Here is a 572261-nt window from a genome sequence, read left to right as displayed (position 1 = left end):
CGTTTTTTGAATGTTGACTTTGCAACTAGCTTTTTCACTCTCCTCTTTCACCTTCATCAAGAGGCTCTTTAGTTCCTCTTCACTTTCTGCCATTAGAGTGGTATCATCTGCATATCTGAGGTTATTGATATTTCTCCTTCAGTCTTGATTCCAGCTTGTGATTCATCCAGCCCAGCATTTCTCATGATGTACTCTGTGCATAAGTTAAATAAGCAGGGTAACAATATACAGCCTTGATGTACTCCTTTCCCAATTTTGAACCAGGCTGCTGTTCCACGTCCAGTTTGAACTGTTGCTTCTTGACCTGTATACAGGTTTCTCAGGAGGCAGGTTAAGTGGTCTTATTCCCATCTCTCTAAGAATATTCCACAGTTTGTTGCGATCTACACAGACCTAGGGGTGCACAGACCAGAGGCCACTCTACCCTTAGGAATATGGGCCTGGACAAGAGGTCTACACAGCCCTGTGATGCAGGCTTTGTGCGTTTGGGCAGGAGACTTTGGGATCTCAGGTATCTGAGCATGACCTAGAAGGTGGGGGTAGTACAGGCTCTAGATGGGCATGTCTCCTTGGTCCCATGTGTGAGGGGTGTCTGTAGGAGCAACAGAGAAGGGCCCATCAAAGTGAAAGGCCAGGGCAAAGGCCCCTCTTGGTTGGTTTTAGGGAGATACTGATGGGGAAAATGACGTCAGATATAGGAGCTGTTGCAAGGAACACTTATTCACCCGTTCTTAGTTTTCCTTAGAAGAAAGAGAATTTCTGTTCCACATGCTCAGAAGGAAAAGAATAGGAGGATTAATTTAGTATCTCTGCACTCTGCATTTATTTCAATGCAGTAATGACTCTCCCCCCTTCCCCCTTCTTACTTTTCTGCCAAAAGAGAGCGTGCATTCTCTTCCCACCCCTACTCTCAATGGAGACACAAAAGTCAAGGCCCAGGCTTGTCTGAGAGATAGTACTTCTCTGCCTAAAGGGATGATAATTCTATGTTGAAGAATGGATCTGCTCTGTAGATCTAAAATCTTCTTGTCCAAGAGCTAAAGTTCAGGAGAAATATCAAGAGGCCCAAATGTGATGACACATCAAAATAATAAAGTTGAGATTTTGATTTCCATCTGTCTGAGTCTAGCATCAATCTCTCAGTTAGTTTCAAAATCAGTTCAGAGAGGGGAAGGGAGAAATATTAGAGTCAGAATTCTTGGATTCAAGCCCTAGCTATGTTCAGTGAGTTGTCTAGTGGGTTTTTTTAAACCATGATGAATTTTTAACCAGGGCTGTGAATCAGAACCAGCTAAAGAATTTTACAAAAAACAAAACACAAATCCTAGATTCAGATCTTGGAGATTTAGATCCCCTAGGCCTGAGCAAATGTTGTTTTTGTTGTTGTTTTTAAAAAAACCTCCAAAGGTGATTCTGATACCTGTATTTGGAAATTGCTGAACATAATTAATCTTTAGAAAATGAAAAGAATTCCTATATTGCTTTGTAACAGACTGATGATAAAGATTAATTGCAAAGCACTGAATGCTAAAGGTTTTTATCTGTATATAATATTGTTACTTCTATTATGAATAATTATTTAGTATTACTAGTATTAATAATTATCTACTATTATTCATTACTATAACAGTAATGTGTATTTGGAACAAAATACAGTAAAATAAACATCAGTGTCAATTGCTAATTGACATTGATAGACACTGATTTGACATCCAGTTCAGTTCAGTTCATTCACTTAGTCGTGTCCGACTCTTTGTGACCCCATGGGCTACAGCACACCAGGCTTTCCTGTCCATCACCAACTCTCAGAGTTTACCCAAACTCATGTCCATTGAGTCGGTGATGCCATCCAACCACCTCATCCTTTGTCATCCCCTTCTCCTCCCGCCTTCAATCTTTCCCAGCATCAGAGTCCTTTCAAATGAGTCAGTTCTTCGCATCATGTGGCCCAAGTATTGGAGTTTCAGCTTCAACATCAGTCCTTCCAATGAACATCCAGGGCTGATCTCCTTTAGGGTGGACTGGTTGGATCTCCTTGCAGTCCAAGGGACTCTCAAGAGTCTTCTCCAACACCACAGTTCAAAATCATCAATTCTTTGGCTCTCAGCTTTCTTTATAGTCCAACTCTCACATCCATACATGACCACTGGAAAAACCATAGCCTTGACTAGATGGACCTTTGTTGGCAAAGTATTGTCTCTGCTTTTTAATATGCTGTCTTGGTTGGTCATAACTTTCCTTCCAAGGAGTAAGCATCTTTTAATTTCATTGCTGCAATCACCATCTGCAGTGATTCTGGAGCCCCAAAAAAGAAAGTCTGTCACTGTTTCCACTGTTTCCCCATCTATTTCCATGAAGTGATGGGACCGGATGCCGTGATATTTTTTTCTGAATGTTGAGTTTTAAGCCAGCTTTTTCACTCTCCTCTTTCACTTTCATCAAGAGGCTCTTTAGTTCTTCTTCACTTTCTACCATAAGGGTGGTGTCATCTGCATATCTGAGGTTATTGATATTTCTCCCAGCAATCTTGATTCCATGTTGTGCTTCTTCCAGTCCAGCGTTTCTCATGATGTACTCTGTATATAAGTTAAATAATCAAGGTGACAATATATAGCCTTGACATACTTCTTTTCCTATTTGGAACCAGTCTGTTGTTCCATGTCCAGTTCTAACTGTTGCTTCCTGACCCGAGTACAGATTTTTTAAGAGGTAGGTCAGGTGGTCTGGTATTCCCATCTCTTGAAGAATTTTCCACAGTTTGTTGTGATCTATACAGTCAAAGGCTTTGGCATAGTCAATAAAGCAGAAATAGATGTTTTTCTGGAACTCTCTTGCTTTTTCGATGATCCAATGGATGTTGGCAATTTGGTCTCTGGTTCCTCTGCCTTTTCTAAAACCAGCTTGAACATCTGAAAGTTCACGGTTCATGTATTGTTGAAGCCTGGCTTGGAGAATTTTAAGCATTACTTTACTAGCGTGTGAGATGAGTGCAATTGTGTGGTAGTTTGAACATTCTCTAGCATTGCCTTTCTTAGGGATTGGAATGAAAATGGACCTTTTCCAGTCCTGTGCCCACTGCTGAGTTTTCCAAATTTGCTGACATATTGAGTGCAGCACTTTCACAGCATCATCTTTTAGGATTTGAAATAGCTCAGCTCGAATGCTATCACCGCCACTAGCTTTGTTCATAGTGATGCTTCCTAAGGCCCACTTGACTTCACATTCCAGGATGTCTGGCTCTAGTTGAGTGATCACACCATCGTGATCATCTGGGTCATGAAGATCTTTTTTGTACAGTTCTTCTGTGTATTCTTGCCACCTCTTCTTAACATATTCTGCTTCTGTTACGTCCATACCATTTCTGTCCTTTATTGAGCCCATCTTTGTGTGAAATGTCCCCTTGGAATCTCTAATTTTCTTGACAAGATCTCTAGTCTTTCCCATTCTATTGTTTTCCTCTATTTCTTTGCACTGATCATTGAGGAAGGCTTTCCAGAGAAACCCATAATTAAAAGAACTAAATATACTGGATAAGAAATTTATTAAAAATTTTCTTTTCGGGACCTCCCTGGTGGTCCACTGGTTAAGACTCTGCATTTCCGTTGCAAGGGGCGTGAGTTTGATCCCTGATTTGGGGAACTAAGATCCCACATGCTATGCAGCATGGCCAAAAAAAGAAAGAAAATTTCCTTTTAAAGGGACAGCTGAATTTGTGGGAAAATAGGGAAATTCTTGCTAGTCATACAGCATGAATCAGGTCAATAAATGCTAAAGGTGCTATGTGCCTGGAAAGTATCTACTAATTCCTATGGGGTAAACTTAGGTATTAATGGGCTGAGCATGCTTGGAGACATGAGGCAAAACGTAGGATCCATCAGAGTAAGGTTGGCTCAGGGAACCTCTGTATCCAGGACCATCCTCCATGAAAAGTGTAACAACTGTTACAATAAAACCCACTATATAGAGGAACGTTGATGGGGTACTTAACTATCTCAGACTTGACTCTGGGTTACAGAGGAAATGAAAAATCCCTTCTCTGAAAATTCCTAACAGGCTGCTTTTATATTGGTATTTATACCCCCTGTGTGGCCTAAAGACAGAAATTATATCTGGCCCACCCAGATTGATGTGCCACCAGATATTTGATAGAATAAACCTCTTTGGAGGGCTCAGCTGGTGCAATGTGGGAGACTTGGGTTTGATCCCTGGGTTGGGAAGATCCCCGGGAGAAGGGAAAGGCCACCCACTCCAGTATTCTAGAGGCCTGGAGAATTCCATGGACTGCAAAGAGTTGGACATGACTGAGTGACTTTCACTTTGAACACAGACCTCAATGCATTATTCCAATAAGGTTCTAAGGAATATGAATTCACAATAAAAACTCATAAATGCAGATTTGTAAATGATATATCTAATAAGGGGTTAATACCCAAAATACATAAAGAACTCAACATCAAAAAAAAAAAATTCCAACAACATGAGCTACTCTTTCAAACATTATGTTGAGCAAAGGAAGCCAGACATGAAAAAAATGCATGCTGCCTGTTTCCATATATATGAAGTTCAAAAAGTAGCTGAAATTCTAATAGTTATTCATGCATACATGAGCGTCAAAACTTTAAAGGAAATCGAGGAAGTGATTAACACAAGAGAGTGGACAGTGGTTATCCTTGTGGGTACACAGGGTGATGGCTGGGAGGGTTATGAAGAGCTGGGGAGTTGGCAATATTAACTTAGGTCATGGTTAACATGGTTATTTTGCCAAATCATTGAATTACCACTTCTGTATTTTTTTCTGAATGTGTGTTATTGTTCATAGAAAAAAGCTTTAAAATGTGAGAAACAGTATAGTTTCTATGCTGAATGTGAATCTGAGTGTCCACTTTCCCCTCTGGAACTTTACGCTTTTCTACTTCTTTAACTTTTCCTTCTTTTTGAGGAGACCTGATTTCCTTTTCCTTGCAAATCATAAAATTGACTTCTGAGAAAACATGCTTCTTTTTCAGGTGAAATTCAGCATCACAAGCCCAAACTTAACCCCATGTAACTTTATCTCTCCATCCACTCACCCCAGCCTATCAAACACCTTAAACAAAATAAAACATTTTTCAGCTCTCAGGTGGTTTTTCCCTAACACTAAAATGTGGATAATTTGACAGTACACTCTAAATTCTCTGTTTTTCTTTTGTTTAACATAGTTTACATGCTGTGCTTTCCACATTGCTGTCTGGATCAACAGCGGGGAACTAACCTGAGGGATCCTGACCAGCTTTGACTCATTGATAGAGTGTGACCATCTTGGTGACCAAAGCCAGCTTCTCACATTTCTTGGAAAGCATGGTGTTGACATGTTTAATATCCTGTGGCATTTCCTCTGGGTTCTATAGTCTGATGGAAAAAGCCCCTGTTGATGTCTAATGGCCAAGTTGAACAGCAAGACCTTGAAACCCTCCACTCCACAGCTCTGGGAGGGGTAGCCATTTCCCTTGAAGTTATAATAGGAATCCTGATGGTCATATTTGGCAGGATCTCCTTGCTACCACTTGCAGGGAGAGCATTTACGTGTGGCTGGATGGTTTTTGAACAAATTAAGGTGAAATCTCACCCATAAGTTCATAAGGAATGATAAATCAAAACCTAGCACACTACCAAAAGAAAAAGAAAAAGATAACCTTAAGATTTTAAGCTTTTCTGGAAGATTCCAAAAATACTTATTTCGAAGGAATTTCCCAGGGTCAACCCTAAATAAACTGGTGACCTACAGATCAAAGACATTTTATTGGCCATCTCCTGACCCAGCCAATTCTACTGTCCTCTGTTACATGCATTCAGAAAAACCCTCCCTGTCTTTCCTTTCTTCCTCTAAGAATCACAAGTCAGCCCTAACAACATTTGCTTTCTCATCTTCAGGAATGTGGCTGGTACCTTCTTTAAGTGAAGGAGGCCATCCTAGGAAGGAGTATGAACCAGACCAGACAGAAGGAAGAGTATCTTATTTCATATGCACAGAACAAAAGAGTCCTTTACCAGCACCTGTGTGAGTCTGACTTGAATGAAAGCAGACTGGCTAAGCTTCATCCTAAGGACAGAGTCACAGCTGGCAGGGGAGAGGGGCTCACTGAGGTAAGGGGTCCACTTGCCCTGCTCCAAGACTCTTCTTACAATAGGGTTCTAACTTGCAAAAATGGTGGAAAAGTGATTGACACAGTTATTTATCCTTGACTGTACCATTCCCCCAAAATACATTGCTTCCCACACTGATCCCAAGTTCTGTAGGTTCATTTGGAATATAATTATTAAAACATGTGATGTATGGCAGAAACCAACACAATATTGTAAAGCAATTATCCTCCAATTAAAAATGAAAAGACCTGATACAATAAATAAATAAATATTTTTTAAAAAGAAGCTAGAGAAGAATTTTTTAAAACGAACTCTAAAAAAAATATATATATATAAGTTTAGCCTGTGCTTGGAAGTTGGTAAGGTATAGACAGCTCCATGTCACTCCCCTGATTAGGTTATATGAGTCTTACAAGCAGACTTTCTCCCTTGCTGGCTTTGATAAAATAGGCCTGCATGTGGGAGAGATCCGGGTGGTCAAGGACTGAGGGTGGCCTCGGGTCTGTAAAAAGCCAGGCCCTGAAGGAAGCAAGGATGTGGAGTGGCCCTTCAGTCCAACAACCTTCAGGAAACTGAGTACTGCCAACAAACACTTGCTCTTGGAAGCAGGTCCTTCCTCAGCTGAGCCTTCAGATGAAACCCAAGTGTTGGCTGATGCCTTGATAACAGTTTGGTGAGAGACCCTGAAGTACAGGACCTGGCTCAGCTGGCCCTGGACGCCTATCTCACAATAACTGTGAGATGATAAATGTGGGCTTTACGTTGCTAGGTTTATCCTAGCAGTCTGTTAAATAGCAATAGATAATGAATGCAGTAGACTTCACCTGTCAACCTTTCTTTCCATACATGAATTTTTTTTTTTTAATGGACAAGTTACTTAATTAGGTTCTCTGCAAGAAGTTGAGAACATTACTTTGTGAGGATAAATTCCATTTGTGAGAGCAAGCACAGAGCGGAGGTCGTCCTGGAGCTGAGGGACAGCTTTGATTCTTCGCAGAATCTGTGAGTCCGCAGCTTTCTGATCAACCTTGTGCTGCTCTGTGATCTTGTATCTCTCTCTCTCTGTGTCAAAGGTCTCAGGCTCCTGGTGTCTGGGCCTACGCAGCTTCTTCTTGAAGTGTCAGTGAGATGTTCTGGGATTTTCACACCACTGATACCGATTTTGGTGGAGGTGGCAATGACAAATTTCTGGTGTGTTCTATGCAGAGGAACTCGATTGAGGGACAGAGGCCCAGTCACAAGTAGCAAGCCACGGCCCAGCTGCTTCAGGGAAACGACCCTCTTGCCTCTGTGGCACCCAGTGAGGATGATCAGAATGGTCCCGGGAGTGCTGCTGGCAGCAGCTTCCTCACATGCTTACTGAACGGTTTTTTGCCGTAACTCAACAGCTTCCAAGGCACGTCTTCAGTAGGGTAATACCTAGGCATTTTGCAAAGTTTGACCACTCAGGTACCACCATTCTTGTTGCCACCAACTGGTTTTGTGACAATAGCAAGAACCCTAACCTTTTTCTTTTCGACCTTGGATTTAGCTGCTGAATGCTTCCTCTTGCACAAGGCCTTCCTGGGGTACATAGCTGATCGGGAATATCTGCCAATTCCTCTGACCAGGACAGGGTTTCAGCTGCAGTGGGGCTTCCCCTTCTTAACCTTCTTCACCTTTTTAGCCTTGTTGCTAGCATCAGCCTTCTTGACTTACGGTTTTTTCTCCTAGTATCTGGCTTCTCAGCCTTTTCACCCGCCATCTTGCAAGATGGGAAAGAGCCATACGTGAATCTTTAATATTTGCTAATAATTACAAAATAGATCTTCTTTGGAAAACCTTTCCACTGCTCCTTCTAAGATCGTAGACTGACACACAAATTAAGCTCAGTGTGTTCTCACTATGTATCATACTACGCTGGAATCAGTCATCTCCTTAGAGAGTTGTATGTGGATTAACAGATGGTATAAGGTAAACATCACCCGGCCTCTATGGTCTAAAATGTGGCTCTAGTTATGTCATCCCTCCACGTAAAGACCTTCCATAGTTCTCCATGAAATACAGACTCCTGGTGTGGCATTTGTAATGTGACCCAAACCACCTTTCCAGGCTTTTTCCATTACACCACTCCCTGCCCTGCCGCCCCATGTATGTCTTCTCTCCTGCCCTTGGTGGCACTCTTCTGTCCCCTCACCATCTCCTATCTGCCAGGGGAAAGCCCACCTCTTCCATGGGGTGTCTCCCTGATCCCACTACCACCCCAAGCCAGGTGCTCTGTCTCCCACTTTCTGCCCCCACACGACTTTGACCTTGCTTGGAAACCTGTCCTGTGCTGACCTTGTTCCTGACTTGAGCTCTGCCTCTTCTCCGATTCTGCCTTCTCTCTCCCTGCTGCTGCTGCTGCTGCTGCTAAGTCACTTCAGTTGTGTTCGACTCTGTGCGACCCCATAGATAGCAGCCCACCAGGGTCCGCCGTCCCTGGGATTCTCCAGGCAAGAGTACTGGAGTGGGTTGCCATTGCCTTCTCCGTTCTCTCTCCCACATGAGACCAAATGTTCCCCAAGGGGAGAGACTGTCCATCATTCTCTGTGTAGCCCTTCCCACACCTGCAACACCACCTCAGGCTCAGTAAGGAGGGGGTTACTGGTGTTTGTGGAACTGAATATAATGAAAGGCAGATCCACATGGGGGTGCAGACATCCAGGGGGTGGGGAAAAAGTTTCTACTAAAGAAGTACCCTGTGGCCAGAGGAGTTTGGAAAGCAAGGTGTGTCCTGTTCCTCAGGAAGCATCCCCATGGATATTAGATGATTCAAGTTTCTAAGAAGTGCTGCAGTAAAGAAATGGGCACCCCAACATCGGGCTCTGGTTTTGTGTCATGCTGGGATTTGGGCAGGAGAACTGGAAGCAGCCTAGTCATGTGTCTACAACACCACTGCCCACTTGGATCTCACCTCACAGTGGGTGCAACATGTTGGCTTTTCTCATGGTCAGGCTGTGTTTATCAAGCTAAATAGTCATTCATCCCCCTGGTTTATTCACAGGTGATTCCAGAATGGTTTAAATTCATGATGCTCTGAAAGGATTCTCAACTCCTGAAAATACGCAAATCCTACTGTTAGGAACAAAGCTATCCACACTGTGTTCAAACTGTGTTTGATAACTAGTTTGACCTGATCCTGTCCTCCTTGGATTATCTGCTCCAAGTTCCAAAGACCGTATTTAAAGATTTCAGATGTTAGAGACTCACCTATTCACCAACCTCTGCCAGAGTCAATCCTACTTAATGGATGTTTAATAAGCATTTTTTGTGTGTCAGGCATCATGGTAGGTGCTGAGGGTACAAAACTCAGTAATAAACGGTTCTTACCCTAAAGGATGTATGGCCTGACTCAGAACACGACAGATTCTCCTCCTACAGTTCTGTGAGTGCTGAAATCCTGATATGCACGGGGTCACAAGCAAGAGTGGAGGAGGAGACACAGTCTGGAGAAGGCAGTTAAAAGATGCCAAAAGGTTACTCTGGGAATAAAGGTGGAAAAAACAAGTCTGATTGAACAGACTTGTTTTTTTAACACTCACTCTCTGCCAACAACTCTGTCTGCCAGGTCCTAAGGGTTCTAAGATGAATGAGACACACTCCCTTCCGTCCAGGACCTTAACTGGGGGTGGTGGGGGCAGAGGTCAGGTGACGCTCATAATGGGGGTCAGGTGAGGGGCTGATTAATGGGCACATGCAATCCAAGGACCGTGTGATGAATTGCCGGTAGAGGAACCTTCCATTTTCATTTAGACAATCATTTCTTGCCTCTACTCTTTTTAAAAAAGAGCTAACATCATTCCTCTCAGTGTCTTGAGCCCATAAACCTAAAGACCTAATAGCTGTGAGCTTCAGAATTTCCATCAGGTCTCTGATACTCCCCACCTTAAATCTCCTCCTCATCCTCTCTCTCCTCATGCTTGGCTTCCATGAAGGGCAATTGCAGGGAAGGAAAAAGAGGGGGGCTTGCCTCCTTTCGTGGTGTTGATGACACCGCACCTGGGATTCATTCTGGACAACCTACAGTAAAACGACAATGTTAACTAAATCTGAAACATGTGTCTAGGGCTGCAGTCAGGGAAACCTGGTGGTACTTTTGAGTCTGTTGCTTAGTTATTGTGTGTCCCTGGGCCCATTTCCTAAGTTCCATTGCGTGTTTATGTCATCTCTAAAATGGGGTAAAAATTACACTTCATCGGGCGTGCACGGATGGTGTTCTGTGCTGAGCACAGAGTCTTCATGAAGGCTCTATTGGGTGTTTAATTAATGCTAATTCCCTCCCTCATTCGCTTTAAAGCAGGGAGTCACATGTGTTCAGAGTGTATTAAGAAGAATGGTTAACTTTCAGCTCAGGAGCTCAGACATCAGGATCATCGATGTAGCTTTGAAGGCTGGATTTTTCTACAGTGACCATAGTTACAGGCAGGCTGTTCCCTTTTCCTGGTAAGTGCAAGAGTTATCCTTCTTCTGTTGGAATTGAGACAATTTGGCCATTTTATTTGTATCTAAAACAGGTGATGTGGAAACTTTTGTTCTGTTCTTGGAGAATTCCACCATCTCATTTTTCTCCAGGTTACCTTAAGACAGCCAGAGGAGATGGTAGTTTATGTTGGCACATGGGATTGAGAGAGAACATAAAAGTGGGTGGGACATATCTTTAGTGATGGATGGAGATGTGAATATTTTTGGCTTATACATCAGTTTTCCTTTGCTATTGTACTCAGGCCAAGGAAGCACCAATTACTTTAGGTCTTTCCTGGAGTAATTAATTCACCTGGAATGCCTTCATCTCCTCCCTTCCTTTCATCCTGTCCGCATGACTTATTTCTCTTTATTCAGATAATACATACTTTTTTTTTTGAGAGAAGGAGGTTTTGGGGTTTATGTACACAAGAGAAGGAAGTGGTACATGTACAAAAAGGAGGGGGCCCCTTTATTCCCTTCAAGGGCTGAGGGACTGAGTGGCTGGGCAGGAGGCAGTCAAGACAGGCACGCCTGCCTCCATTCCTTGTCTGAGTTTGAAGCATCTGGCCTTACGGCTCTCAGTACAGGGAGAAAGAGCGGGACCCCAGGGCTTAAGGAGAAGAGAAAATGGATGCAGGCACCTGGGGCCTGCAGGGGAAGCAGCAAAACTAAGATGAGGGGTGGGTTTGGGGGCTTGTGGGTGGCACCTAAAGAAGCACAGATCAGCAGGGACCCACACAGAGGAAACCCAGGGGTGAAAATGCAGCCAGCAAGGGTCCTTTCCTCTCACAGCTCTGTGGGTCTGACCCCTTTCTGGATAGTTTTAGTTACAACTCATCATGAGCTTCTATCTCAGGGAAGCATCCAGTGGGTCAGGCCCTGTTCTGGAACTGGTTGTTGTTCAGTCACTCAGTCGTGTCCGACTCTTAGCGACCCCATGGACTGCAGCACGCCAGGCTTCCCTGTCCTTCACTATCTCCCGGAGTTTGCTCAAACTCATGTCCATTGAGTTGGTGATGCCATCCCACTGTCTCATTCTCTGGAACTGGGGTTACGAACAAATTTGGGATGTGATCCCAGCTCCTGAGGTGTGGCAGCCGGCTTCCCAGTCAAATCAGTCTCCCTGGAACATCGGAGCGTTTCTGACTCAGCAGACAGGGCAGGGCTGCCATTTCCCCTTCATTCACCTAGTGAATGAAGAATGAGCACGAGGTCAGGGCCCCTTTTTTGCAGGCCCCAGTGCCAAGGGCCTCACATAAGAAGAGGTAAAATAAGTAAACAGTAATGTGCTGGCGCAGCTCAGCTCACAAGAATCAGTTATGCACATTTCTTGACCCTTGACACGCAGTGGCATCACATTGATACTTTGAAGTCAGCCATGGAGGCATTATTTACACCATGGAAATTGGTAAATGGTAAAAAGTAACTGGTATTTCCCTTTCTAGAAAGCCAGTTGTTAAACACCTGTGTGTGTGTGTGTAATGTTCCCATTTAAGTTAATCTTCACAATAAAGTCAGATTTTACGCATGGAATAATACTTTATAGCTTTCAAATCACTTTTAAATATGTGACCTTCCTACCCATATAATCCCAGGAGAGGAGGTAGGGCAGGAGCATTATCTCCATTTTAAAGAAACGATGGCTCTGAGAGGTCACATGGCCAGGAGGGCCGTACCTGACATGGAGTGCGCATTAGATTCCTGACTGTGCTCCCCCTGCTCTGGCTGGCACTGCCCAGCGTTTAGAGCATTCTGAGTCTGGTTCTGAGTCAGTGTCCTGACCACAGGGGCCGGGGGTACCAGACCTGACCCAGGTCAATCACTGGGCAGATAAAGGATCTATGGTACAAAGGGATAAGTAATTCAGCCTTGGTCATACAGCTAGTAAGGGACAGAGCTGGGATGTGAACCTGGGTGCTCTGGGGGGAGAGTCCATGTTCTGAACCACTATACAACACACCTGTTTTATTTGAGCATCTAGAAAGGAGTTTTTCTCTCTTGTACTGGACATGAGCTGCAGGGCTGAAATCTTGGTGTAGACACTGCAGGTAATGACAGCCATCTTACCACCAGGTGGCTAAAGACTCTGCGAATGGGCTCAACACAGAGAAAGGAAGAGGAGAGAGACTAGGTCCTGATGAACACACCAAGTTCCTGGTTCCAATGTGCTTAAACATCTACCTCTGGACTTCAGTTTCATGAACTCTCCCCATCAACAATGTGATTACACAGATATACTTTTCCTCTCCTTAAACAATCTTAATGGGGCTTTCTATAGCTTGCAACCAACATCTTTCTCCGAATGGTATCAGTAAAGGACTTGAGTTATTTTGACATTATTCTGATTGTATAAACTGTACTCTATCTAACTCTGGCACTGAACCACAGTGCTTAGTCACTCAGTCATGTTTAACTCTTTGCAACCCCATGGACTGTAGCCCACCAGGCTCCTCTGTCCATAGGGATTCTCCAGGCAAGAATACTAGAGTGGGTTGCCATGGATGTTTCTAACCCAGGGATCGAATCCATATCTCCCACATTGCAGGTGGATTCTTTACCATCTGAGCCACTAGTGATGCCCAAGAATACTGGAGTGGGTAGTCTATCCCTTCTCCAGAGGATCTTCCCAACCCAGGAATCAAACCAGGATTTCCTGCATTGCAGGCAGATTCTTTACCAGCTGAGCTACACCTGCTCTAGACATACACTGGCTTTAACTTCAGTGGAAAATGTCATGCAAGGTAAATGTCTGTCTTAGATGCTGAGATGTACATTTGCATGTAGGAAATTATTGGGGAGTGCTCTCTGCAGTAACACTAGTTAGGGAGTGAGGAGACAGGAGAAGGCAGAAGGAGAGGCTGAACACTGAAGCAGTCACAAAAAGGGCCACAGTAGATCCCATGGGAATTACAGAGCTGGGATACATTAAAAACTGTCTTCGAGCAAATCAAAACCACAGTGAGGTACCATTTCATGCCCGTCAGAGTGGCTGCTATCCAAAAGTCTACAAGCAATAAATGCTGGAGAGGGTGTGGAGAAAAGGGAACCCTGTTACACTGTTGGTGGGAATGCAAACTAGTACAGCCACCATGGAGAACAGTGTGGAGATTCCTCAAAAAACTGGAAATAGAACTGCCATATGACCCAGAAATCTCACTGCTGGGCATACACACTGAGGAAACCAGAATTGAAAGAGACACGTGTACCCCAATGTTCATCATAGCACTGTTTATAATAGCCAGGACATGGAAGCAGCCTAGATGCCCATCAGCAGACGAATGGATAAGGAAGCTGTGGTACATATACACAATGGAATATTACTCAGCCATTAAAAAGAACACATTCGAATCAGTTCTAATGAGGTGGATGAAACTGGAGCCTATTATACAGAGTGAAGTAAGCCAGAAAGAAAACCACCAATACAGTATACTAACACATATATATGGTATTTAGTCAATCGGTAAAGATAACCCTGTATGCAAGACATCAAAAGAGACACAGATAAATAGAACAGTATTATGTACTCTATGGGAGAGGGTGAGGGCAGGATGATATGGGAGAATGGCATTGAAGCATGTAAATTATCATATGTGAAACGATCACCAGTCCAGGTTTGATGCATGATACAGGGTGCTCAGGGCTGGTGCACCGGGATCACCCAGAGGGATGAGATAGGGAGGGAGGTGGGAGGGGGGTTCTGGAAGGGGAAAACATGTACACCCATGGCGGATTCATGTCAATGTATGGCAAAACAAATACAATATTGTAAAGTTTAAAAATAGATAAATAAACTGATTTAAAAAAATAAATAAAAAGTGTAAGCTTCTCAAAAAAAAAATCTAAAAGGGAATGAATATATGTATATGTATAACTGAAACACTTTGCTGTACACCTGAAACTAACATAACACTGCAAATCAAAAAATAAATAAATACGTAAAAAATAAAAACTGCCTTCGACTGAGGTAAGAGCACTGGGCCTCTGAGAGAGATGTAACTTTGGTCCCTCAGCCATGACAACATCCAGGAAGGGACTCAGCAATGAGGGATCAGCCCCCAATACTCCCAGCAGCTGGGGAATGAGCTTTAGCTAGGAAAGGGTGATCTGGATGCTGGGCTACGTTCTCCATTACAGCTCTGACTCATAGTCAGTCCTTAATCACTATTGTCCTTACGTTACAACCTGGAGTCAAGTCCTAGGCTTTGGGGCTCTAATGTCACGTCATCTCCAGTGCACATCCCTGTTACACGAGGCTGGTGTTCCATTCTGGGATCGTTAAGATCCTGCTGTCATGTCCAGTTTCAGGGGTAAACATGCTTCCATTGTACAGCTAGGGTTCATCACTGGAAGATATATTCTACCAAGTAAAAAGATGCAGCTACTGATGAATATTGCTACCTCTCACATGCTGCTGGGAAAAGTTGAGGGCAGGAGGAGGAAGAGGTGACAGAGGATGAGATGGTTGGATGGCATCACCGACTCAATGACATGAGTTTGAGCCAACTCCAGGAGATAGCGAAGGACAGGGAAATCTGGCATGCTGCAGTCCGTTGGGTCTCAAAGAGTCAGACACGACTTAGTGACTGAACACCAACACATTTCCCAGGTAGACTATAAAGAAAGGTTCATGTTGGGTAGAAATTTATAAACAAAATGATGAGGGCAAAAAGCTTCATGGAAATCTCTCTAGCTATACCAAACACAAACAGAAAATGCTTTTACACTATGCCAACTAGCTCAGACAGAGTTTAAAGACGAAAAGTTATTAGTTAAGGTTGAAAGGAAATTGGCAAGAAATGTATATGGCCTGAGGCATCTTTGTTCAAGAGTAGAACTGAATGTCCTTCCAATTACCATGCTTATGCTACAGAATGACCCTTTCCCCCACTTTTCCCAGCTCTCCCAGACATTTTTTCCTATGTCTCTCTCTTTCCTTCCCACCAATCATACATTCTTAGAATCTGGCATCTTGCTTGGTACCATGCTGGCTGTCTATGGTGTGTCTGCTCAGCCCTTCATCCTGGGATCTGCTTCTCCCTTCACTCCAACCAGTGAGGGGTGGGCTGCCTGCCTTCAGAGGTGTGTACTTGAACTTGCCTTTCTCTAGAATGTTTTGGTCTGGAACCAGAGAAAAAGAGAGGCAGCTCCTTTTTAACGGTGAAGAGTTAGACAAAAATCCAGGCCTCTCGGTGACTATGATTTTTGCTGTGAGAAAGGATGCGGTGTGAAATAGAGTGCTGGTGGCATTCCACTCCCTGGTTCCAGGGGTCCCCAGACCATTCGCAAACTTGCCCCACTGGAGATTGGTTATGAGCCTATGTCTGTCCCTCTGTCCATGCTAGCCAGACCAGGGTTTCTGTTCCTACAGTCCTAATATATCACAGACTCTTAAAAATAGGTGGACTTTTGAGCAGATAACTGACACAGCCCTCTGTCTCCAGGCAAGAGCATCCTTAAAATAACAAATGTGGTTACCACACTTAAGACTCTCCATGGAAAGAAATTCCACTTTTTATTTCAGAGTGTTTAAATTATGTGTTTCCTTGTTTGTCTTTTATACACTATGTCTTTCAAACTTCCTGTGTAGAATGGAGCCCTGATTCTATATCACCTGTGGTCACCAGGTAGGCCCAGGAAGCACCTCTGAAACCTGACAGGCCCTTGTTTGCATGGATCATGGAGGGTGAATCTGTTTCTTGGTTCCAATCCACAGAAGTCTCAGGGTCTTCCCTTAGAAAATGCTCTTATTCAGTGCCTACACTGCCCAAGATAGAACCTCATGGGAGTCAGGCAATAAAATCATTTGATTGGCTGACAACAGAAAACAAGCACTGTTTGTATCATCAACCTTCTTTTACTTAAACACACCGATTTCATTGTCCTGTGGCTTTCCTCCCAATACTTTTAAACATTCTGCATAAGACCTAATCCATCCTTTCTTTTCATGCTGGTTTTCTTCCATCTTCTTGGAATCTCTTTGGATACTTTAATTTTTCTCAAAATGTAGAGTCCAAACCCCACAATGATGTGTGGTGAGGGTCTGAGCAGTGGCAAGGGGAGTGGGGAGGTATTTTTCAGCTTCTGTATGTCAGGCCTTTAATACATCCAAGGATCAAGTTTGAGTTTAAAATAACATGGTGACCTTTCCCTCTATTCCCCTATGACTTTCTGAGTCAAAACATGTGCCCTGCAACCCCTGATAATCTCCCAGGAGCTGAGTCCCAACCTGTTCTCAGCCATGACTTCTTATCCAACATAGCACTCAGGTCTCTCTTGCTATGACAAGGGACTGGGCTAGGACATTCCACTGGGGTCCCACTTAAAGCCCAAGGCTCCTCTGGGGCTTTTGATTTTTGAGGAGATGTTCTGGGAACTTCTGACAGGTTCCTCATTCTTTGGGGACTAGCTAGAGTTGGAATAGAGCTGTTCATGCAGCTGTGACCTCAGGAACATTAATTCATAATTTCCATTCTGTTGAACACTTTTGATTCATCTTTGAGTATCCTTTCTGTGCCAAGATCAGGCCCTTCCATGCTTGAGGGAAGGAAGGTGTGGGCACATGAAAGAGGGGCAGATGTCCACAGCCTTCCTAACAGCTGCACCCCTACTGGTTTCTTCAACCCATGGGAGTGAGGAGGTGCTCAGCTGTCCAGAAGCTAAAGACGGTTCAGCCAGAAAGGCTGGACGTAGCCTTTGGTTTAGGCAGCAACCTGATAATTATAAGACCTAATCTTGGTAAATTTGGTCAGCTGAGAATCAGGGGTAGTTTGTTTGGTCCAACAAGCTACTAGCAGGTTAAAAATGCCTGGGGCATGTGTGTATTTAACAGCCTTTAGCTTCCCTGGTGGCTCAGAGGTTAAAGCATCTGCCTGCAATGCGGGAGACCCGGGTTGGATCCCTGGGTGGGGAAAATCCCCTGAAGAAGGAAATGGCAACCCACTCCAGTGTTCTTGCCTGGAAAATTCCATGGACAGAGGAGCCTGGTAGGCTACAGTCCATGGGGTCACAAAGAGTCGGACACGACTGAGTGACTTCATTTTCACTTTCAACAACCCTACAACAACAAACCCTTTTAGGGACAGGAAAGAAAAGAATCATGTGACCAGTAACATCCTCAAACTCCCCAAACATTTCTAGTCTAGAAAGACTGGGAGAAACGCAGTTTATTTTAAGGACTTTGTCAATGACTGTTTTAAAAAAGTAATACATTGATTTCCCACTTGGATTATTTATCTAAAGAGCCCTTGGGTAGGTGTGGGTGTGAGACTATCGGCAGCACAGTAGCCGGGAAGACTGTGTGGGATGCCGAGCCCCGGGAATTGAGAATTCCTTCTCCTTCCTCACTCTGACCTCTGCTACTGCTGCTGCCAAGGTCTAGGAACCTTCATCATTTATTATGTGAGTTTTCTGTAGGTGGAAACACTTGGGAGGAAAATTTTCCACACTTAGAAAGTCGTTAACCTTGAGTCTCTAACACGGTACCTTCTGCCGCCCTTACTTTATGCATTGAAAGCCTTATTGTCAAGGGTGTTCATTTTGGATGCAGTGGAACCAAGGAGGCACAGGGAAGTCCCCCCACCCTCCCCACGGTTCTGGTCCTTGGGGTGGGGAAGATGCTGAAACGCAAACTTAAGTGTTTCTTAAGTTCGGCTGCAAGTGGCAGGCTCTGCGTCTCTTGGAGGGTGGGATAGAGATGAGGGGTGGGATGGAGATGAGGGGTGGGCTGCCTTTTCAGTGTCCTCTGTGCTTCCACAGACAGGAGTCTGGCTCAGGCTCCAAAAGGTTTCTACCCTTCTCTCCCTCATGCTGACAGTGAGTCACTTACACAAGCAAATCAAGAGGGATTTTTAAAAATGAAAATGTCTTAGTTCTCATGACAAAAGCTACAACATGTTTATGTCGGGAAAATACAAATAAAAAGCAAAGACACCCAGATTTCCCTCATCTTAGAGAAATCACTATTCACACCTACTCAGGCATATCCTTCCCACCCTTCACCTATGGAAGGATAATAATACAAGTGATATCTCACTGAGGGTGCTGGTATTGGGCTCCGTGGTTCACACCCATCAGGCCACGTAATCTGCACAAGTCTACCGGGCACTCCACTGTGTCCCAGCACGAGGCATGGGCAGGTGGGCACTCCGGAGCCAGACCACCCAGATGCCGAACCCGCTTTACCACCCACAAGCTGTGTGACCTCTAGCAAGTTGGTTAGCACTCTGTGCTTCCAGGTCCTCACCTGTAGAATGTGGGCAATGGTGCTGGCATTATATGGGTTGTCCAGAAGATTAAGTGAGTTAATACATGTGAAGCATGTTAACACATGTTATTGCTTGCTACCTGTGAGTGCCCAGCATCCCCTTTTTTAGCAATATGGGAACACGTTCAGAGCAGTCAGGGACTTGGTGAAGGCTCCACAAAGATCAGGTGACAAAGTCAAGCATGCAACTGAAATCTCTTCTGAGTCTGGGTTCTTTATTAAAGATACAATATACTTGCATGTGTGTGTGAGAGAGAAGAGATCTCCTTCACCAAACTCTCTACTGTGAACGTCTTTAGAGTATAATAAATACTCTGGCACCTGCATGTGCCCTGAACCTCGTCTTGGTCAGCGGATAGAGTCTTGGGGAGCTGGCAAAGGCCCGGCTTCATGCGGAGCTGAGCTGCTCAAGCTGGATCTGCATGGGAATGCCCTGGGCTCTTGTTAACACACAGGCTCTGAGTCAGGCAGGTGGGGTGGGGTCTGTGACTGCATTCCTAACATTCCAAGTAAGACCTGCATTCCAAGTAAGACCAGTGCAGCTGGGAACCACAGTGCCGCACTGACCAGTGAATCTGCTTTCTCTTGCCCCTTCCTGCAGCTGCCTCTTTTGTTTACACAAGCTGCCTCCAGTCTCCCCTCACATCCCGAGTCTGAAATTCTGGTTTCATCTACATCGCTCTGCCCAGTACCAGAGCTCCTGAGGCCGGTTTCCTGGCTGGAGGCTGGAGCTTGGCTGGGCCCACCTGGGAGGGCTGAGTCCTAGAGTCCCCATCAACAGCTTCAGCCTGAGGGGGGACTCTACAGACACTGCTGGGACTGCTGCTGACCTCGGAGGTCTGAAACACTTCCCGGGCACCCTCATGTTTATGGGTTCCAAAGAAAACACATTTTCACCCTGGAGACAAGCACTAGGGGTGGCAGGGGGCTTGGGGGCTGTGGGAGGCACCTGATGAAGGGGTCAGCTACCCACAGGCCCAGCTGGGCCTGTCCATTTGAGAACTCTGCAGCCTGGAAGCCCTCTCATGCCCATAGCAATATGAATCATGACCCTTCCAAGTATAACATCCAGGGCCATCCAGAAGTCCATCCCTCAGACAGGACTATCAGGACATAAAGAGGAAGTGACATCTGACACCCTCTGTTGGAACTTCCAGTCATGGTCAGCGAGTGAGAGATACGCTGAGAAGCGTGTGGCGATCCAGAGTGTCTGCTCACGTGAGTGGAACAACCCCAGGCGCCCAACCACCGGACAGAAAGGAAAATTCTGTCTTGAAAAGGTCTTGCACTGTGATTTTTCCATGACATAACCAGCTTTTCACTCAGTTGTTTTTTGCAGCAGGGACCAGGTAGGTGTCCACAAAACCAGAAGTATGCAGAGTGAAGCCCTGAGAATTAGGACTTTTTGTTCCTCAGGACACACTTGTTTCCACAGCAGGCAGTACCTGTGGGGCTGGTTGAGTCTGCCACTATTTTCACCAGTTCAGAACTAGCTCCCTCTCTACTGGGGATTTTCCATGGTGACATAAATCTCTAGGCTTCCCACTAGCACAGTATACTCACAGCTACCTCAGTTAGAAAAAGTGAGCTCTGGAAATTCCCATGGCCTCGGTCAAGACCTGAATGGAGTGTTTTTTAAACTTCCGGATTCTCTTCCTTCCATGCCAGCCATGGGCAGGCTTCCCTGGCACAACATGACATCCCCTTCAAAATATAACATCCCTGGACTGGAGGCCCCTGTCAGCCTGCCTATTTAGGCCCTGAACCTAGCAGGAGGAGGCACAATGTACAAAAATAAGCAGAGCAGGAAGGTCATTTGTCACCTTGCAGGGTTGGCAACGCCTGCCAGTGTTGGGAAGCTTCCTGTTATCAGATATCTGAGAACTCCTTTTCCATGGGATTACACATGCAAAATGGGTTAATATTTGTAAAGTGTTTAGAATGGTGCTAAACATATTATAAACACTACATAAGAGTTTGTTAAAATTTAAAAAAATACACAGCTAAGTTGACTTGGGCCACATTTCCACCTTTAAATTTATGAATGAAGACCAGACCGAAATGATGTCCAGGTTGTCCACCCTGGAAGTGAAGGTAGAGTTAGTGCCACCAAAATATACTGTCTGAGGTAGGAGGTTCTCCAAAAGCATTCAGACATCTGTTACCAGGTGAAGGAGAATAGGTGCTGGGCAGGAAAATAACAAATGTCCTCTTGATTCGTATTTTTAAAAAACTTATATGCAGGACACACCGTAGTTTAGCAATAGCTTTAAAAATCTTTTTAAAAATTGATACCTTTATAATGAAATGACCTGCATGACACCAGATACATCCAAGTGAAAAAAATTAGCATCACCTCAACTGAAACAGATGAAGGCAATGGCAGCCCACTCCAGTACTCTTGCCTGGAAAATCCCATGGACGGAGGAGCCTGGTAGGCTGCAATCCATGGGGTCGCTCAGAGTCGGACACGACGGAGCGACTTCACTTTCACGCACTGGAGAAGGAAATGGCAACCCACTCCAGTGTTCTTGCCTGGAGAATCCCAGGGACGGGGGAGCCTGGTGGGCTGCCGTCTACGGGGTCTCTCAGAGTCGGACATGGCGGAAGCGACTGAGTAGCAGCAGCAGCAGCAGCAGCAGCAGCAACTGAAACAAATTTTATGCTTCCTAATTTAACACAATGAGAAGATATTCTCCTTTGTTATCTTTGAAAGGTTTCCTTGGGACTATCTGGAATTGTGTGTGACATGAGACTCCGAATTTATTTCTTTTCCTATATGGATATGCACTTTCCCTGGAACCATTTATTGGAAAGTTCATCCTTTCCCCACTGTTCAGCTCTGTCACTTCAATTACATTTCACCTGTTCATATAATTGCAAGTTTATTTCTGGTTTTCTAGTATGTTCCATTGGTCTATTTATTTCTGTGCCAATACTACACTGTTTGCATTACTATACAGGGTAAAGTGAGAAGGTTTAACAGATAGAAGAAAGTTCTAAAAGGAAAGGAGATTAAAAAAGCCAAATAAATCCAAAACAAGATGAATAGATAAATACTAACAATAAGTAATATAGGTAATGAGTACACAAAGAAGCAAGAGAAAACAGTAACAATCAATTCATACCAAACACATCAACTAAAGAAAATTAAAAAACAAATGGGAAGTCTTAAAAAAAGCTACAGAAAAAAGACAAGGTACTTATTAACGAGTGACACTTGACTTCAGTGGAAACAATGGAAGCAGAAACAGTAAAATGATATCTATAATGTACTGAAAAAAACAACTGCCATCCTAGAATTCTATACCCAGTGAAAATATCCTTTAAGAATGTTGGTTAAACAAAGACATTTTTAGCAAACAAGAGTAATTTGCTGCCAACAGGAAAGGAAAATTATTCTAAATGGAAAGTCTTAGATATAAGCACTAAACAGCAAAAAACTTGGTAAAGGTGACTATAATAACAACTGTAATGGTCATTTGTGATGGGTGTTTTGGTTGTCCATTGTTCGTTATCTCTCATGATTCTCTGTGTTGATTGGACTTGGCAGCTTCTGCTAGTTTCCCTTGAAATGTCTCACAACATTAGATGTTACCTATGGCCAGTCATCCAGAGGCTCAATGGGCACACCATCATATCTGGGCCTCTCTCACCCTCTACTTGGTGTCAGGGCCTCTTCTTCCCTTCTGTTCTCTCCAGCAAGTTACCCAGATTTCTTTTTTAAAAGTAATTTTATTTATTGTTACTTTTGGGTGCAGTGGGTCTTTGTTGCAAACACTCTTTGTTGTTTCTCTACTTGTGGCAAGCAGGGCCTACTCTAGTTGCAGGGCATGAGCTTCTTATTGCAGTAGCCTCTCTTTTTGCAGAGCATGAGTTCTGGGCACATGGGCATCAGTAGTTGTGGTGCACGGACTTAGTTACCCAAAGTCATGTGGAGTCTTCCCAGACTAGCTATCTAACCTATGTCCCCTGCATTGGCAGGAGGATTCTTAACCACTGGACCATAGGGAAGTCTGCCAGATTTCTTATATGGTATCTCAGGACTCCTAAAAGTGCAAGAGGGGAAACTTCCAGGCCATCCTAATATATGGTTGAAAAAGTCATTTCTGTATTAGTCAAGGTTCTCCAGAGAAACGTGGTGTATATATATTTAAAGAAACTTATTGGTTTATGTGAGAAGTCCCAAGATCTGTAACCAACAAGCTAGCAACCCAGGAGAACTGATGATGTATTAATAGTTCTAGTCTGAGAACCAGAAGGAGCTAGTCATGTATGTTACAGTCCAAAAGTTGGGAGGATTGAGACCTGGAAAGAGCCAGTATTTCTGTTTGAGTCCAAAGACACAAAAAGACCAATGCTGTAGCTCAAACAGTCAGGCAGAAAGAATTCCCTCTTTTTGTTCAGGCTTTTTGTTCCATTCAGGTCTTCTATTGAATGTATGAGGCTCATTTGGTAGGAAATTTACTTAATCTACCAATTCAAATATTAATCTCATTCAGAAACACCCTCAAAGACACACCCAGAATAATGTTTGACCAAGTATCTGGGCACCCTGTGGCCTAGTCCGGTTGTTTTATAAACCTAACCATCACAGCTTCTATTGACTAAATCAAACCATGGGTCAGAACAAATAGAAGCCCAGTGTGGTTAAAGAAAATTTGAACTATACTATAAACTTATTTGATTGAATAGAGCACATGCTAAACCATAAAACAATAAGTTCAAAAGGACTGAAATCATACAACAACAATGGAATGGATCTAGAAGTCAATAACAAAGGAATTTGGGAAATTCACAAATGTATGGAAATTAAAACAACACACGCCTAAATACCAATCAGTCAAAAAGCAATCACAAGAGAAATGAGAGAATACTTTGAGATGAATGAAAATTAAAGCACAACATAGCTACCAAAATCCACCTTTTACAAAATCTGCATGTAAACTGTAAATGAACGTGTTAGTCACTCAGTCGTGTCCAACTCTTCGCGACCCCATGGGCTATAGCCCACCAGGCTCCTCTGTTCATGGAATTTTCCAGGCAAGAATACTGGAGTGGGTTGCCATTCCCTTCTCCAAGGGATCTTCCCCACCCAGGAATCGAACCCAGGACTCCTGCTGCATTGTAGGCAGATTCTTTACTGTGTGAGCTACCAGGGAGAAGCCCTATATATCGTAAGGGCAGATAGTTTTTGGCATTTAGCTGACAGCTTCTGGCAAGTCCTTTAGCTAAAGCTTTCCCATGTGCAGGCTTTGAATCTCAGTAAATGCAATAGTCCCTTGAAGAAGCCACACTCAATTTATATCAGTCATTTACACCTTAATACTAACCAGAGACTTGAGTTAGGTGATCTTTAATAATTCGACAAAAAGACATATTTCAAAGCCTTGGGACTCAAAGTGGGAGGAAAGGAACTTTACTAAAGGGTGGGTAGATAGGCTGGGTGGCAAGATCAGAGCCCAAAACTTACCTCACTCACTGTTTAAGTCTCCACACTACCAGGCCTGCTTAGGTCCTTTGCAGATAATAAATGGCCAAGTGTCTCTCCTCCAGGGGATCTTAAATAGGAATCTCAGTGCAAAGCCATGAATCTACAATAGCACAATTTTAGATGCATACCAACAGGAAGGGAATAGGTTTGAGAGCATCAGAGACTTCCTAGAGGCCCTAAAATCACAAATTAGGTCTGTAGTAGAATCTGCTGACAGCCTCCTAATGGACGTCCAAGCTACACTTACTACAGAGATTCTACACTCTTCCCTGGAGGTCATGCTTCTCTTAGAGATTGGAGGATATATGAATCTTTGAAAACTGCTGTATAAATATTGACATCATAGTTATTTTGACCTCAGTAACCCTAAACTACCAGCAATGGCAGAGGAGCCTGAGGGTTCAATGTGACTAGCCAGTCTGAGAGTTTTTCTCTTTGATTTCAAAAGACCAGTGATTCTTTAAGTGTGTTGGGAATGGAGATCGTAAACAAAAGATGCTGCTTTCCTCTGACATGGTGGTCTTCCATCTGAGCCTCACATTTCAAGTCCTACCTATACCTAGCGCAGCCTTTGGCGTGAAGTGCTTCTGTGAATAAATGAATGCTTTTAAGTGACTTGCTTAACTCTGCTTTTCTGCACACATTCAGTGAGCTAATTCTATTAGCCCAGGCTGTTGATGGTCTAAGAAAAACTAAAGAAGTTCATTTTTGGCAAAGACTCCTCATTTGTAATGTTGGTGGTTACCGCACCCAAGGCTTCCAACTTAATTGGAAACAGTGGAATGCAATTTAGTTGTGGTTGTTTCTCTAGCTGTTAATTTAGCTGATTTGAATGCCATTAAGGTTTTAATGGAAACAATTCCTGGCTAATTAAGCAGAACTTCCATCTGCTGGTAGCTGATTACAGGTAGGATGTACACTGAGTTCACTCTTCCATGCTTCTTAAAGCAAGCTCTGCAAAGACACTCAGTCCCAGCTCCGAATACATTTGGCATCTAAAAACTCTGGTGTTTATAATCAAAACCAGAGTCTGCTCAGTGACCAAACACTAAAACTGCTGGGTTTTGTTTTTCTAGCTGAATTTCCAATGACAAAATATTGAAGGCGTTTTGTTTATTGGCTCTTCCCAGGAGATCTGCTCCTTAGATAAGGTTAAAGCTTCATAACTTTGTTTAAAAAGAGAAGTTACCATCTTAAGAATTGTCTTTAAAAAAAGAAAGAGTCAATACTTTACACTTCATTATTTTAATAAGACTTCAGTTACTTTGAAAATCTGATATTGTCTGCTCACTCTTGTGGACTGATTGTCCTTTTCTAAGTTTTCCACAGGAGAGTTCAAGCTGATCAGGCAGCCCCCTGCTCTGAAATCTTTACAAGACAGGAACAGTGATCCATCTCAGTCATTTCTCCAGGTCAGGAACCAACCTCAGCCCAGTTCTGAGGGAAGAGACCTGAATCCCAGCTGTTTCTGCTTTGGGCAAATCTGGATGCTTCTTTCCCCCTTATATAGGTGACTCTGTGCCATAGAACTCTAAAACGAAACTTTCTTCTATAGGGTCATGGTAAAATATTAATTTTTTAAGGATTTTCAAAAAGATTTTAAAAAAATATTTATCTGTCTGTGCCGTGTCTTAGTTGCAGCCGGTGGGTTCTCTGACCAGGGAGCAAACCTGGGCCCCCTGCATTAGAAGCATAGTCTTAGCCACTGGACCACCAGGGAAGTCCCCAAAATATCATTAAAGTTGCAAAAGCAAGTGTTGCCACAATGAGAGAACTCCGAGGCTGTGTTCTCAGCATCTTCTCCATCCCCACTTCCCTGGCAGCTGAACCTGGAAGATGTTCCTCCTTCGTCCTTAAGAACACACTACTCCACTGCTTGTAACGTGCCTTAGTTATCAGCGGCAGCTTAGATGTTGGCCGCTCTTTAATTAGTCTGGGAACAGGAGCCTGCAGTCAGCACATTCACTTCTGAGATCCAGTGGGAATGTGTGTGACCACATGGTGACAAGGAGATTCTAGCAGCCATATGGGGAAGAGCCTCGTTACTTCACTATGACATCATTTGGACCCTTGATGGAGAAACTTCTCAATTCCTGCTTTCATCAGGCCATTAGTCTGTAACTACATGCTTGTCTCATCTCAAAATTCACTGTTTCACTTAGAATGGAGAACTAAGGATGAATGTCTAACTATACTGAAGGCAAATAATTTGTTCTCATTCTCTCATTATTCAGCAACCATTTACTGAATGTCTTATCGGGGATCAGACAGTCTAGATTTTCCAAGATAGCCTCATGTAAAGAAATTTTGGTACTTTCCATAGAAGCAATTTGTTAACTGTATCTTAAATATGGTATAATATTTGAAAGGGAAAGTGTTAATTGCTCAGTCATGTCCAACTCTTTGGCAACCCCATGAACTGTAGCCTGCCAGGCTCCTCTGTCATGGCATTCATTCTCCAAGCAAGAATACTGGCATGGGTAGCCATTCCCTTCTCCAGAGGATCATAACCCAGATCTCCTGCATTGCAGGTAGATTCTTTACTATCTGAGCCACCAGGTTCTTATAAACATACAGATTAGGAAAACAAAATGGTGTCAAATTATGTGTTCCATGTTCTAGGTTTGACTGTGTGAACACCTTAGCTGTATTAATGTCTTTGTTAGAAGCAGAGATGAATAAGGCAAGATCTTGCTTTAAACCATTCATATGTAGCAAAGGATGGGAGGCGTGTATATCAGGAACTGTAATGGAAGGTGGAGAGGGACAGGTGTGAGAAGAACTGACTGGGGTGCTCAGAGAAGATTGTGCTTGCCTAGAAAGGCCAACCGGAGAAAGTGTCTGTCTCAGCCAGTGTGAAGGACACCAAGGCTTTGAGTTAGCAGGAGTGTGGTGTAGGGCGTTGAAGGCAGGCAGAGTGTGTGAGCAGGAATCTGCAAAGAGGGGTAGAGGAGTTCAGGGCATGGGAGGGGAGTACAGTGAGATGGAGAGGGCATGATAAATCCATCCAGAAATCTCAGGTCAGGGAGTTCAGTTCAGTTCAGTTGCTTAGTTGTGTCCGACTTTTTGCGACCCCATGAACTGCAGCACGCCAGGCCTCCCTGTCCATCACCAACTCCCGGAGTCCACCCAAACCCATGTCCATCGAGTCGGTGATGCCATCCAGCCATCTCATCCTCTGTCAGCGCCTTCTCCTCCTGCCCTCAATCTTTCCCAGCATCAGGGTCTTTTCCAATGAGTTAGCTCTTTGCATGAGGTGGCCAAAGTATTGGAGTTTCAGCTTCAGCATTAGTCCTTCCAATGAACAGCCAGGACTGATCTCCTTTAGGATGGACTGGTTGGATCTCCTTGCAGTCCAAGGGACTCTCAAAAGTCTTCTCCAACACCACAGTTGAAAAGAATCAATTCTTTGGCTCTCAGCTTTCTTTATAGTCCAACTCTCACATCCGTACATGACCACTGGAAAAACCATAGCCTTGACTAGATGGACCTTTGTTGGCAAAGTAATGTCTCTGCTTTTTAATATGCTGTCTGGGTTGGTCATAACTTTCCTTCCAAGGAGTAAGTGTCTTTTAATTTCATGGGTGCAGTCACCATCTGCAGTGATTTTGGAGCCCAGAAAAATAAACTCAGCCACTGTTTCCACTGTTTTCCCATCTGTCTGCCATGAAGTGATGGGACCAGATGCCATGGTCTTAGTTTTCTGAATGTTGAACTTTAAGCAAACTTTTTCACTCTCCACTTTCACTTTCATCAAGAGGCTGTTTAATTCATCTTCACTTTCTGCCATAAGGGTGGTGTCATCTGCATATCTGAGGTTATTGATATTTCTCCCGGCAATCTTGATTCCAGCTTCTGTTTCTTCCAGCCCAGCGTTTCTCATGATGTACTCTGCATATAAGTTAAATAAGCAGGGTGACAATATACAGCCTTGACGTACTCCTTTTCCTATTTGGAACCAGTCTGTTGTTCCATGTCCAGTTCTAACTGTTGCTTCCTGACCTGCATACAGGTTTCTCAAGAGACAGGTCAGATGGTCTGGTATTCCCATCTCTTTCAGAATTTTCCACAGTTTATTGTGATCCACACAGTCAAAGGCTTTGGCATAGTCAATAAAGCAGAAATAGATGTTTTTCTGGAACTGTTTTGCTTTTTTGATGATCCAACAGATGTTGGCAATTTGATCTCTGTTTCCTCTGCCTTTTCTAAAACCAGCTTGAACATCTGGAAGTTCACGGTTCACGTATTGCTGAAGCCTGGCTTGGAGAATTTTGAGCATTACTTTACTAGTGTGCGAGATGAGTGCAATTGTGCAGTAGTTCGAGCATTCTTTGGCATTGCCTTTCTTTGGGATTGGAATGAAAACAGACCTTTTCCAGTCCTGTGGCCACTGCTGAGTTTTCCAGATTTTCTGGCATATTGAGTGCAGCACTTTCAGAGCATCATCTTTCAGGATTTGAAATAACTCAACTGAAATTCCATCACCTCCACTAGCTTTGTTCATAGTGATGCTTCCTAAGGCCCACTTGACTTCACATTCCAGGATGTCTGGCTCTAGGTGAGTGATCACACCATCATGATTATCTGGGTCCTGAAGATCTTTTTTGTACAGTTCTGTGTATTCTTGCCACCTCTTCTTAATATCTTCTGCTTCTGTTAGGTCCCTACCATTTCTGTCCTTTAATGAGCCCATCTTTGCATAAAATTGTTCCCTTGGTATCTCTAATTTTCTTGAAGAGATCTCTGGACTTTCCCATTCTATTGTTTTCCTCGATTTCTTTGCATTGATCGCTGAGAAGGCTTTCTTATCTCTCCTTGCTATTCTTTGGAACTCTGCATTCAAATGGGTATATCTTTCGTTTTCTCCTTTGCTTTTCGCTTCCTGTCTTTTCACAGCTATTTGTAAGGCCTCCTCAGACAGCCATTTTGCTTTTTTTGCATTTCTTTATCTTGGGGATGGTCTTGATTCCTGTCTCCTGTACAGTGTCACAAACCTCCATCCATAGTTCATCAGGCACTCTGTCTATCAGATCTAGTCCCTTAAATCTATTTCTCACTTCCACTGTATAGTCATAAGGGATTTGATTTAGGTCATACCTGAATGGTCTAGTGGTTTTCCCCACTTTCTTCAATTTCAGTCTGAATTTGGCAATAAGGAGTTCATGATCTGAGCCACAGTCAGCTCCCGGTCTTGTTTTTGCTGACTGTATAGAGCAGGTCAGGGAGACTGGACATCGTTTAGTATGCAGTGAGGGTGGAATGAAGCGGATTGTTAAGGTGGCGCAGAGGTTGTAACTGATCTGAAGGCTGATATGGCATCATGAGTAGGATGGGGGTGGGCTGGGGAGGCAGAAGGGGAACAGAGAAACACAGGAAACTTGGAAGGTGGGCGGCACCTTCCACGGTGCTCAGGAGATGGTCCTCCCCACAAACTGGAGGCAGAGGACTGTCTGTGGAAGTCTGTGGACACATAGGGGTAGTGGGGCACATCCTGACGTCTGACAGTGTGTGTGGCCTCAGTTTGGCAAAAGACTCTGATCAGGAGAAAAGACCTCTGGGTGAGTTACAGCAGCACTTCTCAAAATTTCACGTGTACACATACCATGTGGGGATCTTGTAAAAATGCGGATTCTGAACGTGCAGGTCTGGGTGGGGCCTGAGAGCCTGCATTTCTAACAGGTTGCCTGTGTTGAGGCCCATGCTGTTGGTCCAGGGACCACTCTGAATAGCAAGGAGCCAGAAAGACACAGTTGCTGGTTTTAGGCCATGATTTATAACAGCTGAAAATCTGAGAAAAGTGACTCAGTTGTTTCTTAGTGTGGTCATTTCTTTAAATCTCATTCTCAATGCGGCAAGAAGCTGACACATGGGTAAACTGTTTTTTGGTTCTAACTTGACCCGTGCAAACTGGCCCTCTTTCCAGAGAGAGTGTGTGAGCAGGTGTTGTGAGTGCAGAGGTCTCAAAGGAGACTCCACTTGGTTGTGAGCAACCCTTTGAGACAAAGCACATGGCTGCCCTGGGTTCAGGGAGTGGATCCCTCCTTTGTTCCAGAAGACCGTCTTCTGTGTTTGGGGTCCAACGGACTAGAAGAAAGGAAGAGTAATGTTCCGAGGTGGCAGATCCTTGAATGCATGGTGACTCAGTGTTCTGACATCAGGTTGCAGCCTGGGAGGGGCTGGGGTTAGCCTGGAGGTCTGGTGGTGGGTCAGTCCCCAGAGGAGAGCAGGCACTGCCATGTTTGCAGTGGTCACACGCAGGCTGACGGCCTCCTGTCTGTGAAGCTGCTCCCCACAGCTCTGAAGAATGCTGTCCCCTCAGTCCCTGTTACTGCATGAGGCTCTTCATTTTGGGGGAGACCGGCTGCAGCTTTATGCCAGCCCACTAGCGGCAGAGACCCCTGGCCTCTTTCTGAATCAGAAGAACAGGCTTTGAGCTTCTTCTCTTGGAGCTGGACAAGGGTGTGCATGTGCCCACATTTTGAGTGACTCACTTATAAATATGGGGTGACTGTTTATCCCCCTTCATTATCTTAGACCACAAAGAAGGCCATATTTCTCTTAACAATCAGTAGTATTCAGAACCACCATCCACTAACTTGGGCCGTGTAAGTACATCCTTCTTTCCTCTCCTGGGATAGCTTTCTAGTCTCAATTCTGAAGTCAGAGCTCCAGCTGGATCCAGAAGGCTGGGTGCTGCTCTGGACTGTGGGGCTTGTGGGCCCTGTGCACAGCCCAGGCCCAGTGCTGACCGGCCACAGCATCATCCAGGAGGCTGGGAGCTGGTGAGTCAGCCCTGCCATCACTCGGGATTTTTGCAAAAGCCGGTGACTGTGCGTAGTGTGCCTGTGAGTTTTGCTGAGTGAGAGCAGCTTCTCGGGATGGTGGGGGCAGTAGATGGTTCCACCTCTAAGCCTGGGCCCAACGCCGCTGCAGCCTTGTGGGTTTCCACTCACATCGGTACTGCCCAGAGGCCCCACCATAAGGGTCCTCATCACAGTTCACCCCAGATAGTCAAGGTCCTGGGATGGAGATGAGGTCAGGGGTCACCTAGCCAGTCTCTCCTTCTCTCAAAGGGGTCACTGCATGTCATTTTCACCCACTGATCAGGACTTGGGCCCAGTAATCATCAGTGACTCTAACAGAGGTACGCGTGTAGAACTTCTGGAATTGAACAGGGGGTTAAAGTCCTGGTTTACCGTGTAGTTTCATGGCCTGCTCATTAGGGCATGCGCTTTGGAGCCAGCCTGACTGGGACCTACGTTCCAGATCCTTGTCTTCCTTGTTGTGAGACCTTGGGTAGTTCACATAATTGTCATGAGCCTGGGTTTTCCAGGTCATAAAACAGAGATGGTGATGCTCCCCTGCCTCCTGGGGTTGTGGGAAAACTAGGGACGCACAGGGGGGTCTTTCACGCTGTGTGTGGTCCATGAGAAGCACCCAGTAAATATTAGCTATTACTGTGAAATGATGCTTATTCAATAAGTAAGGAGTTGTGGTTTTACCAGAAACAAAGTAGGTACGTCTGCTTCTTCAGCCCTCATCCCTCTGGCAAGCCACGAGCTCATAAATGCACGGCGTCCACCTGGTGGCTGCATCCCCAAACCTCTCATCAGAAACCTTGGAGGAAATGAAAAGGCTTGTAATTTTTAAACCAAGGCTTCTCCCAGGGGCGGGGGGAGAGTGGAGCACACGCTCGGGCTCTGTGGGGGCTGCACAGGCAGCTCAAAAACAAAGCAGTACTTTGTCCTATGACTTTGTTTCTTGTCATAATACTTAATTAATTTTGAAATTTCAAATAACATTAAAGGAAAGTGTGAGATATTTACATCTATTCAAGAAGGGAGCGTGGATTTAAAAGGTTGAAAGCTTGTCTACAACCTGAAAAACCCAGCCAACTGCATAGGAAGAGGACAGGTACAGGGAGGTGTGGCACTGTGCACCTCTGCCCAGCCCACTGCAGAGGCCCACCCATCCCCAGGCTGGCAGTGGGCAGGTGGAGCCCAGGAGCCCTTGCAGTTAGACTATTTGGAAAAAGCTGGCACCTGCCCAGGGTACTTCCGTGTTCTGGACCCTTTCTTTGGCTTTGTAATGCTAATGAGTGAAACTTGAACAAACGTTCCTTACAACCATTTGAAACATGTTGCCCCTTCATCCTTGGGTTTTCACTGTTATTTCAGCGATCCTTTAGGATGTGAGCCATCAATCCTTTATTTATCCTGAGAGGTCCATTTACCACCCTGGCTAAATAAAACTTGTTCATGGATCTCCCCCCCACCCAAGTTCTAATTTTCTTTATATTTAAGAATTAAAAATTTAACAGTTCATAAAAGTGAAAAATGTAGTTGCTGAGATGTGCACAAGTGTGTGGCTTAATGAATCATTATGATGTGGATGGAACCAATCAAAAAACAGTGTTACCATCCTCTCTCCACACGCCATGCCCCACCTGAACTCAGTCTAGTCACTAATCACCCCCAGAAAGGTGAGCCCAATCTTGGCTTCAATAACACAAAATTATTTGGCTTGTTTCTGGACTTTAGATAAATGGAATCACACAGGATGTGCTCTTTGGGGTCTGCCTTTGTCCAGAGTTCTGTTAGGAAGGTATGATGTAGATCGATCATTCCTCCTCCGTGCTGTCTGGTATCCACCGTGTTGTCCCTCACGACTGGAGACATCCCTGGAGGAGGTGGGCGTGCGTCCCTGACAGCATTGGTCTCAGGGATGGACATGTGGCCTGTGTCAGCCAGCTGGGGTTTTCCAGACCAGAAACCGGTCATATCTCTGTTCCTCGTGAGAAGCAGCATGTCCTAGCCGACTCTGGAGTCAGCATCTGTGCCTGACTCTGGCTGTGTCACTTACTGGCTCTGGAGTCTGCTCTGAGGTATTTAACGTTTCCATTTCCCCTCTTAGTTTCCTCTTCTGTAGAAGGATATAATAATAATAGCATCAATACCATAGCGTCGTTTCAAAGATTCAGTGAATTCCTAGAACCACACCAGGAGTGTGTTAAATGCTAATAGGTCGGTGTTTGTTCTTGGGCTGTGAACTCGAAAGGTGCAAGGGCTGTGGTGGCCACTGAGTTGTCTGCAGTGTGAACACTGGGTTCTCCTTGCCTCATGCCTGCCATGCCTCTGAGCCCCTGTGCATGCTGTTCCCTCTGCTTACCCTGTCATCCTCCTTTGATTCTCACATAAAACTTCCATCCTTCTTACATGTCTCAACCCCAAAGGACCAGAGTACCTGCTTTGTTTCTAATAAAACATCATCCCCATCTCGGCCCCCATCGTTGCGCCTCAGTAGCTCCCAAAGTGTGGTCAGCGAACCCCTGGGGCATCCTCCTAAAACGTTTCTTCCTTTCCCACTTCGGGGACATTTGCGCTGATAATACAAAAGCAACAGTGAGTAAAACTGGAGCTGCTTAACAGGAACCAAGGCAGTGATACCAAACCGTACTGCTGGACACTGGGTCCTTCCTCACCATGTACTAATAAAAAAGAAAACAGTTTCACGTAATGCCTTTGATTAGTTTGATTAGGAAGGAAAAATTGTTCATTTTGACCCTTAAATGCCTGTTCTTTTAAATTTCTGAGAGACCAAATTGGAAGTAGGCACAAACCCTTTCTTAAGTACATGGAAGTAGGATGTCTGTCTCAAGGCAAAGCACTTGAGTGAAGGAGTTGCGAGCGGAATTGGCTGTTTTTTCCATGGAATTTCATTTTTACTTGAAGGAACAATGGCAGTCAGGCAGATGGTGGTTATTCAGACTTAGGTGTCTGGAGACATCTTCCTGAACCTGAATGAAGAGATCCTGGCATGTCAAGGAGAGTATCGGTCAGTATGCGTTGCCAACGATAAAATCTGAACTTCAAGTGAAAACTGAAATTTTCGAAAACATGTAAATGCCACCACAAGCATAACAGCTTCCCGCTACTTAAAGACTTTTCCGGGGAGATGGGGGGAGATTAACAAAAGGGGCTGGGCCGGAAGCTCGTGTCTGTCTTTGTACCAGTGTCTCCCCGCTCGGCTGTGGGAGTCCTCCCCTCCAAACTGATTCCGTCCCATTTATCTTCTTCCTCCAGCTACTGTCCTGCCCTTCACATCTGAGTGCCACCACAGATTTCACAGAACTGTCCACCCAAGGAGGGGCTGAGGTGACCCCAAGACAGCTGCCCGTGGCTGATACCCTTGGGGGAGACAGCACTGCTGTTTGGGCGAGCCCTTTGTTCAGGGACCCAGGAGGAGTTTGGATTCTCATGGTGGGAGGCTAAAGCCAGTTGAGTGCAGTAGGCTGGCTCCCTAGTGGGCTGTCAACCCTCAATGAATTGTTGTTTAGTTGATTGTTGTGGTTTAGTCACTAAGTTGTGTCCCATGGAGTATAACCTGCCAGGTTCCGCTGTCCATGGGATTCTCAGGCAAGAATACTGGAGTGGGTTGCCATTTCCTTCTCCAGGGGATCTTCCTGATCCAGGGATGGAACCCCTGTCTCCTGCATGTCCTACATTGGCAGGTGGGTTCTTTATCACTGAGCCACCTGGGAAGCCCCAGTGAATCAGAAAAATGTGTATTACATTCTTATTGATAATTGATTAATGTCACTCCTTAGCAATTATTGTGAAATACCTTTTAAAGTTCCTTTTGAGGAATGTTCTAGACATCAGAATCTCTTATGTCTCATTTCTTTTTTTTTTTTTTTTGCTTTAGAAACCTTTTAACATTATTTGGAAATGCTGCTAAGTCGCTTCAGTCGTGTCCGACTCTGTGCGACCCCATAGACGGCAGCCCATCAGGCTCTGCCATCCCTGGGATTCTCCAGGCAAGAATACTGGAGTGGATTGCCATTTCCTTCTCCAGTGCATAAAAGGGAAAAGTGAAAGTGAAGTCGCTCAGTTGTGTCCGACTCTTAGCGACCCCATGGACTGTAGCCTACCAGGCTCCTCCATCCATGGGATTTTCCAGGCAAGAGTACTGGAGTGGGCTGCCATTGCCTTCTCCGTATTTGGAAATAATGTTATACTAAAAAGAAGGTGCAAAAATAGGACAGTGAGTCAGTTCCTCTATACCCATCACACAGCTTCCCCCAGTAATAATGTTTTACCTAACGTGTGTGTATGTGCTAAGTCACTTCAGTCGTGTCCAACTCTTTGTGACCCCACGGACTGTAGCCTGCCAGGCCCTCTGTCCATGGGATTCTCCAGGCAAGAATACTAGAGTGGGTAAGCCATTCCCCTCTCCAGGGGATCTTCCCGACCCAGGGATTGAATCCAGGTCTTGTGCATTGCAGGCAGATTCTTTACTGTCTGAGCTATAAGGGAAGTACCTTACCTAACATAGTCCATTATGAATACGGGGAAACTGACATTAGTGCAATGTTATTAACACTACGCAGTGTACTTAATCTATTGACACAAAGAAACTCCTTTGTGCTACTCCTTTATAATTGTACTCTATTCATCTTTAAAAAATAAAATCGTTTTTAATTCAATGAAAATTACACTTCATAAAAATATCCACGATTGGCAACACTAGTGCTGAGCATAGGGCCATGAGTGTAGTAAATTATGTGGGATTTAAGCTTGAAAGACTCACTATAGACATTGACTTGTGGCTCACTTGCTGTGTGATTTTAGGGACGGAATGTAACCTCTCTGAGCCTTGGGTTTTTTTTTTTTAATTTTAATACTTATTTCTTTCCTTTTACTTTTGCCTGTGTCGGGTCTCAGTTGTGGCATGTGGGATCTTTGCTGTGGTATGTGGACTTTTCTCTAGTTGTGTGTAGGCTCTGTAGTTGTGTCACGTAGGCTTAGTCGCCCCACAGGATGTAGGAACTTAGTTGCCCCAACCAGGAATCAAACCCTCGTCCCTTGAACTGGAAGGCAGATTCTTAACCACTGGACTGCCAGGAAAGTCCCAAGCCTTGGTTTTTATTAGCTACAGAATGAAATTATAACCTCTACCCACTTGGGTATAGAGATGCTACACAGGTGAGATGAAGCGTATGAGGTGCCTGACACATCCATCATAGGTACTCTGCCCACAGTCAGTGTCTTAGTTCACATTATCCAGAAAACAGAGTCTGAGACGGAGATCTGCCTACAGGTTGTTTATGGGGCATGCTCAAGGGATCCACGCTTATGAACTAGTTGGGACACAGGACTGGGAAGAAGGAGAAGGTGAAACTATGATACAGTTGCAACAAGAATTATTAGACGATCCTGCAGGGAGGCCTTTAAAGATGTCTATGCCTTTGTGTTTCCCTGGTGGCTCGGTGGTAAAGAATCTGCCTGCCAGTGTGGAGATGCAAGAGACGCAAGTTTGATCCCTGGGTCAGGAAGATTGCCTGGAGGAGGAAACGGCAACCCATTCAGTATTCTTGTTGGGAAAAATTCCATGGACAGAGGAGCTTGGTGGGCCACAGTCCATGGGGTTGCAAAGAGTCGGACACGACCGAGCATGCACGATGACAGGCCTTCAGATCCCTGCATCAACTAGCCACTGGATGTGGGCTGCTCTGAGGGAAGAGGGTAACTCTGGGCAGGGTGGCTCCCTTCAGCCAAGCGCGAGGCCTAAGGACAGACCCAGCTGGGAGCCTCTGCACTGCCAGGCTATCTGGACAGTGTCTCACTGCATCTACTACACTCACTGTTATTATTACGGCTCTGAGGAAGGGGGACATCAAAAGGGGAAATGTTCATAGGTCCCTCATCCTCCCCATGTGTTAACCACATCAAACGCAGGCATATGTGAATGGCTTGATAACCCTAGAAAAAGCTGTTTCCTTTTCTGTTAGACCATTGAAGGGAATCTGTTTACATCTTCAGGAATTGCTATTTTGGGAGAAAAAGAAAAAAAAAGCAGTGGATCCTACTCTTCCTTCGAGCTGCTAAAGGGAATTTCCTAAAACTCTCTTTGCCAGCCCCATGAAAGAAATCCATCTTGTACTATCCTGCCCCATGTAAGGATTGCCTTGAAGTGGGATTTGGAGGCAGACCTTTAATAACTTGTCAAGAAATCCCTTCTTGGCTTGCCAAGAACAAGTTGGTATCAGTGCTGTTACCAGTAATTGTGTGTGTTTATTACTGGAAACCTATTGGAAGTCTTGACACTGAGCTAAGGTCCTTGGAGACACCAATGAAGAGATACCAGATCTCTAACTGGCAAGATCCCATTTTGTGCCTTTTCCCCCATGCACAGCTGCTCGGAGATAGAACAGATAGTGGGATTTTGAAGTACAGGCCTATTCTGATTACTCAGTGGATGTGGGTTAAGATCCTGATGGTTCATATGGTAAACTCAGTTTGTTTGGTCTATAAACATTATGAGACCGTGTCCCCTTTTATAAGGCAAAGATCATATATATTTAAAGTAAAGCATATCTGTTCTCTGAAACATCATGAGTTTCGGAGTCAATTGAAATAAGTTTCCTTGGTATATTAAGTCTCTGGAGTAAAGTTCTTTGGCCAGTTATCCAAGCAACTATTTGCTTTAATTTGTTTGTAAATAAAGATACAGCTCCATTGTATACAGTGACAATGAAATGATAACTTGAGAAATTTTCATAAATTCAGGAGATTTTTCTGCCAGAAAGCTTGATACACACTTTTTGCCATGCTGGATGTTTGGAGGGGAGGCTGGGTGTCTACACTAACACAGAGAGAGACTGACCTAGAAACTTCTACATCTGTGACAAAGGTACGAGCCCTCATCCTCTTCAGAACTGGGAAGGGTTCAACTCAACCCTGCTGGTCACTGTCCTCCAGCACTCTCTGTCTTTGTCTGTCTCTGTCTTTCCAGACTTACAGATAGCCATGGCTTTCTCAGCATGGGAGGAGGAAACAGGGAGAAGCCAGCTCAGGGCCCTGGAAGGCCCAAGGATGAAGCTCTGCCAGGGAAAGAGCCCTTGCAGAAGGAATGAAGGGAGGTGGAGGCCCATCACCCCAGGGGTCTTAAATAGCACAGATCACCCTTGCCTCCTCACTCTAGGGAAAGGTCTGGGGGCAGGGGTCAGATCGAATTCCCTGTGTGTCTCCACAGGGCCTCGCACAGATACAGTTGGGGACTGAATGGACTTTCCTGTTACCCTTATTAACTGCCAGAAAGTGACAATATGAATTAAGCTGCACTGATCAGCGCCACAAATTAGTCATCCTTAGAGGCAGCGGGATTTTGACTGTTATATCAGAGATCTTGGGTTTGTTCCTGGAAACTTCCCTGGGCAAGTGTCCTTTGCAAATCAGAATCTATGGTGAACTCATCTAGTGGATGATGCTCACTTGTCTGGGAGTCAGAGGAGGCCTGGGCTCAGGTCCTTCCCCAGCTACGTGACCTTGGAGAAGTGGCCAAATCACCTTAAGGCACAGTTTCCTCAGTGGTTAAATTGGTGGATCCAATGCTGCCTCTCACAGACCTGTTTTACGAGTCTGATGAGCTCACGTCTGTGAAGCATCAGGCTCACACCAAGTGCTTAATAAATGGTGGCCAGTGTTGTCATTACTGGGATAGCCATATGATGCATCATCCACATCAGGAAACTTTGACCGCCAGAGAGGGCATAAAAGCAATTAGAATGATATTTTTTTCTGAAAGGTTTACTTCCTGACCAAGAAATTGGTAGACCTGGTAGATCGGTAGACCTGTTAAAATGTTTCTATTCAGGAACGATTTTTCAAATGTAAAATTCCTTAGAAGAAATAAAAGAACATCTATCTCTGTGAAGTGAAGTGAAGTGAAAGTCGCTCAGTCATGTCCAACTCTTTGTGACTCCATGGACTGTGTCCATGGAATTCTCCATGCCAAAATACTGGAGTGGGTAGCCGTGCCCTCCTCCAGGGGATCCTCCCAATCCAGAGATCGAACCCAGCTCTGTACATTAAAGCAAATTTGAAAATGTTTCTTTATGTCGATAATGTGAAGCCTTACAAAACATTTAAGCAGAGTAATTATTCTTGATAGGGGCTTACATAGTTTAATCAGATTCTTAGCCTACCTGTCATCTATTCTTCTGCAGAATACAGTTTTCAGTAATTTCATTTTATAATTTTTATTTATTTTTGGCTGTGCTGGGTCTTCCACGCTGTCAGGACTTTTCTCTGGCTGAAGTGAGCGAGGGCTACTCTTTGCTGCAGTGCACGTGCTCTAGGGTGCTCAGGCTTCAGGAGTAGCGGCATGTGGGCTCAGTAGTTGTAGCTCTTGGGCTCTAGCCCAGAGGCTCAGTAGTAGAGGTGTACAGGCTTAGCTGCTTCACAGCATGTTGGACCTTCCTGGACCAGGGATCGAACCCATGTCTCCTGCATTGGCAGACAGATTTTTTACCACTCAGCCACCAGGAAAGCCCAATAGTTTTATTATTTTTAACTTTTTTCATAAAATTGTCTGCATCGTGAGCTTAATAAATTTGAAATCGCTGATTCTTCAATTGACTTCTCTACAGACCATGATATATTCAATAAAGAAAAATGCTCTCTACTGGTGACGAAGTACCTGATAAGCCAAGAGAAGTCTGCTAAATAAAGGCTATTCTCAACTCTAACTTAAAAATATTGAAATGTATAAATAATTCAGTCCAAATGTTTCCTCAGGTAATTTTGTCCTCTATTCAGAGTACCTTCTTTGACAACTATTTTTATAATACAGCTTGCTGAGTAAGTTGTTTCTATCTATGATTCTTTTGAATGGTTCCCCAAATTTAGAGGATTCAAGATGGTAATTCTCAGTTACAGCCTATTCTGGGATAGAATCTAAATTTATCCAAATAAAAATAGGGGCTCCATCAAAATCTTCTCAAAGGTGGAGATCAACCAGGGCACAATTACAGAATTTCAAAATTAAATCATGTACTTTATCAGAGGGTACATGGTATCCACCACCCCCCTTACTCTGCAGGATGTGTTTTACTCTCTTCCTGTTTGCAGAGCTGGCTTTGTGGGTTTGTGATTTGTGCAGCTATACAGAACCCAATGCTGAGAAGGGTTCCACACTTGGTTTATGGCCCTGCTGTTGCCATCTTGAAATTTTTAATTTTTTGACAAAGGATTCTGCATTTTCATTTTGTACCGGTCCCCAAAATCTATGTAATTGGTCCTGGCTGTTCATCAGCTTGGTTTTCAATCATTGTATCTTTCTAAAATATTCAAGCTCAAAAGCTGAATTAAAAAGAAAAAAAGAAAAACCATTCACTCTATGCTGTGAAGACTGAACAAAATGAAACCAAAATTCAGAGCATTATATGACACTTACATTGATTTTAACAAGGTAACTCATGATATTCTAAATCAATTGATAAGCCTAAAGGAGAATTTTGTGATACAGTTACTGTGTGTGTAAAATTTGACATCTTAGCTTCTGTTTCCATTGGTAGACCACCACAGCTTGTTTGGACAAAAGTACTAATCACACACATACATTTCACTATCTCATCCAAATAAGTTTCTGTTCCACAGGTTTTTAATTTAGTAAGAATATTGTTTCTACCAGGACTCCAGGAATCAAGATCTATCACCCACAAAACACAGTTTCTCTTCAATGATGAACTATTAAACTGAATTTATAACATCAGCCAGAATGTCAGACTTTTCACCTTTGATGGAATGAACTTTCCAAAGGTTTAGTTTTATTTCATGAATTGGGTTTTGAAAAAAGTGAACCCTCATAAGAAGTAACAAATTTCTCACTTGAAGCATCTGATGACCTTGATAGAAACCTTGTATCATTTCAATGTTTACATGGTTCTACTTCTGCTAAAAGGGGGCCATTAGCAGCTAATGCTTCGTTTTTCATGCATGCGCAAGAAGTGAAATGAGTTTAGAAGAACAGTCATTGCATCTAAATGAAAAATTAAGCTTCACAAAGTGATGAAAACACAACTTGTGCAGCTTTTAGTGTTAAATGATCATCTCTAAGCATGAGCTACTTAAAGTAATAAATTTTGAAGCAAATGCTGATGTTTCTTCAATAAATTTGTGTTCTCTGGCTTTCCTGTGGCCAACAATGGCATTATGATATCCCCAAAGTGGAAGCAAGGTGCCAACAAATATTTTATACAAGTTATACATTAATCTACAATTTTAATACTTTCGTTTTCCCTAAAAATATACTTTGATCCTTTGAAGCTGACTGCTCCCCAAAGAGATTATTGTAAAAGAAAAGATGTTACCCAACAATGCAAAAAATGCTTGCTGCAGATGGCGATTTGTGGTAAATGACAAAAGCACTGTAAAAAAGAATATTCGAACTGTAGTTCCTACACTCTGACGGAACTCCTCAGCCTCCCCTTCCTGAGTGTTATTTCACTTACACATAGCCTACCCTTTCTCACCTTTCCCACTGACTCTGCTGAGGTGTGGCCAAGCAGTTTCACGGACTTCCGCAGCTACAGCAGGGACAAGGCGGAGGTGGCAGGCAGCAGGGTCTGTCACCACCGTGAGTTCCTAGGAACTGGTGGCTGCAGGATTTTGTCATGTTTTCTCTCCAAGAGGATGTCAGGTGCACCTCATCAGGGAACAGCTGGAAAAGAGAAAAGGTTGACGGAAGTCTACTAAACCCATCCCAAAGAGTTTAATTCCACTATTATGTATAAGTTTTGTTCAAAAAATGAAACATCTGATATATGTTAAATTGCCTGGGGCTGACCTAGGAAAACTGGGCCATACAGTCACCCAGGTTATCAACCATTGTTCTGGTTTTCCTATGACTTGCCAATGAAAGATAATCTTGCGCTAATTTTACACACAACTTGTTTGTGATAAAAATGGCCGTTTGTTTAAATGGGAAGGAGAGTGAAGTTGGTGCAGTCTAGAATGGGATCATGTAAACCTAAAAGATGAAAGGCAACTCAGGCTCATTCCGACATCATGAGTTCCCTCTCCTGGAAGCTCAGTCCCAGGGACAATTTCTGATCATTTTCTTATCGCTCTGGAGTGATTTCCAGTTAAAGCAGGCTGAGTTCTTGAGGGGAGGGGTAGGCTGGGTCAGTTATCTTACTCTTGCTTCGTAAGCCTAGGGTCTGCATACATGTAGGCCTACAGCACTGAAATCCCCTTTTAACTGGGCCCCAAGCGGAGTGTCAGGAAGTCACTGCTTTTTTCCTATTCTTTTTTTGAGGAGGTGGCGTTAAAAGTCCAAAGTTGTCTTCAAGACCAGCTGTATATAAGTTGTGTAAACTTCATTGTCTGAGGGCTTCATCACCTGTAAAATGGTCCTCACAGCATGGGGCTGCCAACACATCTGGGTCAGAACAGCTGGGAGCAATTTTCAATTGGAAAAATGACTTACGTGGAAAAGGAACATAAACTTTCATCATATATTGGCTGGTTATAAACGAAGGCCACGTCAGGGAGAAGTTCTAATGACTTGTTTTTCTATTTGGTTGTAGTCAGATATTTGGGGGGCATATAAAGCACACATTTTCCAAGTGATAGGACAATGTAATAATGAACCAGATTGCTTTCTTACCTTTTTGAAGTCCTTTACTAGTGGATTTTGGGAAGCAGATACTGAATGTTTAACAAAATTTGTTAAACTTTAAAAAGCCCTAAAAACTTCCTTAGGGCTTTTTCACAGCAACCTGATCTACACAGTTTAGACAGAGCCTATCAAAGTAAACAAGTATGACCTAACAGATTAAAATTGCATTTTTATTAATATCAAATAATGCTACGTGGACACAGGTGACCAGATACCTGTGACTGAAGAGTACAGATAGGGTCCTATCTGTACAGCAGAGAGGGTACAGAAGAGAGGGTCCTGTCCAGAAGCAGAGTAAATCCATATTTCAAGGTTGGACTCTCTTCTAGTTTTAATCATCAGATATCCTGTTCTTTTTCTGGTTTAGGAAGCAAAAAGCATGAGTGGACCTCAATACACTGAGTGTTTGAGAAATAGAATCACTCAAATTCTATTCTGTGGGTTTTGTCAATTCTACCTAGCTTTCTATCTTACCAACTCTAAAAGTCTTTCTGTTTGCCCAAAAGATTAATTTTTTTTTTTTTACAATTTCATTTGATCTATTTTCAACTGTTATTTATTTTATAATTTCTAATTAAAAAATTGTTGTAGTGAAACATAACATTTACCATTTTAATAATTTTTAAGTGTATGATTCAGTGGCATTAAGTACATTCACAAACCATCACCACTATCATTTTTTGTATTTATTTACTTATTTATTTTGGCTGCATCAGGTCTTAGTTGTGGCACACAGGATCTTTGTTGTGGTGAGTAGGCTTCTCTCTAGTTGTGGTTCTTGGGCTTAGTTGCCCCATGGCATGTGGGATCTTAGTTCCCCAACCAGGGATCGAACCCATGCCCCTGCATTGCAAGGCAGATTCCTAACCACTGGACCACCAGGGAAGTCCCACCACTATCTATTTCCAGAACTTGATTTCTAAGTTTTTAAATTTCTTCAAGGTATGACAGTTTGGTGTAGAGGAACAACTACATGATTTTGCTTTAAAGTGAGATCAGTAAACAGCTATTTGCTTTCTTCCTGCCTGGGGATGTAGGCTTACTGAGACAGCTCTTAGTAGGTATGTCTGAAATTGTCAACACAGTGTGCTTAATCCTTGTTTGAACTCAGCTTTTAATCTGGGATGGTTGTAAACCAGGGGAAAGCTACAAAAACCTATACATGCTCTGAAAAGAAATTTCATCAGAACTAAATGGCTGGTGTGGGAGCTGAGGAGTTTATTATGGTCATATATGAAAGAAAGGAAAGTCATTCAAGACCCACATGGTTAGATATGACTATGTGTGTTAACTAAATAGGGGGATAGATAGGACTTTAGTTTCTGTTTATTTATTTTTCGTTGTGCTGGGTCTTCGTTGCCGCACGCAGGCTTTTCTCTAGTTGCAGTAAGCAGGGGGCTACTGTCTAGTTGCAGTTCACGGGCGTCTCATTGTGGTGGCTTCTCTTGTTGCCAAGCGTGGGCTCTAGGGCTCACAGGCTTCAGTAGTTGTGTCTCCCAGGCTATAGAGCACGGGCTCAATAGTTTTGGTGCACAGGCTTAGTTGCTCCGAGGCATATGGGATCTTCCTGAAACAGGGATCAAACCCGTGTCTCCTGTGTTGGCAGGCAGATTCTTTACCACTGAGCCACCAGAGAAGCCCAGTTTAGTTTCTAAACTTCTGCAATTCAAATTGTGTATGGATGTTATGTCAAAGGAAGATGCTTGTAAAATGAAACCTCGAAGTATATATGCATTAAAGGAAATCAACAAAGCATAGACCTGAGTAACTTTAGATCTTGTTTCCCTGAAACGCCGGCTCATCAGATCTCACCACTTGGGTGTTTATAGAACATTTGTCTCTTCTAAATGCCCTATTTAATGTCCCCTGCAGACTCCCTCAATGCCCATACCCATCTCTAGGTAGCAGTGAAGCCCTGTTGAAGTCCTGTTTGGAATATTTATGGTCTATTCCTGAACCCATGTCTCTTCTGTTTTGAAATCATGGTTGCAAAAGGCTCAGAATTGAAAGGTTTCATTGTAAAATGTCCCTTAAGGAGAAAAATGGAAATGGGACTCTTGGTTTAACTTATTTCATGAGTCAAGTAGGGATATCCATCATTATAATTGATTTTGACAGAAATATGGCAAAATGTTAGCATTTGTTAAATCATTATGGCTATTATATGGATGTTGGTTTTACTATTCTCTATATTTTTCTGGATCTACTAGGACAAAAAATGAATACTTACAGTTTATAGAATTGACAAAGCAGGCAGCCTTATCTTTCAGGGGTAGGCAAGGAAAATTTCAACATTCCATTAATATGGAATTGACTGGGCTTCCTAGACTAGAGTTGCTTCCAAACTCCCAAGCAATCTTATCTGCACATCTTTTGAAAAAAGACTTAATTGTTGCATTCAGCCCAAGGATGGTCTTAGAACATTGCTTCAGGGGCAGTAATGCTTACAGTGAAAGAACATTGTCAACAAATAGTAAAGACTGTACATATGTTGCCTGGTTTGGAAACTGGGGTAAGTGAATTCAGAAAATAAATTGTTCTGATTCTTTTGAACTTTGAGGCTTTGAACCAAATAATGAATACCCCGTAGTAATTAACATGCCTTGTTTGTTTTTGGTTCTTTTGAAAGCAATCAAGGAAAGGAATGGGATGGATAGAAGTGCTTAGAAGGCCCCCCAAAGCACTTTGGCACTTCCAAAGCTGCCAGACGATGAATTACCCAGTAGGGGTATATGGCTAAGTGGGTCCTATTTTTGTGTTATTCACTAACACTAGGAAACATGCTTTAATTCAAAGCACTGTTTCTCTTCAAGTGTCTTCAATCAGCATCACGTAGCTTTTGGTATTGCTAGAGTGATTTCAGTGTTCCAAGTGTCTTTGAGTAGATGTCTAAGGGAATAAAGCTAAGGAGAAGAAAAGGGTAGACAGAGGGCATTTGACCACAAAGACTGAGAATTTCATTGGTTTGTGGAAAAATTCCTTGGCTAGTACCTCTGGGAAATAGGATGGTTATAGCAAGATTCCCAGGCATACATGTTCTCAGTAACAAAGAGGCTTTGGGATGCTGTGTGGGTAAGGGTGCTTTTAGCTTCAAGAAAACTCAGACCTGATTCAGGATGTCTTGAGCCCTGAGGAGATTCATTATCTTGCATAACAAGTCCTAAAGTAGGCATATTCCGCCCAGGTCATGCCAGGCCATTGCTCCACTTCTCTGTGGCTTTTTGGATTTGTCCTCTTCCCCATGTTGGCTTCATTCTGCAGCAGCTCTGAACACAATAGTGTTTTGTGATCTGTTTAGCCCCAGTCTTGCTGGACAAGTTCATATTCACTAGGGAATCTCAGGGATTGACTCTTCTTTTTCCTTTTCGAACTATTAGTTGACTTACAATATTGTGTTAGTTTCAGGTATACAAAAAAGTGATACATATATATGTTACATAAGATACTACTATACAATATTAAATGTAGTTTCCTGCGCTGACTCTTCTCAATGAGGAGGTGCTGGAATCAGCTGCCACTGAGGACAGCTGGGGTTAAAAAAACTGAGGTGTTATAAAAAAGTAAGACACGCACAATTGTAAGGAGATCAACCCCATTTGTTGAGGACACACCCACCTTCAGTTACCATTTTCTGAATTCTGGGATAAAACAACCAGAAAATCAATTGAAACCAAGTTGAAAATGATGCTGCACTCCATAGACCACTGCTGGCATAATGTTTTAAGGACAAAATCTCTTCTCGAAAATAGTCTTAAGTGAAAGAAGCCTCTTTAGGTAGAGAGGATATTTCCCATATTAATGCAATAATATTGCCTTCTATTTGTGTAATATGGGCAGCATGAGAACATGAGTTTTGTCTAGTGAACTTGTTCCCCTGCAGTACCTAGTTGGAAGAATAGCCTAACTAAGAAGTAGGTTCTCAGTAAATATAAATACTCATTCAAAAGAATGCCAGCCCTGTCATTTACCAGCTATGGAATCCTTTCTGTGCTTTAGTTTCCTCTTCTGTAAAGTGGGGATAATAGAAAATGTCTTCATCAGGTTGTTGTGAAAATTGAATGAGTTGATAAGTGTACAGAGCTTAGAACAGTACTAGGCCCATAGGAAGCCCTCAGGAAGTGCTGTTTATTGTCATTACCACCACTATTCATTTCTTAATTTCTGATGAACCTCTTTGCAGGACAGGAATTGAGATGTACCTATAGAGAACGGCCTTGTGGACGTGGTGGGGGAAGGAGAGGGTGGGATGAATTGAGAGAGTAGTGCTGACATAGATATACCACCATGTGTGAAATAGACAGCTAGTGGGAAGCTGCTGTATGGCTCAGGGAGCTCAGCTCAGTGCTCTGTGATGACTTAGAAGAGTGGGGTGGATAGGAAGGAGGCTCAGGAGGGAGGGGATATATATATTTACTGATTGCTGATTCACGTTGTATAGCAGAAACCAACACAACATTGTAAAGCAATTATACTCCAATCAAAAAAAAATTTTTTTTAATTCTTAACTTCTATAAACCTCAATTTTCTCATCTATAAGATGAAGATAATAAAAGGTACCCCCTTTTGAGGATTAAATGAAACAGTGTTTGTTCCTTCCTTATGACTTCAGGCATGGCGTTAAGAGGTTGGTCAAATATCACTGTGATTCCGTATCTAATTCTGATTTCTCCTTCGAGAAATGAATGGTCCTCCATTTGAAGATGGAGAAATGAATGATCCTCCATTTGAAGATGGAGAAATGAATGATGATGGAGAAATGAATGATGAGCTGGGCAGGTAACATAGTAGAGGAGCCTATAATGCCAGAAAGTAAGGAAGTATTTTTTTTTTTTTTTAAGTAGGTGAGGGTATGTTGAAGGGACACCTGAGCCAACTGAAGAGGCTGTCAGTGATCAGAGCTTTTTATGTTACAAAGTTATTTTTATCCTCATACTATGTTTCATCGCCACAACAAACTGGTGAGAGAATAAGTTAAACATTTGTCCCTTTTGGAAATTGAGTGTGTGTGGTCAGTTGCATCTGACTCTTAGCCACCCTGTGAACTGTGGCCTTCCAGGCTCCTCTGTCCATGGAATTTTCCAGGCAAGAATACTGGAATGGGTTGCCATTTCCTTCTCCAGGGGATCTTCCTTACTTAGGGATTGAACCCATTTCTCCTGCATTGCCGGGCAAATTCTTTACCACTGAGCCTCCTTGTAAGCCCAAAGTGGAAATTGAGGTGCTGAGCAATTAAATGTGCCTCTTAAGACTCAGTTGAGACTTGGGTTCAATCCCTGGGTTGGAAAGATCCCTCGGAGAAAGGAATGGCAACCCATAGACCATGGGGTCACAAAGAGTTGGACACGAATGAGCGACTAACACACTAAACAAGACTCAATCAGTAGGCAAGGAGAACATCCATAAGTCAACACATCTATCGTCTGATGCTTTACAGTATAGATCTTCCACCTTTTATTTTTTAAATTATTTTATCTCAGTTTCCTCACCAGGGATCAAACCTGGGTCCTTGGCAGTGAGTGCATGGAGTCCCAACCACTGGCCCGCCAGGGAATTCCTAATCTTCCACCTGTTAAATATTTAAGCAGAGAATTTTCAGGGGTCCATGCTGATATTGAGCAAATGTATATTACCGGCTCAGGATTGAGGTCTTATAAAGACTAAGGTGAAACATTTCTGAGTGGGATAATTGAAGGAAAAGAGGGAAGAAGTGACCAGGACAGAAAATAACATTTTAAAAGAACTGCTCTTAAGCAGGGGAAGGTTCAAATGAGCCTTGTGATACTGGGTTAGAGCTGAAGACATCAGTATGAACTCATGTTTAGCTTATTAAAGGTATAGATGGTCGCATAGAGAATTTTTGCAGCTATGTGTATATATATGCTAGTGCTAAGTCGCTTCAGTCGTGTCCAACTCTGTGCGACCCCATAGACAGCAGTCCACCAGGCTCCCCCGTCCCTGGGATTCTCCAGGCAAGAACACTGGAGTGGGTTGCCATTTCCTTCTCCAATGCATGAAACTGAAAAGGGAAAGTGAAGTCGCTCAGTCGTGTCCAACTCGTAGCGACCCCATGGACTGCAGCCTGCCAGGCTCCTCCGTCCATGGGATTTTCCAGGCAAGAGTACTGGATGGGGTGCCATTGCCTTCTCCGATGTGTATATATATAAATATACATAAATATATTTACTTGCTCTGTCAGCTGAGGGCCTACAAGTAACAACATCCAGTAGCAACAGGCAAGCACAACTAGCATGCAGATCTTGGTTTCTAAAAGCTTTTTCCAATAAAAGCAACAAAGGCTCCCTGGGGAAGATTCTAGAGCTGGGCAGATAACGTAGAAGAAAAACTTGTAGTACCAGGAAGTAAGAAAGTGCTAAAATTTATCTATCTGTCTAGAGGAGTATGTTCAAGTGACACAGGATCCAACTGAAAAGGATCCAACGATCAAAGCTGGAACAATTTGAACAATAAAATAAATAACATAGTACTAAACTATAACCTAAAGTGTAAATAAATATCTTTGAGTTTCTACTAGTATAAATGAGAGAGAAGAGCTAAATCTCCCCTGCAGAAGAATTCTAAATAAATTATATCTCTCTCAAAGAGAGAATATAACCCCTTACCTTTAAGTGTGGGATGTGTATAAAGGCTTCCTTCCAAAACGTCAGATGAAAAGTGGGAAGAAAAGAGTAGTTTTATGGTGCAAAAGCCTGACAAACACTCAGAGAGGGGATCAAGGTCAACATCAACAGGAATAAGTCACATACTATGATATATGTCCCTGATAGGAGGCCATGAGAATGGTGCTTTATCTCTATGGTATTCCTTCCAAAAACCCAGTCTAGTCTTGAGAAAAACATCAATAAACCCAAGTTAAAGGATATTCTATAAAACACCTGACTCAAAAACTACTCCTCAAAACTGTTAAGGTCATCAAAAACAAGGAAAATCTGAGAAACTGTCACAGCCAAGAGGAGTCCAGGGAGACATAACAACTAAATATCCTGGAACAAAAAAAGGGATATTAAGTAAAGCTAAGGAAGTCTGAATAAACTATGGGCCATAACTAATAATAATGTATTAGTATTCATTCATTAGTGGTGACAAATGTGTCATACAAATGTAAGATCTTAACAATAAAGAAAACTGGGAATCAGATATACAAGAACTTTCTGTATTATTTTACAACTATTCTAGAAATCCAAAACTATTATAAAATTCAAAGTTTAATAAGCATAATAAAGCTGGTAGGATAGCAACAATAACAAAAGAGGTGCAAAAAAGAAAACATAGAAAATATGAGACAAAAAGAAAAGAAACAGCAAAGATGAATATATACCGAACCATATAGATAATTGGGCTTCCCTGGTAGCTCAGCTGGTAAAGAATCCGTCTGCAATGCAGGAGACCTGGGTTCGATCCCTGGGTTGGAAAGATCCCCTGGAGGAGGGCATGGCAACCCACTTCAGTGTTCTCACCTGGAGAATCCCCATGCACAGAGGAGCCTGACATGCTGTAGACCCTCGGGTCACAAAGAGTTGCAACTGGGGCAACTAAGCACAGCACAACATATAGATAATTATGTTAACTGAGGGTGTTCTAAATGCTATTTACTGACGTAATATCTGATCGATTAAAGGTCATCTATTGTCAATCAGGAAGATAAATAACCCAATCAAAAATGAACATAAGGCCTGAGTAGACATTCTGTTATCCAGAGAAGACATACAGGGAATTCCTTGGCAGGCCAATGGTTAGGACTCTGCACTTCCAGTGCAAGGGGCCTGGTTGCAGAATTAAGATCCATCAAGCACAGCCAAAAACAAAACAAACAAAAAGTCCAACAAAACCAAAAAACAAAGAAGACGTTTGGATGGCTAACAGACACATTTAAAGATGTTCAGTATCATTAGTTTTTAGAGAAATGCAAATCAAAATAATGTGATATCACCTTACACCTGTCAGAATAGCTAACATCAGAAAGTCTACAAACAAATGCTGGAGAGGGTGTGGAGAAAAGGGAAGCCTTGTACATTGTTGGTGGGAATATAAATTGGTGCAGCCACTGTGGCAAACAGTATGGAGGTCCCTCAAAAACCTAAAAATAGACCTACCATATGATCCAACAATGCCACTCTGGATATCTATCAGAAAAAAACAAAACACTAATTCAAAAAGTTACTTGTACCTCAATGTTCATAGCAGCGCTATTTACAATAGCCAAGATGTGAAAGCAACCCAAATGCCCATCAACAGATGAATTGACAAAGAAGGTGTGGGATATAACAATGGAATATTATTCACCCATAAAAAGAATGAAATTCTGCATTTGCAACGACATGGACAGACTTAGAGAATATTATCCTTAGTGAAATAAGTCAGACCGAGAAAGACAAATACAATGTGATATTACTTACATGTGGAATCTAAAAAATGATACAAATGAATGTATCTGCAAAACAGAAACAACTCGTGTGAGGCTGCAGACCCGGAGCGGTGGCTGCAGGTCCAGGCGCCATGGCTGCAGAGCGGACCCGGCCGCTGCAAGGCTCTGGCGGCCCGAGTGCGCCTAGTTGGTGTGAGCCCGGCACGAGGTCCCGGGCGGGCGCTCCCTCAGGTAAATTTTTCCATAACCTTATGAAGAGAAAGGACTTTGAGACAAGGCTTGATAACATTTCTGTTACATTTCTTTCTCTGACAGATTTGCATAAAAATGAAACTCTGAATCACCTGATTAGTCTGAGTGGGGCAGTCCAGCTCAGACACCTCTCCAATAACCTGGAGACTGCTCAGGCAGGACTTCCTCAAACTTCTTCCCCTGGAGCTCAGTTTTTATTTGTTAAAATAGCTCGACCCTCAGGCTTTACTCACATGCTGCCTCGTCTCTAAACAGTGGAATAAGGTGATAAGTGCCTGTACAGAGTTGTGGCAGACTGCCTGTAAAAATTTGGGCTGGCTGATAGATGATTCTGTTCAGGATGCTTTGCACTGGAAGAAGGTTTATTTGAAGGCTATTTTGAGAATGAAGCAACTGGAGGACCATGAAGCCTTTGAGACCTCGTCTTTAATTGGACACAGTGCCAGAGTGTATGCACTTTACTACAAAGATGGACTTCTGTGTACAGGGTCAGATGACTTGTCTGCAAAACTGTGGGATGTGAGCTCAGGGCAGTGTGTCTATGGCATCCAGACCCACACTTGTGCTGCGGTGAAGTTTGATGAGCAGAAGCTTGTGACAGGCTCCTTTGACAACACTGTGGCCTGCTGGGAGTGGAGCTCTGGAGCCAGGACCCAGCACTTCCAGGGGTACACGGGGGCGGTGTTTAGTGTCGACTACAATGACGAACTGGACGTCTTGGTGAGCGGCTCTGCAGACTTCACTGTGAAAGTATGGGCTTTACCTGCCGGGACATGCCTGAACACACGGGGCACACAAAATGGGTCACCAAGGTGGTCTTGCAGAAGTGCAAAGTCAAGTCTCTCTTGCACAGCCCTGGAGGCTACATCCTCTTAAGTGCAGACAAATATGAGATCAAGATTTGGCCAACTGGGAGAGAAATTAACTAAGTGCTTAAAGACGTTGTCTGTCTCTGAGGATAGAAGTATCTGCCTGCAGCCAAGACTTCATTTTGATGGCAAATACATTGTCTGTAGTTCGGCACTGGGCTTCTACCAGTGAGACTTTGCCAGTTATGATATTCTCAGGGTCATCAAGACTCCTGAGATAGCAAACCTGGCCTTGCTTGGCTTTGGAGATATCTTTGCCCTGGTGTTCGACAACTGCTACCTGTATATCCTGGACTTGCGGACAGAGAGCCTGATTAGCCGCTGGCCTCTCCCCGAGTATAGGAAATCCAAGAGGGGCTCCAGCTTCCTGGCAGGTGAAGCGTCCTGGCTGAACGGGCTGGATGGGCACAACGACATGGGCTTGGTCTTTGCCACCAGCATGCCCGACCACAGCATCCACCTGGTGCTGTGGAAGGAGCACGGCTGACGCTGCGAGCCGCTCCGCCCGCTGGCCTCAGGCGCCGGGGCTGCGGGTTCGGAGTGTAGCCTCTGTGGCAGCCGATTGCATGAACCAAAGTTCTCAGCTCATGGCATCATCGTGCAGTGCACAATCATTTATCTGTGGGCCGGGGCCGGGGCCGGGGCTCGGGGTGGGGGCCCGTTCTGTTGACACGCAGCGCAGCATGCTGATGGGGCGCACCACTGGCTTCATTTGTGCTTCGTCATGTGGGTCAGTGTGAGAGGCTGCATTTGGGGTTCATCATTCTTGAATATTGGTTTCAAGTAAAAAAATTTAAATGGCTCATTAATTGCTGATTGGTTGCCTATAAAAACACAATCTATTATTAAAGCTTTTTACCATTAAAAAAAAAAACCAGAAACAACTCACAGATACAGAATATAGTGGTTACCAAAGGAGAGGGGAAAGGGGGAGAGGGAATTAGGGATTAAGAGATCATATTACTGTGTTTCCAAACTACAGGGCCATCTTGTCTCATTTGAAAGTGAAAGTCACTCAGTCGAGTCCAATTCCTTGCAACTCTATGGACTGAATTCTCCAGGCCAGAATACTGGAGTAGATAGCCTTTCCTTTTTCCAGGGGATCTTTCCAATCCAGGGATCGAACCCAGGTCTCCCACATAGCAGGAGGATTTTTTACCCACTGAGCCACAAAGGAAGCACAAGAAAATTGGTGTGGGTAGCCTATCCATTCTCCAGGGGACGTTCCTAACCTAGGAATTGAACCGGGGTCTCCTGCATTGCAGGCAGATTCTTTACCAACTGAGCTATAAAGGAAGCCCAAGTCTCATCTGAGGGGGTAGAAAAACAATTCAGAAATATTTGTGAAGTTCACAGTCCAGAGGCATAAGCTCACTAAAGACTGAGACCTAATCACAGGACCCCTGAATGGTTCCCCTCCCCCACAGCTCAGCCACATCACTAAAGGCCCTTTATAACACTTATAACTTTTTATCCAGTCAAGTCAAACTAAATCAATCCCATCAATCCAAACTCATCAAATCCAGTCAATCTAGATTTGATTTGCTATGAATTGACAGTGATCTGTATCAGCTCACTTCCTCAGATATTCCCCAGAAATACTTTATTTTCTTTGATTGTTTAACATATTCCATGGACTGTAGCCTGCCAGACTCTGCTGTCCATGGAATCCTCTAGGCAAAAATATCGGAATGGGTTGGCATTCCCTTCTCCAGGGGATCTTCCTGACCCAGGGATGGAACCCGGATTTCCTGAATCGCAGGCAGATTCTTTATCATTTGAGCGGCCAGGGAAGTCCCTTAACATATTCCACTTGTGTGTGCTCTTAGCTCTCCTGGGATGCAGGGAGAGAGCCTCAAGGCCGTCTTTCTCATTTTCATGTTCCTTCCTCTTGCCCACCGCCCTTGGCTCTCTACTAACATTCTAGCAACTGCTTCAATTCCATGTAATATGCAGTCCATTGAATGAACAGAAACCTTCACACATTAGTTATTTAACAAACTGGTAACAAAATTATCGTTTATGTGCACAGTACCTAACCATTTTGACATTTTAAAATCCAACATCTCCTTGTTTTCTCTACAACCTCCCTTTGGACTCAGTATTAGCTCGTAGTGTGGGTGTGTTAGTAGCTCAGTCATGTCCAACTCTTTGCAACCTCATAGACTGTAGCCCACCGGGCTCCTCTGTCCATGGAATTATCCAGGCAAGAAGACTGAAGTGGGTTGCCATTCCCTTCTTCAGGGGATCTGCTCGAACCAGGGATCAAACCTGTATCTCTTGTGTCTCCTGTGTAGCAGGCAGATTCTTTACCACTTGAGCCATCGGGGAATCCCTAACTAGGAGTAACAGATCAGAAAATTGAAGTCTGGGAAAGTTGTGACTTAAAAAAGGTCATGCTGTGAACTATTGGTTGGGTTCATGTTAGAATCTATTCCTTATTCTGCTGTCCTTGCCTTTACATCAACACTGTGATGTTGATGTTTAGTTCATCCAGTTGTCCCACAGTGAAGTTATAAATCTTCTCATTTCTGCAAGCTAGGAGGAGATGGAGACCCAGTCATTTGAGTTTTGACCTGGCTCTAAATTGTGCCAATAGGACTGGAACTGTGATCTCCTTGATTGAAGCTGTTGCTGTTTAGTCACTTCAGTCATGTCTGACTCTTTGTGACCCCATGGACTGTAGCCTGCCAGTCTCCTCTGTCCATGGGATTTCCCAGGCAAGAATACTGGAATGGGTTGTCATTTCCTGTTCCAGGGGATCTTCCTCATCCAGGGGTCAAACCTGTGTCTCTTGCATTGTCAGGCAGGTTCTTTACCACTGAGCCACCAGAGAAGTCCCTGGATTGGAGAATGTAAATCAAATCCTCACTCTATGGGTAACCCAAAAGAACAGCCTTGTAGTTCTGAACCACACCAGGTAAATGGTAATACCAACTCTGTCCATTTTCTTAATGTAGCATCTTAATTAGGTCAAGTTATTTTGTTGGGAGTGATGGTGGGAGGCTCCAGGTATGGTGATTTCCAGAAAGAAAATCTTACTCTTAGGTGCTTTTGAAGGCTCATGGAGCACAGAGGATGACACAGATTCTTGCTTCCTTCCCCATCAGGACACTGCTTGTGCATATTGGAGCCCACCCTGGAGGCTAACTGGGATTCCACTTCTCACCTCCCATCCCCTCTGCTCTCAGACCACCCCTCCCAGGGCCAGCCCTCTGCCTCAGCTGAGTGCTTTCAGGCTGAAGGAGCAGCAGTAGATTCTTCTGGTTTTCTGCCAGAGAAACCAGGGCTTCCCCAGTGGCTCACCAGTAAAGAATCCACCTGCAGTGCTAGGGGCCGCAGGATACACAGGTTCAATGTGTCAGGTTCTTCCCTGGGTTGGGAAGATCCCCTGGAGAAGGGCATGACAACCCACTCCAATATTCTTGTCTGGAGGATCCTCACAGACAGAGGAGCCTGGAGGGCTCCAGTCCATAGGGTCTCAAAGAGTTGGACACAAGTCAAGTGATTTAGCATACACGCACGCCAGAGAACCAAACTCCCCAACTCAAACCACATTTATCTTGCAGATGTTAACCACTTTTCACGGCATAGCATCCATGAGTTACTATGCTAACCAAGCATCAGTCTCTGCTTCCTCTTATAAAAGATATCTTCCCAGCAAATATCTGGGAAGTGAAGGCAAGAAAAGGGTGAGAAGGGAAGAAAACCCCAGCCTGTTCCACTTAAAGCTTTGAACATGATCATATGTCCAACTCTCTCCCACTCGTTCATTCAACAATTGTTTATTGAGGATTTGCCTTGTGGTAGGAAATACATTATGGGACATAAATACAAATAGGACATAGTTCTTTACCTAAGGGAGATCATGGTTTATGAAAAGAAAAGGGTTTCTTTTAAAGAGGGTGAAATTACAGGGATAGAGAAATGTCCAGCGTAGCAGGAATGAGAAGCACCTGTAGTCCTAGAGGGAGGTGAGGATATTGGAGAAAAGGTTGTTTGAGTTGCCCCACTTTGCAGGTGAGGAAATTGAGACTCAGCAGAGAATCTGTGGCCAATCACAGACTGCAGCGCCGGCAAGGGAAGAGCTTTGTCTCCACTTCAGTTGACTGTGGCATGAAGAGAAGTCTGACTTTACCACCAGTAAGAGCCTGGGTGTTGTCAGAGTGGACCTGGGAAAACACAGCCCACAAGTCTGAGGAGAACATCTGGGAACAGGAAGAGGACCCTCAAGAGGTAGCTGGGAGGAACCGGTGTGACCCCTTAGGGGTTCACATGATGAGGTGTGAGGACTTTGGGGTTCCAGAAAAGTCCTTAGGGTGGGGTGGGACAGCAGTGGGGGAGGAAAGTTGAGAAAAACTATTAATTTGTTGGAATTTTATAAAACATCTCCCTTTGCTTTTCCCTGCATACACATGTAGCCTCGCAGCACTTAATAATGGTTAATAAGCTCAACCTCTGAATATGTCATTTCACTCCCACAACAGCCCTGCAAGGGAGAGTCTTTCATTATCTATCTCTCTTTAAAAATAGATGAAAAACTGTGGTTTCAGAGGTTTAGCAACATATTCCTGATCATACCTGGAGTTTGAACCTCGGCACTCAGACTTCAGGGGGTCTTAGCTGCTGCAGTTAACACAGAGACACAGAGGCAGCCTTGACCTTAGAGTAAATCCACAAATAACAGGTATTAGACCAGTACAAGAGGAACTTGGGAGTGTACTTGCTGATATTTATCATCACCTATTGAGGGCTTCCCTGGTGGCTCAGTGGTAAAGAATCTACCTGCCAAGCAGGAGACGTGGGTTTAGTCCCTGGGTTGGGAAGAGCCCCGGAGGAGGGAATGGGAACCCACTCCTGTATTCTTGCCTGGGAAATCCCATGGACAGAGGAGCCTGGCAGGCTACATACAGTTCATGGGGTCTCTAAGAGTCAGACACGACTTAGCAACTAAACAGCAACATTGAGAGGTTTGTCTTATTAATCCTCACAACATCTCTATGAGAACAGCCTAGTTATTGCTCCGTTTTACCGATGAGAAAGTTGAGCAGAGATGTTATGAAAATGAGCTAATGCCACAAATGTTTTAATATTCAAAATCAGTGATTCTCAACTGGGACAGTTTCACCTTTTAGGAATTTGGCAATGTCTGGAGACATTTGATTGTTGCAACTTGGAGGGGCATGCTGTTCGCATCTAGGGACAAACCCATAACAAAGAATTATCAACATGTCAGGAGTGCAGAGGTTGAGAACCCTTGTTCTAAATTGTAAATAAATCGTTCATTTTGAAGAAATAGCGTATTTTCCTCTGCACCATGAATTCCTAGATTGAACGTCGGAAGATACTGATTATGACTTCCTCCCAACTTTACTTTGCTCATTCCAGAAACTGATGGGTCACGGGACCACAGGCGGTGTTTGTTGTCCCCGTGGATTGGATGACGTAAGAGCCATTGGTGGTCTCACCGTGGCCCTGAGGCCCAACTGAGACCATAGGAGCTTACCTACCCACCCACCAGGTCTAAAGCAGGAACACTGGCCCAGGACAGTGGCAAGGGCAGGGCTCCTGGGAGGCAAAGCATCCATTTCTTATTTGGTAGTTGTTGGGTATTGTCGACTGAAAAACAAGAACAAAAACAATGAAAACACACTGACCTGAAAGTTAAGAGGTTTTTTTCTTTTAATTTATTTATTTGGCTGTACCAGGTCTTAGTTGTAGCACACGGGATCTTCCATCTTTCTTGCAGAGTGTAGGATCTTTAGTTGTGGCACGTAGAGTCTCGTTCCCTGACCAGGGATCAAACTCGTGCCCCTGTACTGGGAGCATGGAGTCTTAGCCACTGGACCACCAGGGAAGTCCTGAGAGTTGTGTTATTTAGGAAACTTGCTGAGGACGCAGCCCAGGAGACAGCCTATTAGATAGATAGCTCTGAGGAACTGTTCCAAAGAGGTAAGGAGGAACCAGGATATTTAGGATTTTTTGCTAGAAAAACAGAAAACATGTAGTCAAACATCAAAAGATTGCTGCTAAGCACAAAACCCAGACATCTCAAAATCATGACTTTAATGATTTTCTATGTATGGGAAGATGCACAAGTTTGGGCTTATTAGATTTTTTTTTTTTTTTGATAAGCATCTTAACTGTCTAAGGCCAGTATCCTGTTTTTCTCCACCCTGAATTCCCTGCAGGGCACACCACAGGGGCGGCTGGAGTGGCTGATGGCTTGGTGCTGGGCAACATTCATTGTTCACTGAAATGGTGGGCAATGTGTTTTTTGTTTTTTTTTTGTCCACAGCATTCTCCAGATTACAAATTTATCCTTTTCCAGTTTGAAGAATTTTTTGAATATCAAAATATATCATGATAGCAATGCATTTTCATGCAGGTCACATGCTTGGGGATGAGCTGGGGCTGAACTCTCTGGCTTGTCTTGATCTGATTTGCACAAAGGCACCAAATGAGCTAGCAAAAATCCAATGCTTCAGGTGTGAATAGCTGACTTTAGAGTCTTTTGATTGAGAAAATATGTGATGACCCCTTCACTACTCTGAATTTGGTAACTTGTTAAAGTGAATTTACATTTTATTAATTAGTCTACAGTTTTGAAAGACTGTAGTGTCAGTATAAGCCAGAAGTTATTTACTCAGTCTGAAGACACTGCTTTGCCCGCATGGATTTGTGGACCTTTTACAATAGCTCCAAGTTCTCCTAAGAGTTTGGGGCTACAGGTCAGACAATTCTGCCCTGGCCCTTCATGCATAAAGCCCTTCTATTCCCCAGCTTGTAAGTATTTATTTGAGGGGCAGAGGGCCAGTTGGCAATATATGAAAAGTTTTAAACATTATTATTACACAAATAAAAAATGTAGACTTTAAACATTTTTCATTTCCCTGGTTGTTTAAAAGAAATCCTTGGTTTTTATCCAGGTATTGATAATAGTATTGTAAACCTCCTCCCAACCCCCTGTCCTCCCGGGGTCTGCCACAACTTTGTTGCTCTATATTCAAAGACCTCAGTTGTCCTATAGACAATCCCCATTCAATTAAAATATAAGGTAAGCCATATTTACATGGTAAAACTTTTTGGTAGCCAAATTGAGAAAGAAAAAGAAAGAGATGGGATTAATTTTAACAATATATTTTATTTAGCCCAGTATATAAAAAAATCTTACTTCAACATGTAGTTGACATCTTAAAAGTTATTAGTAAAGACTAGAAATTATACACATACCGACATGCACTATGATAGTAATACCTTCCATGATCCAACAGTTAAAATAAAGTGTAGTCCAACCAATGCAAAGTTTTGTCTAACATAAAAATATTTTATACTACATTCTATTTTAAAATTTAAATTAGTTGAAATTGAAAAGGATTTAAAACTCAGTCACGTTTCAAGTGTTCACCAGCTACAGGCAGCGTGGCTACTGTATTGGATGGCACAGCTCTAGACCTTTGGTGTGTTTTAACAGGCCTCTATCTAATCCTCATAGGCCCCTTTATCATACATAATTGGTTTGGGGAGAAGTTCCAGAATCTTCTCTATGTAACATTAGAGCAGATTTGTAGTTGCTATTAGGATGCTCTTGGTTTATGTTGAACTTAAAACCTTCCTGTAGTGTTTGTCCATCCCAGGCTGATGGTCTCCTGTAGAGACAAAGAATACTCTGCTATTTCGAGTCCTGTAGTGGTCACCATTCACAGTTGAAAGCCATTCCCAAACAGAATGGTTTTCAGAGAGTTGTGCTCCTTTGACCTTGTCTCCGGGAGTGTAATTTTCTAAAGAATGAGGAAAGGCAGGATCCAGAGGAAAACTTTCATGGGCCAAGGTCAGGAGGGGAAGCTTAGGAAGGGAGAGGACATTAAGATGGAGAAACTCCCATCTCTGAGGGAAATCCACCCCCACACTAGAAGGAAGCCCTGTGGTGTGGTCAAAGTTCAGAGGAAGAAAGAAGATTAAAAAAAAAAATTCAGGCAGAAAAGTTTACGTGGACACAGAGCAGCAAACCCAAGCTTGACACAGTTACTATGAAACAGTCCATGGTCAGTACCTCTACTGACCTCTCTTGGCTACTCCATAATAGTTCAGTAATCAGCCACACCCCAGACATGTTTAGCATCACACCACCTGCTGCTTCTCACGGCCAGCATTGTCATCAAATTTGATTCCCAACGTTTGCCATATTATTAAACATCCTATTAAACAGAATCTAAAAACACACTTTTCCCCTCTAAATCAATCCTAACTTTACAACTGGGGTTGCTACTATAGCACTGTTGCTTACTTTGTTTTTTCACTTTCGAGGATTAGCGTATAATACTAAACTCCCCGTCTCCTGCTAGTCTCTGCTGTTTGTACTTGGCTTGGTATTTGAAGAATATATTTCTAAATTAAAACTGTGCTACTTTTTATCTCATGCAGTTATCCCATGCAGTCATGGGCTTCTAGCTTTGATGTATCTCATAATGTTTTCTGTCAAGCCGGACACATCCAGTCACTCCCAGCTGAAGTTCCTTAGCTGAAGTTATTTTCATCTGAGAATCTCTCCAGAGCTGTTTCTGTTGTGAAGGATAAAAGGGATAAAGGATTCACAGCTGCCCAGAGTCCATACCTCTTTAAATACAGGTCTTGCATCTAGGGTTTGATTTCTTCCTTTTATGGAGAAGTCCTCCTGTCAAGGATGGAAGGATTCAGGGGCAGTTGAAGTGACAGGTTTCCCTGGGCTTGTACTTTGCTCCAGTGTGGCTGCTGAGGGGCTTCTGGTATATTCTAAGAAGGCCCATTAAAGCAGAAAAGGCCCTTAGAACCAACTCTGTTGCCCCCAGTATAGCTGCTAAACTTAGAACGTTTCAGAGAGCTGCTGCTGCTGCTTCTCTGCGTGTGTGTATATGTATATATATATAATTTTATTTATTTTTGACTGTGCTGGGTCTTTGTTGCTGTGAGGGCTTTTCTCTAGCTGCAGCAAGCAGAGCTCTACTCTTCGTTGCAGTGTGCAGGCTTCTCACTCCTGTAGCCTCTCTTGCAGCAGAGCATGGGCTCTAGGGCATTCAGGTTTCAGTATCCTAGCACATGGGCTCAGTAGTTGGCAGCTCCCAGGCTCTAGAGCATAAGCTCAGTAGTTGCGGTGCACAGGCTTCGTTGTTCCCCAGCATGTATGATCTTCCTGGACCAGGGATCGAACCTGTGACTTTTGCATTGGCAGGAAGATTCTTCACCACTGAGCCACCAGGGAAGTCTTGCTTCTTGTGCTCCTCTAGCAGCCCATCGATTCTGCCTTATGATTTTCTGTAGACTTCTTGAAAACCCTTGTTAGACTTAGTTTAGTGAAATGTATCAGAAACAAAAAACACTTGAGTACTGACTGCAAAATCAGTTCTCAGAGAGAAACACGTATTTCTTTATTTTCGTATTTTGCCAAGCACCTAATTCAAATACACAGTTGTTTCCAAGGCCTATGACCACACCATATTTTATCTGTGAAGGGTAGCTAGGTTAAGACCTTAATTTCTGCTGAATTTCAAGCATGAGAGACCATATTTTTTTTTTTTTCCATAAAGGTACATTGCTTCTGACTTTTGAAACAGATTTTCTTCTTGTTCTCTCACTTTGTAACTTCTGTATGCAATTTGTTATCATTCTCTAGAAAGAGTTAAATGTCTTAATGACATTAACCTCAGACAGAAATAATTGGCCCCTAAACTAAACTTGTTCTTTATGAGAAATACAAGACTCTAAGGGATTCCAGTCTTTTAGAATCATCACAGAATTTTTCCAGGAAGTATGACACTGGCAAAAAGGGAATATAGGTACCTTTGCTCATGTTTATATGAACATGGATTTGGGGTTTTACAAATAGAGAAATACTGTACAAGTCCACAGGGATAGTGAAGTGAAATGTAGACAGAGAAGGAGAAAGATTTTATTGTATTTTAAAAATGAAGTAGTATAACCCAGTCAGAGAAAAGAGAGTACAAAGATAAAGCTATTTTGACATTGTTTGCTCTTTATTTCCTGTTTGAGGCATCTCAGAGAGAGAACTTGGATGGAAGGTGTAGTAAAGGTTTTTAACCTAGAATAGCTGAAACAACCTTGGAAAAGAACAAAGTTAGAGACTCATATTTTCCATTTATTTTTTTAAAATTAAAAAATCACAATTTATTTTTCATTTATTTAAAGATATATTTATTTATTTATTTGGCTGTACCAGGTCTTTAGCTACAGCCTGTGGGATCCTTAGATGCAGCATGTGGAATCTAGCTCCCTGAGCAAGGATCGAACTTGGGCCCCCTGTACTGGGAGCACAGAGTCTTAGACACTGGACCACCAGGGAAGTCCCTGCCATTTCAAAACTTACTACAAAGCTAGAGTAATCAAGACAGTGGAGTACAGGTTTAGGACAAGCATGTGGACCAATGGAATCCAAGGAGTCCAGGGGAAAAAAGCTCATACATTTATGGCTAATTTTTTTCAACCAGAGTGTCAAGACAATTCAGTGGGGGAAAATACGTTTTTCAACAAATGATGCTCACGTGAAGCCAATGCATCCTACCCAGAGTGAGACATCAGTCTTGCAAGAATCTGAGAGGGAAGTACTCCCATGGAGAAGAAGATTCCTCCCAGTGTGGGATCTGAGAGAGGAATAGGCTCCACCTACCTCCTCCAAACCATCCCCTTCTCAGTAACTTGCTGTGGTACCTGTAATCCCAAGCCCATCCCTTGGTTTAATGAAGAGCTCACAAGTGGAAAGCCCTATAAAAGGTCGAGGGCCCTGGGAGAGAGCAAAGTGGTTGAGCTGGCAAGCTGGGACGTACACCCCTCATGAGGGTGGTCAGGGTAGGAGCTGCAGGAGTTGTGTTCATGAAAGAGTCTGGGAGCGTGGAGTCAAGCAACAGGTGGCTTCTCGACTCAGCCTAAAAGTTTTGGCGCGTGGGCCATGCTAGTCCCCATGGTCCATGGGCCAGCTCTGACATCCTGAGGGCTTAGAGATGTCATCGTAGAGGAGAGCCAGACCTTGCAGGGTGGGCTATCTCCATGAGCACCAGCTCCTCACAGTGGTTTGAAATTGGAACCAGTGAACGAGGGTGGGCTTTTCCTGAGTCATGTGCCCTGCAACCCCAGCACCCCTTTGTTCACCTTTAAGGAGGTGATGGCTAAAGTTCCATAAGGCGGCTCAGAGCCATCATAACTTGGGCCATAATACTGCACTCAAGGGCCAGCACGCCTGGGGAAACTTAGGATTCATTTCTAAAACAATATTCTCTGTTCCGTAGCACACAGAATATTTTATAATCCAAATGGGCTGATGGCCTCTTGGCTTGCATTAGTGCGATGCTATTATCTCAATAAGTGTAAATCTCCACTCTGTTGGTTTTGGACAAGTTTTGGGGCCTCAGATTGCTGTTCTATGGTCTTGCTCTGAACTTCGCAAGGAACGTACAAATGTGCAGATGACAAGAACAGATGTCAGAGCCCCTAGAAGATCAAAGTGTCGGCACTGCCTTAGAAAATCTGCCTAGGCCACGTAGTTCTCTGAATCTGCAGGAAGGCTGTCATAAATATTCGATACAGATCTGCTCAATGGAATCAGCTCTAAAGCAGCCCCATTCTTCAATACTCTTCCCCAAGGCTGGTGCATTGGCGGCCGTGACCGAAAGCCAGTCGTGGGGTGGAATTCCTGGGAACATTTGTCCCTTTCCCCCACATCCTAATTAACTTGGTGCAAAGAAAATTTTCTCTGCTCTATACTAAAACCTAAAACTGTTTCCATGGTTATTTGTCTTTTCAAAACAGAAAACTTAAGAACATTACTGTTTCTAGCGTTGTGGACAGTGATTTCAGACAAGGGGAAACCAGAGGGTTTTAAGACTTGGGAAGAGAGAGTTCCCAGAGGGGCCCAAGATGTTTTTCTTCAATCCTTCCCTATTGCTGTTCTCTAAATCTCTTTTTGATTATTTTTCAGTTTTCTCAACTTGCCGCTCCATACTCTGCCTTTCTCTTTGCTGCCTTCCAGTGCTTCTCTGTGTTGCTGGTTCAGATTTCTGCCTGGGCTCATCTTTCCCATTTGCGCAAAAGCTCAAAAGTATTTTTTTCTGTTGTGGATAAAAACAAGCAGAAAGCCAGAAGGATGGTTTTCAAAACGAGAAGCTCCCCCGAATGTCCACTCCTAACTACACTGAATCCTTCTTAGGGGAGTGTGCTTAACTGACACTGCATCATCTTGCAAAGTTTTATTCGACTGGCTGCCTCTGTTATCTCTTAAATTGTGTACTTTTCTATAAAGATGTTTCACCAGTACAGCTGGATAAAACAAATGTCAAATGGAAAAAAAAAAATCAGAAGTAGATATTTGTCAGACCTATCCTTAACCTCATTAAGGTTGTCTATGCCAAAACCGGCGTCTGGTAGTAAAATCTGTCTCTTTCAAACATTGTTTTTCTCCAAAGAACCCTCTAAAGGTTGCTACTGTGAGAAAGTCCTTTAGCCGTTTGTAGGTTGTGGTTTTTTTAACAGCCGTGTCTTCCTGACCGACTTTGCCTGGTTGAGGTTATCCCCCAGCACTCAAAAGACACAAAGTTCTGACAAAAGCATGACGTGCGGTCGAAGAAATTACCTGCCACCAAAGATGATAATTGACAAGAGTTGTGCTTTTTGCCATATGGCAGGAGCTGTCTCTGTCCCCAGATGTGTAACTCTCATGGTGTGACAAATTGTTTGTGGGACAACACACATTACACCCAGACAGTTAGACAAAACACCGCATTGGAGTTGAAACCGCAGCCTAGACCCCTGAATGAGAAACATGCAAAATCACACCTGCTGGCCAACACTGCGCCTTGTTTCCCTCCCCTCTCTCTTTTTCCTCTACAACAAAGGACATGAAACATCAGATGAATTTAATGTTGAGAAAAGGACCCAGGGTTAGGTTCCCACATAAACTTCTTTCCATCAGTGATATTTTAGGTGGCCTCACTATGGATAGCTTGAGTGGTGTGGCTGAGGTCACGCTATTCGTGATCTGGAATTTAAACCGTAATGTTTGATTGATGCCAGAAGGCTGTGACATAGATGGTTGACAGGACAACAGATCTAGTCTCAATGGTTATCTGTGGTTTAGGCCTGGTTATCTTTTAAAGACTGATATATTCCAGCAAAGAATTCTTGCTGCAGTTACATTCTCATGTGCATGGATGTTAGCACCCGATATTTATGATACTTGAAGGTAGGAATTTTTTTTATAAGTGGACAGTGGGATTATTGGGAGTGAAATAGGAATGAGAAGACTCATTTGGGGGATCTCTTCTGATATGAGAAAGGCTTAAGTCTTAAATTTCAAAAACTCCTCTTTTCAAGAGAGAGCTTCTCCTGATGACGTAGCAAGATGAGAATGTTATGCTGTCTTTAGCAAAATTTGCAGCATTTGTGTCTGTTGGTTATTAATGTTTATTATGGGCATTGTAAGCATGAATGCCTTCTGTATTTTAAACTTTGAGCAAAGGACTACAATTTTTTTTTTAATAAATTTATTTATTTTAGTTGGGGGCTAATTACTTTACAATATTGTAGTGGTTTTTGCCATACATTGACATGAATCAGCCATGGGTTTACATGTGTTCCCCATCCTGAACCCCCCTCCCACCTCCCTCCCGATCCATCCTCTGGGTCATCCCATTGCCCCAGCCCTGACCATTTGTCTCATGCATCGAACCTGGAATGGTGTTCTGTTTCACATATGATAATATACATGTTTCAATGCTATTCTCTCAGAACGTCCCACCCTCACCTTCTCCCTCAGAGTCCATAAGACTGTTCTATGCATCTGTGTCTCTTATTCTGTCTTGCATATAGGGTTATCGTTACCATCTTTCAAATTCCATATATATGCATTAGTATACTGTGTTGGTGTTTTTCTTTCTGGCTTACTTCACTCTGTATAATGGGCTCCAGTTTCATCCATCTCAGTAGAACCGATTCAAATGTATTCTTTTTAATGGCTGAGAATATTCCATTGTGTATATGTACCAGAGCTTCCTTATCCATTCGTCTGTTGATGGACATCTAGGCTGCTTCCATGTCCTGGCTATTGTAAACAGTGCTGCGATGAACATTGGGGTACACATGTCTCTTTCAATTCTGGTTTCCTCAGTGTGTATGCCCAGCAGTGGGATTGCTGGGTCATATGGCAGTTCTAGTCCCAGTTTTTTAAGGAATCTCCACACTGTTCTCCATAGTGGCTGTACTAGTTTGCATTCCCACCAACAGTGTATGAGGGTTCTCTTTTCTCCACACCCTCTCCAGCATTTATTGCTTGTAGACTTTTGGATAGCAGCCATTCTGACGGGCGTGAAATGGTACCTCACTGTGGTTTTGATTTGCATTTCTCTAATAATGAGTGTTGTTGAGCATCTTTTCATGTGTTTGTTAGCCATCTGTATGTCTTCTTTGGAGAAATGTCTGTTTAGTTCTTTGGCCCATTTTTTGATTGGGTCGTTTATTTTTCTGGAATTCAGCTGTAGGAGTTGCTTGTATATTTTTGAGATTAATTGTTTGTCTGTTGCTTTGTTTGCTATTATTTTCCCCCATTCTGAAGGCTGTCTTTTCACCTTGCTTATAGTTTAAAGGACTACAATTTTATAAGCCATATGTGTATACAATATATAGTACATATAATAATATAAAATGTTTATGTAATATAGTAAAGTATATATGCAACTTTGCTAATATTCTTCTTGTTTTCACCGGGAGCACTGTGAGTTTCCCTAGAAACATGCTTGTGATACAGTTTATAAGCAGCTCCTGTTTAAGAATTGTGCCAAACCAAAAGCCTCATTTCTGCAGCTTTCAGTAGACCCACAGCATGAAGTAGGTACTTGAGTTCTGTTGTCATCATTGAATCAAGTGCAACCTCAATCTTTCCACTCCATCCTGCCATCCCAGTTCCTGGCCCCATTTTGTAGTATCTGCCCAGGCAGTCCTTCAATTCCTGCCACCCAAGTCCAGTTTTGTATTATTCCGGTCATTTTTCCTCCTTTCCCTCAAACCCCATATTCAGTTCATCAGTAAATTCTGTGTATGTCACTTAAAAAAAATCCAAATGAACTTCTCTCCAACTTGACTGCACACCCTCAATTCACACATTGCCTCATGTAAATACTACAGTAGTCTCCTAAATGCTCTCCCTGCATCCCCCTCCCCACGCCGCCCCACCCCAGTCCACACAGATCCATTTACCACAGAGCATCTGGAATAACCATTAAAACACACACATCAATCAGGTTGTATGACTTTCCTGCTCAAAACATTCAACAGCTCCCCATATCTCTTGGAACACATCCTACATTCCTTTGGATGGCAACATCTTATTCCCTGATTCCTGCCTCTCTCTTCAACCGTATCTCACAATCTCCTGTTTTCCTCTGCCTTGCTCACTGAGGTTACTTTCCTGGCTCCTTCCGATTCTGGGAACAAATCAAGTTCTCTCCAGTCTCAGGGCCGTTGCACCTGCTAGTTCTCTCTATCTCCCAGTGTTCATCCAACTCTACCCTTGTTATATAGGTCTCAGCATAAATGACACCTCCTCAGTTTTCCCTAAAACCATCTTTATATGGATACTCACTATTATTCTCCATCTTCCCCCATTCTTTCCTTCCTGGCTTTGCTGTAATCTGTATTATGTTCCTTGTTTACTTAGTTATTGTTTTCCTTCACAAAGCTAAGTTGAATGAAGGTGACAACTGTGTTTATCATGTATCCTCAGTGCTTAGCATAGTACTTGGCGCAAAGTAGGTGCTCAGTAAACCCTTGTTGAATGAACAGAAAATACTTTCAAATGTTTAGGAAAAATCTGCCTATTTAAAGTTTCTGCTAAAAACTTTATTACTAGAACTGTTGGTTCTAGTTCTGGTTTTGAAGGCAACATAAAATGATCCTTCGGCTTCTTATACAAACATTTCAAATCATTGATACCCTTCTTAGTCATCTGATTACTGTGCTATACATAGCACTGAGCCTTCCCTTGTTCAGCATGGCTTTCAACTTTCTCGTCACAGTGTTCATTCTTTGTTGGAAGATTCTAGTTTCACGACAACCCTCATTGGTAAAGCAGGTGTGTTCTGATCCCCACAGAGTCCAGCAGGGCTCACCCTCTTTGAGAAACACTCCAGCTTGTGGATCTTTAGTTTTCAGGATATTGCAAAATAGAACATTTCCCAAGGTTTCTGGCATCTTTCCCATTCTTTATGATTTCTCAAACTCACTGTCAGTGGCTCTGAGATTATATGTGCAAATTCTTTTTGTACTTTGTAATGTAATGTGTCTGAATCTGGAGGTTTGAAATAATCTGTATGCCTAGATTTTTCTCATTCTCTAACATATTATAGGCTCCACTTTATTCTTTTCATGGTCTCCTTTGCTGCACAATTTGAATTCAAAATCTATTCTCCTTGCTCTAGAAGATGGAATTTGAGTATTTAGCAATTTGGACATTTAGTTGCTTGTTAACATGACACCATCTTCCTGAACCTGTCACTTCCTTGTTCTTCTCCTCTTCCTCATCCTCTTCTTCATCCCCTTCCTTCTTCTCCCTTTCTTTTATCTTTATGTTCTTTTATCTTCTGTTCTCACCTCTCTCCCTTCCTCCTTTCCACATTTCCCTCTATCCTTCCTTCCCTCCCTTCCTTTCTTCCTTCCTTCTCTCCCACCCCATTCTCTCTCTCTCTGAATTTGTCATGGAAGACCTTTTAAATCACTCATGTCTCTTGGATTTCCCACTAGTTAAGTCTTTAGTCTTCCTGAAAATCATCATTTTTGTGTTGGTTCTTGACTGTATGTCCCTCATAATCTCTCTTGAATTGGTTCTTTGAAAAACATGAGTTCATGAGAAAGTTTTCTGTGTGATCATGCTAGCTTAAGAGTTTACTTATTTTTTTTCCTTTTCACTGGAATTCCTCATTATTACATTGCCTTAGAATGTATGTAATGCTCCCTTTCCTTGCTATTATAGACTCCCAAAAGACATGTTCTCCCAAGGTCCCTGTAATTTCTGTACAGAAACTAGTTCTTTCTCATTGGTTAAAATTATATCCAGAATGACAGTTTCTCCTTCTGTCTGAGCTGAACTTGTTAGCTAGGAATGTTAAAAATTTTTATAAGCAACTCTATTTTAGCAAACTGTGAATTCCAACAGACATAAGGATAGTTCAAGTCCCTCTTCCTGTGATCGCTCACTTGTAGTTATGCATTCTGCCTTCAGAAAGCCTCATCCTTGTCTGGACCATTCATGGTAAGGGCTCATCTAAGAAGCGCCCCTTGTCTGTATTTCTCCTGTAATTCCATCCTGCTTCCACTCTTCCTGAGTGTTTTTCTGTATAGGACAATGGCATCTCTGGCATCTCTTTTTCATGCACAAGTCATTTCTTCCTGCTTCTTTTGAACCTGCTGTTTCCTTCTCCTCCTGCATTTCAGGCAGATGACTCATCTCACCTGTGTGAGAATGGCCATGCTTATGTTAACATTCCAAGTTCTCTTTCTTTGAATCCCATCCTTTGTGATTCAAAGTCAGAAATCTTTTAGTACATAAGGGTTTCTCCTGATGTTTCTCTCATTTTCAACTAAGGATTAGGTATGAGTTACCACCTGTAGTGGGGCTTCCCCAGTGGTTCAGCGGTAAAGAATCAGTCTGCAGTGCAGGAGTTGCAGGAGATGCAGGTTCGATCCCTGGGTCGGGAAGATACCTTGGAGGAGGGCATGGCAACCCACTCCAGTATTCTTGCCTGGAGAATCCCATGGACAGAGGAGCCTGGAGGGCTACAGTCCATAGGGTCTCAAAGAGTCAGATATGACTTTAGTGACTTAGCACGCATGCACGTATCACCTGTAGTGGGCTTCCGTGGTGGCTTAGGTGGTAAAGAATCCACCTGCCAGTACAGGAGATGCAGGTTTGATACCTGGGTCAGGAAGATCCCCTGGAGAAGGAAATGGTAGCCCACTTCAGTATTCTTGCCTGGGAAACTCCATGGACAGAGGAGAGTGGCAAGCTACAGTCCGTGGGGTCGCAAAGAGTAACACACGACTGAGCAATTTAAATAGCAACTACTTGTAGTGGCCCAGCCATTTCTCCAGACTGTCCCATTCTCCTCACCCTTGACTCCCATTCTCCTTCATCTCTTCAGAAACCTTTCCCTCTGACTTCCTAGTGCTTCATCCTTCCTAATATTTTTTTCTTTTTTTCTTTGCTAATTATCTTGCAGCCATGAAATTAAAAGACGTTTACTCCTTGGAAGGAAGGCTATGACCAACCTAGATAGCATATTTAAAAGCAGAGACATTACTTTGCCAACAAAAGTCCATCTAGTCAAGGCTATGGTTTTTCCAGTGGTCATGTATGGATGTGAGAGTTGGACAGTGAAGAAAGCTGAGCGCCAAAGAATTGATACTTTTGAACTGTGGTGTTGGAGAAGACTCTTGAGAGTCCCTTGGACTGCAAGGAGATCCAACCAGTCCATCCTAAAGGAGATCAGTCCTGGGTGTTCATTGGAAGGACTGATGTTGAAGCTGAAACTCCAATACTTTGGCCACCTCATGCGAAGAGTTGACTCATTGGAAAAGACCCTAATGCTGGGAAGGATTGGGGGCAGGAGGAGAAGGGGATGACAGAGGATGAGATGGCTGGATGGCATCACCAACTCGATGGACATGGGTTTGGGTGGACGCAGGGAGTTAGTGATGGACAGGGAGGCCTGGAGTGCTGCAATTCATAGGGTCGCAAAGAGTCAGACACGACTGAGTGACTGAACTGAACTGAATTATCTTGTGTATGGAAATGTGTTCCTCTAAGAACTCTATTGGTTAGACTGATTAACTTTGGAGTCAGATTAAATTTGAGAGCTGATTCTGCCATACTAACAAGCTGTGTGATGTTGGGCAAGTTACTTAACTTTTCTAAACCTCATTTTCCCCAACTACAAAATGGAAACAATGATAGAACTTCCTGTTTAGGGTTGTCATGATTAAATGAGATAATCCATGTAAAGCAACCAACCCAGTGCTTGATGCTTAGCAAGGGCTTCTGAAGCTGCTGTCACTCTTACTAGTTGCATTGGTCATTTTGTTCTCCCTCTTGCCATCCCCAACTGTGGGTCAGGAGAGATTTTTGTTGTCCAATGAGGGAAGGAAGGAAACCAATGAGCAGAAGACCCCAGAAGGCCTGAGAGAGAGCCAAGCCCTTGGGAGGAAGGAAGAATGGATGGCAGGAGCAGTTGGAGAGGACAAGCTCAGAGAGGATGTGGGTTTAGGTGGATGAACACCTGGCACTCTTGCTTTTATTCTTGTCTTGTGCCTTTTCCATCATTTTTATGGGCTGGTGTGTAGACATTTGCTGAGAGGGATATTCCACCTGGATCTCATTGAAATTATATAGCCTTTTCCTTCACGGAATGTTTTGCTCTCCCAGTGACTATATGAATGTTCCATTTGTGATGTAATTGCTCTGTTTCAGATTTTCTTCCCTAAACTAAAGACGAGAGTTATCCAAAACATTGGAGACAATGACTTGAATGTAACTCTTTGTATGACGCATTCTTTATTTCCTAAGGTTTGCATTTTTTCCCCCTGTTTAGTCATCTACCTCTGGCTGGAGGTGGAGGCTACAAAGGTCAGGGATTGCATTATGAAGAGGATGGAAAGATAAAGGGAATAACTTCTGTTGTAAATTTTCCACTTCCTAGAGAGTAGGGGGAAACATGCGCTAACAGAGGCAACTTTCACTTGTTTGGAAGTACAGTCTCAACCCTTATTTTGGTTGCTCACAATGTCTGCAGAAAACAACCAGCTTCTGCCAAAGTTATTTTTATAAAGAAAATATTCTGTTGCTTTAGCTGCCTATGGCAGTGACTTTTTCTTAAAATTGTGTGAGCCTCCCTTTTGTTTCATGGTTCTGCCAAATGACCACACATGGGAAGAGAAGGGAAGAAGGATGAATGGACCAGAATTTAACTTTGACCTTTTTAAAGGTTGAAAATGGACCAGATCTTGCTTAATGAGGCGATGAGATAGGGCATGAATTATTTAGTTGTGGTAAAGTGGAAGAAGTAGACCTGAGCTCACTCTAGGGGAGAAATCTTCATCCCTCATGCTCGGGTTCTCAACGCCTCCTTACATTTTCCTCTGTCCACCCACCTGCAGCCGACAACCCTGACCTCTGCTTTAATGCAGGTATCATCAAGAGGTTTTCCAACCATCAAGGAGAGCACCCTTAATCCTGACTGAAGCTTTGGGAAAAGGCTTCTCAGAGGAGGTGGTGCTTGATATGGGCTTTGCAGGGGGCTCAGCCAGTTGAGAGGCAGAATTGTGGGAAAATAGTATCCAGGCAGGTGGAGAAATGTGAGCAGTCATGGAAGTGATGTGACTTCATCTCCCATGAAGATGGGGAGGAGCCTTGCATGCTCGGGTTTTACTCTGAAGGCAATGGGAAACATCAGGGTTTTTTGAGCAAGATGGGAACACGATGAGTTCCATAGTTTGGAAAATAAACCCAGCAGCAGCCATGGGAGATGCAGATTCAAAGTAAGAAAACCCACAGTGTTTGGTGATGATCTTGGTAAGACGTGGAACAGGGGCAGTGGCAATGGAAGAGAAAATGACACAATTCCATCCTCATCAGGGAGGGTTGGAGGAAAAGAAAAGGTTTTTCTGAGCTTCCATCTGGGAATGTTGAAGGGATGGTGATGTTAAGTGAGTTGGAGTTCAAGGAGGAAAGATGACTGAGAGAAAAATGATGAGTTATGGATGAGAATAAGGAGGATCTGTAGATCTAACTGAAAGCAGTTGGAAATACCGATGAGGAAAAAAGATGAAGTTGAGTTGAAAAGTTGGGCTCATTTTCATATGAACGTTAGCTAAAACAAAGAGGGGAGAGATCATCCAGCAGAAACCTAAAGAAAGGAAAGAAAAAGCAACTGAGCATGGAATCATGAAGAATGACTGTATTTAAGGATGAGGAGATGAAGAGGAGCCCACAATAGACACTGAGAATGAGCCTCCATTCACTCATGCAGTCAACAGATATTTATTGGGCACCCACCATGGACAGGTCCTAGGCATCAAGGGTCCAGCGGGAAACAAATCCTGCCTCCCAGAGCTTATGGTGAGGGAGGTGCTTAGAAAAGTGAAGCATCCTGTGGAGACCCAGAAAGGCACTGGGTTAGGAAGAGCACCAGAGGGGGTCTGACGGTGTTGACTGCACTGAGGCTAGGAAGTAAAGAGGGAAGATGGTAGAGGAGAGAGGTGGGGGAGGAAAGAGAGCCAGGTGGGAGAGGAGACAAGACGCAGGCACAGAGGGGAGATGTTTCTCCTTCCCAGTGAGTCTAAGAGCCCCCCATTCTTTTCTCCTGCCTCACGTGGAAGCAGAGTGGATGCCAGCCTAATCAGGTTTACCTGGGCAGCCACAGCAATCTCTGGGTGAGGCTTTGTTGCACATTCATGATACTTTTAAGTGAGGAAGTTACTTTATATCAAGTTACAGGCTAATTAGAAATAGAGCAACATTCCTGTCTCTTACAAACTGTTCTCTTAAAGGCTTGCCATGTTGTCTCTTTCCAGAATTCATTTTTCTTGTACTATTTCATTCACAGAGATTCTGGGCCATAATATATATATATATGTATATTATATATATGATATATAATATATATATGTATATTATATATATGATATATAATATATATGTATATGATATATGATATATGATATATAATATATATTATATATATGATATATGATATATAATATACATATGTATATTATATATGATATATAATATATATATGTATATGATATATGATATATAATATATATGTATATGACATATATGATATATAATATATATATAAACTGACAAAATATTAAAGCTTTAAAATAAAATTAGTCTGTTATCTGATTATGAAAGTACTCATTGTAAAAACTTGGAAATAGAATATAAAGTATAAGATACAAATTATTCATTTCCCTGTCAGTCTTTATATTCTTTTTTCTTCCTAACCCTGTTTCTAGACACATTTTACTACAATAATAGTTTTTCATGATCATTTTGAATTTCCAGTTTTATATATTGTTTACTAATTATATCATAGATATTTCCCCATGTCACTGCTGCTGCTGCTGCTAAGTCACTTCAGTCATGTCCGACTCTTAGCGACCCCATGGACTGCAGCCTGCCAGGCTCCTCCATCCATGGGATTTTCCAGGCAAGAGTACTGGAGTGGGGTGCCATTGCCTTCTCCGCCCCATGTCACTAAGTAGGTATAAAAACATTTCATTCTACACGAGTGTCATACTTTACCCATTCCTGTGTTGTTCATTTAGATTCTTTCTAATATTTCTCTATTTTAATGCAGCAATTAAAATACATAATTTTTTATCCTTTATATATATATCCACCTTTATACACAATTTTTGTCCCCAACTCTTCAAATCCACTTGTACTTAAAAATGATTTATTATATATTTCCCCCTAGAATCCTTATATTTAAATGAATAATGTCTCATTAATTCAATGAAAAGTGATTTCACCATTTTTTGTCTCAAAATGCAAGTTATTTTGAAATGGTAACTGATTGTTTTATAAACTCCATTTTTAAGAAATTTGACCCAAACTATGCTGTGCTTAGTCGTTCAGTCTTGTCTGACTCTTTGCGACCCCATGGACAGGCTTTTCTGTCCATGGGGATTCTCCAGGCAAGAATACTGGAGTGGGTTGCCATTTCCTACTCCAGGGGATCTTCCTGAGCCAAGGATCGAACCCATGTCTCTGGAGTCTCCTACACTGGCAGGCAGATTATTTACCACTGCACCACCTGGGAAGCTCTTCTCTTCCTAAAACTTAGAGGGCTTTAACTCTTTCAGCTTATAGACTATTGTTATTCAATATTTTATTTCTATTAAAAATGCTTTGCAAAACATATCATACATGGTAGAGAATACAGCATGCACACTACATGCATTCATAAACACCTATGCGCCTACTACTTTTTGTATCTACTATTTTAAGAGACAGAATATTATCTCTATTTATGTGCCCCCCATTTTTTTAACTTCACAAATTAGATGTTATTAATGTTGATGCTTATTTAGATTTACCCATATGATTACCACTTTCTTTGCTCACCTCGTTACCAACGTTAAATCTCAAATCTCCCTTCTGTGGTCCTTTTCCTTCTTCCTAAAGTATATACCTTTAAGAAGTTCCTTTCTTTTTTTTCTGTTTTAAATCTTAAGAGGGTCTGTTGATAATAAATTATCTTAGCTTTTGTTTGTATAAAAATGTCTCTATTTCATCCTCATTCTTTAAATTTTGCTGGATATGCAATTATAGATTGACAATTTTTTTAGCACTTTGAAGACATTGTCTTACAGTATTTTGGTATCTGCTAATTGTTCATGAGAAATTAGATATAAAGCAGATAAGGTATCTTTGTGGGAGGCAAGGGGTCTTTTAAAACTATTCAATTAGTCTTGAATATTCTGCAATTTCAAAATGATGAGTTTGAGTGTATTTTTGGGTTATATTTTACAGATCATAAATACTAGGATCCATGAAAATTCTTGAGTATTCTCTCTCTCTCATTCTTCCTTCTCATTCCTCTGGAACTCTGACTAGATGAATGCTAGAACGTCTCACTCAGATTTCATGTCTATTAGCCTCTCTTTCATATTTTCCTCCTCTGTCTCTCTGTACAAAATTCTTGGTAGTTTTTTCATATCCAAATTTCAAGTTGCTAATGATGTTTTTCAATTGTTCTAATCTGCTCATTAGCTCATATGTTGAATCCTAAGATTTCAACTAAAGCTTTTACTTCCAGAAATTAAGAATCTGCCTGGATATTAGTGATAGTGTTTTATTCCTTGCTCATATATTAAATTCTTTAAATATGGGAAGCATACTTTAAAAATTAGAGCAAAATCTGACATCCTCCTCTTTTTTGTAAATAAAGGTTTATTGAAACACAGCTAAACCTATACATATGGCTTGTCTGCTTTCACTCTAGAATGGTAAAGTTGAATCTTTTTGACAGAGACTACATAGCTTTCAAAGCCTAGGATATACACTACCTGGGCCTTTATAGAAAAAGTTTGCCAAGCCCTGCTACATAGGATGCTCTGACCGCTGAAGACCTTATGTGTCTGGTTCTGCTGCTTGACATTTCTGCTGACTCTGTCCCATGATGTCTTGCTCTGAGTGGTCTTGTGATTTTTCATTGTGAGCTCATTTTTGTTGTGGCCTTATCTGGGAGAGTTTTGGGGGACTTGAGAGCATATTCACTTTATTTGTGTCAACTTTGCTAAGTGCTTGGGAAGCTAATAATCCAGGGCAATTTCAAATTAGTTTCCTTGGTTTAAAATAGCTTCAGAATGGGCAGGTAGAGTGAATTTGAACTCGGGCTTGAGGCCTGGGTTATAGTTGTTACCTCTGGTTGGTACATAGGGACTTTCTTTTTTTCTTCCAACCCAAATCAAAGCCAGGACACAATTTCTTTTCCTCTCTCCCTTTGCAGGGCAAATATTTTTTAGTCCACTCTTTCACTGAAAATTTGGGCCTTTGGGGACTCATTCCAAAGTCTCCCTACTGACACACTTGTCGTCTTCCCCTCATACTGGCAAATGCCATTAGGGGCCCACTGCCTACATGAGGGAGCATTTATCATGCCCATTCTGGATTTTGGCGTCTACTTCAGTTATAGCCCCTGAAGGTTTACCTTAATTTCTTGCCAAGTCAGCTATTCATTTTAACCAGAATTTTCTAAGTGTTTTTCAGAGAAAGATTTTCATGATATGAAGTCTGTCAATGCTGGAAATAAATGTCATAAATGTTTAAATTAAAAAATGTTAGAATAATGGAAATGGGAAAGTTTTATAATGCCCTTGCAGGCTCCAAACCTACCTAGTATTTACTTAAATTTGAATTATGAGCAGTGTCTCCGGAGTCAGACAACCTGGGTTTGGAACCAGGTATTGTATAGAATAGGGGGAGACAGGGAGAGTGGGCAAACTCTGAAAAGGGCCAGCCAGATGGTAAGTATTTTCAGCTTTGCAGGCCATACGCAACTACTCAGCTCTTGCCACAATATCATGAATGCAGCCATAATTACATACTATATAATGAATAGGCATGGGTGTATTCCAATAAAACTTTATTTACAAAAACAGGCAGTGAGCTGGATTTGGTCTACAGATTATAGTTTTCAGACCTCTGACCTTGTGCAAGCTAATGGACCTCTATAAGCATAAGTTTCCTAATCTCTAAAATGAGGGTAATAATACTTATACTACACATAGATTGTTATGAGCATTAAATTAGAAAATTCATGTAAATGCTGATATTAAAATGATGATGCTGGCAATGGTGATGGTGGTTTCAAACAAGTCCCTTGATTTTATACGATTATCAAGTGTGTCTTCACTTCAAAACCTTTAGGTACATCCAGGACATCAGCCGAGCACTCCTAACAGAAAGCTAACAATACTGCGGTTCACAGGGTCACAAAGAGTTGGACATGACTTAGCGACTGAACAACAACAACAATACTTTGGCAACAAACAACCTTAAAATCCCAGTGGTTAAAGAACTCAGATTTAAGTCTTGCTCACATTGGTTTCCAGTTCCAGTACAGTTGATAGGAAACTCTCTTCACTGTGGTCCCTCTGGGACCCAGGCTGATGGAGCAAACACCATCTTGAGATTGCTGGTCACCGAACATGGAAGGAGCTCTGAACACTCTTGCAACAACAATTCAGTGCTTGGTTTGCAATTCCTATGCATAATTCAAGGTCAGAACTGGTCACATCTTCCCTTCCCTCCCCTCCACTGCCCTAGTTGCTGGGCATGCTGCAGCTGTCAGCTCCTCCAAGAGTGCCCACACTACAGAGCCGCCTCCCTTCCCAGGGCAGCCCACATCCAGTGACTGCTCCTGGTGAGGGTACCAAGGCCCAGCCACTCTGATCCACGTGGGACAATGCTAATGGCCATTTTAGCTTCAGAGATCCCTGTAGGTTTGGCTCAGCCTGCTGTTGGGCAGCTCAGCTTCTCCCTCTGCCCAGTCCTCCTTCCTTCTTCTTTCCACAGGGTTACACCCAAGATGGCAAGGTCTAGAAATATCCCCCAGGGAGCACCAAGGATTACCTCACTCACTAAGGTAAGCAGAGGTAGCACACACACAGGAGGGTCTAAAATCTGAACAATGATAATCGTTAATCTTTATCATAGAGTGCTGATCTGCTGCATGCTGTACAAAAATATGTTGCTTGGATTAGCTCATGTAATCCTCCTTACACCCTACATATTAGACCAGGGGATTGGACCAGATGATGGCAAACTACAGCCTGTGGACACCATTTGCTCATGCCCATTCCTTTCTGAACTGTCCAGGCTGCTCTCATGCTAGAATTACAAAGGTGAGCAGTTGTAACAGAGATAGTTGTTGTTGTTTAGTTGTTAAGTCGTGTCTGACTCTTTGCGATCCCATGGACTGCAGCACACCAGGCTTCCCCGTCCTTCACTATCTCCCAGAGTTTGCTCAAACTCCTGTTCACTGAGTCGATGATGCCATCTGACTGTCTCATCCTCTGTCATCCCCTTCTCCTCCCCCTCAATCTTTCTCAGCATCAGGGTGTTTTCCAGTGAGTTGGCTCTTCACATCAAGTGACCAAAGTGTTGGAGCTTCAGCTTCAGCATCAGTTGTTCTAATGAATATTCGGGGTTGATTTCCTTTAGGATTGACTGTTTGATCTCCTTGCAGTCCGTGAGACTCTCAAGTGTCTTCTCCACTACCACAGTTCAAAAGCATCAATTCTTCGGCACTCAGCCTTCTTTATGGTCCAACTCTCACATCCGTACATGACTACTGGAAAAACCATAGCTTTGATTAGACGGACCTTTGCCGGCAAAGTGATGTCTCTGCTTTTTAATACTCTGTCTAGGTTTGTCATTTTTCTTTCAAGGAGCAAGTCTCTTTTAATTTTGTGGTTGCAGTCACCGTCTGCAGTGGTTTTAGAGAGACAGAGACTGCATGGTATACAAAGTTGAAAGTATTTACCCTCTGTCCCTTTTCAAAAAATCTTGCTAAACCTTGTGTGTATTATGCCCTCTTCATAGATAAGAAAATAGAAGCTAGAAGAGGTGGATGGTTTATTAAATGATGGAATGTCATTTTTTGGTTACAGAAGCAAGTGTCTGTGGCATGGCCCCCTTCAGTGGTAGCAGGTGCAGAACCCTCCTGGGCCATTTATGGACCTTTGTAGGTGCTCAGAGAATGAATATGAACAGCTCTGTTCCTCCCACCATCTCCTTTTATAAAATTGAGGTCTCCTCTCCTGTCTCTGCAGGCTTCCCGAGTGGCTCAGTGGTAAAGAATCCACCTGCCCAGCAGGAGACATGGCTTCAATCTCTGAGTCGGAGCATCCCCTGGAGGAGGAACAGCCACCCACTCCAACATTCTTGCCTGGAGAATCCCATGGACAGAGGAGCCTGGCAGGCCAAAGTCCATGGGGTCACAAAAGAGTCAGACATGACTGAGTACACACACACTAAGACCTTTCTCTACCAAGGGAAAAACACAAGAGACTCATTAGTTTTTTATATCTTTGACTCTGAAACTCCTGGAGGGAGCTCCATTTTCCCAGAAATGACAACTGGAAGAATTAGGGCAGTAAGCGTGTAGAGGCTGAGGAAACACTTCATGATTACTAAGAAATTACTCTTATGCTGAACCATAGAGTGATTCAAGAAAGAAAGAAAAGCAACCTTCACACATCTAAGGCTGAGATTATCTATTTCCAGCTGTCTCCAGCTGAGAAGCAGTTCCCAAGGTGGTACTGAGTAGCTCAAATACATCCCCTCATAAAAGTGATTGTTCAAGGGGGATTCAGGAGTCTAGTTCCTTAATTCCCAGTGGCTGCTTCCTAGATTCATCAAGAACATAGGCTGAGGCACCCGAGTTTACTCCAAATTTAGAAGCAGAACATATATATATATATATACACTACATATAAAACAGATATCTGATGAGAACTTACTATAGGCTTCTAACCTACTATATACCTATAGCATAGGGACCTCTACTTAGTGCTCTCTGGAGGCCTAAATGGGAAGGAAATCCAAAAACGAGGGGATTTATGTATATACGTATAGCTCATTCACTTTGCTGTACAGCAGAAAATAATGCAACATTGTAAAGCAACTATGCACCAATAAAAATTAAAAAAAAAAAAAAAAGAACTGAGTCCAGGTTGTTTGACGCCAAAGTTTGTGCTCTTAACCATACATTCTATTCCTTCTTGGCAAGCAGATATCCAGGATTATGTACTTACATCCTACAGATGCTGTTCTAAGTGCTCATAGATTTTCTGCAAGTGATTTTCTAGCAATCAGCTGCAAGAGGACCGTAGAAAGAGATTCCATCTATTTATCTGTTTATCCCATGCCTTCTAAAGAAAACGTACCCAGTTTTCACAGAGAATCTTTGCATATATTCAGGCATATTAGATCCCTTAGCAAAAATGTCTAAAATCCAGTCCCCATTATTAGTTAATTAGAAAACAACTGGGGGAATTCCCTGGTGGTTCAATGGTTAGGGCTTTGTGCTTTCACTGCTGAGGGACAGGGTTTGATCCCCGGTCAGGGAACTAAGATCCTGCAAGTTGCATGGCATGACCAAAACACACACACAGACACACACACACACACACAGACACACACACACACACACACATACAATTGGCTCTCAAAAATGGTTACTGAATGAATAAATGAGTTAAATGAGTCAGTGAATCAGTCTCCAGACCCTTGACAACTTAAGGATCTTGAGCAAGGTTTTTTCTTAGGATGAAAAAAAAGGTAGTTGGAGATTTCTTACTGGGGACTGTTCACAGCATTTAGGTGTAGTCAGTCACTCAACAAACACTGTGCCTTCACTTACAATGAACATTTGCTATGATGTGCACACTGTTGGGTGCTGGGAATATGACACACCAGGTGTGTACCCTCAGCACAGGCCTCCAGGGATGATGGAGGCACGGAAGTCAGCGTTGGTGCAGGTAGCTTCATGGGGTGGGGAAGAAAAGCTTCATAGGGGTCAGCTGGCTACTTGTATGTTGGGAAGAAAACATGGGGGAAAATATAGAACCAGAAGGTGCGCTTCTAAGTGAAATGCAAGTGTAACAAGCAGGTTGTGGATTGAAAAGGGTTAAGTGGAAAGTTCTGGGGCCGCTGGCAGATGTAACCTGATCCCTCTCAGCAGTAGCTTGGGCTTTAAAACCGGGAAACCTGGAGGAATCACAGACACTGGGCTGGTTTTACTGGTCTCCCCTCACTGTACAGAGAGCCAGGCCTCTCCTGGCACAGCTGGTTTCCTTGGTGGTGTGAGTCACCTCTGTTATGTTGGTCCGTTCATCCATATTATGTAGATTTTTACTAGCTGCCTTCTCAGAGCATATCCTGGCCTCCCATAACAGAGTAAGTTGAGAGGGCAACACAACAGGGAGGTTATAAAAGCCTTGACTGTTTTAATGGTATTACTGGGAATGTAACAGTTTTCAAACAGAAATAAAACAAATTTCTCTCTACAGAACGTTTGAAGCCATCAATTCAGAGGTAGAAAACTTTTTTTTTTCCTACCGTGGCTTGATTCAACTTAATTTAGGTTTGGGGGGAAATTTGGGCAAACCCCGTTGCTCAGCAGAACCCTGCCTTTAATGAGCTGAAGAAAAGTCACTTTGTCATTGGTCGTTGTATCCAAACCTCAACTGTTATAAACCAGGACTTGCCTTAGTTCTGGTTTATCTTAATAAGACCAAGAAGAAAAAAAAGCTTTGGCTTTAAAAGGTGCTCTAGGTCTCCTGCAAAGCATGTGTTCTGTGCTTAATGCCTGAGATGGATGAAAAATGCTCCAAGAGGAAGTGAGAGTAAACTAAAGTTCTGTTGCTGTTTAGTCGATAAGTCATGTCTGAATCTTTGTGACCCCATGGCGCTTTAGGATGGTTCAACGATCTTCATGGAAGTAAAGGATCTTGAATTCTATTTTGAAGGAGGAGGAGGATTAGCTGAAGAGATGACAGGCTGCCAGGAGAATAATGTGAGGGGTGGTTAGAGGCAGGATTGTGGATATCCTTTCTTTGCAGACTAGTGGCTAGCCACCTTTTTGTTTTTTTTTCTTTCAAAGAGAAAGAAGAAAAATGGTAGATAAACATAGTTGGACCAGAGGTTCATTTGTGGGAGTAACCCAAGATGAGATCAGAAGGAGAAGGAGGCAATCTTTAAAGGGTCCTGGGTCTTAGAAGACCAGACAGGCTGGCTAGGAATCGATATGTAGAAATGGTACAATAACTTTCTTTATTTTCTTCTTTTTTTCTAGGCTGCTTTATTCACTGTATGATATTTTAATCAATTTGTTTGGAGGCAGAGAGAATATTTTGGAAAAGAAATAATTAGGATCAAGTATTAAACTCAGATGGGGCTTCCCAGGTAGCACTAGTGGTAAAGAACCCACCTGCCAGGGCAGGAGATGTAAGAGATGCATATTTGATCCCTGGATCAGGCAGATCCCCTGGAGAAGGGCATGGCACCTCACTCCAGTATTCTTGCCTGGAGAATCCCATGGACAGAGGAGCCTGGCAGGCTGCAGTACATAGGGTCGCAAAGAGTCAGACACAACTTAAGCAACTTAGAACATACACACGCACATTAAACTCAAGCAGCATCATACACTAATGCCATTGGGTGAAAATCCTAATGTAGACAAGAGAACGACTAGTGTTCTGAAATTTACATAAAGAAGCAATTACAGCAACTCTACAACCTGGGAAGCACAGAAACTGACACGAAACAGGAGGTTCCTCTTAAAATTGGATCATGATTTCTAACGAAGCTCTATTTGAGGCAAGAGAGTGTTACTCTGCTCATCTGCCTGGCACTAAACCAACCTTGCAGGTGTCTGGGCATCTTTGAAGTTAGATTTAAGCAGGGAATTTAAGTAAACTTCCATGGACTAATAGAAGGCCAAAGTGTTTATAATTGAGATATCAAAGTGAAATGTAATTTCTTGGGGGCTATGTTGTGATCAAAAGGCAAGTGTTTCATAGAGTTGAGGTGCATGTCAGTTGAGTGTACATCCAATTATTTTCCAAGATGCAAATTCTTTGAGAGTAAGAACACATTTCCTATGTGCCGTATTGAATGCTGACCAGCTGATTGACCCAATGAAGTTTGGAAGTGAATGAAAACTGTAAATAAAATTGTATTGATAACTACTTAATTATTACATGGTTTCATATTTAATGTCCAAAAATTTGAATAAATGGGTATGAAAAACCTCAGTGAAAGTAAATTAACGAACAGATTTTTGCTCCCTGTAGACAGAGGCATTTCATTGCCTTTAGCAGCTGCCATTGTGTAATACTTACCCTTGATTATACTCAAGGTAAGTAAGAAAGGATCAAAATAATCAGAAAGGGAAATTTAGTGTACCCCAAATTTCCTTTTGATGAATTTCCTTTTGGTGAATTTTCCTTTTGTGGATTGGCTCTTCAAAATTTGTAGAGTAGTAACCGATACCCTTTACCTTTTTCCTTTTATGGGTCTCATTTCCCGTAGTCCTTTATTCAATACTCACCATACACGTAACTATACCTCATTAGACTCCATGTGAATGGGGTGTATCTTGCTATGGCTTCACACTCAGGGTCAGCACAAAGACATTCGCTGGCCCAGGGACAACTTTGGGTTGCAGTCCAACCAGGCTTTAGTTAAACTTCTCCACCTGAAATGGAAGTTTGTTTTGATTTTGCTGCAAGAGTTATGTAGGCTATCTGAGGGCTGCAGGGTTTAGGGCCCTAAATGTTTGTTGAATGACAACTAAAGATGCTTAGATTTCAAACCTGAAGCATTAAAGGGAGGGAAAGCCTGGGGTAAACTTTGCTTCCACTTGTTGCTCAGGCCCAGGAGCACCTCTTCCTTCTCTGCAAATGGGCCCCGTCTCCATCTTGCTGACACATCTCAGGAGAAACATGGATACCTTCACTGGATGAGTCTCTGCTTTAACTCCTCATTGGAAAAGCTGTGTGATTTTTCATGGATGTTGAGTTAAATGTGGAGGAAGTCCCACATTTCTAATCTCCTTCACCTCTGCTTTTTTTTTATGCAATGGTTGGAAGAACAAGGGAGAGGACCATGAGAGTAAATGAAGCGTCTCTTTGCAAGTATCTGGAGCTGAAGCTGTGGTCTTTGGCCTCCTGCTTGTGTTAGACAACACGAGACTTCCTGTGCCTCCCGCTTTGCATGTGGTGTGTGGCAGCCAGCTAGCCTCCATTCTAGCACCTTCTAAGGTCACAGGTTTAAGTCTCGCCCAAACCTGGACAAGCTGATGTTCAGGTCAGAACCGGCCGAGGTTCAGAAATGGCAGGATCCTGGTGAGCAACCTGAGAAGATTAGCTCACAGATGCTGGGTATAAGCCTTCTCACCCTATAGTTCCTTTTTCCTTTCCCCCTCCTCCTGCCTGTTTGCCCCCGCTTCTCATTCATTGATTCCTCCTTCATTTTGCACTTCTCCAATCTGCCCTCTTCTTCTCTTCCTTCCACCCATGTCTTCTTTTCCCTCCTTCCACTGCATCCCCTCTCTTTTTGTCTTCACACTTCCTCTTGTTTTCCCTTGCTTTTCCATTCCTCAATTTCTCTCTCTTGCTTTCACTCTCCTTTTCTCTTTCTTTTACCTACAACTCACCAAACTCTTGTTTATCTCTTTCCCTTCTCCCTTCTCTTTCTAAGAATTTCTTGGTGAAATTAGAAGAGAACTAAGAGAGGTTCCGTGAAATCCTTGGCTGAAAGAAAACCTGAGTGGAAGAAGTTCTGATCATGGGCAGCCGCTAAGTTGATTTGTAGCTGATCTTAAATATAGGAAAAGATTTTCAATTACAAAACTCATAAAACGTAAGGATGAGGGAAACTGGCTGCATTTTTGAATTTGACTAATGGTTTCAAAGTGCTTTAAAAGTTTGGCATTTGCCAGCCTTCTTTTCTTCCCCTAATCCTCAAACCCATGAGTTTTTATGCGAAACATAATCCTCTTTTCTGATTCATTTACACTTAGATCATCTGAGTATTGTTTTGCAAAAACCACCTGAAGTCCAAGAAGTTTTATGAGATCTTTAAAGACTTGTTTTAGGAACAAGGAAGTTGTGTACTGCCAATATAAATGAACCTTGAAACCTAGGGGGCTTGGCATTAAACAGGGTCTAGACTTGGCAAAGGCTGGTCCCCAAGCCTGACAGAAACTGGGCTTTCACTTTCAGAGTAACAGTGAGTTCAGTGTTTTAGACGAGTGACCATCTCATACGATAGTACGTAGGGTGCACAACACATTTTTCAAGGATTATCTTGCTAGTTATGTAGATAGCAAGAGACTGATGTGGAAAAACTGTGACTTTGCTAGAGTTTCTCGAGTAGACTGCTTGCTTCTGTGTACACATGCGTGTGTGCTCAGTGGTGGCCGACTCTTTGTGACCCCATGGACTGTAGCCCACTAGGCTCCTCTGTCCATGGGATTTCCCAGGCAAGAATACTGGAGTGGGTTGCCATTTCCTACTCCAAGGGATCTTCCTGACTCAGGGATCGAATCCTCATCTCTTGTGTCTCCTGCATTGGCAGGCAGATTCTTTATCACTGTGCTACCATATTACCACATTAATGGTTGTGTATAAATAAACACACATCTATACAAATGTATATGGATCATTTATGGATGAGATTAACATTTACATTAGAGATTCTTCCTGTGGTTATGTTTCAGAGAAGATCTAATTGTGATGTATCCAAATATGTCATAAGGCAGGTTGTAATCAGACTGAAGATTGGGGTGAAATACTCACCTCTGTGGATCAAGAGAAAGGAAGATTGCTTTTTAAACATTTTTCTGCAGAATCACAGAGCATGGTTGACGCCATTGCTCTCCTCAAATGTGAGGACCTTGGGTGGACCCCTAGGCCCTCTGGAAACAGGCTCATCGGTGAAATGGCTTGCTCAAGTTCCTGTGGGAAGTGAAACAGCCAGGCCGCTCCTGCCCAGCCCTCCGGTTGCGTGTCCAGGCTCTGCCCTCTGCAGGCAGCTGCCTCTCATTGACCAAAATGGGCTTTGATGTGCGCTGTCCATCTGGGTCCTGGAGTGACTCACAAGAACAGCTCACCCATCACCACAGACTCAAGTCTGGTCCTTCGGTGATGCTGTCCATCAGCATTTCCTGAGCTTTCACCTGTCTGACATACAGTCTATGCAGTCTAGACTCTTCAGAATGGAGCTGCTGCTTCTAGACATCCCCTCCCTCATCCATTTCAACTGCTGCCTACATGAGAGATTATAGAGATTATAAAATCTCTATAAACTGGTTTGAATTGCAGGTAGAAAATGGTTTCCGTACATGTTGCAGATTCTCCGTGAGATGACAACGAACTACGGGTTGTACTATGACACTGGTGGTGGTTTAGTTGCTCAGTCGTGTCTGACTCTTGAGACCCCGTGGACTGTAGGCTCCTTTGTCCATGGGATTCTCTAGGCAAGAATACTGGAGTGGGTTGCCATTTCCTTCTCCAGGGGATCTTCCCGACCCAGGGATCAAATCTGGGTTCTCCTGCATTGCAGGCAGATTCTTTACTATCTGAGCCACCAGGGAAGCCCACTGTTATATTGGCCTCTCACAAATCAAATCCTGCCTTGTGAGGGTTCTGTGGTTGTTTCAGACTGGTGCTTCACTGAGTTACTTATCTTTTTAAAAAGCTTTTGTTTATTTACATTTTTTCTCTCGAATAGGATAGGAAGCTTTTCCAGAATAGAAAGGCTGTGCCTCTGATATATTGTATCTGCCAAGGGTCACCTCTCTGCTTGCCTCCAGAGTAGCACTTGGTAGATATTTATTAGCTTGCGCTGTGTCCTTTCTCCAGGATCCCAGGCTGGGAGACGGTTTCTTCACCCATCCTCCTTCCTCAATCTTCTCAGCTGGTTCCCTTTGGCCTGACTCAGAGACTGACCTCGAGTGACCTCACTCATCTTGTCCACAGGGACCCCGGATGTTCTTAGAGCCACAGACTCTTAGGGCTGGAAGGAAGTTTGAATCCAACTTCTCTGTGTTGTAGAGCAGCAAGCCAAGGTGCAGAGAGGAGCAGTGAGCTGCCTGTGGTCTTTCGGCTACTTAGCAGTAGTGTGAGGACTGAACTGAGGTCTCTCCCTCCAGCCAGATGCTGTTGATTCTGCGACTGTGGCTCTCAGAGGGTGTTCTCACAGGAAACTGGGGCTCAGGCAGAGCCAAATCAAATATCGGAGGTCTTTCCCCAATCTACAGAAAAAAATAGATTAAGGGATTAAGTTTCAACTTTCTTTTCCCTTACTTCTTTTTAAACCATTGTCACCTGCTACCAACTGTCCACTAGCCAATGCAGGTTTTCTATTGCATTCATGCAATTAAAGCATGAATTCTGCTGGAGACACTCTTTTAAATTCAAATGCTAGAAGTAAATATGTTATTATTTCATGGTTTCCCCCCAAAAGCACCCTGACCCCAGATCCTCTGTCTCCTGGGACATTCTGATTCTCCCTTAATGTGATTTGGTTTATCTCCAGTGAGTAATCCTTTCCTTTTCAATAGGGGCCCAGGGAACTGATCTGACTTTATTTTTCATATTATTTCTTCTTTTAAAATGTATTTATTTTAATTGGAGGCTAATTACTTTACAGTATTGTAGTGGTTTTTGCCATACATTGACGTGAATCAGCCATGGGTGTACATGTGTTCCCCATCCTGAACCCCTCTCCCACCTCCCACCCCATCCCATTGATGTGACTTTAAAAAGATACTAATAACGGCTTGGCATTATTATGGATTCCAAGCCGTGTACTCCCATCATAAAGGCCTTTTCCCCGAGGGTAGGGCTGCCTCCCGGATTGATTCCAGTTGCAGTTTTCCCAGTCTATACGGGCGCCCCCTGGTGTCCACCCTGGTACATGCCAAACGAGGAGTAGGGTACCAGAAGCTGCAGACCCGCGGAGTTTACAAACCTAAGGTGAACCATCTAAGCACTTTCCAATGGACATTCAGCGCACCCCGAGCAGTCCTTTCGGGGGCCCGATCTGGTATTTTAATCCAATACCCGCAGCAAGTACCCGAGCAAACCACGTAAGAAAATGACTGGAGATTCCGTGCAAACAGTATGAAATGAGTTTTTTGGGGCTTCTAGAAGGAAAGGACGGTCAGTGACTTTGCCGTGTCCTTTGTCCTTTCCACGGGAGACGGGATCCTCTGCCTTTGCCGACCTACAGGAACAATCTCTGTGGATGTGGAGGGTGGCGGCGCGTTTTCGGGCTCATCTCACGCTTTCCCCAATTAGGATTTACTGCCTGACGTCACGTCTGCCAGATTGGCTGTTCAGAACTGACACTCGGTTCCACGGCGAGAGAAACTTTTTAAAGACTCTGCAGCCGGGGCTGCCGCTGAGCGTCCCGCGCGCTCACACCGCCCTCGCTCACTCTCGTCGGGTCCCGAGCGGGCACCCCCTGCGCCCGCGGCTGTGCTAGCCGACCCTCACCTTGCGCGGCCCGCGCCCTCGCCCCTCCCCTCCCCTTCCGACCCCGCGCTCCCCACCCCCACCCCGCCCCCTCCTCCCCGCCGCTTTCGGCTGGGGTCTGGGGCTGCTCAGCCGCCCGCGGAACTTCCTCTCCTGTAACCGAGTTTTCTTCCTCCCCGCCTTTCCCGGGCTCCAGGGGATCCTGAGCGCGCGTGAGCGGCCGCACCGAGCAAGCGGCACGGCTGGGGGTGGGGGCCAGGGGCGCCGGCTGGGGCCCGCGATGGCGGGGGCCTGGCTCAGGTGGGGGCTCCTGCTGTGGGCAGGGCTGCTGGCCTCATCGGCGCACGGCCGGGTGCGGAGGATCACGTACGTGGTGCGCCCGGGCCCCGGCCTGGCGGCGGGCGCCTTGCCCCTGGGCGGGCCCCCGCGCCCGCGGACCTTCAACGTCGCGCTCAACGCCAGGTACAGCCGCAGCTCGGCCGGCGCCGGGGCCCCCTCGGAGCGGACTCGGCGCACCAGTCCGCCCGGCGGCGCGGCCCTGCAGGGGCTCCGGCCGCCAGCGCCACCGCCACCGCCGGAGCCGGCGCGTCCCGGGGGCCCCGGCGGGCCGCTCCACCCCAAGCCCGGCGGTCACCCGGCGGCCGCCCCGTTCGCCAAACAGGGCAGGCAAGCGATGCGCTCCAAGGTGCCGCAGGAGACCCAGAGCGGCGGGGGCTCGAGGCTGCAGGTTCACCAGAAGCAGCAGCTGCAGGGGTAAGCCCACACGCCCCCTCCCTCCATCCTCGCGCGCGCTGCCCGCGCGGGGACACGCGGGGTCCGGCCCCTCGGAGCCCCGCGGTGACCGCGGGTATCGTCCGCCGTGGGGCTGCTGTCTCCTCCCCGCCCGCCTTTGCCTTCCTTCCCGGGAGTGCGGCGGGAAGAGCGGAGTGCGGGGAAGCAGGGGAACTCGGAGCATGAAAACTCCGATCACATTGTTACTGAGCTGCGGGTAAACACAAAAGGCATTTCTGCCTGGGGCGTAACCTACTGTGCGCGAACCAAATTACTCCTAGAAGATGGGCGTAAACATGAAGTCACTACAGCTTAATCCCTCATCATCAATTAAAGTTCCGTTTGCAACTCAGTTTAATTTTTTTTTTTTTTGAGCTAGTGAAAAAAAAAAAGTTTGGAGGAGGGCTGCCTATGAAGATCCAGCCTCTGTTCTGTAACCTAAAATTTTCAGCAATTCTAGTAATTGTGGACTTGGCTTCCCTGCACCTGTGGGGTCTGCTTTCCCGGGACAGGGATGTCTTAGCATTGACAGGAATTTCAGTTCAATAGTTTCTGTTATTGTGCTTTCCTAAACATCCTCCCTGCCCCCTTCCCCATTAATCATAGGTTGAGGGTGTGGAGGGAAACTCGTTTTGCTTATTTTTTTTTTTTTTCCTTCAGGGGTGGTTCCAGGCCTTGTGAGCTCACCTCTGTTTGGAGCCTCTCTCTGAAACTCAGATTCAATTTAAAATGTGGGCACAGATAATATACAAAATACATTTGGCTTTACTTTACTTTTGTAAGAAAACCATTAATTTGGACCTTGTTCTCCTGTCTAGTTCCAGGTTGTGCAGGTTTTGATTCTCCTGTCCTGTTCTGATCTCCTGTCCTTACCCTCCTACCTGGGCAGCTTTGGGTTGGGCTTCCTGGGTACCTGTTAGGACTCTCTGGAAGCTAGAAGAAGGTGGAAGCAGAAGGCTGGGCTTGCAGGAGTCCCCTGGAGGCTTGGGTTCTCTGGAAGAGAGTGTTGCTGCTGCTGGACTCAGGGGTCTTGCTTTGTTTCAGGGTCAATGTCTGTGGTGGGCAGTGCTGTCATGGCTGGAGTAAGGCCCCTGGCTCCCAGAGGTGCACCAAACGTAAGTGTCCATGTTCCCAGCTACCCTGCACAGTAAGCCACATGGGTCAGTCCACATGGGGGTGGGGATCACATAGGGGGCATCTGAAGAGGCTAATGCTGCCCTGAGGAAGTTGATATCTGCAGTGCAATCCACCCAGTTATCTGCAGCTTCATCACCACCCAGGAAGGGCTGGGCCAAAGTAGTGACGGTATCAGTACCAGCAACGGTTCATTGGATACAACTGTGCCTTGCATCCAAGATTCCCCTGCACTCAACCTCTGTTACACCCATGAGGGGCTAGGAAGAAAATTCTCCGTGTGGCAGAACTGGTACAATTAACTTAAACGTGGATATCGACAAATGAAAAACATTCTTTAAGTTGATGGCAGGAGGGTAATGGTAAGTAGGAGGCCCTGCTCTGGAATCAGTAGCGTTAAAGCTTTCTGAAAATGGCAGTCAGAATCTGCCATCCTCAAGGCCCGTTCCTAGGAGATAACCACTCTACTGTTCTTCAGAACTGACGGGTGGGTTTTCCTGCGGTGCTTCTCAAACTAATACACATGCTTAGCAGTGTTTTGAAATGTATTAATGATGCGTATAGATTTGAGAACATCAGAAAATATTTCCCCTCTGCGTTGTGAAAGTTTCAATATAGTTTGAGAATCCTCTTGACAGGTTGATTCTGTCTGGTGATAATTGGAAATAAAGAAATCTTATTTCCATTCAGAAAAATTTAAGCATTCTTAGGTGTTCTCTGCACAGAGCTTGAACCATAAACATGTGGATTAGAATTGTCCAAAATTTTAGTTTCTTACTAGTATTCAGTGTAATAAATCAAATTTAACAATTTGTCTTGTATATGGTTTGGATTTCAAAATACTGGTGAATAAATTAAAAAATTTTTTTCTATTACAGTTATTCTGGTGAACTTGCTTGTTGAAAGGTGCCTTCAGTCCCTGAAAGAAATAGGATCTTGGCATAGTGACTTTAGTTTTGTAAAGAGCGATGTCCAGACGGGTTATGGTTTGGCTGTGATCAAGGAGTAGTGGCAGACATGAACTCACTAATCAGCCTCCTCATTATGGAACTCAAACCACTAGATCAGAAATACTCAGGGTTGTAGGCATTTTAGATTAACTCATAATCCTTCACTTCTTATATTACATTTGACAAAAGTGCACCAGTATTTTCCTGAGTTTACAATTGCTTGGATCAAATTACACATCCTCTCCTCCCTTCAGTAACTCCGGCTCAAAACCTGATATGATATGGTTTGCCTGTTACATGGAGACAGCCCATCCATGACAGCACTACTGCTGTGTAAAGTGGGGTATTGCTGGTAAAGAGTGAAAATAGAGAGCATTCTTTTGTAGGTCATGGGCGAGTGCTCCTTGATGCCTGTTAGAGAGAATATGTTAAGACTTTCAAACAAGTTTCCTTGGCAAGCTATTCAACTAAGTGCCCTCTCTGAAAAGGTAATAGTAATACCTCATTCTTAGGTTGTCTGGGGATTTGGTGATGCAGAGATGCTCTGGAAGGAAAGTATCCTCATATTGAGGAATCACTTTATGCTTCCTGCTTATGCAGGTGAGGGGGCAAGGGCATGAGTGTGCCTAGGTTTAGCCAGAGTTGCCCTCTGGTGACCCAGCAAAAGATAAGTCTGCAAAAGACTACCAGTCAGAAGAGTTAGGGTTGAATAGTTACCGTCTGCAGCGTTTGAGAGGCTGTTACACCATTGGTTTAGTCTCATAGTACCTATTACAAATGCTTCTGGCTTTTGGTTCAAGTTATCCTTCCAGCTGCTAGAAGATAGCCCTTGGACAGCACCGGGATTTAAGTAATCAGTGCAACATTAGCCTTTCAGTACTGCCCAATCTGACAAATTAATTCAGGCCCCAAGGCTGGAAGCTTAAATCACAACTCCTTTCAAGAATAATTGTGTTTTAAAAAATGATGCTGTGTTAGGTCAGTGCTCATTCCAAAGTACTATATCGGCTAGATGGATAAGTTTCAGTGGGGGACTTGTGTTTATCTGGCAGAGCCAGAGATGAGGGAGCCTTTTGCCTTCACGTGGGAAAACCAGGGTTACCACTGATGCAGTGAAACTTGTGTCCTTGGCTGAACAGTGTGACACTGGGAAAGACCCCTGGCCTTGGGTTCAGGAAACTTGAGTTTAAATGCTCAAGCCTTCACTAACTGTGTGGCCTTGGGGAATTCATTTGACCTCTGTGACCCTTATATTTTCCTATCATGAAATGACTATGCTAAAGACTTTACTATTGGGACTTCCTAGGTGGTCCAGTGGTTAAGACTCCATGCTTCCCCTGCAGAGGCTACAGGTTCGATCCCTGGTCAGGAAACTAAGATCTCACAGGCAGTGAGGCCAAAAGAAAAAAACAAGTTGACTATTTTGCAGGATTGTTGCTGGTATGAAGGTGAAAGAGAATTATAGGTTTGAAAGCCTTGATGAAACCAGAAAGATTGTTAGAGTTTATTATTGAATCAAGCCAAGTAAACCTTGTCTCATTTATTTATTATTCAGTTTTCTGTTTTTCCATATGTATGTGTGTGCATGTGTGCCAAGTTGCTTCAGTCGTATCTGACTCTTTGGACAGTAGCCTACCAGGCTCCTCACTCCACGGGATTCTCCAGGCAAGAATATAGGAGTGGGTTGCCATGCCCTCCCCTAGGGGATCTTCTTGACCCATGGCTCCTGTGTCTCCTGGATTGCAGGTGAATTCTTTACCCACTGAGCCATCAGGGAAGCCCCTGCCATATGTATGTTTCTCCAGCTATTGTCGTCAACTTCTTTTCAAAGAATGTACATGTGGATCCCTTTTTATAGTACATTTTTAAAGTAGTTTAGGGTTGTGGGAGGGGGAAATACAGAGATACTATGGTCAAGGAGTACCAAGTTTTAGTCCCTTAAGATGAATAAATTCTGAAGATCTAATGTACAGCAGTGTGACTGTAGTTAACAATAGTGTATTATAAACTTGTAATTTCCTCAGAGTGTTCCCACTACACAAAAAGATGTCAACTGTGTGGTGGGGGGTATGTTTATTAGCTTGGTTGTGATGTTTATTTTATAGTGTGTGCATATATCAAAACATCATCATACACCTTAAACATATACAATTTTTATTTATCAATTATACCTCAATATAGATGAATAAAAAAAAGGAAATGAAAAAGCCAGTCATTTCCATCCTGCCTGGCTTTGATTACTGAGAAGAAAGAAATAAAGTAAGCTGGATTGTTCTGTAGCCCAGAATGATTTATTTTAAAAAGAACTTTAAAAGGAACTAAATATTTGATTATTTGTGTATCTCTAGTTCTCTTGATGTAAAGCTTGCTGTTTAGATGGAAAATACTCCCCTAAGGCATTCATAAATTGAATGGAAAAAATTACGATACCGGCTTTTGTGACTATAACTGCTTTGGTAAATACTGAAATTTAGGCTGCAAAAGAAATTGGTTTGTGATCTCTTTCCCCTCTCACTTCCTTATTATGCTGAGACTGAACAATTACACTTGGGTATGGTTTGTTACACTTACAAATACCAAAGGCAATGGCATGTCAACATCAATTTTCCTGTTAAGATAGTAGTCATCAGATAATTAACACACCGTTGTAAATTAAATATACTTCAAATAAAAAGATAGTAGTCCTCATACAATTTGAATGTGCGCATTAATGCCGAGGATGCTAATTGTCAATTCTATTTTGAGGATAACTGAAAGGATTTAATTGAAGAATTTAAATTTGTAGAGGCTGTTTTCCAGTTGATGCAAAAAAATGTTTCTGCATAGGAGATGGGATATGTTTATGTTGTTCAGTTTGCTTAATCTTGTGAGGAAAACTAGGTGCCCCTTCGAGGCAGACTGGATTGATTTTAGCTGATTGAGACTTAATTTAAATGGGCCACGGACAAATGTTTCTGCAGACTGAAGATTTAGCGAACCTGAAATTGCCAATCAGAGAGATGTGAAACAAGCAGCCGCAGACCCACACGGGTAGAGAATGGTTGTGGGTGTCGTCAAGGGCAGCCCTGAGGGCTTTGCCACCCAGTCTCCATGTAGAGATGCCCCATTGCATATTAATGCTGCTCTTGCAAACACCCTTTGTGTATGAGTCTCTAGGAGTTGAAATCCCAGCACGAGACATGGCATTTTAGTTATTAATATGGAGTGACTAGGGCTTCCCAGGTGGCAGTGCTGCTGCTGCTAAGTCGCTTCAGTCGTGTCCGACTCTGTGCGACCCCATAGACGGCAGCCCACCAGGTTCCCCCATCCCTGGGATTCTCCAGGCAAGAACACTGGAGTGGGTTGCCATTTGCTTCTCCAATGCATGAAAGTGCAAAGTGAAAGTGAAGTCGCTCAGTCGTGTCCGACTCTTAGCGACCCCATGGACTTCAGCCTACCAGGCAAGAGTACTGGAGTGGGGTGCTATTGCCTTCTCCTCCCAGGTGGCGCTAGTGGTAAAGAACCCGCCTGCCAATGCGGGAGACATAAGACATGGGGGTTTGAGCCTTGGGTTGGGAAGATCCCCTGGAGGAGAACATGATAACCCACTCCAGTATTCTTGCCTGGAGAGTCCCCATGAAGAGAGATGCCAGGTGCGCTACAGTCCATGGGGTCACAAAAGAGTCAGACATGACTGAAGTGACTGAGCATGCACACATGCATGGAGTGACTGCTAAGAGTGATGTCCATTTTGGGCAAAGAAGATGGCACTGCTTCTCTCTTCTTTCTAAGGGGTTCACATTTATTGGGAGGGTTTTAACAGGTTTTTTTTTTTTTTTCCTTTCCCCATTTTTGCATTTTTTCCCCTCTGCCTAAATTGAACCCACCCGCTGCTGGTTGTTCCAGTCTTTTTGTCCCCCTCTCACTGTAAGTGCAGGCCAGAGAGAAACACTGCCAGTGAGCTCAGCTTTAAGGACTTGGGAACAGACAACACAAAAGAAGAAAGGGGAGATGAGAGTGAGGCCGGGTTGGCAGACTGAGGTGGATGGAACAGGAAAGACAGCAGATCTGAATCCAAAGCGGGTGCCTGGCACAGGGCAGGCCCTGCCTAAATGCATGGATGGTTCTTTCATTTATTTAATGGGTATCTGTTGAGCTTTTACCATGTGCCAGGGTCTATGAATAGAGGAGAAATGCAGCCAGCTGTAGGGAGCGCAGAGTCTGTTTTTACTCACTTAACTCATGGCACATCAAATGACTTGTTCTCTCCTTAGCAAGAAACAGAAAATCGATATTCCATTGCTTTTCCACTGGCATTCAGCCCACAGTGCTTTGGAGGAAAAAAAAAGCCAACACTAGACATTTTCCTTAATTATATGCAGAAGAGACAGAGTCATGCAAGCCCTGATGCGTGGAGCTGTGGCCATCGAGGGCATCGTCCATGAGTGTGTGGCTCCATCCTTGAGTGTGCAGTATGGCTGGAGTGCCAGGTGATGGAGAGGCTCCTGTGCTTCTTGGCTCGGCATTGTGCTGGCTCAGCGCGGGAGTCGGGCCTGGAGTGATCACACGTTTTTCGTCAGCCTGCTATGGCCATTGACAGCTGCCTTACCGGTAGATCTGCCGTGAGGTTTACCGTGGCAGCTGCTGGGAGGGAGGCCCCGGCCCCAGTGCAAGGAGCAGGGGCCTGAGGGTTGGCTGGAAAAGTCTTGTCGTGTGGCACAGACAGCCCGGCGAAGGGAGAAGGACCCAGAGGTCAAATTCACACTGGGTCAGATATGTGTTCTCAGCGCTGGTTAAAACAAACATTTAGGAACCATAAATTCTGGGCTGCAATCATACTTAAACCTTCGTGACAAAGCCCTGAAGCCCCCCGGGCCAGCCTGTGCACCCCATCCCTGTCTGGCAGGCGTCAGGGAACTATTTCTCTGTCCAGTGAACCCTGGGCCCTTCGGAAGCCTGACTTGTTGAAAGGACCTTTGATCACCGCAGGAGTTTGCTGTTTCTGACCCTATTATTTGTTGTCTTGGATATTCCAAACAGATTCAAACATGTTTGGGAGCTCCAATTCAGTTTTCCTAAAGTGCAGATTTTGGTTTCAAGTCCTTCCGAGTGATAAGCAGGGGGAAGTGCAAGGGTGGCGTCACCACTCTGGTAACAGGGAGCAAAATCACAGCAGAAACTGAAGATCTGCTGATGGGGGAAGGTGATTTGTGCACATTTGTGCAGTTCTTTGAAGCCTGCAGAGGGCATCCTGTTTCTTTTACTTAAAAAAAAAAAAGAAACGCTTCATGAATTTGCATTTTATCCTTGCTCAGGGATCATCCTTATCTTTGTGTCTTTCTAGTGTTGGTATATGTGCTGCCGCAGCCGGCACTGGAGAGCATTCCTTGACCTCCACACCCATGGGGGTGTAGGCCAGGCAGGCATGATTTATTACCTCTGTTTAAGTGGGGGGCAGGGCCCAGACCCCACCCAGCTCTATGGCTCTTGGTTTGTTGTTCTTTCTGCTGCTTCCTGGACCAGCCCGCTGCCGAAACCTCTCTCTTGAGGTCTTGGTCTTCAGCTCCCCTGACAGCCCTCCCTGCCTTGGATTGACTTTCCTTGCCAGAGTCCACCGTGTGAATTCCCTAGCCTGTAACAAAGGACCGCAAACAGGCTGGCTTAGAACAACAGGAATGAGAGCTCTGGAGGTTGGAGGTCCAAAATCAAGATGTCAGTAGGGCTGATTGCTTGTGAAGGTGTGAGGGAAGATCTGTTCCAGGCCTCTCTCCCTGGCTAGCAGAAGGCTATCTTCTCATTGTGTTTCTTCACCTCATTTTCCTTTAGTCTGTGCATGTCTATGCGTGTCCAAGTTGCCCCTTTTTATAAGGACACCGGCCATATCAGATTAGAGCTCACCCCAATGACCTTGTTTGGATTGATCACCTCTGTAAAGATCCTAGCTCTAGACACTACTGAGTGACTGAGCTCCACTAGATACGGTCACATGCTCAGGTACTAGGGATCAGGACTCTATAGTTCTTTGTGGGGGGAATCATTCAACTCACAGTAGAATCCATAGATGTTCTGCATATGGGCTTGAGAAATGGGCTACTCAGAGCCCTGGGCCATCCCTGAGGCACTTGGGGATTTCCTTGCAGTGACCTGAGGGTGGGTGGGTAGAGGCTCAGTTGGGCCCCTCCCCCTCAGTCTGTGCCTGTGGATCTAATGTGGCTTCTTCCCTAGTGCAGAAGCTTGGGCTGCTCCAGGGAGCAGGAGATGTAAGGAATTGGCCACTGGTGATTTTGGTTATACCTCTGGCCTTTTCCACTTGGTCTGCTTTAAAGAGATTCTGCATATATTATTACACCCAGTTTTTCTTTAGTTAGTTGAATGATAAATACATTAAAAAAATGATTTATTTATTTTTGGCTGTGCTGGGTCTGCATTGCAGCATGCGAGGTTTCTCTAGTTGCAGTGAGTGGAGGCTACTCTCTAGTTGCAGTGTGCTGGCTTCTCATTTCGGTGGCTTCTCTTGTGGCGGAGCCCAGGCTCTAGGTTCATGGGCTTCAATAGTTGTGGTGCACGGGCTCAGCAGTTTTGGCTCATGGGCAGGCTCTAGAGCACAGGCTCACTAGTTGTGGCACAAGGGCGTAGTTGCCACAAGCCATGTGGGATCTTCCCGGACCAGGGATGGAAGCCATGGCAGGCAGGTTCTTAACCACTGGACCACCAGGGAAGTCCCAATACATGTATTTTTATAAGAGTTGCAAATTTGCAAAAATTGTTAATGAGAAAAAATTGTTAATGGTGGTTAAATAAAGTGGTTTTAAAAAGAGTTTAAACACTTTGGAACATGTTGGCTGCTTTTTTTCTTCTAAGTGTTTTAGTTTTAATTATAAATTATTTTAAAAACACAAAAAAGCAGACAATAATACATCCAGCAGCTGCTCATTGGGCTCATGTTTTTAAAACCTCCCTGACGTGGTAATTAAGCACAATGATTTATGGATAAGGGAGAGAGGAAGGTCTTATCTTGCTTTAACTGCATGTTTTACTAATGATGTTTCCTGTCTTCCTAGTGGAGAGAAAACAGTACATAATTTGTTGATGTGACACAAATTGGTTGTTTTGGTACTTGTGGAAAAATACAGAGCTATATTTGTACATGCTCTTGTGTACTTATTTACCTAGCTTATTATTAAGGTTGAACATTTCATGTAGACACAGTCCATTGGGCAGTGAGCATGTGTGTGCACACTGTCATTTAGACCCAAGACAATGTGAAGAAAATGCTGTCTGTTACTCCCCCATCATACTCACCTTTTTGCCTTCCTCCTCTTTCTCTCCTTACTAGGCCAGAGTTTTACTTGCCCTGAACTAGAGGTGGTAGAGTTCCGTGGTTACAAGTTCAGTCTTTGGAGCTAGACTACAAGGCACCTAACTTGATGTTAACACTTTGCCAACATATCCTCATTCTTTGATCTTGGACTTGACCTCGGAGCAAGGCTAAGTTACCCCATTCACATTGTAGGTGTGATGATGATTTTTGCCATCATTTAGAGGCTGCTAGGGGACCGCATGAAGTAATACACAAAGAACGCTTAGAGAACAGCTGCCCCCCACACAATAGTACTTGACAGATGTGAGCTCTCAAGGGCTTCTGTTGGTCTATTTAGGGGAATTCCCCCTTGTGGGCACCCCAGGCTTTTACACACCTCTCTTGGTGTTTCACAGATGCCCTGTTGTGGCTCTCTCTTCTCTTCTTTTGGAGCATTCTGATTTCACTCGTACTTCGCTCTGAGTATGGCTGGACCAGGTGGGAGAGGCATCTCCCCCCACCATCAACATGGACGTCCTGGGAAGCAGGATTTTCTGTATCATTTTAAGTACCCAGACTCCCTTCCTTGCTGTAGGACATATGCTAACTGAATTGAGTAGAATTGAATTGAACAAGTATCTCTGATTTTGCTATGTTGTAAATAGTCTCCTCTAAATACTACATAAAGAATTCCACTTCCTTTTCTGTTTCCTCTCACCTTTGGGTGGTAATTCCCCTTTCGTTTTCTTTCCACTATATATTTCTGTGTGTTTATCCCTTGCCCGACAGACACTGCTTATTATGACAGCTTTTCAAGGGCACACCACCTTATTCCATTTCCTTCTGCTTCTCTGAAGGCTACCCTGGCATGGCCCAAACTGTAAGACAGCTTTTCCTTTCTCACTGCCAATTTTAGAGTCTTTCTGCTCAACATCATCTGATAGAGATTTGGGACAAAGTATAATGAATGTTGTATGATTTTCCCTGTAATTTTAGATCCCCAAATACTGCTCTTGGGCAACTACACTAGTCCCTGTGGTTTTTTCACTCCACCACATTTGAGTAATATTGTTGGCACGGACCTAAGTAAACAGTTTGTGAAATGTTGTGTTTTGTAAATTAGGAGATGGATGAGCTGGTTTTTTAATACATGCTCTTGGTTCTGCTCAACCAGAGAAAGGATGAGTTTGGTCGGTGGATGGGAAGACAAATTGGAGGGAGGTGTTTTTAACTGAAGTTGATGTGGTTGATTTACTCATCAATTATTTAAAGGTGAGAACTAAATGGTTGAAGAGGAACCTTCAGAGGTATTTTGGTAATGAATTAAGGAAGCATCTTTACAGCAGATAGAAGATATAACCAGCAAAAAACCACTGGAGGAAAAGGTGATAATAAAATAAGGAAAATATAATAAGGACCCTTTATCTTTGTAGACTTTAAAATGTTTGTATTTCTTATAAGATTATCAAACAGTTCCAATCTCGCTTTCAGTCTTGCAGGAACTTCAGTTTATTATTGTTACTATTATAAAGTAAAAGTAGAATTGCCATTCTTTCACTGATATGTGTTTTATCTTAACACCATCTCAAGCGGACAGTTAACAATTAGCATCTTCAGAATATTTCATTATAAAAGCTATTTAAATCGGCTCAGAGGTAAATCACCTCACCTTGATGAATCATTTGCTACATTGGTTCAAGAGTGGGGGCACTTTTGATTCTGCCACTCACTGTGTAGTTTAAAGTGGATCAGTTACCTAACTCTTCTGAGATTTTTTTCAACCTGGATGTATGAAATGAATGGGTAGAGGGTCATTCATCACCCAACCCAATTCAAGTCATTCTTGTGAATATCAGGCATACAAATCCTCTTCTGTCTTACCCTTTTCCACATTGTATCACAGCTGCACGTGTGCATGTGTGGCTGTGTGCTTCCCAGCTGGAATGTGAGCTCTATCTGTGAGGGTAGGGATCCATTTCTGTCTTTTTATCCTCAGGACTTAGTAAGTACATGGACTTTCAGGGAAGGAAGGAAGGGATGGAATGATTGAATGAATGAATGATTCATTTGTTATACTTTCACTCAGTCCCTGTGTGCTAGATAATGCCTCACAGAAGGTATTAAGTACAAAGAAGGAAAAAAACAAGGGCAATAGGCTCACGAGTGGTGGGGGCTGGGAGAGAGGGGTGGAATAAGGAAAGGTCTCTATAAGGAAAAGACTTATGAGACCTGTGTGGTATGAAAGGGTGTGGAGGAAGGGCTTTTTCAGCCAAGAGAACAGCTAACACAAAGGCTTTGGGCTGGGAATAGGCCTTACCCTGTATAGGACTCCAGACGTGAGTTTTGCCGGGTTGTCAGTGGGAGCTAGAGTAATAGGTGGTAAGGGAGACAGGGCTGGAGCCTCAGTCAGGTCTTGTAGTCTGTGGAAAACCATATATAGGGAAGTTTCAGATAGAAGTGGATTTTATTACTAAGGAATAAACACAGTATAGGATTTGGTATTTTTCATCACTAGTTTGAAAGCATGGAAAAAGAATTTTGTTGTTGTTGTTTTGTTGACCTTTCTTTAAAATATTGAAGTATAGTTGATTTACAATGTTGTATTAGTTCCTGGTATACAGCAAAGTGATTCAGAGATACACACATACATTGTTTTTCATATTCATTTCCATAATGGTTTATTCCAGGATGTCAAATATAATTCCTGGTGCTATACAGTAGAACATTGTTGTTTATTTTATATATAGTAGTTAGTATCTGCTAATCCCAACTCCTAATTTACCCCTCCCCACCCCCTTTCCCCTTTGTTAATCATAAGTTTGTTTTCTATGTCTGTGGATCTGTTTCTATTTTGTAAATAAGTTCATTTGTATTAACATATTTATTTCCACATATAAATAATATCGTGTGATCCTTGTCTTTATCTGTCTGACTTACTTCATTTAGTATGAAGTACAATTTCCAGGTCCATCCATGTTGTCATCTGTTGATGGACATTTAAGTTGTTTCTATGTCTTGGCTATTGTAGATAGTGTTGCTTTGAACATTGGGGTTTATGTATGTTTTTGAATTATAGTTTTCTCTAGATATATGCCCAGGAGTGGGATTGCTAGATCAAATGGCCACTCTATTTTTAGTTTTTAAAGAAACTTCCATATTGTTTTCCATGGCTGTACCAATTTACATTCCGACAACCAACAGTGGAGGATGGTTCCCTTTTCTCTTCACCCTCTCCAGCATTTGCTATTTATATACTTTTTAATGATGGACATTCTGACCAGTGTGAGGTGGTACTTCATTGTAGTTTTGATTTGCATGTCTCTGATAATTATTGATGTTGAGTATCTTTTCATGTGCCTATTGACCGTCTGTATGTCTTCTTTTGATTAGATGGTGGTTGCTGTTTTGTTACTGAGTTGTGTGAGCTGTTTGTATATTTTGGAAATTAAGCCCTGGTTGGTCACATTGTTTGCAAATATTTTTTCCCATTCTGTAGATTGTCTTTTCATTCTGTTTATGCCGTGCAAAAGCTTGTGAGTTTAATTAGATCCCATTTCTTTATTTTTGCTTTTATTTCTGTTGCCTTGGGAGACTGACCTAAGAAAACATTGCTAGGTCAGAGAATGTTTTACTTATGTTGCCTTCTAGGAGTTTTATGGTGTTGTGTCATATTTAAGCCATTTTGAATTATTTTTGTGTATGGTGTAAGGGTGTGTTCTAACTTCATTGATTAACATGTGGGTGTCCAGCTTTCCCACCAGCACTTGCTGAAGACTGTCTTTTCTCCATTGTATATTTTTGCCTCCTTTGTTGAAAACTAATTGATGGGGTGACTGGGTGTGTGGGTTTATTTCTGGGCTGTCTTCAGTTCCATTGATTGATACGTCAGTTTTGTGCCAGTATCACACTGTTTTGATTATTATAGTTTTGTAGCATTGTCCGAAGTCTGGGAGGGTTGTGCCTCCAGCTTTGTTCTCTTTCTTCAGGATTATTTTGGCAATTCTGGGTCTTTTATGGTTTCATATAAGCTATAGGATTATTTGTTCTAGCTCTGTGAAAAATGTCGTGGGTATTTTATAGGAGTTAATGCAATTAAATGTGTAGATTGCTTTGGACAGTATGGCCATTTTGATTATGTTAAATCTTCCAATCCAAGAGTATGGGATATGTTTCCATTTCTTTAAACGATTTTCAGTTTCCTTTATCAGTGTTTCATAGTTCTCAACATACAAGTCTTTTACCTCCTTGATCAAGTTTTTTTTTTTTTGATGTGCTTTTAAAAGAGATTATTTTTTTTACTTTCCCTTTCTGATATTTTATTTTATTGTTAGTGTAAAGAAACACAGCAGATTCAATTGTTAATTGAAAAATAGTGTTTTAAATAGAAATTTTAATCCCCTTTATTGCCAATTTGTATTGACGAGAAAAGCGGCGTATAGAAGAGTGAAATACCCAAGGTCACACCCAAATTATGGTCACCGTCCAATTACTTGCATTGTACCCAGATCTCCAGACCGGCCCCATGCCGATTGGACTTCCGTGCCTCAGCCAAGCTCTGCCAAAAGATAACACTCTCACCAGAGCCACGAGGCTGAGACTTAGAATGACAGTTTGAGTATCAAAAAAAAGAAGTCTCTGGTTACTGCTGTGTTAACAATTAGGGGGATCTTCACATGGTACTAAATAAAAAATAAAATGTCAAATCCTTCAAAAAAGTTTAAAGATAAAAATCCCAATCCTGTGATTGTAGGAAATTCACATAGAGCGGTTAGGATGTATTAAAGTAAGAGTGTAAAATTTTAGCATTGCATTTGAATTCTGTTCTTTAGTGCCTCCTTTCCCCCCAGTCTGACGTACAGATTTTGGGGTGAACCTGAAGTAGGTGCAAAGGCAACCTGGGTGATTTGGTTCCTATTTATAAATGGGGTTAATAGCACCCATTGGCTACATCTCCCATTTTGTAGTGAAGATCAAATAAAATTAGGTTCATGAACATAGTTCACAAAAGAGCCCTATAAACATAAGGTGATGTTAAAATGATTTCTGACTGTTTTGTGAAAAATTTTCAATTGTTAGTGAAAATTGTTTCCTGTAATGTGTTGGTATAATTCTTGTCTTGAAAGTGAGAAGGCTTAATGTATTTCTTAAATTTTGGGGGATCACAGATCTTGTGTATTACGTCTTTACATTGATCATCCTGTTTACCAATGGTTTATAGTCTCTGGGGGGCAACTCCTAGAAGTTGGCTTGAAAACAGGCAAAAATACCTAAATCGCCACTTTACTTCCCCTTACCCACATGCACAACTGATTTGCTTTATTCTCCTAAAGGTAGAGTGCAGACAAAGACAACGCTTCTTTCGAGAAAGCTCTGTTTCTTTCTTATTGTGATAATGAAAAGGTTGTGTTTTTAGTCCAAAGTTTCTCAGTAGTCAGAGGTGAAATATCTTTTTGTATCTTTGGGCCTTCCTAGTTCTGTTCTTTACTGTGGATGGTATTGAAATCACACTTCATACTCTTCAAAGCTACATTTATCAGCTTTGTACGGTACATGGCCCCACTCTGCCTCACAACCCCCTGTGGAATGTGTAAGAAATGTGGGTTGTGGGAATGACTTATTGATGAGACAGAAACAGACTCACAGATGTAGAAAACAAACTTATGATTACCAAAGGGAAAGGGGGTGGGGGAGGGACCAATTAAGAGTTTGGGGTTAGCAGATACAAACTACTGTATATAAAATAGATAAACTTTAAGGTTCCACTGTATAGCATAGGGAATTATAGTCAATATCTAGTAATAAACCATAGTGGAAAAGAATATGAAAAATATATATTCTATATATGTAATATATATTCTCTATATTATATTATTCATAAGATATATATACCTGAATCACTTTGCTGTACACCAGAAAGTAACACCACATTGTAACTCAACTATACTCCAATAAAAAAATGAAATACAGGTTGTGGGGCCCCATCTCAGACCTACCACAGTGGAGCCCCAGGGGGATCACCCATGACTCTCATTTTCACAAGTACCCAGCCGGCTGATCCACAAGGAAGCTTGAGGACCCTGGGTTTAAGGTGGGTCTACTGAAATAAAAGATGCCACAGGCAAGGAATGATGTGAAAGGTATTAAAAAATTAATAAAAGGAACAGGAGCGAATGTGACATCTTGTTTTGGAGGCAGGTACTACTTCTCGAGTCCAAGATAATTTAAAAGTGAAATGAAGAGCAAGCTCTGGTCCAGAACATGCCCTCAGTATTGGCAGGGACAAAGCCTTCTTGTGTGATGAGGAAGTTCAGATGGAGAAGGGACAAGTCAGTGCTGCTCGGCCATTCCTTGGGGTCCTGCTGACTCATTCCTGGAAGTTGCTGGAGGAATGCATCAGATCTTTGGAATTAGCCCAGTTAAGAATTTCAGCAGTGACATGCACTTTTATGAGATGTGTGTTTAGGAAAGGAATTGCCTATCATAAAACTAGGAGCTTTTGTGGAAAAAGAATGAATACGGAGTTGGTTTGCTTGTCCTGTGAAATAGGGACTGTTTTCTCCAACATGTGTCTTTTTTTCCTACAAAATAGTGGATGCAAAAATATTTTATCTGTGTATGGAAGGAAAATTAGGTTTTTAAAAAAAAATCTGTTTCTTCTCCAAGTAGAAATACTTTTTTTCAGAGGGGGGATCTTATTTAAATCATCAGTTACTGTGATAATAGTTACACCTGGTTAAAAGTAAGCATTTTGTCTTTTCTTCCCAATACAAACATAGCTATTTCCAAAAACCCATATGTTACTTTTGATAAAGTTTAAATGTCCAGAAGTTTCTTTTTATTTTTATTTTTTCAGAAGTTTAAATGTCATGTAGACAAGGCTGCAATACTGGAAAATGGTGCTCAAATTTTGAAAAGACCCAAATTTGAAGAATGGCTTAAAATATGGATTAAAAAAAATAGTTCTCATTCCTTTAGTCTCAGTATGGGTAAACACTTTACAAAAAACCCAAAAAAACTGCTAACATTTTTATAGCTGAGTTATATCTCTATATGTCACTAGAGGCCTATACCTTACATTTGCTTAGCTTTTCATTTTAATTCACTAAACTTTTAATAAAGTACTAAATAGAAGGCATTGTACTGATGGCTAAGACCCTGCTCTGTGGAGCTGACAGCCCAGTGGAAAAGGCCAAGTCGACCATAACTCGAGGAGTGTGCCTGCACACCATTACGGGAGCCCCTGATGGGTGACTCCTTTGTATAATTCTCTGCTCTTGAGTGTGGGAAGAACCTGTGACTTGCTTCAGGTCAGTACAATATGTCAAAAGTGATGAAATGTCATTTCCTTGATTATGTTATGTTATGTGTGACTCTGTCTTAGTGGACTGGAGTGAGAGACTTCTGCTGGCTTGGAAAAAGTGAGCTGTCCTATTGGGCTTGTGGCTTGCCTATGCAGAGGACCATGTGGCAGGAAGCTGTGGGTTGTCCTTAGCTGGTAACCAGTATGAAGCTGGGGCACTCAGTCTGCAGCCACAAGGAAATGAAGTCTGCCAACAACCTGCACGATCTTGGAAGTAGATTCTTTCCCACTTGAACTTCAGATGAGACTGCAGCCCCACTGACACCTTGATCATAGCCTTGTGAAACCCTGAAGCAGGAGAGCTGGTTAATTTGTGCTCAGACTGCTCACTTATAGAAACTGTGAGATGATAAATGTATATGGTTCTTAGCTTTTGAAATGGTGATACTTGTTAGGCACAATAAGGAAGAATGTGCAGATGCCAGAAGAGCAGCCCAGCCCCAAGGCTCCTTCATTCATCAAAGGAGCACCTAGTGAACACATTTGGTGTGTCATTCACCTTCCAGTACCAGAAATGCAAACATGAGTAAAACATGGTTGTATCTTCAAGTAGCTCCCGGTCTGGAGTAGTGACACTTTGAAGGAAGGACCTTGTTCCCCTTTGGTGAGATATTAGAGTAGGAATTGTTTGAAATGGCTTTTGAGGATAGAATTTGGACTTGGGGAGTCTGGTGGGAAAACTCTCATTACATAAATGGATGGTGCTGACTTTATAGTTTAGCTGGAAAAGGGGTTCTCCCGTTTGGAGGGTTTGGATTTGCTTTAACCACAAGTCTTATTAAGGAGGAAGAATATACCATTGCAGCAGATGAATAAGGCATCCTTGTAGATTAAAGGGGTAAGCTCTATGGCCAAAGTGGACAGCATTAAATTTTACTTTAAGAACAATAAAATTAAAAATCGTGAGGGCTCAGAAACATCCTCTGATAATCCTTTCATTCAAATCCCATGTGGATCACGGAGTTATGAAGCTGGATTGTCAAAATAGTCCTGAATAATTTTCTTCTAAGCCATTTGTCGTATGGTGTTTTTTTCCTTATTGAGGGGGACTTGTGGGTAATGAAGACAACAGCTTACATTTGTTATGGTTTTAGCTTTTAACCAAGGACTCTCAAGTGAGGTCCTCCAAGGACCCTTTCCAAAGATGCTGTTTACAAAAGGTACCTACCATGCTAGGAGGTGGTGCCAGTGACAGGGTGGCCTCACCCACAGCTCTGAGTGCCTCAGTTCCTAGAGGACCAGTATGTATCTTTTGTCCAGTATGTACCTGGACAAGCACAAGACTGTCAGCTTCTGCTTTATTCTCGTGATCATCTCATTCTGCTGCTGATACGACAAGTGCTTTTGGCCGTCTCTTTTCAGATCTGAATACATTTCAGGTTCCCCTTTCATCTCTCCTGATGTGTTCTCATCACTGAACTTAGTGGTAAAACATATGGCTTTGAAGGGCTTCTCTGATCTTGTGTGACCTTGTGGAATCTTCATTCCTGATGGTTTTTTAAAAATAGGGGAGCTGTTTCTCTGGCATACTTTAGCTCAGCTGCACCTGTGGAGTGGGCTTGGCAGGGGTCCTGCAGGTGGGTCTGGGGACATTGAGGGTGAGAATCAGGATATTAGGGATGGATTCCGTCCTGTCTAATCCTCTAGGGGGCACATTGTTTCTTTGGAAACCACAAAGAAGATCCAAGTTATTTTTTCCACCCCTTCTTTATCTGGCTTCTGATCACTTTTTCCTCTTCCCACAGCTTTAAGCTTCTCTGTCTATTCCTGAAGGAAGACCATAGGTAATGTGAAGCTTTCTAAGGGTGTTTCTTCTGTCAATTGCAGGTGCCAGAAGGTTTGTTTTATCTTTCCTATGCCTAGTACATAGTAGATACTCAAAATATTTTTGAATGAATGGATGAATCTCTGACCCTGTTGACACAATTAAGTTTTATAAGCATAGAAGATTGAATTTGATTCTTTCATGTTTCTTAGGGAAGTCTAGACTCTCAGCTGCCAGGGTAGTGGATCAGCTAGGACTTTTGGGAAGATGTTGGTGAGGATGTAAATTGACTGGAGGATGATGCAGAGGAAGCTAGAGTCAAGTGGAGCTGGTGTCTGCAGGTGCGGTGGGAGACGGGGGTGAACTTTGAGGCAGAGTTAAGCAGGACCCTGTGGTTGTTAAGTGGAAGTTACATAGACTAGCTGAAGGAAGAGAGGCTGTTTTTTGTTTTTTTTAACCAGGTAACTTGGAAGCCTAAGGTTGATGCTGACTTTAGGTCTCACTGGATCTGAGGATTTGAATGGTCATATCAAGACCAGCTGAACTACATCATCTGCAGGGCTCAGGGCAAAATGAAAATGTGGGAACCCTTGTTAAAACACATTTACCTAGGGGTAGGTTACGTGTTAGCTGTTGTTAATTTCCTAGCAAGAATAGTAATAACCAGGAGTTAAGTTCTGCATTTTGCCATTTGGAGAGCTGCTTTCTGGATCCAGTGCTTACTGTGCACACTGATACTCTGTGCCTCTGCAGTTTGCAAAGGTTTCAGGCCAATTAATTTACGGTCTCTCGTGTCTGCCGGGAATTATCATGATCTTGGGGTGTTCTGCCAGCCTGGAGTGCTTCTAGAGCTCACATTTAAATTTCAACCCAGCAATGACTATTTTTATCAGACCATATGGAGACAAAGTATAGAGGAGATTAAAAAAAAAATTTTTTTTTTAGTGTAAGTTTAGTTTGAGTAACTTTTCCATAAAATTCGAATGGAGTTCCATTTAAAGAATTTCAATTAGAAACACATGGTGTGAGTTTCCCAACACTTAACACTGTTGGTTTGGAGCCATATTATTCTTTACTATTTGCTTGTATTGTTTACATGAAGACTGGTGTCTGGGTCACTAACCACATTTTCGTGAATTTGGATGCTTTTCATCTAGGTTTCTTGAATACCTTCTTTGATGACTGTTTTATAATCTGCTAAATAAATGAACGTGTGTGGGGAAGCGATCTTCAGATTACCTTGTCTGATTCATAGCACAGTCCTGCAAAGCAGCTGTGTGGGGAGAAGTCCTACATTTCATTAGTCATTTTTATGACTCAGTTTGGTATTAGGATTCTACCTGTCTGTGCAGCATTTTCATCTGAGACAAATTAAGCTTTTGGGTGCCACATAAAGGAAGGTGCGTGTCAGAGCTTTCCATGAAGAGATTAGTCACCTCTTTAACTGTAAGGTGGTCCAGGAGAATCCTTTCTCTTGGGAAGCCGTGACATTTGTTCATCGCTTATGGTGGACAGTCCATTGCTCAAGATAAACAGTTTGCTTTCAAGGATTATAATAGCTACTACCTCTGGCTCCAAGTTGGATTGTGCAGTTAATAAAGATGGCTGTAGCAGATTTCTGAGAGTATCATGACAAAACTTTGACTTGAGAAGAAGACAGTACTTATTTTCTTTTGCTTGAATTCGTTCCTCGTTTTGCTTTTTGTCTCCCATCACAGAGCTTGTTGCTTAAAGTTGTAGAGCAAAATGTGATCTCATATTTGCTTATCCTTCTTTTTAAATATTTGCCCACATAAATACCTGTAACTATAGAGAATTTATAGGTGGCATTAGTGGTAAAGAGCTCGCCTGCCAATGCAGGAGACGTAAGAGATGGAAGTTCCTCTGGCGGAGGAAATGACAACCCACTTCAGTATTCTCGCCTGGAGAATCTCATGGACAGAGGAGCCAGATAGGCTGTAGTCCATAGGGTTGCAAAGAGTCAGACATGACTGAAGTGACTTAGCGCACACATGGAGAATTTAAGTCACCTTGAACTATCTAAATATTAAGCTGGCTTTTGGTGGGTTTGGAAAGTATGTAGAAGTCACACAGATTTTCATGTTAAAAATAAGGGTTTGGGATCAGAGGATGAACTCACTGGCTGCTTTGACTTGTTTTTAATTGTTGCACAACTTCAGTGACACATTGATGCTTGGCAGAATGACATGGGGTAGGGTTTCAGGGAACTGTTTTCAGTTGTGATACATGACAGAAAATGCCTCTTATCTTCAGTGGGTGTCCTAACAGCAGGCAGGGGGTGGCTGAAATCCTATTTGGAAATGATCTAGGAAGCCAGCCATCTACCCTATCCCCACTCCAGTCCAAGAATCCTCCAGGTACCTCTGCCCCAGGATACTTAGCTGCTGCTTGAATCCTTCTAGAGACACGAAGCTCACTTCTTCATGACCAGCTTTTTATTTTTCTTTAACAATTTATTTGTGAAAAATTAAATTGATTTTGTAGAGCTTAAATATGCTTCTTTATAATTTTCATTCATTTCCTAATATTGGTAGTAACTATTGTAGGTGACAAAAGGAGTCCTCAGGGACATAAGGAGGAAGATGACATGTGATTTCTGATTCTTGCGTTTTTTTCAGCGTGCTGCTCCTTGATAGCATCTTACAACAGCTGCCCAATTCAGCAAGTATTTGTTGAGGATCAGTTATACGTGAGACCGTCTCAGTGCTAGGGTGGAAGTTGTGGGGACACAAAGATGAGTTGGTTCTTGCCACCCAAGAGTATGCTGCAGTGTGAAATGGATCGGAAAAGTACATGGATTGGTTTAGGAGGGAAGCCAAGGGCCATGGGATCCAAAGGAGAGAGATCTGTATCAACGCAGTGCATTAGAGAAGTTGAAGAGCCACACACGGAGGGAGGTGAGTTCGGTGGGTAGGATGCTTCTGCAGGCTGAGACTGGGAGAAGGGCATTCTTGGCAGAGAGAATAGGGTGAACCAAGCCTGGGGGTGGAAGCATGAGTTGTGTCCATAAGGTGGGGGTTTACTCAGCTTACAGAATGCTTGTGGAGGAAGTTAAAAAGAAAGTGTTAGTCGCTCAGTTGTGTCTGACTCTTTGTGACCTCATGGGCTCTAGCCCGCCAGGCTCCTCTGTCCATGGAATTCTCCAGGCAAGAATATTGGAGTGGGTTGTCATTTCCTTCTCCAGAGGATCTTCCCAACCCAGGGATCAAGCTTGGGTCTCCTACATTGCAGGCAGATTCTTTACTATCTGAGCCACCTGGGAAGCCCTGTGGAGGAAGGGCAGGTGAAAGGACCACGTGGTAGGCTCTGAGAGGTGGATTCCACTCCCCATCCCCAGTCATGTGTCCAGTAGAACCACGATTCCACTGGATTGGAATATAGGTGTTGTCACGGAGCCTCAGCTTCCTGGTCCGAAAATGGAGATCCATGCATATTGTAAGGATTGCAGGGTGGGTGAGTGAAAAAGCCAGTGCCATGACTGGCAGGAAGCAGAGGCTTGATAAACAACAGTTGTTACGTTCTTGTGTTTGATAGGTTCAGAGAAGCCTTCAAAGGGGCAGGAGCCAATCCTGCTGTGGGGATGCAGGGTGACTTGTAGAGGAAAACAAACCACTTCAGAGGTGGAGCTCTAGGAAAGAAAGGAAGGTGTATATATGACAGTGGTGGCAGTGGGAATGGAAAAGAGGGCCAGGGACATTGATCAAGGAGATAGAGTTAGGTTTAATGTTTGGGGCAGGAGAAAGAGGGGAGAGAGGTCACCTCACGTTTTGGGGGAGGGAGAGGAAATAAGAGGGGGGCCAGTATTGGGTGTGTTGGAGCTGGCAGCCTCCAGGCAGGGCTGTGGAGGTGGGAGAGTGCTGCTAAGGGAGGCTCACTGTGTACAGGGAAGCGTGCTGGGCACAGGCAGGTGGGTGGGAGCCCCAGTTTCAGGAGCACGCAGGCTAGCCTTGGATGTGCTGCAGGAGGAGCCAGAACTGAAAAGGGGCTCATTTAAAAGCAAAGAAAAGTTTGAACTCAAGAGACGCAGTGAAAGGAAAATTGGCTGAGACAGCCTGACGAATGATTCCTGGTGTCTTAGTGTTCTCAGGGAAAAAACCCAACACAATCGCCAGATTGTTTTTACATACACACTCTCACACACACACACACACATTCACTCACACTCATATATACAAGTACAAACCAAACACCCGTCTATTATTTAGGTCTGTTTCCCCAGAAAAACCCTTCAGGAAATCCTCTGCTCACCCGGAGAATGTGTCTATATTTAGGAGACTTTCAGAGAAAGCCTATTGTTCAGTCTGAGTGTGCAGGGGAGTCACTAAGAGTCTGCAGGAGCGTCTTTGCTGAGTGGGCAGTGGGCTGCCTTTTTTGTACTGTGGAAGACCATGGTGAGGGAAAACCCAGCCCAGGCCTTTGTGAGTGCCTCTTTCTGGCACTGTGAGCCCAGGGAACCCAAGTGGATGATGCTGGGGGCATGTGAGACTGCCTGGCCTGATCCTTTGTGTAGGGGGAGAGGAAGCCGAGGCCTGGAGCGCTGTGGCCGGTCCAGAGTCACACAGCTCGGTGGAGGCAGAGCCTGCGGCTGGATGCTGGGTGCTACTGCTGCCTGAAAGGGTGCATTCATCCCAGGCCAGGACGTCTGGGCTGCATTCACAGCGATGACCCAGACAGAAGGGGTCTTCACCTAGGAGTGTGTGTGTGTGCGTGTGTGTCATTCAGGGAGCAGCCAGCTACAGAGGTTAGAGCTGGACTGTGGGAAAGGCCAACCCGAGTGATTATTGCAATGCCCTCATAGTTAGAACTTTCTAGTAAGCATCCCACAGAGGAAGGTGCTGAAGTGTGAAGCCTGAACTCCTTGTCACTGGAAGCCTTTACATAGAAGCTAAATATTCCCCTGCTCAGGTTAGCCCTAGTCAGTGCTTGTTAACAGGGACAAACTCTGTGCCTGGCACAGTTTTGTGTGTTTTCAGGGATTATGTCTCGTTTTGTCTTCTAAGTATCTTTATGAGATTGGGCACCATTATTATTAGGACTTCCCTGGTGGCTCGGTGGTAGAGAATCCGCCTGCCAGACAGGAGACATGGGTTTGATCCCTGGGTTGGGAAGGCCCCCCGGAGAAGGAAATGGCAACCCACTCCAGTATTCTAGCCTGGGAAACCCCATGAACAGAGAAGCTTGGTGGGCTACAAAGTCCATGGGGTTGCAAAAGAGTTGAACACTACTTAGTGACTAAACAGCAGTGTCAACAACAACCATTATTATGCTGATTTTATAGACAAGGAGACTGAAGTACCAAAGGGAGTAAGTAACCTGCCCCAGGTGAGACAGCCTGTGAGTGGTATAAGCAGGATTAAATTTACCTATTTGACTGCACAGCCTGCACACTTATTTTTTAAAAATATATTTTGTACAATGGTTTCTTTTTATTAAGGTGTAATTTTAAAAAATAATTTAAAAATTAGAAAAAATTAAAAATTTTTTTTTTCGCCATGCCACATGGCATGTGGGATCCTAGTTCCCCAACCAGAGGGTCAAACTCTCAGCCCCTCCGTTGGAAGTGTGCAGTCTTAACCACTGGACTGCCACAGAAGTTCCTCTGCACCTTTATTCTGTATTAGTGATTCTCAACCTTTGCTGCCTTAAGAAGATTAAAAAAACCCTCAGTTCTCAGGATACCTCCCAAACCAGTTGAATTAGACTTTCTGGGGATTTGACTTTGCATGAGTAACTTTTTTTTAAGCCTCCAGATGATTACAACTTGGCAGGGCTCAGAACCACTGACATACTCCCTAGCTGGTGGGGTTACTGTTGGGCAGTGGTTCTCAAACTAATGTGCATAGGAATGTTCTTGAGATTGTGTTAAAATGCAGATTCTGATCCAGAAGGTCGGGGTGGGCTTGGGATACTCCAAGTGATGCTGTATTCCTGGTCTTTGGGTTTCTTTTATTGGCTGAAGGCTAAACATCAAGGTCCCTTCCAGCTCCAAGATTTTATGGCTCTACTGTCAGAAGTGTCATATACTCATGATTTTACTGACTGACAGTCCTGTGCTTAAGTACCTTACATACGATATTTTCTTATTATGTCCTCTCAACAACCTCCAAGTGAGATATCATTTCCCCCACTTAAGAGCTTAGCCGGAGTCCTAACCTGAGTCTACACCTATCCAGTTAACTACCCTGCTAGCTGCTTTCCCTTGTGCGTATAGGTATTGTTTAGAGCAAAGTTTCTGTGGCGTTGTCTTTCTCTTCTAACCTTGTAGGTTAGGATTGGAACCCTAGAGACAAGGCTGCCAGGAAACCCGGCAGTAATCTGGAACTTGTCTAGTTCCACGTGGCGTTCTCTTTTTCCTTAGGTTGGGCCTGGTTTATGAGAGTGTCTTACATGTGCAGTGTGGTGGCACTTTATAAAGGACATTTATGATGTTCAGCCTCTCTTTCTAGTAAAGCTTACTGTTAGTACCAGATATGTCATGGCGTGGGTAGGATGCAAATTCTAGACCTGAATGAGGTCCCTGGCCTAGAAGACCATGTGAGTCCCTTGAGAAGCTTTGTTGTTGTTCAGTCGCCAACTTGTGTCTGGCGACTGCAGTTTCTGCAGTAGGATTAAAGACAGTTGATGTTGGAATGGCAATTCCTCCTTTAAGCAAGCATTCGTTCCCAGCCTTCAGCACGCCACCCCGTGGACTGCAGCATGCCAGGCTTCCCTGTCCTTCACTATCTCCTGGAATTTGTGGAGCTGTAATTCTTGGGCTCCTCCCCAGGCGTGGGAATCATCTGGACTAAGCCTGCTCACCTCTGTTTCAGAAAGTTCCCAAGCTGTTCTAATGTACACTAATGTTGGAAAACCATGGCCTTCCTAATTCTTAGAGTGTGGTCGCTGGATCCTCAGCTTAAGCTCCCCTGAGAACATGTTAGAAATGCAAATTGTAGGGTCCCGCTGCAGGCATATTGAATTGGGAACTGTCGGGGTGGGCCCAGCCATCTGCATTTTAACAAGCCCTCCAGATGATTCAGAAGTTTAAGAACCATGAGATCCTTGCTGCCCCAGATGTGATCCAAGCATCAGTACCTGAGAGGCTGTTGGAAACGCAGGCCTTGTGCCCCACCTCTACCCCCCGAATCAGAATCTTCACTGTAACAGCATCTGTGCATGTTCACGTTTGCACACGTCTGCACTAGGCTGTGATATTCTCCCCAGGCTGTGCATTTTAACCCAAGAGGTCTTTAAAAAAATGTCAATGCCATGCCCGCACCCAAGGCAATTAAGGCAGAATCTGCGGGGAGGGGTGGCACTTGGACGCCTTGTTTTTTAACATTTGTCATGTGATTCTAATCACGCAAACCACGTTGAGACCCACTGGCCCAAGTGTTGGTGCCTGGTTGTCAGCGATCCTGTTCTCCTGTGTTAAGAGTTGAGACTGAAAAGGAGTCCAGGCTCCAAGACATGCCTCCTTTCCGCTCCTCCAGCATCTCAGAGAGTGACTTGACACCCAGGCTCTATGAGTGAAGGTTCAGGGATTAGCCAGGAGGGGTGAATTCTCTTTATATTTTCAGGTGAGAGGGTGAGAGATTGAGGGGGATGGAGTCAGCACACCACAAGACTGCGTGTACCCGATGCACGTGAGAACCACTTTCCATTGTCAATTCCGGGCTCTGCTCCAGAGATCCAGCCTCAGTAGGCTTGGGGAGGGCCCAGGAGAGTGCAGAGTTAACAGGCTCCCGCAGATGATACCGATATAAAAGGCTAGGCTCTATTATGAGACAAGCATTGCTCAGTGGCTCTGAGCTGGCTGATCATCAGGGTTACCCGAAGAAAAGATACGTCCCGAGGCCCCACCCCCAGCTCTTCTAGTTCAGTAGGTCTGGTGGGGCTCCAGAAGCAGCATGCTTTGTGAGGAGCCCATGTTTTTCAACCTGTGCTCTCAGAAACCCTTAAGATTCCACTGAAGAGTATTAGGGGTTACAAAGGGGGAGAGGTAAGAGGAGAAGCAGGTGGGGAGGGTGCTTGTCAGTTTCGTATATTAAGCTTCGGTGTAAAACTGCATCTGAAGAGAGGATTTTGTTTTTTTTTAATAATTTTAATTTACCTATCTATTTTATTTTTGGCTGTGCTGGGTCTTCGTTGCTTGGTGTAGGCGTTCTCTAGTTGTGGCAAGCGGGAACAAAGAACGACTCTGTTGGGTTGTGTGGCTTCTCATTGCAGTGGCTTGTCTTGTTGTGGAGCACGGGCTCCAGGCGTGCAGGCTTCAGTAGTTGTGGCACATGGGCTTAGCTGCTCTGAGACATATGTAATATTCCTGGACCAGGGATCGAACTTGTGTCGCCTGTATTGGCAGTCGGATTCCTATCCATTGTGCCACCAGGAAAGTCAGGATTTCATTTTTTTATAAGATGTTGAAAACGAGTCATGGCTGTCCAGTGAGGTGTAGGATGTCCCTGAAGTTGGCAGTGTCTTACCTTTCAAGCCATACGTCAGGGCAGATCACCCATCCTTTCTATTACTTGGACAGTTAGTCCCTGAGCTGCCCATGATGCTTATGGTCCTGAGTGACCCTGATCCCACTCATGTTATTAGACTGCCTGACTCTGCCTTTTGTCCCAAGTCCCACACTACTTTGCAGCTAATGAATGCTGGTCACCCCAGAAATCCCCTTTGCATAGATTCTTAGTACCTTAAGACAGTAACTCGCAAATCTGACTGTAGCTGGCAAAGTTCTTCATGCATCAGAGTCATCCAGAGTGCTTGTTAAAGCACAGATTGCTGGACTCGACATGGCTGAGGCAAGACACTACAACCTGCATGTCTGGTAAGATCCCAAGTGATGCTGCTGATCCCGGGACCACACTTAGAACCTCTGCGTTGAGATTAAATAATGCTGATGCACCTGGGGCCCAGTTTTCCTACTAGAGAGATTTTATCCTTCCTTGGGTGTTAGGAAGGATGATGAGAGAAAATGTCTTGCTTGAGGGGTAAATGGTACAGGGCATAAAGAACTTCGTGTATTCGGATTATGGCTCAGTCCGTTGTGTTCTCAGTAGAGTCTGCTAGGCTCACTTGCCAGGCTGACAATCGTTTACCACGTGGTTCTGCCGGAACCAGCTTTGTGGTATGTTCCCCTTGTCACTCATCACACGGACCCTGGCGAAGGGTTGTGCCAGTGACAGGGATCTGTCAGTGCCTTCTTGTGGCCCAGGGCTTGATCAGGCGAGACAGTGGCAAGCCATCAGCAAACACTGGTTATCAGAAAGGCAATAATTTCTCCTCCCTGAAATGTTATAGGACAGAAGTGTCCTGTATTAAATGATCTTTGTAAGGGCTCCCCTCCTTACTGCCCCACATTCTCACATTGAGCTGGGCATGGTGGTGAGGCAGAGAGAGATATCCCAGTGGCCAGGTAGATATGGGATCAAGGGCCTTGCTGCCTGGCCTGGTGGTCATCACCAGCCACTGAGGGGGTTAATCTGCCTGGACTCTGCCTGCAATTGAACGTTTTGATCAGGCAGATGACTATCATTATTATTACACTAAAAAACAACTCTTGAGCATTTTGACCTCTGTAATTGTTCATCTCTGTTGTGGAATACTCCAGTACTCTTGCCTGGAAAATCCCATGGATGGAGGAGCCTGGTAGGCTACGGTCCATGGGGTCACTAAGAGTCAGACACGACTGAGCGACTTCACTTTCACTTTTCCCTTTCATGCATTGGAGAAGGAAATGGCAACCCACTCCAGTATTCTTGCCTGGAGAATCCCAAGGACAGCGGAGCCTGGTGGGCTGCCGTCTATGGGGTCGCACAGAGTCGCACACAACTGAAGAGACTTAGCAGTAGCAGTTGTGAAATATATTTCAGTTTTCAACAGTACACCTGGGTGAGTCCACCAGCTCCTTTGGAACAAGTGCAAAAGTTTAGTTGAGAAGGTAATTACATTTGTGCAGGTAATGGGGTGGAATTCTGTGGGATGGTGAAAGGAAAATGTGTGTTTAATGTTCGGTGGGGTGGGGTCAGGTGAAAACCACCCTTCCCTTCTCTGCCTGTGAGGCTGGGTTGGGGGCTGAGAATCAGCATGAGTGCTTGCAGGTGAGATGGGCTAGGGGTGGGGGCAGTATCCTGGAAGTGGGGGAATGAGTCTCCTCCAGTGCTCTTGGGGGTGGATATTCCAGACCTCTCTGACCTGCCAACTGGAGGAAGTACAAATAATCAAAATCATAAAATGAGGTCCTGCCATGACATTTAAAAAAAACATTCCCTGCACTGTCCCACTCTGGCCCACTCCACGCCAGCTGGGCTGAGCACTTTGGAGACATCACATTAGATTTTGTCCTTCCCTCCTGGAATTGCAGTTGTTGTTTAGTCACTAAGTTGTGTCCGACTCTTTTGTGACCCCATGACTGTAGCCTGCCAGGCTCCTCTGTCCGTGGAATTTCCCAGGCAAGAATACTGGTGCGTGTTAGTTGCTCAGTCGTGTCCGACTCTGCGACCTCATGGACTGTAGCCCACCAGGCTCCTCTGTTCATGGGATTCTCCAGTCAAGAATATGGGGAGTGGGTTTCCATTTCCTTCTCCAGGGGATCTTCCTGCCCCAGGGATCGAACCCTCGTCTTCATTGGCAGATGAATTCTTTACCGCTGAACCACCAGGGAAGCCCAGAATTGCAATAAAATAATAAAAGCTAGTTGTTTTGGTGGGCTTCCTGGGTTCCAGACCCTGTTGCTGCTTGCTTAATGTTGAGGTTGGGTCTGTCCTATGAAGTTGCATCATTCGTGCATTTAATGAGCTTGAATTAACTACACGTGCTTGGCAGAGGGGGAGAGATGGTGTTTAAACAAAGAAACGGTGGCTTGTTAAATGCAGAAACACATACTGAGAGGCAGTCTGTTGACCATACTAAGTAAATTTGCAAGCGTCGTTTTTGAGTACAGGGGATTGTCATCTCAGGCCCTGCCTCACTCCTTCCCAAAGATGAGACTTCTTTCCCTACCCACATTTTACACATGTTGAAATTGAAGCTTCTCGTGGCTAGTGAGTGATGAAACTCAGATTTAAACCTAGGTGTTTTGACTCCAAAGTGCATACTCTTCTCTAGTAGCAGGAGCTGCTGTAATATGCTCAGAGTTGTGCAGCCGGAGGATGGAGGGAGCACACAGCCGACATGAGCTGCGGGAATGGGTAGCTTGATTCAGGAGAGGAGAAGTCACAGGCGGGATGGTGGAGCTTTCTTCAGTACTGTGCAAAGGGGAGTTGATGAATGGAAGCTGTGGGCAGGCACATTTTAACACAGAAAAGCCTTTTTAAGATAGAGCTGGTCAAAGATGAGCTGGACTGTTTACCGTGTGGAGGACTGTATGGAAAGTGCTGTAGCGAGATTTAACTCACAAACCATATAATTCTTCCACTTACAGTGTACAGTGTTTTTTTTTTTGTGTGTGTGTATTACATTATTTTAAATATTGTGGTAAAGTATATATAACATAAAATTTGTAAAATAGTATTCAGTTGTGGCTACTGTTATCAAAGATGAGTGTTTTTCTGCACTGGTAACTTTGCCAGGAAATCATTTGAGAAAGCTGTCGTTGTCTTTGATCATCTTCAGTACTTAGGAATGCATAGATGCAGAGGCCTGTGCTGGGTCTTCTTCCTTCCTCATAGGCTTCAGGAGGCTGTTAATCACAACTATGCTCATTTTTGTTTTGAAGACTTGATTACACAACCACAGATTTTAAGTGCTTAATGCAGGGTAATTTAGCATGGTAGAATTAGCAGAAGCCCTGGAATGAGAGATGATGACTCTTCTTCAGGAAGATTGTTTCTATTTCTATCCATGCCTCTAAGACAAATTATCCTAATACTCAGTGGCTTAAAACAAACACCATCATTTATTTAGTCATGATTTTGCAATTTGGCAGGGCTCAGTAGGGACAGCCTGTCTCCATACCACATGGCATCAGCTGGAACACTCCCACAGCTGGCAAGATGATGCTGGCTGTTGGTTGAGAGCTTAGCAGGGGCTGTTGGTTGAGAGCCTCAGTTCTCTTCCATGTGGGCTTCTTCCCTTGGTTGCTTGGGCTTCCCCATGACATGGCAGCTAGGTTTCAAGAGGGTGGAAGTATTGCTTGCTGGCCTTTTCAAGCCTGGGCTGGGAGGTTCTCAGTAGGGCACTTCTGCATTTTTTTGGTAGAATAGTTATAGACCCTGGCTTTCCAGGTGGCTCAGCTGCAAAGAATCCGCCTGCAATGCAGGAGACTCATGTTCGATCCCTGGCTCAGGAAGATTCCCTGGAGGAGGAAATAGCAACCCATTCCATTATTCTTGCCTGGGAAACCCATGGACAGAGGAGCCTGGTGGGCTACAGTCCATGGGATCACAAAGAGTCAGACTTGACTTAGTGACTGAAACAACAAGTCATAGGCCCAGCCTCATAGTCAACAAGGAGAGACATAAGATTCACCTTTTGATGGGAGAAGAAGCATGTGCTGATAGGAAGGGATAGATTTGGGACTATTTTTAGAAAGTATCTATCACCAAAAAACACTTGTAAGTATCACTGATGCCTGAGCATCACTGTAGAACACAAACATTTTCTCTTTCTCATTCTAACTCCACAGAAGCCTACCCCTATTGTGATATGAACTGGTGATGACAAATAATGAGAAGAAATCTAAGAATAAAAATGGGTACCGGGAATACATGATCTTTAGGGGATTGTGGCTTGAGAATAGTGACTGTATAATCCGTCTGTTAAACGGGCAGTTGTGAGTCATTCATGATTGTATTTTTCACACTTTGAGATTAAAATCTCTACTTCTAGAATTGTCTAAAGTTTCTTTATTTCCTTTCTCTTAATTATGTTTTTTCAGAATTGACTAGCAGGAAATATAGTGATTCTACTTTGTAAGAAAACAAACAAAATTACTGCTAAAATAAGGAGGTTACTCATGGCATATTTTGAAACATAAAAATAATTACTTGGATTAAGTCTTAGAAAACTTATTTTATTTTTTTTAATTTATGGTTTATTTTCTTGGAAAATACAAAACATTCAGTTGGGAAGAGTAACATCCTATGAACATCATCCATTATTTAACACTTTTGGCATCATGTTTTAGATGGAAATGGTTTATTTTAAAGTTGACAGCTTTAACAGAAAGATCATTCTTGTTGATTTCTGTCCTAATAATTATGTAAATTTCTCTTTGCTGATTATATATTTCTTTTCAGTTCTGAGATGATCAGCTGTTAAGGAAGCTACTTAAGAGTGATTCAGTAAAACAAAACAAAACAAAACAAAACAATTTAAATGCATGTGGAAGGTAGGCCCAGTATATGACTTAAAGGAGCATTTTACATTCACAATGTTTACTAAAATAATTGCTCTATTCTGAAGGATGTTGGAAATGAGAAATGCTATTTAAACAATTTTAATTTTGTGTATTCAAGTTTTGAAAACAGAGCTTTGCTTGTTCTTGTCAACTGCTTGCTGATGGGTCCTTGATGTCCATAGTTCTATTTCAGCTTCAATTCTGAAAATGGTTGTATCACATTTCACAATAATAGAGCTAGTAGCCAGAGGGCTAAGTGTTTGCAAATAGCTTCATCTGCTTTGCTTCTTCCTTCCATTTAGAGGCATGGCCTGGTATTTCACAGTGAGGCTTCAACTGTTGCTCCCTTTTGGAGTTTTAGAGCCTAATTATTGTGATCCCTGTAGCTGGGGCCATGTCCACAGTCCACTGAATGTTTGTGTTCTACAGTGATGCTTGGGCATCAGTGACATTTACAAGTGTTTTTATTTTAGCAAGGAGAGCCTTTGGCATGGCCTGGATTGTATCTCTTCCAGGGTGCTCCCATTCTTGGTCACATAATACTCTTAATTTACCTAAAGGAATGCTGTCAAAATAAAGGGTAATTTTTAAAGGCTCTGTCTCACTCATGTAGCTATTATTCTTTTTTCAGTTAAGAAAATTTGTTTGGAAATACAAGTCTTGAGCATGGTAACAACCATGTAATATTTTATTTTAGATTGATGCTCTTTATCCTTTTTGCCTCCCACAGCTTTATTCTGGATGATTAAATATGGGAAAGAAAGGGGAAAAAGGTAACTTATTATATTTGATTCAGTGTGAAAGGCTGTCTTGCATGAATTTAAAGTTCCAATGGTAGAAATAAAATTCTATCCCAGATATAGATGTGACCTGCTTTTCAAAAGCTTCCTTAAAGGCTATTTTGGGGCATGTGTGGGATGAATTTGATGGGCGGAATAATAATAATAATAGCTGACACCTGTCAAATGCTACTCTGAAGCAGGCCCTGTCCCAGTGCTTTGTGTGTATGTTTACTTAATCCATCAGAAACCTTCTTTAAAAAAAAAAATCACTCCCATTTTACAGATGGGAAAACTGAGATGCAAACAAGGTAATGGAAATATACACAGGGGCACACAGCTAGTCAGTGTCTGAACTGGGCTTGGTGTGGGCTGCCTGACTTTAGTGGGCTCTTTACTTCTAGCTTCCTAATCAGAGTAAAGTTATGTTTTCTGTCTTAGTCGTTTTTACCTTTATTTTAATCCAAATTTCAGATACATGATTTTCAAATTGGCAGTCATTTAGGCCTTATAAGTCTTGGTTTTTTATTTCTCTGATTTTCAAAAAAGCTTCTCCGCATTTTTGGTTGATGAAAATAAAAAGCTTTTCAAACAGGTTAAACTTGTAAATAATAATGCTAGACATATTACCCAATCATTACCAAGTTTGTTAAGAATAAGTTTCAAAATAAAAATAATGTATGTTTCAGTATCATACAGTTACCATAAAATCTAGTATATGGTACTCCATCTCACATATTGCTTAGACTGTAGGATTTACATATGTTTAAATTAGCCATTAAGTGAATTAACATTTCTTCTTGGAATAAGTTTCAAAATAAAAATAATGTATGTTTCAGTATCATACAGTTACCATAAAATCTAGTATATGGTACTCCATCTCACATATTGCTTAGACTGTAGGATTTACATATGTTTAAATTAGCCATTAAGTGAATTAACATTTCTTCTTGATAAAGTATTGATATTTGCCATGCTGTGAAGGCCATCGTATTAAATATGGAAAGTATAATATGGTATAAGTAATCACTTATAATTTTACCACTCCTAGGATTGTAATCCATGTTAGCATTTAAATATATTTTTCTTCCAGCCTGCCTTCACATGTTCATTCATTTTGCAGTTAGTTATTATCTTCTTTGAGTTAGGCCAGACATTAAGTTATTATCTTCTTTGAGTCAGACATTATTTTAGGTCCAAGGGAAAAAGCAGCTACCAAAATAGTCTTCTTCCCTGTGGAGCTGATATTTTAGTGGGAAACAATGAATAGATAAATAATATAATGTAGGGTTAGGGATAAGTGCTTTGAAGAAAAATGAAGCAGACTAATCGAGGCCTATACATTGCTGTTTGGAGCAGATAGTCACAGGGAGGCTGAGTGATGTGGGAAAGGTAGCCCGTGAATATCTGGGAAAGCATGTTACAGGCAGATGGAAGGGCCCTGTGGTGGAAGCAGGCACTGTCTGCCCAGGGGCGAGCAAGGAAGCCAGTGTGATAAGAGTATGGTACGCAAGGTTAGGAAGTGACTGTGAAAGTAAAAGCTTTGCGTTTCACTGAGTGAGACGGAAGCCTTCAGAGGGTTTGGAGCAGAGGAGGGATGTGATCTGACTTGATTCTACAGGATTCCTCTGGTTGCCCTGGTGAGAATAGATTGCAGGGGACAAGAAGGAAGACTTGTGCATAGAAGGAAGACTTGCGAAAACAGCTTCTCAGAGCCAAGGAATGCCCAAGGCCACCAGAAGCTGGGAGAAAGCAACCAGACAGCCCTCAGAAAGGACCAGCGCCTCCAACACCTCGATTTCAGAGTTCTAACCAGTGACTCTCTGTTGTCTAAAACATGTAGTTTGTCGTGCTTTGTTGTAGCAGCCCTAGAAAACAATGTACTTGGTGAGCAACTTGGCAAATGGTGGTGCCCTTTTTTGGTTTTCTTTTGTTTTGGAGTAGTTGATTAACAATGTTGTGATAGTTTCAGGTGTAGAGCAAGATGATTCAGTTGTACATATACATGTATCTATTCTTTTAAAAATTCTTTTCCCATTTAGATTGGTACATAATTTTTTTTCGATTTATTTTTAGTTGGAGGAAAAGTTTTGCAGCTTGTTGTGTTGGCTTCTGCCATGCAACAACACAAATCAGTCATAATTATACATACATCACCTCCCTCTGCAGTGGATATCACCTCCCTCTATGGTGGTTCCTTTTAACGAGATGAATGCTGAGGAAGGAACTGGTTGTGCTGTATGCGTTCAGCAGAGGCAGGCAGGAATCAAGATGTGCTAAATTTGAGCATCTGTTAGACATCCACTCGGAGCTGTTGAGGAGGTAGTTGGACGTGGAAATCTGGAGTTCAGATAGGACAGGGCCTGAGGTCTAAATTAGGGCCCAGTTTAAATGGAAATCAGAGCCACATGACTGAATGAGATCATCAGAAGAAGGGCCCAAGGACCAAGAAAGCCCTGGGAAATGTCAACATGGAGAGATCAGAGGGAAAGAGGAGCCGGAGGGAGACTGTGAAGGTTGATGGTGAGGTTGGCAGAGGCTGGTGGGGTGACATTTCAGCCAAGGGAAGAAGGTAGTGAGGGAGGAGGGATTGGTCCATAGATGCTCTTGGTGAAGAAGGGAGAAGGCCATGGGACTGGCAGCCAGGAGGTTGCTAGTGACTGTGACTCAGTGGACAGGCAGAGGTACAAGGCTGGCTGGAGTGTGTTCTAGAGAGAGTGGAGGATTATTTATTTTTTTTAATCTTGGTATTACTTCATAAGCATTATTCCAAGTCATTAACAAGTTTTTAGGACATTGTTTTTGATGACTTAATCATACTTCATGATTTTTGTCTGTTTTTACAGGTAGGTTATTTCTTTTCTTCTTTTTTTTTGACCACTGTATTGATTGTAATACTGCAGTGGACAGATTTGAATAGAAAATTTCCTGGATTAGTAATGATGAAATACAAAAAACAGGAGTGTTCTTAGGGCTTAATCTTAAATATGGCTGATTGCTTTATAGATAGCCTGTACCATGGACACCCCCTCGGCATTGTAGGAGCTGACTTGGCTCACACCTCTCTTCCGTATGCTAGTACTGAGTTGACCAGAGCATCCGGAACAGGGTTAAGTTACAGTGGTGACGATGGACATCAATATTTCTGTTCCTGTTTTACAGGGTAATGTCTCTGCCGATTACATTAAATCATACTAGGTCAGCGTTCTAGACATATATATTGAAGAATATATGTTAATTCCTTCCCCCTCCCCTGAACCCCGTCTCTTATGAACAGTCATTCTGGAATCAGTAGAATGGAGTTGCATTTTGCTTCTTGATGGCTTGTGGCAGGTTTCACCACTAGCATTTGGCCCCATACTCTGGAACTGGGCAGATAAGTTATTTATTTCTCTCAGCTTTCAGATCTCATAGTAAGTTCATGATCTCAGTGAGGTCTTTCCTAATACCCTGAATCCCCTAGGGATAGGTCCCTGCTGTACAGTATTTATTCTTCCCTTTCCGAAATGTTTGTTATAATTATCGTCACTGTTTCTGTTTGTCCGCTGGCTGGCTGTGAATTCCAGTGGGCAGAGATAGTGTTTTCTTATCTACAGTTCTAGTCATGGGGCGTGTGATGGTGCCTGGTGCAACCTGGAGTGCAGAATTGTCACTCAGGACTTCATTGAGTGAAGGTATGAAGCACAGGCCAGACTTAGAACTGACCCCAGGGCACACAGCTGGGGAGGCAGGGAGGGGTTCAGACTCAGGTCTGTGTGACGTTGAGTCCAGCTTCACATCACCCCACTGCCGGCTTCCATCAGTACGTGGATTTTATATCTCCTCAAGGGGACAAACCATTCTGAGAATTTTCTGTTTCCTTTTTGATCCCTTGAATATAATTTTGAAAATATTGGTTGATTTCCCACTTGCTTGCTTAGTTGCTTCAGTCGTATCCGACTCTCTGCGACACCGTGGACTGTGCCCTGCCAGGCTCCTCTGTTCATGGGATTCTCCAGGCAAGAATACTGGAGTGGGCTGCCATTTCCTTCTCCAGATTTCTCACTTAGGGCCCTTCATTTCTCATTTCTTCCATATCTTTATTATTCCAACATATAACTGTATGGTGAAGTTTTATGTGTGCACGCACACACACACACACACACACACACACACACATACACACACATATGAATACTTGTCTGTCTTCCATACTGGACTCTGATCTCCTTGAGAGCAGGAAATTTGTCTTCTCCATCTTTTAATCCACACTTCTTGGCACAGTGTTAGCACGTAAGGGGGAAGGGCTCCATGTTTGAATAATGAATGGAGAAAGATATTATGGTATTAAAACAGATCAAAGATTTATTATTTAGAAATTTATGGCCTCCCTATAATGAATTATGACAATGTCATTTATAATTATACTTTACATGTGCATAATAGTTTAGTTTGTAAAACCCAAGATTTGTCAGAAACTTGTTTGTCATGTTGTGTGTTGTTACTCTCGGTCATGTCTGACTCTCTGAGACCCCATGAACTGTAGCCCGCCAGGCTCCTCTATCCATGGGATTTCCCAGGCAAGAGTACTGGAGTGGGTTGCCACTTCCTTCTCCAGGAGATTTTCCCAACTCAGGGACTGAACCCACGCCTCCTGTGTCTCCTGCATTGGCAGGTGGATTCCTTCCTGTCTAAGCCACCGGGGAAGCCCTGTGTCTATTATACATATGTACTAGTGTTAGTACACAAAATAAAATTATACTATTATCAGAGAAGATGCTTAACTAATGACTGAGTAGCAAAATAACCTTGTGTTTTCAATACATTTTAATAATAACATTTAAAAACTTACAGTACCACTTTATAATTCTAATTTTGAAAGGCTATATAATACCATTCTTTACTCAATCTATATGCTGCTTTTGCATTTTTCATTGGTATAAATAACACTGGTGTCTGTGGACAGCTGGGCATAAGTGTGTGTATAGTTATTTTCTTTTTTAAACTATTTTCTTAGGGTAAATTTCTAGAAATGAAGCTACCGAAATAGCCTGAAACATATTGTTGAAGTGCTTTCTAAAAGGCTTGTATCATTTTACTACCCTTTATTACACTTTGTATTAATATTCTACATGTCTTTTTTTAAAGATACAAAGTAGCCATAATATTGTACCTCCTTGTTTTAGTTGGCTTTTCTTTTGATGACTTTGCTAATTTAGATAGCATACCACAGGTTTCGGAGAAGACAATGGCACCCCACTCCAGTACTGTTGCCTGCAAAATCCCATGGACGGAGGAGCCTGGTAGGCTACGGTCCATGGGGTCGCTAAGAGTCGGACACGACTGAGCGACTTCACTTTAACTTTTCCCTTTCATGCACTGGAGAAGGAAATGGCAACCCACTCCAGTATTCTTGCCTGGAGAATCCTAGGGACGGCAGAGCCTGGTGGGCTGCCGTCTATAGGGTCGCACAGAGTCGGACACGGCTGAAGCAGCTTAGCAGCAGCAGCAGCATACCACAGGTTTACTTACTAATTGTATTTTCTTTTGCCTCAATTGTCTGTTTCTGGCCTTTTTTCACCTTTTCAATTTTGGTCTTAATTGTTAAAGACAGCTTTTGTTAATTCTTCCAATATAATACCATTTCCTGAAAATTTTCTGGTTTTTCCTCATTTTTCTTTTGCTATTTTAAAGTAAATATTTACATAGTAAGAACTTGTAGATCTTTGTTTTCTTTTTCACTGACTTAAAAAAACAACAAAACTTCATAAAACAGCAGTAATAAGAGCAGAAACAGAACCCATAAAAATTGCTGGTGGTTTTTTTATTATATAACTTATGACTTAATTATTATACTCTGTGAGTGATTTCAAAGTTATTGATGGCATCAGGAGGAGTGTGCTTGGCCTAGGCTGACCATCTATTTTAAATTAAATTACATGGTAACAAGCTTCTCCTGCAGAACTCAGGCTTCCAGAACCTCCACCTTCCAGAATGCAGCTCCTGGGGAATTAGGCAGACGAGGGCTCAGTCCTTGACATAAAGGCAGTAAAGTCCTCATAAAGCCCTGAGATTCTTCACACAACCTTTGGGCCTCATATATTCCATGTAGTTTGTGCTGTGCTCAACCATCTGACTATCTGCTTGGTTAAGCTGTCACTTGAGAGTAGATTAGGAAAGCAAACAGCGTAGAAAGGCTGCGGAGAGATTCTGACTTGAAGAGCACTCTGAAAGCACACACACACCTGAGGTTTTTCATAGAGCTGTTCAAAACCTATGAGTTAGTAAATGTCTTGGTGCTTGATTCACCTATGTAGAGCATTTGATTTTGTGGAACTCTTCATTATTCCACAAGGCTGGATAGAAAAGGTGTTGGGGTTTATACTGTTGTTTTTTGCTCCTTAGGGATTTTGGAGGAAGCTGACCCAGAGATATTCACAATGAAAGTGCAGCATTTTATTTAAGTTGGGTACAAGGGGCATACGGAGTGAGAGCAGGCGAAAATGTGTGACCTCATGCTCTGAGTCTTGTGATCTGATATTACTTAGTGTCACTGAATGACTTCAAAGGGCAGCTGGGAATTACTGTGAAGACACACACACAGCAAAGCAATTTCTCACCTGCTGTCTCTGATCACAGAAGACACAGTTAGACTTACATTTCTCCCTGGGACACATGCGGTCGACATGCTGTAACTTGCTTGGAGTTAGGCAAGGGGCAGAGATTCACTCTGTTTGCCCTGTGTGGGCTGGGACGGGTTTTAAATATAACCAAGAGTTACTTTTTTAGAATTAAGAGCAATAGAGCCTGAGCTTCAGGGCATGGGACACTTCCTAAAAATACAGTCACTAAACTTTTAAAGAACATTAGGATCAGCTTGTTAAACTGGAGTAGGATTCAAATGTGGAAGAAATCTGAGAGGATTTACTGTTTGGAGCAAAAATTGAGAATTTGTTTCAAAAGATGAAGTGTTTTCCTAAGACCATCTCTGTGGCCATAATGGGGTAGGATTTTATTGTCCATTCTTCTCACCTAGGTCTTAATGTGGGCTTCCTGCAAGCCCACTGTGTGCACACCGAGTTCATTATTGTCATGTTAGGCTTCCCAGGTGGCTTAGTGGGAAAGAATCCACCTGCCAAGCAGGAGATGCAAGAGACTCCAGTTTGATCCCTGGGTCAGGAAGATCCCCTGGAGTAGGAAATGGCAACCCGCTCTAGTATTCTTGCCTGGAAAATTCCATGGACAGAGGAGCCTGGCGGGCTACAGTCCAGGGAGGTCACAAAGAGTCGGACATAACTGAGCAGAGCACAGAATTGTGATGTTGGCAGTTTCTGCGACTTTGACCAACCTCATCCCCGTGATTACCCTTTCACCCTGTGGTTAAGAATCAGGTTTTAACTGTCTTCAATTCTCAATTGCCTTTTGTTGGCTTATTTTTTTTAAAAATTATTTTGATTTTGAAAAAATTTTTTAAAGTATATAAAGTAAAAAGGATACAGTAGTTAGCACCTGTGTATCTATTACCCACAGCTAATACCTGTTGTCATATTTTCTATACATCTTTTTTTTTTTTTAATAATGTGGGCCAATTTTAAAGTCTTTATTGAATTTGTTACAGTATTGCTTCTATTTTGTGTTTTGGTGTTTTGGCCATGAGACACGTGGGATCTTAGCCGCCCGACCAGGAATTGAACCTGAATCCCCTACACTGGAAAGCAAAGCCTTCACTGCTGGACCACCAGGGAAGTCCCCGATTTGTTTTTTTTTTTAAAGAAAAAAGTTCCAATAAAGTGACCTATTTCCTTCTCTGGAATTGTTCCACATCCTTCCCTGAGGTGTCATGATTATGAATTTAGTGTGAATCCAATAAATATTTTAATGCTTTTGTTGATGTCATATGTATCCTTAAAAACAAGGAGTAGTGATTTATGTCTTTAAAAATTCAATGGACGGTATTATAGTATCATATAAAGAATAGTACTACAAAGTAGCATTTTATAATTACTTTCTTCTGTCAACATTATTTTCAAAACGTTCATCCATGTTGCTTGATGTAGAGATCTAGATCATGATTTTAACTGCTGTCAACAATTCCATATGTGAATATACCACAGTTTATCAATTCATCTGTCAGTGTCACTATTTTCCTACTATAATTGGTGTATATATCTGCTTGAGGACATGACAGCCTAGAAGTGAAATTGCTAGGTGTTAGGGTTTTCATATCACAACCTTACTAAATGTTGCCATATTGCTTCTCACAGAGGTGAGTATCCTATACATTTCCATGAACAGTGTAGAGTTTCCATTTCCCTGTATCTTTGCTAACACTTGGTGGTAACAGACTTATTGCCAGTCTCTTGAGTGTGGAATTGCATCTCAGTGTTGTTTTGATCTGCAGTTCTCTGATAATTCGAGAGGTTGTGTTATCTTTTCACGTGTATTTTGCATTTCACTATCTGTGAATAGCCAGCTCACATCCTTTGTCCATATTTTACTTTGTTTTTCCTATCTATTTTTAGGAATTCTTGATATATCTGGTTATTAGTCCTTTGTTAAATATATTGTGAATGTCGTCTTTTCGTCATTTGTGCTTCAGTGTTTTGTATGGTGTCTTTTAAGTTTTAATACAGTCAAGTTCATCAATCCTTTTGGATTTTTACTTACTGTTTTCACATTTGAGAAATTCCTCTTTGCCTCAAATCATGAAGATATTCTGCATGGGCTTCCCAGGTGGCGCTAGTGGTAAGGAACCCGCCTGCCAATGCAGGAGACAGAAGAACTTTGGGTTTGATCCCTGGGTCGGGAAGATCTCCTGGAAGAGGGGGTGGCAAGCCACTCCAGTATTCTTGTCTGGAGAATCCCATGGACAGAGGAGCCTGGTGGGCTCCAGTCCATGGGGTCGCACAGAGTTGAACGCAACTGAAGGCCTTGGAACACACCAGAACGCACACTCCTATGTTGGGTAGGGATCTAGTTTTGGTTCTTTTAGATGGGTGGCTCTTTCTTTTTCAACACCATTTATTTAGTCTATTTTTTTACGGGGTTGTTATATCTCCTCCATCATGTTTTGAGCCTCCATTTATATTTGAGTCTGTTTCTAAGCTTTCTGTTAAAATTTCGTTAATCTGTTTTTCTCTCTTTGAACAAGTACCACATTCTTATCTGCTATTATAGTTTGTAGAATCTCTTGATTATCTATGTAACCACTTAGATAAACTGAAATAATGTCACACTTGTTTCTTCATTTTAGACCTTTTATTTCTTTTCCCTTGTTTTGCCATGGGACTTACAATATAGCATCAACTATAGAGGCTATTGTGGGCATTTAGACTTGTTTCCGGCTTTAATAGGAATGTTTCTACAGTTTCCGCATAATATTTGCTGTAGGTTTTGGTATCCTCTTTGGTATGTGGGATTTGCTGTAGGTACTGTTTACCAGAACAAGGAAATCCTTTTGTATTCCTAGTTGTCTTAACAGTTTTTGTTTGTTATTATGAATAAGTGATGAATTTCATTGGAAAATTTTTGTGTTCACTGAGACAAATTCTCATTTAATTTTTTAACGTGGGGAATTCCATGGAAAGAGTGGCTGACATTAAAATCTTCCTTATATTTCTTGAATTAATTTGGTTTGGAAATAGTGTTGTATTAGATTTACTAATTTTTTTTTTTTAGGAATTGTGCATCTATATATTCTTAACTGTGATTTCTGTGTGAATTTTCATTTGTGTATGATTCTTCGTGTCTGTGTACAATTCTTGTCTGATTTTGATATTGAGGTTTTACTTTTAAAGGGAGTTGAGTTCTGGGGTCTGTACTGAATGTCCTGACTCTGGTAGGCCAGGACAGGGAATTTGTAGCGTACAGGTCCTGGGTAGTTTGTTGCACTCTATGCCTGTGCAGCTCAGTATCAGGTGAAGACTCCAGGACTCTCTGCAGATCTCTCCTGTCCAGGACTCTGCCTGCAGATCCCAGCCACTCAGCCTTTATCACACTGCGCGTGGTGATCCTTGCTGCATAGTGGTCGACCGAGTGCCTCCTGCAGGTGGTTACGGTGATCCTAGGGCTCCCCTCTTGATGCCCTTCTCTTAGGATTCACAGTCTTCTCTTGCCAGTTGTCTGGTATCTGACAACAGTTGTCTTATATCTTTCATCCAGTTTTCTAGCTGTCATGGCAAAAAGGCTTGTTTGGTAACAGTTATTCCATCATGCCCAGCTGTGGAAGTCTGTTTCTTTAATCTAAAAAAAAGTCTTTAAAAATGATTGTTCTGTGTTTGCAATGGGAGATGTGGTAGAGGTTAATTCACTGTGCTTATCTCGAGCAGAAGTCCTTTTATTGGATTATCTACTTAATAAATTGTGAGCTTTCCCCACTTTTAATTCCTTTTCACAAAAAAAGCTTTCAGAAGCTTTTTTCCTACTGCACCTGAATGTCTTAGGCTAATTCTCTTAATGCACTTTTGAATTGGAGGTTTAGTACCTTATCACAGCTCCTATCAGCCCTTTGTGATGTTCTTTTCTTGTGAGTTCATGACCAGTTTCAGAGGGTTCCTCCCGTTCAGAGTTTTTCTAGAATGTGTTGAATCTGAGCTTCTATAATTGTTTAATATACATACTGCTAAATGCCACTGCAGGCTGTATATATTAGCAAAGTACACTTAGATATTAATTTTGATTTAAAAACATCTTTGAAAGCTTGGAGACTGACTGAATAACTGGTAAACCACATCCAGGGGTATAGATGTTATTATGAACCCACTTATTATCTTCCTCTTAAAAAGATGTCCTGAAGTCCTAGCATTCTTGGAAAGAGATGGATCTACTTTGACATCGGTCAGTCAACCAAGATGAGGTTCAGGCTCCCGTCCTTGGGTACAAAAACTTCTGTCTTAGCCAATTATCTGACTTCATAGTTTACATTCTAGTTGGGAAATAAAAGATCTTTGTTAAACGATGGTTAATATATGTGACTATACAGGTGAGATGTGAAGTGAATGATGAAAATGGCGCAGGAAGTCAGGGTGAGTGGGCATTTGGAAAGAACTTCACAGAGAAGCAGGACATTTCAGCTGAATAAGCGCTTCAGGGGCTGGCCCATATTTCAGGACAGGGCACCCTATGTACAGAGGCAAGAAAGAGTGAGCTTTTGCAGGGGTGGACCGGAGGCGGGGGGTGAAGAGGATGGAAAGAGGGGGTGGGGCCCAGATGAGGGCCTTGAATGTGTCTCCTGAGCAGCTAGACTATGTTGAAAATTTTTAAATGAAGGAGAAAAAATTCAAAGAGCAAACATTTTGGGAAGATGATCAGCAAGTCTGGTAGAATTGTATTCCCTCACCGACGGCTCTCCAGTTTGGCTGCACATTGCCGTCACCTAGGGAGTTAAAAAACTGAAAAACGAAAGTGACCAGTGAGCCCCTTTCCTCAGAGATTCTGATTGAATCAGCCAGGAGCCACACCTGGGTTTTGAGTGGGTGTGAAAGCTCCCCAGGTGATTCTGCTGTGCTGCAAAGCCTGAGAACCACTGCCCCACCCGCTGATAAGATCTCCATAGTGTTCACTCACTGTGTGGAACCACAGCTGACCTGGGCAAATGCAGGATGACTGATGGATAACATTTTTAAAGAACTTCCGTAGGATTTAACATATTCCACGTAGTTCAATACCTCAGTTAGAATAACAGTTTTCTCCGGAAATAACGTCACAGAGAACAAACTAGTGACTACCAGAAAGGAGAGAGGAGGAGGGAGGGACAAATTAGGGGTATGGGTTTAGCAGGTACAAACTAGTGTGTATGAAATAGAGAAGCAACAAGGATATACTGGAGTATAATCTGTAAACATACTAAATATCTGTGCTGACACCTGAAACTAATGTAACATTGTAAGTCAACTATCCTTGATTTTAAAAAAATTACAGTTTTCTCATAAATGCGTACAAATTCTTGCACTGACCATGAAGTAGTGACAAATGTATAAATTTTTGAAAAGGACTTATAATTATCTTGAGAATTTAGTCACATAGAAAAATTTTTTAATTTTTTGCGTTAAAAACAGAGGGCAACATAAAACAGACACAGCTATGAGAGGAAGAATTCGGTAAGCCATTGTAGTGTGAAAACACAAACTTGCAGTGACAAAAATGTAAATTCTCAAAAAAAATGTTGGTGGAAGACCGCTAGTTTGTGCATCATCTGGCAGGCAGTCAGATGGCTGGGCTCTGATTTGGGATTTAGCAGGCCAGAGGCTGGCCAAATATGTATTTCTAAAGTGTTTCCAGGTGATGCTGCGGCTTGTCCAGGCACTACGCATTGAGAAGTGACACGTGGGAACCACTATTGCATGAAGTCCAAATGTGGTGGGGAAAAATGGCTTGATCAAATGTGGTTGCAAAACTTCAGTTTTGATTTTCATGTCAGGGGAGGGGCTTGTCTTGGCCATTGGGGAATCTGTTCCCTTACCTGCTCCGCCTCCCCCACCCCCGACCCCCGCAGCTTAAGCCAGCCCTACCTATTTGCTCCAGGAGGCTGCTGCTGAAGCCCAAATGGGGAAGGTGGAAGACAAAATCGTCTAATCAGTCTCCTTATTGTCCCTTAAAACTTACTGTGAAAGGATAGTATTGTATATATACTATCCTTACTGTTGTATTATTTTTTATTATTTGTTAATTTTTTTTCCCTGCTCCCCTCATCCTTCCATATGCAAAATTTGAAGAGTTAAAAAATAATAAACAAGGCTACCCTTTATACTTCTAACATCCTCCAGGCAGCCCCTTGTTGGCTATTCTAGGTGTTTTGGGGGAGATTTCTGTGCTTGGCTTCCACCTAGGTACCAGCTTTTGTCAGCCACTCTGTGCAGCCTTCCTGAGAGATTAGTAGACATTTGCAATACACCTTGGGGGGGAGAAGCGGAAATCATTCTCAGATGTTAAACTGAGACATGTTTCTAATTGAAAGCATGACGAGAATGTGTACATGAAAGTGCCTGGGGGTGGGGGGTGATCTCTGACAGAGGCTCAGCTTTGAAAGCCCCGTCCTTTCCTGCTTGGGACCAGTTCTGCTCTCTCTGGGTGGAGCCCATTTCCATTCCTGTGATGTTCCATAAATAAGCGTGGCTGAGGAAGGACCTGATGATCATATTGCCCGGGAAAGCGTGGATAAATTAGACTCCTGAACTCTTGAAGTGCATAGCTTTTTGACTTTGACTTCTAGAAGCCTAATACGGAAAAAGCCCTTGGGGACCATTTTAGAAAAGCAGCTACTGCCTTCCTCCTGCCCTGGGACTTGTGTAGGTGTGGAGGCCAAGCTTAAGTAACTCACTCCAGGGTCACCTCGGGAGCTGGCTGCGTTTTTCTTCCTTTTTTTTTCCTTTTTTTCAAGAATCCTTCTCAACTCTTAGAAAATTTGTCAGCCTGGTATTCTGACACTTGACAGTTATTTCATTTCATTATTTGCTATAACTAATAAGAATTATAGGAAAATAGGAAAAGTATCTTTTCTCTTTTATAGGAAATTTCAGGGTTTTTAGGTCTTGGTCATTGGTTCCTTCATGGTTGAGCCTCCTCTGGTGTGTATTCTTCATCTATTTTGTAATTGCTTGTAGACTGAATCCTGGGCTGAACTGTATGGGAGGTTTAGTGTTGTGATCTGCCTCAGGACAGACAGTTTAAGTCAAAGCGAGCTGATACCAAAAGGCTGGTGTAAATAAATGGTACAAATAAAGAAGGATCTGAAGGAATCATGTCTGTAGGCCTATGATGATAATAAAATTTAAGTCATAAATTTTATGACATATAACATCTAAACTCCCAGGGGACCTTGCCTGTGATAAAATCCGCTCACCTTGCCTGTGACCCAAAGCCCTGCTAACTTTAAAACTCTGCTTGGCCACAAGTCTGGTGATTCAAAGTACATGCATTCATGGGACTTCCATGGCAGTCCAGTGGTAAGACTTTGCCATCCAATGCAGGGGGTGTAGGTTTGATCCCTGATCAGGAAGCTATGATTCCACATGCTTCATGGCCCAAAATCAAAAACATAAAACAGCCACAATATTGTAACAAATTAAATAAGGACTTTAAAAATGGTCCATGTTAAAAAACAAAAACCCAAAGTAAATGCATCCTAGCTAATAGGAGATAAACAGTTGGTTTCTTTTTGATTGCCTTTTGTTATAAGATTAAGGGTGTACTGGCTTTTAAAATATATAATGCATGTATAAAAGTGTATATTTGATGACTTTTGATCTTTCTACCTTTGCTTTTTCTCTCCAAAAAAAAAAAAAAAGGTTGACTAAATTTCTGAACAGTCACTCCAAGCTTTGATAGTTTAATGCAAGATGAAGGCCATTACCCTCTTGGGGGGTTTGGGTTTGGCACTGGGCTTCTGTTTTTTTGGCCAAGACTTGTTTGGATACCTAAAGTTTAAACTTAAGCCATGGAACACGACTTAAAAAAGGACAGAGTACTTTCTTTTTTTCCCCCCTGTATTTCTGATGCATTTCTGAGCAGCAGCTATAGTAAAGTGGTCAAGAAAGATGACTTTGAAGCCAGTTCACTTGAATTCATATCCAAGTTCTTTTATTTACTGATGACTGTGGGACTTTTGGCAAATTTTATAACCCCGTGCCTGTTTCTTCATCAGTAAAATGGGCAAAATAAAACATCTCCTTAAATCAGTTGCTGGGGGTGGGGGTTAAATTTGTCAATATCTATTAGAACAATGCCTGGCACACAGGAAACCATTAATAAATATTCGCTATTATCATCATCAACAACATCATCATCATTTTATTTCACTGAGGAACAGCCCAATGCTAGTGGTAAGTGTCTGGAAGAATTAGTGAAGTCTGTACTGCTCTTCTTCAAAGTGTGTCTTCTGTTGTCTTTCCACAGCAAGCTGTGTTCCACCATGTCAGAATGGAGGGATGTGTCTCCGACCTCAGCTCTGTGTCTGTAAACCAGGGACCAAGGGCAAAGCCTGTGAGACAACAGCTGCCCAGGACACCTCGTCCCCAGTCTTTGGAGGGCAGAGTCCTGCGGCCGCTTCCTCCCGGGTCCCTCCTGAGCAAGCCGCAAAGCACACTTCATCTAAGAAGGCAGACATTCTACCAAGAGTCAGTCCCGTGGCCCAGATGACCTTGACCCTCAAGCAGAAGCCTTCAGTGGGACTCTCCCAGCAGATCCATTCTCAGTGAGTGTTTTGAACTTGCCTCCAGCTCGGGAGCATCTTAATGTTCTCTTGGATGCATTGCTTTAAATCACTCTTCTTTTCTTGCACAATTTGCAGAAATCACTTGGATAATAATGTCTTTCCTTAAGATTTTGCATTTTATGTTTACACATCAAGTCTCTCTAAAATAGTTGATATGTGTGTTTAGCCTCTGCAGGGAAGATTTACCATAAACATTAAGCAAAGAAGTGGTGAGGATTAAGGGGATCAAGGGTGGAAGGGAATAATATAGTTGTTTGATTATGGTGGAATTAAAAAAATTCTTTATTTTTTTGAGGTGGCAGGTGCTTTAAAGCTTTTGAAGTCATAATGCAAAAAAAGAAGTGGTGAGTGTAATTTTATAGGTACATGGAAAAGGTAGGAACTCAGCTTTGCACAGAGAAGGGATTCAAATGAAAGTGTATCTTGGGAAAGAGAATTATTCTACCTCGGTAGCAAGTGAAGTGTATCTTCTAGTAAACATCCTGTTTACCTCCCAGTTGCTATGCAGGTCAATTTTTGGTGAATGAGCTTCTGTTTTATTTATAGGAACTTTTTTTTTTTTTTAGCATTAGGAAGTCAGTGCTATTCTGAACAAAATGAGAACTCTGTAAAGACAGGGTCCTTACACAAATTGTTTCCTTTTAATTAGCTACTCTATGTGGATAACAAGATGCAGAATTTACTATAGCTATCACTTGTCATTTGTCTAGGAATGTAAAATACAGGAAGTACTCAACTTAAAAATGACCCAGCAGTTCATCTGTAAGTCACTTGCTTAGAATTTTGAATGCTTCCCTCCCCAGCCCCTGAGATAGCTTCCACCTGGTGATTACTATCCCGTCAACCCACAGAAGTGATTTAATCTGTTACTACAGATGAAATTATCCTAATTTATACTTCCCCTGTAAATAGGCCACCTACTGTCCTTGCTGAGTGAGGTCCTGATAACTTTTTCCTTTCTCTTATTCCCTCCTCAGTTCTCTTCTTTCTGGTTTCATTTTTCTCCCCTCTCATTCTTTCTTGCCTCCTACTTCAGTTCTACCTTGATGAAGAGATTTGGGATGTTGCCCTGGTATCTAACCACTTTGCTACCATTTCATCTGAAAACTCATCCTGTAGCCCTCAGCAGGAAGGATTGGTAGTTACAGCCTGTGCTTAGTAACTGCTTCCTGCTTGCCAGGTCCTGTTTCACATGCTTTGTATGTTTTGTTCATTTATAACTCACAATGACACCCCAGCAGGTAGGTGCCATTATTAACCCCATTTTACATATGAGGAAACTGAGGTGCAGGTGGTTAAACAATGTGTTCAAGCTTACACAGTTAATAAGTGAATATAAGTGTTAAGATAGAGGCTGCGTAAAGAGAATGTATGGATTTCCGTGGTTGCTCAGTGGTAAAGAATCTGGCTGCAATGCAGGAGATATAGGAGACGCGGGCTTGATCCCTGGTCAGAAAGATCCCCTGGAGGAAGGCATGGCAACCCATTCCAGTATTCTTGCCTGGAGAATCCAGTGGGCAGAGGAGCCTGGTGGGCTACAGTCCATCGGGTCGCAAAGAGTTGGACACAACAGAAGCAACTGAGCAGCAGCAAGGAGAATCTATATTAGGCTTCAACGGAGGCAGCCAGGCTCCAGCATCCACACCCTGAAGCAGAGGCGAACGTTCTCTGTAAAGGGCTGGATAGTAACTATTTGGAGCTCTGTGGGATGTGTGGTTTCTGTGACAGTTTCTCAATTCCTCACAAAAGCAGCCAGAAATGGGGAACACATGTAAACCCATGGCTGATTCATGTCAATGTATGGCAAAAACCACTACAATATTGTAAAGTAATTACCCCAACTAAAATAAATAAATTTATTAAAAAAAAAAAAAGCAGCCAGAGACAATGTATAAGTGGAAGAGTGTGTGTGTTCCAATAAAGCTTTATTGATGGATGTTGAAATTTGAGTTTCATATAAATTTCATGGCACCCAATAATACTGTTTTATTTTTCTGAGTCATTAAAAAATGTAAAAATCATTCTTAGCTTATTGGCCATATAGAAACAGACTATGGGCCAGCTTTGACCCTTGAAGTGTAGTTTGCTGACCTCTTCTCCAAAGGATAGTAGCCCTTTTTTGTGTGTGTCAGAACACAAATGCGACTATGCATCTTTGAAATGAAATAAAACTTTCATTATATCATAGCCAGACAGCCCTCTTCCAGCATTGTTTGTATCTTAAAAACAAAGAACAATTCTGTGTTGAACTATGCCTTGGCAATCAGGAGTCAGATTACTGTGCATTGCAATGATTTTTTTTCTAGTGTAAACTGTCAAGTCATTTACAAGCAACATCATTCATCTTGAATATCACCATCCCCTGTTAGAATGTGACCTTCTATGATGTATATATGTGGATTATTAGTGAGAATCATATGTCAGATGTCTGATAAAGAAGCAACCTTTCCCTCCTCCTCCCTCTTTCTTTTTATGGTAGCAGCAGTGTAATTTAGATGAGAATGTTGTGAGTCAAAGAGGAGGCTAAGGTTCCAGCTCTAATTTGGCTTTGGGAAAACAGAAGTCATTAGATAATATACTTTCGAGACTTCAGCTGCTGAATGAAGATGCTTTTTTCATGATAATACTGTTACAGGCCTGTGTTTGTGGGTGTGCCTACTACTGTGTCCTTTTGAGTGAGGAGAAGAGATGGCCCAAGATGCTAACAATTCTGATGCTTTCATAATAAACCTTTGTCAGTTGCCCTGTTAACTGGCACTGCAGGGAGTATTAAGATGTACAAGACCCAGTTCTGTTCTTAAGGAGATTTTGAAATGACAGATGTTATCGCTTGAGCAGGGTACCAAGGGAGTGGCGTGGTTGACTCATGGGGTGAATTTAGGTAAGAATACAAGCACCTGAAATGTAATGCCAGGGAGGCACATGTGATAGGATCGCTTTGGCTCCTTTTGAGAAATGTAACCATTCTTAGGCATCTTTCGTACGATTGCCTACTTTAGGGTGTTTCAGGCTTTGGTTTTGTTTTTATCTAGTGAAGGAGGAAATTAATTAAGCTCCATAAAATGCTTGTAGACAGGGATTTCCTGGGCAGCTCAGTAGTCAAGACTCTGTGCTTCTGCTGCAGAGGGCACAGGTTCAATCCCTGGTCCAGGAGCTAAGATCCCTGAGAGGACCATACTGAGAGGTATGGCCAAAAAAAAAAAAAAATTCTTGTAGACATAAAGACACCTAAAATATCAAAATGTGGTTAGTGTTACAGCCCTAATGTGGCATGTGAGATGCTACAGTCCTGATCATTTACTCAGGTTTTTATTGACCACATGGTATGTACTGTGCATTGTTTCAGGGGCTCAGGGTGTAGCACTGAATAACTAAACATAATGTCTTCCTTCCTGGAGCCTATAGTCTGGAAGCAGGGAGATAATGAGTGCTGTATTTAAAACATATCTTAGATTGTGGTTGGTGGTGTGGAGAAAATAAAAGTGCAAAGATGGGCAGGGAGTGTGGGGTGGATGTGAGATGGGGAGGAGGGGGGGCTCTGGTGGCTTTAAATAGGCTGTCAGGGAAGGTTCTCTTGAGAAGGTGACATGTAAGTGAGGAGGTGAGAGTGTGAATCATGGAGATGTGTGGGGCTGGGGCAGAAGCTCCAGAGGGGGTATGCCTGGCCTATTCGAGGAATGGGGACTTTAGTAAAACTGTAGTGTTGAAACTACACAGTTTAGGCAGGTGAGGGTTAGATGAATTTGTTTAACCTTTGGCCACATTGGTTTTAGACAGCTTGACTTAGAACCAGATACAAAGTTCTTTAGGAAATTGAAAGAAGGAATAATCATTTACAGCGTGGAGGACATTGAAAAGATGGTTAAATTTGGACACAAAGAACTGGAGAAGAGCATTTCTAGGAAAAACAATGATGTGACACCAGAAAGACTGTGTATTAGTTGTCTACTGATGTATAATAGGTCCCCACAAATGTGGCAGCCTTTAACGATAAACATTTGTTGTCTGACAGTCTGTGGGTCAGGAATGCAGGAGGTGCTTGCTGGAAGCTCTAGCTCAGGGTCTCTTGTGAGGTTGCAGTCAGCAGGGGTGGCTCGCCTGGGGCTGGAGAACCCACTGCCAAGGTGACTCATTGCCATGGTTGTTGGCAAGAGACTTCTTTTCCTTTCTGCATGAACTCTCCACAGAGCTGCCTGAGCATCCTCACAGCATGGCCACTGGCTTCTTCCTGAGCAAGTGAACCCCAAACCACAGGGCCGTTGTAGTCCTGTATGACACACCTTCACCACCTTATTCTACTCATTAGAAATGAGTCACTTAGTTGAGTCCACTCTCAAAGGGACTGTAGTTAATAAGCTGCATTGCTCGAAGAGAGAAATAGCAAAGAATTCGTGAATGTGTTTTAAAATGACCACATTTAGGATATCATTTGATTGAAAGTTGATATAAATGAAGACTAGTGGTAATGAAAGTTGTTAAAGCTTGGTTAAAAACCAAGTTAAAGACTACAATTTCAACAAAACAATTCTGAAAAGACACAAAACAAAATAGAAAAAGTAATGAAGGGGGAACTAAATAGCTTAAAAGAGGGTTAAGAAGCAGATTAACCAGTCACAATATTTAGATTATGTCTCTCTTGATGCAAACAAGCTGCAAATGAAAGAAAAAGATAATGATGATGACTTACAGGACAATAATGAAAATGCTGACATTGATTGGAAATTTGATGCTATAAAAGAGTGATTGTTGATTTGGAGGGCTGGGATGATGACCTTGTCATTATTTAAGGAAGGGAAATAATACTATTTGCAGATGAAATTATATGATGTCTGAGCTTTGATGGAAATTACTCAGTGGGTTGAGGTATAGAGGTAACAAGTCTTGAGGGGATAATAATTGAAGCTAGATGATAGGCACACAATTCTTATGCAATCCTTTTTATTTTTTTTTTGTAATTTTGAAACTTTCTATAATAAAAAGTAACTAAAAAGAGAAAGATTCAAATAGGAAGACTGCTAGGATTTTTCTTCTGCCTCAGGAGATTTATCTGGTTATAGCACATAAAATGGATTAGAACTAGTGGTAATTGGTAATTGGAGGGTGACTCTGTAACAGATGAAGTAGTGCTGCTAATGTAGAGGAAGGATGTGAGCTCAAGAACTACTTTTTAAAAAAAAATATTTATTTGACTGAGCTAGGTCTTAGTTGCAGCATGTGGGATCTGCAGTCTTCACAGCAGTATGTAAGATCTTTAGCTGTGGCGTGTGTGGTCTAGTTCCCCAACCAGGACTGAACCCGGGCCCCCTGCATTGGGAGTGCAGAGTCTTAGCCACTGAACTACCAGTGAAGTCCCAGGAGTTATTGTTAAAGACCTTTTGTGTTAGTGTTAGTCACTCAGTCGTGTCTGACTCTTTGTGACCCCATGGACTGTAGCCTGCCAAGCTCTTCTGTCCATGGGATTCTCCAGGCAAGAATACTGGAGTGGGTAGCCCTTTACTTCTTCAGGGGATCTTCCTGACCCAGGGATCAATCCCAGGTCTCCCAATTGCAGGCATTCTTTACTGTCTGTACCGTCTGAGCCACCAGGGCACCTAATCACTGGTGGGAGGCAAAGAAAACGAGAATCAGGTATTATCTAGGCTTGGGACTGTGGGAGAAAGGGAGGATGTGAGGTCTTTCTATTCTGCTGTTGTTAAAGATTTCTTGGTAATTTCATGCGTCTCCAAGATCTGTGATGGTTGATACTTGGTGAATGGATGATTTCTGACAGAGCTTTATGGCTGAATAGCCAAGATCATCCTCTGTACCCCATCAGGGACTAAAAGCAAGTGGGTATCAGTGGTACATACCTGGACACTTGATCAGGTATTGGTTTGGAAAGACCTTGGTCAGGGCATCCTGGCAGTAGTCATTGCAATAGCTGGTAATTCCATTCATGCTTTTCATTGAAGTTTACTATTATGGTGTTCTTTTTTCCAGTTTTCCGGGCCACATCTTGGACCTTCCATGAGCTAAAGAAAAGACCAAATGATGCCTCCTTTTTCTGTGTATAAGTTTTGGGAGTCATTTTTCTCATTCTTGAAACTTTTGAGTCACTTTATAATCCTGCATTCCTTGGAAAGTCCATGTGAACACTTCAGGTTACTTTCATAATTGCATCCTATAGATGTTGTACACATATAGCTATCCATTTACGATATATAGCTTCAGTATTTACTGAGGAATTGTCATTGTTAGGTCACAGGTGTACCTGCAATGTCTGTCTTTAGTCCTAGATGTGGAAGGGTGTTAAAGCTTGTGTGTTGTGGCCAGGAACTTCACAGAGGAGCGAAAATCAAAACTGTTCGTTTTCCAGAGCTTTTTCGTCACCTGTTAGTATCATTTTTTACGTGTATGTTGAAGTTTCCTACAAGAGTTTGCTTTCAGCCCTCACTGCTGCTCAGCGAGGCTGTTTTGACTTGTGGGAAATGTCTATCTTTTTCCTTGTTAATCATGACGGCTGTCACAGGCACCAACCTTGGGCCTATGAGGTGGAGGTCGTTAGGGGCATTCTTCAGCTGCTGATATCTTCTGGTTGTTTAGGGAACATAAGGACAGATGACCACTGCTTTGCCAAATGGGAAGCTGTTATCTGTACTGTGAAAGGAGGAGGCACTTTTGCAGGACACAGTGTGCCCAGTTACCTCTCTTTGAGCTTGAGGAGGAAGTCTGGTTTTACTCAGGATATGGATGTCAAATCTATCTGAAGAGCGCACATATATCTAGTCTTCTTTTCTTCCCTGTTGATGGCTATTTTCATCATTTTATGTCCTGATGTTTCAAAGGATGGTGGTTAGTTTCTATGGAAGAATTAGATTTGTCTTGTCTCAGACCAGGGCAAGGGGCTTGGACTTACCTAATGGCATTGATGATCCATTTTATGTCATCTTTTTTGCAGGGTTGGGTTCTTTTAAGACAGGCATAATTCTTTTTTTATTTTATTTTAAATTAGTTTATTTTCTATTTTTTAACTTTACAATATTGTATTTGTTTTGCCATACATTGACATGAATCCACCATGGGTATACATGTTTTCCCCTTCCAGAACCCCCCTTCCACCTCCCTCCCCATCCCATCCCTCTGGGTCATCCCGGTGTACCAGCCCCGAGCACCCTGTATCATGCGTTGAACCTGGACTTGCGATTCCTTTCACATATGATAATTTCCATGCTTCAATGCCATTCTCCCATATCATCCTGCCCTCACCCTCTCCCATAGAGTCCATAATACTGTTCTATTTATCTGTGTCTCTTTTGATGTCTCGCATACAGGGTTATCTTTACCGATTGACTAAATACCATATATATGTGTTAGTATTGGTGTATTGGTGTTTTTCTTTCTGGCTTACTTCATTCTGTATAATAGGCTCCAGTTTCATCCACCTCATTAGAACTGATTTGAATGTATTCTTTTTAATGGCTGAGTAATATTCCATTGTGTATATGTACCACAGCTTCCTTATCCATTCATCTGCTGATGGGCATCTAGGCTACTTCCATGTCCTGGATATTATAAACAGTGCTGTGATGAACATTGGGGTACACGTGTCTCTTTCAAGTCTGGTTTCCTCAGTGTGTATGCCCATCAGTGGGATTGCTGGGTCATATGGCAGTTCTATTTCCAGTTTTTTGAGGAATCTCCACACTGTTCTCCATAGTGGCTGTACTAGTTTGCATTCCCACCAACAGTGTAAGAGGGTTCCCTTTTCTCCACACCCTCTCCAGCATTTATTGCTTGTAGACTTTTGGATAGCAGCCATTCTGACGGGCATGAAATGGTACCTCATTGTGGTTTTGATTTGCATTTCTCTGATAATGAGTGATGTTGAGCATCTTTTCATGTGTTTGTTAGCCATCTGTATGTCTTCTTTTGAGAAGTGTCTGTTTAGTTCTTTGGCCCACTTTTTGACTGGGCCGTTTATTTTTCAAGATAGGCATAATTCAACAGTGTTCTCTGTTTATCAAGTGAGCTTATACTACACCAGTTATCTTGTAAATATAGGGAAGGCCCTTTAAAGTCCTCCTTGTGATGATGGGTTCCACTTTCAAAAGTCTAAAGAAATGATACTTCACACATACAGATGGCTAATAAACACATAAAAAGATGTTCAACATCGCTCATTATTAGAGAAATGCAGATCAAAACCACAGTGAAGTATTATCTCACACCGGTCAGAGTAGCCAGCATCAAAAAGTCTACAAACAATAAATGCTGGGAAGGGTGTGGAGCAAAAGGAACCCTTTTACACTGTTGGTGGGAATGCAAACTGATACAACCACTACGGAGAACAGTGTGGAGATTCCTTTAAAAAAGGACCAAAACTGTGACCCAGCCTATCCCACTGCTGAGTATATACCCTGAGGAAACCAAAATTGAAAAAGACACGTGTACTCCAGTGTTCATTGCAGCACTGTTTACAATAGCTCGGACATGGAAACAACGTAGATGTCCATCAGCAGATGAGTAGATAAGGAAGTTGTGGTACATATACACAATGGAATATTACTCAGCTATAAAAAGGAATACATTTGAGTCAGTTCTAATGAGGTGGATGAGCCTAGAGCCTATTATACAGAGTGAAGTAAATCTGAAAGAGAAAGACAAATATCGTATGTTAATGCATATACATGGAATCTAGAAAGATAGTGCCAACGATTCTATGTGTAGGGCAGCAAAGGAGACACAGATGTAAAGAACAGACTTTTGGATTCAGTGGGAGAAGGAGAGATTTGAGAGAATAGCATTGAAACATATACATTACCATATGTAAAATAGATAACCAGTGCAAATTTGATGTATGACTCAGGACACCCAAAGCCAGTGCTCTGTGACAACCTGGAGGAATAGGGTCGGGAGAGAGGTGGGAGGGGGCTTCAGGATGGAGGGGACACATGTATACCTATGGCCGATTCATACTGATATATGGCGAAAACCATTACAATATAGTAAAGTGATTATCCTCCAATTAAAATAAATAAATCAAAATTTTTAAAAGGCACTTGAGAAAAGAACAAAAAGAAATGATGCTTCACATTTACCACCGGTAGGTTGATAGGAAGTAGCATTGAGTGATGTCTGTGCCATGGAGAAGAGGGCTGCACTGTCCTTTATCTCTGTCCTGTTCTTAGCTTTCTGTTGTTTGAATCTTAAAAACAAACAAACAAAAAAACCCTACTATATGCTATGATATCTACAAGGATGGGAGACTTTGTGGAATGCTCCTTGAAATATTCTGCTCTTCTAATTAATAGCAGCAACAGCAACAAAATATAAGGTCATTCCCTTTATTTGGACTTTGTCATACTATCCCTAAAAGAAAAAAGAAAACTCATTATAAAGCTACACTAATAGGTGAAACTTTAGGGAGAAGTTCCAAGTTTTTTGTAGCACCTAGTAGCTGAGATTGGAACCTGGTCTGAATTTATTGAAGAAGCCAAGGAAATGGTCAGTACTAGAATAGGTAGTTTCCTCAAACGATCTTGAAGACTTTGGGGGGCCCTTGCTTACTGTTTTCCCCCCCAACTCTCCTGACCCTTCCCTTTGTATCTGCATAGGTACATAGAAAGGCTACAATAAACATTTAATACATTTTTGTTGAGTTTTTCTTGCAGAAAAAAAATATTAATAATGTCTAAGTCCCTGTCCTAGGATTGTTGCCTAAATACCGATATTGTAGGAGTGATCTTATTCTCTTGGATACTCTGCCTTTGTTATGTTTGCCCATGAAGTCTGCAAGATGAAGGTTTTGAGCTTTATTTTATGATGTTGAAAAAAAGATGAAATGGTAGAAAGTTGAAGAAGGGGAGCTTAGCCTGGTGATTTTAGGCATTCATGACACTTCAGGGATGCGATAGGAACTAAAACTATGAGCCAATGACTTTTATCATTTTATGTGTGTGCTTTTAATTTTTTTAGTTTTTATTTTTTAAACATTTTTTTGGATGTGGGCCATTTTTTAAAGTCTTTATTGAATTTGTTACAATATTGCTTGTGTTTTTATATTTTGGTTTTTTGGCCACAAGGCATGTGGGATCTTAGCTCTCCAAGCAGAGATTGAACCCATACCCCCTCACTGGAAGGTGAAGTCTTAACCACTGAATCACCAGGGAAGTCCTATGTGTGTGTGTGTTTTACACTTTTTTGAAAAAGTAAAAGTTAAATTGAAGTTATATACACAAAAGTACCAGATCAAAAGTGTACATGCTTGCTGATTATCCCATACTCAATGGAAGTACCATCCACATCAGAGTAGAATGTTGCCAGCACCACAAATACCCTCTTTTTCCAGATCTGCCCTCTTCCTTCTCCCTAAAGGGAGCTGCTATCTTGACTTATCACACCAGAGATTGGTTCTGTCTGTTTTAACTATATGTAGATGAATGTATGCAGGTCAGGAAGCAACAGTTAGAACCGGACATGGAACAACAGACTGGTTCCAAATTGGAAAAGGAGTACGTCAGGATGTATATTGTCACCCTGCTTATTTAACTTATATGCAGAGTACATCATGCAAAATGCCTGGCTGGATGAAGCACAAGCTTGAATCAAGATTTCTGGGAGAAATGTCAATAACCTCAGATATGCAGATGACACCACCGTTATGGCAGAAAGCTAAGAGGAACTAAAGAGCCTCTTGATGAAGGTGAAAGAGGAGAGTGAAAAAGATGGCTTAAAACTCAACATTCAGAAAACTAATATCATGGCATCCAGTCGCATCACTTCATGGCAAACAGATGAGGAAACAATGGAAACAGTGACAGAGTCTATTTTCTTGGACTTCAAAATCTCTGTAGATGGTGACTGCAGTCATGAAATTAACAGATGCTTGCTCCTTGGAAGAAAAGCTATGACCAACCTAGACAGCGTATTAAAAAGTGGAGACACTGATTTGCCGACAAGTCTGTCTAGTCAAAGCTGTGATTTTTCCGGTAGTCATATATGGATGTGAGAGTTGGACCATAAAGAAGGCTGAGCACTGAAGAACTGATGCTTTTGAACTGTGGTATTGGAGAAGACTCTTGAGAGTCCCTTGGACTACAAGGAGATCAAATCAGTCAATCCTTAAGGAAATCAATCCTGAATATTCATTGCAAGGACTGGTACTAAAGCTGAAGCTCCAATACTTTGGCCACCTGAGGAGAAGAGCTGACTTATTAGAAAAGACTGTGATGCTGGGAAAGATTGAAGGCAGGAGGAGAAGGGGACGACAGAGGATGAGATGGTTGGATGGTGTTACCGACTCAATGGACTTGAGTTTGAGCAAGCTCTGGTAGATGGTGAAGGACAGGGAAGCCTGGCGTGCTGCCATCCATGGGGTTGCAAAGAGTCAGACATGACTGAGTGACTGAACAACAACCACAACAATAATTGAATCTTACAGTGTGTATCTTTTCACTCACTGTGATGTATGGGATTCATCTACGTAATCATGTATGGCTGTAGTTCACATTTATATTCTAAAGATGATTCCATCATATAAATATACTGCTGCTTATTATTCTACATTTGATAGATGTTTGGAACTTCTTCAGTTTTTGGCTCTTATGAAGAATGCTGTGAACTTATGCAAATTCCAAAAAAAGACCTTTGTGAACTAAGTCATCAGAAAAACAAGCCCAACTCGCTGTAGCAACGTCAAGGAGAAGGCGGTCATGATCCATCATGTGAAGTTTGATCATGTTCGTTTCTGTTGGTCAGTGCTGGTTGGTTTTTTGAGAAAAACAGTCACATGAGGAAAGGGATGGGGTGAGAGAGTGTTTGAGGAACTGGAAGCAAAGAATGTTTTCTCCTGAGCGGGACTTGGCAGGAAGGGTAGACTGTGGAGTTGGGGTGGAGAGGCAGGGGAAGAATCAGGGTAGTCACTTTGTCCCACACACCGTCTGCACACTGCTGGGTCCCATGAGGGAGCTTTGGCCAAGAACGGTTTTGAGATAGAACCAGTGAATGCCTGGGTTTATGTTCTGTTCAAACGTATATAAGAAATTTTGTGGAAACTCAAAGTTTGCAATTGAAAAGGGCAAGTGCTGGGATAGTTTGCTCTACAGTTTAGTTGCTGGAAATCAGGATGGTTTTTGGTGCAGTATAATGATAATAATAGCTAATATTTATTGTTTGTCTATTCTGTGCTAAGTGGCTTTTAAAATTATTTTTTGAGTATTATCTCATTTAACCCTCTCAAAGGAATGTGAGATAGACATTATCATTATTATCCCCACTTCATATGATGAGGCAGTTCAGATGCAGAAGGATGAGATAATTTGCCTAAATGCGCTCAGCTAGTAAGTACAGAGTCAGTATTCAAATTTAAGCAGTCTGTGAAGTTAGCCTCTTTATTCTGCCTCTTCCTTTGATGGTATTCTCATTAGTTTCCTAGAAGGAAATGGCAACCCGCTCCGGTATTCTTGCCTGGGAAATCCCACGGACACAGGAGCCTGGCAGGCTACAGTCCGTGGGGTTGCAAGAGTTGGATTCAGCGACTATCACCACCATCCCTGCTGTAACAAAGGACCACAAGTTTAGGGACTTAAAATGGTGCAAATCTGTTCTCATAATTCTGAGGTCAGAAGTCTGGAATGGGTCTTACTGGACTAAAATCACCGTGCTGGCAGGGCTGCCTTCCTCCAAAGGCTCTAGGGGAGAATCTGTTTCCATGCCCTTTCCAGCTTCTAGAGGTTGCCTGCCTTCTGTGTCTCCTGGCCCCTTCTCCATCATCAAAGCTGATGATCTTGGGCTGATTATCTTGGGCTTGCCACTCTCTGGTTCTTCCTTCTGCCTCACTCTTCTACTTTAAAGGACAATTGTAATGGCATTGGGCCCATCAGAATAGTCCAGGACAATTTCTCCATCACAAGGTCAGCTGATTAGTCACCTTAATTTCATCTGCAACTTTAGTTCCCCTTTACCATGTAACCTAACATAGAAGTTCTGGGAATTGGGATGTGGACATCTACAGGGGGCTGTTATTCTGGCTGCCACAGACTTTTACCAGGGACCTGGTCTTGTTCTGGCAGTCTTCTCTGCCACTCTCGAGTGAGCCATCATCAGAGGGATAGTAGGTAGTCATCAGAGTGTTCTTTAGTGAAGAGGAGAGAAAGCCCTTGATGGAAACACTCCACATAGATTGAAGGCCTGAATGTGGCCCCCAGTGTTCTCAGAAATCCTGGGCCCAGCAGACTCAGGTATTTGTGGTAGATGAAAGGGAGAGGAGAATCGAGATCAAGAGCCTAGAGATGGCAGGGACCAGGAGGGGCTGGCTGTCCTCATGCTCTTAGCCTCCTGGAAGGAGGGGTTGAAAAGTCAACACCACTGTTGACATATAATGGCCCCACCCACTAGACAAAGTGGCCTGTGGACTCTGATTGCAACTTTCTTGGGAGGGTCAGTGAGGAAGGAGTGGGCAGGTGAGGGGAGGAGTGGGGAGAGGGCTAGGAATAACACCGCTGCCTTCAAAACAATTAGACTGGGGCCCTTGAGCCCGAAAAAGTGTTTCCCGTGTGATTATTCTTCTGCATTGAAATAAATTTGTGCACTGAAAGTTGAATTAATTACTTGTCAGAGCACTTGCTGCGAACGGACAATGGAACTGGGATTGAAACACACACACATCCACTGATAAGCAATTGGAACAAAACACGGTTTGGCTCACATGTGGGATGCACGAGCTTTAGGCCTGGCCTGCGTGGTGGATGCCAAGCATGAGAATGATGCTCAGGGCCTGATTGTGGGTTGTGCAGATTAAAGATTCCTCTTTACATTTGAATATATTTGGCATTCCCTAGATACTACCCGTGAATCCTTCCAAGGTGCCTCTGGGGTTGCTCTAAATCTTCTTTTCCTTGTTTTTCTTGGCTTAAGCATTTGTTTGTGTTTGAGAAAAGTGTAGACTAAATTATAAAGACTAAATTTTCTTAACAATTCTCTGCCCTGGAGTTGCCTGGGATCAGGCTAAAGAACCTATAAGACGTGAGTCCTCTGTGAGGGAGGTGACAAATACACCTCACATCATACAACATATGTGTGAGTTGGAAATAAAAATCTGAGTTAAATAACTTTTGTGGTAAATATGCCTCAAGTTAGTATATTTTCACTGAGGTTTTCAAAGTTGAGTATATTTTTTACCTATTTATCTGTTAATCATGCTAGAGATGACCAGCAGAAAGAGCTGATCCTAGGTCCACAGAAAAGTTTTAAGTAGAAAGAAAGTCTACTTAAACTCCATGGAGAAAAGAAAACCCTAGATTTGCTAGTCCAGGAAAAAATGCCCCTCATTTTTTAGGACTGCAGTTTTTGGACAAATGGTGTTTATCAGGGATAGCAGAGGAACCAGAAAGATTGGGTGAAATTAAATCGTGGATTGGAGAATGTTCTTGTACCCATCAGCGTCAGGGGGCTTTTCCACAAGTGGGTGGAAAGGCTCTGACTGTCCTCTGTATGCCAGGTGCTGGGGTCTTTCTGAAGTATGAGGTCTAGTTCAGACTAGAGGGATCTTTTCAAAATGTGAGTCTTGTCTTGCTGTGCAGAAGAGTCTCACTGGCTTCTCAGTGCTCTGTGGGTAAAGATTCCAGGTGGCTCAGTGGTAAAGAATCTGCCTTCCAATACCTGACAATGAAGGAGACGCGGGGTTCAATTCCTGGTTTGGGAAGATCCTTGGAGGAGGAAATGTCAACCTACTCCATTATTTTTTCTGTAAAACCCCATGGATAGAGGAGCCTGGTGGGCTACAGTCCATGGGGTCTCAAAAGAATTGGCCATGACTAAGCGACTGAACACACATCACACCTAGGGGAGGGGACTCCATGGTCTCACCTTTCCTGACCTGTCGCCGTGTCACAGGCAGCTCCCCGATTCTGCCCAGCTTCTTCCTGACACATTTCCTCTGTCTGCGGCTATGTGTGCACATACGCGTTCCTCTTTCTTGTTAACACCTGCTTGTTCCACTGATCTGTTTTCCCAGGGAAATCGTTCCCCGATACCTCCCTTACTCCCTGAAAGATGCTTTCCTAGCACCACGTCTCCCCATCTCCTCGCTTCACAGCATTCATTTCTGTTTGTGTGATTTACTCTACCGGGCACAGTGCTTACTTGGCAAACAAATATAAGTGGTATTACAGCTGCTCTGAATTGAAAAGTCTGATTACGCAGGAATGCAGACATTAACCCATCTTCTAAGCTGCCTTAGTTTCCTCAAAATAATCAGAAGAGATAAGTTCAATATGTCACTGATCAAAGTAGGCAGAAGTTCACTGAGTCATCCCACTTACTGTTCCAGGACAGTAGTTCAGTCCTGGCGTCCTGGTCTTCTGTGCTACCTCTAGGTGATGATGGGACCCCATCCTAACATCTCTGCATGTTATAGGAACTTGCATTGATCAGATTCCACTTAGTTATCTGGATGTTATCTTTTTGACATTGCAATGCCAAGTCTTCTTGCTCCTTACACTTCCTAGAGTGCCTGTAATAGACATAAGGCACTTAACAAACAAGAAAGTGACAGCAGAGCCCAGGCAGCCAGTCTCTTGGGGAAATTACTGAAACTGACACTATAAATCAATCCAGTTTATGAGCTTGAAGTACTCATGAGCACTTAATTAAATATTAATTGATTTGAACCTGACTCAAAATTGGCTCAACTCTGGTAGAAAGCAAACAAAGACATTTAGGCAGACTTCTGTTTTTTTTTTTTTTTCAGGGTTCATATGGTTCCAGAGTGATGTGATTCATGGAGTTAGCTCTTAGTAAAATACAGGAGAAATATTTTATCAGTATCTTTGAATAGGATTATTAAACCTTGGGATGAATAATTCAACTTGTCCCTTTTGAAAGTTATTTGAGCGTAACAGAAAATAGAACAAGAGTGTATTAGGTACAGATTGTTTTTTTCATCATCCACATTTTTTCAGCCAGCACAGACCATAAAGTTTTATTGCTTAAGGGGGCAAGAACCTTACCCAGAGTCACAGAGGAAGGTGGCAGTGACCTGTGACTTGAACCTGACCTCTTAGTCCGTGTTCTTCCTGCCCTGTTTATACGCCATGGTCCGACTCTGTATGTGTGTGCGCCAAGTCGCTTCAGTTGTGTCCAACTCTTTGCGACCCTGTGGACTGTAGCCCTCGAGGCTCCTCTGTCCATGGGATTCTCCAGGCAAGAACACTGGAGTGGGTTGCCATTTGCTACTCCAGGGTATCTTCCTGACCCAGGGATCGAACCTGTGTCTCTTACATCTCCTGCCTTGGCAGGTGGGTTCTTTACCACTAGCACCACCTGGGAAGCCCATGACTCTTTTATATCAAAATAATAAAAAAATATATGCACAGTAATTTTGAAGCCTGAATAGAAAGAGAAAGGATGGAAGAGTGAAAAATTTTAGCTGTTGCATGAAATCCCAAGCAAACTACTCTTATTGGACAAAAAGTTATTTTCAAAACAATCAAGATTCATTTAATCAAAGTGTATCGTCTCATGAAGAAAATGTGATAGTTCAGTATAGTAAGTTACCAGTGTAGAAGCTGTTCCTAAATTTTTAAAAATTAGCTAGCCTGATACAGGTACAGAGGTTATTTTTTTTAAAAAGTTCTCATGTTAGGGCTTTCTTGACACGGGTATCAACTTTTACTGCTTTAAAGCATTGCCTCTTTCTTTTTTTGCCTGATGTTGGTGTTTCGCCAAGTGCTGGTATTTGGAGATCTGATGGACAGAATCTAACGTGAGACATCATTCTTTCTTAATTTGTTCAAAGCCTCTTTATGTAGCAGCTAATCCTTCCTAATTATATTTCTAGGAAGGATGTTCTTAACTCAAACAGGAAGATGACATGGGCATTTTGAGGAGATTAGGGTACACTTGACTCAGAGAAAAGAAATTTGAAAGGAGGCATTCTCTCTTTCCCATTTCTCATTCCCTGTGCACAAATGACCATTTTCCTTCTTGGTCTTTTGCGGAACTTTTTTTCTCTTTCTCTGTTTCTCTTTCATTCCTGTGGTTCCCCTTTATCTCCTGGTTTAAGTAAGCTTTTTGAAGGAGTGAAAAAAAAAGTTTAAGAAACTAATTTCCATGGATGAGGCAAGCATTTCACAACTTAATTGGCTTAATGTCTTGAAAGGGGAGTTGGGATTCTAAATAATTGTAAAATTTAATGTGTGTGTATTAGAAATATTTTATGCAAGGTTGAATTGCTTTGCAATTTCCTTGATTAATTTCTTGCTGCCATATTGTTTTGTATTAATTTAATGTGGTGATTTTTATGTGGAAGTGATATGGATATTTGTGATATGGATATTTGTTTCAAATCCTTAATGCTTTGAACAGAGTAAGTGTGGTCACTGTCAAATAAGACTGATAAGTAAATTATAGTCTGTAAAGTCTTAGTGGTTTTGAATATGCCTATGAAGTAAATTATCACATGCTCACAGAGTAATTTCAATTTTTTCTTCTTAGTTTTTTAAACTGAGGTAGAACATTTCCACGTTTATTAGCCCTCTGTATTTTTATGTGAATGATCTATTTACATTCTTAGCCACATTTAAATTACATGTAATTTATATTGCATGTTCCTATAATTATATATTTTTTAATTTATAAGAGCTCTTTTCATATTAACAATCCCTTTGTTAAACATTTCAAGAACTCTCAAAGAGGGGCGGAAAGAATGCAAAGAATGTTATTAGTATTTATTGAATCTTTTCATGCCCCAATTTGGAAGAAGCTTCTTAAATTGGATTTTTGAAAATTCCCACTTGCACATGAGGACAAGAATATAGTCTGTGACCCATTGGGTGATTTATTTCAGATTCTAATGTCCAACGAGAGGCTTGTCGATCGACAGACATCTTTTGGTTCTCGTGAACCATCTATAACTTTCCAAGCCTAAATAGTTCTTGAGCATTTTGAACTGGTTGCCTTAACCCAGGCTCATCTTCCTTAATGAAGTTAAAGGCTCTGTTCTCACCTCCACAATCCAGAACTTTAATTAACTATAGTTGATTCATTCATTCTGTAGACAAAGATTTATTGGGTGCTGACCATGTGCTAGGTACTGTTCTAGGCACTCCAGTTGGAGGAATCAGGCTAAAATGCCAAACAAATAGTTAATAATATAGTTAAATAGTTACCCAGTTGACTGGTGAAGTATAAATTCAAGTGAAGAATGAGGAGGTGGGCTATTAATGGGGACTGGAGTAAAGGAAAGCATACTAGAATCTGAGGGACTTAGAATAATAAAGGAGAAGCTGGCTTCTAAGTAAAGGGAAAGAACAAGATGGAAGATATGGTGGGAATCAGTCTCCTGTTTCCCAAGGAGAGGTAGAAGATTAATCTCATCAGGTGATTGAAGAATAGCAAGCAGATTCTTGACCAACTGAGCTATCAGGGAAGCCCAGGAAATAGGATGGGATGGGCAGATCCAGATTATAGAAAGCCCTGAAAATTGGGGAGAGGATCTTTTTGTGTTGAGAAATAAGAGATGTTACTCACTAGAGAAATATAAGATCTACCTGTGGGACGTCAGATCAGGTGCGGTGCTGTGAACGTGGGAGGGGAAGCCTGTGGTTGATGGGCAGATTGTAGAAAACAGTGCCTGAAGAAGCTGAGCCTACCTACCCCTTATAGTAACTTCTTGAGAGCAAATTTGATTTTCTTTAACACAGAAGGAATACAGACCAGAAGTCAAGAAAATAGTTCCTTTGGATCCAGGCTTAGGAATTACATGTATGTTTCTCTCTTTCTCTCTCTCTCGATATGTTAAATCAAATGGCATATAGTTGTATCCATGTGAGTAATGGGAAAATGTGGGGCTGTCTTTGAAAAGTTCCTTCTTACTCCACTGTATCCCTATATTCAAATTCACTCATCTGTAATCAGAACCAGATTCTGTTTCTTTTTATGTTGATCATGCTGACATTTCAGAATGTATATGGTGACATTGCATCACTCTCTGTACAAAAATTGAGGTCCCTTTTTACTTTTTCAAGTGTTCATCAGACTCCAGTTCTTTGCCTTTACCTTTGTTGGCTCAACAGCTTTTTCCATTCACGCTCTCTCTGCCTCTTCCAGCATAAATCTCTGTGCATCTTCTCTGTGGTTTTCATGCTATGCCAGGAATGATCAATTCAGCTATATGCCTCTTCTGCTACGACTGAAATTCCACATCTTCCATGATGTCTTTATGATGAGCTGGAAAAGAGTCTTTGATACATATGCATGTATATGCACACACACGTGTGCACACACAAAGGTCTATAGAACAACTTAGATGATGATAGGCTTTAAATATCTTTCTAGTTGGATTATGGAGAAGGCAATGGCACCCCACTCCAGTACTCTTGTCTGGAAAATCCCATGGATGGAGGAGCCTGGTAGGCTACAGTCCATGGGGTCGCTAAGAGTCGGACATGACTGAGCGACTTCATTTTCACTTTTCCCTTTCATGCACTGGAGAAGGAAATGGCAACCAACTCCAGTATTCTTGCCTGGAGAATCCCGGGGATGGCGGAGCCTGGTGGGCTGCCGTCTGTGGCGTCCCACAGAGTCGGACGTGACTGAAGCGACTTAGCAGCAGCAGCAGCAGTTGGATTATATTATCATTAGTTATTATTTAAAACGATGTAGTAAAGAAGGGCTTCCCAGGTGGTGCTAGTGGTAAAGAACTTGCCTGCCAGTGCAGGAGACATAAAAGACGTGGGTTTGATCCCTGCATCGGGAAGATCCCCTGGAGAAGGAAATGACAACCCACTCCAGTATTCTTCCCTGGGAAATCCCATGGACAGGAACCTGTTGAGCTACAGTCCATGGTGTCCCAAAGAGTTGGACACAACTTAGAGACTAAACAACAACTATAAAAAACTAAATTCTGAAACAATTGTTATTTTTTATTCTACAGTGTTAAATAATAAATAATGCAGTTTTGTTTGACTTCACTTGTATATGTTGTTTAATTTAGCTGTTGAGGCCTAGGGTTGCTAGGAAAGGTTTTATGATTTGCTTTGTGAAGCAATCAGTCCAGCAACATGCTACTTGATAGTAGTGTTTTCTTTCACAGAATCAGGAATACTTTCCAAACCCAGTGCTTCTTTCAAAAAACTTATGTATATCATCATTAGGGTTCAAATCAATTTAGGATGATCTTTTACAAAGTAAAGTAAAGATTTGAGCAACCCATTAGGAATTCTTTAGCAAGAAACCAAAGGGAACGATTTGTGACTTTGAATCTCAAATATTTATTGAGTACTTACTATGTGCCAGGTACCATGCTAGTGGCTAAACAATTCTTTAACTTCAGTGAATAATCTATATCTGTTATGTTTTTCTCCTCTCTTTCTAGTATTTCTAGAATGAGAAGTTAAATTTTTGTTTGTAGTAAAGAGCTATATTTTTATAGGACAAAACATCTATAATGCAATTCCCTCTACTGATATTAAATCAAATATTTGACCTGTTCCATCCAAGTCCAGTTCTGGTGTTGAAAGGCCTGAAATTGGTGAATTAGCTGATTAACTTGCTGTAATATCATGCCAGGCACCCTTCTGACTTGTAGCCTGTACTGTGGGAAGATCTAACTAACCCCTAACTAACCTTTCAATCTCAAACCACTGCAAGTGTGGGCAGTTAAATGAGAATGAGAAAGGAGATTTTTGCCTGATTAGAAGCTTTGAGCATGGATAGTGCATGAGATAATAGCTTCTTAGAGTTTTTGAAGGATAAGGCCAACCACAGAAAAGAAGGGGGGGGCATTTTACATGTGGGAAGAGCAGAATCTGAATGCTAACTGGCTTCAGCTGGACTGGCTTCCTTTTGTATGGAGACACTGCCTCTTAGTGTTTAGGAAAAAAATGCACACTGGAAAATTGTGTAACATTATGGTGCCATCTATCTTGAAAATGAAATATTTTTTATTGACTGCTTTAAAGCAGTTTCCAGACAACTAAAAAACTTTAATTATTTTGCATATGGACAAGTCCCACAGGCAGAAACCTTTCAAGTTGCGTTTCAAAGGAGCCTCAGGAGTTATCCATGTGGTGTGATGAGACTGCTTCTTGTAAAGCTCCCAGGAGCCCCTGCGCCTGCCTGGCTTTCTGGGTGCAAGGCGCGTATATGGAGGATTCTTTGCAATCTGTCTCTCTTGGTCCGACTTGTGGTGAATTTTCAGAACATCTCTTTTTCTCTCAGATAGTGTTTACCCTCTAAATTCAAAGGTTCACTTTCTTCCTAAGAGTTCTTTGTATCCATCTTTTCTGTTTTTTTCTTTATGGGATGAGAGGCCTGGATAGACAAATCTATGGAGTTTGAAGGATGAGGCAAAATTGGTAGGTTTGTTGTCTTTGTTTAAGGGGGAAAAAAGACGAAATGGTTTTACTTCTCAGATTTTCTTAGAATAAATTCAAATGAAAAAATATTGGGAGTATTTTAACCTATGAAATGCTTGTTGAAATTAATGTAATGAAGATACTTAAGAGTTTAAATGTTTAGCACTGACAAAGCAGGGATGAAATCTTGGAGGTTAGTTTTTTCTTTTTGGTTAGTGGGGTTGCTACCTAAAACTTTATCATATAAATGTATATACACTCCAGTTAAACTGTTAATGTTTGGTTTTTAAAGTCTGCATGGATCAGAAAATGGATTTAGTATTCCATATTCTCTAGAATGATGACAGGCCATGGAAGCCTGGGACAATGCTGGCACGTTTTCAAAGGAATTCTTCCCTGGTCTGGATACTATAATAAACACAACTGCAGTTTGGTCGATTTATTATATATACAACATGTATGATAGTTTGAAAGTTGTTTTTTTTTCTTTTGTTTTAGGTGCACTGGTTATAGCTGATTTTTGTAGAGGATTTGAAATAGCATTTGGTTAAAAACTGGGGCTGACATTCTTTAAAAAAAAAAAAAGACTGGTATGAGTTAATGAATACAGAAAGCAGAAATATCCATACCAATTGATTCATAAAAGGGTTCAAGTCAAAACACATGAACGTAAGTTGAACTTTTATGATTTTGCCATTGGGCAGCAGGTGGCAAGCTTTGCTTTTCAATGAACTTGGGTTTTATTTTTATACCAAAGGATGCCAAAATTTGAAGAGGGTGGTTTGAATACACTGGAATATGTCATTTCTTGGCAGTGTGACCTTGAAACCACCTCCTTTGCTCATCGTGCATAATTGCCTTTCTTTGGTGTTAAAGCCAGCCTTCTGAGTCACATGTTGCAGATAGATAAGAATTATATGAGTGATGCTTCATTATCTTGTGATTTTAACAACACATTGTTAATAAAGAAAATGAATTAGAAACAAATGAGTTTCTTAGGGCAGTCCCTGTATGATTTACATGTTTGTACGGTTTTACTTAATACTGAAACTTACATGGATAACCTTTGGGTTTTTTTTTTTGCTTTCACTTTAAAAAATCACTTCTTACTGGCTAGATACCTTGATACCTAGGTGTGAAAAGGAATTAAACAGAGCTGAACAGAGTTCCATGGAAGTGTTTTTGGAAAATTGGAGAAAAATACATTTTGAAACCAGAATTGAAAACCCATATCTTCCCTTAGGCTATACTGTGTGTATAGTTAAGATTTGAATTTCAAGTCTGGAAAAAAGATTAAGCTTCAAGATGGGAGTGATGGTGAAGTGGGCACCAAATTATAGACTGTTTGTTTATATTTTCTATAAAAATACTTCTTCTTGGATGTTTTTTGCATTATGGAAAAATTGGGGAGAATAGAATGAAGAAGCATATGAATCACTGTAAACATTTAATAGTCTATAAATATTCAACACCTGCTAGGTACTTAAATCGTTTTCTAGACCTTTTGTTAGAATTGAATTTATATGGGCTATATTGTATGTTTGTAATTCTTCTTAACCATTTTCCTACTCCAGCCCTGCATTTTTATGTTACAAATCATATTTACAAAATATAGTTCAGTAGCAGAGTTTATAAATGATAATGAAAAAGCAAAATGCTCATACCCACTGTCTAACTGGGTAAAACACTACGTTATCTTAGAGGCACTCCATGTGGCTCTTTTCATCCCCTTACCCTCTCCCTCCAACAAAGTAATTTGTATGAATCAGTCTCTGCTTCTCCTTATAGCTTTACCTTGTATTTTGGTACTTCTGAACACTGTTACTTCAGTAGCAATTTTTTTTCGCTTTTAAATAAGTATATTGTTTGTCTTCTGAGAGTAGCTTTTCTGCCCTTTGTAGCAGTGGCTCTCAAACTTGATTCTATCAGATTCACCGGGAGGCCTTTTAAAACCATGGCTTGCTGGGCCCCATTGCATGGTGAGTAAGTCAGCAGATCTAGGGAGGAGAGTTTGCCTGGTTAACAACCTTGCAGGTGATGCTGATGCTGTTGGCCTCCAGACAACGCTTTGAGAGCCCCTGATTACCCTGATGCTTCATAGTTGGGATCCACTTATTTTTCCTTCTTATATAATTCCATTATGTGAATATACCTCAGTTTTTATATCCATTCTCCTGGTGATGGGCATTTGGGTTGCTTCCAACAGTTGAGTAACGAGCACTTTTGTATGAGTCTTCTGTCAAATATTACGTTTTTATTGAATGAAATAAGAAAACATCCAAGTATTCCAGTTGTATTTAACAGTAAGTTTTGTTTCACAAAGCTTTTTGTTGTAGAAAATTTTTTCACGTACTCTATTATATGAAATGACTTTTTTCTTTTTACAGATAAGCTCATCATAAGAGTTTAAAACCACTGGTATGGAGTAAATTGATCACTGTCTTCTTTTATAAATTGTTACCTTGTTTAAGAAATCCTCCCCTATCTCATTGCCCTCAGATTGTTTTCTTTTCTAAAAGCTCTTGCATTCACATTTGTTTAGTGCACCTGGAATTGATTTTTTGAGGGTGGTGTGATTTTATGTATTCTCCATATTGCTAGCTTTCTGGCTTAGAGCTGTTTATTGACAAACTCCACTTCTGCCCCCGACCCTCGAACTGTGATACTGTATTTGTCATACGCAGATTTCTAAATATATGTAGGTCTGTTTCTGAATTTTCTATCCGGTTAATGATGGTTTCTATCCTGGAGTCAGTACCTTAAGAACTGTAATTGTGTTAACACAGTAGATCTTGGTAGTTGATTCCTCTGTCTTTCTTCAGCTGCAGTTCCATATAATTATAGAATCAACTTGTCACACCTTTTTAAAAACTCTGCCTGGAATTTTGATTATTGCATTCAATCAGTATATAATTTTGAGATTGATATGCATCTTTTTGATACTCTTCTTGTCCATAAATATGCCCCTCTATTTATTTAGGTCTTTCATGTCTTAACACATTTTTATAACTGTCTTCATGAAGTTCTTGTGGATCTTTTGTGAGACCTATTGGCCTTATATTCCTGGTTGCTTTAGTAGTAGAATTGTCCCTAAAATTTAATTTTCAAACATGCTTTCATAAAAAAGAGGTTGCATGTTTTTTGCACACTGAAACTACTCAACTCACTTATTAATTCTGGTATGTTGTCTAATTCTTTTGGGTTTTCTATGGAAAATTAAATTGTGGGGAGACATTATTTTTCTAACCTTCATATCTGTAAGTTTTGTGCCTTTCTGCATTGCCTGGGGTCCCCAGCTCATTGTGAGGCAGATTAATATTAGGGAGTTTGGTTCCTTATTTTGAGAAGAGTTTTGCCTTTAATCACTGAGCACCACATTTGCTGTAGATGTTTTGTAGTTAGCTTTTATCAAGTTGACTTCCCTGGTGGCTCAGATGATAAAGCGTCTGCCTACAATGCTGGAGACCCAGGTTCGACTCCTGGGGCAGGAAGATCCCCTGGAGAAGGAAATGGCAACCCACTCCAGTACTCTTGCCTGGAAAATCCCATGAACAGAGGAGCCTGGTAGGCTACAGTCCATGGGGTCGCAAAGAGTCAGACATGACTGAAAACTTCATTTTCACTTTATCAAGTTAAAGGAGATCTCCTGTATTGCTTGAATGCCAAAAGTATCTTTTACATATATTGAATTGGATCATATGATTTGGTCATATGGTTTCCTTTTATCTTTAATGTGGGAAGTTATATTAAAAGATTTGCTAATGTTGGAACAAACTTGCATTCATATGATAAACGTCACTTGGCCATGATGTCTTTTTTAATCTTTCAGTTTGCATCCGTATGCGTGAGTGAGACTGGTGCTTTTTCACACTATTTTGTTATGATTTTGGTATTAAGGTGATGTTAGCATAATAGAGGAGAAGGCAATAGCACCGCACTCCAGTACTCTTGCCTGGAAAATCCCATGGATGGAGGAGCCTTGGTAGGCTGCAGTCCATGCGGTCGCTAAGAGTTGGACATGACTGAGCGACTTCATTTTCACTTTTCCCTTTCATGCATTGGAGAAGGAAATGGCAACCCACTCCAGTGTTCTTGCCTGGAGAATCCCAGGGATGGGGGAGCCTGGTGGGCTGCCGTCTGTGGGGTCACACAGAGTCGGACACGACTGAAGCGACTTAACAGCAGCAGCATAATAGAATGAGATGGCAGGGTGTTCTTTTTCTACTTTCTTGAGAAAATTTTGTATAAGATTGGATGTTTGGGAGGACTCATTTATAAAATTATCTAGATGCTTTCCATGTAGGATGATCTAATTTTTAATTGACATTTTGTATTATTTGTACTTGATTTTTTTTTTGCTCTACTTTTTAGATTTAGTTTCTTTTCTGCTGTTCTTTCCTCCCTCCTCACAAAGTGCTTTCGATGATATACTTCTTTGCTGTTCTTAGTGATTAGCCTAGATGTTTACTCCAAATAAACACGTGTATTTAAATTAACAAAGACAAAAGGTATTCAGTATTTTTACCTCCAACCAAAATAGCATAAGGCTGTAGGATGCTTACATTTGGATCACTCCCTCCAGAGGTCTGGGCTGTTATTTTTCAACATTTCAATGAAAAAAGCTTTAATTCTATAAATTAAATATTATATAACTGCTTCATATAATTAATGCTTATTTAGATCTTCCCACATATTGACCCTTTTTTGTTTTTGTTGCTCACTATTACTACTTGCATTTTAGACAGTCTCTTTGGGATAATTTTTTCTTAAAGTGCCACTTCCAGAAAATCTGGTGGTGAGGGTCTTGATTTCATTGAATTTTTTTTCCTGGATGCGCAGTTGTAGTTTGACAACTAATGTTTTGGTAAGCATTTGAAAGACTTTGTTCCACAGTCTTCTGACTTTCCTTGTTAATTGTTGATAAATCAGCTGATGGTTGGCTTGGTTCCTGTTCCTTTATAGGTAATCTGTCTTTTCTTCTTGGATTTTAAAAATTTATCTTGCTTGGGATTTATTGGAATGGGAGGACTCATGTTCTTCCCTTTTGGAAGCTTCTTAGTCACTTTTTTTTCTTTGACTATTGCCTCTCCAGTGCTCATTTTATGTAAGTGTGGTTAGACAACTGTTAAACTTTCTCTCAATTTCTCTTTCTTATGCTCCTCGTCTCTCTGTGTTGCACATGGGGGTAGTCTCTTCTAGTTTACTAATTCTCTATTGAGTTCTTCCATACCTGCTGTCATTTTTGGGGTTACCCTTTTCAAATATTACATATTTTTATATCTAAAAGTTCTGTTTTGATTTTTTTCACCTCTCCCTAGTCTTTAAGTCTTTTATCAGTCGTAATTTCAGTGTCATCATTATTTACATGCATTCAGTAGACTAGAATAGTAAGATACAGAGTATAATAATATGCAGTTGTTACTGGACTGAGACTGCAGTCTGATTTTTGTTCTGATTGTGGCCGATGGCCTTGTACATTGTGTGCTTTCAGACTGTGAGTAAATGTTCACCAGAATTTTGTTTCTAGAATTCCTTCAGATCCAGTTTTTAAGATATGTTCCTACAGAGGCCTTTGTATTTGCTTTTAACCAGTTTCTGGGGGTACTAACAATCCTGGCCCACCTTTAAATTTGAGTTGCCATTGTTCTGGTCACTCAGGTTTTTTTCTTTCTTCCTTTTTTTTAATTTGGCTGCTGAAACTGCCTAAAGGCGGATTTATAATTAGAAATACTCACCCTAGATTATTTTTGTTGCTGTAACTTCATGTTCACCCAGAGCCCAAGCTGACACAGGCACATATCTGCACAGTCTGTCTGTCGGGTGGTTTTCTTGGGTCACCTACTGAAAGTGTTGCTGTTTGGTGTGACGTGGGCCCTCTTACCTCGTCTGGCTCCTGGATTTGTCCCTGTGCCCCATGCAGCATGTTACAACCTGTAATCTAGGCATCCAGAAATGGCAGATATCCCTTCAGGGCAAATACACCTTGTGGTGCCAACTCATTTCCCTGGATTCACGCTCTCAGGTTGTGTCTGGCCTCTCAGAGTTTCCCTTAGTCCGCTGCCAGCTCACCCATAGTTGGGTATTTTGTCCAGCAGTTTTACTTGTCCGATACTGGCAGATTTTCTGTAGCCATCTAACCCTCTATTCTGCCAGAAGTAGTGATCTGAGTTAATTTATTTTAAAGAGCTTTTGTTCTGAGAAATCAGAAACCTAATATTTGGAGGATAAACCTGTGCTGCAAGCAGCTCATCTCAGTTGAATAATTATACTCTAGGTCTTTGGAGAGATTCATGCATTCTTGTCGTTTATGGCATGAAGAGGCTAATGAAAACCTCCCCTCCTTCGTGTGTGGGTGGGGGGACTCATCCAGCCAAGCAGCCATGAGCCTCAGGGACCTGCAGGCTCCTGGGGGCGCTTTCCCCGTGTCAGCCCCTTGGCACCCTGACAGGGACACCTGCGCTCTGGGCTGTGCCTCCGTTTCCTGCCCTCTGTCTGTTTGTCTCCTGCCTAGTAGTTAGACCTTGTCTCCTGCTGCTTCGTTTTGCTCAGTAGTTTCATTTGGGCGTTTTTAAGCACTCACCGACAGGTACTTTTAGAGTCCTGATGAGTGTATTCAGAGGTTAAATTGGCCTTTGTGTGTTTTAATCCCACTCCTCTCTTTCGGGGTTTGATGAGAGAAAATTAAAGTGCTGTTTATTATTAAACAGGGAGGAGGAGGAGAGGGCTCGTAATCTTGGAGTAGGAAAAGGGCAGGCACATAGTTGTTGCTTCTATTCCAATGGCATCTGACAGGAGAAAAAAACATAACTGCCCTTACGAGAGAGAGTGGAAGAAACCCCATGGATGTATACGTTACTGCCGTTCCCTTCTCCAGACATACATTACTACTTCTGATTTAGTATGGCTGTAGAGCTATCAGTGAAAACAGTACTATGTTAGTTTTGAATGTGCTGCTTCTTGGGTCTAATTTCACTACTTCTTGAATCTAAATTCACAAGCTTTAGTGCTGTTTTAGACTCATCCCTTGCAATGACCACCTGTAGCTTGGCAGCCTGACGGGCATGGCTGAATATACCAGGACACCAAGTAAAACATCTTTTCTAGCCAAAACTGAGATCCAGTATATTTTTGGCTGACCATTTCTAATCTCAGGCTTGTGTAAATCATTGAGAAATTGCATGTTACACTTGTGGGGGGCTATAATAATTATAATCATGGGCAATTAAATTGAGGAAGTGAATTAAATCCTCCCCCACTTTTTTTTGGTGCCAAATTATTTCTGTTTTAGGAATCTTAGTTGAAATTTGATAACCATCAGTTTAGTATGTCATAGTCAAATGTAGGGGTTATAACAGGTTTGAAAAGGCTAATCCTGGGTCGATGGAAGGCCAGTAGTGGTTGCTTAAAGATGAGATTTTATGCATGAAAGCTTGGTTTTATGTGTGACTTACATTGGGTCTGAACACAGGATGAGGAGAGAGGCTAGGTGTAGACTCTTGGAGTGTAGGCTAGGAATCAAGGCACTATCAGATCTGATGGGGCCAGTTTTGGAGACTAGGAGCGGCTGGCAAGAGCCAGATGCAGCTGGAGGTAGTGTGGTGGGTAATGCGGGACAAACACTCATAGAGGCTTCATCTCCTGATGTGGAAGAAAATGAGCAAGGGTTACTTGATAAGCTTTGGATTTGTGATCATGAGTACTTATTAAAAGAAGTTAATAATCTGTGGTTAGTGAGGATCTTCAGGCAGGGGAAGGAGGCCTGTCAGAGGGAATTGACGGGGGATCTGAGGAGAGGTGTGCACCCAGGTGCTTGGAGCAGTAGGCATTGTGTGGACTTCATCTCCAGAGAGAGCTTTTCCCAACATGGTGATGACCAGAGTCCCTTCCTTGCAGTTAGGGAGCTCCGAGTTCAGTGGCAGGCGTGTGTGCATACATAGAATAGTATATCATTGTGATAAAGGTAATGGGAGAGATTTTGTTGCAGGTGCTTTAGCAGTTGAAAGAAGAGTGATTTACCATTTCCCACTCCATCAAACCTAAACCCATTTCAGAGTCTTCCCATTATATGGTCCCATCTACCTTTGCTCAACCTTACTTTTCATTGCTTTCCAGCCCATGTCTCCCTCTCCTCCTGGCACAATCTGCTCACTGTTACCTCTTTCTCATCTCACTCCCATCCTTCATAATTTTTTTCTGCTTTGCTTTTGTGGTCTCTTCGTCTCCCTGTCAAATCCCCCTTGAATTGTCAGGTATGATTCAATTCCTAAGAGCCTCCCTTGCACTTTCACAATAGCCAGCATTTATTGAGAACAGTGTTTGCAACTCATCTGGTGTTTGGCATGCATGATCTCCTAATGGGTGATGTTCACATCATTGCTGTACAACACAGGCGTGAAGCAGTTCAAACAGCCAGCTGTGGCGTGGGCAGACAGGGTCCCCAAGGTCACCTGCTGTCCTGGAGGTTATTCTTTTGGTGGTGAATTATAGGGAGGTTTTGAGGAAGGTTCCTGGTGGGGAACAGCACTTGGGAAGCTCAAGACAGCACCTATTTGCCATCTGTCATAGAAGAATTTCAACAGTTTTACTATGGTAGCACTGTACTGATACCTACCAGCTGACTGTCAGAGTGCCTTTCAACAACCCCATCATTAACCTGCTCTTTTTATAGATTAGGGAAATTTGTTACAGAAGTATCAAGTAACCTGCCAAAGTGACAGCTTGTAAGCCAGAACCAGACCTTGAACCCAAGCCTGTCTGCCTGCAGCCAGTGATGGTGAGCTGTTTATTACCATGTCACTTAACACAGCTAGTGATCAGTCATCTACAGTGTGGTGTTCACCATTTTCTCTGGTCAAGCCTGTTTCTCTAGCTGGATGGGTTTCTTAAGACAGAGACCACCTCTTCCATGGTCTGTATTTCCAGTTCCTTGTCTGGAATGGAGTGCATGGTAAATATCACTCATGCTTTTATTTATTCAGCAAACCCTCAGTGAACACTCAGATGCCAAGCTTTGTGTTAGGACATAAGCAAAGGATAAAAAGATATATAGGACAGGATAGTTACCCTTAAAGGACTCACCATTTACTATAAGGCATGTATGTGTACAGTCATCGCTCCATCTCTGGGGTATTGGTTCCAGGACCCCCATGGATACCAAAATCTGTGATGTTCAAGTCCCTTATGTAAAATGATGTAGTACAGTCAGCTCTCTGCTGATCCATCCATGTTTGGTTGAAACCATAGGTGTGGAACCCTCAGCTATGGAGTGCCAACTGCACACACGCACACACACACACACATATGAAAGTATCTAGAAGTAATTCTAGAGCACTGTGATAAATACAATGAAGGAAATTTGTACCAGACACATCAATTTGTATCTTCTTGAATAACTGAAAGTGTTAGTTGTGCCAACTCCTTGGGACTCCATGGATTGTAGCCCACTAGTCTCCTCTGTCTATGGAATTAACTAACCAGACTCCTCTGTCCTGGGATTCTCAAGGCAAAAAGACTACCGGAGTGAATTGCCATTTCCTTCTCCAGGGGATATTTCCAACCCAGGGATTGAACCCAGGTCTCCTGCATTTCAGGCAAATTCTTTACCATCTGAGCCAGCAGGGATAGGTGAACTGGATGAGGTCATCTGATAAGTGTATGTTTAATTTCATAAGAAGCTGACAGACTGTTTTCCAGTGACTCTACTATTCTGTTTTCCCAACAGCAGTGTGAGTTCCAGTAAATACTTATCTTCACCAGCACTTGGTAGTGTTGGTTTTTCTTTGTGCCTTTCAAATAGGTGTATAGTGGTTTCTCATTGTGACTTTATTGTGAATTTTACTAAAGATTAAAAATGTTGAGCATTTTTTCATATGCTTACCTGTCATCCATGTATCTTCTTTGAAATGTTTGGATGATTCACTCATGTTCTTAATTGGGCTGTTGACTTTCTTATTATTGATATGAGTGATCTTGGAGAGAACTTCCTTTTCAAGCATTAGTCAATAAGGTTTTCATTGCCTTTTGATGTAAACAGTTGATAAAGTACTTCAGAGAAGATGATCCAGGAGTGATTGCCAAGGAAAACTGAAAAGGACTTTGATCCTGAGTGGAGCACGAGTGGTGATGAGATTTGACGTGTGCTTTTGCTCAGTGTGGTTTTGAAGCAGGAGGACAGAGAAAAGGAGGAGAAAGAAAAGCCAGAAAGCACAGGAGGGACTTTGATGTTCAGCCTAAAAAGGAAAATGCATTTGTTCAGTTGCCAGTGGAAAGTGGGAGGGTTAGAAATGCCAAAGGATGGTTTACTCTGATGAAAAAAGCAATTGCACAACAAGAAGAAGAAATGCAGGGAGGCTGTGAGATGGTCATCCTTTTCAGCCTGGAATTGGATGAGGCAAGACCAGTGGGAGGTCTGTATCACTGGGCAGTAACATCAGATTAGTTTTGTAACCCTTGAGTCATCTAAGTAGATATCAAATACTTCTAGGAAGGGTAAGAATGCCTTAATCTATGCCTCGATATTGACAAGATGTATGTAGTTTCAACAGCTATACTGGCAGTTGTTTTTCCTTTAAAAATATCAATTTATTATTTGACTTATGTAAAAACTTCTGGGGAGGAGTCTGTACAATGATAAAACTCTCCCTGTCCGCTGACTTGCAGGTCCTTTGATGCTGGGAAACCCACCCAGGCTTCTTTTTCTACTTTGACTGGGATTCAAGGCCTTTGGGGCATCTGATCCTCCTTCTCTTAGCACTGTCATACATTTTTGTATATGAGTATTTTTATGGGGATCGTTACATTGCTTTCCTCAGCCTCAAAGAGCCCTCTAATCCCCAAATGGCTGTAAAACACTGCCCTAGAGGGCGTGCTTGGCAAATTTCACTGTGGCGATGGCACAGCAAACGTTCCATGTCTCAGCTTGAAAACATTATGGCAGGAAGTCCTGCGTCAGATGAAATTAGGTGTACATTCAAGTAGTGGGACTGAGCCAGGAGTCTTTTCAGCTCTTGTAGAGGTAGCTTTGATTCTCTTCCCAACACAATTAATAATTGGCCAAGAAAACGCTTTTTAACTTAATGAAAGAAGTACCCCAGATAATGTGTGTTCTTGATTATATAGCTATAATTACAAAAACTATATTTTTGTGTTTAATAAAGATTAACCCAGCTTACAGGGTGAGCCTGGTATATATCCTGTACCGTGATATATGTTATGGGCTTCCCTGGTGGCTCAGAGGTAGAAAATCCGCCTATGAATGCAGGAGACACAGGAGATGTGGGTTTGATCCCTGGGTCCGGAAGATCCCCTAGAGGAAATGGCAACACTTTCCAGTCTTCTTGCCGGGGAAATCCCATGGACAGAGGAGCCTGGCGGGGTGCAGTCTCTATGGGGCTGCAAAGAGTCAGACATGACTGAGCATGCACACACACACGCACATGCTATTTATTGGAGATGACCAAACAGTATACAGCGTAATCTTTTTGAGAAGATATGGGGTCCACAAGCAGAACACAAAGCCTGATGGAGAGTGTTGGAAGGAGGGTGGTTTTGACTGGGTGGCAGGTTTTAGCTGGGGATGGATGGGTAGTAGCCAGGAGATTGAGAGTGGAGGAAGTGGCATTTTAGTTGGAAGAAAATGTGTAAGCACTTGCTAAGGGGAGGGAATTTGAGGAGAAGATGGTCTGAGACTATTTCGCATGGAGTATTTCTATTAAGGGAATTAGATACAAGTGAGGATGAGAATACAGCATAAGTGAAATGATATTTTGGGAAAACCAAACCTTGGTGGGGAGGGGGCATGTGGAAAGAGGGTTAGGGTCAGATGATCTGACTCAGTATAGGTTTATACCTGTTTTGTAGAAGATCTTTTTAAATGTTCAGAGGGAAAAGTGCTTTGGACATCTTATTAAACAGCTGTTAAAGAAAAAACTTAAACTACGTGGGATAAATAAGGTGAGAGCCGTAGTGCGGTTACCTGGTGCCATTTGGAGTGGTGTATTCTAGAGACTGGCTGTGAAGAGAACAAAAAAAGCCATCAGGAGTTTGGAAGCTAAGGATTTCAGGTAACGAGTTGTCTTGGTGGAAGGAGACTAAGACCATTTCACTACAAGGAGGTGTGTGACCATAATTGGTGGAAAGAGACTGAGACCATTAATTCAGTACAAGAAAATGTATGACCATAATGGAACCCATTCCTTCGTGTGTGACCAAGGACTGGCAGGAAAGACAGGACTAGAACCATGATGGGATTCTGGGAATGCAGTTCAGGTGCTCCAGATTTCTCTTGGAGGTGAGCAGTGTTGTTGGCTTCTAGGAGAGGAAAACAGGCTGGGTTAGAAGTGGTTGTTAACAGTCAGATGTTGGCCTGGCACATTGCTGTCTACAGCAGCTCTTTCCAAAATGAGATGCTCATACTCTGGACCAGTGTAAGACTTTCCACTAGGATGCAGGAAAAGTAGACATTTCACTTATACATACTTCTGTCTAAAAATAGGAGTTAAACTTTACTGATGGTCAGTCAGTATATAGACTGACCCTGGTGCCTTCATGTGATCCAAATCCGAGAAGGTAGGGTTTACAGCCTCAGCATTTTAAGGGAAGAGTGTACTCTGTCAACATGGGAGCTGTCTTTGTTGATAGAAGTTTATCTCTACCCAATTGAAAAGATTTACAGGTTATACTATTTTAAATGGCCAAAAGATCTTACGTACTTCATGATGACATGGGGAGTGATCCTCATAATCTTTTGTACTACAGATAGTAACTGTAGCAAATTACTTAAAGGAGAGTTGTTGAATGTGGATTAAGAATTTTTCTTGCAGAGACAGGCATTTCAAAATAGCTGGCCTTTTATGCAGTGTATGCCTATGGTATTATTGCCCTGTAAATACTTAATAGTGGAAAGAAGGTTTGTAAAATAAGTATGTAGAAGTATTTCCATTGTTACGTGATTTTCATTGGGAAACAGTAGTGTTTATATTAAAACTCATATCTGTGTGCTTAAATCTTGGAAACAAACTCAAATCTTTCAAACAAAGATTTTCAAACTGAATTAAAACATCTTCCAATTACTTTGCAAGGTGAGTTGACTGACAGGGAAAAAAGAAAGTTACTAATTCTAGTGTTCCCCCCCGCCAAGACTTTGAGTAATTAGCATATGAGATTGAAACAGGAGGACTTTGTAAGCACCTTTATTTCTGTGTCTGTCTTTGTCAGGTATCTATTTTAGCTAAATAGATAAAGACCTTGAAGCTAAATATTGAAATACACTGAATTTAGACCTTTGAGCTGCTTCATCAAAAAGTGTTTAACCGAGATTTTAAAAAAACAAATCAAACAGATGGCTATGTTGTATTCACTGAAGTGTTTTTAGTGAGAACAAAAAAAGATAAATGCAGTAAAATTATTTTTAAAATTCTTTATTTCATCTTTATCTCAGCTTCCAAATTTCTGTTTGTATAATATACATATTAATGCAGTAGAACATGTGTGTAATTTATAAATAACCACATATTGGGGGCTGGGCTAAGCTATTTCTAATGTGGTATACGATCATAAAAGTTGGGAGGCCATTGATGTATAGAAGGGAATGTGCTGGGAACTTACTTACAAAATCATCCTGGTCTGGAGAGATGGAAAATCCCTGAAACATCCCTTGGTCTTTTTCTGCGCTTGGAAAGGTGGCAGCAGTGACCAGAGAGGGGAAAGAGGAAGAAGAGACGGCAGCGCCCCGTAGATGGAGTGGGGCCCCTGCTCATCTGAGAGTCTGGCAGGTGTGGGCTGGGCCGTGGAGGAGCGGGGAGGGCTTTTACGGGAGTGCCTCCTTCAGGAGGCAAGACTGTGCCCTGCTGATGAGGCTCTGTCAGGCAGCTGGGAGGGATGGAGGGAAAGCCTTGCAGAGGTTCTGCGTGGCTTGTTGCACCATCTCTGGCAGTGACAGTTTTGATTGTGAATTCTGCCTTTAGCACAGCACTGTCCAGTAGTAATATGATGCAAGCCATGTATGTAAGTTTAAGTTTCCTAGTAGCCATATTGGAGAAGGCAATGGCACCCCACTCCAGTACTCTTGCCTGGAGAATCCCATGGACGGAGGAGCCTGGTGGGCTACAGTCCATGGGGTTGCTAAGAGTCAGACACGACTGAGCGACTGAGCGACTTCACTTTTCCCTTTCATGCACTGGAGAAAGAAATGGCAACCCACTCCACTATTCTTGCCTGGAGAATCCTAGGGACGGTGGAGCCTGGTGAGCTGCCGTCTATGGGGTCGCACAGAGTCGGACATGACTGAAGCGACTTAGCATAGCATAGCATAGCATAGTAGCCATATTAAAAAGCAAAAAGATGAAATTGTTCAATATACTTTGTGTAACCCCATATATTGAAAACCTTATTTCATGTCGTCAATAGAGAATGAGATCTTATAGTGGTGGTTCTATGCTAAGTCTTAAAAACCAGTGTGTAGTTTTATACTCATCTGGTTTGAACTAGCCTCGTTTCAAGTACATGTTAGGCAGAGTTAGTTCAGCTTTAAAACAAATGCAGTCAGGAACCTTACCGTGAAGCTGAAAGTGGAGATCATCTAAGCTCATGGTTTATATGTCTGATTGGCTTCAGGATCCTCTACTACCTTCATTAAAAAAATAGTTGGAGTCCTATATTTTAAAGAATATGTAATCGTTAACTGACATGTTTTGATAGCCAGCATATAGGTGAATTGTGTACTCTTTCTGGAACCAATTTTTTCCAGACAGAGAGAGACCAAGGTACTACTACTTACTTTTTGGCAGCCACTCAGAGAATAGAAGTTATTCCATGTGTGAAAGTGACCCCATGGACTGTAGCCAGCCAGGCTCCTCTGTCCATGGAATTCTTCAGGCAAGAATGCTGGAGTGGGTAGCCATTCCCTTCTCTAGGGGATCTTCCCGACCCAGGGATCTAACCTGGGTCTCTTGCACTGCAAGCAGATTCTTTACCTTCTGAGCCACCAGGAAAACTCACCTCTGAAGCTGTATTCAGAATGAACCTGAATGTCCTAAAAGTGGAGTAGGAGAGTGTTGGTCTAGAGAAAAAGCCCTGGACTTAGAACATTTGGGGTCAGGGTTCTTCTTTGCCTCATCCTAGCTTTATAATCTGGGGCTTCCCTGGTGGCTCAGATGGTAAAGAATCTGCCTACAATGCAGAAGACCCAGGTTTAATCCCTGGGTTGGGAAGTTCCCCTGGAGAAGAGAATGGCAACCCACTCCAGTATTCCTGCCTAGAGAATTCCATAGACAGAGGAGCCTGGTGGGTTAAAGTCCATGGAATCGCAAAGAGTCGGATACGACTGAGTGACTAACACTGAGCAATTTACAAAGTTTCTTCAGGTCAGAAGATGAGCGTGGTCCCTCTTACTGTGAAGTTCAGTGAGTTAAGGCAGAGAAAGTGCCATGAAAGCAGGTAGCCTTCATCCTAACTAAGGTGGTCCTGCCATTGCTGAAATGGAGACTTGTCTAGATGTACTTGTCAATATATCAGCATTGCCTCAGAGCGAGGTTTTGTTTGTGATGGCTCACTTGCCTTTGGGGCTACTCTTGGGTTCCAGAACCCATGTTTTCAAGTTTCAGGATCTTTGTGAAGTTGCTGGGGATCTGCAGCCTTGGTGTTTCGTGGGCCTGAGGATGCTGGTGATTTCTTGTCAAAAGCTGGCTGATTTCTGCTCCCACACCTTGTTTGTTCTGCTAGACTTACAGGCATCTCAGTCTGAGCAGGCCTGTCGGCTCTCCCCAGGAAATGTCGAACCATGGGCACATACGTTCATTTCCTTTTTAAATGAATACAGTCCCTTACAGTTTTATTGGAATACCAATCCATGGTTTGCACAAGCTGTTTGAATTTTAAACAGATGTGTGTGAAGCTGGGAGTCAGCTTTGCATATGTCAGTCCAGTTTTACAGTCATTGACTTTTAAGGGCATAGCCTGGTCTCAAGCTGTTTGTTGCTTTGGGTGGACAGGCTCATGTGTCATTCCATGTGTTTTCTGTCCAGAACCATGACATTTCAGCCAGGACCTGGGCAGCATTCTGGCTGTCTACTGGAAGGCCATGTCATTTGACTGTCACTGTGGGAAATAACCATGAGCTCTCACAATCCATATTTTGCTGATAGCCAAATATATGCACGTGTGTTATTTGGAAAGCTTTAGGTGAAAACATTTTTAATGGTGGGCTGATTCTTTGAAAGAGATATCTGCTAATGTTCATTAAATTGTGAGCCATTCTTAATGTTCATATCTAACTAAGATTGTTAGATTCTTTAGACATATTTAAACATTTTCTATCCAAAAGTGAATGGGAAGATATTGACAAAACAAAGAAACTCCTTTATTGAAATCTAGGAGAAGTGTATTTTTAAAAATCCAAATTGTCACTGTCTAGTATCATATGTGAGTCTAGGGACCTGTTGTACTACTTTGCAACCATGCTTTTTGTTGACAATAAACTTACATTGTCTAAAAGAAGGATACCAAGAGCCAAGATTTAGCACAAGGAAGAGACTGAGATGCTAAGGGAAATAGATTTATTGAGGTTCTTTAGCAATAAATGGTTTTATTTTTCATAACTGCTGTTTTAGAATTACACTTTGTCAAAATCCAACATTTTGGTTAAATTCCATGGTTTTGAGGTCTTTCTCAGTTTTAAACTCCAATCCCAAACTGGACTAAAAAATTGCCCTTCTCTTTCAGTCTCTGTTGGGACTAGAGTTGATGGAAGGAGGAAGTGGTACATGGACTACTTTCAGTCCTCCGAGGCTTGGGGTAGGATAAGAGGGATGGGTAAGAATTGAGTGTCCATTGGAGATATTTACCTTTAGTATGATACTAACCAAGAAAGCTTAAGCTATCTTTGCATTAATGAGGGTAGACCACGTTTCACTGTAATAACAAGTACAATCTCAATACCTTAACACATTCATGTAACAGTCTCGTGTGGCATTGTGGCTCCCCATGCTGACTCTTCTCCAGCAGTGAATCAAAGCCCAGTTGCTTCTATTGTGCAACCCCTCATCCTGTAGTTCTTCACTTCCAAATCTGAGTTCAGGAAAGAGAGCTTAAGATTCATACCCACTTTTTTTTTTCCTGGTAAGATCTTTTAAAAGAGTATATTAACATGTCACACAATTCATCCATTTTAAGTGTCCAGTTCATTGGGTTTAGTGTACTGAATTGTCTCACTCTTGCCTATAATTGGGCTTCCCTGTAGCTCAACTGGTAAAGAATCTACCTGCAATGCAGGAGACCCCAGTTCGATTCCTGGGTTGGGAAGATCTGCTGGAGAAGGGATAGGTTACCCATTCCAGTATTGTTGGGCCTCCCTTGTGGCTCAGCTGGTAAAGAATCCACCTGCAATGTGGGAGACCTGTATTTGATCCCTGGGTTGGGAAGATTCCCCTGGAGAAGGGAATGGCTGCTCACTCCAGTATTCTGACCTACAGAATTCCATGTATAGTCCATGAGGTCCCAAAGGGTTGGACATGACTGAACGACATTCACTTGCCTATAATTAGAAGTAGAAAGTTCTGCTCACATGCCTATTGGGGAGGACTTACAAGGTCCTAATCTAACTTCAAGGAAGGCTGGCAAATGTAGCCCCTCTAGGTGCCTGGGGAGAAGAAAATCCTGGGGCAAACACAGGATGTTGTCACTGCCCCACTTATCTTCTGTGGTGTCTGCCTGACTCATGGGGTGGTCACTCTTCTTTGCCCTACAGTTGACGGAAGGGCAGGTCTTGAAGCTCTCTTCTCCATTCTCTGGCTTCTCCACTTTTCTCCCCTGTGCATTCTGGTAGGGAAAGGGGCACCGATTGCTCAGTGCATCGCCTAAGCCAATGTCTGCCTAAGGCACAAATGCTAGATGTCTCGTGTTGTGGGAAATCTCATTGCCCAAGAGGTTGAATCGCCATGTTCTCTCTTATTTGACTTTCAGGAAGATAATTTCTGCATGAGGTCATTGACTTGACAATTTTCTGCATTCCTTTCTCGGTCCTGTCCTTTACAGTTCAGTCCTGGAGTTGAAGGTGAGGAAATCCAAGTACCTAGTAGGTAATTCTGGCATTGAGGAGAGTTTTCCTTTATGGAAAGTGGGAGGCTTTTCTTATTTTGTTATTCCACAAAATCATGAGTTATTGTGAAATAATACTTTAAAATGGTGAGTGTATCTCTTAAAATTTTCTCTAGGTAATATCTTTGAGGTGTTAAAATGTTGATTTTATTTGCCATATTTCAAAATTCCCTGAATTATTGGCATATTTTAATGGAGTGAGTTAATATGGGATCTGAATCACTATGTAGTACATTTGAGTCTAAATGTTTTTTAAAAAACTCCGGTTATTAATATTAATAACTTCAGTTTTACAGAAAAGTTGCAAGGATAATACTGGGAGTTCCCATGTAGTTTATCCTGATATTATATTTTGTATAATGATAGTACATTTGTCAGAACTTAAAGTCACATTGGCATAGTGTTACAAGCTATAGATTTTATTCTGGTTGCACTAGTGTTTTCATGAATGTTCTCTCTCTGTTCCAGGATCCATTCAAGGGTGACACTTCACACTCAGTTGTCATGTCTCCTTGATCTCCTATAATCGACAGTTTTTCAGTCTTCCCTGGACACTTTTGAAAGTATTTTGTAGGATGTCTCTAAATTTGGGTTGATATATCAGTGTTTTCTTATGATTAAACTAGGTTTATGGTTTGGGAGAATATTGCGAAGGTAAAGTGCCTTTTTCATCATATCATACAAGAGTGTTTGTGAAAGAAACTTGAGTTAACACTGGTGATATTTATCTTGATCATTGGATTAACGTATTGTCTGTCAGATTTGCCCACTGTAAAATTAATATTTCCACATTTCAAACTCTGTGCTTTGGAAGCAAATCACTGAATACCATCCACACTCATGGGGAGGAGATTAAGTTCTCTCTCTGGAAGAAGGAAACAGGGACATATCTTCACGGATTGTTTGTAATTCAAGGGTTTGTCCCTTCTTCCCCACTTATTCGATCATTTACTTATGTTAATTTAGCCTCATTTTATTCTTCTGGTTATATGATCATTATTTTGTTGAAATTATCCCACCTTTGGCCATTGGGAGCTTTTTCAGCTTGATTCCTAGGTAAAAAGTTAGAAGCCTAAAAATATTTCTGTCTTTGGATTCTAGTTGCTTTGGCTTGGGTAAACTTGGACTTCTCCACTTCCTCAAGTGGTAACTGTTAAATGAGCAGTATTTTATGGTGTTTCTAAAGTTCTTGGAGACTTTGTAATAATGATTTACAGGGATGTATATAGAAACTTGCCAGTATTTATAAAGTAATAAGCATTTAGTAATGGAGTTCTATTTAGCATTGAATATTATTATTTCAAAGAGGTTAATGCCTGCAAAAGACCATTGATTATAGATTCTTACAGGAAATTGGAGGTGAACTTAACGTACCTCTATGGATGAGAAACTAAAGCGTCCAAAGTCTAAATGATTTGCCTGAGAAAAGCCAGGACTAAAACAACTTGAATAACTTTCAAACCTAGTTCTTCCTATGAAATCGAGCATGTATTTTTTCTTTTTCAAAAGATGAATATTCTAGAATATTTTTCCAGCTATAGAATGATACATAGCTGCTATATAGTAAATAATGTGAGAAGACCAGTTTTGCATATCTGCATTTCAAGGTGATAGCTTGCATTAATGGCACATTAAGAAATAATTTTTATGAATTTCATATTGTGATGTGGTTTTTAGCAAGGAAAAATGATGTCAAGTTTTTTGGGCATGCTTTTGTTTCAAGAAATGGTCTAACAGGTACTAATTCAGTTGTTCCTATTTTTGTTTTATCTTGAAAATGTCAGTTTAGTGTAAATGTCCATGCATGTGTGCTCAGTTGCTTCAGTTCAGTCTCTCAGTTGTGTCCGACTCTTTGCGACCCCATGGGCTGCAGCACACCAGGCCTCCCTGTCCATCACCAACTCCTGGCGTTTACTCAAACTCACGTCCATTGAGTCGGTTATGCCATTCAACCATCTCATCCTCTGTCGTCCCCTTCTCTTCCCACCTTCAATCTTTCCCAGCATCAGGGTCTTTCCCAGTGAGTCAGTTCTTCACATCACGTGGCCAAAATGTTGGAGTTTCAGCTTCAACATCAGTCCTGCCAATAAATATTCAGGACTGATTTCCTTTAGGACGGGCTGGTTGGATCTCCTTGCAGTCCAAGGGACTCTCACGAGTCTTCTCCAACACCACAGTTCAAAAGCATCAATTATTTGGCGCTCAGCTTTCTTTATAGTCCAACTCTCACATCCATACATGACCACTGGAAAAACCATAGCCTTGACTAGATGGACCTTTGTTGGCAAAGTAATGTCTCTGCTTTTTAATATGCTGTTTAAGTGGGTCATAACTTTTCTTCGAAGGAGCAAGCGTCTTTTAATTACATGGCTGCAGTCACCATTGCAGTGATTTTGGAGCCCCCAAAATATAGTCTGTCACTGTTTCCACTGTTTCCCCATCTATTTGCTGTGAAGTGATAGGACCAGATGCCATGATCTTAATTTTCTGAATGTTGAATTTTAAGCCAACTTTTTCACTCTCCTCTTGCACTTTCATCAAGAGGCTCTTTAGTTCTTCTTCACTTTCTGCCATAATGGTGGTGTCATGTGTATGTCTGAGGTTATTGACATTTCTCCTGGCAATCTTGATTCCAACTTGTGCTTCATCCAGCCCAGCATTTATCATGATCTATTCTGCATATAAGTTAAATAAGCAGGGTGACAATATACAGCCTTGACGTACTACTTTCCTGATTTGGAACTGGTCTGTTGTTCCATGTCCAGTTCTAACTGTTGCTTTTTGACCTGCATACAGGTTTCTCAAGAGGCAGGTCAGGTGGTTTGGTATTCCCATCTGTTGAAGAATTTTCCAGAGTTTGTTGTGATTCACACAGTCAAAGGCTTTGGCATAATCAACAAAGAAGAAGTAGATGTATTCCTGGAACTCTGTTGCTTTTTTGATGATCCAGCAGATGTTGGCAATTTGGTCTCTGGTTCCTCTGCCTTTTCTAAATCCAGCTTGCTGGAAGTTCACAGTTCATGTACTCTTGAAGCCTGGCTTGGAGAATTTTGGCATTACTTTGCTAGTGTGTGAGATGAGTGCATTGTGCGGTAGTTGGAGCATTCTTTGGCATTGCCTTTCTTTGGGATTGGAATGAAAATGGACCTTTTCCAGTCCTGTGGCCACTGCTGACTTTTCCAAATTTGCTGGCATATTGAGTGCAACATTTTCACAGCATCATCTTTTAGGATTTGAAATAGCTCAACTGGAATTCCATCACTTTCACTAGCTTTGTTCATAGTGATGCTTCCTAAGGCCCACTTGACTTCTCATTCCAGGATGTCTGGCTCTAGGTGAGTGATCATACCATTGTGATTATCTGGGTCATGAAGATCTTTTTTGTACAGTTCTTCTGTGTATTCTTGCCACCTCTTCTTAATATCTTCTGCTTCTGTTAGGTCCATACCATTTCTGTCCTTTATTGTGCCCATCTTTGCATGTAAAGTTCTCTTGGTATCTCTAATTTTCTTGAAGAGATCTCTAGTCTTTCCCTTCTATTGTTTTCCTCTATTTCTTTGCACTGATCACTGATGAAAGCTTTCTTATCTCCCCTTGCTATTCTTTCGAACTCTGCATTCAAATGGGTATATTTTTCCTTTTCTCCTTTGCCTTTTGCTTCTCTTTTTTTCTCAGCTATTTGTAAGACCTCCTCAGACAACCATTTTGCTTTTTTGCATTTCTTTTTCTTGGAGATGTTCTTGATCACTGCCTCCTGTACAGTGTCACGAACTTCTGTCCATAGTTCTTCAGGCACTCTATCAGGTGTAACCCCTTGAATCTATTTTTCACTTCCACTATATAATTGTAAGGGATTTGATTTAGGTCATACCTGAATGGTCTAGTGGTTTTCCCTACTTTCTTCAATTTAAGTCTGAATTTGGCAATAAGCAGTTCATGATCTGAGCCACAGTCAGCTCCTGGTCTTGTTTTTGCTGACTGTATAGAGCTTCTCCATCTTTGGCTACAAAGAATATAATCAATCTGGTTTCGGTGTTGACCATCTGGTGATGTCCATGTGTAGAGTCTTCTGTTGTGTTGTTGGAAGAGGGTGTTTGCTATGACCAGTGCATTCTTTTGGCAAAACTGTGTTAGCCTTTGCCCTGCTTCATTCTGTACTCCAAGACCAAATTTTCCTGTTACTCTAGGTATTTCTTGACTTCCTACTTTTGCATTCTACTCCCCTTTAATGACAAGGACATCTTTTTTGGGGTGTTAGTTCTAGAAGGTCTTGTAGGTAGGTCTTCATAGAACTGTTCAACTTCAGCTTCTTCAGCTTTACTGGTCAGGGCATAGACTCAGTTGCATCAGCTGTGTCCAACTCTTTGCAGCCCTATGCAATGTAGTAGGGGAAAAAAATGCAGAAACTGACATGACGTGTGTGCATTGAAGTGACAATGCTATAAGGATAAATGGAAAATGGTGCCAACTTGTTACTTTTACTTGTGGTTTACATAAGTGTAAGCATTTATCCTTTCACAGCCATACACATTCATGGTCAGTTGGCGTTGTCCTTATTAAGTGATCATCATTTAGTTTGCCTTCCAGCTGAAGGATGACATTAATTTCATCTTTAAAAGGCAACATTAGGTGGTACAGTGTTTAAGAAATGTCTTGCTTGTGCCCATAACAAGTTATACCATTATGTTGATGGATTTGCTACCTTGTGTCCTATTCAGTATAAAATGTGACCATATATTTTGGATTCCAGAGTCTTTTCTGGTTTGTTGAGCACACTGGTGCTTAAGATGATTTAAATTAGTTTTAATATACTTGGGTAACCAAGCATACAGTGCTTTGAAGCCACTGGTAGAGAGAAAGAAGAGAGCTATTTCAGCCTTCCCCAGTAATGAGACCCATAAATCAAAAGAATGAACATGGGAACATCAAGCGAGTCTTGGGATCTAATTTCAAACACCTTAAAGGGACTCCTTTTTTGGTTTAGACTTGCTAGGACCATGGTGCCCAGAGTAACGGCTGAACTGAAAAATCTAGATGTAAGACAGAGAACCTCTATAGGACTAAAACAGCTGAGCCAACACACTCTCACCCTGAGCCTTCAGATTTGAGAGGCTTGTGGTTAGGAAGTCTGGGTCTAAAGAAGAGGAAAATGGACAGGGATGTATTCAGCTAGGGGTACTCACATGTTCCTGTACCAGATAGCTAAGGAAATCATAAGATGATTTTGCAGGAGGGGAGAATGTTTTTCCTTCAGCATATAATTATAGTGGGGTTTTGAAACTGACTTGGGGGCAAGAAAATAAGAGCGTAAAAGCTTTTTGACTAAGACTGAGGAAAATGATGTGGATTTCTGTAAATAAATCAGACACATCCCTGAAAAACAGAATGGCTTCAGGACTTCAGATATGTCTATAACAAATATGAAGACAGTCTATTCCTAGACTTTTGGCAGGCAGACTGGCCTTTCATTCAGTTCTTTCAAAAAGAAAATAGGCAAGAGAAGTTTTTGGAAAAAAAGGTCCAAGTTCTTCTAGATGTTGTTGGTTCAAGCAGTGTTAGAAATTCTTCATGGTTCCTCTCTTGCAAGCTGACTTTGGACTGTGCACATAGGCCTATTTTTAAACTGCAGGCTTTGTTTCACTCCCACATGATTTACCCTTCTACTGGTCAATTGCTAAAACCAGGGATTATTTAAGTTAGTTTATGGGCTGGTGCATGATGAGTTGAGAATTTGAGTTTCTGAAGTTACGAGAAGCAGGTTGAGAGGAAAGAAATGTGGAGAGAATTTATGACAATGGTTGTATGGATCTCTTTTCTTTCAATTTCCCCCTTTTAAAGACCTCTAGTCGTATAACACACAGAGGTATTTAGTTCTAAAATCTGTATGAATAAATGCATTTAGAGTAGCTAAACTTTAGGTAATGTGTTGCTTTTGCTTCTTATTGGGAATAATTTAAATTCCATGTATAATGGCATTTTGAATTATTAAAAAACCTCCTCTCCTGCAAAATCATCTTATGACTTCCTTGCCTATCTGGTGCAGGAACATGTGAGTATCCCTAGGCGAATACATCCCTGTCCATCTTCCTCTTCTTTAGACCCTGACTTCCTAACCATAGCCCTTTCAAATCTGAAGGCTCAGGGTGAGAGTGTTTGGTTCAGCTGTTTTAGTCCTGTAGAGGGTCTCTGTCTCACATTATTTTGCCAAAGGTTTATATTTTAACTTGGGCTTGTGTGTAGTGATCTTGAGTGTGTGTGTGTGTGTGTGTCTGTGATGTATGTGGGGTGGGGGAGGAAGGGGAGGGAACTTAAATGCCATTGGTAACATCTGAATTTAAGATTCACTTTTTTTTTGGCAGAAACGCATTTCTGATGGATAAGACTGAAATCTTTGTGGTCTTCAATAGCAAAGTGATCAGTGGGAAGAGTATTCTCATTTTCAGTTAGGTCGGAAAGGCTTCTGGTTTTCAAGTTAGAGTATGATGTTTACATTTTGAAAAACTCCTGTTTTATAGCAGATGGAATTTTATTGTGTGTGGCAGCTTTTTGAAAAAAAATGGTATTTTCATAGTTTTTTTCCTGTAATGGCTCTTGGAAACAGTTGAACAAATGAAAACTGAAAACTAATTGTAGCCATGTACTTGGTTATGTCAGATCCTATAACAATAACAGGGTATTTTTACCTGGTACTGAGGTGGAGGAACTACTAGTTTTGGTGGGTATGTTCCTTTCACTTTGATTGCTTTGCCCATAATTATTCCCCAAAGTAGTTATGAGGTATAATTTAGTCTGTGTTTATCTCATGGTGGGTTTTCTACCTCGGAAGTACAGTGTTCACCCATCAATGCCTCCTGATTTCCTGATGCTTTTCAGACTAAGCTGCTACATTAGCAGTGTGTTTTTACCTGTAAACGCTTTAGCACACATATCACTAAGTAGAGGTCAATATTTGTTGATCACTTAAATGTAAATTTTACATGCACTGAAAAGCACAGTTCTTATGCACACCCTTTGAATTTTGAGAAATGTATATATGTTACCTATGAGGTCTCTTTGTGATTTTCCCACTCAATCCTACTTTCTACCCCAGAGAGAACTGTTCTTCTCTGTTTTCATGATGAGTTTTTCCTATATTAAGACTTTGTATAAATGGAATCATATAGTGTGTATACCCTTCTCTTTTACTCTCTCTACTGTTTTTGAAATTCATTCATACTGTCATCTGAATAGTTGCATTCCTTTCCACTGTTGAGTAGTATTCCTTTGTGTTAATACAGCAGTTGTTTATCCATTCATTTGTTGAACACCTGGGTTGTTTCTAGTCTTTATGTGGGCATATGCTTTCACTTGTGTTGGGTAAAAAACTTAGGAGTGGAATTGCTGTGTTGTAAAGGTAAATGTTTGGTTAACTTGATAAGAAACTGTCAGGCCTTATTCTAATGTGGTTTTACTATTTGACTGTCCCACCAAGAATGGATGATAGTTCCTGGTTGCTCCATATCTGTGCCAACATATGATATTGTCAGTCTTTTGAATATTTACCTTCCTTAGGAGTGTGTAGTGGTATCTCACTGTGTTTTGCACTTGTGTTTCCTTGATGACTAATGATTGTGAATGGTTTTTAGCTCACACATTGACCATCTATATATTTTCCTTAGTGGAATGTCTATTCAGGGTTTTGCCCATTTGTTTTTGAGCTTTTCCTTATTGAGTTGGACGTCTTTACATATTTTGAATATCTGTCTTTTGTCACACATACATTGCATTTTTTCCTTCCCATCTGTGGCCAGTCTGTTAATTTTTAAAGTGTCTTTGAGCAGCAGTTCTTAATTTTGAAGTCTAATTCATTATTCATTTATTTTTAAGAAATCTTTCCCTATCCCCAAATTAGAAAGCTACTTTGCTGTGATTTCTACTAGAGGCTTCGGCTTCATAGTTTTAAGTTCTGCATTTAGGTTTTTGATTAACTTTAAGTTGTTGTGTAATGTAAGGTAAGGATCCAGGTTTGTTTTTTTTTTCTCATACTGATGTCTAGGTTCCAGCATTTTTTAAGAAGGCTTTTTTCCCTTTTGGAGTACTTTTGCACCTTTTACATAAAAAATCAGTCAGCTATATCTGTGGTGTTTTGTGGTAATTTTAGCCTGTTCGCTTGCTGTGTTTGATCTTATGCTAGAACCATGCTCCAAATTTGTTCATTTTCAGAACTGGTTTTTGAAGTGTGTAGGCCTTTAGCAGTGCCATATAAGTTATTAGCATCAGCTTGCCATGTTTATTTTTTAAAAGCTCAGTGGGATTACAACTTGTATTGTCTTGAATCTCCAAACTCTGGCATTTACCAAGTCAAGACTGTGTTCTTAATACCAAGACACCATTTGCTTTCTTGCTTTCATTCCATCAGGAGTGTACTATGAGTTTTCCAGAGGCTGTGTAATATGGGATATTGCAATAGATTAGATTAGGCTTCCTGGGTGGCTCAGTGCTGAAGAATCCGCCTGCAATGCAGGAGACACTGGTTCGATCCCTGGGTCAGGAAGATCCCCTAGAGGAGGACATGGCAACCCACTCCAGTATTCTTACCTGGAGAATCCCATAGGCAGAGGAGCCTGGTTGGCTACAGTCCATAGCGTTGCAAAGAGTTGGACTCAGCAGAAGTGACTGAGCACGCATGCAATAGACTAGATACAGAATCACATAAGAAAATCCAGTTGTCTTATAGTCTCAATATTAAAAATACTTGCAGAAATGGAATTTATTTTTCACTAAAATTTAGGACGAATGAATTTTTATAATATGGTAGCTTTTAGTGAGTGTTAATTTAAAATATTTTTTCATTTTAAGTTTTTCGCATGGTAAAATTTATTATATATAATCCACATAAATTGAAACTTTTGGGGGTGTTGAATTATTTTAAAAGTGTCAAAGGAGCCCTGAGAATAGAGATAGAAAACTGTTGCTATAAATCAGTATGAATAATTGACACCTTAATAATAGTTATTCTTCCAATTCATAAGTATAGTGTATCTCTACATTATGTTTTATAAATTTCAGATAGGCATTTAAAAATATCTTTTGTTAAATGTTTTCCTAAGTGTTGTATGCTTTTGACTCTGTGAATGGAATAAACCATCCATGGCTTTCTCATTGAGGAATAATACCACCTGTGTCATAATTGTACAGAAAGGATTTAAATATAAAACTCCAAGATCATTGCCTGGGACATTAGTCCATAGATGGTGGTGGTTACCATAATAACAACCAAACCTGTTAATCAGGTGTCAGGGAATTTGTGATTTGAAACTTTTGCCAAGGTCTAGGCCATTTGCCTTCAGAAAACTATGAAATGGGCAAGGTTTATCTGTGGCATCGCTAATCAGTTTTTTCTTCATTCTCTATTGGCATCGTGTCTACTCCCTCACGAACGCAGTGGCATCCTGCTTTCTGGTCACCTTCCTGAAATGGAAGGGGTGAGAGTGGTGATGACACGACCTTGCTGATGGATACAAATTCATCAGTGTAGATCAATGGCTAGTTGCCTGCTTTTGTACTGCCTGTGAGTAGGAATGCTTTTTTCATTTAAAAGTGGCTGAAAGCAAATCAATAACGTTTTATGACATATAATGGGAAAATTAGATGCTTTTGAACTGTGGTGTTGGAGAAGACTCTTGAGAGTCCCTTGGACTGCAAGGAGATCCAACCAGTCCATCCTAAAGGAAATCAGTCCTGAATATTCATTGGAAGGACTGATGCTGAAGCTGAAATTCCAATACTTTGGCCACCTGATGTGAAGAACTGATTCATTTGAAAAGACCCTGATGCTGGGAAAGATTGAAGGCAGGAGGAGAACGGGACGACAGAGGATGAGATGGTTGGGTGGCATCACTGACTGAATGGAGACGAGTTTGAGTAAACTCCGGAAGTTGGTGGTGGACCGGGAGGCCTGGCGTGCTGCAGTCCATGGGATCGCAAAGAGTCAGACACGACTGAGCGACTGAACTGACTGAATGTGAATACTTATGAAAGTCAGGTGTCACGAGTTTTGCCAGAAGTGAAGTGTTCTGGAGCTCAGCCACGCTCATTTGTTTCTAGATTGTCTATAGCTGCTTTCTCGTGGCAACTGCAAAGTTGAGGAGTTGTAACAGAGGCTGCGTGGAACTTCCTTATAACTTAACACTGCCTCTCTCTGCATTGCAAATCAGTGACTAAGGTCTCACTCAGCAGTGTTGACTGCCATGTGTATGGCTTTGCAGGGACACCGTATTGATTTATCAGTGCATATCCTTGATGTCCAAACAAGGAGAGAGGAGAAAAGGGGGCTGTGAGTGGTGTGCTTTAAGGGCACAGTGTAGTGAGGGTTACTTTGTTACTGATGAGACAGCAAAGCATCACATTTATTACATGATGACAGGGTAACTGACCTGAAAGAATATACCTCCCCATCGGCAGATTAAGCCCTCATTACAATATACCCAATTCACAGGAATGCGACAGTGAAAAATGGGGAAACTTTAAACCAAGTATCTCATCACAGCAGAGTTTCTTCCCCAAAATAAAAACTGAAAATGAGGTGTAGCCAGTGTATGTCTCCAGGTGGCTTGTTTGTTCGCCAAGCCAGAAAAGCCGTTTGATGGTGAGTTAATGAAACCACATTTGATTGCAGCAGCTGAAGAAATGTGATCAGAGTGCACAAAATTGTTTAAACTATTAGCCTTGAGGAGGGAGCAGTTGCTGAAGGGGTTGAAGACTTTGGGCTCAATGTCAATAGTTAATTAACACAGCAGATGGTTTTGGATGGTTTTCCTGGGCTCTTGGATGAGGTTGACAAGTAGTACCAGTCCAACTCACTTGCTATTTTCTTGAGGGATCGATGTAGAGTTTGAAGTGAAAGAAAAGTTAGCCTCTTTGAATAGTCTCTATAGAACAGTGGATTGTCAAAAACAAAACAAAACAAAAAACAAGCCACGAGAACTTGAATTCAGTACAGTCTGAAGTGAAATCTAAGATGATTTAGGACTGGTGGTGATACATGTAAAGCAGAAAAAGGCTTGGTTGGATAAATCTATAAAGCTTGTGGAGATGTAAGGTATTTAGAGCCTTTGGCCACTCTTATGCCCAGGACTTTGCAGACGTTTGAATTTGTCTTGCACTACTGAACAAGCAATGACCATGAATTTGATTTGTTCCTCAGGTTAATGTTGACCAGCTCTTTGAATTTTTATCAAAAACAAAAGCTGAATGTCCTCATTTGCCTGACCATACAAACAGTTTGGTGGCCTAACAGTGTGGTAAAAGTGTGTGTGTTCTTTGCAAAAAACTAGGTTCAGAACTGAAATGAAAATACTTAAAATGAAGAATTTTAAGCCACTGTCATTGAATAGCTTTTTATGGCTATTCAATGAATAGCCATAAATAGTGAATGGATTTTTATGTAAATTTCCGGTGCAGACTTGAGAAATAACACTTACAGGTGAAACTTAATATTGAAGTAGTCATTTAGTCAAACAATATTGGTTGTCATCTCACTAGTAATGTCAAGCTGCTTTAGTGCCTCCTATGCTGTCAAAAATTAAGAGATCTGTTTCCAAACAAAGTTTGGAAACTTTGTGGCAAATATATTTTCTTAACTCATATCAGTACTGCATTTCAGACCTCAGTGCAAATACAAAGGAAATTTCCAGATGTCAAAATACATTTAACTGTGCAGATGAAGAACTTCCTCCTAATTTCAATTGGAAACAAAGAATGTGTAATTGAATGACATGCCAAAAGGAAAATATCAAGAGAAACATGTAACAGTATTTATTAAATGCTATCCCAGTGATGATGAATATATTTAACTAAAACACTGTGCTCATGGATATAAGTATTTGGTATTGTCTATATTGAGAACCCCATGAACAGTATGAAAAGGCAAAAAGATAGGACACTGAAAGATGAACTCACCAGGTCGGTAGGTGCCCAATATGCTAATGGAGATCAGTGGAGAAATAACTCCAGAAAGAATGATGGGATGGAGCCAAAGCAAAAACGATACCCAGCTGTGGATGTGACTGGTGATAGAAGCGAAGTCCGATGCTGTAAAGAGCAATATTGCATAGGAACCTGGAATGTTAGGTCCATGAATCAAGGCAAATTGGAAGTGGTCAAACAGGAGATGGCAGGAGTGAACATCGACATTTTAGGAATCAGTGAACTAAAATGGACTGGAATGGGTGAATTTAACTTAGATCACCATTATATCTACTACTGTGGGCAGGAATCCCTTAGAAGAAATGGAGTAGTCATCATGGTCAACAAAAGAGTCTGAAATGCAGTACTTGGATGCAATCTCAAAAACGACAGAATGATCTCTGTTCATTTCCAAGCCAAACCATTCAATATCACGGTAATCCAAGTCTATGCCTCGACCAGTAACGCTGAAGAAGCTGAAGTTGAACGGTTCTATGAAGACCTACAAGACCTTTTAGAACTAACACCCAAAAAAGATGTCCTTTTCATTATAGGGGACTGGAATGCAAAAGTAGGAAGTCAGGAAACACCTGGAGTAACAGGCAAATTTGGCCTTGGAGTACAGAATGAAGCAGGGCAAAGGCTAATAGAGTTTTGCCAAGAGAACGCACTGGTCATAGCAAACACCCTCTTCCAACAACACAAGAGAAGACTCTACACATGGACATCACCAGATGGTCAACACCGAAATCAGATTGGTTATATTCTTTGCAGCCAAAGATGGAGAAGCTCTGTACAGTCAGCAAAAACAAGACCAGGAGCAGACTGGGGCTCAGATCATGAACACCTTATTGCCAAATTCAGACTTAAATTGAAGAAAGTAGGGAAAACCACTAGACCATTCAGGTATGACCTAAATCAAATCCCTTATGATTATACAGTGGAAGTGACAAATAGATTTAAGGGACTAGATCTGATAGACAGAGTGCCTGATGAATTATGGACGGAGGTTCGTGACATTGTACAGGAGACAGGGATCAAGACCATCCCCATGGAAACGAAATGCAAAAAAGCAAAATGGCTTTCTGAGGAGGCTTTACAAATAGCTGGGAAAAGAAGAGAAGTGAAAAGCAAAAGAGAAAAGGAAAGATATTCCATCTGAATGCAGAGTTCCAAAGAATAGCAAGGAGAGATAAGAAAGCCTTCCTCAGAGATCAATGCAAAGAAATAGAGGAAAACAACAGAATGGGAAAGACTAGAGATCTCTTCAAGAAAACTAGAGATACCAAGGGAACATTTCATGCACAGATGGGCTCAATAAAGGACAGAAATGCTATGGACCTAACAGAAGCAGAAGATATTAAGAAGAGGTGGCAAGAATACACAGAAGAACTGTACAAAAAAGATCTTCATGACCCAGATAATCACGATGGTGTGATCACTCACCTAGGGCCAGACATCCTGGAATGTGAAGTCAAGTGGGCCTTAGAAAGCATCACTATGAAGAAAGCTAGTGGAGGTGATGGAATTCCAGTTGAGCTATTTCAAATCCTGAAAGATGATGCTGTGAATGTGATGTACTGCAATCAATTTGCCAGCAAATTTGGAAAAGTCAGCAGTGGCCACAGGACTGGAAAAGGTCAGTTTTCATTCCAATCTCAAAGAAAGACAATGCCAAAGAATGCTCGAACTACCGCACAATTGCACTCATCTCATACACTAGTAAAGTAATGCTCAAAATTCTCCAAGCCAGGCTTCAGCAATACGTGAACCGTGAACTTCCAGATGTTCAAGCTGGTTTTAGAAAAGGCAGAGGAAACAGGGATCAAATATCCAACATCCGATGGATCATCAAAAAAGGAAGAGAGTTCCAGAAAAACATCTATTTCTGCTTTATTGACTATGCCAAAGCCTTTGACTGTGTGGATCACAATAAACTGTGGAAGATTCTGGAAGAGATGGGAATACCAGACCATCTGACCTGTCTCTTGAGAAACCTGTATGCAGGTCAGGAAGCAACAGGTAGAACAGGACATGGAACAACAGACTGGTTCCAAATAGGAAAAGGAGTACGTCAAAGCTGCATATTGTCACCCTGCTTATTTAACTTCTATTCAGAGCACATCATAAGAAATGCTGGGCTGGAAGAAGCACAAGCTGAAATCAAGATTGCCAGGAGAAGTATCAATAACCTCAGATATGCAGATGACACCACCCGTGTGGCAGAAAGTGAAGAAGAACTAAAGAGCCTCTTGATGAAAGTGAAAGAGGAGAGTGAATAAGTTGGCTTAAAGCTCAACATTCAGAAAACTAGGATCATGGCATCTGGTCCCATCACTTCATGGGAAATAGATAGGGAAACAGTGGAAACAGTGTCAGACTTTATTTTTTTGGGCTCCAAAATCACTGCTGATGGTGATTGCAGCCATGAAATTAAAAGACGCTTACTCCTTGGAAGGAAGGTTATGACCAACCTAGATAGCATATTTAAAAGCAGAGACATTACTTTGCCAACAAAGGTCCATCTAGTGAAGGCTATGGTTTTTCCAGTGGTCATGTATGGATGTGATAGTTGGACGGTGAAGAAAGCTGAGCGCTGCAGAATTGATGCTTTTGCACTGTGGTGTTGGAGAAGACTTTTGAGAGTCCCTTGGACTGCAAGGAGATCCAACCAGTCCATCCTAAAGGAGATCAGTCCTGGGTGTTCATTGGAAGGACTGATGTTGAAGCTGAAACTCCAATACTTTGGCCACCTCATGCGAAGAGTTGACTCATTGGAAAAGACCCTGATGCCTGGAAGGATTGAAGGCAGGAGGAGAAGGGGACGACAGAGGATGAGATGGCTGGATGGCATCACTGACTCGATGGACATAGGTTTGGGTAGACTCTGGGAGTTGGTGATGGACAGGGAGGCCCGACGTGCTGCTGTTCATGGGGTCGCAAAGAGTCGGACACAACTGAGCAACTAAACTGATATGTGTGAAAAGACATTTCGAAGGTGAAATATGTAAAATTGTATTACAGATCAGCACTGACAGATTAATATTTACACTTGATTTTGACAAGGGGCACTGGCTTTGAATCCCAGTTAAGCAAATTGTCCTCCTCAGGTATCATTCTTCACATTAGGAGGTTTCCATTACAAACAATTATACTATATTTTTTCAAGTTTTGTTGTGGGAAATTTTCTTTTGTTGTTTAAGTATAATATCCTTTATTACTTCCTGGTCCAGAAGCCTCAGATATTTACTCCATCACCTTTATTTGAAAATGTTCTCTAACCTCCAATTTATATTCGTGTTCACTATTCTAACTATCTATATTCAGGGAATGAATGCTCTTGTATTTGGTTCAAGATCTGTTTCAGAAACCAACGTGAAGGAAATTTTGTTGGAGGCTGTGGTGGCTTTGCTCTAGAAGTTACTCTCACCCAAGTCTTACTCTTGTTCTTGAATTGTGTTGAGGGCACAGCACTGCACAGGGTGGTTGAGGATGGACCTGTCTCTCTGTGCTTGTTACGTGTTCCTGCTGCCCTGAGATGCTGGCCCCAGGCATGGCTGGTTTCTTAAGAGTCTGGACTGAGGAAGGGGAGGATGCGGTGGGCCCTGTGCATGCTGCCCTCCTTCCACTCCATTGAGTGTTCTTCCTCCTGTTCATGGACTTCCATCACTAGTTCCTCAGGTAACAACCTCCATGGGTCAGCAGCCATTCCTTCCGGATAATCTGTTTTGGTCTGGAGGATGACATTACCTTCTAGAAAGTCAGAGCTGCTTGCTCCAGAGTTCCTGCTGTCTCCTTAGGCTTCCTTGGGACTAAGAGGGATGAGTAAGCAAGTAGCAGTGACCCTGCTACCCTAGAAACCCACAGTGAAGGGCACAAGCCCACGTACAGACGTGCAACAGGCTGGAAATCCTGGATTGGAATTATTCTCAAGCATCACAACTTTAGGTTCCCATAGCACCGATGTCTGCTTATAAACCTGTCTTCTCACAGAAGTTAGAGAAGGAATACAGTGCAGTTTCAGTGTTCACCTCTTAATTCTCTCTTTCTTGTTCACAAATTTTTATTGTCATGACTTTTTTGTGCAGTCTCAATTTCTCTGGGTTACTGGTGGGAAGTGAGTGAGGATGGTGCTTCAGAATGTCAGACTCTACCCTTCAAAGTGCTGGAAACAGCTCCCAACCCCAAGGAAGATCTTGGAGAACTTGGTGTATTGATCATGTTGAAAGGTGAGGCTAGCTCTTTGGGAAAATGACTCATTGATGTGACTTCACTGCTGCCCTCATTTGAAGGTTCTTACAGTAAAAGTGTAACCCAGTTCTGACAAAGATTTGCAGCCGGGGCCGGACCTGCCTTTGACTCAGGGATGTGTCACATTCTCTCTGCCGGAAACTTGCATTCTTGACGCCAGTCATCATGGTCCTGGCAGGAAAACTTTTGGAGAGGTGTTGGTATTTGGTAGATTTATTTATTTATTTTTCCAGCTGTCCACAAAAAAACAAACTCAGATATTTTTTTTCTCTCCTCTTTGAAAAGTTTTTTGGCATAGCTTGTCATTTCTCCGTCTGGCGTTGGTTATTGCCCTGCCAAGGATGGTTTGCTTAGGGCCATGGCAAGGTGACTGTGGCCCTAAGTGAAGGGTAAAATAAACTAGGGCAGCGTGCCTTTCTGGGAAGATGGAACCTCTTAACTGGTGTTAGGCGATGGGTGACTGGCCATGGCTGGTGGCCACAGGCGTTTGCTTCAAGTGTGGCTGGGATTTGCTTAAAGAGGCCCTTTAGTTGCCTGCTGGTTCCTCACCTGAGTGGATACTGCTTCATCGTTCAGTGGTTTTATGCCAAGAGAATGCCTAGACTTGCTCGCCTGCGTTAGAAACTTCCCAGTGCCTGAAGACCACACCTAATTTACAAGAAACAGAACGTCCATTCCAGTCTACAGTTTATTCTTACAGCTCATGGAAGAAACATGTTCTGACTGGCTCCTTCCTTTCTAATTTACAGATTTTTTGCAAGTGGATCCTTGAAGGCCGAGTTGTGTCTTCCTCCTGTGTCTGCCTGTGCTGTTAGAGCAGTCCCTGGTAGGGAAGGCAGTATGGTATGGGGGAGTTACACCTGTGTAGTGGTTGGGGAACCATGCCCGAACTCTGGGTTGGCCAGTAGCCATAAGATCTTCATCTCATTATTAGATTGTTATAATTATCTGATGATTATCTGACAGTTCATTATCTGATTATTAGATTGAATGAGAGATGCTATAAAGCAATGGGTCATATTCTTGCTATGCATCAGAAACACCTGTGGACTCTTATTTAAATACATGTGATTGGACTATACATCAATGGTGGGTTCAACAGGTCTGGGTGGAGCCTGAGGAGTGGATAGTTTGCCAGAGTTCTTTATGGCAAGAATTGAGGGCCTCTGCCTAGAGTCCTACCTGCCTGTAATGAATTAATTTCAGAACTAGCTAAATAATAGGAGCAAAGACTGAGTAGTTAAACATACCTTATTTTAGGTCTCCTTAACTTATCTTAACTAGGACCTTGTGTTCAGGTTTTAAAAATGAAAAGGGAGAAATTAAAAAAAAATCTTTTCTCCTTAATGGAAACATGTGAATTGGTCCGGACTCTGGCAGGTGGAGCATCGTGTTGAATGAAATGAAAAGACTCTGAGGCCAGAGGACAGGATGGGACTAAAGCTCAGGGATAAGAGAGGAGAGGTGTAAGGGTGCCTGAGCTCTGGGTTGAGATTTCTGGTCTCTTTTGTAAAGATTGAAGCCTCTTTTTTTTTTTTTGATGGCATGGCATGTGGGATCTTAGTTCCCTGAGCAGGGATAGAACCTATGTCCCCCTTCATTGGAAGCACAGAGTCTTCACCACTGGACCACCAGGGAAGTCTTGAAGGTGGTGCTTGTATTTCTGATCCTTTTGATTCTCAGACAAAACTCCCTGGTGTTAAGTTGAACACCTAGGGGAGTGTTCCTAGGCTATCTAATAAAATTCAGATACACTGTTACATCCTATTGTGGGCTGAGGTCTGTGCTAGGTTCCTGAGATTCTCAGGTGAGAGACTCAAAAGAAGACAGGCATATGGAAAAAGTAACTGTTAGGCTGCAACCTGCTAAGCACAGTGATAGATGAGTAGGGGAATAACTTACTCTTGGGAGTGGGAGGTTATCAGGGAAAGCTTTAGACAAGTAAAGCCTGAGTAGTTTTTTTTGTTGTTGTTGTTAATTTTAATTGGAGCATAGTTGCTTTACTCTATTGTTAGTTTCTACTGTTTAGGAAAGTGGATCAACTTTACATATATATGTATCCCCTCTTTGTTGGATTTCCTTCCCATTTAGGTCACCACAGAGCACCAAGTGGAGTTCCTGTACTGTACTATAAGTTCTTATTGTCTATTTTATACATAGTATCAGTAGTGTGTATATGTCAGTCCTAGTTTCCCGAATCATCCCATCCTCCTCTTTCTCTGTATCTGTGTCTCTGTTTCTGCTTTGTAAATAAGATGGCCTATGCAGTTTTTTTTTCAGATTCTACATATACATTGACACACAGTATTTGTTCTCTTTCTGACTTGCTTCTCTCTGTATAATACAGTCTCTAGGTCCATCTGTGGCTGCTGCTGCTGCTAAGTCGCTTCAGTTGTGTCCGACTCTGTGTGACCCCATAGACGGCAGCCCACCAACCTCCCCCGTCCCTAGGATTCTCCAGGCAAGAACACTGGAGTAGGTTGCCATTTCCTTCTCCAGCGCATGAAAGTGAAAAGTGAAAGTGAAGTTGCTCAGTCGTGTCCAACTCTTAGTGACCCCATGGACTGCAGCCTACCAGGCTCCTCCGTCCATGGGATTTTCCAGGCAAGAGTCCTGGAGTGGGGTGCCATTGCCTTCTCCGCTAGGTCCACCTACATCTCCACAAATAACCCAACTTCATTCCTTTTCATAAAGCCGGAGTAGTTTTGAAGGCAGGGTAGGAGTTCCCTCAGGAGCCTGGGGCAGGTGAGTGTGTGAGGTGAGAGGAAGCAGGGTGCAGAGATGTACAAGACCAGAAGCGTGACAGACTGAGCTGAGAGGACTACAGATGTTCTTGATAGTTGATTGTGAAGTTGGTGGGGATGTTAGAAGAGCAGGTGGCTGATCATCAAAGGCTTCGGGTTCCAGACTTTGAGATGGGGTTTCATATCCCAGACCTTTGAAATGTTGGTAGCAGGAGAGGGATGTAGTCAGAGCTGCTGTTTAGAGAGGGTGCAGTGACTGATAAGGCTATAAATGTGAGAGGTCAGGGTGTGGGTGCAAGAGAGATGCCTGGGAAAGAGGTATTGTGGTCCTGAACTAAGTTGGTAAAGCTTGGTAATTGGATATAGAAAGTAAGGGGGAAGACAAGTTCTGGCTGATTGTTAGGTTTCTGGCTGGTTGCCAAGAGGAAGGCTTGAACATCATTTGACATGTGGATTATAAGGGATAGAAAGCAGGTGAGTAGAGGAGGTATCCATTGGGGAGATCAAAGAGATGTGTGGACCTTCAGGCAAAAATACCTAGTAGGCCTTTGAGTAACAAGAGAGATATTTGGAGAAGGAGTCAGTGCTCAAAATACAGATTCAGGGATGACCAACGTGAATTTAACAACCACAGAAAAGAGTAAAACTTCTGTACTTGTAGAGAGTAGGGGAAGAAGAAATGCCTAAATCTATGGTGGTTTTCTGTTGTTCAGTTCAGTCACTCAGTTGTGTCTGACTCTTTGCGACCCCATGGACTGCAGCACACCAGGCCTCCCTGTCCATCACCAACTCCTAGAGTTTACTCAAACTCATGTCCATTGAGTTGGTGATGCCATCCAACCATCTCATCCTCATCTTCTTCTCCTCCTGCCTTCAGCCTTTCCCAGCATCAGAGTCTTTTCAAATGAATCAGTTCTTCACATCAGGTGACCAGAGTATTGGAGTTTCAGCTTCAGCATCAGTCCTTCCAATAAATATTCAGGACTGATCTCCTCTAGGATGGACTGGTTGGATCTCCTTGCAGTTCAAGGGACTCTTAAGAGTCTTCTCCGACACCACAGTTTAAAAGCATCAATTGTTCAGTGCTCAGCTTTCTTTATAGTCCAACTCTCATATCCATACATGACTACTGGAAAAACCATAGCTTTGACTACACAGACCTTTGTTGGTAAAGTAATGCCTCTGCTTTTTAATGTGCTGTCTAGGTTTGTCATAACTTTTCCTCCAAGGAGCAGGCGTCTTTTAATTTCATGGCTGCAGTCACCATCTGCAGTGATTTTGGAGCCCCCCAAAATTAAGTCTGTCACTGTTTCCCCATCTATTTGCCATAAAGTGATGGGACCAGATGCCATGATCTTAGTTTTTTGAATGTTGAGCTAGAAGCCAACTTTTCCACTCTCCTCTTTCACTTTCATCAAGAGGCTCTTTAGTTCTTCTTCACTTTCTGCCATAAGGGTGGTGTCATCTGCATATCTGAGGTTGTTGATATTTCTCCCGGCAGTCTTGATTCCATCTTGTGCTTCATCCAGCCCAGCATTTCTCATGGTCTGCTCTGCATAAAAGTTAAATAAGCAGGGTGACAATATACAGCCTTGACGTACTCCTTTTCCTATTTGGAACCAGTCTGTTGTTCCATGTCCAGTTCTAACTGTTGCTTCCTGACCTGCATACAGATTTCTCAAGAGGCAGGTCAGGTGGTCTGGTATTCCTATCTCTTTCAGAATTTTCCACAGTTTATTGTGATCCACACAGTCAAAGGCTTTGGCATAGTCAATAAAGCATAAATAGATGTTTTTCTGGAACTCTCTTGCTTTTTTGATGATCCATTGGATGTTGGCAATTTGATTTCTGGTTCCTCTGCCTTTTCTAAAACCAGCTTGAACATCTGGAAGTTCATGGCTCATGTATTGCTGAAGCCTAGCTTGGAGAATTTTGAGCATTACTTAACTAGTGTGTGTGATGAGTGCAATTGTGCGGTAGTTTGAGCATTCTTGGCATTGCCTTTCTTTGGGATTGAAATGTAAACAGACATTTTCCAGTCCTGTGGCCACTGCTGAGTTTTCCAGATTTGCTGGGATATTGAGTTCAGCACTTTCACAGCATCATCTTTTAGGATTTGAAATAGCTCAACTGGAATTCCATCACTTCCACTAGCTTTGTTCGTAGTGATGTTTTCTAAGGCCCACTTGACTTCACATTCCAGGATGTCTGGCTCTAGGTGAGTGATCACACCATCGTGATTATCTGGGTCGTGAAGATCTTTTTTGTACAGTTCTTCTGTGTATTCTTGCCACCTCTTCTTAATATCTTCTGCTTCTGTTAGGTCCATACCATTTCTATTCTTTATTGAGCCCATGTTTGCATAAAATGTTCCCTTGGTATCTCTAATTTTCTTAAGGAGATCTCTAGTGTTTCCTGTTCTGTTGTTTTTCTCTATTTCTTTGCATTGATCCCTGAGGAAGGCTTTCATATCTCTCCTTCCTATTCTTTGGAACTCTGCATTTAAATGGGTATATCTTTCTTTTTCTCCTTTGCTTTTTGCTTCTTTTCTTTACAGCTATTTGTAAAGTCTCCTCAGATAGCCATTTTGCTTTTTTTGCATTTCTTTTTCTTGGGGATGGTCTTGCTCCCTGTCTACTGTACAATGTCATGAACCTCCGTCCATAGTTCATCAGGCATTCTGTCTATCAGATCTAGTCCCTTAAATCTATTTCTCACTCCACTGTGTAGTCATAAGGGATTTGATTTAGGTCATACCTGAATCGTCTAGTGGTTTTCTCTACTTTCTTTAATTTCAGTCTGAATTTGGCAATAAGGAGTTCATGATCTGAGCCACAGTCAGCTCCCAGTCTTGTTTTTGCTGACTGTATAGAGCTTCTCCATCTTTGGCTGCAAAGAATATAATCAATCTGATTTCGGTCAGGGCATATATGTGGATTTCTGTGATATTGAGTGGTTTGCCTTGGAAATGAACAGAGATCATTCTGTCGTTTTTGAGATTGCATCCAAGTACTGCAGTTCGGACTCTCTTGTTGACTGTGATGGCTCTTCCATTTCTTCTAAGGGATTCTTGCCCACAGTAGTAGATATAATGGTGATCTGAGTTAAATTCACCTATTCCAGTCCATTTTAGTTCACTGATTCCTAAAATGTCGATGTTCACTCCTGCCATCTCCTGTTTGACCACTTCCAATTTGCCTTGATTCATGGACCTAACATTCCAGGTTCCTATGCAATATTGCTCTTTAGAGCATCAGACTTTACTTCCATCACTAGTCACATCTGCAACGAGGTTATGTTTTTGCTTTGGCTCCATCTCTTCATTGTTTCTGGAGTTATTTCTCCACTGATCTCCGGTAGCATACTGGGCACCTACTGACCTGGGGAGTTTATCTTTCAGTGTTCTCTCTTTTTGCCTTTTCATATTGTTCATGGGGTTCTCAAGGCAAGAATATTGAAGTGGTTTGCCATTCCCTTCTCCAGTGGACCATATTTTGTCAGAACTCTCCATGACCCGTCCATCTTGGGTGGCCCTACACGGCATGGCTCATAGTTTCATTTAGTTAGACAAGGCTGTGGTCCCTGTGATCAGATTGGGTAGTTTTCTGTGATTGTGGTTTTCATTCTGTCTGCCCTCTGATGGAGAGTGATAAGAGGCTTATGGAAGCTTCCTGATGGGAGAGACTGAGGAGGAAACTGAGTCTTGTTCTGGTGGGTGGGGCCATGCTCAATAAATCTTTAATCCAATTTTCTGTGGATGGGCAGAGTTGTGTTTCCTCCTTGTTATTTGACCTGAGGCCAAACTGTGTTGGAGGTAATGAAGATAATGGCGACCTTCTTCAAAAGGTCCCATGCACTCACTGCTACACTCAGTGCCCCCAACCCTGCAGCAGGCCACCACCAACCCAGGCCTCCACCACAGTCTCCTGGACACTCACGGGCAAGACTGGGTCAGTCTTTTTGTGGGGTTACTGCTCCTTTCTCCTGGGTCCTGGTGCACAGAAGGTTCTGTTTGTGTCCTCCAAGTGTCTATTTCCCAGTCCTATGTAAGTTCTGGCGGCTCTCTGGTGGGGTTAATGGCAACCTCCTCCAAGAGGGCTTATGCCATACCCGGGTCTGCTGCACCCAGACCCCCTGCCCCCTCAGCAGTCCACTGCTGACCCGTACCTTCTCAGGAAACACTCAAACACAGTTCTGGCTCAGTCTCTGTGGCGTCTCTGGGTCCTGGTGTGCACAAGGTATGTTTGAGCCCTCTGAGGGTCTCTGGCAGGTATGGGGTTTGATTTTAAATGTGATTTCACCCCTCCTACGTCTTGCTGGGGCTTCTCCTTTGCCCTTGGATGTGGGATATCCCTAGGTCGCTGGTTCGTTTCTGGCTCGATGGAGGAGGCAAACGTTGGGGCTTCCCTGATAGCTCAGTTGGTAAAGAATCTGTCTGCAATGCAGGAGACCCTGGTTTGATTCCTGGGTTGAGAAGATCTGCTGGAGAAGGGATAAGCTACTGACTCCAGTATTCTTGGGCTTCCCTTGTGGCTAAGCTGATAAAGAATCTGCCTGCAATGAGGGAGACCTGGTTTCGATCCCTGGGTTGGGAAGATCCCCTGGAGAAGAAAACGGCTACCCACTCCTTATTCCGGCCTGGAGAATTCCATGGACTGTATAATCCATGGGTTCACAAAGCATTGGATACAACTTTCACTTTCTATTATTGGGTAACAAAATTGTCCCAGATGTTCAGTTCAGTTCAGTCGCTCAGTCGTGTCCGACTCTTTGCAACCCCACGGACTGCAGCATACCAGGCCCACATGTCCCAGATGATGCAGTCATTATTTGGTGACTTAAAACAATGAACATGCTATCTTTTTTTGTAGGTCAAATCTCCAGGTGCAGCCTAACTGAGTACCTTTGTTTCAAGCCCTTGTAAGGCTATAGTCAAACTGTTGGTTGAAACTGTGGTCTCATTTGAAGAATCGACTGGGGAAGGACCAACTTTCAAGGCCACCCATAGTTTTAGATAGCTCTTGGTTCCTTGCTAGCTGTCGGCCTCAGGTCTTCCTAGTTCATCACCTGGGCCTCTCACAACAGCATTTTCCCAATTTGGTTGCTAGCTGGCTTCCCTCAGAGTGAGTGAGATAGAGGCCTAGTCAGTATCAGAAGTGACATCATATCACTTTTGCTGTATGGACTAGAAATGAGTCACTTAGTCTTCCCCCCCTCCTAAGGGGAGGGGATTATGCAAAAGCCTGAATACAGGAGGTGGGGGTCTTTGGGAGCCCCTTGGAGACTGACTAGCCTAGCATCTACGCGATGGGCTGACTAGTGGGTTTTAGAGCAGAAGCAGTAACTGTGAAGGCAAGAGAAGAAGCAGAAGAGTGTGGTCGTACAAGCTAATGGCAAAGAGGAAAGAATTCAGACGTAGACTAGGTTATGATATAACATAACTCATCTGAGGTGCTTAAAAATAAGATTTGTTTCTGGTTCATGTGAGTATTCATCATAGGTTATTTTGGGCTCTGTGTCACATAATCATCCCTGGACCACGTCCATGAAGGTAATCTAGGGACCTAAGCTGACAGTTTGGGAAACCTTCACTATCTGAAACATTGCTGGTTGCCATGGCAGAGGGGAAGAGTTAGGGAGACCCAGGCATTAGCTCTCAGAATTTCAGCCCACGTTCTTTCCTTTCACATTTCGTTGACATAAATGATGTCGTGGGACCGGCCTCCCCCTCAAAGTTAGTGAGGAAATGTACTCTTACTATGTGTCCGAGAGAGGCGATTCAGAGACTTGTAGTGATTGGCACCAGGGTCAACCCCCGAGGGCGTAGTCAGGCGTGCCGCCCTACACAGAGGGGCAATGTGCCGACTCAACACGATGTTGGAATTGGCAGTGATGTGGTCCTTGTTGTGTCAGCTGGGGCAGTGGTTGTGAACAGATGAGGTATTCCCCAACTGCAGTGGGTGAAGGAGAGAATGGCAGACGGGAACGTGCAGAGAGGCAGGAGGAAGAAGCTGGAGAAATAGCTTCACCAGGCAGAAAAGCAGCTCTAATCGTTAGTCTTTCCTCCTCCTCCTTGATTTAATCATTGACTGGTGTTATGGTGGTTTCTTTTTGGGTATCAGACACATCTCAACAGGTAATTCCTTAACCGTGAAGCACTGCTGTGCACTTACGCTTCGATAATCTCAGAAATAACCAATGGGAGTTGAATCAACTTTGTGTTCCTTTGCAGTATTGCGTTCAAACAAGAAATCACCCATTTTTCTAAATTTTCCTATTGTGCCAAAGTCAGGGTATTAGGAGAACTGCCAAGCTTTTTGAGGAAATGGACTTTACATTTGTTTTTCTTTATGTTGCCTTTTTTGTTAAGGACTTTTTGGACCTTTAGAAATAATTAGATCTTATTCATTTTCCAAATTTGCTCCAAAACATCAGTTGTCCATTTCTGCTGAGTTCAGTACTAAAGCCAGGATATGTAAAAGTACTGGGTAAGTTGTAAAGCAATAAGCTGTTGCCTCTGTTTCCATGATTTCTTGGTGCTCAGAAAGTAATGGAGTGCACATTTTGTTCCTGTAGTGAGCTAATGGTCTGAAGTCAAGATGCAGATGATATGAAACTGGTGATGGGGCATCAGTTATACTTCACAGAACTTCATGAAGTAGATTTAATATGCAATATGTTGTCCTGAACTAAACATTTAAATAAGTTGTCACTTCGTTAACATATGAGAATTGAACAAGAATAGTTGTGGCTTACAAATCAAGTCTATGATTTTTTTTTGGCTACCATTTTCTTCTCATTAATTTCCCGTTTCTTTTCAGGCAGTAGAATTTCAAGTAAGTAACAGATAAGGGCTGGAGGGAGCTGACTTCTGAAATAGAAGTAAATATGAGGTATATATTTTGATTGCTTACTCATTTGCCTTGCAGTTTTTCAACTTTAATATTTGAAATGCAGTAAAAGTTATACTAATAATGTTAGATTATCTTGAGATAAGTACAAAAAATATTTGGTCCCATCAAAAAATTGACATTATTCAGCTGTGAATGTCATACTGGAATGATGTTTATGAAAAATTCCTTCCCACCTTCTTGGCAAGATGTAAGCATGATGGAGTTGTAAAATTGCACCATTAAAATGGCCTGATGTGTGCTTGAACCCACATCTGACTTTGAAGTTAACCAGCTGCCTGTTACCAATTTACTGATTTTACTAGGTGTTGTGTTTTATTCAAAGGCGGTTATTAAACTTAATACTCTAAGCAAGTGATATAATCCATACTTCTTAGGATAGGATGGTATTCTGATAAAAGTCATTTCCAGGTGCTTTAAAGTGATTTGCTTTAGGAAGCAAATCCTTCTGAAGGTCTTTTTTTTTTTTTTTTTCTAATATACACGTGCTTATTTTGCTAGACACTGGGCCTTTTCACTCCCCCCCCAAGTTATTATGTAAGTTCAGTGATTAAATTATTAGTGTAATTAGGCAACCACAGCCTCTGATTTCTTGGTAGTGTATTAAACCTCTTTTGAGTTGTTGAAATAATTACCAAGCAGTACCAAGGGCATGATGGAGGTTGTGTATAGTTTGACTACGAGTAGTTACGAGAGATTTGTTTGTGTCTCTGCTCTTCCAGTGGAAATAAACTGATAGCAGTAAGGAGGTGTATTGCTACCTGTTACATAGGGAGGGCAAGCTGTCAGTCTTAAAATTGGGCAGAGTCAGCCATGAGTAATTTCAGAAGATCATGTGGCTCAAGTGGATATCCCCAATTAAGCTTCTCAAACCAATGGCCAGGTCACAGTTCTTCTTACCGCTTGGAATGGTTTTGCATTATGAAGGATGATTCACAGTTTCTCCCATTTGCTTATCTGCTTTTAGGAAAGCATTATTATTCCTGAATTTTACTCTCAGAGATAATGTTTAAAAACTCTTGTTGAAACTGTAATATAGGCAATATCGATAAATTGTGTCCTCTTTTCAAACCTAACGTTTGGTAGATGCAGGCAGTGAGGTATGGTGGTGGGGCAGTTAGGGACCAGTTCACTGATAGAGAACCCAGCTGGAGGTGAAGCTGATGAATTCATTGTTGGATGATTTGCATTTGAGACTTCCCTGGTGGCTTAGAGGTTAAAGCATCTGCCTCTGACGCAGGAGACCCGGGTTCGATCCCTGGTTTGGGAAGATTCCCTGAAGAAGAAAATGGCACCCCACTCCAGTGTTCTTGTCTGGAGAATCCCATGGACAGAGGAGCCTGGTAGGCTACAGTCCATGGGGTCGCAAAGAATCGGACACGACTGAGCGACTTCACTTTCACTTTTCACTTTTTGCATTTGAACTTGCCTGCAGGAGGATGTTCAAATGATGGAGATGCCTAGTATGCAGCTGCTGATACAGGGAGCTGGGAAGGTCCTGTTTAGATGTACGCATTTTGGAGACATTTATGTGTAACCAGATACTTGAGATGATTCAGTCTGCTCATTCATCATGAAATGCGATAACCCATATTGTAACACCATGAACTTGGAATTGGTCACTTAACTGATGTTAAGTGGCGGGAACACACCCAACATTTTCTCTCAAGGAAGTGAAAAGGCTGCATTTTTAACCTTACAAGTATTCTGCAGGGCAGGGTCAACAGAATTTTAGTGAAGCCGCCATTCAGTTAGCACAGGTCTACCGACCTGAATTTTGAAGCAGTTAGGTCACAGTCATTTTGAATACATGTATCTTTACTGTGAGGTAAATAATTGTGGGAATATCTGTTTGGAGAAAAATTGGCGGAGCAGTGAATCTTTATCTAGATAATTATTTTTAATTCAAAGGAAAGCAAAATGTTTACAATATAATCAGATTTTATAGTCACAACTTAACTAAAGGTGAGTTTGAGCTAATTTTAATGAATATCCTGAATACTTACATATATATATATATGCAGGAGACCTGGGTTCAATCCCTAGGTTGGAAAGATCCCTTGGAGATAAATGGCAACCCACTCCAGTATTCTTGCCTGGAAAATTCCATGGACTGAAGAGCCTGGCGGACTGCAGTCGATGGGGTCGCAAAGAGTTGGATGCAACTGAGCAACTTAACAACAACATGCACTTATATATGTAAAATTATTTATTTGGCTGCAGCTAGTCTTAGTTACAGCATGTGGGATCTTTGTTGCATCAAGCGGACTCAGTAGCCCTGTGGCATGTCAGATCTTAGTTCCCTGACCAGGTGTGGAACCCACATCTCCTGCATTGGAAGGCGGATTCTTAACCACTGGACCACCAGGGAAGTTCCTTGAATACTTTTAAAAGTAGAAATCTTAAGTTAATCACTAAGTTGGACTATGGATAGTCTGTTGAGGAAGGTTATGTTTTTAACCTTCCTGTGACATTGAGATAAGATAATTACATTTTCATTTTATCTGTTAATTTTGTCTTGTATATTCTAACTAATTGTTTTAACCATATTTATTCACTGTTAATTGAGCACTTTGTTTGTATTGGGTGCAGGAGGTATAAAGAAATAAATGAGATTGTCTTGTCCTTAGGGATGAAATATTCTAGTGGAGGAAACTGTAAACCAGATTCATAGGACACAGGATAAAAATGATCATAGTCGGTGAAATGGGAGTCCAGATGTAGGATGAAGGAAGCTTTCTAGATGTTTCCAGTTACGGCACTAAAACAGCAAAACCAGCAGGTGGGAATGTGGTAATTCACTTAATTGAACTGATTATATATCTTAGCCTCAGCAAATCAGGAAATTTGGAGAATTAATATAGAACAAATATTAGGAAACAGTATGTTAATAGGGTGTATGAGATTAGTTATCCAGAAGCATTTTCATTTTTTCTAGGTGGTAAAATCTGAACCTTTGGAGTAAAACTTGTGATAGATAAATGTACTATGTGACATACTTCTATTACCGACTTAAAAAGGATCCATATCTTAAAGGAACCAATTGCACTGTGCACTCCCAATTGTATAGCTCAACTCCTTCTAAAAGGCAACCAAGCTATCCTATACCAATGGCGCCACCTAGGGTCTCTTAGCGGGATTGCATCATCCTCAACTTCACCTGTCACCTCTTTTCTTGTTCTTTAGAAACCTTGTTTTGTAATTCTTTAACTACATGCATAGCAACTAACTCTCTGATAGACTGCCTTTTAAAAAATGTTCTTAATCCATATAGTACTTCTTTTTGACTTGCTATCCTTCCTTCCTGTGTTGCAAATGTAGACCGAAAAAAACCCCTAGTTATGACTAGAGATAATGAAAATAACACAAATGTTACTGCTCTGTTAAGGCAGACCATATTTTGAAGTACAAACAATGTCCCCATTAGTTGAAGCCCTTGAAAAATTCCAGAAGTTCTATTTCAAATCTCCATGGAATTCTCTATTCTCATCTCCATAATCTGTTTGTCCATCATCTACTTAAATCTAAGCTCTTCTTTTTATACCTGGGTTCAAAATAGACTCAAATGCATTTCTATTTTTAATATAAAATCATTTAAAAATTATACATTTACATATTATATATTATATATAAAACATATTTTCTATGAAAGTGTACTGTTTCAAATAACTGACATAGGAATTAACCCTTGACAGTAGTTTTATTTATTCATTTTTCTGTGTGTATGTCTCTGTGTCTCTCTGTGTGTGTGTCTATGTGTCTCTGTATGTGTCTGTGTGGGGATGTGTCTCTTTCTATATGTGTCTGTGTATGTCTTTCTCTGTCTCTCTCTGTACATCTGTCTCTGTTTCTGTGTGTCTCTCTGTGTGTGTCTGTGTGTGTGTGTGTGTGTGTCTTTGCCTCTGTGTGTGTGTGTCTGTGCCTCTGTGTGTGTGTGTGTCTGTGCCTCTCTCTGTGTGTGTCTGTGTGTGTCTCTCTGTCTCTGTGTGTGTGTCTCCATGTATGTCTCTGTGTGTGTGTGTCTGTGTGTGTGTCTCTGTGTCTCTCTGTGTGTGTCTCTGGGTGTGTGTCCTTGTCTCTCTGGGTGTGTGTTTGTGTGTCTCTGTGTGTGTGTGTGTGTGTCTGTGTGTCTCTCTCTGTCTTTCTGTGTGTGTTTCTCTCTGTCTCTTTGTGTGTGTCTCCATGTGTGTCTCTGTGTGTCTGGACTGCACTCGAGAGGCAACAAACAGGAAGCCTGAGTGACACAGGATCAGGGTTGTGCTTTGGGAAGAGGCACCTGGCAGCGCTGGCAAGGCTGGACCCTGGGTTGAGTTGTGGTCCCTGCAGGCATGTGCAGTGCTCATTTCCTGTCCCTTGGTGAATTTCCCTAACAGTGTACCGCTGAGGTCTCACAGGCCTCACTCAAGGGTTTAGTTCCTGGAAATCTCAAAGAAAAGTTGTATCAGCTCTTATCTGGATGTACCCTTAAGGCAGGGTTGTTTAGATTGCAGAATGTCACTATTTGAATGGGAAACTTCAGAGGTCAAGAACCAATCAGTTACTGAAAAAGGAAGTTCCAGAAGGTCACTAAAATGAAATGTTCTTTTTCTATTGTGACCTCCTGATGCACTGTAAAATGGAGAAAGCTTAAATTCCTAGCGGTTTTTTGACCTGGAAGGACATTTGACACTAACAGAGGAAGCTCCTCTAAGAAGATCAAGGCCTTCCCTAAATTTGCTGACTTGAGGAGGCAGAGCCGAGGGTTAATTAAATTTGTATTACAGGTGGAGGATTCTGAGATCAAGAAATGCTTTCTCCTTTCATTCAAAGGGTGAGCTGAGCTGTGGATCTTCAAGGCACTCTTTGTGACTCTTCAGAAAACAGCAGACAAAGAAGGCTTTTTAGGATGTAATTTAAAAACTTCTTGGTGAAACTTGCTGATCCCATATTTGTGGCACATGCATGTATCAGATTTGTGTGTGTGTGCCCAGATAGGTATTTATGCTTTAAAATTTGAGGCTGGGTTCAATTACCAAGATCATTCAGATAGGCATCGTCAGGGCAAGACAGGAGGAGGGAGGCTTTCCGAATGTGAAGGGAACTGAAGCAGGTGAGCCTGGGCGCTGGGAGGATGCTGTGAATGAGGGTGTCCCCAGGCTTCTGTGTATCTCCTCATTGTTGCTGTACTAATTGGTGCAGGGTTGCTGGTAGATCCTGGGCAGTAGTAATAACCTGCATTTAGGGAACTCTCTCAGATCTTCTGTCAGCAAGCAGATAACTCAGACTATTCCAAAATATATAATATAAAAAGTAAGGGTCACAACAGTGCCACTCCTAGGCATATACCCTGAAGAAGCCAAAACTGAAGAAGACACCCATAGCCCATTGTTCATTGCAGCACTATTTACAGTAGCTAGAACATGGAAGCATCTATGGAAGCATCTAGATGTCCACTGACAGATGAGGGGATAAAGGAGCTGTGGTACACATATGCAGTGGAATATTACTCAGCCATAAAAAGGAACTCATTTGAGTCAGTTCTAATAAGGTGGACGAACCTAGAGCCTGTTATACAGAGTGAAGTAAGTTAGAAAGATAAATATCGTATAGTGACGCATATATATGGAAGCTAGAGAGATGGTACTGATGAATTCGTTTGCAGGGCAACAATGCAGAAACAGACATAGAGAGCAGACCTATGGACATGAGGGGGAGGGCAGGAGAGGGTGAGATGCATGGAGAGAGTAACATGGAAACTTACAATACCATATGTAAAATAGATCGCCAGTGGGCATTTGCTGTATGACTCAAGGAACTCAAACAAAGAAGGGAGAGATGAGAGGGAGGGGACATGGGTGTACCTATGGCTGGTTCTTGTTGGTGTTTGACAGAAAAAAACACAAAATTCTGTAAAGCAATTATTCTGCAATTAAAAAATAAAGTGGCAAAGAAAAAAAGTAAGGGTCATCTTCTCACTGTATCCCACAGTTTACTTGCTACCTATTTCCTCATTATTCCTGCTTTAAACAAAAATCCTTTGCACAGATAGGTGCACATTTAAAAAAACCTGAGTAGTCTTTTCCCCATTCAAATTGTGCCACTTGACACATTGTTATGCAAATACCAACTCTGTCCTCAGGTGCTGCCTTCTGCAGATCAGTCCTGCTCTGCATCTCCCATGACTGGGAGTATTCCACCATGTTCCATGGTTTGCCCAGGGTCTCCAATCAACACTTCAGCTGTCCCCGGTTTCTAGCCTTCAGTGGGTTGAATGGTGGCCTCCGAAAGCTTAATCCCGTATTCTCATCTCTGGAACCAGGGAAGGTGCCCTTATTTGGCAGAAGTCTCTGCAGATGTCAATTATCGAAGGATTTTAAGATGAGATCATCCTGGATTAACCAGGTGGCCCTAAATCCAATCACAGATATCCTTACAAGACAGGGAGAGGAAGAGAAGGCCACCTAAAGACACAGGCAGACTTGGGAAGGATGAAGCCAAAGACCAAGAGTTGCCTGGAGCCCCCAGAAGCTGGAGGAGGCAGGGATGATTATCCCTTAGATCGTTGGAGGTTGTTGTGCAGTCCTGCCAACACCTTGATTTTTTGGGGGGGGGGAGGTTCTTGTGGTATCTGTAATTGTGAGAATAATTTCTGTTTTAAGGCCTCAGCTTGTGGTAATTTTATGGCAGTCCTAGAAAACGAACATATTTGTGCTCAGTCACTTCAGTTGTGTCTGACTCTGCAACCCCATGGACTGCAGTGCACCAGGGATTTTCAGCCCGTGGGGTCTTCCAGGTAAGAATATTGGAGTGGGTTGCCATTTCCTCTTCCAGGGGTTCTTCCTCACCCAGGGACTGAACCTGCATCTCCTGTGTCTCGTGCGTTGCAGGCAGATTCTTTTACTACTGAAGACCTCTCTCTGTTCTGAAAGATGCCAGACATTCTCTCCCAAGGCACATCCATGCACACCCTCTGCTGCTGCTGCTGCTAAGTCGCTTCAGTCGTGTCCAACTCTGTGCGACCCCATAGACGGCAGCCCACCAGGTTCCGCCGTCCCTAGGATTCTCCAGGCAAGAACACTGGAGTGGGTTGCCATTTCCTTCTACAATGCATGAAAGTGAAAAATGAAAGTGAAGTCGCTCAGTCGTGTCCGACTCTTAGTGACCCCATGGACTGCAGCCTACCAGGCTCCACCGTCCATGGGATTTTGCAGGCAAGAGTACTGGAGTGGGGTGCCATAGCACACCCTCTAGAGCTCATCAATAGGGCAGGTTTCCACAAGTGGAATTCTCATTCTGAGTCCTTATAGTATTTTCCCCCTCAAATGTATCATGTGCAGCCTTGTCTTAGGAATCATATGAAAAGCAACTACTGCACTGAACACTCATCGTGTGTTAAGCATTGTGTCTACACTGATAGCAACTCTTTCACGTACTTACTGGTATCTCATTTTAAAGGTGGAAAACTGCAGATTAGAGAACTAAAGTCACTTGTGTAAGATCATAAGTAAGTAGGAGACAGGGCCTAGGTTGAAAAATAAAGCATGTTTTAAGTTTTGGGGCACCATGTTGTGTGAACATGGGCTGGCCGTTGGGTGTGGGGTGGTGACTGGTTTGGCTGTAATTTCAGGAAGAAGTCTGGTCTGACAGGATGTGGGCTCCATAGGGCATGCGGTGTTGGTAAAACAGCTCCATGCATGGCTCTGGATAGGGTAGTGGGGTGCCAGCAGGTGAATTGAAAATCCAGGAGTGCGAACACCAGTAATAACTTTATTATGAGCCTTCTTTAATATGCCAGGTGGTGTTCTAAGTGTTTAGCACATATTAGCCTATTGTGAAGCAAGTAATAATATATTAGCACAGAAAGGGACCATCCATAAGTTGTGAGGTGTAATTTCTTGGCGTTCAGGTACAGAGAAGTTCTTGGGTGAGGGGAGGACAAGCAGCAGCAGAAGTCTGTTCAGGAGGAACTGGTGTACCAGGTAGATCACCAAGGAAGAGATGTTGGCTCAGGCTGTCAACTCAGGTCTGCAGCCAGCAGTGAATGTGCAACAAGAATGACTTACACCAAGTCCAGAAGTCACTGGAGAACCCTAGAAAGAGTGGAGCAGCTGCAGGCTGATGGGAAAGAGATGGAGCTTGGTGTTGAAACCCCCAGGGTTATGACATGGTGTAGGTGGCATATATTCAGTCCAGAAGTTTTTTGAGTAAGCCCTGGGCTTTCCTGGTGCTCAGCTGGTAAAGAATCCGCCTGCAATGCAGGAGACCCTGGTTCGATTTCTGGGTTGGGAAGCTCCGCTGGAGAAGGGACAGGTTACTCACTCCAGTATTCTTGGGCTTCCCTGGTGGCTCAGCTGGTAAAGAAGTGAAGTGAAGTGAAAGTCGGTTGGTCGTGTCCAACTCGTTGTAAACTCATGGACTATACAGTCCATGGAATTCTCCAAGCCAGTATACTGGAGTGGGTAGCCTTTCCCTTCTCCAGGGGATCTTTCGAAACCAGATCTTCCACATTGCAGGCAGATTTTTTTACCAGCTGAGCCACAAGGGAAGCCCAAGAATACTGGAGTGGGTAGCCTATTCTTTCTCCAGGGGATCTTTCCGACCCAGGAATCAAACCGGGGTCTCCCGCATTGCAGGAGGATTCTTTACCAACTGAGCTACCAGCTGGTAAAGAATCCACCTGCAATGTGGGAGACCTGGGTTTGATCCCTGGGTTGGGAAGATCCCCTGGAGAAGGGAACGGCTACCCACTCCAGTATTCTGGCCTGGAGAATTCCATGGACTGTTTAGTCCATTGGGTTGTAAAGAACCAGACACAACTGAGTGACTTTCACTTGATGTCAGTATGGTTTCTTATTTATCTTTTTATTATAACTAGGGAACATGAGGGTTCAGCCACACAACTTCTGGGCAGTACAACACAGGCTTTCTGTGAACCTAATGATTAAGTTTGCTTAATTTTTATCTTCAGTAAAATTATCTTTATAGCATTTACTGTTGTCTTTTAATTGATTAGGAACATTTAGAAGAGTTTCTTTTGATTCAGCAGCCAGATTATTTTTACTTCCTTGTCTCCCTGGGCCTTGTTTCATCTTTTGTCTTTTGGCCAAGAAAAATATAGTAACACTTTTTTTGTTGTTGTTGGGAGAATATCCCCATCTTGTGTTGTGTTTTAGCTTCTACAGGTGTAAATAGAAACTGGCTGGGGAGTCCCCAAGGCATGTGGGATCTTCCTAGCCAGGGATGGAACCCATACCCCTATCATTGGAGGTGAAGTCTTAACCACTGGATCATGAGGAAAGTCCTGCCTTAATTATTTAAGTACATTTCAATTTGCAGAAATTGAAATGAGTTTACTTGATAAGCCATACCAGTGATTAGGATTTGGGGCTTTCACTGCTATCGCCTAGGTTCAATCCCTGGGTGGGGAGCTAAGATCCTGTAAGCTGTGCAGTGAGGTCAAAAAACAAATCAAACTTGACTGGTTTGTGCATTTTCTCATAGATGTACTTCTTGAAGACTTCTTTGGTCTCCAACGTTGCTGTCACATTGGGTTCTGGACAGATGGATTGTGGGACAATCTAGTGTGATAACGATTTATCTTTATCCTAACATTCACTTATAATGCTTTCAAAGTCTTCTAAAAATGATTTCATTTGATCCTTCAGATCATCTTAAGGAATAGGTTATGCATTCTGTTAGTATGAGCTTCCCTGGTGGCTCAGATGGTAAAGAGTCTGGTTATGCAGGAGATCCGGGTTTTATCCCTGGGTTGAGAAGCTCTCCTGGAGAAGGAAATGGCAGCCTGCTCCAGTATTCTTGCCTGGAGAATCCCATGGACAGGAGAGTCTGGTGAGCCCTAGTCCATGGGGTCGCAAAGAGTCGAACATGACTGAGTGACTAACACTTCACTTCTATTAGTATAAAGGTATGGAGGTAACATATAGTACATCGATATTAGACCCAAGGTCAGAAACCTCTAATTCTTTCCTGCAGATCACTTACCACCCCACCCTCCACCCATCCCCCAACTTCCAGCAAGGGAGGAAGCAGAATGTAAATGGTGGCATTGTTTCAAATCATCTTTTGGAAAGTTGGACACAAATCTGTCATTTTGTTTAAAATATACCAATGGAGTTTATAAAACAGAATTTGCTTTGCCTTAATTAAAAAAAAAAGTCCTTATTGAGTTTGTTACATTATTCTGTTTTCTGTTTTGGTTTTCTTGGCTGCAAGGCATGTGGGATCTTAGCTCCCCAGCCAGGGATCGAACCCACACCCCCTGCATTGGAAGGTGAAGTCTTAACCATTGGATTGCCAGGGAAGTCCTGCCTTAATTATTTAAGCACATTTCAATTTTCAGAAATTGAAATGAGTTTACTTGATAAGCCATACCATCGAGTTCTGGTTGCTGTCTTAGAGAATTCCAAACATTGGATATGACTTGTGGGTAGAAGTACGGTGTAGGGGTGCAAACTTGAAGTGATTTTTGTCTGACGCATCAAAATTTACATACACTTTCAAAGAACTAGACTTTTTGGTACTAAAATAGGAAACTTCAGTCTTCAGGCATTCACTTTGATAAAATTCCTGGATAGGACCAGGCACATAAAGGATAAACGCTTTCACAGAAAGTGTTTGAAGTGGTTGTCTTCATTGTACAGAGTAATAAAATAGAAGCCTTTTGTTAAGTAGACAATGAATTCTTGGACTCAAGATTTTGAAGCAGAAAATACAAAAGCAGATTGTTGATTTTCCTATGCTGCTGCCTTCAATGTGTTTTGTTCAGAAACGTCTCATGGGATTGAGCTTCATGAGGGCAAGGCTGTTAGTTTTGTTCATTGGTGAATCCCTTGGCCCAGAACAGTACAAAGTAGGGACTTAATATTATTTGTTGAGTGAGTTAATGAATGCGTATATAAAGGCTGCAAGAAGTGAAGGTACATCTTTATTAATGGACTAATAAATGAAAACATACGTTTAATAACAGGGCTTGTATGCTTCTTGAGCATGATCATAGTGATATGAATTTATTATTTAAATTTGTCATTTAAGTATGTACACTGTAACGGCATGACAACAGGCAAAGCTTGGGCTACATGGATAGAAAGACTGCTCTGGCTGTGTTTTTCTTTAATGGGAAAAAATAGAGCTGTGAGATTGGACATATGTGTGTAGAATACTTAGCATAGAACAATTTCTTCCTGTTCTCATTAGTGCTTTTTCGGACAAAACTGAGAAGGAAACTGTCACGTGTTAAGTTAGTAGTTCTCATCGAGAGGACTTTTGTCTCCCATAGGACACTTGGCGATGTCTGGAGATGTGGTGGTTTGTCAGGACCTGGGAGACTACTGCTGGCATCTGTGGCCATAGGCCAGGGATTTGCTAAATTATCCCAACAGTGCCCAAGACACTCATCAATAGTGCTGAGCTTGAAAAACTGTCTTAGTCAGTCATGAAAGTATAGTATTAAAGTATTGAGTAAATTAAAAAATATCACTGTGCATATCTTAAGTTGGATAAGATATTACTCTGTTAATATGTAGCAGATGAATTTTTTCAATTCTTGATACTTTGGCTCCTGACCTAAGTTAGTTTTCCTAGTTTCTGTCAATATCAGGGATTCTTTTCACCAATATATTTATGTATGTTAAGAAGTGTTTTGCTTTCTAAACAGTAGAATAAACGAATGCCTAGTGAATCATTGCTGAGCTCAGCAAACAGTATTATTTGATACAGTTACAACTGCCACACAAGACTGACAGTATTAACTTGCTAGTTTGATCAAAATACATTTGATCGGTTTACTAATGTTGATTAGCTAATGATGACATGAAACTTGATGACATTATCTGCTTCATAGGCACTTAGCCTGCATTCTAAATCTGTTAAGTTCTTGATTTTTTTAACATTAAAATAAAATTTCTACTTCCCTGGAAGAATATTGTGGATTTCTGAGGCAAGAGAAGAGAGTTGGAAAATTTGGGTAATTCCACTGTTTCCTTTCTCACTAGACATTGGGTAGCGTATCATGTTTGAATTAATTGTATGGAATGGAAGAGACTTTGAAGATATATTTTGTGTTTATTATTGTTGGCTTAAACGCTGACCCTTTTCCCTGGATGTTTCATGACACGTCAGTTCCTCACTTGGTAGGGTAGCAGTTGTTGACTTTGGTGGTCTGATGTCTCTCCGAAGGGGCTCTGATGTTGCTCAATCCTTCACTCTTGTGATTTTGCACTCAACTCCTGGGTGCAGTCTCAAAAATAGTTTCTCGTAGTGGACACTGATGATACTTAGTACTTGAGTTTGTTTTAGGTACAACACTAAAGGCTTTTCATGAATTACCTGTTTTATCCTCATCACGATGCTGTGAGGTGTAACTGTTCTTATGATTCCCCTGTTAGAGAGGTCAAGTGACTTGTCTGTGGTTGTAATACAACCTAGAGGGTGGTGGGGCCAGGCCAGCTTAATGACCTTCAGTCTCTCTGAGGAGGGAGTCTAGGTGATGGTGGTGTACCTTGAGTGGGATAATACAGAGAGAGATCTGACATGAACCCTAAACTGCAGCAGAAATAATACATGAACTGTAGAGCACCATCATTTCCTATAGCTCTGCCAGGACAGGGAAGGCACTAACTGGTGGAAGATTTTTTTTTTTTCCCTAAATGTATTTTTTCTTTAATTTCTTTTTTTTTTTTTAAATAATTTTATTCATTTATTTTTGGCTATGCTAGGTCTTGATTGCTGCCCCGGCTTTTCTCTAGTTGCTTTGTGCAGGCCTCTCAGTGGCTTCTCTTGGGGAACACAGGCTCTAGGCAAGTGGGCTCCGGTGCCTGTGGCTCACAGGCTCAGTAGTTGCAGCTTGTGGACTCTGGAGCACTGGCTCCGTAGTTGCAGCACACGGGCTTAGTTGCACCAAGGCATGTGAAATCTTACTGGACTGGGAATCAAACCTGTGTCCCGTTCATTGCCAGGTGGATTCTTATCCACTGCACCACCCAGGGAGTCCTTTTTATTTTTAACTGGAGGATAATTGCTTTACAGTGTTGTGTTGGCTTCTTCCATACAACAACATGAATAGCCAGAAGTATATATATATCGCCTCCCTCCCACCTCCACCCCAGCCCACCCCTCTAGGTTGTGGAAATAGGGTTTTAAAAGGATCACCTTGTGAAGTCAGTGTCCCTCCCTTTTGCTAAGCAGTGGGGGCAGAATGGGGAGGTACTGACTTGCAGTAACATCCACGACCTGAGAAGAAGCTGCCTGGCCTGGCTGCTTCCGTTTCGACAGAGCCCTGCAGGCCACATGACCCTCCACTTGCGCCTGATGGCTGTCTAGGACATGGCAGTATCTCTGGTTTGGAAGCACTTCTAAAGGGTTTTCATGTCTAGGAAGTGTCAACTAAAAAGATGTATAATGTGAGAGTTGTGAGTTTTATTTGGGGCAAAATGAGGACTGCAGCCCGGGAGACAGCACCTCAGAGAGCTCTGAGAAACTGCTCCAGAGGTAGTTGGGGGAAGGTCAATATATATTTTGGTGAAGGAGGAGTTCAGTGCAATCACATGCTTACTTTACAAAAGGTTCTATGTTAGTCACGAGGAGTTGATGTCACCATGAAGGGATTTAGTGCTTTTCTAGATAGGAAGAGATGCAAGGACTGGGATCATGAAATCAGTTCCTGAAAATATCTAACCATCTAAAGACCTGTTCCACCAGTTTCTCTGGAGCACAGAATGCCTCACTTTGCACCCTGAATTCCCCTCAGAGGGTGCTGAAGGTCAGCAGCTGCAACAACACAGGGTTCAATCTTCCCAGAGGCAGATGGCAAATGCCCTTGTTGTTCAGTAGCTGGCAGATGCTCTTGACAAGTGCCAATTTGTAGTTGACAGAAGCTAAATGAATTGAAGTTTGTACTCTGCTTCGTGTGTGTGTGTGTGTGTGTGTGTGTGTGTGTGTGTGTGTGTGTAGGACTCGAGACTCCCACTGGCTGGGATGAGGGAGGTATGGTCTCTCCTGTGGGTGCTGGGTGCTCGCCTGCTAGAACTCGGTCCCTGGGGAGTGTAACCAGTTAATTCTGCCCAGTCCTCTTGGGTCTGTGAGCTCCTTTAGGTTGGTTGATGTGTTAATACTAGTCATGATAGAGACCCGATGTGTTCTAGGTCCTCCGTTTGACAAGGAAATGGAGCCATGGAGGGATCAGCAACTGCCTGAAGTTTTGAGCCAGTGAGGGGAGGAGCTGAGATTCCTACACAAGATGATCTGATGTCAACACCTGTGCCCTTTTCACCCCCTTTTCGTCTTTTCTCCACTTTCTTCTCCATCTTTGGCATATGGTAGTTAATGAATGTTAGTTGGAGGAATGCATGATGCCTGAGCCCTTTCAGGTGTAAGCGAAGTGTTGCTTTTACCTGAACACAATGCAGAATCGCAGAATAAAACAAGAGTGAAGCCCTGTGTTCTCAGGGCCTCCGCCCGTTTGTGTCTCTCAGGTCTGGACTTCCCAGTCTCCAGTGCAGCTTCGGAATCGCTTCTGGAGCCCTTCCAGGGAAAACTTTCCAAATGTTCCTTGATGCCTTTTGGACTTTGACTTTCGGTCTGATTCTTCATTCTGACACTCCCTGATGGTGGCTTCCCTGAAGGGAAGGCCTGCCCACCCCCAGATCCAGGTGTGGGGTCCCTCGAGCTGTGGGACTGTGAAAGAGAGGCTGGCCTTTTTGCCTCTCAAGTTTCTCCCCTGTATGTGAGGGACTTGTACGTAGTCTATTTCTATAGTTTTTTTCCCCCCATTTGGCCTCTTTAAGAATCTGTTAAAAACGCATAATTCTGTGGGACTCATCCATCTACTACTTATACCATGTGAAGGATCTCTTCTTTACTGGGTTGTCTCCATCTCTGACAGTGTACGGCATGCCACAGTAACACTGCATTCTTTTTAATTAGCAGATTTATTGTGAAGACAGTTTGTATTGAGACTAGTCAAATTCATAAGCCTTTCAACCTGGGCTCTGACACAGAAGATTGAGGGTTTTGGCGTAGGCTCCTATCAAAGAGGTGCTGACAGCTCCAGACTTTAAGACTTCTGGATTATTCCTTCTGACTTTTAACCCCATGTTCTCATCTATTATGTTATATACAAACAAAGGATGAATGTGTTTTTCTTGGAGGAGTAAATAGTGGAGTGATGTTTTGTGGATGGAGTTTTAGCCTTACGGGGAACATCAGTAATTTGTCTCCAGTTTACACACTTAATAGGTGAAGCATTGAAGAGCTCTTGGATCCCACAGAAAAACTTGAAATCTCTCTTGGTTCCTTTTGATCTCTGCACCTAGCTGCTACCCACCAAGGGTCCCCATTCCCACGACCCTCAACAACTTGAACCTCTTCACATCCCACCTCCTTTCTTGGCCTTGTTTTTTTGCCAGTAAATTCTGTTCTCTGTACAAATCCCACCCACCTTTCTGGGGCTGCTTCAGAGATCTGGGCTCCTTCCAATCACAGGGAAATTTTCAGTCACTGAGAATTTTACATATGTTCTTTCATGCATGTCTTAGATGGAAGGTAAGAAACCAAAGGCATCGGAGAGAGAGACCACCTCACGGGCATCTCCCAGCATGAGAGGCTGTGTGGTACCCACAGCGCTCACTCCAGCAGACTTTCTCTAAAGTGGAACATACCTTTCAACAGACGAGCATTTTATTCATAACATTCTAACCAGTCCCTCGTACATTTGAATCAAACCTTTGTTTCACTTGCATGTATTTTTGAAGGGAAATAAGTGAGCAAACTCAAATATTTGGTTTACAGCAGTTAAGATGGTTAAATGCAAACGTTCTTGGCTCACCCCTTTGCCCCCTTCCTTGCTCTTGTGCTCCCTCCCAGTCGGTCAGATAGCCTGTTGCCCTGGGACTCTGATGGGGTTTTATTTACTGCCTGGTGGAAACACTTGGAAGGTGGGGTAGGGGAAGCAGTTAGAACAATACAGGCATTTTGAAACAGTTTCTTGGATTTTTTTTTTTTTTTTTAATTTTTGGCAGCTGAGATAGGCCTGCTCAGAATATTTTTTTTAAAAAATGTTTTACCTTAGTGAGCTCTGTGTTTGCCAGTGTAAATGTTTCCAAATTGTTCTCTTGATTTCATTCTTAAGAACCTAGGCAACTGGTATAATGTATATACACACAAAGGATACATCTGTTTCTTTTTTTTTTTTTTTTGGTTTAAAAATGCAGTTATTCTTGTTGAGAAATGGTGACTGAAGTTAACTATCAGAAGTCAACTAACTGAATTCCTTGCAGAGTGTTTCTATGCAGTATAGTATTATCAGGTACAAGTAATGATAATGATGAACTCATGGGCTTGCCTTGGTGTTTATGAAATATTTCACAGAAACGAGAAAGTTATTAATTCTATCTTCAATGCTTCAACAAATTAGAACTCAGTATCTTCTGGGTCCAGTATGGGAACTGAATTACCTGAAAAGAAATTTTAACAGGACAAATGTTAGTCGCTCAGTCATATCCGACTCTTTGCAACCCCATGGACTGTAGCCCGTCAGGCTCCTCTGTCCATGGGATTCTCCAGTCAAGGATACCGGAGTGGGTAGCCATTTTCTTCTCTAGGGGATCTTCCCAACCCAGAGATCAAACCCGGGTCTCCTGCACTGCGGGCATATTTTCTACATCTGAGCCACCAGGGAAGCAACAAGGAACAACAAATGGTTTTTGTCGATAAAAGGTAGCAGGTTAGTAAAGTAAGTTCATGATAAGCAACTTTCAATGGAGCTCTTATAGTTGTTCATATTTGTGAACTGTTTGCAATATCTTTTGTTATTTTGTAAGACTTCTCTTTTGGAATAATTTTATTTTGCTGTCTTTAGTCTTTAAAAACACAAGAAGGTTAAATGCCCAATCTTTCAAAACAGTGAGGGGGGAAAATATAGGGCTTTTGTTTCTTTAATATTTTTGTCTATTTTGCAGCTTTTATATTTAATTTTTCCCCCTCTGCATATAGGAGAAATAGTGTGAAATACAGGAGCAAGAAGTTGGCTCCAATCTTATTTCTGCCATTGCTGACAGTTACTTAATTTTTTGGTCTTGAATAAGTTACTGAATTCCTCTGGCACTCAGTTTCCCCATCAGAGAGTAGATGTGGTTGGACTAAATGATGTCCAGATCTCTTAGTTGTCTGAACCCTGCTTTTCATCAGTGGAGGTGTAACTGGCCTCCCTGCAGAATGTAGATTACAAGACCATTATCCTATGAATTACAGAGTCAAAGTGAAAGTTGCTCAGTAGTGTCCAACTCTTTGTGACCCTATGGACTATACAGTCCATAGAATTCTTCAGGCCAGAATACTGGAGTGGGTGGCCTTTCCCTTCTCCAGGGGATCTTCCCAACCCAGGGATCTAACCCAGGTCTCCCACATTGCAGGCAGATTCTTTACCAGCTGAGCCACAAGGGAAGCCCGAATTACAGAGTAAGTCTGGGGAATTATATAGAGCCACTCTTCTAATTGATTTGCCATGCTCAGTATGTATCACCTAATGATGCTGTTTTATTTTTCAGTGAGTCAGATCTTACAAATTCCCTAGTTGCCAAAACCATGATGAACCTTGTGGCCTTGGCAGTTATGTGTCATGAGTCGCATAGCACATGATGATAAACCTCATGGTTTTCTGAGCTAACGTATGATGTAATGCTATCTTCCAAATGTGGGGTGGACCCTGTTTCTCTAAAGAGAACATATTTTCCCCACTTCATAGAATTTCATTACCAAATGTAAACATGTATAATAAGATGTGATCGCTTCCAAATTTATAGTATTTTTTGCTTAGTGTAACCAAATTTTGCTGTCTCGTCTTTAAGGACACAAGAATATTAAATGAAATGAAGGAAAAATACGTTTCTAAAATATTGCTGTGGGAGAGTTCTTATTGTGGCCATGCCAATAGCACCATGCTTTTATTGGATGAACCTTGATGCAGATAACAGTTATAAACTGTGGACCAAATATAAAATCCATTATTGGAAGACATCGAAGAGCAACTGATAGCTGATAGAAATTAAAGGGAAGTTTATTCTTGAGAGATGTGAATTGCATTGGGTAAAGTTAATGCTCATATGGTGTTTTGCCTGTTGGCATTCTCCAGTCTGTGCACAGTGGGATGGCTAGACATGGAGCAGAAAATGACAGTTACTGGCAGGAGGAATTAGGAGATAAATGGTATTTGTGGCTGCCAGAGTGACTGGAAAGTGAGGAGACACATCCAGCAAAGGAGAAAGTCACAGAAGAGGAAACCCCAACTTCTGTACTAAATTCTCTCTAAATTCTTGACTGATTCATGGAAAGACTAAAGTTCCCAGTGAAAAGAAACAGCTGGAAAGCTGAAAGAATCAAGTAGTTCCAGTCACCGTATACCATAGGCAGACAGAATTTAGAGTTTGATTCTAGCCACATAACTGTCTGATCATTATTCTTCAGAAAAAGATAGTCTCTGCAATATAATATTCATAATACTCTTCCCATAATACCAATCACATGAAGAGAAGGGAAATGACTCATAGTCAAGAGAAGAAACAGTTGCTAGAAAACAACCCCAAGATGACTAAGATACTGGAATTTAATGCACAAGAACTTTAAAAGCAGCTATTATAAATACTGTAGACTTAAAATATGGTCATAATGCAACCATAGATGGAGAATTTTAATAGAAAAATGGAAAACAGAAAACTCAAGAGGAAGTAAGATACCTGTGTGTTACTTGCTCAGGCATGACCAGCTCTTTGCTACCCCATGGACTGTAGCCCACCAGGCTCCTCTGTCCATGGAATTTCCCAGGCAAGTATACTGGAGTGAGTTGCCATTCCCTTCTCCAGGGGATCTTCACAACACAGAGATGGAACCCGGGTCTCCTGCATGGCAGGTACATTCTTTACCATCTGAGCCACCAAGGAAGCCTGGAAATAAGATAATTTCAATCAATTCTCTTCAAGTTTAGTCATTCTATCTTGAACAAAGAGAAATGATTCAAGAAAAATGGAAAAGTGTCTTGCTGTTATCCTAACAGACATTATCCTGATATCGGCTGTTGGGATAATATCAAATAGTACATATGTAACTGTAACCTCAGAAGATAAGAGAATGTGACAGGAAAGTGTTTGAAAAGATAATGGCTGACAGTTTCCCAGATTAGGTGAGAAAAAAAGATGACAGCTGCTCAGCAGACCTCAAGATGAATACAAAGAAAATCACACCTAGACACTTCCTAGAAAACAGCTGAAAATCAAAGAACGTTGAAAGCAGCCAGCGTGAGAAAATGAATTACATACAGTAGAACAGTGATACAAATGATGGATCACATCTCATCAGGAAAAAGGGAGGAGGTTGTAAGGTGGTGGGACATTTTTAAAGTGCTAAAGAAACAAGAATCGATTTAAAATTTTATGTCCAAAGAGAAATGCTTCAAAAACAAAGGTGAAATAAAAAATATTTTCAGAGAAATGAAAATGGAGACAATTTGTTGTTGATCTGTCCAACAGGAAATTCTGAAGGAAGTTCTTCAGGCTCAAGGGAAATGACACCAGATGGAACTGAGCATAATAGTGTGGGGTTTTATAACATAAGTAGATATAAAATTCTTACATTTTAATATATATTACGAGTGCTGTAGAAATCTTAAGGATAGGAGATCTGTGAAACCATCAGTGTTCATGCAAGAAAAACAAGAATTTTGTGGTGTTTTGTAGCTTTTCGTTTTTAAAAAATGTGTAGGTCATTTGTTAAATCATTGTCACAGGATTGTTTGGGAGGAAGAACTTAGATAATGTGAGAATTAGATTGTAAGAGAAAGGGAAGTAATGATGGTATTGGGTGTAGATCAACCACATATTGACAGGACCAGAAGTATTGATAGTTGCAGGGGCAAACAAAATTTTTACAAAATTATTTTCTGTATGTTCTGAGAGATCCTTCTCTTATAGTAACTCTGATAGGGTAGATGGGTTAGGGATGGAGGGAAGAAGTGGGCATGAAGGGGAAGAGGAAGCCACTGATAACCCACTCTTAGTAGAAACAATGGCCAGAATCTAGATGATCTAGAATTAGGTCACCTACAGAATCCATAGGTGACTAGGTGATAAAAACCTTTCCTGAAGGATTTTTGGTGTAAAAAAGTATCTTGCTCAAATGTAACCAACATAGGATCCAAACTTTTGGATTGCACAACTGGTATCAGCAAAAATGTCTTAGTATGTACCCTACATATGTAGCCCATGAACTATTGAGCTAATACATTATGATGTTATAAAACAGTTTAAACAGGAGATAAAAAGCAAGAAAAGTACAAAGAAACAAAAGTAGAAGAAGTTCTAATACTATTGGATCACAGTGTTATATTTTGTACCTTTTGAGATGGTATCTAGTTTGAAGACCTCTGCAATGAGAATACAGTACTGGGATGTACTTGGAATTACTTGTTTTGGCTTATCTGTCTATATTTCTATTTATAGAGTATATACAAAATTTTATACAACTGGAGTATCATATGTCTTTAAAAATTATATAAAGCTGTAAAATTCAATCTTGTTTTTCAGCTTTACTACTATTCCTCCCGACTTGAACCATACTACACCCCTTCATGGATAACCTAATAATCTAGTGAATAAGCTACAGTATGTTTCCTATATCCATATAGTCTTTATTGCTTCATAAATAAGGACATAGTATATGAATGTTTCTGCATCTTGATTTTATAACTTAAAATAGATTGTATAAAATCCTCCAACATAGGTAAAACTCATTTTTAATGGTTATATAATGTTCTGTGTTGTAAATGTGCTGACTTATTGAACTATTCTTCTGTTGGCCATTCTGCTTATTTCCAGTATGCTTACTTTTTTTTTTGCTGTTGTAAACAATGATTCAGTAAACGTGTTAAGTATATATATCCTTATGTATGGGGATTTATTTCTTTAAAGTATAAAGGATGCGATTATTAGGTCATTGGATATCTTGAATTTGTTTTTCTAGATTGACCTCCAACGTCTTAGAACTCATATTTCCACTAGTGATGCCAGAGAGTATTCTTCTCTCATTTTGTGTCTGCATCAGCCATAGTTCCATTTTTCCCCCTCACATTTTGGTGATTTGAAAAAGTCTTGGCAGAGTGGGTGCAAAATGCAGTTTTAAGTTTGCATTACTGGTGAGGCAGGGCATCTAATCAGTCTTCTGAATTTTCTCCTCAGGGAATTCCATGTTCATGTCCTTTGTCCATTTTCTTACTGGGTTTTGTTCCTGTTGAGTTACCATTTGCTGCGCCATTAATTTATAAGAGACCTTGGCATCTCATTCCCTTATTTCTCTGTGCATTGCAGGTATCTTTTCTGATCTATTATATAATTATTAACTTTATGATTTCTCTTTAGACACAAGCCAATTTCTGTTTTCTAAGATCAACATAATTTTTCCCAAAGTCAAATTTGAATTATCTGCTTAGAAATTCCAATGTAAAATATAGCAGCTGCCGTGAGAGCAAAGTTCTCCTAATGTATGCAGGAACTGAGGTGGCATTGCTTTCACCATGTTCTCTGGATCAGCCTACCGTGCAGGGGCTTAACTTGGGCACATACCCAACCAAGGCTTGTTATGAGCCCTTTGCCCTACTATGGGAATATCCAACAGGGCAAGATTTACTTGATTGCATTTTGCTGCCTCTCCTATAGTTCTGTCCTCCTTTTGCTTCAGACTTCTTGAAATAGGCTGTGTTTTTTCACTAGGTGATATTGGCTGTAGGAAAACATCATTTCCAGCAGTGTGGATCTTGCAGGTCCTGTAGGGCAGTGGATATTTTATTTCAGCTGGATCAGACTCCGAAAGAGGAATGGAACAGATGTTTGAGTTTGGTTAAATGCTTTCAATATTTATTACTTAGGTGACCTAGTTTAACAGCAATTGTAATAGAAAAAAAAAAAAAAGCAAGGCCATTTAGGAAAAACAGAGTTTATTGCATTCACCTTAAAAACAAAAAAACTTTCCCCTTTTTATTTTATTTAGCTTGAATGTGGGAATAAAGCCCTGAGAGATTCTCTTCCCCTGTTGAACAGATATTTATATTTATACTGAATTAAAAGTGGTTTCCCGTATGAAATATTTGTTGATATGACCAGAGAACAGTCTTACAGCCACAGTTCTTGATGTGCTTATAACTGAGTTTCAGAGCTGAGGAACTTTGAGGTCGTTTCAGAGCTTTACACCTTATAAATGAGGGAACAGACTTACAGGAATTTAATCCATGGCTCTCAGAGATTCAGTGGCACAGGCAGAAGGATAATTTGAATTTCCAAAATCCGATCCAGTGTTTTTCCTTTCTCCATCTTGAGTGCTGTGGATGCCATGTCCTGGAGGAATGAGCACTTGGATCTTTGTTCCATTATATCCATCTTTGACTCTCTAGATGCCTGTCTCAGAGCTCAGTATAAGGAAGGTTCTGGCTAGGAAGTGGAAAGATTGTGGAAGAGGAGCTTGTTTGACATGTTCCCACAATTGTTTTCATTCTTCCAGGTCTACAGGTAACGAGAGGGGAGTGTGTAGTGTTAACATCCCAACCCTAAAGCCATGAATGTCTCTTGTAGCTGCCACTGGGGTCCATGATGGAGAGCCAACTCAAAATTCATGTAGATACAAGAGCTCTAACAATGCTGTGGGAGAAGAATTTGGAGAATGAGCAAAGTTAGGTATGAAAGGCTTTCCAGACAAGTGGATATTTATTTCCAAGATCTGGCCCACCAGACTTTAATTCCTTGCAGTGTTGTTAAGACGTGGGTCACTGGAGAATGTAACATTATGGCAGCTGAGGCTGAAATCTCATCATGTGGTGTACGGAGCAGCTACCAAAGTAAAAAGCAGCTACCAAAGTGTAGTTACCAAAGTAAAGCAGGAGGGAAGAAAAAAAAACCTGAAGTGATAACGTGGGGGATTAGATGCATATACCTGATTATTACTCTGAATTACATCTTAAGCAGCAGGCTGAAAGGAGATGAAAACATTTGGAATTCACCGAGATGAACAAGACTTACATTTTTATCGTCCAGAAATACTGAAAGATGGGAAATAGGAAGCATAAGAAACTTGCCTTTTCCTTACCTCTTCCACTGTTTTTAAATTTTTAAATTTATTTTTTATTTTTGGATTTGTTTGTAAGAAATCTGGGGTCTTTTTTTACATAGTTAAAAAAAATTGTCGTAAATATAACTAAATTGGCCATTTTAACCTTTCTAAGTATACAAGTCATTGGCCTTAATTACATTCATGTTGTTGTGCAGCCAGCACCTCTGTTCTTCTGAAACTTTCATCACTGCAAACAGAAGCTCTCTACCTATTAAATTATACAGCTCCACCTCCCTCCCACTGTTTTTTGGTAACCTCTATTCTGCCTTTGTCTCTCTAAGTTTGCCTGTTCTATGAACCTCATTAAGTGGAATCATACAGAATTTGTCCTTTTGTATCTGACTTATTTCACTTCACATTATGTTTTCCAGGTTCTTCTAGGCTATAGCATGTATCAGAACTTCATACCTTTTTATGGTTGAGTAATATTTCATTGTGTGTATCTCACATTTTGTTTATTCATCTGTCAAAGGACATTCTTTGGTTGTTTCTACCTTTTGCCTGTTATGAATGATGCTGCAGTGAACATTGGTGTGTAAGTATATGTTTGAGTCTCTGTTTTCAGTTCATTTTGGGCATGTACCTGGGAGTGGAATTGCTGGACTCTCTGATTCTGGCTGTAGCTTTCTGAGGAACTGCCAAACTATATTCCATAGTGACTGTGGTGCTGGGTTCTTTCACTTTATTGGAAACTGGTGGAGGTCTCTCAGTTGTAGGTGTAACTGTACAGATAACTGACCTCAGGGGTGCTGAATAGGACTGTAAGTTCCAAGCTCAATATTTGCATATAAGTTCAGAGTTTTTTTTAATAGACATTTTTTTGAAATAAATACTGCTTTTAACTCTTCATTTGAGCAGTCTCTGAATATGAACTCTGATTTTACCAGAGGGGTGAAATCCAGTGTTTCGTTGTCCTTGCTGGTGTAGGGAGTGAAAGAATCTGACACCCTTGTGTATGCGTCAGGTATTGTGCTGGGTGTTTTCCTACATTTAAAAAGAATTCCATTTCATGTTGTCTTTCACTTTGTGAGGCAGGTGTCATTCCCCTTATATTGCAATGAGAAAATTGAGATAATTCTTCCCTTCCTCCCCTTGGCAGGTGGTAGAGTTAGACTTTGGTTCCTAGAATTTGAAGAAAAAGCTTTGCAGTTGACACTTCCTCAGTAGCGTAGAAGCCCTTAATTATTGTTTACATTTTGCATTTTTCTTGGATTATATTTAGTTAGATTTACTCTGGCCTCTCTCAGTTTAGATAAATAGGACATGGCTGCAATTGTTTTTAAATTTGTGTTCAGGGGTGCTCAGTCCCAAGTAACCAAATGTAGCAACTCATTTTTGACAAAACTAAGGACTTTGGTTATTAACAATATTTCCTTCCATGGTGACTTGCTAAATAAATCATCAAAACCTTGAACTGAATAAGAATAGTCATCTGATATCTGCCTTATTAATGTGTAGCTTTGATACTTAGAAGAAAAGTGGGGGTGAACATTGTTGAAACTTTTGTCTTTTTTTCTCTCTTGCCATTTGTTTCTTTTGTTTCTTTTTGTAAATACTAGGTAATATTGCTACCTAACACATAAGTAATGTTTTGAACTTTTAAACTTTTTTCTTCCAGTTTTATTGATTTTTTCCCCCCACTTTTTAAAGTACTTGTAAATAGATGATCTCATTTGAACAGGTTTAAAAAATTAGAGAAGATAATTTCATAGACTTGTATTTTGTAAACTCTTTGAGAATGGTTTGAACACATAGAAACAGAGAAAACGGAATCAAGAAACCTCAAAGTACCATTTTATCAGTTCAGAGCTGGTTGTGTTCTTCTGTACTCTGCCTACTTTTCATCTTCTCCCTGATTATTTAAAGTCAATATGTAAATATTTTTAGCATATATCTGTAAAAGATAAGGGCTCTTAACACATCCCCCCCAAGACCTTTATCCCACCAAAAGATAATTAATAAAAATTATCATTAAGAATCCAGGTAAATGTCCCTCAGTGTTTCATAAGTTTTTTATGGCTTATTAGTTTAGATTGGAATTAAAAAAATGTTCATTGTGATGACAGTCTATGTGTCTTACATATTTTGATCGGTGAGTCCCTCTTCCCTCTCTCTTTATTTCTTTGAAATCTCTTCATTGAACTGTGATTTTGCTGACTGTGATGCTGGGAAATTAACATGTATCCTGCCCCTTGAATTTGCTGTAAGTGATGTGTAGGTCTAGGGGCTTGATAACATTCAGGTTTGATTTTTGGTAGGATTACTTCCTAAGTGGCAACGTACTCTTCCATCAAGGAGCATGTTATCTCTTTTTGTGATGTCAGTGATCATTGATTATTGCCTTCATTTCCGTAGGGGCAGCAAATACGGTGTTTTAATTCTATCCTTTTTCTGCTAGAAAAACTTTGCAAACCAGCTTTCTTTTCCTCAGTTGTTTGCTTGAGGTTCAGTTTGTATAGTAAAAGTAGTGAGCTAAAAGTAAAAAAAAAAATTAGCAAGTAAAAGTATTGAGCTTCTTCAGAGGAACAAAGCCAATCGCATATGTGCATATATGAGGGTGTGTGTGTGCATGTGTGTATATACTATATATAATGAGGTTGTTTAAAGAAATTGGTTCATGTTGTTTTGGAGGCTGACAAGTCCAGATTTGAAGTGAGGGCTGACAGAGACCCAGGAGAACCAATGGTGCAGGTAAAGTTAGAATGTAGTCTGCTGCAGAATTCCTTCTGAGTTTGAAAGGCTGGTCTTTTTGTTCTGTTCAGACCTTCAGCTCATCATATGAGGTTCACCCACATGATGGAGGGCAATCTGCTTACTCAGAGTCCACCAAGATAAATGTTAGTTTCATCCAAAAATACCCTCCAAGTTGAAACATAAAATTAACCATCACATGAGGGTATAATGCTAGTTGTTGACCAGTTTTCAAATGAGTTGATTGACATCTTCCAGTGGTAATTTAGTTTTGTTTTTTTTTTTAGTTTAGTTTTGTTTTTTTAGTTTTGTTTTGTTTTTTTAGTTTAGTTTTTTTTTTAATGTATGGATACATTTAAACATATTTCAAATAATTCAACCCATTCCAGTTATTCTTTGGCTAATGGAGCCTTCTTCAGATTGCTTCATTAGATCTTTCGACCTTCCCTCTCCTTTCTAATATTGGTAATTTGTCTTCGTTCTCTTTTTGTTTATCAATCTAGCCAGAGATTTGTCAGTTTTACTGACAAATAGCTTTCTCAGATAGCTTTTGACTCCCCACCCCCAATTTCTTTGATTTCTGCTCTGATTTTTATTTCATTTCTTTTTATTTTGGGTTTTATTTTCATTTTTGCTGATTTCTTTATTTGGAAGTTAAGGTCATTGATTTGAGACCTCTCTTGTAGTGTAGATATTTAGTACAAATTTATTCCTTAGTATAGTGGTTTAGCAGCATCCCATAAATTTGGATAGGTTGTGTTTTTGTTTTCATTCAATTCAAAATAGTTTTTATTTCCTTTTTGATTTTGTCTTTGATCCATTGGTTATTTTGAAGTTTGGTTTGTGAAGGTCAGTTGGGTTAAGCTAGTTGGTAGAGCTGTTGAACTTTTCTGTATCCTTACTGACTTTCTGTGTACTTGTCCTGTCAATTGAAAGGTAGTGAATCCACAATTGTAACTAAAAGTTTTATCTGTTTCTCATGACCTTTTTAAGCTTTTGCTTTGCATATTTTGAAGCCTTGTTATCAGGTTCACAACTGTTTAGGATTCTTGTGTCCTGTTGATGAGTTGACCCTTATCCTTATGAAATGCTTTTTATCTTTGAAAATATTCTTTACTCTGAAATCTATTTTGCCTGTCACTAACATTGCCACTGCACCTTTTTTTTTTTCTGATTCATGTTAGTGTATTGCCTCTCTTTTTCATCCTTTTGTTTTTAACCCATTTGTGTCTTTATATTTAAAATGAAATTGTTGTAAGCAGTATGTCCAAGAACTGGGTCTTTTTATCCAGTCTGACAACCTCTGATGTTTCATTGAATGTAGACCATTTCTATTTTTTTAAGCACTTAATTGCAGTTCATTTCATTAAAAACATTTTTTAATTGGAGTATAGTTGATCTACCACTTCATTTTTTTAAAAGTTTCCCAAGTGTTATGATTATTAAATATCCTAAGAGGAGACCTTGCTCACTCTGCTTCTTGGAGTCTCTTCGTTAGAGCTCTTTTTATTATTGTCCCCTCTCCTCTAGGAACTTGGGATTCGAGGGTCGGAGAATTCCTTGAATGTTCTCATGTAGCAGTCAGGTCCCGAAGACTCTCCTAACCAGGGCTCTTCCAGGGCACGGAACAGGCCAGCGAGTGGCACGTGTGATCAGACAAACGGCTTCAGTGGAGAGAGTGAGGGCTGTGAGAGGGCGAGTAGCATGGAGAGGTGGTGCTCCAGCACTGAGGCTTTCTTCGTCATTATCCCAGGTGGTTCATGTCTGGCCCTCCATGTGTCTGACCTTCCTGGCCTAACCAAAGCCATACAGTCGATGGGACTCACCTTCCTCAGAAAGCACTTTAGTGACTGACCAGCTGTTATATGTCTTCATGGCACAACCTCATCCCAATGTGAGGCAGTTTATTAAAGGGTTTTCTCCAGCCACATTCTATACTGTTCCTTTGAGGTGTTCTAATAAAAACGGCTTTTTTCTTGGCCGTCCCAGTGATGTTCTAGCATTCCTGACACCCAAGCCATCCCAGCAACTTGAGTATAGGGCCGCCTTCCTGTCTTAATGGGGCTTTCGAAAGGCACAGGAGGAGGCTGTATATTTTTTGTACATTTCTTTACTGTCAGATCTGATGTCATTAGATCACTATGTGCCTGACTGCATCATTTCTGTGGACATCTTCATTGCCACCCCCAGAGGCTCTTTTCTCAGGTGTCCATTATGCCTGTTTTGTGATAATAGCTCATGGTTACAGCAGTGCTTCTCAGCTTCAGAACTGTTAATATTTTTAGCCAGATAATTCTTTCTTGTGAAGGACTGTCCTGTACACGGTTGGATATTTAGTAGTATCCCAGGCTTCTACCCATAAGATGTAAGCACCTTTCCTCCCAGTCCTGATAATTACAGATGCCTCCTCTTGGTTGAGAGGCAGAATCACCCCCAGTTAAGAATCACTGATAAAAGAAAATTGGTTCCACTTGGTTGCATTTACTATGTTTATTCATGACCCCCAAAGTTCCCTTAATTTCCCTGTCTTTTCCACCCCACCCCCAATATCTACCTTCTTTCATTTTATTTTTTCAATCTCTTTGCCTTTTTCATCTTACTTGAAATCTAAGACTTTCTCCTAGTCTATTCCCTGCATAGACGTTTTCAGTGTGATCTTCACTTTCCTCCTCTTCTCACCACTGTGTTTGCTTGTTTCATTTTCCTTTTGCAGTGTTTGTTCTGGCATGCTCCAGCCCTCACTTACTGTTACTGGAAGTCTGTGCAGTCTTTTAGTCTCATCGGCAGCCTTTTACCCCCTGTTTTTTTTTTTTCCGGTTTGGATAGATAATTTCTTGTGAATGAGGCTACGGATAACAAACACTTGTCTCCTCTTACCTGTGTGTGTGTGAGAGAGAGAAGCTACCTTGCGACCTCTTCCTAAAGGTTTATTTTTCTTTGTCCATCTCTACGCGCATATTGTCCTTGAATGTTGCAGGAAAGAGCCTTTCTCCATCAAATCATAGCTCACATTTCTCATTTGCTTTGGTGCATTCTGTTCTTTGAAGAGCATTCACCCATGCTTCTGAGCAGCTTGGAACACAACCAGGGCACATATGATAGCATGAATTTTGTGAAGAGAAACAGGCACTGAAAGACTGGAGATGACTTCTCTGTGGCAGCAGTTTCCTCTCCCGATTTTTTTTTTTTTCTTTCATCCTGATGATAAACCTGAGTGCCTTAATCGTAGGGGAAAGAGTTCACTTCCGTCAGAACCTGCCTTCTGTGGGAAACATTTTATGGCCTGTTGGAGGCTCCCTTCTGTGAGGTCCACAGCTCTTAAGTGGAAAGGGGCTTAGGTTTTGCCAGATCCTCCCACCTGCTCTACAGGTCAAATAATGGATTTAGTGGAAATATGGAAAAATTTAGTCCATTCTTAGGCCAAAAATTGCCACTATGAAGGCAGAAGTGTAAACAGTGTGTGACTAATCCTTTCTTTTAAGGAAAGAAGTTTTATGTAATTGTTTCCCTTCTGCTCACAAAGATACAGAGGTTTCCACAGATTCAGGTCTTCTGATGACCGGCTGTACCCCTAACTTCTGGCCTACTTTCCTCCTTTCCCGAGTGTCACTAGTATAACACCTACCAAGTAGGATCCAATGCAGTCTCACTCCTGTCACTACTGTTGATAAAATAACACTGCCGAGGGGGCTGGCGACCTACAACCCAACCCAGGGGCCTTCTACTAATTGATTATTTCCGTGCTTTTTTTGCAGCAGTTTTCAGTTGGTTCTCTTTACCTTCCACCTAGAAACTCTTTCGCTTGTCATTTCTGCATCTGTGCTACTCTTGTTTTTATTTCCTCCTGATTTTTTCCTTCCTATTTTCTCTTTATGTCCCCACCACTAAGTGTGACATCCTCCAAGATGGTAGTTTCATAGTTTTTGTTTCTGCCTTTGAATAGATTGGCCCCTCTTAGAACATCACTGTTCCTAAACCCAGAGGCTTTCTGTATCTTCTCCCCAGAGAGCCACCCCACATTTCTGTCTCCCAAATGAACAGAATTCTCTTCCTTGCACATGGGCCCTTTTTCCTGACCATCTTGACTCCGCAGACCTCTTTGCCTTTACGTTTTGTCTTGGACTTGAGCCAAAAATACCTGTCCAGTCAACTAGGCTGGAAACCTTCATCTTCACTTGGTTCCTTTTCCTTTTGTTTCTCTTCTCCACCATAATTTAATCCTCAAGTCTTATTACTCCTTCTGGTAGTGACCTCTGGCCAGCTGGAGATTTATTCCCTTTAGATGTTGTCTAAAAGCTTCTTGCTATAGGAGATGAAGATTCAGCTTACTCATTTCACCTCTTGCTCCCCACCCTTCCTCTCAAAAGAGTTGTTTACTTTTTAGAGTTTCACTGTCTCTTGCAGCCTCTCTTTCCTCTTCTGTCATCCTCATCAGTTAAGGCTGTGAATGTTCTCTCATGACCCTATATTTTATAAGATGAGGGCAGTGATTCTCCTAATCTTCCCTTCACTTCTGCTCTTCCTCTTCCAGAATCTGCCAACCTCCTCCAGCTAAACATGTGCATTTATATCGCCTAAGTTGGGTACATGAGTTGTTTTTTGCAGTATTGTCTGTGGGCGTTCCACTCAAGGCAAAGCGGAGTATAGGGTGCTTAGGTTGCTCCCTCTGTGTGTGTCCATTGCCAACACCTCTGTGCTTTTTGAAGGAGTGTGTTCCTATCATCAAGTGGGTATGGATTCTCCCTGTTTCCATTCCATCAATTGCATATATATAGGATCAAGTTTCTCCAACGTCTCAATCATGTTTTCCATTCTCATGACTCCCCCTCTCCCTCCTAGGATTATTCTCCTGAAGCTCCCTGTCCTCCTGGTTGCCTGGCAACCTTCCTTTTATGGAGAAACATAGGAAACTGGTCTTGAAGCTAGGGGATCTCCAAACACCAGAATGAGAGGGCCTTACTCTGGGGGAGTAAATTTTGTGGTTTATACCACACAGTTCCATTCTTTTAGAGAAGAGGAATCATTTTTTCCCTGATAGGGGTAGAAGCCTGACTTTGGCCATTTCTTTGCTAGAATTGGGGAGAACGGCTGCTTTCATATTTGGCCTTTTTAGTGAAGACACCAGCGTTCAGCCCTACTCCTCATTGTTGCCCTGTGCTTTACTTGGTTTGAGTATCCAGAACCTGCCCATTGGTCTCCTGGGAAGACAGCTTCCTCTGAGCCTATACTCACAGTGTGATTTTTAGACCAGCGTCTTTAAGTTGCCTTGTGACCTATTAGGAGTCAGAAAGTCATGACATCAGTGTAGTGGTTCAAGACTGGCATTTAAAAGAATTAGAGGATATTTGTGTCTTTTGCATCATAAGGATAGATACTGTTTTATAATACTTATCTGTATTAAAAAACATATGTATGAATGTGCACTGGATCTCCATGTAAACTGTTCTTCTTACTGTCAGTTGAGATAAAAGAAGTTAAAATACTTAGTCATGGCTTCCTTCCTGCTACAACAGCCAACATTTCTCAGTCTGCCTTGATCTCTTACAGGTTTGCTGAAATGTTTCCTGTGTGTTGAATGAACAACGTGAAACATTCTTAATATCTTTGGTCACTACCTTTGCCACACATTAGAGAGGATGCTGGAGCTGAGACCCCGAGCTCTCTAGCTCTGTCAAATGTGAATTTCTTTCTTGTGAGACTGAATTGATATCTTGGGGAGGCCAGTGTCTTGAGGGAGGAGGAACACTGAGGGCTTGGGACAGTAGATGTTTGTCAGAACAGTATTTCAATGTTTCAGTGATGAATGTGGCTGTCCTATTGATTAATAGCCAAATGTCAACTCTGGATTTCTTTTATTCCTTACCTATAACTTTTAGGGCTTTTTTGGAGGAAGGGAAAATATATGAGTGCCCCAAGTACATTTTGAACCAGAGGTCCTCTAGTTTTCATTTTAATATAATTTCTTTAAACATTTTTGCCTTTCTCTTGAATTTTGTATAATGCTATGAGAAATCTGACTTTCATTAGTGGTTGTTGAGTTTTTTTTTAATGTAAAGGGATGAGGGAAGAGAGGAGAAACTCCCAATTGAAAGATTTTTTTTTTCTTCCCAAAGCAATGGTCATACTTTGCCAACAAAAGTCCGTCTAGTCAAGGCTATGGTTTTTCCAGTAGTCAAGTATGGATGTGAGAGTTGGACTATAAAGAAAGCTGAACACCAAAGAATTGATGCTTTTGAACTGTGGTGTTAGAGAAGACTCTTGAGAGTCCCTTGGACTGTAAGGAGATCAAACCAGTTCATCACAAAGGAAGTCAGTCCTGAGTATTCATTGGAAGGACTGATGCTGAAGCTTCAGCTTCAATACTTTGGCCATCTGATGTGAAGAACTGACTCATTTGAAAATACCCTGATGCTAAGAAAGATCAAAAGAGGGAGGAGAAGGGGATGACAGAGGAAAAGATGGGTGGATGGCATCACCGACTTGATGAACATGAGTTTGCGTAAACTCTGGGAGTTAGTGATGGACAGGGAAGCCTGGCATGCTGCAGTCCATGGGGTCACAAAGAGTTGGACACGACTGAGCAACTGAACTAAATGTGTGTGTGTGTGTGTATGTATATATATACATATATATATATATTTGGAAGGCTGAGAGATGGTCCAAAGAGGCAATAACTGTGAAGGGTGAAATTAGAGGAAAAGATAGATGCCAATCATGAAGGAGAAAATGAGGAAGAGAGAGTAAAATGGTGATTTCACTTACTCTCTGTTAGTGGAATGACTGAGTGCACAGTGGCCTTGACTTGCCCTTATGTGGTTTTCACTTCTTGTGGCTTGGGTTCTTCATGAGGCTGTGAGATGAAATGGCCTGTCTGTTCATATGTCTGTGTGTCTTTGTGAGCACAAGTATTTATTTACATCCTCACATTGGAGGAAAGTGAAGGACATGGAAGGTGAAGGAGATGGAAGGCTCTACATAGTTTCATATTTGCAATGTGTTTGTTACTCACAGGATTGCTATACTGGTAATGGTATCTAATACCATTACCAGTATATTATCCATTTCCTTTGATTAGTGGTGGCTGAGATTTGTTATTCAAGTTCTAGACCTGGTGTAGCTGTCTTATTTGTTGGTTACCTTTCTGTTATGTTAGGGAAAAGCACCCTCTACACACATGTACTTTCAGCTCATTTATTGCTACCTCTCACGTCCATGATTCAGAGGGGACAGAAAGGGAGGACCTAACCTTAGAAGGCAGAGCCCATGGTCTCCTTGGCAGTGGTCAGAGCAGGGATTAGTTATTCCAGCTCTAAGGTCTCTTGAAATGCTGGGCTGTCCTCCTCTGAATGGGAGTCAGGCCTATACATCTTTCAGCAGGTCCCAGCAGTATAGTGATGAGGTTGACAGCATGGTTGGGGAGTGAGTTGCCCCTGAGATGAAAAAGAGGACTTTTGCTTTCGACAAGACCAACGGAGTTGCCTTGTGGTTCTTATCAGTCACCACCAGATGTGTCCAGCTGTTCTACTTTCTACTTCATCCCAGTCAAACATACTTAAAGTTCAAATCAACACTTACATCATCAAAACAAAAGTGTTTACAATGTTAAGCCTTAGGCTTTTAGTAACTTAAGTCATTTGTCTGGTGACAAAGGGAATATCCTTCCATGGCATTAAGTCTGGGAAAATCTAGGCACAAGATGTATTTTCCTAGGCTTTCCTGGGACTACAGTGTTGAAAGTAACAGACTTAGATCACTGACTGGCTAAGAGGGAAGCACCCTTAATCCCAGCCTCTTTTGTTCCTTTGTCTCATGGACGCCTTGTCTCACCGAATGGCTCATGCATCCCAACTGGAATGAATCCAAAAGGCTGGATTTATTCAAGACTCTGCTACTGCTTTTGATGAGACACTGTGTGGGTGTTTTTGGTGGCTTGATGATTTATCATTCATACTCACCAGTTGTGCCATTTCTTTGTCTTGTTCATATAATCCCTCATTAGGGCCAGTCTTTGGGCTTTTCCTGGCACTTTATTAGTTTGAGTATAACCCAGTCAACCATTTTCCCAACTTATGGTAGTTTGGAAATATTCAGTTCAAATGGCTTTAACATGTCGCAATTGATAAAATTCAAGACCACGCTAGAGAACAGGTTTCCTTCCAAAGTCTCGGTTTGCTGTTAAAATGCTCTGTCCCAGCAATTTTAATAGCAAGTTTGCATTTTCTGGAATTAATTGGTATATCTTTATATTTTCCATTGTTTGTCTTAGCGAATGATTTCAGTCCCTCATGGAATGATTAAATCTGGATGAAGGCTTATTTTAAAGTATACAGTACATGCAGCAGTAGAGAACTGTCATAGAAGACAAAAAGGTTCACCCAGGAGGGTGAAAACACAGTAATTGTGTTCAGAAGTCCCCAGAGGTATTTTCTTTTTATTGGAGTATAATTGCTTTGCAGTGTTGTTAGTTTCTGCTGTGCTCACTCTTAGTCACTTAGTCTCGTCTGACTCTTTGTTACCCATGGATTGTAGCCCATCAGGCTCCTCTGTCCATGGGATTTTCCAGACAAGAATACTGGAGTGGCTTGCCATTTCCTTCTCTAGGGGATCTTCCCAACTTGGAGATTGAACCTGTGTCTCCTGCATTGCGCAGAAGGCAATGGTAACCCACTCCAGTACTCTTGCCTGGAAAATCCCATGGACGGAGGAGCCTGGTGGGCTGCTGTCTATGGGGTCGCACACAGTCGGACACAACTGAAGCGACTTAGCAGCAGCAGCAGCAGCAGCTCCTGCATTGACAGGTGGATTCTTCACCACTGAGCCACCTGGGAAGCCAGTTTATGCTGTTCAATTAAGTGAATCAGGTGTGTGTGTGTGTGTGTGTGTGTGTGTGTGTGTGTGTGTGTGTGTGTGTGTGTGTGTGTGTGTGTGTGTGTGTGTGTGTGTGTGTGTGTGTGTGTGTGTGTGTGTGTGTGTGTGTGTGTGTGTGTGTGTGTGTGTGTGTGTGTGTGTGTGTGTGTGTGTGTATCTCCCCTTGGGGGTGGGAGGGAGATTCTCAGATTTTGACTCATGTCATTGATGAAATTATAAGATTTTCATATATTGTTATTGGAGAAGGAAATGGCAACCCACTCCAATATTCTTGCCTGGGAATTTCCAGGGGCAGCCCTAACAGGCTATAGTCCATGGGGTTGCTAAAGAGTCAGACACGACTTAGGGACTAAATGGTAGCATAAGTTGTTATTCTTAACTGTTCTTAAGGACTAGTAATTATGGTATATATTATATTCATATATTATATTATAGTAAATATTATGTTTAATATATAATATACTTAACAAATGATATTAATTTAATATATTAAGTATTATATTTATAAATATATACTTACTTATTTGGCTGCACTAGGTTTTAGTTGAGGCATGTGAGATCTTAAGTTGAGGCATATGGAATCTAGTTTTCTGACCAGAGATCTAACCCAGGCCCCTGCATTGGGAACTTGGAGTCTTAGCCACTGGACCACCAAGGAAGTCCTGGTAGCTGTACTTTTTAAATACTTTGAGAAACTCCATCAGTGATGGCCTGTATGTCCTTATCCTTCTTGACTAGACAGACAGGGTTCTCTTTCTGCTGGAGGTCAGCAATTAGTTCTTTATATGCCATGACTACAGTTTTGAAGAAAAAAATTAGCCTGGCATGGCATTTTTGTGCCCCTTTCCAAGTTTAACTGGTTTCTTATTCCTTCGTTCTTAGTTGACTTTAAAAAAAAAAAAGTCCGTTATTAATATCCTTATCCTTACTTTGTTTCTTTGCAGGATGACACCCCTTTCTTCACAGAATGTGATGATACGTCATGGCCAGACCCAGGAATACGTGCTCAAGCCCACATACTTCACAGCCCAGAAGGTGATTTCCGGAGAGCAGGCCACTGAAGGTTCATTCCCTTTAAGATTCGGGCAGGATCACATGGCAGCACCTTTTCAGTGTGAGTATGTCCTATGAGTCATCTTTCTAAGTTACAGTGTCATGGTTCGGAAACACTTTGCTCTGTGTAGATGGCTTTAATGTGTCGCAGAAGATAAAATTCAAGAATTGTTTTTTGAAAAACTCATGCTGGTTTCTAAAACAATCAGAGAGCAAGACAGTTGCCTTCTTCAGAGGAAAGGCAGAAAAATCTGGAGTGACTCACCTGTAAATCTGTTTCTGCAAGGTGGTTCCATTTCCATAATATACTTGCTCTAATTTTCTGTACAGTTGTACGGCTGACATGTTTACATTGATAAAATATTTTCCTTCGTGAGTTAGCCAGGATTTGTTCCCTGTGAGATGTCTGCAGCGTCCTGAGTTACTCCGAGGTTCACCTACAGTGGGTGTGTTTATGTTAGGAGGGCCACGTTTTTATTATATCGATTAGACAATGTGACAGGTTTTACCGAGTCTGTAAAGAGTTAGTGTATCAGTGGCCAGCGTGGTTAATATCTCACTGTAGGGGAAGTTCAGGGACAAGCCCTGGCGCAAAGGGTGGAGAATGGATGATTTGTGGTTTAGGTATTACAGAGTGTCTGCTGGCAGCATCTGGAGAAAATGTTCTTCAGTGAGGCAGCAGACCGTTCAAAGGGGAGAGTTGGGCGATCGCGCCTTCCAGCAGCTTCCTGCTCTGTCTCACGTTGACGGATGGCCTGCGCCATAAGTAATGAAAGAGAATGCCAGTTGTGAGGTTGAAAAGGACTGTCTTTCACCACCTAGGGTAGTGTGGAGAGCTGAGAGAATTCTTACTACTGTTTGGCACTTCAGAAGACTGTGTTTCTACAGACTTGACTCCCAAGGCCCACCCCCACTTCCCAGAATTGGTCAGTTAACAAAGAGAGTAGCTAATATAAGGTGAGTACATTACACTTTTCATCTTTTGAGAAAATTGTGCTCTTGAGTTGAGGCTGGACCCCAGAGCAATGGTTTGAGGTGATTTATTAGGATGATGAGGGAAGAATGGAGAAATTGTATAGATCATCTCCTTGCCCTTTAGGCAAGATAACTTCCAAGTTATATTTGCAAAACAATATATCTATCCATCTTGTTTTTAAAGATCCTTTGATTTCATTGCTTGGTAGTTTGTTCTGTAGAGGTCTTCCTGAGTATATAATATTTTTCTAATCTCAATCTAAAAAATCAAAAAGGGCTACAACTTACTTTCTTGGAGCTTTAGGTAGATTGTATTTTGTAGAGGCTCTCCAAAATTAGAATGTAATGGGAAGAGGTTTTGAAAGCTTACTGTCAAACTGATTAAAGAATTCTGAATTTCATGGAGGTGTCAAGAAAATATGCTTTGAGAATCTCTGATATTAAGACTGGAGACTAGGCTGTGGTTTGGGTTGGTTATTGATTATTACTGAAATGAAAATTCACACTGTGTGTGTATATATATATGTGTATGTGCGTGTGTTTGTATATATTTTAAACTCTCAAACCTTTGTTGAACTATGTTTTGGGAGATGAAATTACATTTTAGGAGAATGTTGGAGATGAAATTACATTTTAGGAGAATGTGAACTATCCATAAATGTCCCACTGATCATGTTTTTAAATGTAGTTTCTCCATAGTGGGGAGCTAGTTAAGAAATTTAGACTGATCACGATCACTCTTGAGTTCTCTCTCAAACCCATCAAAAGTTGGCGTTTAAAAAGGCCAAGAAACTAAATCAAACAGATAGGTATATAGGAGGGACCATGTGAGAGATGTGGCTATTTTTGGTGAAGACCAGAGCTCTACTGAGAGCTGGAGGGCTAATCAAAGTTTTAAAAACAGATAACTTGGCAGGACTATTAAGGACACTAGAATGTCCAAATTGAGTGAGAACAACAGTAGGAAGATTAAAACTAGAATCCAGGGGGTAAAAGTTGTATCAGTAGAAGGACCTAAAGGTATTGTTGCCCTACCAGGCAAAAGGCAGAAATGTTTAATCACTTCACTTTAATCTTTATAAAAGGGATCAAATGCAAACAGATTAGCTTATTATGCTGAAGGATTTGAGGGTCCCACAAAGAGTAGATAATTTTGACTCTGGAAAAACAGAAGATGATACAATCAGGTGGGCATGCTGTATCTTGGGATGAAAGTGAGGGGTTAGTGTGTCATAACAGTCCACTGCTAGTGCTTTTGAGAAACAGGGAGGACTAGAGAAAACACTAAGAACAAGAACAATTGTTGTTTCCCCCTTTAAGTGGGATATATATATATTTTTAAAAGGTAGCCTACAGTAACTGGTTACCACTTGGTAGGTATAATATTGATAATTTATATACAAATGTTCATAGCAGCATTATTCATAATAGCCAAAGAGTGAGAACATTACCAAAATGTTCCTCAGCTGATAGTGGACAAACAAATGTACTATATCTTACTGTTGGTTGTTCAGCCATTAAAAGGAATGTGACACATGCCACAACAGTTTTCAATAAGGATGTGAACCTAGAGCTCTAAGCACTGAGTAACTTAATCAGCTTATCATAAGAGGAGGCAGCAACCCTGCAAGACCAAGTGAGTAAAGATTTGTTTTTGCCATCTGATGAGGGAGAAGGGAGTTGGTCAGAATAGCAGGGAAAGGTTGAGGAGGTATGTGATCAGTTTAGTAAAGCAAGATGTGTTTTAAGTGTTAAGTGTAGCACTCACCAGGTAGAACAGCCTAGGTCGGGAAACACAGACTGTCAAGTTGCCAGGAGGAATCAATACTTTACTGGAATCTTTTAGAGTTTTGATGATATAACTCACCATCCCTCTCCAGTGTCTACATGTTGCTTTTCCTATTTTGATCGAATTCATTTACAAGTTTTCTGGGTCACTTCCTAGTAACTTTCCTTCCTGGGTTAAGTGTTCTCTGGTTATTGGATATCTCTAGTGATAAATTAATAATAATGCTTCTCTTTATTCATTGGTCTTAATAGAGCTTGATTTGCATGAGTATCATCTAGAGCAGGGGTCTGCACACTTTTTCTTAAAGGGCCTGGTAATATTTTAGGCATTGGGAGTGAATATGCAAATTGAGGATGTTGTATATAAGTACCTGGGCTTCCTTGGTGGTTCAATGGTAAAGAATCTGCCTGCCAAAGTAGGAGATGTGGGTTCCATCCCTGGATTGGGAAGATCCCCTAAGGAAGGAAATGGCAACCCACCCCAGTATTCTTGCCTGGGAAATCCCATGGACAGAGGAACTTGGTGGGCTACATCCCATGGAGTCACAAAAGAATCAGACACAACATAGCGCGACTAAGCAACAACAATATAGGTACTTATGTAACTATTTAAAATGTAAAAATTCTTAGCTGGTAGATTTTTTTTTTTTTTAAGTCAGGTAGCTAGCTGGATTTGGCCCATGGTCTGTAGTTTGCCAACTACCATGGGGAGTGACCATTTATGGGTAGAGAGTCTCTTTTCGGCTGATGGAAATGTTCTGGAATTAAATGGTTATGATGGTTGCACAAACTGTGAATATGGTAAACCCATGTTATGTTAAAAATAACATGAAAATACTTAGTTATTTGCAAGTAAATAAATAATTATAAAAGCTTCAAGAAATGGAGGCCACTGGTTCTCTGAGAAGTGCTAAGAATGGTGTTGGGTAGAGGAGGTCTGCTTTTACCCATACTTTCTTTGGTAATTTGTAGGACAGATTTGACTGTGTAAACCAAATTCTGTTGTGGTTGGTTTAGTAGAATTCATATTTTTAGTTTAGAGGGAGGAAAGTTGAAATGACATGATGATAACATTTAAAGATGATTTTATAAAAACAGTTCAGATTATCTTAGTATCTACTGAAGTGCAAACTCAAATATCTCACACTTAAAGAGATTAGTTTGATATAAAGCACTAGAAAAAGACCTCAAGGGTATTAAGTATTCACCCCAGACCATCTGCTGTTGTGCTTAAAAAAAAAAAAAAAACCCACCATGGGATGCTTAATAATATTGAAACCAGAAAATAATATTTATGTTGTCAATGGTGGACGGACATTTTGTATCTCAGGGTTAATAATGGAGAGCTTCCTAGGGTAGAATGTGGAGTTAGTTATAAAAGAGTGCTTTAGGATGAGCAGAAATAAGAAATATCCCTTTAGCTGGAATAGTTCCCTAGACTATTAATTTGCAAATTACACAAAGAGTCCCTGAACTGGGAAATTGGGGAATCTCTGATTTAAATATTTACCTGCTCAACTTTTTTCCCTTCTTACCTCAGTTTAATATTTGGAAATTTTTGGAAATGTAGACTTTTCTAATCAGGTTTCTCATTGTTTATTCCAGTTGTTTTGCTATCAAGATTCTCTTAAGCTTTTAAAAAGGTTAATTATATTTTAAAGTTGTCTATTGAAATTTTACTTCCGGATCAACCAAGTCAAAATCTTAAATTTCTGGAAAGACAAACACCATCTTTTTATATACTGCCTAAAGTTTTTAAAGTTGAGACAAATCAGACTCTTAAAAGAGTTGTTCTGCTGCTGCTGCTAAGTTGCTTCAGTCATACAGAACAACATTATCTCCTAATGTGTTGAGGGACATGAACAAGTGATTATTGGCATTGCAAACGTGATACTGTTCAATTATAAAAAGTTCAGGGAAGAAAACTTTTAATTTTTACTTAAATTGTTAAACATAACCTTTCTGCTTAGGTAAGCAGAGTTAGTGATGCAGGAAGTATGCATCAGCCCCATTAGGCTGCCTTGACAGAAGAAAACCTTATCCTGCCTGCACTGGGACCCCAGGAAACACCTTAGCTCTGGATCCTGTGGTCTGTGCTGACCCCTCCCAGGCTTTGCAACAAGCCAGTCAGCCCAGCTTCTGTCCCCATCAGTCATGGGCTGACTGGAATTCCTGGCTACCCGTTTTGAAAATAGGGCAGCCCCCCTCAGCAGGTCTGAGAGGGAGACAGAGTCCAGTGGGACACTTTGCCTCCCAGTTTCCCAATTCTTGCCAGACTGCCACCCGTGTTCCCATACTGTGAACAGCACAGTCCCTTTGGGCACATGGGCTTCCTCTTTTAGCAAAACTGTGGTTGAATGTGCTAGCATTAGCTGTCAGGCTATATTCACACTACCACCAAGAAGCATAAGACTTGAAAGTATCTCAGGATTTGGTGACGAGTGTATCTCCCCTGGAGAAAAAGTTCTTGTGTCTGCAGTGAAGATTTTCTGTGGTTGCAGACTGATAGAGCGAAGGTGTTACCATTAAAATTGCATCTTCCCGGTTGTCCTGAGAGAAGAGAGTAGTTCTGCAGAAGGTTAGAGGAGAACATCCAAGAATTTTGCTTTAGCAAAACAAATCTGAAGTTTAAAGGATAGGCAGGCAGTATTTGGCCTGGATGGTTGTGCTTGTGCCAGCCATTTCAAGACGGTGGCAGGAATATTCATTAAAGGCTTTGGATGCCCAATGCCAGTTGCAGAATCTTCACAGGGACAGAGTCAGTGGTGAAGTTCAGAGCACCCACTGTAGATGGAAGTTGGCTTTAGAGTAAGGAAGACCCAATTCATCCTTCATGCATTGGGCCTTTGCAAGAAAAAAGGGGAGAAACCATGGAGTGGCAGCTAGATGAAGGCAAACGTAGACATAATAAGTACAGATGAGAAGCGTTGGAAGCAGATTCTTAAGTGCAGGATGAATTTGCACTGTAGGAGACCTCTAGAGGAGGAACAATTTGAAAATGTGAGTGAAGAAGAATCTGGTCCTGAGAACCACCCTCACCTCATCTGGGTGTTGAAGTTTAGGATACAAACAATAGGAAGATCATCCTATTGGATGGATGGGAAGATCTCCCTGGTGAAGGGAGAAAAGAGAAGGAGAAATCAAGTGTGCTGGCAGTCCCAGGTCTCTGAGATGCCCTCTCTGATAGATCCTGATTGGATAGGATCCCCACCCGGGCAAAGCTTTGCAGATGGACAAAGTGGGTGCTTTGGAGAGAGGAGAATTCTGTAGATATGCTTTCTTCAGTGCTTGAAAGTCTTCCCTCCTGCAGACCAGCTTTAGCTTGTCATGTGCAGCTTAGTGTGTCTCGAGGGAATAGCCCCATACCAGTCCAGCCAGTGCTATGTGACAGTGGAAGTTGTTCCAGCCAGAAATGACCTCACATGAAGCTGACTAGCTTACAGAAAGCACATTAACAAGCAATTTAGCACTTACAAGGGATATTAAGATACCTACTGCCTTGAAGAAGAAGGAATGATGGTGAAACTCTGTGCTTTTTCCCTTGTAAAATCAATAAGTTCCTGAAGCTACTTGGTCACCCACATAGTCTGTGTGGAAACAGAGAACTTTGAGTCAGTTTCCCAGCCATGTGGCAGTGTGGATCTTAGCACTGAGATGGCCAGAAGAAAATCACCCAGTCTTCAATAATCCTGGTAATATCCTTGTTGGCCTAAAAGCCTGGACAGCAAAGCATCAGCACACTGGGTATAAAAAGTGCTTGAGAAAGCAGGCAGGTGCATGTGAGTGAACACCAGGGTTTGCTGAGTTGATGTCCTTAAGAATTCAGATGCCATTAAAGGGCAGAGTATTACCTGTTGTAGAAGCAGTTTCATGTGTGGTCTTGCTGTGGCCACTGTGTCTCAGTTGAGGGGCGAGGGTGCGTGGTTTGTTTCATCCACGGGTTGTTTGGTCACATCTCAGTCCAGGAAGGTATGTGAGCATGAACTTCTTGCCGCCTGATTACTCACACACAGTTTAAGATAGCGGGCGGTGGTAGACACAGATTGATTATAAACACTGCCAAGAGGCTTATCCAGCAATATGAAAACAGTGGAGGAAAACCTAGAGTGAGAGGATTATGTAACCTAAATTCCCCAGTGGGTAGCCTTCCGAGCCAGAGAAAGAGGCTCTTTAATCCCAAAGGGCCCAAGATTTCATAACAAATAAACCAATCCAGGGATATTTCTGGGTGTTGAGACTGAGTTCAAAATATTGAGAAACACCGTGTGGCTCCAGAATATTCTGTGACCAAACTGTGATATTTCTAAGGAAAAATAAGACACAGGAATTTACGGTTTGCCTGAGGCAAACTACAAAGCAGCGTTTTGGGAGGAGAAAAGTTGCATTTGAAAAAAGCTGGTGCCTACTCAGCCTTAGGATTTATTTACCAGAAACCCAGGGCTTGCCTTGATTTTTCTTCTAAATGGGAAAATAATCTGCTATAGAATTAATCATCATTAGAGTTGAATGATACTTTTGATACAAGAATACTGTTCATGAAATGTTATATTAATAAAAGGAATTATAGTAGAATGCTTTGTCTTCTTGTAGGTCAGTCTCCTTATAGAAAGGTCCTCTTAGCGTTGAAATGATGGCCTTGTGGTGACTCTGTACCCACTTTGTGGAGGTAAAGAGCTCAGGACCTTTTTGCGTGTGTTTTTATATGACATTTGTTAAAGAAGCTTTTGCGTCGTAATTTTCTGTGATTTTAGTTGTGCATTAACTTTCTGTCTTGACTAAGTATTAGCCTCTTGTGAAATTGAAGTGCACCTAAGCTAAAAGCCAGCTGCCCTCATTCTCCCTTGCTCCTCTCATGCAAAGGTAGTAGAAATTAATACACGGCTGAAGTAGGAGGAAAACCCTTTTCTCTAAGAGGTAACTGCAACATGGTTGTATGAGTAATTCTTCTGGCAGGCAAGCTTTCAGTGATGAAATGTGTGTGTGTGTATACACAAACACACAAATATATTCGATCAGATATATGAATGTATATTATTTTAAACATTTACTTTTTGGAGCTTCTTACATTATCTATACAGCAAGTATCCATTAAAAAAATATTTCTTGTAGCCCTAACTGTGCTTCACACGTTTCTCCCAGGGTTCCTGGTGGCTCAGTCAGTAAAGAATCTGCCTGCAATGCAGGAGACCCAGCTTCGATCCCTGGGTCAAGATGATCCCATGGAGAAGGGAATGGCTACCTGCTTTAGTATTCTTACCTGGAGAGTCCCATGGACAGAGGAGCCTGGCAGGCAACAGTCCATGGGGTCACGAACAATTGGACACAACTGAGTGACGGTCATTTTTCACTTTTCAAGTGTCCATTAAAAAAAAAACAAAACTTCTTGTAGCCTTATCTGTGTTTCACAAGTTTCTCTCAAGGTACCAGTTTAACTAAATGAAAACATCTTAAGTAGGCAGTGGTAGGTCTTGGGAAAAACATCATAGTTACTTAAAAAAATTCCTGTATCCTAGAAACAGATTTGGAAAGCTTTGCTGAAAGCAAGCAAGCAAGCTAACATCCACAGGATTGGTGAGAGGGTGTTGGTCGTGGTTCTGGTCGATGGCCACTGGGCTTCTTGTGTGGGATCGAGCCATGTCCCTTAATGACGTCCAGAACCACATGCAGTAGACAGCTGCCTCTGCTTGTTTTAACGATCACCATTTAACAGCTACAGGTGCATCTCATGATCACAGCCGCCTGCCTCAGAGCCAGCAGAAACCAGAGTGCTTCCTCCCACGTGTTTTCTGACATTCCACAGCAGGCTGCTGAAGGGGCCTCTGCTTTGGTTTTCCCCTAAACAAAATCTTTTAATTTTATCTTCTCCCTTTGTGATTCAGTTAGGTAGATATTTTCTTGCCCTGAGACTTTTTTCCCCTTTGTTTTTGTTTGACTGTAAATATTTAATGAAAATGGAGAACTGTTTAAGTGTGCTTTGGTTTGTTTTTATAGTGTGAGAAGGAGGTGCATGTATTTCTGTTAATGCTCTCCTGACCTTTTAAACTTTTTTTTCCATGACATTTTATTCATCCTAGAATGAATAAAAATATACGTCTTATTTATTTCTTATATTCTTGAGTCCTCCCTCTTGCTGTAGCTTCCCAGCGGGTCTAGTGGACCTTCCCACCTTTGGTCTTGGCCTTGTGACTTGCTTTGACTGATGGAGCTTGGGTAAAATGGTAGGGAGCCAGTGAGAGGCCTGGTGTGGTTCCACTCTTTGTTAATGAGAAAGACATATATCTGGTCTGCTGCTGCACTATCTCCTTTAATGTCTACCTCTTAACTTAGGTGACCTTATCAGCAGGGAAGAAGACTTAAGTTTTGAAATAATCTGGATAAGTCCGTTAGTCCAGTAGAGTAGGCAATACTGTTTTAATCAGATAGGATATATATAGGTGAACAAAAGCTATTATGGGTGACTTCATTTTCTTGCCAGAGTGGGTTAGAAAACTGAAAGGTGTTTAAGTCACGAAAAGTGATCTGAGCTGATGAGCTGCCTTAGAAGGTATCTTGGCAGAAGAGCTTCCCCCGGCAGGGATGATATTGATGAAATGAATCAGACTCTCTCTTAAGGTATATGTAACTTAGAGCTAAGCAGTACACAATTGTAACAGAAGTGTAACACCACATAGAAGCAGAAGCAGCCAGAGAGAAACTTTCTATCACATTAATGTTGGGTAGAAGAAGTTCATCAGCCTTTTCTGAAAAGGACTGGGGATGTGGCAACATATAATGGGGTGCTGAAAGTACTGTGGATTCTCACCGTCTGTACAGTTACTGAAATATGCCTAGTCTCCATGAGTGCTGGCTGTTCCTGGATCTTCTTGGGGCTTATCCCCCTTACTGCTGCACACAGCTTTACTGTACCATTCCATCACTTGAGATAACGTGTACCTCCCACCGTGTTGTATGCTTTCCTGATGGCTCAGATGGTAAGGAATCTGCCTGCAATGCAGGAGATCCAGGTTCAGTCCCTGGGTCAGGAAGATCTCTTGGAGAAGGGAATGGCAACCCACTCCAGTATGCTTGCCTGGAGAATTCTATGGACAGAGAAGCCTGGTGTGCTATGGTCCATGGGGTTACAAAGAGTTGGACGAGACTGAATGACTAACACACACACACACACATTGCATTGTGGGCAGAGACAGTAGCTAACACATGTCCTGTTTGTACCCTTCCCTCTAACACTGCATGTCTTGACATCTCAGAGCATCAAATGTTGCTTTTTATAGAAGGAAACACCAGCCAGTTTATATTTCTTCACTCTATTTTTTAGCTCTTTTTCCTGTCCACTCCCTTGCTTCTAAGAAAACTTGGGGTGGGCTGGCAATGGACAGAGAAGTGGATGGGTCAGTTCCATCATTTCCTCAAGACTATTGAAACATGTAAAGAATTGTTCTGCCTGGCCTGGTTTCAGTAAGACCTGCTGTTTTACCACATTTATGTCTGAGTAGCCATTAGGATTTTTGGTTTCAGGATTCTTGCTCATATGGAATGGAGAATGTCCAGTTTAGAGTTCGTTAGTGAGTGTGGATAGGAAGACTTTCAGTAAGACTTCCGAAACCCCATTATACCTTTTATTCATTCATCACTGTTTTTGATACGGGTTTTCAGGCAACCACAGTGCTTGGTGGGGAGTGTGTATAAATTCATATCAGACCCACTCTGCCATGTCTTTAACCTGGAAATACAGCAAAATTAGATGCCTTTTTAAAAAGGAGTTTTAAAAATACTCTTAGTGGAGAAAGTGATTCATAATGTTTCTTGTCAGGGATCCCAGTTTCCAAACCACACCTTAATATACCTCAGGAACATAAAAAATATATTTAAAAAACCTGCTCTTGGCACTGTTAGTTATATTCATGTCTCCGAAGGTCAGCTAATTAGGAAATTTGGACATAGGCTCATTTGTCTTCTCCAAAGACAATATGTGGATCGCATCCTTGTCTTTCTCCTAACCTATTTAGCACTTACTACTTGCCATCCACTGTACTAAATGCTTCATATGCATTCATTCAGTGTATTACATTGTATCAATAGTATTCATACATTATTTGACTATTTAAACCGTCACCTTACACATGTATTTGTTAGCAACCAAAAATAGTGAGTTGAAAATTGCCAGGACAAATAGTGTTTATTGAAAAAGTTGCTACTTTAGCTCTTTGTGTGAGTTACTTTTGTTCTTGTTCAGTCACCCAGTCATGCCTGACTCTTTGCTACCCCATGGATTGCAGCACGCCAGGCTTCCCTGTCCATCACCATTTCCCAGAGTTTGCCCAAGTTCATGTCCATTGCGTTGTGATGCCATCCAGCCATCTCATCTTCTGACACCCTCTTCTCCTTCTGCCCTCAATGTTTCCCAGAATCAGGGACTTTTCCAGTGAGTCAGCTATTCAAATCAGATGACCAAAATACTGGAGCTTTAGCTTCAGCATCAGTCCTTCCATTGAGTATTCAGTATTTCCTTTAAGATTGACTGGTTTGATCTCCTTGCTGTCCAAGGGACTCTCAGGGGTCTTCTCCAGCACCACAATTTGAAGGCATCAATTCTTTGGTGCTCTGCCTTCTTTATGGTCCAGCTCTGACAACTGTGCATGACCACTGGGAGGACCACAGCCTTGACTATATGGAAATTTTGTCGGCAGAGTGATGTCTCTGCTTGCAACACACTGTCTAGGTTTGTCATACTTTCCTGCCAAGAAGCAATCGTCTTCTGATTTCATGGCTGCAGTCACCATCCATAGTGATTTTAGAGCCAAAGAAGAAGAAATCTGTCATTGCTTCCACCTTTTCCCCTTCTATTTGCCATGAACTAATGGGCTGGATGCTATGATCTTAGTTTTTTTGTTTTTTAATGTTTAGTTTTAAACCAGCTTTTTCACTCTCCTCCTTCACCCACTTCAAGAGGTTCTTTTAGTTCCTCTTCACTTTCTGCCATTAGAGTGCTATCATCGGCATATTTGAGGTAGTTGATGTTTCTCCCATCTATCTTGATTCCAGCTTGTACACATCCAGCCCATCATTTCTCATGATGTGCTCTGTGTATAAGTTAAATAAACAGGGTGACAGCAGACAGCCCTGTCATACCCCTTGCTCAATCCTGAACCAGTTGTTCCGTACAGGATTCTAACTGTTGCTTCTTGACCTGCATACAGGTTTCTCAGGAGACAAGTAAAATGATCCAGTATTTCCATCTCTTTAAGAACTTTCCACAGTTTGTTATGATCCACACAGTCAAAAGCTTTAGCATAGTCGATGAAACAGAGGTAGATGTTTTTTTCTGTAATCCCCTTGCTTTCTCTATGATCCCAGCAAACGTTGGCAATTTGATCTCTGGTTCCTCTGTCTTTTCTAAACCCAACTTGGACATCTGGAAGTTCTTGGTTCACATAATGCTGAAGCCTAGCATGCAAGACTTTAAGCAAGACCTTACTAGCATGGGAGATGAGGTAAATTGTCTGATGGTTTGAACATTCTTTAATACTGCCTTGCTTGGGAATTGGGATGAAGGTTGACCTTTTCCAGTCCTGTGGGGTCTGGGGCCTTCCAGATTTGTTGACATATTGAATACAAGACTTTGATGGCATTGTTTTTCAGAGTTTTCAGTAGCTCTACTGGAATTCCATCACATTCACTAGCTTTATTGACAACAGTTCTTCCTAAGGCCCACTTAACTTCACATTCCAGAATGTCTGACTCTGGGTGACTGACCACATGATTGTGGTTATCTAGTTCATTAAGATCTTTTTTGTACAGTTCTTCTATGTAGACTTTCCATCTCTTCTTGATCTCTTCTGCATCTTCTAGGTCTCTACGATTTCTGTCCTTTATTGTACCCATCTTTGGGTGAAATGTTCCCTTGATGTTTCCAATTTTTCTGAAGAGATCTCGAGTCTTTCCCTTTCTGTTTTTTCCTCTATTTTTATGCATGGTTCATTGAAGAAGGCCTTCTTTTCTCTCCGTGCTATTCTTTGGAACTCTGCATTTAGTTTGGTGTACCTTTCCCTTTCTCCCTTGCTTTTGACCTCTCTTCTTTCCTCAGCTGTTTGTAAAGCCTCCTCAAATAACTATTTTGCCTTTCTGCATTTTGTTTTCTTTGGGATGGTTTTGTTCTCTGCCTCCTGTACAGTTTTACATACCTCCATTCATAGTTCTTCAGACACACTCTTTACTAGATTTAATCCCTTGAATCTATTTGTCACCTCCACTGCATATTCATAAGGGATTTGATTTAAGTCATACCTGGCTGGCATGTATGGATGTGAGAGTTGGACTATAAAGAAAGCTGAGTGCCGAAGAATTGATACTTTTGAACTGTGGTGTTGGAGAAGACTCTTGAGAGTCCCTTGGACTGCAAGGAGATCCAACCAGTCCATCCTAAAGGAGATCAGTCCTGGGTGTTCATTGGAAGGACTGATGTTGAAGCTAAAACTCCAATACTTTGGCCACCTGATGCGAAGAGCTGACTCACTGGAAAAGACCCTGATGCTGGGAAAGATTGAGGGCAGGAGGAGAAGGGGACGACAGAGGATGAGATGGCTGGATGGAATCACCGACTCAATGGACATGGGTTTGGGTGGACTCTGGGAGTTGGTGATGGACAGGGAGGCCTGGCGTGCTGCAGTTCATGGGGTCGCAAAGAGTCGGACATGACTGAGCGACTGAACTGAACTGAACTGGCTGGCCTAGTGGTTTCCCCTGCTTTCTTTAGTTTAAGCCTGAATATTGCTATGAGAAGCTGATGATGTGAGCCACAGTTAGCTCCAGGTCTTGTTTTTGCTGACTATACAGTTTCTCCATCTTCGACTACAAAGAATATAATCAATTTGATTTTGGTATTGACCATTTGGTGATGTCCATATAAAGTCATCTCTTGTGTTGTTGAAAAAGGGTGTTTGCTATGACCAGTGTATTCTCTTGGCAGAATTCAGTTAGCCTACATTGCTTTTAGGTGAGTCCAAAGTCAATTTTGACTATATTTTAAAATTTGTCAACTTTATTAAATGTAGGACTTTAATGATGATGACACTTTTAAGAAATTACCTGGGGACTTTGCTGCTGAGCTGGTGGTTAAGACTTCACCTTCCAATGCACAGGGTGGAGGTTGGATCCCTGTTCAGGGACCTAAGATCCTATATGCTTCTTGGTCAAAAAACCAAAAACCACAACATAAACCAGAAACAATATTGTAACAAATTCAGTGAAGACTTTACAAAAATTATTTAAATATAGAGCTCCTATTTTTTAAAATTAATTTTTGGCTGTGCTGTGTCTTTGTTGCTGTGCATGGCTTTTCTCTGGTTGTGGTGAGTAGAGACTGCTCTCTAGTTGTGATGCATGGGGTTCTCATTGCAGTGGCTTCTCGTTGTGGAAGAGAGCCCATGCTGTAGGCGTGTGGGCTCTAGTAGCTGTGGTGTGCAGGCTTAGTAGTTGTGGTGCATGGGCTTACTTGTCTGTGGCACGTGGAATCTTCCCAGGCCAGAGATTGAACCCATGTTCCCTGCATTGGCAGCCGGATTCTTAACCACTGGACCGCCAGGAATTTTTTTTAACAAAAATAATCCATACGCAAAATAAACCTTTCTAATCAGTGGGTTCCTACTGCTGTTTGAGATCCATTTTGATACCTCTCAGACAAAGGGAAGCAATCAGATCTTACCTGAAAATTGTGTAGAGAGCAAAGTTCGTAGTAGAATTTTACTTTATTGTAGAGTTTTTAGTAATCATTATGATCATGAAAGCAAACATTTTGAGATGAAAATTTCCCATGTTTACAAGCTCTTGGGTGTTTTGCTCTATAATATATAATATCATGGGGAAAGTGTTGCTGGTCATTTGAGTTTTCCCACTAAGAGCTGACCGCATGTAATGATAACCTCTTGAATGTGCATATTTAAGAGCTTATGAATCATATCCCTACAAATTACTTCATATGGCCTCTGCCACAACGTTTTGTGGTAGATGGGTTGAATGGCATTATTGTGCATGTCTTTTTTCTACTCTTGTTTGAAAGATTTGGAGGGTGGAGCTAGTGAGGGGTTTCACTGTGTCCTATCTTGCTGAACCTCTGTTAGTTTCTTGGTCAAATAAAAATTTTAATACTTACTCCATAAGACTATTATAGTAAGAATGAGCTGAGAGGAAGGGCAGGACACTGAACATACTGCCAGATACATTGTTTTTGCTCCATTTTATGTTAATTTCCCTTCTTCATCCTATCCTTCCCTTATGTGCTCCATTTTGATTTTTCTCCTTCATTCCAACCTTTCCAAGTACTTAGTGTCATGTAATTTTCATAGTACTGCTCATGGAAAGTGTAGGAGATGCATTGGGATTTTGAGGAAAGAATGGGTCTTGCAGTGAACCTGGTTTCTATCATTTCCTAACAAAATGACTTTAGTCAAATTTCTGACCAATGTCTTTGTAGTTTCCTGTCTGTGAAATGGCTATGAGTTTGTTACTTACATGGTTGTAGTGTGTATGTGAACTTTGTAGCTTATTAAGTGCTCAGTACGTTTCATGCTGACAAAGGTCCGTATAGTCAAAGCTGTGGTTTTTCCAGTGTCGGTATGGATGTGAGAGTTGGAACATAAAGAAGGCTGAGTGCCAAAGAATGGATGCTTTTGAACTGTGGTGTTGGAGAAGATTCTTGAGAGTCCCTTAGACTGCAAAGAGATCAAACCAGTCAATCCTAAAAGAAATGAACCCTGAATATTCATTGGAAGGACTGATGCTAGAGCTCCAGCACTTTGGCCACCTGATGTGAAGAGCCAACTCATTAGAAAAGACCGTGATGCTGGGAAAGATTGAAGGCAGGAGGAGAGGGGGTGGCAGAGGATGAGATGGTTGGATGGCATCACCGACTCAATGCACAAAGCTTTGAGCAATCTCCAGGAGATGGTGAAGGACAGCGAAGCCTGGTGTGCTACAATCAATGGGGTCGCAAAGAGTTGGACATGACTGAGCAACTGAACAACTGAACAAGATGTTTCTTGAGTTCATCAATCATGCAGACAGTGCTCTGTACATTTAGAAAGGTCCATACATATTGTTTCTGTGTTCTCAGATCTATGCAAAAGGAAAAGAAGAGAAGAAGAAGGTGTGTGTATGTGTTTGTATTATCTATTGTGGCTAACAGATCATTCCAAACCTTAGTGGTTTAAAGCTACAAATATTATCTTATGGTTTCTGTGGGTTAGGAATTGAGAATCAACGTAGCTGATTGGTTCTGGCTCAGGTCCTTCTCTAGGGGAAGTGCAGTGGTCATCTGAAGGCTTGTCTGAGGCCAGATGGTGTGCTGTCAGGATTGTTCAATCACATGGGGATTGGGGAGGCTTATTTTTTGTCACACGGGCCTCTCTATAGACTCCTCGAGTATTCTCACAGCCTGGGAGCTGGCTTCCCTCAGAATGGGTGATCCAAGAAAGAGAGCAAGACAGAAGCTGTGGTGCAGTGCCTTTTATGATCTGGCCTCTGAAGTCACAAACGATCTCTTCTGCTTTATTCTGTTCTTTAGACAGGAGTTGCTCAGACCAGTCCAGGCTCAAGGGGAGGGGAGTTGGACATCATCTTTTTTTTTTTTCCCTAGAGAAAAAAAAAAATCATCTCAACCAACAGATCAGTTCTTCAGTTTTTTTTTCCCCCATATTAGTATTCATTTTATTGTGTGTTTTATTTATTAAATTAGTTTATTTTCTATTTTTTAATTTTATAATATTGTATTTATTTTGCCATACATTGACATGAATCCACCATGGGTGTACATGTTTTCCCCTTCCAGAACCCCCCTTCCACCTCCCTCCCCATCCCATCCCTCTGGGTCATCCGGTGCACCAGCCCCGAGCACCCTGCATCATGCATTGAACCTGGACTGGTGATTCGTTTCACATGTGATAATTTACATGCTTCCATGCCATTCTCCCATATCATCCCGCCCTCGCCCTCTCCCATAGAGTCCATAATACTGTTCTATTTATCAGTGTCTCTTTTGATGTCTCGCATACAGGGTTATCTTTACTGATTGACTAAATACCATGTATATGTGTTAGTATACTGTATTGGTGTTTTTCTTTCTGGCTTACTTCATTCTGTATAATAGACTCCAGTTTCATCCACCTCATTAGAACTGATTCGAATGTATTCTTTTTAATGGCTGAGTAATATTCCATTGTGTATATGTACCACAGCTTCCTTATCCATTCGTCTGCTGATAGGCATCTAGGCTGCTTCCATGTCCTGCCTATTATAAACAGTGCTGCAATGAACATTGGGGTACATGTGTCTCTTTCAAGTCTGGTTTCCTCAGTGTTTATGCCCAGCAATGGGATTGCTGGGTCATATGGCAGTTCTGTTCCCAGTTTTTTAAGAAATCTCCACACTGTTCTCCATAGTGGCTGTACTAGTTTGCATTCCCACCAACAGTGTAAGAGGGTTCCCTTTTCTCCACACCCTCTCCAGCATTTGTTGCTTGTAGTCTTTTGGATAGCAGCCATTCTGACAGGCGTGAAATAGTACCTCATTGTGGTTTTGATTTGCATTTCTCTAATAATGAGTGATGTTGAACATCTTTTCATGTGTTTGTTAGCCATCTGTATGTCTTCTTTGGAGAAGTGTCTGTTTAGTTCTTTGACCCACTTTTTGATTGGGTCGTTTATTTTTCTGGAATTGAGCTGCAGGAGTTGCTTGTATATTTTTGAGATTAATTGTTTGTCTGTTGCTTTGTTTGCCATTATTTTCTCCCGTTCTGAAGGCTGTCTTTTCACCTTGCTTATAGTTTCCTTTGTTGTGCAAAAGCTTTTAATTTTAATTAGGTCCCATTTGTTTATTTTTGCTTTTATTTCCAATATTCTGGGAGGTGGGTCATGGAGGATCCTGCTGTGGTTTATGTCAGAGAGTGTTTTGCCTATGTTTTCCTCTAGGAGTTTTATAGTTTCTGGTCTTACGTTTAGATCTTTAATCCATTTTGAGTTTATTTTTGTGTATGGTGTTAGAAAATGTTCTAGTTTCATTCTTTTACAAGTGGTTGACCAGTTTTCCCAGCACCACTTGTTAAAGAGATTGTCTTTTCTCCATTGTATATTCTTGCCTCCTTTGTCAAAGATAAGATGTCCATAGGTGCGTGGATTTATCTCTAGGCTTTCTATTTTGTTCCACCGATGGACATCATCTCTTGAAGAAAGACATAAAAAGAATTTGCGGACACATTTCAAAAACCATTCATGTTCAACGGGAGAGGCATTATCTTGATGAGAGTCAAAAGGGAAAAGTTGAAAATGAGTAACCTGAAAAGAATTAGCTGACAGCTGAAAAACTTATGATGTGTAGTTACACATCAGTAATTCATTTTTTATTGGCAACTAATCAGTTTTCAATTTTATTTATCACATGATACCAGAGCATAGTTAGATATAATATGATGACTTTGAGAAAAGGGATATTTAGGCTGAAATCTTGCCTAATGATGAGATATATTGAATTTGTCAGTAATCCCTTGGGGAGAGTAGCTGGGGCCATTTGATGGAGTCATTTAAAAACTGAGCCAGAGAGAAATTTGTGCTGGGAAAAGAAGTAATGACAGAATTGGTGTTCTGCAAGCTTGAATATCCCTGATTCTATAGTTCTAAATTACTTTAGAGATTTAAAAAATGCCAGTTTTCTTCTATATAACTAATTTCTTCAATAGTCTTTTTCTTTCAGTTGAATCCATCAAACTTTGGAGGAGTTTTGATAGTTAACAAAAATATTCATATGTTCAACTTCCTTAGGACTTCTCAAATGGCATTCTAATATATAATATTTATTTGCAGTGGGTTCTCATTACCTACATAAAAGCGTTGCGATCTATCAGAGGCACATCAAGGTGTCTACTCCTGCCCTGGCAACACCAGTGATTCAGAACGCCTGTCCAGGGTACAGTAGGTTTTGACTTCCTTCTCTGCCGTGTCTTTTGACTTTTTCTTTCAAGCAAATTTAGTTTTTGTAAAGTGTAGCGGGTCGTTTTCTTCTTTGTGTCTGCCTTTTATATAAGAGGGAAATTTCCAAGTGCCCTTGTGGAAATAATAGAACCTTGATGGCATTCAACTCCACTAATGTCTTGTGACTTCCAGGTATTAGTTACTTGAGTAAAAGTCACCTCTCTGCCCTTTCCATTGTCTTTCTTCCCCTGTCTTCCCAGCCTGAGTTCATTTCCTTCCCCTGAATTCTTTCCCGACACTCCCCTCTCGCCACGTACTCTTTCCCATTCCCGAAAAGGGAGACTCACCAGGTGGGACGTATGTTAAAAATAGCAAAGGAGGATGAGAATGCAAACTGTTTTCTTTGGCTTGATTGAGGCCAAGGGAAGGTTGGAGGAGAGAAACATACATAAATAGAAGTATGTGCAAAGAGCCAAGAAAAAGTGGAAGGTTGGAATGTTTGGTCGTGCCTAGTTCAATGAGAATCATGAATGGGAGTGAAAGAATGAAGGGTGGACAGAAAGGAGGAAAGGTTTTCTGGGGGTGGGGAGTGGGGAGAAAGCTGCATGAGAAGGAAGCAGGTGTGTGAGTGAGGACGGTGGATGGTCCTGCCTGCCTGATGTCTTGGCTATACATGGTTGCTGAAGCTGAGGTAGATTGAATGTGGATGGGAAGGAGTCTTCATTTCCTTTGAAGAAGTTTGATTTTGTTGGGAATATATATATTTTTAACAATTGCATAGACTCTGTGGAATCCTAATTCTCCAAGTAGATAATAGAGACCATTGGAGATTCTCATGAGGAATGGCCCCCACTTGATTAGGCTTATGAACAAGCCATGAAATTTGTTCCTTGGTAAACATGCAGCCCAGTGGATATGTATCCTTTTAGTCAGACTTGGTTCTCATGTGCAAAACAAGCAGATGTTATTTATGGAAATGGTGAGTGATAGACCGATAACAAATGCCCTCATTGACTTCTCTTTGGAAAAACAACAAATGTGGGGATAAATAAAACCTAATTCTGTTCTAAAATTAAGGGACAGAAAATTTGAATCATGTGAAGCGTGTCTCGCCCCCCTGCTTCTGTAAGGAGCCCACACAAACTAGCCAGATCGAATGAGTGCTAGGGATGGAAGACAGGAAAGTGTTAACTGCCCTGCAGTTTGTTCTTTTGATTCGGGGACAGTGGAGAAGTCCTCTTAAGCCTCTTCCACTACCCTGGTCAGTGTGGAATCTAGAGAGTCGTGCTGCTGTGAAGGCTGGTGTAGGCTGTTTGAGAGAAGTGGAGACTTTTCACATGAAAAAGTGCGTCTCTTCAATGCTATTTATCCTTCAGGAGATAAACTCTTGAACATCTTGAATCATGATGCCAAAGAACTAAAAATCCCTGGGCAAACTCATGTAACCCTCACTAAGAATGGTTGCCATGATCGTCAGGATTCTAGATCCAGGCAGAGAATTGCACCCTCAATTCAGGATTGAGAAAGTGGGTCTACTGTGCTCCTCCCAGTATTCTTTATTACTTTTAAAGTTATGAACTTAAGTCTTGTGTTTCTTCAACTCTGCAGTCACCACATCTCAAATACCACAGTTCATTCTGGAGGGGCTGGTTCTCTGGTATTAAGGATTAGGAGCAGAGGAGAGATTCCCACGTGTTCTATATAGGGTTTTTCAAGTCATGTTGGAGAAAACACCATGGAATGATGGCCTGCTGCAATTGTAGGACCCAGAAATGAGGATCGTACCCCATGAAGGATGGCTGGTCAGTTGCTTGAATCCCCTCAGGCTCTATGATGTTAACGAAACATGTTTTACAGAAAAGATCAGAAAATAAAAATATCAGAGAGCCATTGGTTTGTTTTTCTAGTTCTCTACTTTAATTACCAACTATATTTTCTTTTCCCAAATATGCTTGGTAAGATTCTGCTGGGTGAGTAAACTACTTGTTGGGTAAACGTGAGCCTCTTTGACTATAAAATATATTAGACCTTCAAACATACTGGATTTTGTTCCAGGGATGAAAATAGGACCTTTTATTGTATTTCTAGAGAAGAAAACCTAGGTTTGTTATTTAAGAAGGGAAAACTCCAAGGAGAGAATGGAAAGATTATTAAAACAATCCTGAAGACTCAAGGTTTGCCTTTTAAATTCTTTCTGGGGATAGTGGAGTCTGGCTGGCAAGGCAAGATTGAAGTTGAGAAAATGTACGATTCTAAGTGAAAGTCTTGGTCCTTAAATCTCAAGTCAAGCTAAAACAAAGCTTAAATGAGTGAAATGGGGAATGAGACCCAACTCCTAAAATAAGTGGAAATTTGGGATGAAGTCTACCATCTTTATTGCTGGACCTCTGCTTAGTTCCTCTACCCAGTCTCCCTGAACTGAGAACCAAAGTGTATTTCTCTTTCTGGGGGATTTTATGGCTTAATGGCAATTCACATCAGTCTTGAAGAATCTGAGTAGTAGTGTTTTTAATTTCCTAGTTGTTCTTAGCCTAACAAAGAGAATGAATGCTAAGTAAATCAGAAATGTATTAAAAAACTAAACTCCTTAGACATCATCTTAAATTTTGTTTATAAAATTAGTGGAAATTTCCATAATGTGTCATTTTGATTTTTGCATAATATGTTGTGAAATTTTGGGAGCAAGTAATTGTCTGTTTTTCTTTTGAAAAAGTTCTTGAGAAATTTCTATTTCCTGTTTGTACAGTTATTCGGTCATTGGCATGTTTAATTGAAATTTTTTACTTTATGTCATTGACCATTTTTTGGTAACATTTTAATGATTTTGGGAAAAAGTTTTTTGTAATTATTGCAGGGTTTCCTGAATAACAACTATGCTTTCCTTTAATCTGAAACTTTTATGACTAAAATATTTTTCTCTGACAAACATAGCATTAAATAAATGTTTTGAGGCTAAAGGTTTCATAGAAGTTGCTTTATTTTTTTAAAAAAATTACTGACAATTATCCCTTAGATAAATATTATTTCCTTAGTTCTCTGTCAGTGAAGTTTATTCATTCGATATTTCTTGAGCATTTGCTATGAGACACATGTTCAGTATTTAGTAGTGGCCAGACACATTCCCACCCTCATGGAGTCTGTGTTTTTAATGACAGTAGTGAAATACCAAATCTATAAAGTGTCTTTAGAATAAATAGGAAATGTGAAACAGGGCACGAAAAGAATCAGTAATGTGTGTGGGGTATTGCAGTTTTATGCCAGGTAGTTGGGGAAAATCTTCTGGTCATGTGATGTTCTGGAATAGTCTTGAAGGGAAGGAAGACACTGTGTATCTCTGGGGAAGCATATTCTAAACAGAGGGAATAAGAAGTTCCCTGAGACAGGAATGTGCACAGTATTTGAAGAATAGCACAGAGGCCAGAGTGAGTGGATTGGGAACAGGTGTAAGAGACATGGTCAGGGTGTGGGGGCGCTCACAGCTTGTGGAGAGCCCAGTAGGCCCTTGTGAGGTCTTTTGACTTGTATTCTGAATGAGATGGGGGGTCACTAAAGAAAGGAGTGCCATGATCTGACTGCTGTACATTTAAGGATGCTCCAAATGCTGTGTGGGTAAAAGCTGTAGGAAGGCAGACTTGGAAGCAGGAAGTCAAGCTGGGAGATATGAAATAATCCAGACAGAAGATGATAGTGAATTACACCAAAGTGTTTGCCATGCCAAGAAGGTGGTGACAAATTATCCCCTCGGACATAGAGCTAACAGGACTTGCATGTTGTACTGCATCTCACATAACTGAAAAAGGATCAAGAATAGACTTGCCATTTTCAGAGATAAGGGAAGACTTGGAGAGGAACAGATTAGATTGTGGGTACAGGAAAGAACCAGAGCTTAATTTTGAATGTTTGCTTGGGATGACCACTAGACCTTAGACACCTACCTGGCAGAGTCCCGTGAGCAGCTGTACAGTTGGGTACTTGGGTATACACGTAAACACACACATCTCCAATGCCTATACGCACATATACAAGATCGAGGGGTCCAGGCTAGAGTTAAACATTCTCTATCCAGAAATCTGTATAAGACATCTAAATCCATGAGATAGGATGATAGCATCTGGCAAGTCGATATAGAAAGGAAAGGGCTCCAGAGATTGAGCTCTGGAGCCTTCCCCTGAATAGAACCAGGAAGAGCAGGGGCCAACATGGTAGGAGAGAACCATAAGAGGATAGGGTAACCTAGAAGCCAAGTAAAGAAAGTGTATCATGAACCAGAGTGGTTCTTCTGTGTCACATAGGCTGAAAGTTTGAATCGTCAGGAGCCAGAAGATTTACCGTTGGATTTGGAAGCCAGTGGTGACCTTCACTGGGACAGCTTTGAAGTGTTGACAGCAAGAGCTTGGCTCTGGCAGGTTCAAGAGAGAATGGGAAGGGAAGTGGTGGAGGCAACCAGCAGAGCCTCTCTTCAGAGGGCTTTGGCTGTAAAGAGAGCTAGGAAATAGAGCGGGACCTGCAGGGGAGTGGAATGGGGATGATGAGAGGAGAGGTGTTCTTGACAGATGGGACGTGGCACAGCAGGTGTGCCTGCTAATGGGAACAAACAGGGAGGAAGTCTTTGGGCAAGAGGGGAAGGGGATCCATTGCTTTAATGGAGGGTTGGTCTTAGGGAGGACCACCTCCTTTTTTGGGAGAAAGGCAGGATAACTGTCGATCCAGGTAAGTTGGTAGCCTAGCTTTGTAGCTTCTCTTTTCTCCAGGAAATAATAAGTGAAGTCACACTTGAGCACAGCTAGTCAATTAGCTGCAGCATTTCTGCCAAACGAATATTTTGGGGACTGTATTTACATTTTTAAACATGGCATATGTTTAGTACCTGCTTTATGAGAAATAAGCAATTCTTCAAGAAACTCAGAATATATCCAAAAATGTATTATTAAATGATTTAATATACTTGCTTCCTTTGCTTCTCTATATATTTATCTTCGTACATGTATAAAAATGTAAGGAAATCATAGAGGCCTCTGTAAGAGGGGAGGAACTGATAGTTTCCTTCAGTGAATATTAAGGGAGCAAGGAAAGGAAGGAGCACAGATGTTTTAGTTTATATCACCTGAGTAGCAACTATATCTCCCTACCTCTTCATTTAGTTAGTTCTCTGTGGAAGAACTCCAAGAGATGGTGCTGGACTGTAACCCTAGATTCTCATCTGAGAAAGTGCCCACAGCAAAACTAGTTACCTCTGTTTCCCTCTTGAAGAATTTTCCATGACTGGGGCAACCTGATGAAGTAATAGATTTGATACTGATTTCTGTTTACATAGCACCTTTCTTGAGAACAGAGTACTCTATTGGCATTATTTTAATAGTCCAGGAGGAGTTAAGCAAGGCCGGAGAGCTGGACAATCAAGTCCTGTTATTCTAAGCATTATTTAATGTGTTTATGATTTGTCCTTCAAAGAATTCTTGGCCTGGGGGCAGGCAGTGGGTTGCAAAGCTGGAGAATGAGCTGTTCACTTCATTTCTCTCCCACATGACCTGGGTATTGAATCGGCTCCTCAGTCTCTTTAAATAGGCCCAGTCCCCCAGGCAGGATGGTGCCTTTTACCCACGGAGGCGGAGACAACGCCTCTCCTTCCCAGGATGTTGCCGGTGCTGGTTGGCCCCTCTTGTTGACGCTGGGTGGGTGCTGAGTCACAGCGTTCTGGTTGGATGCGAGGAGAGACACTTTGTTCATGACCTCTGATGTGAGTCTTGAACTTGTTATGTTTATTTCTTTGGCTGCCTTTGCTTTTGGTCACATCCTAGTTTAATGACTGAAAGATGGCAGCTGTGCTTTTTTCTAGCCTGAAGTCCGTTTGTCAAGGACAGTGTTCGCATTTTTAAGTTTTGCTCTGTTGTTAGGATTGGGAAGCAGAAATGAAAGGTTTTTGTATTGGGGAGGGTATCGGCCTCGCTTCCACCCCATTTGTCTTTCAGTCTGAATGTCTGTGGTTTGTTTTAACCCATGTGCCAGCACCTCTTCTTGGTGGTGTGAATGCACACAGGGTCTGGCAGAAGCTGTAAACGGGATGTTGACTCTCGAGTGTCTTGATTGACTGACTTGGAGCCTCAGTGGAGACGCTATGTGCTTCGGGCAATCTGTTTCTAGCCAAGGACTCGAAAACCCAAAGTTTGAAAGCACCTGGTAAAGATTTCTGGGACTGATGTACCTACGAGGATCTACAAATTACATGTTTTTGTCAGAGGGGCTGAGCATGAAAGCTGTGCCAGCAGTTGCCCTATTAACTTCTGATTGGGCTGACTTCGGCTTCATAGATTTGGAATTCTTCAATCAGCCAGTGGGTGCAGGTATGGGTAATCTTCTTCCACTGATTTGAGCCATGGGCTTCGCTTTCATCACTGGTAAACCCAGTGGTGGGCCAGAGAGACCTGTGAGCCCCGATCTCTGTGGGGTTGTGTAGTCATCCTTTGAGTCACTTTGTTTATTCCACATTTATTGGGTTACCCACTTTATTCCCTTGTGGCCCAGCTGGTAAAGAATCTGCCTGCAATATGGGAGACCTGGGTCCTATCCCTGGGTTGGGAAGATTCCCTGGAGAAGGGAAAGGCTACCCACTCCAGTATTCTGGCCTGCAGAATTCCATGGACTTATAGTCCATCTGGTCGCAAAGAGTCCGACACAACTGAGCGACTTTCACTTTCCCTTTCACAGGGAGTTGAGTATTAATTTATTCAAAGCATTTGAGGGAGATGCCTCTTAAAGACCAAATGAATTCCCACTGAACTCTTTGAGAGATGAGTAAATTCAGCTCATCACATGCCAAGAATTTCAAACTCAGTACTGTATCATGGTTAGGTGTACTGTGAACCTTACTCTTCACATAATACCCTAGATATGGTGAAATGATTTTAAAGGAGTGGAAATGATTTGAAAGGAGTGAACATAGGTAAGACTGTTTTCTAATGCATTTAATGTCTATAGAGATCCTCTCAGAGCTCTGGATGACAAAATGTCAAACAGTTGAGTTTTTCAGTATTGATTTTGAGATTGATGTGGAAAACTAAAACTAATTATAATGAAGAAATATTATAAATGCTTTCTGTAGACACAAGAGGATCCACTGAGAATACAAGTGTCTGTTTTAGAATTAGATTACTTTATAGCAGAATGGTTATGAAACACAAGGGGGGAAATATGAAATATATCTTCTGCTTCCAAGAAGTTGTGCTAAAAACTCAGAATTAAGTCATGTGAAACTGTCTCTGTCTTTTGAAAAATCCAGATAATTCTAGGCCAAAAAGAATTTTTTTGGCTAAGAAACATGCTAAAAACAATAGGCCTAGAGAATCTCAAGTGCCTATAAAGTGACTACTGTAACTGGGAGGTAAAATGGGAATAATGATGAAGGGCTTGCTTTCTTTGGATGTCTCTGTTCACCTAAGTGAGCATAATTTAGGTAACGGTATGGGCATCTGCATGGCAGCTGCTGGTATTACGAGTTAATGCCAGAGAAGACAAAATATTTGGCACACCATTTTCATCTTCATTATTGTACTAGGAGCCAGAAAAAATAGAAGTTTATATTCTTTTGAAGCAGGATGATGTTGTCTCTTTTTTCCCCCTGGGCTTCACACACTTAGACAAAGTATTCTCAAGATATTTGTAAGCGTGGTCTGACAACTTAAGCTGATTTTTTTTCCCCTTCTATTGTAAAACAAACAAACAAACAAAAAAAAAACCTAGGTGAGTTTTGTCTGTTTTAGAATCAGCATTCCATTGTAGTTTTTAAAATGTATGAGGTGGCTCAGATGGTAAAGAATCCTGCAATGCAGGAGACTGGGGTTCGATCCCTGAGTTGGGAAGATCCCCTGATCCCTAGGCAACACATATTCTTGCCTGGAGAATTGCATGGACAGAGGAGCCTGGTGGGCTACATACAGTCCATGGGGTCACAAAGAGTCAACACGACTAAGCGACTAACACATTTTCACTTTCATAGTCCACCCCAAATTTTAAATGTCCTGAAAACATGTAAAGCATTGGTTTGAAAACTGTTTCTTTCTAATGAAGAAGGAAGCTTTCTTTCTAAAGAAATAACTTTCTTTCTAAGTAAAGTTTTATTGGAACATAGCCACACTAATTCATTGACATATAATTTTTTGCAGTCTGCTTTCCTGCTACCGCAGCAGAGTTGAATGGTTGCAGCAGAATCCTGTAGGCCTACAGCTCTAAAATATTCACTGTGTAGCTCTTTGTAGAAAAAGTTTCTGGGTGCCTTCTTGGAAGGGGCTGGAAGACCTGGTAGGCCACTAAGATACTTCCCCACTCCAGACTATGTATCCTGATCTTCTGTGTTAGAACCACTGGTGAATGAGAAAGTCTTAGAAAAACATTTGAAAAGAATTGAGGGTATTTCTGCTCCAGAAGAATCATTTTCTTTTCAGTGAGAGGGCCAACCCAAGCGGATCTTCTCAGATCCCTTGTAACGTCAGCCTTCTTGGCTTCTGTTGTAATATCTTTGACGAGTTGAAGGGCTGCCATGTGGAAGAGGCATTAGATTGTGAGGGAAGGTAAACTAGAATTAATGAGTATAGCCGACTGTGAGGACATAACTTCAGCTTAAGAATAGCATTTGTGAGAAACAGCTCATGACTAGAATGTGCCATCTTCGTGGGTAATGAGCTTCCTGTTCCTACAGATGTTCAAATAAAAGAAGTCAGAATATATTTGAAGCCCCATTCCAACCTTGAGATTCTGATGGCTCCTTTGGTTTAATGTTTTTGTTTCCAAGCTCAGATTTGACCCCATTTTGTTGAGGGCCTATAGAGGCTTCTTGGGTAATTGTCTGAAAATACAATCCTGGTCAAACCAAAGCAGTGTAAAGGGGGAAGAATCTCTTCTGTTGGGCAGGGGATGGCAGAAGATGGGCTGACCCAAAGGTAGGCTTTTCCTATGGCAACAGCAGTAACACAGTGACACCAGGAAGAGCACTGGTTCCAAGCAGCCTTAAAGCTTCAGAGAAGAATCATCTCTCTTCCACTCTCTTGAGCTGCTGCTACCATCTTTGTTTTCTGCCTAGGCCCCTGGGAAGTGAAAGAACCTGGCAGAGGGCATTTCATAAATATGGATATCCAAATAGGGTTTCTGTGTTGTACTTTGCCAGAGTTTATACTGGGGCTTGGCTGCAAGTGGCAGTTCTGGATGAAGTCATCTCTTCTCTGTGCAGCTCTGTTGTTACCACACAAAAGCAGCCATAAACAATATGGAAATGCATGAGTGGCTGTGTTCTAATAAAACTTTATTTACAAAAGCAGACAGTGGGCCAGGTTTGATCCCAGGGCCATAGCTTGCTGACCCCTGATAAACAGGGCAAGTTAAAACTGGCTGGAAAATATCAGTTCTAATTCTCTCAAATTTTGGAGAAAAGGTGAGATGACAGGTCCAAGGTCACAGCACAGTAGAGCCAGGATTACCACCCAGGATCTGACTTGTAGATGAGTGCCAATTCTATGATGTTGTGCTGCCTCTGCCATATAACAGGTGGTAGCACCTGGTTTTTTGTTTTTTTTTTAAAGGGCTGTATGAGTGAAAAAAATAACTTGCTTTAGGTGGCATGTGAAGAGCCACAGTGAGAGCTCCGGGATGGCATTTTAACGGAGGCCAACCTTTTAGCCCCAGGGACTTGGCCTCCCTTTTTTTTTTTTTTTCAAATGATCCTTGTTCACAGTAAAACAAAATATAGGTTGAAAAACTTTGTATAGAGAAAGAGTGCCCCAGAGTTGTGAAAAAGCACTGGGCTCCCGCAGCTGCGTCACAGGATTTGATCACTTCAGCTGGGAGTGCCAGGAGATTTGAGACAGATGTTTTCAGACATGCCGCATGCCTAAAACATTTCCAGGGGTCGGGCTGCAAATAGTGACTTAATAAGTGGAGGAACAGGGAAAGTATGCAAGTCGAGGACACAAGAGTTTATTCAGCACTAGGTGCACGGCCAACCTCTGTGCGTTACATCTGCCTGTCAGGGCTGGCTCTTTCATCTGTCGTGCCCTCCGTGCTCTTTGTCTGCCCGTGAATAAAGTGCAGCATTGTGGTTAGTAATCCCACTCCAGTGACTCGACTTCAAATGTGGTTTTGGAGTGCATCCCAGAGTTCTGTTTGCTAAGCTTCCTACTCCTGTTTCAGAGACACCACTGGATACAGAGCAGCGAGCACTAAAGGCTTCCCTCTTTCCTTAAACCTGTCGGGTTGTGGGCTCTCTCTTTCCCCTTCTCCCTCCTTTCCTTTCTCTTTTTCCTTTTTTTTTTTTTTTTAAAACCTTCCAAGGCAAGTTCATGGATACTAAGCTGATGTGTTTGTTGTTCTTTTTCTCTCTGCCTCCGCTCCTAGTGAGTAACCACACTGGCCGCATCAAGGTGGTCTTTACTCCGAGCATCTGTAAAGTGACCTGCACCAAGGGCAGCTGTCAGAACAGCTGTGAGAAGGGGAACACCACCACTCTCATTAGTGAGAATGGTCACGCTGCCGACACCCTGACAGCCACGAACTTCCGAGTGGGTGAGTTCCTCCACGGTCCCTAACTGTCCTGACCGACTAGAGTTTGATGAGACTAGAGTTTGATGAGATCGTAGCATTTAGACACCCCCTCCATTCACACTGCTCTCTGCTTGAATGGGTTTCTGTCTCCCAGTACGAATATGCTGCCTTCACGAGATCTTTTACATTACTTTCGGAATCATTTTTAACTTGGTTTTTGGTTTCTGAGAGAGATGGCAAGGAGAGTATTACACTTGGTTACTTATCATGGACACAGCCTGTGGTGCTGGGGAGGTATCAGGGGACAGGAGGGAAGGGGCTTTAAGTTAAGACCCCAATGTACAGCTTGCATTGATCCATTTCAAATTTTATCTGCTCGGTGATAAGTCAAATTTACGTTAGATTTGACTCATGTGAGAAAATTTGGATGGTGGTGATGAAACTTTCATAAATAGCCAGGTTCTAAAAAATTTCTTAAAATTGTCAAATATGTGTATTCAGTTGTAGAAAGGGATACAGACTTGCATTTTTTGCCACGTTTCTGCTGTGTATCAAAAGGCAAAATTATAAGTTTGATGTATGACATGGATTTGGGGGTAGATATGCTCCTGGATTACTGTCAGCACTTAAAACCTTTTAATCTTTCATAATCTAAATATGAACTATGGTAGTTACTGCGGAAAGGCTTTTCCTTTTACATTCTTGTTTCTTTTTACTACTTTGTAAATGGAGAAAGTATTGCGGTCTACTGAATGCTGTCACGCTGCCATGTTGTCATTCAGTACGGTATTTTTGTCACGGAAAAATGTCTTTTATTATTTTTTGACCAATTATGGTTTGCCATGTGTACTCAAATAATCACAGACACCCACGTTACTTTATGAGTTACTCACAAGAATAACCCAAATGTCAGACAGATAATAACACTGGCTAGATCTGGTCTTTTTATGGAATATTGCTGTTTAGTCTTGGGAGCATGTGTCTAGGGGGTTGGGGGGGGTGTCTATTTCAAACTGATTTCCATCAAGACAAAATACAAGGAGGCAGTTTAAGTTCTCATTAGCTCTTTGATTATCCTGCTGCTTTATTGTGACTCGGGTTTCTTTGGAGGTTGAAGCACTGTTCTTGATAGTCTATACTTGGAAAAAACATGTGCCCATAGATACTATTTAAAGGGGTATTGTTAATTTCCTGGTGATGATAGGGGTACTTCGAAAATATTTTTAAGAAGAATTTAGCTGCTAGGTGCCAAATGGCATATTATGCTTTAGCAGGGCAGGGAGCTGAGTCTGATGGGAAGTGTGTTTAAACTGATGATCGGGGAAACTGGATTTTGATCCTGGTGCTGCTGCTAACTAGCTAATCCATGGGATGTGACAGTTAATATTTCTGGACCTTAGTTTTTCTCATCCATAAAATAAATGGTTTATATTTAGTGGCTTCTAAAATTCAGTCCATCTCTAAAACCTTAGGACTTTTTCTTTATCAGTAATAAGCGAAACTGATTTTTGGCTCTTTTGGAGGGCTATAGACAAGGAAGGGAAAAAGAAGTTCCCAGTTAGGTTATTATGAGCTAAATGGCTTTTTTCCATTTTTACTTTCCTTGATTGCCTTCCTTATTCTCACTGCTTTTCTTCCTTCTCCATCATCGATAATGTCTGCTTCTCTTCCTTTTGTCTCTTTTCATAAACCTTTACAGTAGAAATGACAGAGTAATTGGGTAGGTGGTAATTTTTTGGCTTATGGTATATTCACTTCGAAACTAAGTATTTGAAGGTTTTGAGAAGCAGAGGAAGTCTACTTGTTAAAACACGCTGCACACTTTCCTCTCTGGCATTTAAGCAGATGTTTAGGAACAGGATACACACAGCCTGTTTAAAATACAAAACGGAGCACAGCTATTTGCTGAAAAATCTCAGAACCAAAACTCAACTCTGCCACAAAAGGATTGACAAAGTAGTTTGATTTTAAGAAGTAATAAAAAAAGGGAGAGGGCAGAGTAATGAATAGTTTCACATCAGAAATCTTGGGAAATGTTTCATTTATACCCTGAGCTGTTTCTCTTCTCTGCTTTAATTCCAATACAGGGTGATTTGACAGACAAATTTTTAAAAGTATTTTGTTGAAGATGGTAATTTTGTAGAATTTGGAGATTATGATTTGCTAGAAATAGAGAATTTCAGAAATTCATTTTTAGGCATCTAAGATATCTTCTTGAGATTTACTGGCTTAAGATGATTTTACTGCTTGCAGAAAGTGATTTTCTAATTGGTTTTCCTCACTCTATATATGTACTATGTATATATATATGTACAGTGTGTTAAACCTTTGACAAATAAGATGTGTTACATGGAAAATAGTGGTTTGAGGAAAATTCAAAATGTAATTTGTCAGCTACTTTTTGGCCTCTGATATTTAAGGCTACTGAAATGTGGGGACTGGCAAACTTTTAAGGGGCCAGAGAGTAAATATTTTAGACTTTGCAGCCCACACAGTGTGTGTCACACTCTGTCCTATGTGGTATGGTGACAACAGCCATAGATGGTAGGTATGGGAATGGGTGTGGCTGCATTGTATAAGCTGTCGATGGGCTGAATTTGACTCTAGTGCCAGCATTTGCTGACTCCTGCGCCCAAGGAGTCAAAAAAATAATACAGGGAAAACAATATAGATTTCGTAGTTAAGGCACCTTAATTAAATAATCCATTTTGATGATCAGAATAGCAGAAATAAGTTTTAACACTTCCATGGTGACGTCCAGGTAGAATAGATGTTAGTGTCACCGTATTTTTGGACAAGGAAACTGAGGCACACTGGCTTCAGTGAGTCTCCCTTCATTACGCAAGTCAGTCAGCTGGGCTAGAGCCCAGGTCTCCTCATGTCTGCTTTACTTCCCTGGCATCTGACTGTGATGTGTAGGAGAGATAAAGTAAAGGAAAAACCTGAGGGAGTTAGTTAGGTTTTCTGAGAAGGCTGGATGTTAAAGCAGAGAATAAGCAACTGGTGTTTAAGAGCCCTGGGTTCGAACACTGGCTTCTTTGTGTCCATTGGTCATGCTCATCTGGCTCTCGGTCCTCTCCTGGCCCAGGTGACTCGTCCACATGATGCAGGAGATAGTGGGTAGGTTGAGGGTTATAGCAGGCACGGGGGTGACATTGGTTCCTTCTCTTTTTTTTGGAATGCACCCTGTGGCATGTGGAATCTTAGTTCCCCACCAGGGATCAAACCCACACCCCCTGCAATAGAAGCGCAGAGTCTTAACCATTTGACTGTCAGGGCAATCTCCTCCTTCTTTCGCTTTTGGTGCTGCTTCTGTATTGTCTTTCTGGTCTGTGGTGACTGTGAGTCTGGGCTGTGCAAATGTCAGAGGCAGGTGCTTTTCTCGTGGCCGTTAAGCATGTAGTCTCTTTTCCTGGTAATTCAGTGGGAGAAATAACTATGACTTCTACTTAATTTGACTCTAAAAGTGAAGCCTGGACGAAGATGATGTCCACAAGAACTACTCTGCGATTCTAGGATAAACTCTATTTTGTGAATGTGATGTTGACATGATGTAACAGAATACTTGCATTAAGTGAATCTTCTGTGAAGCAAACTCTAAATATGACTTTTTTTGGTGGCATTCTGACCTATGCCTCCTTGCACTTTCCTGCCTTTACCTCTCTCTCTCTTTTTTTTTTTTTTTGATAAAAACAATCCCACAGCATTTTTTGTCATCTGGTAATAACATGCTGTTGCTGCTGAGTTGCTTCAGTAGTGTTTGACTCTCTGCGACCCTATGGACGGTAGCCCACCAGGCTCCTCTCTCTATGGGGATTCTCCAGGCAAGAATGCTGCAGTGGGTTGCATGGCCTCCTCCAGACGGTAACAATATGAGGGTGAGCTAAACAATATGAATACGTGTTTTAGAACATTTCTAATGAAGGATACCTAAAAAACACACCATATTGCCAAGTGATTTGTCACTTCACTGATCATTCCTATTTGGAGACACTGTGGTACAGGGTAACATTTCTCTCCTTTTAGCATGATCTGACCCAGTTTTCTTGACTTTTAGAATGAATCTCTTCTGTATCATCTAATGCAAGTTCATATGCTCATCAAAACCAGTGATACAGCCCTCTCTGTGCATGTTTACTTGATCATAAAGCCACACCTGAATCTGAGATCTATTTGCAAATGTCTGAAGATGAGATTGATGGACTGTGCCATCACCTTCTTCACCATCTGGCCCTGGGCCCGGTGTGCCATGGTGGAAATGCTCAGAAACCACACAGCCCTGCACACTATCTCAAAAAGCAGCTTTTGGAATAGAAAGTGCCTTTGCCTTTTTTCCAAGATGGAAGCATATCCCGAGTTGGGTGGGCCAGCAGGTTAACTATTGTTTGTTTTCATGGATTCTTTGCATTTCATGGGGATGTAATGAAGATGACCTCCTGGGACTTGTAAGTTGTTGTTCATAGTTATAAGTTCTTCTAATAAGAAGAATATAGAAATTCTATGTTGTCACAACCAGAATATTTTAAATAAAATAATACTGTTGTCTGGCATAACTTACTTGCAGAGAGAATGTGAAAGGCAATCATGATTGCTAAACTAGCACGTATGGTTTCTGTGATGCTGCTTTCGCTGAGGAGAACATGAGGGACTCGTGTTCTATTAGCACCAATTGAATACTGACAAAAAGTATTTGATAATGTATGGGTTGGCCAAAAAGTTTGCTCTGTTTAATGGACAAACCCGAATGGACTTTTTGGCTAACCCAATAAAAACTATGATCCCATATTATTTCGTTTGGTTCCTGTTTCCCCTGAGAGAGGTAAATATCCATATTTTGTAGATATGAGTTCCAAGGCTTTAGTGATTTGGTCAAAGATGACCAAGTCAGGTTTTCTTATTCCAGAGTCTAAAAGCCTCTTATTCTCCTGTGGTGCCTCCTATGTTAAGGAATCAGGTAGACAACACTGTGCTAGAATTTGCAGAACAAAAAAAAATCATAAAGCTGCCCTCCAAGAGCTTATGCTTTGAGGCGGAGATGAGGAGTGTGTGTAAATAACCCCCATTTAAGGTAGAAAACGCATAGCGGGACCCCAGAGGAGGAGATACCATTTCTAGCTGAGGAAGAATACTTTGAGAGAGAAGGGATGCCATGTGACTTCTCTGTTCAGTTTGTCATGCTCTCCATAGCTGCTAAACATGTTGGCTTCTAGGAGGAGCTGGGTAAATGCTTGTCGTCTGATGATAGAGTGATGGGGATGATGCAGCTTCACACGGTGATACATCCCAAAATAAGATGAATGGGAAGGGAGAGGTCATCTTGAAAGGGAAGGAAGAATGAACCCTTTAGACTGAGACCTGGAAACAAGAGGTCACAGGTGGTATATGGAAGTTGAGAGGAATTACACAGAAACTCGAAAGGCGGTAATATACTAGATGACAGGGCTGGGAAGGTAGACTGGAGCAAGGCCATGGAGTGCCTTGAATTTCAAGCTTAAGCATTTAGATTTTAGTCTTTCAGAACTTACCAAGAGAGTTCTCTGAAAAGGTTATCATTTTGAAGAAGAGAGAGGGAAGGTTTCTCAGTTTTTTAGGCGGGAAACTAGTGGTCTAATCATCTAAGCTCTGAACAGCCCATAAGAATGACAACAGCCTCTAGCCACTTTCATCTGTTTTGGGGTTGGTTTGCTGCCCTACACTGGGGATCTCCCCATGTATGGCACAAAGCCATCTCAACACTATAGTGTTGTGGGGTGGAAAGGAAGCCTCCATGATGATACACTCATTATGTAGGCTCTCCCCATAAGGGTGGAAGGAAATTCACTCTTAATGAGGCATTAAATAAACCAGCATCACTGCTCAGGAGGGAGAAGCATTGAGACTTTGGGGGGAGGCGCTTAGTTCAGACACTCAGTCCTTCACCTTCTTGTCGTTGTTCAGATCCCTTGACAGTTATCCAGCACAGAAACCAGGGGAAAGCAACACGTCACTCTTTGAATTGGCACATATATTTCCTCCTTAATGCATTGTAGAGGCTTTATGTTTTTGAAAGATGAGCCAATACAATACTAAGAAAATGGTTGCTTTCATTTGGACAATTTAGAGTGGTTATGAACTTGTCCAACTACTCTGAAATATATTTGGCATTCTCAAATTGTCTTCTAATACTGAGTAAATATCATAATGTAGAGCATTTCCTTTATTTAAGCTGTGAAGCATCCATAAAAGGCTTTGCATTGGGGACATTAATTTATCTCATATGTACTTATTGAACACCTACTGTGTCCCAGGGACTGGTTTAGGCCTTAGGAATATAGCAATGAATAAGATAGGCAAAGTCCTAGCTTTCCTGCTACATTAAAAATATGTTACAATACAACATTTGAACCTTAGGACATTATGCTGAGTGAAATGAGCTAATCATGAGAAGACAAATATCATGATGCTACTTATGAAATGCTTAGAATAATCAGATTCTTAGAGTAGTAGTAGTTGTTGCTGGTGTTGGTGAAAACTGGGAAATAAGGAATTATTTCATGAGTACCAAGTTTCTGTTTTGAAGGTAACAGTCAAGAGATTATATGAATATACTTACCACTACTGAACTGTACACTTAGAAATGGTGAAGACAGTAAATTTTATGTTCAACCAAAATTAAAAAAAAACTACAAACTAGTGAGTGTACTCTCCAAGAGGGTATTGCAAATCCTAAAAGATGATGCTGTTAAAATGCTGCACTTAATATGCCAGCAAATTTAGAAAACTCAGCAGTGGTCACAGGACTGGAAAAGGTCAGTTTTCATTCCAATCCTAAAGAAAGGCAATGCCAAAGAATGCTCAAACTACCACACAATTGCACACATCTCACACGCTAGCAAAGTAATGCTCAAAATTCTTGAAGCCAGGCTTCAACAGTATGTGAACCAAGAACTTCCAGATGTTCAAGCTGGATTTAGGAAAGGCAGAGGAACCAGAGATCAAATTGCCAACATCTGTTGGGTCATCGAAAAAGCAAGACAGTTCCAGTTCCAGAAAACCATCTGCTTCTACTTTATTGACTATGCCAAAGCCTTTGACTATGTGGATCACAGCAAACTGTGGAAAATTCTTCAAGAGATGGGAATACCAGATGGGAATACACCTTACCTGCCTCCTGAGAAATCTGTATGCAAGTGAAGAAACAACAGTTAGAACTAGACATGGAACAACAGACAGGTTCCAAATTGGGAAAGGAGTACAGCAAGGCTGTATATTGTCACCCTGCTTATTTAACTTTTATGCAGAGTACGTCATGTGGAATGCTGGGCTGGATGAAGCACAAGCTGGAAACAAGATTGCCGGGAGAAATATCAATAACCTCAGATATGCAGATGACACCACCCTTATGGCAGAAAGTGAAGAAGAACTAAAGAGCCTCTTGATAAAAGTGAAAGAGGAGAGTGAAAAAGCTGGCTTAAAACTCAACATTCAGGAAACTAAGATCATGGCATCCAGTACAATCACTTCATGGAAAATTGATGGGGAAATAATGGAAACAGTGAGAGACTTTATTTTCTTGGGCTTCTTGCAAGAAAAGCAATGACAAATCTAGACAGCATATTAAAAAGCAGAACCATCACTTTGCTGACAGAGGTCCATTTAGTCAAAGCTATGGTTTTTCCAGTAGTCATGTATGAATATGAGAGTTGGACCATAAAAAAAGCTAGTGTAGAAGAATTGATTCTTTTGAACTGTGGTGTTGGCGAAGACTCTTGAGAGTCCCTTGGACTGCAGAGATCCAACCAGTCAATCCCAAAGGAAATCAGTCCTGAATATTCATTGGAAGGACTGATGCTGAAGCTGAAGCTCCAATACTTTGACCACCTAATGCGAAGAACTGACTCATTGGAATGGGCAAGAATGAAAGCAGGAGGAGAAGGGGAAGACAGAGGATGATATGGTTGGATGGCTTCACCGACTCGATGGACATGAATCTGAGCAAACTCTGGGAGTTGGTGATGGACAGGGAAGCATGGCATGCTACAGTCCATGGGGGTCACAAAGAGTCGGACATGACTGAGCAGTTGAACTGAACTGAGTGAGTGTATACTATTATCAAATGTATACTACCAAAAATATTCTACCAGAAACATTATATATGATATGATGTCATGTAGTGATAGATACTATGATGAAATGTTGAGAAGGGGAGAGGCTTGGAAGTGTTGGTGGAAGGCCTGGATCACTACTTCGAGTATGTTAGAAAGGATTCTCTGAGACGCTATTTAAGCAAAGACTTAAATGAAGCTAGTGATGAGCTCTTGGAGGGAACATCACAAACTTTATTAATCTAACTCTGTGACTGTGTTTGTTGTTTTATTTAAGCTTGTAGAGCCTCTCCAAAGGCTGGTGTGAGAAGCATTTATTCAAACTTTTCCAAATGTCATTTTGGGTTAGATTTTAGCAATGTGTATTGTATCAGGAAATCATTTAATTGTACCTGTAGATAAAGAGCCTTATCTACAGAGGATAGAGGCAAGGAAGTCTTGTCCTCTGGGTGAAAAAATGGTCCTGGAATTTTTGCAAAAGGAGTCTTGGTTATTTATAGCAAAAAGGATAGGGTCTTAGTTGTGGAATCAAATTACCAGAAAAGCTGTCACTTCTTCAACATTATTTGGTAGAAGAGAGGTGACATGATTTTTGGAATGGAGCTTTTAAGTAAGGGAAGTAAAGCTGGTTCTGTTTATCAGGGCAGGTGTGTGTGTGTGTATTGGGGGAGGGTAGTGAATGGAAGGGGGCTTCATGGAAAGGTGGTTCAACCAAAGAGGACCAATAGATTAACACTAAAAGCTAAAATCGGGAGAAAATGAGATGCTATTTGACTGAAGGTGAAGATTCCTGAAGCTGGGAAAGTGAAGGGCGTCAGAGTGGGTAGTATAGAACGTATGTCTGTAGTTGGGGCAGTTTGAAAAAAAAGCTCTAGGTAAAAGAGGGTTCAGCAGTCCTAGAGGCTGTGAGAAAGGCATGTGTGATCGATTGCTCCATTTAAGCCATGTCTGGCCTATATCATGGGGGTGGATGGGACTTCTTACAGGAGTCTAGGCTAGCCTAGGATAAATGACCTTTCAAAATTCCTTGGAGTCTGCAACACTGTGTCGCAAAGTGTGTGTTCTTTCCTCGTCTGTCAGCTTGAGTGTGTGGAATGATCTTTGGAAAACTCTAAACTGCTCAGCTCACGAAACTTTCTCTGCTTCTGCTAAACTGAGCCTCTAGAGGTACTGAGGTCCCACAGTGCTCCACATCCTCAGTGCCTCTGTTCACACTGCTGCCTCTGCTGGGGTTGGGGGTGGTGCATTCCCCTACCTGCTCTGCCTGGGCATCATCCACTGCCTTTGCAGGAGTCAGCCAAGCACCGCTGTGGCTTCAGGGCCCCACTTTCCTTATCGGTAGCCATGCCAGTTTCTTCAGCTGAGCCCTGAACTGCCTGCGAACAGGGCCCTGTCTGTTTCTTATTGGCATCCCCAGAGCAGTTGTGGTACTGCACTTGGGAGATGCCTCACATGTGCTGGTGGACAGAGTACATTGTCTCTGCAGGTGCCCATGTGAGGGTGGCATGCACACACCTCCCAGCACAGCCTCCTTGTGACTTCTCGGGCAACTGAAATTACAGGAGTGGAATATCATCTGAGAAGTCTCTATAGGGTTTGGGGTCCTAGGGAAGAACATATTCCAGTGTCTGGAAGATGCATGAAAAAGGGTACATTTGTAACACTTTGCCTGAAGTTTGGATTTTACATTAAAAAATTTATTCCTTTATTTTTGACTGTATTGGCTCTTTGTTGCTGCAAGGATTTTTCTCTAGTCGAGTTGAGCAGGGGCTGCTCTCTAGTTCTGGTGCTCAGGCTCCTCATTGTGGTGGTTTCTGTTGTTGGGGAGCACAGGCTGTAGTGCATGCAGGCTTCAGTAATTGCAGTTCCCAGGCTTTAGAATGCAGGCTCAGTAATTGTGGCGCACAGGCTTAGTTGCCCCTTGGCATGTGGGATATTCCTGGACCAGGGATTGAACCTGTGTCTCCTGCATTGTCAGGCAGATTCTTTACCACTGAGCCACCAGAGAAATCCTGGATTTTATACTTTTAACACTGACTGCAGTGTACTTGCTACTCAGGGTGAAATGCAGTTAAATTTCTAGACCTTTAGTATAATTTCCCACTACATGGAATTCCTGCTCCCTATTTCTGCATTTGTCTAAATACTGACAGTTTTTTTAAGGAACAACCTCAAGTTCCATTTCAAATACTTCCACCCGTGATGCCTTTTTGCCTTTTTCTTTTCTTATTTCACCTCTAGTCATTACCGTGTTAGTGGACACTCAGTGGTCTAGAGGAGAAGGCAATGGCACCCCACTCCAGTACTCTTGCCTGGAGAATCCCAGGGACGGTGGAGCCTGGTAGGCTACAGTCCATGGGGTTGCGAAGAGTCGGAGACGACTGAAGCGACTTAGCATCAGCAGCAGCAGCAGCAGTGGTCTAGGTCAGGTGGACTGCTGACCAGGCCCCTGGGCTGGTGATTGAACCTCTTTGATTCCACGCTAGTCAAATGAATCCCATAATGCCTTGACCTTCCTTGTAGAGCTGTTCTGAGGCTCATGAGAAGAAACAGGCTGGAGGTTTATGTGGGTTCTTTGAAGATCTTTCTCTACTTACAAATGTAACAAATCTTCTTGTTTAGCAAACCGATCTCCTGTGTACTGAGGGAGAGTACTGCCTTCTCTTGGAGCTTGGAGAGGATCTGCTGCCGTGTCTCACGGAGATGAGGGGCATCCTGATAGCACAGTAGCATTAAGAAAGACCCGAGAGTATGTATCCAGTACTCCTTCGTGTTGGTACTCTGTTAGAATCAACTCTCCTAGTGCATAGAAGGCTCTTTTCCTTACATTTAGGCTTGCTCTGGGTGAGTTAGACTACCCACAAAGAATTGTCAGTTAGCATCGTCATATGGCAGAGACAGCCTACTAGAATTGTGCCCCCCTCTGCCTTGGACCATGCACCGCCTCTTTGAGAGGGTTCTACCCAGGAAGCTCTTGCATTTTATGAGCTGGCAAGGGTTGAGAGCATTTGAACCATGTAGTATACTTTAGAACCCAAAGCTATGGTCAGGAGGATGAGTAATCATCTTGAATAGATGGGACATCCCCAGTGATGTGTGATTCTAACATTTGATCCTGCTCTGGTTTCTTCACTTGGCTGTCGTCTTTGTCCTTTACCTCTGGGCTCCTAGGTTGGCGTCAATTTAAAAACACTGCTGGAATTAAAATAGACACTGAAGTCAATTTATGTGATATAGTACATACCTGCAGCATTTATTGGCTTATGAGTTGGGAACAATTTTGTATCTATTGTCTAAAAGTTGAACATTTGTATCAGCTTTTGATATTCAGGTATATACAGTTCTTCCAAGTGGAGGAGGAATAATGAATTTGTGTATTGTTGGAAAAACCTCTTGGAACTAACGTTACAGATGATGTGAAAATGTTTCTTAGGGCAGCCACACAGTCCTCTTCAGCCTGTGCAGTCCAGGAAAATAAAATAACTACCAAATGGAGAAGGATTAAGTGAGTAAGGAAGTTTGTTTGAGATTTATTTCCCAAAGTTATATCAGAAAGAAAATGAGATGAACCAGATGCCCTTCCATTGCCAATTTAATGTAATGCTGTCACTGATGCACTTATTAAAACTCGATTTTCTGTTTAGTTGAAGGGCATTGGTTTGAGGAATGGCTTACTGCTTGACTCCATTATCTTGAATTTAGACTCATGCAATAATTACTGAAAAACTGGCATGACTGCACTATTGGCTTTTTGTAAGATTTGGTGGAAAAAAGAAAGAACTTTACGCAGTAATGAGATATTTCTTCACTCTGAGACCAAACTTCAGATGCCCATCAGATTCAATAAAAATTTATTCTGGATCGTGGAGACTTTCTAAGCTTTCCTAGTACAAAAACTCAGCCTAATTTTCATCAGATTTTCCCTAGAAGAGGTAAAAGGGCAACTTGACATTAAAATTCATCGCTGTGAGAAAAGCAGACCACTGTTCTGTCCCTGGCAAATTAGATAAGTGCACTAGAACATTCTTAAGGCTATTTAGCAAGATTAAAATATGTCACTTTTTGTCACAGCATCGTCCTTTCTAAAGAAAGGGTGATTTATGAGCCTTTTGGATCTTCTCGTGGTATTAATAATATCTCGAGCCAGCTGTTTTATTGGGTGTATACAGAGGGTAATTAGAAACATCTGAGAGTCCCGTAATGTGCCTGGAAAACCATCATGTTGTATGGAAAAGAAAAAAAAAATTAACATGCATGCCAAAGTTGTGTACTTGATAAATAGATGCATTAAACAAAATTTACTCTGTTATACCATTTTTTGAAAAAGAGGCTAGGCTCTTCAGGCTGAAAATATCCTTTTATTGAAATACACTCGCTGCAGAAATCATAACCTTATTTGGTAAAAGACTCCTGACTGTGCTGTTCATACAGTAATTATCATTTCCCTTCTGTCAGACTTCATCATATTATAGACCATTTTCTGCCAGAAGAAGTATTTCTTCCTTTTACCTGGCAGTTGCTTAAAAACCTTAGAATTCTGAGGGATCTCATTTAAGGAAATTAACTCTTAGAAACAAACTGCCCCAGGGACTAATAGTGCCCAGTTTGCCTAGTAGTCTATCCTAGAAATTGGGTTGGGATTCAAGAGTTCTGGGCTCTATTTTAGCTGGTTATTTGAAATTTGATCTGCTCTGATGGTGGCAGAGTTTGACCATTTGGGTCTGCAGCAGTCGCAGTGGCTAAGTCAGGGTCTGATTTAAATCAGGTCCTGTTCACTCTTCTCTCAAGACAAAATCTAGACAAGAAAACCTAACATTTGGTGGTGACTGGTGAATGGTTCTTTTCATCTTCATTCACAAATAACAAGCCTGTTATGAGAAGTTGGTGCTGAGTCAAACTGACATATCCCAGGCAGCCGTGTACAGGGCTCAAGTTGGAGGCCTCTGGTGTCTTTACAACCTGTCTTGCTCTGCATGTCCCCACTGGGTGTGTCATTTTTGTCCCTTTTGATCATTTTGAATGGGAGCCCTGATCGCTCTCAAAAGCAGAATTATAGCCAACTGGATGATTTGTTAGAGGTTGGTGGTGACTTAATGAAGCCTTTGGAAGGAGAAGAGGGTTCACCTGTGTAAAAATGCTTGCTACGGGGAGATGTGACAGTCATTAGGAGCTCTTGGTGAACCCTGGCTTCAAATGCTTGCCTTCTCTAACCATTAAATCAATGGTCTTGGTCCTCAGGATACAACAGAATGTCCTGTAGGACTTAGAAGGTACAGATGGCCAGTCCATGCTCTGGCTTCCTAAATCAGAATTTCTGGGTGTGTTTTGGGGTATGTGTAGTTTGACAGCAAATGATGCAGATGATTGTTATATACAGCTGTGAGAGACACCTGTGGTCTAAGCCAGTGCTCATCACCCTTTCCTATCCATAAGAATCACTTTGATTCTTGATAAGATGCAGATTCTGTTTCAGTAGCTCTGGAGTGGGACCTGATACTCTGTATATTTAATAAGTTTGCAGGGGGATGAGGTACTGCTTGGCCCAAGGATCACCCTTTTCATAGCAAAGGTTTTAAGGTATCATTGATTTATAATAAATAGTAGTTTTCAGAAAGATAAAGTATCATGAATGAATGATACCTATTTGTTGTGTTCCTGTATGAGTCTCAGACTATATTAGGAAACGATTTATACATGCCAGAGAAGATGCAACCATGTAATCAAGATATGTTAACCTTCTGCAGATCTCCTATCTCAGTTTCCCACTTAAAGCTGAGATTTCCTCACCCTTCCAGGAAGCCTCTTGGCAGAGTCCCACTAGGATTGCATCCTTGCTGTGTGAAAGCTGAGGCACAAACTACCTTCTCTCTTTACCCTACATTTCAGTCTCTTCTAGTCTGCCTCCTACCTACAGAATTTTCCAGGAGACAGTGAGAAAGTCTCTCTGTTCACCATTTACCCTGAATTCCAAGGGAAGTGTGGTCAGGCTCTCTAAAGACTTTTTACCTTCTTTTCTCCAGTGCAACAAGCTGGTTTCTGCAGTGTAGACAGCATTCCAGGAAGTGAGATGACGGTTACTGGCCTTTGTCCTCAGCTTTGGGACGTAGCCCAAATCCATTATGAGAAGTTCCATTCCATAATCTGCACAACTATATGCAAGGATGATAGTCTTGGCTTACTATTACTAGGGCATAGATTTGTTTTCTCAGGAGCAGTGGACGGAAAGATGTATTTGCACAGATCTATTCTTATTCTAGTAAGTCCTACTTGCAATTAATGTCAAGTATTTTGAAAGCATTTGAGGTTAGTCTTAAAGAGAAGATACACTTGAATGATACCATGTTGTCTAAACCTGTCATACAGTCACTGTCCTGACTTTCTGGTAACATACAGTCTTTACCCTAAACTTTCCTACTGACAGTGCCTGGATTTTAACTTAGGATCATGGTGCTTGAGAGCACTTTCTTCCCCGCAGAGAAGTTGAATTAATGGACAGCGGTCAACATGAATTTGTTAAATGGGGTAGCAAAGGTGAAACTCCCCTTTCTTTGTGCCTTCAAAAGTCCGCCATATTTCCTTCACCTCAGTCTGGCCTCCTCTTCCTCTGGTGTTGTCTGCTGATACCTGGGTTCCGTGTCTTAGTCTTTGTCTCTGGTGTACTCTTATTTTACCCATATCCAGTGGGCATATCCTTACCTGGATGCTCACCCAGTTTCCTCTCTTCCTCTGAAATATCTGGTTCATACCCTTAATGTAGGTGGGAAGGAAAAATGTTGAATTTGTCTAATGGTTCTCAACCAGGAGAGGTTTGGCTTCCCAGGAGAGAGATTTGGTGGTGCCAGGATAAGTTTTTGGTTGTGCATGCTGGGGAGAGGGGGTAGAGGTATCCTAGCATGTAATGGGTAGAGGCCAAGAATGCTACTTCCCAGCCTATAGTGCACATGATAGTCCCCACAATGAAGAATTATTGGTCCCAAATGTTAACAGTGCCAAAGTTAAGAAACCCTGCTCTAAACATCACGTTTTCCTCCCATTGGCCAACCTCTTGAACATGCACTGGTATTTTGTTCGGGTCCCTGGAGAATCTTCTGTCTTAAGTCTCCAGCTTGTTCTCTAGGTAAAGCCTCCAACATTTTGTCACAAATGTGTTCATGATGGTGCTGTGGCTCTGACAGCCCTTGTCACATGTGTGTTCCCTAAAAAACTGGATAGTGGCTCCTGTAGGCTCGATTTGCATTTGATTGCTTTTATGAGATCTCATTGGCTTTCAGAGGGTGTGAGGATTGAGGTGGTTTAGGATGACTCAACAAGTAGGATTGATGTGTCTTTATTATGAGGATTCTTTAGAAACTAAAGAAATAAAAAATGGGAAAACAGCACAGGAGGTGTGTTTTTTGTTGTTGTTTTTTTTAAAGCACACATCTCAGAAGTGATTGTACAATAGAAACCACTTTTCAACACAAACCATTGCTACTGTGGATACTTATTTGAAAAGTGTCTGTGCTGTGGCTGTCGGGAAAGGAAAGGCCAAGTGTGTTTGTTTGAATGATAGCATCATCACATGTTCAAATAAACATAGCATCTTGGGAGGGGACAGTTTTGTTATTTCCAGCCCAAATGTCTTTACACATGCCTTTTGAAGGGTTTTATTGCCAAGTTTAGAGGAAGAAACGATCCAAGCATTAAAAGTCTGACATGTCATTTAACTTCTTAAAAAAAGAAAAATTTCTGTGGCCAAAGCACTCTGGGTTAGCTGGACAGTGATGTATATATCATGTTTTTCAAGTGCTCACTTTTGGATGAGAAAGAGCCCGAGAGAGCAAGTAAAGACATCACCTTCACCTGTCTATAACCTCTCATGGCAGTTTTCCGATATGTTTTGGTCATCTTGCCCAGGAAACTTGGAATTTTCACAGTTGATACTTTGGTGCTTTTTTACTTGAATGGAATGAATGCCTGTTCTTAATTCCACCAATATAGCAGTGATTTATTTCTTAAGAACCCAAACATAATTCAAGTGGCTGATTTCTTTTTTCTGTTGTGTCTTTTCTTTAGTTGTAGTAAAATATAACATTTACCATTTTCATCATTTTTAAGTGTCCACTCCAGAAACATTGAGTACATTGGCAGTGATGTATAGCTATGACCACTGTCCGTTTCCAGAGCTTTTCATTGTCCCAAACAGAGACTCAATACCCATTCAACAGTAACTCCCTATCCCTCTCCCTCCCTGGTCTCTGATAACCTCTCTTCTACTTTCTGTCTCTGTAAATTTGCCTATTCTAGGTATTTCATGTAAGTGGAATCCTACAACATTTGTCTTTTTGTGTCTGGCTTATTTCACTTCACATAGTGTTTTCAAGATTCTTCTATGTTGAAGCATGTGTCAAAATTTCTTTTTTGAATGCTGGATAATTCTTCATTTATGTATATGCTACCTTTTGTTTATTCGTTCATCTCTTGATGGACATTAGGGTTGTTCCCATCTACTGTGAAAAAGACAGCTGTGAACTTGAGTGTACACGTGGCTGCAGGAAACTCAGCTTTCATTTCTTTAGGTTTATATCTGGAAATGGAGTTGCTGGATCATATGGTAATTATGTTTAACTTTTGTAGGAATTGCCACACTTTTCCTCAGTGGTAACAGCAGTGCACTAGGGTTCTAATTTCTCCATGTCTTCGCCAATGCTTGTTATTTTCCTTTTTTTTTTCTTTTGTCCCTTGGATAATAGTGATCCTAGTGGGCATGAAGTACTATCTATGTCATTGTGGTTTTGATTTATGGTTCTGTAACTACTAATGATGTTGAATCTCTTTTCATGGACTTATCACCCTTTTGTATATCTTCTTTGCAGAAATACTTATTCTAATCCTTTGCCCAATTTTGAGTTAGCTTGCTGTGGTGGATTTTTTAAAAGCTGGGATTCCACTTACCAAATTAGGCATTTAATTACAGTGTTATCTATAGCTGATACTAGTTGTGAATCTTCTGGAAGGCCCAGGTTCTAGTCCTGGTCTTGTCATTTGGATGAGAGTGATTTAGAAGTCCTAGTATTTTAATTTGGCAACAGAGGAGTTTAAGGAGTAGATGTTCAAGATCTCTTGCAGGCCTGAAATGCTATTATGCTGTCTGATACAAAGCCTGTTTTAGGAGAATGATTTTAGGAGTGTCAATGGAACGAGGCTATCTTTAGTATGTTTTATTCTGAAAATACTTACTATGATTTACAAATATGTACAGTGTGTTCCCTTTTGTACTTTTTTGGCTCCACTTTCCACTTTAAATCAAAAGATGATTTTATACAAGTTTAGTAATATAGTTTGTGGTGATGTGTCATCAGCCTGACAAGCTTGATCAGAGCACTAGAGGCCTGAAACATTTGACAAACTTACAAATAACTGTATTTTTCTTGCCTAGTCATTGAGATCAAAGTGCTCAGAAGAGTTTGGCCAGAAACAGAATGACTCCATGGTGGCCTGAAGGAAGCACAGCTTGTATGGAGTGAGATGAAAGGATGAAGTTGAGTTGGGCTGGACCAGTTTGTACAGAGATTTTTTTTTTTTTTTTTTTGGTGGAGAACACTGAAATGAAGGCCTGCATGCCCTAGAATGAGCTGGGCCCCTTCTACACACTGTAACAAATGTGTGGTTTAGGATTAAAAATCAGAGCTCTAAGGGTTTAAATCACCTTATGGGGAGGATAAAGTCAAAACCAATTTTAAACTTGAGGAACGTAGTTTTTATTGTAATTGAAGAGGTACCTTTTCCATCTGATACATATTTGAGCTCATTTATCTCTTGCCAGTTCCCTGGGTTATCTTAATTTACTTGGATTAACGGCACCTTGAATTTTTTTCTTCCTGTGGAATTAAAGAAAAGGCCAGATGCATGAGCATTCTGCAGCAGTCACAGTACAGAGTTTAACAGTGCCTGTGCTGGAAACCCAGCGTGCTCTGCTTCCCTCTGGAGCCATCAGGGAGCTCCCTTTTCTTTCAGAAGGTTGGTGGTAGATGGGAAGAGAGGTGGGGGTATCAATTCAGAGCCAGGTCCTTACTTCTGCACTGCGTGGATACTTTTCTCACTGTGGTTTGTTCCAGAACTCAGCAAAGTTCCTGAATACCTATGTCAAAAGTCTTTTTATTAGACTGACTTCCATTTTCTGCATTTTAATGTGCCTCTTTGTCCTGATTATCTTTTGACTAATACTAAAATTACTTAAAAGACCTGATGGCAGATTTTTTTAAATAGTTAATTTGTATGGCGCCTACTTAAGAAAATGTATAATTAGCTTTTTTGATTATGTGACACATGGTACAAAATTTTAAAAGACACAAGAAAGCCTTTGTTCCTTCCTTTTCTTCTCCATGTCCAGTTCTCTTTTATAGGGGCAAATACTCTTACCCACTTCTTGAGTATTCTTCTTTCATTTGAATGGAGCCTTGAAGCTGCTAGAATATTTTATTTACTGTATTTCACTATGTTTTGTTCATCTAGCAATTCATATCAGTACCAACAAATCTGTCTTGTTATTTTTGATGGCTGTATAATATTCCATCCTGGCATATACTGTAATGTATTTAACTAGACTGTATTGTTCAACATTTGCCTTTGCAACTTTTGCTGTTATCATCCAAACTGCAGTGAATAATGAATTCTTAGCACACATGTGTGATTATCTGAGGATAAATTCTTAGAAGCAAAACTTACTACATCAGAGGGTATGTTCTGATTTAATTTTAACAGATATTTGCCTACTATAAAAGCTGGTAAAAAAAAAAAAGCTATAAAATCATCTGCTAGAAAAGCTGAATCATTTACACTCACAATACTGAGAAACTCAATTAGGATTTAGAATCCTAATTTCCATCTCCCAGTTGAGAGATAGTTTGCTTCATCATACTCTTTGCACAATAGATGATTAAACATTTTGAACTCTGTAACTCTGATAAGAATTCTCATTTGTATTTTACTTGTGCATGAGAATAAGTCTCCTTGTGTGTCTAAAATATGGCTTCTCAGCCTGAGCATTTTCCCACTGAGGCTGGGTAATTCTTTGTTTCAGGGGCTGTCTTGTGCCCTGTAGGCTATTTAGCAGCATCTTATACTCACTAGATTCAAGTAGCACTCCCCATGTACCGAGTTGTGACAACTAAAAATGTGTCCAGTTGTTGGCAAATGCTTCTGGGGGCAATGTCACCACTGTTTGTGAACCCACTGGTCTAAAAGTTTTTCTTGTTTTCCAGTTTTTTTTTTTCCCATTGGATTGTTGGTATTTTAACTTGGCTTATGATAGGGTTTTTTTTTTTTATGGCCATGCAGAAATTTTGAATTTTTATATAATCAGACTCACCAATCTGCTGCTTACCACTTAGAATTGATAAAGAAATCTGTTTTTGTAAAATTAAGTCAAATTAAGGTACCTAAGTCATCTTCTTTTGATCTGCAGAGACACCTCTGAGAGGGACACCTAGGTAAGCCTTGAATTTTGTTGAGTGGCATATAAATATGTTGAATGGATTAGAAATCTTCACCTAACACTTATTTGAGTGCTTTCTGCATGCCCAGCCCTGTGTTGGTCACTTTCCATGTTTTAGGACATTTTACCTTTAGAGCAGCTTGAGTCAGCAGGTTTTTATTATGAGTTTGTAGTTGAGGAATCTCTGGAACAAAGAGGTTGAGTCACTTGCCATGGTCTAAGAGCAAGCAGGTAGCAGAGCGTGACTGGAGACCCAGGGCCCTGCTCCACCCTGCATGGAGATGTCTCATGGTCACCTCTCTGTGCCAGGGATGCCATGAAACCTTAAGGGAGTTTGGGGCAGTGGGGGAAGGGTGCATTTGATGTGTTTGTGAGATCCATTGTCTTTCTGCTGGGCTTGCATAGGCCCACAGTGTACTTTGATCCATTGTATCTGACTCAAGTCATTCATTGAATCTTCAGTCATGGCCCAAGCTCTGTCACATCCGTATGTAAACCCAACTTTCCTCATCTTTAGAATGAGAGGGATTAATACCCACCTCATGGAGTTGTGGTCATGGTTAAATATGAAGCATGGCTTATGTAAAAAAATTTTTTTATGATCAGAACAGTGTCCATATTATCGTGTTATTTTTCTTATTAATTGCTTGATTATGACACATCATATATTTGATTACATCAAAATGCAATTCATTAAACCACAGCACTGAACATATTTAAACATACTATAAGATGTAAGAGACTGGCATTAACTGATGTTACCAATATATATTGAATTGCTTGTGTACATTAAAATTTACCAAATATCACAAAATGGTAGCCCAGTACTTTGGTCTTACATCATTTAGCTGCAGTTTCAAGTCTGATACCAAGAAATTATCTTCTCCTATTCATAGCTTTAATTTTAGGAGAATCTATAAAGAATTTTGTTTCCTTAATTTACTGTTTGGGGTTTTCATAAAGAATTTCAACACTTCACAGTTCTGCAAATGACAGATTTTTACACAGCTGATAGTCACTCCATAGGTGACTAAAGATCAGATTTTTAAAAATTTAGAGTCAGGGAGTGCATGGAAAACATATGCTGATTTTCTTCCCTTTTGAAGTACTTGAGTTTTGAGACACATAAGGTAACGTTAAAATTATAGATGCTGAAAAATACGTCAAACAGACTTGTTATTGTTTGGGATTGTTTAAGATGTTGTTAGTGCAAATAGAATTATTATGTGGCTAATACGTGTGTGGAAATGAAGAGCTGTGAGGATGGTAACCAATGAAGGAAAGTGACATTTCACAGGTGTTATTTATTGCTATCAGTATCAGTGTGTTTCTGAAAAGTCAAAAGCTATGATCATAGTGAGTGAAAGTTGCTTAGTCGTGTCCAACTATACAGTCCATGGAATTCTCCAGGCCAGAGTACTGGAGTGGATAGCCTTTCCCTTCTCCAGGGGATCTTCCTAACCAGGGATCAAACCCAGGTCTCCCACATTGCAGGCAGATTCTTTACCAGTCAAACCACGAGGGAAGCCCACAAATACTGAAGTGGATAGCCTATCCCTTCTTCAGCGGATCCTGACCCACAAATTGATTGCAGGTGGATTCTTTACCAACGAAACTATCAGGGAAGCCCTATGATTGTATGATTGTACCAAATAATCTTGTGTGTATGAGTCATCATCATTTCTTGAAAATCTGTGGGGATTTGTTTCATGAAGTGAATGCAAGACTCTTCACACTGAGAGTGGCTTAGAGAACTTGTATCATTAGCTCACCCTTTTCATTTTACACATCAAAAAATTGAGGCCCAGAGAGGAAAGGGATGACCTTAAGGTCACAGCTAGTTGCAAGACTCAGATTCAGACCCTGCCTTGTGATTCTCATTACATTGCCAATTAGATTGTTTTCATAAGATTATTATATCTGGAGATTTTGTACAGTGGCCTTCTGTTGGACAATGCTACTGTGTGGTGATCTCTAACGCAGTTTACATATATTAATACAAGAGTGGAGAATGTTTGAGAGATTCTGCTCCAGCCATTCCCTACTGCCCCCATTCCCATGCAAATAAGGTGAGGATGAGTCCCTGGGTAATTGAACAAGGATAGACTGACCGTACTCCAACATAAGTACGCTATTCCCCAATCACGATGAACCTCAACAAAAGAATAAGTAGATTATGCTGTGTAAACTTTAGATAGAGAGTGATGTGTAGAATACCAAACCCAGATATCCAGGGATTAAGAACTAAAAATACAATTAATTATGCAGGAAAAGTATCCTGGGGCATTGGCAGATGGGTCCTTCTGTCCCAGCCACAGAGGGCTTCTCTCTGCCCACTGCACCTTCCGCAGGGCTTCGTCAAGACTGGATGTCCCAGTTCTACGCCTTTTTTCTGGAATTAACCCAAAGAAGAATTTGAGAGAAGACATTTTAGATGAACTCAGGTCTGGGAGACTCGCTCTTCCCTAGCTAATTCCTAGAAGGGTCCTGAGTAACATCTTAGCTCATTTAGAGAAAGTCGAGTAATAAAGCACCTGTGATTCATGGACATTGTGGTTATCAAAGGAGTCACCTTCTAGCCAAGAGATGGAATATTTCTTTCCAGTGATTCACATGTATTACCCAGAACACTTTGGCTTCCTGGAATTTAAAATATAAACTGAGGTATCCTGGCAATAACTCTTGAACCAGGAATCAATGAATATTCCCTTCCGGTCTTCTCTTCTTCCCTCCCCACTACCCTATAACCCTACTCTTTTCAAATGCATCATAAAGTACTTAAGTGTTGTAACTAAATGGAGACAAAGAACGATTGATTTTCAAAATGGCAGAAACACAGCATGTACCTTTTTTCTTTTCTGCAGACCTGATGACACATTCTTAGTCTAGCACATCATATAGTGAGACAGGAATTACGTTTCTGTGGAGAGCTCATTGAAGGTGAGATGAAAATGTCTATTGTGCTGCTTTGTCTCATGGCCAGACAGAATGCAATGAGATGGGAATGTAGGGGGCTTAGGGTCTGCTTAATCCTGGCCCTGAGAGTGCCTCTGTGAGTGAGGGAACAAAGCTGCAGCCTGGTGAGCTGTGGTTGTAGCAGCAACAGCTGCACTTCGCTTGGTTCCTTCCCCTTGACCTTGACGGAACCCTACTAGTCACAGAGAGCAGCAGCCTGCTGCTGCTGTGGCCTTGTGACTCGAGGGCTTCCCATCACAAATAATGAAGAACATGAGTCCCTCCAGGCTGCAGCTAAATTAATGATAATAGTCCCTCCAAACCTTGAGTGCTTGCTAAAAAGTCAAATCTCAGCCAATTCAACAGCCACTTAACCAAGTCATTGAGTTCGAGTTATCAAAAAGCCACCACAGCTAGCCCTTCCTGTCCAGCACCTTGTAAATGTAACCTCACTACTGCTACCACTAGAGAAAGAATTTCTGTTCCTTATCTGTTTCTTATTCTTTGTGTCTGATGGTTCAACTCTTTGAATGATACTTTAAAATCATAGGAACACCAGTGGTTCTGCTTGTTTGAAAACACCTACTGATGCTCCTGGAGAAGGAAATGACAACCCACTCCAATATTCTTGCCTGGAGAATCCCATGGACAGAGGAGCCTGACAGGCTACAGTCCATAGGATTTCAAGAGTTGGACATGACTTAGCAACTAAACCACCACCACCACTGATGCTCCTTACTGACTGTGCCTGTTGGGTCTATGGGTTGGTCCAATTTAGGCGGTTTTAGCTTCCTGTGTGATAACTGGATGGATTAGTAAAGAAAAGTTCCCAGAGTAAAACAGTTAGGAAAGATCTTGTCCAGAGCTGTAAGGAAAGGGAAGCTAATGTTCACTGAGTACCTTCTCTGTATCCATCATAGTTGTTTAGACTCTAAGTCATGTCCAACTCTTTGGGACCCTATGGATTTCAGCACACCAGGCTTCCCTGTCCTTTGCTATCTCCTGATGTTTGGTCAAACTCATGTCTGTTGACCACATGGTTTCCCTGGTGGCTCAAACAGTAAAGTATCTGCTTATAATGTGGGAGACCCGGGTTCCCTGGGTTAGGAAGATCCCCTGGAGAAGGAAATGGCACCCCACTCCAGTGCTCTTGCCTGGAAAATCCCATGGACGGAGGAGCCTGGTAGGCTACAGTCCATGGGGTCCCAAAGAGTCAGACACAACTGAGCAACTTCACTTTCTTTCTTTCTTTCTTTTCTTTCATGTCGTTTGAGTCAGTGATGCCATCAAACCATCTCATTCTCTGTTGCCCACTTCTCCTCCTGCCCTCAGTCTTTCCCAGCATCAGGGTCTTTTTCAGTGAGTCACCTCTTCATATCAGGTGGCCAAAGTATTCGAGCTTCGGCATCAGTCCTCCTAATGAATGAATTTTCAGGGTTGATTTCCTTTAGGATTGACTGATTTGATCTCTTTGCAGTCCAAGGGACTCTCAAGAGTCTTCTAACACCATAGTCTGAAAGCATCAGTTCTTAGGTGCTCAGCTTTCTTTATGGTCCAACTCTCACCTCCATACATGACTACTGGAAAAACCATAGCTTTGACTATACAGACCTTTGTGGGCAAAGTGATGTCTAGGTTTGTCATAGCTTTTTTTCCAAGGAGCAAGCATTTTTTAATTTTATGGCTGCAGTCACTGTCTAAAGTGATTTTGGAGCCCAAGAAAGTGAAATCTGCCACTCTTTCCATTGTTTCCCCATCTATTTGCCATAAAGTGATGGAACTTGATGCTATGATCTTAGTTTTTTGAATGAGTTTTACGCAGCCTTTTTACTCTCTTCTTTCACCTTCATCAAGAGGCTCTTTAGTTTCTCTTCATTTTCTGCCATTAGGGTGGTATTATCTGCATATTTGAGTTGTTGATATTTCTCCTCACAATCTTGATTCCAGCTGGTAAGTCATCCAGCAGGCATTTCTCATGATGTTCTCTGCATATTAGTTAAATAAGCAGGATGACAATATACAGCCTTGATGTATTCCTTTCCCAATTTTGAGCCAGTCCATTGTTCTTGTCTGGTTCTAACTGTTGCTTCTTGACCTGCATACAAGTTTCTCAGGAGGCAGGTAAGGTGGTCAAGTATTCCCATATGTTTAAGAATTCCACAGTTTGTTGTTATCCACACAGTAGCATCATAGTTTTAGGTATTTTCACATGAAATTTCTCTTCCTGAGAATGATAGGTATCATTTCCATTTACTAATTAGAAAACAGAGGCCTAATAGATTTGGGTAAAGCCCTCAATCGAGAAAACTCTTAACATAGCCACGTAGGGAAAATTTATTAGGGTCTTGAGATTGGTCCTTTTTAATTGTTGGTAGATGAATAGCAAAACTTGAAGTTAATGGAATCCAAGTGCTTTGGAATTGTGTTTGAGCGGGTCATTCATGTGGTTAGGGCAGTGCTGCTTCCAAGGGAATATTTTGATTGATTGTGTCAGCATCCTTGGGTGGCCCGCCCAAGAGCCTGAATGCTTATGTCAGTTTGGTTTCCTCTAGCTAGCTTTTAAGCTTTTACAGATGAGGCACCAATCTTCTCTTTATGTTGTTTCAATAATAATGATTAGTAAAATAAATGGAAAAGTATAGGAATTCAGTGCAGTGAGTTGACCTACTGTAGAAATTGGGCTTTTTTCAGTGCTGTTGAGAATAACTCGGTATTGTAGACAGGCATACTATCAACTAGGTGTTTGGCCCTTGTGACTAGTAGCAACTATTCTGTTTCATGATTGATGATTGCAGTACTTTGGGATGGAAAGTAGATTTTACCTACCAAATCTACCTGTGACTGACCAGTGTAGTGTGTTGAGAAGGATTCAGTGTCTCTAGGCCCAGCAAGAGCTGTGGTTGACAAGTATTTTTTGTTAAAGATAGAGGAGGAGAGGGGAGTTTGGGGGAGAATGGATATGTGCATATATATATGGCTGACTCCCTTTACTGTCCTCCTGAAGCTGCCACAACACTGTTAATTGACTTTAGTCTAATATAAAATAAAAAATCAATTTTTTAAAAAAGGAAAGAGTATAACGTCTATGGAAGCTGCTGCTTCCATGGATGTTTGCACCAGCCACTTGTCATAGCAATAATGCCTGGACTTTCTATCCCCTCCTGGCCTCTCTCAATTCTGCTGGGACAACATGCACATTTTGGGGACAGTGGGGTAGACTGAATATTGATTCTGCCATTTATTAATGAGGTACTTGGGGAATAAAACTAAATGTCTCAGTCTGTTAATTCTTCTATAAGTTGGTATAAAATTATGTGATTCACAGAGTTGTTTGAAGAAGTAGCTGGGATAGTAAATATAATAAAAGAATAGGAGTCCAGCAATTGGTAGTACCTTTCCTTTGTGTAGAGGCCATATAGCCATTTCCTTATGGAAACTTTGTTGTTCTTGCCTTCTGAAAACAATTTTTTTTATATGGGTAAATAATGTCAAGAGTAATATGAAAGCGTTTTCAGATAGGTATGTCATTTCCATCACTTTTCTATACTAAATATATTAGCTGAAAACAGTTAATATATTTTAATTATTAACAAAGTAAGTGGAAACTTTTCAACAGGTTTACGTTGGGCGTATTAAAGAACTTTCATCTTGGAATAAACATTCCGATGATAACTTTACTGATCAGTTTTATAAATTTTGGATCATTTGGTTAGTAAATAATCTCTTCTGTCCTTTTAGACAGTTCTCATTGAACTTTGCCGTTGCTGTTATTCTGTATCTTTCATGGCTTTTGGATTGCTTCTGTCAGATGGGAATGGAATGACTTGGTAAAAGTCAGAGCATGCTTGCTGGCGTTCCTTGATAGTCTTACAGGAGCCTGAAAAACACATGGTGAGGAACTTACTTGTTAGACTCAATCATTTTTTGTTCAGTGTGACAGTCATGTATAAATAACTTGTTTGACTCAGAAGTGCAAATTTGGAGGGAGACAGTGTCTTTCTGACATACCTTTTGTGGCTATAGTGTTCAATTTAAGGTACCAGAAATAGAGGGTGACATTTATCAATTGTGAATGTTTAGTAGACTTGTGTTTGTATGTGTGTCAGTGGATTTGTACATAATAAATGAGCATATATAAAGGCAGTGGCCAGATAGCCTCTTAAAAATCAGAATGAGTTGTTCTTCTTGGCTTTAGGAATTCCAACTGATATCATGATCATATATCTAATACTTACTTGGAAAATTCTATCAATCTCTGATTTTTCCTTTTTCCCTGGGGTACTGGGCTATGAAAACCTGAATTTTCCATTTTAATAGTAAGAACTCTAGGGTTTTATGCTAATGGTGAAAGCAGAAATTCTTTTCTTGCCTTTGAATCAAGTTTAAGCTTTCCTAATCTAGACCACATTGATTGTATATTGTTTTGACAAGTAGGATTCAGTATTTTTCCTTTGCTTGGCTGTTGATCAGCTTGCTAACAGCTGGAAGATCTAATCATAAATCACTTATGAAGATAATGAGTAAGCTGTAAGTTAATCCACATGTATAGCCTTTCTCTTCCAGTGATAGATGCTTTGTATTAGAAAATATTAATGAAATATTTATGTAATTGTGTTATAGTTTTCTTAAAAAAAAAAAAAAGAACAGCAAAGTAAGCTAAAATTAATTGAGTTTTATAAAAAGAGAGGCCTGCCAGATATAGACAAAGGAGAAGGGCTTTGGTAAAGAGAGTGAGAGAATGTTCATTTTAGACCTAAGAAATAGGAAACTCTTAAGAGCCTTTCAATCATCACTTGACATTGGAAATATGCCAGTATGTTAAAGATGATGGAAAGAATACAAAATATGGCTTTTAAAGTATTCTGGATATAATATTAAAAGTTTTAAGACGGTTTGAGGGCTGCGTCTAAAGTAGCAGAAGTTAAATCTTTCCCAGATTGATGCTACCTCTTGGGTTGGCCAAAAAGTTCAGTCGGGTTTTTCCCCTAAGTTGTTACAGAAAAACTCAAATGAACTTTTTGGCCAACCCAATATTTAGGGGAAAAAGCATTGGAAGCAGTCTGAAGCATCATGGAAGACTAGCCAAAAACTATCATTTCACTTCAAACATTACATATTTTGGAGTTATTTGGAACAAAAAGGGACATGCAAAGATGTCCTGGAAAAAACCATTCTTAATTGGTCCATGTATGAATCCGGAGCATTTAACTTGGCGTCTTCTGGCTTTGGTCAGAAGGCTGAAGAGTTGGCTCTGCTGAGGTTCATTCAAATCACTGATGTTTATTGGGTGCCTACTGAGGGCACAGCAGGTGCAGAGAATGCAAAAGCACCTGGGCCTCAGGGAGGCTCACTGGGGGTGGGGGCGGGGGAAGGGCAGGGAGAGGGTGGGGCTCAGGAAGTGAAGAAGAGGGAGCGGAATTCTTCCAGAATGTAGCCTGAGGCATGACATGTGGTTGGCTTGGATGTGGGGGTGGGGGGTGGGGAGAGTGGTATGTCTCAGGAATCACAGGTAGATGGGTTCTGTGGTCTAGAATGCCTGAGGTGTTGAAGGTTTAGAATTACCTCTGTGGTGGAGGTAAGACTGGCAGCCCCTGGCATTTAGTGCACAGCCAGGCCTTTAATGCTCACCACAAACCCCATGAGGCAGCCCATGGACTTGTTACATTCCACTGAGAAAACAGGTTTGTTTGATTTTTTTTCCCCTTTAGATGACAACTATAGATAAATCATGTAGGGAAATGAGCTGATTTAGCATACTTGTCAGAAAGTACTTTCTAGCTAGGGTATGCAGAGAACATACTGGAGAAAAGTAAGAAGGGAGGTGGGGAGGCTATCAGAACAGCTTTGTCATACTCTGTGCAGGATACTGGAGTCTGAACTTGGACAAAGGCATTGGGGTGGAAAGGAAGAAAATACTAAAGAGAGAAATGGTAGAATTTGGTTATAGTTGACGTGTGTGTGATGGGCTGGTGAAGAAACCAGGTGTCAATGTTTGTGGCTTCTAAGCAGTGTTCTTTTGTATTTAATAGAGTATAGGACCATAAAACATTTATATATCAGTTAAATCTATTGTTTTACCCACTAGAAAAACACTGAACTGCTGAGGGTTGTTTAGCTGTGTGATGTAGACCTACAAAGTGGAACTCAGGTCATTGGTCTCCCAGTACATGGACCTTCTGACACGCTAGACTTGAAACTTGTATCACATCCTGGAAGAGGTATTATTATTATTATTTACTGGTTGGGTCGCTTTCCTGATAAAAAATAATGGACTGGAAAATGTGAAACATGTGGTAAAGTTGATTAAATACATTGGTTCCACAAAGAGAGTTAATAGAATTTTAGAAGTGAAGTAGAGAACATGCTGTGTTCCAAATGGCTTGTGAAAATAGATGTTTGAAGTTGCTGGGGTTCAAGTTCCCATGGCATTGAATGTATTAGTAGGTGTAAAAGGTGTAAAATGCTTCCTTTTTTCCTCTTCTGTAGCTTTTTCAAGTTGCCAGTTCAGTTGTGGCAGTTACCTTTTCCAGAACAGCATTAACTCAGAAAGTAGATGCATATCTCTCTAAGTAATGTATAGACTTTTCTAATTGTTTAGGTCAAATCTGTGATAAATTCTACCACTTCATGTTGAAATCAATTTAGTACAATGTTTTAGTTTGTGAAAATGACAGAGAAGTGATTGTTGTTTATTAAAATACCTCATTTTTTATCAGTAGCAATCATTGTATGGCGCATTATAATTCTGAATTAAAATATCCTTATATAGTTTCCTTAACTTCAGTGTCTGACTGGCCATAAAAGGAAAGGAGAATGAAACAGGAGGAATACTAGGGAAAAGTTTCTGAAATTCTTTGTGTGCCCAAGTAGTTTCCCTGATGATACTTGGTTTATTTAGGAACGATGCCAGGAGAATTTGGAAATTTTTCTAGTCCTGATTAATGATGGTAGTTTTAATTTACTTTTTCTTCCATGTCTCTGATTCTTATCCTGTGCAAAATCTAGACCTCTGATGGTTTTATTGTGGTAACTGAGTAGTAGAGTATACACTAGGATGTTTCAAAAGTCAACTTAGTCTGAGTCTGAGCTACATCTCAAGAGAATTAATTAGAAACATATTCACGGGCCAATACTGGGGATTAAAAGGAATTATCTTCAGGAAGTCAGTTTTGATACATATTGTCTTGATTTAATGGAATGTTCCAGATTTAGGAAGTATATATGGAGCCCCGAGGAATGAATAGGCATATTTTAATAACCTGAACTTGACATATCAAGTTATTTAAGTTAAATGGAAGAAGACATCTTGGCTCATCTCACAGTCAGTAATGAATCACGTGGCTTTGAATAGCTTTAGCATTTGACTCTGGAAAGTTCTGCTGTGTGTGATTTTAAGCTGTCTGCAGTAGAAGCTTTCTAAAACGATCTCCATGTAGCTGAATTTGCAAATTAACCAATTCCCTCCATTCCTCTTTAAAAATACACTGACCGATGCCCATGGCATGCTGAATATTCCTAGCTCTTAGTTCTTCCCACACATTATACATCCCATGTCTGAATAATATGGCTTCCAAGGGTCAGTTCTTTTGTTTCTGACTGCAAATAACATCATTCAATTAAATGGTATGTAAACTGATCAAAAAAGGGTTCTTTTTGTGAAAATTCAGTGAATAATTCAGAAAGCAAATCACTAATATAGCCTGTCAGTTTAGGGTCAGGTAAGAAAACATTAAGAAATTGGAAAGGAAACTATAAGCTGAATTCGGCATTCAGCTGGCTCCACAATTTAAAAAATTGTTTTGTAAGAAGCCTCATTTGTTCATTGAAAAAGCACTTACTAGGTACCCACCCCCAGGGAGGCCTGGCGTGATGCAGTCCATGGGGTCGCAAAGAGTTGGACACAACTTAGTGGGTGAACAACAAGTTACCCACCTTGTAACTAGCATCTTGTTAAGCTCTAGGGCTGGACAGCTGAAACAGGCAAGATCCCATAGACAAGGCTGCTTCCCTCCCAGGCACTCATGACCTTTTGGAGAAGTCAGACATGCACTCAGTTATAGTGGAATGCTGTCTGTGCTGGGCTGGCTGTGCACATGAATACATTGCTTTGAGACTGTGTGGCAGAAGTGGGAGCTATCAGTTTTTCTCTAGTGTCATCAGGAAAGGCCTTAGTGATGAGGTAAAGCTTAGGCAAATGCTTGGGTTGACATGGTAGAGTTGGGGTGGTGAGTTGGGAAGAGGAAAGAGCCTGTATAGAACCACATGTGTGTGAGGGAGTATGGCCTGCTTGGAACAGACCAAAGGTTGGGTATGACTGGAATTGAAGGGAAAATGACCTCAATGGAGGGGACAGCACAGAGGCTGGGAGGGTAATAGGAACTAGATCAAGAAGCCTCCTGTCATGATTGGGTTTAGATGTCTTCCATCTCTGAGATTGTGAAACAGGAGATTCATGCATTTGGCTTTTAGCTCAAATGAACCCGAATATCAGATGGAATGATCCAGTAAAAACTGTTGGGGAACCTCTTCACTACCACCCTACTGTGTGATCATATCCATAAATTACTTTCTCATTCTTGTTAGGCATTTCATTCTTTGCCCCGAGGTAAGAGAACCAAAAATGGGCTGCTGCCGTGTCAGGAGAAATCTGAGGTAGAATTTTCTTTTATTCTAACAGGTTGTGGAATTGCAACTTGTGATACAGCTTTATAAATTTTTAGTGTTGAGTGTTTGTAAAAGGCTCCTCTTTTCCCTCTAACTTCTATTCGTTCACTAAGGCCTTATAAGTCGAAAAGGCAAAGAAGTGAGAAATCAGTTCTCACTAACTGAAGTAGAAACTGTTACCTCATCATGACAACAGTTGGCAGGTGGTTGTTCAGCTGATTTTGATGGTTGAGGTTATGCAATCTCTTTCTATACCTGTGTGTATGTTCTGTCACCTATATGTAAAATTTTGAAATTCATCCGTGTTTGGGATAGTTTACCCACCAGCGTAGAGAGGCTTCTCAACTGCTTTCCCCTGTGCATGTTTGTGTTACACCGAGGTTAAAAGTCACAGTCTGTCTGTACTCTTAAGTATGTAAAAAAGGCATTAGGAGTCTATTTCTCTAAGAATTTTCTAGTTCGGGTATTTAGAAAGATCTGTGGCTGCCTTTCCCAAATGCGCGTTCCTTCAGTGGCCACACGGGATATTCCGTATCCTTTGTGTTGGACACTTTCCTAGTCATGGTGTTTGTGACGCCTTGCACTGCAGCCCAGTGTCACCTTCCTCTGTGCTCCTTGGTGATGCTTTACTATGAGGAAGAGAACACTGTGAGGAATCCCCTCTCTTTAAAAGAAAATAAAAGACCAGCATAAAGAAATATGTTCTCCTGGGGTGGCGTAGTTAGGTGGGAGCCATGGGAAAGTAATGATCCATGGAGGGAGGGAATAAAAGGAAGCTGTAGACGGGCCATGCAGATTTCTGTTTATAGTAGTGGTTCCCAAACATTGTCTACGCAGAATTTATCCCTTTTGGCATCCAGCTGAATTTTATAGACCCCATTTCGTTTTATTACCCGGTGAGTTTCTTCTTTCATGTCTCTCAGGGAGTGTTTCTCTGCTTTTGTGTTGGTCCTGGGCCTCCGCTCTGTTACCCTGCATTCTTCCCCCATCCTCCCATCCTTGACTCCACCCTAAACTGCCCTTCCTCCTTTTCCTTTTTTTCTACCACATTATATCTTCCTCCTTTTGAAGACTTCCATTCAAAATAACTTAGCTTTCAAAAAAAAAAAAGGGAAAGGAAGTTGTATTAATAACTAATGGTATGCTATTTAGATTGCAGTTTGAAGCAAAGTGAATGATAACCCGTATTTATACAGTGGGTAAAAACTCCAGGTGGAACAAGTTAAATAAGCAAGAAAGAGGAAAATCATCTGAAGAGCTGGTATGAAATAGATTATTTGTCACACACTTAGAGGGGTAGCAGCTTTTAAAGGAATGAAACAGAACATTATAGAGAAAAGAACCTATAAACTTAATTACATGGAATTAGTAAAATATCTGTATCCAAATAGACTAAAATGAATAGGAAATACATTTTCAAAGATGTTTTCATCATTAAGACACATAAAATCTTAATTCTATTATCTATAAAAACCATCATTAAAGTAATTTTAAAAATCATTAAGATTTTATGGGATAGGTGAAATATAAAGATAGTTAAAGCAGTAAAAAAAAAAACAAACTATAGGAACTGTTAGAAATCTTTAGTAAGTAGTCGTGCAGAATCAACATTGTGATAATGTAAGCTGATTGCATGTAGAACATTACGGCTTAGAAGTTATTCTGAAACTGTTAAACTGGTGCTAATATTAAAGAACAAAATCCAGTTTTGACAAGATGTGAATTTGGATATATGTTCATACACTGCTATTGATGTTAACAATTGATAAACTCTTATTAGAGGATCCATCTATTGAAGTACTCAGCAGTTCTGTGTCTCCTCATTGAATACCAGGAGCAGAGTAGTGAATGAAATAACATGCAGTATATTGCATGGCCTGACTGGTTATAAGGATATGCACACCCCTTCCTTGCCTGTGCGTGGGTTTGGTTTCCCCTTTTATTTATTTATTTATTTTATTTTTATTTATTTATTTTTTTAATAAATTTATTTATTTTAGTTGGGGGCTAATTACTTTACAATATTGTAATAGTTTTTGCCATACATTGACATGAATCAGCCATGGGTTTACATGTGTTCCCCTTCCTGGACCCCCCACCCACCTCCCTCCCCATCCCATCCCTCTGGGTCATCCCATTGCCCCGGCCCTGAGCCCTTGTCTCATGCATCGAACATGGAATGGTGTTCTGCTTCACATATGATAATATACATGTTTCAATGCTATTCTCTCAAAAAAATTTTGGCTATGGGGGGGGTCTTCATTGCTTCACGCAGGCTTTCTTTAGTTGCAGCAAGTGGGGGCCACTCTTCATTGAGGTTCAAGGACTTCTTGCAGTGGCTTCTCTCGCCGAGTATGGGCTCTAGGTGTACAGTCTTCAGTAGTTCCAGTGTGTGGGCTCAGTAGTTGTGGCACATGAGTTTAGTTGCTCTGAAGCATGTGGGATCCTCCCACCCACGGACTGAACCTGTGTCTCTTGCATTGCAAGGCGGACTCTTATTTACTGGACCACCAGGGAAGCCCCTGTTTTCCCCATTTATATGTTCCCATCATATCCTAGTCAGGGAGTTGATGCTGATGGCTAACATTTGCTGAGTACTTACTATGTGCTGAGTGCTTTGAATATATGACTTCATTCAAGACACACAACAAGTATATGAGCTGGGTTCAGTTTTTATGTTCATTTTATAGGTGAAGAAATGAGGGGCAGAGAAATGTTAAATAACTTGCCCATGGTCGTGTCACTAAGAAATGGTGAAACTGGCATCCACACCCCCTTGAGATCTAATTCCAGGCCCTTGTTCTTACTGCTTGTGTTCCTTGTCCTCCCTGTGATAAGATGGTTACATTGGTTTAATTGGTTCATATGTTTTTCTTGTTGATGATACCACCTAGCACATTGCCTGTTACATACTAAGTGGTTGCTCAATATTAGTTGCATGCATAGTGGAAAGAATTACTAAGAAAGATGAAACTGTGTGCTTGAGGATGTTCCTTGCAGCTTTATCTGTAATAGTTAAAAAGAAATTCACACAATCTAAACAAATAAAAAAGGAATGGTTATGTAATTTACCATCTGTCAACTTCATGAGATATTTTGTAGCTATTTAGGCTCTATATCAGTTTATAACATGGAACAGTATCTTGGCTATATCGGGACAAAAAAATACAAATGTGAGATGTGGTGATCTACACCATAACCTGGATGTCCCTCTAGGCATCAGCTTATGGGATATAGATAATATAATGATGATAATAAACACGAGTTATGCTAGCTCCAAACTTTTGCCTACTTACACAGAAACTTCATCCCTACTGCAAGCCTGAGGAGAATACCTAAGGATCACCAAGGGTTCTCCTCTGTCCCCATCCAGTGCTGGTGAGCTGCACATCACAAACCATCTGCCCAGGTCTTTCTTTCCAGACCCTTCAAGGCCCACTGCAGATGAAGCCCCAAGAGAGAGAGAGTCCTCACCCCGCCCTGTGGAAGGTCCCGCCCCAGAACACCCAGCTCAGTGCCCTGCCTGACCTCACTTCACGCTCAGAGAGAGGTGGTTGATAACCTGTAGAACTGGGAGAATAACCCTTTCTTTAACCCTGTTCTGCTCCTGGGCCCCAAACCAAGATGCTCCTCATGCCCAGAGTCTCACAAAGATGATGATACGACAGAAGGGAAGAGCCAGGGGGGCAGAGATTTTGGTTTGCTTGGTTTGTTGACATTTGCCATGGGCTTAGAGCAGTACTTGCTATGGCAGACATAGAATAAAACTTCACTGAATGAGCCGACACCACTTTTTGAGCTTCAGGCCTTCCTTTCTCACCTCACGGAAACTGAGGGGGACAGTGATGGATCAGCAGAGCACAGTACAACTTTGTGCACTCGTGGAAGTGTTCTCTGTGCTGTCCACAAGTATTGTTCGATTCTTTTTTCATTCCATTGTTGTTGACTTTGTTCTGACTCTTCCTCTGATGTCTGTGCATCCTTCTTTTTTTTTTAAAAAAGAAGCCCTGGTATGTTTCAGCTCATGTATTTCGACCCCTGGAGGATTTCATGAGTGTACCTCATCTACAACTGGTCAGATCTCCATCTAAGTTAGGTTTTGTCCCATTTGCACATCTGGTGACCAGTTATGAAAACTGTTTCTGTGGAAGAAGGAAGGAAGACTTGGGACAAGACCATGTGGTGAGACTTGAAGGATACCTCTTGGTCTTTCCATCATAAGATCTATGTGGAAAAGAGCACTGGATCAGGGTTTAGGAAACATGGGCTCAATCCCATGTCTGTCACAATCTGGTCCTGAAACCTAAGCACACACAATCTCTGTAGCTCACCCTTTGGTGAATAAGGTGATTGAATTAGGTTAGTTAATAGGTCCTTTTTAGCACTTGTATGGAAACTGTAACGCTTTATGGAACATAGTTTGAAAACTACTGCTTTAGTACAAAAGGTCCCCAATTTACAGTGGTTCAGCTTACCTGTTGATGGTTCAGAAGCCATGTAGATTTGGTTGAAACCATACTTTGAATTTTGATCTTTTTCCTGGGCTAACGATAAGTGCTAGGATCCTCCCTGATGAGGCTGGGCAGTGGCAGCCACTGCGTTCCCAGTAATCACACCATCATGAGGGCAAACACATAACCCTCTTCTGTACATGTGCAAGCATTCTGTTTTTCACTTTCAGTACAGTATTTAATCAGTACATGACATAGTCAACACTTTATTATAAAATAGGCTTGTTAGATGATGTTGCCCAACTATAAGTGTTCTGAGCGCATTTAAGGTAGACAAAGCTCAGCTAGGATGGTTGCTAGGTTAGATGTATTAAATGCATTTTTGACTTTTGATATTATAGATGGGTTTATTGGGACATAACCCCATTCTAAGCTGAAGAAGTCCTGTGTATGCTTAAGTTAAATGGCATCAGAAAGAAATGAGGAGTGTTACAAGAGATAAATGCTGCATTTTTTTCTGTCTTGAATTTTTAGGGAAATAATGGCAACATTTTTTATGTTGAGTTATTGTCTGCAAAATGCTGTGCTATGAAATACGGGAGCAGTACAAAGAAGAAAAAGCATTATGGCCTCTTTCTTTCTATATTTAAAATCCAGTAGGAGGAAGAGAAAAACAATTATAATACAAGGCAGATTGATAAATGACATAGAAATTATTAAATATTAGATGCCCCCTCTGTGTTTGCAAGTGCTTCAAGGCTTCTTCCTATTCAGTATCTCCCTTTCTTTGGAGGAAAGTTTCTTTATTGGAGGCCATATTTAGACCAGACTTGAAAGGGCTGCAAGAATTAGGATGTGCTGTGAAGTCAGGAGGTTGAGTGCAGTTAGGTATGCGCTCTCAAGTTAGATATGTATGTTGAGGTTTTTTCTTAGTTACTGTTTTAAACAATACTTATTTACTTGGCTGTACCAGGTCTTATTTGCGGTATGTGGGCTTTTTAGTTGCAGCATGTGAACTTATTGTGGCATGTAGGATCTAGCTCCTTGACCAGGGTTGGAATCCCGGGCCCCTTGCATTAGGAGTGTGGCAGAATCTTAGCCACTGGACCACCAGGGAAGTCTCTATGTCAAGGTTTTGACTCAGCAAATATTTTAAAATTATAAATTTAGATTAATGTCTAATCCTGTCCTGATGGCTCAAGAATAAGTAAATAACAAGCAGATAATAATTAACTTAATGAAAGTATCAACTTGGTTCTCCAGACCAAGTTTGCAAATTATAGTGGTGCAGTACATTTTTTTAAACTTATTTTTAATATCATATATAGCTTAAGTGGAATTGTTTTTTGAGAAAGCATTTTGCAATGATATTAAAGAAAAGACCCAGCAACAATAGCTAAAATGACATTGTTTCTTTGAAGATAGTTGCAGTGATACCACTGTAAAAGCTATAGTCTTTAGGGATGAATCATGGCATCATTTTTATAAAACCTATCTCCCTGTCCATTAGTCTACAGCTCTATCACTGCTCCCATTATGTTTACATAATGCTTTCAAGTGAAGTCAGCTTTTCATAAACATTTGGGCATTTTATAAACTGCTTTGCTGCTAAGTAGGCAACTGATGTTTGAATCAGTGTCTGACTATACATTAAAATAAAAAGAAAGCACATCATGTGGCAAATTAACCCCAGCCCCTTCTACATAAATTACAAGTGACTGAATATATATTTGTTCCTTTTAAAAAATTTATATTGTGTCAGTCACATTAGATGAGATGAGGAAATCTGAATTCCACTCTGTTTACTACCTTGGCTAGAATTTTGAGAACCATAATTACAGAAATAGGAAAGAACCTGTGGATTATTTCATTGGACCACCTCCCTTTTGCAGAGGCAGGCACAGTAATCCACAAAAGTGAAATGACTTGCCTCAGTTTCCCAAGGTGTATGGGATTGATGTGTTTACTCTGCAACCTGAAGATGTCGTTGTGTTATTCCTAAAGGCCAAAGAGCCCTAGGTTTGGGAGTCACTGAGAGCAAGCCTCTGTGGGTGAAGGGTATAAAGTGGAATTTTATGATTTGCTTGATATGGAAAGCTCCCTGAAAGAAAGTATTAGTTGCTCAGTCGTGTCCGATTCTTCGTGACCCCAGGGACTCTAGCCCACCAGGCTACTCTGTCCATGGGATTTCCTAGGCAAGAATACTGGAGTGGGTAGCCATTTCCTTCTCCAGGAGATCTTTCCAAGCTGGGGATTGAACCCAGGTCTACCGGCATTGCGAACAGATTCTCTACTGTCTGAACCACCTGGGAAGCCTGGAAAGCTCCCTAGGTTATGCAGAATATAAAACTGGATCAAATGAGATAGCCCACAGCTATGGTGAGGTTGATGATCAGTGAGCAGAAAGCCATAAACAAAGTGGAGATGATGAATGGCCTCATCCCAAATTGGAAGCTCTGGTGAGTGTGTGGGTGGTAGGACTTCCTATCTCCCCTATTATAAACATAATGTACTATCCAAGCATTTGCTAATGCACACCAGCATTAAAAATTAGATTCGTGGGGTTTTTGTTTGTATTAAGGTTTGCATTTGTTGAAATGTGCATTTCCTTTCATTCTAGTCCAGTGTAGTATTTGATAGATGGGGATGGGATGAAAATGGTCATCTTAATTTACAGAGCAAGTAAAACATAGATTGTGGTGGGTGCATTTTTAGCTTTTAGGAAAGCATTTTTCCCTTGCACCAAGACTTCTTTGGGCTCTTTTTTCCCCCTTTTACGTGTACTATGATGAGCATTAGTCTCATGTCTCACACATTAAGAAAACAGTCCTCTTACTGAAAACAATTGAGATGTATTCTCTCACAGCTCTGGGGACCAGAAAGTCAAAATCAAGGTGTAGAGGGCCACTCTCCCCCTCGCGGCTTAAGAGGAGAGTCCCTTTCTTGAGTCTTCCCAATTCTTATGGCTGTCGGTGCTCCCTGACTTCTGGCTGCATTATTTCCATCTCTGCCTCCATCATATTGCTTCTTCCTCTTTGGCCAAATTGCCCTGGACCTCACTCTTAAAAGGAAGACATATATATGTGAGACAGAATAAGAGACACAGATGCATAGAACAGTCTTATGGACTCTGAGGGAGAAGGTGAGGGTGGGACGTTCTGAGAGAATAGCATTGAAACATGTATATTATCATATGTGAAACAGAACACCATTCCATGTTTGATGCAAGAGACAAGGGCTCAGGGCCGGGGCAATGGGATGACCCAGAGAGATGGGATGGGGAGGGAGGTGGGAGGGGGGTTCAGGATGGGGAACACATGTAAACCCATGGCTGATTCATGTCAATGTATGGCAAAAACTACTACAATATTGTAAAGTAATTAGCCCCCAACTAAAATAAATAAATTTATTAAAAAAAAAAAAGGACTTTGTCATTGAAATGAGAGGTCACTTGGATAAGTCAGGTTAAGTGCCTCCTCTCAGAAACTAGTCACATTTGTTTTACTCATCTACCACCTGAAGTAATATTCACAGATTCTGGATGTTCATGGGACGTGGACACATCTTTTGGGAGACCACCATTCAGCCCACTGTGATTATCATGTGCATAGATAATCAATAAAAAGAATTTTTTAAAAGTCATCTTACCTTATAGAATCATTATCTATTTGAGTCTTAAATTAAGAATTTGACTTCAGTCTGGCTAAATAGTTATTCAGAAATTTAAAATGAGGTCCAGGAACTCAAAGCTAAGTTTACAGTGCACATTTCACGTACATACAGTAGGTAATTCTACTTAACCTTACTTACCTTTGTCCTTTCTCTTCCCCTGGTTCTGTCTTTTGTATGTCTTAATCTATCCTGGTTCTGAGTTTTAACTGACATTTTTTCTGTTTTAATGGTATCTGCTATTATGTGTGTTAAGTACTTCGTTGTGTCCGACTCTTTACGACCCTATGGACTGTTGCCTGCGAGGCTCCTCTGGTCTATGAGGATTCGCCAGGTGAGAATACTAGAATGGGTTGCCATGCCTTCCTCCAGGGGATCTTTCCGACCCAGGGATTGAACCCATGTCTCCTGCGGCTCCTGAATTGCAGGTGGATTTTTTACTACTGGGAAGGCTTTATAGGCGGCCCTATAGTTTCTTGGGCTCCAAAATTGCTGCAGATGGTGACCGCAGCCATGAAATTAAAAAACGTTTGCTCCTTGGAAGAAAGCTCTGACAAACCTAAACAGCATATTAAAAAGCAGAGACGTTACTTTACCGACAAAGGTCCGTATCATCAAAGCTATGGTTTTTCCAGTAGTCACGTATAGATGTGAGTGTTGACTATAAAGAAAGTTGAGCGCCAAGGAATTGATGCTTTTGAACTGTGTTGTTGGAGAAGACTCTTGAGAGTCCCTTGGACTGCAAGGAGATCAAACCAGTCAATTGTAAAGGAAATCAATCCTGAATATTCATTGGAAGGGCTGTTGCTGAAGCTGAAGCTCAAGCTCCAATACTTTGGCCACCTGATACAAAGCGCTGACTAATTAGAAAAGACCCTGATGCTGGGAAAGATTAAAGGCAGGAGGAGAAAGAGATGACAGAGGCTGAGATGGTTGGATGGCATCACTGACTCAATGAACATGAGTTTGAGCAAAACCTGGGAGATGGTGAAGGACAGGGAAGCCTGGCATGTTGCAGTCCATGGGGTCGCTAAGAGTCAGACACAACTGAGCAACTGAACAACAACAGCAAATACCCTTGTGGAAAGAAAGAAGAGTCTGCCCCTGCTCTGTCTCTCTAGCCAGCTTTTCTCACTTTCTCTGTTCCTTTGATATTCCCACCACATCTGCCTCCTTTCAGTTTCTGGGCCTTTCTAAACCTTGTCTCACCTTAAGATCTTACCTCCTGTTATTTCTTCTTCTGCAAACACCCTTCTGCCAATGTTCACATCACTAGATTCTTCTCCTTTCAGGTTTAGGTGCAATGTCACCTCCTTGGACAGGTTGTTCCAGACAATCTGGATCACAGATGTTTTGTTGTTTCCATCTGGGACTCTGTTTAAGTTATCAGACAGATAATCAAGAATAGACTCTTAAGCAATTTTGGAACACAGCAATGGTAAATCTCTCCATTCAAAACAAAAACAAAAACCCTCAAACTAGGATTTTAGTAAATGCCTACTAATCTCTGTACTTCCTTTCTTGGCTCATGTGTAGGACAGCTCCTCTGTCCTAGCTCCAGAGAGATGTGACCTCTCCATCTTGGCTTTCAGCTTCAATTGTTTTATTTTATTTTTTGATGCAGTGGGGGTAGGAGGTGGGGTGATGCATACTGAATTAAATGGGAAGCATGCAGATTTTTAAGAAGAGGGATAGGTTCTTAAAATAAGCAATGGTTTTATTTGCAGGGCAGGAATAGTGACACAGACATAGAGAACAGTCTTGTGGATAAGCGGGGCAATTGAGAGAGTAGCACAGAAACATATACATTACCATATGTTAAATGGACAGATAGTGGAAAGGGAGCTCAACCTGGTGCTTTGTGACAGCCTAGAAGGGTGGGAGGTTCAAGAGGGAGGGACTGATTCACATTGTTGTATGGCAGAAACCAACATAACATTGTAAAGCAATTATCCTCCAATTAAAAATAAATTTTAAAAAATGAGCAATGGTTTGCTGCAGTGTTTATTATCTGACATATTTGTTATCTGAAAGCTTTAAATGGCTACATTATTAACCTACTTTCTGGATGAATAGAATCTGTGGGTACCCTTTAAAAGAGAGCAAGGTAGGTATATTTAGGGGAGAGATAAAGTGATAACTCGAACTTTCTAAAAATATTATTACTTTTCTTTTCACCTTGCAAGGGACAGCAACCAAAACGTTGAAAGCCTTTAAGGGAACATTATTCTCCTAATGAGAGACAAGTGGGAAAGTGGAAGTAGCTCTTCAAATCAAAATCATGTGTGTGTCTCTTCTACAAAATGACAGATGTAGGTTTTCCTTCAGATGGGAGTTTGTTTGCTCTGTTCTGCCTTAGCCACAATAACTGGAAACGGCCTGCTGGCACGCAAAGTGAGGGGGTGGGTGGAGGGGCCAGGGTTTTGCTGGGAGTTGCCTTAGGAAAGTCAAGTACATTCTTAGAGCGCCTTTTGGGGACAAGCAGCTGAAATATTTTTATAGTCAGCTAAGATAACAGGGAAGAATGAGAGTCTAGCTTTTTATAGCCCCAATGTGTAGAAAGTTCGGTTTGCCCATATTTGTATACAGATCAGTACCTATTCATTTAAACTAAGTTCCAATTTGTGGCGTAGACTGTGAATATTATCCTCTCAGCCCAGTTTGTTGAGGCCTGCAAGTTGTCTTATAGACCACTGTGAATGGGGGAATGTACCGAAACGCTGGGCATATTTAAACCCTCCAACTTTTTCTTCCAGCCTGGATCCTTTTGCTTATAGTGACCTTTTATAGTCGTACCATGAGATGCTTGGAGTGGTTGTCATGAAATCACACTCTTTGGAATAACAGGCTGAAGGCACAGGTACCTCTTGTTATTTGTGGTAGGTCTCAGGTGACTGTATGATGCAATGAAGTGAATTACGGTGATGGCCAACAAGATGTCGAGCTGACAAGGTTATGAAATTTCTCAGCCAGCATTCTATATTACACCTTCCAGTTTTGTGTTCTAAAATATATGTGCCATAACTAGACTCACAACTAGCATACCACAGGCTTCTCAAGGCAGCCTTAAAGATAACTTACTCTTTTTCCTCTTCATGTGTTGAGAACGTTTTATAGAACACTGGCACCTCAGACTATATATCACCAGGCAATGTTTTGAGAGTGGCACAAACTTTTGAAACAGAAAGAAACTATTCATAGTCAAATCCTTAACTTTTGTAGGGTGATTTTAAATTTGTTTTCTTTGACATAAAAGACTATTTTGCTTTAAAAAGATCAGCCTGCCACAAAGGACTCAATGCACAGTGAGTGAATTGAGGCAAAGAACTTTAGATTGTAATTTAGATTTTTGTGAAAATGCTGGAATGGGAGAATAGGTATTTTATTTCTCATTCTTAAATGGTTATAAATAGTGGCCAGTTACTGGTTGGAATCAGTCAGCAAAAGTGGTTTCCTTTATGACCAGAGAGACACAGGGTTATTGGAGTTCTATTTTGGGATTATTGCTGTATCTACTAGTACTGTTTTAAAAATATTTGTGTGGAAGCTATCGCAAAGGTTTAAAAATAGATTTAAACAAAGCTAATTAAATTAATTTTAGATTTCAAAATCTACTATTGATACTAGAAATAAACATCAGCTTTGTTAAAAAAAAAATAAAGATGGTATTTTAGTAAAGGTGATAGGTAGACCTCTTTGCACGGTGGTGCAGCACCATAAAAATGACCATGGAAGCTGTAACTGTGCAAAACAACCTTAATAATCAATAGGAAAATTACTATTTCCATCACCTTAATTTTTTTTTTTTTTGTCAAAACATTAAAATTCTTTTACTGTAGGTGATGTATATATAGGGAAAGGGGAAAAACAGTAGAGGCAATATTTACAAAGTGCCCTATGATTTAAAGTGTTAGAAACACTGAGAATTAAAGTGTTTTATTTCTTTGAGTAGAACTTAAGAGTATCCTGAATATTTTCACTTTCTTCTCATATACTGTATGATGTGGAGTATCTTTTCTTTGCCTTAGTGAACCTGTTAGTGAACCTTTCTAAGTTTGAATTGGGTTTTAACAACTCACTTTTGTGCTTTCGAAGTTGTGGAATATCTGAGTTCCTTTAATGTCATTTCCTTGGGACCATCTTTATCCTACATCACAACCACTTTCCAGTTTCATTTCCAGTGTTACCACTTTATGTTTCTTTGCTGTGCCTATTTTTTTTTTTTTTTTTGGCCATTTTGATTATACACTTCTGTAAAATGTCATGTGAGTTTGTCCTTGTGAAGTGATGAGGCAACTCAACTACCTGCTTTGCTGTCTGTGTATGAGAGAGGTTCAAGAGGGAGGGGACGTATGAACTGAAGAACAGATATGCCAGGATCAGTTGCCAATGGACTCTGAAGGGAATGATGTGATTGGTTATTGACCATGATACACATCTGTTATTTATGTAGTGATTTGTGGACCAAGGAGATAGCAGTGAAGTTACCTAGTTAATACTGTGGCAAATGAAGTTCAGACCATGTTTTTGGAAGACTGGTATTATTTAATTAAACTATTAACTGAAATTCATGCATATTGTGCTAAGTCACTTCAGTCATGTCCCACTCTTTGTGACCCCATGGACTGTAGTCTGCCAGGCTTCTCTGTCCATGGATTCTCCAGGTGAGAATATTGGAATGGGTTGCCATGCTCTCCTCCAGGGGATCTTCCTGACCCAAGGATTGACCATACAAAATAAAGTGTGCTTGTATTCCAGTGATAAATTATTTGAGACGCTTGCTCCTTGGAAGAAAAGCTATGACCAACCTAGACAGCATATTAAAAAACAGAGACATTACTTTACCAACACAGGTCCGTCTATTCAAAGCTATGGTTTTTCCATTAGTCATGTATGGATGAGAGTTGGACTATATGAGAATTGGACTATAAAGAAAGCTGAGTGCGAAAAAAATTGATGCTTTTGAACTGTGGTGTTGGAGAAGACTTTTGAGAGTCCCTTGGACTGCAAGGAGATCCAACCTGTCCATCCTAAAGGAAATCAGTCTGGAATATTCATTGGAAGGACTGATGCTGAAGCTGAAATTCCAATACTTTGGCCACCTGATGCGAAGAACTGACTCATTGGAAAAGACCTTGATGCTGAGAAAGATTGAAGGCGGGAGGAGAAAGGGACGACAGAGGATGAGATGGTTGGATGACATCACTGACGCGATGGACATGAGTTTGAGTAGGCTCCAGGAGGACAGGGAAGCCTGGCGTGCTGCAGTTCATGAGGTCGTGAAGAGTTGGATACGACTGAGCAACTTAACTGAACTGACTGAAAATCTTGGCTAGGCATGCACATTGAACTCATCCAGCAACAAGCTGTTGTTTAGTAGAAGTTCAATTTAGAATTGAACCGGGAATTATGAAGTCTTTGATTCAACCTCAGAGTCAGCTTTGACTCTTCTTATTCAGCACCTCAGTGTAGATTAGACACTTGAGGAAGCGTATTCCAGACCTTATCTTGCATGGGCAGTTTTGACTTTATCTGCCCCATAGTCAGACCCTGGACATAGTTCTTGACAGTCACCTTGGTTATTTTTTTCCAGTTCTTTCCTTTTTCCTTCAGTGTCTTACCTCTTCCTTCGCCTTCTGTTTACTTCCTGTGTTCCATCACCATGCCTTACTGATTGCCTATCTGTCATAATATTACTTCATGTTTCTATCTGTTCTTTTTGCCATGATTCTATCCATGGGTTTTTCAAGTTGTCTTTCAGTTATTTTAATATTCTCCTATCTGACTCCTCTACTTGGTCACTCTCCTTTCCAGCTAATGCCACATGCCATCACAAGAGTAATCTTCCTGGAAAATTCTCTCCTGAAGTTTCCAAAATAATTTATTAATTACAGTATAAAATCCAAACTCTTTATCAGACCTTTAACCATTCTCTGAGTTAAGTCTACATCTCCCAGTTTATCACCTGACCCCTCTCCCCAAGGAATCTGGGATTTCAACAACACAGGCTTTCTCTTTATCTTCCAAATTTGCCTACCTCTGGCCTTTTCACACACCATCCTCCTGGGATACAGTCCTTTCTGTTTTTCTGAATCCCCAGCTTCAAAGACTTATTTCAAGTGAGCTCTCCTGAAGTCTATTTTGACTTCCCAGAAATGACTTTTCTCTGAAGTTCCACAGAATTTGTATTTTATATTTTCCAGTGTTACTTATTTGTTGATGTGTATTTTTAGTTATCATGTATTACGTAACAGCTCCAGTTAGCTTTTACTTTCTTCTATAGTACCTAGAATGGTATTTGACCAAGTAGTAGGCATAAATCTGTTCATTCTTTCATCTAGTGATTTTTTTGAGCTGCAGCATTTTTTCTAAAAACTGAGCTACATGTTAGAGGTAGAACATTGAAGTCCCTGACCTCACAGAGCTCTAGTTGAATGGGACATACAGAAACGAAGTCAGAAGATTATAATGCAGTAAGCCAAGGGGCATGATGAACAGTGAATGAGAGCCCATGGAGGTACAGAGGAGAGGCCCAAACCTAGATGAGGGGCAACTGGAAATGCTTCTAGGAAGTGAGGTTTAAGCAGAGTCTAAAAGGTGAGTACGAGTTAGGTGGGGCAAGCAGGGAGGGTGTTGGGAAGCAAATGGGAAGAGTGTTCCAGGCCAAGGAGGCAGGGTAGATAAAACATGAGGAGGAGTGAGAAAGCCCTGTCCACTCAGGGATCGAAGTCAATGTAGCTGAATTGTAGGAAATGAGGTTTCAGAGAAAACAGGATCTCTATCATGAGAAAGATGTGGGCGTATTTGATAGATGTTTAGAAGGCAGGACCTGGAGGACTGGGAGTGGTTTGAGAGGATAGAGCAACCCTCAGATTTGTGTTAAGTGTCCCTCAGTGAATGGTGGATGTTAGGGGGAAGATGATCCTGTTCCCCGTGGGGCATTGTAAGTTTGAGATGTCTCTAGAAGATCTACAGGATGTAGACAGTGTGGAGCACAGCAGAAAGCTTTGGCTCAGCAATATGGTTTTGAGTGACATCATCATATGATAGGATGAAATCAGAATGTGTAGGGTTAGTGAAGCTGAAGATTTTAAGACCACATCTTGAAGCACATCTGTGCTTAAAGGATAAGGCAAGGGTGGAGTCTGCAAAGAATAGTAAGAGACAGTGGACAGAGAGGAAAGAGCAAACTAGATGGGTGAGATGTCACAGAAGCTAAGGGAAGATTGAAATCCAACCAATGGATTTAGCAATGCAGAGACCATTAGTAACCTGAGTAAGAGGAGTTTCAGTGTAGGACAAGTATGGGAAAAGGGAACACACACAAAGAAGGGAATACAGCTTGGTGCTGGCTAGCTAGTAGTGAGCAGAGAAGTGAGCAGATAATTCTTTTGGAAAGTTTGGTCATGGAGGAGAGGATTGAAGCAGAGTAGAAGATGAAAGAGAATGGAGTTGAGAGGCTTATTTCTTAAGCTGCTGGAAATCTGATCAGTTTAAAGGCTGATGGGAAGAATTCATTAGTCGTAAAGAGGTTGGCCATAAGCTGAATTTAGGCAGAATTTAAAACTCTACATAAAATTCTTCACCCAAACACATCCTTTTACCTTTGGTATTCTAAATAAATTCCCAACTATTAATCACTCTGCTATTTCTAGGTTTCACTGTGATCTTGTTATCCTAATGGGATTGCAAATTCCTGTAAAGCAGGATTCAGACTATTCTACTCCCTTATTCTGGGTAGCACTTAGTTCAGTTCCTTACGTAGAGAAAATTCTCAACAGATATTATTTTTAGCACTCTCATTTGTTTATTCTTGGAGGAAATATTTAATGTCCACGATGCGCCAGATATTATTTTAGTTGCTGAGGATATAAAGTTCATTAAACCAGGCATTCCTTTCCCCCAAGGAGTTTATAATCTAGAAAGACAGTAAATAAACTAATAATAGGAAAACAAAGTAAGTGCAGACTGTAAGAGATATCCTGAGTAACTATGTATATTTACATATATGTATATATTTTCCCATGAATTCTTTCCAGCATTGTGGATGAACAACCACAAGCAATTGGAGAGCTAAATGACTTACTTAAGGTGAAAAGAAAAAGATAGTTAAAAAAAAAAAAGGAAGTATTTTTGTCCCAGTGTGGGTTCTCCTTTGTTTACCATTTCTAAAGTCATTGGTAATATGATGGCTGTGCTTTGGGGATGTTCTATTGGTTGATTGTTACTTAGCTTTTGAGAAAGTAACCAACTCTTCACATTTTCTCTTTCCCGTTAACAGTAATTTGCCATCTTCCATGTATGAATGGAGGCCAGTGCAGTTCGAGGGACAAATGCCAGTGCCCTCCAAATTTCACAGGGAAGCTCTGTCAGATCCCAGTCCATGGTGCCAGCCTGCCTAAAGTGTATCAGCATTCTCAGCAGCCAGGCAAGGCGTTGGGAACACATGTCGTCCACTCGACACATACTTTGCCTCTGACCATGACCAGCCAGCAAGGAGTAAAAGGTAAGCAGACTGTTTTGATTTTGCCTATTCGTCAGAACTCTGTTAACATGCCAAACCTATATATACAGAAGCCAAGTGCCTGTGGGGTTGAGATTGGAACAGAATATGGGCCCAGTTATATGGCGACAGTGCTTTCTCAGCCATAGAGAATGGTATCTAGGAAATGAGAAAATGGAGCCCATCTTTCTCTGGTGACACAGGACCAAGAGCTAATAAACGTACATGGTGCTTTTCTGGCAGGACCTGGGAAAGAGGAAGATGAACAAGATGGTGTTCTGACCCTTATGATCATTAATCATCTAGTAGATCACATGGTACCTACTGTTGAATACCAAGTCTATTTTGTAGTCAAAGAGCACTTGGTTTTAGTTCTAAACAATCCGTAACCTCCCTGGGCTTCAGTTTATTCATCTGTAGAGGAAGATAAACTAGGTCACTTGGAGCTCAAATTCTATGACTAATTCATTCTTTTCAATCTGGCACCTCTCACACATGCACAGTTTTTAAAAAAGGGGTCAGAGAAGTGTTACTGGCTCTTATTCTTTAAAACCCGAATCTTAGAATCAGAAGATAAAATCCTGTGTGAAACCTGTAAAGAAAATACTGATATAAAATGTCACACTTAAATATTTTGTGTGTGTCAAAAGAAGCACAAAAGTATGTACACACCAAGTTTAAGGGTAAGAGAACTATATTTTGTGAAATTGTGTTATAAATCCTAAAGTCTCTCTGATGGAAACTTTGTGAGAAATTAGAAAATAATCTAACTCTTGAGTCTTAATTACTTTTGTTTGATAAAATGTATGACCACAAGTAGCACAAATTTCATGGTTTTTTGGCTCTTCTGAAAAAAATGTTTCATGAATCTGTTATTGTGAGAGGTTTAAATTTTGCTTTGTAAAAGTAGTATTATTATTTAAAGTACATAAATTCAGGTTTAATTTTTGAGTGTCCCCTTAAAGAGTTTTAATGGCTGTGTAGCAAAACTAGATCCACACTATAAATCTTTTATTTATCCTATGTATAATATATATGCGGTCTTTCCTGGTGGCTTAGTGGTAAAGAGAATCTGCCTGCAATGCAGGAGACATGGGTTTGATTCCTGGAGTGGGGAGATCTCCTGGAGAAGGGAATGGCTACCCACTCCAGTATTCTTGCCTAGAGAATTCCATGGACAGAGGACCTGGTGGGCTACAGTCCATGGGATTACAAAAGAGTTGGGCATGACTTAAACAAAACAACAGCATAATATATATGTTCTTAAGTATACGTGTGTGTATAAAATTTAGTTTCATGCTGATGAGCATGAAAATTTACTTTCATTGTGACATGCATGTTAATTATATACAGCTGATAAGTTTTCCTCCCGATCTGTTTTAGTGAAATTTCCTCCTAACATAGTCAATATCCATGTGAAGCACCCTCCTGAGGCCTCGGTCCAGATACATCAGGTTTCAAGAGTTGATGGCCCAACAGGTCAGAAGGTTAAAGAAGCTCAACCGGGCCAGTCCCAAGTCCCTTACCAAGGCCTTCCTGTCCAGAAGACCCAGACGGTCCATTCCTCATACCAGCAAGTCATTCCTCACGTGTATCCAGTGGCTGCTAAGACCCAGTTGGGCCGGTGCTTCCAGGAAACCATTGGGTCACAGGTGAGCAGCACTGCCTAGCCCATTTTAGTGATATGTTCTAGATAGTCTCATTTAATAGGAAAGACAGCCTTGATGAAATGAGGTTTTTGTAGAAGGAATTGGCAACCTGTGGGCCTGTTACTATAAATAGAGATTTATTGGATACAGCCAGATCCATCATTTACATACTGTCTATGTCTGCTTTCATGCTACTGACAGAAGGATTATATACTTTTAGTGAGGTCATATGATCTGAAATGCCTAAAATATGGTCTGCAAAGACCTTTACAGAAAGAGTTTGCCAACCTGTGATATATAAGATACTGTAAGCATTGTAAGATATTTGGAAGTATCTGTAAGATAATAGTATGTATTGAACTTCCAGAAATGCTGCAAGATGTCCATGATTGCCTGTTGGTATTCTTTCAGTCACAGTGATCTGTGTGTAAAGCATGTGTCAGGCATGAGATACAGTACATGAGATATATTCTACAGAGATGTTTGAAAATTTTCATGCCTTTTTGCAATAGTTTGCTGGTTAGTGGATATAGTCAAGTTTGGAACCCATCAGACAATAATAATTTGTCATCTTTTATTTTCTTATAAAACTATATAACTAGAATAGCAGTGTATGAGTTGTTTGAAGTGTATTTTAAATATTGTATTTATGTGTAACTGTAGGTCTATATATCGTTAAGTGAGAAAGAAGTTGACTTTTCTTTAAAACTCATCATGGAATGTGCATAGTAAAAGCAACAGAAAATTACTGGTTCCTCCACCACAGTTACTTGGTGCTTCCTGCTTTGGAATTATGTGATAATGACATAGCTTTGTTCTGTGGTTCTTCTGTCACTCGAGTATGGTTTTAACCCGCTGTGTGAAGAATAGGTGAGATCTGTTTATCTACTGTTACCTGAATATTCAAAAAATTGTGTGTGTCTGTGTGTGTGATATATGTTGGTAATAGAATCAGTCATTCTTGCTTTTAAACCCGGAGATCACTTTTAGGTGCTGAGCAAGTCTATGGTTAGGTCATCTCCTTTCTTCTAGTTGTTTAGTTGCTATTGTGTCCGACTCTTTTGCAACCCCATGGACTGTAGCCTGCTAGGCTCCTCTGTCCATGGGATTTCCCAGGCAAGAATACTGAAGTAAGTTGTCATTTTCTTCTCCAAGGGATCTTCCTGATCCAGGGATTGAACCTGCGTTTCCTGCCTTGGCAGGGTTTCTTTACCACTGAGCTACCAGGGAAACCCTTTTCTCCTAGAGGAAGAAGCAAAATTGGTTTGTAAACCAGAATGGAAAGAAGAGCCATGTAAAGTTATAAGACCTTGGTTACAGCCATGGGCTCAGCACTTGGTGGCAAGGAACCAGCTTCCTTATTTGTAAAGTGGAGATAAGAATATGCGGCTTGGTCAAGATTAGGCTAGGCAAAGTGACATGCTCTGCAAATGTTACAGAACTATACAAATACTAGCTTAGAAAATGCTTACCTATTGAGAGAGTCAAACGTAAAAATAGAGCAGGTGATTGCTTATGTCATGTAACTTCACTCAGGCAGGGAAGGCTTAATCTCCCACTCAACCTCTGTCTGCCTGTAGATGCCTGAAATGCCTACTGAAAGGGGGGGATTTTTCTTCCTCAGTTGAAGACCAGGTTTAAACATGCTTTTTGCGGAAGAAATATCATCAAGTTACATTTAGCTTAGAAGTAAAGACTGGATTATTGTGTTAAAGGCAAGTTTTTACAGGGGCAGTGGGACTGAAGTAAACCTCATGCATGCCACAATTTGCCCCAGAAAAGCCTTGGAGGAGGAGGATGAATTTGATGTCATGTGCATTGTTTAGTCATTTCGGCTTAGGTCGATCATGAGGAAAAAGCAGGTCCTTTTAAAATTCTGTGCCCAGTGTCTTTCTCCTTAGTTTCCTAATTGGAACACAGATGGTAAAAAGCAAGAAAATGAGATGTCAACAGACTTTGTTATTCTTATACATGTAACTGTAGGCAGACAATTACTCACTGGAAAGAATATAAACAAATTATTTACTTTTAGGCCTAAGATGGGTTATACAATTCACATGAATTGGATAGTTGGTGGAATTATCCAAATGATTCAGACTCATTGGAACACATTTTTGCCTTATCTGAATATTTCTCTGACTTCTGATCTAAATGATCCAGACAGTGATCTCAATGCTTAATTCATTTTGCATGTGTAGTCAGTAACACACAGCTTCAAAATAGTCTCAGAATACATTTTTTTCCTATTGGTGAGAAATGTTGAATGCCTATGATTGTTCAATTTGTGCAATTAGGATGATCCAGGCATTAAAAAATTACTGAAAAAATAGTCAATAGTATATAAGATGTATCCTACAAAGGTGTTTGGAAATATTTGTGCTTTTTTGCTATGGTTGTTTGCAAATACAGCTACAGAGGGAGGTATAGGTGGATTTTAAATGAATGGCAGAAAACCCTAACGAGTACTTAAAATTTTATTTATTATTTATTTTAAATAAATACTGATGTTTTGCTCAGTAGGAAGATTCTTATTCAATGTAGATTATACCTACTGAGAACTTAATGTCATAATCAGTAAGCACCTATGTTTATGTATTACCATTAGAGGTCAAATGCAAAATTTGGTAAAAATACTCTTGTTTCTGTAGCGCATTCTAAAAATGAAGCAGTAAATTTGAGGTTGAAAGTCCAACATGAACTGTGATCAGTATATTCGAATTCATGGGACTTTCACAGAATAGAATTTAGGGACTTGTTTGGATGGTGGAGGAAAATTGGATGATTGGTTAGGAAACTAAGCTCACAGAGAAGAGGGGAGAAATTAAATAGAGGAGAGAGAACACTGTAAGAAACAGGTAAGGAAGGAGCATCAGAAGAGACCAGAGAAGTAAACTAGAGTAGAGTTCCTGGCAAATGTTGGCACAGATATGAAGCCTTTTAAACCTTAGGTGTAGGGCAAAATAAATGACTTGATGTCAAATTAAAAATAGCATGGTGCCCCTTTGATCAAGTGATAAAATTCAGAATCATTAAAAGCAGGACAAATGACGTTATGTGCCTCCTAATAGGCTACAGTATGAAATGTACAGCAACACCTTAAAAAGATTCTTGCCAGAAATATATAGCAGAATCTAATTGAGCCTTTACACCTAACCTCCAGCTCATAGGGAATACTGAAGGTGAAGAAACAAGCCAAAACCATCACATCAGAGAGACTGATAAATTGTTGGTTGGTTTCTTTTAAAACATTCATATCATTAAACACACACACACACACACACACACACACACACACACACTGACTTCCCCAGAAAGAGACTAGAGAGATAACAGCACATCTAATGTATGAACCTTAATCACACCTTGGTTTTTAAAAAAATCAACACCCAGCTCTGAAAGACATTTAAAGAACAATTGAAGATGTTTAAATATGGGCTGGATATTAGATGGTATTTTGAAACTATTCTTTTCTTAGCTGTGATAATGGTGTTAGAGGTATGTAGGGCAGTGTCCTTATTCTTGAGTGAGGAATGCCATGATGTCTGTAATTTACTTTCAAATGCCTTTTATACACAAATATAGCAAAATTGTAACAGCTATTGACTCAGAGGTAAAAATACAAGTGATTACTGTTTTTATTCTTTGAATTATCTCAGCATATTTGAAAATTCTTTATAAGAAAAAGAAAGAAAATGTGAACATTTTCTCGACTTATAAATAGAATAATATAATTTTAAGATGAATTTAAAAGCTCTAAGTTTAGTACATTTAATGAATGTCTAGAAAATTTTAAAAATTTCAACTTTTGAATGAGATAGAAGTGGATGTGGACATGATAGACATGAGGAAGCCAGAGAAGAGAAGTTGGCCTTGATCCAATTGTGAAATGATCAGGGTCCAATCTAAGAAGTCAACTTGAAAATGAAGAGTTGAATGCAGAGGCTTTTGTGAAGGATCCAGCATCAGGATTTGATTATGGGCTGTTGTGAAGAAAAAGATGGTGATGAGCTGGACTATTCTGAACTTCTGGCTTTAGAAATCAGATAAATGTGCTGTCTGATTGATTAATTGACCCTTGCAGGGGAGGATTATGAGGTAAAGATGAGTAGCTACATCTTTGTTTTAACCAGTTCCATCTTTGATTGATGTCAAGAATCAGGTATTCTTGAATATCAGTCAGGAAATCCAATGCTGTTTTAGAGATGAAGTGAGAGGACTAATGGAGAAAATTCAGTGGTTAGCGAATAGACCTAGTGATGATAGAAAAATAAATAATACAGACTTTTTGGACTTAATATTATAAAGTGGAAAGAATTAGGAATAATGTGATTAGAAAGATCTAAAATGTTTTTTACCTTGATGAAGAGTGTCAAGATAAAGGGGAAAATACCTTTCTATTGTGATGTTTCATCTCTGAGACTCCTAAAAAATAATTTATTCTCAAGATTATATAGACTGTTGATTTCTATGTGAATCAGGCTGGGTACAGGAATCACTAAATTCACCTTAAAGTATTAAGAGAACAGAAATTAATAGAACATATAGGGTGATCAGGGCTTCCCTAGTAGCTCAGCTGGTAAAGAATTCACCTGCAATGCACGAGACCCTATTCAATTCCTGCGTTGGGAAGATCCCCGGGGGAAGGGATAGGCTACGCATTCCAGTATTCTTGGGCTTCCCTGATGGCTCAGACAGTAAAGAATCTGCCTGCAATGTGAGAGGCCTGGGTTTGATCCCTGGGTTGGGAAGATTCCCCGGAGAAGGGCATGGCAACCCACTCCAGTATTCTTGCCTGGAGAATCTCCAAGGACAGAGGTACCTGGCAGGCTACAGTTAGTGGGGTTGCAAAGAGTTGGATGTGACTTAGCAACTAAGCACAGGATGGCCAAGAGGAATTGGTTTCTTGAATGTAAATCGAGTTTGAAGTATACTACAATAAATAAAAATAACTAATAATAACCTACTGTATTGCACAGGGAGCTTTATTCAGTGTTCTATAATGAACCTATATGGGAATGGAGTCTGGAAGAGAGTGGATGTATGTATATGTATGGCTGATTCCCTTTTCTGTACAGCAGAAACTAACACAATATTGAAAATCAATTATACTCCAATAAAAAATTAAATCAAGTTTGAAGTAGTTGAAAAGTCATAATTTTGGCAAAGATAGGTATCTGTGTTGCCTACAGTAAGCACTGGTACTCCATAAATATTTTAAAATATTTCTGATATTTTGCTCAATGTATAGATCAAATTAGAATTACATTTCTAGTGGTTATAGTTATTTCAACATTTCCAGCAAGTTTTCATCTCTAACGTGCTTAGTCACTCAGTCGTGTCTGACTCTTTGCCACCCCATGGACTATATATAGCCTGCTAGGCTCCTCTGTCCATGGGAATTCTCCAGGCAAGAATAGTGGAGAAGCCAAATTTCATAAAATACCCCTCAAATCTATTTTTGCACCATAAGGTCATTGAATGGGTACACTTTCTCCACTGTTCAAGGATGTCCTTTATTCTAAATGGATTTTCTTAACAGTGACCCAAGTTGGAGGCTTATTTGGCATCTAGAGTTTTTGGTTGTTTCAAACATGTCTTATGTATTGCCCAACTATTGGAAATAAACATGTACAGTGACCTAATGATGCCAGATGGTATGAAAAGACCTTGTGTGAGGTGGAGGGTTGGGAGTCCAGCTTCCATGCTGGGTGTGCCACTGCCGCCTTATGAAATCATGTGTTTTTTGTTCATTGTGGGAACGTGCCCCTTAATTAGACAGTCATACAAGATGAGACAAAAATTCAAGTGCCTCAAGACTTTCCTATTGCAAGTGCCAAAAGAGCAACGCATTGTACATATGAATGCTTGCGTTAATGAGAACAGAAATACTAGAAAACCTGAAGTAGATGTAAACAGAAGAGAGAAGATATTTTTAGTACAGCACTCTAGCACAGATAAAGATAATCAAATAACACACAAACTCACTTTCATAGTTGACAACCATAAAATCCCCTTATTGTTGGGGAAAAAAGCTCCATGGGTACAAGACGTATCAACTATAAGGTATAAAATAAGTTATAAGGATATATTGTACAACATGGTGAATGTAGCCAATATTTTACAATAATTATAAATGGAGCATAAACTTGAACAATTATGAATCACTATTTGGTATACTTGTAACTTTACATAGTATTGTATAGTAACTGTACTTCACTTAAAAAAAAATAAGGAAAGTTTAATTTTAAAAACCATAAGAAACACTCTAAATTCTCTAATATGTATTCTATAGAAGAAAGTAAGCTTTTATGTGTATTAGGAAGAAAAGGACCATTTCTTGATGTGAAATCCCAGTATCACTGAAAAAAATCTTTCTTTCTTTTAATTACTGGTCATATAAATAATAAGCCCTCGGGCAAAAATTAGACAGTTTGCGATCCTCTTAGAGGTTCTAGAAGTTGGACAGGAAAATAGAAACAGTGGGCCTTTGGAGAAAGAGATTCTTTAACTGAAGACTGGTCTTTTGGGCAGATAAATTCAATAACATCCTCATGCTCTATACCACAACACTGGGACACATACACACTTCTGAAGGACCAAACAGATTCACTTGCTTTTGTTAAAAAAGAAAAGAAAGCTTTAAAAAAAAAAAAGCATTATGGAGAAACTAGCATGAAAGTGTGAGCTTACTGAAGTGGGAAAGTATATTAACTTCATGGCTGAAAGTACTTTTTAAACAAGTCTTAGGACTTTGAAGAAAAATATTTCCTGGTTTCTACCACATAGAAGCCAATGAAAAAATAGAGCTGTCTGTTGACTCTACACAGCAGAGAAAACAGAGATGGGTAAGTAGAGATGTATTGAGTTGGCCAAAAAGCTTGTTTGGGTTTTTCCATAAGCCTCTTAGGTGGCATGAGTGGTAAAGAACCTGCCTGTCAGTTCAGGAGATATAAAAGACACAGGTTCAGTCCCTGGGTTGGGAAGATCCCCTGGAGGAAGGCATGGCAACCCACTCCAGTATTCTTGTTTGGAGAATCCATGGACAGAGGAGCCCAGTGGGATACAGTCTGTAGCGTCACAAAGAGTCAGACATGACTGAAGTGACTTAGCATAGCACATATAAGATGTTATGGAAAAACCCGAACAAATTTTTGGCCAGTCCAGTAGACGTAGTGATGGGCTTCAGACTTTGAAAATCTCTTCTCATTGATGAGAAAGGAATTTCAGTTCAGTTCAGTCACTCAGTTGTGTCCGACTCTTTGCGACCCCATGAATTGCAGCACGCCAGGCCTCCCTGTCCATCACCAACTCCCGGAGTCTACCCAAACCCATGTCCATCGAGTCAGTGATGCCATCCAACCATCTCAACCTCTGTCGTCCCCTTCTCCTCCTGCCCCCAATCCTACCCAGCATCAGGGTCTTTTCCAATGAGTCAACTCTTCGCATGGGGTGGCCAAAGTATTGGAGTTTCAGCTTCAACATCAGCCCTTCCAATGAACACCTAGGATTGATCTCCTTTAGGATGGATTGATTGGATCTCCTTGCAGTCCAAGGGACTCTCAAGAGTCTTCTCCAACACCACAGTTCAAAAGCATCAATTCTGCGGCGCTCAGCTTTCTTCACCGTCCAACTCTCACATCCATACATGACCACTGGAAAAACCATAGCCTTGACTAGACGGACTTTTGTTGGCAAAGTAATGTCTCTGCTTTTAAATATGCTATCTAGGTTGGCCATAACCTTCCTTCCAAGGAGTAAGCGTCTTTTAATTTCATGGCTGCAATCACCATCAGCAGCGGTTAAGGGATCTAGGACATGAAATTCTGCTTAGGAACCTCTTCTTTGATTTCTTCAGACTCTTCTGCACTGATGATGAGCATTACTGGGGTGAGGCCTGAAGTGAGGATGAAATACTAATTTTATCCTGATGGGAGGATAATGCCAGAATGGTAGTAACACTTTCAGACTGGTTAATTCCCTAATTGAGTCCGTAACTTACATAAATAGATGAGAAGTTTCAAGAAGGAACAACTGTTAATATAAGGCATTTTACTGTAGGCTCTCGGCCTCTCGCTTCTGTGTTACCCCTTATGTGGTGAGGTGCACTGAGTTAGCCAGGCTGGGTCAACAGTGGGGGCAGGTGTGTATGTGGTCCTCTTCCCCACTTCCCCAGGCAACGTGCTTTTGGGGTCAGGGTTCTCCTGGGTGAACTTGACCTTCTTGCAGAGGTGCTGCTGGGCAGTGATGAGGGAAGGTAGGGCCAGAGTCACAAAATACCTGCTTTCTCCAGGAGTAGAGAGCCCCGTGAGGGTGTGTTGATTGCATTTACTGCAGTTTGGCCTCCTTCAGGTGGAATAAATCATAGCCACCAGACACTTCCTATGCCATCTGAGATTTGCTTCAGTGTCCTACTCAAATAGCCCTTTGACATAATCTAAGAAATATTTAACTGACTGGTAGGGAGTCTGGTTGTCCCCAGTGGCTCTGAAATGCCCATCTTTGCCAAACCTTACCTGTGTCAATAGCAGAGAGTGTCACCAAAGGTGTCATACACATAACACCTTGCTTGAGAGGTCCTGGACCTCTGTAGTGTCACCTACTCTTGCTCTAGCCACCTCTGCCAGATGGACGTCAGGCAGGAGCCCTCTTCTCAGAGTCAAAAAGATCAATAGAGCCAGGGATAAGATCCAAAGGGGAAACACACTACATGTGAAAGACAACATGTCTCCATGTCACTGGGCTTCTGCCAGTGGCAGGAAGAACTGCTGGTTTTACTTGGATTGAGACTGTAGGACTGAGACATTAGGATAATCAAAATATAGATTCTTAGAACTGAAGTAGAGTAATTCAGAGAATGGGTGATGACTCAGACGTTACCTTTCCTACTGCCTAACATCCCGTCTTTACCCCGGCCAACGCTTTCTGGGCACCAAAAGGACTGTCAGTTTTGAGTATTCACTCACCCTGACCTATTTAATAGACAAGCACGTTTATGCTTCTTCAGTCCACTCAGGTGTTTTTCATTTTATTGGCAGTGAAAGTGCCTTTATCATGACATGGAATATCAAATTTCCGTATTTTATATCTCTACGGCTCACTGAAATAATATACCTATTTTAATTAGACTCTTGTTTTTTGCAGAGGAGTAGGCATTGAAAATAATCATGGGACAGTTCTGAGTAGATGCATGTTATTTCACTTCTGATATCGGCAAAGTGGTTTTGTGGTCATTTGAAGGCAACAGTTCTGAGCATGTTGGAAGTGGTTTTAAGAGATCATGGCTTGAACTGATGGCTGGTTTAGGCTCTTGTACATTACAGAAATGTTTGAAGAGTCACAGCTGGCATTTCTAGGGTCTGATGTTGTTTCTTGGCTTTGTCTGCATGACCCCTTCAAATTGAGATATGCTGAAATGAAGTGGAATCATCTGATTTACTAAAAGCACAAACATAAGCAACAACCCAATCCTTCAGAACCTGATTCATAAATTTTAGTGAAAAAAACAGCATTACCCTTTGTCGAAAGATATCAAAAGGATTCCCTGACTTTGCTCTGCACCTTCCCCCACAATGATGGTAACATTGTTTTCTTATCCTTCCAGTTTTTCTCCTCTTTTCTCTTTTCATATATAAAAGGATTTATATATGAAATTGGATGTTATTTCAATGAGCTCATTCTTTGAGACTGTGCAATTTACTCTAGTAACACTGCTGTTTGCAGTTAGGAAATTGGTTTTGAAGGAAGTGTTTCAAAACCAGTTAATGAGCTGCACGTGAAAATGTCTGTTTTTCTGTCCACCCATTTACTGTATTCTCAGTGCATTCAAAAGTATCCAGTGCTCTCAGGTCAGCCCCGTGGTGAACATGGATTTGCCACCATTGAGGATATTTCAAATAACGTAACGTCAGCCCTGCATTTTGAAATCCAGACAGAGGAGTTCTAAGTATTTTGAACAAAGAGCAGTGCTTTCAATATGGTACTATGAAGAGGACTGCTTTAGAGTGTGCAAGCTTTGATGGAGTTAAGAAAATGGTCTAACGGTCTGTGGCTTTGGGGCAGGCATTTTAATGAGGCAGTGTATTTTTATAAAATATTTGATAGAGAGCATTCACATTTATGGCCTTAGTTGACCTTCAAAACAACCTCAAAATGAGAAGTAGGTATTCTTGTCTCCCATTTACTTAAATGAGCCTTGAGGCTCAGAGAGGTGAGGGGACTAGCTTATATTAGTATTTCCAAGACAATCACTCTTTTTTCCATTTTGGCAAATTCACCATGTCTCTGGCTCTTGGTTTCTTTATTTTTCAAATAACTGGTTTGGCTGAGAAGACTACCAAGGCTCCTTTTAGCCATGCAGTTCTCTGACTGTGATGATTTTGACGTCTTTCTTCTTTTCCACAACTTTAGATGCCACTTATACTTACTCATAGTATCAGTGGACAAAGCAAACTGTACAAACATCAAACACAGTCAGTACCTACAATGATCTTTCAAATCTTCCCTAGCTTGAGAGACTCAAGTGTTGGCTCCTCCAAAAAGCCTTTCAGTCCTCCTTCAATGCACATTGATCCCTCCTCCCTAACCTTTTACTGCAGGTAAAATCCAATCAGACCATTTCGAAGTTAATTGTCCTAAAGTTGATTTTTGTGCCTCTCTTCTCTCCCCCACAAACTTGTGCTTTAGAGGACAGAGCCACTTATGAACTGAGTGCATTACTAGGCACGCATGAGTCATCAGCAAATATATTAGTATTAGAGTAGGCAAGGTTTTACTGTAGTCATAAATACTGCAAAAGCTTACACTTTGTACACACTCGATGTCTAACAGGTGAGCTGGGGACTCTGCGCTGCACATCTCTCAGGGACTCAGGCCGACGGTGGTCTCCATGGTTCTATTGCTGTGCTGTGTGGAATGCCCGGCCTCTCACTTCCTGCAGAAAGGAAGACTCATAGGTTGGAGTCTTAACTCCCAGTGTGCCTGTAATTGGAGATAGTCTGTAAGGAAGTAATTAAGAGTAAATGAGGTCATAAGGGTGAGGCCCTGATACAACAGGATTAGCTCTGTCTCTTTGCCAGGTGAGGATGTGACAGGATGGCAGCCTCCTACAAGCCAGGAAGAGAGTCCTCACCAGAGCTGGCCATGCTGGCACCTTGATCTTGGGTTTTGACCCTCTGGAACTGGGAGGGAAAATGAATGTTGTTGAAGTCACCCAGTCTCTGGAATTTCGTTATGGCAGTCTACACTGACTAATAGAGTTAGGAACCGGAACATGCGGGGAGGCAAGTGGTTCTTTGGTGAGCAGCAAATATTCCCACCACAAGTGGCAGAGCAGTGGTCAGGACAGACATGGTTCCCTGCTCACAGGGAATTAAACCTATTAATATGACTTGGGGCATTCAGTTTTTCTATCCTACTTGCAACCAAACCACAGGTAATTATTAGTTTTGAGTTCTTTGTACTTGGATGAGATACAGAAAAACTGAAAGCTTAACCAAATGAGGCACGTGTTACAGTTTACATAGTGTTGTAAGGCCCCAAACGGTTTTATGTTCCTTTCAGTATCTTTCTTTGTAAACAAAAAGGAAACTGACAAGCGATGAAGCTTCATAGAAAGAATTTCTCTCAATACAGTTCTGGAAATAAGCTTTGGGCAGAATAGGCCTTTATGTTCATCATTTGGGAGAGATCCGATTACTGTAGTAATAACCATGCCATGCCTATCTGCCTGTCTTAATTCCCGTCCTCATCTTGGGTCTGTCTTTATAAAGGAAGTATCCTTGGTAGTGGAGTTAGGATAAATTTCATCTTTGTATCATCTAGTACTAGGATTTATGATGTTGTTTATGTTTTGCTGCAAGGGGAGGTTAAGGGAATTATGATATTGGAATATAATCATGACAAAGCATAATTATTCCTTTTGCAATTTAAGAATAGCAAGACACACATATCATAGCCTGCTAGACTTGACTATTGAAATCCTCAAATCATTGTAGAGGTGGAGAAAATAGGCAGCCCAAATTTGATCGTTTATTTAGAAAAGATGTCAAGTAGAATCACAAGTTTCATGCTTAAGAATTTTTTCCCCTTTTATGTTACTTTAAAACCATTTTTTGCCTTAGTGTAACTTTAAAAATACCATTTCATAAAACTAAAGTAGTTGTCTGGAATTCCTTGAAGCCCATGGTTTGGCTTCAGCAGGCTTTAAACAAATACACTGTCAGAAATCAATGTGGATACATTTACAACAGTTAATGCCCTAGTCACAGTAGATACTTTGTAAAATCAATACCCTGAAATATCAGAGGATTATGGTTGTATCAGATACCCCAAATGCCTAACATTGTTTTAATTACTCTAATAAAAGAAAGCTGGGTGAACTCTAAAAAAAAAAAAACAAAAAACCTTTCCTATAAAGAATGTTCTACTCAAGCCAAAGCAAATTTTTTACAAGTTCTTTTAGAAAATCTGGAAGTATTTAAGCGTTTTCCTCTTCTTCTTATGAGACAATGCCTGTTACCATGCCAGTGCTCGATCGAACAATATTCTCCTTTATGACAACAGGCCTTTAGAACAAGTTGATCAAATATGTTGTGTTAGTGATAGGGTTCAGAGATTTGGACGCTTTTTCTTATTGGCACATAGACATAAACATATTTAATGTTCTGGTACATGGATGCTGAAGAGCTCTCATGAGGTTTTCTAGTTTGATTTGGAGCCATAGTTGGTCCACAGGCTCAAGGAGGACTGTTTTGCTCAGAAGATGGGCAGAAGTCATTTTGCCAGAGTGGAGATGTGTTTATATCATAGTGAAAAGATTAATAGGAACAAAGAAGAGCTTCGACAGGAGTTTGGATTAATCGTTACATTACTTGCAGGGAGAGCTCTTCCCATGAGGGTCCTCATTCTGGTTTTTATAAGAAATCACAGATTTTTTAAATGTGGGATTCATGTTCCTCAACCAGATTCATAGAACTGAGGGTATAGCTTCTTCTTGCCAGAACACCTTGAGGCTTTTTGCCAGAACATTGAAATAAGGTACTTCTGGGTGTGGTAGAGGTGAACGTGGCAGTTTCACACATGGATAATTCATGGGACACCTGTGAAGTGTGGGTTGATCAACCATAATGTGAAAATGAGTCATACCTCAAGCCATGGAAAGTCTGCATCTCCACGCCTATCTTGAATAATTTATTTCACTTATTGGTAATTATCTATTTATTATAATTCTTATAGTTTAGAAAGGAGTCATTGAAAAGCCACAACTGTTTCTAGAAAGAACTGGTTTTTTTGTGTGTGTGTGTGTGAGTACCAACTAGCAGGAAAAGGGGAAGACATGAAACAAGGTCCAGAAGAGGAGGCCCATTCTAGTTATCACTGATCAAGTTGGTCTAGGTCAGGATATGATGTTAGGATGTGGAAACACATGGCAGCAGAGACTCTAGTGTACTAGCCTGATAGGCAGGGAACATTCAGTGAACATGGACCTTCACAGGTTACCCTCACCACTGTGCTAGAGTCTTCATAAAATCATAGACTCGGGGCACGTCAATGAATATTCATTGTTAATCTATCCTTAAAATTTGATTGGTGAGGAAGCTGAAGTCCAGAGAGAAATAAACTTGCTTCATGTCTTGTTTTGAGTTTATGGTAGGTGAGGACTAAAACTGAGGCTTCCTGGGTCTTACTCCAGTATCATTTCTGCTATTCCATGCAGGCTGTTAGGTCATTTCTTCCGGGTATGGAGGATTTACAAGAACCATTGCTCTCTGTATAAGTTGGCTTGGGCTGCCATCACAAATATTGGGTTGGCCAAAAAAGTTTGTTCAGGTTTCTGTAACATCTTATGGTAACATCTTATGGAAGAACCCAAATGAACTTCTGGCCAACCCAATGCTATAGACTGGGTAGTAGAAATGACCAAAATTTATTTTCTCCCAGTTCTGGAGATTGGAAGTGTAAGATCAAGATGTTGAGAGATTTAATTCCTGGTAGGGCTCTCTTCAGGCTTCCTTGATAGCTCAGTTGGTAAAGAATCCGCCTGCAATGCAGGAGACCCCGGTTCAATTCCTGGGTCAGGAAGATCCTCTGGAGAAGGGATAGGCTACCCATTCCAGAATTCTTGGGCTTCCCTTGTGGCTCAGCTGGTTAAAAATCCACCTGCAATGCAGGAGACCTGGGTTTGATCGTTGGGTTGGGAAGATTCCCTGGAGATGGGAAAGGCTACCCACTCCATTATTCTGGCCTGGAGAGTTCCATGGACTGTATAGTCCATGGGGTCGCAGAGTCGGACATGACTGAGTGACTTTCACTTCACTTCAGGGCTGTCTTCCTAGTTTGTCGATGGCCACCTTCTCACTGTCTTCATAGGGCAGAAAAAGGGCTCTAGTCTGTCTCTCTTCATAAGGACACTAATCCTATCACAAGGGCCCACCCTCATGACCTCATCTATATCTAATTATGTCCCAAAGGCCACACCTCCTAATGTCATGCTGTTAGGGGTCAGATGTGAATATGCACAGAGAGGCACAACAATATTCAGTCCATTATACTAGCTGAACAGGAAAGAACAAACACATTCTCTGGAACCTGTCTCAGGGAGTCCATGTTCTGCAGTGTCTTTGTGCTTGGACCATGATGCTTGGGAGTGGATACAGGGTAGTAGGTTCCATTATAGTGGTTTCATGGTTTTCGTCCTCTTTCACCAAGCCATGGCGTGTGACAAAAAGAATCTTGATGTCCCCAAAGTGAAGTCATCTGTTGCTTGAACACTGATATTAACTGGTTAACTCACTGTGATTCAGTGATACCATGTTGTCCTTATTGAGTAGAATTAAAATGAAGTCACAAACTCTCCACAGCATTAACCCCCTGACCTTTATTTTTTAAAAAACTGGTCAGAGCACTTTAGCGAAAACCTGAACATTTTTAGCAAAATCTTAATAATATCTTGTTTGGGTACTTACTTGCGGTCCAGTGGTTAAGATGCCACACTTTCACTGCAGGGGGCATGGGGTTTGATTCCTGGTGGGGGAACAAAGACCCCCCTGCTGTGCAGTGCAGCTTAAAAAAAAAAAAGAAGGAACATCTTTTCTTTTTAAATTTCTCTATGTTAGTCACTCAGTCATGTCTGACCCTTTGCAATCCCATGGCCTGGAGCCCACCAGGCTTCTCTGTCCATGGAATACAGTCCATGCAATTCTCCAGGCCAGAATAATGGAGTGGGTAGCCTTTCCTGTCTCCAGGGAATCTTCCAACCCGGGGATCGAACCCAGGTCTCCTGCATTGCAGGTGGATTCTTTACCAGCTGAGCCACAAGGGAAGCCCAAGAATTCTGGAATGGGTAGCCTATCCCTTCTCCAGAGGATCTTCCTGACCCAGGAATTGAACTAGGGTCTCCTGCATTGCAGGTGGATTCTTTACCAACTGAGCTATCAGGGAAGCCCTTTAAATTTCTAGATCTAACTTATTTTAATGCAGCTCTTCTCTGTAAGTTGGGACATTGTATCATGTTGAGTAACTATTAGATTACTTGGTCATTTGTTAAGTAAGCCCAGGTTTTTAAACAAGTAACCCAGAGGAAGGGGTCTAATATTGATTCTGACCCAAGCATGTCTGGACATGTGGCTGTCTCATGTAGAATCTGCCTCCATGTATTGTTTAAGTTTTGAGAGCTCTGTGGAAATGGACATTTTTAGTTCCATTTTAAAGAAGAAATAGGCAGAGAGAGTTTGAGAGTTTTGCCTGTGGCCATGTAGGTGGTGATGGGTAAAGTGAGGATTTTGATGCATATTGATCCAACTTCAAAAGCTATACTCTTGTCCTTTATTGAGTTCTGGGTCATCTTTACACCACTTTTCACTGGTCCCACACTCGGGAATAGGCTTGTGTGGGTAGGTCAGTTTCACAATCATAATGCACTAATTCTGCCAAACATGGAGATGCCTGGGAGTTTGTGTTGGGATGTCTCTTGTTTGGGACAGCATTTGTTGGGAAAGAGATCGTTTGCAGTGAACTTAAAAGCTCCCTTATGCTAGTTCTTTGAAGGGAAGTATAGCCAACATTTCTCTAATAATTTAATAATTACCCAATTTTGTTATGGACCTCTGATTACTGATCAGGTTGATCAGTAATTTCTTCCATTTTTCCCCATGAATGATGTACTCCATCCTAATAATTCGTACTTACTTTTGAGGGGAAGTATCAGATGTAGACTGGAGGAGGGCATGGCAACCCATTCCAGTATTCTTGCCCAGAGAATCCCATGGGCAGAGGAGCCTGGTGGGCCACAGTCCATGGGGTTGCAAGGAGTCTGACATGACTGAGGTGACTTAGCATGCACACACACACCAGATGTAGAACACTATACTTTTATAAAACACTTAATCTTTTCTTTCTCTTCCTCCTCCTCTTGGTCAATATTTCTGTTTGCCACACTGCTTCACAGATGCCAGATATTTCACTGGAAGCAATCCAGAACTCTCTTGCTTTGACCTTTCCTTTTTCCTGCCTTCTGATTAATTTTGATATCCAGCTACAGGCTGAATCCCAGATTGGGAGAATGCTCTATGCCTTAGCTCCACTTCACTCTCTGACTTGCCCCACTGGCTCTCTGTTCCTTTGCATTTGGCCTGCCTTCCTCTGTCCTTCGCCTACTCCCGCCCTGGGGTCCCTTCCAGTTGGTGTTAGGTATTGGGCTTAGCTAAAGCTGCTGCATCCCTTTGGAATCTTTCTCCCCAGTCCAGCCGTTGAGTCACTGCCTTGTTTCAGTTCTTGCCTAAACACTGCTCTGCATACTCTTGCAAGAAAGAGAGTTGCAGTGAACCAGCCTCTCTCTTCTTTCATGTTTTACTTTGGTACAATCTCGAGGAGCATTTTAAAAATCTATATTACTTTAATATTTTAGTTTCTTTGTGTTTCTTTGGTTCCAGTGTCTTAATCTCATTGAGAAAAATGTTCTTTATTCAAACTCAGAGTCTATTATACTTCAGTATATAATGGTTCCTGGTAACAAAATAAAGTGAGTTACGTACATGTGATAAGATAATTTGTGAGAGTATTTCAGTATTAACATTTTCAAATGTCTTTTAGTTGTGGGTCCTTGACATGGTGGCCATCTTCATAAAGCAGCCCTTTTACTCCTAAAGTATCTGAACTCTCTTAAGAAATGTATCCTGAGAGCCTAACAAATTGGCCAGCACTGTAATGCTTGGTAGGTTGCACCCACACAAGATATAAGCTGAGGAGGATGGTGCAGATCCATCCAGCCCATGCTGTGCTTACCAAACGCTATGTCCTGGTGCAGAACACACCCCAGAAGATCACTGTCTACTAGTCCCTGCACAGGGGCTGACGGAATAAGGTCGGTCATGCTTGGACAGGCATTGTTGAACCTCACCACGGTCCTTTGAAGTTGGGATTACCATCCCTTTGTCTGAGAACTAGTCTGGAGATGCTGGATGGTCTGTGGAATATCTTGTCAGAGAGACTTGGGGTTTAGGTCCAGGGGTAATGATTCCACACCAGTGTTTCTTTCTTTTCCCCACAGCTGAATCTTTCCTGGGGAAGATCCACTGGCCTGGTGCAGCAAACGTTCTTGAAATGAGGATATTATAGGTACTAGTAATTTTAAGGTGTGAAAACTGAATCTCTTGAAACCATACTCCAATATTTATCACACTCTCTTCAAGTGATTTTTCATCTATGAAGCAATTCCATTGGCGAGTTTTTAATAGACAAAAATTATAAGCCATTAAATGTAAAACTTAATACTCATATATTTATAGGGAGATCTAAAACAAGCTGTCATCACAGCATTATTTTGAGTGGCAGGAAAGTGTTATGATATTTTAAAAGCGAGGATTTGCAGGTAAGTGCTGCAGATAAGTCTGCAGATAAGTGTTCTCAATCAGGTCAAGATTTAGAAGAGTTCATGATTTTTCAGTCTGTTAATTCTTAACAATGTTTAACAAAGGCTTTTACACCATTGCTTGTAATAACTTTTTTGCTGTGAAAGTAGTACCATGAACATTCATGGAGTAATTGTGATGCTTTCTAAATAGTCTTACCTTCTGATGTATGGTGCTAGTCCAGATATGCAGATAGTAATGGTTGATGAGTTATTTTCATGCAGCCAGTCTTCTAAGAATCACGGTGATTAGGGCTGGGAGGAGTTCTATTTGTTTTCCCCTTTTTCTGTCTAGTTTGCATAGGTCCTGTAGGAATAAGCTCAGACTGGTATGACCATCCCTGGCAGTGTTGATTTGAGGGACGAGGTAAAGCACAGAAGCTGGGTAGGAGTGTATCTGCCCAGACACTGTCCTGTTAGAGACAGGAGAGCAACACAAGTACTTGGGGTTGGCTCTGGTGTTTCCTTTGTCAGTAATGCAACCTATCAGTGTATATTGAAGATGGAACCCTAGATCTGACAGAAACCCTGAGAGACATCTGCTTCTTACCCTGGGCATTCCCATGAGATGATCCTTGAGCCTTCAACATCACTGAAGATATTGACCTCTTCCATTGTTGAGGGTCATTCACTGTTGAAAAGGTCTCCTGCTTAATGAGTGGAATCCTCTTTTCTTGTGATCTGGAGCCTGTAGTCCTGCTAATACCTTCACCATGCAGATAACTTCAAGCAACAAGTTTGTTGAACATGTCTGAACTCTGCTGTCTGTCTTATTATCCCTACTTTCTTCAGCTGATAGTCACTGAATCTGGTAGCCTGAACCTTTATTGTTCTGTTTGGACCACTTTAGGTGGGCCGTGCATTTGCTGAATCCTAGCATGGACGTGTGGGGTCCAAGAGTCCCCTAATGTGCAGCCCAGAGTTGTGTGAACTTTTTGAGGAGCTTTATCACATTGCTCGATGGACAGCATAGGTTTTCCTTTCTGGCTTGAAATAACTAAATATTGGGTTATACAGTTAGCACATTTCTCCTGGGTTTCTAATAAGATGTGCCTTGAAATGAGAGACAGGCTTTCTCTGAAAATATGGTGAGTGATTCACACAAGAGAAATTCCATTTGTGTTTTTAACTTGTAAAAAAATCACTTTAATCTGGGAATAAAAGTGTAGTTCAGTAGCGTCAGCCTATGTGCATGTGATTATGTCTTATAGAGAAGTAGAATCTTCCAGGCTGACAGAAGGGCATTCGAGATTCTAATGTCTTTTTCAATGTCATTGTCTCCTGTGTGGACTTTTGGTATGGAGGGGAGATCCTTCCTCTACCTTCTTTTGTTCTAGATGCTTCCAGGATCCAGGTAATATCAGGTGCTGAGAAATCTCTTGTATGAGAGAAAGCCCTGCATCTGGCTGCAAAGATCTCAGGTGGAGTTTCTTGCTGCACTTTGAAATCTCTGCACAGTTAACTAACTAAAGGGGCACCCATGAAACCTCGTGCCTTGTTGCAAACCTGACTTTATCCCTTGCAGTCTGTCCTCATGCTGTGCGGACCTGGTTTTGAGAGGAACACACAGCATTGTGGTACCACCTACCCTGCCATTTATTTAATCGACTTGGATGGCTTGTGCTGCTCTTGGCTGTGGACCCGCGAAAACAAAGCCGTAGGATAAAGCAGCCTGAATCCTGTAATGAAAACCTTGTACCTTTTTTTTTTGAGGCCCAGTCGGGAGAAATGATTTATTTTTGCCCTCCCAAATCAAACATTCTAGGAATCCAAGGTGAAAATTGGATTTTAACTGCTACCAGAGTTTGGAGCATATAAAATCGGCAAGTGTTGGGAGTTTTGCTTGATGAAGAGAAGAACCTAAAGGGGCTGGGACGAGAATGGTCTATATGTGATGTGCACTGGTGTCTGACATAAATCTAACTGATCATACTGGAAGTAAACCACAAGCACGCTTTGGCACCTGATTGCAACCGTGGAGACCTCTGTGTTCTTCACATATCATTTTGTTTCCAGTCTTAACGCCTGGAGCGTTGTTCCATCCTCCTTCTTCCTTCCTTCATATTTCAGGTTTAAGCCTTCTGTTATTAAGCGGAAGGAGTCTGGGAACTACCTGAATGCAGCCAGTATGTGTCATTCCTTCCCAAGGTTCTCCATTTGCACGAGTGTTCACTCTCTTCCCCCATTGCCCCCTCTCCTCCTCCTGCTCATCATACACTATTTTTGGAAAGAATACGACATCCTGTTGAAATCTTGAAAACCCACAAAAACCTAAGGACTTCAAAGCTATGATGTAACTCCAACTTGATTAGCTGAGCTCTGCCTTCTCTGGTTTTGTTTTACAAGTCGGACATGTAGTCAGAGCCTTGTTGGGAATCCTGCATGGGTGGACCTGGAGGGTAGGCAGTGCGGTCCCTGGAGGCCTGCCAGGCAACTGGTATCTGCTGTCTGCTGCCCTTCTATGAGTCATCACCTGTCCCAACTTTCTTCCCCTGAGTTTTGCTCACTAGCCTGGGCTAGTTTGCTAATTTCCATTGTTTTCCCCAGGACCATTGCTTACTTGAATGGACTGAAACTAGTTTGTTCTTTAGTTTCTTCTGATTGCTTGCTCCTTCCTTCCCTTAATATTTATTGAGTGTTTATTTGCAACTTGTACTGTACATTGGGATATAAAGATGAATAAAATACATCTGTGTTTGATTAAAATACATAGTGGAGGCAGCAGAACTGTGTAGAAAGTATCATGGAGTAAAGGGGATGGTTGGAGGAACTCGCTGAAATTGAGGAGACAGGAGGTTTCGTGGTGGGGGTTCTCCGGGTCCGTTAAGGATAAGGAGTCCTTGAGTGTGCCTGAAGGATGGATGTAGAGTGGTGTGAGGGGACAGAGAGAGATTGTCTGAGGTGAGAACTAGGTCACACATATCGTATTGGGGAGGTTGCAGTCTTCATATAGGGGAGAGTCGCTGAAGGTTTTCATTCAGAGTAATGTGATCAGATTTGTCTTTGGAAAGTGAAAGTGAAAGTCGCTCAGTCGTGTCTGACTCTTTGCCACCCCATGGATGACCCCATGGACTGTACAGTCCATGGAATCTTCAGGCCAGAATACTGGAGTGGGTAGCCTTTCCATTCTTCAGAGGACCTTCCCAACCCAGGGATCGAACCCAGGTCTTCCGCATTGCAGGTGGATTCTTTACCAGCTGAGCCAGAAGGGAAGCCAAGGTGACTCTGAAAGCCATTTGGAGAATCTTGTAGAGGCTGAGGCAGAGGAAGGCAGAGTGGCCCCTTAGATCTGGGCTTTGCCTGCGCATTAGGAATGAGGAGCCAGGCGGCCCTTCCTGCACCATTGGCCTCGAAATCGGTGTGCAAAGCAGAGGCTGTCATTCTAAAGTCTTGTCAATGCCACTGAGCAGGTCTAACTTCAGGATATTGCCCCTTGGCCTCTTCTGACCTTGGCTGACTGGAACATGAGATGGATCCTTGCATTTGTCATCTCTGTGGCACTCAGGAGACCCCGAAGCCCGACTCCTCTGCCTGCTGGCCTGATTCAAACCTGCCAGAACCTTCCCAGCGTGGCTGACTTCCCTGGATCAGGCTGTGTGGATGTCTGGAGTGTTTGTCTCACCTAGGACTGGTCTGGCTCAGCCTGTGGTCATACCCTGTCCCTGCCCAGGCCTTGGTGTTACAGGAGGACCCATGGCCTCTTATAGGTGGGATCTGTGCAGTATTCTTAAGGTCTTTGTACATGCTTCACCCTTACAGCTCTGTTCCCTGAGTGTCCACAACAGACATCTCAGTAAACAGTTAAAATTCAAATGTAAAAAGTTCAAAGTATCTTTTAAGTTCCTTCTTACTAAGGGGGGAAAAATGTGAAAAAAAGCATTGGAAGGTTAAATTTTATAAAGTGCTCTAAACAGTGACAGGTTGTATGAAGACTCTAAAAATGCCAAGGAGCTCTTGGAAATATGCTTGTTTGCTTGAGTGTCCTCTGATTGTGTGCTGATGTTTCATTCTGAGGTTTTAGAGCCGCTACTCTCAACACCCTCCCGGGTTCTATGTCAACAACAAGGGAACTGTTTTATAACATGGCTGTGAAGCACACCAGTGCTCTGGAGCTGGGCATCCTGCATTCAATTAACCTTCCTATTTCACACCTCATCATTGCAGTGTGGCAAAGCACTCCCTGGCCTTTCAAAGCAGGAGGACTGCTGTGGAACTGTGGGCACCTCCTGGGGCTTTCACAAATGCCAGAAATGCCCCAAGAAGCCATGTAAGTGACGTTTCATCATTCTTTTGCAGGTGAATGTAGCATGTCTGTTTTCTTATGATGACTGTTTTAATGGTGAGACATTATACTTCAAAGAAATCGCATTGAATTGTTGACCGTAATACAATAATTTGCATTTCCAGAAACCTTGCAAGTCTGAGAAAGCTTTCATATTGATGTCTGTCTTTTAATAAACATAGTTATCAGTTGCCTTTTGTTCAGCTGGATTACTTTAAAGAAAAAATCTTTTAAAAGGGGATGTGCTATAAGTAGGCTCTATTTTCTAAGATGAAAGAAAAATAAGATCTCTTTTAAAATGGTAATGAAATGATAATTAAATGCTGCTATAAAAAATCAGCAGTTGTTAAGTTACATTCCTTAAATGTTTGTTAATGTCCACAACTTCTCTTGTAGTTTTTATTACGCTATAGATTTTCAAATCTCACTGAAAAGGAAAGCTAAAATAGAGAAATGAATGACTGCTGATTTTTGAAAGAGAAGCTTAGTCACAAGGACACAGTGCTTCCTCCCTTTTCCTGTTAGTCTCTACTGTTAAACTATCACATTTTTCAAGGCATAAATCTCTACTGACATCTACATGCATTGATTAGTCTATAAAATTTGTTTTGCAGAACCTGTTGATGTGAATAAATCCAGATTTACATCTTTCTGTTACTTTCCCCCCAGTTTTTGAATATAGTGTTAGCTCTGGATAATTGATTCCTAGTACTTTTTAGAAAGACAGAGGTAGCTGGTTTTAAGTGGAGCTTTCCCTCTTCTTATTTGTCATGTTTTTGCCAAGAAAGCGAGTGATATTTTTCTATGTTATCATCTTTTGTTTTTATAGTTATTTTTTAATAGTTTATGCTGCAAGGAGTTTCTCATTTGCTTCCATTGGATAATTTTTATTTATCCTTCGTTAAACATCTGTTGATTTGAATGGTATTCTCAACTACCTTTTAAAACCTGTTCAGTCTAGAATCTGCCCCCTAAGAATCACCGCTCCTTTGGTCTGTCTTATATACTATTCTTCCACCATCATAAATAATTCTTTCTTATCTCTCAAACTTGTTTTCTAAATCTTTTGGTGTTTAAACTTAATTTAATTTTATTTTTTTCCTTGATAATTGCTCCTATCTTCCTTTAGAGGAATAATTTTTGGAAACACCTACTGAAGTTTCTGACAATTAATGAATTATTCATATAGAGGGGAATAAAACCAACATAAATAAGGACATTCAGTACTGAGACATTGTCCCCAGTAAATTTTCTCTGGGTTTCAATAATGCTTAGCAATGCAATTTCCAGCAGTGGGTTGAGTGTGATGGTCCCACCTCACTAAAAGATCTATCTACAAATATTATCGTGACAGCCTGGCCAAAGGGACATCTAGGGGACATTTTGTATGATTTCGAGACCATGGAGTTTGGAGTTAGGTAGACTTGGGTTTGACTCCCAGCTCTGTCATTTGCTGTGAAGTCTTACGGACCATGAAACAAATCTATATCTAAAATGTTGAAGAAGCATTGCCTTTCAAAAAATGTCTCCCCATCATTTTGGGGGTAAGTTTAGAATAGTGTGAAGGTTAGTATGTTTTCTACTGATGAGTCTAAGGACTGAGGAAAGAGAAGTCCAATTCTTATAGATTGGTTTTGAGGCTAAGTTTATGTTCTCTAGTACTTTTTTCACTTTATCTCTTATTTTTATTTTCCATTTTTTCCCTTCTCTGTGTATCATTTGCTTATTTAGCTTCTCTTTCCTCTTATTTCCAAAGCCCAAAGTTGAAAGACAGGGACAGAAGTGAAGAGTAAAGGGAATCACAGTGTTGTATCATTTTCTACCTAGAATTGTATCATATGGGGATAAATTCAATACTTTATATGGTTTTGTTAGCTCTATATTTTAATGTTGGTAATAATTTAAGTAGAAAGTAAAAGTACAAAGTTGCTATCACTTTTAACTAATGAAAATAAGGTCTGTATGGGTTGATCTAATGTATAAATTGCAGGGCAATGTGGATTATGAATGAAGTAAGCTATTGACATCTTTACTTTTACTTCATTTGTGCCATCCTACCATGTAGCCCACTCCCAAGAAACACACTCAGAGTCATATTCTTTCTGTGTCATTTAAAAAACTTGCTTTGTTTATTTTAAAATCATACTTGTTTTGGAAGAGAGCAGACTTTTCTTGGCTTTAGAAGCTAGGGGTTTGTGCTCCATGCTTTTTTTTTTTTTTTTTCACTCAGAGTAGTTTTCAAGTGGCTCTTACTTAATGGTTTGAAGTTTTTGTTTAGCCACATACAGAAAGACTTTTCATTGTTGATCAGTTCTTACTGTGAAAACTGAATTTTAAATCTGCAAATGATTTCATTAAGGAGTCTGTAATCTATTAAAAATGTACTTGTTGATGAACAAGTTGCTTGTCCTTTAAACATTTTTCGAAGAAAATTAGCATCAAATTCTAAACAGAGGAAGACTTGAAGATCATCTGGTCTGGCTTTCTGCCTTGAGGTAGATGACTTAATTTTTAAATGAGATAATATAATCCCTCTTTTGCCTTTGAGCAATTCACTGACAGAGATCTCACAATCTCTGTAGGTAACCTGTTACAGGGTGTCCTCGTTACATGGGACAAGACTGGACGTGCGGCCAAGGTGCTGAATGGGTGACTCCCCACATACTAATTTTTTCCTTTTAACCCACAATTTCCAGATTCCTCACCTTAACCATTTTCCAGCAGAGGAAATAAGGCAAAGAAAGGAAGTAATAGAGGAGAGGAAAGCGACTAGTACATATTTACACGCTATTCCTTAGTGGTGAGAATAAAGACCATGTGTTAGGGGCAAAATAATTTTATTTTTCAAAAGAAAATGTCCATGTTACTTGGAACTTTTTTGTTTCACTGCTTGTTCAAGTCTACTAAGTGGTTTAACCATTCAGCCTATTTTCACAACAGTCCATTATTATCTTAATAAAAGAATATCTTATTGCAGGAAACAATGATACCTGTGCATACTTTAGTCAGGCCCGATGGTAGGCATTTTGTATAAAGTATCTCTATACTCTGCAGCAGCCCTGACCTACTCAACAGTTGGGAATACTCCTGTTGTACAGAATTCCATTTGGAACCCAGGAAGCTCGTCCTCCAAGGCGTCAGAGCTGTCAGTAGGCAGAGCCAAGATTTGAACCTAGGTCCAACTGGTTCTGGCACTTATGCCAAGAAGTCTCTCAGGTATCACAGTAGGATGTCAAAATTTCAGTGGCTAGGGTTTTGTTGGTAAATTGGTAGCTTCAACATTTGACTTGCTGAGTTTTCTGAGTGCTGAATCAGACAACGTATCAGAGCAGCTCTTTACATCTCCTAGCTTCCTTTAACACCTGTTCTTCTCAGCTTCATGATAGAGAGAATCAGCTTATGTGAGCCTGTAATTAAAGTGAGCATATAGTTTATTATCTAAACTGGGGAACTTTTCAGAGTGAAGTGGACTGCTATTAGTGAACCTTGATGGAGCAACAGGTGTCATCAAGGACTGTCCTAGGCAGACCAGAATGTCTAATCACCCTCTCTGAATTTACAACAAAATGCAACTGCCAGTAGTTAGTCATTGGGGATGAATTGAATTTTTTTGGTAATAGTCACTAATTGTAAGAAAATATAGAACAGTTTTATGATATTTGAATGAACATAAAGATTGACAACTAATTGAGATTTATGTCTGTTGCAAAACATGAGATATACTGAAAAACGAAGGAAAATGAATGTACATTGGATTGATATCTTAGAAGTAAGATCACTGATGCTTTATATCACTTTGCTTATCACATACAGTAGTTTAGGGTTGTAAGCATTTAAGCATGTAACAGAATCGTTTCTTTTTACAGCTTATCATGGATATAATCAAATGATGGAATGTCTACAAGGTTATAAACGGGTTAACAACACCTTTTGTCAAGGTAAGATCAACTGTGAATTCATTGGTGTATGAGCTCAACAGTTGTTTTGCTTTTAGAAACTTGAGTTGTTTTGCCATGTTTTGCTCATTAGCCCAGCTTGTGAAGGTCACACAGAGAACCACCTCTTGCTCACTCCGTTTAGGAAAAAGAATTTAGTGTATGGTTGCTAGAATTACATCACTACCATTTAAACTTTATGGAAACATTCCCCCCCTCTATTTGTGTTGGAATCCATGGCAGGTTGGATTACATTATGGAGTGCGCTATCCACATGTGGGTGTGTGCACACGTGAGCACATGATGTTCCTAGAAGTATGACTTCTTTACTGACATATGATTGGGCCACAGAGTTCCCTTTCTTCTCTCATCAGACTGTTTCTGGCTGCTCAACCTATTAAGGTATTAACTATCAGAGCAAACACATTTTCTTTAAAATTTTTTAATTGAAGGATAATTGCTTTTGTTCAATCTATATAGAAACATACAAGCAGTGGGACCTTCAAAAATCCTTTAGTTCAGTGTCTGTGCTTTACAAGTGAGGACATTCAAGTCCAGACTGGTTAAGTGACTTTTCTGTGGCCAAATAGATCTGAGGTTATAATTCAGGTTTACCAGTGCCTAGCTTATAGTACCCGTATATGATAGCAAATTTCATTTCATTTACTTTGGGAGATATGCAATCAGTGCTCCTAATTTCCCAGTACATGTCTAGGATGAAGGTGGTGGTAGTAACTTGGAAATATGTGTTCTTTGCAATAAACAGAGAAAGAGCTTCCAAGAGTCTTACTGAACCAAAATCCATATCAAAACACAGCACATGTCCTCTGACTTGTGTTCTGAGATTCTCTATCCTTGACCAGTATGTGTTTATAGGGACAGAGCAGATTAATGTAGTGTTAACAATATATAGGTTAATCCCTATCAAAATGGATCAAGTCAAAGGAATATCTTAATTATCTGAGAATTTTCTCAAGTGAATTCTCTTCAATAGTACATCTGTATAACTTTTATGACTTGAAGAGTTTTTGATGACTTCAAAAGAATCTTCTTTTGAAATGCACATAGATATACCATGTCTTTAAAAACATTTTCCTTCAAATATTTTAAGCCCTCATTGTAAATGAAAGAATGTTGGCAAAGGAGAGAGTGCTCAAGATGCTTTTTGAGAAACATCTGCAAACTTGTAGTACTGCTAGGAATGTGGGAGCAGCGGATTAATCAACATTATGTAAGAATCAGTAGAATTTCAGATATCATTAAAAGTTCATACTGTATGGATAGAAGGTTGAATTAAATGGGTGGAAGAATGAATAGATGGCTAAATGTATATTCTACCATATAAACCAAGTTGTTTGACTGAAGGGAAATATGAACCAAGTTGAATGAAGAGAAACATAGTGGCTACCTTAGAAATATGCCTTTAAATGTTTAATCAACTGTCCTACAAGACTTATAAATTACTTCAAAAGCTAAAGTCAATAGCTTGGAGTTATAAGGAGGCATGTTTATAACAACTACATGCAAACCTTTTCTGTGGATTAGAATTCCCCATCATTGTAATGAAACGCTTTTGGAAGTACTGAGTTTCCAGCACTTAGGAGTGATCCAACAGATCCCTAATAGTTGTTGGCCCAGGATGCTACAGGGGGTACTTTCCTGTGCAGTACATAATGTTAAATGACTCTGTCAATTTATTCTAGTGCTCTGATAGCAGTATTATTGTGTCACCTGGGATAGAGGTTGTGCATGAGAAGAAAGAAATGACTGGTCTGTCACACAAATTTTAGACCCTAGACATGTAGTTTCCTGAAGTATTCCTTTGATTAGGTATATCTGGTTGCTCCATTAGCCTGTAGAAAGAGGAGGATCCATATTTATACCTCACTATTCTAGGTCTGCATGACTACTTGTTAGAAACTCTCCAGAAGTGTCAGATGCTCCTAATTTCTCTGAATGTCAAATGATGAAGAGTATACTCATTTTCTTGGGGTGGGATAGGATTTGGACATTATTAATCCCAATTAGGAACTGGAAAAGAGTACCCAAGATCACATAGATAATGAGGAGGCCCAGCCAGGATTAAATTCCCAAGGCATCTCTGTTTCTGTGTGTGGCATGGCCTCTTTTACCAATTTTGTATGTATCTGTAAAGTATTACTAATGTAAATATGATATACTATCTGTTTTGAGAACTAATAGAAGTCAAATAAATTAATATTTATTTGATTTAATAAGAAAGGATGGTTATCTAATATATTCCTTCTACTGGCTAGTTCAAGGTTCTAACAGTTCATGTTCATAAAAATGCCACTATAGTAGTGGCAGTGAAAATTTGCAAGTAATCATTTGTCATCTCATTTAGCAAAATAAAGTGGAGAATCCTTTAAGTAATTCCCTGAGGATTTTAGTCTTTTCCTTTTCTGGTTTGGTTGGTATGGAGTGACCTTTAACAAGTTTTTTTCATACTGAGCATGAAATGGTTCAAATGGTTCCACCTCAGTCACACTGATGTTCAGTAATGCCAAATCCTGGCTTATGTTTGTCTTAGGAGAATATTTGCAAAACAGTGTTGTACTTTTTGGCATGAATTCTGGAGTGAAATATCACAGAAAATTCTATTTCATGGTGCCTCAAGAAGGCACTGCAAAATTACACTACAGAGTACATTGACTCATAACATCATATGATTTCATTCATCATAATCTATTACATTACTTCTGAGTGAAGGGCTTAGTTTCATTCCCTTTGTGATATTATTGGCCGCTAAACTTAGGTAGAACTTTCTCACATTACATATGTACACTTGGATTTTCCTAGAGCCTTGAAGCTCTTTATTTTGAAGTTTTTCAAAAGAAGCCCGTTAACCATCTAATTACTTGTGCATTCCACATTGTTCTTAGAGTTTAATGTCTTCTCAGTTTACAAAGCACATTTAAAATGAAAGTGATTAATAACTAGAATTGCATTATTTCCTTCACCTAAGTGAATTAATGTCTGAAACAACTTTTCATACAGTGTACTCTGTAACAAAGAGCCAACTGTGCACAAGTTAATTTGAGGAGCTTTCAAATAATTGCCCTAGAAGTTGGGTTTTCCCCTCCTTTCTAGTGGAGCTGCAATTATGTTTTCAAAGGAATGATTTATTGCATATACACACATGGAGCTCTAAAACCTGCCCTCACTACCCTCAACATTTATGGAATTGTTATAATTTGCTTCATTTATAAAAACAAACAATTCAATTAAATTTCCTGGTGGATATCTAGAGCAGCATTTGTCATTTCATTATTATGCTGAAGGTTTGATGTAGAATTAGAATTAAATGAAGAAATACCTCATGGCAGTGATCATAGGAACTCCTGTTTCATGGTCTTCCCTGGTGGCTCAGATGGTAAAGGATCTGCCTGCAATACAGGAGACCCAGGTTCAATCCCTGGGTCGGGAAGATCCCCTGGAGAAGGGAATGGCTACCCGCTCCAGTATTCTTGCCTGGAGAATTCCACGAACAGAGGAGCCTGATGGGCTCTAGTCCATGGGGTCACAAAGAGTTGGACATGACTGAACACTTGACCATCACTTTGCCATGAAATAAATGTGTTCTTAAAAATTAGGTGTAAATCTCACTTCTAGAATTGGGTTCTGAAATTACTTGGGGACCAGTCTACTCAATGAAATCTTTTATTTAAAGCAAGTATCTCTTTTAATATGCTAAAATCACTTGCCTGTTTCATTAGTTTATAGTTCTAAAATCAACCTACTGTTTTCTACATTTTTAGCATGTGCTGAGGTGCTATGGGCAATGCCAAAATACATAGCTAGACAATGTCTGTACTTTTAGAATCCAGTGTATGTGTATTTCTTTTTCATGAATCTTGAAATCTTTAAAAAAATATCCCATAGCCCACAAACACGAGTTGGCGGGGCACTCCTGAACTCTACAGACTGAGGATATGTGATGAATGATGAATAAGACATCAGTCTTGCCCTTTGGATTTAGTGTAATTAAATCAGTTTGAATCAGCAGGATGTAATTTGCTTTGTTCAGTCGTCCAACTAGCTGAATTTCAGCTCACTCCAGATGAGCCCACTAAAGCAAATATAAAAGAGCTGTCCACATAACTTTCTTTTGGCTTGATTTTATTACATTGGTTGTTCTGCTCTAATAAAATAAAATTACAAAACAGATACACTAAGACACAATAATACTCTACTAAAACTTTCACTGCAGGACTTCTTTTTGCTAGAAAGTGCCCCGAGGTGTATCTGAAACTGAATTGTATTCGGACCATAGAAAAAATAATGCACTTTCCCGCCGCCCCCCGCCAGGGGCATACCTCTGTCATTAAATGAAACTGACCAATCTTGATTAATAATCCATATAAGGAAGGTGTACATAGAACTTCTTGGTTATAAAGAGGTTGTCTGGGCTGTAGCTTACATTTCAGGCCTCTTAAGTGAACATAAAAAATTTACTGTGACTGCACTATGGTGAATATGTAGAGGAAGACTGGTCTTTGAGTGCTTTGAGGAGGCTAGAAAGTACCGGCAAGACCCTAAAGTAAACTGACTTGGCTGGAGAAAAGAATTGGCCTGTGGTATAGTGTTGGGTTAAAACAGACAGGTAGGGTGAGATACAGTGATACTTAATTTTAAGGCTAGTTTCTTATTTTTCTTATTAATTGCATGCATCATTTGTAATATAATGGACTTGTGGTACATGCTGGGAAAACAGTTATTGGATTTACACTTCTTTTAATGTAGAGATGTCCAAAGGCCATTATGACAACAGCTTGCATATTTAAAAGAAAATGGATTTGTGATAACTTTCTTAGAAGAGAGATTATCATTTTAGAACTATTTTCAAAGGTATAGTTAATGGAAACAACTTTTTTCATATGGTTAATAGTTAAATGAGTTTACTGACATGGTATCAGTTTTTTCACTCAGCGTTGTTTCTTGTATCCTTGCTTTCTGTGTTCATGTTTTCTTTTGTGATCAAATTGTCAGATAAAATGTAGGATGCCCAGTTAAATTTGAATGCCAGGTAAACAGCAAATAATTTGGGACATACATTTTTAAAGTATTAGCCCAGCATATATATGCTGGGCATATACACCGAGGAAACCAGAATTGAAAGAGACGCGTGTACCCCAATGTTCATCGCAGCACTGTTTACAATAGCCAGGACATGGAAGCAACCTAGATGTCCATCAGCAGACGAATGGATAAGGAAGCTGTGGTACATATACACAATGGAATATTACTCAGCCATTAAAAAAATACATTTGAATCGGTTCTACTGAGATGGATGAAACTGGAGCCCATTATACAGAGTGAAGTAAGTCAGAAAGAAAAACAACAATACAGTATACTAATGCATATATATGGAATTTGAAAGATGGTAATGATAACCCTATATGCGAGACAGAATAAGAGACACAGATGCATAGAACAATTTTATGGACTCAGAGGGAGAAGGTGAGGGTGGGACGTTCTGGGAGAATAGCATTGAAACATGTATATATTATCATATGTGAAACAGAACACCATTCCATGTTCGATGCATGAGACAAGGGCTCAGGGCCGGGGCAATGGGATGACCCAGAGGGATGGGATGGGGAGGGAGGTGGGTGGGGGGTCCAGGAAGGGGAACACATGTAAACCCATGGCTGATTCATGTCAATGTATGGCAAAAACTATTACAATATTGTAAAGTAATTAGCCCCCAACTAAAATAAATAAATTTATAAAAAAAAAAATAAAGTATTAGCTTATATGAAATTCAAGATTAACTGGGTATCCTATATTTTTATTTGCTAATTTATATTTTGAGATCACAGCCTTTAACAGTTCTTTAAGTGAGGATCACTAAGAAGTATATACTTTACATGTCTGAGAATATCTTTGTTTTGAACTCATTCTGTAATGAGAGTAATCAGGTATGCAATTTTAGGATAACAGTTATTTTCCAGCAGTACTTTTGATCTACAGAATACCACTGTATTTCTGACTTCTTTTTGATACTGTTTTCCTTAGTAGAGAATGGCTCTGTCTTTGGAGATGATCTCTTAATTCTGTATGTTCTGTAGTTTTACCATGATGTGTCTATATGTGGATTTATCTTGATTTTACTCAGTAGGCAGAGTGTGTTGTCCATCTGAAGACTCCAGTCTTTCATCATATTTGAAAAGTGATCAGATGTTATCTCTTCAGATATTGCTTCTCCCCCTTACTCTCCAGCTGTAACTCCTTTTAGACAAGTGTTGGAGACTCTGTTTTCAATGTCTCTCATAACACGTCTTTTGTCCTTTTATCCTCTTGTCTCTTTTGCTGCTTTATGCACGAATACCTTCGTTCTGTCTTCCAGGTTTCTAATTGCTGCTTTATTATGCCTGTCTCGATTCTACCCTATCTGTTACACTATTCATTATAAGATTATTTTTCATTTTTGAAATCTCATTGTTTGTCATAGCTAATCTGTTCTTGTTTCATTTTTAAAAATGTATTTATTCAACATTTTAAGCATGCTGAGAAGTTTAGCTGGATTTCAGCTGCTGAGGAAGGAGTGTTTTCATAGATACATTTAATTTGTTACCCTCAGTTGGTAATATCCTGGCTTCCCTTGCTGCTTTCTAGACAGTAGACCCAGAGTTTCAGTGGCTGCCCTGTATCATGTATTAATATTTCAGTAATTGTTATATATTTAGAAACAGGGGTGAGTGCCAAAGCATGAACTTACTGTGTTACTTTAAAAGAGAAAATTGTCCATATCAGGATTGAGGTTTTTTATTTTTTTATTTAAAGAAATCAATATCAGGATGTGGTTTCCAACATATATATAATAAATTGTTTTTCTTTGTGAGTTTAGAAAAGCTTTTCAGAAGACTTCAAATTATATAATTAACAGCTATCCTCAGTCCTTTTTATCTGTTGTAATTATGCAGCCCATCAACACAAGTTTATTCACCATCTGGCATTCATGCATTCCTTTGTTTTATGGATATTTAATGACAATTTAAGTGGGAGCACTCAGAGAAATATATTAATAACACTCAGTTCATACCCTTACAAACATCACTGTTCTCACAAATAATTAAAAGGCATCACGTCAGTCTATAACATCAAGGCAGCATGTAATAAGCACCGTAAGAAATGAACCAGATACTATGCAATGTCAGAGGAAATTTCTCATTGAGTTGGAAAATCAAAGATGGCATTTAAAGACATTTTCCTTTAAAAAAGTCACATTTTCTTATTTATAAAAATAATTTATACCTATTGTTTAATTTTTAGAACCTACAGAAATGTATAAAAGTAAAATTACCAAATAGATTTATTTTATTTTCTACCAATCATATATATACACATGTATATATATATACATGTATTTATATGAGATTGTATTTCATGCATAGTTGTGAGAACTGTTTTCATTTAAGAGATAATGAACTGATATTACCTGGTATTATTAACTAACCTTCTAAAATTATTTTAATGCTGACATAGAATCCCAGTTAATGGATATAGGATAATTCATTTAACCTTTCCCCTAACAATGGATTTTCAGATTAGTTTCTTTTTTTTCCTTTTACATATAATGTGTATTATATACGGCGTGCACTTAAACATAAACCTTTACATGAAGCTATGATTATGTGTCTAGAAGAAACGCGATTGGTCCCCAAGCTTTGATTCATCCTGTGTGCATTCGATTTCAGAGAAGACGTACGGTTTCCCTTCCCACTAAATGGAGAGAGCCCGCTGACTGTGTCCTTCCTCTCCTTCCTTATTTTCTTTCCTTTACAAATTTGAAGACACAAAAAGAGCAGTTAACTTGTATGTTTTTCTTCACATAGGCCCTGTACATTTTCATTTAGGTTTTCCCCAGATATTTTATATTGAACATGGCTGTGAGCAAGATTGTTATTTTTTAAAAAATATTAGGTGTCTTACTGGAACACATTCCTGTTGGTTTTAATAATTTCATCTGAGTTTTCTATGTAGGAAAATCATTTTACTTTGAAGTAATTGTGATGTGGGCAAGATATGGGATAGGGTCATTATTAGGGCTGGAAGGAATTAAGACACAAGCGTGGGAGAACATGCCTCAGGCTTGTGCCTGGTGAACCCCACCAGTGGGGATGGGTGAGACTTGTGAAGGTATTTGGGGGTGGAGGCAGGCTGAATTCAAAATTGGTTTGGTACAATGCCTCAGGCTAGTGAGTGTCAGCTTCTTTGAAGGTTTTATTTTAAATACATGGGAAGCTGATGTATTTTGTGAATTAACTTTTAAATTTTTTGATTCCCCCATTGATGTTTTTGGTTTCCTTCAAAGAGTTTGGATTGTGACCAAATTTTCATGGGTGTCTTCAGAAACATAAATGTTTCTGAAAAGTTAAATGTCTTCAGATTAGTACAGTTGCCCTTCATATCTGTGGGTTCTGCATGGAGGTATGGGGGGCTGACTGTCTTATGCCCTTTGATGTCAGGGACTTGGGCATCTGCAGATTTGGGGATCTGCATGAAGAGAAGGGGTCCTGCAGCCAATCCCCCAGAGATACTGGGGGACGACTGTGATGAGTGCTCGGGATTCTTTCTCCCCTTTCCCCACTTACCCGTCTTTCTCAATCTTCCTTCCCTCTCTCTCCCCTACTCCCTCTTTCAAGGCCCACTCAACTTGTTCTGGGTATTATTGCAGTGATGGTGTCAAGGAACAAAGTAGACAGTGAAGAACTGTAGACATAATTATGTTCTTGGTGACAGTAATCCTGAAACATCTAGTACCAAAAGTGTGCTAAGTTCACCAACACTCCAACCCAGCTTAACCTTTAAAAAAAAACAAAACACCTTTATATTGGAGTGTAGCTGATTAACAATGTTGTGATGGTTTGAGGTGGACAACAAAGCAACTCAGCCATACATATACATGTAACCATTCTCCCCCAAACTCCCCTCCCATCCAGGCTACCACATAACATTGAGCAGAGATCCCTGTGCTGTACGGGACATCCTTGTTGCCAGCTTAACCCTTAACCTAAGTTCTTCCTCTGGTAATCCCAGGTTCTCACCCAACTTTTCCCCAGACTTTCTCCAGAGGTGAACTAGCTGGGCCACCTGCTGCTCTAATTACTGTTGATTTTATTTATGTGATGCTTTTCTCCTTATGGTAACACTTGCATAAAAAAATTTGATAACTTTCTATTTACTGAAAGTGAAAGTGAAGTCACTCAGTTGTGTCCGACTCTTTGTGACCCTATGGACTGTAGCCCACCAGGCTCATAATAATCAATTTCCTTCTTGGTTATTATTGCCTACACATCTTTTTCTCTATTTGTGTATTTTGCTAGTGATTATTGAATGCCTGTTTAGTGGAGTTGTTGGATTGGGTGCTTCAGCTATGTCACCATTCTCACAGTAACCCAGTGAGATAGTGCTATTTTTCTTTAAACTCAGTGAATCTGAGCCCTGAGTCTCAAAGAAATTAGTAATGGAAGATGACATACCTGGAGAGTGCTAGGATCTACCTCAGATGCCTGGGCTCCCCACTTTGGGCTACTAACATTTACATAGTAGTTTGTAGTACTTCTTAACATGGTTTCTATGTTATTAATTCCTGACAACAACTGCATCTGCTTGTTACAGTTAGAAAATCACGGCTTAAAGCCTTGATCAATAGACAGCAGTGCTGGGAGGGATATTCAATGCTGTCTGATTCTTTTAGTCTTTAGGTTGTACTAGCCTGTTACATGCTTTCAGTAGTTTGGTTTAGAAATCAGAGTTCTCCACACTTCATTGTTTATTTTTATAGCAAATTTTCTGGTTTTAAATGTGTCTGCTTTGTAGGTAAAGTGTTTTTCTCTTACTATTAGCACTGTACCTTAGTTTTATCCTGAAGTCCTTAACTAGCAGAATGTTGATGATCTAGAGGCTATTTGTTTAAGCTCACATTCCTCTTGAGCACTCCTCCTGAGTCTCTCCCCTTCCCCTGCAAGTTAACAGTTACTTTGCTAAAACAATCATGTGTTTCTCATGCTGCTGGAGACAGCTGGACAGTTCTGCTGACCCAGGCAGGCTGTGGATGATCTCAGCTAGGCTCCATCTAGGGCCTGTCATCAGCTGATGGCTGCCTTATGCTGGATGGTCCAAGATGGCTTCAGTTGGGATGGCTCAGCTTTCTTCTTATCTAAAACTTTTCAGGCCTAGATTTGGGATTGACACAGTGCCACTTCACGTTGTAACACATTGATGGTTTATATCTTGCTTGAGAAAAAGGAAATGAAGATCTTTATTTGTATTACTGGGAGATTGTGTGTGCGTGCTCAGTCGCTTCAGTTGTGTCTGACTCTGTGCGACCCTATGGACTATAGCCCGTCAGGCTCCTCTGTCCATGGGACTTTCCAGGCAAGAATACTGGAATCAATTGCCATGCCCTCCTCCAGGGGATTCCCAACCCAGGGATCAAACCCAAGTCTCTTATATCTACCTGCTTTGGCAGGCAGGTTCTTTACCACTAGTGCCACCTAGGAGGTCATTTTATGTTTAAACTTAAGAGGCCATGTTGTTGGTGAAAAAAGTCTGATATTAGAAATTATGTAGTTTATTATATATTTAATTTTTGTTAGTAGTATAACCAATGTATAGAACAGTGAAAATTCCAGTGAGTGAATATCACAAAATGAACATAACTGTACTTACCACTCAAATCAAGAAATAGAAGATCCCTTGCACCCTAAAATCCTCTCTCTGTCTCTTCTCAATTTTTACCCTATCCCCCTTTTTCAGAAGTGATCACTGTGCCAACTCTTTTAAGCATAGATGTGTTATCTTTTTTTATGAATTTTCAAATTATCCAGTATGTTTCGTGACTTCTTTCACTTAATAGTGAAAGTCACCGATACTACTTTTTCTTAATATTCAGAATGCTGACTAGTGAAGTGATAATATCCATCGATGTTTTCATGTAAAAGCTTTTCAGTGCCTTTTCCCTTCATTCTTCTGTGATTTTGCAGTTTATGCAACATTCGCTACAGTTAGTGTTTTCTCTGTAGTTCCCTTTAGTTTTATTATCATAAGGGAATTGATTGTTGTGATGTTTCTTTCTTTCCTGGAGGAAATAAGCAATATATATAGGAGAGTAGTGTGGGTGAAAAAAATGAAACTTAGGATCCATTGTTGTTGCTATGTATTTGGGAAATTATAGTAGAAAATAATAGGTATGAACTAAGACTGGAGTCAACCAGACTTGATAATTAAATTATTCAAAGTACTTAAAATGTTTAAAATTCTTTTAACTTACCTATCATATTCATCACAGAGCTGTGCTGTATTTAGTGATTTAATGCCAGAAATTGTGGGGGTACTTAATGTGATGCTGAATCATGTTTTGCAGTAGTGATGACCAACGCAGTTGATATGTTTTACTGATTTGAAGGTGTTATTTTACTTGTCCTAGACATTCTCTTGGAACTCCTGCTGCTCTTTGTAGTCTAAATAGGTACAGTATTTTGGGTAAGAATTTAAACAGTTTTGATCCAGACCTGAGTATTATGTTAGCATTTAAAATCAATTTGGGACCCATTCCCATCCATTGTAGAATCATTTTCTAGTGTGTCTTCTTACTATGCCTCTATCACTGGGATAGGATTCAAAAAGGAAATGTCTGTTTATTTTATTCACTTTTCTTCAGGAAAGACAGTGGTGAAGTGAGTCATTAGCACATTGTATTTTCCAATAGCTCTCTTTGACCTTAATCTCTGGAGCTATAAACTCAATGGGAAAATGCCTGTTGAATCATGAGTGATGAGGAAAGCCCATGATAAATATGTTACTATGAATGTTTTCGAGGAGAGATTAATGTAGTGTCTATAGATTATAGTCAGAAATCCAAGACCAGCAGAGATACGCATCTTCATGTGTAGCACACATGTATTGAGAAATAAACACAGACTCTTTTCTGGGCTCTAATAGTTCTTTTTATCATGTTACCCTGCAGACAGAAGGATTGGGCGGCAGGGAATTGTTCCACAGTAGTTTGCTTCCTTTGGATGAGTCCAGTGACTGAATCCATCCCATGATAGATGATTTCAGTTTTTCAAATTTAATTAATTAATTTTTAGCTGTGCTGGGTCTTCGTTGCTGTGTGGGCTTTTCTCTATTGTGGCAAGCAGGAGCTTCTCTGTAGTTGCGGTACATGAACTTCTCATTGCGGTAGATTCTCTTGTTGTGGGGTACAGGCTCTAGGGTTTGTGGGTTTCAGTAGTTTTGGTTCATGAACTCTAGAGGACAGGTTCAATAGCTGTGATGCATGGGTTTAGTTGCTCCACTGCATGTGGGATCTTCCTGGATCAGGAATTGAACCCGTGTCTCCTGCACTGGTGGGTGGGTTCTTTACCACTGAGCCACTAGGGGAGCCTGATGATTGTTTTATAAACAGCTGCATCAGGGCCCAGGTTGAAACAAATACAGCCACAAGGAGACCCATGTAATGGTTTGTGGGGCTGACCCAAGAGAGCAGCATTTCTCACAATGTGCTCCACAGACCACCAGTTCAGCTGGATGCTAGTAGATGGTGTGTGAAAAAAGAGCCCACAGCCACATGTGTGGAGAACACCAGGTTAAACAGAGAAAGCCAAGAGTCCTCTCCAGAGAACGTCTCAAGGTCTTTAATGTGCTAATTATACAGAATATGTCACATTTCTCAATCATATTCCACCACAAAACCCTTCTTTGGGCAGAAGTCTCACAGAGCTTGTGTTTTATATAAAATACCTTGGGTAAAATTGCTCTAGAATGTTGATCTTCAAACATTTTTTTGTTGCCTTGTCTCCTAAATTTTGAAAAATTTAGATGTTCACACATTTTTAACTTAACATCTACATTTTTTAAATCAAAAATTAAATGGGCATTTTTGACATTGATGTTTGATACCGACTTTAAACATTTTCATCAAAACTTTGGAGCAGCGCAGTTGGCTTACTTAGTTTATAAATAATGTCTGTCATCTAACATGATTGGCAAAACCAGACCTTCTTATGAAAGAGATCAGGCTTATCCCTTGTCCTGGGACTTTCCTTCAGGAGAGAGATTTGTGAAGTGTTCATTTGTTTGATGTCTGATCATTTCACATTGTAGGACAGTGTATCTAGAGAGATTCCGGATGAGTAAGTAAGAAGTGTGCCTTGGAGGGAAAGTAGACACTGAGGAAAGGAGAGAGAGGAAAGGAGATTGGCATATGTGATTTTAGAGCACTTCTAGACCAGGAAATGGCAACCTACTCCAGTATTCTTGCCTGGAAAATTCTGTAGACAGAGGAGCCTGGCAGGGTACAGTCCATGGGGGTGGCAGAGAGACATGACTGAGTGGCTGAGCATGGAGCAGGAAACGTGTGCAGGCTTGAGATCTAGAAACTGATTCCTTAAATAGAAGTATTCAAGCACATGTGTCCCCTGTCACTTGCCTTCAGGGGTATGTGTACCTGGTGTGAAGCTGCTTCTGGGAAGGAAGAGGGGCAAGGAAGGATTAAAAATTACATATGTCCTCTTAAGAGAGTGAACTCCTCCTTTCTCTAAACTAAGTGATCCCTCTTGAATAGCCAGATGGTCTGTCTGGCTAAGAAAAGTATTTATCACAAGAGGTGTTTTTTTTTTTTTTTTTCCTTTCTGCTTTCAACTGGAAGTCAGATTGCTAAATTGTGATGGAATTTCTGTCCATCAGCAAAAATTGAGTAGACACAGCAGAATCTCCACGGTGCTTCATATTTTCACCCAGTGCAAAGATCTGCACGTACTGTTCTCACCTTGTGCCTAATTCCTGTTGGTTACTGGACATGCCTCATTTCCTGTATAAACGTGCGTCACTAAAAAGGCAGTAAATTAGTACTCGGTTAAACATATATACTTTCCTGTAGGAGCATGGATACATAAAAATGTGTTTATTTCCCACAGGGTACTTATACTAGTCATGATATATATTCTGCAGTAAATATCATACTTTATTTGTTCCTTGGCATTTTTAACTCTGGCAACTGGCAGATTGTTGTGAAGTCAGGATATTTAAACTGGAAGCAACCTTGGGGATTATCTGTTGTGAGAGAGGAAAGTGAGCTCAAGAGAAAATAAATGAATTGCTCTAGGTGACATAGTTTAAGATCCTAGTTACTAGACTAGGTCATACTGAGATATTTCTCCTGTTAGATTTCCCCATTCTCCTTTAACCCTTTTTTAAAAAAATAAGAGCTTGGACCGATCTCTTTAAGCTGGAAATAACTGTTATGTTGCTCTTGGTCCAAAATGGTTCCAAAGTTCCATTGAAAGAAGGTGTGCTATACAGATACAAAAGATGATGATGACACCTTGCTTCATTGTACTGGTTATTGTATCATTCTCGGGTGCTGAAGTGCTGAGGCTGTGTTGTATTTGGTTGTTTAAACAGTCTCTTGTTATGCATACCTCCCGATATGCAGTGCTGCCAATGTTCAACCCTTTCAGATTTATAAGAAGAGCAGTTTTGTATTAGTGAACTTGATAAATGGCCAGAGGTTCATGGTAGGCTGTACTGGGCAGAGAATGCTATAAATGTCCTAAGTGAATGGAGAAGTATGTAAATCATACGAGATGTACACCCTCCCTTGGTTTTGCCCTCTCTAAAGGTGCACACTGGGCTGGATGAGTTTCTCCCTTCCTTTTTGCATCTGTAAGTGTCTAGATTGCCCATCACTATGGCTCAGATGGAGATAATGGGGATGGGTGATGGCTCCGAGTGCCAGCTCCTTCAGCCATTCATTTTGACCTTCATTCTTGAACTCAGTAAGCTGTGTTTTTTTGCAAGTGGTTACACCATTCTTTCAAAGAATAGAATTCCACAGTTGTCCAGAGAAATTTGGTGGTCCACAGAGGAAAAACAATGACCAAATTCATTTGTTTACCATTGTTTTGTTTTTTTAAACTAAGCACTACAGTACTTTCAATTTAATCAGAACACATTAAAGGAAATTGGCTGTTCCTATAGAATATGACACTTCTGAAGTAGTTACATTTGTCAAATGTAAAGTAATTTATAGACGTTATAATCAAGTTAGAAGTTTTTATTTGATTTTAAATAAGAAAATAGCCCAAGGAATTGTAGTCTAAATAGAATTATAATTCATAATGGGTCAGTTACATTCCATATAATTGTTAAACTTTGACCTGGTAATGCCTTCTCTCAGCATAATCCTTAAACCACTCACATCCAGATAGTTCACTTTCAGTTTTGTTCTTAATGCTTTTAACTGGGAGGCCTGGTATGCTGCTGTCCATGGGGTTGCAAAGAGTTGGATACTATTGAGTGACTGAACTAAGAGCTTGAGTACCTCAGAAAGTCATTTAGATAATTGCTCATGTTTCGTGTTAATTCTGGAGTTCAAGATTAAAACCAATGAGGTAGAAGTCTTTTGTCCTTTTTTTTTTTTTTTCTTTTAAACACAAAGGGTATACATTATCTAGCTACCCACAATCCTCTCAGGAACAAAGCAAGGGATAGAAGAATAACATGGCAAAGATAAGAGAATTTCTATCCAATTTTTAGATGTGAAATTTGGCATATTAGGAATGAACAATATATGAATGGAGTACTTTTTAAACTTTTGTTTGTGACTTGGTGAAACCAGAATGTGATTTTTCACAGAAATAATGTCAGTGATGTTCAAATTTTCTTGACAAATACCATCTTAGAAGTTCAGTTTTTGAAGCAGATCTAAAGGAACTGTCTTGCTTAAAAGAAGGAGGCAGGATGCCCAGGCTCCTGGGACGGGTCTGCAGATCACAAGTAAATCTGATGAATTTACCTTAGAGCCCTAGTCAGACATGCTAGGACTCTGGTCTTGCAGATCACAAAGCACACAGCCCCATACTCAGCAATCTGGGGAACCTAGTCTGTTTTGCTTCTTGCTCAGGCTGGAGAAGCTCCTCAGAGATAGTAGGACACCATCCAGATGTAGACAGTATAGATGCTGAGTTGAGCGAATGAAACCCTCCGAGTCCTGTCATGGAACCACCACTTGCCTCCACCCCATCATTCCTCAGAGAGCCTCACTTCAAAATGGTCCTTTCTGTGCTTATAAGCTCTTATTTTCATCCCCTCTTTGTGTGTGTTTCAATGAAGGCATTATTGACAATTTTGGCAGAACAGTTGTTTGTCAAGGGAGATTAAGCACAGTTTGTTTAGCTACTTAGTGTCTACCCAGTGAGTGCTTCCCAGCCCTTGGAACAACCCAGAGTGTCCCATAGCCAAGCACATCCTCCTCTGAGAATCAACTGATTCTCCCTGAGCACTAAGAGGGAGGCTATCTTAACTGACCTACAACATTCCTATAGGTATTTACATTATAGAAGAGATTGTTTTTAGATCTAAATGGCTAATTAATATATGAAAAGGAAATGCAGATCTAAGCCACAGTGAGATAACACTACACACTCTCTCGATGACTAAAATGAAAAACCGACAGTAACTTGAGGATGTGGAGCGGTTAGTACTGGAAATGGAACTTGACATAATTGCTTTGGGCAACTGTTTGACAGTATTTACTAAAGTAAACATGAGCCTTGTTTAGTGACTCAGAAATTTTACTCCTAGATGTGTTCCCAAGAGAAATGAGTACCTGGGCATATCAAAAGAGATATGTGTGTGTGTGTGTGTGTGTGTGTGTGTGTGTGTGTGTGTGTGTGTGTGTGTGTGTGTGTTCACAGGTGCATGGTTGGAAATAACCCTCCAAATGTCTGTCAACAGTAGAATGGTAAATTAACTTTGTGCTCAGATAATAAAATATAACAGCAGTTAAAAATGAACTGCATACAGCAACATTGATGAATCTCATAAGCATAATAACTAAAAGTCAGACAAAAGAATATATAATAATATTTCCTCTGTATGAAGTTTAAGAACAGGCAAGACTAATACATAATGATGGAAATCAGAATAGTAGTTACCTGTGGGGGCAAAGGGAAGGGCCGTGAAGGAGCCTTCTGCGGCAGTGAAATGTGCTAAGTAATGATGTTGATGGTGGTTACACAGTATTTGCACACACACATATACACATACATACACAGTTGTATAAATACATGTACGCAGATGCAAAGAACTCATGTACCTGTATACTTAAGATTGATATACTTAGCTTTATATAACTTTAGAAAGAAAAAATCTTGGAAATTTAATTTCATTTATGGTATTTTAGAAAATATGATAAAAATAAATTGAAGCAACTTAGGGAAACAGGAGTTTTTCTGGAAGCTATTAGCATGTGTCCATGTTTCTGAGTTTCTGGAGCTAAAATTAGGGGAAGTGGTGTTGGTAGTGCTGGTGGCAGAAGCTGATTAGAATAGAGATGGTAAGAAAAGGAAAAGTTTTACATGATTCCTCTTCTTCATTCTATTTCTTCCTGTCTGTAGCCATAGTGATTTTGATTATGTCCTAACTTGTGTCCTCCATTCCCATTGCATCATGGTCGAGGTGGTGGGCAATGTTGAGAGTCAAAAAGAGGACGTTGGAAGAGGGTACAAGACAGTGGTTGTGTATCAGGTATCTATGTCTTGGCGGGGGTGGGGGTGGGGGGGTGGCTCGGGAAATACTACTTGAACCTTCAGGAAGGTTAGCCAGCAGGGAGGCTGTGATGGGACTGTCATAGAAACTTCCAGGTAAGGGGAGATTCTGGGTCCTAAGAGGTAAACACGGATGGTGTAATGGTGCAACCAATGATTAGGAGTCAAGTCCACTTGGAGAAAGAGGAAGGCTGATGATCACACCATGTGTGATCCTCATGGGAACATAAGGGGAAAACAGAGATTTTTGTCCACCTTTTTTGACCCAATCAACTGGTTACCCAAGTTTGCGGTTTAAGTGGGGATGTACGATGAGGGCTTTGCTTGTACCATGTACACCTCAACTTGACTTGGCACTCTTCCTGCTTCTTTATGGTGCTTCTCTTAAGGAGAATGAGTTATAGGGGAATGTTTTCAATTACATGTTGTGCATAAATGTACTTTATAGTAAAACACAGACTCTGATCAAGAATAAGATGGACAGGTGCTAGAACATATGCTGGGCCAGGTGTCATCTAGCTGTACCAGCTTCCAGCTGGATGCAAACCTGGAATACTGTAGAATTTATACAACAAGTATGGGTTGTCACTTGAATGTCGTTGAAAATGTCATATTGTCACTGAAGTTAAAAATTGCATATGTTGGGTAAAATACGTCCATGTACATGTCTTGGGCTACTTTGAATATTAAATATAAGCAAATAATGATTTATTTCAGGTTGTATCTGCCTAGTATGTGATGATTCTACTAGTAATCGTTTATTACCATGGTGTCCAGTTTTAACGTAGAAAATTAGCATTTTAAGATCCTTAGTAGAAGTTTTATTAGAATTAATGATTGTAAGAAAGAATAATTTGAGACACCAAGAGTCAAGTCTGTTAAGCTTCATAAGTCACACTGATAAAATAGATGACTTCTAATTTTTAAAAAATTTTTAACTTGTCACATTCTGTGTATTTTTAATTATCTTTGCAAATGACTCCATAATCTTTTTTTTTTTTTTTTTTAAAGCTGCCGCGTTTTTGTCTGTCCTCTTCTAAATCATTTTGACGTCCCCTTGGGTCACTGTCTTAGTCCATTTGGGCTGCTATAATAAAATAGCACTGACTGGGTAGCTTAAAAACAGCAGGTATTTGTTGCTCACAGTTCTGGAGGCAGGGAAGTCCAAGATCAAGGCACCAGCATGTTGCCTTCTGGTGAGGGTCCTCTTTGAATTATAGGTGTCTGTGCTGTATCCTCAAAATGGTGGGAGGGACTGGGGCTCTCCCTGAAGTCCCTTTCATAAGGCAATGATCTCACTCATGAGGGTTTCTCCCTCATGACTTAAGCACACCACAAAGGCCTCACCTACTAATACTGTTTCCTTTTTAAAAAAATATATTTATCTTTTAAAAATAATTTTATATATTTTTGGCTGTGCTGGGTCTTTGTTGCTATGCCAGTTTTTCTCTAGTTGTGGCAAGTGGGGCTACTCTCTAGTTGTGTGCGGGCTTCTCATTGCAGTGACTTCTCTTGTTGCAGCTCCCGGGCTCTAGAGCATGGGCTCAGTAGTTGTGGTGCATGGGCTTAGTTTCTCTGCAGTATGTGGGATCTTCCTGGACCAGGGATTGAACCCGTATCTCCTGCATTGGCAGGCGGATTCTTTATTGCTGAGCCACCAGGGAAGCCCTAACACTGTCACCTTTGGGGAGGGTAGGGATTTCAACAGATTTGGTAGGGTGGGGCACAAAACATTGAGACCATAGCAGTCACCCTATGTAGATGATCTTAAGTCTCTATTTCCAGCCGTAACTCTTTTCACTTTATTCCTGAATCTGCTGCTGCAGCTGGATAATTATACTTGAGTATCTCAGTGTGACCTTGTAGTGTCAAACTTATCTCTTCATCTGCCTCTTTCCTTCACAGAACTTTGCACAAAACCAACCATGTCTTTTCCTCTTTGCTCAGATGAGAAGCCTTGCAGGCATCTTTGACCCTCTTCCTGTCCAGTGCTGTGTTGGCTAGTCAAATACCGAAGGCCGTGCCTTGTCAGTTTTTCCTTCCAAAAGTACAAAAAATACTTCATTCCTTCTCTTCCTGATTATTCTCACTGTCACCAACCTGGCTTGTCACCAGTCCCATGCTTGCATTATTCCTTCAGCGATCAAACTTTAAATCTCATCTCACCAAGCCATGTGCTGGCCAGATGCATTCCCTACAGCCTGCCATTGATTACATCTTCCTCCTGCTCACAAACCTTTAGTATATTTCTCTGTTTTCAGTAAAATTGAATCCAAACCTAGCCTGGCTTTAACCAGCTCTTTTTCCAGCTATTCACCTTCCTAAAACTTCTTTTCCAGTCAATGATTTGACTCATGATTTCCTGATCCCCTTTCTTTCTCCAGTCTCTGTGCTCATGTTCGTGTTCACCCATGCAGATCATTCACCCTTTCCTGCCCATCCATTTGGCTCCCCCCCAGGTTCACTACCTGATGAAGTCTTATCTCCTTTGCCATGCTGCAGTCTCCCTTATCTGCACCTTCCCCTCATAGCTCTTACTTGTCTAGATAGGCAATCTCATGGTATAACTTCTTCAGAGTTATGACCTTTCTTCTGATGGTGATAACTTGACTGATTTTCAGTTCTTTAATTTTTACATAGTTATATATACAGCTAGACTGTAAAAATCTCCAGGGCAAGGGTCTTTGCCTTACCTGTATGCTCTATAGTACTTAACAACACAGACACTAAAATAGAAGATTTGTGAAGGCTGGGATTTTTTGTCAGTTTTATTCAGTGGTAAGGCTCTAGTATCTAGAATAGAACCATTTACCTAATAGGCTCATAGTAAATATTTGCTAAATTGTAGATGCTCAGTAAATGTTTGATTTGATTAAACTGCTAATGCATTAAAAGCTGCTAGCACCTCATACTTACGGTAACTGAAAGATGTTATAGTGGGGGGGGGGATGCATTTTACAGCCAGAATCTGTTCAACAGTGCTTGACTTCTCCTTCTAAAAGAGTTGTTTTCCTGCAGATATTAATGAATGCCAACTACAGGGTGTGTGCCCTAATGGTGAGTGTTTGAATACCATGGGCAGCTACAGATGTACCTGCAAAATGGGATTTGGGCCAGATCCTACCTTTTCAAGTTGTGTTCGTAAGTAATGATCACTTTTTATTCCTATTCTGGATCAGGGTTTTTGTTTCGTTTTGTTTTGCTTTGAGAGGGTGTGGGAGGAGAATCCAAAAGAAGGTAACAGCTTGGTGGTCAACCGAATATTGTAAATATGCAGAAAGATGCCCTTAAAATAATAAGGGGGATGAGGTGGACTGATATACTGGAGTAAATCTATGTTATGAAGCCTTTCACTTTTATTGTGTTCAGAAGAAAATGAAAACTAAAACTCAAGAAAAAGAGCAGGCACATAGAGGAAAGACACTTTAATGCAAAGAAAGCAGTTGATTAAAATTAGCATACCTAAGAGATGAAAACAGTTTTTTCCTTCATGAGTACTTTAAGCATTATTTAGGTGGAGTTAAATTTTGTTCCAGCTTCTGTCTTTAATTAGTCCAAATTCTGAGTCACTTGTGTCTGATTTAATGAGGTTTCACTGTACTTTCTTGGTTGGAAGAGTCTGGGAAATAGTTACCAAGGCCCTGTGTTTCAGACGTTTTATTCAGTTCTAATTTCAAATATTCTATTCTGTTGTCCTTAAAAACCACCAAAATGTGTCCCTAAAGTTAAACTATTTTGCTTTACGAATCTGTCTCTACGATTTTTCTTCTACTTGGTAAGGATAAAGATCCTCCATCAAACATTCTGTACGTTCTAATACTGGTATAGAAAATGTAGTTTCTCCAAAAAGACACTCTTGTCACAACCCAATCCAGTGTAATCATTACAGATCACCTGACGATTAGAGATGCATGCATTTTAGATGTAAAGTGCTCAAACACAGAGTTTTTTTTAAGACTACCTTATTTTTTAAGGTGAAAAGAGAAAGTGAAAGTCACTAAGTCGTGTCCGACTTTTTGTGACACCATGGACTGTAGCCCGCCAGGCTTCTCTATCTATGGAAGTGCTAGGCAAGAATACTGGAGTGGGTTGCCGTTTCCTTCTCCAGGGGATCATCCCCACCCAGGTATCAAATGCTGGACTCCTGCATTGCAGGCGATTCTTTACCATCTGAGCCACCAGGGAAGCCAAATTTTTAAGGTATTTGTGCCCATTATTACAAAGTAGGTAAACACAACAGATTTTTCAAAGTCATATACAATTAAATGTTAAACATTTTAAACTAATACATGGCAGAAAGTGGTCAAGATAGTATTAAGAGCAATTCATTAATTTTTGTCTTGCTGGGTTTCTATTTTTATTTACCTATTTTTTTTTTAATGTGGCTGTGGTATTTGTTATTTGGTATCTTTCTGATCCCCAGTTTTAAATTTGCTGTATCTTCAAGACATGTTTTTTCATGAAGGTATTATCATTTGATTTTAACTGTGCATCTCTTAACTCTGTGCTCTAAGCTGATGGATAGACATAGTGAAGTAAAGACAGATATAGTAAAATAAAATGACAACTTCATTCATTACTTTTAGATGAGTTTATTGAGCGTTTTGGAACATTGTTACTAATTACTATTATTTTCCTTTAAAACCTGTCAGATGCAGATTAGGAAATTTTGCACGTAAATTCTTTCCTCCATGTCCTTTCACAGACAGTTCTGATCATACAGCAGACAGACACCTACTAATTATAGGACTTTTTTGACAGTTAGAGAAATCAGACTGTAAAATTACACTTGCATACAAGGTACATTTGCAAATTGATGCAAGGATTTGGAAATTTCACGCCAAAAATCACATTGTTGACAATATCCAGATAATTTAGGGATAATTTCTGGCTGATTGAAATTACATGAGTAAGTATTATAAATATATTTTTTATAATTTAAGCGTAAAAGATTTTTAGAGTTTGGATATAGAATTGTGAATATTTTTTTTCTGTTAAATTGATTTGTAGTCTGGTTAAAATGGCTACGTTGAACGTTGTAGATTAGGTAAACTTGGAGGACTGGTCACAAAGTGTTTTATTTGACTAGATCTGATGTCTAGAGCTAAGGGCAGACATCCAGGTTTTAATGAGATTGCAGGAACCTGCCAATGAGATTTTTGAAACAGTTACACATTTCCTTAGCATTTATTTTCCTTGTCATTGCCCAGATAATACTGAACTTATTAAACAGCCATCCATTCGTATTTGAAAAATAAATAATTCAATTTTATGGTTCAGCTACAACAGCTGAAATGATAAGTATTAGGAGATGTTTGTTGCTAGTTAAGTGTTCCAGTTTAGAGTTTGAAGTTAAAACTTGGGCTCTTACCAGCGTTGAGTGGGCAGATTTATTTCTCTTTCCTCTGAATTTACCACATGTAATATCACAGAAATATGTAGAGTCCTTTAGGGTTTGTGACTTGGTTCAATCTAGTCCGATTTGTGGGTGAACTATACTTTGAACAAGTCGATGGGGGAAGTCTGAAGAGAAAGAATGTCTTGAGAAAGAAGGAGGGGAGAAGGTGATACTTAACAACGTGTACATGTATTAGTCGCTCAGTCGTGTCCAACTCTTTGTGACCCCATGAACTGTAGCCCACCAGCCTCCTCTGTCCATGGAATTCTCCAGGCAAGAATACTGGAGTGAGATACTCACAACATAGGGGAGAAAAATACTGGCAGGATGGTGGTACCTTTGATAGTCATGGAGGAAGTGGCAGGAGGAGACTGGGGGCCACCCAAGCACATTGACGCACAAGGGCACTGAGCAAAGCTATTTATCATTTGAAATAAATGCTCTTGCAAGATAGAAAAACAGTCTTGGATAGATGGTGGAAGCAGATGGAGGTGATTGGCCGCGTTTGCTCAGGCAGCCTGAATTTAGGGCATATCCAGGCCATAAAAGGTGTGGCTGACTCTGTGAACTCAAAGAAATGCACTTGGCAGTGGCCAAGGAGCAGTGGGAAGCTCTCCCTGTTCTCGAATACACCGAGGTGAACACCCTCAGAATTCCTTGACTTCAGCCAAAGGTTGCAACCACTTCACTTTCTCTCCTTGCCCGCTCCCTGTGCTTGACTTAGCCAAGCTGAAAGAGGAAGGTAGGAGGGGTCTGGCCTTGGCCGCCTCCGACCTCTGCATCTGTGGATCAGGGCTCTGCTGCAATAGCATTCTCTAGACCTGCTTCTACCTATCTGTGGGGAAGGCTGAAACCCAAGATCTCTCAGAGCACATCCAAGAAAACTGTAATAACCTGTGAAGAGTGAGTAGGGAAGCTTTCTGACTTTTTGAGCTGCAATTAATTTTCTTCAGAAACTTGAGACCTCTCAGGATGAATGCTGGGAAGGGTGTGCCCACAGGTTCAAAGTGAAATGAAAGTCACTCAGTCCTTGCAACCCCATAGACTGTATCCCACCAGGCTCCTCTGTCCATAGAATGCTCCAGGCAAGAATACTGGGTGGGTTGCCATTTCTTTCTCCAGGGGATCTTCCTGACCTAGGGATCAAACCTGGGTCTCCTCCATTACAGGCAGACTCTTAAGCATCTGAATTCTGAGCCTGCATATTTGCTGTTCCATTATATCCTTGGTCAGTGGACTTGGTGCTCGTTGACAGAAATAGAGGGTTAGAGAGAAGATGGGCTTCTACCCTAACTCTAGAAATCATGAGATGTCAAACATATCCCTTCGAAAAGCCAGTTATATTCATGAACACCGTTTCTTTTTAGTTTCTTCAGCTTCCTTGAAGAGATACAAATTATTTCACACAATAGGAAACTGAAGCCAGGAGAGTTTAAATAACTTTTCAAGATCATATAGCTCATCCTTGACATTCGAGATTATAGAATTGGGTTTTGTGCCTTAAATTTAGGGTTCTAGATCAGGAATTGGCAAATAATAGCCCTTGGGCCAAATATGCCCCATTGTCTGTTACTGTAAATAGTTTCACTGGAACAGATTCTTGTCCATTCATTACATGCTGTCCAAGGCTGTGAAATAGCCGTTGGCAGAGCTGAGAAGTTGCAATAGAGACCATATGGACCACAGAGCCTAAAATGTTTATCTTGCCTTTCACAGAGAAAGTTTTCTGACTTTTGGGCTAGATCAGTGCTGTCCAGTAGAACTTTCTGTGATGATGGAAATGTTCTGTATCTGCATTGTCTGAGGTGATAGACACTAGTCATAGGTGGCTGGTGTTGCAAAAGGATTGAATTTTTAATTGTATCTGTCTTCAATTTTTTAAACTTTTTATTTTATATTGGAGTATAGCTAATTAACAATGTTGTGATAGTTTCAGGTGAACAGCGAAGGGACTCAGCCATACATATATACATGTATCTATCCTCATCCAAACTCCTCTCCCATCCATAGGCTGCCACATAACATTGAGCAGTATCTCATTTAAATTTTATCAAAGGAGCAATATGTGGGCAGGGGCTAATGAATTGGATCTCATAGTTCTAGACCCGTTTTTGTAAAACTGATTGGCTAAGTGACCACCAAGATCTCTCTAGCAGAGAGAGCAAAATGGGCTTTCCTTCCTGACCTGGTGGTTTTCTCCATGGTAAGGTTGTTCTTCCCCAGAAGTGAGGCTGGAAGCCTCTTTGTCACCCCTAACTCTCTCATCTCCTTTGGTCTTCAAGAAAGTCACTAAATCTTCATAATCTGTTTTATACTTTTTCCTTTCCTGCAGCCTCTGCTGTGGCTATATCAGCTTAGACCCCTAGTTTTCCTCACTTACTGACCACATAGCATCACGGCCTTGAGGTTATACAAACAGATCTGTGCCAACTGTTTGCTCCCAGATAAAAGTAGTAACAACCCAAACTGTGACACTAGTGTAGTAATCTTTACTGTGTACTTACTAAGTGCCAGCCACTGTGATGAGTACTTTGTATGGATTACCAAACATCATAGTTACAGGATCTCTGTGAGGCTTGTATTGCTGTTCTTCCTATTTGAAAAATGAAGAAATTGAGGCACAGAGAGCGTAAGGATCTTCCCAAAAGTAACACAGCATATAAGTGGTAGAGCCTTGAAACTGTCTCATGCCACTAGCTGAGCCTTTAATCAGGAAGAGGAAACGGGTCTAAATTGATAGGAGCAAGTCATATATTTAAGTGGAGCCACTATTTATTTATTTATTTTTAATTTATTTATTTTAGTTGGGGCTAATTACTTTACAGTATTGTAGTGGTTTTTGCCATACATTGACATGAATCAGTCATGGGTGTACATGTCTTCCCCATCCAGAACCCCCCTCCCACCTCCCTCCCCATCCCATCCCTCTGGGTCATGCCATTGCCCCAGCCCTGAGCATTTGTCTCATGCATCGAACCTGGAATGGTGTTCTGTTTCACGTATGATAATATACATGTTTCAATGCTATTCTCTCAGAACATCCCACCCTCACCTTCTCCCTCAGAGTCCATAAGATTTCGATGCATCTGTGTCTCTTATTCTGTTTCTCATATAGGGTTATCGTTACCATCTTTCAAATTCCATATATATGCATTAGTATACTGTATTGGTGTTTTTCTTTCTGGCTTACTTCACTCTGTATAATGTAGAGCCACTATTTAGTCTCACTGTATGATAGCTAGTCTGACTCTGCAGTGGCCTCAGGGTCATTTTTAAAATTTGATTCTCCCAGAATTGATTTTTAATAGCCCATTTCCTGAAAAGGCTGTTACCCAGTGGCTCTTACTTCCTTAGTAAAGTCATCTGTTGGACTCCTCCTAACAGTGTTACCTGATTCCCACACCTGCATTTCAACACTCATTCTACTGGGACTCTAAGCTTTAAAGACATGAAATTCTAATGTGGAATTTCCTCCAAGAAGTGAGTAAGGATATTGGAGGTGTTTGGTGTGGGGGAGGAGTAAAAACAAACTACTAGGAGAGGCTAGCTATCTTCTCAAGTCTGTTGTAGTTTTCAACTTCTTCCAAGAACCTGATTAATTTATGTCTGTTTAATAATGTTTAAATCGATAAGAGCAGCATGCCTTTGAGAGTGTTACAGAGTCGGTTGTACAACCCTATAATTAACTCATAAGTTGTTTAATGTATAATTGGGGAGCTTAACTGTGAGAACCATAGTGTCTTACCTTCTTACTGTGGTTTGTAATGGAATCACCATCAACATTGAATATATGGTGATGATTCAATACTACACTTGGGTTTAGAGCTGTATGTTTATTACTTTGGAAGATTTTTCCCATGTCTGTTGCCAAGAGCAAAAGATTTGTTTTCTTGACTGACTGACTGTGGCATTTCCAGTAGGGTTTATGCTTCTGAAATGTTTTTCCCTCTATACAGAGTACCTGAATCTGTGCACCTCAGTCTTAGCAAAATACCCTGCAAAGAAATAGAATCTGCAAAACCCATATTTAAGGTTTCCTACATATGTGAACTGTGTTTGAGTGTCTCTTGTGGAGGTATGGGTCAGCAGTGGTCTGCCACAGGGACAGGGGCTCTGGGTGTGGGTATGGCATAAGTCCTCTTGGAGGAGGTCGCCATTAACCCCACCATAGAGCTGCCAGAACTTACATAGGACTGGGAAATAGACTCTTGGAGGGCACAACAGAACCTTGTGCACCAGGACCCAGGAGAAAGGAACAGTGACCCCATAGGAGACTTGCCTGTGGGTGTCCGGGTGTCTCAGGTAAAGACGTGGGTTGGTGGTGGCCAGCTGTAGGGTTGGAGGCATGGACTGTAACAGTACATGCATGGGATCTTTTGAAGGAGGTCATCATTATCTTCATTACCTCCACCATAGTTAGGCCCCAGGTAAATATCAGGGAGGGAACACAGCTCCACCCATCAACAGAAAATTGAATTAAAGATTTACTGAGTGAGCATGCCCCACCCATCAGAACAAGACCCAGTTTCCCCCTCAGTCAGTCTATCCCATCAGGAAGCTTTCATAAGCCTCTTATCCTTCTCCATCAGAGGGCAGACAGACTGAAAAACACAATCACAGAAAACTAAGCAGTCTAATCACATGGACCACAGCCTTGTCTAACTCAATGAAACTATGAGCCATGCCATGTAGGGCCACCCAAGACAGACGGGTCATGATGGAGAGCTCTGACAAAATGTGGTCCACTGGAGAAGGGAATGGCAAACCACTTCAGTATTCCTGCCTTGAGAACCCCATGAACAGTATGAAAAGGCAAAAAGATAGGACAGTGAAAGGTGAACTCCCTAGATCGGTAGGTGCCCAATATGTTACTGGAGATCAGTGGAAAAATACTCCAGAAAGAATGAAGAGACAGAGCCAAAGCAAAACAACACCCAGTTGTGAATGTGACTGGTGGTGGAAGCAAGGTCTGATACTGTAAAGAGCAATATTTCATAGGAGCCTGGAATGTTAGGTCCATGAATCAAGACAAATTGAAAGTTGTCAAACAGGAGATGGCAAGACTGAACATCGACATTTTAGGAATCAGCAAACTAAAGTGGACTGGAATGGGTGAATTTAACTCAGAGGACCATTTTATCTACTACTGTGGGCAAGAATCCCTTAGAAGAAATGGAGTAGCCATCATAGTCAACAAAGAGTCCGAAATGCAGTACTTGGATGCAATCTCAAAAACCACAGAATGATCTCTGTTCATTTCCAAGGCAAACCATTCAATATCACAGTAATCCAAGTCTATGCCCCAACCAGTAATGCTGAAGAAGCTGAAGTTGAATGGTTCTATGAAGACCTACAAGACCTTCTAGAATTAACACCCCAAAAAGATGTCCTTTTCATTATAGGGGACTGGAATGCAAAAGTAGGAAGTCACCAAACACCTGGCATAACAGGCAAATTTGGCCTTGGAGTACAGAATGAAGCAGGGCAAAGGCTAATAGAGTTTTGCCAAGAGAACGCACTGGTCATAGCAAACACCCTCTTCCAACAACACAAGAGAAGACTCTACACATGGACATCATCAGATGGTCAACACCGAAATCAGATTGATTATATTCTTTGCAGCCAAAAATGGAGAAGCTCTACACAGTCAGCAACAACAAGACCGGGAGCAGACTGTGGCTCAGATAATGAACTCCTTATTACCAAATTCAGACCTAAATTGAAGAAAGTAGGGAAAACCACTAGACCATTCAGGTCTGACCTAAATCAAATCCCTTATGATTATACAGTGAAAGTGAGAAATAGATTTAAGGGACTAGATCTGATAGACAGAGTGCCTGATGAACTATGGAGAGAGGTTTGTGACATTGTACAGGAGACAGGGATCAAGACCATCCCCAAGAAAAAGAAATGCAAAAAAGCAAAAAGGCTGTCTGAGGAGGCCTTACAAATAGCTGTGAAAAGAAGAGAAGCCAAAAGCAAAGGAGAAAAGGAAAGGTATACCCACTTGAATGCAGAGTTACAAAGAATAGCAAGGAGATATAAAGCCTTCCTCAGTGATCAATGCAAAGAAATAGAGGAAACCAATAGAATGGGAAAGACTAGAGATTTTGTCAAGAACTTAAAGATTCCAAGGGAACATTTCATGCAAAGATGGGCTCAATAAATGACAGAACTGGTATGAACCTAACAGAAGCAGAAGATATTAAGAAGAAGTGGCAAGAATACACAGAAGATTTGTACAAAAAAGATCTTCACGACCCAGATAATCACGATGGTGTGATCACTCATCTAGGGCCAGACATCCTGGAATGTGAAGTCAAGTGGGCCTTAGGAAGCATCACTACGAATGAAGCTAGTGGAGGTGATGGAATTCCAGTTGAGCTATTTCAAATCCTAAAAGATGATGCTGTGAAAGTGTTGCAGTCAATATGCCAGCAAATCTGGAAAACTCAGCAGTGGCCACAGGACTGGAAAAGGTCGGTTTTCATCCCAATCCCAAAGAAAGGCAATGCCAAAGAATGCTCCAACTACTGCACAATTGCACTCATCTCACATGCTAGTAAAGTAATGCTCAAAATTCTCCAAGCCAGACTTCAACAATACATGAACCATGAACTTCCAGATGTTGAAGCTGGATTTAGAAAAGTCAGAGGAACCAGAGATCAAATTGCCAACATCCATTGGATCATCGAAAAAGCAAGAGAGTTCCAGAAAAACATCTATTTCTGCTTTATTGACTATGCCAAAGCCTTTGACTGTGTGGATCACAATAAACTGTGGAAAATTCTTAGAGAGATGGCAATACCAGACCACCTGACCTGCCTCTTGAGAAACCTGTATGCAGGTCAGGAAGCAACAGTTAGAACTGGACATGGAACAACACACTGGTTCCAATAGGAAAAGGAGTACGTCAAGGCTGTATATTGTCACCCTTCTTATTTAACTTATATGCAGAGTAGATCATGAGAAATGCTGGTCTGGAAGAAGCACAAGCTGGAATCAAGATTGAAAGGTGAGAGGAGAAGGGGACGACAGAGGATGAGATGTTTGGATGGCATCACTGACTCAATGGACATGAGTTTGAGTAAACTCCAGGGGATGGTGATGGACAGGGACGCCTGGCGTGCTGCAATCCATGGGGTCGCAAAGAGTTGGACATGACTGAGCGACTGGACTGACTGACTGACATATATAAACCCATCAGCACGCTTTGTAATTCCTCCTCAGTACTCTCTTCCATTCCCATTTCCACCAATCCTTTAGCAATCTTTGGGCAATACTCATTTTCTTTTTTTTTTTTTTTGAGTATAGTGTAAATCCTTACGATGCAATAGAATGTTTAATCATGTTTATCATATTTTAAATAATAAAGGTAGTATACTAATATTAATGAATTATCCTTTACAACCAGGCTTCTAATCTAGGATTAAAGGTAGTACTCAGATAATAGAAACACCAATGTTGCATCATTCTAGGTAGTGTATTGTTCCTGAGTTTATAGAATTGTTTAATGAAATAAGTTAAATTGCCACTAAGTCATTTGAAATGATAAAAGAATAACAGATGACTTAGTTATTACAATAGAAGCCATTTTAGATATCACATCCTATTAGAAATCTGAGGGAGGCATAAATTAATACTTTTGAAAATTTGAATCATAGGAACATCAGTAAAATTTTGGTATGTAACCCAAGCCTTTTCACTGCTTTCCTCCTGGGTTTTCTTCCATCTTCGAAGGAGCAGATTTTTTATTAGTTATTAGCTTATTCTTATGTGTACTTGGGATGAAGCAAAATGTTTGGTTGCAACATGGTCTGATGTTCCGAGACACCAACAGTTGAGTTTTAAGTGTCAATAGAATTTTTGATAAAAAATGAAGTACATTTTGAACACACCAAAATGATTAGTTAAAAGAAAAATCTTTATAAAAATACAATAGTTGAGTTTTGATGACTTTGTAAGCCAATGATTCTTATTCATTGAAAGACCACCCCCCAACTTGAAGTGCTTTGGAAGCTGTCATGGAAAAAAAACACCAGTACCCCACCACTTAGGGAAAATCTTGGTGTTAGGAAACGAGGGAAGAATAAAAGCCTATAAAAGAGACCTTTCAGGAGAAGATACTTAGGATAAAATACCTAATAGTTTACTTACTTGTGTATGCTATGCCTGGGAGTCTCAACTTGAGACTCGCTTGAATGAACCAGCAATCTCTTATCATTCACTTACACACCAGTATACATACTAATCCCTCGAAAACTGAATTGCTGATTGGGAGTTTGGGCAGCAGGCCCAATGTGCCACTTCAAAGTAGAGGCCTTGGCTAGGGGACCAGGGTGAGCATAATGGGGGTGGTGCCTGAGATAGTGTCACCACCCTGGAAATGCAGGTGAGTGGGCACAAGAGAGTGAACAGGATAAGTCAGTGCAAGGGGCCAGGGTCACCATTTGCCAGTGTCCAGGGTTTGAGGAAACTCTGCTCTGCTTTAAATGGCCCTTGTTCTTGGGATCTAGAACTTAATGCTATTAGTGTTATCATTAAGCCCTGCCACGTGTGAAATGGGCTTCTCTGGTGGCTTAGATGGTAAAAAAAAAAAAAAAAAAGTCCAGCTGCAATGCAGGAGACCCGGGGTTCAATCCCTGGGTCGGGAAGATCCCCTGGAAAAGGGAAAGGCTACCCACTCTGGTATTCTTGCCTGGAGAATCCCATGGACAGAGGAGCCTGGCAGGCTGTAAAGTCCATATGGTTGCAAAAAGTCAGACATGACTGGGTGACTAAGCACACAGCACGTGTGTAAAATAGGCTCTTGTGAGATGACCCAACACTGTTTCTATGGAAATATGTGTTGTGAATTCCAAACACTTTGGAGAAGAAATTTTGGAGCAAAATCCTTGGTGAGCTGACTATACTAGAACTATGTATATGTTCTTAAGATTATACAACCTACTTACAGAAACAGACACACACACACATACACATATATATGCTAATAAGTGATCATCAATCATTTCAGAAATTTACTATCCTTTTGGGGGTAATAACTATTCTCTTACATTTTGTTTTACTTCTGTGACCTTTGATTTTTCACAGCTGACTGGCACAGATTCCAGAAAGTGAGTAGGAAAAGGGAGAGGAAAAGACTCAAACTTCTCCCTTTTACCACATTTTGAGTAGTTTTGGGCAAACTTGGCTTTGCTAGAGGAACTAAGTTTTGAAGCCTTTAGGAAGGTCTCCTCTGCTCCCCTCAATCCACTGCTCCCATCTTCCAGTTCACTGATATCTTTTTTCCGAATATTTTCGGTTTATTGAAATTCTATCACTAAATAGTGATCAAGATATGTTCAAACACCCTTGAGAGGATGGAGATACCTGGTTTTATTCATAAGGGAGGCTGGCATATGTTTTGTGTCTACTTTGAACCAAATGTTTAGCATATGATATATCTGGTCTATACATTGAGCTTGTCATTTATAAGTCAGGGAGTTGTTGAGGCTCAGCTGCTGTATTAACATTCTCTCCAGAGGTATGGAGCCAGTAGGGTGGGTGGATGGGAAGGGATTTTGAAGGAATTGGCTCACATGATTGTGGAAGTTTAGTCGCTCAGTCGTGCCCAACTCTTTGCGATCCCATGAACCACAGCATGCCAGGCCTGCTTGTCCATCACCAACTCCCGGAGTTCACCCAAACTCATGACCATTGAGTCGGTGATGCCATCAGACTATCTCATCCTCTTTTGTCCCTTTCTCCTCCTGCCCTCAATCTTTCCCAGCATCAGGGTCTTTTCAAATGAGTCAGCTCTTCACATCAGGTGGCCAAAGTATTGGAGTTTCAGCTTCAACATCAGTCCTTCCAATGAACACCCAGGACTGATCTCCTTTAGGATGGACTGGTTGGATCTCCTTGTAGTCCAAGGGACTCTCAAGAGTCTTCTCCAACACCACAGTTCAAAAGCATCAATTCTTCGGTGCTCATCTTTCTTTATAGTCCAACTCTCACATCCATACATGACTACTGGAAAAACCATAGCCTTGACTAGATGGACCTTTGTTGGCAAAGTAATGTCTCTGCTTTTTAATATGCTGTCTAGGTTGGTCATAACTTTCCTTCCAAGGAGTAAGTTGGCAAGTCCCAAATGTTCAGTGTAGGCTAGCAGGGAAGGGAAGTCCCAGGGAAGGGTTAATGTTGCAGCCAGAGTTTGAAGGTCATCTGCTGGCAAAATGTCTTCTAACTCTGAGGAGATCAATCTTTTCTCCTAAGGATTTCAACTGCTTGGATAAGGACAACCCACATTCTAGAGCCATCTGCTTGACTCAAAATCTATTGGCTTACATGTTAATCTCATGTGCAGAATACTTTCACATCAACATTGAGACCTGTCTTTGACCAGATATCTGGATTACCATGGCCCAATCAAGTTGGCACACACAAACCATTGCAGCCAGTCAAAGTCACTTTCCTGGGTTATGCTGCTGGCAAGTGGTAGACCTACTATGTGAACCCAGGTCTGTCTGGCTCTAAAAACCCTTGCTGTCTTCATTATACTGTAGTACCTTCATTGAGTCAGATTGTTTCTTGTAGCAGAGATGTCAGTCCTTTTGTGAGAATGAATATGGAGCTTTGATGAGAAAGGGAAGTTGATTTGGAAGCTCCAAGTGCTAGAGGCACTGGGTAAGGGAAAGGCAAATTGGGAAAACCTCGTTTAGACAATAATGCAATAGAGAAGCGCTCATCTTGATGTAGGAGAAAGAACTGAGAGGTGACCATCAAGCTTGGTGTATTCAACAGCGTTGATTTGATCTGGAATTGGCCCTGTAAAAACATTCTCCACACACATTTACTTTAGAAAGTGGTCTTTGTGAAGACAGGGATGTGTCTTTCTCATTCTCATATTCGCCTCATTTGCCCAGTAGCTGTTAGTTTAATGAAGTCTCATCTACTAAATTTATAGAAGAATCTGAATTAGCACTTAGATATTGGATGGATATGGGCTGATGTGCTTTTTAAGAAATTTTCTGAGGTGTGAGGATGTCATTTGTTCCTTCTCTGGTGTGCTTTCTGGCTGGACAAGGGGCCTCGTGTGGCAGTGCCAGTCAGAAGCTGCTCTCGGCCTCCTATTTCTGGTCGCTGGTCTAGAATGAGACTAGATGAGGCCCTGCAGGCTCTCACTGTCCTCCAAGTGAGAAGAGTAACAGTTGACTTGTATCAATTATGTTCAATTCCTGATTTTCCATGGTACTTGGCTATTCAATAGATGCTACCCTAAAATAACCTGTGTGTGTGTGTGTGTAAAAGTCGCTCAGTCATGTCTGACTCTTTGCGACCCCAAGGAATTCCCCAGGCCAGAATACTGGAATGGGTAGCCGTTCCCTTCTCCAGGGGATATTCCCAACCCAGGGATTGAACCCAGGTCTCCCGCATTACAGGTGGATTCTTTACCAGCTGAGCTACTAGGGAAGCCCAAAATATATTATGGCTAATTACAAGACAGCAAATGAGATCATGATTTTGATAATTAGGTTTATTTAGGCAGGTTTATTTTGGTTGCAATGATATATTTTCATTCATGCACAATAACTGATATTTTTAAATTTTAATTTTGAATTAAAGGATCAAATAACTGATTTTTAACACTAGCTAAAATGGAAGAAGGGACCAGGCAGTGACAGGGACGTTTGATGTCCTGACTCCTAAGACTCAATAGATCAGCTGACCCCAAATCAGGAAGGGTAATGCCCTACATCTAGATAGCTTTATCTTGAAGTATGGCTTCTAATCCACACTTAAAGATTCCTTTTAGTATTTGTGTGAAATGTCAAACTGGTTTTTGTTGTTTCTTGGGTGACATCAGGCCTTCTCTCTCTGCTGCAGCGGACACCCCTGTGATCTCGGAAGAGAAAGGGCCCTGTTACCGGCTTGTCAGCCCCGGAAGGCAGTGCATGCACCCCCTGTCTGTTCACCTCACCAGGCAGCTCTGCTGCTGTAGCGTGGGCAAGGCCTGGGGCCCACACTGTGAGAAATGTCCCCTTCCAGGCACAGGTAAGACGCGCCCCACCACGTGCTCATGTTCATCCCCGGCCACACAGGATGGTTTGGACAGCATGGGTTCTTTGTGGTTTCTGACTTTAAATCAGTGTTTGGTAATACAATGTGTTTTTATCCTTTTGAACAAACCATGAATGTGCGAGGTTGAATCAGTGGAAAAAATTACATGCAAAGAGCTTTTTGTGTGTAACATTAGACTTCCTTTTGGATGTTAAGAAAAGCCATTGCTTTTTATCCCTAGTTTCTGTCCCTAGTTTCTGCTGTTCAAAAGAGTGGAGACACCAGAAGGCCGTATTGGGCTTGCACTTTTCTGATGATTGACTGTTCACTGCCTGCATGGTCACTAGACCTGGTGTAGGTTAACTCTTTTAACTCATGTATTGAATGGGTGCCTGTCAGGTTCTATGAAGAACATCGTGCTTGATTTCTGCAGGTGGAAATGGAGAAAATTATATTCACAATTGAATTTATGCTATGAAAATTCATAACTCCAGGGCAGATCCTCCTATGAACTTCTAGATGGAAACTGAATATAAGAAGTGATGATTCTTTATCCTTCAGTTGAGTACATAATTGCCTAATGCTCTGAAAGCATAAATTTATCTAAATGCCTTATGTATCCCAAGGCATCACCAACTTCTCAAGCAGGGTCAAGTAGAGTTAAATGGAAGAGAAAGAAACATACCTGCAAATACTGGGCATGATATTATTAAAAAAAAAAAAAAAGAAAGAGTGGTGTACCTATTTCACTGACATGAGGTGGGCATAAGATGTCTACCTGATTTCTTGTTTGATAAGGTGGTTCCCATCTAGGAAAGTGCGTTCACTCTCACAGAGACATTTAATATCTTACGCCTATAACTTGCACTGTTGCAGACAAGGTTTAAATATAAATGGAATGATCACAAGCCACTTTGGTTGTTGCCTGGGATCAGAAGGAACTGGTGAGGCAGAGATAGTGTAATGTTGATGATGTTTTGGTATACTGCATGACTTGAGACATCTCTGGAAGGCCTTAGTAGCCTCCTGAGGAGTCTGATCTGCTCAGTATTAAAAAGTAATAATCAATGAAATTAATGATCTTGATAATTCATAGACCCATTTCTCTTTAAGTTCCATTTTGATAGCTTTTGTAGCCCTTACGTGAAGCATAAATCAAGAAAGTGAATGTAACACAGGAAGATTTTCCCATAAAGTAGAGTCACTAATTTTGAAAATAATATTAAAGATAAAATTTGGACACTTAACCAATTTCTTATTATAAGATGATTTGCATAAAAGTAATGTTTAGTTCTTTCATATACCTCAAGTATTTGATAGAAAAACTTTTTCTAGAAACTTCTGTCTTTCACATGAAAATTGTATTTCATAGTTGGATGTAAAAATGAGGTTCTACCATTTAATGTGTGATCCTTAGAAAAACAGTATTTTAGCATGCTTTAAGGAATATTTTAGAGTTTTATTTTTACTGAGAACTAATTTTGGGTCCAGAACATTCAATAGGAGATCTCTTGTTCAGTGGAAGTGAAAAGTAACTTATTTTACTTTCAGTTTTAAAGGTAGAAATAAAGGAGTTGACTGTAAGCCCCTTGCTGTCTGCATTTGGTAACTTGCCTCCAATACCAACACCAAAGAGATTAGGTGGATTTTTCCTCCTCAGGCCACACATCGCCTTGCCTCCCTTGTCTTCCCCCTTGACTTATTCCTGGTGATTATGCAATGAAGGTTAGGAAATCACATGTGCCTGGCTGATATTTTTTAAGTGTACAAAACCACTTTCCTGGCAGGAATAGCAGTTACAAGATAGAGAATATCTCCTTGTCCTCACGATAATTTGACCAGTTGGTTGTGGTCTGGCTTTTGCTCACTTGTCACCCTTCCCCTTGAAAATAACTGCCTTCTAACTTGGTGTGTCCTTTTCCCTTTATTTCTACCTGTCATCTCTTTAGCATGTGTCTTCGACTGGCTTCTTTTCACCATCCTGAGACTATTTCTTTGAAACTACTTGCCCTTTTCAATCCTTCTTAACCAACCTCTGCATATCAGCTGATACTTCCCATCCTGGTTTCTTCATCTTTCGTTTCTTCAACGGGAATCAAATTAGGATGATTTCAACACCTCATTTCCCTCAATAGTGATTGCTTTTTCTTTTTTAACCTTCTTGCTAGTCATTTAATTTAGATGTTACCGAGTTCCTGGTTAATAGTTAACGAATTAGACCAAAGCAAGAGTGAAAAGTCTGATTTTTACTGATGTTTTACCCTCTTCTGAGATATATATATAATCTGTATGGTATGTTCTGTACCTAAAAATCTCATGTATTACATATATTTTATGTGTGTAATACATAGTGTGATAGAGAATATTAAATACAAAATATATGTATACTATCTCTTAATTTGTTGCTGATATATATAATTTGATATATACAATATGTGCTCTCTCTATATATAAGATTCTGATTGTGTAAGATAAGGAATTAACAGATGGAGAAATGTTTTCTAGAAGAATTGAGTTTTTTCCTGTAAATATGCAAGTTTGAGAGAAATTCGAGCATTTTGCATCTGTTCTTTAAGTTTTTAAATGTAACTATAAATTAGTGATGGTTTATTAAGCAATATTCATCATGCTGTTTTCCTCTGTATAAGTTTGCACTTTTAGATTTTTAAAAGGAATATTTTCCCATCCCAAATCTAGCTGCTTTTAAGGAAATCTGTCCTGGTGGAATGGGTTATACGGTTTCTGGCGTTCATAGACGCAGGCCAATCCATCACCATGTAGGTAAAGGACCTGTATTTGTCAAGCCAAAGAACACTCAACCTGTTGCTAAAAGTACTCATCCTCCACCTCTCCCAGCCAAGGAAGAACCACTGGAGGCCCTGACCTTCTCCCGGGAACAGGGGCCAGGAGCAGTGGAGCCAGAAGGTGAGAGTGGAAATGGATCGTGGAGCTAGCCATCTGTCTTGTGTGTCTTTGGTTTCCCTGTATATAACTTCTACAATAGGGGCTTTCAGCCTCAGCACTATTGACAATTTGAGGTGGATAATTCTTTTATATGAGGGGCTGCTCTGTGCATTATAGGATATTTAGCAACATCCCTGACCTCTAACCTCTAGTGCCAGTAGCACCCTCCCCCTCCTGGTTGTTACAACCAAAAAGATGTCCAAATATCACTAAATGTCCCCTGGGGGAAGAATTACCCCGATTGAGAACAACTGCTCCAGAACAGTTGTGACAGTATTCCATGATAATCTAATGACATTGTCTTATGTGTGAGAGCTACTTTTTCTTGGTGTTTACTCCTGGATAGTTGTTTAGATTTTTCAGGGAATAGCCAGAATTCACTTCTGTATCTAGAGAGCTGTTTAATAAGTATGTGTTTACTTTAAAAAGTGGAATCCGCAGGCTTGAAGCATCAACTGAGCTTCCGTGAAATAGTTTCACAGGCAGTCAGGGATAATGGGCAGCAAAATGAAGGAAGATAGGGTCCATGAAAGGGATTTTGCAGAGTTCACCTAGTGAAGTCCTTTGATTTGCATTTTGAAAACTGGAGACGTTGAGCAACTGAATTGCAAATGTCATACGAAGAGCATGTAATAGAACCAAGGAACACATTTTTCCCAGGAGGTTATTAAGGCCTTCTACTCCAAAGGAAGGCTAGAGACAATTGGTTCTGTTTCAGAAAGAAGGATCATCTATCTTTGTCTCTTAATAGAAGCCAGCATGTCCAATACTTTGAATATCTTTTTCACCACAGAAGTGCTCACCCCAGATAGGATGAACAAAAATCTTAACTTTGTGTGAGATAGGTATTGGCTTTAATAAAGCTTCTGTTGGTCTTTCACACTTGAATCTTGGATGGGAATTCAGGGTGTGCATTTATGGATTTTGTGAGGAGAGAAGGTGCTCAAGTTAGATGAGGCATCGAGAGCGTGGCAAGAAAGAGAGGTCTCTTTTCACGGCTCTGAACCTTCATGTATTCTAGCCTAGTTAAGTCTGCTCTTTCACTTGCTGCACTTCTCCTTGGTTAGGCAGATGAGGTAGGACCTCACCTAAGATTGACAGTGTTGGCCAGTCTGTTCCTGTACAGTTGGCCAGGTGTTTGCAACTCCTCCTCCTCTTCATAAGCAGGAGAAAACGGGCTGTGGTCCAGATTCTGCCTCAAGAGTTTCTTGGTGGTGGGTTAGACAGGATAGAAGGTTTGTTGACTTTTTCTAACCACAAGAATATTGCAGCAGTGGCAGCAATCTGCTGCACTGATTGCTTTCTAGGAGTAATGCATCTACCATATCTTATACTAATGTTTTTGGAGATGTTGACTCATGAGCAGAATCCCTGTGATTATTGATCTAAGATTTGAGGACTAATTATACAACTGATTATTGAAGTGTTTCAAAATGGAAAGGCATAGTCACTACTGCCACCACGCTGTAATAATGTTGGTGATTGTGCAATCTGTGATTTGTTCAACATAGTGATGCTAATTGCTCATTGAATCTTGCTGGCTTGTGATTTTATTTATTTATTTTTTTTGTAATCTTGTTAGAATATCTTTCTGAAAATGCTCACAGGGCTTCATTAAGGATCAGTGTGCACCAAGAATGCAGCACCCTTTCTTAGGTCTCTTATTGAAACAGGGGCTTTTTTTTTTTTTAACATTGATATCAGAAAGCATTTCAAACATTGTTTATTATGTTAAGGATAACTGTAATGAAAATGTTCCTTTTCTAAGGCATGGGAAGTGCTACAAAATTGTGAGTAGGCATGAGACAATGTATCAGGAAGTGTTGCCTCCTATAACTTTAATAGTTAGTGAGTTGGAAAAAACTGCATCCCATCTACTACCTGATCTCCTTCAACTGAAGAATGACATACAGTTTTCCCTTGTCAGTCATGTATAAAATGCTCCAAAATGGTAGTTGATTATAATTCTGCACTTGACTTAGTTTGATTCTTAATCATTTTGGAGATTGAACTTTTGTTGCTTTTTAAAAATTGAAGTATTATGTAGTAGACTGTCTTGAGTTGTACTAATGTCCTTCTTTCTCTTTTGGTTTTAGTGGCAACTGTACCTCCTGAGAAGGTAATTTATTCATTGTTTGCAAGTCGTGTTTTGTTACCTTCATAATGATTTTCTTCTGGATTATGTGTGATTTTTTTAAGACTTAAATATAGTAAAATGTTTATTATACATTATTTGACTTAAGGAAATATATTGAATAACAGTCACTCATTCAATAAACATTTATTGAGCACCTGCTATATGACTGGCACTATGCTGAATATTAGGGAAACAATAGAGACCAAATCAGACAATTCTCCTTGTTCTCTTGGAACTTAAATCAGGGGAGATGAAAATGATGGGCCTGTTGGGAATCAGAGACTTAAGTGAATTCAGAGAGTTAGTATATGGCCTGGAACATCAATGGAAAGAAAGGTTCTAACATGTTTATGTAATTGTGTATTCTGAGTTCATATGTACTGAGTGATGTACTTCTTACTTCAACTAAAATTTGATATGCACATTTGACTTAAATTGGAGTATGAGCAGAACTTACCCTTGAAATTTATAATCAAGTGCTGGGATATTGCTTCCTTAAAATTTTAGAGAAATTTTAATCTTTCATTTTTGGGGGCCATGAAATGGGACACTGAATTGTGAGATTTATTAGTAGAAAATATTGGCATTTGCTGAAGCTCTGTCCTGTTTATATAATATTGTTCCTTGTCTGAAGATTTATTGGTAACATGAAAATTAGGTAGTTATTGTATGTTTATACATTTGTGTAGTGTTCATTCAGCTCACAAGAATGCAGTACTAGGATTTAGATGGGGACATAGACCTGTGTAAAATATTATAAATAGTTTTAAAAATCTTTAGTTTATGAGGATAGAATAACACAAACGTTAAAAGTGCTGACAGAATCCAGAAAAAAAGGAATGATTTTAGAGTGACAGCATCCAGTAAGGAAAAATGTTTTTATACTGACCCCCAAAAGAAGTACAAGAGATTTGCATATTTTACATGGATAATTTGGTGCTCTTGGAGAGCATCTCTAAAGATCAATGACGTACGGTAGTTTGCAGTTTTGTTGATTTTGAATTTAGTTCTGGTTTATAAGTGGGAGGAAGCCTTTAGCACATAAGTGGTCTAGCCAGCTCCCTGACAACCTCATCTTATGTGATTTTCTTCTCCTCTGTTTATGATTGAGCTTGTGAAACTTTCAGAAAGACTCTGAAAGAGGGCCTGAAAATTTTCTTGTGTACGTTTGGAGAGGAGGCAGTGGGGAAAATGCAGCCATGGACTTTGTGGTCTTGACTTTTTGTGGAGATCTCATGCTCTTAACGCTCAAAGAAGAGAAAGCAGGGTGATCCACTGATGAGAAATTATGTGCACAAAGGTGCAGTGGAGGGCGGGGACAGCATGAGGTCCTTTAGGGGAGCAGGAAAGACTCAGAGAACATGGGAGGTGCTTCGGAAGGCTCGGAATACCAAAGTACAGTTGTAATCAGTGAGGAAATACTGTCCTCCTCAGCTGGACCCACTTGTCAAGTGGGGAAGTGGCATGGATCAGGAAGTAGGAAGTCGACTGCCCCGTGCTCCTGGGTAATGGGGGAGGGAGGGCACAAGTCTGGAGTCCTGTCTGTAAGCTGCAGGAGTTGATTGACACCTGCTTATGGTCCACTCTTGGTAGCATTGACCTTGGGCTGCAGGGGATGGGGTGAAGATGAGCCTGATTGGGGTCACCTTTCAATGGGTAATAGGAAAGCTAGTCTATATTCTTAAGAAGAGGGGGAAATATGAGGGGGAAAGTAGTAAGTGCTCTGTGTTTCTAGAAGATGCAACACAATGGGATTAACTGAGATGGGGGAAGAGGGGCTTGAGAGGCTGATTAGATGACTACAGTGAACTGAAAATGAGAGTGAATGCAGATGAAGGTAGTAGAGGGCTGCGGAGGTGGAAAAAGATGAGCCAATGTAAGGAATAGTGGAAATAGGCAAGGCTTGGAATGAGGAATGAAAAGTGACTTTAAACCTGGACGGATCAATGACTGTGGCGTTCACAGAGATGAAGAAGTTGGAATCAGAGCCCGGATGTTTTCATGAAGGGATGGGTTTGAGGGATTTGTAGAATATCTAAATGGAGTTACCCCGCAAGCACTCATGCCTTCGAAATTGAGTCTTTGAGGTACTCATGCAGGATATATATTTTATTAAGAGCAGAAAAGGTGATAAATAAAGAAAGCTAGGAGAGAAGGTTTTTCTTTAACATCTTACGGAAAAATTTGAGTGAACTTTTTGGCCAACCCAATAAAAGTTAGAACTAGACATGGAACAAGAGACTGGTTCCAAATAGGAAAAGGAGTATGTCAAGGCTATATATTGTCACCGTGCTTATTTAATTTATATACAGAGTACATTATGAGAAATGCTGGGCTGGAAGAAGCACAAGCTGGAATCAAGATTGCCGGGAGAAATATCAGTAACCTCAGATATGCAGATGACACCACCCTTATGGCAGAAAGTGAAGAAGAACTAAAGGGCCTGTTGATGAAAGTGAAAGAGGAGAGTGAAAAAGTTGGCTTAAAGCTCAACATTCAGAAAACAAAGATCATGGCATCCGGACCCATCACTTCATGGGAAATAGATGGGAAACAGTGGAAACAGTGACAGACTTTATTTTTCTGGGCTCCAAAATCACTGCAGATGGTTACTGCAGCCATGAAATAAAAAGACATTTACTCCTTGAAATAAAAGTTATGACCAACCTAGACAGCATATTAAAAAGCAGAGATATTACTTTGCCAACAAAGGTCCATCTAGTCAAGGCTATGGTTTTTCCAGTAGTCATGTATGGATGTGAGAGTTGGACTATAAAGAAAGCTGAGCGCCGAAGAATTGATGCTTTTAAACTGTGGTGTTGGAGAAGACTCTTAAGAGTCCCTTGGACAGCAAGAAGATCCAACCAGTTCATCCTAAAGGAAATCAGTCTTGAATGTTCATTGGAAGGACTGATGTTGAAGCTGAAACTCCAATACTTTGGCCACCTGATGTGAAGAACTGACTTATTTGAAAAGACCCTGATGCTGGGAAAGATTGAAGGCGGGAGGAGAAGGGGCCGACAGAAGATGAGATAGTTGGATGGCATCACCGACTCAATGGACAGGAGTTTGTATAAACTCTGGGATTTGGTGATGGACAGGGAGGCCTGGTGTGCTGCAGTTCATGGGGTCACAAAGAGTCGGAAATGACTGAGCAACTGAACTGAACTGAAGAAAAGGGAGAGGCCAGGGGAGTGCGTTTTCTGGAAGATGATGGTGATTAAAGTGAGGGGGAGGGAGTGTGTAGAATAACCTGATGAATACTTTTATAGGAGTGGTGACGTGAGTGCTCTGGCCCCACACTGATGTGGGCGAGGTCACAGACCTTTACCTAGCCTGATGGTTCAGTCTGCAGGAGTCCTGAAAGGAGCTGTAACTGGAAACTGAGTCCTGGGTGTGAGTCTGTGGTTCAGGAGATAAGAGTGGGCAAAAGGATGTGTGGGGAAATCCCTGGTCTCCTCCAAGTCCCTATTTTTCTGTTGCTGTTTGACTACCAGCATTCTGAGAGGTGGAGATGGAAAGTAACTGGCAGACTTACCATATTTAGTGTCTCATGTATTCTTTCTTATGACACACCTGTATCCATTTTTAATCTGAAGGATGTGGCTGGTCATTTTATTTGGGCAGAAGCCACATGTGAATGAGTTGACAGCTTATTTTAGTTCTTCTCTGGGATTAGTTTTGCCTTGTTCCAGACCAAACATGGGCCTCTGAGCCAAGGCGTTTGTTTAAAATGTCTAAGAGACCTTTTGCTTTGGGCCTCTGGGAAATGGGTGAGGGTGTGAGCATGGGTCAGCACTGCTAGGAAAACTCAAGGGCTCAGTATAGTAGCACATCAATAGTATGTTAAAAAAAATTTTTTTTACACAGTTGCACAAGTTGTGTAGTATCCTGTGATATTTGTTGCCTTTCTAAGAGTAGAATTAATGAAATAAAAATAGTAATATGTAGAAACTAAAAATTCCTACTCTCAGTTCTCTTTTTTTCCCCCCATTTTAATACAACCATCTAGGAAATAGCTTCATTCGATCAAGAGAAAACCAAACTTAAGCCTGGTCAACCCCAGATCTCTCCAGGCATTTCAACCATTCATCTGCCTCCACAGTTTCCAGGTAGCCTGTGTTGATTTGTGCTGTTTGTAAGAGTACTCTGAATAAAAGAGTAAGATGAGGATCGTTGTGTGTCTCTGGTTTTAAAGTTTTAGTCATGAGAATTCCTAAGTCAAGTGAAATGTGAAATACACTTATGTATATTAATATCCTCATATAGTATTAGTGTAAGTATGGTACAGTCGATCCTTCTTTATCTGTGGTTTTACTTTCTGTGGTCAGATACAGCCCAAAAATATTAAATGGAAAATTCCAGAAGTAAACAATTCATACGTTTTAAATTGTGCATTGTTCTGAGTAGCATGATGAAATCTCGCGCCGGCCTGTTCCATCCTGCCCAGGACGTGAATCATCCTTTTGTCCAGTATCCATGTTCTATATGCTTCCTGCCCATTAGTATAGGAAAAACACAGTATATATAGGATTTGATACTATCTGCAGTTTCAGACATCCATTGGGGGGTCTTAGAACATATCCTCCATGGATAAAGGGAGACTACTGTATTATAAGTGTTATAATGATAATTTTTTTTTCACTATTTTCTGTGGTCAGGAGTAGTATATATTATTAGAACATTATTGAGGGTTCATCATTTGATGAAGGGTCATTTTTATTGACTTCTGAATTGCTCTCAGATATTGTCGCTAAATGTGGAAAGCAGGGCTATGGATTAATATCATGACCTTTAGGGACCTATAGCTGTTCTTAACATCCAAGAATTAACTGTGGTATGTTGTTAGACTAAATTTTGCTTACATTTTGAAATGGGATCTCAATGCATATAACAGGCTTTAATTTTCATTTTATTCTCTCCCTCCTCGTATAGTAGTGATTGAAAAAACATCACCTCCTATGCCTGTAGAAGTAGCTCCTGAAGCTTCAACATCAAGCGCCAGCCAAGTCATTGCACCTACTCAAGTAACAGGTAGGTGCAGTATTGATATTGCAGAGTCAGGGATGTGAACATTTTAAATGTAAGGTCAAAATTGTATCACATGTATAAGATCGCTCATGCCAGAGTTAGTCATAAGAGCAAATATTTGGAAATAATCTAAATATTTTTTGAAGGAGGAATATGTTTAAATAAGTTATGGCACATATGCAGTGGAATATCACACAGCTGTTAATGTTTTAAAAGTAATGTCATGAGGAGATGCTTATAGGATAATATTAAGAAATACAGAACACATTGATTCCAATTTTATTTTTTAAAAGTTTATAAACACAGAAAAAGAAAGTTCATCGAAGTGTTTAACCATCCTCAGTTAATAGGATCATGGATAAGCTTTCTGCTCTTCAATGTATTTTTACATATTTTCAAAATTCTGTTTAATAAACATGTTATTTCAGCCATTAATGGGAAATTATAAAGATTTATTATAATTTATAACCAACAGCTTAAAAGTTAATATCCTTAATGTATAATGAGGTCTTATAAATCAGCAATAAAAATACTAATAGAAAAACGAAATTAATATCACCAGATAATTCATAGGTAACATACCAAGAAACATGTATGTAATAGGAAATTTCAACTTTACTAGTAGTCAGAGAATTGCAAATTAAAGTGAGAATTCTTTATTCTTATCAGTGTAATATTTCATTTTTACTATAGTGAAGTCAAGGCTCTCACACATTTCAGAAAGGAATGTAAAGTAGTTCAACCTTTCTGGAAAGCACAAACTGGCAATATGTATCAAGAACTTTAAAAATGTTCAAGACTTTTAACTCAGTAATCCCACATTAAGATAACTAGTATAAGGAAATAATGTCCCCCCAACACTGTTGTAATGGTTTGTATAAATGGACACTTACCACAGCACTGTGTATAATAGAGAAAAAATAGAAAAACCTAAATATTTAACTATAGGGAAATAGACAATTATATCTACATTGAAACATTGTGCTACTACCAATTACTACAGTATTTTTGAAGAATTTTAAAAAACATACCAGAAAATGGTCACAAGATATCGCTAAATACAAGATGCTGCTGCTGCTGCTGCTGCTAAGTCGCTTCAGTCGTGTCCGACTCTGTGCGACCCCATAGATGGCAGCCCACCAGTCTCCGCCGTCCCTGGGATTCTCCAGGCAAGAACACTGGAGTGGGTTGCCATTTCCTTCTCCAGTGCATGAAAGGGAAAAGTGGAAGTGAAGTCGCTCAGTCGTGTCCGACTCTTAGCGACCCCATGGACTGCAGCCTACCAGGCTCCTCCGTCCATGGGATTTTCCAGGCAAGAGTACTGGAGTGGGGTGCCATTGCCTTCTCCAGTGAAATACAAGATGAAGTATGTAAAAATGAAGGATATAGAGTATTAAACCAATTATATAAAAAAAGACATACAGTGAGAAAATATACCAGATCAGCAGTGGTTATTTTGGGAGTGGGGTCTGAGGGGTTTGGATGTTGTTTCATTGTGGAATTTTTTGTGTATTCCACATATTCTGATGTGGAAAAATATTTTTGTAATCAAAGTATCACTAAGGTGCGTCATAATAGCATAAGTTCATGATACCATTGCAGGATGAGGTTGGCAGTGTATATGCTGCTAAGTTGCTTCAGTCGTGTCCGACTCTGTGCGACCCCATAGACGGCAGCCCACCAGGCTCCGCCATCCCTGGGATTCTCCAGGCAAGAACACTGGAGTAGGTTGCCATTTTCTTCTCCAGTGCATGGAAGGGAAAAGTGAAAGTGAAGTCGCTCAGTCGTGTCCGACTCTTAGCGACCCCATGGACTGCAGCCTACCAGGCTCCTCCGTCCATGGAATTTTCCAGGCAAGAGTACTGGAGTGGCAGTGTATATAGGAGAAGCTAATAGAGGAGTGTGCAGCCTCTCTCTGAGTTTTGCCTCTTAAGAAACATGACATTGCATCATTTCAAACAGAAACATGCTTGGTTAGATGTATTAATTAGTTGGATCATGGTGATCATTTCACAATGTATAGATATTAAAATGTCACGTAGTGCACTGTTAAGTACATACAGTTTTTATATGTTTTAAAAAACCAAAGCTTTGACCTATTTTCTCAAAATTGTGGATGCACTTTCTCTTACACACTTAAATTGGTACAGCAGACAGGAAAGTGTTTTTAAGCCACTCCCCTGTCCTGCAGTGAAGTGCAGTTGACTAAGTAGTGCAGAGTCACATCACAGACCCAGCAGTGTGTTCTCACTTACTTCAGCGATACCCTCAAGGTGCAGCTGCACCAGAGTCATGGCCTTCCCACGTGAATGCAGAGCAACTGCTCTTTGGTTTTACTGTAAATGGTGAACAGAGTGATATAGAAATGTTAGCTACTCTAAGTAGTGGGTTGACTCAAATGAATTTTCTGGCCAAATCCTGTATTTCTAGTGATAGAGTGAAATGCTAGTGATTTTTTTTGGTTTGTTTTTAATGGCTGTGGCTAAAATTGTTTTTCTCTGTTCTGAAGTCACAGCTATGTCTACTTATTTCATTAAACCCATCTATGAAAGACTGGGCTTCTCTGGTGGCTCAGATGGTAAAGAATCCACCTGCAATGAGGGAGACCTGGATTCAATCCCTGGGTTGGGGAGGATACCCTGGAGGAGGGCATGGCAACCCACTCCAGTATTCTTGCCTGGAAAAAGCCCATGGACAGAGGAGCCTGGTGGACTGCAGTCCATAGGGTCGCAAAGAGTCAGACACGACTGAGCGACAAACCACAGCACAAGAATGGCTACTATGCCAAGCATACACATATACAATGCACCATCTTAGCTAGCAAGTCTTCTCATTGTTTATATCTGCATTAAAAAAGAAAATTGCAGTCTGTCAATGTGCTAGTTCTTTCAAGTACTCTATTTCCATTTTCCATTGGGAAGACACACTGTCATTTTGTGCCTTTTTAACAATGGCTGACTTAACAGACAGACTTCTTGCAGTTTAGCTTTGTAGAGGTTTGGCTAGATAAATGCAGTTTGATCATTTAAATGCAGCCCTGTGAGGAATAATAAATTGCAGTTATTCAGCTTCAACTGAACTGTGGAACTGATTGAAAAAAATGAAAGTAGTTGTGCTATATGAAGTTGTTAAAAGACAGCTTAATTTGAGATTGGCAGAGATACAGGGCTAACATCTGCTGTCACATGTTTGAAGCACAGATATTTCCTTCCAGGAAACAAGTGACATTGAAATTTCATTTTCATGTAGCATTTATAGGTGCTCTGACTTCCTATAGTAAAAGAATCTTTCTGAACCAATCCATGGGGAAAACATTTTAAACAGTTTTTGAATTTAAATAATTTGCAGTTTTGGAGCTATATGATGATCTGTAATCTACCCTAGAACAAAAGGAATGTTTTGTATCAAATTTAACTGAAGTCAAAATATAAATGTTCCCATTGATTTTGATAAGAGAGCCAGATATGTAGATTGAAGGAGCAATCTGATTGATTCTCTCTGGAACATTAGTCCGAGTTTTTTGTTTCTTGTTTTTTCTTGGAACACAAAGGAGGTAGATGTTGGTCGCTCTTAGTTTCTTCCATGAATTGAAGAAAGGAATAGAATAATAAGTAGGTGTCTAAAATAACCAAAATCAGCCTCACATTGCTCAGCAATGATATCTTTATGATAGTGAAATTGGAAGTAGCCTTTGTAGATTTCGTCAGACTCACTTTGACTTGCAGTAATTATAAAGGGAGCCACATATTTGGAGGGAATAAGGGTGATATTTTCCACTCTGAGCAGCTGAGTTGGTGGCTTGCGATATTATTGGCACACTGTTTCCAAAAAAATGATACATTTCAGCATATAAATTCTTGATTTAGCATAGTGTCTTAGTAGCTCAAGGATAGGTTGGAAAATCAAACCTTTATTTCTCTGGCGAGTATTTACAAAGTGGAAACATCTGCTTCAATTGTTGTGGGACAGTTTATGCTCTTTGTGGGGCAGTTAGGAAGCCAGGGCATTTTTGTAAACCTTTCCATGAGTTGACATTTGATGCCTTCCTCTGCCAGCTCTTCCTAAACTTTCTCCATGGCCCTTGCAGACCAGCCAGAAATTATTCTGACTTTCATGACTGCTTTGTGTAAAGCTTTGTAATCATCATGGCCCAAACGTTGTAAAAACTATTTTGCTCATCAGATCTTTTCCAGAACTCATCAGTGACCCCTTTATAAAAACCTTTGTCCCTGAAGCATATTAACCAGTGTCATGACAGCCTCAATAAACTATGTAGGCTCATGGAAGATGAACTTTGTTGCATGTAAAATCATCATGCTTTAATATTTCCAGCTCTGTTTATTTATTTATTTTGAGTAATCACATGAGCAGGAAAATAGCAAAAGGTCAGCGTATTCATTTTCATATCTTGCCAAAAGCTTTCTTTTTCATTTAATTCTTAAAGACACCAGACTCTTAAATCTATCTCTGGCCTTCTTTCTGGGACAGACAGACCATTTGGTTTTCCATTGGCTTTTGGTCATGACTCTTTTTTCTAAATTCTAAATGGACTCCCGGGAAAGATACAATAAAGTCCTTGGCCTGATGTAGGTGAAGCTGTTTCAGGGGCCGCGTGTGTAAGGGCGGTGCTGCACCCCAGGGGAAATATGTTGGGCATTATGAAGGGGGACGCTTCCAAGAGTCCAGTGGGAACAGTCTCTTGTCTCTGGGAAGCCAAACATGCTTCAGAAGAGAAGACATGATCATTAACCTGAGTGCCCCAGAGACCAATCATTAGTGCTTTCTGTGCAAGGCTGTACCGTATTCCCAGGGTCTGTGTCGATGCCATCAGCACATATGGAGAAATGTATATTTTGACCTGAACTGATCCTTTCTGTGGGAACAGGCTAACATGGCTCCTCTGTGTGAGTGACCTCTTAGAAAAATGTAAAGCATAACGTCTTTGCCACCCAAAATGCAGAGAAAGCCAGAAGCTTTTTTTCTAAGCCTGAAGTTTAATTTTTGCAGTTTTAAGACAATACCATCAGGACTGCCTTTCTGTGTAACTTATAATCAAGAAAGTGTAACAGACCAAGAAGGGAAGTGTAGGAAGAGGTGGTATGAAACACCTTTTGAAAGTTTTAGGAGTATCAATAATTCCTTTTTAACCTTAAAAATGGTGTTGATCAATTTTGGGTTTGTGTGTGTGTGTGTTTTGAGATGTGGTTGACATATAACATTGTATAAGTTTAAGGTATACAATGTGCTGGTTTGATACATTCATGTATTGCACTATGATCACTCCAAAAGCATTAGCTAACACCTCTATCAAGTCACATACTTTCTTGTGTGTTGAGAAAAGTTAAGATTTAGTATTGTTGATTATAATGTGGTAAAATTTTTGATGAGTGGTAAAGAGGAAGCAGAGGTATTTTGAAGTTGTTAATTTTTCTTTTTGAATTTAGAAGGGTGGGATAGCAAATAGATAAACGGGATCTCTGAGGATAAACTGATTGTTACCATTTATCATGTGTATAAAAAATGGGACAAACTAGAAATCTAGAATATGTTAGTAAATATCCTCTCACACTGATGTATCTCTTAGTACCCTCTAGTGGTGTTGGAGTAGCATTTTCTTACATACGTTAGTGCCAGTTGGGTTCAACGTTTTCAAACTGCAGTTTTATATACATAATCTATGAGGTAATCAGCTAAGAATTCTCAAGCTTTCCTCATAAATATTTCAACCTCATAGCTTCTATTTAAGATTCTAAATTGGAAGGAAAGGGCGTTATTGTTCATTTCTTAAGACAAAAGAGTTAAAATTCTTAATCATTTCTTCTATCTTAGAGTTGACTTAAGAAGAAATTATCTAAATATTGGCACACTGGCATAGAAATGTATCTCATCTGAATTAAGCATCACATATTTTTGAAGACTTTATTTACACATGTAAACATTCCATTCTAAAGCTTGTGCCTGAAAAAGGACAGATAAATATTTGGTAATCAATAAATTGGTATGTGTGGGAGTGGGGGCAATGAGTACCCATCAAGCATTTCCTGAAAACCCCAGATGTACAATCTTTTAATTAATTCTGACTACTACTTCCTAGTATATTAAGTCATCTTATAATTTTTCTTTGTGCAAACTTGATCAATATGTCTTCTTTGATTTAAGCAAATGGCAGAGAAGAACATAAAGAAAGTAATTACAAAAAAAATCCAGAAATCTAAATACCATTCATTTTAAAAGGAGGCATCTGCTTACATTAAGAGTAGATGGTTGAAGAACTGCTTCTCACACTATTCTGCTAAAGAATTCTTATAAACAGAGAAGAGAATTCTTACCTAAGGGTCTAGACGTAGAACCTGGAGAAGATTATGTTTTTTACCTTCAGATTTTTGCAACACATAGAAATGATAATTTTTTAAGAAAGACTTTTCTGATTATAGAAATAATAACACTTGTTCATTGTAGAAATTTTGGAAGATACAGGAAAATATAGACAATACCAATCCCCGTAATTGTAACACTTAGATTTATTTTCTTCCAATCTGCTTTTCTGTGTATAAAATAATTTAGATCATATCCTATATTATAATTTGTACCTAACTATATTTTCTTTAAAAATAAGCATTTTCTATCCTGCTTAAGATTATTATATAATCTATACTGTGTATGTCTCATAATTTATTGTTTTATATGGTTATTGTCAGTCACTTAAGTTTAAGCAGTCATTTTAATTACCTATATCTTTAGTCTTTGGATTATTTTTTTCTGTAACTTGACATTATACTGACTATAAACTATTTTTCTGATAGTGAATTAGCGTAAATAGGTTCACTAAAGATATAAATAATTTTAAATGTGCCCTTTTATCATAATCCAAGTGATTTTATGCAAAATACTGCAACTCTGTAGTCATATGCTTCCTTTTAAAGCCTAGCAACTTTTCAAATGACTTGCATCAGTTGTCTTAAAATCACAGCGCAGTGAATAACACTCGATGAAAAATGAATGTGGTTTGGGTTTTGGAGAGTAACCTCAACCCCAATTTAGGTCATTTCCATTTAGGTCATTCATTTTAGTGAATTTTTGTTAAAGCACTGTTTTCCACATTTTTCTTCAGAATTCACAGTGGGTTATTGATGACAATAGCATGCCTGTTTTTCTTTTCATTCAAACCATAGACCCCATTAACAAAGGTGTGTTTTAGCTTGTCACACTTGAGCCCCTGGTCTTCCTCCACTGGGCCATTTCGGGTTACCCATGGTGTCATCTGTTTTAAGTGTTGTTTACTGCATGATGACAGTGAGATAATAGATAATAGTATTATTCATGTGCTATTTCTTCATTATATATTCTTTTTTCCAAGTTATTTATTTATTACTGTGCTGGATCTTTATTGCTGTGCATGGGCTTTCTCTAGTTACATCAAGCAGGCGCTACTCTCGAGCTGTGGTGTTCAGGCTTCTCATTGCTGTGGCTTCTCTTGTTGCCGAGCTCAGGTTTTAGGGAACATGTGCTTCAGTAGTTGCAGCTCATGGACTATAGAGCTAAGGCTCAGTAGCTGTGGTGTGTGGGCTTAGTTGGCCTGTGGCGTATGGAGTCTTCCAGGACCAGGGAATGAACTCGTGTCCCGTGCGTTGCAGAGCGGATCCTTAACTCCTGGACCACTAGGAAAGACCCTGTTATGTATTCTTAAATAACTTCAATAGGAACAACCACAGTAATCAGTAATAATGGCTAATTTTTACTGAGCACATCTACTGTGCCAGACATTGAGCTACATGCACTATTTAGCTTATCTCTTTTGAACCTCACACTCTGAAGTTGGTGCTCTGATCATTCTCATTTATACATAGAGAAAAGTGAGGCTTAGATTGTTTAAGTAATTTGTGCTCTATTATAGAGCAAAGAAAGGGCAGCAAAGTTGGTACCTGTACTCTCAGTCTCAAGCCTGGGCTCTGACCACCAGCTGTACCACCCACTCCCTACTATACTATTATACATCCTTACAAAGATCACTGAGATCAACAGACTATCTTGGAGTGATTCATCTCAGAAGGTCACCTTTGAGTTTTCAGGTCATTTTGGTAATAAAGCATGTTGTGAAGGCCTTCACCCACCGGAAACTCCCCTCCCCTTGCCTTGACCACAGCCAGTGTCTATGAGTGGAGCAAAGACTTCATAGAAGAAGCCAGTCTCATGCAGGAATCAGGAGGAAAGGAAGGGAGGAACTGAGCAGAGAAGATTTGGAAGAAGATTGTATGTTCTACTAGTATAAATAAAATATGCTCCTGTTGAAATTGGCAAATTAAGAATAAGTTGCATCCAGAAGTTCTGCTTTGATTAGAAGTGGTAAATCTTTCTGGAGAATTAATGAGAAATTTGGGAGGAGGTTGAGTATGTTTTTTGGAACTTAAATTTGGCCTGCTAACAAATAGTACAAAGCTGCCATCTATTTCTTATCAGAAGGAATCATGTGATTCAGTCCATCATCCAAAATGAACTGGAGTGGATAGAAACTCATTGATGGACCATCTTGAAAAAGTTCAGAATTGATGATAACGTCCAGGATGGCCTCTTTCTAAATTTCCACCTACTCCAGTTCATCTTAGAAGTTGTCTCATTAAGAATTTTTGATGGCTTTGGCTGTGACTAACTGATCAATCATAAAGTAATCAGATGAGTTTACACTTGATTTTAGAGTGTAAAATTTTGTTTTCTGAATGCATACCTGGCAATAAGGTATTCAGGAAAAACAAAGTAATCGTTTGCAAGGTGCAATGAAGTCTTTGTTTATATCTGTTTTGTCCCACATTTTCTTATTTTTGAAGAAATCAATGAATGTACTGTGAATCCTGACATCTGTGGAGCAGGACACTGCATTAACCTGCCAGTGAGGTATACCTGTATATGCTATGATGGCTACAAGTTCAGTGAGCAACAGAGGAAATGTGTTGGTAAGAAGACACTTTTGGTTGATGAAATTATTAAATATCAAATGTTTGCACATTAAGAACATTGTAATCATGGGGAAAATATTGTTTAATTAAAAAAAAAAATTTTCTCCCTGAGCTAAATGTACTCAAAAAAGAGGCTTGCTTAGCTCCTAGAAGGCTCTTACCTCTTGGTTCAATGCTGCCTGCTTTGCCAAGAGTAATACAGTTACATCAAGGTGGAATAATTTCCCAAAGTTTTTCAGGTAAAGAATATAGACAATAATTAAGAGCTCTAGAACTAGCTATCTATAAACATATTTAGCAAAAATTAATATATCGTGCAATAAAAATGTTTGTGTAAGTTTGTAAAATTTAATTTTTAAAAGGAATTTCTATTCAGTTCAGTCACTCATTCATGTCTGATTCTTTGTCACCCCGTGGATTGCAGCATGCCAGGTTTCCCTGTCCATCACCAACTCCTGGAGCTTGCTCAAACTCATGTCAATTGAATCGGTGATACCATGCAACCATCTCATCCTCTGTTGTCCCCTTCTCCTCCTGCCTTCAATCTTTCCCAGCATCAGGGTCTTTTCCAATTAGTCAGTTCTTTGCATCAAGTGGCTAAAGAATTGGAGCTTCAGCCTCAGCATCAGTTCTTCCAATGATATTCAGGACTGATTTCCTTAAGGATTGATTGGTTGGATCTCCTTGCAGTTAAAGGGACTCTCAAGAGTCTTTTCCAACACCGCACTTCAAAAGCATCAATTCTTGGGTGCTCACTTTTATGGTCCAACTCTCATATCCATACATACATGAAAAACCATAGCTTTGACTCTACGTACCTTTGTTGGAATTTCTTTATTGAAAATCAGTATATGCTGACAAGAGACTATTAATGGATTTATGATGTAGGGAGCTCATATATGCTTCTTTGGGGAAAAATGTATCTCACAAAGCAGTGTAAATGTGTTAAGTCATTTTAATGTGTTAACATTAAATTTAATATCTTTTTTAGATAAAGGAAGTTCAACAATAAGAGTTATAAGGCAAATATGGAGTAACAAAGGGATATACCTAATTAAACCCACTTTATGCTGAATTCCATTATGCAAATATGAGTTTTGCTATTTGGTTTTGCATATATATGTGGAGTGAGGTGTGAGGGGGACATCTACTTGCTCTCTAGTATGACTGTTTCTCATGAATTTGCATGCATGAGATGTATTATGTTTAGAATCACAAGCGTAAAGTTGAAAAGGGCAGTCAGTCGAGATGATTCAGTCTCGCTTTACCCATGTGCACTGTGAAAGAGTGCTTATCATGACGTTGCTGACTGCCTTTGCTGAGCTGGCCTGGGATTTGCACAGTGAATTCCAGCACTTCAGTTCAGTTCAGTTCAGTTCAGTCGCTCAGTCGTGTCCGACTCTCTGCGACCCCATGAATTGCAGCACGCCAGACCTCTCTGTCCATCACCAACTCCCGGAGTCTACCCAAACCCATGTTCATTGAGTCGGTGATGCCATCCAACCATCTCATCCTCTGTCGTCCCCTTCTCCTCCCACCCCCAATCCTACCCAGCATTAGGGTCTTTTCCAATGAGTCAACCCTTCGCATGAGGTGGCCAAAGTATTGGAGCTTCAGCTTCAACATCAGACCTTCCAATGAACACCCAGGATTGATCTCTTTTAGGATGGATTGATTGGATCTCCTTGCAGTCCAAGGGACTCTCAAGAGTCTTCTCCAACACCACAGTTCAAAAGCATCAATTCTGCGGCGCTCAGCTTTCTTCACCGTCCAACTCTCACATCCATACATGACCACTGGAAAAACCATAGCCTTGACTAGACGGACTTTTGTTGGCAAAGTAATGTCTCTGCTTTTAAACATGCTATCTAGGTTGGCCATAACCTTCCTTCCAAGGAGTAAGCGTCTTTTAATTTCATGGCTGCAGTCACCATCAGCAGTGATTCTGGAGCCCAAAAAAGTCAAGTCTGACACTGTTTCCACTGTTTCCCCATCTATTTCCCATGGAGTGATGGGACCAGATGCCATGATCTTAGTTTTCTGAACGTTGAGCTTTAAGCCAACTTTTTCACTCTCCTCCTTCACCTTCATCAAGAGGCTCTTTAGTTCTTCTTCACTTTCTGCCATAAGGGTGGTGTCATCCGCATATCTGAGCACTTATTCCAGCACTTACATGACTCCAGTTATCAGGCAGGTCATTTTGTGTTGACCTGAAATCTTTCTTTTGAAAAACCAACATCATAGCTGTAGCTTGAACTTTCAAAGCAGCACACCATACATGTATTCCCTCTTTGCAATAGCAGCCCTTCAGGTATTCAGGGAAACTGACTGTATTCCTTTTACTGTTTTCCTCACTTATAAGGTGGGACAGAGGAGACAGAATGCTAGTATTTCATGAACAGAGAGTCTGAGAATTTCATGCTATGCTAATCCTTTTATGTATCTTTTTGTTAACAGATATTGATGAATGCACTCAGGATCAACACCTTTGCTCCCAGGGACGCTGTGAAAACACTGAGGGAAGTTTCTTGTGTATCTGCCCAGCAGGATTCATGGCCAGTGAGGAGGGTACTAACTGCATAGGTAATAGCAGTGTTCTTTCTGATGCGTAAATTCCCTCATGTGGGTTTCTAGCTCCCCTGATTCCATCAGTCCAGGGCCCATTAAGACAGCCCAGAATTTATTATTAAACCCATTACAACACAGTAATCTGCTAGATTCTAGAAGATTAGAAAATGGAATTTCTTCCCCCAACACTTTTGAATGAGGAATATAAAATGTGTGCAAAGACCAGTGGTGTTAAATATTTCTTTTGGATTTGAGTAAATCCAAATCACCCAATTGTTTGGAACAAATCAAAGAGATAATAGATAGTAGGAATCAGTCGCTTCATTCTTCACTTTGAACTAACCTGGGAAATGGGAGAGGTTTGAAATTAGGTTTTGGGAAATAACACTCGACAATGTTTTCTGCTTTGCTTAGATGTCGATGAGTGTCTGAGGCCAGACGTCTGTGGGGAAGGGCACTGTGTCAATACCATTGGGGCCTTCCGGTGTGAATACTGTGATAGCGGGTACCACATGACCCCAGGAGGCCACTGCGAGGGTGAGTCTGCTGAGAGGATGGGGAGGCCACCGCTCTTCTGAGGGCAGAGCACACATGTCCATGAAACGCAGGGCTGGTTCCAGAACCTGGAGGTGGTAGGCACCTGGCCTGGTACGAGTTTTCCTCCACTGCCAATTCGTGCAGGACACCAGCTCGCCCAGGCTCCGGTTACCTCCCAGAATCAAAGCCTCTTTGCCTCTTTCCCTTCAGTGACTCTGTCTGGGTCTTTTTCTGTCTTCTTCCTCTGTCTATTACTCACTTCAATATCCACCTTCCCTGGTAGGTGGAGTGACATCACTTTGTAGCAATGAACTGCAGAGGATCTTAGTACAAACCCAGACTTAGTCACAGTGTCTGTCTGCGTCATTCACCTGGGGACACGATGCAAGTGTCACCTGTGTGAACTTTTTTTTTCAACCTTTTCATCTTGGTCCATTCCTTTGTCTCAGCTTCTTTCTTTCGCCTGTGTTCCAGGACTTGCTTGTAGACTCTCTACAAAAATGTTGTCTGACCAACTACAGGTCAGACTCCAGCTGTGCCAGATAAAATTTCTTTCATGCTGACCCCAGCAATGGATTTGCTCTCATTGTAAAAATGTCTTGAAGAGTTTTGAACATTTCAAAGTTAGGATGATTAACCGTTGAATATTTCTGTTTGTGTATGTGTCCCAAGTCACATGGGTACTTTTTGAAACCACTGCGGTACACTTTGAATAATTATTTTTGTGAAGAAATACACTGAACCTCTGCTTCAGTCTTCATGGAAATGTGAACAAGACAAAGGATCAGGGGCCTTTGGACACTTTCTGAGGAGCCTTGGTGTGGGGTTGGTGCTGGTTCCACATGGTCGCTGCCTGGCTACCTGACATTTAGCCTATTTTCAGACATGTCTGAGCCTCCAGAGCTCGGGAGGGATAGGCTGGTTGGGGAAGGCTGCTCTCCACTGTTTCTTGGCTCCAACATGTTGGTTTTTTTTCACAGTTCTAATGACCAGGCCTGGAGGGAGAGCTCATTAGACACTTTTTTGGCAGCCTACACCTGCCTCACTTGCTGGCCCCTTGCCTCAGCCCCTGAGTTATCTGGAGAGAAGTGGGGAGCATTTTATGTTACTGCATCAGCTCCCTTCAGAACAGAGATATGAACTCTTCCCCTGATGGCTGCAGGCCTTGGGAAAGTGCAGGTGTGAAGCGTCCCTGTTCTTCTCTTACGGGGACTGTCCCTCTGCCCTGGAGGCCGCTTGAGGACGAGTAGAATGGAGATGATGGCTTTTCAGCTCATGATCCCCACACTCAGTAATTGTCTATCTTGGGGCCAGTTATGTAGGCCCTTCAGAACTTAGTTCTTCATCTGTGAAATGGGAGCCATGCAGTTAACTTTCAGGCTCGTGCAGGTGAATAGGTGTTGCAGTATGTCATATGGTGCCTGTCACCTTGTTAGCTCTCAAGAACTACTAGTTTTCCTAAACTTCCCCTTTCCCTGACTCCTTTTGTTTTTGCATAGATATTTTCAGAAAATCTATAATTGTTGGAGTTTTTTAGAAAAAAAATGGGGCTTAAGTTTATATGACAAGCACTTAATATGCAAAACTGTACTTCCCCAAAAGGTCAAATACAGATCCTCAGGTTCTTCACACAGACTGAGGATGGGAAGATAAAATATTTAAGGAATTACTACAGGTTAAGGATGCACAGTAGAAAGGAGTAGGAAAGAAAGTTGAAGGTAAGTAAGTGAATGGAAAGGAGACTCTTCAGTAATATTCAGTGCATGGAAATTATTTAACAGAAATCTCACCAGCATCCCCTGAGTTAATAATTATATAATTCTATCCCTATGAAAAAGCTTGAAATGAAGGAGCCAAATAACGTGGCTGTTTTCTAATTTCAACATGGACCAGAACCAAAGGTCCCTGGGCTTCTGGCTCACTGAAGATTTTCTCAGCTGTCACTGACAAAGTTGCTTTCAAACAGCGCCAGTCTCCAAGGAGTCTACTGTAGCTTACAGACATTATCTCATGCACCCTTACTTTATTCTCTGAAGGTATTACCAGGCAGGTAGTCCCTCATTTATAGATGAGGGAACAAGCAAACAGGTGAGAGCAGCAGGAAATCCAGGGATGTTACTCTCTTATGTTGCTCAGCATTGGACCTTATTTATCAGACCAGCCTATCTCAATGACCTTCTCTGACTTAGCAGTTGTAGTTCCATTTTTTTTTTTTTTTAAATCCCATCCAGAGAAGAATGTAATGCTGTTTCGAAAATTAAACTGGCAAGCATCATCTTTTCGTAGAACAAGAAGTCCCAGAACATCTGACCTAAAAAAAAAAAACACCACTGTGTGTCATTGTCTATTGGCAAGGATTTTTTGCTGATAGGAAAAAAAATTGCAACATTGACCTGGTGCTTATTCTATTAATAACATCTTTTACTTTAAGCATCTTTTCATACATCTCTAATGATACATAATGGGAGGTGATTTCTGAGAATTTGCCAGAATGATGACATCAAATACCCATGCATGTTCAGTGTATTCATTATATATTTCTTTCACTTTTTTTCCTGAAAAATCTTGTTTAAATTTTAAGTGTGATTAGAGGTCCTATATATATCTTATATCATGACACTTAGACACTGAATCCACTCACTTGGAAAATACCTGTTTCAGTTGGGGCTTGTACCCAGGTGTTAGTACTCATTTTAAATGGTTGAAATGTTACCTTTTCATTTCATTAAATGGTTAAATGGCACCTCTGTTACCTTTCCCCCTATTTTATTGTTTTACCATTCTTTTTTTTTTTTAGTTGGAGGGTAATTGCTTTATAATGTTGTGTTTGTTTCTGCTGTACAACAATCAGTCAATATTGATTGCTGTACAAATCAATCAGAACTATATATATATATATTCCCTTCCTCCTGAGCCTCCCTCCTGTCTCCCGCCCCCATCCCAACCCTCTAGATTGTCAGTAGGACACAAGGCTTGGCTCCCTGTGTTATATGGCAGCTTCCTTCTAGCTATCTCTTTTACACATAGTGGTGTATGTATGTCAATGCTGCTTTCTCAATTCATCCCACCTGCTCCTTCCCTAGCTGTGTCTACAAGTCTTTTTTCTACATCCACATCTCCAATTGTTTGACCATTCTTTAAAAAGTCTGAAGCTATTGTATCTCTGCCACAGTTCTGTCCATATTTAAGGTGATTTTTTTTCTCCTCACATTGAAAAGAACAATGATTAATAACTTTAGTTAGCCGTGAATGTGAAAAGCAAGGTATATTTTAAACCAGAATATATTACCCTATGATTATTCACCATAGTTTCTGGAAAATCTTGGAAGTATTTGATGAGTTCATTCTCTCCTAATGTTCTTTGTTGACCTCCAAGGAATTCCTATCACATGAAAAGTTTTAAATTATTTAAACCTCGGATGTTTTGGGGACCATGAAGCCAAAGCAAGGATTTCCCTAGAGTACCCCATTGTCTGCAGAGAGAACCTCTAGCCAGGTGGATAAATGGCTTCCTCACTGTTGTGTTCATTTCTTGTATTTCTTTCTGGCAAACCAGACTATTACTTGAAAGATGTTGATGTCCAAAAAGTGGTCCTAGAGAACTGCCAACTCACAGAGTGGAGAGATCTGGGCCTGCCAATTGGATAATTGGGGCCAAGTTCTTCCTTGAAACATATGTAAATATTTCAATCAAGTTATACCTGGCCATACATTCTCACTGAGTGTTTAAATGCACACCTCGTGTTTCACTTTTCCAGTTATGGTTTTCCCCACCAATCTTTTTCCCCTTTATCACACAAATCAGTTCATGCTTTAGTGTTCTGATAAAATGTCTGTGACCTAGCTTTTTTATTTTTTCAGATGTTGATGAATGTTTGACTCCAAGCACTTGTCCAGATGAGCAGTGCGTGAACTCTCCCGGATCTTACCAGTGTGTTCCCTGCACAGAAGGGTTTCGAGGCTGGAATGGGCAGTGTCTTGGTAAGGACTGCTGCTGCTGCTAAGTCGCTTTAGTTGTGTCCGACTCTCTGCGACCCCATAGACGGCAGCCCATTAGGCTCCCCCGTCCTTGGGATTCTCCAGGCAAGAACACTGGAGTGGGTTGCCATTTCCTTCTCCAATGCATGAAAGTGAAAATTGAAAGTGAAGTCGCTCAGTCGTGTCCGACTCTTAGCGACCCCGTGGACTGTAGCCCACCAGGCTCCTCCGTCCATGGGATTTTCCAGGCAAGAATATTGGAGTGGGGTGCCATTGCCTAGAGTGGACTTATTGTAGTCGTGTGTCTTCTGTCTGACCGGTTTTCTGACAGAGTGGTATAATGCCAAGTGAGCTGTCTTTCAAAATGGAAAAAGGTGAGAGAGAAAAAGGAATGTAACAAACTCATGTCATTTAGAGAAAAGTTGTAAGTAACTTTTAACCATGTTCAAAATAAGAAATTGAGTGGACATGAAGGAAGTAAGATTTTACATGAAACATAATTCTGATTGAAACAAATTGTTACCCCTGATGTGATTAATACTCAAAACCAAATAAAATATTGATAATAAGTGCCACAAAGAGGAGAGAGGTGGAGAGCAAAATGCTTAAAAAGAGAAGGTATGAGACGGAGCTACCACAGACTTATAGAATCAAGAAATATACACAAACTTGCAGCCGAAGCAGCAAATATAGAAAGAGAAATCTGAACTGATTGCCCATTGATGCTTTTGAGCTGTGGTACTGGAGAAGACTCTTGAGAGTTCCTTCGATTGCAAAGAGGTCAAACCAGTCAACCCTAAGGGAAATCAACCCTGAATATTCATTGGAAGAACTGATGGTGAAGCTGAAGCTCCAATACTTTGGCCACCTGATGTGACGAGCTGACTCACTGGACAAGACTCTGATGCTGGGAAGGACTGAAGGCAGGAGGAGGAGGAGACGACAGAGGATGAGGTGGTTGGATGGCATCACTGAGTCAATGGACACGGATCTGAGCAAAGTCCAGAATATGGTGGAGGACAGAGGAGGCTGGTATGCTGCAGTCCATGGCATGGCAAAGAGTCGGACATGACTGAACAACAGCAACCCCTTATATTTGTTCATTCATTCATTCACTCAAGTATTTAATGAATACTGAGGCACTGAGGAAGATAATGACTCTGCTTTGCTCCTGATTATTTGTGCTCTAGTCAGCTTTCTCCCCTTAATGGTTTTCCTTTGTGTTTCTGTTCACCGTGTGATCTTTTTCACAAAAGCTGAACTCTTTCCCACCCCATGCCACATTCTGACAACGTGAGTTGAACTTTTCCATCCTTCCTCTCTTCTTCCTTTTTTTCTCAAATACTGTATAATTCACTGTCTATACATAGAGTGGTGTGCTTCCCTGATAGCTCAGTTGGTAAAGAATCTGCCTGCAATGCAGGAGACCCCAGTTTGATTCCTGGGTCGGGAAGATCCCCTGGAGAAGGGATAGTTTACCCACTCCAGTATTCTTAGGCTTCCCTTGTGGCTTAGCTGGTAAAGAATCTGCCTGCAGTGCAGGAAACCTGGGTTCGATCCCTGGGTTGGAAAGATTCCCTGGAGAAGGGAAAGGCTACCCACTCCAGTGTTCTGGCCTGGAGAATTCCATGGACTTTACAGTCCATGGGGTTGCAAAGAGTTGGACATGACTGAGCAACTTTCACTTTACTTACATACAGAGTGGTACTCAGTGCTGTGATACACTGAGGGGCCAAACAAAGTACCTTGTTCTTTTGTTTGTTTTTAATTATTTTTATTTTAAAATTAATTTATTTATTTTAATTGGAGGATAATTGCTTTACAATACTGTGATGGTTTTTGCCATATATCAACATGAATCAGCCAGAGGTATACATGTGTCCCCCTCCGCATCCTGAATCCTCCTCCTACTTCCTTCCTCACGCTCTCCCTTTATGTTGTCCCAGAGCACCAGCTTTGGGTGCCCTACTTCATGCGTCGAACTTGCACTGGTCATCTGTTTTACATACGGTAAAGTATATGTTTCAGTGCTATTCTCTCAAATCATTCCACCCTCTTCTTCTCCTACTGAATCCAAAAGTCTGTTCTTTATGTCTGTGTCTCTTTTGCTGCCTTGCATGTAGGATTGTCAGTACCATCTTTCTAAATTCCATATATATGAGTTAATATACAGTATTTGTCTTTCTGTTTCTTACTTACTCTGTTCTGTATAATAGGCTCCAGGTTCATCCACCTCATTAGAACTGACTCAAATGCATTCCTTTTTATGTGCTTGGTCATTCAGTTGTGTCCGACTCTGTGACCACGTGGACTGTAGCCCACCAGGCTCCTCTATCCATGGGGATTCTCCAGGCAAGATTCCTTTTTATAGCTGAGTAATATTCCATTGTGTGTATGTACCACACTTCCTTATCCACTCATCTGCTGATGGACATCTAGGTTGCTTCCATGTCCTAGCTTCGTAAATAGTGCTGCAATGAACATGGGGTACACGTGTCTTTTTCAGTTCTGGTTTCCCAGAACTTATGCCCAGCAGTGAGATTGCTAGGTTGTATGGCAGTTGTAGTCCCAGTTTTTCAAGGAGTCTCCACACTGTTCCCTATAGTGGCTGTACCAGTTTGCATCCCCAACAGTGTAAAAGGTTCCCTTTTCTCCATACCTTCTCCAGCATTTATTGTTTGTAGACTTTCTGATGATGGCCATTCTGACCAGTGTGAGATGATACCTCATTGTGGTTTTGATTTGCATTTCTCTAATAATGAGTGATGTTGAGCATCTTTTCATGTGTTTATTAGCCACCTGTATGTTTTCTTTGGAGGAATGTCCATTTAGGTCTTTTGCCCACTGTTTGATTGGGTTGTTTGTTTTACTGGTATTGAACTGTATGACTGTATGTTTTGGAGATTAATTCTCTTTTAGTTGTTTCATTTGCTATTATTTTCTCCCATTCTGAGGGTTGTCTTTTCACCTTGCTTATAGTTTCTTTTATTGTGCAAAAGAGACATGTGTTAGGAAAGAGGGTTCTTTGATGTTACAAGAGCATATGATAGAATGAGTTGCCTCAAGGAAAATTCTTGAGTTGAGGTTTAACCAGGGCTTTGACTGGGGAAGGGGATGGAAAGAAGATTGTTTTGGACATTTGGTATGTGCAAGGGGCTCATGGAAGGAGGAAGCAGATCATGTTCCAGAGGCTGAAGAGCTAGTGTGGTTGTAAGACAGAGTACAAGGGAAGATTTGCTGCAGGGGGAAGACAACAAGGGGAAAGACCATGCCGGACCCTCTTGGTCCTATTAAAAATGTTGGTCCTTATTCATAGAGTTCTGAGCTGTGTGGGTGTGTTAGAGGAGATGGGACAGGTAGATTTGGCAGAAGCACTTGCAGTTTCAATGCTTTGGACTCCTCCTGAGGCAGCATGAGCTGAGCCCCTGTACCAGGTGTGGATAGCCCTCCACCCTGAATCTTATGCCCATTCCCAAGGGTCTCTATCAGTAGACTTGTGAGGTGTTGATCTTTGGGAAGAAGGTTTTTGTTTGTTTGTTTATTAGTTGCCTATTTGATAAGCTTTTGTTTATATAATCAGTGCTGGTCAGAAAGTGCATGTGGTTTTAATTTTCCCATTTGGCATAAATTTCATAGTTGCCTATCAAGGTTCCATTCTTGTACTCATTTTCACATACCAATGCATATTATAATCCAAAAGTAGAGCCTGAACTTTACCTTAACTAACTAAAATTCACAACCATGGCATAAACATAGCCCTGATTCATGAATTTACTAATGGAACGTGACTGATCAAATTGGCAAGTGATTGCTCTTCAGTGTAAATGCGTGGATCCAGGCTGGGGAATAATAATATATGAGTTCTTACACCAAGATGTGTGCAATCAATCTGATTGTGACCACACTGCTCCAGCTGAGTGACAGAAACAAAGCACCTCATTTAGCAGCCAGATTAGCAGAATCATAAGCAAAGCTATTAGGTCACCATGTTACTCACCCCAAGTTACACACTTGGCCACTTGGCCAAGCAGTTTTGCATTGCTAACTAAGGTCACACATTTCCCATTACAAATAGGCCATGTCCTTTTTTCCCTTTTGCTTTGGGTAGAGTTTCGGATTCTGTGTCATCTATTGATCAAGCTTCTTGTCTGTGATGTAATTGCAGTGCCATCCATTGTTCATTTTGAACTTGCAGTTTTTGTAAATTTCTCCTATGGGCTTTTGCAGATTGTACCAAAATGGATTTTTCCATCTTAATATTTTATGGCAGACGAGCTTTCAAGTGTGAAAGTTGAATATGACAAAAAGCAGATATTGCAGAATACCTTTCTGTTCAGATTGAGCCAATGAATGGATTGGATTTTTCCACAGTACTCTGACAATGCTCATGAATACCCCATCGTATCTTTTTGGCTTTGTTCCTTTATTCATTTTGTTTCTCATCTTTGTACTTCTGGTACTCTAAACTTTTCAGAGGGTGTAGTCCTACCTAAGCTTGTCTTTGAGTTGAGCTCATCCATAATACAACCTGACCTATATTTATTTCTCTATTTGCCACTTTCATCATTGAATACTGTATTCCTACTATGAGTCAGGTATTTTGTTTTAGACCCTGGGGATTGAGAGTGGACAAAATAAATTTCCTCCCTTCATTGTACTTAGACTCCGGAGCTCACAAGGAAAAAAGTAGAGTATAGGGTATGTCAGGGGTGATGAGTCCCATGAAGGAAAAAAGCAGCCTAAGGGATTAGGAAGTGTTAGAGCTTCTGTGGAGGTCAGCTGCTGCTAAGTTGCTTCAGTTGTGTCCAACTCTGTGCGACCCCATAGACGGCAGCCCACCAGGCTCCCCCGTCCCTGGGATTCTCCAGGCAAGAATACTGGAGTGGGGTGCCATTGCCTTCTCCATATGGAGGTCAGGGAAAGCATCAAATGATAAATGATTTACCAAGTGTTCCTTGCTGTTCAGCTGTTCTTGTGTCTAACCATTAAATGTGACTAGTTTGAGGCTTCCTCTATCCTTTTAGTACAGACACCTTAGGGTACATTGATGAGACTTTTTCCTTCAATTTTTAATGTATGAGAACATGAAAGACTAAAAAAAATTCCCAAATCTCATTGTTTGGAGAAAAGTCCTACACAGGGCATTTGTTAGTTTTCATCTGGAGAGATGACAATCTGTACCTTGCAGGGCTGTTCTGTAGATCTTAGTAACCTTCTTTTTCTACCACTCTACTCTCACAGCATATTTTTAAGTTATTATAATTAAACCTAGACACTGTTGTACAGAGTAATACTTTCTTTGGCATTATGCTTTTATATATATATATATATATATATATATTTAAAACTCATTGATCTTGATGTCCATTTGGCTCTTTTTTCTGTTAAACAGAATTAAGAATTAAGAATGACCATTTTGACCCTTCTGTTCTACAGGGATTTAATGCCAGTTAGTTATACTTTCTCCTGCTTTTGCTGACTAAATGGTGAACTTACTGAAACCCTTAATGGCCTTTTTGTATTCATGCCATGTATACTGGATCTTACTATTTGATGCTGCTCCTTGATTTATGAATTAGAGCAGGAGTTGTTTGGTGCAGAAACAGGTTAAAATGTTAGCAGGTATTGTCTGAGGGTTCATCCTTTTTCCTAGCATGAACCCCCAGGCAACACCTGCTATGTTTAGTTCAGGGCATCTGATCCTTCATTCTCAATAGTTTATTGTGCACTTTCAAAATATCTGTCCCTCAGTGCTTTTTTGGCAACCTTTGTTGGCTCCTCTGTTAATGAAGCTTCTTTTTTCAAGTTGTGGATTTCGGTGCTCTCTTGAGAGCCACTTTCATCATTTAGCACTGTATTCATTGGACCTCACATTCAGCCTGGAGATATTGCCCATGCGATCCCCACCTCTTAGAATTATTTCATCGCCTTGAGTTCTGGCCAGTTCTCTCTGGCTGCTTTCAGTCAGAATCTTTCTTGAAAGAAGCCAGTGTGTCAAGTCCTCAATTTACATGTTTCGCTTGTCTCAGGAAAGCTAAAGTAGCCTGATTCAAACCTGACTAGAGCCATCTCCCAAAGGAAATTTCTCTAACATTTAATTGTTTTAGGGTATATTCAGTAACTCTGATATATAGATCACGTTTCCCTGAATTTGAGCAGATTTGGGCTGTATGGCCTTTCTGAAGCTTAGTTTTAATATCTGTAAAATGGGAATTGAAGTACTTTCTTCATAGGGTTTATTATCAGAATTAAATGTAATATGGGGCTTCCCTGGTGCCTCAGATGGTAAAGAATCTGCTGCAATGTGGGAGACCTGGGTTCAGTCCTTGGGTCGGGAAGATCCCTTGGGTAAGGGAATGGCTATCCACTCCAGCTGTATTCTTACCTGGAGAAGTCCATGGACAGAGGAGCCTGCCGGGTTACACTCTGTGGGGTCACAAAGAATTAGACACAACTGAATGACTAACACAAGAAATGTTATCATTCTTCTTCCCCAACCCTGTTAGCTCTGTTTTATTTCCATTGTCCTGAAAGAAAGGGAATGGAATAATAACTGTTATCTGTTAAAGTAAATTATATGTCAGAGTTCTGTGGATAATTGTCTTTTCTTTGGCTTTCTTTAAGCTCATCTCATAGAGTTTCTAACTCTCTGTCATAGAAGCTTTCTCTTATACTTTTAATTCATCTTAGTTTTCTTTCAACTTCTGAACATTTTTGTTTTGCTGAAATATACTTCTTGAGAATCACAAGGTTTCTCCACAGGGAGATTGATCGTCCCTAACAAATGTTTCCACTTCTACAGTACTGACATCTTTCTTTGGCTTCATTTTCTTTGCTCACCTTCACAAAATACAATATTTATCACCTGGTAGATATGTCAGCTAGCTTTTTTGAGTTTATTACCTTGTTTTATAGTTCAGTTTGTGACAAACCATGTGTGACCCGGGAACACAAAAATTTCTGAGATTTTAATCAAAGTAATCCCTCTTTGTCGCCCATAATTAAGTTGGTAGGTCTTCAGCGTTTGAAGAACTTCATATCATTCAAACCACTTGACAACTGGCTAGCCGCAATCTTAACCAAAACCAGGTACAGAAAATTTGCAGGATAGATATGGAGAGCTCCTTGTTCTAGGAGTTCTTTTCACCCTAAGATTTCTTTTCTGATCTTAAGATTCACTGTTAACCTTTATGGAGTATATGAATATTCATAGACTTAAATGAAATTGAAGACTTTAGTCCTACATTTATTCTTCTATCAGATGGCAACTGAGCTCAAGGTCTACCTTTTGTAGATAATGTGCAAGGATCAGTCTTATCCCTGAATCATTATGTGCTAAAGGAATCTTCTAATCAGTCAGTAAATAGTTTAGTAGAGCACCTGCCTTCATATGGGCTTCCCAAGTGGCTCAGTAATAAGGAGTATGCCTGCCAATGCACATGATGTGGGTTCGAGTCCTTGGTCAGGAAGATCCCCTGGAGAAGGAAATGGCAGCCCACTCCTCTTGCCTGGAAAATCCCGTGGATAGAGAAGCCTAGCAGGCTACAATCCATAGGGTCACAAAGAGTTGGGACATGACTGACCACAGAGCACACACTGCCTACAAGATCTGTTAGATGTCAGAGAAGACGTGAAGTTGTAAAGAAGCAAAACATAACAAGGTAGGATGGTGGTTATAAGGACATGAGGATAGAGGAGTTGGGGAGATGTTATTAACGAGTACAGACTTGGAACTAGTAAGTAAGCCTGGAAATGGAATGCACAGCTTAGTGATTATAATCAACAGTACTGAATTAGAAATCTCAAAGTTGCTAAGAGACTAGAACTTAATTGTCTTCATCAGGAAAGAAATGATAATTGTGTGACATGATAGAGGTGTTAGTAATACTCCAGTAAATGTTAATAATTTTGAGATAGGTATGTCAAATCATCCCTTAAGCTTGCACAGCTGCTTTTCTTGAAGTATAGTTGTGGCTCAGCTGGTAAAGAATCCGCCTGCAATGCAGGAGACCTGGGTTCCATCCCTGGGTTGGGAAGATCCCCTGGAGAAGGGAAAGGCTACCCACTTGTATTCTGGCCTGGAGAATTCCACAGACTCTATAGTCCATAGGGTTGCAAACAGTTGGACACGACTGAGTGACTTTCACTTCACTTTGACTTCACTTCATAGTTGATTCACAGTATTATATTAGTTTCACATGACAACATAATGATTTAGTCTTTTTAAAGGTTATCCTCCATTTAAAGGTTTTATGAAATAATGGCTATATTTCCCTATGTTGCCCATTATATTCTTGCTGGTTAACTTACATATTATTTTAATGTCAGTTATATCTCAACATAAAACCCCCAAAACTACTTTTGAAGGTGGGAAATATGCCTGTGTGGGAATACTAATTATTGTAATAATTTCTGTATATGTTATTATAATTTATGTATATTGTAATAACTGTATATGTTACTAGTTTACAGTTACTTGTGGTACAGAAATTGATTCTCAAATAGGGTAATGGAATAGCTCCCCATTATAGGTAGTAAATGTCAGATCTAGGACATGATCCCCCATCTTTTAGCATAAAAGCTAATAGTGTTTTGTTTTATGTAGTAGCTCATATACCTCTCATGTACACCCAAGAAAATCACAGGACAGAGCAATATGATTAAGATAGTAAGGAAAATTAAAGTTCATAGGAAAGATCCATTTCCCTTGGAGAAAGCAGTAGTTTTGGCTCGAGAGTCTGAGATGGCAGACTTGTCCAAGGTAGGCCAAATGATTTTTGCTGGAAAACAAAATGATCTTTTGTAAAGCTGAGGTAGGAAGCCAGTGATTTGCTGAGATTAGTGGTTTGATTTTCTGAGATCTTTGGATCTTCATCTGGCATGTACACAGCATTGGCTGTTTTCCAGCTCCAAAAAAGCAGTGATGAGTCTTTGAGGAACAGATAATATATTTTCGTTGACAGCTCTGTTACTGCACATTTTTAAATTTGGTCAGAATTGACAGAAGGTGAAATCCTAAGGACTTACTATATACCTCAAGTGCAAGTTAGGAGGGGAAGTCATTGCACTGGCCTAATCAGAGTCTGTCTTTCATTTTACCATGCTTGCTTTTCTGTCAAATGTGTTCTCACGTCATCTTTAGTATAAAGATGGTGTGTGAAGCATAGTTGAGGGATAGTTGAAGTAATGTTTGCCTTGGGAGTAATCCTGTATTTTCATGCAGTTGTGGTGATGGAATAAGACTTTTCATCCCGTATCAAATGGTGCTCACTCATGGAAGTCTCTTGGTCATTAAGGAATTAAATGAGGCTGAATGGTCTCAGAAAAATGACTGGTTCACCGTGTCAATATTTGAAGTAAATCTTTCCTTTACTCTTTGAGAGTAAATAAAGCAGTGCAGGTAAACTTTTGCCCTGGACCCAATTCTGACCAACCTCAAGGAACTGATAGGTGGAGTGAAAAGGGGCCCACAGCCATGGGCTGACTCATGGGAAGGTGGCCCCTGGATGTCCTCAGCACCTTACAGGTCCTGCCCACCAGGGAGGGGCTTCAGGCAGACTGGTGTGTTCCCAGGCGACTAGAAAGGGAAATTTCAAAAGGCTTCCTGACCCAGATGAACTACCTCTCAAGGCAATGAGAGAATTTGCAGGTGGGATTGCTGGCCAGCTGGGAATCATCTTTGTGGAACTGTGGAGGATGGAAAGTTGCCAGGAAGCTAGAGAGAGAGTAATGTCCTCATTTTCCCCAAAGAAGAAAGAAGGTGGAGTTCAGGAACTAATGACCATTGAACTTCATGTTTATCTTGACAAAGAACTGGAGACTGCAGGATTTCAATGATGAAGTGAAACATTTTTTTAAAGGATGTGATGATCATAAGAATTAGCCAGGGTTCACTAAGAACACAAATTATGCCAGACTGTCCTGACTGCCTCTTCTAATGGGGTTATTAGGGAAGGAGATCAGGGAATCCTGTGCTCATGGAATATCTAGTTTTCAGCAGGCATTTGTAAGAGACAGACAAAGGTATTGTAGACAAGAAGGATTGATTCAGATTGGATGATAATATAGTGAGGTGGATTCATAACTCCTGGCGACTTCCTCACTGTGGGAGGTTTAATTAATTTATTGAATGGCAAGTGCCACATTATGTCCCCAAGTCCCATTGGTAAATTGGTTTTTTGAATTTGTAACCCATTTTTCCATGGACAGTTTCCTTTCTGAACTCATTATGTATTTGTGTAAGAAGTTGGGTGATATGGCTCTTCTATAGGACTGTAATGCTAGAATGAGCTTTGAGCTCCAATATAGAAAACAAAGATACAACCATCTTCCTCTGATGTGGGGGTAAGAGGCTGTGGATGGTCGGTGACAGACAATAGACCACCTTGCTTCCCATGGCATTGTTTCTCCCAAGGGTCAGAGGTATGAACTATGGGAACCTGACATTCTATTGGTACCACTCAGGGCCCCACAAGTTTGTATCCTTGACTAAATTGATGAACACTGGAAACTGTTGAAAGTTTTTAAAGTAGAGGAAAACATCATTGGCCAGATTTGTATTTTAGAAAGATTGCTCTGGCTGCAGGCTGGATAATGGATTTGATAGGGCAAGACTTTAAATAGAGAGGTAAAAGATGATGCCAGTAACCCATATGAGAGAATGGTAGTGGTAAAAATGAAGTCAAGTTGTGTGTATTTGAGAGAGATTTGGGTAGTAGAATTTATGTGACTTTGTAGTAAATTGAATGTGGGGAAAGAAAGAGAGGAAGGAATCTAGAAAGGATGACTCCCAAGTTTCTGATTTGTGTGTTTAAATGGAGAGGGGTAACCTATATTGACATGGGAGACAGCATAGAGAGAAGGCAAGAGAAAGATGTTTCACGCATGAGGACTGAGAGGTGCCTGAGTGACATCAAATAGAGATGTCCCAGTAGACTAACCAACAAAGAGTGGGGATGAGCAGTTAAGGAGAGAGGTCTGGCTAAAGATACAAAACTGAGTTTATTTCATTCCTTTTACATCCACCGAATGAGGCTCCGTTCTAGACATCTTCCTTCTGTATATTCTTTTTTTAAGATTGAGTTATAATTGAGAGAGAGTATTGTATGTCAGGTGTATAAAATGAATCAATATTTGTATACATTGCAAAGTGATCACCATAATAAGTGTAGTTAATATCCATCACCATACATAGTTATATATATATTTTGTGTGTGTGTGATGAGGACTTTTAAGACCCACAGTTGACCCTTGAACAATGTGGGCATTAGGGGCACCAACCCTCTGTGCTGCTGAAAATCTGCATGTAACTTATAGTTCACCTTCTGTATCCATGGTTGCTTCCAACTGCAGATTGTGTAATACTGTAGTATTTTCTGCTGAAAAAAAAAAAGGTCTGTGTGTAAGTGAACTCATGTAATTCAAACCCATGTTCTTCAAGGACCAACTGTATTCTTTTGGCAGCTTTCAAGCATGCTGTTCAGTGTTGTTAACTATGGCCACCATGCTGAACATTACATCCCCATGACTTACTTATTTTATAGCTGGAGGTATCTGCCTTTTGATTCTAAATCAAATAATTTTTAATGATATTTTACTACATACATTTGTTTCCTTAAGAGCATAAGTGCCACTAAGCTTATGTACTTATTCAATCCAAACTATTCAAACTATTCTTTCTACAGGATTCTGGTTCCATGCAGTTATGACTGTGGTAAATAAAGAAGGAAATAAACACATCAGGCTCTCCTAGATATTTCAAAGCATTCTGGTTCATTGTTAATCATGGTAGTAGCCCGGCAAAATGGAATTTATTTAAGTATCTCATGAATGGTAATCTGCAATCCCTGTTAATTTGCTTCAAGAGAAAATATGATCTTAGAAATTAATTTTACTCTTATATTCTGCAGTCTCTGGTGCATGTATGATTAAAGAGAGCAGTTCATACAATTTTCAACTTAACATTTTTGAAACCAAACCAGATCCTAGACATGACATTTTCACATTGCTGTTGGAATTTCCATGCCTAGTATCTAAGTTCATTCTGTCCCTTTATTTATTTTGGCTCCAATCTTTGGCTTCTTCTTTCAAGTAGTTTGCTTTCAGTATTTATGAGAGTGAACTCCCACAACCAAAGAAAGGATGGATAATGGGTCAGTTTGAAAGTGATATTTCCATTTGTCATGGAGTTAGGGTCACTTTACCATAATTAGTGATATAGTGAAAGTACAGTAGAATACCTAGGCAGTGTCAGTTACTTGGCTGTTTTCAGTATGCATATGGTGCACACACACAAGATGTCCCTGTGTATTATTTTGATAATACTCTATTTCTGAATTCCATAATAAGAAAGATTCAGTTTTAATGAATTACAGTGGGAATGCATGGTCAGTGGCCTAAAACTAGGTCTCTCTTAATGTGTTCATGATACTCTGTTAATATTGAAGTGGAAAGCTGTATTGCTTTTGTGGTGAGCATCGTGAAATGAAATGGATATAATCAGGAGCATTCCCTCTCTACTGTTTTCTGCTTTATGTATAAAAGACCTTGATTAAGTTATAGACCATTGTAAAGTGTTAGTTGCTCAGTTGTGTCTGATTCTTTGTGACCCCATGGACTGTAGCCCACCAGGCTCTTCTATTGACGGAATTCTCCAGGCAAGAATACTGGAATGAGTTGCCGTTCCTTTCTCCAGGCCATCGTAAAATTAAGCATAAATTGTGATGCTTTGTATATTTTGGGTACTTTTTGTAGTTAAAGTTTCTCTTTAAATTTTTGGTTGTTTTGCTACATTATATGCCTTCTTACTGCAATATACAGTGGACTTACCCTGGGGCATTCAGATGGGGCATAGAACTTAGATTTTTCCTTTTGAATTAACAGTATTCTAGTAAGAACTTAACGAATGTTTGTTGAATGAGATCAGTGAATGATTAGATAATGATGGTTAATATAATGCTGTGTTAGCAAATAATAAAAACAAAGTCATACTTTCTCTCTTCAACTGTTTCCATCTCTAGATTTAACTTTGCCTATGACAGGACCTTAAAAGATGGTCTTTGGGTTCAAACCCGAGTCATCAATTTCTAACTATGTGGCCTTGGACAAGCTTTGAACTTCTCTAAATCTCAGGTCCTTCCTCTGAACGGTTAGCCCATATGGATTTTGTTAGCATTAAGTGAGAGAATATATGTAAAGCCTTCAGTGACTTCAGACAGTAAGTGCTTGATAAACATTAACTACCATTGTTTTATCTGCCTCTTCTGCCTATACTCCACCTTCAGACTACCCAGTAGTCTTATTTTGTTTGTCCCCTAGATTTTTTTTTTAAATCAGATTCAATGCCATCTTAGAATTTTTGAAAGATTTTTTTCCCACCTTTCTATTACAGATTTTCCCATGGTTTCCCAGAGTCATGGTCATGTATCTTGCTTCAGTGAACCCTCACATTCTACTGAAATTCATCAGTTTCCTAACTAGACCTCCACACATCTGTGATTCTTTGGAATATTTTATCTTGTAAGGGATGCTGCTCTATGGCTATCCTCTCTTCCTCCCTCTCTTCCATAATAAGCCTTCCACTGAATTCATTCATAGAGTATGTTTGGTTCCTTTTTAGAGTTACTTTGCAGAAAGTGAATTAAGCCACGAAACCGTTATATGTGCACCTCATACCAGAGCTTCTTTTCCTCCTAAAGAGCTAATTTGAAAGCTTATCTTAAAGAATCTGCCCCTCTTTTGAAGACCCACTGTTTCCATTTCTAACCACATTCAAATTTATTCATGTTTTATTTCTTTTTTTCTCCCCCTCTTTTCCATTATGCCACATTCTTTAAGATGTGGATGAATGCCTGGAACCAAAGATCTGCACAAATGGTACTTGCTCCAACCTTGAAGGATCCTACATGTGTTCATGCCATAAGGGCTACAGCCCAACTCCAGACCACAAGCACTGTAAAGGTAAATACTGTGATCAGATTTCTCATTTTATTTGAACTACACTTAAAAACATGTTAGCGTAACTAACCTTAAGAAAGGAAACCATACTACTTGTCATTTTATTTAACTGAGCTTCCTAGAGCACATGTTGGTTGGCCTCTGAAAGTGAACCCTCATGGTGGTTAAATTCCTATCTATTTACATAGAGAAAAACAGTGAATTTTTTTAGAACATCTATAAACCCCAGATCTACTTAGTTTTTTCTAATTGTAAAAACAGTTCTACAACTCTGTGAATATACTGAAAACTATTGAATTATACACTTTAAATAGATAAATTATGTGATATATAATTTTTTATTTCAATAACATTGCTATTAAAAATGCATTTGTATAGAAAATGTAGCAAATGCAGAAAAGTAAAACAGATAATCTCTCAGCCTCATTTGTGGATATTCATATCTCAAGGATGTTTTGTATCATTAAGATTATGTACTGTGTCCAGTCTTGGTTTTCAGTCTTGCTTTTTGTTATTTAATAGTATATCATGAGCATCTTTAATTTTGTTAATAACTCATTTCAGACATTAGTTTTAAAGGCAGTGTAATATTCCAGTGTATTGCTGTTTTTGCATTTTCATTCTGTCCTTCAGATTTCATAAAGGTGGAATAATTGGGCCAAGTGCTCAGTGGTTTAACTATTTCAATAGAACACTACTTTCTAACTTTAAAATGTGTGAACACTGATTATTAAATACTTAATCATGTGTTTGTTAAGCATTTGTATTTCTTCTTTTGTATATTTATTAATATGTTTTCCCATTAGTCAAGTTTTTAAGTCAGTGTATATGAACACTTTATATATATGAGATATATATATGTAAGTGTATATATCTAACATATACACTTTCCTCTAGAATATTAGTGTAATTTGCCCATGGTGTCTCTAATTTTTAAGAAGTTTTCATCTTCTCTGTGGTTATTTTGTTTCCTTTCTGCTATCTTCCATCACTTTTATATTTAAAAGGATGCTCTTTCAAAGGAAGGGAGAGGAAATAAATTAAACCTTTTTCTTTTCTTTGCTGTCTCAGTGAAAGTGAAGGGTCTAGGGTGGTAATTAATTTATCACTGTGGTAGGGAAGCAGTAAACAGATACCCTACTATAGACCTGTAAGAACTGAAGCATCTTCCACTGGCAGTAGGGAGTTCATAGACATTTGAATTTTTGGTGCCTTGTTCCTTTCATACAGCAGAGTCCTAGCCGCTCCCAGGAGAGCATAGAAAGCGAGCACAGCTCCTTTTTCTCCTGGTCCTTTCCCACATCCACAGCTTGCCTTCTGACTACTTAAACCAAGCATCTCCAAGTTAAACTTGAGAATCCCTTGAAAGGTACTCTGGGTGTTTGATGGAAGAAAAACTTCCTCATACACAGGGCTAATGGTGACTAAAGGTCTCAGTGTTAGAAGCCATTATTTGCCATTATTAATCTTTATTTGATTATTGTATCTGGTTTATTGCCATATCCTGTCATGTTACTTTCTCTTCTTGATCTGCCTGTTTCTTTTCATCTTACTCATAGAAATGCTTCTAATCTGTGCCCACTTCATATTTCACATTTGTCACCACTGCTTTCTTCAATTTGCATTCTCTGACCCATGACCCATCCAAATTGATGTCACAACTGCCCTAAGAGTATTCTGTGCTTATTTTGACCCATGATTATCCTGCCCGGCACACCCATCTTTTTACTCACTACTGACCTAAATCCTGGCTCTTCAGTGATTCACTGTACAACCTTGGAAAAACAACCTCAGGTTTCCCAAAATCATGCCATCTCTAAAATTCGGGAATTAGACGCTCTAGAGGGAAAATGCAGAGTTAATACATGTTGAACGAATGACTCATGACCACCTTCTTCCTCCTGGCATTGCCATCCCAAATGAGCCTGCTCCTCTCTAATCTGTCTCCCTACCACCCAGGATGCACACCATCAATTGATATCACCCCTAGGAACACTTATATTTTCTAGTCTCTGGGACACTGTGCTGGGCTGCTGCTTCTATTCATCCTTCCTGTCAAGTGTATCAAGGAACCAATGCATTCTAGGCACTGCATATGTTACCAAGAGACTGTAATCTCTCAAAGATGTATTATTCATTGAAAGAGATGCATACCTGCAACAGCTAATTAGAGTTCGTAAAGTACTAAGTGATGAAAGTTAAGTCATCAGTGATGTCATGTATTCCTGACATTATGTGAGGACTAGGACACTTTAGCTTCGTGTTGTTCTTCCAAAAACCTCTTACTCCAGTCTTAATCATGAGAAAAACATGAGGCAAGTCCAAACTGGGGACATACTATGGATTTCCGGCCCATATCCTCAAGGCAATTAAAATTGTTAAAACAAGGAAGGACTGGGAGATGAGACATCTGAATATGATGTGGTCCCCTGGATAGGATCCTGGAATAGAAAGAGGACCTGAATGGAAAAACTGGTGAAATCCAAATAAGTCTGGAGTTTAGTTTTGGGATTTTTTTAAAGGTAGCGTATCATATTCTAGTTTGGATAGTCTGGAGCTGTGTGAGCATGGATGAATAATCTCATTTCACCAAGCCTTACTTGCTCATCTGCAGGAAGGTAGCAGTAATGGCACCTAGGAGGGTTGATGTGAGGATTGTATGAGATAATAGGATAACTAGATATTGGAGAAATAATGGAGGTAATACATGGAGAATGAGATAAGGCAGAGGCAGAGCATGACTTTCTGTGGTGGATGTTGTTATTCACCAAATAATAGGCATGTGCAAAGTTCTGTTGCAGCCAGGAAGTGTGTGACTAATTCTACTTGCATGCTTCTGAGAAGGCTTTACAGAGGTGTTGCTATTTGAACTTGGTCATAAAATATTGAATGCAGAGGGGAGAACCTTAGTAGGCAGAGGAAGCAGTGCATATCAAAGCTTGGAGGTGGGAAAGAGCTGTTATCTCCACTTACCATTTAAGCTTGCCTTCTACTCTCATATTCCTGGTGTCTTTCCATTGCAACCTGGGATAAGATCAGGCAAGGTCCCCATCACCTGCTTGAGAAAGCTGCATACTCACTAGTTGTGTTTCTTACTCCCCAATCAAAGTCCTTCCTTTTCATGATAGTAAATTGTATGACATCCTTTCTCTTTATTTTCTAATCTTTCCCAAATGACATCAACTTACAGGTGTCAGGTTCTACTCAGAACATAAATCTGTTTTCCAGCACTGCAGTAACTGCCAGTTTCACTCTGTTGATAGTCCTAACTATTATCAGTGTCTTCACCTCACTCTTTTCAGGTTGTAAATATTAATACGTTATCTAGTGTATTGGATTGGCCAACATGTTCATTTGGATTTTCCTGAGATGTTACAGAAAAACCTGAACAAACTTTTTAGCCAAGCCAATATTAATCCGTTACTTGTTTGTATCTTTTTGTATTTGTATCTCTGCATCTTTTTGTACACTTTATGGGTATATGTCCTAAATGTATAAATAACTGGAGATAGCCTCTATTTTAACTCCTACCAGGACTTACCATAGTAATATGTGCAAAAAGTCCTTCAAAGAAAAATACCTTTTATGAAATATAATATTCTCTATTCATCCCTTGGCACAAGAGAGAGAAGACGTTTGTGCCACATGCCTATTTTATTGGAAAGTGTTCTTTTGTATAGAAATTTTGTCCCTCAATCAATAAAGAAAAAAATGCTTTTTTTCCCCCCTTAAATACATAGAATTATGCTGCCTTTGTTCCCCTCAGTCCTTTTAAAGACCCAGAGATCACCTTATTCAAGATAACAGAGTTGCCCGGAGTTATTCCAAATGTATATATCATTACTTCTAATGAATTACTTCTGACAGTCTTCTCAACATTAATGAGTAACTTATGTAAGATGTCTGGTGTATCCTGACAGTACGTGGAATGGAGGGTATGTTCTTGGGGCAGACATCTTCACATGGGATGCTTAGTTTGTCATCCTTGTTGAGAAAATCAGAAAGAGGCCAAAGCACTAAAAGTGTTGTCACACATTACGTGAGATCCAACCAGCCACATGAGCTGTTGCTGGTCTTAAATTCTTGAACCGACATCTCAAGTATTTTATAAAATGTGCTGGAAGAAAATATGATGTGGGCTCCTCTTTGCTGACGACCAGTTGAAAAGCTAGTAGACTGAGAGCTTTGGAAAGCTGTTGAATCATCTGCAAGACAAAATTCTTACTTAATTTCTCTGTTGGTAGTCAATGGTTGACAGCTAAGAATTATATACAAATAGAAGGGATTGATTGCACAAGAAGTGAAACAAAAGTTTCTAGTGAACTAATTGCTAGAAGAAATTAAATCAGAAACAAATTCCTGAACTCTGAATACATTAATAGTCAATGTGAGCTTTTTCAGATTATGTGGGGTAACCTGACTCACCTTGCTTGTATCAGGATAAAATTCAAAAGGTTAATATTACCTCACTGGAGGTTAAATGCAACTTTGCTTAGGAAGCAGGTAATTGTCAGTAATATTTAAGGGAAAGGACTGTGTAGTTGGTTGAGTTCTCCTGGCAAAAACTTGTAGATGCACTTTATTAAATAATAGGATATGTTCAGAAGGAAGCAATAGTCAGACATTAATCTTTGGGACCTGGTTTCCTTAAAACAATGCTCTTTTTAGATTAGGACTTCTTTCTACCACTCTGAGTATAGGGCTGATATGTTTTCATCCATTCTCTCCAGTAATTCTCACAACAAATCTGTAGTGCAGGTGGTGAAGTTCAATACTACCACATTTTAATCATCATAAACTCTCACCAACTGAGTAGCTACTCAGCGGGACATTCTGAGGCTCTGTCTGCATAGACAAGACAAGACAGAGTTACCCGGTTAAATCGGACCAACCTCGTGTCCAAACAAAAACACTCAGAAAATAAGTGCTGCTTCAACCTCAAGTGTTCAAGTTACTGATGGGTCCAGCCTTTTCTTCATTTATGTAAATTCATTTCCATGATTAGAAAACTTATAAAGAATTACGTTCTTTCTCAGTCAATAGCTTTTTGTTTATGCAAGGTATTTTGAAAACTCTTCACTCATCACTTTTCTCATTGACTTTCCAACATCTGTCATTAAAACAGGATCATGTCTCTTGGCTTTCCTTGTTACTTTGAAAATGAGCTCAGGGTCCTTTAACACAACTGTTAGACCTTACACTTTTCCAACTTCTAATGTAGTAGAAGTGTGTATTTCCCTCCACAACTGCCTCCATTCTGGTTTTATTTCTAAAGTTCTTGGTAGAGCTTTAATTCTGCCTTCTTTCTTGAAACTCCATAGGTATGCAAGCTGCTTCATAGCCATTATTTTGTGCTTGAGTATCTTTTCTTTATCAACTGTAAAATATTTCATATTGTGTTTGTGTTATATCCAGAGTGTGAGAGAGAGACATGAAAAAGAGCTTGATGTTGTATTGAATGCAATTTTATTTCATTATAAATTTATCATCTATTTGTAATTATTTATTTTCTACAGTCCACACTGAGGTTGATATGAAGAACATCGGTGGGCTGATTCAAATTAAAATGTATAGTGCCTCACATAGCAGAAGTGCTATTATTTTTGCAATAATAACGCCAGAATGCATTATAGGGGGCTGAACTTTTTTTTTTAATGTTTATTGAAAATTTTCTGTTGTTTTGGGTCAGGCTGTAAAAGTCCACCCTGGAAATGGAAGGCTTACAGGGCAGTAGCTTGGATTAGGGTCTCAAACTTGAGCTAATGGGTGCTTAGATATAAGACTTAATGTAAAGCAATTGTCACTGTGTTTACAGATATTGATGAATGTCAGCAAGGAACTATGTGCCTAAATGGGCAGTGCAAAAACACCGATGGCTCCTTCAGGTGTACCTGTGGGCAGGGCTACCAGCTGTCAGCAGCAAAAGACCAATGTGAAGGTAGGTGTGTGGCAACATGAACTGCTGTGATTTCAGTTTAAGGCACCTGCCTTAAAAAATGTGCACTCAGTAAAGCAAGCGTGTGAGTGTGTTTCTGAGAAATTACCCAGATGATTGTTTTATTGTGCCAGAAAGCAAGGAACTTACACTTCAGTCAGGAAAATCAATGAAACAGGATCGAAAAAGGCTGAATTTGAAAAATATGGTATTAGTGGTCAGTGGCTGGCATTACTATTGGAAAGAAGAATGGTTGCTCCCTGTGTAATTCCTTATGTGCAGAAAATCAGTTCTATTAAAATTATATGAAAGTTTCACACAATAGGATTAACATTTACTTAAGGGAATTATGTCCACCTGCTATTACGTTGTGGAATATTAATGATTCAGTTTTTGTGTGCATTGAGCTTTTAAAATCCTTCCTATTTTTAAAAAAAATTGCCACTAAAGAAGACTTTTTAGGCAGACTGAAATACTGTCTGCCTTGTACTCAGGGATAAAGTTTGTGCAATGTGCTCTGTTCCTACAGGTGACAGTGAGGGTTGTGGACCTTGCTGGGGTTGACCTTAGACTTTAAAAAGTTAGTTTTTTTCATTGAACTTCATACAGAATTACAAGTTGACCCTTCAACAACACATGTTTGAACTTCATGAGTCCATTTATATGCAGATTTGTTTGTAAATACTTAGAGTATTACACCATCTGCATTTGGTTGAATCCTCAGATACAGAAACATGGATACAGAAGACCAGCTATCAGGTTAAATGTGGACATTTCACTGTGCGGTGGTCAGTGTCCGTAGTTCAGTTCAGTTGCTCAGTCGTGTTCGACTCTTTGAGACCCCATGAACCACGGCACGCCAGGCCTCCCTGTCCATCACCAACTCCCGGAGTCTACCCAAACCCATGTCCATCGAGTCGGTGATGCCATCCAGCCATCTCATCCTCTGTCATCCCCTTCTCCTCCTGCCCCTAATCCTTCCCAGCATCAGGGTCTTTTCCAATGAGTCAACTCTTTGCATGAGGTGGCCAAAGTATTGGAGTTTCAGCTTCAACATCAGTCTTTCCAATGAACACCCAGAACTGATCTCCTTTAGGATGGACTGGTTGGATCTCCTTGCAGTCCAAGGGACTCTCTTAAGAGTCTTCTCCAACACCACAGTTCAAAAGCATCAATTCTTCGGTGCTCAGCTTTCTTTATAGTCCAACTCTCGCATCCATACATGATTCCTGGAAAAACCATAGCCTTGACTAGATGGACCTTTGTTGACAAAGTAATGTCTCTGCTTTTTAATATGCTGTCTAGGTTGGTCATAACTTTCCTTCCAAGGAGTAAACGTCTTTTAATTTCATGGGTGCAGTCACCATCTGCAGTGATTTTGGAGCCCCAAAAAATAAACTCAGCCACTGTTTCCACTGTTTTCCCATCTATCTGCCATGCAGTGATGGGACTGGATGCCATGGTCTTAGTTTTCTGAATGTTGAACTTTAAGCAAACTTTTTCACTCTCCACTTTGACTTTCATCAAGAGGCTCTTTAATTCATCTTCACTTTCTGCCATAAGGGTGGTGTCATCTGCATATCTGAGGTTATTGACATTTTTCCTGGCAATCTTGATTCCAGCTTGTGCTTCCTCCAGCCCAGCATTTCTCATGATGTACTCTGCATATAAGTTAAATAAGCAGGGTGACAATATACAGCCTTGACGTAATCCTTTTCCTATTTGGAACCAGTCTGTTGTTCCATGTCCAGTTCTAACTGTTGCTTCCTGACCTGCATACAGGTTTCTCAAGAGGCAAGTCAGATGGTCTGGTATTCCCATCTCTTTCAGGACTTTCCACAGTTTATTGTGATCCACACAGTCAAAGGCTTTGGCATAGTCAATAAAGCAGAAATAGATGTTTTTCTGGTACTCTCTTGCTTTTTTGATGACCCATCGGATGCTGGCAATTTGATCTCTGGTTCCTCGGCCTTTTCTAAAACCAGCTAGAACTTCTGGAAGTTCACGGTTCACGTATTGTTGAAGCCTGGCTTGGAGAATTTTGAGCATTACTTTACTAGCGTGTGAGATGAGTGCAGTTGTGGGGTAGTTTGAGCATTCTTTAGCATTGCCTTTCTTTGGGATTGGAACTAAAACTGACCTTTTCCAGTCCTGTGGCCACTGCTGAGTTTTCCAGATTTGCTGGAATATTGAGTGCAGCACTTTCACAGCATCATCTTTTAGGATTTGAAATAGCTCAACTGGAATTCCATCACCTCCACTAGCTTTGTTCGTAGTGATGCTTTCTAAGGCCAACTTGACTTCACATTCCAGGATGTCTGGCTTTAGGTGAGTGATCACACCATCATAATTATCTGGGTCGTGAAGAAGTTTTTTGTACAGTTCTTCTGTGTATTCTTGCCACCTCTTAATATCTTCTGCTTGTGTTAGGTCCATACCATGTCTGTCCTTTATCGAGCCCATCTTTTCATGAAATATTCCCTTGGTATCTCTAGTTTTCTTGAAGAGATCTCTAGTCTTTCCCATTCTGTTGTTTTCCTCTATTTCTTTGCACTGATTGCTGAGGAAAGCTTTCTTATCTCTCCTTGCTATTCTTTGAAACTCTGCATTCAGATGGGATTATCTTTCCTTTTCCCCTTTGCTTTTCGCTTCTCTTCTTTTCACAGCTATTTGTAAGGCCTCCTCAGACAGCCATTTTGCTTTTTTGCATTTCTTTTCCATGGGGATGGTCTTGATCCCTGTCTCCTGTACAATGTTACGAACCTCTGTCCATAGTTCATCAGGCACTCTGTCTATCAGATCTAGTCCCTTAAATCTATTTGTCACTTCCACTGTATAATCATAAGGGATTTGATTTAGGTCATACCTGAATGGTCTAGTGGTTTTCCCTACTTTCTTCAATTTAAGTCTAAATTTGGCAATAAGGAGTTCATGATCTGAGCCACAGTCAGCTCCCGGTCTTGTTTTTGCCGACTGTACAGAGCTTCTCCATCTTTGGCTGCAAAGAATATAATCAGTCTGATTTCGGTGTTGACCATCTGGTGATGTCCACGTGTAGAGTCTTCTCTTGTGTTGTTGGAAGAGGGTGTTTGCTATGACCAGTGCGTTCTCTTGGCAAAACTCTATTAGCCTTTGCCCTGCTTCATGCTGTACTCCAAGGCCAAATTTGCCTGTTACGCCAGGTGTTTCCTGACTTCCTACTTTAGCATTCCAGTCCCCGATAATGAAAAGGACATCTGTTTTAGGTATTAGTTCTAATAGGTCTTGTAGGTCTTCATAGAACCGTTCAAGTTCAGCTTCTTCAGCGTTACTGGTCGGGGCATAGACTTGGATTACCGTGATACTGAATGATTTGCCTTGGAAATGAACAGAGATCATTCTGTGGTTTTTGAGATTGCATCCAAGTACTGCATTTAGGACTCTTTTGTTGACCATGATGGCTACTCCATTTCTTCTAAGGAATTCCTGCCCACAGTAGTAGATATAATGGCCATCTGAGTTAAATTCACCCACTCCAGTCCATCTTAGTTTGCTGATTCCTAGAATGTCGATGTTCACTGTTGCCATCTCCTGTTTGACCACTTCCAATTTGCCTGGATTCATGGACCTAACATTCCAGGTTCCTATGCAATATTGCTCTTCACAGCATCAGACTTTGCGTCTATCACCAGTCACATCCACAGCTGGGTATTGTTTTTGCTTTGGCTCCATCCCATCATTCTTTCTGGAGTTATTTCTCCACTGACCTCTAGTAGCATATTGGGCACCTACTGACCTGGGGAGTTCATCTTTCAGTGTCCTATCTTTTTGCCTTTTCATACTGTTCATGGGGTTCTCAAGGCAAGAATACTGAAGTGGTTTTCCATGCCCTTCTCCAGTGGACCACATTCTGTCAGACCTCTCCACCATGACCTGTCTGTCTTGGGTGGCCCCACATGGCATGGCTTAATTTCATTGAGATAGACAAGGCTGTGGTCCATGTGATCAGATTGGCTAGTTTTCTGTGATTATAGTTTCAGTGTGTCTGCCCTCTGATGCCCTCTCTTAACACCTACCATCTTACTTGGGTTTCTCTTACCTTGGACGTGGGGTGTCTCTTCACGGCTTCTCCAACAAAGTGCAGCCACTGCTCCTTACCTTGGACAAGGGGTATCTGCTCACTGCAGCCCCTCTCGCCGCGGCTGTGCCAGACCACGCAGAAGCGTGGCCGAGAGAAGCTGCCCCAACGGCCGAGACCGGGGGCGGAATATTACTTAGTAGTAAAAGGAACACGTTTTAGTCAGTTCTAATGAGGTGGATGAACCTAGAATCTATTATGCAGAGTGAAGTAAGTCATAGAAAAAAATAAATATCATATATTAACGCATATATGAAATCTAGAAAGATGGTACTGATGAACCTATTTGCAGGGCAGCAGTGGAGGTGCAGACATAGGGCACAGACTTACGGACATGGGAGGATGGGGGGAAGGAGAGAGTGGGATGAATGGAGAGAGTAGCATGGAAACATACACTACCATATGTAAGATAAATAGCCAGTGGGAATTTGCTGTATTACTCGGGGAACTCAAACTGGGCATCTGTAACAAACTAGAGGAGTGGGAAGAGGTGGGAGGGGTGTTCAAGAGGGAGGGGCATATGTATACCATGACTGGTTCATGTTGATGTATGGCAGAAACCAGTGCAATATTGTAAAGCAATTATCCTTCAATTAAAAATAAATAAAGAATCACGTTGCCAGATGTAGGCCCATATATGTTAATATAATCAACAAAGTTTATCAGCAACCTACATGAATTAAGTGCCTGCTGATTGGTAAAATATTAGGTCATCTGAAGAGCAGTAAAGAATGTGGTAAACATGGGCTCTGCCTCAAGAAACTTAAAATCTAATGGTGAAAGTAAGTGATGAAATATATGGAATACATTACTTTGCCTTTTATATGTGGATATGATGGAGGCACGTGTGTGAGTCTGAGCTCAGGATTGTGGTTACAGAACAAATAATCACTAGCAGAAGATGTGTGCATCGAGGAACGAAGATTCAGAGGAAACGTAGGTATCAGATAGGCTGAGAGCAGGGAAGGACCATTAAATTTGCCCAGAAGATCATTGAGAGAGAGAGCCTGATTGCTGGGGTGGGGGTGGGGGTGCTAAAGAGTAAGTTATTGAAAAAGAAGATATTCATGCCATGACATTTTTCAATCAGGAGTCATCCAGCTTCTCCTGAAGGGCCAGATAGTGTATGAATGTGTGGTGCTATTTTCCAATAAAACTTTATTAACAATAATAGGCAGTGGTAGGCTATAGCTTGCTGATCCCTGCTTAGGCTATAATAGGCCATAGTGCTTTTAAACTCAGAGCGTTATACTTGAATCTATAGAAGGAATTCCAAGAAGCTTTATTGTGATTCCCAGATTACAGCCAAGTATTTGCCCCTCATCAGTGCCCAGTGGATACATGTGTACAGATTCTTAGCTCATTGCTCATCTGGTTTTCCCTACTGAAATATTAATGAGTGACCTTTTTACTAGAGCTCAGTCTGAGTCACATGATAAAAATTCTAAATTAATTAAAAATCAGATGGTTTACAGATCTCCTCTACATGAATGATTAAAAACTGACTTTTAAGGATTTCCATGTGGTCCAGTGGTTAGGAATCTGCCTTCTAATACAGGGGATGTAGGTTTGATCCCTGGTTGGGGAATTAAGATTCCACATGCTGCAGGGCGACTGGACCTGTAACATCATAGCTAGGGAGAAGCTTGCGTGTGGCAACGAAGATCCCATCTGACACAGGCAAATGAATATTGCTTAAAAACCTCCCTTTTAAAGCACCACTTCTAAGTTTCCTTTTACTCTCTTGCTCACAGATATTGATGAATGCCAGCACCATCATCTCTGCAGTAATGGGCAGTGCAGGAACACAGAGGGCTCCTTCCGCTGCATTTGTGACCACGGTTACAGAGCATCTGCCCTTGGAGACCATTGTGAAGGTGAGAGTTGCTCTTGGTTACAAAATCATAAAATGCCAGAATCAGGATCAGGGAAATCTGAACATCATCCTGGCTTCTGTCCTCAACCCCATACTTTTGACTTCATGGTTGAGGACTTTTGATCCCTGTGAGATATTTTCCCCAAGGTCACACAAATAATGCAAAGAAATGCGAGGATCCAGGTTTTCTTTGCCCTGCTCGGAGCAGTTTTTTAGAAGAGTTATGCCAGCTAAGTGCGTAAAGAAGCAGTGTAACTTTTCTCAGCTATGGATAGTTTATCCTGAGTATCTCATACTGTGTAGCATCCACTGGGATGCAGGACCAGTGGTCCCAACGGTCCAAGTAAGCAAAGACGAGTTAATTTTCTAGATAACTGTAAAATTTTAAAAGCCAGACTTTAATTTTGAGCTTTTCACATAAAATATTTCTAAAAGATATCCCACTGTGAGTCTTTAACCACTTTCACTACCTCCCTTGGCTCAGAGCCCCTCTGAGGTGGTCAGGGTTGCTGTAGCCACCTGTCACCAGCCTGGTGCTTGTGAATTCTCTGGGTTCACTGTCCACCCAAGTAACGGTGTTTTTTTCCAGTTTATCTTGATTGATTTCCAGTTTGATTTGCTACTGTTAGATCCTATCAGTTGTGAAACAAGGAATGTGAACACAACAGAGTTTACCTCACACAGTAAGGTAGAGTATGTGCGAGGTTCTGAACCCCACTTTTTATAGAAGAGAATGAGCTTGTTTAGTGACCGGTTTTGTGACACATACTTCAGTGGCTCCAAATACTTTTCAGTTCCATGGGTTGGGAAAGATCAACTGTATTATATAGCATCCTTCTCCTCTGACCAGAGAACTTGACACATACAGTCACAACTTGTCTGGAGGGCAAGTGGGGGCAGTTTCCAAGGTGTTAAAATGTACATTATTGTTGAATCAGTGAATCATCTTCTAGGATTTTATCCTAAGGTGGTAATGTTCTTTGAAGAGTTAATACAGCCAGTGAAAAGTTGTAATGAACGTACCTATTGAAAAAATAGGCAGATGATCAAGTGATAAGTCAAAATAGTAATAATTGGTTTTCTGAAAACTGTGAATGGGGAACGCTACAATATCTGGGTAAATGTTGATGATTTGACACAATGGCATTCCAGGATGGAAGAGGCAGTTGTATTCCCAGGAACCAGTCATGGAAGGGTCTCTTCTAGAAGTGGGAAGGTGGCCGGGCACATGCTAAGGCACTGAAAACCTACACTGACGCCAGTACGTGTTCTGCCCTAATTCCTGGCCTCGCCGAGAGGATAACCAGGTCATTGACTAAATCTTAGGCAATAGGTCCTTGTTATAGGATATATTACTCTTATTTTGGCTGTTTTAATGTGTAACCATTTCACCAGGAGTCCAATATTTTTTATTCTAAAACCATTATATGAAAAGCCAAATAAAAACTTTTACTCAGCTTGCTTGTCATTATTAGTATATATGTTCCGTAAGAAAACTTCTTTTCAGAAAAAGAAAAATTTGAGAGGTACAAAAAAGGAAAGTAGAAATTTATTAAACAAAAAGCTACATAATAAAACTGACCAATTTCATGTAAATCTCAGAAGAAAGAAAAAATTAGAAATCCAAAAAGGTTTGAGCAGTATAGAGCAAATTAAAACATGAAAAGACAGTAGTACATTTGTATCTAAAATAGATTGGGTCAAATCATTGAAATGGGTACTTTTTAAAAGAAAATTTAAATCATCAAAATCAACCCAAGAAGCAAAACATCTGAAATAACCCATATACCTACAAGAAATTGGAAAATGTATCAAAAGATTATCTTCAAAAGATAGAAAGAAACCTTCTTTTTAACCATATCATCAGACCCTTTTCAAATCAGAGCTAATTTCTCTACTGTTCTGGATTATAAATAGGACTGGAGTCCATTCAGTTACTTCAGAGCTCCCTTTGTTTTTTGTTTTTTTTTTTAGTTTTTAAGTTTTATTTTTCTATATTTAAGCCTCTAATAATATAATTGAAATGATAATAGGACCTCAGCCCGCTAATGCCCAACAAGCACTGTTTCTGATCCTTCCTAGTCTGCTGCTGCTGCTGAGTTGCTTCAGTCGTGTCTGACTCTATGCGACCCCATAGACGGCAGCCCACCAGGCTCCCCCGTCCCTGGGATTCTCCAGGCAAGAACACTGGAGTGGGTTGCCATTTCCTTCTCCAATGCATGAAAGTGAAAAGTGAAAGTGAAGTCACTCAGTCCTGTTCGACTCTTAGCGACCCCATGGACTGCAGCCTACCAGGCTCCTCCATCCATGGGATTTTCCAGGCAAGAGTGCTGTATGCTAGTCCCTTGCAAAACCTGAGAAAAAGATTCATACTTTGTCTTCCTTGTAGCCCTTCTCTGTTGGTCATTTCTTTGCAGACCAAGTTGAAACAGGGAAGTGCTAGTATTTCTTACCTTCTGACATTTCTTTCCAAGTCAAAGTCATCCATTTATTCTTTTATGCATTTATTCAACAAATACTTGGGACTTCCCTGGTGGTCGAGTGGCTAAGACTCCACGCACCCAGTGCTAGGGGTTCGATCCCTGATCAAGAAACTAGATCTTGCATGCCACAGCTAAAGATCCCACATACTGCAACTGAGACCTGGCACAGAGAAAGAAATAAACTAAATAAGTAAAAATTTTAAAACAACAGCAACAACAAAAACAAATGAACAAAAACCCAAATATTTGAGTGACAAGGATGTGCCAGGCACTCTTCTAGGTGCAGGATATACAGCAGTAAACTAAACAAGAAAAAAAGTCTTGGCCTTGTGTAGCTTACATTTCAGTGAGGGAGAAAACAATAAACATGATAAATAAGTAAACTGTATAGTTTGTTAAATAGCAATAAATGTTAAGGGGAAAATTAAAGTAGGGTACATGAGGATTGCTGAGGGAAGGAGGGAGAATTTTAAATAAGTAGGAAAGCAGAAGCTAGTCTGAGATGATGACATTTAATTATGAGGGGAGTGTTCCATGAAAAGCCTTTGTGAAGGGAATTAGGAACTTGGGTGTTTAAGTTTGCGATGCCTACGATGAATATCCAAATGAAGATATCTGAAAGGCAATTGGATTTATGTGTTTGGAATTCAGCGGTAAGTTTTGAGCTGGGATTCATCAGCATGTAGACAGTGTTTAAAACCATGAAGTTGGATGGGATCACCATGGAAGTGCATGTAGCTAAGACAGAAGTGGTCCAAAAACTGTCATTGTCCCTCATTTAGAAGTGAAGAGCTGATGGGAACAAGCAAAGGGGATTGAGTAAAAGTGGCAAGTGAAGGAGGAAATCCAGAATCCAAGAGATGAAAGTAGTTCAAAGAGGGAGTGATGAACCTGTGTCAAACATTGCTGCTAGGCAAGATGAGGACCGAAAGTTGATGGGATTTAGCAAAGTGGAGGTCATTGGTGACTGCCAGCAGTCTCAGTGGAGAGGTGACCATGACTGACTGGTGCTTTCTTTAAAGCCTGATGGCCAACTCCTACAAGAAATCTTTTCTTTCCTGAAAGAAGTCGCTCTTTCATATTACCCTCTGCAGCGGTGCTGGACAATCCCACATTGGGCTCTCTTAATATTCCAGCTCCTCTTTTTTTTTTTGCTTTCTAAGATAGAGGTCTTGCAAAAATATGTAAACTAAACCAGATTCTAGTGTAATGAACTGTTTTAAAATCTGTCCAATTGTTTTTGAACTTTTAAAAATGCTTTCTTTTCTTCACATATATTATTTCTCCTAGACTTTGGAAAGTGAAAGAAAATTATTTTAGGGAGAGGTGAACAAAGCTGATAGATTTCCATTATGCTAGGGCATACATCTAGGTAATGGAGTGTTGTTCCTTAAATTCATATCCTTGGGATTCTACTTGCTGTATTTTGATTTGAAATTTTTCACAGAATGCTAATGGTCAGAGATGCCATTTCTTATTTTGTCTCAGTTTCCTAAAGAGCAAAGAAAGAAAGGTAAATCTAAACACGGCTCTCTTAACTCAACACCCATTAGGATGGCTGTGAAGCTATTAGAATAAATATGAAACAGTTGGAACTCTCCTACCTTGCTGGTGGGATTGTAAAATGATGCAACCGCATTAGAAAACTTCAGAAGTTAAATCCACTGTGTGGCCCAGCCATTCTACCCCTCAGAATCTACTCAAGGAAAAGCATAAGTTAACACAAAGATTTGCATATGAATAAAAATGTCAGTCACAATAGAAAAACTGTAAGCAATCCAAGTAATCAGCACAGGTGAAGGGTAAACAAATCACAAGACATTCATACAACAGAACACTACTCAGCAATAATGAGGGGAGAGCTATTGACACATGTGAAAAACCTGGATGACTCTCAAAAGTACTGCGCTGACCAGAAACAGCCACACAGAAAAGGGGTACAAGGAAACCTTTGGGGGCATTGGAAATGCCTATACATTTTTTGGTAATGGTTGGTCCAAATTTTTCCCTTAATACATGTTTTATGGCAAAGATCCACAAACAGTAGACTAGAATATTCCCATTTGTTTCAACTACTTCAAAATCATGAAGTTAGCAGAAAGTTTGGTCTTAAGAATTATTTTCACAGAATTTATATCTAAGAGCCTTTTCCCAGTTAAATTTGGTTTTAGGAATCTTGATATACAAAGGTCAGTTAACCAGTAAATAAACCAGTTGTTGGTGTATTCAGGCTTTGTAAGAGACACTTAGTTCTCTTTGCTATTATCTTTCTTTATTGTGCATATTTCCTTTACTGACTCTTTGATGGCAATGAAAACACCCAAGGCACAAGGTTAACAGGAATGGAGATTAGACAAAAGAGACAAAGGAAAATGTCTCCAGACTTTATGTTTGTCACTCCTGAATAACATTCTTAGAAAGATGTTTCATTCGTCCCTTAAAAAAATGTTGCATTTGCAATGATGTAAGAATCCAACAGTGGATCCTAAGAGATATAAATTGATACAGAAATGCCTGTGTCTTGGTTGTGATGGTGGTCACAAGAATGTGTTTACATTTGTCAGAACTCATTGAACTAGACTCTTAGATGCATTTGTTATATGTAAATTACACGTAAATGAAGTTGGAGAAACACTAAAAAAGTGGTGAACTATTTTAGTTGTGGCAGTCACATCAGCTGTGGTTTACATTTTAGGACCAGTATTCAGAAACACTTTAAAAATGGGTGAACTTCATAATAATTTCTTTTGATAGAGTGAAATTATAAGGTGCTTCTCTTTTATCTACCCCATGAATGGTACAGAGGGCAGTTAATTACTTGTTTAGATTCTATGAGAAATACTTAATTCCACGTGCCCACATTTTAAACCAGACAGCAAGGAGAATAGGCTGCAACAGTCTTCACATTCACTTCTTCTAGACCTTTTCATGTATTTTAGTTGTTCAGTCGCTAAGTCTTGTCCAACTCTTTGCGACCCTATGGACTGCAGCACACCAGCTTTCCCAGAGTTTACTCAAATTCGTGTCCATTGAGTCTGTGATGCCATGCAACCATCTCATTCTCTGTCGTCCCCTTCTCCTCCTGCCTTCAGTCTTTCCCAGTATCAGGTTCTTTTCCAATGAGTCAGTTCTTCACATCAGGTACCAAAGTATTGGAGCTTCAGCATCAGTCCTTCCAATGAATATTCAAGATTGATTTCCTTTAGGATTGACTGGTTTGATCTCCTTGCAGTCCAAGGGACTCTCAAGAGTCTTCTGCAGCACTTGAACTCCAGCACAGTTTGAAAGCATCAGTTCTTGGGTTCTCAGCCTTCTTTATGGTCCAACTCTCACATCCATACCTGACTATGGAAAAGCCATAGCTTTGACCTTTGTCAGAAAAGTGATATCTCTGTTTTTTAATATGCTGTCTAGGTTTGTCATATCTTTCCTTCCAAAGAGCAAGAGTCTTTTAATTTCATGGCTGCAGTCACCGTCCGCAGTGACTTTGGAGCCCAAGAAAATAAAGCCTGTCACTGTTTCCATTTTTTCCCCTTCTGTTTGCCATGAAGTGATGGAACCAGATGCTGTGATCTTAGTTTTTTAAATGTTGAGTTTTAAGCCAGCTTTATCACTCTGCCCTTTTACCTTCATAAAAAGGATCTTTAGTTCCTCTTCACTTTCTCCCATTGGGGTGGTATCATCTGCATATCTGAGGTTGTTGATATTTCTCCTGACAATTTTGATTCCAGCTTGTAATTCATCCAGCTTGGCATTTCACATGATGTATTCTGCATAGAAGTTAAATAAGCACGGTGACAATATACAGCCTTGATGTAGTCCTTTCCCAGTTTTGAACCAGTTGGTTGTTCCGTTTCGTGTCCAGTTCTAACTGTTGCATCTTGACCTGCATACAGGTTTCACAGGAGGCAGTTAAGGTGGTCTGGTATTCCCATCTCTTTAAGAGTTTTCCACAGTTTGTTGTGATCCACACAGTCAAAGGCTTTAGTGTAGTCAATGAAAGCAGAAGTAGATTTTTTTCCGGAATTCTCTTGCTTTTTGTATGATCCAGTGGATGTTGGCAACTTGATGTTTGGTTCCTTTACCTTTTCTAAATTTAGCTTGTACATCGGAAGTTCTCAGTTCACGAACTGTTGAAACCTAGATGGAAGGATTTTGAGCATTACCTTGCTAGCATGTAAAATGAGTGCAGTTGTATTTTAGTAGCAATCTTATTTGCAAGAAATACCATAACATACCAAATTCTGAGCGAACAAAGAAGGTTTTGTCCTTTAGGTTTCTTCAGTGCTAATAATTTGAATCTTACACATAACAACAGAATTGAGACTCATGGAGTGTGTTAGGAATAATGAACTTTGATAGGAGTAATTGAGGTTATAAACAGCCCTTGTGAAAGATCTGCCTCAAGTTCATGTAGTGAGCGGGGTCATTAATTGTCTTACATGCTCACAGTTAAGACTCATTAGTGCTTACATAAACCGTTTTTAGTTGGACATATGTTACAAGTATACACATTTTTAAAAAGTCCAGACAGCATTCTACCTGTTTGTGATAACTTCTGAGTAAGTGACTTCTGATTTTGCTCATTCCCTTGCCTTCCAAAAACTCCTCTTATTACCCCTCTGCCACTGTTCACCCTGCTGTCAAGGCTTCAAGTAAGTTCCTTCTATTACACAAGCTACCTTTAATTTTTACAGTATCTCTTCTCTAAATTCATGTGATTCTGGAAGTTGGTACTATTCTTGTGACATGTATCTTTGACAATTCTTAAGTTAAATTATTTTGAATTCATAACTCAATTCAATATTTTTGTGTTTACTTTTATAATACAATTTGGGGATTTTTTTGTATAGCCATTTTTCTTTGGCGGCAGGGAGCATGCCAGATATTTTATTTTATTTTTTTTCTTTTTTTTTTTTATAAATTTATTTATTTTAGTTGGGGGCTAATTACTTTACAATATTGTAATAGTTTTTGCCATACATTGACATGAATCAGCCATGGGTTTACATGTGTTCCCCCAGATATTTTAAAATCTTTCCTGCGATGTGTAATACAGGATCTTGTATAGCATCTATTTATACTGTACAAATTTTAAAAGCTAAAATTCTTTCAAAATGTTTCATTTTTAATAACTCTAAAAGGTAAACAGACATTCATTTAAAATCATGCATTACCAGAGATGTAAAATAATGTTCGTTTATGTGAGTCTGGTGTGTAAAGATAAGGAAAATGTTTTTCTTAATACAGTTTGTCTTTTACATCTTGTAAATTGACTTGTAGATATCAATGAATGCTTGGAGGACAAGAGTGTTTGCCAGGGAGGAGACTGCATTAATACTAAAGGGTCCTATGAGTGTACTTGTCCAGATGGATTCCAGCTAAATGACAATAAAGGATGTCAAGGTAAACTTCTTTCTCTGCTTTTTAAATTATAATTTACATAATTACTCAGTTCTGTGTTGCTTCCTGATAATAGTTTACGGTTTTACCACTGTATATATAAATGAGCTATGCAAATTTGTATTATTACAATTTTTTTGAGTCTACATCAAGTACAAGAAGTTCCTGCTTTGCACTGCACCAAACTAACTGAAACTCATGCATTTTGAAACTGTGTCCTAGCTTTACGTGCTTCTGTGGTAACTATGATCACCTGTACTTTGCTGTACTTTCCTTCCTTTGGCCACCCTTGGTATTTGATTCTAAGTTACCTTTTCACTTTTACATATCCTTCATGGGACTATTTCTTTTTGTCCCATAACGTGTTTCTGCTTTTTTGTTTTTCCTAATCCCTGTTTTTACTCAGTATCTAGCTTTTCCTCTCTCCAAAAAAGCCTGATTAATAATTTGGTCATAATTACAGAGGACAGAATTTTATATTTTTTCAAAGTGCTATCACATTTGATTTCCTGAACAGCTGTCCTCCTCCCCTTGTCTGCTGTTTCACTTTCTGCAGTTTGTTACCCGCAGTCAGCTGCGGTCTGAAAATATATGGAAAATTCCAGAAACAATTCACAAATTTTAAATTGCTTGCTGTTCTTACTAGAATATGAAATTTCATGCCATCCCATTTCATTCTGCTCCGGATGTGAATCATCCCTTTGTCCAGCACATCTCATCTGTTAGTCACTTAGTAGCCATCTCTACTGTCATCAGATCTGCTGTTGAGATACCATAGTGCCTGTGCTCCAGCAACTCTTATCTTACCTCATAATGGTTCCAGAGAACAAGGGTAGTGATGCAAACCATTTGGATATACCAAAAAGAAGCCATAGGATATTTTTTTTTTTTTAATGAAGAAGTGAAAGTTCTTGACTTACTAAAGAAAGGAAAAAAAATCCTATTTTAAGGTTACAAGAACAAATCTTTTATCTGTGATACTGTGAAGAGGGAAGAAGAAATCTGTTCTGTTTTTGTTGTTGACCCTCAAACTGCAAAAGTCATGGCCACAGTGCATGCTAAATCCTTATAAGGTGAAAAAGGCTTTAAACATGTACAGGAAGATAATTGGAAAGAGAGAGAAATTGTGTTCACATAACTTTTATTATGGTTTACTGTTCTCATTCTATTTTATTATTAGTTGTTGATCTCTTACTGTGCCATATTTATCAATTAAAATTTATTGTATGTATATATAAGAAAAAAATAGTGTATACATGGTTCGGTACTATCCATAATTTCAAGTATCCTTATAGTATCCTTATAAGTAGCCCTATAATGTATTCTCTGGGGATAAAGGAGGACTGACTGTACAGGGAACACAAAGTACTAATAAGAACATAGCACTGATCACAACACAGTTTTAACTAAATGCCTGTTATGTGCCAGTTACTGTATTACCTCACTTAATTTGTAGAGAATTGAGGAGGAAAATTTTATCCATTTTGTGATGGAGTAATGGAAGCTCAGAGAAGTTAATTAGCATGCTCCTCACTAAGAAGTAATTGAACTGAGATTTGAACCCAAGATCTTTCCCTGTTATTTGCTCTACATTGCCATGCCAATTATTGTTACATTTATAGCCAAAGGAAAGAAGACAGATTCAGTGATTTTTCCCCCCCAGTATAATGCATGGTTATTTTTGATGTTGTGATTAAAAAATCATATTTGTTCCAACATTTTTAGCTACATGTAATTACCCCACAAATTTTCCTATAATTATTAGTCTTAATAAACCCATGCCTTTTTCCATTGAAAGCTCACACTTACCTGTTCTCTTATTTATTTCTAATATTAAATTTTCTTATTGTTCCTCCACCATTATGGAACTCTGTAATGTATCCCAAAGTACATATAAATAAAAGATTGTTGGAGTCATTTTTATCTGTTGTTCCTGGACATGTGTGACTTTTAAAATTCTGGTTTGTCATAATTTATATTCCTCTCCCATGTCCCAAATCACAGTATTCTTAAAAAAGGGAATATGGTGTCTACTCTCTTAGCTGTGGCTCTAGAATATTTACCCTATGTATCTTATCTACGTTCAGCTCTGTATCCCTGAGATATAAAAGACATGGGCCTTTGCCTCAAGATCTTTTAAAATTAATGCCCTTACTGATCCCAGGATGTAAATATTCTGCAGCATGTACCTCAGACGAGAGTATATATTTATTTACCTTCAAGGTAAACTTAAATTTTTCAGTGTTCCCAGTACAGAAATTAAATGTGCTTGGACTTAATGCAGTTGAGAAGAAAGATTTGAATTGTAAATTTATGACAGTATTTCCATTTGGGGGACTTTTAAATCTTAATAGAATCTTGATTTATATAAAAATGCCAAGAGATACCCCTAAACCCCTGAATCCTGTTTTTATTACAGACATTTGGGGTTAGGAATAATTTTTTGCTTGTTTCTTCTTGTCACAAAGTTTTGACCAAATAGAAGTAAAACCAAGTCTTATATGAACGGACCATGAGTTCATATTGCAAAGTTTATGTACTTCTAGAGTTAAATTACAAGAAACTAATTTAGTCATCTGATTAATTATTTATACTGTCTTCTCTCAGTGTATTAAATTTATGTTTGTGATTTTTTAGGAGCTCAAATGTGGCTGCTTCAAACATATGATGTTTTATTGACTATAAATCATTATTAAATTGACTTTATTCTCAGTCACATTGGTGAATCCCAATTTCCAGAATAAATTAATATGTCTACTTGAAAAACTTATATCCAAATTAATGAAAAATATTCCTGCAGTGGGATAGAGTACCATTTAAAAAATAGTATCTATGAATTTGCTCCATCACCCACCTACTCTGATTAGAGGCTGTTTATAATGTCTTGTGCACTGACCTTGTTTTGAATCATCCCTCTTTGCCACATCGCTGGAGGCAGGTTCATGATCCTTCACTCTGCCTGAAGTTAGTAGCCTACTTCTATTTAATCCCATGATCATGTCAGCATTCTGTATGTGGGCATAGATTTCAGAGTTTGTTTAAATGCTGAAAACATAATTTATGACAATGTGAATAACCATGGAACATATTTGAAAAATAATGTGTGATAGGCATAAAGTTAAAATCTTACCGAATAATCTGAAGTTAGGTCCATATTCAGGAAGGCATTTTCAATTGAAAGTGTAAGAATCTCTTCCCTCAGGACAATTAACGATGATACACAGACAGCATGGAAATGCTATATTAACAGTCTCTTTAGGAATGTGGCAGCATACATTTGAGCTTCAGAATACACTCAGTTTCACATTTTGACTTACACATGCCAAATTGTGAATTTCTGTGGAATCTCGGACGCATGAAAGAAACCCAACTTAAATATAGTGTGACTTTCAGCTGAGTTACTAGCAGCATAGTTTAGAAATGCCTCAATAAGTACAACCCAAATTGAATGCATATGTTTCTCTGGTTCCAGATATTCATGTTGTTCTTTCTTGGTGGTTTCCTGGAAAAAAGTCTGGGAATTCGTCTACAGTTCCTGTCATCAGACTTTTTAGACAATTATTTGTTAATCAGTGATTTCTCTTGAAGCAAAAATGTTTATGCACATGATTCCCTATGCAAAGTTGCAAAGTCTGACAGTTTTTAAAAGGTCACATTGAGTCATAGGTAAAATAAGAAGGTGGTCTTAGATAACCTCTAGGGCTCTACAAGATGGACAGCGACCCTGGACTTGATCCCCAGGCCAGTGGAACTTTATGGCACCTTATTGCCCAGGTGGAGGGCAACAGATTCCAGGCAGCAGTTTGGAAAGAAAGAATAGTGCTAATGGATAAAAGAAGGTCAGAGTTCAGGAAAGATTACAGTCTAAGATATTTTCAGTAGATAGCAAACATAGAGGATACCAGAGAATTTACAAAAGAAGGGAAGGATTTCAGAGTGGAATCATATTAAGAAATAGTAAAGTAGAAAATGATTCATTGCTCTTTCTTGAAATATTTTAAAATTAGTGACAATAACCAGAATGGGAGAGTTGTTAAGAAAATGAGTAATTCCTGCTTGATTTCTTAGTTAGGTTCAGCAGTAGATAAGCCAACTAGCCTGAAATATATGGCAGATGGAAGGGTAAAGAGTTCAGGCTTAATATACAGATAGCTAAATCAGTAATATTGCCAGAATTCCTGTTACACGATGAGAGGAACAGACATGAAGAAGAGCCCCAGGAGACCCTGGATACAGGGAAAGGAGTGACCCTCTGGAGGAGGGGAGCTGCCAGCTCAGTGGCTAAGCATATTCTCTAGGTCACTGTAAAGGCCCCTCATCTGTATGTTTTCCATGCTCCCATTCAACTTTATAGTTATTTGTCTTGGTTTCTGCCTCCCCTATCATACTGTGAGCTTCACTACAGTATGGGCCCCTGCCTACTCAACCATCTTTTAGGAAACCATCAGTAAAAGTTTTTAATTGAATTTAAGATGGACTTGAAAATTGTTTTTTTATTTTGCATAGGGGTATGGCCAATTAACAAATAATATTGTGATGGTTTCAGATGAATTCTGAAGGGACTCAGCCATACATACACCTGTATTCATTCTCCCCCAAACTCCCCTCCCATCCAGGTTGCCACATAACATTGGGCAGAGTTCCATGTGCTATACAGTAGGCCCTTGTTGATTATTCATTTTAAATATTTAAAATATAACAGTGTGTACATGTCCATCCCAGACTGCCTAACTATCCCTTCCCCGCATCCTTCCCCTGGCAACCGTAAGAACATTCTTGAAGTCTGTGAGTCTGTTTCTGTTTTGTAAGTAAGTTCATTTGTATCCTTTCTTTTTAGATTTCACATAAAAGAGATGTCATATAATATTTCTCCTTTTCTGTCTGACTTACTTTACTCTGGGTGACACTCTCTAGGTCCACTCATGTTGCTGCAAATGGCATTATTTCATTCTGTTTTAATGGCTGAGTACTGTCCCATTGTATGTATGTACCACATTAAAGATAGACTTTTAAGATGATGTGTTGAGGGCCTATTTGTTGTTTAGTCGCTAAGTCATATCTGACTCTTTTGCAACCCCATGGACTGTAGCCGCCAGGCTTCTTTGTCCATGGGATTTCCCAGGCAAGAATACTGAAGTGGGTTGCCATTTCCTTCTCCAGGGGATCTTCCTGACCCAAGGATCAAACCCACATCTCCTGCCTTGGCAGGTGGATTCTTTACCACTGAGCCACCAGGGAAACCCAAGGACCTCATTAGTAAGAAATGACTTCAGAAAGACAGGAAAATGACCTTAGGAGGGCTACTGCTAGGATGGTGCTTAGGACATGTGATACATTTATGACTCCAACTGACTAAGAGAATCTTAATCAATCACTGTTGAGTTAGAACAGAATGAACAAAACAGAGGTTTTGGTGAACAAGTATTCATAATACACTCTTCACTTGCTATACTGGGAGGTGGACTCAGTTAAAATATGCAGTTCTCTTGAAGAAGCAGTCAGTGTAAGAGGGACACAGAGGAGACAAACAGCAGTGAAAATGCAGTGCACACAGGCAGTCATGTGTGTCAGCACCATCGTGAATAGGTGAGCCATTCTCCATGACTCCTTACATTGTTCTCTTCAGGTGCTCTTAGCCAGCATCATTAGGACTGCTTTGAAAGAACATTGCAAGGACACCAAACACTTCCTGCATTATTAGCATTTAGAAGTACATCATCACCCTTGCTGGAGGGAGCATAGTCTTTCTTCATTGAGGACAAGCAGAGTATGAGATGGTCAACACAGTGGTCAACACAACTACAGCATGATTTGTTTATGAGTCTTAGTAATAATCATTACCACTTTCTTGACTCTTGGTGGTATTGAGTACTGCACTAAGCACTGGATGCTCATCCACTAATTTCATCATCACAAAGCTGTGCAAGTATTGAAGGCCACATTTTTCTTGTACTTTATTTCTTGTATCCATTTTCAGTGAAATAGATTGGAGTCAATTTCCTTTGTATATTTAGACATTTGAGAAGTGCCATTTTTGAGTCAAACACCATTAGACATGTCCAGCCTCTCCCTTAAGTTCACTTCCTAGGGATGGATAGGCATAGACTTGAGAAGACATACAGGCCACAAGAGAGCTATTTGCATCGTGGTGAAACAAGATGCAGAAGAACACAGTATTCTCACTGAAGAATATTTCACAAAAGAATTTACTAGATACCCTCAAGCCTCCTATATATATATACACACACACATTATATATATATTTTAAAGGGTACCCTTGATTTGAACCTATTAACTTGCTTTTCTTAGGATAAAAATGGTGAACATCGACTATTTCCTATGATTCAACCCAAGTAATTTCTCTATCCTGACAGTCCAGCTTATGCTGTGGTCTGGTGTGTATACAAACTGTGTAGTGTGCCACTAAATACACATCTGGCCATTTTGTAATAGATTTTGCTTCCTGTCTTATCTGATGTCATCAGAAAGCAAAACAGATTTTTTTCAAGTATGTGGAACTCTTCTTGATTCCAGATATTAATGAATGTGAACAACCTGGACTCTGTGGTCCTCATGGAGAATGTCTAAACACAGACAGTTCTTTTCACTGCGTCTGCGAACAGGGTTTCTCAATCTCTGCAGATGGACGTACGTGTGAAGGTAAGACAAACAATAAGACCTCATGTAATTATTGCATGATAAAGCAGAGAGGAGATGCCTTTCTATTTTAATCGGCACAGGCTCTGAGACACTGACAGGCACTCATGATTTAAGGCCTTGGAGCACATATGCACCAAGGGGACCCCTCCCTGAAATGCAGCTCAAGCTGGCTAGGATTTACCAACAGGATAAACTCTATTATAATGGTGAAAATACTCACAGGTGATTCCATGACTGGTACTGAATTAATGAGTCAAAATGTGTGGAAGGTGATGATTTTAGGTTCACGCGGGAGACAGAAAGGAAAATGGAGCAACATCCCTGATACAACCAAGACTCTGTTGATTTTGATTATGTTTCATATAGATCATCTGTATCATTCTGTGTATAAACATGCCTTGCTTGATTTTTCTCTGTACCACTGTCAGCAGAGATTTTCCAGAGTTATTCCTCTAAGATTCTTTGCTCTGAACCAGTATATTTTCCTACCTTTCAGTATTTATTATATCCTACGAGCAAATTAAGTTGTAAGACATTAAGATAACATGTTGGCTTCCTATTGGCAACTCTTTATGTTTGCAGGGCTGCAGCACTGGTTATATACATAAGACTTATATTCTTGATGACTTACGATAGTTTGATAAATTGGAGAATAATTCATCTGAATGTTTATAAAAGTAATCTGAGAAGAGTCCTGTAATCATAATTTTTCATCCATCCCTTTGAGAATCTAGGTTATCAAAACCCAGCTCTGTTTTAAAGAAGTATGAAGGTTCTGTTCTGGGCCTGTGATAGGACTTAGTCTCTTTGCTTTAAAAAGGAGTGGAGCAGGAAGTGTGTTCTCTCCTTACTCACACCACAGTGGAATCGAGCCGAGGACTGGCAACCAGGTTCATCTGAAACTAATTATTTTATTGAGAAGAATAAACTGATCTTATAAAAAGCAGGAGATTGTTGAAATTGCTCTCCTGCTGAGTAGACAAAACATGAATGCCAGATTTGGCTTCAACTGAAAGAGAGATAGTGCAGGGTAGGGTTTAAAGATTATGAGGGGTTTGGAAGTGATCAAAAGTGGGGAAATGGAGAAAAACATCATAAAGAAGATGCCCATGAGAGGTTTACTCCATGTTTCAGTGGTTTGAGTTTTAATTAATTTTATATTTAGAGCTCTGAGACTAGAGTTCATAAGAAAGAGCATGAATGCAGGCCTTCTGGGGGATCACAGAATTCCCTGGTAGAGAGGATAGGGTGCTAGCCGACTTGAGTGACTGAAGAAATGAAATTTTCAGAATGTTCATTTCCCTGCCTTCTAGAAGGGTGCAGGTTTGCTTCTTCAGCTAGCTGTAAAACATGGCTAGTAAGGTCTTCCTTATCTGAGAAATGGTCCAAGTTACAGATACCAGTAGCTGTGCCATACAAAAACTGTATTTTAAAAAAATGTATAAGTCATCTCAAGTGCTTACCAGTCAAAGCCATATACCAGTATAAACATACTCATGTTTGTTTTTTCTTTTGTACTTTGTACTTTTTCTTTAAATCTGTGTCTTTTAAAATCTTTATTTCTGCAACTCAAGAGTTATATAATCACTGTAACTTAGTTGCAGTTCTAATATGTTTAGGCATTTACTTGGCGGGGATTTGAATTTTAAACTGTGTTTTTAGAAAACTTGTAGGGCTTTGGAAATTCCTGTACATTAGTATATGGTCTTTGACTCTTGTTCCATATTTTTTACTCCAGAATCTGGACAATTTTTACAAAAGTAACAAAGCAGATACTTTAGAATATTGTGCTGATACCTGGCAGTATAACTAGAAAGTCCCCTCATTATTGGCATGTTAATCTCTTTCTTGAATAAGCTTTGCAAGATTTTCATTTTTTATGGTCTTAATCCAGTAGATTAAACTGGCTCAAATTTTCTTTCGTTGGACTTAGTTTGAAACTTGTGACAGTAGCAATATGTGTTGATTCTACCCCTGGCAGTGGTGTAGGACAAAGCCAGTCCATGTGATTGGGATTTAGCTATGGAGCTGATGTGTATAGGATTTGAATTAACACCGAGAAGTGGCTAGCACTCTTGCTTCATGCCCATCCATCAGCTTACCTCCTAACTTCTAATTAAAGCAGCTGAAGCCACATGGACACGAGGGCTGGCATACCTTGCTTCAAGCAGGGCTGAAGGAATCCCACCCAGCTGAGGGGAGGAGGGCCCTTCCCTAATCCCCCATGACTTGGAGAGTTGTCAGCATCTGTTCACAGATATTGAACCACAATGAAGAGGCATTTTCTGTCAAAATCAACTGTCTCAGGTATCAAGGAGCAGGATCAAGTCTTTGAAAATAAAAACAGCACCACTGGCTCCATCCTTTCTCTTATGGTGCTCTGGGAGCACATATGTGGGAGAGGATGGAGAAGCATCTTGTTTTTCCCACATGAGATAAAGAACAAGTGTCAGTTGAACTTGGAATAGGAAGTAAGTGGTGGGTGTACAGCTGTTTGTTTATTCATTTACTTAGTTACAGAGCACCTGTCTCGTGCCAGGCACTGTTAGTGTTCCAAGGGCAAAATACTCCCTGTTCTTGTCCATGTGGAACCTACATTCCAGGAAGTGATTCGGGGATAAACAAGTAAATAGTATATATTGAAATTATGTTCTTGTATTTAAATAATATAACATGGTTATATTTTAAGGATATAAAAAAGTATAGGGTACAGCACGTCATATATAATCTATAACTCACAGAGGTGTTTTTTTTTTTTTCCCAAGTCCTACATGTGAATGTCAGGAAAGTACAAGGAAGCAAGGCCCTTTTGATTTACTTCCACTTCTGTAATTCTTTCTTTTCTTCTTGTAACTGTGGTTCTTCTCCTCCTGCCACCCCCCTTTACACCCTCTAGCCAGAGATTGTGTAAGAAAGCAAAGGAGACTTTTGACTTCTTTCATTCAGCTCACTGTTTTATATCTTAAATTGGCTTGTCCATTTGTTTTAAAAAGTCCCAATTCTTTGGTTCCTTTATTTTCGCCCACTTTTTAAATTACAGAATTCACATTTGCTTGATAATGATATATCAGTGTAGGTTCATAGGAAATGTATGTATCCTCCCATTTGTAAGCTGACTCAGAGTTTCGTTTCTTCCTCGGCAGCGGGATGTGAGTGAGTGGGAAGAAGACTGGGGAAACTTGTGACAGTCAGAACCCTCAGTGTCTCCATGTCCATGCCCTGGCCCCATGGAGAAATGCCTCCTGGCCTCTGACTTGGCATCACTCTGTTCACATGCCTCTGGGAGGGCTGCTCTTGGCCAGGAATGGCTGGCTGTGCTCTCCCAGTTGGCTGTCCATGTCGATTGAGACATTGTATGACAACAGATGAAACTGGGGACATCAGGCATCTCTAGACTCCACTGTGGTTTCTAGTCTGTTCACATAATACACTGGCCACACTGGTCTAGCAGGGACCTCAGAGGAGCCTAGCGACACAGAGGGAGCATCGGTGACTTATGGAACTGGTTAGTCATGACGAATTAGGCCTCTAAACTGTGACCAAAATCACTCCCTAAAATCATGTCCTTTAGAAAGCATCTTCATTCATTCATCCATTTGACAAATATTTATTGCATGTCTACTATATACTGGCCACTCCTAGGAACCAGGGTGATGTCTCTGAGCAAAGAATATCTCCACTTTCTTGGAGACAATAAACTAATGTCAGCTATATAATATGCTATAAAGTGGTAAACCCCATGAAAGAGAGCAGAGTAATGGGGATCTGAGGGCTAGAGCAAAGAATGGAAGTTACAAACTAGGGTAGTCACAACTAGCCATTCTGCCTCTATAATGTAGATTAATGAAGTAATGCTAAAATTGTGTCTGAGTAACAGATGAAGCCATGTTAAGTGCTTTTCTTTTTCAAGCTGGTCATCGACTGGCTAAGTGATAATAGCCTGTCAATGAATAGACAGGAGAATGTAAGATTGTCTGCTGAAGGCCTCTTTGCAGTTGCCAACATGAGAGTTCTGTTGTCCAGACAGGAATTAAAAAATCAGAGTATAATACCAAGAGCAAGCCTGATTTGAATTATGGGCTTTGCTTGATAATGATGTGTCATCAGTCATAGCAAAAGTACCACTCTGGTGGGGGTGGTTGACAGTGGGAGAAGCTAGGGGAGGGGACGGTTTTGGAAAACAAAGGGAATTAGGAAACTTCCTGTGAAATTTTATGGTAAACCTAAAAATGCTCTTTTAAAAAGCAGATATTCCTGAAATTAACCTGTTTTTCATTAAAAAAAAAAAAAACCTTTAAGTTCAATTCTGTATTCAACTGCTATCTTTTTCTCCCCTGAATGTTGTTGTTTCTTACTTTTCAAAAAAGCACCCCAGATGGAGTTATGTGATCAGAAACTTCTGCTGTCACATTCACAGCAACTCTCATATTGATTTAAAAATTGAGAACTGTAGGATTGGAAGGGGGCTTTTGGAACATTGAACTTAACTCTGAAACCCAAAGCACTCAAAGAATCAAGTCCTATTGTTGAACGGCTATATAGTCTCTAATCCTGTAACCTATTTAGATATCTACCGTAAACCGCTTCTTGCTAACTCATTCGTTTGGGTGGAAAAACACAACAAATGCAAGTGATAAGGATGGCTGGCTTCATGAAGTTAACTGAGAACAGTGGTATCAGAAAGATTAAAAGAAGTTGGGTCCAAACTCTTAGATCAATTTTGTGTGCGTTGGGAACCAGAAAATACACTAAGGACAACCTTTGCCAAATCAAAGACAGAAAAATGAACCGGGAGTGAGTGTGGTTTTGTTTTCAGACTTTGAGGTACATTTTCCACGAGCAGTGTAGAAAGAAAGTATAAAACCATGTTGACAGCACTCCAAGGCAGTTGGTGGTTTTGTGGCATGGAGATAGAACTTTATGTCTATCACCAAAGAGAAAATATTTTTGAAAATGACTTAGCCAAGTAGGACATTGAAGTACCCTGACACAATAATATATTACATCTGGCTACTTGGCCCAAAGATTTTTAAGTTTTTTAGTACTTTTTAGGCTTGGAAAGTGAAAAAAAAAAAAAAAATCTAGTAAGAGAATACAACCAGAGTATTTCTTTTCTAAAGACAGGGAATTTAGCTTAACAACAGGATCATTTCCCTCCCTTGTGTGAAAAAGGATCAGACAGTATTCCAGGTAAGGAAAGGAAGTGGCCTCTTGCTATAAAGGCTACTGTTCTTCACACTCACTCCTCCTGTGAATGTACTTCTGCAGAAGTGAATGAAATGGATGTTTAAATCATTAGGGAGAGAGCTGAGGAAATCTTGCTGAAATTAAGCTGCTTTTGGATCTGGAATACATATTTTCCATGCATTGCTTGATTGTCCTCTGTATATCAACATTTTTATGAAGAAGTTCACAATGGTGGCAAAAAAATTGGGGAGCTCTTCCTAAGCCTTTTATTGCTACTGACCTCTTCATACCCCAGAGCTTTGGAAAATCATTTGTTCATAGAAGATGTAAACACTTTTCCTTTCAGTCAAAAAATAGACATGAAGCTTCCAGAAAGGGCAGTCTGTGAACAGGCAGGCTGCCCCTCACACATTGTGCTGTGTCCTCCAGCTCACGTCTGGGCACCGAGAGCTTCTTGCATCTATTTTGATGAATCTTTGGATGTCATCAGTAACCCAAGTTCTCGGTATATCATGGAAGGTTGTTGTCAATGATATTTTTGTACTTTAGACCTAAATTGTAATGCTTAATATATATAATATATTGAGTCCAGAATCAGTTACTTGGTAGGCATCTAACAGACAGTATGATGTGGCTGTCTTGGACACCCAGTATGAGTGGACTGGAGAAACTTCACGTATCTGATTTCATGACTTTATTAAAACAAAAGCAGTAATAGTAATAGCCAGCATTCACTGAGTTCTTGTTAGGAGCCAGGCTTCTATGCTAACTCTATTGTACCTATTTTCTCTTTTAATTTGCACAACAAACATATAGGTAGGTTAAATATTAATTTGTTTGCTTTGGTTCCAATGAGCAGCTTAAAGTAAGGAAATTTATTATACTAACAAGAAGCACATTGATTGTTACCTCTCATCTACTATAGGTCTTTATTTAATGTCGCTTTCTCAGTAAGTCCTTTTTTTTTTTCATTTTTTTGAAGTATAGTTGATTTACAGCTGTATAGCAATAATTAATACATTATTGTGTATTATTCAATATCAATATTGAATATTATTCGTATTCAATATCCGGTGATAAACCATAATGGGAAAGAATATGAAGAAAACCATTCTTTTTCATATTCTTTCCCATTATGGTTTATCACCGGATATTGAATACAGTTCCCTGTGCTGTACATAGGACCTTGTTATTTATCCGTTCTATATACACCAGTTTGTATCTGCTAATTCCAAACTCCCAATCCATCCCTCTCTCACCCTCTCCCTTGGCAACCATCAATCTATCCTCTATGTCCCTGATTCTTTCATAGATAGGTTAATTTGTGTCATGTTTTGGATTCCACATAAAAGTGATATCATATGGTATTTGACTTTCTCTTTCTGACTTACACTTAGTGTGATGATCTCTTGTGTCCATGTTGCTGCAAATGGCATTATTTAGTTCTTTTTTATGGCCAAGTAGTATTCTATTGTGTATATGTATCACATCCTCTTTTATCTATTCATCTGTCAGTGAACCTTTCTCTAATCATCCTTTTCTCACCTTCACTCACTCCCCACATTTCTGTTTTCTCTTTTTTAAACTACCTTATTTTACTTCTTTGTCTTGTTTATTGTCCAGTCTTCCTGCTAGACACTAAGGCTCATAAGACGTGAATCTTTGTCTGTTTTGTTCACAATTTTGTGCCTTTGAGAATGTTAGGTAGGGCCAGTAAAAATTGGGATGACCAAAAGAGTCATTTGGTTAGTGAATGCGTTCAATAAAGTTCTTAATGAAAATGAAAAATATGTCTTATTTTTACTTAAAATCAAAGGAACTTTTTGGCCAACCCAGTACTTTGTGAATGAATGAAGGGACTTAGTGCAAAGCTTCTATTTTTTGAAGATCTGACTCTCTAAAGCACACTCTGCTTGGTAACTGGGTGCAGCAGTGGCTAAAAAGTTGGGCTGTGGAATTCGAATACATGGGCTTGAAGTCTTGCTCCAGCACTTTCAAGTTGTGTGGACTTGACTCACATGAGTCATATATATCAGTTCCACATTGCATAATAAGCATAAAATACAGCACCTACATTTTTTTGTAGGAGTTTTTGGAAGAATTAAGTATGTCGATGGGTGTTGGCAAGTATTAACACACACTTGGAATGGAGTTTGGTCCCTAGAATATGCTCGATGGATGTGAATTATTGTTAGTATTTTAGCACTTCTTACACTGACACCCTTGTTATTGCCCTGTGTTTCCCTTCACATGTGGGTACCTAAAAGGAAGGGGGCATTTAAAACCTGTTTATTTGATCTGTGCTCAGAAAATATGCAACACACAATTGTGTATTTGTGAATTAAATAGTCTGGCAATTCAAAGTCCGGGTCTGGATGTAAATTAATTGCTACTATATTTTTTTCTACATTTAAATCCCAGTTTATTAAAGTCATGTAGAATATGGTACAGTAACTCATTTATACACAATTTGCTGTAATTCCTCACCCTTTGTTTTCCCTAAGCATTCCATATGACTGATGTTCCCTGTTTACTCTCCAAGTATTTCAAGTTTTTAAGTATTTGATGTGTCAGTGCCCATAAACTGATCGTTCATGCTAACACTTGTTTGCATTTAAGTATCGGCATTGTTATTTCTAGAGGTACTATTTTCTGTGGTTTCAAAACTCATCTTTCTTGGCATCCTATATGAATATAGAAAGAAAAATTATAATAGTAAAAAAATGGGAATTTTTTTGGCTGCTCTTATATTGCCTCTGGGGCCTAAGTGTCAGAAAGATGAATCTGGGGTTTGATGTGTTTGGCCTGTGGTTAGGGTTTTCTCCCAGTCTCACTGGCAGCACCTCTTGGTGTAAGAAATAGTATATGAAAAGAGAAAATGCACAGCATGGCTCTGAAGTTAGAATAAGATATTATATGTGTTTTTAGAACAGCTCAGGTGTAAAAATGTAAAACCATTAAATGAATGCAAAGATAATCCAAATGGTTATAAATAAATATGTTAAAATTGTTGTCATTTAAAAAACTTAAACCATGTGAAAATGCAAGGTATGTATTTCACACATAGTATCTTTTTCACATAATTGTGGTAGAAGAAATATGCAATTAAAATTTGGGGAACTTTTTCTAAATGGCCTAGGATTTATTTGGAGAATTTATTAAAATACCCCACTTATGTGATATTCTGTTACATGACAGTAAATTAGAATTATTGTTTACCTTTGGGAATAGAAGAAATTTTGTTTTTTTTTTAAAGCTTTCTTCTCATTTCTTCTCTATAAATTTTTAGAAATTGTGTGTGTGTGTCAAATTCAAATACTTCTCCTTAAATTTCTGTTTTTATATAACATTCTGTCAGTCTATCATAGGAAGAAATAAGAAGAAAATGACTTTTTAAGTTCAAAAATCACTTTGCTTCTCTTTCTCTGGAAAGAAACATGGATGATTTATTGCATTTATAGCTTTTGCTTTTCTGAAAAGAAAAAGTGCTTGGTGTCTGATTAAAAATATACTACTTTTCAACTCGGAATTTTTCCTTAAATGTCACAGATACTCAGTTTGGGATTTGCACCTATAGTAACTGAGGTTTTAATCACAATTGAACAAACATCTGGCCCTTGTAATGGTTTCCTCAGGCAGCACCTCTCTGCTGCACTCATGTTCTCTGAGGGGAAGGATCTGAACCCAGTGCAAACTGGAGGCTTTCAGGGATGTTTAATGACACAGATGCCCTTTCTAGCTGCAGAACCTGAGCTTTGTGGGCTGCCTTGATGAGAAGTGGCCACAGATCCCTTTCCCCATTTCCTTAGTCTTTCACTGCAGGAGCTTGATAATACAGTTTGAAATGTAAAAGCCAAACTACGCTTCTTCAGTTGTTTTTTTTTAAAGCAGTTGATTTAAAATGATTTCATTCATGAGGATTTTCATCCTTGGCCTTAGTCTGAATGATAGAGATAATCATCTTCTGTACATTTATTCCATTTCCTTGTCTTCAAAAGCCATATGGAAATGAGAACAAGGGATGTAATTTAAATATTTGAAAAGTTCTTATGACTTTTTTAGATCTTCAGGAAAAATCCACAAAATTTAAAAGCTCATTATATTTTATCCTCATGCAGAAAGACATTTACTAACTGTAGTAATTTTAAACCTATGAAAGGGCATGCAAGTTGCAGAAAGGGAAGAGAACTAGGAACCTACTCTCAGCAGTTCAGATGCAGTTGGGAGGGGGTGTTGCCAGTGAGGGCCTAGGGAGCTGGACTGACCCAGATCTAGTGTCTTACCATTAATGCTTACTAGTTTCTTATCATTAATGCCTCCCTTTCACATATCACATGTATCAGTCTTCCATTTTCTGTTGCCTGTTTAAATATTCATAATTTCTAAAACCATATGTCCTAGAACATTAGGATTTCAGTTCGTTCTGAACATATACCAATGCTGTTATAATTCTAAAGAAGTGATTAAAAAATTCGTTCCATAGTAACACTCAAACACTTTCTACAAGACAGAAAATAGTAGCATAGTCTGGACAGTATTCAAGTGATTCCCTTGACTTACAGTGTATCACATAGAAATGAAAAAATTTTAAGAAAATATGTATTGTTACATTGGTTCTCATTTTCACCTGTATGGAAAAAAAAAATAATTTGACTTTATTTGCATATGGAGGAAATTGAAGTTTCGGAGAATTTCAATGGCTTACAATGGACAGATAGGGAGTGGTGACCAGGATTACTACTCAGTCCCTTAATACTTTCGTCTAATAAGTCTTACCAAGGGGAAAGAGAACAAGCTTTTGAATGGTTAAGATTGTCTTTAACCAGGAAACATAGCAGTGTGGACTGGCTTTTTTTCTTTCCAGTAAGCATTTTAAATTGCTTAAAATATATAAAGAAAAGTGAATCAATCATAGGGTACTTTTGGTAAACTTTCAGAGAGTGAGCACACTTGGTAGCAAGCCTCCTGAACCCTCTCTCAAGCTTCTTTCCAATTATTACCCATTCCCTCCTCAATACCCACACACAGCAGTAACCATGGTTTTGTTTGCATTACCAGGCTTTGTTGCGCTTGTTTTTGAAGATTATATTCATAGAATCATGTAGTAATTACTCATTTGTCTCTGGCTTATTTTGTGCAACAGTATGCTTGTAAATGTCACCTGTGTTACATGTAGCAGTACTTAATCTTCACATATTTCATTGTATGAATATACTACAATTATGTATCCATTCTATTGTTGATGGGCATTTGGATTACTTTGTTTGGGACTGTTGTAAGTAGAACTTTAGTGACTAATCTTGAGCATGCCTTTTGATTGACATAATCACTCATTTCTGTTGGATACTATCTGGTTGTGTTCTCCAGTATTCTTGCCTGGAGAATCCCATGGACAGAGGGGCCTGGAAGGCTACAGTCTGTAAGGTCACAGAGATGGACATGACTGAAACGACTTAGCATGCACACATGTAATTTATAGGTCATAGATCATATGTATGTCTCATTTTCATAGCCAGTTTTTCAGATTATTAATTTACACTGCTGCCAGCTAAGTATGAGACTTCCAGTGCCACATCTTTATCAACAGTTGGAATGGTTAGTCCTTTTAAAGATTAGTCGTGCTAAGTAATGGGATCTGGTCATGGTGTCAATTTGCGTTTCCCTTGTGAGGATTGATGTAGAACAAGTTTTCATACCTTTATATTGGCTCTTTCAGTATTGTTTCATTTGTCTGCTTCTGTATAACATATCCCTTCCAAAGGAGATGCTCAATACAGCTAATCCTGTCAATGGTAACTTCAGATTAACCTGAGTCCTTAATTTTAATGAAGTTTCTAGTATTTTGATTATGTTGAGATCAGTACTTTTTGTGTTTGTAATCTTTGATACTCTCTTATATTTTCTTCTGAAAGCTTTATTTTATATTTTCCATTTGGAACTGTCTTTGCCCTGAAATTGATCTTTGCATATGGTATGAAACAGAGGTCAAGATTTACTTTTTTTCTTAAATGGATTTCCATTTGGGTCATCACTGCTTGAGAAACATACCTCTTTCCTGCTGATCTACAATGGTAACTCTGTCATGAAACATGTGTTCAAATGTAGATTGGCCTATTTCCTCCTTCTTCATTCTATCCATAGGTTTTATTTATCTACCCTTGCACCAATAGCATACTGTCTTAATTATAGTAGCTTTATAGTAAATTTAAATATATGGTGCTGTAAATTCTAAATTATAGTATTTTGTTCTTCACTGAGATTGTCAGGCCTATTTTTGGCCCTTTGCATTTCTATGTAAGTTTTATAATTAGCTTATTGATTTTCACCAAAAAACAAACAAAAAACCCCCAAAACTCTATTGGGATTTTGATTGGAATTGCATTGACCCAACAGGTTAATTTGGGAAGTTTCATATTTTACAATATTGAGTCTTCCAATCCACAAATAAGACATATCCTTCAGTTTGTTTAGATTTTCTTTCATTTACTGTGGTGTTTTGTTGCAGTTTTTGTGTGTACAGTCTTGCACAACATATTTAGACTTAAGCTGAGGTTTTTAATATTTTTATACTGTTGTAAATGGTATTTAAAGTGGTTTTTAACCCTTATAATTGTTTACTAGTGTATAGAGCTACATTTGATTTTTGTACATTGACCTTGTATTCATGACATTACTGAATTTACTTATTTGTAGTAGTTTACCTTTAGATCCTTTTGCATTTTGTACATAAACCATTATGTTATAGCTGAAAAAAATATTATTTCAGCTATTTAAAAATTAGTCTTATTTTTCTTTCAATAATTATACCTTTTCTTACCTGATACTTTCTAGTATCTCTACTACATAGAAGTAGTAATAAAAAATTGTAAATTGTGTTGTTCATATCATCTATAACTCCACTGTTTTTTGTCTGCCTATTACATAATTTACTGAGGGATTATTATATAATCTCCATTATTATGGAGATTTGTCTGTTTCTGATTTTAGTTTGCTGGATTTTGTTTTATATATTTTCTGGCAGTCGAATTAGATATAGAATTTTTGTATTTTCCTGGTGGATCGAACCTTTCATCTCTTTGAAGTGTCACTTTTTCTATCAATGCATCTTACCTTTAAATCTACTGCATCTTTATGTAGCTACATATGCTTTCTTTCAATTAGATTTTAGACAATGTATCTTTTCCTATATTTCTGTGATCTTATAGTAAAGGTTCTTTCTCTTATAAAAAGAATACACTAGTTCTTTTCTAATTCATGTATACAATTCAGTTTGTATACATTTAACTACTGGTATTTGGAAGATTCAAATCCATATCAACCTCTGTTTTCCATTTGTCTCATCTCTTGTTCCTTTTCCTTTCTTTCCTACTTCTACATTTTAGAGTATTTTTTATTATATCACTCTCCAACCCTGTTTTTAAAAAATGTTTTTGAAAGAATGCTTTCCTATGATTTTTTAACTGAATAGTGAATGAAAGGAAAATAAAATACACCAAAAGTTAAGTTTGGATTCTAAAACATATTGGCCTAAGTTCTACTTTCACATAATGAAAAGTGAAATTCTATACAGTACTTATCTATATACAGTAGAAAAGTAAAATCTTCAGAGAGAAAATATTTATAGCTGGCAGTTTACCATTTGTATTTGAGGAAGGGATTGGGTCCAAAGTGTTTATTTTTCATTCAACATAATCTCTGAATTCATGTACAGAAGACTGTACTTATGGCAGGGTCTCCAGAGATTTTGAAAGGAAACAAATATAGCTTTGTATGAAAAAAAAAAACCTTAGATTAAAAAGCACCTAAAGTTTTTTTTTGTTTGCTGCATTGTTTTCAATTGCAGCTGCAGTCGTGGAAAATTGCTATGGTTTTCTAACTTAAAATATTTCCTAACTTAATAATAATCAGCAGCATTTTCTCTTAAGTAATATTTTTATCATTTCAAGCAAAACAGTTTATTTTAAAATTCAGCATTCAGTTTCTTAATTGTCAACTGGAAGAATTATTTAAACACTACAAATTTTTCAATATTTTACAATATTTATGAATGTCTATTCTACTTTTACACAGTTTTACTTTACTCATTGCTGTTAGAATGTAGAATATACTAAGATACATACTCAAGGAGAATATTTTTTGCTTTCATATCTTCACATAGTTGATTGCAAACAAATAACTTAAAGGTAATGTGTGTTTATTGTGAAAAACTTAGAAAATGATGAAAAGTGAAAAAGAAAAACATTTGTCAACCAACCAGTTACTATTTGGTTTATTTATTTTTTATAGTTTTCAGTATTTAAATGTTATAATAAGATGATATGCTTTTTATCTTTATTTTTCTGATATTCATATCTTCTTAATTTTTACATAGTTCTATCATATGATTACACCCTATATTTTTAAATATATGCTTCTAATTATGGAGATATAAACTCTGTCCTTTGTTGTTGCTGCTACTGTTTAATGCTTTATGAAGAAACTTGTATGTAAATATTTCTGTTCATCAATTATCCTGTCCCTGGAGTAGATTCTAAGAGATTTAATTACAAGATCAAAGAATATTAGCAGCTTTATGGGTCTTAACAACATATGTGAGTTCCTTACTTTCCAGAAATGTACCAGTTTCTGCTTCCACCAGAACCCAGTGAGACCTCCTAGCTTCTAACACTCTCTCCAAAAAGAAACTCACATTTATATTTTCCTCTGTTAATCTGATAAGAAAATAATATCTCATTTAATTTGCATTTAACATTAGGTTAACTTCTTTTATATTTATCTCCTTTTTTTCTGTTTTTTTTTTTTTTTTTTTTTACCTACCTGAGGTGTTTTTCTGATTTATGTGTACTAAGGATAATATCATTTATCTGTGTTTTACAAATGTTTTTCTCATTCTTTAACTTGCCTTTTAATTTTATGATGCTGTTATTTCTTTTGTTGCTTTCTACTTGGTCATTTTCCCTGTCCTATTGTGAAAAACTGTATATTTATATTTCTTATAGTACTTTAATCTTTGTGGGCTTTTTTTTTTTTGTATTTAAATCTTTCATATATCTGGGATATGAAAACGAATGTTTTCTTGCCCATCAGTTTGTCCTTTTATCTTCATTCTAGAAGAGCGTTTTAAGTTGGCATTTGAAAACTTCAAATACAAATTCTTGTATTATAAATTTACTTTTTAAACTGCCTTCAGGGCAGCTTTAATTTGACTGTTGTTTTCAGATGGCATGTAAAATGGCGAGGTCATTAGCGGTTTTTCTAGCCCAGCCCCACTGTGTCTGTGGTTCTTTCTCCTGTGCTGTGGCCTTGAGTGCTCAGCCTTGCATTTTGGTACTAATGTCATCACTTAAGATCTTCCTAAGTGTTTAGTGAGGGGCAGGAAGAACCTGTGTGATTTTTGACTCAAGATTGGGTCAAAATGCCTCCAAGAAGCTCCAGCTGAGTCTAGAAGAGCTTGGAGAGCAAAGGTAGGTTATCTAGGTGAGAAATAGGGCCTCAGAGCTGCAGGGGTAAAGGGAGAGGAGCGTGTCCTGGCAGAAAATGCCATGAGCAAAGACTTAGAGACATGAAATACCATATGGGTTTTGGGACCTAGTAAGTCATCTCAGTTGCATGTGTGAGATGGGGGATAAAGTGATGCATAAGATACAGCTGAAGAGGTCAACAAAGGCTAGATTGTGAAAGGCTTGCTTGCTTTTGTATTCAATGGTATTATGTTTAATGTTGCCATTACACACCTGCTATGTGCCAGACTTTGTTCAAGGCTATGGTAGGCTGCAGTCCATGGGGTCGCGAAGAGTTGGACACAACTGAGCGACTTCACTTTCACTTTTCCCTTTCATGCACTGGAGAAGGAAATGGCAGCCCACTCCAGGGTTCTTGCCTGGAGAATCCCAGGGACAGGGGAGCCTGGTGGGCTGCCGTCTATGGGGTCGCACAGAGTCAGACACGACTGAAGCAACTTAGCAGCAGCAGCATGGACACACAATGATTAGCAAAACAGACATGGTCTCTGCCCTCTAGGAAATGCATGCGCAGGACACAAGCAGTAAATACTCAGATAAGCATTTCAAAAAACGTATGACTACGTATCATTAAGCTGCTGCAAGGGAAAGAATAGTCTAGTCAATGAGAGGAGAGAGGAGGGAAAGCTCATTCATTTCACCTGAGCCCTGAGGAATGAGTTACCTGTGGAAGAGTGAGGTTGGGTGAAGTTGTAGGAAGGGCAAAGGCTCCAAGGCAGGAAAGTACTAGGAGCTTTCAGGGAAGTGAGAATGACCAATGGCTGGTGCTTGGAGGGAGGCATAGTGAGGGATAGACTGAAGAATCAGGGACAGAATGTAACAGCCTCACAGGAAACATTAGGAGTTTAAATACCATTTTAACTGAAACATACTAGCAGATTTTAAGCGGGGACTGTGATAATATTCCATCATTTATAAGATGTGTATTTTTTCACATTTTAATATAGGAATGTTTCTTTCAGTTGATGTGATTTGTTTAAAAATAAACACTAGGAAATAATTGAATTTGCAGAGCTCTTTTCTCTTTCGGTGGTATATAAAATAAACTCTTAGGTTTGATGTTATTTAATACTCTATATTTTTAAACTGTATGTTGCCCAGAGTACTGTTTGGAAATGGGATTAAAAGGGCAAGAGAAAAGTAAGGGCATCTTCTTCTTAGATGTTGTTCAGACCAGACATATTGGTAGCTCAGACTAGAGCAGTAACAGTGTTATGGAAAGAAATGAATGAATCAAATGTTTTGGAGATAGACCCTGGTACTGGATTAGAAATAGTGTTGGCTTGGTTGTAGGGGAAGGAGGAAATGGAATATTGAGGATAGATCCCTGCTTCTGGAGGTAACAAGTAGATATTTGGTGGCTCTATGTCTTTACATGGTGAAAGATGAAGGAAAATTTTTAAGATCAAAAGTATCATTTGGGTGTATTGAATTATAGTTGCCAGGCAGAAAGTGAAGAAGAACTAAAGAGCCTATTAATGAAAGTGAAAGAGGAGAGTGAAAAAGTTGGCTTAAAGATCAACATTCAGAAAACTAAGATCATGGCATCCGGTCCCATCACTTCATGGCAAATAGATGGGGAAACAGTGGAAACAGTGGCTGACTTTATTTCTGGGGGCTCTAAAATCACTGCAGATGGTGATTGCAGCCATGAAATTAAAAGACACTTACTCCTTGGAAGGAAAGTTATGACCAACCTAGACAGCATATTAAAAAGCAGAGACATTACTTTGTCAACAAAGGTCCATCTAGTCAAGGCTATGGTTTTTCCAGTAGTCATGTATGGATGCGAGAGTTGGACTATAAAGAAAGCTGAGTGCTGAAGAATTGATGCTTTTGAACTGTAGTGTTGGAGAAGACTCTTGAGAGTCCCTTGGACTGCAAGGAGATCCAACCAGTCCATCCTAAAGGAGATCATTCCTGGGTGTTCATTGGAAGGACTGATGTTGAAGCTGAAACTCCAATATTTTGGCCAGCTGATGTGAACAGCTGACTCATTTGAAAAGACCCTGATGTTGGGAAAGATTGAGGGCAGGAGGAAAAGGGGACAACAGAGGATAAGATGGCTAGATGGCATCACCGAATCAATGGACATGAGTTTGGGTGGACTCCAGCAGCTGGTAATGGACAGGGAGGCCTGGTGTGCTGTGGTTCATGGGGTCGCAAAGAGTCGGACATGACTGAGCAACTGAACTGAACTGAACTGAGATATCCATGTGGGTATGACAGTCAGGCAATTGAATCAAGTTAGATCTGATGTTTGGAAAAGAAGGCCTTTGCTGGAGATTGGAATTGAAATCTTCAGATATAGATGGTATTTGAAGCTATTAGAATGGATGAGGCCATCAAGAGAGATCATGGAATGAGAAGAAAAGAAGGCCTAGGACTAAGTCCTGAGAAACATATTTAGGGGTCAAGTAAAAGAGAAAGACTGTGGAAATGTGGCCAGAGAAAACCCAGGAGCATATAGAACCATGGAATCCTACGGAAGAGAGTACTTCAAGAAGAGGAGAGTTGTCAAGTGCATGAAATACCACTGAGTGTGATGTTTTTTTGCCATACATCAACATGAATCAGCCACAGGTATACATGTGTCCCCCCATCCCAAACCCCTCCTCCCATATCCCTCTCCCCCCATATTCCTCTGGGTTGTCCCAGAGCACAGACTTTGAGTGCCCTGCTTCATGCATCAAACTTGCAGTGGTCATCTGTCTAAATATGGTAATATATATGTTTCAATGCTGTTCTCTCAAATCATCCCACCCTTGTCTTCTCCCACTGAGTCCAAAAGTCTGTTTTTTACATCTGTGTCTCCTTTGCTGCTCTGCATGTAGGATCGTCATTACCATCTTTCTAAAGTCCTTATATATGCGTTAATAAACAGTATTTGTTAATATACAGTATTTGTCTTTCTCTTTCTGACTTATTTCACTCTATATAATGGGCTCTAGTTTCATCCACCTCATTAGAACTGACTCAAATGCATTCCTTTTCATAGCTAAGTAATATTCCATTGTATATATGTACCACAACTTCCTTATCCATTCATCTGCCGAAGGACATCTTGGTTGCTTCCATGTCCTAGCTTTGTAAATAGTGCTGCAGTGAATGTTGGGGTACACATGTCTCTTTCAATTCTGATTTACTTGGGGTTTATGCCCAGCAGTGTGATTGCTGGCTCATAATGGCAATTCTATTCCTAGTTTTTAAAGGACTCTCCATATTGTTCTCCATAGTGGCTGTACCAGTTTGCATTCCCACCAACAGTATAAGAGGGTTCCCTTTTCTCCACACCCTCTCCAGCATTGATTATTTGTAGATTTTTTGATGATGACCATTCTGACCTGAGTGAGATGATACTTTGTTGTGGTTTTGATTTGCATTTCTCTAATAGTGACATTGAGCATCTTTTCATGTGTTTATTAGCCATCTGTATGTTTTCTTTGGAGAAATGTCTGTTTGGGTCCCTTGCCCACTTTTTGATTGGGTTTTTTGTTTTTCTGGTATTGAGCTGCATGAGCTACTTGTATATTTTGGAAATGAATTCTTTGCAGTTTCATTTGCTACTATTTTCTCCCATTCTGAGGGTTTTCTTTTTACCTTACTTATAGTTTCCTTCATTGTGCAAAAGCTTTTAAGTTTAATTAGGCTTCATTTGTTTATTTTTGTTTTTATTTCCATTACTCTGGGAGGTGGGTCATAGTGGATGTTGCTGTGATTTATGTCATAGAGTGTTCTGCCTATGTTTTCCTCTAAGAGTTTTATAGTTTCTGGTCTTACATTTAGATCTTTAATTCATTTTGAGTTTATTTTTGTATATGGTGTTAGAAAGTGTTCTAGTTTCATTATTTTACATGCAGTTGACCAGTTTTTCCAGCACCACTTGTTTTTGTTTTTTTTTTTTTTATAAATTTATTTATTTTAGTTGGGGGCTAATTACTTTACAATATTGTAATAGTTTTTGCCATACATTGACATGAATCAGCCATGGGTTTACATGTGTTCCCCTTCCTGGACCCCCCACCCACCTCCCTCCCCATCCCATCCTTCTGGATCATCCCATTGCCCCGGCCCTGAGCCCTTGTCACATGCATCGAACATGGAATGGTGTTCTGTTTCACATATGATAATATACATGTTTCAATGCTATTCTCCCAGAACGTCCCACCCTCACCTTCTCCCTCAGAGTCCATAAAATTGTTCCATGCATCTGTGTCTCTTATTCTGTCTCGCATATAGGGTTATCGTTACCATCTTTCAAATTCCATATATATGCATTAGTATACTGTATTGTTGTTTTTCTTTCTGGCTTACTTCACTCTGTATAATGGGCTCCAGTTTCATCCATCTCAGTAGAACCGATTCAAATGTATTTTTTTTAATGGCTGAGTAATATTCCATTGTGTATATGTACCACAGCTTCCTTATCCATTCGTCTGCTGATGGACGTCTAGGTTGCTTCCATGTCCTGGATATTGTAAACAGTGCTGCGATGAACATTGGGGTACATGCGTCTCTTTCAATTCTGGTTTCTTCGGTGTGTATGCCCAGCAGTGGGATTGCTGGGTCATATGGCAGTTCTATTCCCAGTTTTTTAAGGAATCTCCACACTGTTCTCCATAGTGGCTGTACTAGTTTGCATTCCCACCAACAGTGTAAGAGGGTTCCCTTTTCTCCACACCCTCTCCAGCATTTATTGCTTGTAGACTTTTGGATAGCAGCCATTCTGACTGGTGTGAAATGATACCTCATTGTGGTTTTGATTTGCATTTCTCTAATAATGAGTGATGTTGAGCATCTTTTCATGTGTTTGTTAGCCATCTGTATGTCTTCTTTGGAGAAATGTCTGTTTAGTTCTTTGGCCCATTTTTTGATTGGGTCGTTTATTTTTCGGGAATTCAGCTGCAGAAGTTGCTTGTATATTTTTGATATTAATTGTTTGTCTGTTGCTTCATTTACTATTATTTTCTCCCATTCTGAAGGCTGTCTTTTCACCTTGTTTATAGTTTCCTTTGTTGTGCAAAAGCTTTTAATTTTAATTAGGTCCCATTTGTTTATTTTTGCTTTTATTTCCAATATTCTGGGAGGTGGGTCATGGAGGATCCTGCTGTGATTTATGTCAGAGAGTGTTTTGCCTATGTTTTCCTCTAGGAGTTTTATTGTTTCTGGTCTTACGTTTAGATCTTTAATCCATTTTGAGTTTATTTTTGTGTACGGTGTTAGGAAGTGTTCTAGTTTCATTCTTTTACAAGTGGTTGACCAGTTTTCCCAGCACCACTTGTTAAAGAGATTGTCTTTTCTCCATTGTATATTCTTGCCTCCTTTGTCGAAGATAAGGTGTCCATATGTGCGTGGGTTGATCTCTGGGCTTTCTATTTTGTTCCATTGATCTATATTTCTATCTTTGTGCCAGTACCATACTGTCTTGATGACTGTGGCTTTGTAGTAGAGCCTGAAGTCAGGCAGGTTGATTCCTCCAGTTCCATTCTTCTTCCTCAAGATTGCTTTGGCTATTCGAGGTTTCTTATATTTCCATACAAATTGTGAGATGATTTGTTCCAGTTCTGTGAAAAATACCATTGGTAGCTTGATAGGGATTGCATTGAATCTATAGATTGCTTTGGGTAGTATACTCATTTTCACTATATTAATTCTTCCAATCCATGAACACGGTATATTTCTCCATCTGTTTGTGTCCTCTTTGATTTCTTTCATCAGTGTTTTATAGTTTTCTATATATAAGTCTTTTGTTTCTTTAGGTAGATATATTCCTAAATATTTTATTCTTTTTGTTGCAATGGTGAATGGTATTGTTTCCTTAATTTCTCTTTCTGTTTTCTCATTATTGGAGTATAGGAATGCAAGGGATTTCTGTGTGTTAATTTTATATCCTGCAACTTTACTATATTCATTGATCAACTCTAGTAATTTTCTAGTAGAGTCTTTAGGGTTTTCTATGTAGAGGATCATGTCATCTGCAAACAGTGAGAGTTTTACTTCTTCTTTTCCTATCTGTATTCCTTTTATTTCTTTTTCAGCTCTGATTGCTGTGGCCAAAACTTCCAAGACTACGTTGAATAGTAGTGGTGAAAGTGGGCATCCTTGCCTTGTTCCTGACTTTAGGGGAAATGCTTTCAATTTTTCACCATTGAGGATAATGTTTGCTGTGGGTTTGTCATATATAGCTTTTATTATGTTGAGATATGTTCCTTCTATTCCTGCTTTCTGGAGGGTTTTAATCATAAATGGATGCTGAATTTTGTCAAAGGCTTTTTCTGCATCTATTGAGATAACCATATGGTTTTTTTCTTTCAATTTGTTAATGTGGTGTATTACATTGATTGATTTGCGGATGTTAAAAAAACCTTGCATTCCTGGGATAAAGCCCACTTGGTCATGATGTATGATCTTTTTAATATGATGTTGGATTCTGTTTGCTAGAATTTTATTAAGGATTTTTGCATCTATGTTCATCAGTGATATTGGCCTGTAGTTTTCCTTTTTTGTGACATCTTTGTCTGGTTTTGGAATTAGGGTGATGGTGGCCTCATAGAATGAGTTTGGAAGTTTACCATCTTCTGCAATTTTCTGGAAGAGTTTGAGTAGGATAGGTGTTAGCTCTTCTCTAAATTTTTGGTAGAATTCCACTGTGAAGCCGTCTGGTCCTGGGCTTTTGTTTGCTGGAAGATTTCTGATTACAGTTTCGATTTCCGTGCTTGTGATGGGTCTGTTAAGATCTTCTATTTCTTCATGGTTCAGTTTTGGGAAGTTATACTTTTCTAAGAATTTGTCCATTTCTTCCAAGTTGTCCATTTTATTGGCATATAGCTGTTGGTAGTAGTCTCTTATGATCCTTTGTATTTCTGTGGAGTCTGTTGTGATCTCTCCATTTTCATTTCTAATTTTGTTGATCTGATTCTTCTCCCTTTGTTTCTTGATGAGTCTGGCTAATGGCTTATCAATTTTGTTTATCTTCTCGAAAAACCAGCTTTTAGTTTTGTTGATTTTTGCTATGGTCTCTTTTGTTTCTTTTGCATTTATTTCTGCCCTAATTTTTAAGATTTCTTTCCTTCTACTGACCCTGGGGTTTTTCATTTCTTCCTTCTCTAGTTGCTTTAGGTGTAGAGTTAGTTGATTTATTTGATTTTTTTCTTGTTTCTTGAGGTACGCCTGTATTGCTATGAACCTTCCCCTTAGTATTGCTTTTACAGTGTCCCATAGGTTTTGGGTTGCTGTGTTTTCATTTTCATTCGTTTCTATGCATAATTTTATTTCTTTTTTGATTTCTTCTGTGATTTGTTGGTTATTCAGAAGCGTGCTGTTTAGCCTCCATCTGTTGGAACTTTTAATAGTTTTTTTCCTGTAATTGAGGTCTAATCTTACTGCATTGTGGTCAGAGAAGATGGCTGGGATGATTTCAATTTTTTTGAATTTACCAAGGCTAGATTTATGGCCCAGGATGTGATCTATCCTGGAGAAAGTTCCATGTGCACTTGAGAAAAAGGTAAAATTGATTGTTTTGGGGTGGAAACTCCTGTAAATATCAATTAAATCTAATTTGTCTATTGTATCATTTAAAGTTTGTGTTTCCTTGTTAATTTTCTGTTTAGTTGATCTATCCATATGCGTGAGTGGAGTATTAAAGTCTCCCACTATTATTGTGTTATTGTTAATTTCCCCTTTCATACTTGTTAGTATTTGCCTTATATATTGTGGTGCTCCTATGTTGGGTGCATATATATTTATGATTGTTACGTCTTCTTCTTGAATTGATCCTTTGATCTTTATGTAGTGTCCTTCTTTGTCCCTTTTCACATCCTTTATTTTGAAGTCTATTTTATCTGAAATGAGTATTGTGACTCCTGCTTTCTTTTGGTCTCCGTTTGCATGGAATATGTTTTTCCATCCTTTCACTTTCAGCCTGTGTGTGTCTCTAGTTTTGAGGTGGGTCTCTTGTAGACAGCATATATAGGGGTCTTGTTTTTGTATCCATTCAGCAACCCTTTGTCTTTTGGTTGGGGCATTCAACCCATTTACATTTAAGGTAATTATTGATAAGTATGATCCCGTTGCCATTTACTTTGTTGTTTTGAGTTCGTGTTGAAACATCCTTTCTGTGTTTCCTGTTTAGAGAAGATCCTTTAGCATTTGCTGGAGAGCTGGTTTGGTGGTGCTGAATTCCCTCAGCTCTTGCTTGTCTGTAAAGCTTTTGAATTCTCCTTCATATCTGAATGAGATCCTTGCTGGGTACAGTAATCTGGGTTGTAGATTATTCTCTTTCATTACTTTAAGTATGTCCTGCCATTCCCTTCTAGCCTGAAGGGTTTCTATTGAAAGATCAGCTGTTATCCTTATGGGGATCCCCTTGTGTGTTATTTGTTGTTTTTCCCTTGCTGCTTTTAATATTTGTTCTTTGTGTTTGATCTTTGTTAATTTGATTAATATGTGTCTTGGGGTGTTTCGCCTTGGGTTTATCCTGTTTGGAACTCTCTGGGTTTCTTGGACTTCTGTGACTATTTCTTTCCTCAATTTAGGGAAATTCTCAACTATTATCTCCTCGAGTATTTTTTCATGGCCTTTCCTTTTATCTTCTTCTTCTGGGACTCCTATGATTCGAATGTTGGGGCGTTTCATATTGTCCCAGAGGTCCCGGAGGTTTTCCTCATTTCTTTTGATTCTTTTTTCTTTTTTCCTCTCTGCTTCGTTTATTTCCATCATTCTATCTTCTACCTCACTTATCCTATCTTCTGCCTCCGTTATTCTACTGTTGGTTCCCTCCAGAGTGTCTTTTATCTCCTTTATTTCATTATTCATTCTATATTGATTCCTTTTTATTTCTTCTAAGTCCTTGATAAACATTTCTTGCATCTTCTCAATCTTTGTCTCCAGGCTATTTATCTGTAACTCCATTTTACTTTCAAGATTTTGGATCATTTTTATTATCCTTATTCTAAATTCTTTTTCAGATAGATTCCCTATCTCCTCCTCTTTTGTTTGGCTTTGTGGGCATTTCTCATTTTCCTTTACTTGCTGAGTATTTCTCTGCCTTTTCATCTTGTTTAGATTGCTGTGTTAGGCGTGGCCCTTCTGTATTCTGGTAGTATGAAGTTCCTCTTTGTTGTGGAGGTTCCTCACTGCGGTTGGGGTTGGACAGTTGGCTTGTCAAGGCTTCCTGGTTGGGGGAGCTTGTGTCGGTGTTCTGGTGGGTGGAGCTGGATTTCTGCTCTCTAGAGTGCAATGGAGTCCAGCACCACTTGTTGAAGAGGCTGTCTTTTCTCTATTGTATATCTTTGCCTCCTTTGTCAAAGATAAGGTGTCCATAGGTGTGTCAATTTATTTCTGGAGTTTCTGTTTTGTTCCATTGATCTATAAAGACCTGTATATTGAAAACTCTAAAACATTGATGAAAGAAGTCAAAGATGACACAAATAGATGGAGAAATATGTCATGTTCTTGGATTGGAAGAATCAATATAGGGAATGAGTATACTACCCAAAGCAATCTATAGATTCAGTGCAATCCCTATCAAACTACCAATGGTATTTTTCACAGAACTAGAATAAATAATTTCACAGCTTGTATGGAAACACAAAAGACCTCAAATAGGCAAAGCAATCTTGAGAAAAAAGAATGGAACTGGAGGAATCGACCTTCCTGACTTCAGACTCTACTACAAAGCTACAGTCATCAGGACAGTATGGTATTGGCACAAAGTCCTTTGGATTTTGCAAAATGATGACCTTATCAAGGGCCATTTTGGTGGAGTCCTAAATAATGGAGCCACCCAAGAGCAAATGAGAACTAGCAGAGTAGTCCAGAATCTTGGCTGCTAAAAGGAGTGGGAAATGTGGCTCTAGACGAAAGGACTGTGTGTGCCCTGAGGCCCTATTTAGGATGATAGCATGAAATTTTATTAATAGATCCTGATGGAATGATCCAGTAGACAGGGAAAGAGGGCAGTAGAAGATACAGTAACAGAAGGGTCAGCTAGAAAAGCAAATAAACTGACAGCTGAATATGGATGAGCTCCTGAGGCCATGTGACAAGGGCCTTTGAACTATTATCCCTGGAGAAAACCTGGAACGGCTTTAAAAGTGAAAGTGAATGTCACCCAGTTGTGTCTGACTCTTTGTGACCCCATAGACTCTACAGGCTCCAAAATCACTGCAGTTGGTGACTGCAGCCGTGAAATAAAAAAGACACTTACTCCTTGGAAGGAAAGTTATGACCAACCTAGACAGCATATTAAAAAGCAGAGACTACTTTGTCAACAGGGGTCTGTCTAGTCAAAACTATGGTTTTTCCAGTGGTCATGTATGGATGTGAGAGTTGGAATATAAAGAAAGCTGAGCGCTGAAGAATTGATGCTTTTGAACTGTAGTGTTGGAGAAGACTCTTGAGAGTCCCTTGGACTGCAAGGAGATCCAACCAGTCCATCCTAAAGGAGATCAGTCCTGGGTGTTCATTGGTAGAACTGATTTTGAAGCTGAAACTCCAATACTTTGGCCACCTGATGTGAAGAGCTGACTCATTTGAAAAGACCCTGATGCTGGGAAGGATTGAGGGCAGGGGGAGAAGGGGATGACAGAGGATGAGATGGTTGGATGGCATCACTAACTCCATGGACATGGGTTTGGGTGGACTCCGGCAGTGGGTGATGGACAGGGAGGCCTGGCGTGCTGCAGTCCTTGGTGTCGCAAAGAGTCAGACATGACTGAGTGACTGAACTGAACTAAGACTATACAGTCCATGGAATTCTCCAGGCCCCAATACTGGAGTGGATAGCCTTTCCTTTCTCCAGGGGATATTCCCAATCCAGGGATTGAACCCAGGTCTCCTGCATTGTAGGCGGATTCTTTACCAGCTGAGCCACAAGGGAAGCCCAAGAAGACTGGAGTGGGTAGCCTATCCTTTCTCCAGCAGATCTTTCCGACCCAGGAATTGAACCAGTGTTTCCTGCATTGCAGGTGGATTCTTTACCAACTAGGCTATTTCAATAGGTTAATCATTTTCTCATTGTGGAGGATGGGTTTGGAGTTGTAGTGAGTGGCTGAGAGCACAAACCTCATTGGAATGCCTTTGCAGGAATTCAAATGATAGTGAGGAGGCCCTGAGGAAAATTGGAGAAGAAGGGAGAGCTTGGAGATGAACAGAAGAGAAAATCAGAGGAGCTCAATGCTTGTACACGGGAAGGTGATCGAGGATGACTCCTATGTCATTGGATATGTTGGCTGGGATGGTGATGATTGTGATTTTAGGGTGGTTTTCCATTAGTCTATCTTTAACTCTGACTGGTTGATCTGTTATCCATGTATTGATTGATTAAAATCAGAGCAAAGTTTTGGTTTTGTTTCTTGGGAATTTCTAAGTGTTCTCAGATATTATTTGGGAGGCTGCTCTGGGTAATTTTAAAAGAATGATTTAAGTGAATCTCTTTTAAAGTAGTGAGTTTGAAGGCTGGGAAAAAAATTGACCTCTCATTGGCCAGCCTTGTTTTCCAGAATTTGGGGGCTAGAAAGTTAGATTTGAAATAAGTTGCTCTACTTCTGTCATTTCTCATTGCTGATCTTTAGGCTGCTGGCTTTCAAAACATGCTTATGACCATCATGGTCCTCAGGTTTTTCTCCCCCACTTGTCTGTCCAGCAACAGCATGGCAGTCACACTCTGCACAAAGATGCCTTCTGCTGTTTTCTGTCTCATCCCCATTCCCCAGAACAAAGTAATTTTCCATAACACATAAGGCCCATATTCTTCAGCCTTGTTGATGCTGCCAGACCTCAGTGGACCCTTTTTTTTAAAGGCGCTTTCCATATCCTATTGTGTTGTCTGGATTGTCTCCAAATCCAGTTTTTAATTTCCTATTGGCTAAATTGTAATTTTTTTCTTTCGGCCTGCGCTCATCTTCCGTTTAATCCTGGCTTTTCTCCTCTGCTGTGAGGGAGACCTTAATCTCTTTTGGGCCATCAGCCATGCCATTTAAAAATTCATTTGGGCATCTGTTCAGCTGGTTTAACTTTGTTCAGTCCCACTTCTTGGCTGGAGTTTACTGTCTTCTTGCCTGCTTCTGTTCCTTTCAGTAAAGGGTATGAGGGCTGCGTTTCTCCTCTTCAGTAAAGGTTATGAGGGCTCCTCATGAGGGGAGCCATGCACCCTCTTCCAGTGTGAGCCCCCTTTCTGTGGCTCTGTTCTCCTAATATTCTAGTGCCAAATATTTAACCCATTCAATTGGTCAGGAAGCCTTGGGCTGAAACACTGGGTCATTCCATCTTACAGAGAGATCCGAAGAGCACCAACGCTAGACATGGCCCCAGGACATTCTGTGGCTTACACACCCTTGGTGCTTTCTTTGCACCAAGGTCTTTCTTTGCAAGGGTAGCCTAGAAAAATAGCATCTTCAACACCTACAGTACTTTAGATCTTTAGATTTCAGGTATGATGATACTGGATGTTAAGGCCTTGCTAAAGGACAAGAGGAGGGTACTTGATTAAACTGCAAGTCAGTAAGTGGTAAGTCAAGGAGTGTGTTTTCTGACTTGCATCTTTGAAGTGCCTACATCCCAGTGTACTTGATGGGCTCACATTTGAGTTAATTCTGTTCATTCTCTCAGATGACCTTCAATAACCATCACCATGGTGGGAGATAAGATGTGGTAGGTACAGTCACAAACTTAGATTCAGAAGATTGTTCCTTCACTAGGCACTGCTTCTTTGACAGCTCTACCATTGATTGACTGGGTAACCTTGAGGCAAGTTACTTCTCCTTTGTAGGTTTCAGCTTTCTGCTTCTTAAAATGAAGAAATCGAACCAGGTAATCTTCAAAGCCTCTTCAAATTGAGATGAACCTTTTCATTCATCTAAAAATACTCTGATGACAGGAAGGCTTCTTCTTTCCAACCATGCAAGGGCTGTGGAGATTTTCCTGTGAGTCGTCCCTTACCAAAAATGATACCCCATTTCCGTCATCCCCCTCTCTCGAGAGCCCTTGCAGCAGAAAGAAGGCTTGTCAGAGAGCTCCTTCCTTGAATAGGTGGATATGTCCTGCTTGGAATAAGAAAAAGGAAAATCAATGAAGCAAAGGTAGGAGATGTTAAGAAAATGAGAAAAAGACTTGTTAATTCAAAACAAAAAACAGAAGAATACAACTGAAACAAAGAAAGCCACATCATTTTACTGACCGATATACACAAATATGCCCTTATCCCCATGTATTTGGACTGTTGTGCATATAATACAAAATATTTAACGGATCATTGATGTCTTATGTATTTTATTGTTGAGGTCTTTGAACACAGTTGTAATTCCTTTATTAGTAAATAAGGGTTACCTGACTTTAGCCCCTTTTAGAAAATCATGTCTCCTCTCTGTACTTTTACCTTATTTCATAGCTCACTTTACCTAAGTGAGAGTTGAGGGACATAGTACAAGGTTGGAGTTCTGCCCTTGTGTGTAGAATCCCTAGTAACGATCAGTAGGTTTTGAAAAGCCTTTGGTCCATTGAGAAAATGGACTAAGTAGAGAGGGATGGGATGCGGTGGGGGAGAGTGGAAGGGAGGCTCATGAGGAGGGGGTGGGTGTATGTATACATATAGCTGATCCACTTTGATGTAAAGCAGAAACTAACACAACATTGTAAAGCAATTATACACCAAAAAAAAGAAGCGTACAGACAAGGATCATTGGTCCACCAAGTAGGGCAAATGGTTAAGATCCTCGAAGTGTATGGTCGTGTGGGTCATTGGCAACACTGCTCCTTTAAAAATGAGCCCCTGGCAGTTGCATTTGCCCAGGATTATGCTCTGTCTCACTTTCTGACCTTTGGGTAATCTTGTTATTGGAGAATTCACATCAATGATCTGCTTTCCTTGGTCTGCATAATTCTTTTCTTGAATTCATTTTCATTGAAATGGTAATGTTTATATCTGCCTTGCTTAGTAAAATATAAATAGCAAAAATGTGCATGAGAAATCACTGCTTACACTGATGTATCAGCTTCATCTGTGTTGTCAACTGAGAGATCTCTGAACAGTTACTCCTGTATCACTTTCTGGGTAGACAGTGTGACTGGTGATAGACAATATCATATATGACTTTTACAGATGCCTAAGCAGAATTCCTTTAGTAACTTACTAGAGTCATCCTTCATTAAGCAAAAAGAAAATCTGTGATGTTTGAATCTTTCAAAATTTAGTTTCATATTCAAAGTTCAATTTCAGCAAAGGCGGACTAAAGTATGCATCTTGGTCAGGCTTGTATTCTAACATAATAAATTTTCTTAACCATTAGCCTTAGAGTTAATCTTCAGTGTGACAGTTCTTATGAATCTGTTTATAGATAGGACTAACAGTGGAAAAATATCTCTGAGAGCGCTTGTCATCAAAGAAAATTCTAATGAAATAATGGGGCTTTTAAATATAGATCATTAGTCAGAGACATGAAACAAACATCCTCTTATTAGGCTATTACCTCACCTCATTGTTGAAAGCATGAAACTGCAGAGAGTTAGAGTATATCATTTTCATAAAATATTAGTTGTTGAAGAGCTGGTCTCCAGGCATTTTAGGTTATTTTTTCCTATTCATTGAAGTCCAAAATATTGCTCATCTGAACTTTCTGTGTTAATCACTATTACAGTAAATCTGAGACTGCAAGACGCCCAGTAATTCATTACCAATGCAGAACTTGTTCACCTTAAGGTCAGTTATTCAGTCCTTGAGCTGACTGTCATTAACAATAAATCATCATCTTGAATGAATAAAAGAAACAATAAAAAGGAAAGCAAGAGGGTTTACTTCAAGAATCTGGACTGAAATCCACTGGGTTTCTAGGTGCCATTTCCCCCTCTTCCTCCTCTACCCTCCACTGTCCCCTTTTAGAAGGGAATAAGCTGCTGGCGAGGTTGAGTTGAAGGTTCCCTACCCCCAGAAGTAGCCCTGTTAAGCACTATAGTGTCCCCACATACTCTGGGAGCACAGAGGAGGGGCCCTGAAATCTGCCACAGAGGAGGTATCTCTTGGGCTGATCAAGGGCCAGGGAGAGTTTTGAGCAAAGTGGGCAGAGGGGAGAATTTCTAATGGAGAAAGGTGTATGCACGAAGTCAGTGAGAAATTGAAGACTATAGGGTTTTCAAAGAACTCTAGTACCTAGGCTCATAGGGCAGAAGCATGAATTAGGAAAGAAGTTGGCTAAGAACTATGGCCAGATGTGTAGCCAGATGCCCGATGATGAACGGTACTCTGCTACAGAGAGTGATTCGTGTTCTCTAGCCTCAAAACGGTATAGAACATTCTGAGTGAGGGAATGTCCCTGGCAGGTTTGCAGTTTTGTGGAGAATGGATTTTTTCAAATTAATTAATTAATTTGGTTGTGCTGGGTCTTAGCTGTGGCAGGCAGGATCTTTATTTGCAGTATGCGAGCTCTTAGTTACTGCATGTGGGATATAGTTCCCTGACCGGGGATCAAACCCAGGCTCCCTGCACTGGGAGAGCAGAGTCTTAGCCACTGGACTACCAGGGAAATCACTGGAGAATGGATATGAGGGAAGCAGACAAAACTGGAGATAAACCAATTAGGGGGATGAGAAATACCAGGAAAGATAAGAGGGTAGGATTGGGAAGGGACAAGGACTAGGAGAGAAGGAAGAATTGACACTAAGGTTCCTGGCTGGGATGACAGCTTGGGCTCTCAGGAGACAGAATACAAGAGAAATGGAGATGAGCTGAGGAGGGGAGCAGTAGGGAGTTCATTTACTATGACTGTGTCCAATAGATATGAGATAGAGAGTTCTGAAGGACAGACCCTTGAGAGAGATTGGGAAACCATCAGCATGCAAATGGTAATTAAAGCACTTCTGAGTTTCTTTCCAGCCCTTAAATCCTGTGGTTCATTGAATAACGTAATCTCTTCCACAAATGCCCATTTCAGGAAGTCTAAAATGAGCAGTGGCCGGTGTGAAGTGACTTGATGACACAGTGCAATTCCGTCTCTTGTGGTTCTGACTAGTAAATCAGTTGTGATCCCAGCCTGATGCTGACATTGAAAATCCATCAGGACAGATTTAATGAGTGTCTTTTTTGTGTTAGATGCTTCAAGAAAGATTTACTTTTTTTTTATTTTAAGATGTGAAATCATTTCGTTGAGTTTTTCCATTCAAGTTGAAGTAAGATGTAGAGGTTTAAAAAAAGGGTAGAGGTCAGAGAGATTGCTCAGGAAGGTCAGGAAGTGGGGTTTAGAAGGAAGACAGTGAATAGTGAATTTGAGATGATAACAGAAGATGAAATGGAAATGATCAAGAATAAGAAGGATCTTGGCCGAAGACTAACACTGGATTCATGCCACGTAAAGTCTGTGGAGAGGGTGGAGAGCAGAGGAGAAAGGAGTTTTGGGGAATAAAGCAGGTCACAGGGAGGGCCGGCCTGAGCCCTGACAGGCACCACCTTCAGGCTGAGAAAGGGTGAGGCTCAGTGAGCCAGGGAGGTTAGTTAGAACAAGAATAATCCTCCGTCAGGGGTCGTGAAAAGGGAGTTTAAGGAGAAAGGTGACCAGACGTGATGATGACTGACTAGAAAATGATCATTGAATTTAATGATAGGTTGGCTGCTGGTGGTTTTTCTCAAAGGATAAAGAGTTAGAAAGACATAGTGTAAGTCAGTAAGGAAAGAGTAAGAGGAGGAGTAATAATTATAATAGTAACAGTAACATGTACACTTCCTAAGTTATATGGTAGGCAGTGTTTTATGCACCTTGTGCATTTTAATTTTGTAAATTATCATAGTAATTCTAGAAACATACTAGTATTATTAACGTTACTAGTATTGTCACTGTTTCCTTTTTGCTGATGAGGTATATTAGGAGATAAAAGCAGTGAACATAGATAGTTCTTTTGATACATTTTGCAAGGATAGAAGAAACAGAAAAAGCACAGTAGGGGACATTGTGGTTAAATGAAAGCTTTTCTAAGAGACTGTGACATTTCTGAAAGCAGTGAGGGAAGGAGCCAGGGAGGAATCATTGAAGATGCAGGAGAAGGATGAGCAGGTGGGACCAGAGGAAGAGGTGACTGGTAGGCATGGAGAGAGGGCCCAGCCTTAAGGAGAAGGGACAGTGTTTTAAGAAAATTAAGAAAGTTTTATAGTCACTCATATTTTACAGTTCAAAAGTGAGACTGTCTCTGAAGTTACGCTTGATAGTGTTGGACAGTTAGGAAGAGACGTGAGGGAGCTGCTGAATATCATTGCGTGCGTCTTCTTTTCTTGAAAAATTTCTGACTCAGTGTTTGAAGTTTTAGAAAAACTTAACTTTACTAGTATGAACTTGCCCAAACTGAATTCTGTCGAGTGTGATTTCACTTGTCATGTTCTTTATCATTTGTTACCTCATTTTGTTATTTGAACATAAACATGAAATCTTCTTCACATGTATTTGGATGCAATAATTGCACATTCTGTTGATCGTTTCTCAAAAAAACTTGTATTTGGGACCTGTTTGGTCAAGAGGCAGAGAGGACAAAGAGCCTGGCAGTTGCAACGTGCAGTGTGGCCATAAACAAGGAGAACGGACGTGCTGGGGATGGGAGACTGGAGAGGAGAGTGAGTAGCGTGGCTGAGGATAAAGAACTGTATTGAAAAGTCCATTTGTGACTTTAAAACTGAGACTTCACTTTTACGAGAACACTTTTATTAATGGGAGATAGCACAGGACCACTGTCATCAAGTTTATAGAGAACAAAGTGAACTTACAAGTTGGCCACTGGCTAATCAGTTGGAGCAGCAGTGACATTTAGGATCTGAGTGGCTATAAATTGGTGACAGGAAATCGTTCCCTGTGAATAAAGTCTTTCCTCTAGAGTGACAGGAACTGGCTGGCTACTCTGCTGAATTTATCAGATCAGATTCTCCCTCTCTGCCTCCCTCTACTCCTGCCTCCTTCCCTTCAAGGGAATGCTATTTAAACTTGACCAAGTGTTTGTGCTCAGTTGCTGAGTTGTATCCAACTCTTTGTGACCCCATGGACTGTAGCCTGCTAGGCTCCTCTGTCCATTCATTATCTCTAGGACCGAGTAAATCGTTGCTCAAGCAGGCCAATGATTTCAGCCGCCAATTTGCCAGATAGAACTATTAGTATTTACAGCAATCAAAAAAGGTGACAATATTTGCACATATTTCCACTGTAGGAATATCCTCTCCTTGGAAATGAAGTAATCAAAAATATTTAGAAAACGTGGACTGGGGCAATTGTAGCAGTCATTTCAGTTTCAAAACATTTCCTGAGGAAAAGTAAATGTTTTGTTTCTCATAAAACCCAATATTTTGTCTATTGATATATGTTCATCAAAACATTTTATTTATATATAAAATGTTTTAGAAGTTCATTCCGTGTAAACATGATCATCTCATACTAATCGGGGTGTGTTGAGCACCTCTGTCTCTCCATTAATATCTAGTGTTTGTCTGTCTGTGTTTTGTGTCTCATGGTCAATGTCTTTTTTGCAGATATTGATGAATGTGTAAACAACACTATTTGTGACAGTCACGGGTTTTGTGACAATACGGCTGGCTCCTTCCGCTGCCTCTGTTATCAGGGCTTTCAGGCCCCACAGGATGGGCAAGGGTGTGTGGGTGAGTTCTTAGATTTTTTTTTTTCTCCCGACATCTCTCTATCAAAAAGAAATCAAAATCATCAACCACAGGAGAGATGGAAGCAAGGTAACTGGGCAGAATTACATAATCTGATCTCGTCGTATGGTTTGGAGAGGTGCACAATGACCCCACGGCTTCTGAAATGGTTAGGGATGTTAAGAAATAGAGAAGCCTAACTTTGGATTTAAATATATATTAAAAAGAGCATCTGTTTAAACTCTTAGCTGGGTATGAGGAACACTCCAGTCCCTCCTGCACAGGAAATAGAGTCTGGTGTGTGGTAGAGCTTGTCTGTCTTCAAAATGTACCTCCCTTAGGCAGTGCATTTAAGGAAACGTGTTGGCAGGAGTTTCTGTTTCCAGGAATGACACCCATAAAATGATGCTTTGGATTGTGCAAGCATAGTTCTTCCATCTGTTCTGAGATTGTCAGAGCTGGAAGGAATCTTGAGAGTCATCAGATGTCCTAGAATATGGTCCATCACATGCTCACGTAAAAGAAGCCACGTCCTATGTCATGTTCTGATCAGCCATGATTTCTTTAAGTCAAATTCATTATGAGGCATACTTGCAATTAGAGCAATTAAATGGGAAAGAAGTTATTTAATTCAGAACTTCACAGATAACAAGGCTTTTTCTTTACTCTTAATTAAGGAAAAATGCCTCTGGTTGTTACATGGCAGATGACACTTGAGGATGAGTCAGCAACTTTTTAGTTTGGAAATTTGCAATGAAAGCAGCAGTTCATTTCCCATTCAGATTGAACTGGGAAAACAAAGTCGCTTTGGAAATTTAACAATAAAATCACTTGAATAGTAACCACCTTTAAGGTAATACTGTTGTAATCACTTGTTCCAATTCCTGCTATAGTTTCCTATGCACTAAATTACAGTGGTAAAAACCATCTGCCATTCACTAAATGTCAACTTAATAGGTCCTGTGGTCTGGCCCTCACTTACCTTCTCAGCCTAACTGCCTGCTTCCTCGCCAGTTATGTTCCTGCAGCATAAAACTGCTTATGATTGTTTATGTAGCTGGGAAGTGATTAGGCTGTTGTTTGCTCATTTTGTTGAGAATAACCTCCTGGCTTCCCCTTCCCTGAGCCTCAGTCCATCCCATTCATTCCTGAAGCCCCTGAAGCCAGAAGTTCAATGTCATCTCCTCCCAGGTACCATTCCTGTTCCACTTCTCACCCTCCAGCTAAGCTATGATCCTTCCTCCTGCTTCCCAAATACCTTGAGCAAATTCTATTGTAATACTTAAATCCTTTTGTGCAAAAATTAATCATGTATGTGCTGCCTGCAGCTGCCTTTTCCAAGGCAAGAAGCTCCATGTGATTGAGAACATTGTCTGTCTGTCTGTCTCTGTCTCTCCTGACTGGGCCTAATGTTTGGCCCATTGTGGGTGCTCAGTAAATGTTAACTGTTACCTACTGCGATATCAGATGTCAAACCACAGACTCCACTTAGCTTCTGAGCCCTTGGTTAATGTTCATTTCTAACCAGGCAGATGAGTGCACCAAATCCACGTCAATGTTGCATTTCGACCCACAACATACCACCCTTAGAGAAGGACTATCTGTTATTGTGTTAATAGACTTACACGTGTTGTTATATTTGTCTGTTGGTTCTCTTGGAAAAACATTAACTGAGCACCTCTTATATGTACCTCACCACATTGGGTGTTCTTCAGGGTTTAAGAGATGAATCAGCCCTCTGGGACCAAACTTTGGCCACTCTGTTCCCACTGCTTGGACCCTGGCTGCTTACTCTTCTTATCTACTCATCCTTCAGATGGAGCTTGGTTCCAGTATTACTGCCTTAACCCACCACTGCACTTAAGGTCCACTGTTCCATGCTGTCGTAGTGCTCTGTACTTTTCATTCCTAGCACTTATCCTGGCCTGTATGACTTGACGTTAAGCTCTCTGAAGGCAGGAGTTGGCAGGAGCTCCCTGAAGACTTCCTACATTGTCATAGTCTCCCCAGTCTGAACCATAGAAGTAAACTAGAAAATATTTTTTGATTCAGTGAATACCATCTGGTAGGAAAGATTTCAATAGCTATGGAAATAATACAAGTTAGAAAGTAGAAAATTCCATTTGACAGTTACCTAAAATTGATAAATGCAAACTGGCAAATTTCTAAAGTGAATTTTTCTGGTCTAAATTATGACTGTCCAGGTTGATTAAATATACCAACTCTCTGCTTTACTTTGTCATAATATCTTTTCATAAGCAAAACTCAGCTTATCAGATTTATATCTGTTTATATAAAAAGTGAAATGGAAAACTGAGGTAATTATCCAAATAAGTCAAGAGAGATAAACTTTTTGTTCAATTAACTGGGTATAGCAGGTGAAAATAGTATTTTTTCCCCTGAATGATTTGGATAATTGCTCAAATTTTTAACTTTCTATAAACTATCTTAGAGTGTGCTCATGAAAGCCAATGTTTGTACGCAGTTAATCATGTTTAATGCATAAAATACATGAACATTTCAGATGTCAAGTCAGGTACTTTGTTTACTGGGCTCTCATTAATAACATTTCTTCAGAGGAGAAAAGATAAAAAATAGTATTGGACAAGGGCAAACATAAAATTAGCCTTTCTTTATGGCTATGTACTTGCTTACTGTTGAATAAAATGGACTCATCTGTGAATTTTTAGTGTTTTAGTTAAGTATATTTAAGTAAAAATAACAATATCTAGCAGAAGTAGAAATTACACTGTGGAACACAAACAGAAATTTTAAAGGCATGGTAATATGTGAGAAGTTACTGGACCAATCTGCTTCCTGCCAATGATTAATGTAACCCAGTAACTACTTACAGGAGTTGTCCCTTCATTTCCCAAAGAGATACTCAACCTGAATTCTAGTTGTCAAGTTCTGAACATTTTGGCTGCTAGGGAACTATATCTTTAGACATGTGAGTTGATTGTAAACAATTTCTAAAAATGCATTTCAAGAATACGGCAGTTTCTGAAGTGCCAGTGCTGCTAATTTTCCTTGAATTAAAAACCAAGACAGAAGTACCCGGTTATTTAAGACCTCATTATGTCAAAAAGTCAGGGAAGTGAAAATTAAACAAAGTGTACATACGATGCTTGCTGTACAGTTTTGAGTTGTTCCTTAAAACCAGAATAGGAGTTTGCAAGCCTTGCTTTGTGTTTTCATTGTCCTGTCACACAAACCAAAGCTTGCAGCCCTGCCTCTGGAAGCCCCTTCCCCCCAAAAGCTGAAGGGTTTGATTGTTCCCGGGGGGGAGTCACCTTGTTCCAGCAGACACCACTAGTCATGGCACAGCTGGTAAAACAAAGCATGGTCAGGAGTGAGGAACACGTCTGACTTAATCTGTGCTCCCTTTTCCAGATGTGAATGAATGTGAGCTGCTCAGTGGCGTGTGTGGTGAAGCCTTCTGTGAAAACGTAGAAGGGTCCTTCCTGTGTGTGTGCGCTGACGAAAGCCAGGAGTACAGCCCCATGACAGGGCAGTGCCGCTCCCGGCTCTCCACAGGTGAGTGATGCTGTCTGGATGGAGGGCTTCTCTCTGGGGACCTGTACCTACACAGGCCTGGGCCAAAGACTCTGGGAGTGAGGAAGAAATGACCAAATATTTTGTCACCATGCTGGAAGCGTTCATGCTGTTTCCAGGCCTGCCTTATCAGTAGACTTTAGACGTGGGTGATGACTCTTGGAGCTAGATGACCTCTAATGTGCTTTCCAACCCGGAGACGCCGTGGGGAGGGTGAAGGATCCAAAATGATGAGAACATTGGCTTGGAATTGCCTAAAACTGAGAGCCATCAGCTCAGGGCTTAATATGGCAACATCTCACTAAGTTGCATAATTCTTCTCTCTTGGCCCTTGGAGAAACGTATTTTGACACTTCTCTAAATTAAAAGCAACGTATAGGTCCCCTGGGATCTACAAAGACTTCCTTCCACTTGGAATTCTTAATGTTCTCCCCCCACCTACCCCGCATCCCCTAGAATTTGGCCAAGAGAATGGCTGTGATTATGTTTGTTTAAAATTTGATTTAGACTGTGTCATCATGGCATACACTGAAATGGAGAGCTGATGCTTTTCCAGAGAAATCAGTCAATTTCCAGATCACCCTTTTAGTTTGTGCCATGTGGCTATAGTATGATTGTGTTTTGAGGCAAGTAGGAGACTAAATGGTCCTTTGAGACTCAAATAAAATGAAACATAGACTGTGTTACTATCTTGCTCAATTCCCGTTGATTTTATCCATGCTTCTAAGAAAACTTTGGCTCTTCCTCAATAGGGTACACTTGTCCTGTGTGAGACAATTATCTTTGCAAGCAGTAGGGAATAAAATGTAAAAATATTTTCATTCACACACGTTTTCTTCTTAATGATTAAATACAGAAAGGTTATGGGTGCAGAATTAAATGCAGAGACAGTAATTCAAAAACACTATGAAAGGGAAAAAAGTATTTCTGGAGGGAGACGTTGCTCTTCCTTTAATGACCATCCCTGCAACTTATGAGCCATGAAGAAGAGACTTTTTGTCTTAACTCTACTTGTAATGGGAAAAAAAAATAAAAAATAAAAAACCTGGCTGGCCAATAATAGGATTGGTGAAGTAACTACCTTTTTATTTGTCTTTGGTTCTATAGAGTAGCAACATCCCCCGTAGTTTTATTGTGACTGGAATAATTCATAGAGTATTGTGTAGTCATTAACTCATCTGTATGAAGGTTAGTAGTCATGATAAATGCATGTGATACAATGTCAAGTGAACAAAAGAAAAGATAGTCCAGTGATCACAGTCTGTGGAGAAAGGGGAGGGAAAGAAGACATTAAAAGATAATTATTGGAATTAATGGAAATTTTAATTCTTTCCTTTATTTTCCACACTTTTTTTGAATACTTAAATTGGAATGACCAGGTTCTGATCTGCAAACTGTTTTCTGGCTATGCAAGCTTGGGCATATTATTCAACATCTATGAGTTTGATTTTCTCACCTGTAAAATAAAGGCTATATTTGCTTCACAGAGCTTTATGGGTTTTAAAAAATATTATATACATTTAAGCCATTTGTTAATAGTGAAGTACTATGTGAAATATTAAAATCCAAATACATAAGGGTTATGTACTTCTCTTCCTTTCGTGATCTCTTTGGAGATGGTGGATTTTTTTTGACTGCAAATATTTTTTTGCTAGAGTGCTTTAGTAATGTCAAGAAGGGGGTTGTTCAGTTCAGCTAGCTTCAATTAAGGTAGATGTCTGCGATCCTAAAGTTTGCTCACTTCTTTTTTAGAGATTAATAGTGCCTTAATAAGATCGTGAGACCATCTGAATCATTTTCCATGAACTGGATTAGCTCACTGTACAGTGTGAAAGTGAAAATGTCAGTTACTCTGTTGTGTCCAACTGTGTGCGACCCAATGGACTGTAGCCCTCTAGGTTCCTCTGACTGTGGAATTCTCAAGGCAGGAATACTGGAGTGGGTTGCCATTCCCTTCTCCAGGGATCAAACCCAGCTCTCCTGTATTGCAGGCAGATTCTTTACCATCTGAGCCACCAGGGAACCCAAGCTCACTGTAAACTACTTAAAACTTTATAGTAACTCTTCTTGTAAGCCTTATTCCTCCTCCTCTACTTTTTAAGTTTTTCTGTAATTAAGTCCCTATCACCTGCTTTGCCTCTTTGCTCCCTTTATCTCCTTGTTCTCTCATTGACTGACTCTGGAAGATTTTCCATCTGGAAGATTTTCCAGAGTTCCCTAAGTACTTTCCTGCTTCTGCAAAGAACAGCATTTTGAATACTCAGCTTCATAAAACTTGTCTGCCAATGTATACATAGTTTCTCTTTCCTCTTAACATTATATCTGATCCTTTAATTTCTGCATTTCTTGCCTATTTTCCCCATAGTTCTCTGGCTTCTGCCAAGTATTGTACATACTCAGTTGTTTTATTGGTCCATGTCAGTATAATCTGCCTTAGTAACTGCTGAAGCTTATTAATTTGTATCATCCCTGGCAATTCTGATTTCTACCATATCTCAATTTGTATGGTTCTTGGCAAACCTGAACTGATTTTATGGAGTCTTAAGATTGTCTTTGATAATATCTTCATTTTAGAAATTATCTATCCTGAGAGATTAGCTATAAACTGCAAGAGGAGCTTCCTCCCTGACTTCATCAAACTTCATCAAATTGATAAACCGGTCAATTTTTTGAAAAAGCTGATTAAAACTGGCAGTCATAAAAATGATAATATGTCTTTTCAATATTTAAGTTTTAACTGAAAGCATGTAACATATGTTTATTCCCCAATCTCTGAAAAAGAACTGAGATCTGTCTTTGAGTAGAAATCCATTTGCATTCTGTATGGCTTGTCTTGCATAAACCACATCTATTATGTGTTGTCTACACCACCCACTCGGAGAAGGCAATGGCACCCTACTCCGGTACTCTTGCCTGGAAAATCCCATGGACGGAGGAGCCTGGTGGGCTACAGTCCATGGGGTCGCTAAGAGTCGGACGACTGAGCGACTTCACTTTCACTTTTCCCTTTCAAGCACTGGAGAAGGAAACGGCAACCCACTCCAGTATTCTTGCCTGGAGAATCCTAGGGACGGCGGAGCCTGGTGGGCTGCCGTCTATGGGGTCACACAGAGTCGGACACGACTGAAGCGACTTAGCAACACCACCCACTTCAAACGGAGTAAGAATTTAAAGGTCTTTGCTAGGTAAATAAGTGCAAAGTCACTTTAGGTTTTCACAATTTTTCTCAATTTTCTATGGTTGTCTTACCCACTTCTAGTTTGATAACTTTTTTTAAAACTTTTTTTAACCTTAGTCTTTCTAAAAGCTTTAAACTTGTTCTAGAAACAACTCTTCTACTCACTCATATTTGATTAGTTTGTATACAATTTACTTATGTAATTACGTAATCATTACATGGGCACAGAGTGTTTGAGAATAAGCATAGCTGAGTCATAGTTGGCGTACTGGTTAACGCATCAGAACGGAAGTGTGTGGACCCACCTGAGAACAGCCAACTGGCTATGAGCCGTCCACTTGCTTGTGGGGATTAGCCAGGATGTTTTTCAGAGGACGGGAGAACATTTGTTCATCTAACAAGTTGGTTAAGTGAAAAGAGTCTGTATCATTTTCCAGTCAAAGAACCTGCTGTTACCTAGAATAAAACATGTTGTACCATATTTAAGTTAAAGTTTTTATCAAGGATTCAAACTAATTTCATTCTTTACATGATAGACTAAAAGCTTAGATGTCATTCTTCCTGGAAAATAATTAGGGAAAAAAAGAGACATTTGCTTTGTAGGCCGTAATATTTTTACTTGGCTCTAAATGCCTGGAGAAGCCCATGGACGGAGGAGCCTGGTAGGCTGCAGTCCATGGGGTCGCTAAGAGTCGGACACGACTGAGCGACTTCACTTTCACTTTTCACTTTCATGCATTGGAGAAGGAAATGGCAACCCACTCCAGTATTCTTGCCTGGAGAATCCCAGGGACAGGGGAGCCTGGTGGGCTGCCGTCTATGGGGTCGCACAGAGTCAGACACGACTGAAGCGACTTAGCAGCAGCAGCAGCAGCAAATGTCCATAGAGCAACAGACATTCCAACAAGGTGCAGTAGCATCTTTATCTGAAGTGCTACATTACTGAGGACAGAACTGGGCCTGAGGAGTGGATGCCAGAAAGACAGATTTCAGATCAGTATGCAGAAGAACTTTCCAATAGCTAGAGCTGGTCACAATTTCTTGTGAAATTGTGGGTGTTTCCCTAGTGTTGTCCAAGACCAGGTGGGACACCTACTGGCTGGCAGAAGGACTCTTACTTTCAGTAGGGCATTGTCCCAGGTAACTTTGAAGGTACTTTTGAACTTTAACGTCCCAGGATTTTTGTTTCTAAACTACTAGGCTCCCACCTAACTTTTTAGGTCTGGGTCGAATGTTTTCACTGCCTGGGCCTTTGGCCGCTAATTTACATTGCTGTACATTGCCTAAAAGCACCTGAAACAGAAATAACTGAAAAAGGCCCATAGCAGACCACTTACCACCTGTTAGGCATATGGCTATGAAATATAGCCTGATGTTTTTATTTCCTCAGTGCCTCTGATAATTGCTCACTAAGAGCTTTATGTCCTAGGGCACTCTAAAGGAAGCAGTAAATATTTTGTGTGGGCAACTGAAGCCATACCCACAAAATGCTTCATTGGTGCACAGAGGATACTCTGGGGGGGAACTGAATTTTGTTTTTAAAACAGAAAGTATAATGAAAAGAACACCAACATATAATTAATACAGGTGTTCTTTGCTTTAAGAAAAGAAAATGATCAAGATCAGACATTATAAAACATAAATTGGGCTGGTTATTTGCATTATGTAATAATTGTTCTTCAAGAAAAGCAAATAGGCAAGGTCAGAAAATATAAGATGTATAAATTGGAGTTATAATTTGGATTATAAAATAAGTGTTCTGTATACAGTTCATGATAGGGTTTCCTTAAATATTAAGAGCTTATTCTCATGTCACAAGCTGACGGTCCTAGACATCTACATCTAGAAAAACCTTAGTGTTTTTCCAGCCCAGCAGCTTTATTTACAGATAAGGAAGCTTAAATTGAAGAAAGTAGGGAAAACCACCAGACCATTCAGGTATGACCTAAATCAAATCCCTTATGATTATACAGTGGAAGTGACAAATAGATTCAAGGGATTCAATCTGATAGACAGAGTGCCTGAAGAACTATGGATGGAGGTTCGTGACATTATATATGGGAGGCAGGGATCAAGACCATCCCCAAGAAAAAGAAATGCAAATAGGCAAAATGGCTGTCTGAGGAGGCCTTACAAATAGCTAAGAAAAGAAGAGAAGCTAAAGGCAAAGAAGAAGAGGAAAGATATACCCATTTGAATGCAGAGTTCCAAAGAATAGCAAAGAGAGATAAGAAAGCCTTCCTCAGCGATCAATGCAAAGAAATAGGGGAAAACAATAGAATGGAAAAGACTAGAGATCTCTTCAAAGGAACATTTCATGCAAAGATGGGCACAATAAAGGACAGAAATGGTATGGACCTAACAGAAGCAGAAGATATTAACATAAGGTGGCAAGAATACACAGAAGATCTATACAAAAACGATCTTCATGACCCAGATAATCATGATGGTGTGATCACTCACCTAGAGCCAGACATCCTGGAATGTGAAGTCAAATGGGCCTTAGGAAGCATCACTATGAACAAAGCTAGTGGAAATGATGGAATTCCAGTTGAGCTACTTCAAATCCTAAAAAAATGATGCATGAAAGTGCTGCACTCAATATGCCAGCAAATTTGGAAAACTCAACAGTGGCAACAGGACTGGAAAAGGTCAGTTTTCATTCCAATCCCAAAGAAAAGCACTGCCAAAGAATGTTCAAACTACCGCACAATTGCACTCATCTCACACACTAGCAAACTAATGCTCAAAATTCTCCAAGCCAGGCTTCAATAGTACGTGAACCGAGAACTTCCAGATGTTCAAGCTGGATTCAGAAAAGGCAGAGGAACCAGAGATCAAATTGCCAACATCCATTGGATCATCAAAAAAGCAAGAGAATTCCAGGAAAACATCTACCACTGCTTTATTGATTATGCCAAATCCTTTGTGTGGATCATAATAAACTGTGGAAAATTCTTCAAGAGATGGGAATACCAGACCACCTGACCTGCCTCTTGAGAAATCTGTATGCAGGTCAAGAAGCGACAGTTAGAACTGGACATGGAACAACAGGCTGGTTCCAAATTGGGAAAGGAGTACGTTAAGGCTGTATATTGTCACCATGTTTATTTAACTTATATGCAGAGTACATCATGAGAAATGCTGGGCTGGATGAAGCACAAGCTGGAATCAAGACTGCTGGGAGAAATATCAATAACCTTACATATGCAGATGATACCACCCTTATGGCAGAAAGTGAAGAAGTAAAGAGCCTCTTGATGAAAGTGAAAGAGGAAGGTGAAAAAGCTGGCTTAAAACTCAACACTCAGAAAACTAAGATCACGGCATCGGGTCCAATCACTTCATGGCAAATAGATGGGGAAACAATGGAAAAAATGACAGACTTTATTTTTTTGGGCTCCCAAATCACTGAAGATGGTGACTGCAGCCACAAAATTAAAAGACGCTCGCTCCTTGGAAGAAAAGTTATGACCAACCTAGACAGCATATTAAAAAGCAGAGACATTACTTTGCCAACAAATGTCCATCTAGTCAAAGCTATGGTTTTTCCAGTAATCATGTATGGATGTGAGAGCTGGACTATAAAGAAAGATAAGTGCCGAAGAGTTGATACTTTTGAACTGTTGTGTTGGAGAAGTCTCTTGAGAGTCCCTTGGACTGCAAGGAGATCCATCCTAAAGGAGATCAGTACTGGGTGTTCATTGGAAGGACTGATGTTGAAGCTGAAACTCCAATCCTTTGGCCACCTGATGTGAAGAACTGACTCAACGGAAAAGACCCTGATGCTGGGAAAGATTGAAGGCGGGCGGAGAAGGGGACGACAGAGGATGAGATGGTTGGATGGCATCACCGACTCAATGGACATGAGTTTGAGTAAACTCTGGGAGTTGGTAATGGACAGGGAAGCTTGGCGTGCTGCAGTCCATGGGGTCACAAAGAATCAGACACGACTGAGTGACTGAACTGAACTGAACTGAAGGAAGCCAAGGCCTATAGAGAATTTCTAAATCTTATAGCTAATTTTTGGCAGAATGGCCCAGGACCCCAGTTCCAGGATCCTTCCACTTAATTCTGCTTCTCCAGGCCAAAGACCCCATAATACCTCATTCTTCTAAAAATCACCTTCCTTTTTACTTTATTTCTTTGTTTTGTTCTCATTTTAAAATGACGCATATTCTCAGAAAATTGACAAATATAAAAATACATCAAAAAAGAAAATGCCACTGCTGTGTTACCATCCAGGAATAATTTCTGGCACCACATTGACCTCCGAATTCTTGAAAGAGACACAGCTACCTCCACTGGAACTGTCTCCCAGTTCATCCTCAGTGCACTGAGATCAGGCCCTCAGACCCTTCATCTGGGTGAAACTCCTTCCTCTATGACAGTTTTTCATCTTCACTCCCCCTTTTCCCTTTGATTGATTTCAGGACATTGCTCTTCCCCGTATCCTCCTACCACTTACACTGTTCTTTTTCTCTCTCCTTCTGGACTCTTTCTATTGCCATTCCTTAAATAATAATGTCCCAGAGAGCTGTGTGTTTTTCCCTCTTTTTACTCTCTGTTCTTCTCCTGGGATATTTTACCTCTTCTCTGAGTCAACTATTATTTACTTGGTGTGGACAGCCAAAATAAATATGTTTGCCTCCACCCCTCTCCTGTGTGCCACTCTCCTCTATTTCCAGCCACTTGTTATTGGACCTTCTTCCTGGAGTGTCTTATAAGCGTCTCTGCCTAAAATTATCCAAAAGCAAATTAATTACCCTTCCCTCTCCAACTTGTTATTTTCCCTGTGTATACTCATTAATTGCCAAACATCTATACTGGAAATCCTGAGGTCGTACTTTAACCCCCCTTTACCCCCATTCATCCAAGCCATTGTAACATCCTGCCAGCTCTTCCTCAGCAGTATCCTTCAAATCTCTCTGCTACTGTTACCCCTGCCCCAGGCCAGCCCTTCAGCATCTCTTACCTGGACTGTGGCACTTGCCTTTCTCCTCATTTCTCTCCCCGTTTCTCTCATCAATTCCTGTTCCACACTGCTGCCAATTCATATTTTCAAAACATAAATCTGGTTTTAAACCCTTAAAACTTTCAGCTGTTTATTCCTGCCTCCAGCAGGAACCTCACATCCACCAGCAGGGTAACAAGACCTGTACGCTGTGTCTTTCCTCTTTGCATCGGCTGCCACCCAGCTCACTGCTCACACAATGCCTGCCCTATGGCAGACATGCAGTGCCTGTTGAATAGCAGGTTTCTCCACATTCAAGAATGTTCCTTCTGTACCCCATCATCTCATTCCTAGTTCTGTAGAATAAAAATCATTCATTTTATCAAAGATGTAATGGACCACACTTAATTGAGGAATAGTCTGTTCACACTTCTAGATAGAAGGGACAGTACCCCTATGTGCTTTTGTTAAATTACAAGTAGAGCAAAAGAAAAAAGAGCAGGTCCCTGCTTCATGCAGATCATCCTGTGGTTCTGACAATTGAACCCAAACAGCATTCTTGTTCTCTCTTCCCGGAGAGATCTAGTGCAGGTTTTTGTGTATGTACATATTTTTTTTTAAGGCAGGAGACCACGTATAATATCACTCAACTGTTATAGTTGGCAGAGTGAGTTTTTTAAAATGTATTTAGCTAACCTGTAAAATAAATTAACTTTGGAAGAATTTTTTTTAAATAATTTCTGATTGGAAAAAAAGACCTTTGGAGGAAAAAATTTAAAGACAGTGAAACCACAGTATTTAGAATGCAAACATTGTAAAATGCCATAAAACTCCTGAGGTCTTATTGTGTATTTGTAGTGGATCTATACCATAAATGTAGGTAAGGCTGAGGAAAATATGCTCATTTGTTATTAAAAAAAAGATTGGGTCAAGTTTCTTTCCACCTCCAAAAACCAGAGTGAGAGGAGTTTACTACCAAATTGTGCTTTTATTTTCATGAAAATTTCTGCTCGCTGTATATAGTATCTAAAATGAATTTTTAATAAGGAGGTGTTGATATTTGAGTGAACTGACATACCAGTTGAGTAAACCATATATATATGTAAACCATTTTATCTTCTTAATACAAGAGACACCCACACTGTTGCATTAGAAATACATTTTATCCATCTCAGTAGAACCGATTCAAATGTATTTTTTTTAATGGCTGAGTAATATTCCATTGTGTATATGTACCACAGCTTCCTTATCCATTCGTCTGCTGATGGACATCTAGGTTGCTTCCATGTCCTGGCTATTGTAAACAGTGCTGCGATGAACATTGGGGTACACGCGTCTCTTTCAATTCTGGTTTCCTCGGTGTATATGCCCAGCAGTGGGATTGCTAGGTCATATGGCAGTTCTATTCCCAGTTTTTTAAGGAATCTCCACACTGTTCTCCATAGTGGCTGTACTAGTTTGCATTCCCACCAACAGTGTAAGAGGGTTCCCTTTTCTCCACACCCTCTCCAGCATTTATTGCTTGTAGACTTTTGGATAGCAGCCATTCTGACTGGTGTGAAATGATACCTCATTGTGGTTTTGATTTGCATTTCTCTAATAATGAGTGATGTTGAGCATCTTTTCATGTGTTTGTTAGCCATCTGTATGTCTTCTTTGGAGAAATGTCTGTTTAGTTCTTTGGCCCATTTTTTGATTGGGTCGTTTATTTTTCTGGAATTCAGCTGCAGGAGTTGCTTATATATTTTTGAGATTAATTGTTTGTCTGTTGCTTCATTTGCTATTATTTTCTCCCATTCTGAAGGCTGTCTTTTCACCTTGCTTATAGTTTCCTTTGTTGTGCAAAAGCTTTTAATTTTAATTAGGTCCCATTTGTTTATTTTTGCTTTTATTTCCAATATTCTGGGAGGTGGGTCATGGAGATGGATGAAACTGGAGCCCATTATACAGAGTGAAGTAAGCCAGAAAGAAAAACAACAATACAGTATACTAATGCATATATATGGAATTTGAAAGATGGTAACGATAACCCTATATGCGAGACAGAATAAGAGACACAGATGCATAGAACAATTTGGTGGACTCTGAGGGAGAAGGTGAGGGTGGGACGTTCTGGGAGAATAGCATTGAAACATGTATATTATCGTATGTGAAACAGAACACCATTCCATGTTCGATGCATGAGACAAGGGCTCAGGGCCGGGGCAATGGGATGACCCAGAGGGATGGGATGGGGAGGGAGGTGGGTGGGGGGTCCAGGAAGGGGAACACATGTAAACCCATGGCTGATTCATGTCAATGTATGGCAAAAACTATTACAATATTGTAAAGTAATTAGCAAAAAAAAAAAGAAATACATTTTAGATCCTAGTGTTAGTTGCTCAGTTGTGTCCTACTCTTTGCGACCCCTTGGACTGTAGCCCTCCAGGCTCCTCTATCTATGGGTTCTCCAGGCAAAAATACTGGAGTAGGTTACCATTTTCTTCTCCAGGGAATCTTCCCCACCCAGGATAGAACCTGGTCTGCATTGCAAGCAGATTCTTTACCATTGAGCCACCAGGGAAGCCCTTGGTTCCTAGAACTTGCTACAAACAGGGCCTGGAGAGGAATGGTTTCTACAATTCCTTTTAAACATTTCCAGACACTTTACATGTCACTGCAGATGTGGTTTTATTCTCTAGGACATCCTTGCTAGGCCCCGCCATGCACGTGTTCCGGTGCTGTGCTGGGGCTGCGCCGCGGTGACGTCGTCTCCTTGCCTTCTGTGTTGCTGGCTGCACCTCGCCCCTACGTGTCTCTCTCGGTTTTCTTTCTCCATGGCTCTTTCTTTTGCTTTCTATAGTCTCTTCTTTCACCCAGTTCTGCCCGCTTTTCTTCTCCTGACTTCTCCAGTTTCTAGTAATATCTCCATCAATGAGCCTTTGTAAGAAGTAATATTTATTTATTTGGCTGTGCCACGTCTCAGTTGCGGCATGCGGATGTTAGATTTTTACTGTAGCATGCGAGATTTTTAGTTGTGGCATGTGGGATCTAGTTCCCCGACCAGGGATCTAACCCAGGCCCCCTGCATCAGAAGCACAAAGTCTTAGCTCCTGGACCACCAGGGAAGCCCCTCTATCCATGAGACTTTCCTTTCTCACCATCTCCCCAGCCTGCTTCTCTCCCAGGCTTGCTCCTCCCAGTGTCTTCTGACTTCTTCATCACTAAAAGCAAAACCAAGAAACCTCTGTTCCACCTGGCAAGTCCCTGAGGCGATTCTCTTCCAGTAGAGATTGGCATTGTCCTCTGCCTTAGCACCTGAGTGACAAACACATGTTTATGTGTCCCTGCCTGGGTTCTCAGGCTCCTCTGTGACTCCTTCCACAGACCACCACTCCCCTGCCTGCTCTACCCACACAGACCTAAGGACAGTTGTACTTTTATTCCTCACCTGTCACATCATAGTTTCTGGCCAAATTTTTTAAAGTCTATTTTTCAAGGACTTGATTTGAAATGTCGGCTCCTCTAGGCAGCCTTCTAGGATAGTCCTCTGCAGTGTGGCTTACATGCCTAGCACTTGATTTTCTTGCTCTGTCATGGCCTGATTCCCCACCTGATTGACCTCTTTACGGACGGCTACTGTGTGGAAGAATCTGCTTTGAAAGTATTTTTGCTCTTGTACTTCATTTCTTACCCTTTATTTTTTATTTCTTCCATGTCTTTTACTATCTGAAGTTACCCCCTTTCTACACTCTTCCTTTTTATTTGCATCCCTTTGTGTTTGGCCCATTCCTATTGTCAGTGCCTGTTTTCTGAAACTTACCAATGGCTTTCTTCTAAATTCCACTTGAAACACACACACACTTCTTATTTTCCAAGTCTTTGAATGAGAAAACTAAGAGGGGGTGGAATGAATTTCCAAGTTCTCTTTTATTTTTGGAATATTACATTAGAAGTCTTTTTCTCATAGAAGTATGAGTTTGTATCATTAGTGTCTGTGATGATTTTAATATAAAGAGAATAAAGCTTCCCAAATAATTCTGTTGAAAAGTAGTTTGCTGAGCATTATCACTGTCACAGAATTTTATAAATGGATGTCTTTTTCAGGATTAGGGGGCATTGTTTACTCACACATACTTGTAATGTGACTCTTTGGTTGCTGTCATCATCCTGTCTCAAGAGGGTCATGGAGGGGATTGCATCTCAAGGCCTTCAGAATATATTGCAAATGGAATGTCCGCTGTAACCAAGGAAATGTTCCAGATCTCCTCACCCCAGCAGCAAACCTAAGATTAGGCATATTTAGGGAAAGACTAAAGCAGGAAACAGTCCTATAAGTGAACAGCCACGTTCTCTTTCTGATGAAACAGGAGAGGAGAGCTTCTAGAAAGGGCAATTCACCAGTGGTACCTACTGCTCAAACTTGCTCCTTCCCATTCAGAGTAACAGAAGACCATCACACTGTACGTGGGCTTAACACTGAACTCCATGCCAGCAGGAATTAGCTGCTGCCCCCTGGGCAAAGGCAAAGCAAAATAACTCATGTTTATTGAGACGCTAGGAAGCTGAGCCCTGTAGAAGAGGTTTGGGGAAGCGTTAGGCACAGGACATTGGACCCAAGCTAAATGCTCTCCTCCAGAAAATGAAGATGCTATTTAATCTGTACTGTTTATCTCACGGAGAGTTAAATACTTTGCGCATTGCATGAAAAGACATTTGTGATAATTTCTTCAAAAAAAAAAAACAAAAAACACCCAAGTAGGAAGGACCAAAACCTCATTTTTTATCACCAGCCACACCCCCAGGATTAAAACACATACATTGCTTTTAATACACAGATGTTAAGCCAGCCTCTTAATACATATTGAAAAATCAGATATGAAAATACTAGAGGTGAAGTAATATATTTCCTAGAAGTCTGTGGCATGAGATATGAAGTACGGCTAACATTATTAATAAAATCTTTAAGAAAAACAGAATCAATTCTTTTCCAAGCTTGGCACCTTCTACATCATTTGATTTGATCTTTCAAAATTATTTTGTGATAGAAAAATTCCTCCCCTGGCAGCAGTGATGTAAACTCATAGAATTTTTTTTTTTTTTTTTAAGAAATAATATTACATGTATTTATTGATCAGATTGTTGCTTCGGTGGAAAAATGCTCTAGGAAGTTAATTATTTAAAGGTTAAGAAGATAGGGAAATGGTAGCTTTTCACAGAATGACCTTTATGGACCAGTTTTTTTTTTTTATAAAAAGGAATTTGCATCTCTTTCCAAACACGGATGAGGGCCTGACTAATCCTCAATTTCAGCTGTGTAAACACTGAACTTTCAAACTGCTTGGAAAGAAAATAAAAGCAGAACTTGTAATAACCAATGTAAAACCTGAATAATACAGTGATATTGATTATTTCTCTTATGCAATCACCTTAGAGTTTCCTTACAAAGAAAAAAGAAATTTTATTTCTATGAGTGTAAAGAACATGGTAGAAATAGTGTTTAAGTGTATATGAATTTTTTGACTCAGAAGCCTGTGGTCTCTAATTACCTATGAATACAGCAGGCTTCACTGAGGTGTTACTGTACAATATTCCATCTAGTCATAGAAACCACAACTTTGTACAAAGAGAAAAACAATTATTGAGCACTCTTTTAACAGACTGTTAACTTGATTGGCAAAGCTCTAGTTCTGTTGCTGAGTTGATTTATATTTCTAAAGGCATTCATTCATTAATAAGTAGTTGCAGTTTTAGGCGAATTGAATACAATGAGTGGAATTGTTCATATTAATAGGCTGCCAACTTATTTGCACATCTTGGGAGAAAGTTTATACAATTTTTATAGGGTTCATGATTGATTTAATATTAATTAAAAATACCCTCAATTTTCCCCAGTGATACCCTATGGAAGAGCTTGGGGCCCCTCTTGAAGAGGATGAAATGGTGGTAGTGACCCATTCCCTGAGATCCGGCAAAGCACTCTGTCCCCAGCACTCTAGAACAGCTAGTTGACACAAGGGATGTGACAGGTTTTATCCAATTTCACATACAAGGAAATGACTTAAAACCACTTCATAAACTGCATAGGAATCAGCATTTCAATTTTTTCCTGGATACTTATTCTAGGTTTGACTATGTCATCATATTAAGACTTAAAGTAGAGTGCAAGCTGAATTCTGTCAAACATAGAATAACTTGAGAATTAGCCAGAGTCAAGGGTCAGAGGGATCCTTTACATTCTCATTGATACTTTGCATTCTGGGAGTAATATACGCATCAAAGCTTTGTTTGCTACTTTGCTTGTTTTTACTGCCATAAGGGAAAAGGAAGGGCAGTAACTCTTCTGATAGAATTTTATGAAGTTACATGTCAAGGACACCTTTGTTATGTGATATATTAATCAGGTTTCTGCAGTCAGCTTGACCCTGCCAAAGTAAATATATAGGAAACTGTTATGAAAATAAATCATTAAACTTTCCTAATAGTATAATGATCTATCAACTTTTTTAAAAAATGTAGGTATTGAGATTAAAGTCTTACCCTCACTGGCAAGTGTTATGCTTTTGTTGCTAAGGTTTCTTTGGGTTAAGAATCTGTAGATAGCAATTCTAATGAAAATATTTCATTGGTATTAATCTAAGTAATTGTGATGGCAATAGTTATTGTTGAGTTGCTCATTCGTGTCCGACTCTTTGCAACCCAAGGGATTGCAGCACACCAGGTTTCCCTGTCCTTCACTATCTCTTAGAGTTTGCTCAGACTCGTGTCCATTGAGTCTGTGATGCCATCCAACCGTCTCATCCTCTGTTGCCCCCTTCTCCTCCTGCCCTCAGTCTTTCCCAGCATCAGTGTCTTTTCCACTGAGTCTGCTCTTCGCATCAGGTGGCCAAAGTATTGGAGCTTCAGCATCAGTCCTTCCAATGAATATTCAGGGTTGATTTCCTTTAGGATTGACTGTTTTGATCTCTTTGCTGCCTGAGGGACTCTCAAGAGTCTTCTTCAGCACCACAGTTCAAAAGCATCAATTCTTCAGGGCTCAGCCTTCTTTATGGCCCAACTCTCACATCCGTACTTGACTACTGGAAAAACGTAGCTTTGACTAGATGGATCTTTGTCAACAAAGTGATGTCTCCACTTTTTAATATGCTATCTAGGTTTGTCACAGCTTTTCTTCTAACGAGCAAGTGTGTTTTAATTTCATGTCTGCAGTCACCATCTGCAGTGAATTTGGAGCCCCCCAAAATAAAATCTGTCACGTTTCCATTTTTTCCCCATCAGTTTGCCATGAAATGATGGGACTGGATGCCATGATCTCTTTTTGAATGTTGAGTTTTAAGCCAGCTTTTTCACTGTCCTCGTTCACCTTCATCAAAAGGCTCTTTGGTTCCGCTTTACTTTCTGCCATTAGGTTGGTGTCATCTGCATATCTGAGGTTACTGATATTTCTCCCAGCAATCTTGATTACAGCAACTTTTTATTTGACATAGCATAAAACTAAAACTTAATAAATTCTAACTGGATCAGGCAGTAATTTGAACTCTATAGTATTTACTAGGTAATAGATTTTTTAAATCGTTTTTTAAAAGCACAAACTTGCTGATAGATTTCCAATCTGATGGGATGAAGTCATTAGTATTGTCTGAAACTAGATAGAGTTTTTTTTTTTTTTTTTTGACCAAACTGTGCAGCTTGTGGAATCTTACCTTAGTTCCCCGACCAGGTATTGAATCTGTGCCCTCATCAGTGAAAGTGCAGAGTCCTCACCACTGGACCACAAGGGAATTCACTGGCGGTCTTGATCATTTGTGTTCTATCATATCACCTTGTCTTTTAGACAGAAAGTTAGATGCACTCTGTTGGAATATATTTTCTTTAGGACACACTTGCGCTGGGACTAGAACCTGATCTTGAAATGCTATCCTGAGGCTTAGCTGGCTCTTACTCTGTTTCATTCAAAGTCATACAGTTGCAGCAATTTGAGTAGTTAGATTATTTTATAGACTCCAGTTACTGCAGTGTTTTTCTGGTTTCTTCCTCTGCTTCGCACTGTTCAGCAAAGATTGGGGGAGCATGGTTAACTCAATAACTATCTAAGGGTTAAATATTATGAGCGGCCTCACATCTCTGGTTCAGTGTTAGGGAAAATGTTCATTGATTTAAGTAGGTGTTATAGCCCAGTAAAGAATGGCTCTATGTTTGGCAAGAAAGCAGATATGGAAACTGTACTCACAGCCAAATTCACATGAATATAGTAATTGGTTAACGTCAAAGGAAATGATTTTGACAGATTTACACGTTGGGGGTGGGTTAGAAATCCATGAAAATTCAGGATTCAAGTGCGTTTTTATCTTGAAGTGGAAGAATCTGATACAGAATAGAAAGCAGCCTTCTGTAAATGAAGTGCCATTGGCACATTGTGTTTCGACTCCATTGTGATACAGGCAGATTTGATATATCCTGTCAACATTCTTTTTTGCTTTCTCTTTAGACTCAGAAGTAGATCAACCCAGAGAAGAAAAGAAAGAATGCTACTATAATCTAAACGATGCCAGTCTTTGTGACAACGTGCTGGCTCCCAATGTCACCAAGCAGGAGTGCTGCTGTACCTCTGGCGCTGGGTGGGGAGATAACTGTGAGATTTTCCCCTGCCCGGTCCCGGGGACTGGTAAGAATCAGCTGGGTGCTGTGTTCACACTGGTATTTGTTGTGTGCTGTTCATGGGTCTTGGAATGTTCTCATTTGGGTTATTGAAGCCTCAAAGTGCGACATCTACTGGTCCCTGCTGTAGTCAAATTGAGGAAAGATACCTTCTAGTGGGTTTCTAGAAGGCTAGAAACCAAACCCTGTCCCGCCTCAATATAAATTCTTGAACTTCTATTTATCACAGAATATGCTGTTATGGTGACATTCCATACAATATTTTGTCAGAAAGATAATTCAGTTTTATTCCATTTTTAACATAAAAGCAATGATTTTTTCTAACATTGACACAGTGTTGTTCCTAATTAGAGCTTGTATATTTAACCCAAGATTTTTCTTGATGGAGTCTTATTAAAACTTTAAAATACTAGTGCTCAAGTCGCTTCAGTCGTGTCTGACTCTTTGCGACCCTATGGACTGTTGCCCACCAGGCTCCTCTGTCCATGGGATTCTCCAGGCAAGAATACTGGAGTGGGTTGCCATGTCCTCCTCCAGGTAAAATACTAGAGACCATAGTAATGGTGAAATAAGTCATAACACTCCATAGCACTTATAAGTAAAACATGGATAAATAACATGAGTGAACTATCAAGTTTTTAAAAAAATTATAAGTAAACTTATGAGGTCATTAGGTTTATTTGCATCTACTTTGTAACTTTGAGATTGTACTGAATTTATTTGTCTGAATTAGATGGCAAGGTTTCCCTTTAACTTACTGAATTTGAGAAACAAAACTGAATTTAAAACATACTCGTGGGGAAAAAAAAACACTCATAGAAGATTTTTTTTTTTCTTTTTTCCAACTTTTTTTTTTCCTTGTCTCTTCTGAAATCAGCTGAATTCACTGAAATATGTCCTAGAGGGAAAGGTTTTGTCCCCTCGGAAGAATCCTCTTACGACGTTGATGGTGAGAACTATAAAGGTCAGTTTCAAGCAGAAACTAACTTGCAATGAGTGTTCATATCTGACATTCAAGTAGAAGCATGGCTTGTGTTCGAATTCTACCCAGTAGTCTCCGGGTAGAACTGTGGCTTGGGAATTAGAACGTGTAAGACTGTATGATGGTGGGACTTCACTTAAGATTCTGAGTTTCCACCTCTGAAATGATGTTTCAAAGGCTGTCATGAGGATAAAATAAGGTAACATATGTAAAAGTACTTAATATAAAATTCTGTACTTTAATAGATTTATTCTTTTATTCCAGGACAATATTAGAAATCGTACGTTAGGACCAATATAAATTTGATCATTATGTTGGCCTTTAGTGGTTATCAACAAAGCAAAGATTTTTGGTTTTTTAGAAAGCATCCTACTTTGCTAGGACCTTTTACTAATGGCCATAGATTAGTGATAAGGAATGGAAAAGAAGAAAGCAAAAGTCGATATGCTTTATACATTTCATGTTATTAGCTTGTAATTCTAAAATAAATTCCAGATTTTTTACTTTGGTGAAATTGAAACTACACATATGAGTATTTCCTTATTAACCACTCACTTTAACATCTCAATGATAGAGATATTATGACCATTTTTTCCCCATAGATGCAGATGAATGCCTACTTTTTGGACAAGAGATCTGCAAAAATGGCTTCTGTATGAACACTCAGCCTGGTTATGAATGCTACTGTAAGCAAGGGACATACTATGATCCTGTCAAATTGCAGTGCTTTGGTAAGTTTTAAGAGGATATTTTGTGATGTGCTGTGAAAAGAGATGGGAAAAAAATAGTACTGTGTGTATAAAAAGTTTCTTAGAATCTAAATCTCATGTTGAAAAGATCTGTAAATGTTTTATGAATCTTTTTCTTGAGCAATATTTAAGAAAATAAAAATCCTTCAAACTACTGTTTGAATAGATTTTGAAGAGTTAATATTCAGTGTGGAATTATAATTCAGGTCACTGGTATAACTGAAGTGTTCTTTTGGTCTGGGGAGCCTCCTGTTTCATCACTCATACCATACACTGAAAGTCATTTTTAAATACGGACCCAGACTTTAATGCCTAAGCAGAAAACCATATATACTATGCAGAAAAACATAGCAAGAGGAAATAATTTTAAAACTGTCATAAAGAGGCATTTTATCTTAAATTTCTAAGTATATCCTGTTCTTAAATGTTTTCTTTCCTTATTTAATGTCAGCAGCTGTAGGGCAATGTTATTTTTCCCATCAATACAGCTTAACATTTTTATAGTCAGAGCTGTTCTCTTTTGGATGATGATGTGTAGCTAATTAAAATGTGGCAGACCTTGAAATCTGGACTAAATTTAGAAGTGTATTAAGTTTGGTTAAGTGTATGAGGTGCAACTGATTGCTGATTTTCTTTCATTTTTTTTTCTCTTAAGATATAGACGAGTGTCAAGACCCCAACAGTTGCATTGATGGCCAGTGCATTAATACAGAAGGCTCTTATAACTGCTTCTGTACCCACCCAATGGTTCTGGATGCTTCGGAAAAAAGATGTATCCGACCAACTGAATCACATGGTATGTTTGGATGTGAGAGGCAAGTCTGTGTCCAAATAAATGTCATAAGGTTTTCCTTTTGACTGAAATGTGAGCTGTCGGAAAATAGAAAAACGGATTCCTTGGGTATTTTGAAAAAATTAAAATGAGATGCTAAGAGAAAGAATAAGTTTCGTATCATCAATATGCAGATTTAACACCCTGCACATACTGATTTAATGGACAACAGGACAAGGAGTGACTGAGCAGATGGCAGTGCTCTTCCATACCTGAGGGTTGATCATATTTAACCCTCGAAGGCAACTGAGTAAGATGTAAGTTGAAGGGAAAATAATTAGGTTTGCTTGACTGGATAGAGGACACAGGTGAGACTGGGCAGAGCAGAGGGCAGAATTCATCGGTGGTGGAGGCTCCACAGTCCATGGTAGGAGTCCCTGTTCATCCCTGAAAAGGTGATGTGCTCCTAATAATTGACTTAATTGATCAATGTATCAGCACATTCAGGAGACTGCTTTGGTTGAAATCTATTGAAAAGTAGAAAGGTTAGAATTAAGAACCCTAGGATGAAGTGTTACTCATTCAGGGCTTTGACAGATGAAAAGGATGAAAAAGGCTGAATCCCCAAAATTTTGTGTAGAAGGAAAAGGTAGGATTTGACAGAGGAGTAAATGTGAAAAATCAGATATTGGAAGAATAAGAAGTCCGTCAGGATTATGAAGTACAGGCAAGATTGTGGAGGGTTTTACATAATATGGAAGCTACAGAGGGACGGGTTTAAGTGGAACATGATGGACAGGTTGAATTTCAGCGGATGGAATGACACCCAGTTGGAAATGACAGAGGTTTGATCCATGGAAAGACCAGGCTGTCTTCAGACTTTTACTTGGAAGTCATGCTTAGTAATCAGGATGGAAGCTTTGAGACTCGCTGGCTTCTGCCACCGTGTCTGTGAAATAGGAGTGGCACTGTAATTGTCATGGAACCATGTCTTCCCTTTCAGAACAAATTGAAGAAACCGACGTCTACCAAGATCTGTGCTGGGAACATCTGAGTGAAGAGTATGTGTGTAGCCGGCCTCTCGTCGGCAAGCAGACGACGTACACGGAGTGCTGCTGTTTGTACGGAGAGGCCTGGGGCATGCAGTGTGCCCTGTGCCCCATGAAAGATTCAGGTGAGCCCTTACCAACGCCTGCTGCTGGAGGTGTTTGTAAACCAGTTCTTTTCACCTCCTTTGGAAGCTGATAATTCTCTTTTACTTAAATATCTTCACCTTCACTCCTGATATCTTCCTTTCATCAGAGGGTTATGTGTGTGCACACATGTGTACGTGTGTGTGTGTGTGTGCACACACACATTACGGGAGCAAATTACATAACATCTGACTCCTGGTTCACCTCCAATCCAGACATTGTCATTAATTTTTGAAACCCTCATTTTATTTCCCTCCAAAGAATGATAAATGACCCAAAGAAATATAATGCGTCTTAGCAGTTGGTGGCATAAGTCTTGAGAATTTATATTTCCTGATACTTCTTTTTTTTCCTACAGTCCTCCTCACTTCTGATAGTTTCTGCTTAGAGCAAAAAGTATCAGGGACTAGACACTCTCCATAGGTCAAAGCTCAAGTTTTTATGTCAACCTCTTTGTGGGAGAGAAGGGTTCCCCCCCTCCACAGAAGGGTTAGAACCATGAAGGAAAAGAGTATAAAGTAAGTGAAATGTATTTGAACAAATCTTGACTTTCAAATTGTAGTGTGTGCATGCCAAGTCACTCCAGTTGTATCTTGACTCTTTGCAACCCTATGGACTGTAGCCTGCCAGGCTCCTCTGTCCATGGGATTCTCCAGGCAAGAATACTGGAATGGGTTGCTATGCCCTCTTCCAGGGCATCTTCCAGCTCCAAGGGTCAAACCCACGTCTCCTGTGGCTCCTGCATTGCAGACACATTCTTTACTGCTGAGCCACTGGTGAAGCCCTGCAAGTTTTAAACCTGGGGTCAAACGGAAAAAGTGGGATCAGCGAAGCTCTCAGTTTCCTCCCATCTCTTCATCTGGGAGGAGGGCTTGAAGGGCCAACTCTGGTCTCCAGGCTGGGCTGTTTGGTGACTATTGTGGTCTGTGCTGATTGCCTATTTCTTTTCTTACCACTGCAGCTACTTATTGCCTGTTAAAGGAAAGCACTTGAAAGTCTTCGGTATAGCATTTTTGTCTTTGACTATAGAATTGGTTGTTAAAGCTAGGAAAATACTGTGTGGGTATAAAGTGCAGGAGTTCGTAATGAACAAATTCTCAGAATGGCAAAGAGGGAAAGAATTGCTCGGAAAGAGGAAATGCTCTAATTTTTAGTTAGTTAGAATGTAATTTTCCAATCATTTAATAAATTAGCTTTTTAGCTTAGAAATAACTTAAAACCAAGGTAGCATAAAAAGAAAGTAATTTGAAATGCCGTAAAAGGAAAAGGAATAAATAGCAAAGGGGGAAGGACATACACATAAAGATAGAGATGGTAATGCTCATAGCCCAGAAATGGAAAGAGGGTGGTTTCTGGGGCCAGAAAATGCAGGTCTGGAATTCAGAGATGCCCAAGGCAGCGGCGTGCTGCTGCTGCTGCTGCTAAGTTGCTTCAGTCGTGTCCGACTCTGTGCGACCCCATAGACAGCAGCCGACCAGGCTCCGCCATCCCTGAGATTCCCCAGGCAAGAACACTGGAGTGGGTTGCCATTTCCTTCTCCAATGCATGAAAGTGAAAAGTGAAAGCGAAGTCGCTCAGTCGTGTCCAACTCTTAGCGACCCCATGGTCTGCAGCCTACCAGGCTCTTCTGTCCATGGGAGTGTCCAGGCAAGAGTACTGGAGTGGGGTGCCATTGCCTTCTCCGGCAGTGGGGTGAACTGGGGTAAAAGAACCTCACCCAGTGCAGCTCATTTATAAAGTGATGGCATCGATCCTGTTGAATTGTTGTGAGAACTGGGAGGATTTAGGTGGAGCAGGATAACCAGGAGTGTGGCAGATCATTACCATCACTGTTGCCTCTGTTCCTGGCAGATGCCACAAGGAGAGGAAGATGAAATCTGAGGAAGTGAATATAATATGTATGACTTAAGTCATCTTCTCATGATGCTTGGATAGCTCAGATTTTTCTACTTAGGCAGTGTTTTTATTGCTTACTTTTTAAAATATATGTATGTATATACTTCTAAAAAATTAAGAGGTTATGTCCCCTTCCACCTGCCCCATCATAACTGACTCTGCTCCTTGAAAGTGTTCACTCTTTTTCTTAAATTGAAGTATAGTGTTGATGTATCATAGAAGTTACAGGTGTACAATATAATGATGCACAATTTTTAAAAGTTACACTCCATTTATAGTTACTGTGAAAAATTGGCCATATTCCCCATGTTGTACAGTATATGCTTATCGCTTATTTTATACCTAATAGCTTGTACCTCTGAAGGTGTTCACTCTTAACAGTTGGTTTTTTCATCATCCAAGTCTTTAATTCTATGTATTGATTATTGCTATATTTTAAGTTTTATATTAGTTATTATACATTTATATTTAAGAGAATATTTAAAGCTGAAATTGTGCCATTGATTTTAGGCACTTTTTTTTTTTTGGTTTACTCTTCAGCATCTCTGAAATTGGGGGTATCATATAACTGGCATATATTAATGGCTACAATCTATTTTTTCACATCTTAATGTCTATTATTTCAGGATATATTTTACAGTCTATGGTGTCATAGAACTGGTGAAAGTTGATAACTTTTAAATGGATATGCAGGCTTTGTTTTATGCATGTGCAGGCATCTGTTCAGTTCAGTTCAGTCGCTCAATCATGTCCGACACTGTGACCCCATGGACCGCAGCATGCCAGGCTTCCCTGTCCATCACCAATTCCCAGAGCTTGCTCAAACTCATGTGCATCAATTTGGTGATGCCATCCAACCATCTCATCCTCTGTCATCCCCTTCTCCTCCGGCCTTCAATCTTTTCCAGCACCAGGGTCTTTTCCAGTGAATCAATTCTTTGTATCACGTGGCCAAAGTACTGGAATTTCAGCTTCAGTATCAGTCCTTCAATGAATGTTCAGGACTGATTTCCTTTAGGATTCACTGGTTGGATCTCCTCGCAGTCCAAAGGACTCTCAAGAGTCTCCTCCAACACCACAGTTCAAAAGCATCAATTCCTTGGCGCTCAGCGTTCTTCGTAGTCCATCTCTCACATCCATACATGACTACTGGAAAAACCATAGTTTTGACTAGATGGTCCTTTGTCGGCAAAGTAATGTCTCTGCTTTTTAATATGCTGTCTAGGTTGGTCATAGGTTTTCTTCCAAGGATCAAGCGTCTTTTAATTTCATGGCTGCAGTCATTATCTGCAGTGATTTTTGGAGCCCAGGAAAATAAAGTCAGCCACTGTTTCCACTGTTTCCCCATCTATTTGCCATGAAGTGATGGGACCAGATACCATGATCTTAGTTTTCTGAATGTTGAGTTTTAAGCCAACTTTTTCACTCTCCTCTTTCGCTTTCATCAAGAGGCTCTTCAGTTCCTCTTCACTTTCTGCCATAAAGGTGGTGTCATCTGCATATCTGAGGTTATTGATACTTCTCCTGGCAGCCTTGATTCCAGCTTGTGCTTCATTCAGCCTGGCATTTCGTATGATGTACTCTGCTTATAAGTTAAATAAGCAGGGTGACAATATGCAGCCTTGATGTACTCTTTTCCCAATTTGGAACCAGTCTGTTGTTCCATGTTCAGTTCTAACTGTTGCTTCTTGACCTGCATACAGATTTCTCAGGAGGCAGGTCAGGTGGTCTGGTATTCCCATCTCTTGAAGAATCTCCCACAGTTTGTTATGATCTACACAGTCAAAGGCTTTGGCGTTGTCAGTAAAGCAGAAGTAGATGTTTTTGTGGAATTCTCTTGCTTTTTCTATGATCCAACAGATGTTGGAAATCTGTACAGGCATATCTTGGAGATATAGTGGATTCAGTTCCAGACCACCACAATAAAGTGAATATTGCAATAAAGCACGTCACCTGAACTTTCTGGTTTCCCAGAGCACATAAAACTTAAATTTACATTGTAAAGTATTTATGTCTATTAAGTGTACGGTAGCATTATGTCTGAAAAAAAAGAGTACTGCCTTAATTAAAAACACTGTATTGCTAGAACATGCTAGAAACTCCTTTATGAAAGGTTCTGCACGTGTTTTCATTTTATTCTGTCCCTGTCCTGATCCTGTGATATTTAAGTATTTGCTGCATGTAAATCTGATGGCTTAGAACCATCATCTAAGTTATCTTTTTGCTGGTTGAGGGTCTTGCTTTGATATTGATGATCGCTGACTGATTAGGTGATGGTTGCTGGAGATGGAGGTGACTGTGGCAATTTCTCAAAAGAAGACAACAGTGAAGCTTGCCATCTCAACTGATTCTTTCTTTACAAATGATTTCTTTGAATATGCAATGCTGTTTAATGGCATTTTACCTAGTGTCAAACTTACATCAAAATTCAAGACAATCCTGTCAAACCCTCCTGCTGCTTTCTCAACTAGTTTTACGTGATATCCCAAGTCCTTTGTCTTAACATTCACTTAAGTTTGCTGTCTCATATGGGTGGGGTTTGTGGCAGCCTAAAACAATTACAATGGTAACATTGAAGATCACCCTAATAAATATAGTAAATAATAATTGCAATAATGTGAGAATTTCCAAAATGTGACACAGATAGGAAATGAGCAAATGCTGTTGGAAATATGGTGCCAATAGACTTCCTTGATGCAAGGTTGCCACAAACCTACAATTTGTTAAAAAAAAAAACAACGCAGTAAAGCAAAGCATATTTAAACAAGGTCTTCCTATACCATGTTTTATGTAATCACCTCCAGCATTGGACATTTGGGCTGTCTTCCCCAACCCTTGTCCTGACCCAATCGTGATTTTCCTCTTAAAACCAACGCTGCAGTGAACCTTCATGTATGTACCTTATATGTAGCTTTGGAAGTATCTTACTAAGAAAATTCCTGCAAATGAAAATACTAGGTCAAGAAGTATGTGAACTTTAAATTTACTTTTTATTCTCCAAAAATACAAGTTTACACTTTCTCCAATGACAATGTTTGAAATGCCTTTTTCATCATACCATTTTAGCACTAATAACTTTTAAAGACTAGTCATCTTTAAAATTGTTATAATATGCTCAAGAAGGGTATCTTATATGTGTCTCCCTTATTTCTAGGGAATTTGAGCATCTTTTCCTTGTTTATAGATGATTTATTATTTCTTTGCTAGTGAATTATTTATTATATCCTTTGACCATTTCTTTGATTGGACTTTGCATCTTTTCTTACTGATTTGTAGGAGCATTGTTGCATATTCTATTTACAACCCCAACCTTTGGGTTCTGGCATGCTTGCTGTTATGGACACTCCTTTATGAAGATTCTGCATGTATTTTCATTTTAGTCTGTCCCTGTCCTGATCCTGTGATATTTAAGTATTTGCTGCAGGTAAATCTGATGAGCTAGTGCCTTTGCAAATCAAATCTAAGTTCAAGTTAGATTTGACTATTCAAGTCATTTTGGTGTTAGAAATTAATTTTAAAATATTACATCAGTTTTTAATCATTTATTTATTTTTGACTGCATTGGGTTTTCATTGCTGCACGTGGGCTTTCCCTAGTTGTGGCACTCGGGCTTCAGCAGTTGTGGCTCAAGGGCTCTCTAGAGCTTGGGCTCGGTAGTTGTGGCATACAGACTTAGTTGCTGTGAGGCATGTGGAGTCTTCCAGACCAGAGATGGAACTCATGTCCCTGCATTGGCAGGCAGATTCTGAACCACTGGACCACCAGGCAAGTCCCTCATCAGTTACTTTTAACTGAGATTTTACAAAACAAAATTTTAAGTGTAAATTCAAACAAATCATGTGAACAAATACATACTGTGTAATATTTTTTTAGGAAAGTATGTGGTATGAAGAAATAGTGGTACCACTATTTAAGAAGTTTAGCATCACTGCTGTACTCGTCCTAACTTAAACATGCGTAGTACTGCTGATAAATTTTCCAAAAAGAATCTCTATACTTAGTCAAATCCTCAAAATCAGTGGGTTTTACCCTTTTATTTTTAAAAAATGGTAGTCTTTTGACAGTTGAAATATTATTTTAACTTCAAACATATAAATTCATTAATACTGCTACTTGTAGGGAGAACAACAAGTTAGGCTCTCAAGGTATTGGTGAAGGACCCTGGGGTTCCAAGAAATACATATTGAAAACAACTATTCTGTTTCTGTTGGCATATAGGAAGTAAATAGCGCAGAAGGAGTGTTTCTTACATAGCCCTGAAATTATGGGCCTCGGACTAAACTTCGGGATACCCTGAATCCAGGGAGAAGTCCATGGCAAAGTTAAGCAATTTTTGCATAGGCCCTGTGGTTAGCTGGCATTTCCTTGATTCGTACCTGATGTTCTGATCATATCTACACCAAACCGTCTCCCACTGAGCGTGTTTCGCTAGAGGATGGCAAGCAAGAAGGGCCAGAGCTGAGGGGGGAGCACATGGACTCTGGAACCTGGTTGCCTGGGTGTGAATCCTGGTTTGGCAACTTTCTATCTACATAGCCTTGTTCCTTTGTCTCTCTGGGCCTCCATTTCCTCCCATGAAACTAGTATCACCTGCCTCACAGGGTTGTGATAAGAATCAAATACATTAACACATGAACACCTAGCACAGTGCTTGACACATGTGAAAAGTGAAAGCGTTAGTCACTCAGTCATGTCCCGACTCTTTGCGACCCCATGGACTGTAGCCTGTCAGACTCCTCTGTCCATGGAATTCTCCAGGCAAGAATACTGGAGTGGGTTGCCATGCCCTTCTCCAAGGGATCTTCCTGACCCAGAAATTGAACCCAGGTCTCCTGCATTGCAGGCAGATTCTTTACTGCTTGAGCTACCTAGCAAGTATGCAAGCACAAAGGAAGCATTAGAAGATTTTAGCATCTACTGCTACTACTGCTAGGTGACTCAGGCCAAATGAATTTTCAAATGTAACTGAAATCCAGGGTTCTTATAAAGTACACAACTACCTAATAGCATCTGGACATGAATTAAGGATAACAAATGCAGAAATAATATCCTCATATAAAACTTTCTCTTCTAGACTACTGCTTCATCAACATTAATGGGCATGCCAACTACATGACAATCTTATTTTTAAAAAAGACAGATTCTGGTTTCTAGGTGGAGGGGAGGTAGCCAGAATTCTTCATTCTTAAGTCCCAAGGCAATGCAGCTGCTACTGGTCCTTGGACCACACTAGCAAGGTTCTTGAGATACCTGACAGCATTCAAGCTGATTTTGTTAAAACTGCCTTTAATGCTGGTATTAATTTTTCAAACAGGAAGCAGAGAATGTGTGAATTTTAAAACTGATTTGCTTGTTCTGCTACTGAACCTTTTAAATGATGCTGTTGAGGGATCTATGATAATTGAGAAAGGACCACGTTGTCTATCTGTTAATAAAAGCCCTGGGTGAATCCCAGCCTGTCACTGAGCCTTCCAATTTCCCAAGGAGTGCAGCACTGCTTTGGGGAACAATTAGTTACTGATGGAAACAGTGCTGGAGGAATTTAAGGAATAAATCACAGTGCTTGTCATCAGCTTTGAGCATTAAAGTACAGTGCAAAGTAAAGCGTTGGCTCCAGAACAGGCTTTCACACTTCTGGTCCAATAGGTCATGGGCACTAATTCTTGCTAAGGCAGCAACTGCATCTGAGGATTCTGGTAGTTGGGGAAGGTAGGAGTGGCTCGCTAAATAGTGTTCTCTGAAGTTCGATGGCAACGTGTAGATTGGTACCACATGCAGACTGGTACCACATGCAGAGTGAGTGAGTGGAGGTTGATGGATTGTGTCAGGGTAACTTTACATGAGATTTGCCTTGTTGTACCATTCAGTACATTTCTGGGGCTGCATGGGGTCCCATTTTAAGTCTCAGCTACAGTCTGGGAGGCCAAACACCAGGCCTTAGGAAAAGGTTTCAGAGGGCTGAGAGCAGCACTGCGGTGAGTTTGTTGAAGTGGTTGTGTACGGACAGCCTCCCCTTCCTCAACTTCTGGAATTTCTCTCATTCTTGCCCCGGGGTCCTCTTCTCCTTCCCCTCTCAGTAACCTCTAATCCTGCCTGTTCTTAAAATGTTTTTTTTTTTTGTCTTGACTGGGGAGGGAAGTGCTGAACTGCTTTGGGAGGACCATCACATCTGGACTCCTTATCATGCTATCAAAGCCAGCCTCTGAGAGGAAAAGCTATTTGGAAAACCAAGTCAGGAAAGACAAATGATTGTATCCATGTTATGAACGGCAGAGGGTGGCCATTGTTTGATCTTTCTGTAAACTTTCATTGTCATGCTACAAGGAAGTCATGAACTCTGCAATCTGGAGTTTATTGGAATACGAGTTTTATGTAGCTTGGTTTTTCTGGGTCTCCATCTGAATAAAAAACGATGGTAGCTAACGTGTATTGCTCAATGCCAGGCATGGTCAGGATGCTTATCATCAATTAAGATCAATTAAGATAATTATCCCAGCCATCCTATGAGGTAAGTATAAAATTACTTCCTTTTGGGGAGAGAGGAACTGAGGCACAGATTACATTAACTGCCATGGTCAGATACCAGGAAACGGCAGATTCAAATCCAAGCATTGGCATCTGTGCTCTCAACCACAATCCGTGCTCTTAGCGTTACTCCAGTCCCTGCTGCCCCAAGCTCTCACAGCTCATCATAGATAAACAGTATCACTTAGGATATAAAAGTGATAACGAAAAATAAAAAGCTGAGATTTTTTTCCATCTCCTCACCCTGTTGTGTGCTAAGAGAGAAAATCTATATAGCTTTAGAGCCAGCCAGTGAGCTTAGCCAAGCTAGACTCTGTATCAGAGTTAAGCACATAGATAACAATACATTCTTGATGAATTAATGGATTAAAACAAGTCAGTAATTCTCAGTGAATTAAACTGTTGATGATGCCTAGCACTTATCTAAATAAACCTTTAATGTTTTTATTTATTGCTACTTTTAAAAATATAAACTTAAATTTTCTGAGAAAATGTACATGATATATAGGTTGCTCTTATCCTATGGAAATAAAAACCAGTTGACCTGCAAATGAAAGAAAATGAGACACATTATTGGAACACTGGAATCTAAAGTGCTTAGGGATCCCAGTGTCTGTGGTTATCTTGTTAAAATAATTAGACTTATGTTAAGTAAATTGTTAAAATAGTTAGACTTACTGTGAGAAAACTGAACATAAAGAGTTAATAAAGTCTAAAATTGAGAAGTTAAGAAATTTTGAGGGAAGACTTAGTGTGTTGAGAGAGCGCCACCTATTGGTTGATACAGTGTACTGCACCACCGGTGTTTTAACCTCTGTTTACTCAGTCATTTTGGACCCTGCGACCTCATGGACTGCAGCACTCCAGGCTTCCCTGTCCTTCACCATCTCCCAGAGTTTGCTCAAACTCATGTCAGTTGAGTCCGTGATGCCATCCAACCATCTCATCCTCTGTTGTCCCCTTTTCCTCCCACCCTGGATCTTTCCCAGCATCAGACTGTTTTCCAATGAGTCAGTTCTTTGCATCAGGTGGCCAAAGTATTGGAGCTTCAGCTTCAGTCCTTCCAGTGAATATTCAGGGTTGATTTCCTTTAGGATTGACTGGTTTGATCTCCTTGCTGTCCAAGGGACACTCAAGAATCTTCTCCAGCACCACAGTTCGAAGGCATCAATTCTTTAGTGCTCAGCCTTTTTTATTGGCCAGCTTTTACTTTCGTACATGACTACTGGAAAAACCATAGCTTTGACTATACAGATCTTTGTAGGCAAAGTAATGTCTCTGCTTTTTAATACACTGTCTAGGTTTGTCATTGCTTTCTTCCAAGGAGCAAGCATCTTTTAATTTCATGTCTACAGTCACTGTCCACAGTGATTTGGGAGCCCAAGCCAAGCCCTCTTTCACCTTCATCAAGAGGCCCTTTAATTCCTCCTCACTTTCTGCCATAAGGGTGGTGTCATCTCTGAAGTAATAACTTAATGCAAGTCAGGCATAGAAAGGTGACAGTGAGGTTTAAAAAAAATCTCCAAGGAAACTGAAGTACCACAAAAGAAATTGACAAATGCTTTAAAAGTTTTTAAAAATAACTGCTACTAATCGAAATGCAGAGGCATGGATCCTTTCAATTTTGCTTGGAGAGCTGTTTAAAGATACAGATATATAGGTTAGATTTGATTTGAAAACTCTGGTTGCACAAATACAGATTATTACATTACCCGCCATGCTCAGATACCAGGGAGTGGTGGAGTCAAACCCAGGCATCAGCATCCATGCTCTCAACCACTCAGGGCCAGGAAGGAAAATACACTCATTACAGCATAAGAAAAAGTTGAAATCAATTCTGTCAGTAGAGAATTCTGTAGATTTTAATATGGATTTATGTCTAATTCTTTCTTTTTAAAAAGTCAAATAACAACATGTTTAGGGAACTATTATATGCAGAGTGTAGTTACTAAGAACCATGTCTGAAATGCAGTCTAAATTATTTATAGTTTATCTGTTTTCAGTTAAATTATTTATATATTCCTTCATTTCATTATTTACTTGAACACCCTACTATGTAACATCTAGGCCATAAATTTTAGAACAGATATACAGTTTGTATTTACAGGAAGTGTAAAATTCTGTAGAACTGACATAAAGTTATGCTGTATTGCTAAATTAGAAGTTCATTCCTCAGTATTGCTCTTTTAAATGCACAGGTAACATCCTTTTTTAATAAATCCATCATTTCCTATGCAACATTATTTTTCATACTTCCTAATAACTTCTCTACCCCCAATTTTTTTATATGGTTTTGCAGGAGTGAAGTTAGCTGGAATCTCTCTTTGAACAATCGAGCTAGTGATTTCTTCCATATCCGTGCATGGCTCTTACATGTTCCCAAAGATCTTAGTGTAACAAGTTTCATAATACCCTTGGAGGTGTGAAGGAAGACAAGGATTTGACTCATGGACTAAACTTGAAAAAATATTGTAATTGGGCAGTGGTTGCAAAAGGCCTTTCAGCAGTCACGGTTTAAAGGCTTTTCCAAGAACTATGTTTCCAAAGAATGTTAATAATAACTTTGGAACATCCTACATGTGAGGCACAGTGCGTAGTCACCGCCTTTGGTTTGGGCAGTCCGGGGATCTCGTTCTGCTTTTGGCACTGCTTCTGTCAATTGCACTGGACGAGTTACTTCAGTTTCCTTTATCCCAAGTTGAGAACTCTTTTGAGGTTACAGTAATTAATACTCTGTAAGTATGAGAGCATTTATCATTGTGATCATAGATCCTGATTATTATGATTAAAGAAAGTTTAGCTGTTAATAAACTATAGTGGAGAATTTAAATCAAACTGGAAAGAGACAAAAGATCTCAGTCGAGTGGCTGCCACATGTATACACTCTGTACATAGAGTATACTCTCAGCGGTAAGTGGTCCACTTTTTTGGGACAAAATTCTTGGTATCTATGGAACTAGATTAAATTGAATACTACCGAATGGCAAGTAAGCAGTTTATATTGCTTCTTCTTGAAAAGATGCTTTATATTTATTTAGAAGGCTTTTCCTTACTTTCCTGAAAAGAGTGAAAATACTTCTCTTAACTATGAAAGGCTTATTACAAAATAAAATTTAGTAGTGAATTATGCACATAGAACCTTGTTGTTTAATGTGATCCTTACATTGGTTTCCTCATTTTTGTAAAATAGCAGTCCAACATCTGCCTCAGGATTGACCGAGGGATAAAAATGTGATCACGCATCATGAGATGCTTGACACGGAAGAAATGCTTGGTAGGTGTTAGCAGTGATTATAAATCAAATCTTGTTCCAGGAAGTGAGTTGACCTAAGGCTTATTCCCCATTGTCACCTTGCTATACAGTGCTAGAAATCTCTTTGAAAGTAGGCAAGAGGCAAAGACAACGCGGGGCAGGAGTGCGTTTGGGGACTGACATAGAGCCAGACAGCTCAGCAGCCTCCGAAAGAAGCTGCTGCTTCTGTGTCCCTGAGGCTCCTGAGTTGCCAGTGTGGTTATGCTGTCTGAGAGAGGCCCGGAAAAGACTGGTCAGGGTTGGGGTTTTTGTTGGGCCTCATCTTTTAGTTGTGGCACGTGGATCTTTTTGTTTTTTTTTAGCTTGGCAGCATGTGCCCTCTTTAGTTGCAGCGTTGGAGTTCTTAGTTGCAGTATGCAGGATCTAGTTTCCTGAGCTGGGATCAAACCCAGCATCCCCCTACCCCGCACCCCCACCCCCGACGCCAGCCTTGGGAACACAGAGTCGAAGCCCCTGGCCCACCAGGGAAGTCTGGTTGAATTCAGTATATTCCATTTATCAGTGTTAAAATCCAGACTTACCTAAGACTTTAAGTTCAACTTAAATATTTTGTCCTTCTGTTTATAAATCTCATACTTTTATATAAAGTAAGATCCATTTTTATTTTGTGACGTTTATATATCGCAAGGAACAGATTAAACTTTCCTTGAGAGTTATTTCTATATCAAAACTCTGTTAATTAAATCTCTTAACACTTTGGCCTCTAATGTATAAACTTTATGTATTTGATTTTCTCGCAAGCACTTTATAGAGCTGAAAGGGCAGCCTACAATCCTAACAAGCATTTTCTTCTTAAGTATTTAAGCAGCTCTTATAAAGTTAATAAACGAAACTTAAAATGCAACACATTGAATTCCCTAATGAATTTAGATAGTATTTACTGACCTAATAGAGTTCTGTTCATTCTCATGTAACTTAAAAATACTACATATTTCAAATTGAGGTCACAAGGCCTGTCAGATACCCTACTATATGGTTTTCTTAAACATTCTAGACATATTAAATAGCAGCAACAACAAAAAAAACCCTTACTCTCAAACCTTAACGGTACAGTAATATTCTAGACTTGCTGTATGTCATTATCTTCGCAGCGGCGTTAGCATCTTAGGCCAACTGAGGACATTGGGAAGGAAAATCCATGACAGCGATTGTCAGTTATCAGAGAATTAAGATCCGGACATGAGACGTGTGTACTCAGAGTTTGAGTCTAAGTAGCCATGCATGTGATAAGCAAGGCACGTTCTGTGTTCCCGTGTTAACAGGGGATCCTGAGCATGCCTAACGTGCATTGTTTTTATAAGCAATATCTTCCATTGCAGTGACTTTCAAGGGAGTAATAGAGAAGATAGCATTAATAAGAGCTTTTCTATAACTGCACGTGAAAGTGAAAGTTGCTCAGTCATGTCTGACGTTTTGCGACCCCATGGACTGTAGTACATGGAATTCTCCAGGCCAGAATACTGGCGTGAGTAGCCTTTCCCTTCTCCAGGGGATCTTCCCAACCCAGGGATCATAACTCCTGTCAAGAATCAGGTACCTTCTGCTGAAGGTATGTGCTCACCTTACTGAGATTGCCTACCACAACGATGACAAACTCCCCCTGTCCCAGTAAGGACAGCTTGGTGTAGTAGTCCGGGTTCTCCAGAAAAACAGAACCAATAGGAGAGAGTGAGATTGAGATTGACTGACTGACTGCTGAATTCATTCATTTTAAGGAACTGGCTCACATGAGTATCAGTCAATTCAGTCATTCAGTTGTGTCTGACTCTTTGCGACCCCATGAACTGCAGCACACCAGGCTTCCATCACAAACTCCCGGAGCTTGCTCAAACTCATGTCCATTGAGTTGGTGATGCCATCCAATTGTCTCAACCTCTGCTGTCCCCTTCTTCTCCTACCTTCAATCTTGCCCAGCATCAGGGTCTTTTCCAACGAGTCAGTTCTTCACATCAGGTGGCCAAACTATTGGAGCTTCAGTATCAGTCCTTCCAATGAATATTCAGAACTGATTTCCTTTAGGACTGACTGATTTGATCTCCTTGCAGTCCAAGGGACTCACAAGAGTCTTCTCCAACACCACAGTTCAAAAGGATCAATTATTTGGTGCTCAGCTTTCTTTATGGTCCAACTCTCATATCCATACATGACTACTGGAAAAACTATTGCTTTGACTCTGTGGACGTTTGTCAGCAAAGTAATGTCTCTGCTTTTCAATATACTGTCTAGGTTTGTCATAGCTTTTCTTCCAAGGAGCAACTGTCTTTTAATTTCATGGCTGCAGTCACCATCTGCAATGATTCTGGAGTCCAAGAAAATAAAGTCTGTCGCGGTTTCTATTGTTTCCCCATCTGTTTACCATGAAGTGATGGGACTGGATGTCATGTTAGTTTTCTGAATGTTGAGTTTTAAGCCAATTTTTTCACTCTCCTCTTTCACTTTCATCAGAAGGCTCTTTAGTTCTTCACTCTCTGCTATAAGGGTGATGTCATCTGCATATAGGAGATTATTGATATTTCTCCTGGCAATCTTGATTCCTGCTTGTGCTTCATCCAGCCCAGCATTTTGCACGATATACTCTGTATATAAGTTAAATAAGCAGGGTGACAATATGTATCCTTGACGTACTCCTTTCCCAATTTGGAACCAGTCCATTGTTCTATGTCTGGTTCCAACTGTTGCTTCTTGACCTGCTTACAGATTTCTCAGGAGGCAGGTCAGGTGGTCTGGTATTCCCATCTCTTGAAGAATTTCCCACAGTTTGTTGTGATCCACACAGTCAAAGACTTTAGCACAGTCAATGAAGCAGATGTTTTTGTGGAATTCTCTTGCTTTTTCTATGATCCAGCAGATGTTGGCAATTTGATCTCTGGTTCCTCTACCTTTTCTAAATCCAGCTTCAACATCTGGAATTTCATGGTTCATGTACTGCTGAAGCCTAGCTTGGAGAATTTTGAGCATTACTTTGCTAGCGTGTGAGATGAGTGCAACTGTGCGGTAGTTTGAACATTCTTTGGCGTGATTATAGAAGCTGGTAAATCCAAAATCTGTAGAGTGGCCTGATGCTGTGGAGGCCCAAAGAGAGCTGAGGTTCCAGGTCAGAAGCCATCAGGAAGAGCTGGTTTTGTAGAAGAAGCCCAGAGTGCAGAGGTGGTTGGGCAGTGGAATTCTCCTTCTCAGAGGAGGGCCAGTCTTTCTGTTCTAATTAAGCCATCAACCCATTGAAAGAGGCCTACCCACTTTATGGAGGGTAATTTGCTTTACTCAAACCCACCAATGTCAGTGTTAATCCCATTCCAGAAACACTCAAAATCATGATTTTAAAAAAATATTTATTTATTTTTATTTTATTGCTGCATGGCCTTTTCTCTGGTTGTGGCAAGCGGGGGTTACTCTCCGGTTGGGCTGTGTGGGCTTCTCACTGTGGTGGCTCCTCTTGTTGTGGAGCATGGGCTCTAGGGCACCCAAGCTTCAGTAGTTGCAATTCCCCAGCTCTGGAGCACAGGCTCAGTTGTGGTGCATGGGCTTAGCTGCCCCACAGCATGTGGGATCTTCTCCGACCAGGGATTGAACCTGCATCCTCCTGCATTGGCAGGTGGGTTCTTTACAACTGAGCCACCAGGGACACCTCAAAATAATGTTTGAACAATGACATCTGGGCACTCCATGGCCTGGCTGATTTAACACATAATATTAGCCTCAGACAGTAAAAGCGTCCGCCTGCAATGTGGGAGACCTGGGTTCGATCCCTGGGTTGGGAAGATCCCCTGGAGAAGGAAATGGCAACCCACTCCAGTACTCTTGCCTGGAAAATCTCATGGACAGAGGAGCCTGGTAGTCTACAGTCCATGGGGTCGCAAAGAGTCGGACACAACTGAGCAACTTCACTTTCTTTCTTTCATTAGCCATCACAACTGGGATTGGAAAAAAGATTGAGAACCAGCTAAAGAAAATATTTGCCTTTTGTAGACCTTTTGCAGTTCCCATTACCATCCTGTATAAATACATACTTAAGCAGGGGCCTTTATTTTCAGTTTGGAGCTAAGCATAGTTCCTTCTCCTTCCCCAGATGTATGCTGGAGAAGCGCAGGGAGGAGGTGGGACACTAAACACTCCGCCAGGAAAGAGACATTGGACTTGTGAAAGGGAGTGAATAAACAGGATGAATGACACAAAGGCCAGGCACAAAAATAGGGACTGTGCATGAGAAGAAGACTAGAAATGAAGCCAAAATATGGGTGTTTTTAAACATTGTCTTAGGCAGGTGCATTAGAGAAAGCCCTGAGCAAGTAAGTCCAGTTCAGGTTATGATCGCAGGGTAGACGTTGATTAAAAACATACTAGCAAAGGAAACATGGTTTGTCTCAGAGCAAGGAAAGTTAAAAGGCGGAGGTGGGGTGGACCTCTTATAAAGAGGGAAAAATTACTCTATTTCCTGCTGAACTGTTGGTGAATGAACTTGGGAGGAGTGTCCTGGAAGTGGACTGCAAACCCAGTTCCCTGCAGTGAGAGTGAGTCAGCAAGGGTCCGGGACGCCAGCTGAGGAGGACCAGCAGGGTGAAGCTGTTGTCTCAGTGGCCTCAACAGTATAGGACAGTTAAATGCGAGGGAGATTTGATGGACAGATGGAAAGCTGATAATAAGAACACTTCTGAAATTTTAGTTTGTGTATGGTTTGAACTTTGAAGTATCCATTTTATTCAAAGCTTATTTTCTTAAGAGCTGTATACTACATTGTAGTGCTAAGAAGGTATTTGGCCATGCTTTGTTACTGAAAATATTCTGACTGGAGGATAACTTGCATTATGAATATAATAGCACTGATCTATTAGGATCTTTATTGTAGAGCTAAAGTAGAGAAAATAAGACATGCCTGTAAAATGAACAGTGAAAGTTACTCAGTCGTGTCTGACTCTTTGCAACCCCATGGACTGTAGCCTGCCAGGCTCCTCTGTCCATGGAATTATCCAGGCCAGAATACTGGAGTGAGTAGCCATTCCATTCTCCAGGGTATCTTCCTGACCCAGGGATCAAACCAAATCGTATTACAAAAATCAACACTTTTATTTTTCATTAACAAGCAATCTAACTGATCTCAAATCAAATTTTTAGCCATTTAAAACTGAAATCAGAGATTATGAATAGGCATTCAATTTTCTAGAAATGCCTTTTGGGTGTTACCCTGAATGAGTTGATTTGGTCTTTAGTGAAAGCTTTACTTTCATGTATTTTAAATAAACTTTGCAGATAGCATTTCTCTCTCTTCACTAATAGTTGAAAGGTACTGTAAGAAAATGAACTGTGCTAAGTGGGACTATGAGAACAATCACTGTATGTAATTGCTTAAAGCCCTATTCTTTGTTTGAGGTTTTGAAGTCAAATAATGGTGTGTTTACTTTGACCCTTTCCTAATTGACCTTGTAAGACAACTATGGCTGGAGTAAAGCCACGGGCTGCCCATGCCTTTTATATGCTCACCTCATGACCAGAGTGAGCATGCCTGGCAGAGGAAGGATGAAGGAAAGTTTATCTCCTCTCCCTTCACGCAGATAGATTGTACCTCTTACTGACTGGGAGGAAAGCATCTAGGAAATGCTTAGGAAGTGAGTTGGCATAAGTCTGCAAGGAGCAGAAACTAGGATGATAATTGTTTTGCTCAGCATCAGTAACCCAGTGTCTTAAGAAAGAAATTACAAAAGATGAGCTCATGGGGAGGCTTGAGGGCACAAGAAGGCTTTCCTCTATGCTTCTGTCTGAGCTTCGGGTCTCAGTAGCTGTTGTGGACAGTTACACTGGTTGTACACTGTTCAACCCTAGAAGTTACCATTCACCACGTAATTAGTGCCTATCATAGTAGCCAAATAAGTCACTGACAGAAGGAAGAGCTACTAGGACTGTATCTGATTCTGAATCAGAGGGGCAGGTAAGAAGAGTCACTTCAGATGAAGATAAATGCAATATAAGAGCAAGTTATAAAACAAGAGTTACAGAGCTTAAAAGAGTTCAGTTTTGAGTTGCAGGTTTATTGCATTTCCTGTAAATAAGTGAAATACATATCTTTTCCACTTGCTGTGTGTGTGTGCTCTGTCTGATTCTTCTCAACCCAGGGGAGTGTAACCCGCCAGGCTCCTCTAGTGGTACTTTCACATTACATGAATTACCTAGACAGTGTTCTTCAAATGATGATTCAGCAACATATATATATTTCATAACCTTGAGATCTATACTTCTGGATATTAATCAAGAGAGTTTCGAACAGTTCAAAAACGTAAAGCACAATTATTTTTACCCTTAGAATTTAATAATTTAGTTTTATTTAAAAAAAAAACTTAATATTTTGAAATTTTATCCTGACTTGACTTTTGGAATATCATTACATTTCTCTGGACCCCAGTTTCCTCAGCAGGAAAATGAATGAGGTTAGACTGTCCATGTTTACCTACAGTGCAATCAATTTCATGATTGTCAGTCATCATATGGAAATGCCCATGTGAGCACCACGTGCAGGCAATAGTGCCCTCTGGTGGTTATTACCTCATATTACAGCCACAAGTTTCAGTGACAGATTTCAGTTCAGTTCAGTTGCTTGTGTCTGACTCTTTGTGACCCCATGGACTGCAGCACGCCAGGCTTCCCTGTTCATCACCAGCTCCCAGAGCTTGCTCAAACTCATGTCCATCGAGTTAGTGATGCCATCCAACCATCTCACCCCCTGTCCTCCCCTTCTCTTCCTGCCTTCAATCTTGCCCATTCCAGTGAGTCAGTTCTTTGCATCAGGTGGCCAAACTATTGGAATTTCAGCTTCAGCATCAGTCCTTCAAATGAATATTCAGGACTGATTTCCTTTAGGATGGACTGGTTTGATATCCTTGCAGTCCAAGGGATTCTCAAGAGTTTTCTCCAATACCATAGTTCAAAAGCATCAATTCTTCAGTGCTCAGATTTCTTTATGGTCCAACTCTCACACCCATACATGACTACTGGAAAAACCATAGCTTTGACTAGCTTTGCTTTGTCAGCAAAGTAATGTCTCTGCTTTTTAATACGCTGTCTAGGTTGGTTATAGCTTTTCTTCCAAGGAGGAAGCATCTTTTAATTTTATGGCTGAAGCCACCATCTGCAGTGATTTTGGAGCCCCCAAAATAAAGTCTGTCACTGTTTCTATTGTTTCCCCATCTGTTTACCATTAAGTGATGGGATGGGATGCCATGATCTTAGTTTTCTGAATGTTGAATTTTAAGCCAGCTTTTTCACTCTCCTCTTTCACTTTCAAGAGGCTCTTTAGTTCTTCTTCACTTTCTGCCATAAGTGTGGTGTCATCTGCATATCTGAGGTTATTGATATTTCTCCTGCCCATCTTGATTCCAGCTTGTGCTTCCTCCAGCCCAGCATTTTACATGATATATTCTGCATAAAAGTTAAATAAGCAGGGTGACAATATGCAGCCTTGACGTACTCCTTTCCCGATTTGGTACCAGTCTATTGTTCCATATCTGGTTCTAATTGTTGCTTCTTGACCTACATACAGATTTCTCAGGAGGCAGGTCAGGTGGTCTGGTATTCTCCTCTCTTGAAGAATTTCCCACAGTTTGTTGTGATCCACACAGTCAAAGGTTTTGGCATAGTCAATAAAGCAGTAGATGTTTTTTCTGGAATTCTCTTGCTTTTTCTATGATCCAATGGATATTGGTAATTTGATCTCTGGTTTCTCTGCCTTTTCTAAATCTAGCTTGAACATCTGGAAGTTCATGGTTCAAGTACTGTTGAAGCCTGGCTTGGAGAATTTTGGCATTACTTTGCTAGTGTGTGAGATGAATGCATTGTGCGGTAGTTTAAACATTCTTTGGCATTGCCTTTCTTTGGGATTGGAATGAAAACTGACCTTTTCCAGTCCTGTGGCCACTGCTGAGTTTTCCAAATTTGCTGGCATATTGAGTGCAGCACTTTCACAGCATCATCTTTTAGGATTTGAAATAGCTCAACTGGAATTCCATCACCTCCACTAGCTTTGTTCTTAGTGATTCTTCCTAAGGCCCACTTGACTTCACATTCCAGGATGTCTGGCTCTAGGTAAGTGATCACACCATCATGGTTATCTGGGTCATGAAGATCTTGTTTGTATAGTTTTTCTGTGTATTCTTGCCACCTCTTCTTAATATCTTCTGCTTCTGTTAGGTCCATACCATTTCTGTCCTTTATTGTGCCCATCTTTGCATGTATATTTCCCTTGGTATCTCTAATTTTCTTGAAGAGATCTCTAGTCTTTCCCATTCTGTTGTTTTCCTCTATTTCTTTGCATTGATCGCTGAGGAAGGCTTTCTTATCTCTCCTTGCTATTCTTTGGAACTCTGCATTCAGATGAGTATATCTTTCCTTTTCTTCTTTGCCTTTAGCTTCTCTTCTTTTCTTAGCTATTTGTAAGGTCTCCTCAGACAACCATTTTGCCTTTTTGCATTTCTTTTTCTTAGGGATGGTCTTGATCACTGCCTCCTGTATAATTGTCTTCCTAATATTTTGCAGGCTAATAGAAAAAATTTTCTGCTTGGAATTGTAGAATATGTAAGTTGAAAAGGACCTTAGAGATTAACTAGTCTTGTTTTCTCATTTTACCAATTAAAAGTAGAAAGGTTAGATGAATATTGGACTTTAAAGAATAAATTTTTTGTTTCTCTTATTTTTTAATTAGGGTTAAATGCACATGACGTGTTTTATAGTGAATAATTCAGTGGCATTAGTATATTCCCTATGTTGTGTAACCTCCCCCCCCCTTTTTTTTTTTTTTAGTATGTATTTGTTTTGGCTGCACTGGGTCTTAGTTGGGGCACATGGGATCTGCAGTCTTCGCTGTGGCATTCTGAGTCCTAGATCAGCTCTTGTGATGTAGTTCCCTGACCAGGGATTGAACCTAGGTCCCCTGCATTGGGAGTGCAGAGACTTAGCTACTGGATCACCAGGGAAGTTTCCCCGCTTTATTCTTAAGCACACACATAGCTCAAATTTTAAAAATAATTCTTACTTTGTTAATGCAAAAAATAAAAAATAAACATCATAATAAAACAAAATGTATTCCTTCCATATAATGTTTGTTTTTCCTAATTGTTGACTTCTCAGATTGTCACTTCAGAGTGGTACTTAACGAGTAAGAAAGGAGGACACGAAACGGCTCATATGTCCTTCCAGTTGGAAAAATATGAAATAGATCAGCTTAGAAAATTAACATGTTGAACTTTTCTCCCATTTGCTTGTTCATTGTATTGTCCAGGCTTGTCTCGTATCAAATTTTAGAAGTTATGTCATTGCTAATTTCTCTTGAGATTGCCTCAAGGCAAGATTTAATGTTTTATTTCCAAAGTCCTATTTACTTAGAAATGGGGGAAACCTTTCATGCAGGCCTTCATAAGAAATTCGTAAGTTATCAATCATTATTTTAAGGTCTTTATGTGTGGCATAATTTAATGCTATTACAAGTCTATAAATGTTGAACCCAGGTTTTAGAAATAATTTCTAAACGGAGCCTCCATTTTTTTGGCATTCATACCCAACAAATCTCTGTCTCCAGTTAGAGTCTGGCTACATAAACAGCAATGTGATGGAAAATGCTGAGAGTGACTGAACTTGGAAGGAGCAGCACTAGGTGACGGTCGGGGGTGGAGGAACTTGATTGGTCTAAGGCCTGTGAGTTTGCTTAGAGCCTTAGCATTCACAGGACTCCCGCAGAATACAAACCCTGCCAAGACTTTAGACTTCATTACTTCCCTGTCCTCGACAAGTACAGTTTAATTGAACATTAAGCAATTTGATCTCTTTCACCTAATAAATCGAGCACATTCAATAAACATAAATCTTGCTAATGATAAAGCTGACCCTGGTGGGGCTGAGCTCATCAACATTCATGGTTATTACTCTCCCTGGAATTAGAGTCACAGATGCTTATTAACAAACTGAGTACTCACCTGATGCTTACAGTCTTAGGAATGTATTTAATAATTTTCTTCTCAGGGTTTCAGAAGGGCAGCTGTGGAACAGAAAGATCGTGGTTTTGCAGACAGACTAAGAGTCAAATCCTTCAACTAAACTAGGACAGTTCTGCTGTAAACTTTAGCTTTCTTATTGGAAAAAAAGGAGCTAATTACAGTTATTGCATAAGATTCTGAGATTTAAAGGGAAAAGTGTGTGATTCTGCTTCTCTGGCAGTCCAGTGGTTACGATTCCACGCTTCCATTGCAGGTGGTATGGGTTCAATCTCTGGTTGTGGAACTGAGATCCTGTATGCTATGCAGTGTGACCAAAAAAATAAATAAAGGCGAAAGTGTGTGCAAAAGTATATAGCACCTGGCACACAGGTGGTATAATAATAGTGCAAGTTAACTAACTTTCCCTTTTTTTTTTTTTGACTGTCCTTTAGCAGGGATCTGTAGTAGGCAGTGTTTACATAGTCCTTTCATTTTCCCGAGGCTTTCTTATCCATTTGATTTGCCTGGGACTCTGAGGTACCATCCCTCCTCTTCTTCACCTGGCTGACCCGCTTCCTGTAGATGCTCGCCTCCAAGGTGAAACCTTCCCCAGCTCTTCCTGACTGACTCCAGGCATTGCCTCTCCTTCCTGCATTGTTGCGTATGTCAGCATCCTGTTATTTTATCCTTCCTGTTCCTCCCAAACCCTTCTGCCTGTTAATATTCTTAGCCTCTGGTTGGATGAGTGAGTGAGTCAATCACTGAATGAAACAATGAATTTCCTTTAATGCTTCTAAGGCAGAGTACCATAATCTATGTACAGTAGACAAGCTCAGAGAAAGGTATCCAGTCCAAAGAACAGGAAGCAGTCGGAGTAGAACTCAGGGCTTTTGACTCCAGGTCCTTTCTCTTTTTAGGATACCCAGTTTTCTCTCCAACTCAGCAAGCTCTGATGTCAGAAAAGCAGAGTTGCTGTCTGTTCAGCAGGCACTGTTGGTGAGAGTTTACTCTCTGAGAATGAGCATAAGCAGACAGATGTCTTAATTCCACAAGGTGTGGCACTGCCAGGATAATCCTCTTTGATGTTCCTTCCTCTGTCCTCAGTATTGGACAGTATGTTCTGTAAATGGTCAACATTTATCTAATTCCATCAGTTCAGTTCAGTTGCTCAGTTGTGTCCGACTCTTTGCGACCCCATGAATTGCAGCACGCCAGGCCTCCCTGTCCATCACCAACTCCCGGAGTCTACCCAAACCCATGTTCATCGAGTCGGTGATGCCATCCAACCATCTCATCCTCTGTCATCCCCTTCTCCTCCCGCCCCCAATCCTACCCAGCATTAGGGTCTTTTCCAATGAGTCAACCCTTCGCATGAGGTGGCCAAAGTATTGGAGTTTCAGCTTCAACATCAGACCTTCCAATGAACACCCAAGATTGATCTCTTTTAGGATGGATTGATTGGATCTCCTTGCAGTCCAAGGGACTCTCAAGAGTCTTCTCCAACACCACGGTTCAAAAGCATCAATTCTTCGGCACTCAGCTTTCTTCACCGTCCAACTCTCACATCCGTACATGACTACTGGAAAAACCATAGCCTTCACTAGACGGACCTTTGTCGACAAAGTAATGTCTCTGCTTTTTAATATGCTGTCTAGGTTGGTCATAACTTTCCTTCCAAGGAGTAAGCGTCTTTTAATTTCATGGCTGCAGTCACCATCTGCGGTGATATTGGAGTCCAAAAAAATAAAGTCAGCCACTGTTTCCACTGTTTCCCCATCTATTTGCCATGAAGTGATGGGACCAGATGCCACGATCTTAGTTTTCTGAATGTTGAACTTTAAGCCAACTTTTTCACTCTCCTCTTTCACTTTCATCAAGAGGCTCTTAGGTTCTTCTTCACTTTCTGCCATAGGGGTGGTATCATCTGCATATCTGAGGTTATTGATATTTCTCCCAGCAATCTTGATTCCAGCTTGTGCTTCCTCCAGCCCAGCATTTCTCATGTTGTATTCTGCATATAAGTTAAATAAGCAGGGTGACAATATATAGCTTTGATGTACTCCTTTTCCTATTTGGAACCAGTCTGTTGTTCCATGTCCAGTTCTAGCTGTTGCTTCCTGACGTGCATACAGGTTTCTCAAGAGGCAGATCAGGTGGCCTGGTATTCCCATCTCTTTCAGAATTTTCCACAGTTTATTGTGATCCACATAGTCAAAGGTTTTGGCATAGTCAATAAAGCAGAAATAGATGTTTTTCTAGAACTCTCTTGCTTTTTATGATCCAGCGGATGTTGGCAATTTAATCTCTGGTTCCTCTGCCTTTTCTAAAACCAGCTTGAACATCTGCAAGTTTCTGGTTCACGTATTGCTGAAGCCTGGCTTGGAGAATTTTGAGCATTACTTTACTAGCGTGTGAGATGAGTGCAATTGTGTAGTAGTTTGAGCATTCTTTGGCATTGCCTTTCTTTGGGATTGGAATGAAAACTGACCTTTTCCAGTCCTGTGGCCACTGCTGAGTTTTCCAAATTTGCTGCCATATTGACTGCAACACTTTCACAGCATCATCTTTTAGGATTTGAAATAGCTCAGCTGGAATTCTATCACCACCACTAGCTTTGTTCTTAGTGATTCTTCCTAAGGCCCACTTGACTTCACATTCCAGGATGTCTGGCTCTAGGTGAGTGATCACACCATCATGATTATCTGGGTCATGAAGATCTTTTTTGTACAGTTCTTCTGTGTATTCTTGCCACCTCTTCTTAATATCTTCTGCTTCTGTTAGGTCCATACCATTTCTGTCCTTTATTGAGCCCATCTTTGCATGAAATGTTTGCTTGGTATCTCTAATTTTCTTGAAGAGATCTCTAGTCTTTCCCATTCTATTATTTTCCTCTGTTTCTTTGCATTGATCACTGAAGAAGGCTTTCTTACCTCTCCTTGCTATTCTTTGGAACTCTGCATTCAAATGGGTATATCTTTCCTTTTCTCCTTTGCTTTTGGTTTCTCTTCTTTTCACAACTATTTGTAAGGCCTCCTTAGACAGCCATTTTGCCTTTCTTTTTTTTGGGAATGGTCTTGCTCCCTGTCTCCTGTACAATGTCACGAACCTCCTTCCATAGTTCATCAGGCACTCTGTCTATCAGATCTAATCCCTTGAATCTATTTGTCACTTCCACTGTGTAAATTTAAGGGATTTGATTTAGGTCATACCTGAATGGTCTAGTGGTTTTCCTTACTTTCTTCAATTTAAGTCTGAATCTGGCAATAAGCAGTTCATGATCTGATCCTCACTCAGCTCCTGGTCTTGTTTTTGCTGACTGTATAGAGCTTCTCCATCTTTGGCTGCAAAAAATATAATCAGTCTGATTTCAGTGTTGACCATCTGGTGATGTCCACATGTAGAGTCTACTCTTGTGTTGGTGGAAGAGGGTGTTTGCTATGACCAGTGCGTTCTCTTGGCAAAACTCTATTAGCCTTTGCCCTGCTTCATTCTGTACTCCAAGGCCAAATTTGCCTGTTACGCCAGGTGTTTCTTGACTTCCTACTTTTGCGTTCCAGTCCACTATAATGAAAAGGACAAATTTTTGGTCATTAGTTCTAAAAGGTCTTGTAGGTCTTCATAGAACCGTTCAAGTTCAGCTTCTTCAGCATTACTGGTCAGGGCATAGACTTGGATTACTGTGATATTGAATGGTTTGCCTTGGAAACGAACAGAGATCATTCTGTCGTTTTTGAGATTGCATCCGAAATTGCATTTCGGCCTCTTTGTTGACTATTATGGCTACTCCTTTTCTTCTAAGGGATTCCTGCCCACAGTAGTAGATATAATGGTCATCTGAGTTAAATTCACCCGTTCCAGTCCATCTTAGTTCGCTGATTCCTAGAATGTCGATGTTCACTCTTGCCATCTCCTGTTTGACCACCTCCAAATTGCCTTGATTCATGGACCTAACATTCCAGGTTCCTATGCGATATTGCTCTTTATAGCATTGGACCTTGCTTCTATCACCAGTCACATCCACAACTGAGTGTTGTTTTTGCTTTGGCTCCATCCCTTCATTCTTTCTGGAGTTATTTCTCCACTGATCTCCAGTAGCATATTGGGCACCTACTGACCTGGGGAGTTCATCTTTCAGTGTCCTATCTTTTTGCCTTCTCATACTGTTCATGGGGTTCTCAAGGCAAGAACACTGAAGTGGTTTGCCATGCTCTTCTCCAGTGGACCACATTCTGTCAGACCTCTCCACCATGACCCATCCGTCTTGGGTGGCCCCACCCAGCAAGGCTTAGTTTCATTGAATTAGACAAGGCTGTGGTCCATGTGATCAGATTGGCTAGTTTTCTGTGATTGTGGTTTCAGTCTGTCTGCCCTCTGATGCCCTTTCAGCACCTACCGTCTTACTTGGGTTTCTCTTACCTTGGACGTGAGGTATCTCTTTATGGCTGCTCCAGCAAAGTGCAGCTGCTGCTTCTTACCTTGGACATGGGGTAGCTCCTCTTGGCTGCTCTTGTCCACACAGCTGCTGCTCCTTACTTCTCCTTTATTTGAAAATGATGCCCTTGAAATTTCAGAGCACTCGGTTTTCACCCCTGTGTGTGGAAAACAAAATACAGCCTCTTCATCATTTCTCAAAGCAGCTGAATTTAATCTGCCTCAGTCAGAGACTTCACCTCCCAGTGTCCTCACGTGCCAGAATGGCGTTGTGATGTGTGACTGTCCAGACCAGCCCTGCAGATGTGTCATCAGGAATGGAGATGTCCTGCCAGGATATGTGCTTCCTATTGCTGTAGACAGTGGGGGCCTCAGCCCTCCTGACTCCAGGGTGCAATATTTTAACTTTTTTTTTCCAATTTAAAATTAAAGCGGCACCGTGTGTCATGTGAATCTGCCATGGCAGAGAGATGAGTGTGAGCCATGGCCTGGAGCTTGTTTAGACCACGTGGTGGTGGCCCACACCATCCCATGTGTGTCATTCAAAGCTCTGATCAAGAGCTTAACAGCTGTGCCTACCAAGGTGAGGAGTGCAGTGAGTGGGGCTTTGAGGTGTGACTACTCCCACTTCTCCTTCTTTTCACACTCACATTTGGCTAGATCTTGGATGGACAGGTATAGTGTCCCCGAAACGGCACTTGCAAAAAAAAAAAAAAGAAATCCTTATCATCACAGTTAGGGAATTCAAGGTTAAGATTTGTTTTGTTAAATCTTGACAAATAATTGTCTATTTGTCTAAAAATTATTTTAAAGAACAGCCTGCTTTCTTTACTTTGGAGGTCTTATTTCGATGAGACCTCCATAGGTACAGATTGATTTTTTTTTTCTCCTGTTAATCTGTCTTGTATCAAGTTAATTATTAGACCAGTCAAATGAATTCAAGAGGGGCAGTGGGAAAATTTCCCCTTCCCCAGCAATGGCTTTTTACCATAAAATTTTTAATTGAAATGTATAAAATGAAAAGGATTATTCTTTTAAAAGTAGAGAGTAAACAAAGCAATCCAGATCATAATGTGACTCTCTAGAGATGGTACATTGACTTTTCATAAAGTAGTGGAATAAAATTTTGCTTGTGTTCATCATAATAAAAAAGAAATGACTTTTGCCTTACAAAGTACAAGCTCTTTCTTTGCATTTAGCCCCAGACAACTAGGTCGTGCTTAACTAGGTGCTTAATTTGTTGTTGTGCTTGTTGTTTTTCAAATCTGTATTTATTTGGCTGCGCTGGGTCTTAGTTGCATCATGCAGGATCTTCAATCTTTGTTGCACCATATGAACTCTTAAGTAAGGCGTACTCTTAAGTACCCTGCTTAAATAAGGGATATCTTGCAGAAGGAAAAAGACTTTAGGGACAAAAAAAAAATCTGTTCATTTTTACATGTTGAACTGGATGAAGTGGCAGCCAAGAGATTCTCAAGGGCTCCCATCAGGAGTTGTGGAAATTCAGAGATCTGCTGTTCCTGGGCTCCATGCCCTCAGCCAACCACAACTCACTGCCTCCCCAAACTGGACTGTAGCCATGACCCAACCCTAGGGATGAAGAAGGCGAAGTACCTCCAAGCTTAATGGGTTCTGGTTGTGGCTTGGGATGCTCAGAGACCCAGCCCATATTAGAAAGGTGCATGTGCCCAGATCTTGAAAGTGATGCCTTACCCAGGACTCACTAGAAAATTCCATGATATTCCAGTTGGTCCCTTAGAAGATAATGAGAAACCTGCTGGCTACTTGAGGCATTTCTGAAAGGTTCAGTCATATACTGCTGCTGCTGCTAAGTCACTTCAGTCGTGTCCAACTCTGTACGACCCCATAGACGGCAGCCCACCAGGCTCTGCCATCCCTGGGATTCTCCAGGCAAGAACACTGGAGTGGGTTGCCATTTCCTTCTCCAGTGCGTGAAAGTGAAAAGTGAAAGTGAAGTTGCTCAGTCGTGTCCGACTCCTAGCGACCCCATGGACTGCAGCCTACCAGGCTCCTCCATCCATGGGATTTTCCAGGCAAGAGTACTGGAGTGGGGTGCCATTGCCTTCTCTGCAGGCATACACTAACAACTGCTGAACAACAGTTTTCCCCCTGTATTATGTGTTCTATTGGTCTGGTGTTAAAATGTGCTGTTGTTCATACCTTATCACTGTCTGACCAAGTGATCAGATTTTCCTAAGCAGTCATTAGTTTTTGAGATGAAATGCATGAGGACGTCTTCTCTATTTACTGAGTTGGAGTTTCCCTGCATCTATTTAAGAATTCTTGATCTTGAAACAATATCTGAAAACAGCTGGAGGCTGTGCTTTCACTGCTCTTAATTTCTTGTGCAATTCTTAGACCATTGACAACTACCTTTAAAGTTTTGCTAACACTAAAATTTCTATCAGTCATTCTATCATTGAAAATCCTCATTTATTTCCAGATGTTCAGCAGGGCCTCGAGTGATTTTTACCTAAAGAGAAAAAACTGTAACCTCCATTTTCTTGGTTCTTCAGAATTCATGAACAATTACGTAACATCTCACTTTTTAAAATACCTATTTTTTGTTTGGCTGCACTGGGTCTTAGTTGTGGCACATGAGATCTTTGACCTTCCTTGTGGCATATGGGCTCTTTTAGTTCTGGTATGCAGAATCTTTAGTTGTGGCATGTGAACTCTTAGTTGCAGCATGTGGGATCTAGTTCCCTGACCAGGGATGTAATCCACACCTCCTGCATTAGGAGTGTGGAGTCTTAGCCACTGGACTACCAGGGAAGTCCCTCATCTCATTTTTAAAACAGAGGCAAACAGGAATTATCCCCGTGTGACAGATGTGGAAACTGAAACTTTCCCACAACTGCTAAGCTGGAAAGTTATGTAGCACAATCAGAACTTGAGCTCCCGCTTCTGCCTTGGAAGCCCATGTTCTTTCCATTACTCCCTGTTCATGTCAACCTTGACCCTGGCCAAGAATGAGAGCAGATGTGTGCAATGGGAGAGGCAGCATGGGTGGATTAGAACAGACCCATTCATGTGCCCAGAAAAATAACTCAAAATGCATGTCCCGGTGTTGATGGGACTGCAGCTCATCTTCAAGTACAAAAGAGTACATCTAACACAGAAGTGATGTTTTGAAAACTGACCAGAACTACCTTGACATCTGGCTTGTTAATGTGTTAGAGAAGGTGAAGCAGCAAAGGACAATAAGTTCTAGAAAGCTGAGAGAAAAACACGTATCCAGGGATGGAGGGAAGGAGGATGCAGCAAACACCAAAGGTCCCCCTCACCCACATTACCGTCCTCTGCTTCCCTTTGCAGCCTGGGTCACATTCAGAGCCTTTCTTAAGGACCAGTTGGTGGTCCCCAAACACAGCTCACAGGTTGCTTTTGTGATGCCTTTGGGTTTTCGTTGTTGTCCATTTGCTAAGTTGGGTCTGACTCACTGCGACCCCATGGACTGCAGCACACCAGGCTTCACTGTCCTTCACCATCTTCCAGAGTTTGCTCAAATTTCTGTCCATTGTGTTGGTGGTACTACCTAACCATCTCATCCTCTGCTGCCCTCTTCTCCTTTGGCCTTCGGTCTTCCCAGTATCCAGGTCTTTTCCACTGAGTTGGCTCCTCTCAGGTTGCCCAAGTATTTAGAGCTTCAGCATCAGTCCTTCCAATGAATATTCAGGATTGATTTCCTTTAGGATTGACTGGTTGGATTTCCTTGTAGTCCAAAGGACTCTCAAGAGTCTTCTCCAGCACCACAATTCCAAAGCATTAATTCTTCAGCGTACACCCTTCTATATGTCCAACTCTTACATCTGTACATGACTACTGGAAAAAACAGTGTTGACTATATGGACCTTTGTTGGCAAAATGAAGTCTCTCCTTTTTAATACAGTGTCTAGGTTTGTCTTAGCTTTTCCTCCAAGGAGCAAGCATCTTTTAATTTCGTGCCTGCAGCCACCATCTGGAGTGATTTTGGAGCCAAAAAGATAAAATCTGCCATTCTTTTCATTTTTCCCCATCTATTTGCCATGAAGTGACAGGACCAGATGCCATGACCTTAGTTCTCTGAATGTTGAGTGTTAAGCCAGCTTTTTCACTCTCTTGTTTTACCTTCATCAAGAGACTCTTTAGTTCCTCTTCACTGCCTTCGGGTAAGTGCTTTTTAAAATCCCAAATAGCTTCTATGAGGTAAATCGTGCTCGTGAAGCACTACCTTTTCCAGGAAGCTGTTCCTAACCCATAGGAACTGAAGTCCGTTCCTCCTCCACTCCTCCCTCATTTGATCCCTTCCTTTTTTGATGTTAGATGGTGAGAGTCTGGAGGGTGGAGGCTGCATGGTCTAGGGGAAAAGCCACAGGCTTCAGACCTGACCGCCAGGTGCTGGAGAGGAGTGTGCTGCTCAGCCGCCTCTGGACTGCTGCTGCTGCTGCTAAGTTGCTTCAGTCGTGTCCAACTCTGTGCGACCTCATAGACAGCAGCCCACCAGGCCCCGCCATCCCTGGGATTCTCCAGGCAAGAACACTGGAGTGGGTTGCCATTTCCTTCTCCAATGCATGAAAGTGAAAAGTGAAAGTGAAGTCGCTCAGTCATGTCCGACTCTTCACGACCCCATGGACTGCAGCCTACCAGGCTCCTCCATCCATGGGATTTTCCAGGCAAGAGTACTGGAGTGGGGTGCCATTGCCTTCTCCGCGTCTCTGGACTAGGTTTACAAAATACGAACGTGAATTAATTTTAATATCTACTCGTGTTCACAGCTGTTGCTTGCATATAAAATCTTGAGTCTCCCTTTCAGATGTACAACAAATGTATATAAAAAGACATGAGAGAACAGGAATGATCTCAGTGTGTCAAACTTGTAAACACTTCTGCAATCTTGCCCTCGCAGGGAAATCCTTTATTCTTCCCTTTCAGACTCTAAGCAGAACTGACAACGATTTGTGTTCTCTTTGAAGCTTTATTTTTGTGAGTCAAGGGTCTTTTTCCAGGTTTAGCTTTTTCCTTAATAAAATTAATACTTCTCATGAAATGATTTCATGGAAGAGTGTGTGGGAAGTCTCGGTGGGTGGGGGTGGGGGGTGTTGTTCCTGGAATGCTTCCCACAAGGAGAGTTTGTAAGAAGGGACAACCATAATCCTGCCATGTCTAGTGGTTCAGAGTCATTTCTGGCTTTACAATCCCTTCTTTCACTTTAGGAGAGAATGTGTAGGTGTGTACACATATGCATGCATGTGCATACACACCCACACACCTTTGACCCCTTTAAGGAGGGGTGATGGAATAAAGCCTTGAGAATTCACCCTCTTGCATCAGTGCTTTTCTTTAGTTTTATTACAGAAGGAAGCAAAATAGAGGAAAACTCCTCCAATCTGTGGTCCAGGCAAGTGTGGCTGTCGCCTGTGTGGCTGCCCTAAGAGTATCCAGCCAGTCCTGGGGCTGGCTGACCTGCAGCTCTCAGTTCTGGTAGAGCTGTTAATGTCTGGGGAGCCTCAGAATTTTCACCAACTGCTAGATGAGTCCTCAGGCAGTATAGATTTTGTAAAATGTGCATTCAGAACATGAAGCTGTCTCTTCTAAAGCTTCCCTTTCTAGATCTTCTGAATAATTCTGCTCCAATATACAGGAAAGAGCCTGAGAACATGAAATGCAATGAAAATGTGCTCACCCCATGACAAATGGAGAGCCAAGAGCCCATGTGCTGGGTGGGTCCAGTGAGAAGGACTAAAGGAGGGGTTTAAGTTGGCCGTGGAGAAGGGAAAATGGGCTCAAGAAGTGGTAACTGCAGATGAATTTAGCTAAGGTGCAGAAGAGGCAAGGACGGGGATTACAGAGGAGCTGCGATAGGTGTAGGAGAGGAAGAAAGAAATGGTAAGTGTACAACCTTGAGCTGCCAGACTGAGGTCAAGTAGGGTGCTGCCTCATACCAGCTGTCATTTAACCACTCTGTGCTTCTATTTCCTATTGATAAAATGTGGATAATAGTAGGTTTTCGTAGGGTGGTGTAAATATTTTAGTGAATTAATGTTTTAAGTGCTTAAAACAGTATCTGGCACAGAGCAGACATTATACAACTATTAGCTATTAGTACTAGAACCATTACTTCATTATCACTGTTATAATGATCACTGGTATGATTAAGGACCAGGTCTTGAGTGGAGAAGTATAATCATAGCCACTAAATTCAAATGGTACTCAGTAGCATCCTTGCTTGGTTGTGTCTCATTTTTGGATCACCAGAAATGCATTTTGTTTTTTTTTTTATCTGTTTCCAGTGAGTGGGAAAATGTGTATCTGTAAGAATGACTGTTTTATACATTTAAAATGTTTTGATGAAAACACCTGATGGGTTTAGATAAAGCCATTCTTCCAAAGGCTTGCTGCACTCTCCGATGGTTCGATTTTTCAGTTCTTTACTCTCCTGGGATGCATTCTACCAACTGTTCAGCTACTACTGGCATCTACTGTTCAGAAGCTTAATTGTGCTGTAGAGTATGAATTGTATGTGGGTGTGCAGAGCACCCATAAAGGATATTGAGATGTCCCAGGATCGGGGGTGTGCATGGGAGGCAGGGGCACACAGTGGGTGAACGCATCCAAGTGTGAGCAAACAGTGATGGTGTGTCACGGTTGTCATGTCCTTCGTAGATGACTATGCCCAGCTGTGTAACATCCCCGTCACGGGACGCCGGCGGCCATATGGACGGGATGCCTTGGTTGACTTCAATGAACAGTATGCTCCCGAAGCTGATCCCTACTTCGTTCAGGACCGTAAGCAACATTTTTTTAGTTACTCTGAAACTAAATTGTGGTTTTGAAGTTTAGTCAGTGGTTCTCAAAATGCAGTGCCTGGGAACTTGTAAGAAATGCAGATTTGTGGGCAATGCTATAGACCTGCTGAATCAGAAGCTAGGGTGAGACCCACCCTCTGAGTCATCCTTATGGACGCTCAAGTTTGAGAACCACCAGATCATATTAAGAGTCTCACTGCTGGGAACACTGTATGTTTGTTTTCTTTACAGAAAATCATCTTCTTGTAATTTCCACGACAAAGTCATTTCTTTACCCATGAAGTGGTGGCCTAGCTTAAGGACCAGAGTTTTCCTAATAGTTTGGTTGTATCTTTACAAGCATTTAAATGGGAAGTAAATCAGTTGCTCTCTCCTGGTCAGAGATGAATTTTTAGAATTCATTTGTGAGGGGGTTTACTAAGTAAGAAATGATGATGTGTGATGGCTTGTCCTGGATTTGTGAGCAGAGTTTAAGTGTGAGGTGGAATGTGTATGTGTGAATCCCGTTCCCATTTAGAAAGTAAATGCCCGAAGGTACCACCAGGGTGTCTTGGAGGAGGGAGCCACACAAGCTAAACGTGTCTGTGGGAGAGACCAGTGCTTGCAAATAACAGATGAGTTATGTGAAATCTGAAAAATGGGATGGTACAAATTGAAAGATCAGTAGACAGGAGGTGGTCTGCCTTCCCGAATGGGACGAGGGCAGTGCACGCCAGGTGCCTGGCCCACACCCTGCAGACCAGGGTGCTGACATTATAAAATACAATGAGGCTGTTCTTTCTTATCACCTGTGCACACGGCAGACTAGCCACGATCTGTGTCCTGAGGAGCAGTAAGAGCTTCATGGCTGCCTCTGGAACGGCTTCCGTTCTGAGTCCAAGAGTGTTTCCCTCCCTCCTTTCTTTCCTTTTGTTTTTTGAAAGGTGCAGTATGTTGATCCCTCAGCTAACCTAAAACTGCTTTAAAATTTCCAAACAGCATGCTATTAAACCAGCGAGGTTGGGTCTTCTAGACCTGAGTGAGTCTAGAGCATTGGCAGCATGCAGAGGCCGCTGGTGCCCTTTCCCAGCTATCCTCTCAGGGTAACCACTATCCTAACACCTTAGATTATTTCTTTTAATCAACCACAGATAACCATGTCCTGCTTCAAGAAATGTGCTTAAATACATTGACGGCTATAAGACTGTGCACTTAATGATTTCTACACCTCTGTGTATGTTATAGGTCAGTAAACATTTACTTTAAAAAAGAAAGGGAGAATATTAAAATTGAAAGAAAGTACAGTTTTGCCTGCCTAATAAATCCAAAATAACAGGGTAAATCTATATGTAACTCTGACACAATCTCATGCTTGTGTGTGTAGCCTCTAATGCCTTTCAGTTCAGATGCCACGAATTTTAATGTTGAAATGTTCTGGCTTAGGTATTGGCTTATGTACTTTTTAAAATTTTTTTAAATGCTGTCATTTCTTTAAAACTTAAAAAAATCCATTACAAATGTTGAAAAATAAACATAGTGGTATCAGATCAATTTTCTATTTAGCAACATAGGAAGTTGTGATGCAGTTCCAGGACCCCAGCTTTAACTATGTAATGGGCTTTAAAGTTCTTATGAATTACAGAGAAACAGCTCCTCTTTCTCAGACCAGGATCACAGGTTGTTTGCCCCTGCTGAATAAAAGAGAGGCTGAGATTTCTACCAACCTTGTAATCCACCCTGTCCTGTCTTTCTGTTTAAGAAAATTGAGCTAATGACTGGTGTTACCTTAAGTTAGAGATCAACCTTTCTTATAGCTGACCAGACAGTAAAGTTTGTGGGCTTTGCATACTATATAGTCTCTTTTGCAGCTGATATTCAACTCTGCTCTGATATTAGGAAAGCAGTCACAGACAGATATTAGTGAACAGGTGAGGCTGTCTGTGTTCCATTAAAATTTCATTTATAAAAATAGGTAGCAAGCATGATTTAAGGCAGGGGCTGTGGGCCTTGCTGGTGTTTCAGAGTCCTGTAGAAGTATTTTGGGGAGTCTGCTTAATGTGTGTATAGGAGTTTCAAATTTTAATTTCATGTTTTAATTTCTGTAATAAAAATATTTTTTACTATTTACAAAGTTAAAATGATTTTGCTGTGATACCTGGACTTTGAGGTATTTCCATAGGTTGACTTTCTTGTCAGTATTTCTAAAACTGGCTTTCAGGATCTGCTGACAAAGACTGGCTAGTTGTATTTCTTCTCCCTTTAAAATTTTTAAAATGGCATGTCATAGATGTATTACTCAGTTTTTTTCATAATATTTGTTTCTTAAAAGTTAACTTGTTCATTATAGGAAACCAAAAAACAGAGTCATCCTTAGTCACAAGCAGTTTACTGTTTATATCCTTTCAAGTCTGTGTATTTATACAACTAAGCATCCATTTTTTTTTTTTTATAAATTTATTTATTTTAGTTGGGGGCTAATTACTTTACAATATTGTAATAGTTTTTGCCATACATTGACATGAATCAGCCATGGGTTTACATGTGTTCCCCTTCCTGGACCCCCCACCCACCTCCCTCCCCATCCCATCCCTCTGGGTCATCCCTTTGCCCCGGCCCTGAGCCCTTGTCTCATGCATCGAACATGGAATGGTGTTCTGTTTCACTTATGATAATATACATGTTTCAATGCTATTCTCCCAGAACGTCCCACCCTCACCTTCTCCCTCAGAGTCCATAAAATGGTTCCATTTTTATGTAAAAAAATTTATGTAAAAATTGCATCCATTTTTATGTAATTAAAATCATATAGTTATCATGCTTTTATACATGCATGGATATTTACCATTTCAATGTCCCAAAGCTATGAGTATTTTGATACACTATACCAACTCAATCTGGAAGGAAATATATATATATATTATCCTGCTACTCTTGGTAAAAATTTCAGAAAAGACAAAAATGGCAGTAAGTCTCTAAATAATGATATTGGCAGAGGTATGAATAAAATTATGCTTTCCCTTAATGTTCAATTAAAGACAAGATAAAACAACAGAGTACACAAAGTATTAATATAATGCTTCTAAGATGATTCATTATCCGATCTAAACTATTAAAGTATTAGCAAGGGGGTATACTTGCATTCGGAGAAGGCAATGGCACCCCACTCCAGTACTCTTGCCTGGAAAATCCCATGGACGGAGGAGCCTGGTAGGCTACAGTCCATGGGGTCGCTAAGAGTCAGACATGACTGAGCGACTTCACTTTCACTTTTCCCTTTCATGCACTGGAGAAGGAAATGGCAACCCACTCCAGTATTCTTGCCTGGAGAATCCCAGGGACGGCAGAGCCTGATGGGCTGCCGTCTATGGGGTCGCACAGAGTCGGACAGGACTGAAGCGACTTAGCAGCAGCATACTTCCATTGAATTAATGCCAATGTGTTCTTACAGTATAGCCAAGACATGCACACACATACATCCCTCCCTTTACACTTCCTTCTGCCCCTATGCTGCCAACCCAGTGAACAAGTCCTGATGTACATTTCTGAGACAATTTAACAATTCCATGTCCAAGATGCTATTTTTTTTTTAAATCAGTTACAATGAAATTATGTATTGGTTAACTCACTAGCTCTACTTTTTATTCCACATTGTTACCTCAGGACATGTAAAAAGCCACGTCAGTGTATGGTAAAAAACCACCACAATATTGTAAAGTAATTAGCCTTCAACTAAATAAATTAAAAAAGCCTATGCTGTAAAAAAATTTTAGACCTTACAGCTGCATAAGCAGTGATGTTTTGCTGCCCCCTGCAGTTCCACTGGAGAATTACTTCAAAGGCCAGTTGGAGAGGTCTGGCCCTAGGTAGGTTTTTTTTTTCTCCCCCCTTGAAAGCTAATCCATGGTAGTAGCTTCAGAAGCAGGGGAGAGGATGAAACGCCACGTGTTTTGGAGTCATCATGAATTTATATTTACAACTTCCCACTCTATAAAGAGAACTAAAATATTCTTAATGCCTGGTTACATTGATTTTGTATTGCTAAACTGGCTCTCTCTCTCTAAACTGATTCAGAACTAAACAAGAGCGTCTTTGTTTTCTTAAAAAAAAGTTTTTGGGTTTTCTAAATAGAAGTATGATGTATTTTTCTCATTTATCAGGATGTTTGGAGTCCCTTTAACTGCCTTTAGCCTTTGATCCCCCAAGGGCCCTTTTGTAAGGCTCCTTCCAAAGCCAGAGCAAACAGACAGACCTCATAAGGCAAGGCCAGCCTGGCTTTTCTCTGCTCTGGGAACACTCAATCAAACAGCACTGCCTCCAGCGCTCATGCCTCTTACCAAATACCTACGCTGATCATGAATTCCATTGGTTCCATCCTGAAAGATATTTTCATGTTTGCCCTACTGAGAACTTGGGAAACTTAAAATCTTAGACAAGAAGATGTTAACTAAAGGCAAAAAAAAAAAAAAAAACCTACTTGCTGTATTGTTTTATGTGATTTTGATTCAGAACATCAGAATTCAAAATGTGGGGCTAATCTGTACAACATAAGTTTGTAACACTTTAAATGCTTAATATCATGTACAAATATATTTGCTTAAATTTCAGTGCTATCTTTAAGGTACTGAAAATATGTATGATGAACCATAACCTTAATAATCATGTTGTTTTAAAAAATGGTGTAAGAGGATGAAGATTTGTACCTTGCCTCCTGTTTGTTCCCTTCCAGGTTTTGTAAATACCTTTCAGGAGTTGCAGGCTGAAGAATGTGGCATCCTCAATGGATGTGAAAATGGCCGCTGTGTCAGGGTGCAGGAAGGTTACACCTGCGATTGCTTTGATGGGTATCACTTGGATATGGCCAAGATGACCTGTGTCGGTAAGAACCATATGTATTTGATGGGAAATAATCCTTTTCCTGAGATGCCCTGTGGCTGGACATCATATAGTCTAGTACATTGAAGATTTGCAGTGTTTCAGTTTGGGAAGATGAGAAAAATTCTGGAGGTGGACAGTGGAGACGATTGTATAACAATGTGAAGGTACTTAGCACCACTGGGCCCTCCACTCAAAAATGGTTAAAATGGCCAATTTTATGTTCTGTATATTTTACCACGACTTTTAAAGAAGTACTTAAGAATTCATATAAATGGTACATACGGAGGAAACACCAGAACATTTGGGGTAATTACTTTGACTCTTTTAAATTAAGCTTTTGACTCAGTAGCAAATAGTGTTTTTGCTGAATACCTGACACCAGCATGAGGGAAATATAGATGAAAAAGAAAATATTTCCATTTTGGAGAAAGTTTTTTTTTAAATAAAACTCTCATGTAGCCTTCTCTGTTACCTTTAAGAGAACAGTAAATGGGTGTTTTTTCCTTCCTGGGTCATTGATGCTGGGTTCCCGAGCCTGCTGGCCTCCATGCTGAAAGACCTTTGACTTGCAGGGATTTTTCCTATTTTTGTGGCTGTTTTTCTCCCTCCTGTAGTTTTCCCACTTCAGTTTTGTTAGTCTCAGTCTGTGGTGGTCTAAAAATCAGTAACCCAGGTTGTTACACGTTTCAAGGGCATAAAAGACTTTCTTTCCTGTGGAAAGAAATCTAAGAAAGTAACTTAAGCCTTGAGAGAAGCTTCTTGGAGGCTCTGTATTTCTCTTGACAACCTAACTGTTCTTCTACATCTTCAGAAAGGGATTTAGAAGTAGGATAGTTCTTGTAGTTTTCTTGACTATAAAAACTCAAGCTTACAAAATGGTCCCTGTTATGTTAAATAACAGGGAAAGAAATTCTAGACTGCCTTGGATAATCATCTTTTTGCAATCTAGAAGGTCATATTGACCTTGCATAAACAGTAATAGGAAAGACTATGCAGTTTACCGTGGAGAGAGCACAGAACAGCCAGGCTGTGTTTAGGCAGAGGCCTCAGGTAAACTGTTGATTGTTTCTCCTCCTGGAGTGATGTGAAAGCTTGCTTACCTACGTGGTTTGGCTTACTGCAGATGTCAACGAATGTGATGAGTTGAACAACCGGATGTCTCTCTGCAAGAATGCCAAGTGCATCAACACCGAAGGGTCATATAAGTGTGTGTGTCTGCCGGGCTTTGTACCTTCTGACAAGCCAAACTACTGCACTCCATTGAATACTGCCTTGAATTTAGAAAAAGACGACAGTGACCTGGAGTAAAAGAGAAGCTAACATAACCTAAGCCTGTATACTCTGCACTGTGTAAAGGAGAAAGAGAAATGTATTATACTTCAGACAATGCACCTAATCCAACATGCTGGAAATACGGAAACATCATGGAGTTGTATATCCTCAGAAGAGAAAGGATTCAATGTGAGCCTGAATGGTGTGACAGACCAAATGGACATTTCTCTGGAAAAAAAAAAAAACAACAACAATATATATAGTCTGTTCATATGTAAAATTCAGTGGAAAAGAGGCAGAACAGTGCTGTTATTTTAAACAGAAGGTTGTATTATTATGTTTTTGTTTTGATATTTTTTACTAATGCTTGAGTAAATCTGGCCTTTAAATAGTGGTGGAAATATTTTATAAGATTTTCATTTTGTGGTTATGCAGTTCCTTGGCTACTGTTTCTTTTTCAAATGTCAAATGCAAAAGTCTTTGATAAAATCTTGTTTAAACTATTATAAGTAATGTTACACAGGGTTATGCTATTCCATGTCTGGAAGATTTTTAAAATCCAGATTGTCCTGTGGAGCAGGCAGTGATTGTTTCAAAACTTTTATACACATTTGGAGAAAAGGACTTTATATTTACAACGTGTTGTCTGATTTTAATGTCCATTCTTAGCCGAGCTGCTAGTAGATGTTAATTAATTGGATCCCTTTCCTACATTGAAATGGAAGAACTAATGAATGAGCTTACATTAGTATTGTAATGTATAAAGTAGGACCAGCAAATTTTTTAAAAACTTGATCCCAATATATTTACCACTGTATGTTAAAGCAAAATAAATCACCATTTTTTTTTTTAGAAAATTTCTACCTCAGAGTTATGTCAATGAGCATATGCATACCAGTTATCCACCCCACCCCACCCCCAATGGTCTTCTATGAATGTGGAGTCTTTTTTCCAGGTTAGTTATTAAATTTGTTATATACTGTTATGGGTGGAATTGTGTCCCCGGAATTCATGTTGAGTCATGTCCCCTCAGTACTGTGACTGTATTTTTAGATGAGCTAATGATGGTTAAAGAAGATCACTGGGGTGGGCCCTGATACAATAGGGCTGGTGGTCTTTATATGAAATTAGAACACACACAGGAAAATCATGGGAAGACACAGGGAGCCAACAGCCATTGGCAAGCCAAGGAAGGTGCCTAAGAAGAAAATTCTTCAATAGCTTGAACTTTATCAACTGGGGGATTTTTGCAGAAACTACCACCAGTGGCCAGCAACTTGGAATGTAAGTGAATTTTGAAATATCTCTGGTCAATAATGGGTTAAGAAAATTAATTTAGGCCACCCAGTCTATGGTATTAATACTTTTGACAGCCCTAGCAAATAAATAACAGGTGGATATCATAGGAAGAACAGTTTTTGATGTTCCCAGCCTTGCTTAATACACATCTACAGTCATGCAGTTGTCTTATTTAACCTGAATTTCAGAATCATTTTTAATAAAGAACATCTGAGTTTTCAAAAAACAAACTACGTACAGGCATACTCAGCAGAAAATATCTCCATCTAACATTTTCTTCTAAGACAGGCTTTTGGATTTTAGCTTCTGCCATAGGAAGAATGGTACACCTAAAATGTCCATGTCCCCTGCTGCCAAGAGTTCCATGACCAGCTGCCAACCACTGTCCCTGCCTTCCCAGGAGCTTGTGTGGGCTGTGCACACCTGCTATCAAGGGGATAATGTTCCAGCATATACTGAGAGAAGAGACATCCAAACTAAAAGCATTCCTCATGCCAAAACTGTATTAAACCCACACAAGCTACACAGGGACACTCCCACATATAAAGAGCCCTCCAAGATTACAGTAGATAATTGTTTCTCAACTCACAGAGTAACAGAAATGCAGTATAAGCAAAATAAAGAAGCAGAGGAACCACTCCCAGTTAAAAGACCAAGAGAATTCCTCTGAAGGAACAAACAGACTTCTTGAATCTAATATATACCGAGTTTTAAAAGGAGGTAATGAAAATACTGAAGGAATTAAGAAAAACTATCAACAGAAATGCAGATTGCTGTAAAAAGGAACTAGAAACTATGAGGAGGAGCCAAGAAAAATTAGAAAACTGAGCTCAAGGCAATGAATAGCAGAATGAATATAGTAAGTCCCCTACATTTGAACCGTCGAGTTGTAAACTTTCAAAGATGCAAACGTGTGTTCCATTAGTGTCAGGCGTGAATGCAAATGCAGTTTGCCCTCTGTTTCCTATTGTTGAAGACCCTTCAGCTCTCTCATCTCCTGTTTCCTCTCCCTCCTCCGGTCAGTAACTCTTCTTGCTTATTCACTCGATGCCAGCCCCTGTATGCCAGCTGTTGTACTTTACTACTGTACTTTAAGGTACTATTCTGTAAGATTTAAAAATGCATAAGAGAGAATATGTGATCTGGAAGATAGAATACAGTAATGGAAATTACCCAATCAGAACAGCAGACAGAAAGCCAAATGAAAAAAATAAAAACAACATAAGAGACCTACGGGATAATATAAAGTGTGCCAATCTATGCATAATAGAGATTCCAAAAGGAGAAGAGAAAAGGGGACTAGAAAAGGGGATTAAAAGTGTATTTGAAGAAATTATGGAACCTCCATAGTGGCTGTATCAATTTTAAAAAGCTAAAAAGAGAACTACCATATGACCCAGCAATCCCACTCCTGGGCATATACCCAGAGAAAACCATTAATTTCAAAAGATATATGCAACTAAATGTTTATTGCAGCACTGTTTACAATAGCCAGGACATGGGAAGCAATTTAAATGTTCATCAAAGGATAGTATCAGTATCAGAGGAATGATAAAGATGTAGCACATATATACAATAGAATATTACTCAGCCATAAAAAGGAATGAAAGTGTGCCATTTGTGGAGATGTGGATAGACCTAGAGACTGTCATACAGAATGAAGTCAGAAAGAAAAATACAAATATCGTTTATTAACTCATGTGGGAATAGAAAGATGGTACAGGTGAACCTCTTTGCAAAGCAGAAAGAAAGTGAAAGTGAAGTGGCTCAGTCATGTCCAACTCTTTGCAACCCCACAGACTATAGCCTACCAGCTTCCTCTGTCCATGGGATTTTCCAGGCAAGAATACTGGAATGGGTTGTCATTTCCTTCTCCAGGGGATTTTCATGACCCAGGAATCAAACCCGGGTCTCCTGCGTTGTAGGCAGACACTTTATCATCTGAGCCAGCAGAGAAATAAAGATAAAGACACACAGGACAAATGTATGGACACCAAGCAGGGAAAAGGGGTGGGGTGGGATGAATTGGGAGATTGAAATTGACATATATACACTACTATATATAAAATGGATAACTAATCTGACCTGGCTCTTGAGAAATCTGTGTGCAGGTCAGGAAGCAACAGTTAGAACTGGACGTGGAACAACAGACTGGTTCCAAATAGGAAAAGGAGTACGTCAAGGCTGTATATTGTCACCCTGCTTATTTAACTTGTATGCAGAGTACATCATGAGAAATGCTGGGCTGGAGGAAGCACAAGCTGGAATCAAGATTGCCAGGAGAAATATCAGTAACCTCAGATATGCAGATGACACCACCCTTATGGCAGAAAGTGAAGAACTAAAGAGCCTCTTGATGAAAGTGAAAGAGGAGAGTGAAAAAGTTGGCTTAAAGCTCAACATTCAGAAAACTAAGATCATGGCATCCGGTCCCATCACTTCATGGCAAAGATGGTGAAACAATGGAAACGATGGCTGATTTTATTTTTCTGGTCTCCAAAATCACTGCAGATGGTGACTGCAGCCATGAAATTAAAAGACGCTTGCTACTTGGAAGGAAAGTTATGACCAACCTAGACAGCATATTAAAAAGCAGAGACATTACTTTGCCAACAAAGGTCTGTCTAGTCAAGGCTATGGTTTTTCCAGTGGTCATGTATGGATGTGAGAGCTGGACTATAAAGAAAGCTGAGTGCCAAAGAATTGATGCTTTTGAACTGTGGTGTTGGAGAAGACTCTTGAGAGTCCCTTGGACTGCAAGGAGATCCAACCAGTCCATCCTAAAGGAGATCAGTCCTGGGTGTTCATCAGAGGGACTGACGTTGAAGCCAAAACTCCAATACTTTGGCCCCCTGATGTGAAGAGCTGACTCATTGGAAAAGACCCTAATGCTGGGAAGGATTGAGGGCAGGAGGAGAAGGGGACGACAGAGGATGAGATGGCTGGATGGCATCATCGACTCAATGGACATGAGTTTGGGTGGACTCCAGGAGTTGGTGATGGACAGGGAGGCCTGGCGTGCTTCGGTTCATGGGGTTGCAAAGATTCAGACACGACTGAGCGACTGAACTGCACTGAACTGAATGGGAGCTTACTGTATAACACAGGCAACTGTACTCAATGCTCTACAGTGACCTAAATGGGAAGGAAATCCAAAAAAGATTATGAATGAATGAATCATATAGCTGATTCATTTTGCTGTGAAATAACATGGCAGAAAATAACATTCTAAAGCAACATCAATAAAATTTTTTTAAAAGAGGAAATTATGGCTGAAAATTTCTCAAAGCTAAAGAAGGAAACAGATATTCAGATATAGAACGCACAGAGGTTCCCACACTCAATGAACCCAAACAGATCTATGCCAAGATACTTTATAATAAAAATGGAAGAAGTTAAATAAAGGATTCTAAAGACTGCAGGAGAAAAATTTAATTACAAGGGAACCCCCATAAGTTTATCAGCTAATTTCTCTACAGAAATGCTGCAGGCCAGAAGGGAGTGGAAAAATATATTCAAAGTCTTGAAAGGGAAAATTCTGCAACCTAGAATACTCTGCCCAGCAAGATTATCATTTAGAAAAGAAAAAACTAAAAAAATACAGCAATACTAAACCTATCCTAAAAGAAATATTGAAAGATATTCTCTAAATAGAAAAGAAGAAGATATGGGAAAGAGGAAATCACAGTTGGAAAGTAAATCATATAGTCATTATGCAGATCACAAAGGGGGGGGGGGAACTCTGAAAGTAATGATAAACACAAAGAACAGGAAAAGGACAAACATGAAGATGGAAGAAAGGACAAAGTCATAAGTGTGGGGATGGAAAGTAAGAAAATTTAGAATCTTTTTTTTAGAATGTTTGAGCCAATATGACTATCAATCATAAAGCAAGTTCATATAGGAAGAAGTCAACATACCTGAAAAACAGGGTAACCCCAAATAAAAAAACATACAAGAGATTCACAAAAACCAAAAAGAGAATACGGAAAACGGAACAAAGAAGAAACATAGAATTAACTGGAAAACAAGGTTTAAAACGGCAATAAATACAGATGTATCAAATAATTATCTTAAATGTCAATGGGCTGAATGCTCCAATCAAAAGACAGCGTGGTAGACTGGATTTAAAAAAAATAACACACACACACACAAAAACCCAAGAACCTATAATATGCTGCCTACAAGAGACTCACTTTAGAGAAAAGAACACACATAGATTGAAAGTGAGAGGATGGAAAAAGACATTTCATGCAAATAAAAATGACAAGAAAGCGAGAGTCATAATACTCATATCAGACAAAATAGACTTTAAAACCAAGGCCCTAAAGATAAAGAAGAACCCTATATAATGATAAAAGGATCAATACAAGAAGAGGATTTTACACTCATCAGCAACACCCAAATATATAAATACCAACAGAAAAGGAGAAATTGATGGGAATACAATAATAGTAGGAGATTTTAACACCCCACTCATTATCAATGGATGGATCTTCTAGACAGAAAATCAATAAGGCAACAGAGATCCTGAAATATACAATAGAAGTGTTAGTTAATTGTTATTTTCAAGACATTACATCCAAAAAACAGAATACAGACTTTTCAAGTGCACATGTGACATTCTCTAGTATTGACCACTTACTAGGGCACAAAATTAATCTCCACCAAGAGTACAGAAATTGTTTCAAGCATCTTATCTGACCACAATGACGTGAAACTAAAACTAACCACACAAAAAGAGATGAGAAAAAATGATTACATACAGACTAAAAAACATGCTACTGAAAAACCACTAGGTCAATGCTGTTACTGCTGTTGCTAAGTCGCTTCAGTTGTGTCCGACTCTGTGCAACCCCATAGACAGCAGCCCACCAGGCTCTGCTGTCCCTGGGGTTCCCCAGGCAAGAACACTGGAGTGGGTTGCCATTTCCTTCTCCAATGCATGAAAGTGAAAAGTGAAAGTGAAGTCGCTCAGTCGTGTCCGACTCTTAGTGACCCCATGGATGGAAAATCCTCCATCCACAGGATTTTCCAGGCAAGAGTACTGGAGTGGGGTGCCATTGCCTTCTCCGCTAGGTCAATGAGGAAATCAGAAAGGAAATGAAAAAATACCTTGAGACAAGTGACAAAACACAACCATACAAACTGTATGGGATGAAGCAAAAGTGGTTCTTAGAGGAAGTTCCTAGCAATGAACTTGTTCAAAACAGGTTTTTTCAAAAGCAGGCCACCCTCAAAAAAACACAGAAAAACCTCAAATAAGCAACCCAAACTACCAAAGAATTAGAAAAGAATAAAACAAAGGTCAGAGAGCAAATAAATAAAATAGAGACACAAAAACAATAAAGAAAAAACAATAAAACCAAAAACTGATTCTCTGAAAGGGTAAACAAAATTGAAAATGCTCTGGCCAGGCTCACCAAGAAGAAAATAGAGATAACCTAAATAAACAAAATAAGACATGAAAAAGGAAAAATTCTCAACTGATACCACAGAAATATAAAAAACCATAAGAGAATACTGTGAACAATATATGGCAACAAATTTAACAACCTAGAAGAAATGGACAAATTCCTAGAAACACGCAGCCCAACAAAATTGAATTGAGAACAATAGTTAATTGAACAGACCAATCACTAGAAGTGAAATAGAATCTGTAACAACAATAGCAACAACAAAAAAATCCATACAAGAAAAAGCCCGGGACCAGATGGTGTAACAGGCGAATTCTATCAAACATACAAAGAAGACCTTATACTGATCCTTCTCAAACTGTTTCAAAAGATTAAGACGAAGGAACACTCCCAAAGACATTCTAAGAAGCCACCATCCCCTGATACAAAAATCACACAAGTAGACTACCAAAAAAGAAAATTATAAGCCAATATCTTTGATGAATATAGATGCAAAAATTCAACAAAATCTTAGCAAACCAAATCAGACAACACATAAAAAATGTCATACACCACAACCAAGTAGGATTCATTCCAAGTTCATAAGGATGGTTCAACATATGACAATCAATGTAATATATCACATTAACAAAAGAAAATTAAAAAATCACATTATCATCTCAATAGATATAAAAAACATTTGATAAAATTCAATATCCATTTATAATACTCTTACCAAAGTGGGTAAGGAGAGAAGATATCTCAATATCATAAAAGCTATTTATGACAAACCCATAGCCAACACAGTTCTCAATGATGACAGCTAAAAGTCTTGCTAAAATCTGGAATAAAACAAGGATGCCCCCACTCTCACCACTTCTCTTCAACATAGTATTGAAAGCTGTAGCCCCAGAAAACAAACAAGAAAAAGAAGTAAAAGGTATCTAAATTGGAAGAGAAGAGGTAAAGCTGCCACTATATGCAGATGACATGATACTATATATAGAAAATCCTATGGACTCCACACAGAATCTACTAGAACTGATAAATGAATTCAGCAAAGTACAGGATGCAAGATTAACATTCAGAAATCAGTTGCATTTCTTTATACTAACAATGAAATATCAGAGAATTTAAAAAAAATCTTTGGAAATCACCAAGGAATGAATGTGAAAAAGGAGGTGAAACATTTATATGCTGAGAACTATAGAACATTAATAAAGGAAATTAAAGAAGATTCAAAGAAATGGAAAGATATCCCATGTTCTTCAATTGGAAAAATTAATATTGTTAAAATGGCCTTTCTATTCAAAGCAATCTACAGATTTAATGCAATCCGTATCAAATACTCCCTTCTGGAGAAGGGAATGACAATCTACTCCAATATTCTTGCCTGGAGAATCCCATGGACAGAAGAGCCTGGTGGGCTATAGTCCACGGGGTCGCAAAGAGTTGGACACAATTGAGCGACGGACACTACTACTACTACTATCAAATTAACTGACATTTTTCAGAACTAGAATAAATAATCCAAAATTTACATGGAACCATAAAAGACCCAGAATTGCCAAAGCAATCCTGAGGGGGAAAAAGGCAAAGCAGGAGGCATAACCCTCCCACACTTCAGGCAATACTACAAAACTACAGTAATCGAAACAGTGTGATACCAGTACAAAAACAGACATACAGATCAATGGAACAGAATAGAGGGCCCAGGAATAAGCCCACACTCCTATGGTCAATTAATCTTTAACACAGGAGGCAATAATATAAAACTGGAAAAGGGGAAGTCTTTTCAGCAAATAGTGCTGGGAAAGTTGGAGAGCTGGATCTAAATCAATGAAGTTAGAACACACCCTCACACCATGCACAAAAATAAACTCAAAATGGCTTAAAGACTTAAACATAAGACATGACACCATAAAACTCCTAGAAGAAAGCATAAGCAAAACATTCTCTGACATAAATCATACCAATGTTGTCTTAGGTCAGTCTCCCAAGGTAACAGAAGTGAAAACAAAACCAAGCAAATGAGACCTAATCATACTTACAAGCTTTTGCAAATCAGAGGAAACCATTAACAAAATGAAAAGACAACCTATGAAAAGGGAGAAAATGTTTGCAAGTGAAAGTCTCTCACGTCTGACTCTTTGCAACTCCATGGATTATAGCATCCATGAAATTCTCCAGGCCAGAATACTGGAGTGGGCAGCCTCTCCCTTCTCCAGGGGATCTTCCCAACCCAGGGATCGAACTCAGGTCTCCCACATTGCAGATGATTCTTTACCAGCTGAGCCACAAGGGAAGCCCAAGAATACTGGAGTGGGTAGCCTATCCCTTCTCCAGAGGATCTTCCCGACCCAGGAATTGAACTGGGGTTTCCTGCATTGTAGGTGGATTCTTTACCATCTGTGCTATCAGGGAAGCCCAATTTGTACGTGAGGATACCAACAAAGGTTTAATCTTCAAAATATACAAACAGCTCATACAATTCCACAGAAAAACCAGACAATCCAATTGAAAAATGAGCAGATCTAAACAGACATTTCTCCAAAGAAGACATATAGATGGCCAGTAAACAGACATTTCTCCAAAGAAGACATATAGATGGCCAGTAGGCACCTGAAAAGATGCTCAACATCAATAATTATTAGAGAAATGGAAATCAAAACTACAAAGAGATACTACCTCATACCAGTCAGAGTGCCATCATTAAAAAGTCTACAAATAATAAATGCTGGAGAGGGCATGGAAAAAAGGGAACCCTCCTACACTGTTGGTGGGAATGTAAATTGTTGCAGCCACTATGGAAAACAGTATGGAGGTTCCTCATGAAACTAAAATTACCATATGATCCAGCAATGCCACTCCTGGGCATATATCCGGACAAAACTGTAATTCAAAAAGACGCATGCACCCCTATATTCACAGCAGCACTGTTCACAATAGTCAAGACAGGGAAACCACCTAAATGTCCATTGACAGATGAATAGATAAGAAGATGTGGTACATATATACAGTGCAATACTACTCAGCCATAAAAAGGAATGAAATAATGCTGTTCGCGGCAACATGAATGCAACTCGAGATTATCATACTAAGTAAGTCAGAAAGAGAAAGACAAATCAGTTCAGTTCAGTTGCTCAGTCGTGTCCGACTCTTTGCGACCCCATGAATTGCAGCACACCAGGCCTCTCTGTCCATCACCAACTCCCGGAGTCCACCCAAACCCATGTCTATCGAGTCGGTGATGCCATCCAGCCATCTCATCCTCTGTCGTCCCCTTCTCCTCCTGCCCCCAATCCTACCCAGCATTAGGGTCTTTTCCAATGAGTCAACCCTTTGCATGAGGTGGCCAAAGTATTGGAGTTTCAGCTTCAACATCAGACCTTCCAATGAACACCCAGGATTGATCTCTTTTAGGATGGATTGATTGGATCTCCTTGAAGTCCAAGGGACTCTCAAGAGTCTTCTCCAACACCACAGTTCAAAAGCATCAATTCTTCGGCGCTCAGCTTTCTTCACCGTCCAATCCAACTCTCACATCCATACATGACCACTGGAAAAACCATAGCCTTGACTAGATGGACTTTTGTTGGCAAAGTAATGTCTCTGCTTTTAAATATGCTATCTAGGTTGGCCATAACCTTCCTTCCAAGGAGTAAGCATCTTTTAATTTCATGGCTGCAATCGCCATCAGCAGTGATTTTGGAGCCCAAAAAAATAAAGTCTGACACTGTTTCCCCATCTATTTCCCATGTAGTGATAAATACCACGTGATAAAACTTATATGTGAACTCTAAAATATGGCACAAATGGACCTATCTACAAAACAGAAATTGATTCATAGACATAGAGAACAGACTTGTGGTTGCCAAGGGGGCAGGAAAGAGGGAGGGGGATAGACTGGGAGGTTTGGGTTAGTAGATGCAAACTATTACATTTAGAATGAATAAACAAGGTCCTACTGTACATCACAGGGAACCATATCTAATCTCCTGAGATAAACCATAATGGGAAAAGAATATATATGTATATAACTGAGTCACTTTGTATAGCAGAAATTAGCACAACATTGTAAATCAACTATACTTCAATTAAATAAATGAAATGTCCATGTCCTAACCCCTAAAACCTGTGAATATTACAATATATGTCAAAAGGGAATTAAGGTTAGTAATCAGCTGGCCTTAAAGTAGAGATTATTTAGATGGGCCCCCTGTAACTACAAGAGTGGAAGGAAAAGGTGGCAGAAGAGGAGCATCAAGGGGATGTGTGACTATAGAAGAAGTCAAATGGGACATGAGACTGCCTGCCACTGGTAGCTTTGAAGGTGGGGTAGAGGGGGGAGACACCAGGAGCCAAAGAATATGGATAGCCTCAAGCAGCTGGAAAAGGCAAGGTGCAGTTATTCCCATCTGGAGCCTCCAGAATGTTATGCTGCAGATACCTTGATTTTAGTCTAGTGAAGCTTGTGTCAACCTCTAACCTGTATCACTGTAAGATAACAAATGTGTGTTGTTTGAAGCCACTTAAGTTTGTGTTTATTTGTTGCAGCAGCACTGGAAAGCTAAAACAATACCCCAGCATCATAGAATATACCTATCAACAGTTTTCAACTAACATTTCTATAGGAAAAATTTATACCCCCCACAATTCAATATAGCATGTTAAATGATGTTGGCACAGTCTTAAGTTACATTCCAAATATAATAGCTGGAACACAGATGTTTGAAGAGCCCAAACACTACCAACCAAGTGGATGTGCCCTGGGACATCACCAACACTGAAAGTCCTAGCACACTGTACTCAGTGTGACCAGCCATGGCTCCTATGCTGCTCTTGAATGCATTTCCACAGTGTTTCCCATAGCCATCGAGCTCTTGTTTTCTCCTAGTGATACCGAGTCACAAGACTGAGCACATGTCCAGTTATGGAAAAGGAACCCACATGAGTGGGTCACAACAGAAAAGACTACTTACTACACACTAAGGAAACTTCATTGATGATCAAGGTGTTTTAAGCATAATACATTCTAGCATCACTACATTGTGTTTTATTTCTAGGAAAGTGGGGATTTTGGCTGTGTGCATTCACAATAAGTCACTTTAGTTGTGTCCGACTCTTTGTGGCCCTATGGACTGTAGCCCCCCAGGCTCCTCTGTCCATGGGATTCTCCAGGCAAGAATACTGGAGTGGGTGGCCATGCCCTTCTCCAGGGGATCTTCCCAACAGAGGGATCGAATTGCCTCTCTTAAATCTCCTGCATTGGCAAGCAGGTTCTTTACCACCAGCACCACCTGAGAAACCTATTTAAGCTGCAGTGTATCGAATTCTTTTAGCATTTTCACACAGAAACTTTAATTTTTCACAGATAACTGAGAGTAAGCAGGAGATGCCTATATATGTGATTAAGATACATAGACAAAATAGAAGTTACGGTTCAAGCTAAGTTTTGTTTTACAGTCCTAGAAGGAAAGTTTTTGTAATATCTATGATTATTTTAGCTCTTTTCAGTAGTTATCACAATTTTACTTTTAGAGCTCAGTTGTCCTCCAAGTCTCAAGTTTGGGATTCTGTGGCTGTCCTCCTATTTCTTTAGCCATGAAGAGACAGGCATGTAGTAAGTGCCTTCTAGTCCAATTTTATATAGCCCATTATGCTAATATATGTGTTTTCCAACTGCCTGAATAAGAGGTCTCTTCCTCTGTCCATCTACAGGACTGTTTCTGTAGCATAAAATACTAGCAATCAGTAACATTCTATACCTTTGGCATAAAAATCAAATACTGCTCCAAAACTAGACCCAGCTATCTAATTTAAGCCTATGCAATTTGAATTTACATTCTTGAACTCTGTCATATTAGTTGAAATGAGCACTAAGTACAAATCCAGCAAAGCAAACCCTTAAATATATCAACTTTTTTTTTTTGCACAACCTCATCATGTCTCTAAAAAAATGTTTATAGATTCAAAAGAATGCCATAATTTAGATTTAGTGTTTTCACACACAAAAGACTATTTCTACTCTAACATGTATTTGAATTCTCCTGGTATATCTAAATGTTCTCATGTTGGCAGAAACAACTCTAAATGTAAAAAAATGAAGTTCATGAACATTTCAGTTAGGTCAGCAGTGCAAGAAGACAGTTAATGCCACATGACTGTTAATGCTATGTGCCCCCCTTTGTGGGGAGAAATCATAACCATGGGTTTAGGAATTGCTCTAATAACTGCAGCGCTAAAGCACTTGCTAATCATCTCAACTCTCAAATAAGAATGATGTAAACATATATTAGAGCAGCTAGAATTTACTACTCAAACCTCTGGCAAGAAGAGAGGAAAGATTCTAGTCAATCTGGGGAAAAAATGGTGGAATAAAAAGACCTGAGCTCACCTCCTCTCATGAAAACACCAAAATCACAACTGCTGAACAATGTTGCATCGACAATAAAGGACTGGCACCTACCAAAAAAGATATTCTTCCAAAACAAAGGAGAAGTCACAGTGAGATGGTAGGAGGGGTGCATTTATGATATAATCTTTTACTCACCACTTGGGCAACCCAGAAACTGGAAAATAATTATATTGCAGGAATTCTCATAGGAGTGAGAGTTCTGAGCCCCACATCAGGCTCTGCAGTCTAGGGGTCTGATATCGGGAGGAGGAGCCCCAAGAACATTTGGCTTTGAAGGCCAGGAGGGTTTAATAACAGGAACTCCACAGGAGGAGGAGAAACAGAAATGTCATTCTTGGAGGGCGCACACAAGCCTTTATGTGCACCAGGACCCAGGGGAAAAAGCAGTGACTTCATAGGGGCCTGGGGCAGACCTACCTGCTGGTCTTCGAGGGTCTCCTGGGGAGCTAAGGGCAGCTGTGGCTCACTGCAGGGACAAGGACACTAGTGGTAGAGTTACTGGGTAATCACTGGAATGATCCCTTCATGGATCACATCCTAGGTGTAGTGAAGGGGCTTGCATAACTCAATGAAGCTATGAGTCATGCCATGCATGGCCATTCAAGGTGGATGGGTCATAGTGAAGACTTCTGACAAAATGTGGTCCACTGGAGAAGGAAATGGCAAACCACTCCAATATTCTCACCGCAAGAATCCCATGAATAGTATGAAAAGGCAAAAAGATATGACACCAGAAGATAAACCCCTCAGGTCAGAAGGTGTCTGATATGCTACTGGGGAAGAGTTGAAGGCAATTACTAAAAGCTCCAGAAAGAATGAAGCAGCTAGGCCAAAACAGAAACGACGTTCAGTTGTGAATGTGTCCGGTAGTGAAAGTAATGTCCAATACTGTAAAGAACAATATTGCATAGGATCCTGGAATGTTAGGTCCATGTATCAAAGTAAATTGGATGTGGTCAAGCCACGGGCTTTCCCAGGTGGTCCTAGTGGTAAAGACTCGCCTGCCGTGCAAGTAGACATAAGAGATGCAGGTTCAATCCCTGGGTGAGCTTGTTTTGTTCCATCTCCCAGAAACCCAATTTTCATCCTACCTCTTTTGTAGACTGATCAGTTTTACATTGCAGTACCTGACTCACCAGACTATAAAGAAAGTTGGACTGTAAAGAAAGCTGAGCACCAAAGAACTGATGCTTTTGAACTGTGGTGTTAGAGAAGACTCTTGAGAGTCCTTTGGACTGCAAGGAGATCCAACCAGTCCATCCTGAAGGAAATCAGTCCGAATGTTCATTGGAAGGATTGATGCTGAAGCTGAAACTACAATACTTTGGCCACCTGATGTGAAGAGCTGACTCATTTCAAAAGACCCTGATGCTCGGAAAGATTGAAGGCAGGAGGAGAAGGGGACAACAGAGGATGAGATGGTTGGATGGCATCACTGACTCAATGGACATGGGTTTGGGTGGACTCCCTTGACACAGGAGTTTCTGCGACAAGTACAAAACCATTTATTCTTATAACCTCTAACCAACCTTCCGTTGGTTAAAACCAACAGAAGATCCTCAAAAGTGTTTGTAGATAGATTGACAAAATGGGAAGCCATGGGTCTGACTAAACTAAGAAGGTAAAATAAAACTTGACTTGTTTTCCATAAATATTAGTTTATAAGGGTTGAGCCATCTCAGTTCATAAGTATAGTTATAATTTTTAGGATTTCAAGCTAAAAAATATTACTGGCTTAAATCTGTGTTTTCCAGGTGTTAAAAAAAAAACCTTCTCCTTAAACTAATTATGACTTAGAGTAATTTGGTAAATTATACCTCTATAAGCAGAATGCCACTGGAGAAGGGCATGGCAAACCACTTCAGTATTCTTGCCTTGAGAACCCCATGAACAGTATGAAAACGCAAAAAGATAGGACACTGAAAGATGAACTCCCCAGGTCGGTAGGTGCCCAATATGCTACTGGAGATCAGTGGAGAAGGTAAAGACCCTAATGCTGGGAACGATTGGGGGCAGGACGAGAAGGGGATGACAGAGGATGAGATGGTTGGATGGCATCACTGACTCGATGGACATGGGTTTGGGTAAACTCCGGGAGCTGGTGATGGACAGGGAGGCCTGGCGTGCTGCGATTTATGGGGTCGCAAAGAGTTGGACACGACTGAGCAACTGAACTGAACTGAAGCAGAATTTAAACATTTATTTTTTTCTCTACCTAGTTGGCCCTGCCAGTGGCATATGCTTATCTCAAAGCCACACATGTCCAAGTATGCACAGCTGGTACAGTGAAACGGCACATAGGTCATTAAATCAGTTATGGCTCCTTTGGTCACTCAATTATTGCAACTGGATTACAACCAGTTATACTAATCATTGTTTTAATTTGTTCTTTGTTTCCAAACTATGCTTTGTTATCTCCCTGCTGCACTGTGTTTTTGTCAGTGTTGCAAGCTGTATTACTTATATCCTGTCTAATTTATGAGTGTTGTTTCTTACGGTACCCAGTGTGTAACCAAGCCTCCAATAAAACCTCTATGGCTAAACATCTTGAGGAAATAGATCACATTTATAACATAGATAATTGTAATAGTGTGATTTTAGGTATGGGAAGAGGCAACAAGGGAAAATATCTCCTGGATCATAGACTAGATCCAAAGAATCTTTAATTATTGATAGGAGTCTAATCCAAAACTTAGCACCTGGAGTGGCATATCAAAATTTTTCTCCTGATCTGGGATGAACCTCCCAGTGCCATGGGACAAAACACGATCATGAAATGTCTCCCAAATCTTGGTCAAATTTCTTACCAAGAGGAGAGGATCTGAGGTAGCCCTCTAACATGAGCCAGTGAGCCCTGAGGAAACTCAGGAAGGACAAAATTACCTGCTATCCAGCAGCCTTCAGACTACTGCTACTCCCTATGGTGAGCCCTGAGGAAACTTGGGATACAGGCCCCAGATAGCAGAGGTGCATATCAAGGAAATGATTTCAGTAATCCCAGATTCTTACGTCTTCCCATACATAGAAAAGCACTGAATTCCTTGAGGTGTTGCCTCCTGGGCTTGAAGTCCTCAAAATTTCCACCAAATAAGACCTTAACTTTCAGGTTTTAAATATTTTTTAAGTCTACAGGTATAAAATAGAAACTTCCCATATAGGATCAGAAGAAGTAACATTGGGAAGACTGGCACCAGTGGCAGACATTACCCGAGAGATTCATCTGACAAGACACAACCAGAAACAGAATGGTCATTGGCCCTTTTTTTTCCCCCACAAGATTATGGGATGGACAGTGACAGTGGGGAATTGGTATAGAGAAGAATTGAGTCCATGTTGTACCTGTTTCTTTCACTTTAACTTTTTCTTCTCATTGCTTTTGTTCACTAAAAGGATACTGTCCATACATAATGGCTTGCCTTGGGGAACCCTATCCACTCTACCCCAGTGTTAAACCAAAATGCCTTTGTTTAAGAGCCCTGTCCACCTGTGGATGGCTACAAGAAGTAAGACATTAACACCTCCCTGTCCGGAGGCTAGCTATTCCAGGAGATGTTTTTAAGATTCATGGCCATTTAAACTTTAACTCCTCACCTCTCCCCAGCCCACTCCCCCCCACACACATCATTCTATAAAAGAATCTGGCATCCAGACCCAGATAAGATGGTTATTTTAGACATGAGTCTGCCATCTTGGGCAGCTGGCATTCCAAATAAAGTTGTATTCATTGCCTCAACATCTCATCTCCAATTAATTGGCCTGTTGTACAGTGAACAGAATGAGCTTGGACTTGGTAACAGATTTACAGAAGTCAGTTGTATTTGTTTACACTAACAGTATCAGAAAAGGAATGTGAAAAAAACAATGCCTTTCAAAATCACACCAAAAAAATGCTTAGGAATAAAGCTGACCAAGAAGGTTGAAGACTTATGCTGAGAACTATAAAACATTAACAAAGGAAATTGATGATTCAAAGAAATGGAAGGATACCCCATGCTCTTCTATTGGAAGAATTGATTAAAATGGCATACTACCCAAAGTAATCTACAGATTTAATGCTATCCCTATTAAATTACCCACGAAATTTTTCACTGAACTAGAATAATCCTAAAGTTTAGAGCCAAAAAGACCCAGAAATGCCACAGCAATCCTGTAGAAAAAGAACAAAGCAGCAGGTAAAACCCTCCAGACTTCAAATACTACTACAGAGGTACAGTAATCCAAACAGCATGGTACTGGCACAAAAACAGACATATAGTTCAATGGAACAGAATACAAAACCCAGAAATAACTCCAAGAATATACAATAGGAAGGACTCTACATTCAGTATCCTATGATAAACCATGGAAAATATTAAACAATAATGTGTATATATGTAAAACTGAATCACTTTGCTGTACAGCAGAAATTAACAAAACACCATAAATCAATGATACTCCAGTTTTGAAAAATAGGAGCACCTAAATATATAAAAATAGTAACAGGCATAAAAGAAGAAATTGATAGGAATACAATAATAAGAGAATTTAACACCTCACTGACAACAATCTTCCAGACAGAAAATCAGTAAGGCAGATATCCTAAATGACAACACACTTAGACTTAATTGGTATCTATAGAACAGTAGGTCCAAAAAAAGCAGAACACATGCTTTTCAAATGCACATGGAACTTTCTCTAGGATAGACCACAAACTAGGACACAAAATGCTCAACAACTAAAGAGGGTAGAAATTATTTCAAGAATCTTTTCTGACCACAATGGCATAAAACTGGAAATCAACCACAGGAAGAGAACCAAAAAAAAACAGCAACATGAAGATTAAACATTCTACTAAAAAACTAATGGCTCAAAGAGAAAATTAAAATTTTAAAACTAAACAAAACCCAACAAACCTCTAATCAGCTCTACCATGAAGAAAAGTGACAGGACTCAAATACTGAAATAAGAAATGAAAAAAGAGAAATAACTGATACTGCAGTAATACAAAAAAATACTATGAATACTATGAACAGTTATATGCCAACAAAATGGACAACCTGGAAGAAATGGACAAGTTTCTAGAAACATATAACCTGCCATAACTGAATCAAGAAGAAAGATAATTTGAACAGACTGATCACTAGATCTGAAATAGAATTGGTAATTTTAAAAAAGTTCCTGCAAACAAAAGTCCAGAACCAGATGGCTTCATTGGGGAATTCTACCAAACATACAAAGAAGAACTTATATCTATCCTTTTTGAACTCTTTCAAAGAATTGAAGAGGCATCACCATCACCTTGATACCAAAACCAGACAGAAACACTCCCCCAAAAAGATTATTGCAGGTCCATATCTTCATGAATATAGATGCAAAAATCCTCAATAAAACGTCAGCAAACCAAATCCAACAGTACATGTAAAGGATTATACACCATGATCAAATTGGATTCAACAAGATTGCAAAGATGGTTCAACACACGCAAAATCATTGAGATACACAACATCCGTGAGACAGACACCACATGTTCATCAATAGATGCAGAAAAACCATTTCATAAAATTCAACATCCATTCATGATAAAAACTCTCACCAAAGTGGGTACAGAAAAAATATGTCAATAAAAACTGTTTATGACAAACTCTAGCCAACATACTACTCAATGATGAAAAGCTGAAAGACTCCTGCTAAAATCTGAAATAAGACTAGGATGCCCACACTGTCACCACTTCTATTCAACATAGTAATGGAATTTCTAGACTTAGCAATCAAACAAGAAAAAGAAAAGATATCCAAATCAAAAGGGAAAAAGTAAAATTGTCATTATAGGCAGGTGACAAGATAATCTACATAGAAAACCCTAAAGACTCCACACAAAAAGTATTAGAACTGATAAATGAATTCAGTAAGGTAGCAGAACATAAGATTAGCATACAGAAATATGCTACATTTTACACTAATAAAACATCTGAGAAAGTTTTAAAAAACTCCACTTAAAATCACATCACACAGACACAGATACACACACACACACACACACACACACTGCTTAGGAATAAACTGACCAAATAGGTGAAAGACTTATATGCTGAGAACTATAAAACATTGATAAAGGAAACTGAAGATGATTCAAAAGAAATAGAAAGATATAGCATGTTCTTTAATTGAAAGAATATTGTTGAAATGGCTATATTACCCAAAGCAATCTACAGATTATTATGATCCCTATCAAATTACACATGACATTTTTCACAGAAATAGAATAATCCTAAAATTTGTATGGAACCACAAAGCCCCAGAATTTCCAAAGCAATCTAGAGAATAAAGAACAAAACTGGAGGCATAACCCTTCCAGACTTCAGAGAAAACTACAAAGCTACAGTAATCAAAACAGGACAGCATTGCATTAAAAACAAATAGATTAATGAAACAGAATAGAGAGCCCCCAAATTAAATCCTCACCTATACAGTCAACAAAGGAGGCAAGAATTGACAGTAGAGAAATTCTCTTCATCAAGTGGTGTTGGGAAAGCTGGACAGCCACATGTAAATCAATGAAGTTGAACACTTCCTCACATCATACACAAAAATAAACTCAAAACGGCTTAAAGACTTAAAGACATAACACCATACAACTAGAAGAGAAAAGCAGTAAAACATTCTCTGACATAAATCATAGCAGTATTTTCTTAGATCAGTCTCCCAAGACAAAAGAAATAAAAGCAAAATAAATAAATGAAACTTAATCAAACTTACAAGCTTTGCATAGCAAAGATTGGGAGAAATATTTGCAAACAATGTGACCAATAACAGTTCAATCTTTAAAACACAAAAACAGTTCATACAACTCAGTATCAAAAAAAACCCAAACAACCCAATCAAAAAATGGGCAGAAGTCCTAAACAGATATTTCTCCAAAGAAATATACAGATGGTAAATAGGCACATGAAAAGATGCTGAACATTGCTATTTACTAAAGAAAGGCAAATTAAAACTACAGTGATGTATTATCTCACACTGGTCTGAATGGCCATAACCCAAAAATGTACAAATGATAAATGCTGGATTGAGTGTAGAGAAAAGGGAACACTCCTACACTTTTATTGGGAATGTAAATCAGTACAACCAATATGGAATAATGGAATATTACTCATGAAAAAAATGAAATACTGCCATTTGCAGCAATATAGATGGACCTAGAGATTATACTAAGTAAGCCATACAGAGAAAGACAAATATCATATGATATTATTTATAAGTGGAATCTTTAAAAAATGATACAAATGAATTTATATATAAAACGAATAGGCTCACAGACATGGAAAACAAAATTATGATTACCAAAGGGAAAAGATGAAGGAGGGCTAAATTAGGGGTTTGGGATTAACATATATACACTACTATATATAAAATAACCAACAAAGACCTACTGTATAGCATAGGCAACCATACTCAACATTTTGTAATAACCTATAAGAGAAAAGAATCTGAAAAAGAATATATACATATGTATAACTGAATCACTTTGCTGTACACCTAAAACTAACACAACATTGTAAATCAACTGTATTTTGATTTTAAAAAAAGGACACTGAGGAACACTGCACTAGAATATGATCGCATGGGATGAACTGTAGACATGAGGCTGGCAAAGTAGTCTGAAGAAACAAGTTACAGTGTTCTGTGTTGCTCTGCTTTGTGGAAGACCGAAAACAGAAGACATGAATCGGAAAAGATTTTCGATGAACGATGAGAATTAGTTGTTCAAACATACGAATTTAAAATTACTATGGAATGTGTAAGTGAAGATATTAATATTAAATAGGCAGTTAGAAAGAAGCTTTGGAGAGCAGGAGAGAAGCTAAGATTCAAGTTGCAGGTTTTGGGAGTCCACCTAACATTTCACGTGGTAGAAGCACAGTTATAACATCACATAAGGGTACAGTTGACCACTGAACAATGAGGGGGTTTGGGCGTAACCCTTCTGGAAGCCAAAAATCCAAGTATAACTTATAATTGGTCCTCCAAATTTGCGATTCCTCCATATTTGCAGATGCACCCAACCACTGACTGTGTAGTACTGTAGTATTTACTACCGTAAATATATATAAGCAGACCCATGTGGTACCTGAGTTTTTTAAGGAACCTCCACACTATTCTACATAATGGCTGCACCAACTTACATTTCCATCAACAGTGTAGGAGAGTTCCCATTTCTCCACACCCACTCCAGGATTTATTATTTGTACACTTTTGGATAATACTGCTTGGGCTACTTTTTGATAAACATTCTGATAGGGAGAGATTTCTCCTTGTCCCCAAAAGCCTTATCTCTGCCTCTGTCTCCTCGTTTATCCTTACACACCTAAGATTTTTATCTAACTTATCTTTTTAATGAGTTTTACTATGAAAATACCTTTGTGCTTTCCTAAGTATAAATATTTAAATCACAAACTGCCCATCCTCACCCCACCCTTTTTGGATCATCGCAATCCATGGCAAATATTCCAGTTTCTTCCTCAATATGCTACGTTTTTCTTTTTTCCTCCCCCAATATCCTTTATAGACCTTGTTACTTCTATCCAGAATGCTCTGCCCTTCTCTGTGGCCAAGTGAATGCCTACTTACCCTTTAGGACTCAGCTCCAGTGACACTGTATCCATAAGGCTTTTTCCAACTTGTTTCAGTCAAAGCTATTATATATGTGCCTTTGCCTCTGCTTCCTTAGCTGTCCCCCCCATGTTACCATGCTGCTTTATACTCATTTTTCTTATGAGTTGGCAAACTCCATGTTTTAAAAGTTTATTTTTGTACATTCAGTTCAGTTCAGTCACTCATTCATGTCTGACTCTTCGCGACCCCATGGACCACAGCACATCAGGCCTCCCTGACCATCACCAACTCCTAGAGTTTACTCAAACTCATCTCCATTGAGTTGGTGATGCCATCCAACCATCTCATCCTCTGTCGTCCCCTTCTCCTCCTGCCTTCAATCTCTCCCAGCATCAGGGTCTTTTCAAATGAGTCAGCTCTTCGCATCAGGGGGCCAAAGTATTGGAGTTTCAGCCTCAGCATCAGTCCTTCCAATGAACACTCAGGACTGATTCCCTTTAGGATGGACTAGTTGGATCTCCTTGCAGTCCAAGGGACTCTCAAGAGTCTTCTCCAACACCACAGTTCAAAAGCATTAATTCTTTGGTGCTCAGCTTTCTCTATAGTCCAACTCTCACGTCCATACATGACTACTGGAAAAACCATAGCCTTGACAAGATGGACCTTTGTTGGTAAAGTAACATCTCTGCTTTTCAATATGCTGTCTAGGTTGGTCATAACTTGCCTTCCAAGGAGTAGGTGTCTTTTAATTTCATGGCTGCAATCACCATCTGCAGTGATTTTGGAGCCCCCAAAAATAAAATCAGCCACTGTTTCCACTGTTTCCCCATCTATTTGCCATGAAGTGATGGGACCAGATACCATGATCTTAGTTTCTTGAATGTTGAGCTTTAAGCCAACTTTTTCACTCTCCTGTTTCACTTCATCAAGAGGCTCTTTAGTTCTTCTTCACTTTCTGCCATAAGGGCGGTGTCATCTGCATATCTGAGGTTATTGATATTTCTCCCAGCAATCTTGATTCCAGCTTGTGCTTCCTCCAACCCAGTGTTTCTCATGATGTACTCTGCATATAAGTTAAATAAGCAAGGTGACAATATACAGCCTTGATGTACTCCTTTTCCTATTTGGAACCAGTCTGTGTTTTATACATTAGGCTTAATGAATGGTGCTTGTGCTCAGTCACTATGTCATGTCTGACTCTTTGGGACCCCGACTCTGTACCCCTCCGGGCCCCTGTTTGTCTGTGGGATTTTTCAGGCAGGAATACTGGAGTGAGTTGCCATTTCCTCCTCCAGGGGATCTTTCCAACCCAGGGATCAAACCCGTGTCTCTACATTGGCAGGAGGATTCTTTACCACTGAGCCACCAGGAAGCCCCTTTAGTGAATGACAGGCCCTTAGTAATGTTTTTTGAATTAATAAGAGACATTCTTAAGGGACAAACTCTGCACAAAAAGATTACTACTATTGGATTCCAAACTGCTGTGCCCTTCATACCAATGGTTGACAAGGCCAAGAGGGAATTGCTCCTGAGGAGTAAACTATTATTTAGATTTAGACCTTGAGAAAACAAGAGACTCTTCAGATGTTGGGAAATCCATTTTAACTTCACAACCTTTGTGAACCACTTGGGGCACTGATGAGGGTACTGTTGGGTAGTTTTGGTTGGGTGCTGTTGGGTACTTTTTCATCCCCCTACACTACTGGAGAATAATTTGTTGACCATAACAGTTATAACGCTTTTAACCCTGAAGGATTAAAAATAAAAAAAGAACAATCACCAAAAAACCCCGGGTTATGATCCAGCAATCCCACTCCTGGGCATTTATGAGAAAATATAAAAACTAAAAGATACATGCATCCCAATGTTCATAGCAGCATTATTTACAATAGCCAAGACTTAAAAATAAACTGAGTGTCCATCAACCAATGAGTGGATAAAGAAGATATGATATGTTATATACATATACAAACAAAATGGACTATTACTCAGCCATAAAAATGAAATATTGCCATTTGAAGCTAGGTGGATGGACCTAGAGGTTAACATACTAAGCGAAGTCAGAGAAAGATAAATATAATATGATATCACTTATATGTAGAATCTAAAACATACAAATAAACTTGTAGTACTTAAAAAACAGAAACAGACTCATAGAAAATGTTGTAGTTACAACAGGGGAGAGGGGAAGGTATAAACTAGGAGTATGGGTTTAAAAGAAATACATTATCATATATAAGAGAGATGAACAACAAGGATTTACTGTATAGTATAAGGAAATATATTCAATATCTTGTAATAACCTATAATGGAATCTGTAAAATACATATATAAGTGTAACTGAATCACTTCACTGTACACCTGAAACAGTACTGTATACCAACCATACTTCAAAAAAATTGTACAAAAAAATGGACAGAGGACCTGAATAGACATTTTTTCCAAAGAGGAAATGCAGATGGCCATGTGCCATCTTTTCAGGCACATAAAAAGATGCTCAACACTGCTAATCATCAGAGAAATCCAAATCAAAAGCACAATGAGGCATCACCTCATGTATTTCAGAGTGGCTTTCATCAAAAAGAATAAAAATAATAAATGTTGGTAAGGATCTGGATATTCTGTTGGTGGAAATGTAGTCAATTGTTGTAGCCACTGTGGAAAACTGTATGGATACAAATTAAAAAGAAAAAAACCCCAAACACTAATTCAAAAAGATATATGCACCAATGTTCATAGCAGCCTTTTATATAATGGCAAGGTAGGGACACAACCTGTGTCCACCAGCAGATGAATGGGTGAAGATGTGGGATGTATATACGTATATATACACATATATATATTCTCCAATGTATAATATATATTGGAGAAGGAAATGGCAACCCACTCCGGTAAACTTGCCTGGAAAATCCCATGGACGGAGGAGCCTGGTAGGTTACAGTTCAGGGGGTCACAAAGAGTCGGACACAACTGAGTGATAGGTTCTAGGTTCTAGAATATATATATATATATATATATATTATATATATATATATATATATATATGACACAATGGAATATGACTTAGGTGTAAAATAGAAATTGTGATATTTGCAACAATGTGGATGAACTTGGAGGTATCATGCTAAGTGAAATAAGTCAGACAGAGACTGTATGATATCACTTTCATGTGAAATCTAAAACTACAACAAACATGAATATAACAGAAAACCAGCCAACTCACAGACACACAGAACAAACCAGTGGTCACCAGTGAGGAGAGGGAAGTGGGGAGGGGGTTAAGAGGTACCAACTATTGTTTCTAAAATAATCCACAAGGATATATTGTTCTACACAGGGAAGACAGCCAATATTTTATAATCGCTATAGGGTATAACTTTAAAAAATTGTGAATCACTATACTGTACACCTAAAACTTAAATATTGTAAAACTATAACTCTAAAAAAGTTAAAATTTAAAAATAAGAAACGCAGATGTACAACGTATGTTTGCTACGACACAGACTGTTTTACTTAACATAAAATTCAAGTTAAATCATGTGTAAACTGGAATGGTTTTCCCATACCTCAATATGTCAAAATGTCTTCCATCAGTTCAAAACTTAAATATTATAAAACTAAACTTTAAAAAAATAGTTAAAATTTAAATAAGAAAAGCAGATGTACAATGTATGTTTGATAGGACACAAACAGGCTGTTTTACTTAGCATAAAATTTAAGTTAAATCATGTGTAAACCAGAATGACTTCCCAGTACCTCAGTACACCAAAATTTCTTCCATCAGTTGAAAACCCAAATACTTTAGAGGGCTGAGAAATCTGTACGTTTTTCTTTGGCACCTTATGGCCTCATTAAACCAAAAAGTTCTGAGTCAAAACTGTATTTTGGGAAAAGGTAGGGTGAACTGAGAGAGTAGCATTGACATATACACATTTTGTTGTTGTTGTTCAGTCGACCCAGTCACCCTGTCGCGTCTGACTCTTTGCAACCCCAAGGACTGCAGCACGCCAGGCCTGCCTGTCCCGCATCATCTCCCAAAGTCTGCCCAAGTAGTGGTAGTATATGTAAAATAGCTAGCTAGTGGGAAGCTGCTCTAGGAGCTCAGCTCGGTGCTCTGTGATGACCTAGACGGGGAGGATGGGGGGTCGGGGAGGGAGGCTCAAGAGGGAGGGGATGTATATCTACATACATCTGATTCATCTGTATATATGTATACATACATCTGTGGTATACAGCAGAAACTAACACGACACTGTGAAACAACCATACGCCAATTAAACAAACATACAAAAAACTCAAAAAAAGGAAAAAACACCCTGTGTTTTGGTCTGAGGTGTCCTTGTCTTACCAGCAATCAGAATATCATCCACATACCGGAGCAGGGCTCCCTCATTAAATGTCCCTCAAATCTCTTGCCAGGATTTTGCCAAATATTGTCAAGGAATTCGTAGAGCATTAAAGTGAAAGTCGCTCAGTCGTGTCTGACTCTTTACCAACCCATGAACTATACAGTCCATGGAATTCTCCAGGCCAGAATACTGGAGTGGGTAGCCTTTTCCTTCTCCAGGGGATCTTCCCAACCCAGGGTTCAAACCCAGGTCTCCCACATTGCAGGTGGATTCTTTACCAGCTCAGCCACGAGGGAAGTTCAAGAATACTGGAGTGGGTAGCTACCCCTTCTCCAGCGATCTTCCTGACCCAGGAATTGAACCAGAATTCTTAAGTACCTGCAATACTGTTTACCTTTTGTATCTAGACCTTTCCATTCAAAAGCAAACAACTCCTGGGATTCAAAACTGAAGGGTATACCCAATAAAAGGTAATGGGGGATTTCCTTCAAATCCAATATGAAAAACAAACAAAGATCTCTGAAGAGGGTAGTGAGCAGAGTGCATGGTTTAGCGACTACTGGATGAAATCTTCTAGAATTTGATTATTTGGTCTTGAGTCCTGCAGAAACTAATATTCATTTGTGCCTGGTTTCTGGACTGGAGTACTGTATTGCAAGGTGACCAGCAGGGGCATATTCAAACATATTCAAGGAAGTTGGTTAGCAGGGGTTAAACTCCAAGCTTTGCCTGCTCCTTTAAGTTTGGAATTTTTGCCCCAGAGTGAAGTATAACTTGCACAGACAGAGCCTCATTGCTCTCTCTGGTGCCCCACCTACCCACGCCTCTGGACTCATCTTCTGTAGTATCTCTTTGAGAGTGGTTGCTGACTGTTCTCTTTGTGGCTGGAGTAAGAGTCTGCAATGCATAAGCCTGCTCTGGTGATACTTTGATGTCCATTCATCCAGATGCAAATGTTAACTTGGCATTTAGTTAGTAAATCTCATCCCAGAAAGGGAATGGGGCATTCAGGCATGTATAGAAAGCAAGGTTTCAGATGGGTCTCCCCCTTTTGATGGTCTTGCAGATGGAAAAAAGGCTTTTGCAAGATTTATCTGGATACTCCAGTTACTGACAGTCACAGAAATATAGAAACCTGGGTATTTACTGGTAAAACCAAATAAGTGGTCCCCCAATGGATTGGATGGAGAAGGCAATGGCAACCCACTACAGTACTCTTGCCTGGAAAATCCCATGGACCATGGACGGAGGAGCCTGGTAGGCTGCAGTCCGTGGGGTCGCGAAGAGTCGGACATGACTGAGCAACTTCACCTTCACTTTTCACTTTCATGCATTGGAGAAGGAAATGGCAACCCACTCCAGTGTTCTTGCCTGGAGAATCCCAGGGACGGGGGAGCCTGATGGGCTGCCGTCTATGGGGTCGCACAGAGTCGGACACGACTGAAGCGACTTAGCAGCAGCAGCAATGGATTGAAAAGTGCAAAAATAGATTTTCCACTATCATAGTCACCTAGAGGGCCATATGAGAGACACTGATATACTCTATGGTATTTAAAGGAACCCCTGAGCCCTGCTGTCATTCCTGGTCACTTTCATTCTCATTTATGTGGGTGTCTGATGGCTTCCCCAGTGGCTCAGTAGTAAAGAATCTGCCTTCCATGCAGGAGACAAGGGTTCAATCCCTGGGTCAGGAAGATCCCCTGGAGGAGGGCATGGCAGTCCACTCTAGTATTCTTGCCTGGAGAATCCCATGGACAGAGGGTCCTCGAGGGCTACAGTCCCTGGGGTCACAATGAGTCAGACACAACTGAGTGACTAAACAACTGATGTGCTACCTGTTGTTTACCTTCAAGAATCTTATTTCAGGTGGGACAGTCTCTTTCCCAGGGTTCCTTCAGTTTGCTGAATATGCACTGCTCCTATGGGCACCCCACTCCAGTGGAAGTGAGGGGCTTGGGGCCTCCTACCTTTTACTAAGTCCCTTGTGGGGGTCCCTAATGGGATCTGGCTCTACCCTGTGTTAAGACAGCTGCAAACAGAGTAGCCTATTTTTCTCTTTTGCTCTTGAAACTGACGGCTGCCATTAAAAACTTTGCAGGAGACAGGCTGAAACCTGGGACCCTTTGCTGCTGTACTGACATCTGGACAAATGTCTCCTCCAGCAAAAAAAAAAACAGGGAAACTATAAGGGACTAAAAATTTCAACTGGAGCAAATTATAGGCAACAAGACATAAAAAGACCAAAAGAACCCAAATGCCTCTTCTGAAGAACCAGGAACAAAAGCAGGGTACAGCAAATGCCCCTTGCACACACCACCACCAAAGGCATGGGCAAACCACCCAAGCCACCCCTCCAACCTGACCCCTGGGCACACCCCTACCCTCATCCCATATAAAGAACCAGCTCACCTCTTCTTGAGGAGCAAGTAAAGGAACCTGTTATTTGTTTTTGCTCCCTGGAGCTGCAGCAGGAGTCCTAATAAAGCCTTGTCTCAATTTCTTCTCTGGCCTCTTATCAATTTATACTGATTAAGGAGGCTAAGAACCTAGTTGATAAAAGAGACACAAGCAGTCCTAAAACCCCTCCACCTTTTGCAGTTTCTTCTGTGTACGGGGGCTCTCTGGTGAACAAAAGTCATTAACCATATTGAAATTCTCTAGTTGCCAAGGAGAGGAGGACGAGAGGGTTGGATTGGGAGTTTGGGACCAGAAGATGCAAACTGTTACATATTGAATGGATATACAACAAGGTCCTACTGTATAGCACAAAGAACTATATTAAGTATCTTGTAATAAACCATAATGTAAAAGACAAAAATAAATTATCTGGCTTCAGGATCTAGATCTGTATATTGCCTATAGGATTTAAAGACTTTTCTAGAAATTCTGAAAGATCCTAGTTTTGTTTCTGTTTTACCTCCTGTACTTTATTAGGATCTGTTAACACAGCTACTCTTGCAGCAACCAATATGGGTTGCCAGGAGTTTCTTTATGAAGCCGTCCTGCCTTCGTCCTAGCTTTATCTAACACCATTATACAATCTTCTGAAGTGAGGAGAAGGTTATTTAATACATTTTGAACATTTGCCTAGGTTGGGTTGTGGTTTGCAAAAAAAAAAAAGTCAATGAAAAAAAATTTTTCCATTCTCTTTGGGTCACCTCTTGACATGTTCTTCCAATGAAATAAATCTAAAGCTGAAAAAGGGGAGTGGACCCAGGTCAATACCATCAGCTGCTCAGTCTGAGCATTCATGCTGACTTAATGGATACTGCCCCACCTGAGTTTGGGTAGCTCCCTAGCAGGTATGAGGGGACAAGACCACTCGTTCTCTCTCTTCAGAGACTAGGGTGGGAGTGGGGGATGCTGAGCCTGAGGCTCAGGGCCTGGCAGCAAAGGAGCAGCAGTAGCATCATGTAAGGTGGGAGGAGGAGCCTTCTGAGTGTTCAGCTGAGCTAACAAGCAAGTCATCTTTCTTTTCATTAGAATCAAGAAAAATAGGTTTGCCTTTCCTTCCTGTTGGATCATAACCTTATTTTCTTTGCACACATTTATTTTGATACAACATACAAGAGTGTACATTTCATCCCATTTTTCTCCCCATTTACAAAATACATCTAGTTGTAAAATTGTATTATAATTTAAGGGCTCATTTTCAGACCATTTTGCTCTGGAGGCTAAAAGCTATTGTGGCCATTCAGTGTTACCAAAAATACCATCTTTCTCTTTGCCCCAGATTTATAATTGAACCTTCCAGTTTTAGAGAATGCTGCAGAGAGGGCTGCAAGAGGAAACTGAATGACTGAATGAACATTTCCCACCTTGAAGGGGCTCTGCTTCCAGATATCACGGCAATGAAATCTTTCTAGAGGGTCCAGCCAAGGCTATTTATTCCCCAATAGCCAGGTCTTAACAATTCAAGCAGACACAAACCGACACGTAAAAACAAGCTGAAAACCAAAAACCAGAGCCCCAGACCTTTAACCCAGGTAATAAGTAGCTCAGCAGCTGTAATCTTTAATGCTGTCTGCCAAAATCCAGACAGAAACAAACTTTTCACCCAGTTGGGCCACCAACCCACTATCTAGTCAGAATTGCAGACATTCTAGAAACAGGTGTGATTCTTTAACGAAGTTACTCACACGAAGGACGCTTCCAAACGCGAACCCAGAAACCGTTTCTCTGCCGCAGGACGAAACTAAGCACTGAAGGTCCGCAGAAAGTCACCGGAGAAAGCCAGGGATGGTTCCAGAACTCATGGACGAGGCAGCTCCTCCAACTCAATCACAAACTCTTGGTACCAGCAAAGAGTGAGGAGCCATGGGTGAAAGGTCCCTGTGAACTTCCCTCCTGGACTTGCCCTCACCAAACCTATCACCAACCCAGTTTGTTTTGCACAGCAAGCCAAAACGTGCAGACACAGAGCTCTGCAGCAAAGGGGGCTTGATGGCAAGGCAGCCAAGCGAGGAGACTGGAGAACAAATCTCAAATCTGCCCCGCAGAAGGCAGAGGCTTAGCATATCTGACATAATGAACAAAGAATCAGAGAGCGTAGGGAGCATCACCAGCGTGGGGAGCAGCGATTGGGAAAAGGTGCGGCAATCATGGTCATCATCTTTCTGCGCAGGCCTAACTAAGCAACAACCCTCTGCACTCTCAGGCCATCAAGTGAACACTTGCGCATGCCTAGTTGAAGGATCAGTGGTCCCATCCTGTCTTAATCAGTTCAGCTGACTACAAGTTTCTGGAAAACACCTCTGGCAAGCAGCTTACTGTCAGGCTACTTGCCACTTGAAGGACATGCCGAGTGTTCTATGGCAACAATTAAAACGGCCTTGATTGATCAAGGCAGG

General features: G+C 40.6%; 1 protein-coding gene, 1 long non-coding RNA gene, 2 other non-coding genes and 2 pseudogenes across 40 annotated transcripts; 3 read left to right on the top strand and 3 right to left on the bottom strand.

Moving 5' to 3' along the window:
- Positions 1-7000: 7000 nt before the first annotated feature.
- On the bottom strand, positions 7001-7867 carry LOC145545625 (large ribosomal subunit protein eL6 pseudogene; annotated as a pseudogene).
- Positions 7868-51461: 43594 nt separating this feature from the next.
- On the top strand, positions 51462-52948 carry LOC145503748 (F-box/WD repeat-containing protein 2 pseudogene; annotated as a pseudogene).
- A 35864-nt stretch (positions 52949-88812) lies between these two features.
- LTBP1 (latent transforming growth factor beta binding protein 1) lies at positions 88813-542214 on the top strand. 37 transcript variants are annotated; one of them, XM_081590237.1, is made up of 35 exons: positions 88813-89678; positions 90741-90811; positions 137180-137477; positions 238421-238590; positions 267629-267796; positions 315356-315580; positions 316961-317229; positions 339296-339398; positions 343280-343351; positions 363946-364068; positions 378197-378364; positions 381227-381295; positions 383431-383453; positions 387484-387583; positions 388407-388505; positions 397325-397450; positions 399911-400036; positions 400436-400558; positions 404420-404539; positions 418373-418495; positions 424308-424430; positions 430299-430421; positions 438187-438309; positions 444841-444966; positions 478165-478290; positions 481681-481824; positions 481986-481991; positions 498442-498618; positions 499489-499575; positions 500196-500324; positions 500998-501138; positions 502118-502288; positions 535089-535211; positions 539937-540086; positions 541209-542214. In XM_081590237.1, the coding sequence occupies exons 1-35, from the start codon at positions 89206-89208 to the stop codon at positions 541391-541393; spliced, it is 4983 nt and encodes a 1660-aa protein (XP_081446363.1). In that variant the 5' UTR covers positions 88813-89205; the 3' UTR covers positions 541394-542214. The 37 variants fall into 37 exon arrangements, with proteins under 37 accessions (XP_081446363.1, XP_081446358.1, XP_081446362.1 ...); XM_081590232.1 differs by having other exon boundaries at positions 381068-381295; XM_081590236.1 differs by lacking the exon at positions 481986-481991 and having other exon boundaries at positions 388410-388505.
- Positions 97030-97133, bottom strand: LOC145504066 (U6 spliceosomal RNA). The gene has a single exon (XR_014052049.1). It is a non-coding gene; the product is annotated as a U6 spliceosomal RNA (small nuclear RNA).
- Positions 203977-204048, top strand: TRNAQ-CUG (transfer RNA glutamine (anticodon CUG)). Its single transcript has one exon. It is a non-coding gene; the product is annotated as a tRNA-Gln (tRNA).
- Positions 435543-439066, bottom strand: LOC145545540 (uncharacterized). The gene is made up of 2 exons (XR_014082144.1): positions 438950-439066; positions 435543-437043 (listed from the first exon to the last, which is right to left on the bottom strand). It is a non-coding gene; the product is annotated as an uncharacterized LOC145545540 (long non-coding RNA).
- Positions 542215-572261: the final 30047 nt, after the last annotated feature.

The sequence above is a fragment of the Giraffa tippelskirchi genome, chromosome 4 (genome assembly GCF_054371585.1).
Source record: "Giraffa tippelskirchi isolate mGirTip1 chromosome 4, T2T-mGirTip1v1.2.pri, whole genome shotgun sequence".
NCBI lineage: Eukaryota > Metazoa > Chordata > Mammalia > Artiodactyla > Giraffidae > Giraffa > Giraffa tippelskirchi.
The sequence above is the reverse complement of the archived record's forward strand: the minus strand, read 5'-3'. Positions and strand labels throughout refer to the sequence as shown.

What these genes read in the sequence shown, in the direction of transcription:
- LTBP1 (XM_081590232.1), top strand. Translation starts at nt 89,206, where the DNA reads ATGGCGGGGGCCTGGCTCAGGTGGGGGCTCCTGCTGTGGGCAGGGCTG. An exon ending in AGCCACGAACTTCCGAGTGG is followed by an intron (nt 267,797 to 315,355) that starts GTGAGTTCCTCC and finishes TCCCGTTAACAG; the next exon opens with TAATTTGCCATCTTCCATGT. An exon ending in TCCCTACTTCGTTCAGGACC is followed by an intron (nt 535,212 to 539,936) that starts GTAAGCAACATT and finishes GTTCCCTTCCAG; the next exon opens with GTTTTGTAAATACCTTTCAG.